Raw genomic sequence first — 540,455 nt, 5'->3', positions numbered from 1 at the left:
AAGTTCACGTAAAAAGAATTTGCAGTGAGGTTGGGAATGGGAGGACGGGGCAGAATGTTTCAGGCAATTCATTTAGCACTTACTTTTCCAGAAACAGAGAGAAATTTGGAATGCTTGGAATTTAAGTGTGGGGACAAAGATGGAGAAGAAGGAGGAAGTGAGGATCAGAGGGAGTGGAGGGAGGGAAGGTTGAGTGATACAAAAGGACCTGATCATTAACCACTTTATGAGCCTTGATAAAGAGTTTCAGGAAATCCCTTTGATGGCAGCTAGGAGGAAAATGAATCAGAGGGGTCAGGACAGGACAATTCATTAGGACATTATTGAGGTAATTGAAAGGATTGGTGATAATGACCTGAACTACAGTGGTGGCAGTGGAGTAGGACAGACATGAATGGACTGGCAGAATTTTTTTCTTAGTGGTCTGACTCGAAAAGGCTTGGTAACTGATTAGATGTAGGGTGTGAAGAGGAAGGGGTTAGGCATGACCCTCAGATGTCTAACTTGGTTAAAAGAAACACAGAAAGATTTCAAAAGGAAAGAAGAGCTTTCTACTTGGATTTTCTTTTTCCTTTTTATTTCCGGTGCCTGATAGATACTCACAGGCAGGTATCTAAGCGTCAGTTAAACAGAGTCAAAGCTCACGGGAGAACTCTAGCTGGTGATAATGATTTGGGAAATTTTAGCATATAAATAGTCATTGGAACCCAGGGGAATGGGAGATGCTGTCTAGGACAAGTTTGTAGGGTGAAAAGGAGTGATAGGAACACTGTGAAAGACATCAACGTGGAAGAGGAAGATGCTTTGCTTGAGGGTGTACTCTACATTTTGATTTTTCTCTTTGAGGGAAGCATCATAACAAAAGAAATTATTTTTTCCAGATTTCAGACTATTGTACAGTGGTATCTCACTAATGAAGAGTGTATGATGTGAATGCTGTTAGCATTCATGAGGAATGTGTCTTGGGACCTTCAAATCTGTAAATGTTATTTTAGTACATATGAATACAAAGAAATTCTGAGACGTTAAGTTTCATGGTTGTGTTGCAAGATATACTTCAAATATAGCACTTATAAAACTGATCCATACAGTAGCCTTGTGACCCAATGCCAATATAAGGACATAAGTTATTATTCTTATAACCCCCAATTGGGGTTCCCAGTATAATATAGCAAAACACTATGTGCTACCAAGAGAAGACATATTTGGTTATTTCTCCTCTTCATATATGTTCACAGTTGCATTTTATTCTGGTGATATCTGTGATGAATGCCTTTCCTGGTCTATAACCTTTTTCTCTATGATCACCTTTGGTTAGGAAGAACTTCACAAGGCTATGTGATCACCCTTCAGCCTCTCATCTTAATTTTTTTTTGAAAGAGAAAGATTCTTAAACTATGCAAACTAAATTTTACTTGTGATAAATGCTGCTTTCAGCCTCTTTTGCTTCAGAGGAATGATTATATATACTTTACATTTCACCTGATTTAGGTTTCTGTTGAGACAAGTATTTTCTGAATATGTCCTCACTTCACAAAGTTAATTTATTTTCAACCTCTATCTAGTTTTACCACTATTTTGATAAATAGTTTTATAGCAGAGGAAATCGTATGGAAACAATTTCAAGACCTTGAAAAATTTATCTTGTTTGCCTCAGAGAATATGTTTGATTCATTCCCTCTCCAGATTGGAAATACTGCAAAATCAATGTTTTACTTTTACATGAATCCCAAATGTATATATTGTAGTTAAGAACCTTCAGCATGGGACTTCCCTGGTGGCACAGTGGTTAAGAATCTGCCTGCCAATGCAGGGGACACAGGTTCGAGCCCTGGTCTGGGAACATCCCACATGCCGTGGAACAACTAAGCCTGTGCGCCACAACTACTGAGCCTGCGCTCTAGAGCCCACGAGCCACTACTGCTGAGCCTGCGTACCATGACTACTGAAGCCTGCGTGCCTAGAGCCCGTGCTCCGCAACAAGAGAAGCCACCACAGTGAGAAGCCTGTACACTGCAACGAAGAGTAGCCCCCGCTCGCTGCAACTAGAGAAAGCCCGTGGGCAGCAAAGAAGACCCAAAGCAGCCAAAAATAAATAAAAACAAACAAACAAAAAAGAACCTTCAGCACTGTCAGTTGACTTTCTTTTAAGGAGAACTTCTTTTATAAAAAGAAACCATTAAAAAAATTATTTCCTGATTTACTCTATGAGAGAAGATGAATGTGGAGTAGCAAGCCTGCAATAAAATAAGTATCCTGGGTGCCAGCAGCTTCACTGACTAGCTAATGAACTCACACTTTAACCAAACAATTTTGAGATTCAAAGCAGGATCTGAGGGGAACTACCAATGAATATTTGTAATAAATTATTGCAACCGTATGTGGATAGTTGAAACTTCAAATATTTAGTCTGTGTATCCCAAGAATCCATGTACTTTTTCAGCAGTTATTTTTCTGAACACCTACTCTGTGTCTTAAGCACAGACGCTGAACAAAAACCAGACCTCTCGTTTCTTTAAAGACCTTTGCAGTCTATGGGAGAACAGACTATAATCAAATAATCAAGCTAACAGAACATGAGGTAAGATAAGGAATGGTGTTCTCGAAGGTGTGTCACCAAAGAACGTGATTTTCAGGTCAGGGAGCAGTCATGAGCCACTTCCCTGAGAAAGTGACTCTTGGAGTATGAGTAGGAGCTAGTCAGGCAAATTGGGGCAGCGGGTTGGGGAAGGTGTTTAGAGAGAAAGGCTTTAAAGGTTACGTTAAGTATTTGGTACATTATCCTAACTAAAAAATATTGACCATTTAGGTTAGGGGTAGACAAACTTACTTTGTGTAGGGCTAGATAATAAACATATGGTGGCAGCTATTCAACTCTGCTGTTGTAAGGAAGAAGCAGCCATAGACAACACATGCATGAGTGGGTGTGGTTGTGTTTCAATAAAACTTTATTTACAAAAAAAAATCAAGGGCAGTATCTTGCATACTCCCTAATTAGGTAAATCCTAAAGTTCCTGCCTTATTTTCAAATTTCACTGGAAGTGGCACAGGGATATTTGGGGGATGTTAACAGTGTATAGTCAGCGAGCATCAATGTACTTTATACATTGAAAATTGGGTTCAGAAGAAAAAAATTGGACTTCTCTGATTTTCCTTTGAACTCATGTCACGAGAAGAAAGCAACAGCCTGGTTCATCTGCCAAGAGAAAGAGCAAAAGACAAAACGAAATGCCAGAAACTGGATTACTAGAGGGAATGAGTGCTAAGAAAATGTTAAAAAGGTTTCATGAAAAGCAAAAATCACTTGGGAGGTGAACTTGTTCAAAGCATGCATTAACTTGCCTCTTGCTAGAACAAACTGTATGACAAGGCTGTGCTCCAGCTTGTCTGATATACAGCACCTGTGGTCTCCATAGACAACAGACTCTACTTGAGAAGTATTGAGTTTAGTGCTCATGCTGTAGAGAATGATGTACTGTCATAAAAGTGTTCAGATGAAATCTGGAAAAGCTAAAAAGACTTTAAAAACGTGGGTTTGACTTCCCCTTATAATTATGGTACTAACTTCTTAGAGTAATTTCATAAAACTTTTTTATGCTCAAGTGACCAGTTCATAAAATCCTTGTCAAAATTGCATAGCATATTTAAAATATTTTGGAATTATAACACTAGGCACAATTTAGAAGAAATTTATTACTCAGGCTGGGTTAGGTTATGCTGCAGAGACAGACAACCCCAAAATCTCAGTGGCTGTAAGCAACCCACTTTTTTGTCACTCACAATATATGTTCATTGTAGTCAGCCCAGGGCTCTACTAATCTTAATCACTAACGGAGCAGTCATCATCTCAGTGTTGCTGGTGGCCATGATGGAAGGAAAGAGAGAGCTCTGGAACAATTAAATATTTAGCCCAGAAGTGACTCATATTACTTTTTCTCACAATGCATTGGCCAGAACTAGTTAAATGGCCCCCACTCACCCATAGTGGGCCAGGGTATACAGCCTTACCATCTGTATGCCCAGAAAGTGGAAAGCTGGGAGTATTTGGCAAACAGCACTCAAGACTATCACACACAGTTTTATATTTGCTTGTATAATTGCTTTATTAATGCTTATCTCTTCAACATAAGAGCAGGGACTGTGATTGATTTTGTTCAGTTTCCTCCATTCAGTGTCTTAAAACAGTGCCTGGCACGATGAGGGGCTCAAAAAATATTTAAGTGGATGAAGACTTTTGTCTAGTCTAGCCCTTTGATAATAGATCATGCAAGATAATGTGCTCTTTCTTGTCATCAGAGTCTTCAGAAATGTGAGTTCTATGTAATATTATCGAAGTAGATGTAAAATCACTATTGAAAATTATAGCCCTAAAGTTTCTCTTTAAAACAGATACTGTTTAGAAGGAACTGAGGATAATTTTTTAAAATGTCCACCTTTTCCCCACAATAGCATGAGACAGTTGAGATTGTGGCACATTTGACCTTGGGGGGTTTACTCTACTGGTTCATGCTAATCAAGATTATTCTGCTATAATAAGCAACCCCTCAGTTTTGGTGGCTTAATACAGCAAGGTTTTTTCTTCTCTCTCACATTACTTGTCCAACTTGGATTACTAGGGAGGTAGAAAGAGGAGCTCTGCTCAAATAGCCACATTAGGACTGGAACTAATGGGTGCTCCACTGTATGGACAATTGCGAGGCACCTTGACTGATGTAGGGACACCTGGAGAATCCCATGCATCTCCTCCTTTCTTGGCCAGGATGACAAGCACCACTTATACCTGTAGATCACTGGCCAGAACCCCATCACATGGCCTCACCTAATGCAAGGTATCTGAGTGACATGGAAGAGCAGGTGGGATGTTTGGTGGGCACCACTTTTTCTACCACAGATAATCTCGACAGAGGTAGTTAAAAAGTCTAAATATTTATATGTCGATATGTGGAGGATCCCCTTTGGAACCATGGGGGTTTTATCCTGGATATGGAACCCCCTAGAAAGTAAACTCGTGTTGACACCATGGGGGATAGAGTAGCTCAGTCATGACTTGCAAAAGCTATCAATGTAACTGATATGATAAAATGATAGGAAGAGTATCAAATAGGAAATGGATTGGATTTTTAGTGTCATGTCTCATATCAATAAATGTAAGGCTGTCACTGCTGTTATGGTACAAAACAATGAAAGTTCTGTCTGCTATTAGGAGAAATATTTTATGAATTGATGTCAACAGTCATTTCTGATATCATATATTAGAACATTGTAAGGGAAAAAATGGTTATTTTACTTTTCTAGATTGGTGTCATACACAGTAACATTTGTTGTACCTTTTAAAATATTTTGTTGGTTGTCCTGTAGATCCCCGGACTTCCTGCACTATAGCCCACTTGAAATGACACTTCACATATATGAATAACATGCCAGGTTCTAGATTTTCATACTGATTAAAGAGGTCCTCTTTGGTATTTAATTTTCTTTTTAAACAAAAAAGTCCATTCTCTTTTTTTTTTTGAGGGACATTTCTCATGGAATAATGGGTCATATCAGGTTAAGTTTAGGAAACTTGTGTTTATCAAGCTGTCTACATATCTGTTAAAAGAATTTCACATCTATAAATAAATAAGCTTATTTTTCCATGGTGCCAGAGAGATAGTGAAACTTTTGTGTAAAAATATTTCTACCAGCTGAAATATCATGATTGTTATTCTAATATTCCCTCCACAAATACTTAGTGAACTATGTGTCTGTTTTAGAAAATTAGGGTAGATATTTTATTTTTTCCTTGCTTCTTGAGAACTTCAATAACAACAAAAGTAGATTTGATTTTAATATGTATATCTTAAGATTTCTTTGGACCAGTACTAATAACATGAAAATAAATTTGGGATACCAATCACTGAACAAATGTAGGATTGGACAAAAGATAGTATTTAGAAAGTCTTAGTTCTTATCCTTCCAGTTTCCCCAAACCAAGCTACATACTCTTTCCCATATTCCCCTGTTTGATGAAGGACATCCCATTCATCCAGATGGCTAAGCCAGAGCCTGGCTTCATCTTATTCTTTCTGCTCCTCAAAGTCACATGTAATTAAGTGTGTCCTGTAGTTTTTAGTCCCAAAATACTTCTTGATTCCCCTCCCTCTGCCCTATTGTTTCTCTGCCAGTGCAGGTCATGTTCAATCTCCCTGCAGTGATCTTTCTGTAATATACACCTGGTGTTATCATTCCCCTGATTAAAAGTCTTTGGTGGTTTCCCATCCATCAGGATAGAGTTCAAAGTCCTGAGAGTTGGAAATACTTCTTTTCAGGATCTCACCCTTGCCTGCCTTTCTGGCCTCAATTCTCATTACCTGTCTGTACACCATCTGAACCCAAGGCATTAAAAATGACTTCCACTTCCTCCAGAATATCCTATTCTCTCTTGCTGCCTTTCCATTATAAATGCTGTTCTTACTGCCTTCAACACAAAAACACAATCCCCAATTCCCAGTTCCTCAACTTCTACTCATCTCTTAATTGGCAGTGACTCCTTCTGGAAGCCATCCTGTAATTCCTGGTCAGTTAGGCAGCCCACCCTCTCTGCTCTCACAGCACAGTCTAGCCCTCTAACAGCATGTCACACATTATCAGAATTGTGGTTTTCCTTGCTTGTCTTCTTCACTGCTTTGCTCTTTGAGGATATTAACTGTGTTTTCTTTGTTCACTTTTTATACTGAGAAAATTAAAAAACACAGAAAAAAGAAATACCCACAGTCCTGTCTCTTAGAAATAACTTTTGACATGTCATGTTTTCTTTTTCTCACCAAAGAAATAAAACAAAATACAACTCACCTCTATCTCTACCCTAAATCCTACTCCTCTTCTGCCTCTCTTATAGGAAAGCACCATCATGGGTTTGTGGCCATTTTCCTTTCCACTAAAAATACTTTTACATATGTATTATATATACTTAGTCAATATTGACATTTATATTTTCACAATTTTTAAAATGGTTTTGTACATTCCATAAGATACTACTTGCAATTTTATTTCAATATTATGCCCATACGTATAGGTCTCTAAAACATAATATTGAGTGAATATGTCAAGATGTAGAATGTTAAATAAATTTTAACTTTTGTCAATTTTATGAGGGAAAATGATATATCATTGTGGTATTCATTTACCTTTTTGATTAATAATGGATTGAGCTTTTTCCCATTGGTCCGTGAGATGCTGCTGACTCTGAATTTCCTGTAAATTCATGTTTTTCCCCCCCAGAGAATGAAAAAGTGAATGTTCACAGGCTTGAGGAAGTGGGAGTATTCTATTATGCATAGGCAGGCAGTGTGGTCAGTAAACATTGTATTGTGAAAGAATGATAGAAGGAGAGGACAGTGAGGGAGATGGAAGAACACACTGCTGAGAAGCTTGGATTTTATCATCTGTTTATGGAAATTTATTGATGGACTCTAACCAGAAGAGCAACAGCTTCAGAGCTGGTTTTTAAAAAATGAGCGTTGAAGGATGCTTTGGAGGTCAAGGCAGTAGGGAAGCAAGAAAAGGGCTTAGAAAAATATTGCAGTGGACCAGACAAGAAATGGTAATGGTCTGAAATGAGCAGAGGGAGTGGGGAGAAATGGCTGCACTTGCCATTTATTTGGGAAGTTGAATTTCAGGGATTTGGGTCAAGTACACAGGTAAGTATTTTGTGCACATAATACAAATATTAATTGTGACATTTACTTAATATGTACCACTGATAGTTATTTTTCCTTCATTAAACTGAAAATTAAGGAAATCAAACCCTATTGAATATTGTCCTATGTTCATCATTTTATATCCAGTGCTAATACATAAAAAAGCGTACAGTGGGGGCTTCCTTGGTGGCGCAGTGGTTGAGAGTCCGCCTGCCGATGCAGGGGACACGGGTTCGTGCCCCGGTCCGGGAAGATCCCAAATGCCGCGGCTAGGCCCGTGAGTCATGGCCGCTGGGCCTGCGCGTCTGGAGCCTGTGCTCCGCAACGGGAGAGGCCACAACAGTGAGAGGCCGGCGTACCGCAAAACAAAAAAACAAAAAAAAAATAACAAAAGTGTACAGTGAATAAATATAATAGATACATGCACAACTACCTGAAATTTGCAGTGTAGTTATTCTTGCCAATTCCACCTTTTCCTTTCCTATCTTTCAGTCCTTCTCGTTTCCCCGTGCCCCGATACAGTTAACCACCACATCATTCTGCTTTGTTTTATTTTGTTTTCTGCTGTGATGCTGGGACAATTCAGAACTACTAGCAAATTCTCATGTTTAGTTGGACATGATCTTTTTCTGTTCATCAGCTGCTCACATTCTTGCTGTGCTGTAGTCACTATGTATAACCGATTTGACTAATGCCTCCTCATTCCTGGCAGATGTTTGAAAACTTACTTCTCTCATTAAGGACCCATTCACATGTATTTAAACGTGAAGATCATTAGAAACAAGTATCTGGATGTGAACTCCCTCTGCTACTCTCCTTTTCTCTAAACTTCTCATTTTCTCTGGTCAAAACATGGCTGTTTCAACTTTCTGGACACCTCTAAAGGAAAAATGCTGTGCCTACAAATTCTGCAGGATCAAATTACAAATTTCTCAGAGTAAAAACCATTTTTCTATGGAAGAAACAAAGTTTTTTTCTAGAGATAAAAAATTTAATGAAGTTTTTGCAGTGGGAAAGAGATGTTTCTCACGAATCTTACTGGGGTTTCCATCTGAATTTCTCTGTAATTTAATCTTGATAGTCAGTTTAGATGGTGACAGACATGGTTTAGTTAAATTTTATTTGATTCCTTAGTTTTCGGGGGTGGAGTACTTAGGGAGGTAGTTTTCAGGGGGCTGTGTTTGTATTACAAAACAACATAAGTTTCCTATATGCACCTTGGGAATCACTTGACTGCATTGAATCGGGATGGAAAATAGACTCATGAATATTTCAAAGTTTATTAGAAACTATCATTTTTTTGCTCTTCTGTGTAGATCTTCTACAAATTAATTAGTAGGTCTGAAATACATGATTTTTATTATGCATTCAAGGACTGTATCACTTTTTATTCATTTGATATAAATCATAATTTAGTGTCTTGTAAGTACAGCTTTTAAAAAACTCTTGTTCATAGCCTGCCTCATTCTTTTTAGATTTACGTTCATGATGTTCATGGTCCTGAATGTGGAATGGGTCTCTCTGAAGGAAAGTGGGTCAGATGGTTGCTTGTGCAGATTGAGGAGAAACTGATAGCTTCCTGGGCTTTTTTGAGGGGTGCTGTTTTATAATACGGATTAGTCAAGGTTTACAATGCTGTTACCAGCCTGAACACTTCAAACCACTATGCAATTTTAAACTATTCAGTGCTTATGGCAAAATTCTGCTCTTTTGTTGTTGGGACAGGAGTAGACATTTTATTGGAAAGTGAGGCAAAAATAAAGACAAAAACATTGGATGATTGTGGGGAGGGGATTGACTTTAATAAGAAAGTTTGACCCAAGATCTAAAAGTGTCAACAAAATGGCACACAAAAACAAAGTAAAACTTCGGTTTGGAGCCCACTGGAGAATCTGACATTAATCCTCCAATATTTCAAAAATGTTTTATTATGGAAAATTTCAAACATAAAGAATAGAGAATCTAGTATAAAAAACTCCTCAAGTACACATTAGTCACTTCAATAAGCACTACTCATCACCTAGTCTTTTTTTTTAAACATCTTTATAGGAGTATAGTTGCTTTACAATGGCGTGCTAGTTTCTGCTGTATAACAAAGTGAATCAGCTATACATATACATATATCCCCATATCTCCTCCATCTTGCGTCTCCCTCCCACCCTCCCTATCCTACCCCTCTAGGTGGTCACAAAGCACCGAGCTGATCTCCCTGTGCTGTGTGGCTGTTTGCCACTAGCTAGCTGTTTTACATTTGGTAGTGTATATATGTCCATGCCACTCTCTCACTTCGTCCCAGCTTACCCTTCTAGTCTTTTTTTTTAATCTGAAACCCTACTGACTATCCTCTTTCCTCACTGGATTCTTTTGAAGGAAATCCTGGATATCTTATCATATAATCTGTAATCTGCAAATATGTAAGAATGCATCTCTAAAAGACAAAGATTATTTTTAAAAACATAATCCCAATATCATTATACACTAAAAAGTAAACAATAATTATGTTTTATCATCAAATAGTCAGTGATAATCTAACATTCCTTTTTAATATATTTGCTGGAATACTTATATAAAGAAAAGCTTTCCATCATTGACTATTTTTTTTAACCCCAGCTAGAGTTCACACAGGAAAACAGATTAAATACTTGATATTTTGGGTGTACGTCAATCCCAATCTTCCAGTTTATCCCTCCCTGCCCCTTACCCCCTGGTAACCATGTTTGTTTTCTACATCTGTAACTCTATTTCCATTTTGTAGATAAGGTCATTTGTACCTTTTTTGTAGGTTCCACGTATCTTTTTGAATTCATGGATTTTGAACATATTTGATGTCCTTCAATTCATTGTAGTTATCCCTATCAATGCTTAAATTGCCCCACCTTTGTCTGGTGGGAGTGTTTTCAACTTGGCTTTTTTATAGTCTTTACAGCTCAATTTTCTTTGCTATTTTCTGTGCTGTCTGGCATATGAAGATGTTGCAGGATTGTCTTGCTTGTGTCTTACTCTTAGAAACAGTCATTTCACAGATGAACTCTGGTCCTTGTAGTGGGAAATGATATTTATAGGCCACATCTAGGCCTGTAGGGCAATTCACTGTTAATATGTCGGTAGTTTTTAGGTCTTGCAGTGGCTCATGTGGGAAATATGTATTTTTTGATAGTGAAAATACATCCTGAGTTCATGCTGGTATGTCCATTTAGGATAATGGGGCTATGTTTAATTTTTTATATTTTATATTGTATCTATTTTCTCATTTACTGAAAGCTTTTATTCCTAATAATTTATTTGCTCTGTCATGCTATCTCTCTGTATATGTACTTTTAGAATAATACCAATATTATCATATACAACATAGTTACTGAAATTATTTTAAAAGAATTCCTAGTCATTAGTTTGTACTTCTGAAACATGCCACTAGACATGTGCAGTCAGATTACCTTTCTTAAAAAAATATTCACCTGAAAAAATGTTTCTGTGGTTAAGCTACCAGCTCTAATCACAGCTTCATTTGTTTTATGTGATTTTTTGCTTTAAGGCATTACAATTTTTTAATTTTTTTTTGGCTGCGTTGGGTCTTCGTCGCTATGCGTGGGCTTTCTCTAGTTGTGGTGAGCAGGGGCTACTCTTTGTTGTGGCATGCGGGCTTCTCCCTGCGGTGGCTTCTCTTGTTGTGGAGCACGGGCTCTAGGCATGTGGGCTTTGGTAGCTGCGGCAGGTGGGCTCAGTAGTTGCGGTGCACAGGCTCTAGGACTCAGGCTCAGTACTTGTGGCGTACGGGCTTAGTTGCTCCATGGCACGTGGGATCTTCCCGGACTAAGGATTGAATCTGTGTCCCCTGCATTGGCAGGCGGATTCTTAACCACTGTGCCACCAGGGAAGTCCTAGCATTACAATTTTTAAAGTTTTGTTTTTTTCATAAAAATGTAGAACTTTTTCACAGTTCCAAAGTCAAATCTATGAAATAAAGGTATGTTCAGGGAAAACTAGACTCTGTCTATCCATCCTGTTTATTCTCTCCCTTATGTGTCACCATTTCCTTTAGTTTTGGGTTACCTTTACATTTTGAGGGGAATGTCTCAAAATAGTTTTTACAAAGAGTCCACTTAAGGGTATTTTTTCCAGTCTTTTGCTACTACAAGTAGATTGCAGGCAAGTGTTTTGTGTATGTCTCTTTTATATGTTTTTCACTATGTATTTAAATAGATTCCTAAAAGTGTGATTACTCAGTCAAAGGGTGAACGTGAATATAAATTAATTAGATATTGTCAAATTCCTCTCTGTGTGGGTATGACCATTTTCCAATCTCAAGACCAGTATATGATAGTGTATTTTTCCTGCAGATTATCTAACAAATCATGTGTCTAAACTTTATGTTCCAAAGCTTCTGAGGGTACGTCTGATGGTTAGGGAAGAGGAAAAAGGGAAAACTCAATTTGAAGGGAACAGTCCTGGACTTGAAGTTAAAAGATCCAGGTTCAATTCCTGGCCTGTCAATGACTACGTTTTTGACTTTAGACGGGTTAGTTAACTTTTTTCATTTGTTCCATAGATCTGTGGTGAAGACCGTGTCAACTGAAAGAAAAATGCACAACTTGAGAGTTGTGAGTTAAGTTTTATTTGGGGCAGAATGAGGACTATAGCCCGGGGGATAGCATTTCAGATAGCTCTGAGAAACAGCTCCAAAGAGGCAGGTGGGAAGGTCAGTATATATGCGATTTTTGTGAAAGGGGAGTACATGCAATCAAGCACACATTTTTGCAGAAGGTTGCTGCTACCCTTGTGAAGATTACTGCTAGTCACGAGGAGCAGACGTCACCATGAAGGATTTTAGTGCTTCTCTAGGTTCAAGGAGATGCAAGAATTTGGCTTATAAAATCTTATCCTGAGTATATCTAACTGTCTGAAGACCTGTTCTGCCAGTTTTTCCCAGAGCACAGAGGGCCTCATTCCTGATCTCCACCCTGAACCCCTTCCGGGGGTGTTGAAGGTCAGCAGCTGCAGCGGCTCATAGTTTAATCCTTTTAGAGGTAGATGGCAAGTTCCAGTTTGTACTAGACAATTGAATGAGGTGATATTATGAAATATATGATAGAATACCTTATCATATTAGTTACTCAGCATGCAATTTTCAAATGTAAAGCAATTGAGATTTTTTTAAACTATTTGGAAATTTCTAACAGTGTTTTGATGAGAACAGAAAAGGGGATATCTATTACTGACCAATGATTTTAGGATCACCACTATCCTAGATGTTATGATAATCTCTAGTGCCCCTTCCAAAGGCCAAAGTCCATGTGGAACAATAATTAAAATAATAATAAATATGGATTACATTTAAAACTTACATGCCAAACACTTTTCCTGAATTAAAAATTATATAATTATAATTATCACAAAACTCTGTAAATATAGAGATTAACCCCATTTGACAGGTAAGTAAACTGGGTAAGAAAGGCTTAGTGATTGCACAAGTTCATGTAGCTACTATGGTTGAATCAACTTTTGAAATCGACAGTCTGCAAGTGTACGTGCATGAGTGTGTGTGTGTGTGTGTGTGTGTGTGTGTGTGTGTGTGTGTGTGTATTTGGATGTTTGGGTTTGAGGGAAGAAAAAGTTCAGTTCAAGAAATCAAAACCAGTTCAGTGCCTTATAGATAGTATGACTGTATATCCTTGTTTGCCCAGGACCATGCCGGTTTACACTTCATATCCTGATACAACTGCTAGTAGCACCAACATTCATTCTTAGAAGTTACCCTACTTAGGAGTAAAAAGAGGCTATAACCCTGTAGGCAATTTGTGAAGTGGCTTAATGTTATAGTTGTTCAAAGAGTTTAGTGGAAGAATCTTCTCTCCTAAATTAAAGAAAGACCATTGAAAACATCACCCTCCTGGTGGGTGGTCTGCTAACTTCTTTATAGTACCTGGGGGTTAATTCAGCCTGCAACTGTGATAAACATCACCTTAGAGTTTAGGTCTCTAGTGGAGCTCAGTCTGAAGTTGTAGAGAAGAAAAAGAGCACGCTGCTCTCTATGCTGGTCACTGATTCCTCACATTTTAACAGTCTGTGTATTCCCAGGGCTTAGATTAGTGCTTGGCACAAACTGATCACTTAATGTTTTTTGAATAAATGAATAACCCGTAATTGGTCTCTTGCTACTGTGATGGAAATAAAGTTAGCTTAACCAGAGTACTCACTTAAGTTGAATACTCACCTAAATATTTATATTCATATTAATTCGCCCTCTTTTTTCAGAGAAAAATGTCACCAACTTGAACTGGAAATGCCTTTTTCAAATTATGTCACTATATTTGTTTTTTTAAAGGAAAATCAGGAACCAGGGTAACTCATTTGTCAGCCAAAGTCATAGTTTGTTTGTTTTTTTAATTCATTTTATTCAAGTATAGTTGATTTACAATATCGTGTTAATTTCTGCTGTACAGCAAAGTTATTCAGTTATACATATATATATTCTTTTTCATTTTCTTTTCCATTATGGTTTATCACAGGATATTGAGTATAGTTCCCTGTGTTATACAGTAGGACCTTGTTGTTTAGTCATAGCTTGGTTTTATTTTGCTTATTTACTTTATAATTTTTATTTGTGCAAGTACTGCTCAACATTTGATCTGATAATCAGTACTTGAAATGTTAGTCTATTTATAGAGTGCACCATGTTGGGACGAGTGAAGGAGTTTTAAAAGGGGGCATGACAATGCAAATTTAGTGGAAAAAAAATAAAAGTGTCCACTTGTTAATGAAATAGGATTGCCAGTGCCAAACCAATGCACAGGCTATGAAAATGTGATCCTGGGCAAGTAACATTTTATTTTCTCCATCAAATGCATTTTTTGATAAAAAGTAAACACATTAGGTATGGACAAATGTTTTACTAAAGAAGTTTTAGGTATTAAACAAAACCTGCTAGGCCAGCCTAAGACTAAGGCACCATAATAATGTACATTACATACGCTACCATGGGCATGAGAAGGGATCAGGGGGCACGGAGCCCAATACTGCGTAAGCATTGCCTGGACAATTAAATAGTGATTGGTATTCTCATAAGTGCTCAGAATTTAGAACAAATTAGAAATATATTTTTTTCTTTAAGTCTTTGAAACCATAGGACTAAGAGAAATTTGGTTCTTCACGTTTATTTTCTATGTTAATGGAGATTAAGTTTTATCTGAGTTGAGCCAAATAAATTAAAACTGAAGCATTTGATTTAGAAAACTCAGAAATTTCTTCATGCTAAAGTTGTTCATTTATCAAGTCTATTAGATTCACTTCAAATTAATAGGATATGGAATAAAAATGAAATTATCCTTTCCTAGTCAATTAAATGAAAAACAGGACAAAATTGTTCTATAAAGTAATATTGAGTTTCTAGAAGTGAAAGGATTGTCTTCACAAAAACATTTCATAAAGAATGGCAGTGGTGGTGATGTGTGGATGTAGGTTGCTTAAAAATAATGATTATCTAGAAGATATGACTATGTGAGTCTGGCTTCTTGAATTTTATAATATTTAGTTAAACAAGTTTGTTGATACTTTATATATATATATATTTTTTAATTACTGAAATAGGGCTCCATCCTTCAAAATTTTAACAACTGAATTGTAGTAAAGCATATACATGTGAAACATTTGTTCTAAAATTTAAAAACTGTAAAAATTCAATATAAATTATGAGGATGGAGTAATGCAGAGAAGAATCATGTGAACTTAATTTCTTTTGAGTGAGTGAAATCATGCATGGTGCTCATATATGCTCAGTTGATAAAACATCAGTTTACAAAATAGCATTCAAGTAGCCTGCATGGGCTATGTAAGAATAGACCTTTGAATTTGTGTCAGAATTCTTGTTGTACCTTTGCTAGCTGGCTACTAGAAAGCAAGACATTTTCCTCTCATGCCTCAGGTACTCTGCCTATTAAATCTGTGCCTCACAGAGCTGTCCTAAGAATTACAGGTAATACATACAAGGACCTGGAACATAATGAGAGCTTATAAAATGTAACTTACTATTTTTCACTTCACATCAAACTTCATTGATATTTATAAAAGCCAGTTTTCTAGATAATTTGCTGAATAGAACTAAGAGTAGTTATAAATGTTTATTATTTTTAAATGCTTTCTATTTATTATGGCCACTGATGAAATATTACTAAACTCAAAGCTCTAGCACAAGCCAGGATATCTCACATAGCTTTGTTTCAGAGAAGTGTTTATCAGGCTTCCGCAGCACACAATATGTAGTTAGCTTTTTTTGTTTTTCAGCTCTTCCTCGGCCTGTGCTTTTCAGAAAAAATATTCTCTTTTGTATTTCCTGTTGGTTCCCTGAAGGGTGTAATTATTCTAATTATTGATTATTGATGGTTTAATTGGGGACTATTTTATTGTAACTCATAGGAATAAAACAACAACAAATGAGATGCAAGTGAAACATCTCAGAAATGTGTATCTAACAAAGAAAACATACATCTTCAAGTATGAACATGCATTTAGAGCCTGGCTGGCTGCCTGAGCTCCTAATAAGTTGTTCTGTGCTTCAACTTCCTATTATAATAGATCCTGCTAATGGAAGCTCTGGGTCCACAGCTAGAGGTAATAACACCCAATAGAGTTTTGTGTCTGGGAAGAAGTGGACTTCTTTGTGGTGAGCTTATTAAATATTTATTGGTTTGCCTTAAGCCAAGTACATGGTAAAAGACTAGTTTGTATTTTTGTTTTGTTTTCAAGCAGGCCACTTTGACCCTTATTTATCTTGCCTTAATCAGAGAGTTCATTGTTGAAAGCTTTAATCTGAAATACTTTCATTGTGTGTTGTTTGTTACCTAAAACAAATGAGCTAAAATTAGTTTTTAATTGAGCTGCGAGGACTTGTCAGTGCATAAATCACACAATATTGTATATTTCTATATATGCATAAAGAGGATATTTTAATCAGCATGGGTTCCTGTATTTAAAGGTTGAAAGAACTAGTCTACAGATCTAAGAATGTAGGTATTAAAAATGCTTTTTAATCATTATAAAGGGGACAATTTCAAAGTTATTTCTTTAATGTTGGGTAGAAGATTGTGATTCAATCAGTTTAAACAAGTATAAACATAGAGATGATCATTTAGGTTGAATTTTGGTTCAAAGAATGAATTCTTGGGATTTGGGGTATTGTACAATCTGTCCCATACAAAGGGAAAAATCACCTTGTGATTTTTGTTCATTTTTTGTCTTGAGGGCAGAATCCTGCTGGGAAGCTTACTTTATTCTCCTAGGTTTGCTTCCTTCTACTTTTTTTTTCCCCCTAACAATGATGACTGGTTTACAAACAGAAATCTGTATCAATTGACATAGTCCTTTTTCCTCTGCTGTCCTGAAATATAAAACACTCTATTGCTATATTTTGGTAAAACTAGTGCTCCCCAAAATGTAAGTGGATGAAAATGCCACAATCTATTATGGAAGCAAAAACATCTTCATATTTGCTTTACAAAATTTTCAAAGTAAAATACAGTCATGTTGGTATAATCACATAAAAATTCATTTTAGAATTCTTCACAATAAATTGAAGAAGGTAAAGCAATCTGCTTCTCATATTAAATAGTGAAGCAAAAAGCACGATTTAAAAAAACTCTTCCTGTTTTGTTAGGATACAAAAGTCTGTGACAGTTGCTGACTTCTTTAAGAAACCCTTCAGGAGAAACTTATGGTTGGCTATGAAATCTATTTTAAGATAAAATAAAATGATATTGGAATTACATACCTAATTGTGAAATATTTGAACAAACTGACCATTTGAGTTTTAATTTTCAAAAGTATTTCCTGTGTACTCTTGACATCTGTACATCTGTTTAATTTCCAGTGAAAGCAAAACCCTGGAATTAGGCTCATTTGAGTATTAACTTGAGAAATGCATTCATGGTCTAGTAATTTTCTTTTATGTCCACATTATTTTAAATCACAGCATGAATTTGCCACTGTATTCTATGGCCAGAGCATGTTTATTGTGAATTATTTAACCCTTTTTATATTATAGCATATAGTATAGAATAATTGACATAATCAACTGTTTAAAAATCTTAATGCAGTGATAGAGCCTTGGCATTTATAGAATTACCCTATCAGTTACAAATCTTTCAGTTTCAGATATTTGTGAGAAATCTCCAAGGTGTGTAATACACTTTGAAATTTTTAAGGACAGTAATTTTTGCTCTGACTTCAGTTATTGGCAGCCAGTAAGTGAGTCCAGCTGACTACACAGTACCAACATTGCAGTGTGGTTGTCAGTTAATTAACACCTTATATTAACTTTTAAAAAGTAATAAAAACTTTGTTTCATAGCAGGAAGTGGTACCTAAAGAGAAGTTCAACTTCTAGTCATTAAAATTTTTTATGTATTATGAGATTTGTGATCCCAAGATATATCCCTCAAGAATGTTATGGTTTTACTGAAGTTAGAGACATTTCTTGTTCTGTGATCAGATTATTTCAGGAGTTAGTATGTAGCCCTCCATTAAATGAGAAATGTTGCAAATTAGAAATAGTTTGCAACTATAAGGCATTCAAATAGTTATCATCTTTGATAAAAATCTTTTTTTTTTTTGCAGTTTAGGGTATCTGGATATGAGACCCAGGAATTGTCACTTAAGGAGAACTACACACACACACACACACACACACACACACACACACACACATCATGCTTTCACATTTAAATTTAAATAACACGTCTATATTCTACAGTATCCAATTACATTTATGTTTAGTGAAGAGTAGGAAGAGTGTAATTCCTGACTAGCTAGGTTAGGGTAAGAAGAAACCAATATTTTGTGCAGTAACATTTCAGTGTTTCCACATGGCTTTTGTCCTTTTTGTCTTCACTGTTTGTTGACAGTTTTGTTTTAGATACTTCATGTGTATCACCTCATTGAATCTACTGCTATGAAGAGAAAACTATAACTAAATTTGGGACAATGTCAAAGTAAGGTCCAATTCTCAGTTATGTACAAGGCTATCCAAAAGTAGAATGGAAATTTCATTTAAGATAGCAGAATGTTTTTTTTTTAATAAAAATATTTTGGGTTTCATATGCCAGATACATTGCTGGTACTACTTAATTTCTCTACCTGTCGATGAGAACCATCCCGGAGATACACTGCAGAATCTTTCTGCGGATGAAATCACTGAACCCCAGCAGTGAGTGCCATGGATTATTTATTTTAAATGACAACAGCCACATTTTTATGCACATATATCGATCGTGCCAAAAACATCCTGACTGGAAAGCTGAAGAGAAAAAAAGTACTCTCTTTTTCGTATGAAAACATTACTAGCAGCAGAAACTGGAAAATGATCCACCAAGAGTTTAGATATAATGTAGCTGGAGCCTGACTTAACAAAGAGTGAACAGTTACTTCTCACAAATTTCAGTAACATTGTCTTGACAGTGGTTCTGGGTGCCTTCGTGTTGCTAGGCAACTCAAAAGGGGATGGGAAATTTACACTCAAATTTATATATGTTAGATTTTATACATATTATATTGCGAATATATTACACACATCATTACAGGCTAGTTGTACATTTCTGTTCTCTTTTGTGTGAGCTTTTCAGCATATACATGAAAGACACTCTTACCTGCATCCTTGCTCCCCCCTTTTTTTGAAAATTAACATAGCCCTAATATACACATTGTTAGGGTTGACTATTCTGGCTACATGAAAGAAAATATGTAGCTGTTTTGATGCAGAAATAATAGTTTTTTAAAAAACATAAACTTTACAATGTGTGTGTGTGTTCGTGCAGGGGTGGGGGGAGGCAGTGTTTTTTAAACAAGAAATCTCTGAAGGAAAGTAGTGTCTTTGTTCCACATGTTCCTCTCATTTAATTACTATGATTAATAGACTCAGAGAAAAATTAATAGAAAGTTTAAATCCAGTGAGATATTAAAGGTCCAAACTGTGGCTATTTTAATTAAGGACTAATCAGCTTGGGCTTTTTGAGCAATACTCTGTGGTGTTTAATAAACTGGTAGCCTAATTTCAAGTGGGAGTATTATACTTGAGAACTGGAGTGGCTTTGTGAATCAAATTTTAAGAGTTAATGCTATGTCAATGCTAAGGACCAGAGAATTAGATATTTATGACAGAAGAGCTTTAAGGAATGGTGCATAATGGATTGTGACATCTGAAACTGCTGAAAATTGATGGTCCAAATCAAAAGGATAGATTAGGAATCTCTGTCGTATGATTACACACCTGTAACTGTGAGAAGGACAGGTGAGAAAAGCAAGGAATACCAAGGATTTTTATTTCAAGGAAGACTCGCAGGATTTGGGGTATCCGTTATCTTATTAGTTTACTCAGTTTCCAACTAGCTGAATGGTCCAAATTTGTGAATGAAGATGTTTTTAGTGTATCACACCAAGGTTATGGAACCATTCCAGGACAGTAGGCCAGAGTTTATAATACCTATGCTAAAGGAATACTAAAGGGATGGAATCTGATCTATTTAGAGTCTGATGCACTTTGAGTTCCTTATGGTAGTTTGAATCAATATTTAGCTGAGTGCTTTTTGTTTATTTATTTGTATTGTTACCATTTGATCGAACCTATGTAGTTTTATCTTTGAAACTGAAGATTAAATTGGGTGTAAGTTCCACTGTATGTTTTACCAAGATTACTTTTAAAAATAACACTTATTATACAAATCCTGATCACATATTTATTACAATCTTCTACCCCATAGAAGTTTAGAGATAGTTAAAAAGTATCCTCATGGGTATAGTTTTATGGGCAGAGAAAATAAAGAACATGTAAAAGTTTATCACATTGAATTATATATAGTCAATAGAAATTATTTTTTGAGTGAAAGTTCTCATAGATATTATGTCAGATAATATATGTATTTAACATAATTCTATTATACTTAGCATAATACTGTATTTACCTGGATAGTTAAAGAAGATTTATGTAGGATGAAGTTAAGAGGGTTGATAAGAACCTGATATTTGGTAGAGAAATCCCATGATTTGTTAGATTTGTGACTCATCAATGACATATTCAATTACTTAATATTTGTGAATTTCAGAATTTATTGTAAATATGATTTAGCATATCTTTGTTATTTCATAGTTTAAATCTGATTCTCTTATAGATGAATTTCTGGGTTCTATCTATATTTTTCATGCTACTTTAATTTTAATTTTCAAAAATTGAATTCAGATATCATTTTCCTTATTATATGCTATCAAACAACCCACTTGACTGGTTTTTCTTTTTTTTGATTAGTGAATTTTTATGTTATTACCAGTTTTTACATTAAAATACATTTATATGCCTTAATTTCTCTTAGTTATATTGACCAAAATAAGAGTATAATTAGTAGACTTGGTATACACTGATTTTTTTTTTGTATAGATGGCTAAATAAATATTGAACTTTTTTTTTACTGTTTTTCTTTATTTTTTCCTTTCTAAATCAATTTTTATTTGTTCATTTATTTTTCTTCCTTTATATTGAGATTTAATTGATATATAGTACTGTATAATTTTAAGGTGTACAGCATAATAATTTGACTCACATACATCATGAAATGATTATAACAATAAATTTAGTGAACATCCATCATCTCATATAAGTACAAAATTAAATTAATAGAAAAAAATTTTTGAGTGTGATGAGAACTATTAGGATTTGTTCTCTTAACAATGTTTGTGTTTAACATACGGCAGTGTTTATATTTATCATGATTTTTACATTCCTAGTACTTATGTATCTTATAACTGGAACTTTTAGCACCTTTTGATGGTCTTCATCCAATTCCACCCCCCCTTTTTTTGTTTTTTTTTTTACTATTTTTAGATTTTTGACATGTATATAGTCAAACCTTACTCTCCTATTACTTCCCTTTTATTCATTCTATTAATTTGTGTATGAATTTAATATTTGCTAATATGTAATATAAAAGTGGAAAAAACAGATAAGGGCGTTTGTCCTTATGGAGCTTATAAGTCTAATGCAGGCGATAGCCAGTAAGTAATTAAACATTATAACTATGTATACAGTTAGTTCTAAGAAGGAAATAAACAAGACAATGTAATAGAAAGTCATTGTGTCAAGTTATTTTAGATGAAATGGCCAGAGAAGACTGTATGTCGAGGTGACATTGCAGCTGAGAGAAGGATGAGAAAGAGGCTGGCAAGTCAAGAGTTGGGGAGATAAGCTCACAAGGCAGAATGATGAAAAAGTGGATAGGCATACTAGTAAGAAAGGGTTTGGTGGGTTCAAGAAATGGCCAGTGTGGCTAGGGTAAAGTAAGGGAGTCAAGGTTGGAACTGTAGGTACAAGCTGACTATTCAAGAGTTCATACCTGTGATAAGATGTTCAAATTATCCAGTGATTTTTAAGTAAAAGAATGAAGCAGCTTTCTTAAAAGAGAAATGGAGTTGAGGAGGTTTGTAATGCAGTGGTTTTAATGATGGATCATGGAGTCATTAAGCCTGGGAGGAGGGAATGATGGCAGGAAAGAGAGGACGGATAAGAGAAAGGACCATGACTTGTTGTAATGGGGTACAAGAGTAAGTGAGCTAAAAGGATGAGGTGGTGTGGTGAATTCCAGGTCTAGGGAGGAGCCCTGAGGGTGGGTACTGGAGATGGAGAGACATAAGAGAGGTTGATGAGGAAGTCAAGGACCTGAACACTGGGTGAGTCACATGTGTAGATTTTGCTGTTTACATAAGGAGAGGTGGGAAGGAAGATGAACCAGAAACCATGTCTTTAAAATGCCTGGAAGGTGGTTTTATGAAAGCAGTGGGGGATGTAGTAGGTGGTATAGCTTGATGATAGAAGCTTCAAATAAGCTGAGATTTCTGGAGGGAAAGAGAAAACTGATTTGGTAGTAGCAGCAAAGAGGAGCAAGGTGGACATGTAAACTACTGCTACGTCTTGAAACATTTTAGAAAAATAAGTTTCCAAATCAGAGGTAGGATGATGGTGGTTATTTTCAGTCAAATACAGTCATGTCTCAATACTCACTGATTTACACCCATACGTATTTCTGAACAATTTAGCAAGGATGTATTTCTGTGAGAGCAGGGATCATGTTTGTTTTGTGGACTGTTGAATCATCGGAGCCTAACATATTGTCCTCTTAGTAAATACAGTTTGACTGAAATTAATTGACTAAATTGTAAACTGAATTTCTTGTTTTTCTTACTTTGATTTTAATTTGCAAACTAAGAACAATGTACTTATTTTCTGGCTTTATTTCTAATTCTTATATTCTATTATAGTATATGCTCATATTTTGACACTTTCTAATTATTGTCAAATTATAAACACAATATCTTTTTGACGCTTCATAATCTGTTATATGGAATTTAACACATTTCCCACTAAACTCATTTCAGGACATATTTATAGTTAGTGCTTGTTGACACAATTTTACCCTGGTTTCAATTTATGTGATCCAGATTTTCAAGTGAAACCTTAAGGAATTATCAGATTCCTCAGTAACATTCAAAACTTCTATAAAATATCTGCTGAGTTGTCAGAAATTTATTTTGGAAAGAAAAAATATACTGGAAAGAAAATTCTACTTTAATGTGTGTTATTTTGGATAAAAACGTCTATAAGTTATGATTTACTGTCCTTTTTGTGTAAAAATGCAAAGGTTTCTTTCCCAGAGTTTATTCTCAGTGTTTATGTTGGCCGCTGAGGTTAGGTTTGTGTAAGGCAGTGAGTTTAAGTTCTCCCTCATTTTTCTCTCCATCCCCCCTTCCTTCTTTCTTTGTTTTCTTCCTTCTTCATTAATTTTTATAGATAACACACCTCACATGTTTCTTGTAGGAGGAGGGGATTATTGCTCCATTCTTAGCCCACTCAAATATCTCAGCCTTGAAATAAAAAAAAAAAAGATTTACTAACGTTATCTATTGTGGGTTTTTTTTTTTTTTTTTTTTTATGCGTTACGCGGGCCTCTCACTGTTGTGGCCTCTCCCGTTGCGGAGGACAGGCTCCGGACGCACAGGCTCAGCGGCCATGGCTCACGGGCCCAGCCGCTCCGCGGCATGTGGGATCTTCCCAGACCGGGGCACGAACCCGTGTCCCCTGCATCGGCAGGCGGACTCTCAACCACTGCGCCACCAGGGAAGCCCTGTTTTTTTTTTTTTTTTAATGGCCATGACAGCAGCATTTTCCTGTCAGGCCTGATTTTTTAAAAAATTAATTAATTTATTTGTGGCTGCGTTGGGTCTTCGTTGCTGCGCCAGGGTTTCTCTAGTTGTGGCGAGCAGGGGCCATTCTTTCATTGCAGTGCTCGGGCTTCTTATTGCAGTGGCTTTCCTTGTTGCAGAGCATGGGCTCTAGATGCGCAGGTTTCAGTCGTTGCAGCCCATGGGCTAAGTAGTTGCGGCTCACGGGCTCTAGAGTGCAATCTCAGTAGTTGTGGTTCGTGGACTTAGTTGCTCCACGGCATGTGGGATCTTCCCAGACCAGGGTTCGAACCCGTGTCCCCTGCATTGGCAAGCGGATTCTTAACCACTGTGCCACCAGGGAAGCCCTATTGTGCTTTATATAATAAGATAATATAAAGAAAACTTGCTGTTTTAGCATTTTACTTTTAATTTTTTTATTAATTTTTATTGCCTTTACAATGTTGTGTTAGTTTCTTGCTGTACAGCAAAGTGAATCAGTCATAAGTATACATATATCCACTATTTTTTAGATTTCCTTTCCATTTAGGTCACTACAGAGCATTGAGTAGAGTTCCCTGTGCTATACAGTAGGTTCTCATTAGTTATCTATTTTATACATAGTAGTGTATATATGTCAGTCTCAATCTCCCAATTCATCCCATTGCCCCCTTCCTCGCCTTGGTAACCGTAAGTTTGTTCTCTACATCTGTGACTCTGTTTCTGCTTTGCAAATAAGTTTATCTGTACCATTTTTCTAGATTACACATATAAGCGATATTGTACATTTGTTCTTCTCTTTTTGACTTACTTCACTCTGTATCTGCCCTCCAAAAGGAGGAACAGGTGAGGATTATGCTACCTGATGATTTTTTTTAGCATTTTAATTAATTAATTTTTAATATTTCTTTATTTGGCTTCACCAAGTCTTTTTTTTTTAACATCTTTATTGGAGTATAATTGCTTTACAATGGTGTGTTAGTTTCTGCTTTATAACAAAGTGAATCAGTTATATATATACATATGTTCTCATATCTCTTCCCTCTTGCATCTCCCTCCCTCCCACCCTCCCTATCTCACGCCTCTAGGTGGTCACAAACCACCGAGCTGATCTCCCTGTGCTATGCAACTGCTTCCCACTAGCTATCTATTTTATGTTTGATAGTGTATATATGTCCATGCCACTCTCTCACTTTGTCCCAGCTTACCCTTCCCCCTCCCCATATCCTCAAGTCCATTATCTAGTAGGTCTGTGTCTTTATTCCCATCTTGCCCCTAGGTTCTTCATGACCTTTTTTTTTTTTTCTTAGGTTCCATATATATGTGTTAGCATACGGTATTTGTTTTTCTCTTTCTGACTTACTTCACTCTGTATGACAGACTCTAGGTCCATCCACCTCACTACAAATAACTCAATTTCGTTTCTTTTTATGGCTGAGTACTATTCCATTGTATATATGTGCCACATCTTCTTTATCCATTCATCTGTTGATGGATACTTAGATTGCTTCCATGTCCTGGCTATTTAGCATTTTAATACTGGTATTTTACTAAATTTTTGAGTAATTGATAACTTGTCGACTTCTCATTACTTTAAAATATTTCCAATAATTTAATAGTAATTGTACAATTTAAATTAATTCCAGTTCCTATGCTAAATACACAGAGACTAATAAATTGTTGTTGAAGGAATAATTACAATAGTTTCATTCTAGAAAAGTTTTCCAGTTATTCTATAGCTCTGTAGATTGATCCAAAGATGCCTCAACTCAAGGGAAAGACTATATCTATATTATATATAATTGTATATATATATGTATAATTTTTGTGTTTCTGTCCCTTTTTATATTTATTTATCTACCTATTAGCTCCATATTTCTAGTTTTTGTTAGGGGAGATCCTATTTTCAAGTGTTTCCTATTCTTATGCTTTTTCTTCAGAACTATCTGTTTGAGATTTATTGTATTTTTAAAGAAAAGATATGTAAGTGTGATATAATTATTCTTATGTTTTGGTAAAAAAAAAAAAAAAGAACCTAAGATTGAAAAGTGCCCATCAGTGTCTCTGATGGCAAAGCCTAATGTTAGGCATTTATCATAAATGCCTAACAATCAGTATTTAATGTCTATGATTAAATATATAATATTGGCAGCAGATATCACAGGCTAGGTAAGAACCAACTTGTAAAGTGTTTAAAATGTGATCTTCAATTATTGAAACCCAGAGACATGTCATTTGTGGTTGTGATCATATATAGGAAATTGTATTGTTCTCTGCATAACACTTTTGTAGAATTTTAATGTGAAATTTTAAAGTGCTTTTTGCTAAGAGTTTAGTGTCTTTTTACTACTTGTGTTAACAGATTTCTTTCAGGAAGAAATGGATTATAATCTTATTTTGTTTTAGCTGCCTTAAACATACTTGTTTTGATCATAGAGGCTGCACTAGTCATTGTGACCTCTCATTTCTTCCTCTATATTCCTGATCTTGATGAAGAGCCCCATTCACCCATTATCCACACCACAAGCCATACCATGGAGCCCGCTTTTACAGTTGCCATCCACTCAGCCACCAAGTGCTGTGGGTATTGCCTCTGACATCTTTCTAAAAGCCTTCTGCTTCTTTCCAGTCCTACAGCCATTACCTTCATTCAAAATCTAAATATTTCTTCCTTTGATTTCTGAACAGCTTCTTAAGTTAGTCAGTCATCTGCCACCCTTTCTTCCTTCTCCCATTCTCACATCTCTGTTGCTTAATATTCTCCTAAGGATGCCATGGTCTCCAATTTAAAGTTTATATGGGAACTTTCAGTAAGGCAGGCATCTCCTTTATAATCTGGTCCCTGTTCATCAGCCCAACTTAATCTTTGACACGCCTCGCATTGACACGCTGTGCTCTTGCCATGCTGAGTGCTTTGTGGTTATCGCACAGTGAACTTGCATACACTTTCTCAAAGGTTGCCCCTTCTGCCTCCCTTCTCCTAAACTTCCTATTATTTGCATGGGCAACATGTCCTCACCTTTTAAGAATTTCCTGAAATTATCCCCTGATGTCCTAATCTTTTAACAGTCACCACTCTGGGCTACAGAGGTCTTTGTGTTTATGTTATTTATCACATGATATTGCCACTGAAGGTTTGTGGCTGTTTCCCATCATGGGCTCAGGTAGCTCTGTGGAGAGCTCAGGGGAAGCAATCTTGGAAGGGGGCCAAGGAGACTTGTCTCTAAGATGCAGTGGCAGCGCAGTGTTTTACTTAGATTGTACTGATTCGAGATGGTTTTAGGGAAGCTCAGAGATATTACCAAGGAAAGGCGAAGGATGAGGGATGCTAAGCAACTCCTGGCGCCACCGCTGCAGTTTCCTCCACGATGGAGTGAACTCCTGGAAAACGGGGGCTATGTCTGTGATCTGTGTGTCCCCTGAGCACCACATGGTGTTTGGCAAACAGATTGTCTGCTGGTACATAGTAGGTTCTTAAATGTTAAGTGAACTGGGGATCCTAGATGCTATTCATGGAACCGTATTAAATTGCTTTCAAAAAATAATTTCTCTGTAGCATTGGAATCTATTTAAAATACATCCTTTTTTCCAAATGAAATGTCTGATCCATGCTATTTGATTAAGGTATGTGGGCTCAAACAGGATTCCCAAAGTGTTGCCACGTGTATGTAAATCACACACGAATAGCTAGTCTAACATTCTATTCACTAAGGGAGATTTAGTGAAAGGAATCGCTTTGGCCAGTGCTTTTCTGATGGAGGAATACATCAGAAATATTAACAGCCAGCTTTCTCCATTTTAGGCTGCCATTTTTTCCTAAGAGCTGCTACACATCAAGTATACCCAAATTGCCTTTCTGAAATACGGGAACACAAGTGTACTGTCAGTAAAATGGTCTGTGTTGATTATTTTGTCTTTGGGGTACAGTTGACTCATCAGGTGATGGAGATGCTGCTGGCATTTCACGCAACCTGCCGTGGTGTGCTGGCTTTATTGGCTTCCTAGCAGCGACACTGACACAAATTGTCAGATTTTATGGGCAGTTTTAAACCTAATGAAATACATCCTCAAGAAACTTCCCTCACCATTTTAGTAGCTGTACAGTTTGAAAGAAAAGAACTAAGGTACACAACACATGATAGTTCAGGACTGAAATAATGGAAGACGGTGACAACATGCTTATTTTGTTCTTGCACATGGTGTCATTCCCTGCACGATGGGATACTGATGCTGTCTCAGAGGCTGGCATTAATCTTTGTGCCAAAGCTTGCAGAAACCCTGCATGCATTCACTGACGCAAGCGTTGCTGTCCATCTTTTTGATCTTAAGATTACTCCTTTGGGATATAAGGTAATACAAGGCTGCCAGACTTTAAAAAAAGAATTCAAAGTTAGTGAAGGTAAGACATGCTCATTTTCTTCCAGTACTGAAAATTAACTACGGAGCCACATAAGAATTTACATCCATCATCCTATTTCATCATAACACTGGGAGAGTGGAAATATAGTTAGTCCTATTATACCAATGAGAACTAAAAGTTTTGCTCGTATTTGGTCCCAGGTCTACAAGAATCCAAAGATGTAGCTTTAATTAGTACTGTATAGAGTCTCCTAACAAAGCAGTTGTTTTACTAAAGTCTTCCTGTTTGTTCAATCTAGATTCAAAAAAATTCTATCTCCACATGTAAAGGAATGCTGAGAAAAATATGCATTCAAAGATACCTTATCTTTTCATTTTTTCTACCTCTTAAAGTATTCCCTAAATAACGATAGAGTCAAGATCTGTATATTGCCAGGACCTTTGGTGGGGAAAGATGACTTTTTGGATAGAATCACTTGTAGGAATTTTCCAAATGATTCACACAGAATCAACTTAATCTTCTGGAAAACATTGTAGGGACCATAGATACATATTGTACCCAGGATGTAGAGTGCTTACTGCAGTGTGGTCTGTGATTTTTTTTTTTGGGGCGGGTATGCATAACCCAAAGACCTAGATAGAAATGGCTAATTTTAGCACTTCTACTATGAAACAGTTTCCTACAAGAGAATATCTTCATTCATATTAAACATACCAGTATCTCTACCAACTACAATTAATTAAGAAAGACATGCCATTGAAATCTCACCTGGTGGTGATGAGGAAACAGTCGTCTCCACTGGGTGTCTTTGGAGAGTATAGAAGTTAACTCTTTAGTAAAATACTCATTTAGTATAAAAATTGCCTATAATGCTTGAGCCAATGTAGAAATAAGTTAATTATCTTCCCACCCAGACCACAATCTCTCAACTATTAGGAATTCTCTCTCTTTTTGCTTCCAAGGACTTTGGAGTTACGGCTGAAATTTTTTAAAATACTAAAACTGGAATTTATTTCTCAAAATAAGGTATAAAAGGATTCTCCACTTGTCAGAAGAATTCATCTTACAGTTTCTTATTGATTTTTTTCCCACGAATATATTCAGAGCTTGTAATTTTATTTTCCCAACTTCCGTTCACACAGATTTTCAAGGGTACCACAACTGCAGAAGATAAAGCATGCTGCTGTTATTTATGTATCATAGATAGTAAAATTGAGTCACAGTGTCTTGCCAAGAATGACAAAAACTCAATACCAGAGTCAAGGTTGCGGCTCAGATTCTTTAAAAACTGTGTTGTGACTAGTTTTTCAGAAACCTCAAAATTTTGCCAAATATTCCACAACTTCTTCTAATTGGGATAGTTATTTTAAAAAAATCACAACGTGCTTAATCCAAAAATCCAGGCTGGAGACAGACATTAGAGTGAGTCTTCAGAAAAATGAAGAAATAAGTTTTTTGAAAAGCATAGAGTTATTAATTAAATATTTGACCTTTTGTGGCTTCTCAAATGTCCATTTTCAAAAAGAAGCAGTTAGAAGGAAAAGATATGATTGTAGATTCAGGGCCAGAGGACAAAAATAGTTTAAATTGCCTTGATATATGTTCACAGATTGCAAATGAGCACTTCTTAAAATTTAAACCCTTGAATGTGATATCTCAGGCACTGAGTTTTTTATGTATACAATGTGATTCTTACTGCCTTCCAGCTGTGTTCTGATTTCAGAAGATGACCTTCCCTATACGTTTTATATGTAACTCATAAAATGCATGACTCTGGAGAACAATTATCATGACAGGGAGTGTGCTTTCTTGATTATGCGGTGGGGTCCTGTTTCCCACCTCTGTTTTTGAAGGATATTAAAGGTAAGATTAAAAATGCTCCAGTCGTTCTGCTTGCTTGATTGTAACAGTGAAGGAGACAAAATTGATTCTAGCTTATGGCTCAGTGTTTCAATGTTATTCGGCAGCACCTGTTGGCCGGCAGCTGTTGGGGATTATTGCAGGTTTCTTTGTCAGGAACAATGTGGCAACAGTAATAAATCAGATTTAAACTGGTTACTGAATTGGTTTAAAAGGTTTAAAAGTCTTTTTATAATCAAAGATATTAATTCTAAGTGGTGAACCCAAATGAACCTGTATATATCTTGGGACCAAGTTATACTTTCTAAATCTGGCTAATGACCATACACATACTGAAGCCAGGACAATTTTCTCCCAGAAATACAGCAACATTGAAAGTATCCCTACCAAACATGCCTGAAAAGATGGGAAAGCTACAATATTCCTTTAATTTTTTTCCCTTTGGTTCAGGTGAAATGGAGGATACAGCTCTGATAATTAGAATTTCATATGGCAGGTGCTCACAGACATAGTGGATTTGAGGAAATCAATTTTCACGAATCTAGAAAATTCTCTTCTCAGGAGAGAAGGGATTTAAAAACTTTCATGATCTATTTAAATTCAACATATCTTTCTCCTATTCTGAATAAGGAAAAGTGACTCTAAGGTCATAATGTGGAATTGACTTCTCCCTTCCTAGTATATTATGACATTTCACATTAAGGCAAAATAGAGAGAAACATTCACGGGTGAAGAGGAAGGAGAGAAATGTAGTTGTTTACTTTATTAGTTTTCATGACAATGCATACTTTATACAGTCCATCATTCCTGATTGTCTAAATATGTGTTTTCCGTAAGGTAAAGTCTCAAAAATTTCAGAAGATATTTTAGGAGTTCTGTCAGAGAGGTGAATGGTCTAGAGCTAAAGCAAATGTAATATGACTTTTTATTTAATATATTTGTTTCCTATATCTATGCCTTTATCTATGCATACATCCATATACCAAAAATTCAAGTGTTCGTTTTTTCATATTCAAATTTTATTAGTGAGAAAAGCAGACTTCTACGTAATCTCATTTATTTATGTGGAGACTAGCCCACCTTGCTCATTTTACTTTGTAAACCCACTCATTATTCTTCTTACCCCTTCTCTTTCTTTTCATCCTTCACTAATAGAGCCTTCAGCTACTAAGGCAAGACATGCAGACCACTTTCTGAGAAGTAACTTAAACACATACATCATTTTGGTGGCAAACCTGACAGTCACAGTCTTTTATAAAATCAGGTCCCTGCTCTTTTGGTAACAGGGTTAAGAAATGCTACACCAGCTCCTTGTGTGGAGAAAAGAGATCTGCTGATTACTCTATTTGGAAGCCTTGAACCCACCTCCACGTCTTTGCACATTTATGAAATTACTGTGACTTGTCTTTTATATCTTTTTGAGCATTTATGTAATTAGGTTAGGCTGTACCTAATGGAGAGGAGTTGCTCTTATTCTGTGCCTGGTGGTTCATCCATCTCTGAGTCTTTCCGAGCATGAAAGGTGGCAGTAGTGTGCCCAGCATCAAGACTGAGCAAAGAAAAGATCTTCAGAGATTTCTCTTGAAATCTGTTCTGAGAACACACGGTTTTCCTAGCGCTGTTTACTTCAGGACTTTCGGGGTCAGGAGGAAAGTTTTTCAGCAAATCTGGTTCCTTTTCAAAACTATTTTTGGTAGTTATTTTTACATGTGCCTGGTAATTCATTTTAAGTGGTAAAGGGAGGGAGATAATGAGTAGATAGAATTCTAAATGCACTAAGGCTCTTTTATGATCCTGTTTTTTTCATAAATTTTATCTGATAGCATACAAAAATTGTAAAAATGAGTAGGTTTAATGTTGTTGAATACAGAAAATTTATTGAAAGAGGGCAAATGTAGCGCTAGGTTCCTGGACCATGGCTTATATTCTCCCTTTGCTTCCTCCAACCCAGGGCCCAACTGTAGACTTTCAGGATTAATTTTAGTCATTTCACACAGTTCCATACTGTACCTTGTCTTTCTGCAAAGCAAAGGTAATGTTGTAGTTCAAAACTCAGCCATCCACGACCCTTAGGATATATGTTTTTATTATTTCTGGCAGGGACATTTAAAATTTCTTTACCTACATTTTGCACTTATTTGCATTCTTAAACAGAATGTAGATGATAAATTTACTGATTTTTGTAACTCATTCACTATTACTATAATTATAGTTCTGATTTAAATGCAGTGATAACATTATACACTGTAAATTTATTTAGAACTGTTTATCTGCAAATAACCCCAGACTCCAGTACTGTTACCACCCTTAATTTGTTTCCTTAAAACAACTGTAATTTGGAATTAAAATGATTAAAGTTGTTATAATTATTTATGAAAAAAAGGATTTATCCATTCTCCTATGGATAAAATACACACTTATTTTGGATATTAAGAAGACTTTGTTCACTTTTGGAATACTTCCTTCTTCTTGGCTCTTCACTGGAAATAGCCAGTTATCATTTTTACATGTCTCTCAAAATTATTGCAGTTTCATTAAAGATAATGGGGTTTTGTCCTAGTGGAAAGATACTATGAAAATAATGCTCACTGAAGGACAAGAATAATACTGTATTGTTTTTCTGGTTCATCAAGGTGATGGTTCATAAAGAATAAATAAATGTTCCATTGACAATGTTAGTTATGTATTTTAGTTTATTAAATGAATTAAAGCACAATAAAAAGAAAATCATTTTCAAACCTGCTGCGCTTGGCCCAAAAACTGATTATGTTTTTGTCTATGGTATATATATCTTAAAGGCTTTATTTAGAGTCCGTGACAAATGTGCCATCTATATGTGATAAGATATAAAATGTTTACCTTAAATAGGAAGGTGCTGTAATGTCCCCTTCTCATTCAACATAATCATATTACAAATTCCCATCTCTTCTTGAAGTCTTATCTATGGCTATCAGACTATGATATGAAACTCACTTTTAAAAATAAAACAAGTATAGCCAGATATCATTAGTCTTTCAACTTTTTTGTATATTGATATTTATTAATTTTTTTTGAATAAATAGGCTAATATGATAACAAATAACCAAATAGTTATTAAGGTGGTCAGGGAAGACCTAGTAAAATAATCCAGAGTTGCACATTATAGGAACCAAAAGAATGCTGGTGTGACTGGAGCATAGAAGGTATGGGTTAGAGAAATAGAATGTTCCTATTCTAGAAAGGAATGTCAGAGCGGTAGACAGGGCCAGAACATGTAGGGCTTTGTAAGCCAGGAGAAACATTTGCATTTTACTCTAAATAGATTGTAAGTAGAGATGTGTATTACTTCTGACATATTAGAAAGATTTATGTGGCTACCATATGGAGAATTTATTATTGGGATGCAAGAGCTGAAGTAGGGAGATGAACTAAGAGGCTGTAGGAAACCAGGTGTGAGGGCAGCTTGTATAGGGTGGATTTCATGGAAATGAGAAAAAAGAAGATGTGTATGGGATTTTTTGGCAGGCGGAATAAATGCTACTTTCTGCTGAATTGGATGTAGGTGATAAGGGAAAAAGGAGAAAGTTTAATTAAGGTAGTTAGGAAAGGAAAATCAAGGATAGATCCTAGATTTTGGTCTTGAGCAATTACGTGGATGATGATGTCATTGAAAGTGCTGGAATAGATTAGGAGAGCAAGATTTTTAGGGAGGAAAGGCTGGGGAATAAAGAGTTTAATTTGAGACATCTTTTAGACATCAAAATAGAGCAAGGTCCTTGAGAAAGTGGGAGAGGTTGTAATACAGACTTAATAGAACACATGTGGAGAGCTTGGTCTTTGATAAGAGTGTCATTTCCTCTATAGCAACAGTGATGTGAACGTGAGAAGGTTTCTGTCTCATTGCTTCTAATTTCTTGAAGGGGTATATGAGACAAGACCAGCATTGGAAAATAAGGCAGAGGAGGATGGAGTCTAGTACGCTTGAAGAGCAAGAAGATATGGGTACCTCAGCTCTGCCTTTTCTGAGCATCTTACATTTGGATCCTGTGTACTTTTTACATTGGTCTGGGCTACCTAGCAAAACCTGGAGCTGGGTGTGTCCCCTCTGCACTTTTACCACTTCAGTGGGCAGGTCTGGTTTTAGGTACTACATCTTACAGTCAATATTCATTCATGAACAAGTATTTATTGAGTTTCAACTTCTCAAGTACAAGATACTGCATTTAATCATTCCAACTTTAAGTTTTTCATCATTCCATCATCTAGATTTAAGCTGCATCAGAAGAATCCATATAAAACCTGCCTTCAGATGGCTCATTAGTTTTATAAAGATTCTCTAAAGTTGTGTTTTCTGAGTACAAAACAGAAGAAAAATACCATTCATCCTGTGCACACTTTCTAGATGTTTGACTATGGTGGAATTATTTAACCTACCATCTTTAAAATAAGGAATATAAAATCCAGCTAGCAGAGCAGAACGTAAATATGAACAAGTAAGGATATTAGGATTGTGAACTAATAAGTGTTCAATATTGTCATTAGACTCTAACCAAGCATGAGTATATCAGGTATTATATTCTGTCAGGGAGAATTATCAAGCCTTAATGCTTTGAAATAGAACTAAGGAATCTCTTCAAATAAGAAATTAAATAGAATTTACTCCAAGGTAACTAATTAACACTTTTCAAAATAGCTGGGAACACTCTTGTCTGAAATTGAACTCAATATAGATCACGTATCATTAAAAATGTAAACAGGGCTTCCCTGGTGGCGCAGTGGTTGAGAGTCCGCCTGCCGATGCAGGGGACCCGCGTTCGTGTCCCGGTCCGGGAAGATCCCACATGCCGCGGAGCGGCTGGGCCCGTGAGCCATGGCTGCCGAGCCTGTGCGTCCGGAGCCTGTGCTCCGCAACGGGAGAGGCCACAACAGTGAGAGGCCCGTGTACCGCAAAAAAAAAAAAAAAAAAAAATGTAAACATACTAACTAAATAATACCAATTTAGAGTTTAAAAACTGCTGTAATCTTATTTGGAGATACAAATCAAGAACGGATATTAAGGAGAAGTTATCTTAATTAATCATATCAAATCTCCAGGGTTTCCCCACTTCCCTTAAAAACGCATGTATAAGTTTAGGCTGATTGTCTTTGCTGTGAGATCATCAAGGTCATGTGTTTAATTTAAGAAGCACTGGTAACAAATGAGAGCCAGAAAAGGGGGCCTTACTTGTGAACCCCTTAGGAAAAGGACATATGCAGCATCTCAACCACTTTTGCTTCTCCCTACAGTTTATCTGTATTATGGATTATAGAGGTATTTTTTAAAAATATTTTTCTTAGTGTAATAATATTCACAAATATTTCACCATAAAAAGCACTAAACATTTTAAGTATATAATATTAAATGCACCATCTTTGCTAATTATTTTTATTGACCTTATTCTTGTCAACTCTAACTTTATTAAGAAATTTAATACCCTAACACTCCAGAATTTTATACTTGTTCAAGTCTTTAAAGTTTTCTTATGACTGTCAAAGGAAGGTATTTCTTTCAATAAATATAGTATTCCTCATTGTTCCTAATCAAAAGATCTCTTTTATGTAGTCTGCACAAGAAAATGGAAATGATGCACAAAAATACAGCTTTTTATCTTGCAAGTTGTTTATGCATCTTGGGTTTGCTTATTTTTGCAGTCGTGTGCATTTTAAAATTGCCATTTGTATTTTGTATTCTAGCTTTTGACTGTAGTGGAAATTTGGATTGAAGACAATAAGAACTGTGAGGTACAATATATAAGCTTGCATCCAACTGAGAAAAACCACCACTCTTGTCTGTGCTTCAATCAGCAGGAGATTTTCTTTCAGTTTGTTTAGAAGAACCAGGTCCTGTCATCTGCATAGAATACAGTATTTGACAGAAAGATTTTTCTTTTGCCCCTTGTGGCTTAAATGCTGAATGCCACAAAAACTTCTGTCTAGCTGAAGAACAGTTTAAGGTATCCTCTATGATGATGGGTAACAATAAAACCAAATAAAATTTTAAATTACTATGCATAGTAGACCAAGAACCATTATCTGAATACCAAACAGAGCCAAAAAATTCTCTAAGATCCAGATTAGACATAAAAACAGGTATACAGGTATGTCATATAAACCATTTTGGAAAACTCCTTGGCATTATTTACTGAAGTTAATAAATGCATACTCTGTGAAGCTGCAGTTCAACTAGTAGGCATGTATTCATGAGAAATGTGTGCACCAAACACACATCCAAAAATGCTTGTAACAGCACTATTAATAATATCCTAAAGCTGGAACTAACCTATGACATAAATATAAGCATGGATAAATATTTTTTGGCATAGTCATGTAAGAGATACTATAAAGCAGTAAAAATGAACCTATACCTGACAGCATGGGTAAATCCTCAAACATAATGTTGAGCAAAAGAAATTAGACATAAAAGGCTATCTACTGCATGATTCTATTTATACAACATTCAAGAATCGATACAACTGAACTATCGTGTTAGAATTTAGGAGAGTAGTTACATTTAAGGAGGGTGGATACAGGGATTGAGAGGGTAGATTCATGGGAAATATTGTCTTGACCTGGATAATTGTTATATAGGTTTTTACTTATGATAGTACATTGATAATATTAGTATAGGACATTAAGATTTTACATTTAAATTATGAAAAGATAATACATGTGTACATTTTTATATTGGTACATTTTTATATTGATATATATATAATACATGGCATTTATAATATATAATATGTTGGTATGTAGCATGCACCAATTTTAAAAATGCTTTAAAAGGAAGAAAAAAATTTCAGGATATAAAAAATACTTCATTTCCTTTTCGCTAGAGATAATTCAATTACGTACAAGTCGTGTATGCATATATATGTTAAAATATGCTAAATAAGCAATTCAGCAACTCCATTTAGGCTTCTAATGGGTCACAAAACAGAACTAAGTTTAGTTACATTTCATTTAGCCACTTAAAAAATTAAAGTGAAAACTGTTTTTCTTAACAGTCTTCAAGTATTTTAACTCTGAGCAAACTTAACATGATTTAATGTTAAAGTTTTTGTAACTCAGAGTCTGTTGAATTCATCTTGATTTTCATCAAGTTCAATAATTCACTTCAATTTTAAGTTAAAACATTTTATTTTGCTCCTACTCTATGGGAAGCACTATGGTTTTTATATAATAAATGTTCCTATTGTGGCGTCCCAGTTAGAAAATTTTGTACATAAGAGTACTCTTGATTTCAGCAAGTGAGTACATATGCGAATCTCTGGATTAGTTATCGACTACTCAGAAAGTGCACTGTGAAAGGTAGAAGATCTGTGTAAACATGCCTGGCATCTGGCAGCTGAACTTGGTAATATAAAGTCTAGCAAAACTTTCTTATTCAGATATATAATGTATTACTTAAAAAAACTACTTTTCATAATCTCTTGGGCTGCATTATCTAAGAGGATGATAAAGGTGATACTAAGCTGCTGTTTCCCAGGCATATGTCATGTGCTGGGCACTTACGTCTATGGCCGATAATACAAATGATACCTATATTTCCAGAGAGAGTTAATTTAAACAAGGAATTTTTTTCTGCCTTAAAATTGGTGAAGTGATTTTCCTAAAATCATTATTTCACTTATACTATTGAAGAGAAAATAGACCATTTTTAAAGAAGAATGCCATCATTTGATGGCTATCATCCAGTATACTTAAAGATTCTTTTAAAAAGTTAGCATCAAGGGAGGATAAAAGTGAATGCAGTTATCCTACCTTAGATCTTGTAGATCTAAGTATATGCACAGAAATACCAATATCCTGAAACCAGCAGTTCTGTTACTGATGACATCTTTTTCCATTACATGATCTGAAAAATTTAAAGGGATTTTCCAGTCTACTTTGCATGGAAAAAAATAGAATGAGAATATTTCTTTTTCAAATCTAGTTGCCTTGGAACAAGAGTGAATGACTGTGTTGGATGTTGTAAAGTGTTTTTGCTATTCCAAGTTAGAATTGGTTGTGAAATAATAGCATGCTGAATAAAAGATTTTCTTTTAAGAAACAAAAATTAAGTATTTTAGAAAAGGATCTACGAAAAGAAAGGACATGATGATCTTTTATGTTGCTTTAAGAGGCACATGCAGTAACTCTAAGAGGGTTGAACATGTCAGGAAATTAATCTGAAGGCAAACTTGCATACATGAGAAAAATCAGAAGCGATGACTAGGGTCTTAAAAGGAAGAACTGATGGGATATGTTAAAAGTGATATACAATTCAAAAGAAAAGATTAATGAGATTTATTATTATAAAATTTTGAGTTTTTTAAAATAAAAAATATAAGTACAGGGCTTCCCTGATGGCGCAGTGGTTGAGGGTCCGCCTGTCAATGCAGGGGACACGGGTTCGTGCCCCGGTCCGGGAAGATCCCACATGCCGCGGAGCGGCTGGGCCCGTGAGCCATGGCCGCTGGGCCTGTGCGTCCGGAGCCTGTGCTCCGCAGCGGGAGGGGCCACAACAGTGAGAGGCCCGCGTACCGCAAAAAAAAAAAAAAAAAAAAAATATATATATATATATATACACAAAAAAGTAATATTAACAAGCTTGAGAGAAAACAAAACACATTTATCCATCCCTCTCCAGTTATTTTACTCTTAGGTGTCTAAAGTTAACAATTTCTAGCAATTTCATCTCATATTTTTTGATAGACTTCTATTCATATTTCTCAATTTGTCAATTTTATATATTATCAATTGACATTCTGTTTTTATAAATCACAACTTAGCTTTCTTGCACACTATCTTTCTTGCCTGTCTTGAGAGTTATTTTTTATTTATTTATGTTTCCTGGATTTCTAATTCTTCTTGTACTTCTTATACTATTTGCTATTATATTGTTTCCCCTCTCAAAAATGTTTCAGTACATTAGTTTTTTCTAACAGTCCAACTTTTCTTTAGATCTCTTTGCCCAAAGTCCTCTGTGTTTTGCCTGAACTTGGATTCATTGTTCCCTAGGTTTACTGTAACGTTTTCCTACATTGAATCCACCTTGTCTAGGAATGCACAGCTTCCTGTTTTTTGGTTTACTTTCTCATTTTACTGGAGTACATCCTCAAATAGTTTCTTAAGAAATGTTGCATGGACACTAAACTTTTTGAGTCCTTTTAATAAAATTTAAGTCATTGTATTATATAAAATTTTTTTCAAGTTTGGGTAATTTCTCTGGTTTTTTTTTAGTAGAAATTCTTCTATCTAGTTTCTCTATTTTATTTTTTGAAGCTCCTTTTCTTCAAATTTGGCCTTTTTCATCTTTCCTCTCCTATTTTTAATGTTTTCCTTTTGTTTCTCTTTTATAGTCAATGTCTTTAACTCTATCTTCAAAAGTTGTACTGAAACTTTATTATGGATAAATAATTGTAATATTACTTTTTCATGTTACTGTATTCTTTTTCTCTTCTCATATCTCTCCAGGAATATTAATTAGAAATTTCTTTCTTTCAAAAATGGTATTATCAGTCCTTTGTATAATCTTCTGTCTTCCAGTTTTTTTTTTACTGTTTAATCTTGGTTCTTCTTTTCTATGAGGTACTCTTTACTAAAAAAAACTGCCTATCTTTATTCCCTATTAATATTGTGCTGTGAGGTCTTAAGATGATCTGCTTGAGGAGCTGATTGACAGGACTGAGGGCCCAGGGTGTGATTAGGCAGGGAGCTAGCTCTTCTGCGGAGGCAGCATCAAATGCAAGAATATGTTGTTTTTCCTCTGGGATCATATTTCTCTAGAGAGGTAACCTTCATTCTTTTTCCTGGGGGAGAAGTACCTACGAGTATTTGGGGCCACAGCTGTTCTTGGCCACAAGTAGAAGTGTTCACTTATAGAGAAAAGTTTCCATTACTTTTGTCAAATTATACCTCTTATAAGAATCACATCTTATGAATAACTCCCCCCCCCAACCCTGGGGAATTAACTCTTCAGTAGGCAGGTTAGTGCCCCAGTAAGATTTTTTTTTACCATCTTTATTGGAGTATAATTGCTTTACAATGGTGTGTTAGTTTCTACTTTATAACCAAGTGAATCAGCTATACATATACATATATCCCCGTATCTCCTCCCTCTTGTGTCTCCCTCCCACTCTCCCTATCCCACCCCTCTAGGTGGTCACAAAGCACCGAGCTGATCTATCTGTGCTATGCGGCTGCTTCCCACTAGCTATCTGTTTTACATTTGGTAGTATATACAAGTCCATGCCACTCTCTCACTTCATCCCAGCTTACCTTTCCCTCTCCCCATGTCCTCAAGTCCATTCTCTTCGTCTGTGTCTTTATTCCTGCCCTGCCCCTAGTTTCTTCAGAACCATTTGTTTTTTGAGATTCTATGTATATGTGTTAGCATATGGTATTTGTTTTTCTGACTTACTTCACTCTGTATGACAGACTCTAGGTCCATCCACCTCACTACAAGTAACTCAATTTCGTTTCTTTTTATGGCTGAGTAATATTCCATCGTATATATGTGCCACATCTTCTTTATCCATTCATCTGTTGATGGACACTTGTTTCCATATCCTGGCTATTGTAAATAGAGCTGCAATGAACACTGTGGTACCTTATGAATAACTTTTATTTCACATAACTGATTCATTGAAGAAAACTTCGTAACTTTAGTTCCCCAGTAACTCTTTGAAGTTTTTCCTTTTTGGATTCACATTTCAATGTATAGTAGGCTTAAATCTTAGTGTTTGAGAAAATCCCAGCTTTTGAATTATAGTCCACTTAATTATGTGGAGCCCTGGTTGCTAAATTATAGTATCTCATGCATCGAGCGAAATATTGAGTTGTTTAGCACATTGTATCACTTATTTATTCCAAAATATTTCATCTGTGAATTGACTGCTCTTTTATGTTGGCTTTTCTTTATATAAAAGTTAAAATAATGTTAGAAAGGCAAATTATTCAGATGCTGAAATTATGTTTTCCTCGATTTCAAGTAACTTATAAACTGGGAGAATTAGTATATGTTCTATGTAACATAGCTTATTTCTTAAAATTATACAGAAAATGCACATAATTCTGGAAATAAAAATGTTCAGCTGCTAAATAACTCTCCCTGTTACTTTGCTATTTTTCTTCCATTTGCTACACGCACATACATAGACTCACACATATATATAGTGTATTTAGTTCTGTAGCCACAAGAATTAGCAGCAGTTTTGGAGAGAAAATGTAGGAGCAAGAATGCCCTGAGCATCCCTTTGAATAGCTCAAGCAAGAACAGGTGTTATTATCCCAGGAGGAAACTGTAAGTGACTTTTTTGTAATTGGAAGTGTGTCCTGCCCTGATAAGAACTTGTGGATAAGGAAACAAGAGACTCATAAATAGCCAAAGGGAAGAAAGCCAGAAAAGCTTGCTGTGCTCCTCCACTTAAATATACGTCATTTCTTTAGGGACTACAGGTTTTACAGAAAGATGAGGACTAATTTGGGATGCTACTTACCTTTGTTTCCAAAAGAAAAAGACTCCTCTAGACTGTGATTTTAAGTAGGCCAATGGACCAAAAATAGGCCATAAGGCCTGCCAGGCAGCTTTATGAACTTCAAGGTTCTAGGATACTTCATCCATTGGAGAGTTCCCCAGTGCTTTAAACAGTATTAGAAAGAAAACAGCAGCAAAAAATCAACCATGCTAGTAAAAATCTCTCCTGCAAGAAATGATTGGGTGGTAGAACCTAAGTAGTTTTGTTGCTGCTTTGTTGTTGTTTTGTTGACTGGATGGTTTGTTCTGGATATTTGCTTACTTCTTGGCTTGTTGATTTTCAGTATATAAATATAACTTTGCAATGACAAGAAAAGAAAAGAAAAAAGAAATCTTTCAGGAGTCTTTAAGATAATACCATACATTTTTGAGGTTTTTAAGACTGAGATTCAATTTTGCTTTACCTACATGGAATGTTATAATGCTGCACATTTTTGCTTATTCTTGAAACTCAGAAGAAATTCTGCCCATTGACAAGCTCTCATTGTGCATTAATCACAACATGAAACCCTCACTTACTCTCAAATTAAGTGTTCAGTGCTATGCATGTTATAAATGCATTCTCAGTGGCAAAATTTTCTTGGGGCTTAAGAAATTGTACTTTAATCGCTTTTAGCCAAAAAAATTAGCAAAAATAGTACTTTGACATATAATGTCAGCATGTTCTTAGATTTTGATAAACGTGGACAAAATCAATAGATAGATACGTGAGGAGTGCCCACATGAAATCATCATACTTCAAAAGCTTTTCCTAGGGTAACTCACAACTGTAGACTTTTCCTTTCAGTAATAAGAAGCAACAGTGTTGATAACTAGAAAGCATCTAGCCAGCTTTCTATTCAAAGAGGACTTTTTTGAAATAATAATAATAATTCAACAAAACAAACAGAATCACTAACTTCAATATACTCTCATACTTAAAAGCAATGTGAGTTTTAAAATTGTTTAGTGCTTCCAGTTTAGATATTTGGGAACTCTGTTTGCATCTACATGCCAACATTGATCGACTCCTTGAATTTGAATATTCCCCATAATCAGATCCCACTCCATCCATTTTTTCTTCACTCTCAGTTATACTTTTAATATACCACCCTATTATTTCTTTCCCTTCAGCATTTTGTTTGCTTTTATTCCCCTTTTTAAATGTGAAACGAAAAAATTTTATACGCTACCCCCTGCGTCCATGTCTATACCTGCTGTCTCATATCCATCCACTCTTCGACTGGTGACAGTCTGCATTGTTTCCATCTCTCTAGAAAGCAGTTCTCATTAAATTCATCAATAAGCCCTTGATTTCTGAATCCAGTGAAGATTTATTTTTTTATCTTCCCTAAATTCTTTGTGGCATTTAACATGTCTGAGCACTCCCTCTTTCTTTGAGAACCCTCTTCCATTGACTTCTGAGATGACACTCTGTAGGTTCCTCTGCATAATGCTTATACACAGATGTTTTACATTTTTTCAGTTCCACAGAGTTTCTCTGTGTATCTGCACACATTTCCTTGGCATCCATTCCAAGTGTATATCGGAGACTTTCAGGTCTAGACCATCAACCGGATCTGTTGTTCTTTCTGTATACCATTGCAGGGTGCTAGCACAGAAACTTGGGGGTCACCTGGGAGCCCTCCTTCTTTCCTACTCCTGCATTTAAGGAATTACCAATCTCACTGATTTTGCTTTCTTAATATCTCTTCAGTTGTTGCTTTTTTCTCAGTACCCTATTGTCAGTACCCTTCAGACAGGGTTATATCCCACCTGCATTGCTAGAATAGAACTCCAATTTGCTGTCTTGTATCGAGTCTTGCCAACCCCATTCAGTCCACTCCTCTCATCTTCCTCTCTTTTAACATTTATCATGTCACATCAATTTTTATTATATATTTGATTTTACTTATTCACTTATAAGTCATGCTCTTTGTTAGCTCATTAGGTACCAATTCTATATATTTTTAAACATCTTTATTAGAGTATAATTGCTTTACATTGTTGTGTTAGTTGTTGCTGTATAACAAAGTGAATCAGCTATACGTATACATATATCCCCATATCCCCTCCCTCTTGCATCTCCCTCCCACCCTCCCTATCTCACCCTCTAGGTGGTCACAAAGCACCGAGCTGATCTACCTGTGCTATGTGGCTGCTTCGCACTATTTATTTTACATTTGGTAGTGTACATATGTCCATGCCACTCTGTCACTTCGTCCCAGCTTACCTCTCCCCCTCCCTGTGTCCTCAAGTCCATTCTCTACATCTGCATCTTTATTCCTGTCCTGCTTATTCCTGACTTACTTCACTCTGTATGACAGACTCTAGGTCCATCCACCTCACTACAAATAACTCACTTTCATTTCTTTTTATGGCTGAGTAATATTCCATTGTATATATGTGCCACATCTTCTTTATCCATTCATCTGTTGATGGACACTTAGGTTTGCTTCCATGTCCTGGCTATTGTAAATAGTGCTGCAATGAACATATGTACCAATTCTATATTAATATTATTTTTGTCTTTGTCATTCATTCCATATCATAGTACTTGTTATAAGTACTTAATAACTGTTTTTTTGATAAATAGATATGTGAATAAATACAGTCTTACTGCTCCAAAGCCAGTTGATAATGACTGAGTGAGTAGTGGGGCATGGATAAGAGCTAGTCGCTGAAATTGGAAGCATCATTCAGCAGCTGTTTCAGCAACAGTCTGGGAGAAGTTTTCTGTTTCTTCCTTGCATTTGTGAAAGTTGACTGTATTAAAAGCAGGGTTATTCATACATTTAATGTAGAACTTAAATACAATTCAATGCTGAGTCTACTTAAGTATTTATTATATAGAGAGTACATGAGATAAATAAGTCAAATTATGTGAAAAAATTTAGGAAGTATGATAAACTTATTTTCTAATTTCTATGATAATATGCCCAAGGAATAGATTCAACCCAAATATTGTATAGTTGTAGATCTGTCTAATCCAATTCACGTTATGTTATGTTAATGGTATGTCCAAATATCCTTCCAGTTCTTGATTAGCCAGAAGTGTACTTAAGGTCAGTCAAAATAAAAGATCAAGTGCCACAAGAAATAATTTCTTTTAACTTTTGAAAATTGAAAAATTAATTTAGTGCTACATAGTTTTGGGGTTCACAGTGCATAGAAAATAATTTTGCAATGACAAAAATTACACATAGTAAATGTCCACATCTGAGTGAATTTATTGAGGAGTGTAATTTAGTTTGAGTCATTGGGAAAAGAGAGAACTGAGGTATTATAAAATGTGAAAAATTAAATGAAATGTATATTTCTGCTATTTTTGCATAAATTAGACCTTTTACTTCCAATTATGAAAAAAAAGTCTTTTTTGCCTCCCCTCTCTCTGGGTAGCTTGTTATCTGTAGCAAGTAAATTTCTAAGAAAAGTGCAAATATTCAAATACATTGTCTTAACATTTAAAAGAAAAGAATACATATTCAGACAATGCTACCATTAAAAAAAAATTAAAGCTTAAATCATGAATTTTGTTTTATTAAAGATTTTTTTAAAATAGTGATCTGACAACAGTTATTGCTCTTTTATAAAGGTAGAAATATCACATTTTGCTTTAGTATAGCCATGATTACTCTTTTCATCAGTAGCTTTGTTAGTAGGTCAAGGAGAAATCATACCTAAGAAGAAGGATCCGTGGAGAAAAAGATGAACCATATCAGAATTAAAATTAAATTGAAAAAATTTAAATCAAGGAAACCACTTTTACTTCTTTCAGTATGATGTGAAAATTCATGCATTTTAAATGGGAAATGGGAAATTTCATAGCTGCTGAACAGCAGTGATGTGAGCTCTGTGGTCAGAGGGGATGCAGGGTACAGTAAACCTGTGGCAGCTTTTGCTCATTTGAAGAAATTACATTTGAAATGTTCTGACTACATTATGGAGCCATAAGAAAATTTACAGTGATTTCTTTTTAGTGGAACAAAGTCCTTGCTCTTTTTCATCTCAGAATCATTTTCTAATTTTGCTACACTTAAAGGGGAGTGCAAATTCAGTCATAGATGTACTTGCTGTGCACATACCTGCGCAAACGCTCACACGTGTCAAAGTTTACCAGCTGTCTATATATTTATTAGTGTGTGTCAAACTTAGCCATCACTAGAACTTATGTTTTAGTTAGAATATTAATTTATCTCATCAGTAAAATGCTCTTTACTTACTCTCTCTCTAGGCTGTTTTACCTTAGATGTATTTGTGATTTTTATTTAATATGCAGTAGAATGAAAAGTTGTGTGAAATTAAAATCACGGTAACAATTATCTTTCTATCATGCAGAAGGAAATAGGTACTTTGACTAGATATAAAAAGTATCTATGATAATTAAATACATTCGTACTGTAGGAACTGAATTTGTAGAATATTGATTTCTCTGTTAAGTTATATAACTTTTCACTGGGCTACTTGCAACTTGATAATACACTGTTTTAAAACAAATATATTAGCAAGTTGCAAGTAGCCCAGTGGCAAAATATTTTGCATTAAGACAGTCACATAAATGTGCACTAAAATTGAATCTAACAGCAAAGATGAAGGTAGTGGTGACAAATTTAGAAAGAAACTCCAAGAATAAAGCTGTTTAGAAGCCATTAGTATACATGTGCTTTGAGAGTAGGGATGCAGTAATTCTTTCAGACATAAGAATTCTATTTTCCAAGTAACTCCATTCATGTAAGCAATACACTTCATATAAGACAGGTTTCAGCTTCCAGCTGTTTTCTGATGTTGGAAAGTGAAACACTAGGGCTTGAAAGTGAAACACTAGGGCTTGAAAGTGAAACACTAGAGTAGGAATGCGGTAATTCTTTCAAACATAAGAATTCTATTTCCCAAGTAACTCCATTCATGTAAGCAATACACTTCATATAAGACAGATTTCAGCTTCCAGCTATTTTCTGATGTTGGAAAGTGAAACACTAGGGCTTGAAATGGTTCTGGGGACACAGCCTTTCCTGTCAGGGATTCTAGCAGATGCTGATATAATTTAATATTCGTGGAAGACGGACCAAATATAGAATAGCATCAAATTGATTTTGCAGAGTTTTCAAGCCAGCTGTCCCTTGGTATTTACATGGAAGAAGTCTACAGTGTACCAAGTTGCATATTTTTGTGTGCAAGTTCTCAGCCATGGTATGTAGTCATTGGTGTTTTGACAGCCATCTGCTCAGGCCTTACTTTCTCTATTCAGCCATAGCTAAAACTGAACATTTTTCAAAATGGAAAATTCCAGGTAGTTTTGACTATAAGAGAACATAAAACTAGCACTCAATATTAAAAATAAAAGCAATATTTTTTGCTTAGTAATAACCTGTATATTAAGGTGAATGTCTTCTAAATAGCTCTGAAAAATAAATAAGCTCCTTTAGAACAGAGACCGTATCTTCTTATTGATTGAGTTTCATTTAATTGTGTGTAAAGCTCTAGCTAGACACAGAGGGAGTTACAGAAATGAATAACTTGACAGTGACTTAGCCAAAGGCTGGCCTTGTCTTGTATACAGCAAGGCCTCCATAAATATTTGCTGAATGAATGAACAAGTTAGAATCCATATGTAATAACCTGTTTATTTGTAGAAATTTTCACCCAGAAACTTATAGGTTTTAATACACGGAGATACATGCACGCACACACCTATGTGTGTGTGTGTGATAAGTATGTTTATATACTGTAAGTGAATGAAAGAAAGTTTGATAAGAACTTTTGAGCACTGACTATGCACTTCCTCGTATGCTAGGCATTCTGGTGATTTAAACAAGTGTGTAACATTTTTTATTTCTCATCTCATAAGTACATTTGCATTAAAAGAATAAAAGAACAATTTGTTTAAAATGATAAATTGTTTAATAAAGATTGATTTTTTAATGCAAAAGATTGGGAAAGGATGGATAATTTTTTTAATCAAGATTTTGAGGGAAATATTATATTTAGACCCATGGAGAATAATTCAGGTAGGGAAATTAACACAACGTAGGTGAGGTGGGTAATGAGATAGTGTTTTCAGAATAAGATAAGGAAATGACTTGAGCATGGAATTTTAATTGAGAATAATAGAAGATAATTTTAGGGGAATTTAGGTAGGAAAGGTGGATTAGAGTGAGATTATGGAATACTTGAAATATCTAGATGAAACAGTTACAGTTAGAGTCAAGTGACATTATAGGATCTGGAGTGATGCAAGAACTTGAAGAAAGTGGACTTCTATGGAGCTTATTTTAACAATAATGCACAGGAATCTAACACATTATTTTCATCTCTGCTTTTAACAAAAATGGGATTTAGGCTGCATCAGTACTGATGGAGGATAATGTAAATTTTGAGTATATTTTGAAAAATAAGTATAAGATTTGATGATTCAAAGATGAAAGAAGAATTTGTCTTAGATCACTTTAAAACAATGCAAACACAGACACACAGTCAAATTTAAATTGTAAATTATATGTATTGTTCTCTGCAGTGTAATTCATATTGTAAACCAGCCTTTTATGTTGAATTCATGCATTACATGATTTATTTATCAAATATTTTTTGAATATTTTCTTGGGTCCAGCATTACATTAAGCAGATATTGGGGTGGCCAAAAAATTCGTTCAGGTTTTCCATAAGAGCCCATGGAAAACCAAACGAACTTTTTGGCCAACCCAATATATTGTTAAACAAGTCTTCAATTTAGTTTAGAAGAATGGAGACAATATAAAAATATTATTATGAATGCCTAGAACTCTTAAGTCCCCAAATCCATCTGTCAGTTTCATGAGCATGATTTACAAGCCTGCTTCATTACTGACAAGGTAGACAAAATATATATCTCTAAAGAATAACATTTTCCTGGGCATGTTTGTTGTAGCCAAGCAAATATATAGCGTTCTGAAAGTGTTGTTTAAATCTCTTGTTTCAACATGCTTGGGACCAGTTAATGTTTACAGTTTTGTGAGTGAATAAATCTATATACTGAAACATTTTGTTCAATAAGTTGACCTTCTTGAGTTTTGAATAAATTTTGGAGCCTTAAGTTTAATCTTTTTGTATTATCAACTCTTTATTGTTATTATTTTAACATTTGGAATAAAATAATTACATTTTGGAATATTTTACTCTGACCAGTAACTTCTAGCCATAAGCCAATCTGGTAGCAATTGTGAGATTCAGTATCAACAAGAAAAAAATAACCAGCCCTTGGCTATCTTGACATGACTGAATCCACCAAATATACACACACACACACACACACACACACACACACACACACACATATCTCACTTCCAAAGTGATTCAGGGCATATTATCTAGAAATGATTTTAGATGATGTAGTATATTATTAAATTAACCAGTAGTGCAAAAATAGATTAAATATTATTAAAGATACAAGGAGAGAAGTTAGAGAAGTGGGCAGACAGAAATCATAAGTTTCTTATATAAAACTGAAGAGCAATTTACTTTGTAAGCAAAAATCTCATGACACTAAAACAAGATGACGAAGAAATTACACTGTGTGCAAGTGTGGAGAAAAAAATAGCTTGTGATACCATAGTGATCTGAGAGCTCATTATACATCAGCAATGAAAAGCTCTAACTACCATGCAATTAAAATACTAGAGAGTATAAATAAGAGTGTATCATGTGTGGTGGCATATAAAAATTTAGAAGTGGGTGGAATTTTAGTAGAGTGATACTCTTGAAAAAGGAGACTGATTAGGAATATTTAATTAGAGAACAGTTACACAGACAACTTCTGTAATATCTTTCAAGCAAGAATGTCTCATTTTGGATATCATACTTATAGTAAGAATGATACGCCAAAGATGCATCAACATCCTGTATGCTGATTGGAATGTTCTCTTTCACGACCAATAGTATATATCCTGTACTCCATTAACGTCCCTCTGTCAACTTGACTGCCAAGCAAGATTGAGAACTGAATAAGTTTCAATGCGGATAACTAGTAACCACCGCAAGTTATAGAGTCCTATTCGTCTCTTCTCTGTGTCCTAAACTCATTGATTCTAGTGATGATAAAACGCTTTTTGGACAGCTACATGTAAAAGAATGAAATTAGAACACTCCCTAACACCACACATAAAAATAAACTCAAAATGGATTAAAGACCTAAATGTAAGGCAAGACACTATCAAACTCTTAGAGAAAAATATAGGCAGAACATTCTATGACATAAATCACAGCAAGATCTTTTTGACCCACCTCCTAGAGAAATGGAAGTAAAAACAAAAATAAGCAAATGGGACCTAATGAAACTTAAAAGCTTTTGCACAGCAAAGGAAACCGTAAACAAGATGAAAAGACAATGCTCAGAATGGGAGAAATTATTTGAAAACCAAGCAGCTGACAAAGGATTAATCTCCAAAATTTACAAGCAGCTCATGCAGCTCAATATCAAAAAGACAAACAACCCAATCCAAAACTGGGCAGAAGACCTAAATAGACATTTCTCCAAAGAAGATATACAGACTGCCAACAAACACATGAAAGAATGCTGAACATTGTTAATCATTAGAGAAATGCAAATCAAAACTACAGTGAGATATCATCTCACACTGGTCAGAATAGCCATCATCAAAAAATCTACAAACAGTAAATGCTGGAGAGGGTGTGGAGAAAAGGGAACCCTTTTGCACTGTTGGTGGGAATGTAAATTGATACAGCCACTATGGAGAACAGTATGGAGGTTCCTTAAGAAACTAAAAACAGAACTACCATATGACCCAGCAGTCCCACTACTGGGCATGTACCCTGAGAAAACCATAATTCAAAAAGAGTCATGTACCAAAATGTTCACTGCAGCCCTATTTACAATAGCCAGGACATTGAAGCAACCTAAGTGTCCATTGACAGATGAATGGATAAAGAAGATGTGGCACATATATACAATGGAATATTACTCAGCCATACAAAGAAACGAAATTGAGTTATTTGTAGTGAGGTGGATGGACCTAGAGTCTGTCATACAGAGTGAAGTAAGTCAGAAAGAGAAAAACAAATACCGTATGCTAACATATATATATGGAATCTAAAAAAAAAAAAAAAAAAAAAGGTCATGAAGAACCAGGGACAAGATGGGAATAAAGACACAGACCTACTAGAGAATGGACTTGAGGATACGGGGCGGGGGAAGGGTAAGCTGGGACAAAGTGAGAGAGTGGCATGGACATATATACACTACCAAACGTAAAATAGATAGCTAATGGGAAGCAGCCACATAGCACAGCGAGAGCAGCTCGATGCTTTGTGACCACCTAGAGGGGTGGGATAGGGAGGGTGGGAGGGAGGGAGATTCAAGAGGGAAGAGATAGGGGGACATATGTATATGTATAACTGATTCACTTTGTTACAAAGCAGAAACTAACACACCATTGTAAAGCAATTATACTCCAATAAAGATGTTTAAAAGAAAACAAAATGCTTTTTGAAGATCTTTGAAATACTTGCAGTGGTATTTATTTGCTAGGAGCTCTACAGAAAATTAGAACATTTAAAGTGACTGAAGTTATTAAAGAACATAAAGTTGGTGGTGATGAGTTATTATCTTAATGTCTACTAATAATTGGAGAAAAAAGACATGCTTCCAAATAATCATGAGAAAAACTAGGAAAAAGCCCCCACAAGACCAAAGGACATTTTTGAAAATGTTTTTAGCCTGTGATACTAAACTATTTTGGGTCACATTTTGACAATAGTTTTTCAGAAATTTTCAAATTTCGAAAATCGTAAGTGGATTTTTTAGGAATGGCATGGTTGCTTTTTCCTCAGATCTCTAGGGCAACTAATTGTAGAGCCTTCTTGCCTTTACCCACTGCAAAGGCTACCTCTGCCTTTAGGTTAGAATACAGAGGTTTTCCCTTTGAAAGCAGCTGACTCAGAATCAGACGCCTTCTCAGAGATCCATAGCTATAATTTCTGCATCTCCAAACTTAGGTTTCAAGTCCTTGCCTAGGTATTTAAGGTGAAGATTAGTTAAATCTGATTTCTTTGGGCTTATGGCCATATTTACCTTAGGACACCCTCTGGGCTTGACCTCTGGCCAGACTTACTTTGAATATCTTCGAAATTCTCTCCTTGCTGCCTGCTGTCACCCCCTAATTCCAGTCCTTCATTTATCGTTTCTAATACAATTTATGCAAAAATTCTATTATATAATTCTCTGGCACTAGTTTGAAGCTCTGTGAAGGTGGAAGGTTTGCCTGTGTTGTTCATTCTTGTATTAATTTGCTGCCTAGCTGAGTGTCTGGAGAGTTGGAGGAATTCAATGAATTTGTTACATGCAGTCGAAGAAAAACTGGGATTGGATTTGAAAAACACAAGTTCTATATTTAGGAAATGGTCTATCATTATTGAGATTCTATTATTTCATCTATATAATCGAGTGAATGATGCCTATACCATCTATCTTATAGTTTTGTTGTGAGAGTCAAGCGATAAATGAAAATCTTTGTAAAATTCAGTGCTACTCTTTTATTATGATCAATGAATTGCATTACTCAAACAAATGTTAACAGTACGTACCATGCGACAAAGGAAAGTTCATGGTTCTTGGTTTTGTTTTTGTTTGTTTTAGTTCAAACTATAACAAATATACTTACTCCAGAATTTTTAAAAAGAAGTTAGAACTGATGTGATGAAATCAATTCACCGAATCTCATTCACTTTTGATATTCATTAATATTATGCATATTAACTGAGCATCTATTTGATGTCAGTGACTCTAGTTGTCTCTGAGAATGAAAAGATTTATGAATTATGGTCTCTGCCCTCAAGGAACTTAGAGTTTAGTGGTCAAAGAATGTTGGTAAAAATGCAAAAGCAAAAGTGACAAAAACCTCATTATATATGAGAGTTTATATGTGCTTGGTAAATGAAAAGTATTATTAGCAACACTATGCTAAATGACTGTAAAATGCTGATTTTTTGCTTCAAGTATTTACAAGAGCAAACAGAATATTTGTGAGTTTTCTTGCATATTTATATGTGTGTTCAAACAGCTGCTGGAGAACAAAGTGTTTTGCTATAAACACTGTCAAATCTCACTTTGAAAAAAATTTGTCCATAAAACAAGTATTTCCATAGATATACTAAAGCTGCATAGAATTTGCTTTTAAAGCATAAACTAGAATTAGATGCTTGAGTCAGCTGTGAAGTATTTTTTCATACAACTCTCATTCTAATTCTTCAGCCTATGGATCAGGCTAAGGCCTGGTACAATTTGAAAGGGATAATACAATATAAAGTTCCAGTGACGAGCATAACTTTAACATTGTATTTATTAGAACCATACATTTATATATTTATATCTTCCAAAATTTTTTTTTTGTAGAGGGGCTTTGGGATGAGGATGGACATAGACCAGGGTGTGGGGAAATACATCAATCAATAAACCTAACTTCTGATTTATCAACCAAACCAATCTAATCCCAGAGAGAATTCAAAGTTGCTCACATAAAACACAAAAGACAGTTTTATTTTCTAAGATAGAAGTTAAGAAACTACCCAGAGCTTAGGGACTTGGGTTTAAGAAGACAATTAACACAATAAACTTTAAGGAAATAATGGTTTTAGCCCTGGAGACTAACATTGTCTGTGTTGTCAAGTCACTAAAACAATGAAAGAGATGTATCAGTGGGGTCTTTTTGTGTGTGTTTGTTTTGTTTTGCTTTTTTCATGTTTTATTCTTTTATATTTTGACAAAAGGAAGTTTTCCACTTCTTCAGACTAGGCATACAATTATACCCTAAGTTCTAAGATTAATTTCTCCTTAGAGAATATTTTTGAGCACCTTTGTGTGTCCAGCCCTCGCTAGGCCCTGAGAATACAGTGGAACAAAGTAAATAAAATAAACATGGTTTCTTCCTTCATGGAGTTTCTGTTCCAGTATGGGAGATAGACCTTGGGTAAGTAATCATTAAATAAAATTACACATGGGCAAAGTATGGCATATTTAGGGATTAAAATGGGGGATTGTTTAGAAAGGGTTAGGAAAGATCTCAGAGGAATTAAGGTATAAGGAAAAAAGATTTGTGAAAGAAAGGAAGGTATAAAGAGTGGAGGAAAGTTAAGAGGCAGGGATTTCTAGGCAAAATCCTGAGGAAAGAAAAAACAGAGCCTTGTTCTAGAAACTAACTAAAGGTAGTATTCTTTGAATGTGATGAGAGAATATTATATAAAATAGGATAATAATTTAAAATTTTAACCTAGGTGCACTTATACTCCCTTGAAAGATGTTAAGAGTGACTTGATCAGATTTGCATCTTAAGAAAATCCATTTTGTTAAAAATGGATTGAAGAAAGGCAAAGGGTAGTCAGAAGTCCATTTAAGAAGCTGTTGCAAAAATCCAGATGCTAAAAATGCCTGTGACTCGACCTTGGCACTGGGGAGAAGCGTATGGATCTGAAATTAATTTTGGACTTAGAATAGTTTTTGGTGATGGAATGCATCAACAATGACTCCTCGCTTTCTGTATGAGACACTGGGTGGGTAAAATAAAATGTGTTGAGCTAGAAATAACTCAGGAGTAGCTAATTCAGGGCGGTTGTGTGGGGACGGTGGTGGTGCCTGAGCACTGGAAATCACAAGCTCTGCTTTGTGTAGATTAAGGTTGAGATGCTGGTGAGACATCTAAGTGGATGTAGTATGGTATTTGGATAATTAAACCAGGAGCTTCAGAAAAAATATCTGGCCTGGAGATGTAACTCCACATTGACTACGCAGATGGTATGTAAATGGTTTAGAAGTAGACGAGATTATTGCGGATTATTTGGAGATTATTTGGGGATTATTTAGAGATTATTTGGGGATGCGAATGAAATAAGAAAAGGATCTAGGATCAAGCCCTGAGGAAGTCTAATACTTACTGATAAAAACAAATGAAAAAGATCATAGTAAATGAATGTAACTTTTCTTTTTCCTTTTGTCTAGATCTTTTAAGCCAGAGGAAGCACAATGTAGGATAGCAGCGTTTTTGGTTTTGTTTTAAAAAATATCTGTTTCATCATTAGAAATAAGGAATTGTCTAGCAGTCCTTAAAGAGCAGGACCCATGGGGAACAGCGTCTTTCCTGCTGCCATTATATGCACCAAAGCTTACTTGAGTCCCTTCTGATAGTTTTGTTTGAGGGCCGTAAATATAAGCTCATGCTCTTTGCAGAGCAATTAATTTAGAGCTTTCTTATATTTTTGTACTTTGGATTGTCAACAGCAGACACAGGCACAAAGTTTTTGTTTTGTTTTCTATATTACAAACACCTCTGTTGTGGGGTAATTGCCAATTTAAGGCTCTAAATTTCGTTTTCAGTGACTTAAAATTGTTTCACATTTCCTCTCCTTTGCCTTTTTTACTTCTCATTTTGAGTTTGCAGACAGACCTGCCAAAGAGACATCTAGTTTATAGGCTTGGTTTTGGAAGCCAGGCAGGAGAGAAGAGAGCAGATACTGAACATATGCTCTGCTGATATGGATGAAGTGAGATTGGAGGAAGCTGGGAAACAGTCTATTTCTCCCTAACTGCCACCCCCTCAATGAATATTTTGGGTACCCTTATGTTAGAATATTCTAAGTAAGTGCCCCAGCTATAATAATTATTTTTTATCATATGATTTTGAAAACTTCTAGGATGATTCACGATTGTTCTACAAATGGAACATTAAAAAAATTAAAATAAAAACAAAGCAGTTTGTAGATACTAATTTTAAATGGATAGTGGGTGAGATTTCCACGCAAATTGAAAGGAATGGAGATTTTGTGACCAGGGCAATGTCCACCAGGTCCTCAACAAATAATGGAAGTGAGAGTAGTGGGGATCTGTATTTTGGGGATATAAATTTGAAGTTTGAAAAAGAATCTATTCAATCTAGCCCTAGAGATGATATTTTGCTGAATTTTATTTATTTATTTATCCATCTCAAGAAGTCTTTATTGATCAGATATAGTGGGTCAAGTTCAATTTAATGAGCATACGGTAGTTAGAGAGTTGGTTTAAAATATATATATTTTGAGGAGTTTGAGGAACTTTGAGTACAAATGCCTTATTTTGAGTCACTGTCATAGGGACGTATTGTCATGTCCTTTCTGGTGTATCTGTTAGTGTTCTTACCAGAAATCCATGTCATAATGACAGTTATTTTCTTATATATATCATTTTAGGTTATTGAAAATCCATGATGTAATCCTGTCTTGATAAGATTAATAATATGCTTTGTCAGAAATTTAATAAAATCCTATAGCGCTTGGTTGGGTCAAGTGGCTAAGATGGCATTTGAGTTTATTATGGCCCTTGTAATCCTTATTTTAGTCAGAATATCTCTACATAGAGTTGATATTCCATAAGCAAAACTTGCTTAAGACCCTTTGGAATATGTGTGTTTGCATCTGGTTTATTTTGTGTCTGATGATAATAAAAATACTTAAATGTTCATCTTTGTTTAGAATAAACAAACTAAACAATTTTTAACATGTACTAAGTAGAAATTGTACTACTTTTTCTGATTAGAAAAGAAGAAAGGAGACCAAACCAACCCTTAAGCCTCCAAAAATATCCTTTTATTTTGGAAGCTGAAAAGAGGAGAACTGAGCAACAGTACAAGACATATTGGAAAGGCCTGTTAAGATGAGAATACATGCCCTCCTTTTGTTTTTCTTCTGAACAACTGGATTCAGCATTATTTTTTTCCAGCTTACAAACATGTTTGTGTCTGGATGGCTAGTAGTTCACATTGGACTGATTTTCTAGTTCTGTAAAACTCTTCATCTGCATCATGGATTAGGAGTATTAACTTACTTCCTGCAGTGCACAGCTGGAAATCATTCTCTTCGGCAACATGTTGTTTTGTCCCATTTTTGTTTTATACCAGTGTGTTCCTACACACCCACATAGCTCAGGATTTCAGACAAGTATCTCCTTTTCTTCCTTGACACGTCTTAGAACATTTTAAATTGGCATGTTCTCTTTTGTCTTTCAAATGCTGAATTACTTGCAAACAGCTCTGTTTGCCTGCATGAGAATTTTTAAAAATGCTCCACAGACCTACAGACTGAAATGGAAAGTCAGAGACATTCAAACAGACAGTTTCCTCTTATTCGTTTGAGAGGGGAGAGATGCTTGGCATAAGCGAGCAAGAGAAATATTGTGTATCAAGACTAGGATGACAGAAGGAGGCGGGGGGAGAAATGTGTATTATATTACTGTAAAAAATATGTGATGATTTTAAAAAGTTATTAAAAAATTGAATATATTGGAGAGAATTCATTGACTGGATGACTTTCCCATAGCAAGTCTCCAAGTACTGTCTGTTATCAATTATGTTAACGATGGTCTTTGTGAGTTGGACTGTAGATGTTAACAAGAAACATTATTTGAGAAATTAAAATACATATACTGATATTTAACATGTCTATCAATATCTCTGAATGTTAATGAAAAAGTATTATAGTATGCTAGGCACAGGTAGTGAAGACAGCTACTCGACAATATTCATTTAGTTTAATATTTTAACTGATGAAAACAAGAAAATATATTTAGGAATTCTTTTTGCCAAATACATTAGGAAGATTTTCTTTTAAGATATGAGTTATATCACTGTCATTTTAAAGTGGTGGTTCACCAAACGTCACACAGTTAAATATAATTAAGATAAAGAGCACGATGGAAACAAACAAATAAAATAAGCTAGAAGGAAACTTTCATCGTGAAACATAATTAAAAAAAAATTTTTTTAACATCTTTATTGGGGTATAATTGCTTTGCAATGGTGTGTTAGTTTCTGCTGTATAACAAAGTTCATGAATTTATTCTCATTCAATAAATTTAAATTTGAGTGCTATTATAGGCTAGCTAGTATTATCCCCGTACTCAATAATGTTATAGACTGGAGATCCACTGTAAAAGATATGAAAGTTTCAGTGTGATAAGGGTTATAATAAAATATAAACTAAGTACTATGTAGACACCAAGAAGGTAATAACCAATTCTGTGTTGCAAAGTCGAGGAAACATTTTTACAGAGATGTGGATATTTGAGCTGGGTCATGAAAGATGAGTAGATGACCATGTAAGCAAAAAAAGGAAAATGTTCTATGGACAAGATAATGTCATGACAAAGAATTTTCAAAGCACCTGATATATTTGTAAACAGTAAGATGTTAGTACTCTGGATGTGTAGGAAGGCATGAAAGAGGATGGAAACAGATGAGTTTAGAGAGGTAGACAGGGGCCTGATTATAAATGTTCAGATTACCAAGAAATTTGGCTGCTATGTTATAGGCAACAGACAACTCACAGAGGTTTTAAACAACAAAGTGATATGATCAGACTTAATTTTTAGGAAGGTAATTTCTCCAGCAGTTTGGAAGATGAATGGAAGTGGAGTCATGAAGGAAGACTAGTATGGGTGCTGTTGCATTAGATGTAAGATCAGATAGGATACGTTTACCTGAAAGGATAGATAGATAGATGGATAGATAGATAACATTAAGCTGCAGACAAAACAACTAATTGGAAGCAGAGATCTTAGAATTAAGATTAGAAGTAAGACATATTTGTCCTTAAAGTACCTTTTTTTTTTAACATTTTCTGGTTTCTGTGGAGTAACATTTTATTAATGCTGGTTTATGTTCACCTATTTAGTAAGAATGACAGAGATTTGGGGGATGAAGATTACTGTGAATCAGTTACCAATATTTTTTAGATGGTCTTCATGAAGTCAGTCAACGGAGGTGAGCACTTAGAAAGGTTGGGTGACTTGGAATTTTTAAGAAGTTATGAGTGCCAACGAGAGGAACTGATTTGTAAGTAGCATTTAGAAGCCAGAAGGAGGCTATTTTTCCTTTCCCAGTGCTTCTAGGGATCCACTGGGGAAATCTATGAAGTGTCATTGTCAGAGGAAATCAAAGCTTCAATTACAATAAGCAGGTTGAAGGAGTGCTTTCTTAAAAAGGAAAATTTGGTAATAAATTATAGGACTTGTAAAACTACGATGGAAGTTGGCCTGTGGGTGTGCATGTAGAAGGGAAAAGGAGAACTAGATGACACAGAACTCAGGAATGATGTAGGAGGTGAGAAGGATTTTCATTTAGAGCAGGAAGAGGAGTGAGGCAGGGTGGATCTTTAATGATAAAATTAATTCTAATTTATTTGGGATTACAGTAATTGTATTTGAAAATCAGCTGTGCCATTTAGGTTCTGGGAGTTATTTTCCTCATTTGTAAAGCTCAAATTCGAAATAGTCTTGTTTTTCCTACTGGATAACAACCCGCTGGCTCTTCACCTAGAGAAACATTGCCTAAATCCTAAGGAACGAGTCTGAAGTGTGCCACACAGTAGATCACTTACTGATATGTAAAATGCATTTCTCTGTGACTCACTTGTAGTTATTCAAAAGAAAAACATGTATTAAATATGATGCTGTGTCAAAGTTCTTCATTTTTATAAAATAAAAGCTGGAAGAGCTGGAAAGCTGTACAGGAAAATAAATTCACCTGCTGTTTGCTGGCCAGCAGGTGTCTTGGAAAGACATTCAGCTGTTTTGCTAATTCAGGGTTTTCTTTCTCTCCGTTCTTCTGATTCTGAACAAGATTGAAAACAGTTTCCCTTTGTAGTATCTAACCAGTTTTTCCACATTTGATTTGACAAATGTCAAATTAAATTCTATTGTTACTGGTATTGATAATTTATAAAAGCCAAAGAATGACATGAATTATATATACATATATGTACATATATGTGTATGTGCATATATGTGTATGTATGGTTATACACACAGATATATACTTATATATATTTCTTTTTTTTTCTTTTTGGCTGCTTTGGGTCTTCGTTGCTGCACGCGGGATTTCTCTAGTTACGGCGAGCGGGGGGCTACTCTTTGTTGTGGTGCGTGGGCTTCTCATTGTGCTGGCTTCTCTTGTTGCAGAGCACGGGCTCTAGGTACGTGGGCTTCAGTAGTTGTGGCATGCAGGCTCAGTAGTTGTGGCTCGCGGGCTCAGTAGTTGTGGCTCGCGGGCTCAGTAGTTGTGGCTCGCAGGCTCTAGAGCGCAGGCTCAGTAGTTGTGGCGCATGGGCTTAGCTCCTCCACGGCATGTGGAATCTTCCCGGACCAGGGGACGAACCCGTTTCCCTTGCATTGGCAGGTGGATTCTTAACCACTGCGCCACCAGGGAAGTCGTCCAATTTTTTTTTTACTGATCTCATGTAATATTTTTTATTCTAGATATTGCATTTTTCAGTTCCAGAATGTATATTTCATATTTTTTGTAGTTTCTATTCTCTATTTTTTAATATAAGCATTTTTGTGTGTGTGTCTTTCATCATAGTTATGAAAGCTGCTTAAAATTATTTGTGTACTAATTCCAACATCTGGTTGATATCGGTGTTTGTCTCCATTCACTGCTTTTCTTCTAAGTACTGGTGGCATTTTATTGTTTCCTTGTAAGTCTATCTAATATTTTTTTGTAAAATTGCATTCTGGATGTTGTGAACAATCCATGGTAGAAAACTTAGGATTCTGATATGTTCTGAAGAATAGTTATCGATCTTATAGTTTTGTGTTATACTGGTTAACTTATCTGGACTGAAACACTCTTGTCTTTCCTATGGAATGCAGCAACTATGATCACTGTTCTGTTCTTTTAGTCCAATCGGGGGTACTTGGAGTCTGCCTAGGGCATATGCATATCTGTTATTGATGAGAGATTTGGGAAGAATTTATACACATATTTTGAGGTTCCCTGTCTGTGGCTTTCTTTTTTCCAGTATTTCTTCCTCACTTTACAGCAGCTGTGATTGTTCTTGGTTCTGTTTTCTGATTCTTCAAGACAGTAAAGTAAAAAAAAAAAAAAAAAAGACAGTGAAATTGTGGGTTTCTACTTGAGTTTTAGCCACCTTGCATGGGCAGTCTGAGACACATCCATTATCTTCCTTCTAAGAATACACATCCTCCTGGTTTAACTGTTTTGAGTTGTTCTTCAATGTCTTCAAGTATTTGAGATTTTTAAAAATATATTTTATTTAGAATTCATAGCTGTTATCTGTGAGTGATTTAATTTAATAGGAGCTACTTCACAATTATTGAAAGTAGAACCTCCATATGCAGGTTTTGTAGATGCTTCTGCCATTCGAAACCAAAATGTGGAGTTTTAAGGCAGATCATCAAAATCATGCAAAATTGTATGACTAGAGCACAGTATTTGAGTAAGCAAATATAGTCTAAAAACATTCAAATAAAAACAGTGACAATTTGGTGAATTTTTAAATGTTTGCCATATTGTAGCAAAATTTCTATTTTTCCCATGATGTAAATTTTTCTAGACTATTTACTAAATGTATATATTATAGAAAAGAATTTATTATATTATTCTCTATATAGTATACATATTCTAATCTCCAATAAAATATATAGTATAGGGAGAATAAATATTATTTGTTTTTTGTTTAGACTTTGTTCTTTAAGCCACAAATCCAACTAAATTTACTTAGTCTAGATACTATTCAGAAAAAAAAATGTCAGACATAATTGTATTGGTAACGATGACTGGCTTTTATGTCATTAACATTACATGACCTCAAATTAAGAATTTAATTAAGAGGTTGTAAGTCAGTACTCTATAAAGGTTCACCATCTATTTGTAGTTCATTTACACTTGCAATGTTTATATAATCTTAACCAAGTAACCCATATTGAATATAGCAATAAATATTGCTCTGCTGCTTTTGAATGGGAATAAATAGGTACAGTCTAATAGATTTAACTTATAAGGAAAATGGGCTGGGCTGCAATCTATATAATACAACCTGCTGAAAATTCAGTAGAAGCTCAGATATTGAATGACTCTTCAAATTGGTCGTAAGAAACTACTTGGGGAACTTCCCTGACCAATACACTTTACTGATTTTTTAAAATAAACAACAAAATTGCTAATAAAATTTCAGAAGGCACCTGTTCCCTGATCACAAAGCAAGGCAATTAAATTATGAAAAGGTTAATTTTGAGCACATGATCAATAAATGTAACAGAAACAAATCAATGGAAAGAACTGGAAGAAAATAAATGTAAATTATATTAACATCTTTAGTTTATGATTGGAAAACTCTATGAAACAACAAAGGGGTGGTGACTGGGTAAGTTATTTCTTTTATTAAGTATGTAAATTGATAAGCTCTGCCAAGGACCAGGTTTTTCTTCATGCCCTGATGAGAATTAGCCTTCTGAGTTAAAGAGCTGAGTTCAGATCTTAGTTATCGATCTTGGTAATTCATAACTTTGTGCGTATTGTTTGTCTTCTCTGAGCTGCATTTTCTTCACTTGTAAAATGGGACTAATAAAATCTACATAATGGGGTTACTGGTGATTAAATCATATTAATGAACATGAAATAGCTTCTTAATGTTACTTCTATACCCATAATTCTTTTATAACCATGTCATTTTGCTCACATTTTATTCATTTAATGCTGTGGGTAATTTGGGATGTAATCCAATTCTATATTTTGGAACATACGACACGGAGGAAAATAATTTTCACCAGCCATCCTCCCATCTCGGCTCCCTCCCATGATTCCTCAGATCTGAGAAAGTCCAGGCCTACCCAGCTCCAATTAGGTCTCACAGGGCTGTACCAAAGCAGGGCATGGGGAGTCTCACCCATACCTACAAAACAGAACCCAAAGTCAGGGTCAAGGTCAAGACTAGGCAGAGGTGAGGGAGACAAAGATCACAGAGTAAAACTGACAATGTCCTGGGGCAGTTTTAGAGATATTGGCTCCTGCCCGAGAAGGCTTTTGTGTAAGTAAATTGGCTTTTGTTTGAAGAAGCTAGAAGGGGCTTAACTATCTAACTTCATCCTGCTGGCCAGCAAGGTGTCTTGACCTCTTAAGAACAGGATTCTCAGCATATTTCTTCCTACCTACTACCTACTTTTTTAATACTATAAATTATAATTTTAAAGACCTAGAAGAAAATCCCACTAAAATTACTGACAATGACAAACAGGTAATGGTTTGGGTTGATATACATGTGAACCATTGTGTATACTCTGTGTATAATCTGTAGGTAGCTATACTATATCTATATCTACATCCATATCTGCATCTATATATGATCACATAATCTAACAGGTTAGAACAGTTACAAATTCAGTCCTCTTGTCAGTCACTCAGCATCCATATAAGCTTTCAGAATAAAGTCCATACTCATATAATATTCCCTCTGCCTGGTATGTTTGTTTTTTTCTTCTTCATTTTCTATATCAAAAACATTTCTATTTCTCCTCCAAGATTCAGATCAGGATCACTTCCCACAATAAGCCCATCTTAATAGTATTTTCATTCCCAAACCCCCAAACCTTTTATGGTATCTGGCATAGTATGTGCTCAACATGTTTTTTTTTTTTTAATCATCTTTATTGGAGTATAATTGCTTTACAATGGTGTGTTAGCTTCTGCTTTGTAACAAGATGAATCAGTTATACATACACATATGTCCCCATATCTCTTCCCTCTTGTGTCTCCCTCCCTCCTGCCCTCCCTTTCCCACCCCTCTAGGTGGTCACAAAGCACCCAACTGATCTCCCTGTGCTATGCGGCTGCTTCTCACTAGCCATCTATTTTACATTTGGTAGTGTATACGTGTTCATGCCACTCTCTCACTTTGTCCCAGCTTACCCTTCCCCCTCCCCATATCCTCAAGTCCATTCTCTAGTAGGTCTGCGTCTTTATTCCTGTCTTGCCCCTAGGTTCTTCGTGACCCTTTTTTTTTTCTTAGATTCCATATATATGTGTTAGCATACAGTATTTGTTTTTCTCTTTCTGACTTACTTCACTCTGTATGACAGACTCTAGGTCCATCCACCTCACTACAAATAACTCAATTTCGTTTCTTTTTATGGCTGAGTAATATTCCATTGTATATATGTGCCACATCTTCTTTATCCATTCATCTGTTGTTGGACACTTAGGTTGCTTCCATGTCCTGGCTATTGTAAATAGAGCTGCAATGAACATTGTGGTACATGACTCTTTTTGAATTATGGTTTTCTCAGGGTACATGCCCAGTAGTGGGATTGCTGGGTCATATGGTAGTTCTATTTTTAAGGAACCTCCATACTGTTCTCCATAGTGGCTGTATCAATTTACATTCCCACCAACAGTGCAAGAGTGTTCCCTTCTCTCCACACCCTCTCCAGCATTTATTGTTTCTAGATTTTTTGATGATGGCCATTCTGACTGGTGTGAGATGATATCTCATTGTAGTTTTGATTTGCATTTCTCTAATGATTAATGATGTTGAGCATTCTTTCATATGTTTGTTGGCAATCTGTATATCTTCTTTGGAGAAATGTCTATTTAGGTCTTCTGCCCATTTTTGGATTGGGTTGGCTCAACATGTATTTTATGAAATAATAATTGTATAGCTAAATGCAAAATAATGATGAATGACAGAAGAGAAACCTTATTTATTTAATAATAAATCATTTACCAACCTAGAGAATACAGTGTCTAAAGGTAGAGAGGTAATGTTCTGGGGATGATTGAATTATTTTAAAATTTGTAACCTGACAAATTTCACAAAATGGCTGAAATGCAGAATGGAAGTTTCAGTAAGACTTGTGTCAATAACATGAAGATAACAGAAGACTTTTTTAAAAGTATGTTTTAGAGACAGGATTTTCTAATTATGTATTAGAGGTTAAAAATTAAGAAGATAGTTTTAGAATTCATATTTAAGACCCAGAAAGAAAAAAAAAGGTTCGCTTGATAACACATGCTACTTACGTAGTGTACTTATTTAAGTCAGATATTTAATTATAACTGATTATTCCATTTTCATTTAATTTAATGCTCTGGAAAACATCCTATCTTAATTTCATTTTAAAATGCAGCAAAATCATCCCACACACCTTCATTTGTTCATCTTTTTTAGGTTTATTCCCTGCTGTCCTGAATCTTGCTTCCAGTGCTCTCATCACCACAAATGCAACATGTGGAGAAAAAGGACCTGAAATGTATTGCAAATTGGTAGAGCACGTGCCTGGGCAGCCCGTGAGGAACCCTCAGTGTCGGATCTGCCATCAAAACAGCAGCAATCCACACCGTACGTATTTTAGGATGAATTTGTGTGGCACTGGGTAGGAGCTGTAATTGAGGATTTTGAGGTCAAAGTGCATTAAAGTCAAAGGATTTGTGGTCCCCCAAATTTCTAGAACTTTACTTCCACTGTGAACCTTACAGCCCCTCTCTGTCACTTAACAAACATTATTGGAATTCCTTATGTGTAGTGGGTGTGGTGCTTGAGGAGAGTTTTCTAGCTGAAGACTTGTGGCAGTCCTTAAGTTTATCACTTGCAGAAGATTATCTGAAGATGTGGTTATTAATTCATGTTTTAGTCATTCAGTGGTCACTTATATGCCAGGTACTTTGCTGGGGATCCAACAGGAATAAGATGTGGACTCTGGCTCAGTTGAAGAAGTGGCAGAAAGCAGATTATTGCTGTGTAATGTGGTAGGTACCAAGGAAAGAATGAGCATAGGGGCTTTAGGGAGAAAGGGGAGGGTTACAGATTTAGTCCTGGTGTAGATGAAGGCTTGCCAGAAGTGACATCTAAACTGAGACCCAAGGACAAATATGAGCTGAGCAGGCAAAGGGGAGACAGAGGGAAGAGAAGGAATGCCGGGAAGAGGCTTCAGAGTAAGGCAGAAATCAGTACTTGCTCAGGGAACTAACAGGTAGTTAGGAACGGCTGCAACTGAAGGTGTCAGAGGGCAGAGGGTAGGGATGAGTCTGGTACGGGGCTGGAATCAGACTATACGGTCCTTAAACACCACAAGAAGAGCGTTTCAAGGAGAGGTGTCACACAAAGCCCTCTTGGGTGGCCTCTAGGAACCACACTGATATCTCAGACTCATTCATGTGTTTATTCAGCAAGCATTTGAACACCAGCTACTAGAAATGCATTCTACTGGAGCAGAGTGTTGAATCATACATAGTCCTTGACTTAAAGGACTTGGAGGGGGGAATAGGGGAAACAAAACTAAATTGAGTGCTAAGGGAACATCTAGAGGTTCCTGGGAGAAAGTGACCATGTACTGAGAAAATAAGGGTTAGTAAGATGAAAAGGGGAAAAGTATTATATATATTAAAAAGTACATAAATCTTGAAGGCATGGAATAGCATGATCTATTCAGAGAACTATAAGTAATTAGGTTTAATGAGTAAAGAATTTATATGGAGAAGGGGAGAATGGTGTGAGATAATTCTAGAGATGGGGGTTGATTTATAGATATATTGATACATTGGGAAATCATCAAATATTGGGGAGATTAATAAAGTGAATAATGTCAATGAGGTGCTTTATAATAAAGTTTCACAATTATACTATTTTAAAATTTACTTAGTTTTTCTTCTCTTTTAAAAAAAAGTTATAATGCTCATAAAACGAAGAAAGCTTTCTCTCACAATTTATATTTTTTAATCCCAAAAGAAAGTCGGGAGGCACTGTGCATTCTTTCTTGGAGCTGGTTAAAGGGAAGAATGCATAGTCCCTTCTCTATTAGAGAGATACTGAAAACGTGAATATGTTTGGAGAACTGGGACTTTTATGAATACAATTGCTGGTCTTGTATATCACAGAATGTTAAACAAAAAGTTGAGAAACCAAAGATGGCAAGCATCAGAAACCTTCCTTGCCTGTTAAGTGACTCTGGTTGTTTTCTATGGTGTAGATTGTTATGGGTGTAGGAGTCGGGAATATTGGAACACATCCTATCTGTTTGCTGTTCTTGTACAAAACGTTTAGGGCGAAAGACCTAGGTCAGAGCCCTGGGGAAACATCAAAAGCAAGAAAATTGAGGTAAATAAATGAAAATAAAGTGAATTAAAAAATAAATGAATTGATGGACTATGAGCTTTAGGTTAGTTAGAGAAGAAGATGAAGCCTGATAGGGAGAAATTGACATTGTTGCAAGAATTGGTGACCTTGATGATTTCACAGAGAATGTGAGAAAGCCTGGAGGCATGGAATGGCTGGGAGGGAATGATGGGGGTGGTTGGGAGTGTGTATATGTGTGTTTAGGACGGGCTGGGCAGAGAAGGAGAGTTAGAGAAAGTACGAAAATTGTATATATGCGTGTTTGTGTGCGTGTGTATATATGTATGGTTATCTATATATACATATGCATAAAATTGGATATAGAAGACAATTAAACAGATATTCTAAGCAGTAAACTCAGGGCTATACCTTAGGGTACATGTTATCAATGATGTAGAATTTCTAAGAAGGAAAACATCAGTGGGAAATGAAGTAGCAAGAGAAAGTTCCACGAAGGGCTCTAAAAACCTGAATTACCCGAGATAAGAAGGAAAAGCATTCCAGGAAAGGAGAAAAAGCTGGAAATGTATAAATAGACAGGATGGAAGGAAGGTGCAGTGATTCAGGTAGAAAATAATTGAGTGGACACTCTTGGTAGCAAAATCAGTGAGATGTATTCACCAAATTAAGTCTACGAGTGACTGTCACTCCCTTCTTCAGAGTTCAATATTCAGTGTCTTTCAGTGGGAGACATCTGTATTTAGGCAATCCCACCCCATATTTTCACTTTGGGACAAAAAAGTGAATAAACTGTTTTAGTAAAGCAAGACACATATGAGGTATGTTTTGTATTTCCCATTTTATTTAGTTGTGGTAAGTTTTTAAAACTTATCACAGCCTACATTTACTTTGATTAATTTAATTTCAAATTGCCAGCTTCATTACATTTCAAAATCCTGTTTTGGAACCAGAAATTTAGAAAGAATAATACCCCACAAGAATAAAAAATCTAGCAATAATCCACATGGATATATTTTAGTAAAAGTTGAAGCAACAGATGACAAAATTCCACAGATTCACTGAACAGCTAGAATTAATCTGGAAGGTTGGTACTTAAGTACTATACAAAGAAAAGGAAATTTGCACCTCCTGACTGTTAATAGATTGTGCTTTCCAATTAAAATAGCAGTTTGAAAGATTTACTTCATCAGTGATTCCCTCGCCAATTTTCAGATGCAGTTAGCCTTTGGATTGACTTGAGTCACTATCCCTGTTGAGGATGTTATAAGTTTCTATCTCTTTTTAAATAAGGCAAGTATGCCAAAAATTAATCAGTATTTTCACACTAATTATGATTCAAGTTTCATAATGGGGATTATGGTTAATTGTTGATTCATCTCCCAGTCTTCCTTTTCATGACTAATTCTCATATCAATTTGACCTGAGGTGACAGATATCAAAATTTCCAATTAGATAGCTCCTCTCACAGCTACCTTATGAGCCACAAGTATGATTTGGAAATGTGGTTGTGTGTGTGTTTTTCTATCACATTTTAAACCCACAATCTGTGAAGAAGATTCAGGAGGATGTTTAAGGAATGTTTGCTGTGATATTTATTTTTCTTCAGAAGCAGTGCCAGTAATATTTCATTTATGGTTCTGATTCCTAATGTGCCAATTTCAGCACCCACTCATACCACCAAGGACATTTATTTGATATTTAGTTAATGCTTCTTGTATTTGCTGATGTTATAAAGACCTAACACTTTCCCTAGCTTCAGCAGAACAAGTTAACTAGTGCTAATTATTAAATTTAGTCAGCAATTTTACTTTTCATTAATGAGATAAGGTGCCTCATCTCTGTGGACTGCTAATGTGATAAGACTTGGTACAAAACAGAGCCCATCCAGATGTTCAGCTGAATTAAGTAATTTACCAATAAAAATAGATTATTTTTGTCCTGTCTTATATACTCATGTTACCATAAGTAAATCAAAGATATAAGCCTTTATATTTTCAGTTAAACAGGTTATAGCAGACTATGTTAATAAAATTAATATGTAATAAAAATGTTCACACTCTGAAAAAGGCAAATTTAATGAATATTCAGTTTTTGTAAATATTTTGAAGATGATTTTAGTTTACTATCAGACTCCTATTGCATTGAGGACTTCTTTTTGCTTGGTTTTTATCTTCAAAAATTTTATTAAATGTAATTTGGCCCCAGTAAAGATTCAGAATCCTGCATATTTTGAACAGATGTATAATTAATTCTATGTATATGCATAATAACGGCTAGAATATTAATGGTTTTAATGTTCCTCTGGTAACCCTGTGAGTTGAGAATTCCCATCCAATTACTGGTCCATGGCAAAATGAGAAAATGAAAACAAAATTCCAAATTTTTTATGAAGATAAAATGAATACCTTTCAAAGAATTATCCTTCATTTTAATATTATGTTGTTTTAAAACTTTTGTTGTTTTTAAATATCCTCCATTTTATGAAGTAAGTGATATTTTAAATGATAGCAAGAGTAGGCTGAGCACTACTACTGAACGCTATTACTTTGAGAAGTAAAGAGCTAGAACTCCTGTATCAAGTCCACAAATCTCTTTCACATACATTTATTTATTTTTTTTTTTTTTTACTTTTTTCTGAGAGTTAAGATTCTGGGTACCTGTGCTATGAGTGGAGTTACGTTATCCTCACTTCAAGAATGACACAGAGTTTAAGTGACTTGCCCGTGGTCAGTTAAGTGCTGAATGGTGGGTGCAGATAGGCTGTCCAGCTGCTCCTACTCCAGCACTTCATGGTTCAAATCTTTGCTCTGTCATCACCATTATCATTAAAACACCTGGCTAGATTACATTACGTCCACAGATTGCAAGTAGTCCATGATTGTTCCTCATAGTGATATGGCTTGTTTATTATTTGAAATATTCCTTCAGTTTGCAAAAAAAGATTATGTTCTAATAAAGGGGTATTCTTAGGCCATTCATTTGAAACATCTTTCCAAGGAATTAGTGTTATAAAAGTTCTCACGACTGACACTCCAAAGCATAATTAATCAGAGTAGCAGGGGAGCTAACCTCCACTTTATTTACATTTCTGTGGGCAAATAGGCTGACGTCCAAGTGAGATGTTAGGAAGTTAAGAACTCTTACTGCAGCCCTAGGAATAGAAATAGGAACATCTCCAGCAAACTGCCCTCCTGCCGTCCTCACCCGTGCCTGAGCTGGGCCGGATCAGAGGAGGAACAAGTTCTGTTCCTCTTTACTTGGGAAATGAGAAGCACAGATGGCAGATAGGAACCAATGACTGCATCCAAAAAGGAACAAGAGCTTTGGCACTCCAGAGGTTATGGTTGCTGTTGTGAGATGCATGGAACTAAGTGGGAGGAGATGAAGAATGTGTGAGTTTTGAGGATTGTAAGAAGGAACTGTGGGGGGAGGTGGCAACGATCGTCCACACCTCCTGTTTTTTATTGCCAATCTCCTTTTTAATTTTCACAATACGTCCTGTTCTCACGTATCTGGAGTAAAGACAAGGGGAGACCCATGTTTAGTTAGTAGGATGGAGTTTCATGTGCCAAGCTCTCTTTGCTTGCTTTTATTGTCCATACCCCTCCACTGAGTTAGTGATTATGGGGACAGGCATCGCTGGATGGGAGATTTGGAGTATCTTTCATTATATTTTTAAATAGTGGTTTAAATAGAAAGTTGGCAGATTGAGGACTGACTGCAAAAAGCCTCACAGGATGGATTTGACAGCATTTTCTGTTAAAACCAGATACATATTGAATTGCCCAAGTCCTGGTAATAACGTATGTGTCAGAAGGGCAAATCTTCAAGTACCTTTCAACCACAATTCAGGATTGTATGTTTCTGTTCAAAAAGTTGATGTCATACTAGAGCTGCCTCAAACAGTAGAGTTTTTGCTTCTTTGAATGACTGACACACCAATTAGACTTCAGTATCATTTCTTCACACTTAATTTCTGTAGTTATCTTTAGAGTTGCCCGTTTTCGTTGATGGCCAGAGTGCTGCACAGCTTCTTCTCTTATAGTCTTTAACCATTTCACACTACCTTGCGGAGCGCTGTGAAAAAGTCGGCAGTAACCAAATTCTGTTAAAGATATGAATTGTTCTCTCTTTATGTTACTTTAATGTTTGACCTTCACATGATGATGGTTTTAACTTAGTTTTACTTTTTACTTTAAAAAAAAACAGCTATAAATTCTTCATATGATCTTTTCTTCTTTCACATGCTGCTGCTGATTCAATAGTGAGACACCCGATTACAAATGCTATTGATGGAAAGAACACTTGGTGGCAGAGTCCCAGTATTAAGAATGGAATCGAATACCATTATGTGACAATTACACTGGATTTACAGCAGGTATTATGCCTTTTTTTTTACTTTTCATTTGATTTTTTATCATTTTCCACTTTGAAATTGGATCTTGGATTTGCTATTTGTGTAGTTAGCAGTTCTTGGGTGAAAGGATACTCTTTCTTATTACCCTCCATTGTTTTCTTGATAGAGTGAACAAGGGGGCTTATTCATTTAGTAAATTGCTATTTAAAAGTATTTGGCATTTATTTCTAAAGCACAACTATTTGGGTTGGCCCAGAAGTTCATTCGGTTTTTTTCCATAACATCTTACGGAAAAACCCAAACTCACTTTTGGGCCAGCCCAATAAAATGAATTCGCGTGAGAAGTTTAGAACTGAATTAGGAGCTGACTCTGTTTTGACCAATGAGAGTTAATGATAAAAATGTTGATCAACGAAATCTTACATAAAGAAAATATAATAGTGCCATTTTAAAACTTTAAAATGCTCACGGTGGGTGTATGAAAAGGTTCTTGGATAACAGGACTCTTGAGTACATTGCCTCTCATTACTGGGAGTTGAGCAAGATATGACGGTTGATTCTTAAAGTTGGGCCGGTAATGAGGTAACAAGCCTTGTAGTTGGATAAAATTGATGTTGGAAGTTGTGAGCGTTTGTGGTACGTAGGTATAGGTGCCTTCTACCTTAATTTTTTTCTTCTTTCTGTTTACAGTATTCAGGTCAGGTGGAAAGTATTCATCAAGAATTATTTAGGCTTGCAAATAGGATGGAGTCTGGAAAAATGTTCCCGTATTTTACTGTTATTCCAAATACAAAAGTTTATTTGATTGACTGAAGGCTGAGACTGGAAATGTTGAACTTAGATGACTTTTTTAACTCAACCTGTTCCTCTCTCACTCTCGGGGATAGCATAGGAAAGGTACTTAGGCATTCCTCCCTGACCCAGTAGAGGCAGAGCAGCAAAGGGGCTTGGGGTTAGTGGAGAGGATATGGCTAAAATAGTTAATGACAGATACCATAACTGCAGAGCTTGTGTTTCCACATGTGATCACAGTGGAGGAAAGCACTAGCCAGTGGGGGTTTGTCACCTTCTCGGGAGGCCAGATAGGCACCAGGCATTTCCCTAATGGATGCTGTTTGTCATCAATAAGATACGAACTACCCACTTTAGGTTTGAGGCCCATTTTGGCCAGGGTGCACATATTCAGGAATTGCAAAGGGCCAGTTGGTGGGTCTCACAGCAGATGCTCTTTCCACCCATTTGGGACTCCTCAGGACTTGAGCAACAGGGTAGCAGCAGGGACTCAGTGCTGCAGCTAAACTGCCAACTGGTATGTATTTATTTCTACCCATACCGGCAGCTGAATGTCAGCCTTGAGTTAACAGTATTTCTCAGGAAATCTCAGAGCACAATCGGGGAAGGCAGGCAAACTACTACATTGATCAATTATGCTTTAGTTCAATGAAGTCTTATGCATGAATTTCCTGAAAATCCTAGCCTCGAAATGGACTTTATCCCTCTCTGGATAAAGACAACTTGGTCCTTTGCCAGTCACAGCAGTTGTCCCCCATCATGTGGTCGTTGTAATTTGCAATCCAACTTTCCAATCAGGAGTGAGTCTGCTGTCTATTACCTTGGGTCATCTCCTGGGATAGGGAATCAATAAATAGTGATGGTTCATTGCTCTGGTTTACTTTCTGACTATTCTTTTAAATCACACATGGAGCAGGAGACTCAATTGTTAATATAATTTGCACAAGTCACTTATACTACCCTTTGAGCTCAACCACAATAGCATTGGGTTGGCCAAAATGTTCATTTGGGTTTTTCTGTAACATCTTATAGAAAAACCTGAACGAACTTTTTGGCCAACCCTATGTTAATAGGCACACCTCATTTTACTATGCTTTATTGTATTACGCTTTGCAGATATTACATTTTTTTTTTTTACAGATTGAAGGTTTGTTGCAACTCTGTGGCCAGCAAGTCTATTGGCACCATTTTTGCAACTGATTTGCTCACTTTGTGTGTCTCTGTATCACATTTTGGTAATTCTTGCAATATTTCAAACTTTTTCGTTATTTTATATTTGTTATGGTAATCTGTGATCAGTGAGCTTTGATGTTGCTATTATAATTGTTCTGGAGTTCACGAACCATGCCCATACAAGGTGAACTTAATAACTGTTGCATGTGTTCTCACTGCTCACCAACTGGTCATTTCCTCATCTCTCTCCCTCTCCTTGGGCCTCCCTATTCCCTGAGACACACAACATTGAAATTATTAACCCTACAATTAATAACCCTACAATGGCCTCTTAGTGTTCAAGTGAAAGGAAGAGTTGCACATCTCTCACTGTAAATCAAAAGCTAGAAATAATTAACCTTAGTGAGGAAGGCATGTCAAAAGCTGAGACAGGCGAAAAGCTAGGCCTCTTGCACCAGTTAGCCAAGTTGTGAATGCAAATGAAAAGTTCTTGAAGGAAGCTAAAAGTGTTGCTCCAATGAACACACAAATGATAAGAAACCAGAATAGCATTTTGCTGACATGGAGAAAGTTTTAGTGGTCTGGAAAGAAGATCAAACCAGCCACAACCTTCCCTTAAGGCAAAGCCTAATCCAGAGCTAGGCCCTAACTCTCTTCAATTTTACAAAGGCTGAGAGAGGTGAGGAAGCTACTGAAGAAAAGTTTGAAGCCAGCAGAGATTAGTTCATGAAGTTTAAGGAAAGAAGCTGTCTTCATAACATATAAATGCCAGGTAAAGCAGCAAGTACTGAGGCAGATCAGATGCAAGCTGCAGCAAGTTATCCAGAAGGTCTAACTAAGATAATTCATGAAGGTGGGGACACTAAACAACAGATTTTCGGTATAGATGAAACAGGCTTCTATTGGAAGAAGATGCCATCTAGTACTTTTATAGCTAGAGAGGAGAAGTCAATGCCTGGCTTCAAATCTTCAAAGGACAGGCTGACTTTCTTGTTAGGGGCTAATGCAGCTGGTGATTTGACGTTAAGGCCAATGCTCACTTACCATTCCCAAAATCCCAGGGCCCTTAAGAATTATGCTAAATTTATTCTGCCTGTGCTGTGGAACAGCAAAGCCTGGATGACAGCACATCTGTTTACAAGATGGTTTATTGAATATTTTAAGCCCACTGTTGAGAACTATTGCTCAAAAAAAAAAAGATTCCTTTCAAAATATTACTGCTCATTGACAGTGCACCTGGTCACCCAAGAGCTCTGATGGAGATGTACAAGGAGATTCATGTTGTTTTCATGCCTGCTAACACAAGATCCATTATGCAGTCCATGGATCAAGAAGTAATTTCAATTTCTAAGTGTTAGATAGTGATTCTTCTGATGGACCAGGGCAAAGTAAATTGAAAACCTTTTGGAAAGGATTCACCATTCTAGATGGCATTAGAAACATTCATGATTCATGGGAAGAGGTCAAAATATCAACATTAACGGGAGTTTGGAAGAAGTTGATTCCAACCCTAATGGATGATTTGGAGGGGTTCAAGACTTTAGTGGAGGAAGTAACTACAGATGAGGTGTAAATAGCAAAAGAACTGGAATTAGAATGGAGCCTGAAGATGTGACAGACTTGCTGCAATCTCATGATTAACCGATAGGGAGTTGCTTCTTATGGATGAGCAAAGAACGTGGTTCCCTGAGATGGAATCTAGTCCTGGTGACAGTGCTCTAAAGACTGTTGAAGTGACAACAAAGGATTTAGAATATTACATAAACTTAGCTGACAAAGCAGCAGCAGATTTGAAAAGATTGACTCCAATTTTGAAAGCATTTGGATAAAATGCTATTGAACAGTATTGCGTATTACAGAGAAATTGTTCATGAAAGGAAGAGTAAATCAATGCAGCAATGTTGTCTTATTTTAAGAGGTTGCCGTAGCCACCCCAACCTTCAGCAACCACCACCCTGATCATTCAGCAGCCATCAACTTCCAGGCAAGACCCTCCAGCAGCAAAACGATTTTGACTGGCTGAAGGCTCAGATGATGTTCAGCATTTTTTAGCAATAAAGTATTTTAAAAATTAAGATATGTACATGGGTTTTTTAGACACAATGTTGTTGCACACTTAATAGGCTATAGTATAGTATAAACAAAACTTTTATATGCACTGAGAAACCAAAAATATTCATGAGACTCACTTTATTGCGATATTTGCCTTATTGCAGTGGTCTGGAATCGAGCCTACAGTGTCTCTAAGGTATGCCTGCATTTGTTACTAAACATAGCAGCATTTTTTCCTCCTAATTTACAACTGGATGATACAATCACAGGTGTTTACTAAATCATTTTTACTCAACATACCTATCATTATTAATTCCACAGGTCAAAGAGTGCATCTGAAAACCCATTTTTCAGTGAAGCCATTTATATTTTCCCATTTGCTTTGCATCCCCACTCATCCATTCCCCATAGTATCTTTGTTTTCCTGTTCTCTCCTCTTCTCTTTTAGTTTAATGGCCTTCAGAGGTGTGAGTACTCAAGACATCTTTTATAGTTCAGTCTTCATAACAAGTGGCAGGAATCTGTTTATAAGATCAGTTTACCTGTCTCCAGAGTCTGGAGTACACCTCATGGAAGTGGCACAGATGTGTCCTCGTATGGCCTCATATCCCAGAATGGCACCCACCCATGCCCTTATTCACTTCAGCCCTCTCTTACCTCCTGTAACTCAACTCATCATGTGTTTAAGAGAAGCAGCACACAGCCTATAAAATAAAATAAATCCTTATTTCTACTTGTCTCAAGATTTTAATTTAGTCAATGATTTAATAATGTAAAAAGCTAAACAGATTTTGTAATCAGATTTTCTAAGGGAATTCCACACACAGAAAGGGGATTTAGACCCCTTATTTAGCCTCAGGCTTTGCAGGAACAAACTGTGGAACAGGTTCTTAAACCTATTCAATTAAGGGGCAAAGCTGCAGGAAGGCATGTTACAATGCATTGGCAACAGAGAAAATGTGGACATCCTTATTATATCATTTACTTCTTACAATTAGCTGATAAGGCAGCTAGTACTATTACCCCTCTTTAATAGTTGAAGAACACTAAGACTTAGAAAAATGAAGTGACTTGGGCTTCTTACTAAAGTCTATTATGGGCAGGGCTGGGATTTCATCCGGAGTTGTATGAATCCAGACGCCAAACTATGCCAGTATTTCCTAAACTGGGATTGGAAGACCTAACTTAGGGAGAATTTTTGGTATATAATTTCAAGGGGTCCATGCATTGTTTGGGTTTAAGGAATACTGAGTTATCTCCTGGCTTACACAAGAGAATATAGCCAAAGTCTGTTTTGTCATAAAACAAGGACTAGATCTCTCATTTTCTACTACACTTTAGCATATCTCTAAAACAGCATAACTTCAGTCTTTTTCACCTACAGCATGAAGGATTAATAGGTTTTTCATCATAATATGAGCTATTATTCAGCTGGGAGGCAAGGGCAGTAGTTTCATAACGAATAGGTAAATATCACTAAATGTTTGTCATTCATTCAGCAAAAGGTTTGACCATTTATTAGTTCTCCTTTTTATTTTGAGATGCATGAATTTCAACAAGTGCCGGTTTTTTGTTGTTGATATATACTTGGCTCCTCTGTGGAATACTTTTAATAAGTTACTATTTTAAATAAAGTTCACCATTGGATTTCCTTGATTGAATCATTACAGATTACACTGGGAAATTTCTTTTACGTTTTATCATTCAAGATGAGCCCTAGAAAAATATAACACTTACTGAGAAGAAAATGGGTACTTATTTTATAGATTGTTTTTAGATTTTTATTACTGAGGGATTATTAACTTTTCCCAATACTACTATTTACTCACAGCATATCTTGAGCAAATAATTTAATCATGCTGTGCCCCAAGTTCTAGATTAGCAAAATAAATATTATAATATCATGGCAAGAAATTGAAATAACGATAATAGCAATACAACAACTAAATTAAATCTGACAATTACAGTTATCATAAAGACCTACTATCAGCATAATCTCAAAGAGAAGCTTAGCTGTTCCAATGATGTGTAGGCAAAACCCCAGTATAATGGTAAATAAAAATATACATAAATTTAAAAGACACTAATAGGAAATTGAAGGTTAATAGGATGTCCAAAATGTTCCATTTTAGTCTTTCCAACTGGATTTTCATGACAATATATATTAATAATATATGATCTCATTTTATTACTTTTAAAAATCTGGTCATTTTTAGGGCTTCCCTGGTGGCGCAGTGGTTGAGAGTCCGCCTGCCGATGCAGGGGACCACGGGTTCGTGCCCCGGTCTGGGAAGATCCCACATGCCGCGGAGCGGCTAGGCCTGTGAGCCATGGCCGCTGAGCCTGTGCGTCCGGACCCTGTGCTCTGCAACGGGAGAGGCCACAACAGTGAGAGGCCCGCGTACCGCAAAAAAAAAAAAAAAAAAATCTGGCCATTTTCTTAGGCTTTCCCTTTGATTTGTTTAGGAAGAAAGTTGATTGGCAAATGGGTTAAAATACAGAGGGGCAGCTTTTTAATAGATCTTTAAAAAACGTACATTGAGTCATATTCATTCCTGGATAATCGAGGTACGCCATGGAATTAGTTATGCTCGTGTGTAGGAATCTCCTTTGTCTCAATACATAATTCCCTTCTCTTCCTGGTTTATCCCCCAAAACTAAAAATGCATTTATCAAGAAAAATTGTCTTACAGCTACAGAGGTCAAGTTCCACATGTTCTTGACCTAAATGTTTTATTCATTGACCTTATAGAGACATATCTAGTGAGATAGGTTAACAGTTTAAAGTGAGAGTTATGTTTTGGAGGAGGAGGAATTAATATTTCTATACAAATATTGCTATACTTTTGGAATGTGTGTGAATAGCATAAAACCATTTTTCCTTGAACTGTTAATGTAATAATTAATCCCTCATATAATAATAAAGCATGAAAAAAGTGAGATAGATACAATTAATTATTAAATATTCAACAGGTAGAAAGAAGTATAAATGACATTCCTACATTTAATATCCCATTATCTAAATAAGGAAGATACACGTGATATATTAAAAAGCAAAACAAGATTTACATAGCTCTGGTTGAATATGGTTCTGTTCAATACAGTCTATTTGATCTGTCTCCTGGAGACAGATCTCTATGAAGGATTTAGCCCATGGCATGGTGATTAGATGTATTCCCCTGTTGTCCTTCTGGATTGAGCACTCTTGAAGGCGGAGTTCTCAGACTGTTTCTACCCACCGTGGCACTCAGCATCTAGCAGGAACTCAGCAGATTTGATGAAAGAATGGTTCATGGTTGCTCTTCAAATCACTGAATTTTTTCTTGGTATTATTTGGGTCACTGCTAAATTGATGAATATAAAACTAACTATAGTGGAGATTATAATCTACACGTTCAAAATGTCCTACATGATACGTCTTGTTTAGTATAGCAGAATATAATTAAATATAATATAATATAATTAAATTCTTTACCTGCTTTAGTTTTTTTTTAAGATCATTGATTCAATGTCACAAGTAGGATCTGTGGTTAATTAGAAAGTGTAATCTCTCTCACTAAATGAATTTGTGCTGATCTTTTAATCACTAATAAAGGTGACTACCAGCTTTACTGTCTGTGTTGTGCAGAGCATTAGTTTTAATTTTCTCCCCTTCAGTCTACTTTCAACACTGCACTCACATTGATTTTAGTACCAAATTGGATCAGATCACTCCTTCCACTAAAACCCTCTAATGGCACTCAGTGGAAAAAGCACAATTACCCACAAGAATTTACCTCACCCCCTTTCATCCCTGGCCTCAATCTCCCCTCTTCAGTTGCCCCAGTGGCTACTTCACTGAGTCTGGAAGTCCTTTGCACTTGCTGTTCCTTGTGTTGGAATTATTTTCCCTAATTTCCATACAGTCTGTTTCATTTCCTTTGGATTTTTATTCAAGTGTCATGTTCATAGCAAGGACCTCCTTGATAATCCTATTGAAAATTACAAATCAATCCTTATTTCCTAACCCATTTCCCTGCTTTATTTTTCTCCATAAAGTACATGGCTGTCTAACTTACTACATATATTTTACTACAGCTCTTCCTCGACTTATGATGGAATCACATCCCAATAAACTGATTGCAAATTGAAAATATTGTAAGTTAAAAATGCATTTAATACACCAAACATCATAGCTCAGCCTAGCCTACCTTAAACATGCTCAGAACACTTATATTAGCCTACAATTGGGCAAAACCACCTAACACAGGCATACTGTATAATAAATTGTTAAATATTTCACCAGTAATTTATTGAATGCTGTACTAAAAATGAAAAACAGAATGGGTGTATGGGTACAAAGTGGTTGAAAGTGTATCAGTTGCTTACCTTACTGATCCCGTGGCTGACTGCGTCTTGCTGCTCACGGCCACTGCCCAGCATCACAAGAGAGCATCATACCACATATTGCTAGCCTGGAAAAGATACGAATTCAAAATCTGAAGTGAAGCATAGTAAGTCCAAGACCATCTGTATTTGTATTGAATGTTGTTTATCTCCCCATTTAAAATGCAATTTTCATGAGAGTGGAGACAGTTGTTTGATGTTTTTTTGAATTGCCGCATTCTAAGCACTTGGAATAATACACAGCATATAAGAGGTACTCTATAGATTTATATTAAATGAATAACTGATCGAATGAATAAACAATCAAAACACCAATTCATATGTAAGAATCATATTAAAGCTGAAAATTAAACAAAGGAAGAAATATTCTTACTGTATTTCTTATGATAAAATATGCTCTGCATTTTCAAATTTATGATTTCTCCTTTAAGTCTCTGGTTAAATATCATGAAATAAATTTTCTCACTAATCCTTTTATTAAACATGTTCTAAACTTTGGTCATATTTGTCACTCTCTGTGAGACTTTACCACATTTATAGCTTTATTTGGGAAAAGCAGATTTTAATCAATTTAACTCTTCATTTGTAACAGAGAAGTCTAGGGCTGTAATTTTTTAATTGATATTTTAAAATTTCCCAGTTGAAAAAAGTCAAAGTATAAAAGGGGGAAAGTGCCACCAGAATGCTATTTAAACAAGATTCTAGACAAAAGATATTATGTATTTTGATATAAATAGCTAATAAACTAAATTCTAGCAATATCATGAAAATGTAAATGTTTTGGAGATGCAGATCCTATTTCAAATAGTGTCAAGATGACTACCCTGGAAAATGATTCTTGAAACCAGGGAATAAATTCATGAATTTTTAAAAAATAGAAATAATAATACATAATGAAAAGATCTGTTAAATATCTGTGGGAAAAGATCTGTTAAAAATTTTAAATCATACTGATTCTGTTATGCAAAGTCTGAAGAGGACTGACTAAAAGAGACTGAATGTGGGCAATTTTTCACAGCTGTCTGATGACTTTCACACATGAAACACAACTGTATTTCCTCATGTTGGTGGAATATTGTGTATTGTCCCATTTTATTCTTGAAGTCTAAGTTTTTACTTATTATATTTATATATGCATATATATATAATTATACTTATATATAGTTATATATCATATGCACATATAAATTAGAGTTTTTTCCTAGAAGTTGACTGTATATTTACGTTATGTGATAGCATGTGTGTTTTAATTTGTAGATAATACATGTTTTCAGTATGACCCTGAGTCTTAAAAATACTAAAATGGCAAGAAGGATGAACAAGAGGCTAAGGAGAAAGGAGGAGATATAATTTTGCCCACTTCCATTTCCTGACCTATCACTTATTAGCTCATTTACCTTAGGTAAATTGTCCTACTTTTATACTCCTCAATATGGTCATATGGAAAATGGAATCAATAGCACCACTTCTTTCTTAAGAAGATTGTTATAGGGTAAAGTGATGTAATATGGGCAAATAGCCAAGCACACTGCTACACAGTAGTTAATACTCAGTAAGTAATAGCTCCTGGCCTTCTACACTGATAATAATGCTGAGCAGAGAACAAATGGGCTAGAGTAGTAATGAGAGTGACTTGAAAAAGCAAAACAAGGGGACTTCCCTGGCAGTCCAGTGGTAAAGACTTCGCCTTCCAATGCAGAGGGTATGGGTTCGATCCCAGGTCAGGGAGCTAAGATCCCGTATGCCTTGCAGCCAAAAACTAAAACATAAAACAGAAGTAGTACTGTAACAAAATCAATAAAGAGCTGCCTGGCTCGTGGCCTCCCGAGAGCAAGGTTCTTGGTGCTCTGACTGGGTGTCAGGCCTGAGCCTCTGAGGTGGGAGAGCCAACTTCAGGACATTGGACCAGCAGAGACCTCCTGGCCCCACATAATATCAATCAGCGAGACCTCTCCCAGAGATCTCTGGCTCAACACTAAGACCCAGCATCACTCAACGATGAGCAAGCTCCAGTGCCTGACACCCCATGTCAAACTACTAGCAAGACAGGAACACAACCCCACCCATTAGCAGAGAGGGTGCCTAAAATCATGCTAAGTTCACAGACACCCCAAAACATACCACCGGACTTGGACCTGCCCATCAGAAAGACATGATCCAGCCTCATCCACCAGAATACAGGCACGAGTCCCATCCACCAGGAAGCCTACACAACCCAGTGAACCAACCTTAGCCACTGGGGGCAGACACCAAAAACAATGAGAACTACAGACCTGCAGCCTGAGAAAAGGATTTGTCAAACACAGTAAATTAAGCAAAATGAGAAGACAGAGAAATACGCAGCAGATGAAGGAGCAAAGTAAAAACCCACCAGACCAAACAAATGAAGAGGAAATAGGCAGTCTACCTGAAAAAGAATTCAGAGTAATGATAGTAAAGATGATCCAAAATCTTGGAAACAGCACGGAGAAAATGCAAGAAAAGTTTAACAAGGACCTAGCAGATCTAAAGAGAAAACAAACAATGATGAACAATACAATAAATGAAATTAAAAATTCGCTATAAGGAATCATGATGAACAACACAATAAATGAAATTAAAAATTCTCTATAAGGAATCAACAGCAGAATAACTGAGGCAGAAGAATGGATAAGTGACTTGGAAGATAAAATAATGGAAATAACTACCGCAGAGCAGAATAAAGGAAAAAGAATGAAAAGAATTGAGGACATTCTCAGAGACCTCTGGGACAACATTAAATGCACCAACATTCGAATTATAGGGGTCCCAGAAGAAGAAGAGAAAAAGAAAGGGACTGAGAAAATATTTGAAGAGATTATAGTTGAAAACTTCCCTAATATGGGAAAGGAAATAGTCAATCAAGTCCAGGAAGCGCAGAGAGTCCAGAGAGTCTATACAGGATAAATCCAAGGAGAAACACACCAAGACACATAGTAATCAACCTATCAGAAATTATATACAAAGAAAAAATATTAAAAGCAGCAAGGGAAAAGCAACAAATAGCATACAAGGGAATCCTCATAAGGTTAACAGCTGATCTTTCAGCAGAAACTCTGCAAGCCAAAAGAGAGTGACAGGACATATTTAAGGTGATGAAAGGGAAAAACCTACCACCAAGATTACCCAGCAGGATCTCATTCAGGTTCGATGCAGAAATTAGAACCTTTACAGACAAGCAGAAGCTAAGAGAATTCAGCACCACCAAACCAGCTTTACAACAGATGCCAAAGGAACATCTCTAGGCAGGAAACACAAGAGAAGGAAAAGACCTACAATAACAAACCCAAACAATTCAGAAAATGGTAATAGGAACATATATATCAATAATTACCTTAAATGTATTGGACTAAATGCTCCAACCAAAAGACATAGACTGGATGAATGGATACAGAAACAAGACCCATATATATGCTGTCTACAAGGGACACATACAGACTGAAAGTGAGGGGTTGGAAAAACATATTCCATGCAAATGGAAATCCAAAGAGAGCTGGAGTAGCAATTCTCATATCAGACAAAATAGACTTTAAAGACTATTACAAGAGACAAAAAAGGACACTACAGAATGATCAAGGGATCAATCCAGGAAGAAGATAATAACAATTGTAAATATTTACGCACCCAACATAGGAGCACCTCAATACATAAGGTAAATGCTAACAGCCATAAAATGGGAAATCGACAGTAACACAATAAGAGTAGGGGACTTTAACACCTCACTTTCACCAATGGACAGATCATCCAAAATGGAAATAAATCAGGAAACACAAGCTTTAAATGACACATTAGACAAGATGGATGTAATTGATATTTATAGGACATTCCATCCAAAAACAACAGAATACACTTTCTTCTCAAGTGCTCATGGAACATTCTCCAGGATAGATGATATCTTGGGTCACAAATCAAGCCTTGGTAAATTTAAGAAAATTAAAATCATATCAAGTATCATTTCTGACCACAATGCTATGAGACTAGATATCAATTACTGGAAAAAAACTGTAAAAAATACAAACACATGGAGGATAAAAAATACGCTCCTAAATAACCAAGAGATCACAGACGAAATCAAAGAGGAAATCAAAAAATACCTAGAGACAAATGACAGTGAAAACATGACAACCCAAACCTATGGGATGCAGCAAAAGCAGTTCTAACAGGGAAGTTTATAGCATTACAATCCTACCTCAAGAAACAACAGATGTCTCAAATAAACAACCTAACCTTATACCTAAAGCAATTAGAGAGAGAAGAACAGAAAAACCCCAAAGTTAGCATTAGGAAAGAAATCATAAAGATCAGATCAGAAATAAATGAAAAAGAAATGAAGGAAACTTTAACAAAGATCAATAAAACTAAAAGCTGGTTCTTTGATAAGATAAACAAAATTTTTAAACCATTAGTCAGACTCATCAAGAAAAAAAGGAAGACTCAAACCAACAGACTTCGAAATGAAAAAGGAGTGGTAACAACTGACAATGCAGAAATACAAAGGATCATGAGAGATTACTACAAGCAACTATATGCCAATGAAATGGACAACCTGGAAGAGTTGGACAAATTCTTATAAAAGCACAACCTTCTGTGACTGAACCAGGAAGAAAGAGAACATATAAACGGACCAATCACAAGCACTGAAATTGAAACTGTGATTAAAAATCTTCCAACAAACAAAAACCCAGGACGAGGTGGCTTCACAGGCGAAGTCTGTCAAACATTTAGAGAAGAGCTAACACCTATCCTTCTCAAACTCTTCCACAATATAGCAGATGGAGGAACACTCCCAAAGCCATTCTACAAGGCCACCATCATCCTGATACCAAAACCAGGCAAAGATGTCACAAAGAAAGAAAACTACAGCCCAATATCACTGACGAATATAGATGCAAAAATCCTCAACAAAATACTAGCAAACAGAATCCAACAGCACATTAAAAGTATCATACACCATGATCAAGTGGGGCTTATCCCAGGAATGCAAGGATTCTTTAATATACACAAATCAATGTGATACACCATATTAACAAATTGAAGGAGAAAAATCATATGATCATCTCAATGGATGCAGAAAAAGCTTTTGACAAAATTCAACACCAATTTATGTTAAAAACCCTCCAGAAAGTAGGCAGGGAGGGAACTTTCCTCAACATAATAAAGGCCATATATGGCAAACCCACAGCCAACATAATAATGGCCATATATGACAAACCCACAGCCAACATCCTCCTCAATGGTGAAAAACTGAAACCATTTCCACTAAGATCAGGAACAAGACAAGGTTGCCCACTCTCACCACTATTATTCAACATAGTTTTGGAAGTTTTAGCCACAGCAATCAGAGAAGAAAAGGAAATAAAAGGAATCCAAATTGGAAAAGAAGAAGTAAAGTTGTCACTGTTTGCAGATGACATGATACTATACATAGAGAATCCTAAAGATGCTACCAGAAAATTACTAGAGCTAATCAGTGAATTTAGTAAAATAGCAGGATGCAAAATCAATGCACAGAAATCTCTTGCAGTCCTATACACTAAATGATGAAAAATCTGAAAGAGAAATTAAGGAAACACTCCCATTTACCACTGCAATAAAAAGAATAAAATACCTAGGAGTAAACCTACCTAAGAAGACAAAAGACCTATATGCAGAAAACTATAAGACACTGATGAAAGAAATTAAAGATGATAGAAAGAGATGGAGAGATATACCATGTTCTTGGATTGGAAGAATCAACATTGTGAAATTGACTATACTACCCAAAACAATCTACAGATTCAATGCAATCCCTGTCAAACTGCCAATGGCATTTGTCACAGAACTAGAACAAAAGATTTCACAATTTGTATGGAAACACAAAAGACCCTGAGTAGCCAAAGCAATCTTGAGAAAGAAAGGCAGAGCTGGGGGAATCAGGCTGCCTGACTTCAGACTATGCTACAAAGCTACAGTAATCAAGACAGTATGGTACTGGCACAAAAACAGAAATGTAGATCAGTGTATCAGGATAGAAAGCCCAGAGATAAACCCACACATATGGTCACCTTATCTTTGATAAGGGAGGCAAGAGTATACAATGGAGAAAAGACATCCTCTTCAATAAGCGGTGCTAGGAAAACAGGACAGCTACGTGTAAAAGAATGAAATTAGAACACTTCCTAACACCATACACAAGAGTAAACTCAAAATGGATTAAAGACCTAAATGTAAAGCCAGAAACTCTAAAACTCTTAGAGGAAAACATAGGCAGAACACTCCATGACATAAATCACAGCAAGATCCTTTTTGACCCAGCTCCTGGAGAAATGGAAATAAAAACAAAAATAAACAAATGGGAGCTAATGAAACTTCAAAGCTTTTGCACAGCAAAGGAAACCATAAACAAGATGAAAAGACAACCCTCAGAATGGGAGAAAATGTTTGCAAACAAAGCAACTGACAAAGGATTGATCTCCAAAATATACAAGCAGCTCATGCAGCTCAACAGCAAAAAAGCCAACAACCCAATCCAAAAATGGGCAGAAGACTTAAATAGACATTTCTCCTAAAAAATATATACATATTGCCAACAAAGACATGAAAGAATGCTCAACATCACTAATCAGCAGAGAAATGCAAGTCAAAACTACAATGAGGTGTCACCTCACACCAGTCAGAATGGCCATCATCAAAAAATCTACAAACAATAAAGGCTGGAAAGGGTGTGGAAAAAGGGGATCCCTCTTGCACTGTTGGTGGGAATGTAAATTGATACAGCCACTATGGAGAACAGTATGGAGGTTCCTTAAAAAACTAAAAATAGAACTACATATGACCCAGCAATCCCACTACTGGGCATATACCCTGAGAAAACCATAATTCAAAGAGAGTCATATACCACAATGTTCATTTCAGCTCTATTTACAATAACCAGGACATGGAAGCAACCTAAGTGTCCATTGACAGATGAATGGGTAAAGAAGATGTGGCACATATATACAATGGAATATTACTCAGCCATAAAAAGAAATGACATTGAGTTATTTGTAGTCAGGTGGATGGACCTGGAGTCTGTCATACAGAGTGAATTAAGTCAGAAAGACTAAAGTATATACTGTATGCTAATACATATATATGGAATCTAAAAAAAAATATTTTTGAAGAACGTAGAGGTAGGACAGGAATAAAGACACAGACATAGAGATTGGACTTGAGGATATGGGGAGGGGGAAGGGTAAGCTGTGACAGTGAGAGAGTGGCATTGACATATATACACTACCAAATGTAAAATAGAAAGCTAGTGGGAAGCATCGCACAGCACAGGGAGATTAGCTCCGTGTTTGTGACCACCCAGAGGGGTGGGAAAGGGAGTGTTGGAGGGAGACATAAGAGGAAAGGGATATGGCTATATATGTATATGTATAGCTGATTCACTTTGTTTTACTAACTTTCTGTTTTATAGCAGAAACACAACCTTGTAAAGCAGTTATACTCCAATAAAGATGTTAAAAAAACAAGTAAATAAAGAGTAAAAAAATGGTCCACGTCAAAAAAATCTCCGAAAAAGAAGCAAAACTAAAGCTGGTTTAATAGTTCTAAAACAGCTTAATTACTGACATATTTGAAGGTTACCTATAAGTTTCACTTGGCCTATAACTTAAAATATTGATTCAATATATATTCAATTTTTATGAAAATTAATATTTATATAGAGAAAGCCCCAAAAGGGTCATTTGGGCGACGAAACATTTTTTAACACCTTCTGTACTATTTTGTTGTTGTCCTTATATCCTCCTGATTACTTGAATTTTTAATCATTAAGAAGTAAACGTATTCATTACTAGTATGTTCTTAAAAACTTTTTCCTCCTGGTATTATTTCATTTACATCCCCTTTATTTTGTTATCATTTGCATGTTTATTTTTTTCTGTCTTTTTATTAATTTCAACTTTTTTGCCACTTTCCATTTGAAATGTTTCTTATAGACAGCATATAGCTGAATTTTGATGTTTTAACTAGACTGATAATGTTTTTATTTTAGAAGGAAACATTTATTTTCCATGTATATGTGTATTTCTAACATTTTTATTGAAGGGAAGCATGTGTATGAAAAAGTTGACAAATCATAAGTGAAAAGCTTGATGAATTTTCACAAATTGAACCTACCTAAGTAACCAATACCCAGATCAAGATAACCAGCCACCCAGAAACTAACCTAGGACCCTCTTGGAGCCATTCTGTCCCTCTCCCTGTAAAGATGATCAGTATCCTAACTTCTTTTCAATGCTGAAAGCCTTTGGCCTCAGGCATTTTCTCTGTGGATAGAGTTTTAGTTATAGATCAATATCTATAATAAATGTGGGACTCTTCAGAGTTTTTATTTCTTATTTTGTCTGGTTAGTTGAGTCAGACTTTTCAAAAAATTCATGCATTTCCTCTCCATTTTCAAATATACTGGCATGAAGTTGTTAATGATATACCAGTATTAACTTTTTAATATATAAGTGATCTGTGGTGATGCCTCTTTTTTTTTTCATGCCAAATACTGTTTGTGCAACCTGTTTTTAAAGCTTTAACAGGTTTTTTAATAATTTTATTACTTTTTGAATAGTCAGTATTTGGCTTGGATGTTTTTCTCTCTTTTTAGATTACTACATTGCATTGAATTCTGTGTTTATGTGTCTTGTTTCTTACTTCCTTTCTAATTTTTTAAATTTTAGTTTACTTTTTTTTTCTGTCTTCTTGAATGGATACTTAAATTATTAATATTTCAGCCTTTCTTTTCTCCAAATGTATTTATTTAAGGGTACATATTTGTCTCTATACATGGCTTTAAGTGCATATTATAAATTTGAAATTTTGCATTATCATTTATTTAAAAGTATTTTCTAATTTCCATTATAATTTCCCATAATATATGGATTATTTGGAAGTGAAGTACTTCATTCCTGAACTATTGAGTGTTTTTCTCATCTTTTTGCTGTTGTTATTTTTTCTTACTTAACTTCACTGTGATCATTATATTTTCAATTCTTTGAAATTCAAATTTTTGAAACTCATTTTCATTTAACATTTGGTCACTGACATTTGTGCACTTAGGAAGAATGTGGATTCTGTAGTCATTGGCTGCAGTTTTATGAATATATCAGTGAGTAAGTTTTTGTTTATATATATTGAAGCTATTTTATTAGGGCATACAAATTTAGGATTTGAGCTGTATTAACCCTTCTTTTTAATAGTACCATTGCTAGCAGTAATTCTATCTTTAAGATTTACTTTTGTAGCTTCACGAGCTTCCTTTTTGTTAGTGTTTACATAATATTGCCTTTTCTGTTTATTTTGGGGTCTTTATATTTAAGGAGTACCTGTTTTGAGCTGTATGTAGTTGAATTGTTTATTTAACCAGTCTGCTGATCTTTGTCTTTAAATTGGATATTTAATTATTTGTGTTTAATATCACTATTAATATTTGGGTTCAAAGTGACATTCCCATTTGTTTTCTATTTGTCTTATTTTATATTTTTTCCTCTGACTTTAGTTCTTTTGGATATTAAAGATTTTTCCCCATTTAATTATTCTATTTCTCCTTTCATTAACATGTGTTCTGGGCAGTCTTTTATTACTTGTATTAATTATAATATTACAGCATAAATATTATAGCATGCATTTTTGATTTCAGAACTTGCTATTAATTGGTACTTTCATCACTTCCCAGACAAGGCAAAAGACCTTATAACATTTTAACTCTACACTCTCCACCCACCCCCAGCTCTCCCCTGTCCCAGTCAGATTTTCACCCATAGTTCTGGTATGTTTAATTCTATGTATATATTAAGCTCCATAAGAAGTAACTATTACCATCATAAACAGGCCATATTCATTTAATTTTAAACACATGTTTTACTTTTTCTGTTGCTTTTTGTTTATTCTTTTATCAGTTACTTCCATATAAGGTCATTTCCCTTCTGACTTATTTTTCAGTGACAGTTTGCTGGTGACAAATTCTCTCAATTTTTTCCTAAAAGTGCTTATTCTTCCTTTATTTTTTGACATATATTTCATTAGGAATAAAATTCTAATTTGGAAGTTTTTCCAACACTTTAACAATTTTATATCATTATTGCCTGGCTTTCATAATTTATGTGAGGTCAGTGAAAGACATTGCTTCTCCTTTAAAAGTAAGGTGTCTTTTTTGCCTTTGAAGATTTTATTTGTCTTTGGTGTTCAGAGACACCTGTGTCTAGGAGTGATTTTATTTGTATAAATACTGGTTGGGATTCAAAAGCTTCTGTATTCTATGGATTGATGTATTTCACTGGTTTTGGAAAATTCCCAGCCAGTATTTCCTCAAATGTTCCTATCTACATTCTCTCTTCTATTTATGGGATTCCAGTTACATATTTTATGCTTTTCCTTATTTTCTTTTTTTTTTTCTCTCTCTCTCAAGGCTTCTTTAGTCTATACATTTTCAGGTGACCTATTTTTCAGTATATTAATGCTTTCTTTTGTTGGATCTAATCTTCTATTAAGCACATTTACTCAACTCTTAATTTCAGTAATTCTATTTTTAAGTTCTAGAATTTCCATTTGATTCTTTTAAAAAATAGATTCCAGACTACTTCTTTATTTAGTCATCTGGAACACATTAATCACAGTTTCTTTTAATTATATGCCTGATAACTAACATTTGAAACACCTATGAGTCTTTTTCTATTTTCTTTTTCCTCCTTCTTGGTTTACTGATTCATGGAAGGCTTGGTAGTTTTGTTTTTGTTTAATTAAATAATATACATTGTATCTGAAAATTTGTAAAAATTCTCTTAAATGAATTTATTTTCATTCTGGCAAGAGTTAGAGTAGGACCAGATTGCCTTGATTAAATCAGCTATTTAGATTTTTGTGGCTTGATCAGGGATTCTGATGGCTATTTCTGGTTTGCCCTTATTTCTAGGGGTAGACCTTCAGGGTTCATAATTGAAAGCCTTTTCTTTCTTTCTTGGCAGACTCTGAACTTTCAATTTTGTCTTCTCAGCTCTGTGAGACTTACGAAAGATCTGCTTAGCTTTTCACTTCTTATGAGTTAATTTTTGCATGCTGTTTATCTTCTGGCTCCTTCACCACTTAATTTGGCAAATCTCTTGAAGTCAAAAGCTGAGCAGAACGTAGGATTCATTTCTCTGTGGCTCATGGCCCTTCACATCCTAGCTGACTTCATAGCCATGAACTTTAGTGTTCATCGTCTCATCCTGAGCGAGTGATGAAATCTCTAGGATGTAGCTTCCTGTAAGAATACCCTGAGAGGAAAATGGCCAGCTCATCTTTATTTGTATCTCTTTAATCAAGTCTGGCTGCTTTGCTTGCTCTCTGATACCTTCAAACAGCTGTTTTTAGTATTTTATTCATCTTTTATAGTTCTTCTACTTGAAAGAAAATGTGTATTTGTTTTGTTTATAGTTAAAAAATGAGAATATTATCTGATAAGAATTTGGGGGGGTTCTTTTGGTGAATTTAAGGAACAGTTTCAATTATTGCTTCAATATTAAAATATACTAAATATTGGAATATTTTGATGGGTTATGAAGAAAGCAAGAAAGCATATTTAAAACTGGGATCATCCTGAAAAATCTGAGATGTATGAAATTGTCATCTAAAGCAATACTAATCAAAGCAGGGACACGATCCTCAGTAGGAAGCACCATGCCCCTTATGGTATATGCCCTGAATAAAACATAAAGAAAATCATTTAACAATAATACACTTGAAAAATATTTATTGAGTAACTACTACTTGATGGGCACTGTTCTAAGTCTGAAAGTCTGGCCAGGAAGGAGACAGAAGTCCTTGTTTTCCAAGATTTTACATTGTAATTGCAGGGATAGAGAGGGTTGCTACAGAGAGAGAAGGGACATGGAAAATCAAATAAATAATGTAAAATAGTGAAAATGTCATGAAAAAAACAAAACAGGATAATATGATAGAGAGTAATAAAAGGTGCTACTTTATTTGTATGGTTTATCAATGTTTTTAAAATATATTTATTTATTTATTTTTGGCTGTGTTGGGTCTTAGTTGTGGCATGCGGAATCTTTCACTGTGGTGCTTGGGCTCCTCCCTAGTTGTGGTGCATGGGCTTAGTTGCCCTACAGCATGTGGGATCTTAGTTGCCTGACCAGGGATTGAACCCGCATCCCATGCATTGGAAGGTGGATTCTTAACCACTGGACCACAAGGGAAGTCTCTATGTATTTTTAAGAAAGTGATATTTGGGCTGAGAATTGAATAACAGAAAGTGCCAATCATGAAAAATGCTAAGTAAATTTTATACCAGGCAGGAATAAACTTGGTACACTGAGGAATTAAAAGAAGGTCAATGTGGCTAGAGCATAGTGATGAAGAGCAAAGGTTTTATGAGATGTTGTCTGGGACATATCCAGGTCTACTTAGAGTAGGAGGGAGTTGTCAATCACCATAAGGAGCTAGATTTAATTCTGAGTGTAATGAGAGACCTACGGTGGGATTTAAGAAAGGAATAATGTGATTTCATTTATTTTGTTAGAAATTTTATTGTGCCTGCTAAATGGAGAATGATTGTAGTGAAACAAGAGTTAAAAACTAGGTGGCAGTTAGGAAACCATTGAAATACTCTAGCCAAGAGATGATGTTGACTTGGACTGTGGTGGTAGGAGCACAGATGGACAGAAGTGGTAGGTTGGGATTTACTGTGGAGGATGATGTGACTAGATCTGTTGGTGGAATGGAGAAAGAGAGTGAGGCAAAGATGTTGACTCCTAGGATTTTGGCCTGAAGATATTTATTTTACTGAGACAGTTATAGACTCAAGAAAGACCAGGATGGGGATACTAGGTGGTAAATAAGGCCTCTGTTTTAACATGTTATGTTTGAAAAACACAGTAACCATCCAAGTGGAAGCATAAAAGATATGATTGGATTTTTGAACACTGTATTTAATACAAAGGCCCTGTTTAAGATCACCTAGAAAGAAAGTATAGAGTTGAAAGGAGGTCCTGAAATTGAATCCTAGGCACTTCAAATTTAGTGGTGAGTGGAGGAAGGAGAGAAAGTAAAATCAGAGAAGCCAAGATAGAATATATCAAGAAAGAGGGAACGATAAACTGTGGTAATGTAGCTGCTAAGAGGGACGAGTTAAACCACTCAGGTAGTGGAAATATCAGAATATAGAAAAAAAGCACCATATTAAATTTCAGTGAGTGACAATATTTATTTATTAGAGAAACTTTAATACAGGGTGAATGGCTCCAAACACCAAGATTTAATTTGGAAGCTTTCACCACAGCAACACCTATCAGTGTTCAGTTTATTTATTTAAACATGCACGTGTTGGTTGTATAATTTTCAAATTAAGGTGATAGCTAATAAAACAGTACAGAAAAAAAAATAGATTTTAGCATCCTTTACTTATTAGCCAGGTTGGGTCTACATATTAAAAGTAATATGTTTCCTGTCAAAATACTCAGTTCTGTTTGTTTTTACAAATATTTTAATGTGGTATTTCAGCCAGGTTTGCTGTTGAAGGTCATGGTAGATTAATCTCAAATTAGCTGAAACAATGAACTCAACTAAAAGAAAAATCAGCATCATAATATAGTGTAACCAAGGAAAGCAGCCCAAACCCTAATGAGCAGTTGCCTCTCTGCATTGGGTCATTATGATTATATTAATTTAACAAGCCAGGTTGGGAAGCACAGATGAATACTCTTGCAAATGCAGAGTAAATACTTAATTTAACAGTCTGCCATCGTAGTATTTACTATTTCTGTGATAAAATCTTGCAGCAGTGGGCTGGAATATGTTACCTTCTCAGTAATAATATTTAAATACAGTTTCCGTGTTTGCTTCATTATTATCCTTACTGCCACCTCCCTCAATTAATTTGTTTCAAATGATAAGCTTTTCCATCCATCAGTGCTGAGAATAATTTCTTTAACTAATTAATGATTCTGGAAGTATGGCTTTGGTTGCTTCCATCTTTTGGCTATTACTAATAATGCTTATAAAACATAGATGTACAAAAATCTTTCTGAATTCCTGCTTTTGTTTCTTTTTTGGGTATATACCCAGAAGTGGAATTGCTAGATCATACGCTAATTCTATTTTTAACTTTCTGGGGAGCTATCATAATTTTTTGTAGCAGCTACACCATTTTACATTCACACCAACAGTGCATGAAGTTTCCCAGTTTGCATACCCTTGCCCACCCTTGTTATTTTCTGCATTTTTTTTTTGATAGTTGCCATCCTAATGGGTGTGAAGTGGTAGTGGTTCAGATTTTCTTTCACAGTTTTTAATCTTTCTTGAGATAACTTGGGATAAATCGTTCAGAGAGATATATAATAACTTTTAGACCATATGCTGTTGGAAAGAATAGCAGTAAAGAGTGCCCATGTAAAATGTGAGAAGCTTGAAACATGACAGATAAAAGAATTATATGAAAGGAAGTTAAATCCTGGGCAGTTTTGCTCAGCTTGCGGAAATGTGTCATCAAAAAGAGGCCTGTGATAACTTTGAGTCATCAAAGTGGAAATCAACCATTTTGCTTATCATAATTTATTTGTGTAAATTATGTTTTTTACAGTATAAATAATTTGATAATATAAATATAATATGTAGAGTACTTGTGTTGAGAAATACAGCTGAGGTACTTTTATCTCTGGGGAGTTTTAACTGGCACTTTTTGTAAACCTATTTTTTCCCAGACACGGGGCAAAATGTTTTACATGAATCATCTTATGGAGTTTTTTCAACTCTATTAGAAAGATGAGAGATTTAGCAACTTGATCAAAATTTCACAACTGGCAAGCAGTAGAGCCAGAGTCCAAACCCAGTTCTCTCTGATTTCACAGCCTGCCCTCTCTACTCCCAATAGACATTCATGCAATGTATAATTCCTTACTTGAATCTTAGAGTAATTAAGAGCATAGGACTTCTCTGTATACCATATACATTTGCATGTATAATGGCTTGTGTACATGCCAATAATTGTGATAATCTCACTAAAAACAAGAATAGATGAATATAAAAGAGTATTAAATTTTAAAACTCTACCTCAAATTTAAGATTTACCAGGAATACTACTAACCTCTAACATGTAATATATGTATAGATATAACTTGAAATATGCAGTTGGCTATTTAAGTACATATCTGTGTCCTTGGTCTTTTCAAAATGCTTTGAAGACAGTTATTGCATTATTAAATGCTATTCATTGATCAGTTTAAGTACGTTTCTTTTAAGGAATCATGCAGAATTTGTGGGCCTATATAAGAAAATTCTTTGGGCAGTTACAATTGCAATAAACTAAACACTGTGCTAGAAGATTTGAGAAAAATTATCATTAATCCAATTTGGTTAAAATGATTTCCAGAAGTTTAAATCCTTATTTCTTCATTTTTAGTGTTATTCATTGATTTTCCTAAGGAAGGGCTTTTAAACTTCTCTCCAGTAATCACAATGAAAGCCTGCCTGAATATTTACATATCAACATAGCTTTTAAAGTTCTTAGTACTTATAGACATTAAATAGAGTTCCATACTCTAAATTTTACAAAAGAAGCGTTTCTGAAGATATAGAAAAATAAGTAGAATTTTTTTAAACACAAAAAATTACATGCTTTTTAATATCATTGTCAAATGTAGAAAATGAAGGTTAAGGTGCTAAAACAACTTGATAGGAAACAGTGATTTATTATAAACTTGCTGAATCTGTATGTCAAATAGCTGGGGTTTTTTAAAGTCATATATCTCAATCAAAATATTTCTAAAAACATGATACCTTTGACAAAATAATATTTTATACTTGAAATAAAATTCATACTGTATGATTGAATTAAAAGCTGTAATTTCATATGATACTATTTAGATGTAGAAATATGTAAGAGTTCTTGGTAATTCCTTTACAGATTTTCATTACTTTTCTAGCATCAGTGGATTCTGGTGACTGACATAGTAGGTGCCCAATAAATAGCTGTTGAATGAATGGATAGCTTTGCTGAATCTTCTTGTCTCTGAACTTTCTTCTTTGTGTTGCTATGACATTACTTTCTAATTATATTATATCACTCCTTTATAATATGATTATATAAATTATTCCTTGCTCCAGAATAACATAAATTGCTAATCCAGTCTCTTAGTCTTAACACATTTTTTCAGTAATCTAAGTCTTTTAAACACCCAATAAAGTTAGGATATAATGTGACTTCTCTAGTAGATGCCTACTTTCAAGTTTCCAAAAGAGTTCAGTTTCAACAAGAAACACTTGTATCTATTGATTATGTAATGTGGGGGTTCTGTTTTGGGAACAAACTTAAAGTAGATGATACTGTAAATTGTAAAAAATAGGACTCATATACAGTCCTTTCTAATTTAGGCTATATTGTCAGTTTCCTAGGAATAATTTTTATTCCCTATCTGAATACTGACTGTATTGACTATCTTTAATTCTTTTGATTTTCATTAAAACTTTGAATTCCTAATTAATTTGCGAACTACATGCTCATATAAAAGTACACTTCATCAAACATCTTTTCCTTTATATCTTTAAAATCATTTCATTTTACTATTTCCAGTATATATATTTTTTATTTTTATTGGAGTATAGTTGATTTACAATGTTGTGTTAGTTTTAGGTGTACAGCAAAGTGAATCAGTTATACATAGACATATATCTACTCTTTTTTAGATTCTTTTCCAGATAGGCCATTACAGAGTATTGAGTAGAATTCCCTGTGCTATACAGTAGGTTCTTTTTAGTTATATATTTTATATACAGTAGTGTGTATATGTCAGTCCCAATCTCCCAATCCGGTATGGTTTAAAATTAGTACTTTAAACTTTTATTCTTGAAACATTTTCTTTTTCCATGGGTACTTTCCTATTGATTGTTTCTCCCTTATACATCTTGGGATTTTTTTTACCTAGGTTTCATAGGAAGCATAGCTATATTTACAGATTTTTTTTCTCATGAACTAACTTTTTGATATATATTCTGCTTTATTGAATTATAAAAAGTTAGTTAATAGCAATAACATTTGGTTTTATTTTCTTTTACTTCTACACACACACACCAATGCATATGTGCACACACAAATACATATGAATTTTAAATTGGTAGCATACTGTACATAAAGTTTTATCTTCTTTTCAACTGTGTTTTGTCAAATGGATATTATATTATGAACATCTTCCTCATATAATTACGTAGTCTTTGAAATTTAGCTATTTAAAAATTAAATTGCAAATATATGGTCTCATAGACTATGTTCCTGCTTCCAGACCTCCTAGAAGTTGTGGACTCCCTGGAATGCAAGGGTGATGTAAGAGAGACAGAACACCTAGCCAGATCTTAGGAAAACCATAAACTTTATGCTACCTGCAATATCATTGGAGCAAATAATATGACCTTTCAAAACAAGTAATAAATCTCAATAATAAAATAAATTTAAAAATGTATTTTGCCATTGCATTATTTACAACCCCTTTTCTTCACTTTCTGTTCATTACAATAGTAAAACCAAAGCAAGACAAAACAAAACAGAAACAACCAAAACCCAAATGCCTATTGGCATGTGAATTACAAGGATAGATAGGAGTAAAGGCTAAGGTAGACTTGGCTTCCACTTCGAAGATATTTATTGACTAATCTAATTTCTCTTTGGCTCTGTGTCTCTGTCTCAGTTAAAAGTTTTAAAATAGATCTAGATTTTTTTTGCCAACTCTATATGCAAGTTTCTTTGCCTTTCAAGGTTATCTAAAAAGTATAACAATTTAGAGCCTATGTATCAGCTAGGAAATGGATGAAAGCATTGCTAACTAATATTTAATGAGTGTATAATATGGGCTGGACAGTGCTGTAGCACTTTATGTGCATTATGTTTTATAATCCTCACAACTTTATGATGGAAATGTACTATTATTCCCATTGTCCAGATGGAAAAAAATGAGGCACTGAAAGGTTATGAAACTTTCCCAAGTGGCAATAGCCCATTTAACACTACCCTGCCTCTGTCTCTCAACCAGCAACTCCACTTGAATGTCTAATGAAGCATCACATATTTTATAGTTCAAAAGAGAGGTCTTGATGATTTACTTTATCCAAATATGTACCTTCTCAGTAATAGTACTACTCTTAATTCAGTTTTCCAGGCAAATAGATAAACACAAACAAAAACCTTGGGAATTATATTTGATTATTCTTTTCCCTTCATACCCCTTATCCAAGTTCTGAAAACTCGACCTACAAAATGTATCCTGAATTTGGCAACTTCTTATCTGCTCCATTACAACCCTAATCTAAGCCACCATCTCTCATCTAGATTACTAGCATAGCTCCCTGTCTAGTCTCTCCGATTTCCCATCCCCTATTCATAACCTACTCACCAAACAGCAGCCACAGTACTCTTTAAAAAATATATGTTGGATCTATCACCTCATTGCTCAAAATTCTACAATGATTTCCTAACATACAGAAGCCAAAATCCACACTTCTTGCCACATCCTGTAGAACCTGCAAGACCAGGCCCTTGTGTGCTTCTCCAAAATCATAGCTGACAGCAGTCTCTAGCTGCTGTTTTATTCTAGCCACATTGGCCTTCTTGAGATGAACCAAGTTCATTCCTACAACAGGCGCTTTACATTTGCTATTTCCTTTGACTTAAATGTTCTTTCCCCAGATCTTGACGTGGCTTCCTCTGTCATGTCACTGAAGTCTCTGCTCAAATAAAAATTCTTCCCTGATTACCATCTATTATAGAAACCCCTACCTAAAATTGCATTATTTATTCATTTGTCTTGTCTGTTGCAGTGGAGTCCTGACAGATGTTTAACAGTTGATTCTCTGGGGGTGAAAGAAAAGTCCTGATTTATAGTGTTAGCCAATTTCCGTGGTGTAAATATTCATATCAGGACTGATTTCAAGCTACCAACATGATGTCACTGAACAAGGAATTGGGAAGAGATAAACACAATTGGCTTTTTAAAAAATTGAAATATATTTGATATACAACATTGTATAAATTTGATATGTACATGTTAATTTGATACATTTATATAATGTAATATTATTGCCATTATAGCAATAATTAATACCTCTATCATATTAATAGCTATCATTTATTTTTAATGGTTGTAATAATTAGTTCTAGTCTCTTTGCAAGTTTTATGATTATAATACTATATTGTCTGCGTTCACTATACTGTGCATTAGATCTCTAGGTGGTATTTGCCACTCGTTGCAATTTTGTACCCTGAAACCACATCTGTCCTATTCCCTTCCTCCCCATCCCCTAGTAACCACCATTTTACTCTGTTGTAACCAGTTTGGCTTTTTTAGATTCTACATATAAGTGATATCATATCGTACTTGTCTTTCTCCGTATGACTTTTCTAACTTAGCATAATATATGTGCTCAAGGTCATCCATGTTGTTGCAAATGGCAGGACGTCCTTCTTTCTCATGGTGAAATAATATTCCATTGTATGTATGTATATATATATGGGCACTTAGGTTGTTTCTGTGTCTTGACTATTGTGAATAATTCTGCAATAAACATGGGAGAGTATATATCTCTTCGATATCCTATTTTCAGTTCCTTTGGGTGTACACCCAGAAGTGGAATTGCTAGATCTATTTTTAATTTTTTGAGGAACATCCATGTTGTTTTTCTTAATGGCTGTGCCAATTTACATTTCCACCAACAGAGTACAAGTATTCTCTTTTCTCCATATCCTTGCCAAAACTGGCTTTTGAAAGTCAGTGCAAGCTGGCTCCAGCAGACTACTGGTGTATTGTCTGTTTTTCTAGAATATAATCTCCATGAAAGAGCAATTTTATTATCCTCACTGCTATATTTCAACACTTAGGTTAAGGACTGGCACAATAAATAATCTGTTGTTCAACAATATTTGGAGAATAAATGAACTAATTAATATATTACTATGTGAGCCTTTAAAATATGTACGGAAGTACAGAATTTTAGAATCCATAATAGGAATCTTGGAACAAAAGGGTAAGAGTAACACTAGCTCAAGCGAACTTGACTGCAGGTATAACTGTCTTTCCCATCCTTCTTAATCAAGGAGTTGTTCCAATTCCCATTTGAATATATTCTTTTAAACCTCCCTAAATAGATTACCGAGAATATAGACATTTAAATTTATTCTGTTCATATTTAAATAATTTCATTTATGTTTAGTCTGGAAAAATGAATCTGAAGTTATTCCAGTATGTTGTGTTCTTTAAGCACTTGATATATGTCTAAAATGTTGTTCATGTCAAGAACATCTACAATTCAAATCATGACCTTCTTTTGGTTTGTACTATAATTTTAAAGTGACATAGACACAAAAAGGACTAGACTAAAAAACGTTAATAGTCATACGGCTATTCTTCACTTCTGTCTGTGATGATACTTGGTAATGTATTTTACTGAACAGGCAAGCAATGGAAAAAAGGTCTCCCTCACGCAAAATGTGGTAAAGTCTGCTTTCAGTAAGTGACTTTATTTACTACTTGCTTTTCATGGTCACTATTTGTAATACCATATTTATGCCCACTGCAGACATGAAGCCTGGAATAAGAAAAAGTTAAGCTTTCATCCTTCACACCTTTCATAGCACTTTACTAATAGCTGCAGTTATTTTGCAACAATCCACCGTATGTTTAGGTTTAACAGAATCTTGGCTTAGTAATGAAGCACTTCATTAAAGTGTTGTTTATAGTGTTTCTATTCACAACTATCCCTCCATATATGCTTATGGTAGAGTTGTGTGGATGTTCTGCTGTTATCCATTCTCTGCTGTTTAGACAGATTCAGTGTATAGTGTCGGATTTTACTCTTGATGATTTTGCAGCTTTATTATTTGATGTTGAGTAATAGTAGTCAATTAAACTGTTCAAGAAGCCCTATGGATTCTGTTTTATGCCTTGGGTATCATAAATGAGTTAGAGCTTGATTCCATATTGATGAAATACTACTTATGTTTCCCAAAGATATATTGTTCTTTACAATTTGTTTCTAGACATTGTGGTCAAATGTTCTATTGGATAGCAATTTTAGAATCAGAGTACAATGACATTTTGTAATAATTTAAATGGAAATGTGTGTAGGGTTTTTCTAGTGAAGGCTTTTACATAAATTAATTATGTTCAGGGCTGATAGAATGTTCACAGCAGGACATGTAGTACTACAGAAAATGTCCAAAAACATTTATTTGCTCTTTTTCAGGACAACTATAACCATGACTTTTCATGACGTTCATAACCTGCTTAACTGGATGAATTTCAGTGTCAGAAAATTGTTTTCTAAGTCAATTTTTAAGCTTTTCTCCCGCTTTCCTGTGCTGAGTCCTAATTTGATTAGCCTTGATTTTCCTCTAAGGGTGAGGGTTTTAAAAAAAACTTTTGCTTTGGTACAACCAATTAATTAGTCCTGCATGGAAAGGTTTGGAAAATCCACGAGCAGTCAAACTTGCTGACAGAGTAAAACACAATTTTGTGAAGGCAGCATAAAGGAGACAGTAAAATTCCCTAAGTGTTATCTGTGTGCCATGGATCCTTTTGGAGCTTCAGAAATCCAGCTCAGCACTTCATAAATCATTTTTGACTTGACATCACCAAAGTTCTATGATGATTTGGTATGTTTTGAACTCATAAAAAAACCAGGAGAAATCTAGGCAGGATACAAAGAACAAAGAACTTGTAGGGTGGTTTTGTAAGAACTTTATCCTATGTCCTCTTGAAATGGTCACCTTTCAGGCATATTTGTCATAACTGTTGGCACTCAGTCTTTAGAAAATGTCTATACAGTTATATGAGTGCCATCTCCTATCCTTATTTTAAAATCTTAGCCAGAATGATATCAGGCGCTGCAGTTTTCTCATTTTTCATTTCACTTACACTCTTCACACTTCACTGGCAAGTGAAGTCACCTCTTTAAAATTTGGGGTAAAGGCCAGCTTGACAAACCTTGTCAGAATTCTCTTTTTTGCAGATTTTCATTTCAGAGGAAGAATATGTGACTTAGACGTATTTAAGATTGTTACCTTGGTAGAAATTCCCAAGGAAATTAGAAATGATGAGGGATGTGTCACCTGTATTTATTAATGTTGAATGGTGGCTAGGTAGGTTCACACTTTAGGTGCTTATAGAAATTACTTCTGAGGTTCCTTAAATTGTTTCAGAGGTGGCATTCCATTTTTGATCACCTGTTCCATTGAATTTTAAAAAATAATTGATAATTATGTGTAAGACATTAAAAAACATCTATAGAGTATTCTACAGTTTCTACTGCTAGTAACTTATATCAGTTTTGGTGGTAAAACGAGGGCAAAATTAATTTTTTACAAAGCAAAATTAAATTTTCTTAGAGATGTTCAGTTGTTAGTTTGAAATATAAAATGGGACGTGAGAATGTGGTTAGGTTAGAAATTGAGATATGGGACATATCTGTATAAAGGAGTTAGTTGAAATAGTCATAGACGTGGAAGGTATTATGCAGGGAGCAAAATTAAACAAAACTGGATCTATAGACTTGCTCCATAATTTACTAGTCATGTGAAGCGGAACAAGTTACCTAGTGTACTAGTTTTCCATTGCTATCGTAACAGATTACCACAGATTTAGTGGCTTAAAGCAACACAAATTTATTATCTTACATTTTAATAGGTTAGAAGTCTGACATGAGCCTCAGTGGCCTAAATCCAGGTGTGGGCAAGGTTGCATTCCCTTCTGAAGTTTCTTGAGGGGAATTCATTTCCTTGATTTTTCCAACTTCTGGAGATTACCTGTGTTCCTTGGCTTGTGGCCTTTTCTTCCATCTTCAAAGCCAGAAATGGGTTGAAGCTTTCTTATGTTCCATCTCTCTGGCCTCCTCTTTTGCTTCCCTCTTCTATTTTTAAGGATCTGTGTGATTATATTGGACCCATTCATACAATCCAGAATTATCATTCCATCTCAAGGTCTTTAACTAAATCATATCTGCAAAATCCCTTTTGACATATAAGAGAATGTATTCAAAGGTTCCAAGGATTAAGATATAGACATTTTTGAGGAGCTATTATTCTTTCTACCACACAAATTAGGGTAACTCTTTCATTTCAATTTCTAATCAGTTCCTACCTACCTATCTCATAGGGTTCTTGTTAACAGAAACAAACTTCTCATGCTGAAGTGCCTGGCAAAAACTAAGCACTAAATAAAATGCTGCTTTCCCCAAAAAAAGATTATTAGGACATAGAACATTGGGACACACCTTTGTTAAAGAAATTCGAATTAAAAAGACCCACAGCAGGCGTACCCCACACAGTGCTCTCTTCTGAATATTCCTTTTGTCTTCACTCCCTTCTCTCCTATTGTTTACCTTCCATTTTAGGTAAAAAGCCATATTAGGAAAACATGTTTCTCTTTTTTTAAAAAAATCCCTAAATTATAAATAAATATCATTTTTCCAAAGATAAAGAGAGTTTCAGATGGGGGCGGGGGGAACAGTATAGTCAAAAGCTGCGGAGATCTCAAAGAAGATGAGGATGGAGGAAAAACCCATGAATTTTCCAAATGGGTTGCTGTAACTCTTCTGAAAGTGATTCAGGTAGGGTGGTGAGTGTTGCATGGACTGCAGAGGGTTAAGTAGAGAGGAGGTATTAAGGAATAAACAAAAGAGAGTACAAACTACTCTTTTTTTTTTTTTTTTTTACAAGCTACTCTTAAAGTCTCTAGAGAAGGACAAGGAAGTGGGGCAATATATAAGCATGAAAATAGCTGATGCTATTTCATTTGTAATGGCTAAAATTGAATAAGTGTTAAGTGGCTCTGATCTGTTGAAAGAATTCATGAACCAAGATCAGAAAGTTTCATCTGTCTTTGATTTGTTATTCTCCACTGTTAACATTCTATTTCTAACTCTTCTCATCACTACAAATCTTTGCTATTATTCCCCAAATGTTTTGAACTAGAGTGATTCATTCATGTCTGCAATGTCATAAATTTGAGAAGGTATAGGTTCTTCTTACCCTGATCACTATAGAAGCACACAAACAAAGGCAATCCTGGGTATTTCTCCAGGGTGGATAATTTTTAGAACGCAAGCTTTAAACCGTCACATTTCTGATTGTCTGTGATTCACACCAATATTGTCCTCTGTGATGGCTTCATTGAAAGGACTGTCATGTTCTGTGGGGGACTCAGCCTACCTGCTCTTTTACCAGTAGCTGGTGTGAAAGCCATGCTGTGCCAATGGCTCATTCACAGGAGGCAGGTCAATGTTTTGAAAACAGATTGTTTCAGATAAGAGAGAAATATGTGAGGAGAGAACAGATGTCAAGGGCAGTGCTAAAGAAAAGGAAAATGCTTGTCTGAATTTTACCTGCAGCTAACATTTTTAAAAATGATAGCAATTTAATGAAGCATAGAATACTAAATGCATTAATAAGCTGAGGGAGGACCTTACTCATTGCATTTTGGATTCCATTTATTCGTGTTCCTAGTTTTCTTAAGATGGGACTAAAATTTTGGACAAGCAATGCCCTTTAGAGTTGATAATTAATTTGAAAGAATTAAGATATATTTCTTGAGCTCAGAATGCAGTGTCTTCGCAGCATGAAGCAGAGTTAACCGTGTATCAAGATAATAAAGAAAATGCATTAAATATTTGCTTTTTAAGAGCAAGCACTGAATTACCAATAGTGTTAAAATCATTATGTAGGGCTTCCCTGGTGGTGCAGTGGTTGAGAGTCCACCTGCAGATGCAGGGGACACGGGTTCGTGCCCTGGTCCGGGAGGATCCCACATGCCGCGGAGCGGCTGGTCCCGTGAGCCATGGCCACTCTACCTGCGCGTCCGGAGCCTGTGCTCTGCAACGGGAGAGGCCACAGCGGTGAGAGGCCCGCGTACTGCAAAAAAAGAGAAAAAAAAAAATCATTATGTAAAAGAGAATCATTTGTTTATCAAAATGAGATATATTAGTAATCTTTCTAAAAATTCTCATTATGAAAATTTCCCAACATACACAGAAGTATGGAGAAGAATACCCTAGACCCACATGTAACCAACACCCGCCTGTAAGAATTAACTTGTGTCCCTTCTTGTTTCAATTCTACATTTATCATACCCCACCCCACCCACCAGATTATTTGGAGGCAAATTCCATGCATATTACTTCCTCTGTAATTCAGTATGTATCTCTGAAGGATACAGCTCTTTTGTAAACAAAAGCATTGTCACACCTAAAAATTAATACTATTACTACTACTTCTTTAATACTAGCAAATATTCAGTCAGTATCAGAATTCATCACATTTACCTCCAAATTTTTTAAACAGCTGATTGAATTTTTTGAACAGCTGAAGTTACATACTGCATTTATTTGATATCTCTTAAGCTTTCTTAATCTATAACCTCATTATTTTTTATTTTCTTGCAATTTATTTTTGGAAGAAGCGATATGGTTTGTCTAGTAAAGGTTCTCACATTCTGGATTTTGCTAATTGTATTCCTGTGGTGCTGTTTTCATGCTCCTTGGATACCTCATTTCCTGTAAACTGATAGTTAAAAATGTAGAGATCCACTCTGATTTGGGTTCACTTTTCTGGCACGATTAATCGTAGATGGTGCTGTGTTTATAGATGGTGCTGTGTTCTCTCTTTTGGGGACGTTAGTGGCCATGATGACCATTAGTCCCACCACAGATCCATCATTTCAAAAAAGGCCCTCTTAGTAAACAGCAGCATCCAGTATAGCTGAATATTCTCTACGTTGATTATTTTTCATTTAATAATACATCTCTGCATCTGTTGTTCTTTCATTTCAGGTTCTCTTGGCTATTCTTTCTCATTAATTTTTTCAAATCAACTTTATAATCAACTTGTCCAGCTTTAGGGGGAAAATAAACCTAACATTTTAATAAGAAATTAAATTGCTTTAGATTTGTGTATTAACTTAGAGAGAGCAGAAAAAGTAACTCTTGTTACTTTTCAGAACTAGAAGTTGAGATTTTCTTCCTTGCCTAGTGAGGTGGAACAGTCCTTCAAATACTTTCCCATGAGTAGTTAGACATTGATAAAAACCCTTAAAAAAAACTTTCAACAAATAATTGAATATTTTATCTTCAAAGGATTATTAGTCATCCAGGTAGATTATTATTTCTTAGAAATTCTGGAGTGGTAGATTAATTCATTTTCAAATGTATAAACTTTACATGAGTTTAATGTGAGTATAAAAAATCTGTTTTAATTGAGGGCAGAGTGTTTCTGTTCCTCTGGCGACTCGGGAGCCACTTACCCTGAGGTGAAATGGCACATTTGCTTACCTGCAACTCACTAAATTCACGCTCAGCAGTTGTAGTATACACTTGGGGGGAGGAGAATAAATGGGCTGAACATTATAACTGAGTGACAATCTCAAATCATTTCCATCTTTGAAATCATTGTAAATGAATTTGTCTGAAAGCACAGGCAGGCAAGGAGCTATCCTTCTGGACCCGCCACCACATTATTCTAGGTTTATTGAAGTAAGTGTAAATTTACAAGGGACATAAAACTGACTCAAAAAGTAATGATTAGAGTTATTTGTAGGTTAATTTTTTTTAAGTTTAAAGCATTTAAAAGCTTCTGTTGTTGGAACTTGATCCAATAAGTCCAGTAATAATATTTTCAAAATCTGTATAATAAGTTTTAAGATTATAATGAGCCACTTGTTTTCTGTGATTGCTCAGAAATTTTTGCTGGGGAGTAAGAATTTGGTTACATGTGTTTGGGTGGGCGCATCTTTGAGTGAAGCCTCTATTAAACTCAGAATTTCGATGAATTTCCTACATTCAGCCCCGCTTCTCATCCCTGCTTCTGGTCAGACCTGCCTTTGTGAGTTTCTGCTGGACTTGACCCAGGGCAAGTACTGAGTACTTTAGGCCATGATCTCTGCTCTCCCTCCTCAGCTGACTCTCATTGACCTTCCAGAAAAATACTGAACCCTCCTCATGCTCTTATCTTTGTTGTTATTGGTTTCCTATTTATTTATTTATCCTCTTTTTAGGTCTCAGGTGAAAGATTAGGTAACACATGAACCCCATCTATCAACTCAAAACACCGAGACATGCACACATTTCTGTAAGGCTTCCCCGATTATTCTAGTGGGTACTAAGCTTGAAACTCATGATTCCAAGGATCCTTTCAGGTTCTGATATTGTATAACTCTCATTGCTTTCTGAAAGCCAACATACCTATATGAATAAATAAGAGTATTTGACAAACATATACTAGAACTAAGAATACACAGGAGTGTTCAAAACATATTAGAGATGACATCACAGCTTGTGGAAATGTTTAAATCCATAACATTGGCAAGAGCAGGTAGTAGAATATTGCAAAGCCTCTTTCACAACTAAGCAATTTTGTTATGTGGACAACTGTTTGCTATAGGAAGTTCACAGACAGATAGCAACGGGGGGAGGGAGGCAGAACTTATCAGCGGGCAGAAGTTAGATGGCCATGTGTTTTTCTCTTGACAAACTTTCTCTATGAGAAAGTTGAAGTACCATCTTCCACAGAGAGTGGCCTTTATTAATAGTTTTATGGCTTTCATGGGGGATCAGCCTATAGGAAACGGAGGTCCTCTGTCCTTGTTACATCATTAAGGAGTCCTACTTTGGCCTGGCTCTCTTAACTGTGTGCCAGTGACACTCAAAAGTCTCACTAAAATCTCCAAAACACAATACTCTTTGGTAGCATTTTCCTAGATCCATGATCCTTCTGAGGACAAAAGAACTGGGATAAAGTAGGTTCCTGAAAGTCATAGCAGAGAATATTTTTCAAAAATTCAGACTCAGCAATGCATGTGCTAGAAATTGGTTCTGGAGGTCAGACTTACCCACATGGGTTACAGGTGAGCTAATGTATATCCTGTCCTAGGACAGTGGCCAAAGTTCCTAGGCTGTTCACTTCCGGCTGTGAGGTCTCCTCCTATAATGTGAAAAAGATGAGAAAGCATCAGTGCGTATGATGGTCGTTGCATGTTACTTGTTACTTTGGGACAAGGATTCTTCAGAAAGACTGTATTCTTCATTTCCACCCTAAATGAGATCGGGTTCTTAATACTCTAGGAACATCTAATTTAATGCTACATCAGTGACATATGATTATAATTACATGATATTTTATTAGGTGATGCACAAATGGAGTATGAAATAGAAAGTTCTCTTTGTTACAGTAAAATGTCAAACATTTGGTATTATTTCAAAAAATATTTGGGATTTTTTTTTAGTTACCAAGTTTGTAAAATGTGCCCTCCAAAAATGTGGGTATTGTGTATTGGTGTCTACGGTTTATAAAAGCCTAGCCATCATAACATTTTTGTACTTATAATGAGGTGTTTGCTTTCCTTGTTGCACCCCATACAGATTGAGTTTTTTTCCATCTGGAAATAAGGTTTTATAACTACTGATTTTGAAGAGCCTTTATACTGAAAACACAGGACAGAGTTAATAAAAGTAGCATGAGTACATTAGAGAATTATTCTATTCAAGTCATTAAAATTTTGGCATACTTAGAAAATCACTCTTAGAATTTTCACAGCCTTTGCCTGACGCCTTCAAAGAATACTTCTATTCATTGTGTTTTCCAATAATGCTGTCTACCACATTTTTAAAAGTTTATTCAAAATACTACATGCTAACTAATTTAATTAATTTTGCGTGAAATGTGAAAGAATCCATAGAAGATAAATAAAAGAAGGATATTATTTTGAAATGGGGTGACATATTCTCGAAGGCAATGACTGCTTTTCCATGTCACTTAATGTAGGCTGTTATGTTGAATTATAGAAGGAGTCTGTGTGGTTTCTAGTATAACTTCTTTTCATGGATTTCATCTATTATTCCAGAGCCAGCACAGAAGCTCCTAAGTCATAAATCCATGTTGTAGCTCCAAGACAATTTGGCCTTTTCCTATATTTGCTTGCTGAGTTGTTTCTAAACAAAGTACTTTACCCATACATCAGTGTATCTTTATTTTTCTTATTTGTACTTGTGATCTCTAATTATGCTTTGATATTTCTCTTTTGGTTTTCCACTAAGAGAATATCTGTGCATTCTTTTTTCTGGATAGAAATTTGCTAATTTACAATATTTATATAGATTGTTTTTTCCAAAGACCATGCAGTATTTGATATTCGTTATCTTTCCATGGTTTTGACTTTGGAAAAGAAACACTGGGAAACAGAGGGTAAAAGAGTTTAAGAAATTTGTTCAACTCATAGAGATGTAATAGGACGAACATTACAAGCAATGTATGCCTTAGTTCCTACAAGTGACAAAATATGCTGGTTGACTGAAATTCAGGCTGTAACAAACAGAAAAGAAAGTGTTAAGCTAGTAGAAGTAACATGGAAGCATGTTGCAATGATTTTGGTTATTCAGTTAAAACTAATAAATATTGAATGCACACTATTTCAAAAGAATTATAATAAGGTATAATAAGGATTGTAGCATCTCTGCCCTTTAGGAGCTCACAATTTATTTATTCATATTCTTTATCATTTTATAGACTTTGTCACGAATAATTTAGGATTACCAGAAATTAGGAACAGGGTATTTCAGATTTTTAATAGGATGAAATATCTCTCTGTTCTATCAGATTAATCAATAGGTTTGACCTTCAGTGAATTCCTTTTTAAAGAGGTTCCATGTGTATGAGTTATTGAATACAGAGTGTCTAAGAGAAATAATTCCTTATGAATAACACCTAAAAAATGCAGAAGTAGCAAATACTTTAGATTATGATTGCTAGAGTATATTCCATTTTACTCCTACTCTTGTCCTTTCTTCAATACTTTTAAAAATACTTCTTTATTTTAAAAATAATTCTATTAAAAACCAAGACATTTATATTAATGCAATTAATATAGCAGGTTATTAGATGAAATTTAAAAGTTCTTCTTATCTCTTTGACTCTTGATTGCCAAACTCCATTGGTCACAGCTTTAAGATGTCCATATCTACCCTTCCCCAAAATGTCTAAGTGTATTCCAATAATTATAGACACATACGGGCTTCCCGCGTGGCGCAGTGGTTGAGCGTCCGCCTGCCAATGCAGGGGACACGGGTTCGTGCCCCGGTGCGGGAGGATCCCGCATACCGCGGAGGGGCTAGGGCCCCTGAGCTCAGGGCCGCTGAGCCTGACCGTCCGGAGCCTGTGCTCCGCAACGGGAGAGGCCACGGCAGTGAGAGGCCCGCGTACCACAAAAAAACAAACAAACAAACAAACAAAAAATTATAGACACATAGGCATATATGTGTGTATATCTGCAATTACACTTATCTATATACCTTTGTAAATATAAATTCATAATATTTCCCACCTGGAGTGTTAGTCAATAAACTAGAATTGGTCAAAGCCCAGACTAATCAGAGACGATGTCTTGGCTATTCCTTGCTATCCCAAGGTTAACCAGATGATCTCAGGAGAGAGAAGGCATTTGGAAGGCTTGGGCATCAGTGATTTACCAACTACAGAAGTATTTCAGTATTTTAATTACCAGTATTTCCACAACTGTGCCTAAGATGCAAATACCATCCGTACTTTCAGTCATATGATGGCTCGTGATTCTCCCCTTAGTGCACACAGACAGAAATGCTCACATCCTACTAAAGATCTCAAAAGACCAGCATGAGAGCCACCTGTCTTATGTTTTTTTTTAAACATCTTTATTGGAATATAATTGCCTTACAATGGTGTGTTAGTTTCTGCTTTATAACAAAGTGATCAGCTATACATATACATATATCCCCATATCTCCTCCCTCTTGTATCTCCCTCCCACTCCCCCTATCTCACCCCTCTAGGTGGTCACAAGCAGTGACCTGATCTCCATGTGCTAGGTGGCTACTTCCCACTAGCTATCTATTTTACATTTGGTAGTATATATATGTTCATGCCACTCTCTCACTTCATTCCAGCTTACCCTTCCCCCTCCCTGTGTTCTCAAGTCCATTCTCTACGTCTGCAGTTTTATTTCTGTTCTGCCACTAGGTTCTTCATAACTATTTTTTTTTTTTTTAGATTCCGTATGGTATTTATTTTTCTCTTTCTGACTTACTTCACTCTGTATGACAGTCTCCAGGTCCATCCACCTCACTACAAATAACTCAATTTCGTTTCTTTTTGTGGCTGAGTAATATTCCACTGTATATATGTGCCACATCTTCTTTATCCATTCATCTGTCGATGGACACTTAGGTTGCTTCCATGTCCTGGCTATTGTAAATAGAGCTGCAATGAACATTGTGGTACATGACTCTTTTTGAATTATGGTTTTCTCAGGATATATGCCCAGTACTGGGATTACTGGGTCATATGGTAGTTCTATTTTTAGTTTTTTAAGGAACCTCCATACTGTTCTCCATAGTGGCTGTATCAATTTACATTCCCACCAACAGTGCAAGAGGGTTCCCTTTTCTCCACACCCTTTCCAGCCTTTATTGTTTGTAGATTTTTTGATGATGGCCATGATGACTGGTGTGAGGTGATACCTCCTTGTAGTTTTGATTTGCATTTCTCTAATGATTAGTGATGTTGAGCATTCTTTCATGTGTTTGTTGGCAGTCTGTATATCTTTTTTGGAGAAATGTCTATTTAGGTCTTCTGCCCATTTTTGGATTGGGTTGTTTGTTTTTTTGATATTGAGCTGCATGAGCTGCTTATAAATTTTTGAGATTAATCCTTTGTCAGTTGCTTCATTTGCAAATATTTTCTCCCATTCTGAGGGTTGTCTTTTTGTCTTGTTTATGGTGTCCTTTGCTGTGCAGAAGCTTTTAAATTTCATTAGGTCCCATTTGTTTATTTTTGTTTATTTCCGTTTCTCTAGGAGGTGGGTCAAAAAAGATCTTGCTGTGATTTATGTCATAGAATGTTCTGCCTATGTTTTCCTCTAATACTTTTATAGTATCTGGCCTTACATTTAGATCTTTAATCCATTTTCAGTTTGCTTTTGTGTATGGTGTTAGGAAGTGTTCTAATTTCATTCTTCTACATGTAGCTGTCCAGTTTTCCCAGCACCACTTATTGAAGAGGCTGTCTTTTCTCCATTGTATCTTCTTGCCTCCTTCATCAAAAGTAAGGTGACCATATGTGTGTGGGTTTATCTCTGAGATTTCTATCCTGTTCCATTTATCTATATTTCTGTTTTTGTGCCAGTACCATACTGACTTGATTACTGTAGCTTTGTAGTATAGTCTGAAGTCTGGGAACCTGATTCCTCCAGCTCTATTTCTTCTCTGAAGATTTCTTTGGCTATTAGGGGCTTTTGTGTTTCCATACAAATTGTGAAATTTTTTGTTCTGGTTCTGTGAAAAATGCCATTGGTAGTTTGATAAGGATTGCATTGAATCTGTAGATTGCTTTGGGTAGTATAGTCATTTTCACAGTGTTGATTCTTCCAATCAAAGAACATGGTATATCTCTCCATCTCTTTCTATCATCTTTAATTACTTTCATCAGTGCCTTATAGTTTTGTGCATACAGGTCTTTTATCTCCTTAGGTAGGTTTATTCCTACGTATTTTATTCTTTGTGTTTCAATGGTAAAATGGAGTGTTTCCTTAACTTCTCTTTCAGATTTTTTGTCATTAGTGAATAGGAATACAAGAGATTTCTGTGCATTAATTTTGTATCCTGCTACTTTACCAAATTCACTGATTAGCTCAAGTAGTTTTCTTGTAGCATCTTTAGGATTCTCTATGTGTAGTATCATGTCATCTGCAAACAGTGACAGCTTTAATTCTTCTTTTCTGATTTGGATTCCTTTTATTTCATTTTCTTCTCTGAGTGCTGTGGCTAAAATTTCCAAAACTATGTTGAATAACAGTGGTGAAAGTGGACAACCTTGTTTTGTGCCTATCTTTGAGGAAATGGTTTCAGTTTTTCACCATTGAGAACGACGTTGGCTGTGGGTTTGTCATATGTGGCCTTTATTTTTTTGAGGTAAGTTCCCTCGATGCCTACTTTCTGCAGGTTTTTTTTTTTTTTTATCATAAATGGGTGTTGAATTTCGTCAAAAGCTTTTTCTGCATCTATTGAGATGATCATATGGTTTTTCTCCTTCAATTTATTAATATGATATATCACATTGATTGATTTGCGTATATTGAAGAATCCTTGCATTCCTGGGATAAACCCTACTTGATCGTGGGGTTTGATTCTTTTATTGTGCTGTTGGATTCTGTTTGCTAGTATTTTGTTGAGGATTTTTGCATCTATGATCATCAGTGATATTGGGGTGTAGTTTTCTTTCTTTGTGACATCTTTGCCTGGTTTTGGTATCAGGGAGATGGTGGCCTCATAGAATGAGTTTGGGAGTGTTTCTTCCTCTGCTATATTTTGGAAGTGTTTCAGATAGGTGGGTGTTAGCTCTTCTCTAAATGTTTGATAGAATTCACCTGTGAAGCCATCTGGTCCTGGGCTTTTGTTTCTGGGAAGATTTTTAATCACAGTGTCAATTTCAGTGTTTGTGATTGGTCTGTTGATATTTTCTATTTCTTCCTGGTTCAGTTTTGGAAGGTTGTTCTTTTCTAAGAATTTGTCCATTTGTTCCAGGTTGTCCATTTTATTGGCATATAGTTGCTTGTAGTAATTTCTCATGATCCTTTGTATTTCTGCAGTGTCAGTTGTTACTTCTTTTTTATTTCTAATTCTATTGATTTGAGTGTTGAATTCTATTGTTTTAAGTTTGTTTTTGTAGGTCTTTTTCTTTTCTTGTGCTTTCCTGCCTAGAGTCGTTCCTTTAGCATTGGTTATAATGCTGGTTTGGTGGTACTGAATTCTCTTAGGTTTTTCTTGTCTGTAAAGGTTTTAATTTCTCTGTCGAATCTGAATGAGATCCTTGCTGGGTAGAGTAATCTTGGGTGTAGGCTTTTCCCTTTCATTGCTTTAAATATGTCCTGCCACTCCCTTCTGGCTTGCAGAGTTTCTGTTGAATGATCAGCTGTTAACCTTATGGGGATTCCATTGTATGTTATTTGTTGCTTTTCCCTTGCTGCTTTTAATATTTTTTCTTTGTATTTAGTTTTTAATAGGTTGATTACTATGTGTATTGGCTTGTTTCTCCTTGGATTTATCCTGTATGGGGTCTCTGTGCTTCCTGGACTTGATTGACTATTTCCTTTTCCATATTAGGGATGTTTTCAACTACAGTCTCTTCAGATATTTTCTCAATCCCTTTCTTTTTCTCTTCTTCTTCTGGGACCCCTATAATTCGAATGTTGGTGGGTTTAGTGTTGTCCCAGAGGTCTCTACCACTGTCCCAATTCTTTTCATTCTTTTTGCTTTATTCTGCTCTGCAGTAGTTAGTTCCACTATTTTGTCTTCCAGGTCACTTATCTGTTCTTCTCCCTCAGTTATTCTGCTATTGATTCCTCCTAGAGCATTTTTAATTTCATTTATTATGTTGTTCATCATTGTTTGTTTGCTCTTTAGTTCTTCTAGATCCTTGTTAAACGTTTCTTGTATTTTCTCCATTCTATTTCCAATATTTTGGATCATGTTTACTATCATTATTCTGAATTCTTTTTCAGGTAGACTGCCTATTTCCTTTTCATTAGTTTGGTCTGGTGGGTTTTTACCTTGCTCCTTCTTCTGTTTGTTTCTCTGTCTTCTCATTTTGCTTAACTTACTATGTTTGATGTCTCCTTTTTGCAGGATGCAGGTCTGTAGTTCCCACTCTTTTTGGTGTCTGCCCCCAGTGGCTAAGGTTGGTTCAGTGGGTATGTAGCCTTCCTAGTAGAGGGGACTAGTGCCTTTGTTCTTGTGGGTGAGGCTGTGTCTTGTCTTTCTGGTGGGCAGGACCGCGCCCGGTGTTGTGTTTTGGGGTGTTTGTGATCTTATTATGATTTTAGCAGCCTCTCTGCCAATGGGTGGGGTTGTGTTCCTGCCTTTCTAGTTGTTTGGCATAGGGTGTCCAGCACTGTCACTTACGGGTCATTGAGTGGAACTGGGTCTTTTTTTTTAATTTTATTTATTTTTGGCTACATTGGGTCTTCATTGCTATGTTCGGGCTTTCTCTAGTTGTGGAGAGCGGGGGCTACTCTTCATTGTAGTGCGCGATCTTCTCATTGTGGTGGCTTCTCTTGTAGCAGAGCATCGGCTCTAGGCACACGGGCTCCAGTAGTTTTGGCACGCAGGCTCAGTAGTTGTGGCTTGCGGGCTCTAGAGCACAGGCTCATTAGTTGTGGCACATCGGCTTAGTTGCTCCTCAGCTTGGGGGATCTTCCCGGACCAGATCTCGAACCCGTGTCCCCTGCATTGGCAGGCGGATTCTTAACCACTGCACCACCAGGGAAGCCCAGAGCTGGGTCTTAGCATTGAGATGGAGATCTCTGGGGGTGCTTTTGCTGTTTGATATTACATGGAGCTGGGAGGTCTCAGGTGGGCTCATGTCCTAAGCTCAGCTGTCCCACCTCAGAGGCACATGCGTGACACCTGGCCGGGGCACCAGGACCCTGAGAGCCACATGACACAGAAGAAAAGGGAGAAGAAAGAAAGAAAGAAAGAGAGAGAGAGAGAGAGAGAGAGAGATGGAGGGAAGGAAGGAGGAAGGAAGGCAGGAAGGGAGAAAAGAAAAGAAAAAGAAATAAAAGAATTTTTTTAATCATTAAAAATTTAAAAAATTAAAATTTAATTAAAAGAAAGAAAGAAGAGAGCAACCAAACCAAAAAGCAAATCCACCAATGATAACAAGCACTAAAAACTATACTAAAAAAAACAAAACAAAACAAAAAAAAAGGACAGGCAGAACCCTAGGACAAATGGTAAAAGCAAATTATACAGACAAAATCACACAAAGAAGCATACACATACACATTCACAAAAAGAGAAAAAGGAAAATATATATAAATATATATATCTATACATTAAAAAACAAAAGGAAGAGAGCAACCAAATCAATAAACAAATCTACCAGTGATAATAAATTCTAAATACTAAACTAAGATAAACATAAAACCAGAAACCAGTCTGTCGCATATAGCAAGCCCCAAGTCTACAGTTACTCTCAAAGGCAACTGCCTCAATTTTGGGATGATTCATTGTCTGTTCAGGTATTCCACAGTTGTAGGGTACATCAAGTTGATTGTGGAGATTTAATCAGCTGCTCCTGAGGCTGCTGGGAGAAATTTCCCTTTCTCTTCTTTGTTTGCACAGCTCCTGGGGTTCAGCTTTGGATTTGACCCCACCTCTGCATGTAGGTCACCTGAGGGCATCTATTTCCGCCCAGACAGGAGGGGGTTAAAAGAGCAGCTGATTCGGGGGCTCTAGCTCACTCAGGCTCGGGGGAGGGAAGGGTGCAGAGTGCGGGGCGAGCCTACGGTAGCAGATGTCGGCATGACGTTGCAACAGCATGAGGCGCGCCGTGTGGTCTCCCGGGGAAGTTGTCCCGGGACCCTGGCAGGGGTGGGCTGCACAGGCTCCCAGGAGGGGAGTTGTGGATGGTGACTTGTACTTGCACACAGGCTTCTTGGTGGCTGCAGCAGCAGCCTTAGCATTTCATTCCCAGCTCTGGTGTCTGTGCTGATAGCCGTGGCTTGCGCCCGTCTCGAGCTCGTTTTGGCGGTACTCTCAATCCAGTCTCCTCGTGCACCCCGAAACAGTGGTCTCTTAGGCAGTTCCAGACTTTTTCCTGGACTCTCTCCCAGCTAGCTGTGGTGCACTAGCCCCCTTCAGGCTGTGTTCACGCAGCCAACCCCAGTCCTCTCCTGGGATCTGACCTCCGAAGCCCGAGCCTCAGCTCCCACACCCCATCCATTCTGGCGGGTGAGCAGACGAGCCTCTCAGGCTGGTGAGTGCTGGTCGCCACTGATCCTCTGTGCGGGAATCTCTCCGCTTTGCCCTCTGCACCCCTGTAGCTGCGCTCTCCATTGTGGCTCCAAAGCTACCCACCCCGCCCCGCCACCCACTGTCTCTGCCAGTGAAGGGGTTTCCTAGTGTGTGGAAACTTTTCCTCCTTCACAGCTCCCTCCCCGAGGTTCAGGTCCCATCTCTATTCTTTTGTCTCTTTTTTTTTCTTTTCTCTTTTGCCCTACCCAGGTACATGGAGAGTTTCTTGCCTTTTGGGAAGTCTGAGGTCTTCTGCCAGCATTCAGTAGGTGTTCTGTAGGAGTTGTTCCACATGTAGATGTATTTCTGATGTATCTGTGGGGGGGAAGGTGATCTCCACGTCTTACTCCTCTGCCATCTTGAAGGTCTCCTGTCTTACGTCTTATATATCAACCTTTCATGTTTTTAAATTAAGTCCCTTAAAGTGTACCATAGACAGTGTAGATGTATTCCTGAAAGTCTCATGTCAAAACTATGTAGCAAGTAAGGTTTATTTTCAGAACATTCCTTTCAAGCTCCCTTCTAAGCAGACCCTTAATCACATTTTAGCGGATTTGTCCTCCAGTTGTATCCTTTCAATGACCCCAGTCACCCAGAGCTTAGGGTTGACAAGCTCCTTGTACCTCACTGAATTTACTAAAAAGAAGATATACCACTGCTTTATTATTAGTGTACTCATTATATATCTCATTATTACAATATATTATCAATTCATAGATGGTGGGACAATAACTTAAACTACTTTGTATCTACCTTTCTACCCAGGACATTGCAAATAAATGTCATTCGGTAATGTTTGTGCATTGTTCTTTTGGATTGAATTGGTAAAGACACATATGGACCATCGCAAAATATCCAGAATATTTATTTTTTACCTCTTCAAATATTATGTAGTTTTGAACATAGAGGATTGCTATATTTCCCTCAATTGTCACTCTGTTGATTTACAGTCACTTGATGCCCTTATTTTCCTTTTCTTTAACACATGTTTACCTCTTATACAGAAGGTACAGAAACCCTTCATTGAATATGTTCCAGTTTCAAACAGTTGTCTGCATGTACTAGAATTTCCTCCCCGTTATTTTCTATTCGGGGATGTAAAGGAAATGACATTTATTGAGTATTTATAGCCAAGCCTTTTGCTAGGTATTTTTGCATACATTATCTCATTTAATCTAAATTGCCTCTCAGTAGTGTACTTAATGTACTTATTATTGACCCTAATTTGCAGATAAGGGAGCTAGGAGTTGACAAAGTAAAATAATCTGCCCGAGGTCACAGAAATGCTGGGACCACAATTTGAATACAAGATTGTGCCTCTGAATCACTATGTTGTTTTTGCTGTACCACAGTAACGGATGGTACTTGTCTGAGGATTAGGTGACATAAGTAACTGTTTTCTAATCTATCAAGCACTATCCACACATGGAATTTCTAACTCATGTATTATAATTTCCAGCAGAGTAAGGTGAGTAAATTGGTATGTAATAAATGTTTTAACTGATTGTGATTATAATAGAACTTCAAAAATTACGTGAAATGATGTTAATGAGTTATTAGAGAACTAAAATCCACAAAATGGAACATCTCATCTTAGCCAAAAGGTATGAATATGTAACAGTAAAAATATTTTTAGAGAATATCATAGGGTTATGGAATAATATCTGAATAAAATCTATTGTAGCCTTAGGTAGGCCTTATATTTGATATGTAATAGTGAGAACACTTTGGAATTCAGAGTTACATGTTGTTGTTGTCACTCTTCCCCAGGTGTTCCAGATTGCGTATGTGATTGTGAAAGCAGCTAATTCCCCTCGGCCTGGAAACTGGATTTTGGAACGCTCACTTGATGATGTGGATTATAAGCCCTGGCAGTATCATGCTGTGACGGACACAGAGTGCCTAACACTCTACAATATTTATCCCCGCACTGGACCACCGTCATACGCCAAAGACGATGAGGTCATCTGCACTTCATTTTATTCCAAGATACACCCCTTAGAAAATGGAGAGGTAAGATGAGAAAACTCACCCTCAGTACATTTAAGGTGGCAAAATAGGGCTATCATAAAAACTAGAATATATCAGTCATAATGTCAGGGAGATTTTAAAATAGGATTTAGCAGAAGTACATTTTAAATAACTTATTAAATAAAAGAGAAAAACTGAAAGTGATTAGAATTTTAACTGCCTTCCTCTAGTATATTATCTCCCACTTCCAATAAAGATCAGAGAAGAGGGAATGGGCTTAAGTTGGAAAGTCAGTGATTAATTTTACATATAAAGAGACTTTAATTTTAAATATAAAGATACTTTTCTAACACTGTGGCTTGCTAATAATTGGAGGAGGATTGAGACCTTAAAAGAGGGCCTAGATCTGTGTGTACTCTGGTCTGAAGATGGGGACAAAAGAGGTAAATTTGGGAAGAAATAATAATTCACCTGAAGGACCTAAAGAGAAGGAAATTTTGTCAGTTTTTGTATGTTTTTCTGCTGTCACCACATAGTGCTGCAGTGGGGTTTCTTTCCTTTGTTCAGGCTTTGCTTATTATATGCTTAATTCAGAAGCGTTCAGTTTCTCCGTAGCTTTTTTTTTGTATGGGTAAGATTTTAGATTCATTCATTGCTTTTCAGCCACAGAGTCAAACCATGACTTCACCTCTACCAGCTGTGTGATCTTGAATCAGTGACTTAAATTCTCTGTGCCTTAGTTTCATCTCCCATAAATTGGAAACAATAACAATAGTTCTTATTTCTTATGATTGTCAAGGAGATTAAAGGAATTATTATGTTTAAAACATTAGAACAGTGCTGACAGACATATACACTATTGCTTTGTAAGCATTAGCTATTTTTGTTGCTCTTGTTATAATAATAATAACAACAACTATTGAGATTGTTGTTTGTGTTGGTAGTCGTAGTCATAGTAGTATTAGCCTCCTCTCAAATACCCAAACCTAGACTTAGTGACTTTTTTGGATTCTCTAGTTATATTTCCCTAATCAGTCTCCCTTCAGTATATACGGCCTAGCTCTTTTTTTCCTACCTGTTTGTATACATCTCTGTTTATATTCATGTCTGATATTCTCTCCTCACCAGTTCACACACCTAAAGCTGGTATCATTTTTTATATTCACAGTTTCAGAAAATCCATATTCATACACTATCATGCCCACCCCCACCAATCTAGGGTTATCTCTTTAAACACTTCTGGGGGCAAGTTAGAGTTTTGACATAAATCTATCACACTCTCTTTTGGCACTATTATTCTATGAATGTATACCAGTGCCTCACTATATTTCAATTTCATGTTCAAAAATATCAGTTTTGGGCGAAAAGAAATCCAAATGGTGCTCTCAGCAGAGATTCCAATCTGCCAAATGACAAGGAGTCAAAAGCAGTGAGTCAAACAGCTGTTCAACCTGCTTTGTGCCCAGAGGCATCCAAAGTCCTGGCCAGATTGGCCTGAGGATATGGGAGTACGGAGGAGTGCAGAGAGTCTATATTTGAGTTGAATTTGTATTATTTTTCTCCTGGATCCAGTGTTTACCCAGAACCAATAATTATCTAATATTTATAAAGCTATTCTTTACCTTTAAAAAAATGGTCTAATTCGGAAATTTGTTGAACAATGTAAAATGTACCCAGATAGATATGTAACATACAAGTTACATGTATATCCCTGAAGCATGCTCTCCCTACAATGATGGTGGTTCTCCATCCTTTAGACCGTGTCAACTTGACAACATGGAACAAACAGACATTCTGTTTGTTTGTGTTTAACCGGCTATGCTGTATTAGACATTCACTAAAAAGTAATCATTGATGGTGACTTTTAAGAACAACTTATTCAACTTTCTCTGTGACATGCTTTTTTAAGTCTATTTTTCTCTCATTGGAAAGTGGATGAGGTGAGAGACAGAAAGTAAATTCAAAATATTTGATGTAGAATGATAGTATTTAAGAATATGAATTAAATTCAGACCTCTCCTAGAATACCTGCTTCATTTTATATTTTATGCTGTGAAACGTATTACTTTTTGGAATGAACAGGTCCAGCAAAGGTAGGTGATAATCTCCCAAGACTCCCAGATCCACTGGTGACAAAGCTGAGATAAGAATCCAGGTCCCCTGACTCCTAGGTTAGTGTTTCTTTCAGACTGAAGACTGGAAGTCGATTTTTTTTAAAAAGTTGGTAATAGCTAAACTCAAATAATGGTTTAGAAGAGATATAGAGATAGATATGCTGGATCCATTAAAGTAGAAAGATTCTTAATCCTGAGATATCGTGATATAGAAGAATGTACATGGGACTGGAAGACTGGGCTCTGCTTCTGGCTCTAGTTTTTGTGGGATGTTGGGCAGGTCACTTAATCTCTGATTTTGAATTTCTTTAATACATGAATTAGTTTTATATATAAATTGTCCTAAGGCATCTTTCAGTTCTAAAGTAATAGTTTTGGATATCAACTACAATATAACATGTGGGAATAATTTTGGGATGCTTGTCTCCAATATTTCCCAGACAAGTGACTATGAAATAAATCCTACTATCATTAAATTTCAGTTTTAAAATGATTCACTTTTGAGTACCATCTGAAGTCTAATTACTAGGTGCTTATGTTCAGAACTTCCCAGAGAAGTGACATTCAAGTAAAAACCAAATATGTAAACCAGTAAATGCACAATGATAGTATAAATGCCACAGAAGAAGTGTGTACAGAAAGTGGTAACGTCCCTCTGGGTGAGCCAAAGGAGCCACATTGAGAAGATGAATTCTCAGAGTACAGGGAAACAGAAACAAAAGTTTCTTAGTATCTCAAAAGTTTCAAAGGCAATATGCAAATTCCAATATGCCCTATGACTTAAACTAGGCATATAACAAGACTTCACCTCCATTGTTGAAGGATATTTTTATATCCTTATTTTTTATAAGGATATTTTTATTGGGTATAGAATTGTAGGTTTCTTATTGTTTTTTGGCATATTTTATTGTCTTCTGGTTTCCATTGTTTATGTGGAAAAGGTAACTATTTAATAGTTGTCCTTTGTAAAGTCTTTTATTTCTTTAAAGATTTTTATCTTTGTTTTTCACTAGTTTTACTGTGATGCTCCAGATCTGCACTGCCCAATACAATCTTTATTAGACATATGTGGTTATTAAATTTATATTTCAATTAATTCAAATGAAATTAAAATTCAGTTTCTCAGTTGCACAGCCACACTTCAAGTGCTCAATAGCCACATGTGACTAGCAGCTACCGCACTGGATTGCACAGAATAGATCATTTCTATCATTGCCTAAAGTTCTATTGGGCAGTGTTGCTATAGATGATAGCTTTCTGTTTTCTAGATTGGGATTTATTTGGTTGGTATATCTGCAGAGTGATGTCTTTCATCAGTTCAAGAACGAATTCAGCCACTAACTCTCCAAATATTGCTTCTTCCCCATTATCTCTCTTCTATAAATATGATTTAGAATAATTTAGAACTTCTCACAGTATACACTATGCATCTTACACTCTCTTTTATTTATAGTCATCCTTTTGGCTTTCTGTCCCTCATTCTAGATATTTTCTTCTTGCTTACTTTGAGTTCACAATATCTCTCTTCAGCTATGTAAAAACTACTATTGAAACCAATCATAAGATTCTTAATTTCATGTATTATATTTTTCAGTTCTAGAATTTCTCTTTGGTTCATTTAAAATAGTTTGGTATCTAGTTTTATATCAAATTTTTATATACCTATTGAATTTTTAATAAAATTATATTCAAATTTTCAATATTCTATTTTTATCTCCTTGAGCATAAAGTAACAATTATTTGAGTTCTCATTTTATAATTCTAATATCTGACCTTTGTGAATATATTTTATTTCTGTTTCATTTGCCGATTCTTTCTTATGCTGTATTGTATCCTCACATTCTTGATTATTTTTGCATATCAGAAGTTGTATTTGAAAAACTGTGTGTAGAAATAATTTAGGCCTAAGAAATTATCTTTACCTTATGAGGATTTTCTGATGCTTCTGCCAGGCAATGGCAATATGGATCATCTTAATCCAATTTCTGGGATACTTAGATGCCTCAAAGCTGTGCTGAACTCCCATGACAGCTGATTTAATTCTAGTTTATCCCCATTCTAGGCTTCCTGTCTTTGAAGTCCAAACTAAAGTGTGTGGAATTTACCTAAGTGTCACCCAAAATTTCCGGAATCCAACTTTTATCCTCCTAGTACAGCAAGACTGTCAAAGCACTGCTCAGTCTCTGAGCCATGTCTTCTGAACAGGGAAATGTCCACAGGACAAAAGCTGTCACAATACACTAATTATCTCTATAGACATCAGTCTTCTCCTTGATATTGAGAAGTTGATTCTTTATCTTCCTGATAGCTGTCATATGGCTTTACATAAATGTTTTTATATATTTTGTCCAGTTGATCTAGTTGTTATCAATGACAGTGTTAGCACTAACGATATAATTTACTATAAACAGAAGCATAGTCTCATATGCACTGTTTAAAGCCTTTTTATTCTGGAATCATTTTATATTTACATAAATGTAAGAAGAGGACAGAGAATTTGCATGTCCCTTTTACCCAGCTCCCACTAAGGATAATATCTTACATAATTACCATTCATTTGTCAAAATAAGAAATTAATAATTGATACTCTATTACCTAAACCACAGACTTATTCAGATTTAATTCATGTTATCATTAATGTCTTCTTTTTTTTTCTCTTCTGGGATCCAAGTTGGGATACTACACTGCATTTATTGCATCATTGTGTCCCCTTAGTCTCTTCTAATCCATGACAGTTTCTTAATCGTCTCTTGTTTTCCTTGGCCTTAATCACTTTTAAGAGTACTGGTCAAGTTTTTTGTAACATGTGAGTCATTTTGAGTCATGATTAGACTGGGCTACTGGGTTTGGGGGAAGAATACCACAGAGGTGAAACAACTTTCTTATTGCATCACTCATATTTATTTTTATATGCACATCTCCTACGTCCTCCTTATTGGTTTATAAGTTCTCCTGTCTTCTAGATAGGATTTTATTTTAGACAACAATATCTAAATATTCACCATGATTTGAAATGTATATTTTTGACTAAACATTGAATGATCATTTGCTTCCAGATCTTCACAATACCCTTTAAATATAAATTTAAGTCAGAGAATAAGAAAAATAAGAGCAGAGTATTTTTAAGACTCACCTGTGCAGCAAGGCATTATGAAATAAACATGTCTCAATTATAACACACTAAGTAATAATGTTTATGTTATAGGTATAGAACATTAATAGAAAATAGTCTTCTGTGACTAACATCAAATCTATTGAGTCCAAGGTTTATTACATTGTTACTTGTCTGTAGAGTTTTAGAGACATGTGCCATAACTTTTGGAACCTTCCAAGATATCATATTTCAGGTGAAAAGTACATCATTTTAGAGCTGAAAGATACCTTAGGTGAATACCTTAGGAATTCAAGGATATCATAGCCTTGACTTTGACATCTATATCCAAACTTCAGCGCTCTCCTCTGTCCATATTATCACTGGAGACCATTTAGCCTTTCCTTCTGACCTCTTGGGTCTTAACAGCATCATCTCTGCTTATTTCTTCAGTTTTATTGGTTGCTACAGACACCGCCACTTTTTGGCCTCCACCCTCTAGCTTGGTCCATTCTCTGTCCTCCACCTCACATTGCCTGCAAGAGATCAACAAATGTTAGTCATGTGGATTCACCAGAAGGGCACATACCCAGTCCCCTAGATGACTGGGTTCAACTGCATCCAAGAAGGAGAGTAGTCCTGCAGGCTAGCATCCTGGGCTTGCACCCAAAGGGAGAAGAGAAATTTACTGAGCTATGAGATAATCAAGTCTCAGGACTGGCAGAGGAAAAATAATAGAGGGCAATGGAGGCAATGGTCATAATAATATGGCCTAGTATGTTGTTATCCAGTGTGTAAACAGAAGGAGACTTGGAGCAAAACTTTCCAAGAGTTTCATTTTAGAAAGGTGATTTTGCATCAGCAGTGCCAAGAGAGGGCTCAGCAGGAACCCTGCTTGCCTTGCCTTGAGAGAATGATCCTAAGCTCCAGAATAGTTGTGTAGTATGTAGTAACAGACCGCAGGGGGCCTCCATTACTTTGAGGGCAGCCAAAGACAAAATCTTTGGTGGGTACAGCTGCAAAGATGTACTTCTCCAGCAGTGCCACGGGGAGCCAATTCCAACCAGAGCTGCTATCAGCCCAAGTGCTGCCTCTGCTGAAAGCACTTGCCCCTGGATGCTATTTAGAACTGCTAACAAGAACCACCACTTGGAGGCACCACTGTGAACTATGATTGCAGCCATGGCTCCTCCCAAACTTGGCTTTACTTGGCAATCACTGGGAACATTTGAAAGATAGCTATTTCTGGGGCCAGGGTTTTTAATTCAGTAGGTTTGGGAAAGGCTCAGGAAGCTCTATGTATATGTTAAACAAGTACTCCTGGTGATTTTGATACCCCTCCTTTTGGCTCATTGTTCAGATATTTCCAGCTTTCCCAAACCCTGGAGAAGAACAGATCATTAGTCATTTAGGGAAAGCGTATCAGACATTCTAACTCCTTCTAACTGAAGAAAGAGACTTACTTTTCTGACAGAAAACATGTTTGGCTTTGGTGGACCGAATCTGTGGGTGAGTTTGAGTTTAGTAAATAAACTTTGAGCTGTCACTAAGTTATAGATGGTTAAAGGAGGGGCTGGGAGAGGAGAATCACACTGATAATATTGACAAGAATGGGGCTGTATGGATGGCACTGCTTTAGGGTTCCTAGAATTAAAATTGTAGTAAATGTGTTTCTGTTATATGAGACTCTCCCCTTTCTGTGACTGGGATTATTGCTTTAAATTTCTTTGGATTGTCACTAGACTGCTAAATAATATTCATAGTTACCATATTAATTTTTGCTTCAGTTTCCTCATACAGAGACCTTTAAGTTATTCACATATGATTTCCTCTTTTTTTTACTACAACACTTCCCAGCTCTTCAGGACTGCAACTCAGTTGGAACTTAGATTCACTTTGATTCTGCTTTTGAAACATGGCAGGCTTGTATAAATTCCCTGGAGCAGCCATCATTAATTCTTGAAGACACCTTTTTTTCCTTTAAACTGTGTGTGGAGCTTTGATATTATTTTCATTTCCTATGTGACAAAATTTTACATATACAGACAGAATTTTTTCTCCCTCTTTGTATCACCTGACATTATGGTGATCCTTAGAATTGCAAATACTGGAAAATGAAGAAACAAACCCAACACTGTGTAAAAAAAACTGTTTCTGAGAACCTTCTTTGATGTGATATTGTTCACGGTATGGCATGATTGCATGTGTGAGTTTGTGTGGAAATGCAGGGATGGAAATGAGGAGCGAGCCTTTCTCAATTACCCTTGGAGTTGCTCCCTTAAGGAGAAGCATCAGGGTATCACTAATATATATTGGTTTTGAATAGAGATTTAGGGAAATAATTTATGGGGGTTTCAGATATCCTTCCTCTAAAAATAGTTCTTGCATTGACCAACATGGAGCCAGTTAGTACCTGGAGCAACAAGGTAAAAGTGCCTCAAAACAATGAGGTTTATGTGGCTTCCTCCAAAAAAACCCCCTGCTTATTTCAACTCCAGTTGGAATATACAGAGCACTTGAAATGTATTGGAATTACACACACATAAAATCCATAATTCACTTTTTTCCTTATTTGGATCACATTTTTTAACATCTTTATTGGAGTATAATTGTTTTACAATGGTGTGTTAGGTTCTGCTTTATAACAAAGTGAATCAGCTATACATATACATATATCCCCATATCTCCCCCCTCTTGCATCTCCCTCCCACCCTCTCTATCCCACCGCTCTAGGTGGTCACAAAGCACCGAGCTGATCTCCCTGTGCCATGCAACCGCTTCCCATTAGCTATCTATTTTAAATTCGGCAGTGTATACATGTCAGTGCTACTCTCTTACTTCGTCCCAGCTTCCCCTTGCCCACCCCGTATCCTCAAGTCCATTCTCTATATCTGCGTCTTTATTCCTGTCCTGCCCCTGGGTTCATCAGAACCTTTTTTTTCTTTTTTAGATTCCATATATATGTGTTAGCATACAGTATTTGTTTTTCTCTTTCTGACTTACTTCACTCTGGATGACAGACTCTAGGTCCATCCACCTCACTACAGATAACTCAATTTCTTTTCATTTTATGGCTGAGTAATATTCCATTGTATATATGTGCCATATCTTCTTCATCCATTCATCTATCGATGGACACGGAGGTTGTTTCCATGTCCTGGCTATTGTAAATAGAGCTGCAGTGAACATTGTGATACATGACTCTTTTTGAATCATGGTTGTCTCAGGGTGTATGCCCAGTAGTGGGATTGCTGGGTCATATGATCGTTCTATTTTTAGTTTTTTAAAGACCCTCCATACTGTTCTCCATAGTGGCTGTATCAATTTACATTCCCACCAACAGTGCAAGAGGGTTCCCTTTTCTCCACACCCTCTCCAGCATTTATTGTTTGTAGATTTTTTGATGATGGCCATTCTGATTGGTATGAGGTGATACCTCATTGTAGTTTTGATTTGCCTTTCTCTAATGATTAGTGATGTTGAGCATTCTTTCATGTGTTTGTTGGCAATCTGTGTATCTTCTTTGGAGAAATGTCTCTTTAGGTCTTCTGCCCATTTCTGGATTGGGTTGTTTGTTTTTTTGAAGTTGAGCTGCATGAGCTGCTTGTATGTTTTGGAGATTAATCCTTTGACAGTTGCTCCGTTTGCAAATATTTTCTCCCATTCTGAGGGTTGTCTTTTCATCTTGTTTATAGTTTCCTTTGCTGTGCAAAAGCTTTTAGGTTCCATTAGGTCCCATTTGTTTATTTTTGTTTTTATTTCCATTTCCCTAGGATGTGGGTCAGAAAGGATCTTGCTGTGATTTATGTCACAGAGTGTTCTGCCTAGGTTTTCCTCTACGAGTTTTATAGTGCCTGGTCTTACATTTAGGTCTTTAATCCATTTTGAGTTTATTTTTGTGTATGGTGTTAGGGAGTGTTCTAATTTCATTCTTTTACATGTAGCTATCCAGTTTTCCCAGCACCACTTATTGAAGAGGCTGTCTTTTCTCCACTGTATATTCTTGCCTCCCATATCAAAGGTAAGGTTACGATATATGCCTAGGTTTATCTCTGGGCTTTCTATCTGTTCCATTGATCTATATTTCTGTTTTTATGCCAGTACCATACTGTCTTGCTTACTGTAGTTTTGTAGAATAGTCGGAAGTCAGGGAGCCTGATTACTCCAGCTCCATTTCTCAAGATTGATTTGGCTATAAGGGGTCTTTTGTTTTTCCATACAAATTGTAAAATTTTTGTTCCATTTCTGTAAAAACTGCCATTGGTAGTTTGATAGGGATTGCATTGAATCTGTAGATTGCTTTGGGTAGTATAATCATTTTCACAATGTTGATTCTTCCAATCCAAGTACATGGTATATCTCTCCATCTGTTTCTGTCATCTTTAATTTCTTTCATCAGTGTCTTATAGTTTTCTGCATACAGGTCTTTTGTCTCCTTAAGTAGGTTTTTTCCTAGGACTTTTATTCTTTGTGTTGCAATGATAAATGGGAGTGTTTCCTTAATTTCTCTTTCATACTTTTCATCATTAGTGTATAAGAATGCAAGAGATTTCTGTGCATGAATTTTGTATCCTGCTGCTTTACCAAATTCATTGATTATCTCAAGTAGTTTTCTGGTAGCATCTTTAGGAATCTCTATGTATAATATCATGTCATCAGGAAACAGTGACAGCTTTACTTCTTTTCTGATCTGGATTTCTTTTATTTCTTTTTCTTCTCTGATTGCTGTGGCTAAAACTTACAAAACTATGTTGAATAATAGTGATGAGAGTGGACAACCTTGTCTTGTGCCTGATCTTAAAGGAAATAGTTTCAGTTTTTAAGCATTGAGAACGATGTTGGCTGTGGGCATGTCATAAATGGCCTTTATTATGTTGAGGTAAGTTCCCACTAGCCTACTTTCTGGAGGGTTTTTATAATAAATGGGTGTTGAATTTTGTCAAAAGCTTTTTCTGCATCTATTGAGATGATCATATGGTTTTTCTCCTTCAGTTTGTTTATATGGTGTATCACATTGATTGATTTGCATATGTTGAAGAATCCTTGCATTCCTGGGATAAACGCCACTTGATTATGGTGTATGATCCTTTTAATGTGCTGTTGGAGTCTCTTTGCTAGTATTTTGTTGAGGGTTTTTGCATCTGTGTTCATCAGTGATATTGGCCTGTAGCTTCCTTTCTTTGTGACATCTTTGCCTGGTTTTGGTATCAGGGTGATGGTAGCCTCATAGAATGAGTTTGGGAGTGTTCCTCCCTTTGCTGTATTGTGGAAGAGTTTGAGAAGGACAGGTGTTAGCTCTTCTTTAAATGTTTAATAGAATTTGGCTGTGAAGCCAAGTGGTCCTGGGCTTTTGTTTCTTGCAAGATTTTTAATCACAGGTTCACTTTCAGTGCTTGTGATTGGTTTGTTTATATTTTCTATTTCTTCCTGGTTCAGTCGCAGAAGGTTGTGCATTTCTAGGAATTTGTCCATTTCTTCCAGGTTGTCCATTTTATTGGCCCATAGTTGCTTACAGTAATCTCTCATGATCCTTTGTATTTCTGCAGTGTCAGTTGTTACTTCTCCTTTTTCCTTTCAAAGTCTGTTGATTTCAGTCTTTTCCCTTTTTTTCTTGATGAGTCTGGCTAATGGGTTATCAATTTTGTTTATCTTCTCAAAGATCCAGCTTTTAGTTTTATTGATCTTTGCTATTATTTCCTTTATTTCTTTTTCATTTATTTCTGATCTGATCATTATGATTTCTTTCCTTCTGCTAACTTTGGGTATTTTTTTCCCTTCTTTCTCTAATTGCTTTTGGTGTAATGTTAGGTTGTTTGTTCGAGATGTTCCTTGTTTCTTCAGGTAGGACTGTATTGCTGTAAACTTCCCTCTTAGAACTGCTCTTGCTGCCTCCCATAGGTTTTGGGCCATCTTGTTTTCACTGTGTTTTGTTTCTAGGCGTTTTTTGATTTCTTTGATTTCTTCCGTGATCTCTTAGTTATTCAGTAGAGCATTGTTTAGCCTCCATGTGTTCACAGTTTTTACAGTTTTTTTCCTGTAATCGATATCTAATCTCATAGCGTTGTGATCAGAAAAGATACTTGATACGATTTCAATTTTCTTAAATACTGAGGCTTGATTTGTGACCCAAGATATTGTCTATCCTAGGGAATGTTCTATGGGTACTTGAGAGGAAAGTGTATTCTTTTGTTTTTGGATGGAATGTCCTATAAATATCAGTTACATCCATCTTGTTTCATGTGTCATTTAAAGCTTGTGCTTCCTTATTTATTTTTGTTTTGGTTGAACTGTCCATTGGTGAAAGTGGGATGTTAAAGTCCCGTACTATTATTGTGTTACTGTTGATTTCCCCTTTTATGGCTGTTAGCTTTTGCCTTATGTGTTGACATGCTCCTATGTTGGGTGCATAAATATTTACAATTGTTATATATTCTTGGATTGATCCCTTGATCATTATGTAGTGTCCTTCTTTATGTCTTATAATAGTCTTTATTTTAAAGTCTATTTTGTCTGGTATAAGAATTGCTACTGCAGCTTTCTTTTGATTTCCATTTGCATGGAATTTCTTTTTCCATACCCTCACTTTCAATCTGTATGTGTCCCGAGGTCTGAAGTGGGTCTCTTGTAGACAACATATGTATGCATCTTGTTTTTGTATCCCTTCAGCCAGCCTGTGTCTTTTGGTTGGAGCATTTAATCCATTTACATTTAAGGTAATTATCGATATGTGTGTTCCTATTACCATTTTCTGAATTGTTTTGGGTTTGTTATTGTAGGTCTTTTCCTTCTCTTGTGTTTCCTGCCTAGAGAAGTTCTTTTAGCATTTGTTGTAAAGCTGGTTTGGTGGTGTTGAAATCTCTTAACTTCTGCGTATCTGTAAAGGTTTTAATTTCTCTGTCAGATGTGAATGAGATCCTTGCCGGATAGAGTAACCTTTCATCTCTTTAAAAATGTCCTGCCACTCTTCTTGCTTGCAGAATTTCTGCTGAAAGATCAGCTGTTAACCTTATGGGGATTCTGTTGTATGTTGTTTGTTGCTTTGTTGGGGTTGTGGTAGAGGGCACAAAGGCACAGCTTACTCTCTTTTAGGGTGTTTGCTAGATATGGCTCTCATGTATAGCTCTGTCACTGATTAACCATGGGGCTTGGACAGATGAGTAACAACCCAATTCATGCCCCAGCCAATTCACATAAATATAATAAAGATCAAATTAAGTCATTTATGGTGATGCTTCCTTGTAACCTATATAATAGGATAGTAAATACTCTAGTTTGGTAGGTAACATTGGCTTAAGCTCCCCGCTAAATGTGAGATGACTGGTCAGTGCTAGCCTCACTATTATATAGGGAAATTTGCAAAGGATAAAATAAGGTTTAATATTATATATGCAGTCTTTAGCTTATACATCCAATAATGCTGTTCTTCCATATAAATATTGTAGAGACAAGTACACAGCTTTAAGTTCTGTGAGCACCTTGTAGAGGAATTTCAAGAAAGCTGGGTAAACCAAGTTCCATTTGTTGTACTCATTGCAACTTGTAATAGAAAAACTTATGTTAAAATTCTCTGAAAGTGTTGTCAGTATTTTGAGACCCAACTCTAAAGCGTGTTGAAATTAGAAAATTATGAAACAGAATTGTATTTGTTGTGTACAGAAAGAGGAAAAAAAGAACTATTAAATGCACTGGACATTATAAGAAGCACTTGAGACCATTGAAACTCACCTTGTGGCTTTTAAAATCAAGTCTGAAGTCCTGAGCAAACATTCCATGAGAGAATGGCAGGTCATACTATACTTAATGGTGTCAGCATTTTTTTTTTTCATGTTACCAAAGTAGGGACTAAGTCTTCAGTTAAAATGTAAATCCCATGGGAAGGAAGAGGGTTTGTGGGTACTGTTGTTATTGTTATCAATAATGTTGGCAATTTGGATATCGTGCTTCACTGATTACAAATCACTTGTCATACACTCTTCCGTCTGATCTTTATCAAAGCCTTGGAGACACTTGAAACCAAAATATTTATCATTCTCATTTTACTGATGGAGGTTAAATAACTTGTTTGTGGTCACATAATGGTAAATTTTCAACATGAATCTCTGGTTCAGGTCCAGTTCAAATCTTCTGATGGCAAATCTCATAATATTTCTACTTCATAAACCGAACCCTTAGGTCCAATCAGCCATCGTCTAAATGTGCGTTTACCATTGGTCACAAGGGCTGTGTGACACTGTGTGGTATTTAAATGCCATCCACTATCTCTCATGGGAAAAACCTGAGGACCTGAGGGTGTGTCAGTTAATCAGTCTCACAGAGGAAAGATAATGTACTATTATCTTTATTGCAGAAGTATACTTGAAAATACAACAAAGGATCTTGAAACTATTAAAATAAGCTTCTGATCCTTGGGGAAACTATTTCAATACTAGAGCTGTCATCAAAAGTCCTTGAGACAAGTAACTCAGGAGTGGAATAGTTATGATTATACTTTACAGGCAAACTTAAAAAGATACCAGGAGCTGCTTTACCAGGTCTCCTGCTATGAAATAAAAACTGGAGAAAAATCTACTGCAAAGCATTCTAGCCTGAGGATGTGTACTAGTTTGCACTGTGGCAGACTGACTGCAGCCAAATATTTTCATTGAAAATACCTAAATGAGTAGCTGCTGAATTCTGCTACCTGGGAATCATATGAGACATACAATTTAAATTCTAATCATAGGTAGCAAAAATCCCATGATACTCATTTTGCAAAGGAGAATGGCAACCTGGCAAGATTACAAGTTAGAAGAAAATTATATTGCCCTTGGGTAAATTTGTTCTTCAGCTTCATTCAGTAATAAGAATTATTTATTTTCTTACTCGGCAGATAAGTGCCTTCTAAAACCAAGCTTACTCTTGGGTTGAGCCATATGAAATTGCCAATATTTGACTATTTTTAGACAATAAATATGCAGTTTCATGTGGTTTTAACTAATATACGCCAAAGCATGAATAGAAACATTTGCAGAAATTTAAATTGTCCTCAGCATAACCTCACTTGTACACATTATTTTAGCAAAAGCATTAAAAGGAAATCAAGTCCCTTCACTGAAACGATAATTTATAAGTATAATAATTTATAATAGTGAAGTTTTTTTTAACTGTTAGTTATATGGTAAATATTAAGCTAAAATGAGTTGTATTGCATTTGTTTCTTAATTTTTGGTCGATGGGAGAATAGCAAATAGCATTTTCATAGGAATAATCATGCATTACATCGGGTACCATGGAGAACCACGTGGGAGTTGAAGGTGTATTGGTTACTGGGAATAAGTTTGGGAGCTGAGTAGGTTTGGTTCGTAGAATGTAAAGCATATCTGCGTTTTTACACACACACATTCCAGGGCCAATAGATGTGCAGCATCGTCATGTAAATAGATGTTAGTTGTATCAGGAGTGACGGCTGCCACCTTCTTAGAGGCATTTCAAATATTTGAAAAACTGGCACCCATCTTATAGTAGTTATCCACTCTTCAGTATGAATTACCTTATTGTAAGATTATTGGTGAAAATTCTTGAAGATTATGTTAAAGGGAAAAGAAACACTTTGTTTTTAAAGGGAAAAAAATCATAGCAATGTTTCCGTTTTGCTTTCTTATCTCTACACTTGTTCTTTTTATCAGCAGACGAAAAAACATTTTGTTCTTCCTTTTTATAATTTGTTATGTTGCATCCATTAATCTTATAACAAGATAAAATTTGGTGTTGAATTAGCTGCAGTAGAGAAGTTCACACATTATTCACTACAAAGCCAATCCATTACCAAAAAAGATAGGACAAAAATATATGGCCAGGATACAGTTTCATTTCAACCACCAAATGATTTGATATTATGAATAAATGTTATGGGTTTATGTAGCCAGTGAGTAGTCCTCAACATTTAGCTATTTTTTTCCATTAACAAATACTGATCACCATCTATGTTGCAAACACTCTCTTAGGTGCAGGGGATAAAGGACATTATATTTTGGGTGAGGGTAAGATAAGACATTCAGTAAATCAGGGAAAACACCTTGGAGGCTTGGACAAGGTGGTAAAGGCATACGTAGCACAAAAAAGTCTTGGTTACAGAGAGAGACAGAGAGAGAGAGAGAGAGAATGAGAGAGAGGATGAATAGCAGTGACCTGTCTAGGGAACTGAATAGTGCCACGTAGAAAATGTGGGAGGGGATAATGGGAGACAGGCTGTGCTCATAGCAGTTGCTTTGACGCACTGTGATTATTTCAGCTACTGCATATCTGAATAAATTCAATAGGAAGGCTGCCTATATTGAGCTGTAAAACAGTTTCAGAATGAAAAAATTCGATTTTAAGCCCACACCCAGAAAAAAACCAAACACCCGCCTTGCCGAAACATATCACAGAAACGGATTTTAGGGGAGCAGAATTCTTCCCTGCACAATAATTATGGCTAAGTGCTTGCTAAATTACAAAAAAATAAGGATGCTATCAGCCTAAGGAATGAAAGCATTTGACTTTTTTGCTTTAGTTTATGAAATGTATCCTGTTTTGTAATTCTTTTCCAGTAAGGCTCATGTAATGTGGGGTTCGCCCTTTAGCATGAGGGACCTTTTACTAGAGTTGCAATGTTTTAGTCCTTCATTTTTTCTCAGTGTTCTGATCAGCCTTTCCATCGGGAGGTAACTTTTTAATAATTTCCTGAAACAAGCACAGAGTAATGTTTAACCTCTAACTTACCGTCACAGATGAAGCAGTCCAGTTGGTAGCATATGGATGTACTCATCGTTAGCAGGGCTCCACACTAAGGAACGTGTCTACATGTTTCTTGAGACAATGGCTAGCTGAAAGCATCAGAGAACTGATAGAAAGATAGAACTAATACAACTGTAGGGAAAAAAGCCAAAAGCAAAGTACTATAATTGGCACTGCATATCCATGGGTTCTGACTGGGCTGTGCCATTTTATAGAAGGGAGTTGAGCATCTGCTGATTTTGGTATCAGGGATGGGATTGGTCCTGGAACCAATGCCCTGCAGATATGAGGGACCACTGTAACACATTTTGTCAGCACTTACATTGTGTTGTCTGGGTGCTGTGACATAGTCTCTTCTAGTTAATTCCATTAGGCCTCTGATGTTTACTGAATACTAACAGAGATGATGTTAAATGTAGGCAAACAAACAAACAAAAACACACCTCTTTATATGGTCACAACTCTCTGTGACCATATGGAGTATTGAAACTTGGACTGAGGATTGCAAATGGTGTTCTCAGGAAACCAAATCATTAGGGCAGTAGCAAAATGAGGGGAAATGGTATCCAGGGCATGTAATGTGTTTATACCCATCTTCTTACCCTCAGAGCCACTCTGCTGAAGTTTGCCAAGGCTCTCTAGTGTCTTCAAGGCTCCCCAGGGAGGGGAGTCCAGGATATCAGTCACCCTCAGCCTTGCCCTGGCTAAGGCTCCACATTGGTACTGAGAGGAGAGATCGTTTGGGGCATTTTATCTCTATCACTGGAAAAACAGCACAGCTGGTGCCTAACTTTCATTTCTGAAAATAGCACAGGTGACTTTTCAGCCAAATGAGATTTTTATCAAAAGAGGAAACAAAGGCAGAATATGGAGAGAAGCTGATATCAGCTTAGAATATACAAAGATTTGTTTTAAAATAATAAAAGAAACAGTATCTCCAGGCACTTTAGACTCTAAAATTGGAACCAGATCAAATAATGACAAATAGGATATTCATCCATTAAAAAGAGGGGACTTGTAAAGCATAAGATAAATGCAAATCAAGGTTGAAAAGATATAAAATAAGTCAAGAGCAATCAGTAAAATATATGCCAACCAAAGAATACTTTGATATTCTGGTCTGGAATGAGGATTTGGGGTTATTTTGAAAAACAACGTCACTACAACTCTGTCCAGAACTCACAGCTGCAGAAACAGAAGTAAACAAGTCATCTTATTAGAAGACTGGAAGGTAAAAGAACAACCAAAGACTCAAAACTCAACAAAATTCTTCTTAATTCTCAGTGATATGGTTACCCTGTATACAATTCCCTAAAGGAAAACTACAAAAGGATCTTTCTAGAGATAGGAATACAAATATCATTTGCTCATCTGTTTGTTTTTAAGTCAGATAACAAGAATGAAGATGAGGTAAAAAATGTTTTCTGTATTTGCTTTTAAAAAGTATCTCTGGGGCTTCCCTGGTGGCGCAGTGGTTGGGAGCCCACCTGCCAATGCAGGGGACACGGGTTCGTGCCCCGGTCCGGGAAGATCCCACATGCCGCGGAGCGGCTGGGCCCGTGAGCCATGGCCGCTAGGCCTGTGCGTCCGGAGCCTGTGCTCCGCGACGGGAGGCCACGGCGGTGAGGGGCCCGCGTACCGCAAAAAAAAAAAAAAAAAAAAAAAAAAAAAGTATCTCTGTATTTTATATCTGATCATTTAACATAAAATATTTTCCCACTGTCATAGATCATTAAGTAGTTGAAAGATACTGCTGTTTTCTGAGCATTGCTAAAAGCTATTGGATTCCATGAGAGAGAGGAATATGACTTATCCCTTTTTGCATTTTCCCACTCCACGGTTTACATCATGTAGACATATGTGTAAGGTCTTCCATACCAACAGCCAAATTGGATCATTCTTGCCTGGGAGTAGAAAGTGGGACTTGACTTATCTAGTTTGACTGTCTTGACCAGTGAACCACATAACTTTCAAAAGTGTGGCAGGAAAGTAACACCCTAGAATTTTGTAGTATTTGCGTGTGTCATTCTTTTATGTGCTAGAGCAACATCAAACTCCCAGGAAAATCAAGAACAAAAAGATAATCAATTATTCTTGATTCAAATTTAAACATTCACATAGGAATATTAATAGGTAAAATATATTTGTATGACAATTTTTATTTTGTGTATCGTTTCTCTTGGGGGTACCTAAGAGAGAACTATACTTTTTCAATCCAAAAGTAACACATAAGCAAAATGCTACAGAGGCCCCAGAATATTATCTTGAAGACTGTGCATTAATTACTCAAGTCAGTAAACTTAATTTTGCAACCCTATTCCATCATTTAAGAGAGTAATTTCTAAAAAGCAGAGAAATAACCAGTCTCCTGTAACTTAGCACAAAACCAAATTGGTGTCTCCACTTTGATTTCTTTTTTGAAATTAATTTCCACTTCGGTTTTCTTTTGCCTCTGGTGCTCTGGATGATCATTTTGTAGCATCTGGATAATTTTATGTTAACATCTGGAATTGAGGGTCTTTTTTTTTTTAACTTGTCTGATGCATATAGAATACTTCTGTAAGAAATGTATTTTCCCAGCTGCTGTTTATTCATTCCAGAAAGACATGGTTAAGTGAGTGTAACAGCCTCTGAAATTCCTGAGGAAACACAAAGCATGTTTAATACAAAGTTCTGACAGTTGACTGTCTCTCCTACCAGCTTTTCCCATGGGAGAAATGGTTGAGATCTGTATAGAAAGAAGAGTTTTGAATGGTAACAGGTGGTGTCCTTGAGCACATGGGATTTGAAATCAGGCCTGGTTTGGAATCTTGGTCTTGCAGCCAAGAGCTATGTATCCTTGGGCAACTCTTTGAAGTTCAGTTCCTTATCTCAAAATGGAGAAGTATAAATACATGTCTTCTAATACTGGTTGTATTAAATGAGACAATTTATATAGAGTATCTGGCCCAAGCTGGGGACTCAATAAATAGGAGCTGTTATTACCATTTATTTGTGTGTATACAGAATGTAAGTTAGAATTTCTTCTTTTTCTGACCTCCTAGGGCTTTTATGTATATAATCAGCAGTTTGGCAGTTTGTACAGGTTTTTGAGAACTGTGACGAAATCTTTTCAAGTTGCTCTTTTGAGTGGAAAGAAAAGGACAGAATCAAGCTAGCTAAAGGCATTATTGAGGAAACCAGAGAACACTTCCTTTCTGAGCTTCTGTAGCACAGGCTATGATGTGTGCTTCCAAAGTAACTTAAATTTTTAAGCAGTGCTTTGGAATTCACATACCAAAATGAAATCTTTTAAGTTCAAACTATTATGGTAAGAGGTAAAAATAGTTTTACGTTCATAATCGTGAGTGAAATGTTTTTCAAAATGTTTTGGAAATCTTCTTGGAGTCTATTATTTTTATATTGATGACTTCATTAACCACTCTTGACTCTAAATGACATTTCTTCATTCCCACCCACCCATTATTCACCTTCAAAGATAAAATTTTGTAATATCAAGTTAGTCAAAGGAATCTACTGAAGGTTCTGAACACAGCTCTGAAGAGTTCAAAAAATCTCTTGAGTGCTGTTGAGCTATGTGTAGAACCAAGGCAATTAATGTAAAGTGTTTTTCATTCATTTAGTTGTAAGATTTTTTGATCTCTTTGTTAAAAAATTAGCAGCTTCATTTTACATTCACAGATTAGAAGGCAGTTTTCAAAGGAGCATGAGTTAACAGAGGTTCAGAGAAATGATTTTAATACCATGGGTTTTACACAATGATCTGAAAACCCAATAATTTTCTTAAAGATTTCCTTCCTCATGCTTTTATGCTACAGGTTTACAGACTAATTTTTCATTCTTTCCTAGATACTTGGCAGGGTTGGTGCTCAATAATACTAGATAATACTAGATGAGCAAATGAATGAACAGATGATAAAATAAATGAATATATTACCATCGTTTTTAAAGACGTTCCTTTTTGTACCTCCACTTACTTCCAAGAAAAGTGTCAAGGTAGTATACATAACAAAACACAACGTTAAACTGACAAAAGAAAATTTAACTGAACCAGAAAAATATTAAAGTGCACATTTATTGTTCATCTGGAATGAGTTAGTTATTGCAGTTGAACACTTAATTCAGAATTTTCAGATAATTAGGGCACAAAAAAAGAGAAAATGTTAAATTATACAGTTTCCTTGTCTAACAAAGGACAGCTTCCAAATTTTAAAGACAAACATTTTCTTGGCAATGAATTCTCAGAGAACATTTTAATGCAATCCTTACGTAGACTTCAGATAGCAGGAAGTGTAATATCTGCAAGCATAACTAGTACTATTATTTGTGTATTTCTTCCACATTAAGGATACAGACTTAAAATTTTCACTCAATAATGATATGTGGAGGAGTGAGTGCACAGGCATGAGAGGAGTCAGGTGTGAGGGCTGTGCTGCTGAGATGATGGAGCTCCTGGAAGATCCCCATCCTGAGGAAGGGAACTTGGAGGCTGAGTTGGTCCCCATATTGTGACGCTTTCAGCAGGGGAGCAGTGCAGAGACAACTGTGTGGCTGACAGGGTCTTGGTGCTCCAGCTGGGTGTCAAGCTTGAGCCTCCGAGGTGGGAGAACTGAGTCCAGGACATTGGACCACCAGAGACCTCCCGGCTCCACATAGCATCAACTGGAAAGAGCTCTCGCAGAGATCGCTGTCTCAATTCTAAGACCCAGCTCCACCCAATGGCCAGCAAGCTCCAGTGCTGGATGCCCCATACCAAACAACTAGCAAGACAGGAACACAACCCCACCCATTAGCAGAGAGGCTGCCTAAAATCATACTAAGTTCACAGACACCCCAAAATACACCACTGGATGCAGGCCTGCCCACCAGAAAGGCAAGATACAGTCCCACCCACCAGAACACAGGTACCAGTCCCCTCCACCGGGAAGCCAACACAAGCCACTGAACCAACCTTAGCCACTGGGGGCAGACACTAAAAACAATGGGAGCTATGAAACTGCAGCCTACAAAAAGGAGACCCCAAAACAGTAAGTTAAACAAAATGAGAAGACAGAGAAATATGCAGCAGATGAAGGAGCAAGATAAAAACCCATCAGACCAAACTAATGAAGAGGAAATAAGCAGTCTACCTGAAAAAGAATTCAGAGTAATGATAGTAAAGATCATCCAAAATCTTGGAAATACAATGGAGAAAATACAAGAAACGTTTAACAAAGACCTAGAAGAACTAAAGAGCAAACAATGAGGAACAACACAATAAATGAAATTAAAAATTCTTCAGAAGGAATCAGTAGCAGAATAACTGAGGCAGAAGAATGGATAAGTGACCTGGAAGATAAAATAGTGGAAATAACTACTATAGAACAGAATAAAGAAAAAAGAATGCAGAGAATTGAGGACAGTCTCACAGACTTCAGGGACAACATTAAACAGACCAACATTCTAATTACAGGGTCCCAGAAGAAGAAGAGAAAAAGAAAGTGTCCGAGGAAATATTTGAAGAGATTACAGTTGAAAACTCCCTTAACATGGGAAAGGACATAGTCAATCAAGTCCAGGAAATGCAGTGAGTCTATACAGGATAAATCCAAGGAGAAATATGCCAAGACACATATTAAACTATCAACAATTAAATACAAAGAAAAAATATTAAAAGCAGCAAGGGAAAAGCAACAAATAACATTCAAGGGAATCCTCATAAGATTAACAACTGATCTTTCAGCAGAAACTCTGCAAGCCAAAAGAGAGTGGTATGGCATATTTAAAGTGATGAAATGGGAAAACATACAACCAAGATTACCCAGCAAGGATATCATTTAGATTCGATGGAGAAATTAAAACCTTTATAGACAAGAAAAAGGTAAGAGAATTCAGCACCACCAAACCAGCTTTACAGCAAATGCTAAAGGAAGTTCTCTAGGCAGGAAACACAAGAGAAGGAAAACACCTACAATAACAAACCCAAAACAATTCAGAAAATGGTAATAGGAACACACATATTGATAATTACCTTAAATGTAAATGGAGTAAATGCTCCAACCAAAAGACATAGACTGGTTGAATGGATACAAAAACAAGACCTGTACATATGTTGTCTACAAAAGACCCACTTCAGACCTAGGGACACATATAAATTGAAAGTGAGGGGATGGAAAAAGACATTCCATGCAAATGGAAATCAAAAGAAATCTGGAATAGCAATTCTCATATCAAACAAAATAGATTTTAAAATAAAGATTATTACAAGACACAAAGAAGGACACTACATAACAATCAAGAGATCAGTTCAAGAAGAACATATAACAATTATAAATATTTAAGCACCCAACATAGGAACACCTCAATACATAAGGTAAATGCTAGTAGCCAAAAAAGGGGAAATTGACAGTAACACAATCATAGTAGGGGACTTTAACACCCCACATTCTCCAATGGACAGATCATCCAAAATGAAAATAAATAAGCAAACACAAACTTTTTTTTTTTCTTTAATTTAATTTTTGGCTGCGTTGGGTCTTTTTTGTTGCTGCTCATGGGCTATTTCTAGTTGTGACGAGCGGGGACTATTCTTCATTGCGGTGTGCAGGTGTCTCATTGTGGTGGCTTCTCTTGTTGCAGAGCACGGGCTGTAGGTGTGCGGGCCTCAGTAGTTGTGGCTCGCGGGCTCTAGAGCACAGGCTCAGTAGTTGTGGAACACGGGCTTAATTGCTCCACGGCATGTGGGATCTTCCCAGACGAGGGCTCGAACCCATGTCCCCTGCATTTGCAGGCGGACTCTCAACCACTGTGCCACCAGGGAAGCCCCCGAAACACAAGCTTTAAATGACACAATAAACAAGATGGATGTAATTGATATTTATAGGACATTCCATCCAACAACAACAGAGTACACGTTCTTCTCAAGTGCTCGTGGAACATTCTCCAGGATAGATCATATCTTGGATCACAAATCAAGCCTTGGTAAATTTAAGAAAATTGAAATTGTATCAAATATCTTTTCCAACCACAAAGCTATGAGACTAGATATAAATTACAGGGAAAAAAATGTAAAAAATATGAACACACTGAGGGTAAACAATACACTACTGAGATCACTGAAGAAATCAAAGAGGAAATCAAAAAATACCGAGAAACAAATGACAATGAAAACACAATGGCCCAAAACCTATGGGATGCAGCAAAAGCACTTCTAACAGGGAAGTTTATAGCAATACAATCCTACCTCAAGAAACAAGGAACATCTCAAATAAACAACCTAACCTTACACCTAAAGCAATTAGAGAAAGAAGAACAAAAAAAACCCAAAGATAGCAGAAGGAAAGAAATCATAAAGATCAGATCAGAAATAAATGAAAAAGAAATGAAGGAAATAATAGCAAAGATCAATAAAACTAAAAGCTGGTTCTTTGAGAAGATAAACAAAATTGATAACCCATAAGTCAGACTCATCAAGAAAGAAAGGGAAAAGACTCAAATCAACAGACTTCGAAATCAAAAAGGGGAAGTAACAATTACTACTGCAGAAATACAAAGAATCATGAGAGATTACTACAAGCAACTATATGCCAATAAAATGGGCAACCTGGAAGAAGTGGACAAATTCTTATAAAAGCACAACCTTCCGAGACTGAAACAGGAAGAAATAGAAAATATGAACAGACCAGTCACAAGCACTGAAATTGAAACTGTGATTAAAATTCTTCCAACAAACTAAAGCCCAGTATTGGATAGCTTCATGGGTGAATTCTATCAAACATTTAGAGAAGAGCTAACACCTATCCTTCTCAAACTCTTCCCAAATATAGCAGAGGGAGGAACACTCCCAAATTCCTTCTACAAGGCTACCATCACCCTCATGCCAAAGCCAGACAAAGTTGTCACAAGAAAAGGAAACTACAGGCCAATATCACTGATGAATGTAGATGTAAAAATCCTCAACAAAATACTAGCAAACAGAATCCAACAGCACATTAAAAGGATCATACACCATAAGCAAGTGGCGTTTATCCCAGGAATGCAAGGATTCTTCAACATATGCAAACCAATCACTGTGATACACCATATTAACAAACTGAAGGAGAAAAACCATATGATCATCTCAATAGATGCAGAAAAAGCTTTTGACAAAATTCAACACCCATTTATGATAAAAACTCTCTGGAAAGTAGGCATAGAGGGAATTTACTTCAGCATAATAAAGGCCACATATGACATACCCACAGCCAACATCATTCTCAATGCTGAAAATCTGAAACCATTTCCACTAAGATCAGGAACAAGACAAGGTTGTCCACTCTCACCACTATTATTCAACATAGTTTTGTAAGTTTTAGCCACAGCAAACAGAGAAGAAAATGAAAATAAAGGAATCCAAATAGGAAAAGAAGAAGTAAAGCTGTCACTGTTTGCAGATGATATGATACTATACATAGAAAATCCTAAAGATGTTAGGAAAACTACTTGAGTTAATCAATGAAAACTACATGAGTTAATCAATGAATTTGATAAAGTAGCAGGATACAAAATTCATGCACAGAAATCTCTTGCATTCCTATACAATAATGATGAAAATCTGAAAGAGAAATTCAGGAAACAGTTCCACTTACCATTTCAACAAAAAGAATAAAATACCTAGGAATAAACCTACCTAAGGAGACAAAAGACCTGTATGCAGAAAACTATAAGACACTGATGAAAGAAATTAAAGATGATAGAAACAGATGGAGAGGTATACCATGTTCTTGGATTGGAAGAATCAACATTGTGAAAATGACTATACTACCCAAAACCATCTACAGATTCAATGCAATCCCTTTCAAACTACCAATGGCATTTTTCACAGAGCTAGAACAAAAAATTTCACAATTTGTATGGAAACACAAAAGGCCCCGAATAGCCAAAACAATCTTGTGAAAGAAAAATGGAGCTGGAGGAATCAGGCTCTCTGACTTCAGACTATACCAGAGAGCTACCGTAATCAAGACAGTATGGTACTGGAGCAAAAACAGAAATATAGCTCAGTGGAACAGGATAGAAAGCCCAGAGATAAACCCACTTTATCACCTCATTTTTGATAAAGGAGGCAAGAATATACAATGGAGAAAAGACAGCCTCTTCAATAAGTGGTGCTGGGAAAACCAGACAGCTACATGTAAAAGAATGAAATTAGAACACTTCCTAACACCATACACAAAAATAAACTCAAAATGGATTAAAGACCTAAATTTAAGGTCAGACACTATAAAACTCTTAGAGGAAAACCTAGGCAGAACTCTATGACATAAATCACAGCAAGATCCTTTTTGACTCACCTCCTAGAGAAATGGAAATAAAAGCCAGACTAAACAAATGGGACCTAATGAAACTTTAAAAGCTTTTGCATAGCAAAGGAAACCATAAACAAGACAACAAGACAACCCTCAGAATGGGAGAAAATATTTGCAAACGAAGCATCTGACAAAGGATTAATCTCCACAGTATACAAGCAGCTCATGAAGCTCAACATCAAAAACACAAACAGCCCAATCCAAAAATGGGCAGAAGACCTAAACAGACATATCTCCAAAGAAGATATACTGATTGCCAACAAACACATGAAAGAATGCTCAACATCACTAATCATTAGAGAAAGGCAGATCAAAACTACAATGAGGTATCACCTCACACCAATCAGAATGGCCATCATCAAAAAATCTAGAAACAATAAATGCTGGAGAGGGTGTGGAGAAAAGGGATCCCTCTTGCACTGTTGGTGGGAATGTAAATTGATACAGCCACTATGGAGAACAGTATGGAGGTTCTTTAAAAAACTAAAAATAGAACTACCATATGACCCAGCAATCCCAGTTCTGGGCATATACCCTGAGAAAACCATAATTCAAAAAGAGTCATGTAGCACAATGTTCATTGCAGCACTATTTACATTAGCCAGGACCTGGAAGCAACCTAAGTGTCCATCAACAGATGAATGGATAAAGAAGATTGGCACATATACACAATGGAATATTACTTAGCCATAAAAAGAAACAAAATTGAATTATTTGTAGTGAGGTGGATGGACCTAGTGTTTGTCATACAGAGTGACTTAAGTCAGAAAGACAAAAACAAATACCGTATACTAACACCTATATATGGAATTTTTTAAAAAGGAGGTTCTGAGGAACCTAGGGGCAGGACAGGAATAAAGAAAGACGCAGACATAGAGAATGGACTTGTGGACACAGGGAGTGGGAAGTGTAAGCTGGGATGAAGTGAGAGAGTAACACTGACATGTATACACTGCCAAATGTTAGATAGATAGCTAGTAGGAAGCAGCTGCATAGCACAGGGAAATCAGCTCGGTGCTTTGTGACCACCTAGAGGGGTGGGGTAGGGAGCGTGGGAGGGAGGGAGGGGATATGGCGATATATGTATGCATATAGCAGATTCACTTTGTTTTACAGCAAAAACTAACAAAACATTGTAAAGCCATTTTACTTGAATAAAGATGTTAAAAGCAATTTAAGAAATGAAGTGTCCCTGAAGAATTAAGTTAATATGATCAATTTCATAACTTTCTGACAGTCTAACTTAACCCAGGAAGGATCGCAAGGGATGGTTGGGTGCTGTATCCATCTTGATGTCAGTCTCAAATGTCAAATGCACAGGCATATCTACAGAGTTTAATTATTTGATAGAGACTTAGGCATCAATGTTCTTTGTTGCTGGCTAGTCTTCTGGGTGGTTAACATAAAGAATGTACTCCTAGCCCAATGGAGAGCCAGCTCAGTGCCACACAGAAGTGCATTGTCAGGTGGCCTGTGGTTAGAACCAATATACTTTACCGAACATACATTTTGAGTGAGAGTAGCTAACATTTATTTATTACTTGACACATGCCAGATACCATTCTAAGTGCTTTGCATCCTTTAACTCCTCAAGCTTCCACAGTAACCTCATGCCAATGCCGTTGATATTGTCATTGCTACCACTTTATGAATGAGGAAATTGATGGACAGTATCACCTTGTCCAAGGTTATACAGCTAATAAAGGGCAGAGCCAGGATTTGAACCCAGGATGATATTACATCCTGTGTGCTTAACCACAGTCATGAACTTAATGTCAACCTACTTATGAAGTTATGTTAGCATGTGGACTGGACAGAAGGGATATTTTAGATTCTTTCATGTAATATAGAAGGAATATTGACACGATCAGTGAGTGGCAATGGGAGTAATAACTAAAATTTTCTTGCCTTAGTCATGAAAGAACATCATTGTGACTCCCTGTCCAGTATCTGATTATGAAGAGAATTGCATTGTTATCAGCAGGCTGAGATGAAGTAAGAAACGTACCCCGAAATAGCCAAATGAATGGATCAACCTACTGCATGGCCTCAGGCTCAGAAAGAGTGCTCATCTTATGGAAATGGTTGTGGTCTAATGGGCACTCTAATGGATTTGAAGTGGAAACCAAAAATAAAGAGTTTAATTTCCAGTTCTACCACTCATGGTCTTTGTAATCTCCTAGTCTTTACTTTTCCTGGGGCCTTTGATGTACCTTCTTAGAAGCACAATTTTTCTTATCCATAAATTGGATAAAGATTCCTGCTCCCTGTACTTTCCAGCTTTGTTATGATACCAAATAAAATACTGTATACGCATACCTCTGTGGATTCTAAAGCAACCTACAAGTGTACAACATTCAAACGTACATGCCATAGGTGAGAGGCATGCATCCAAGTAATGTTCAGCTGTACCAAGTTATTTTAGTTCAATTAAAAAGCCAAGCATTTTGTCGAAAGCTTTCTCTGCATCTTTTGAGATGATCATATGGTTTTTCTCCTTCAGTTTGTTAACATGGTGTATCACGTTGATTGATTTGCATATATTGAAGAATCCTTGCATTCCTGGAATAAACCCCACTTGATCATGGTGTATGATCCTTTTAATGTGCTGTTGGATTCTGTTTGCTAGTATTTTGTTGAGGTTTTTTGCATCTATATTCATCAGTGATATTCGCCTGTAGTTTTCTTTCTTCGTTATATCTTTGTCTGGTTTTGGTATCAGGGTGATGGTGGCTTCATAGAATGAGTTTGGGAGTGTTCCTCCCTCTGCTATATATATATATATATATATATTTTTTTTTTTTTTTTTTTTTGAGGTACGCGGCCTCTCACTGTTGTGGCCTCTCCTGTTGCGGAGCACAGGCTCCGGACGCGCAGGCTCAGTGGCCATGGCTCACGGGCCTAGCCGCTCTGCGGCATGTGGGATCTTCCTGGACCCGGGTATGAACCCGTGTCCTCTGCATCGGCAGACAGACTCTCAACCACTGTGCCACCAGGGAAGCCCCCTCTGCTATATTTTGGAAGAGTTTGAGAAGGATAGGTGTTAGCTCTTCTCTAAATGTTTGACAGAATTTGCCTGTGAAGCCATCTGGTCCTGAGCTTTTGTTTGTTGGAAGATTTTTAATCACAGTTTCAATTTCAGTGCTTGTGATTGGTCTGTTCATATTTTCTGTTTCTTCCTGGTTCAGTCTCGGCATGTTGTACATTTCTAAGAATTTGTCCATTTCTTCCATGTTGTCCATTTTATTGACATAGAGTTGCTTGTAGTAATCTCTCATGATCTTTTGTTATTTCTGCAGTGTCAGTTGTTACTCCTTTTTCATTTCTAATTCTATTGATTTGAGTCTTCTCCCTTCTTTCCTTGATGAGTCTGGCTAATGGTTTATCAATTTTATCTTCTCAAAGAGCCAGCTTTTGGTTTTATTGATCTTTGCTACCATTTCCTTTGTTTCTTTTTTATTTATTTCTGATCTGATTTTTATGATTTTCCTTCTGCTAACTTTGGGGTTTTTTTGTTCTTCTTTCTCTAATTGCTTTAGGTGCAAGGTTAGGTTGTTTATTTGAGATGTTTCCTGTTTCTTAAGGTAGGATTGTATTGCTATAAACTTCCCTCTTAGAACTGCTTTTGCTGCATCCCATAGGTTTTGGGTCGTCGTGTCCCCATTGTCATTTGTTTCTCAGTATTTTTTGATTTCCTCTTTGATTTCTTCAGTGATCACTTCGTTATTAAGTAGTAAACATAGGCAGAACGCTCTATGACATAAATCACAGCAAGATCCTTTTTGACCCATCTCCTAGAGAAATGGATATAAAAACAAAAATAAACAAATGGGACCTAATGAAATTTAAAAGCTTCTGCACAGCAAAGGAAACCATAAACAAGACCAAAAGACAACCCTCAGAATGGGAGAAAATATTTGCAAATGAAGCAACTGACAAAGGGTTAATCTCCAAAATTTACAAGCAGCTCATGCAGCTCAATAACAAAAAATCAAACAGCCCAATCCAAAAATGGGCAGAAGACCTAAATAGACATTTCTCCAAAGAAGATATACAGATTGCCAACAAACACATGAAAGAATGCTCAACATCATTAATCATTAGAGAAATGCAAAGCAAAACTACAATGAGATACCATCTCACACCGGTCAGAATGGCCATCATCAAAAAATCTACAAACAATAAATGCTGGAGAGGGTGTGGAGAAAAGGGAACACTCTTGCACTGTTGGTGGGAATGTAAATTGATACAGCCACTATGGAGAACAGTATGGAGGTTCCTTATAAAACCACAAATACAACTACCATAAGACCCAGCAATCCCACTACTGGGCATATACCCTGAGAAAACCATAATTCAAAAAGAGTCATGTACTACAGTGTTCATTGCAGCTCTATTTGCAGTAGCCAGGACATGGAGGCAATCTAAGTGTCCATCAACAGGTGAATGGATAAAGAAGATGTGGCACATATATACAGTGGAATATTACTCAGCCATAAAAAGAAACGAAATTGAGTTATTTGTCGTGAGGTGGATGGACCTAGAGTCTGACATACGGAGTTAAGTAAGTCAGAAAGAGAAAAACAAATACCGTATGCTAACATATATGGAATCTAAGAAAAAAAAAAAAGGTCATGAAGGACCTGGGGTAAGACGGGAATAAAGACACAGACTGACTAGAGCATGGACTTGAGGATATGAGGAGGGGGAAGGGTAAGCTGTGACAAAGTGAGAGAGTGGTATGGACGTATATACACTACCAAATGTAAAATAGGTAGCTAGTGGGAAGCAGCCGCATAGCACAGGGAGATCAGCTAGGTGCTTTGTGACCACCTAGAGGGGTGGGATAGGGAGGGTGGGAGGGAGGGAGACGCAAGAGGGAAGAGATATGGGAACATATGTATATGTATAACGGGTTCACTTTATTATAAAGCAGAAACTAACACACCATTGTAAAGCAATTATACTCCAATAAACATGTTAAAAAAAAAAAAGACAAGCAGCTTATCTGTAGGCCAGTTTCATGGCATTTAAAGTTGCAATTTCTTCTGTTGTAAATTTGTTCTTAACTCCTCTGATTCTGTCTTTGAGGAAACTTTAATAGACTGGAATATATGCCAAAAGTATATAGAGTCAGAATCTCTCTAACAGTCAAAAGCTGATGAGAGACTTCCCAAAACTGTGAAAAGCATGTTATTGTTTTGCACTGCTTCCCCCAAGCATGGAAGAAGTGAAGCCAGGACTAGTAGTGGTAGTGATGTGGTCCTTAGGGTGATGCGTAAGACTGAGGGATCCAGCCTAAAGATTCCTTAAGGGGTCAAAAAGTTTTATAACATACATAAAGTTTTGTTTTAATGCTTTTTTTTTTTTTTTTTTTTGCGGTACGCGGGCCTCCTGCTGCTGTGGCCTCTCCCGTTGCGGAGCACAGGCTCCGGACGCGCAGGCTCAGCAGCCATGGCTCACAGGCCAAGCCGCTCGGCAGCATGTGGGATCTTCCCGGACCGGGGCATGAACCCGTGTCCCCTGCATCAGCAGGCGGACTCTCAACCACTGCGCCACCAGGGAAGCCCTGTTTTAATGCTTTTTAAATGTCAATTTAAAAATAAACAGTACAAAGTTATATAATGTAATTACATTAGGAGAATTGCACTGTGATCAATAGGCCAAGATGAAGGAGAGAGTCCTCGCTTCCCCCACTCTTCTTTCCACTGCTAACAACTATTAATGGTTTGGTATGTATCCTTCCTAGACATTATTTTTAATGCATATATGAAAACATGTGTAAAATATATTATGTTTTCTTGCTTTTTTCACAAGTGGAATTATCCTCTGCATGGTATTTGTGATTTGCTTTTTCACTTATGATGTTGTAGACATTTTTTTTTCTATTTCAGTACTGGTAGATTTACATTGTTTGATTATTTTAATTGTGATGCAGTACTTCATTTGAAAGTAGGTACCCTACAATCTATTTAATCATATTCTCACTGATGGTTCTTCATTTCCAACTTTTAATGATTATAAACAATGCTGTAATGGACATCTTGTACAAAGATGTTTATGTTAATCCACGAATATTTCTGTAAATAAATCTAGTAATATGAATCACTAGTCAGAGGATATACACATTTTATTTTGATATGCAGTGGCACAGAATTGAGTGAATAACCAATAAAAAGATATTTCTAGGGGATATAGAAGTTATATTAGCTTATATTAGCTAATTATTATTATTAATAGTATTATTATCACTTATATTAGCTCTAATTATATCTGTGATATGACCAACATAAGAAACTTTAAAATATAATTTCCAGTACTCATATATTAATGTCATAAAGAAGTTCTATTTATAACCAGAAACTTCTAGGTCCACAGGAAAGTCAAATATGTCAAGAGCCTTTTTAAAGTTGTCAGAGCAGATTTCAGCATGTCTGAGCCTGAGTCTCTCAGATACAAATTTTTGTACATTCAAAAAAATCAAAAGAAATTATTTAAATATCCAAAATTCCATTGTCTCCCTTTCTCCTTCTTTCTTAAGAGAGTCACCATTGACACAGTAATGTAAAGCTCAAAATTGAGTTTTAAATGTTTTGGGATTTCTGAACCCAATTAGTGAAAATCCATAAATGGATTACCATTTTTAAAGTTTTAAAAGTTTATTATCCAAAAAAGGAGAAAAAATCTCAAATGATCTAAAACAATAAGCTTTGTGCCATGAAACATCATCACACATAAAAACTGATATGATTAGACTAATAAAATTTTGAACTGAAAAGATTTTATGAGAATTATACTGAGTAAAAACGTATAATTATTTTGTGAATAAAATCAATTATGGGATTTCAGATTCAAAAATCAGGAAAAGTGAAACGGTTTTACAATGTTTACTAAAAGATAAGAAAAGATAACATCTGGATTTTAGATATTTATATGACCTTCTAAGTCAGACCTTTCTCCACAGATGACTTTACTTTTGTCTCTAGTGCTATTTTATTTAAAGGCTTATTTATCCTCCATCAAGCGATCTTTCTAAGGCTTTCAGCATGTCTTTTCCAATTGGTTGAGAAATCTTCTTCAAGGAACTTAGTATTCTCAAGTGTCTCCACAGTCTTTGGCTATTGCATTTGCTGTGACTTAGAATAAAGGCAAAATATACAGGGAAATGTAGAAGTGAGCACTCTAGAAGAATCCAAATGCACCTAACATCTTCTCATGCTGCTGCCTTATTGCCTTTAATAAAAAATAACTTCTGAATTGCAAGGGTATTTTTCAGCCATGTGAATCAGTATGCTCCTTTAGCTGGACTTTTCAAGGAGACTTTTTGAATGCTGAAATGATTAACAATATCTGAAGTGAAATTGCACAAACTGTGCTGTGGTAATCGTGGGTGTGTATACATATTAGTCTAGAGGCCACTGCTGAGTGCAAGATGAAAACCTCCTTCCCCATTGTCCCTCACCAATGGTGGGCCTGGGATTTCAGAAATAATTACTTGCAGAGCACTTATAAAAACAAATTACTCAACCTCTTCACAGTGCTTGTTCCGTTTTGGGAAATTTGTCTACTAGGCTGTTAAATTGGGAGATTTGCCAATTTAATAAAAATATTTGCTATCTTTTTGAAGACCTCAGAGTCTTCTGCAAATATACTTACAATTTTTTATTACAAACCTCCTTAATACTGTTGTTTTCCATATATTTTTACTTACTTTGGATATTTTAATTTAGCCTGAGTCATTCCTGTAGAGTAACAACTTTCCATCCTAGCTCTATCTAGCAGTATCTTCTATGTGTTTTCAATGGTGTGTCTGTTATTCCAAAGATCTCCCTGAACTTTACACATTAGACCTGACAGAGCCTCATGACACCTGGAGTAAAAACTGAAAGCTCTGGAAGGAAGTGCTAACAAATATCCTCAAATCTGGAAATTGTATGCTTTAGAAAAATAAAATCATCTTCTTAGTGAAGCTCTAGATTAATTCTTCTAAAAACCATTATAAATCAATTTTAAGAAAATTATATCTGGAACCTCTGAAAACTATGGAAAAGGCTGTGGATCAAAGAAATTAGAAGGCAGTAGCAAATTGTAAATAATATATTTTGAAATTATAATTAAAATTAACCAGGATTAATTTTCTGAGGCCTTGAGCCATTAAAGATTTACAAGTTACTTAAAATCTCAAATCCTTCTGAGGTAATCGCTTCAGTTGAGATAAAGGAAAGATATCTTATTTGCTGCTTCACTTCTTAGACCAGCATGAAAAAAATCAAATTTGTGATTATTACTGATTCCTGGGTTTATTGCAAAATTATGGTTAGCTCAACATTGTGTGAAAAAAGATTACTAAACGTTGTTTTGGTCTCGCCTGAACACATAAACATAACTTACAAGTTTCCTAAACCAGTTAATCTCTACTTGAATATGCAGCTAAATGTCCTATGAAAATTTAGGCTTAACTCTATGCAATACCTTTCATCATATCAACTGATAATTTATATATGATTAACAGAATATTGAAGGAAATGTTTTTTTTCTCCTAGTCACATTTATGCAATCAACATTTATAATGTGGTTTTGAAAAAATCTTATATCAGAATTGCTTCCCTATTTGTCAGATGTTCTTTCCTGAGGTCATACCAATACAGACTTCTGTGTTTCCCCTAGGCAACGGGATTTCATTCCCTGGTGCGTCAGTGGGAAAATGTGCTCATTATTGCAAACACATCCTTATTAATACTTGTGGTCCAAAGTGAAAATTCAAGAAAATGGGACTCAGCATGCCTTCATGCTGTTCTTTGCTTCATGCCCTTGGAAATCTTTGGGAGGCCCAGTAGCACTAGACAGAACATTGGAAAGCAAAATTATATATGAGGTTTACAACCTGATTTTTCCCAAGTGGTGCTTATGCGAACATTTGTAACTTGTGTTTTTGTGGGTGTTGAACGATCTCTGGATTTGCAGGACAGGAGTTGTGCAGAGGATTTGTCTGTGGCAGGTGCGTTCAGCTTGGGTTACCTGCTCCAGCTCACCCACACAGCCCCACCACACACATTTACTGTCAGACTGTCCCAGCTCTGTCACTATCAATCTGTTTGCTCTTGGGTAAGTTCTTTAACCTCTCTGAGCCTGTTTCCTCATCTGCAAAAATGAGGAACATGGTAATTCCTTCCTAACCCTAAGAATTAAAAGAGATAAACTTAAATGATAAAATCAGCATATAAATGCCCGTTTTAAAATTACTGCAACTTAAAACCTTCCAATTCATGTGGTGTTTTCTTGAAATAATAGTTATATTTTGGTTAATAGTTGAGATTTAAAAGCTTATGTCTAGGGCTTCCCTGGTGGTGCAGAGTCCGCCTGCCGATGCAGGGGACACGGGTTCGTGCCCCGGTCCGGGAAGATCCCACATGCCATGGAGCAGCTGGGCCCGTGAGCCATGGCCGCTGAGTCTGCGCGTCCGGAGCCTGTGCTCCGCAGCGGGAGAGGCCACAACAGTGAGAGGCACGCGTACCGCTTATGCCTAAATTCAGATGGCACACCTTGATAAATTGGTTATAAATTTTGAAACCAGCAGCATTGATCATTTTTGTTCCAGGCTATCTTTTCAAGGCTATTTATAGACTGAACAGCCTTGGAAAGTAGTGATAGTATCTCCCTATGAATCCAAGGACAGGTTTGCTTATAGCCTTGAAAGATATGGATGATATCTCCCCCCAGAGTGAAAGATTTGGGTTCGTTACCCTCAGAGTTCTCCATCTGTAACACGGCCCACTGGAGCGCCAGTATCAGCTGGTCCTCGCTGTATCTCTTTGTGTGGCAAAGTGAAGCTCAGGGACTGGCATCAAATATGCTGATGCTCATGCTGCCTCCTGTACTCGGAGTGATAAAGACCCTTTTTCCTGTTGTTGGAGTCTCATATGTTCCACCAACATCCAGGAAACTGTCAGTCTAACTTGTTACCTTGCAAATAAGGTAAAAATCGAAAATCTCAGATCCTTCACAGTTTATACTAACAGCTTTATTAAGATATAATTCACATACCACAAAATTCAAAAATTTAAAGTGTACACATCAGTTGTGTTTAGTATCTTCACAGACTTGTGCAACCATCATCAGAATCTAATTGTAGAACATTCTCAAAAAGAAACCTAATACACATCAACAGTCATTCCCCATTCCCTCCCCATTCCTGTCCTTCTCCCCTTCACCCCGGCTGTGTTGGGTTGGTTAACACATGAGGGGGAGGGTAGAAGCAGGAGAGCAGTCAAGAGACTTTTGCAGTACTCCGGGGGATAAATGATAGTGGCTTAGAGCATGCTGGCAGCAGCGAAGATGGTGAAAATTGTCTGAATAGAAGATACATTTTTAAAGTAGTGCCAATAGGATTTCCTGACCAATTGGATATGCCAAGGAGGATTTGCTGATGGATTTTCCATTAGGTGTGAGAAAATGAGATGAGCAAAGGATGAGTCTACGGTTTTTGGCATGAGCGACTGGAAGGGCTGAGCTGCAGTTAAGCGAGTTAAGGAGGACCGTGGGTATAGCAAGTTTTGCTGAGGAGGAACAGGCATTCAGTTTTGAGTATGTTAAACTTGAAATGTCTATTAGACATTATGGCAAGGTTGAATAGACAGTATATATTCAATAGTATTCTAGAGTTCAGATGAGAAATACTGCCGAAATGTCTGAATTGGAAGATTTAAAGCTGTAAGACTGCACAAGATCACCCAGGAAGTACATGAAGACCAAGAAGAGAAACAGCTCTAGAACTGAGCCCTGAGGCATTTCCACCTTTAGAGGTCAGAGAGATGAGGTAGAATCAGCAAAATCAAAGAGCAAACAAACAGTTTTGGGACACAGAGTTTTCTCACAGGAATATTGCAAGCATTACATATTCTCTTTGTTGCAGGATGTAAAAATAATCTTTTGGGAAACGTGCACTCAGACCTTGGTGTGATTTATATAATAAACAATGGACTATTTGCTAATTCCATTTGATTACTATTAAAACTAAAATGTTATTTGTTATTAAAAAAACCGTATCAGGGGAAGGGGCTCCAGGCTCATAAAGGAGAACTTGATTAGGGTTTTCCAGGAAAGGTGTGGGAAAGCCCAAGCGTTGCTATACATTAAACAAAAGCAAACAAACTAGTGTATACTGTTTTATGTCCTTCAAACTCCACATTCCAAATTGTCATATCAGATCTTATATGCCATGTATTCAAAGATGTCTCACAATGGTACATTCCTGAAATAAGATCTAAAGGATAAACTTTGAATTTAGAGACTTGCTTTGAAAAAAATTTATGATATAAATTAATTATTTTTCCATTCTGGCTTTTGGCTGCATTGGTAAAACTTTGAAAGACATTTATTTATTTAAATTTATTTTTGGCTGTGTTGGGTCTTCATTGCTGTGCACGGGCTTTCTCTAGTTGCGGCGAGCCGGGGCTATTCTTCGTTGAGGTGCGCAGGCTTCTCATTGCGGTGGCTTCTCTTGTGCGGCGCGGGCTCTAGGCGTGTGGGCTTCAGTAGTTGTGGCGCATGGGCTCATCATTTGTGGCTCGCGGGCTCTAGGGCTCAGGTTCACTAATTGTGGCGCACGGGCTTAGTTGCTCCGCTGCATGTGAGATCTTCCCAGACCAGGACTCGAACCTGTGTCCCCTGCAATGGCAGGCGGACTCTTAACCACTACGCCACCAGGGAAGCCCCAAGACATTTATTTTTAAGTACAATTTCATTTCTGTATCTTACAAGCCTTGCCAGTCAAAATTTACATATTGAGAAAAAAAAAAAAGCACCCGCCACGTCATTCATATTAATTCCCCTCCACCGTAATGTGCCAGAATTCAAGAAATTTATTTTTTTTTTTTTTGTAAAACTAAGTTTGGTGATGCCAAACATCTGGGTGAAATGGAAAAATATTGTTAGTCATCAGTGTTTATTACTACCTTGATATTTGGTGTCATGGAAATGATAAATCATAATTAGCATTACAATTTGTCAAACATGTTCATTGAAATACAAACACAACTCATTCTACAAGCTGGAAGGACATTTTAGATGACCCATAATTGTTCGTTTTCTTCTCAGAGTTAGAGAGAAACACACTATTAACATAATCCATCCAATGATGTATAAAGATAAAGTATATTATTTTATAAAAGAATTTATACTAAAATGATAATGTGTTGAAATTAATTTAACCTGTTGTGTTTTAATGATATTAATGACTGAAAACAGCAGCAGGCAGAATTATAAATTACATTTAAGGTTCAAGCATAGTGTATATTTTTGTCAGGTTTTCTTCTTTTAACTCTAAGTTTTTTTTTTTTATAAGTGTCATTGACATAGTAAAATCCTTTTCATCATGAATGATTATTTGTCTTCAATGGGCTACAAGTATTTGATTTGACAAGTGAAAAAATTTCTCCAGTAAACTATCTTTGGTTGCCAGTTTCTTTCTTAAATGTTTAATATTTCCCAACAGCCTTCGTTGTTAAGTCTTTAGGAATGCCAGAGCTGTAAGAAGCCCTGTAATTCTGGGTGGTGGAGGAAAAATGTACGTAGGCTTTACTAGCTGTACCTTTCTCTATTTCAAATTTTAATTTTTAAATTTCTATCCTGACCTTTAATTTTTGTGACTTATTTTTCTTTCCCCAGTAACCTTTGTTTTTGAAATAGTCTTCCTCCTACCACTTAAAGAAAAATTTCAGAAATAAAGAAAAACACAAGGACTATTAAAATGATTAAGGAGAAGGCACTATTGTTGTAAATAGAGCACTCCAAAATAGGTATTTTGAAAGAGCAGCATTCATTTGAATGTATGAACTCTGGAATACTTATTTTAAAATTATTCACTAGTTTGTTGACCTACATACATATTGTATTTTTATTTGAAAAAGAAATGGTATTGCTGGTGGTATATGTGCACACTTCTGTAGACATTGTATAAATTGGTAATGATATTTATAAGAGAATGTTTTCCTTTCTCTTTGTCAGTGCCATGATTTCTTAAATATACTACTGGTAGGAAAATAAGGATTTATAATTGTAAGAGATTCAGGTAAAAACAAGGTGGTAAATTAAAATTGAAAATTAGTTCAATTTTATTTAGAATATGACATAATTTTGAGACCCAGTAAAGGGACTTTAAAGAAGCTGGGGTATAGATGCAGCAGTTAAGAGGAAGGACTATTTCTCCTAAAGTAAATTACTGGAGGATGGAAAGGTCATGAGATAAACCAGTGAAAGAGCTTAATTATGATAGAGAAGAAAGAGAAACAGAAAAGAAGGTGGATTATCAGGAGAGAAGGGAATGAATATTGATCAGATTTTCAGAAAAATCTACAAATAAACCCCAGTCCATACTAATGCAGTCATAGGCCCCATATTTCTTCAAAACCAGCTCTAGTGCATTGTGAATAAAGGTGGGCTTTGGAGCACGGCCGTTGTGGTCCCTGGGCCTGGGCAGTGGAGTGAGATGACTGGGATAAGAAAAGTCTGTATGTCATCTTTCCACATAGGTAATCAGCCCAACTGGATGCCTATAAATAGGATTTCAGAGATTCTTACTTGTGTCTCTCAAAAGACTGCCATACCTAGGCAACTAATAAGGAATGACATCTCCTATTAATGAGTCTATGTCTTTAATAAGCACTTGATCAGACAGAAGATGGCAGGGATGCTGATAGTGTCAGGATACAGGAGGCCTAGAGAAAAGATACAGGGAAGTCTGTGATGAGAGAGAAGGTAATTTTGGAAATGGAGAGACTGGAAGCATTGCATTCTGGTCAGTGAATATTCACTGGACTTACAGTGTACTTTTATTTCAAGGAATGAAGTTCACAGCTGTTAGATCTACAGAAGCAACATATCAATAGATAATCATGACATATGCTTATTTTTAATATTTTATAGGTATTATTAGTATAAACTATCTCAAAAAAGATTAATGGTAGCTTTTTATTTTGAAAATCAACATAGAGGAAAAAAGAAATGAAACAGTCTGGTTGCCGTTTCTCATTGGAGAAACAAACAAACAAAAAAATTCTTAAGCCCAACAGTGACATTCATAACAATTTTCTTAATTTAACTCCTTTTCTTTTTTGTTAAGGAGGAACAGCTGTATTTTTATCATTAATAGAAAGGGGGGCAGTCCCTAAACAACCTATTATAAATTCTTCTAGGAAAACATATTACAAATAATTGAAAACAAACCTGATTCTGTGAATTTGGCAGCAAATGTGTAACAGAAAGCAATTCAGCCCTGGCCTCTAGATGATTGATTAAGTTTTTTATTCCCTTTACCTTTCATTCACGCCATGTTTGTCAGAGGAGAGAGAAAAGGGAGTGTTTCAAAACAAAATCCACTTTAAACAAATAACGGGATAATGATCAGTGACCTTGAATCAGCCATTTATTCATTTTTCTCAAGTTTGAATGTTTCTGAATATTCACTATTCTGCATGGGTTCCTGCAGAATATGAGACCCTGAATTTCAGCACCCCCCCACCCCCACCAGCTAACCACAACACGAGCTGTATTTGAGCTTCTTTGAGGGCATGGCCCTGCAGCTTCCTGTGGTCAGTTACTAGTGTGAGTCCAGCAAAGGAACAAGAACACTGTGTACTCGGTCAATCTACAGAAAACTTCATCTTCTGTTTGTGTGGGAGGAGAGGTCCCTTGGTGCATTCTGTTTCTTTGAAGGGACTAGAGATCTGTTGGTGCTGTACAGATGTCAGGGGTGCAAGGAGCCAACATCTTATAAACATAGTAAATAAATGATTATGGTCCAATTCTGTACAGAATAATGGTAAGAACCTGAACGTAGGCTACTGTTGACATGGATCATATTTGTTCTTGTTGTTCAATAAAGCATGTAAAATTAACACCTAACCTCTTAAATGAAAAACTTCCTTAAAACCTTGATATTTTCAAATGGTATCTAGTCATCTGTGCACATCACAGTGCTGTGTTGCAAACCTGATGACTCCAACGAAATTTTAAGTATGACTGCACATTTATGGAGTCCCTTCCTGTGACAGATCCTTTTCCTTTTTGTCTTTCTCTTCTCACAAACTACTGCCCAGATGTTGGTAATTCTACAGCCTCCTCTTCCTGCAGTCCTTGTGTTGGCACATGGTCACCTACTCTGTCCTCAGGCCCAAAGGTTGCCATGTCAGGGGATGGGAATGTAAGCCATCCCCAAAACAATAGTCCCAGCATGGAGCTGGAGGGGGTTTGAGCTAGAAAGTCCTCTGATCATTCTTTCTCTTAATTCTTGTGTGAAATTGGATATAAGCAAGGAGGCAAAACGCAGGAAGAGGTCCTGCTCTTTCTTCTTGACACATAATCTCCTGTTGAAGTTCAACATTCTTAGTATTTCCAGATTCACCTCTCCATTGTGGGTGGGAACTTTATCACTACTGCTTCCATTGTCCTGAGGCTGTCCAGGTTGCTGGTAGGTAAAGAGGACAGCATATTCTGCTTAGCAAAGAGACATACAACTGTTTGTGTTAGTTTTCTTACTCTTTCAAGAGTAACAACAATTAACACTTAATAGTTTTTCCTGTGTGCCAGGCATTTTCTATTCAGGTTGCATGAATTATCTTTTTTAATCTAGCAGCAGCATAATAAGTAGGGATTATTATTATTACTTACCTTTTTCAGAGGAAACTGAGGCACAGAGATATTAAGTCAATTGCCTAAATTCACACAAGTGGTAAGTGGCAGAGCCAGACTTTGATCCCAGGCAGTCTGCTTCAACATATATGGTCTTCAGCTGTCATTAGCTATCTGAACACACAACACACATCCACACATACTATCATACAAAGCACCAGAAACAGTATTAGCCCAAATTAGAAAAGCATATATGTATAAACATTTTTGTAGTCTTACATACAGACTCATCGGTACTTAGATTTACAAGCCCACTGAAATAAAAAGCCCTCAGTTATCTAAGTATAAAATTTTGTTCCACAAAAACACCAGCTTATTTTATTAATTGTTTTTACTCTGTGCAATGAAAAATCTTAGGACTAAAGAGGTAAAACCTGCAGTTTCTTCTTACAAAGCTAGGCTAGAGGCCATATTTAAAGTAATTGAACACGTTTTCACTTGAAAGCATAGAAACTTGATCAACTGTGGATGGACAGTTTCACTCTAAAGATGAAATAAAATGAAGCAGGGCAAGAATAAAAACCATAAGAGGTGAGTGGAGAATAAGAAAAGATATGAAGAAGACACCAAAAAATTAATAATGTGAAAGCAAAACAAGAAGAGAGAGAACGGTGGCAAAAGAAGGGAACATTCAAAGAATGAGCCTGTCCTTGTATTGGTGCAAGAGGGCAGTCCGGGGACACATATCAGAGGGTGGGGGACGCGGCAGTCAGCTTGCACACACATAGGTCAGGGATATCGGAAGTACGCCGAGCCTAGAGGGCATGCTCAATCTTGAGGACCTTGTGCTATGTTCAGACCCCTCTCTAAGTATGTATTAGTATGTCTCGATCATTTAAAATCTCTGACATGTCATTTGAAGTTGAACCTTTCTGAATCTTAAATTAGTTGAGATTGCCAATGACCATCCCCAAACGCTATTCTATATAAATGAGAAAAATCAAATTAATGTGTTTTTACAGCTTTCATTTAAATACTTGCAACACACACACACACACACACACACACACACGACATACACACCCTTCTCTCTGAGGAACTCTTGAGTCAGAGAATGAGAACGAGAGACTGCATTTCTTTTTCAAGTACACATCTAGGTTTTGTTCCAATTGAATGACACAGGATCTGGCACTGTATTTAGACCTCTTGCTCCAAGATTTTATTTTAATTTTAAACAAGTGTTCCCACACAGGGACTGAAAACAAAACAGGAAAATGTTGCTTAAGTTTTCCTTTGTGTTGTTATTAAATGTCTTTCAAGCGTACTGATTGTTCTATCCTACTAATGTAGGTCATTGTACCCTCAGTTGCTTTTTTTCTATTCGGAACTGTCTCTAACAGCTCTCCACAACAAGGAAGAACATGTTAGTTTCACAGATATTTATTTTGGGTATTAGCACATTATTTTCCCCTTCTCTCTATAACTTGAGATTTTAGTACTTCCTACTAAGTAGAATTTGCCATAAAGTTTAAATTAATTTTTTTGCATACCAGCACGTGGTTTTCACTTACTAAAATGCTTAAGTACTAAACCTGTCATAACTAACTTCATTTATTGTGATGTTAGTAAGACCTTAGGGGTTGGATCTTTTCAGAACGATTGGTGCTTTAGCCTTCAAGTTTTGGACAGGTTCTGGTTCTGATTTTGATTAATGTAGAGCTTTGCTTCCATTTACCAGGAGGTTCTCTACTGATATGGATCAATCCCAGGAGATGTTGATGAGGTCTGCGGCTATCCCTTGCCTTAGTGATCCTCTGTGCTTTAATATACTTCATTCTTGCCCCTTTGCAGGAGGCCTGAACACCATCTGACCTGGGGGTGGGTCCTGAGTGGTGACCTGGGACATGGTAAACAGTTTACCCAAGGAAGTCTAGAACAGATAAAACTAGTGGGATAAACCTGACACAGATTCATGAAGAAAAGCCAAGAGGTAGGGAAATTGAACAAGCTAGATAATTCCAGAGGAGCGAGAGCAGGATAATAGAGAGAAAATGAAGTTAAAATACTGGTGTCAGTCACAGGCAGGTTTGGAATGGAAGTAAGGCAAATAAATAATGGAGAGCGTGTATGGAGAAGATTGTCTCCCCAGTGGTGAGCTTAATGTTGCTAGAAGTCTTCAAATAGAGCCTAGATGACCAGCTATTATTCATTCAACAAATGCTTACTAAACCCCTATTCTTTGAGGTAGTGAAATGGTGAGCTGAGGAACTCAGCCAAAGAAGTCAGACTAGAATCAGAACACATCTTGGCTATATGAACTTAGCCATCCTTGTTAAAATTTCAATGTCTATTTTCTCTTCTTAAAAAAGGAGATAATAATTGCACCAATTTCATGAGGTTGTTGTAAGCATTAAGTGAGTTAATACTATTTGAGTTAGTACACACAGATAATATGCAAGACTGTCTGGTATCCAGTAAGTACAGAATCATAATCACTATTGTTTTTATGAGTAAGCTCCTGTATATTGCAGAGAAATTTCTGAAATAGCTATGAGGTTGGAATAGGTAACTAATGATTTATTCTCTTAATCTATCTTTGGTTGAGACACACCCAGAACGAAATTTGGAGCAATGCAAATGTTGGAGGAGAGTTGAAAGAATTTTTCTTCTGGTGATTTTTCCCTCATGGTCTGCTCTGAAGCGACTCCTCTTAGATTCTTTTCTTGCTGTGAATTTCAGATGATATCTATATCCCTATGTAGTCTCAGCTGGACAGCATAAAGATTTAGTAATGACACCTGCATTTGATAAAATTTAAATGAGACGCTCCCAAAAGAGATTGAGAAAACCTATTTTGACAACTCTTCTTTTATCCACGCAAATATTGTATACTTTAATGGGAGGAAGAAAAACACAAATGATAAATGAAAAATTTACAACTTGGAGTACTTTTAAAAATTATTATTTGAAAATAATTATAAATTTTTAGAGAGATGTAAAATGAGGTCATGTGTCAAGGTCCTTTTTGAGGGAAAAAAGATATTTACATTTAATAATTATTTCCTTTTTTTGAAACTTTCAGGAACTTAATTGTCATTGTTTCTTTCATACATCATGACCAGTGGACTCTTCTATTCAATTATGATGGATTACATGTCACTCATCTGGACATGTTTCAGATGAAACTAATCTAAGATCAAAGGGCTTAGAATTAAATGCTTTTCTGGATTGCTTTGACTTGTACAAAGCAAGAACACCACCAGAAGCTTTTTGAAAGAAGGACCATACCAATTTTGAAACTTTGAGAAAATTGGAACTCCTAAAGCAGCTAAGACTTTACTTCTATTTTTAATCTTTCCAAACCACTTAGCCTTTCTGTATGTTAATTCCATAGGATTTAAAAAGCACTGCCACATGAAATCTGGTATTCGTACAAAAAATTAAATAACTCTCTGATACAGAGAGTTAGAGACAGAGAGGGAGAGAGAGATTCTCTTCTTTGACCAAGAGAGAAGCTACACAACCTTTGGAGCACAATATTTTAACTAGTTTCACTAAGAGAGGAGAAAAAGATGACAGATACTCATGGAAGAAAACTGATTTTCTTATTCTACTGTAGTTTATTAATGACCATTGCTTTGGCAGTGATGAATCTGTGTAGATATTTCATGGAAGGAAAAGTTTTCATCCAGGAATAACAAATTCAAGAATTGTAATTCTCAAGAACAGGAGGAAAGCAATCTAAGTTTCAGGGGCAATTGGAGCCAAGTAGGTGTCAGAAAGGAGATATATTATGGGAGTCTGCAAGACCTGTTAAGACTAAGCTCAGGGTACAGGTGTCAGTGATACAGTCATATTTATTAAATAGTTCATTAAGCTGACATTTCCTTATATTCTTGGAATAGATTAGTTAAGGAAGTTAATGTCATTCACAGTCTTTGACATTTTATATGTTAAAATATTACTTTTCCAGCAACACGGTAGTCATCAACCATGGAAGTACAATAGTTGTTTTGGTTGGGCTTATAAACTTCTGATGATAGTGTGATGTTTATTAAGGACCTTCCAAGATAATTCAGTACACTACACTCTGCATGAAAAGAAAATCTTTCCAGTTCTGTTAAGTAGGAATACTGAGGCACCTAAGGATATACAAGTATATTGCATTATTTTTTATATTCAAAAATGGCTCTATTAGTGACTTAAATAATTTTTGGATGATTTATCCAAATGTTGGGGCTACAGGAATCTGCCTGTAATGTTTTTTAGGTACTTGAATTATTACACCTCTAGTGAGATTTATTGAATTATGTCAAATAAAATTTATGCTAAAATTCTTGATGTACATCCAATAAATGCAATTAAAAATATAGGTGAAATATATACAAAGTCAAAATTTAAATGACATTCACAATTCAAAATTGTGAATGTTTGAAGAAAGAGTTAATTCATTGGAAATTCTATCACAGTCTATAATATTTGGGCACTGTTAATGATTTACTCATTCAACAAATAATTATTGAATCTACTATATGCTACTCACTATATTAATCACTAAGACTATACTGTAAATAAGACAAAGTTCCTCCTCTCATTGAGCTTACAGTCCAGTAGCAGATACAAGCAAGTAAATAGGCAGTGATCACAGTGGAGCTCAGAGAATTCATAGGAAGAGCTCCTAGACAGGACATGGAAGTGTTCATGGAAGGAAGGAATTGACATCTTAGCTGAGACCTGAAAGGTATAAAGTATGTCTGTGCTAATGGGAGCAGTAGGGAGACATAAAACATGTTTGACCAAAGGCCCAAAGATGAGATAGATCATGACACAGAAGGGAAAGTGAAAACGATTCAGTGACCTGGAATGTAGTAAGCATCCAATAAATATTTTTGAATGAATGAGAGACTGAATGACTAAATGAATGAATGAGAAATATTGAAGCATGAAGAGGTGGTCTAGAGATAAAGCTTTGTAAGCATGTGTTTTAAGCCCTCAGAGTATTTCATTTTCTGGATGTACAAATGAACAGTTTTGTTTTTTGTTTTTTGTTTTTGCGGTATGCGGGCTTCTCACTGCTGTGGCCTCACCTGTTGCGGAGCACAGGCTCCAGATGTGCAGGCTCAGTGGCCATGGCTCACGGGCCCAGGCGCTCTGCGGCATGTGGGATCTTCCCGGACCGGGGCACGAACCCATGTCCCCTGCATCAGCAGGCGGACTCTCAACCACTGCGCCACCAGGGAAGCCCCAAATGAACAGTATTTGAATTAATAAAAATAATCATAAAACAACAGTCATTAGTTGGAGGAAATAACCAAATGTGAGGAAAAGGAAAAGAGGACTTCAATAAACTGTGCCTGATATAACTGGAAATAATGGACTAGAAAAAGATTCATTTTATAATACCCAATTTTCTCATTAAGAACCTAAAGTTTCCTGATAGGGAAATCTCTAGTCTGAAATGTTTAAATATTTTATTAACTTGTATTATAAATGACATATTGGGTAAGTTTTATTATTTATCTAGTGTATTTTTATTACCCATGAATTAATTTTCATATATTCATGTATTTTCATATTTTTAAGACTTTAAAAATATTGCATTGATTTGGAAAGGTTTTAAAAGCTGCAGTGAAACTTTGCTGATAAGGTAAGAAAGGTTATTTTTCAATAATTATTCAGCTACATATAATAAAACTAATGACAATCCATAAAGATGATAATACATTTAGTAAAAACTTTTCTTGTAGAAGCAAGGTACTCTGTAATTGTTAATTAACTTTATCGATAGTTATTGCATGCCCATGGTGTTTAAGGAATATACTCTATAATTTAAATATACTCTATTGTGTTTTCATGGACTCTTGTGTGACTAATAGCACATCCAGTTTATTGGTTGGATTATGAAATAGTCAGAATATGATTGAAGGAACTAACCAATGGGTAAGGTCCACTTTGCTCTGGTTGAAATTAAGTTGAATAGTTCTTAAGTTGAAACACAATGTCTTATGACATTTCTATGTCCTTATCAGCTGAAAATTGCCTGTCAAAATGAAACTTAAAGTTAACTAATGTTTAACTAATATTAACAAATGTAGGAGACCTAGATATAAGGAAATTGTGGATCAAAGCTGTTAATGCCTAATTTTCTGTAATTCAACTTAACCCAAAATGCTTGGGTAGAAAGTGATATGAAGGATTACTGACTTGAATTTCATTCTGTGGAAATACCATACTCAAAGATTTACTCATATAATAACAGAAAAATCTGATTAATTATTCTATGAAATTGCTTTACAGGTAGGAAGCTAGTTGAATATGCTAAATATTTAGAATTTATATGTTTCTTTATTCAGAAGTTTTTACTTAGCACTCAGTTATTTTTAGCTATTATCCTGTTTTCTGGGGATTATGTCAGTTAACAAAAAAGATAAAAAATCCGTGAACCCTTGGGACTTATGTTCTAGAGAGTGGAGAGGAATAGTCAACAAAGCAAATAAATCATATTCACGGTATGTTAGAAGAAAAGTACTGTGGAGAAAACTGAAGCAAATAGAGGAAATTGTGAGTGCCAGGATGAAGTTCGCACTGTAATTAGATAGTCATGGAAAGACTCACTGAGGAGGCCTCATCTAAGCAAGGTTTGAAAGAAATGAGAAAGTAAGCATTGTAATATCTGGGAGAATAACATTCCAGGCAAGGGATTCCAAGTTTAAAAGCCCTGAGGTAAGATCCTATCTCACATGCCCAAACAAAGATGGCAGCCTGGCTGGAGCAGCGTGGATGAGGGAGAAAGTAGGAAAAGAGCTCCAAAAAGTCATTACTTTCTCCTTTGGCAGTATTAAGGGGTAGGAGTGGGGCGGTGACATTGCAGATAGTATAGGATCTCATAATTCATTGTAAAAATTTTGGCTTTTATTGGTAGTGCAATAGAGAAGCATTGGGAGGTCTTAAGGAAAAGCATGACATGACCAGAGTTATATTTTTCAAGGAATATTTAGAGAGCTCCCTGAGACATGTTGTCCTTGATAAAATTTGCAAGCCAGTTTTTGAGGCACCAAATTACGAGGAGGGAATAAAAGCTTTTACTCACCTTCAGGAAATAATGACTTTTGTATAGTTTTCTAATGGTGAATGTGATTATGGTATGGGGTTTGAGATGGGAATGGACCTCTTCTGCTATGGTTTACACTATTTTCATAAGGTTGATGGCCAGCTTTTACCTCTTGCATGTAACCTATTGAAGAGGAGTCTCTTGGCAGAAATTATTGAAGATCATCTGGCGAACAGAAGTAAAGAAAACACCGACCAACTTGCAGCATGAGTGAGAGTTGGCTTTCTTTGGTCCATAATATTTTAAATTATTAATATTAAAGTTATGATTTTTGTTAATAAGGAATACAGAGAATAAATTGATGGAAACATTTACTAAAAACTTAAAAAACAAAAAAACAGCTGCTATGTTGCAGGTAGACCCTAAGGAGGTGAGAGTTGTAGCAGGAAGACCTGTTCAGATCCTTATTGCAGTGCACAGGTGCAAGATGATGAAAGCTCTTGGACCAAGATGGTTTTAGTAGAGGTGGTGAGAAGTGTTTGGATGCTGGATATATTTTGAAGGTAAAGCCAACAAGATTTGCAGAAAAGTTGGATGTAGGAAGAAGGAAAACAAGAACAGGCAAGCATGACTCCAAGTTGTTGGTCCTGGGTAATAGGATAAAATTATTTAATGAGATTGGGAACACTGGGGGTGAAGAAAGGGAACTCAGTTTGAGATATAAGTTTGAGGTACCTATTAGACAGTCGTATAAATGGATCAAGAAGGCAGTTGGATGCTGTATCTGGACCTTAGGAGAGATCAAGCCTGGAGATATGTGTGGGAGGCATCAGTATAGATGGTATTTAAATCTGTGAGCTTTGGTGGGATCGCTAAGTGAGCGTGGATAGAACAGAAGACAAGGCCAAGGACTGGGCACCATGGTACTCCAATATTAGAAAGTTAGGGAGGAGAGAAGGTAGTAAGTAGAGAGGGAGACTGGGAATGTGTAGCTGGAGGCAAACAAAGACAGTGTGGTATCCTGGAAATCAATGGAGTAATCAATTGTTTCAAATGCTGTTAATAGATCAAGTATAGTGGAGACTGAAAATTGATCATTTAGAGGCTCCTGTTGACCACCCAGAGCCAGAGCCAGAGCCTTTGTTTGTGCTGTGCTAGAAACACAGTGGCAAATTGTTGCACTGTCACCTTTTCCTAAGCTTCATACAGATCACCCCCTTTCTCCAAACGTATGCTTTCTTTTTTTTCCCCATGCTGGGTAAAATACAAGTAATTAGGTTCATTTTTCAAAGTTATCGTTGTGATCTTATTCTCCCTCTCTGAATTAATATCACATTAATCATGATTAGATTTAAGAGGTTCCACAAGTCTCAACCACTCATTTACATACATGTTCTTTGACCACACCTATAGATAGCTGATCTCATCCTATACATATGAAAATTATTGTTCTATCCTCTGGTGTCACCTTACTTTCAAATTGTTACACCAATTTCATTGACACACTTAGAGATTGATAAAGGGGATTTTAAAATGTTCGTCAAGTTGTCAACTCCATCCACTTCCACTACTCATTTCAAAGTTTCTTAACCTTATTAATGATCCTTAAGTAGCCTTCATTCTCCCATCCATCCACTCAGTAAACGTCTATCACTGGGGAGGCTGTTAGGAATATAGCTCTTCCAGTAATCTAAAGCAGAGGTAGTAATATAAATAGAAAAACATAATAATAAGGGGCCATTATCCATACTAGAATTTTGATTCTTTGCTGCATAAAACGTCTTTAAATTATATTCTAATTATCAAAGTAAAAATGCCATAGAGGCCCTCAAATCTTATCCATCTGCAAGGGAAACATGATTTATATAGTACCCTTACACTAATAAAAGTAATTTATTTGGATGGGTAGAGTGTAATATTGATTTAGTCGTTTCGTCGTAAAAAGAGATGATCTCTCATGAGTTTTTTTTTTTTCCTCTTTATTTATCTGTGAAAGTTAATTTCAAAGAAGAGTGTAATTTTAAAATCTAAAAAACCGGTGGTTAATCAGGCTGATATTTTCAGCTGGAATAAATTCCTTTGACAGCATGAACATGTATCCACTAACATGTCTGTAATGGAAGTCATTTCAGAAGACACTAGACTGCCAGAGACTTCCCACAGCCTCTCAGCAAGACAGTGGTGGTCTTGAGGAATGATACTCTTCAACTTTTTGAAGATAGACACCCTCCAGTTGTTACCCCACAGGAAATCAGGAAGTATGCTAAACTATCCGGTGGAGTTGGAATTACACAGCGAGGTTCCAGTGGAAATATCTTATCCAATATTATGATTTATTTTGAAGGAGAGTTTTTTTAAAAAGGAAAAAAAAATGATGGAAATAAGCTCCACAAAACATGGCCAAACAGCTGTCTGGTTTTCTGTCTCAGAAACAGCTTGGGACTAACTATACTCACAAGATCTCTTGGCGAGTAGCTTGATGAAAATACAAAAGCTGTGAGAAGTATTCTTTTGCTGAAGCCTTTCTTTAGCTATCATATGGTTTATTAACGTAAACGAGAACATGTTCACCATTTTTTAAAGCTCCTGTATGTTTAAATGAGGCACTTACTGATTCCATGTAGAGCGCAAATACAGTTCACCATAGCATTAATGCCAAATAAACCTTAATAATTTTTGGAAAACTTAATTCTAGACATGGTCTGATTTTTCTCCCTTCAAATAACATTTTTAGGAGCAGTCAAGTAAGAGCTTGATAAGACAGAAATTTAGCATGACTTCAAGGGCACTGGTGAATTTTTGGATGCCAAAATTAATCTGTAAGGGGAATTCATTTTAATTGCTTCATACATCTATTTATTCATTCTTTACCGTTAATGGATACCTTCTTAAGTAATAGAGACAACTTGATTTTAAACACATTTCTGGCTCACCTGTTAGATGCCAGAACTGTGGAATATACAAGATCTGTCTTACTCTTAAAATTTTCTACATCAGATGGGGAGGATATTCAGTATCTGGAGATTTATTATTTTAGAAGACCTTGTATTTTATCATCCTCAAAAGTTGATTTAAGTGAATTTATTCTTTACTAAGTATCTAAGGTAGGTTCAATTAGCTGGGACATTTCATATTTTTATCATGAAGCATTTTGAGTCTATTCTTTGTGGCATCAGAATTAGTTTCTCATCTCAGAGTTTGCTGTATTTATTCCTCTAGTGACTCAGTAGTTTATTGGCAGTCAGTTTGTAAAATTCTCTCAGGGATTATCTAAATGCAGAATGTTAGGAATGGAGACACATATTGCCTCTCCTGTCAAAAAATGTAATTAACACAAATGATATATTGTCTTGCAAAAGTGGATGAAAATTCCAGTGGGTGACCTCAAGTCACAGTTCCCAGTGCACTTACAGACTGTTGTGTTCCTTAATAGCTCCCAGCCCAGCACAGGACTCCTTTCTTCTTTTTCTTATTTTATTTTTAACATCTTTATTGGAAGATAATTGCTTTACAATGGTGTGTTAGTTTCTGCTGTATAACAAAGTGAATCAACTATACATATACATACATCCCCATATCCCCTCCCACACTTCCTATCCCACCCCTCGAGGTGGTCACAAAGCACCGAGCTGATCTTCCTGTGCTATGTGGCTGCTTCCCACTAGCTATCTGTTTTACATTTGGTAGTGTATATATGTCCATGCCACGCTCTCACTTCGACCCAGCTTACCCTTCTCCCTTCCCGTGTCCTCAAGTCCTTTTTTTTTTTCAGATTCCATATACATGTGTTCCATACTGTATTTGTTTTTCTCTTTCTGACTTACTTCACTCTGTATGACAGACTCTAGGTCCATCCACCTCACTACAAATAACTCAATTTTGTTTCTTTTTATGGCTGAGTAATATTCCATTGTATATATGTGCCACATCTGCTTTATCCATTCATCTGTCAATGGACACTTAGGTTGCTTCCATGTCCTGGCTATTGTCAATAGAGCTGCAATGAACATTGTAGTACATGGCTCTTTTTGAATTACGGTTTTCTCAGGGTATATGCCCAGTAGTGGGATTGCTGGGTCATATGGTAGTTCTATTTTTAGTTTTTTAAAGAACCTCCACACTGTTCTCCATAATGGCTGTATCAATTTACATTCGCACCAACAGTGCAAGAGGGTTCCCTTTTCTCCACACCCTCTCCAGCATTTATTGTTTGTAGAATTTTTGACGATGGCCATTCCGACTGGTATGAGGTGATGCCTCACTGTGGTTTTGATTTGCATTTCTCTAATGATTAGTGATGTTGAGCATCCTTTCATGTGTTTGTTGGCAATCTGTATATCTTCTTTGGAGAAATGTCTATTTAGGTCTTCCACCCATTTTTTAATATTGAGCTGCATAAGCTGTTTGTATATTTTGGAGATTCATCCTTTGTCTGTTGATTCGTTTGCAAATATTTTCTCCCATTCTGAGGGTTGCCTTTTCATCTTGTTTATGGTTTCCTTTGCTTTTTAGCCTCCTGTGTGTGCGTACACATGCTGTGTGTGTGTGTGTGTGTGTGTGTGTGTGTGTGTTCAGTCCAAAACTTACCACTCAATTTCAGTTTCTTTAACGATTTTAATCTCATTTGATTTATTGCATAGGTAATAATGCATTTACAAAGTACAAAAAAGTGAAAGTAGTTCTTCCTGTCATTATATTGAGAGTTTCCTTATTCTTTTGTAAGGTACATATAATTCACTGTATAGATGTATAATTTATTTAACCAGTCTCACATTGATGGATATTAGATTGTTTCCAGTCTTCTGCTATTACCAAATAATGTGGTGGGAATTCAATATAGTTGTACATTTCATTAATTACATGTTGATTAGTGATATATATATATATCTATATCTGTAGGGTGATTCCCCAGAAGTGGAATTTCTAAGTAAAATATTCTGTGCATTTGTAATTTTGACAGTTATTGCTAAATTCACCTTCATAAGGGCCTGTGCCATTTTACACTCATACCTGTAAGTATGTGAGGATTGCTGTACCTCTTTAGTCTTGCCATCCGGGAGTATTATCAATATTTTAGAATTCTGACAACCTGAAAAACTGGAAAAGGTTTTTAGAGTGGTTTTAATTAACGGTTCTGTTATGAGTGAGGTTCACTATCTTATCAAAAGTTTAATAGCCATTTATATTTCCCTTTCTTTGAATAGTCCTCTTACATCTTCTGTCTGTTTTTGTGTTGTTGGTATTTTTCCTTGTTGATTTATAGGGTTTCTTTAGGCATTAGAAAAATAATTCCTTTATCTGTGATAGAAGTACTTCTTATTTTATCAAATGGTTTATTCCCCATTAGAATTCTCTGCTCTCATGAAATCCCTGTTAGAACATGTGGGCCCCATGCCTCCAAATTACCTTTGGAGGGTAATTCCTTGACCTTTTCTCCACTTTTTACATGGAAAATGGCATGGTTAGATTTGATTTCTTCTGGTGTCAATTGTGCTAAATTATTTTCCTGAAAAAATTACCATCCTGTCCAGGTTTTAATATATTTTCATAGAGTATATTTTTCATAGAATATGTTATATCCTTGGTAAATTTTTTGCCTTCTTGATCTATCAATTACTAAAAAACAAACAACAACAACAACAAAAACCAGCTTATTGAAATTTCTCACTGTGCTTGGAGATTTGTGTAGTTTTTCTTGTAATGTGTCCATTTTTGCTCTCCATATTTTAAGGCTATATAATTGGATACTTTCAAGTTCAGAATAAAAAAAATTAAGCTCCTGATGGTTTCTTGCTTTTGTCTGATATTTTGTAACTTTATTATACCAAGTTTTCTGGTTTCCCACTATATACTACAGTCTTAAATAATGTTAGGGCACAATAATTCTCAGAAAAAGAATGACTGACAAGAATTTATAGAAATCCTAGGAAAGTCAAGTAGATGCACTGCCTTGGAACAGAGAAATATGGGTAATTGCAGTATATACAACACACCTGAAATATAAGCAAATAAATTGCATGTATATGTACTAAAGCATTCATAAAATTTCTCAATTACTTCACTGCATTCCAGTAAGGAGATATGAACCTGTATCTGCCTGACTAACTGGGAGAAAGGGAGCTTAACTTTATTTTTCTAAGAAAAATTAAAACCAGATATTTAATTTTTGGTAACTTTAATTGTCAAATGATTTCCCACCTTGCGTAGATTCACATCTCTTTGATCAATGGGAGACCAAGTGCTGATGATCTGTCTCCTGAACTGCTAGAATTTACCTCCGCCCGCTATATTCGCCTGAGATTTCAGAGGATCCGCACCTTGAATGCCGATTTGATGATGTTTGCTCACAAAGACCCAAGAGAAATTGACCCCATTGTCACACGAAGAGTAAGTTACAATGAATCATACTGGAACTTGTGAATGATATTGCACCCATCGTTTTAATTGTCTGTTAAATAGTTTTAAAAGATATCTTTCAGTGAAGGAGTGAAAGACTTTGAAATTCCACAGACCTTCCTTTGTTTAAATCTAAGCTCTGCCACTTATTAGATGTGTAACATTTATCAAACTTTTTAACGTTTCTAAACTTTAATTTCCTCTTTGGTACAACGGAGATCGTAATGCCTAGATTACTATCTTAATTTTGAGGCCTAAGTTAGTTTTTCGACACTTTGGGTAATCCATACTACTATTATAATTGGCTTTGGGGGTGGTGGTTACTACAGGAAGAGAATGGGCTTTGAAACATTTTTGGTTGCAACGCACACTAAGAAATACATTTTATATCATGACTCAGTACACACACACACACACACACACACACACACACACACACACACATCACATGACATCTTGATGACCTTTAATGTGCATAGATCAGCTGGTGATGTGGAAATGCAGATTCAGATTCAGTAGGTCTAGGGCAGAACTGAGAAACTGCAATTCTAATAAATTCCCAGGTGATATGGATGTCACTGTTCTGTGGACCATTTTGTCTAATTAAATAATTTAGTTTTATGCTTCATTAATGAATCACAAGGCACTGCTAGTTCAAGAGAGCACTGCTATAGGAAAAAAGTGATTATATATACCATTTTCCTTTATGAATTGAATATCAGGAAAAAATAGTTATAGCATCCTTTCAACAGATCATTGAAAGTAGGAGCTACCAAGTGTTGTTTTCCAGTGTTAAACAGGAATTTGAGAGATTATGACATAGACGATCAGCCCAAGTTACTATGAGTGATAACTGTTCTTTCTCCTATCCACGCCTCACCGTATTCACTGGTTTACTCATCTCCTTTATATGCTGCTACACAGCCAAGACACTATTACCAAGAGAGTCAGATCAGCAGTAAATCCATAGAACAAATATATGCTAACAGCGGAGGAGAAAAGAGGATTGTAGGGAGAAACTGCGATTGTGAGAAAAAGCATTGTTCTAGAATGACCCTACTAAGGTTAGACGGTTGCCACGAATTACCTAATTGCTGAACCGGCCAGCTGAATACTGAAGGGTGGTACTTTTCACAATTCCTGAGTACCCCTCGCATATTTTCTCTTCTCATTACTTAACTTACTCACACCTAACCTCTCCATCATTGCAAAATAACTTTTAAAGTTTTATTGTCCCCATGCAACACGTGTTGGATGTTTTAGTGCCCTGTATTTCCAAACCTGAAATAATTTTACCTTGTCTTATATTTCAGTATATTGTAAATTGTTTTATGCAAAAGTAATCATGATTTTTCACCAATGTTTAGATTCTTCACTTGTTAAAAAAAAAGATTTTTAATTATAATTTTGGCATGACTTAAAAATACACACCAAGGAAGACTGAATAATTTTGAAGTGAAATTTAATCTTTCCTGACAGTATATCTATCAAAGAAAAAAATCAATGGAAATAAATGTGTTCCTTTCATCATCTTTTGCAGAAAGCAGAGAGGGGTTAGGGTGCACATCTATTATTTATAACTTCATTGTACATGAGCCTTTAAAACAGTGCAGTAAAAATCAACATACAAATATGTTTTTTGAAAGTACTCAAGTTCTGTAAACACTACATATAAATTTAAATATATAAAAATAGGATATTGAATTTTAGCTCCTCTTCATGACACAGAAATGAAGCATTGCACATTTATATTTAAAGCAAATTTCCCAATTTTAAAAACACCTACAAAACTACAGTATCAGCTTTCTGAGCAACTATCCCTGTTTGGATCTGTATTATAAGGTGATGAAGTTAGTGAAAAGCAGACTTTTTTATGTCTAAGCTACACCTGAACTTCCTTGCAAGTTACAATAGTGTGAGGTCTAAGTATATCAAGTAAGATAAAGTAACAAAAATATTATAAAAGATACTATACATAAATAGCAAAAACAAACAAAAAGAATTTTAAAAAGAAGTAAAGAAAAGAAGTAAATTGGAAAAGGGAATTTGTATTCAGGGAACTTTGTGTCTACCTACTTATTCTCACTAAATGTGTGGGGGGTTTTTTTAGTGTAAATAATTGGAATAATAGAACTGTCTACCATAATATGGTTATTTGGATTCCATAAGGTAATATGAAGTACTCTCCCAACTATAAAATGCTATATACAAATTAAGTAAAATTTTTACATAGTCCTGTTCTGTAATTACAAATGATCTTTTAAAAATAACTGAGTAGATGAAAATAATTAGAAACAGTCCTGTTAACTCAGATAGGAAAGTAATTGCATGGCTATTTTAACATAATAATGAAAAAAAAGTATTTTGCACATCTAGTTTACTTCTCACATTATGTTAAATCAAACTTATAATTAATTTTCATTTTCTTCTTGATATGGTTAAGAAATGTGTTGTTATGAGCACTATTTCCCTAAATTTGTTGATTCTTTTCAAATCCATCAAGTAAAACAGTCTGCGTATGATTCATGAGCACTGATGTTCCTATAATGATAATAAAAAAGGTTTTCTTTCTTTCAACTTTTATGAAGAATTAGTGCCCTTGCTCCCCCGCCCCATAACAATTTGCTCTCAATAATAAATACTCCAGCATGGAGTATTTGTCCTGTGTAGTCCTTTGTACTGTCTGTAAGAAAGAAATTTCTAAAATGCCCACCTAACATAAATTAGAGGCATTCTGTCCCTGGGCTATGATTTCAATGTGAGGAGTTACTGGATACTTTTGTGAACCTTCTGTTGTTCTCTAGTGCTTCAAACTAAGGATACAAGCAGAAAGCCAAGTTTTTAACTGAATGTTCCCTTTTGTTGCTTTCACTTTGCAGTAGTCTTAATAGGATTTCTCTCTGGATTGCTTTTTTGCAGTATTACTACTCGGTCAAGGATATTTCGGTTGGAGGGATGTGCATCTGCTATGGTCATGCCAGGGCTTGTCCACTTGATCCAGTGACAAATGTATGTATATTTATAGGATGCTTTGGTAAAATGAAGCTCTGAACTGTAAAATGCTTCATGAGAAGCTTTGCTGACAGGGACGCTGTGAATGGGTGTCAGGCCCCCACTAACAGAAAGCCATGCCAGGGTGAAATAGAGCTGGCAGGTAGGATGATAGACTTTGAAGGCAGCCATCACTATATGAGAAAACAGATTAGTTTTCTTCCAAAAAGGCTCCAAACTGGTCTATATATTTTGAAACCTTTCTAGCTATGACAGCCAGCTGTATGATTTAGCTTTAAAGAACTCCTGTCATCAATCAACCTGACCCTTTCTTTTAAGAATTTTCATCAAAAAAATTAATGCAAACAAATGAAAAATGTACATGGAAGTAAATCTAAATGACCATGGAACCGGAGGCTGAGGTAGGACAGGGGCAGGAAGGAAGGGAGTATTCAAGAGAGCTTGAAACCGCCAGGTCAGAAAATGCTGGAATGTTTTTGGGTTGAATTTTTCATTAATGACAATGGACTAAATGAACATAACCTAAAAAAGAAGATGAATGAGCATCTGTTTTTCTCAGTCATAAATAAACTGGTGAAATAGAAAATCATCCACTTTATAGTGTATGGAAGAAATGTATTCAATAGTAAGATCAGTGAATGTAGCTACATATGTAAAGATTTCTTTTCCTACTAAAACTGTAATGCAAATGGTATTTCTCAAATAGTATTAATTTTCTGACTAATGCATCATAGTATTACCTCCTCGGGAAGATTCAAACCCCTGGCATATTTTTCTGGGCAAGGTTGTGGTCCTGCTTTCTTCAGAGTGTGGGCACTGTCTATCAGGGGTATTGATGAGCAGTATTTCCCAAGCTTTGAGAGATCAGGCGGCAGCTTTGGAGGGCCAGTTCCATGTGATGAAATAAGACTACTCAAAACACACACAGACAGGAGACTCAGGCTTGGGGTATTAGATTTCTATTCTATCCATGCCCCTCCATGCCTAGGAATCTACTCTTTCCCCTCTTCCTACACCAAATGCTAATTGTACTTTGAGGGAATCCTTAAAATGGATACATCCCACCCAGAAGACCTGTGGATCTCAGGAATCAGAGAAGGGATTCTAGTCTTCTAGACTACTTCCAGCTGGTCCTCTTCTCTCTTCTATGTCTGAGCCCAGTGATTCCAGAGCCAGCCTGGATCTCCCTCCCTAAGCTGGTGTTGATCAAATATACCCACTCCCAAGGCTGGCACCTCTTCCTTCCCAGACTGATGGGAGTTTTAGATTTTGGTACATAGTCTTGATGTTTCCTTTTCTCTTCATTCTACCTTTCAGGGGAAGCCCCTCATTTATGGTTCCAAAGAATGCTGAAAGTATGCTTTTTCCCCATTTTTTGACTAGAAATCCCGCTGTGAATGTGAGCATAACACGTGTGGTGATAGCTGTGATCAGTGCTGTCCTGGATTTCATCAGAAACCATGGAGAGCAGGCACTTTTCTGACCAAAACTGAATGTGAAGGTATGTTCTGACAAGCCAGCACCATGGGTAATTCTTCCTTCCCTGGGACACAGGTGATATAAACATGTGCTGATTTCAGGTGAGCACATATTTCCGGTTCATATAATTTATCCAAGACAGTAGCTGGTAAGCTCTTTTACCCTCCTGTTTTAGAGTTTTCAAGTTTTTTTTTTTTAATTTGACAAATATTTACAAAACACCCACGAATTTACAACTGTGTGAGAATAATGAGAAATAGATAAAAGCATAGTATACACTTACTGTCATCAGGGGTGAATCTGAAGCTTACAGCATAATATATATATATACAAATGTAAATAAACATTCAATAAAACCTACAGGGTATAGAGATTAACCTTCTAAACACGTATGTTTATAAAATGGTTCTGAAACCAGTATAGCTCCAGATCCTTCTGCCTGTTCCCTTTGTAGTTCCTCCCCTAAATAGCTTAGGTAAATAGTAAATAGCTTTTGAGTACCCATCATCTAATAAATGGAGAAAAACCAGAGGGAAGAGATCAGACCCTACAGGTTAGAGTCAGTTTATTATCTGGGAAAGAAAGGACTCTGATTCATTAGTTATACTTATTAAAGGGTAGTGTTTGGGGGCAGTAGCTGGGAAGAATAGGAGAGTAAAACGTAACAGAGAGAAGGCAAGAAGTCAAATTTGTGGAGAAAGAATATCTATTTTAATAATAGGCATTAATATTTTAAATGTGTGGTTTCACATTGATAACGGTATAAAATGCTACTATTAGAAATGGTATCAGAGACAGTCATTAGCATAAACTACGCTATAGTAATTATTGGACAGTGACAACCAAGAAAAAGCCGGTAATGAAAAACCATAAAACAACTGGCTATGCAAACATTTGCCAACAAATACTCATTTATACTTTAATATTATCACTTTTGAAGTTTTCCCTGAAGGGAAATACCCAAGAAAGGTAGCAGATGACTTTGTAGCCTAATATGGCCAACTGTCCCAACACAGTGACAGGGAAGCTAGAGAAACTTCTGTTTCTGGAGATCTGTTCAGGCCAAGACGAGACCTAAAAACAAAGACTTCTGCTGAACTATAAATCCAAACTAGCCAGAAAGCCCAATTCTATTGAATTCAAATATTAATATTTTAGTGAATCAGTCCTAATCACATTTTTTCAGTTCAGTAGGTGTATGTGCTCACCAAAACAGACTTGGTAGCCATTTTAAACCAATACCAACCTTATGTATTTATTGAATAAAAATATTTATCATGTATCATGTGTCAGACAAGATACGTCCTTAAAATTACTGAATTGTAGCAGACTTTAATCATAAAATATTCCCCAAACATAAAATACATTTTCTTTTCAGTTTAAGATTCTGCCTATCCTATCAATGTCTTGAGTCCCTTCATTTTCTGCACATATCTCTTTTGCCTTTTGAGTTGTGTCTGAGTGCTTGTGAAGATATTTTGGTTTAGAAATCACTCATTGTTACTGAGATGTATCTGAGGGAATGGGCCACCACTACCCAGTGTTGTAAGGGGTGGGGGGTAGCAGATGCCCAGCCCTTGTTTTTTATCATCTACCCCCAACCCCATTCCTGACAATCCCTCAGGATCTCCACAGCTTGTCCCGACAAGAGCAGACATTCATTCCTAAGACTGAATTTAAGTTAAATGACACCATGAATATCTCTTCTCAAACTTCCTTAAATTTAATTAATTTCTCTTCTGCTTGTAGAATATCAACAGTCACACGTGGAACTTTTGAGCATTTGAGGGTAGGGATTCTTCCTGTTGTCTCTAACATTCTATCACAGAGTTATCATGATGTAACGTTAAGTGGCTCTGCAGAATCCTTTACCGCTCTCCACTTGTGTGTATGTGTTTAAACAAGGAAACAGAAAGGATGGATCAGACTTATTAGCAACAGGGATGGACAAAGCAACACAGAAAGAAATTTCCACTTGCTGCTATATACATTTTTATAAAATAGTGTTATTATAAAACAATTTTATCTTTCTTTGTGGAAGAGATGGGAGGTTGTATTTCCAAACTGAGAAAATAATTTTTTTTTTGAAATCCACAAATTAAAGATAGGGGTCTTAACCATAAAACCTTGTATAAATATTGTGCTTTTGGCAATGTACACATTCATAAAAGCTTATATGAAAATTTTATTTTCCAAGTTGAATTGTGTTCCATTCACCTCTTAATATTTAGAAAAATCCTGCAACGTGACAAATCCCTCTATAAAATGAATAACTGCCTTCTAATTCATTTGAATTTAATTTCGACTTTTATCAATCTAGCTTATTTGAGGCAGGTTATATCTCTAAAGTGCAAAGGATATGTATTCCATTGCTAAGCCTGTACTAACAGACAGTTTCTATCATGTGTCTTGGACATTCTGTGAAATAACAAACTGCTGATGACAGAGTGAAAAATGGCTCTTTGTGAGTAGATATTATCCATGTCCTCTAAGGCTATAGATGAAAGCTGTGCAGGCCCAGGACCTTTAAACAGCAGCCAAGGCTGTAGGAAAGGGCCCTCATACATGGAGTGTGAAAAGGACTGCTCCTCAGGCATCAGTCTTTACCTGCATTAGCTCATGGTTATAAGTACATTCCGCAATACTAGTTCTAAATAATGTGAGAATAAATTTGTATTCCTCTGTATTTCCCTCTAGTTGTACTTGTAGCAGAAATCTTGACTATTTCTTGCAATATAGCTTTACAAGATTGTTGAGAATTCTTGTGCATTGTCCTAAAGATATAAAACTGCTTATGATGCCTAGTGATTTATATTTGTGACTACATGTCCCCTAGAATACATTTTGAAAACTCTCCACTAATATAGCAAGAGTACTATATCTTAAATCAAAAGCCAACAAGGTGAAGGAGATATTTGCAACAAACAAGAAAAGGAGATAATATCCTTACTATACGAAGAGATCTTCCATAGCAATAAGAAAAAAAATTCAAAACAACCTGTTAAAAATGAGCAAAGATCAAAACAGACATTGCTCAGGAAAAAAATATGATATAACCATATAAAGAAATGATCACACTTATTTATAATTAAGGAAGTATCCATTAAAACAATAATAGTACTTTTTTTTAAACTTACCAAAGTGTTCATTCATTCACTCAACATATGTTTGAATGCTCACCAAATGGAAAATGTTGGTAATACACAGTTTTGGTGAGGCTGTGGGGAAACAGTTTTATCCTATCTATCGGAGGGAGAGTAATCTGACATAGCATTTGCAGAGGGGATTTTTTCAAGTTAATTAAAATTAAAATTTCCCATGCCCCTTGACTAGAAATTGCACTTGCAGGAATTTAATCTGTAGATGGACTTGGATAGCTGTACAGGACATTTTATGATCCTTGTCTTTAGTACCCAATTGCTAATACCACTGCTACTGACATTTACAGGGCTGAGTATTTACTGTCTCAGGCGTTCTGCTAGATGATCTGCATTCTCACCACAACCTAAGAGTTAAGTACCAAAATGACGCTAAGACTTGAACTGTCTCCTCAAAGTCACTCAGCTGGCAAATGGGGAGCCGTCTAACACCAGACCCCCACTCCTAACCCCGACCTCCATTGCCCTCCTGGTAGGTACTCAGTGTTATAAAGGAGAAATCTGGAAACAATGTAACTGCCCACTATTAGGCATCTAAGTAATCAAGAAGTACCCAGTGTAGCCTTAGGGAAAACATAATACCAATAGAGAAGGAGCCATGCTATTTACTGTCAGTAAAAAGATAGTTCAGAACAGTATATAAATGTCCCCTTTTGTGGAATTAAAAAAAGATTGAGCTGTGTGCCGCACACAGGCCCGTGCACGTGCATGCACATGCACACATACGCACACACGTATAGATGTGGAAATCAATGCGAGGACACCTAAGAAACTCAACATATGAGGAAAGACACTGCATAGTATATTTTTTGCCTAGTTGCCATCCTAAAATAAATTCTACCCATTTTTCAAAGCCTTACCCAATTCTCCCTGGGGAAGTAATTTATCATTCCTCTGAACGCCTGTAATGTGATATGAAAAAGAAAAGGAGAAGAAGAGAAGGGGTTTACGAAAACATAGAGGATGAAGATGAGGGGAAGTGGAACAGGGAAAATCATTTGGGAACTTATTTATAACACATTATGCTAATGATTTTACGTGCATTTTAAATATCCCTACCTAGTAATTACTACTGACCACTTCATGTTTTATATGGAAACTGAGCCTTAGTGAAATGAAGTTCCCTACCTCACAGGACTACTAAGGAGTGAAGAGGACACCCAAATCCAAGACTGGCACGAAATAGCGTGATCTCACCACTGAGCAAACCAGCTCTCATCTTGTCCTGATACCTTGGCACTTATCGTACAGCTTTTTCTTATCAGACAACTTGAAGGGATTGTGGTAGTGGTTAGCCCTGCAGACTCTGGAGCCCGACTTCAGAGTTTGGCTTACAATACTGACTTGGTGAACTTTTACTAGTTACTTCACTTCTCTTTGCTTGAGAGTCCTAATATATGAAAAGAGGTTAATAGAGTCTGTAAGTCACAAAACTATTTGAGAATTAAAATCAGTGGTAATAAATATAAAACATTTAGAACAGAATGTGGCATATAAAAAATCCCTAGGTTTTAGTTATGATTAGTAGTAAAAGAAAGGAATAACATTTGACTCTTGAACAACATGGATTTGAACTGCAAGGGTCCACTTATAGGCGGATTTCTTTCACTGAATGCAGACAACAGTGCTCCAGTACTACACAATCCGTGGTTGGTTGAATTGGGGGATGAGAAACCAAGGACAGGGAGGGCTGGCTGCAAAGTTATACTCGAATCTTCCATCGTGCAGAGGATTGATACCCTTAACTCCTGCATTATTCAAGGGTCAAGTGTATATACTAAGCATGCTTTTTACCCGTAGTATCTAACACAGGTTCACATATAATAATTATTCATTACAGATTACATGGATGTTAATCATTCAGTACCATACTTCAGTAATTTGTTTGTCGTAATAGGAAATTGTAGGGTGAATTATATGACATATCAGTTTTATAAGATAAAATCAGTCAAATATTGGCAATTTCATATGCTTCAGCTTAATTTATGTTTTAACTATTTCAAGTTCCATTAAAACATGCAAATTTATTAATATGCCTAATAAATCCAAGTACTTTCTAGATACCTTTGCATTGATTACATATATATACATATATAAGGTAATATAATTTTCCATATGGTATAAAAACCTCTTATGTAACAAAATATTATTTTTAAGTATATCTGAAATTAATGTTTATAAATTTATTTTTCCCTAATGCAGCCTGCAATTGTCATGGGAAAGCTGAAGAATGCTATTATGATGAAAATGTTGCCAGAAGAAATCTGAGTTTAAATATACATGGAAAGTACATTGGAGGGGGTGTGTGCATTAATTGTACTGGAAACACTGCTGGTATAAATTGTGAGACATGCATTGATGGTTTCTTCAGACCCAAAGGGGTAAAGTATGCTTTTTCTTTCATTAAGTGTTATTTTGGCTTTTTCAGACAGAGATGTATTATAGGGAAAAATAATTTTGATAGCTTCTCTAAATAATTGGACTTCAAATTCTCAAAGGTGACTAGAAATATTTCATAGTAGAAACTGTATAAATCTTTCAGGATGTGATATAAAATATTTCCATCTCTCCAGAAAGTCCCGTTGTGCCTCATTCCAGTCAATCACCACCCCCAGGCAAACTCTGTTCTGATTTTTAGAGCATAAATTAGTTTTGCCTCTTAGTGAATTTCCTAAAAAAGGAATCATAAAGTACATAAAATTGTTGGTCTTCCTTTCACTCAATTTAACATGTTAAGATTTATTCATGATGTACACATCAGTAGTTATTTCTTTTTTAAAAAAATTGCTAAGGAGTAGTCCTTTGTATGAACATATGTTAATTTTTAATCCATTCTCCTGTTGGTGGATATTTGGGTCATTTCCAGTTTTTGGTTAGCTCCTATAAAACAGTTTTATGTGAGTCTTTTTGTGGTCATGTGTTATTAACCTTGTGTAAATATCTAGGAGTAGAGTACTTGTTTCATAGGATAGATATATGTTTGACTTTGTAAGATACTGCCAACATTTTGTCAAGTTAGTAATACTGTTTTACATGTTCACCAAAAATGTATGTAAATTCTAGTTCTTCCATATTATCTCTATTATTTGGTCTTGACTATCTTTTTGAATTAGCCATTCTAGTGGATGTGGGTGTAGTAGGTATGGCAAGTGGGTACTAGGCAATCACTAAGTCATTCCCATCAATGCTTGGTGCTACAGCAGATCTTCTATTATGAATTTACAGCAGATCCCATGGATTAAATTCTTATTTTAAGTGTTTATTGGCTATTCCTATATCTTCTCTTGTGAAGTATTTCTTCAAGTCAAGAAATTGTTCTTTTTTATTCTAGAAGTGTTAGAATTTTAACTTTTAGGGCTATGGCCCATCTCAAGTTAATCTTTGTGTAGGGTATGAAATAATGATTGAGATCTGTGTGGCTCATCTGTTGTTCCAGCACCATTTTTGGAAAAATACTTTCTTTTTCTCTTTTGAATTGTTTTGAGGCATTTTCTGAAAATCAGTTGATCTTTTGGGTCAACATGTGGAGCCCCAGTTCTGTTCCATGGATATATTTGTCCATCTTTGTGCTAATGGCACACTATCTTGATGACTTTAGCTTTTTTTTTTTTTTTTTTTTTTGCAGTACGCGGGCCTCTCACTGTTGTGGCCTCTCCCGTTGCGGAGCACAGGCTCGGGACGCGCAGGCTCAGTGGCCATGGCTCACGGGCCCAGCCGCTCCGCAGCACGCAGGACCCTCCCAGACCGGGGCATGAACCCGTGTCCCCTGCATCGGCAGGCGGACTCCCAACCACTGCACCACCAGGGAAGCCCGATAACTTTAGCTTTAATAAAACTAGAATTCAGAAACATATGTGCACTAACTTTATTCTTCCTTTTGAAGATTGTTTTGGCTATAGTAGTTTCTTTATATTTCCATGCAAATTTTAGAATCAGCTTCTCAATGACAGAAATATTAGTTGGGATTGTTGTATAGAATCTAAATGCAAATATGGAGAGAACTAACACTTTAACAATATTGAGTCTTCCAGTCAATGAATATAGTATATCTCTTCACTTATTTCTGTCTTCTTTAATTATTCATATCAGTGTTTTCAGTGTAGAGATCTTGCATGTCTTTTGTTAATTTTGTATAATTTCCTTCTGCCTGAAGAACTTCCTTTAGCTTTTTTAAAAAAATAGGGCAAGAATTGATGGTGACAATTTCTCTCAGGTTTATTTCATCGGAAAATGTCTTTATTCTACCCTTATTACTGAAGTATATTTTCATTACATGGAGAGAGATGTTTGTTTTTCTTTCAGTACTTTAAAGATATGGTATTTTCTTGGGCTTCCCTGGTGGCGCAGTGGTTAAGAATCTGCCTGCCAATGCAGGGGACACGGGTTTGAGCCCTGGGCCGGGAAGATCCCACAGGCCTCGGAGCTGCTAATCCCATGAGCCACAACCACTGAGACTGCGTGCCACGCTACTGAAGCCCACGTGCCTAGAGCTCTTGCTCCACAACAAGAGAAGCCACCACAATGAGAAGCCTGCTCACCACGACTAGAGAAAAGCCTGCACGCAGCAATGGAGACCCAACACAGACAAAAATAAAATAAATAAATTTATTAAAAAAATAAAGATACGGTATTTTCTGGATTTCACTTATTCTAATGAGAAGGCAGCCATCGTTTGCATTTTTTTCTTCTATATATAATGTGTCTTTAACTCTCTGACTGATTTCAAGATATCCTCTTTTTATTTGCCTTTTAGCAGCCAAAACATGTATTGGCAAACTATGACCTCTATATCAAATTTGGCCCATGGCCTTTATCTATGTGGCCTGTGAACAAATATTTTTTTTTTACATTTGTAAAAGTTTGTTAAAAGAAAAAAAAGAAAGAGGCAGAGGAGAAGGAGGGGAGTAGAAAAAGGAGAGGAAGGGAAAGGAGATGGAACAAAAATGAAAAGAACAACAAAAAATTAAGGAAAAGAAGAACAAGATGAACAAGAACTAGGTGAGAGGTGGAGGAGAGAAGGAGGAGGAAGAGAAGAAACAAACCTTATGTGCCTTACAAAGCCTACAGTTTTAGTTACAGAAAAAATTTTCCAATTTCAGAATTGGACCATGTGTATCTAAATGTGGCTTTCTTTGTGCTTACCTTCTTGGCTACTGAGCTTCTTGTAATTATAAATTGAGATTTTATACCACATTTTGGAAATTTTGAGCCATTATTTCTTTAAAAATTTTTTTGAACCATGCTCTCTCTTCCCCTTTTGTGACTCCAACTGCATACAGGTCAGGTTGCTGGACTGTGTCCTATAGGTTACTGAGTCTGTGGTAATTAAAATTTGTTTTGTTCTTCAGATTGGATAAATTCTATTTATCCATAATTAGGTATACTACCTTTCTCCCTGCCATCACTTACCTGCTGCTAAGCATATCCAGTTAATTTTTTCATTGAGATATTTTATTTTCAGCTTTATAGACTTATTGTGTTTTTTGTAATTTCCATTTCTCTGCTGAAATACTCCATGTGTTTACTCCTTATGAACATTATTTCCTTTATATTCTTGGGCACATATACAGACCTGTACAAGTCCTTGTCTGCTAATTTCAATACTTGGGACACCTCAGGGTCTGTTTTTATTGACTTGCTGTTTCTTGAATAAGGACCACACCTTCATTTTTCTCCTCGTGTCTAGTAATTTATAATTTACACAGGACATTGAGGATGATACAGTGTAGAGACAAGATTTTGTTGTCTTCTTCCAAAGATTTGTGAATTTTGTTTTAATAGGTAATCAACTTACTGACTAATCACTATTAAACTGAGGAGGCTTGCTTTTATACCTTGTTAGGACAGATTACTAAAAAGCTCAGGTGTTTATCTAACCTTTCCAACTTGATTGATAAAGTCTTGTTTCTGTTCACTCTATGGTGTGTAGACTGGAAAATTTTACTCAGATCATTTAGCTTTCCAGCTGTTGCTATTCACTGGGCTCCTTGGAGTCCCCTGATTTAATGTACAATTAAAGGATCAGTTAAGAATTGAGAGGTATTGATATGCAAATTTTGTTGTTATCCTTATATGAACATGCATCTCGTCTACTGTATTTTCTTCTTTCAAATCTCAAATCCTTCTAATTTCTGCCTGCTTTTCCTACTTTTTTTTTTTTTTGCGGTACGCGGGCCTCTCACTGCTGGGGCCTCTCCCACTGCGGAGTACAGGCCCCGGATGCGCAGGCTCAGCGGCCCAGCCGCTCCGCGGCATGTGGGATCCTCCCAGACTGGGGCACGAACCCACGTCCCCTGCATCGGCAGGCGGACTCTCAACCACTGCGCCACCAGGGAAGCCCTCCGCCTGCTTTTGATTATTCTCCCAAGTCCTCAAATGTTTGATTTTTATATTTTGTCCAGAATTCATAATTGTCATTTGACCATGTGCTAGACCTATACAAGACACTGTGCCATCATTAAAACTGGAAGCTTCGGGCTTCCCTGGTGGCGCAGTGGTTGGGAGTCTGCCTGCCGATGCAGGGGACACGGGTTCGTGCCCCGGTCCGGGAGGATCCCACATGCCGCAGAGCGACTGGGCCCGTGTGACATGGCCGCTGAGCCTGCACGTCCGGGGCCTGTGCTCTACAATGGGAGAGGCCACAACAGTGCGAGGCCCACGTACCGCAAAAAAAAAAAAAAAAAAAAAAAACAAACTGGAAGCTTCATCAAGTTATTACAAGTTATTAAGTGAATCTGAGCCTAGATTTTCATATTTTAACACATAAAAATACGTATGCTATATTGTGTTAAAAATTCAAATCTTTCAGGTTCTTAATATTTGGGTAGAAATTCAGTGTGTTTTTATGAAGATACAGATAGAAAAGTTTTGTGCATTGCAAATTTTATAGCTAAATAACGTATCTCTATGATATTCTTAAAATTATTGCCTTAAAATATAATTTTAGATTTATCTCCTAAATACATATATTTAAATGTTAAAATACACACACACACACACACACACACACACATATAGCAGTGCTTACTTTGAGGATTGATTAGTAATCTGATTATTTTAATAAAATTAAAAATCAAGTATAAAGTAGATTAATTTATAAAATCTCTTATGTTAGGACTTGTTCCTGATCGGCAGTCTGATTCAGGCAGATCTTCCCAATTACCACAAAGAAGGATAACAAATTAAGAGGCTTTGGTTTACTCAAGCTCATCATTGGAATCATAAATCATACTTATAAGAGCTAAGAATTTATCCTAAAGAAATGTATTGCTATATGCCCACAGAGAGTTTTATTTTGTTTTTCTTCATGTCTTGGTTTTCTCTTGGTTAGAAAGCCCTCCTCCCAGTTCCACTCTCAAATTGCTACTCATACTTCAAGCTCCAGTCTAAATGTCACTTTTTCTGTGAAACATTGCTTAACTTCATTGTGTTATTACTCTCTCTTCTTTTGCCCCAAAACGCGCTGCTTGTGTGTCTGTTTTATCACTTTGCACATTCTATTTAATCAATATCTTTCAAGTCTGCTATTCCTGTAAGCTTCTTTAAGGCAGAAATCAGGCCTTATCTGTGCTTTGCACAGTCCTTACTTCATAATAGGAAGTGAATGAATGGGTCTTAAACAAATGATGATTTTGAAACTGTTCTGTGGATATAGTTGATTGAATTCTATCAGACATGTAAATATTTCTCTACTTGTGAAACTTAGACTTATATTAGCAAACAGGTTTTCATTTATCAATTAAACCTAGATATATACATATATAAAACTGTATTTTATTGGAGAAACATATATATATACTTATATACACAATTTTTTATATATATTCAGAGTATTTTAGTATTTCCTAGGCAAAGAATTTCTTTATTTTTTTTTTTGTTCTTATCCTATTGCATCTTGAAAATAAATATTGTATATTTGGTACATTAGAACGGTCTAGGTGTGTTTAATTAAAATATTCTAACATTAAAAACTGCTAGTTGTACTGTGTATTTAATGTATGTGAGGAATCTTATGAGATGCTTTATATGTTATTCCTCTTAATTTTAATTTAATAACATCACTAAAGTTTCTACTATTATCCTCATATTATCAGGAAGTAAGTAAATTGCAGGAGGCCACATAGCCAGTAAGTGGACACAGTGGGATATGAGCTCAAGCCTTCCTAATTACAGAGCCTACATTGTTTCCCCCCAGATTATGCTGCCTCCTGAGAAAGTCAAATTTTTAACGTAAATATTTAACATCTTTTTCAAGCACCAAATATACATTTCTATTTAATTAGCTATATCATGATCAATGTAAAAAGTTTTTGAAAAATTACTTCGGGGAAAAATTACTAATTTTGAACTATGTTGTAATAAAACAACAGTAAGGAAGATTTTATTATGGAATGTATATTTCTCTAATATTCTAATGTTCTCTATATAAGCAAACGTTGTTCTTTTTGTTTGTAATGATAATGATACTGTGATTATAAAAGAAAGAGATGCATACTGAAATGTGTAGGGATTAAAAGACTCTTTATTGGGGATTTTCTTTAAAAACTTCAGCAAAGAATAAAATGTGATGAATCATATAGCAAAATCTTGATAATTGTTGAATCTAGGTAACAAATATTTAGTAGTTTATTATGCTATCCTCTTTATTTCTGTGTATCCACTTAGATGAAATGGATTTTAGAAAATGTAAACATATAATAAAGAAAATTTCTTATATTATCATTTTCTAAATATAATTTATTATTATTTATTAAAATGTTCTTTAAAGTCTTACTGAATTGAAAAATTTACTGTTTTTAAAACAGAATTTTAATATTTTTCTTAGATATCTCCAAATTATCCAAGACCATGCCAGCCATGCCATTGTGACCCAATTGGTTCCTTAAGTGAAGTCTGTGTCAAGGATGAAAAACGTGCTCAACGAGGTGAGAGCTATAGTAGAAGGCCGTTGTTCTGATGAAAGGACAACTAAAGCCAAGTGTGATTATTTTCAGAAGATGGAATAAATTTATTCTTTTTTTTTTTTTTGGCTGCGTTGGGTCTTTGTTGCTGCACGCGGGCTTTTTCTCGAGTTGCGGAGAGTGGGGCTATTCTTTGCTGCGGTGCGCAGGCTTCTCATTGCCGTGGCTTCTCTTGTTGTGGAGCACAGGCTCTAGGTGCGCGGACTTCAGTAGTTGAAACATCCAGGCTCAGTAGTTGCGGCACGTGGGCCCCAGAGCACGTGGGCTCAGTATAAATTTATTGTTACAGCTATCAATGTCCCCTACAGGAAGCAGTTTTTAATTCATCTCAATAATTATGTTTGTTTAATTATACTTTAGAAGCAAGAAAAGTTGAATCATTTGTTTTGCATTAGTATACATGTATATATATATATACACACACATATATACATATTTACATGTCTATATATATATCTTCTAGTCTATTATAAATCTGTGGTGTATGTAATTTTTTGACGTCTTGCTATTTATTATATTGCTTTGCAGCATGTATGATTTCTAGGGTGAAATGACAGTGTTCTTTGAGGGATGTGTGTGCTACAATGGGAAGAGCGAATAGATGAGATCACAGACTGAGATGTAGTTAATAATACAGAAAGTGAGAAGTCTACATAAAGGACTGTAAAAGGCAGTAGGAATGAGTTAATGAAGGGAAAGAGCTGACATTAATTTAAGACAAAACCTTCTTTGAGGATTGAAATTCACGATGAACTCCAAACATTAAGTAATCAAATGCCAAATTAACTCTTTGATGTAAAATGTTTAGGAACTACTTCCAGGAAAGTTGCTTGCCAAAGTAGAAAATTCGTAGAATATATCTGGAACTGTTTCTTTATATTTCTAAGACTGGATTCTTCTCTTCTGTGGAAAGACTAAAATAAATCATGGCTATGCTATAGGCTTTTTCCCCGAAAGACCTTCTATTTAAAAGACTGGCAATATTTCTTTGGCACAGTTTAGCTTACCTGCTTTCTTTACAAAACTATTTGATTATCTGTTTAAGCCTTACAGTCTTAAATCTTAAAAGATTAAAAAATTATTATTTAAAAACTCAAATGGTGAATTATTGATGTCACTTTTCATTTTATGGTCCCTTATCTTTTTATGGTAGCAACTAAATCACATTATTTTGAGCAATGTAATTTAATTTTATCCCGAGTTTAAAATGGTAGGTATTTTGTTGTTGAAAAAAGTGACTACCAAAAAAAAAAAAAGTAGAAAAATGAGTATTCAATGCAGTGGTAATTCAGCATAGTACTCTTATTAACATTTGTGTGTTAACTTTACATGATGAATTTTTCCCCATATCCGTTCGTTTCTCTGAAATCTGGTTTTAGCTCCTGAATACAGTACTCAACTTTGAATAGATATTAAGATTGTTTCTAAATTTTGTATATTTTAACCAATGCTTTAATGAAGATCTCTGGATATAAATATTTTTCAATTATTTTTTTCCTTTGTGCTCTAAATTCTTTTTTCCAAATTATGGTATAGTTGATGTACAATATTATATAAGTTACAGTTGTACAAAATAGTGATTTTTCAATTATTATAAAAACAACACATGGTCACATAAAATTTTAACAGTAGGGAAGGTAATAAAATAAACAGCAAAGTGTCCTCTTCAACTTATGCACCCCTAGTCTCATTTCCAAATTTAATCACACTGATCCTTTCCTCCTCTTAAGTTCTTTTGGAAGAACTTATCTTTCAAACAATATCTGAATAATATTCTTAGTATTTTTCATCACCATTAAATATTGCCTATTGACTGTCCATCTTGGAACACAAACATTTCATTCATATCACCTTCTTCCTACCATTCATATCTTTTTATAATTTTTTTCTTCTGTGGTATTTTTAGCATGTTAAATAAAAAGCTTAAATTCCTAGTTTTTGATTTATTAAAGTTGGACTTTATCTCTTGAGGTCATACTACACAAACTGAGAAGACCGTCCTTACATGCTCCCCTGATCTTCAACCTACTTGACAATGTCTGTCAATTGCATCTTCACCTTTTCAAAAATTGTGTAGAGATATTTGGTTCCAGGCCAATAATTAATTTTTCTAATTTTAAATTGAAAGCAATAATCAATATTTGTAATATTATAATTAGATCTATTTTATTCAATATGGGCTGGAGTTGAATAATTAGACATATAACCATGATACATTTTTCTCTTCCTGTTTAGTCTGATGATCTCTTTAGGAAACAGTCTCAGATGTAGTCTAATGATTTGGATTTCTTAGTCAGAATGAATAACCAGATCATGAGAAATGATGTTCACTATCTCATTGGCATTAACCTGATTGCTAGAGAAAAACAAATATTTTGTGTGTGAATTTTCTGTTTCCTTAATTTTCTTTTTGGTGTAAGGTGGTTTTTTTCCCTCCATAGATTTGTAAGAGCTCTAATAGTATGTCGTATTTGTTATGAACAATTTCTGGATTTTCTTTGTGTCTCATTATTATAGATAAGAATTTTCAATGTATATAATTTTAAAATTTTTATATAATAACCTATGAAAATTTAGAAAACCCACTTTAGCTATAATAATGACATACTAAAATTATTATGCATAGCAATATTTTTCTATTGGATTTCTTACATGCCTTTATAATCCTAAAATTCTTATCTACTCCAAGTTTACACAAATTATTTATTTCTTTAGTTTTTATTTCCTTTTATTCTTCCAGTTTTATTGAAATATAATTGACATACAACACTGTTTAAGGTGTTCAGTATAATGATTTGGCTTTCATACTTCATGAAATGATTACCACAGTAAGTTTAGTGAACGTTCATCATCTCATATAGATACAAAATAAAAGAAAAAGGAAAACATTTTTTCTTGTGATGAGAACTCTTAGGATCTACTCTGTTAACAACTTTCATGTATAACATACAGCAGAGTTCATTATATTAATCAGGTTGTACATTACATCCCTTGTACTTATTTATCTTATAACTGGAAGTTTGTACCTTTGACCACTTTCATCTTGACCACTTGATTTCTTTTTAGGATACTTAATTCTTTAATCCATCTGGAATTTATTTTGGTATATTTTATAAGAAAAGTTTCTAACTGCATTTTGTTTTTCTGATAGTCTCTTTTAATTCACCTATATTTAATATTATTTTTGTTTCTTTAAACATTTAAATACAGTCCCCCCTTATCCCTGGGGGTATGTTTCAAGATTCGCAGTGGATGCCTGAAACTGCAGATGGTACCAAACCCTGCATATACGATGTTTTTTTCCTATACAGACATACCTATGATAAAGTTTAATTTATAAATTAGACACAGCAAGAGTAACAACAACTAATAATAAAATAAAACAGTTATAGCAATATACTATAATAAAGTTATGTGAATGTGGTCTTTCTCTCTCAAAATATCTTTTTGTACAAATTCCATGCCTTTTTCATCTTAACCAAACACTTATCATGCCCTGTGGTCAAAACTTTCACAATTTGAGGTGCAACAGCAAAACTATCACAAATTTCCTTTTCCTTCTTCACAATTTCATAGATAGAAGATTTGTTCTTATGGTAGACCTTAACAACCTCAGCATACAGTTTGTCTTTCTTAAGTTGAAAAATTTCACCGTTTCACTTAAAGGAAGCATTTCATGGCTTCTCTTTGGCATATCTGAATTGCCAGTATCACTACTCATATTTTGGGGCCATTATTAAGTAAAATAAGGGTTACTTGAACGCAAGCACTGCAAAACCTTGACAGTCAATCTGAAAACCAATATGGCTACTAAGTGACCAGTGGGATGAGATATGCTGCCAAAAGGGATGATTCACATCCTGGGCAGGATAGAGTGGGATGGTGCAAGATTTCATCACTGTACTCAGAATGGCACTTGATGTTAAACTAATGAATTGTCTGTTTCTGGAATTTTCCATTTAATATTTTTCGACCGTGTTTGACCATAGGTTAACTGAAACCATGGAAAGTGAAATCACAGAGAAGACAGGACAGCTCTATGTTTATTTTTTCATTTGTATCTGTTACCAGTATTCTCTGCTATCTATTTGATTCTGCAGTTTGATTTTTCTGCTAAGTCTTTATCAGGGCCTTGTTTCCTTGTGTGTTTCATGATTGTGTGTGTGTGTGCGCACACATACCTGTGTATTTTCTAGTTTACCCTTTCAGGAGTCTTGAGTTTATATGTAAAGTTCTCTGATATGTCCTCCTAACTTGAGTAGTACCTAGAAATTGTCTTTTGTTCCATAAAACCATGCTCCATGCTCTAGACTAGTTAATCAGAATTAGTCAACTTCAGGAAAGACACTGGTTTAAGGACTGGCTTACCACTCTAGAAAGTAATTTTTTTAGTTTCTGATCTCCAAGGGGTTTCTCTATTTCATAACAGCACAACCATTTTATATATATATATCTCTCTGCTAACTGTCTATCTTTAATTTCATCCTGCATAGTCAAGTGTTCTGAACAAGGAAGTCTTTATGGACATTTACTTCATAATATTTCCAGAAACAAACATTAATAGACATTGTTTATTACTTGCAGTATTTCTACATTTGGTATCAAGGTCTGGAGATTTTTAACATCAGAAACAAATATTAATTTGGGGGAATGCATCTGCAACCTTTATTGAACGGATTTCTTTTCCATTTGACTTATACATATGATTTAAAAAAATAAATGTATTAATGTTAAACGTTACAGGCATATCTCAGAGATATTGCAAGTTCAGTTCCAGACCACTGTAATAAAGCAAGTCACACTAATTTTTGGTTACCCAGTGCATATAAAAGTTATGTTTACACTATACTGTAGTCTCTTAAGTGTGTAATAGCATTATGTCTAAAAACACAATACCTTAATTTAAAAAAGACTTCCTTGCTAAAAAATGCTAACCATCATCTGAGCCTGTAGTGAATTGCAATTTTTTGCTGGTGGAGGGTCTTGCCTTGATGTCAATGGTGGCTGACAGATCAGGGTGGTGGCTGCTGAAGGCTGGGATGGCTGTGGCAATTTCTTAATATAAGACACCAGTGAAGTTTGCCACGTCGATTGATTCTTCCTTTCATGAACGATTTCTCTGTAGCATGTAATGCTATTTGATAGTATTTTATGCACAGTAGAACTTCTTTCAAATTTGGAGTCAGTCTTCTTAAACCCTGTGGCTGCTTTATCAACTAAGTTTATGTAATATTTTAAATTCTTTGTTGTCAGTTCAATAGTCTTCACAGCATCTTCACCAGGAGTAGAATCCATCTCAAGGAATCACTTTCTTTGCCCATCCAGAAGAGGCAACTCCTCATTCATTAAAGTATAACGTGAGGTTGTGGCAATCCAGTTCCATCTTCAGGCTCCACTTCTAATTCTATTTCTCTTGCTATTTCCACCACATCTGCAATGACTTTTTCAATTTTCCTTTGATTTCCAGTATCTTTCATTGTCTATATTTTTTTGTACTTCTAATTAGTGCTTATTTGGAGCATAAATATAATAACTTAAATTATGTTTTTATTGTATCTTTAGTAATGTAAACAGAGCTTGTTCTATTGAATTTATTTTAATTGAATTCTACTTTGGCCATCATTAATATTACTACAACTGTTTTTAATTTTCTATATGCTTTCCTAATGTATATTTACCTTCTTTTATTTTTAATATTTCTTGTCATTTTGTCTATTTCTTGTGAACATTACATGCACATATTTTTAATTGAAAGAGTAAGACTAACTTATGTATTGTTAGTATGTATGTTTGGCACTCTTTCTGTCATTGTTTTATGTTTTCTCAGCATAACGTTTCCTTGCTTTTTTCTCCCTTCTTTTGTTTTTTGAGTGGACTATATTTTACTGATTTGCTCTTATATTTTTCCAGATTTTGAAGGTCAATAACTTGTATTCGTTCATGTGTTTTTTTTCTATTTTTCTAATCAAAGACAAGAATAAAAATTGTCTCTTGCATTTCTCTATTTAAAATAAGCAAACTTAAATGGCTATTATTTCCCTCCTCTATTCTTTTTTATCCCCCAAATATGTATTCCCATGAACACCCTCAGTCTCTTTTAAAAATTTACTTTATTGAAGTATAGTTGATTTACAATGTTGTGTAAATCACAGCCAAGTGATTCAGTTATAGGTATATATATACATTCCTTTTCATGTTCCTTTATATTATGGTTTATCAAAGGATATTAAATATAGTTCCCTGTGCTATACAGTAGGACCTTGTTGTTTATCCATTCTCTATATAAATAGTTTGCATCTGCTAATCCCAAACGCCCAGTCCATCCTTCCGCCAACCCTCTGTTGCTTGGCAACCACAAATCTGTTCTCTAGGTCTGTGAGTCTGTTTCTGTTTGGTAGATAAGTTCATTTATGTAATATTTTAGATTCCACATATAAGTGATATCATATGGTATTTGTCTTTCTCTTTCTGACTTACTTCACTTAGTATGATAATCTCTAATTGTACCCATGTTGTTGTAAATGACATTATTTCATTCTTTTTATGGCTGAGTAATATTCCATTTTATATATGTACCACATCTTCTTTATCCATTCATTTGTCGATGGACATTTAGGTTGAACACCCTTAGTCTTTTGCTTTGTTGTACTTAGTGATGTTATACTTAGATGATTGTTGTTAGGGTTTTTTTTCAAGTAGTATATTTTTCTGCCCAAGGCACTTTCCCATCTTGTGATAGTCTGAGGGGGGTTATGAGTCAGTTAGAAAATATTGATATGTGTCTCATCTACCATTAGGTCTGGCACCTGGGTCCTGTCATTGCAAACCTGGCTTCAGAGGGGTGAGCTGTGATCGGTGTGCCAGGGGCTACACTGGCTACCCAGACTGCAAACCCTGTAATTGCAGTGGTGCAGGGAGCACAAATGAGGACCCTTGTTTTGGACCCTGTAACTGCAAGGTATGTTGTTTATTCTAGTAATGTCTCATTGTTTAGAGCAAAGGTCATTTTTCTTGGTTTCTCTCATATATCTGCAGGCATTAAGCAATTGGAACGTCTGTAAATCTCCATTCTCTATTCTATTGGTGGCATTCCTGTTAAGTGTCTTTAGAACCAGGTTCACTGCAGCAAGACACATGCCATTTGTCTAAAAACCTACAAATACAGAAGATAAGTCACCTTGAGAATGTGTTATTTTATAACAAAAACAGGTTTCCCCCACTACCTATCTAGTCTGTTAATTTTAAAATACACAACAGTAAAACTAGCAATCCTTTAAATCTACTGTACACTCAAAACTACTTCAGCTTTGTATCCAATTCTGAAAATAATTCTGTCAAGGGTTTTATTCTAGATTTTTAAATAGTCTTCTGAATTTGAACCCAGATAGGTCTGAAAATACCATGTTCAAAATCCTCTGTTTAATTACCAAATAATGTGAGAAACCCTAGAGGAATTGATTAAATGCTCAATATTTCCTCCCAAGAGTACTTTCAGAAATTGCAACTTTATTTGTTGTATACACTCAGATAATCGTGTTAACACCAAAGGATATATTACACCTGCAGCTTATACCCATAGGGGAAACATAGAGGCAAGCCCAAGTCTAAACAGATAAAACTGATTTCCTTTAGCTATAGTAATCAGTTCCAAAACGTTCAGATCAGACAGTGTTAGCTATATTAGCTGAGAAAATAACCACTCCATTGAAAAAGTTAGCATTCCATACTGAGGTAAAAATAAATGTTACTTCTTTTTTTCTTTGTTCTCAAACATAGGTGGAATCTTATTAAGAATATTTCCTTTATTAATTCATTAGTCTTCTCTAGGCAGCTATAAATTATATGCTGATAGTTGTTATATGAGTGTGCATATGTATACAAACGTTAGACCATAAAATAAGAAGTAAATATTAGTATTGATGTTGAGTGTTCATTTATTGGGACAGGAATGTCTGAAATAGGAAGCTAAATACTATAATAGTTATATAATAGGTATATGTTTTATCAAGGATAATTTAGGTACCTATCTTGGACCACTGAAACAATAAAACTTCTGTCCATATAAACAGGCAGAAAGTGTACAGTCCATGGTAAAGAGTTGCCATGTACTGATATATAGTAAATTAACTAGATTTAGTACCTTTTATTCTAATATTATCAGAAATGGAGACTTACACTTGTAGATCAAGACTGGAGTGGTCTGTGGGTGATCACTTTTTAAAGGACACCACCTGTCTTCATCCTGTATGTCTTTTGGGGCAATCCTAGAGGCTCTTAATGCATCTTCTCTAATATTTACCAAATATATTTCCTGTGTGTGATTTATTCCTTTTCCAAAACTCCACAGAAATCTCTAACCTTTACCACTTGCTCAAATAAAGTACAGACACAGCTGTGCTTAAAATGGAAGAGAAGCCTCCTAAGTCTCTAGAATATAGGAAATCAAACTGGACAAAAAAGAAAGGGGGCTTCCCTGGTGGTGCAGTGGTTAAGAATCTGCCTGCCAATGCAGGGGACATGTGTTCGAGCCCTGGTCCGGGAAGATCCCACATGCCGTGGTGCAACTAAGCCTGTGCACCACAACTACTGAGCCTGCACTCTAGAACCCACTAGCCACAATTACTGAGCCCACGTGCCACAACTAATGAAGCCCACGTGCCTAGAGCCCATGCTCCGCAACAAGAGAAGCCACCACAATGAGAAGCCTGCACACTGCAACGAAGAGTAACCCCTGCTCGCTGCAGCTAGAGAAAGCCTGCGCGCAGCAATGAAGACCCAAAGCAGCCAAAAATGAATTAAAAAAAAATTATAAGAAAAAAAGAGAAAGGGAATATTGTTACACACATACTATATATAGAAGGGAGATGCCCAGTATTTTTGCGAGGAAAGAGAAACACATAAAGGAGGCAGACCCCATTCATTTTCCTTGAAAAATATATAGAGAAAGGCTAGAACAGGAGAGTTGTCGCCATTAGCAGAGATCCGAGGGATAGTTCCTCGAGCCACCACCTGCTCTCTGCCTGCCTCAATATTGCACTAAGAGTGATTATAATCCTAATAAGAAAAATGCCTTCTACAAAGTCACTTGAAGCTCTGCATAGACAATTAAAACACAACAATAAGCAATTAAGAAATCATAAAAGAGAATGAAAAATTAAGTAACGAGCATCATGAAAAGAGTTACCCTTCAACTATGTGATATTTTAAATAGATTACTATAAGTTCTTATAAACTAAATGTTTTTTGGGATAAAAACTTGCAGAAAGCAAGTCTCAGTAGATATCTACATAATTTTAAAAGTCATGAATTATATGCATGTTTAACAAAAACATGATTTGACATAGGATTGTCAGTTGATTATTCAAAACAACATATATCAAATGCTATTTAACAGGTAAAACATTATTGAGAAGCTAAGATACTAGAGACTTAAATTCAGGTAAAGTGATATCTATAAAAACGTTCATCTCCAAAATGTCTATTAACCAGTAAACATTTGCACATTTATTCTTTTTCACTATAATATGTAACAGTTTTCCATAATTTTTTTAGAAAAGAATATTTACTGAAGTTTGTAAACATTTTAAGAAAGTACTTTGTCATAAAGTCTTGGGCCTAAATTTATTTCTGTTATAAATTTTAAATGACTAACATTCTATTAAAATGCAGTACTGAGAAAAGTTGACACCGCTTTTCCGATTTCTGCCGTTTCAAATACAAGTATTCTGGATAAAACAGAGCAAATAAATTTGCAATCACGTAGATTCAGGAAAGAAAGGGAATTTCCTAGATGTTAAACCAAAGAAGGAAGTCTGAGTTAAGCATAAACTCAAGCAAAACTGCAATTAAGGTCATTGGGGGGTGGGGTGGGGGGTGGGAGACTGGTCATAGTCCTAAGATGGGGGTTAAAGTTTAGAGTTTTAATGGCTTTTCTGAGACTTGACACTAGGATTTGGGCTCACTGAGGGAAACTGGAACTGAATTCACTTAAGCTTAGACTCTAGAAATGTCCCCTGGCAGTGAAAGAAACAGGCACGAGAAAATTGCACCTGCAAGCTAGGAGTGGCAACTAGAAAACATTCTCTTTCCTTTGGGGCTCTAGGTGGGTAAAAATAGTGCATTGTCAAACCCTCAAACCTGTGTGCCACATGGGAATGGGGTCAGTTTTATTCTCCCTTTCTGTGCTAGAATTCTTCAACAAGTCAAGCAAATGGTATTTCCACAGGAAAGAAAGTATAGCCTTAACTGACAGTGAGCTCACTGGAAAGCAGTATACTGCACAAAAGGAAAATAACTACGAAAGGGACTCAGAAGCCATAAAATTCAGAATATTTGTACACTAAAAACTAAAAAAAATAGGGTAGTCTAAAAAAATTATATAAACAAAATATGTAATCATAATTTTATAATATAAATAATAGAATAAAATATGTAGAAAATGTACAGTCATAAAAATATGACTAGAAAATAAAAGAACAAAGAAAGAAAAAATAGGAAAAAACAACACAAAATAGGGCACTATATTAAAAGAATACGCAGGTGTGGAAAAACGTTACTGTAGTTTACTTCTAGAAATAAAAATATATGTAGTCATTGAAATTTAAAATTCAGTAAATGGGTTGAACAAGAGATTAGAAACTGCTGGATAGAGAATCAGAAATACAGAATGGAGGAAATTACTTGTAAATTGTCATAGGGAGATAAAGAAATAAAAGTGTGAGATGCTGAGTGGCATGGCTGATAGAATGATTAAAAAAAAACATAAAATTTAGCAGGACTGGCCAAAGAAGAGATTAGATGAAATTGGGGAGAAACAATATTCAAGTAATAATGAAGGAGTAAAGAATTATTTAGAATTAAAATTATACATCCTTTGAAGAAGATAAAAAAAAAAAAAAGACCACCACCAGGTCTTATAGTAGAAACCCTGCCCACTAGTCAAGACAAAGAGAAAAATATTAAAACTAGAGACAAATATCAGATTATTGTGTTTCCCACTAATAGTCCAACTTCACTGAAAAAACTTCTCAGAATATATGTACTTTAGTCAAAGAATTTTGAACCCAGAAGAGTTTCACTGGATTGCAGAATACAAGAATCAGTTTATAAAAAGCAGTAGCATTTCTATACACTAGTGATAACCAATTGGGAAATGTAATAAAAATATTTAGAATAGTAACAAAACTATGTGGTGCTTAGAAATAAATGTCTCAAGTACAGGTATTTTTTAAAAGATTATTGAAGACCATAAAGTAATATTTAAAATGGGGAGATAGCTGCTAATATCAAGTGCTGGTGAAAATCTGGAGAAATGGAAATGCTGTTATTAGGATGAATTAGTACCACTACTTAGGAGGCCAATATGGCATTATCTAGTATCATTAAAGATATTAAAAACCTGTCAGCCAGCAACTCAATATCTAGATGTTTACCCCAAAAGAATCTTATATAAACATGTATAAAAGCATGTACAAGATGTTCAACATAGACCTACTTGTTATAATGAAAATTAGGAAAAATCTAAATATCCATAAAGAAGAAAAAATAAATTATAATATATTCATGTAATCTGGTACAAGAAACAACTCGAGTGAGTGAAATAGGTCTTATGTGTAAAAACACTGATAAATTTCAGGTGAAGTGAAGGAAAAAAATGCCATTATGTTATCATTTATGTAAAGTTGTAAAACATAAAACATTCTGTGAGCACACAAATATAAATTTTAAAAATTTAAATACACTGATATTATGTGTACTAATTTCAGAATAATAGTTAACTCTAGAGAAAGAGGGAAAGGAATAGGATAGAAGCGCAGTGAGAGAAGTGAGATTCAAATGTGCTTAAGTTTTATTTCTTTAAAAATATAACTGAAGCACACTTGGGAAAACATTCATATTTTTTGCCTCTAGGTTGCGGGTAGTGGATAATTATCATATTATATGTACTTTTCTAATGCTTTAAAATAATTCCAGATTTAAACTTTCTCTAATTGAAGGAAAAAAAGGATTTCCTGATTTAAAAAGAGGTGAACAAAATTTCTCACTTAATACACTGTCAAATACTATTACCTCTACACATAAGATTTTCTGTTATATCCTTCTTTAGATAATGATATTACTGAGCACCCCATCCTAATTATATTTCAAAATATGAAAACAATGCAACGCAAAAATATTTACTAATTGTTATGCATTATTAAAATTTTGAAAATTCCTCTCTCTTCTGGTAAATTACAAGAGAGAAGACAATCTCAGATATATGACAAATCAAGTAAATGTAAATACTGTTCTGACTCTTGGTATTTGTTCATTTTAAGTACTACATGCTAAAAATTGGCTCTTTTGAAGTTTGGCATCGTATTATGTATCCAAAGTCAGTTGGATTGCAGGCTCTGGTAAATAATATAAATAGACATTGATCTAGGTAGGAACATGTGCTTTTATTTTTATCAAAGTCATAATGGAAAGATAAACAGTGAAGTAAAAGACTAGAAATCAAAATCTGTATTTTCATCTTGTTTTGCTTTGGGTTTATTATTGCACTTTACATTAAGTTCTTGCTGACGCACAAAATGATGTGATCTGACCTTGGTTTACCTCGCCAGAATATTCTTGAGCTTCAGCCACTGTCTTCCAGCCTTGCTTAAATTTCTTGAGTCATCAACCTCTTTCTAACTCTGGAATTTTACAGATTCCATTCAGACTGCTGGGAAACCCTCACTCTGACCTTTTCCCTTTGCTTACTAGGCATTTTTCAAGGCTCAGTTCCACTTCTCAGCAAAGCTGTCCTTTATCCCCCGGTATAAATCGTTCTGCCATAGTCACTTGTCACCTGTTTCTTTTCCTTTATGATCTTTTCACAATTTGCAATCCATTTAATGTCTTCTGCACCCCTGTGATGACATCAATTCTGTATATTTTCTTCATCATTAAAAAAATAAGAGGATAACACAGTGGCTCATACATAAAAAAGAAGGAAAGGAGAAAACTAAAAAAAGTGTGAAGCTTTGACAGTTACTTAAACTGTCTGATTCATATTTCTTAATCCATAAAGTGATACTAAATCTTTCTTGCCCAGCTCTCAATAGGTGTAATTATAACATTGAAGCCCTGTGCAAATATAAAGTATAATCATAAATACCTGCTGGATTAATTTTTTGATTATTTATAGTTTTTTACAAGTAGAGATGTTTCCATTATTTTCCCCAATGGGACTTTTATGTTGTGTGCTAATACTTTTATTGGTTTGAGTTTCCCTCCTCTTTTCCGTTTATGTACAGGGATGATTACCTCTTTAACTTGTTAGGCTCGAACCCAGGGCATTTTTACAAGAGGCATTCGATTTATATATTTGATCCAAAATCTAAATTATAGATGTAAAATTTTTAGCATTAAAGGTATATACTAGAATTTGTCTCTTGCAACAGTTACAGTTCAAAAATATTGTTTTTTCTAATATTAAAAGTTAAGGTTGTAAAAAGTGAGAACGAAATTTTCATTTATTTTCTTCTCTCTCTCTTTCTAACCCACCAAGTATTTATTATTTAGCCTTGGAACAGTATATTTAAAGAGTAAACACTCAAGAAATAATGCTAATTATCTAATTATCCTTCTTTTGTTAACTTCTTTTAATACTAGGATACATTAGAATGAAGGCCATAACAGGAAAATCTGTAATTGACTACAAACACCCCAATAAACAAGCATGACTGCAAAATTTCTGAAGCACTTATCACAAAAAATAACTTAAATGTCAGTGGAGATATTCCTGGAAACTTTGTCAATAGAATTCCCAGTTGGCTAACAATCACAGATAAACATGTACTGTTGAAGTTGTTCCTAATTTATAAGAAGGTGGCTTCATAAGAAAGAATACAGGGGAACTATTGTGACTATATTTCTCAAGAGAGAAACTGCTAAGGAAACTATAGCAAAAATAAAACTGATGTCAACCCAACAATATGTCACTTCAAGAAAAAAGAACCTAGTCAGATTTTTCTAATTCAACTTTGTTTTTAGGAAAAAAAAAGTACTAAAGACAAAAAGGACAGTTATTACATATATTTTTTATAGAGTAGGCCACAAAATATCTAATTAGATACTCAGCTAAATATGTTCAACAGAAATATGTATATAAAGCACATATTTCTCTCTAAGGGGATGAAAATTTGTTCTTGGGGGCAAAAATATCATATCCATTTTAGTATAAGGCAAACATATTCACACAGTACATCAGCACATGCAGTATATCTGTAGAATTAAAATTTCATGGTGGAGATGATTATGAAAAAAATGACTAAAGAGGCTCCTTAGGGATAAGATAATAAAAACTAGGTTGAGAACCACTGGTCTGAAGTGACACTTTTTATTATCACGATACATAAGAGAATAAAATATTTATTATGTGGATTAATATTTGACAATGAAAAAATAATTAACTCTCATTAGTTCTGTTTAATTTTTGTTAATATAACCAACTGGAGTAATGGTTTAGAAATGAAAAAACTAGAATATTTGTTTTTAGGAAAATATGGTCATATAAGGGAATGTTAATCTCTAGAGTGGAAGTCTGAGCATTCTGGAAATTAAGTCTGGAGCCTTCTGGAAATTACCTATTTCATAGGTTTAGGTATGAAAATAACCATTAAATTTGTAAATTAGAGTCACTATTGAACTCTAAATAAATAAAATATTAAAATAAATATACTGGATTGACAAGAGCTATCCATTTGAAATGCTGAGGGAGAGAATAGATTAGACCCCATTTTGTTTAGATAAGCAGTTAAAACAACTTTTAAAATTTGTATTAAATTACATGTTAACAATTCTTTTTAAAGTTGATCGGTACAAAGAAGTGATAGAATAATAGCTAAAGGAAAGAGACCTCTCATAATGACTAAGAGAGTATTTGGGCTAGAAGTCACGGACTCTCACCATCATCATTAGGTATTCAGGATCAATTGTTTTCACATCTGTGCTTTGGCGACTGAGTTGGATGGTGACACATTATAAGGTATTTGCCTTTGAAGATCTTAGTAATATAAGTGGCAAGAAAAGAACAAAAACGATGGTTTTACTGTTTGGATTGATTGATTTAAAAGATCTACAATAGACATTCTTACATCTGTGAACATTCTAGTTAAAGAGAACAATGCTGCAGTAGCCTATTTTACTCCTATATCAAACCTTGGGATACATCTTTTTCTTTCAGCCTTGTGGCTTCTCTGTGTTATTCTTCCTTCAGGGGGTTGGAGAACTTTGGTCATAAATCTGGTGTCAGATCCAGAGCACGTACTCAATACTCCTCTTAGGGCAGTAACTCCCTTGTGCCTTATATTATACTTCTTTGTCCACATTCTTACTTCTTTTGCTATAATTGTCTTGAGGGCATTTTTTATATTCCCTCTGGCATTTCATATAATGCCTTATAGGTAGTAGCTCAGCTATGATTTGATGAATGAATAATTACAGAGAATAAAAAAACAGTGAGAAGTGATATACAGAGCATTTATTAATAATTTGATATTGATAGCAAAGGAAATTAAAATGCTTAATGAACTTACCCATAAAACTTACCCATCAAGCTGAAAATAAATTAGGAATACAATGAGGGGTTGCTTCATGGATGACAGTTGTTGATGGGTCATAAAGAAGTTTTGAAAAAGCAATTATGCACCTGGGAACCCATAAAAAGAATTGAGACCCAAGCTTCCAAGATCACATGTATTAGCAAACTACTAGAAAGTGGGGAACCTCTGTCTCTATGAAGGTTCAATAAAAGTCCTGGAACACCATGCTTCTGTGTTTGAATTGTACCACTCTAAAAATCTAAAATTTATTAAATATCAAACTGTAATGTCCTCTAGTAATCACTGTTTTAAAACTAGTATCTTTTTAAAGAAAACTCTGGAGACACAATCCTTCAATAAGAAATTACTCTCTCAAGGGAGATTAGAAAACTAAAACTAAAAACTAAAAAACTAAAACTAAAAAGGGAGTAGAACTAATTAATTCTATACATGTCCAGAAAGCAGAGTGCTAGGGAGCTAAAAAGATGTTCTCCCTGATTCTTCATTTTCCTACCAGTTTCAAGAGGCTCTTTAACCAGTCCATAAGGACACACATATAGGTACTATATCTACCATATTTACTATTTAGTGTTGGCTTAATATTCAACTGTAGTAGAGCTAGAGAAAAGTCAGAACCAAGAACTTCTCAACTGAATGAGTCTAGCTCAATCTGATTAGGAGCTAGAGAAAGTATGAAATAAAGAAAAGGTATGGTATAGACTCAGGACTGAAAAAGTAGAAGTCTAGAAACTTAAAGTGGTGGCTTCAAGCTGGGATGCTATACAATATTATATAAGGTCTTTGCAAATTTATGAGTTGATAATTGCTTGTGAAGAGGGTTGAAGTGAATTGAGTATAGGATTAGCTTGAGGACCTGTAGCAGGATCTAAAATATTTTGCCTCAAAGATTTATCACAATAAACAAAATAAAACTACCAGTTGGCTAACCTGTTTTTATAGGTGTAGACATCCTATTATCTTTACGGTGGTGTGTTGGGGGACCCAAGACAACACTCATTTTCAATGATTCACTAGAAGGATTCAGAACTCTGAAAAGCTGTTATACTTGTGGTTTATTAAAGTGAAAAGGATACAGATTAAAATCAGCAAAGACAAAAGGTGCATAGGGAAGAATCAAGAAGAGGCCAAGCACAAACTTGCAGTTATCCTCTCCCAGTAAAATCATACATACATAATTCTCCCAGCGACAGTATGTAACAACACATATGAGGTATTACCAACCAGGAGAAGTCACCCAAGTCTTGGTGTCCAGGGTTTTTATTGGGGGTCAATTAAGTAGATATGGAGTCCTCATATAACTGGCCTTATTTACTCAGTCTCCAGTAACCCCAGAAGTCAAACTAAGCTTTGAATTATTTCTTATTCCTAATACTTTACTAACATAGGCCTCTATTCTGTCCCCTCCAACAGGTCGAATTTTTAAACCATGCTCCAAAGTTTAAGTCAAATTCCACTCTTTCATAAATCCTCCTCAAGCCTTCATAGCAGAAACTAGCCCCTCCTCCTCTGTGTTGCCATAATTTACTTTATTTCTGAGATGATCTTTTTTTGTGTGTGTGTGCGGTACGCGGGCCTCTCACTGTTGTGGCCTCTCCAGTTGCAGAGCACAGGCTTCTGATGCGCAGGCTCGGCGGCCATGGCTCACGGGCCCAGCTGCTCCGCGGCATGTGGGAACTTCCCGGACCAGGGCACGAAGCCGTGTCCCCTGCATCGGCAGGCGGACTCTCAACCACTGCGCCACCAGGGAAGCCCTGAGATGACCTTTTCATATTCCACCTTGCATTAAGGTTGATTGTAAATGTATCTTTTTACCCAACTCCAGATGCTGGCTTGTAAAAACAGAGACCTTGACTCACCCATCTTTATAGTCCCTAGAATGTCTACCCTAATGTGATGCTTCGGTTTATTAAATTAAATTGAATATTGCTATTATTTAATCATTACTTTTCAAGGTCATATTGCCAGGCGAAAATGTTGTTACAGAAAATGTAACTGATGTCTAAAACTTTCTAATTGTTGAACTCAGTCTGAATCTCAGAAAAGTGGTATTCCAAGCTTTCAAATTAGAGTAAATGAAAGTAGATTAGACCAACCACGTAAGAACACAGTGTACAGAACAGCTGTACTCTGTCTTCAACAGGATAAACTAAATTATGATTATAGATATGTTTCATCTTTCCTGCCTGTGTACTCTTCTGAAGATGCTCTCAACTTCAGGGTTTGGGGGATTTATTTGTCACCTTAGGTCTGAAATTAGTTTGATTAGTTTTGTTGACATCTACCATCTCAAAAAATCTGAAATTTACCTTAGAAACAAAAACTAGCAAAAATATCATTGCAGTCATTAAATCTGTGTACATATTGGGAGGCTAAAGTTTGACACATGAAACAGGCCTAGAGATGCCTCTTTGTTTAGGCTCCCGGCAATGTAGAAATGGTTAAGGTGGTAAATAACTCATAGAAATTGAGCCCAGAAGTTACTTTCAAATAAATTGGATACAAGGAGAACTTTTTTGTTTATTTTTTATAAATTTGTCTATTTTTTTCTCTATTGTTCTTCCCTCTTCTGTCTTTCCCCCATGTTCTCAGATTTTATTATCCCATCTTCTGACCAATCTTGCTTTATTCAAAAATGTTTTTATGAAACATCTACTAGGTGAAAAATATGACCACCAAGAGACTTATTTAAACTTAATAAAGTTTTATTAAGCTAGTGCTCAGTGTTGTACCAGGAACACTGCCATTTTCTGGTACTATAGAGGTAAGTAAGACAGGGTTCTACCTGAACGGATTATGGTATGTAGCTGGAGAGAATAATCTTAGAAGATACAGCAGTACATTTTTGTCGTTAGAGTAGAGCAATGTGTAAAGGGCAATGGGAACACATTTGAGAGAGAAGTTAGTTCTCTAAGGAAAAGGAAAGCTTCAGAATTGAAGTAATAAGGGAATTCAAGGAAGAGCAAAAATGTGGAGCAATTTCGTGTGTAGGGAATATTGAGAATCTGTTTCCTGGAAAGCAGGGAACTTTCATTGAGAAGACATTAGTCAAGATTAACCATTCTTTAAGTTGAGAGATTACACCCTTCCCAGCTTTTCATCGTATAGTCAGCTTTCCCTGGCTTGAATCCCACCTATAAACAAATAATTTTTCAGTGTATTGGGCCTAGGATTAATGAAACCAATTTGGAGAGCAGTCACTGAATGAAAACTATTTTTTCCCATAATGTACTATATGATTAACTGGCTATACCAACGGGTTAAAGGAAACACTGAAAATTAACCAGGGAAAATTTTCCTCCCTTCCTACTGGATCTCATCAGGGAAATAGTATAACTGTCTGCCCCAGTTCCTCTACCTGTCAGATTCTTATGCTTGCTTCAAATATATGGATTTTTCATATGTGGAGTGAAAAGTATTTTACCATCTGTATAATTTCAATGTTCGATTCTACATCCATGTATTAGCTTAATGTCTTTTATTTTTATCATATATCATGTGTTCCTAAGAGGAAGTACTTCAACAGCATAGAACGGTAAATAGTAAACCAAATGTCTAACTTATTGCTGTATTTATCATGACATTTACTCCATACCCTTGACAGAGATGAAGATCAAATTGTAACTTACTGCAGTAGATTAGAATCCAAATTATTTCCCATCAGTGTGGTTAGGACAGCATATAACTTAATAAGAAGCTTTTGAGAAGATTTTTAAAAATATCATTATACTTTAAATAAGGCTAAGAGGTAAAATGAAGAATAGAAAGCTTATATTTTTCATAAACAGAAATAGAGACAATGCTCCATTTTGAAGGGCACCTCTGTTGCTAACCCACCTCTCTATTTATAGGAAAATGTCGAAGGAGGAGACTGTAGTCGCTGCAAATTCGGCTTCTTCAATTTGCAAGAGGATAATCATAGAGGTTGTGATGAGTGTTTCTGTTCAGGGGTTTCAGACAGATGTCAGAGCTCCTACTGGACCTATGGCAATGTAAGCAACAGCCTTTGAATCCTATGTGCTGCTCCACGGGGCTTCTTGCTATTGTTTTCCTTCTATAAGAAATTAATTTTTTTCTTGTAGTGAGCTTCTACTTAAACTTATCATGAAGAAGTGATAGAATTTTCTTTCAAATGCTAGTTGTGCCTCTTTGACCAAAGCCTTTAGGATTTTATTTGTACCGATGTGTAGACTGGAACCTCTTAGAATAAGTCAACACTAGCCTTTCCGGTGTCCATGATTATTATGTGAAGCAATAACGGAATTAATGTTGCTTTAGCCTCAAGGGCAGATGATTCAACAGAGAAAACATCAGATTGTGCTATGAAGGATTATGTATTTCACTCACCAGTATTTTTGGGATACCTATTAATAAAAACTCCTTTAATAACTATATACATGGTACATATTACCCACCAGCCTTTAGTCGTGATTTGATGTTGCCAGGGCCCTTTCTTCGTTAAAACGAGACACTGAATTTGAACAATACCTTCATTCTTAATTGATTTGAAAAAGTTCAAATTATTACCTGTTTAGTAGTTACTGGGATATTCTTCCTCTACCATAAACATAAACATGTTTCCCTTCCCACCTTCACTGCTCATCTTACTCCCATTGCCTTTTCAACCCTCCACAGACAGTGATTTGTCTCCTTATAAAAGAGGACCTTTGGGAATTTCAAATAGCCTATGTGGCAGCACTTAGGAGTACAGAGTAACAGGAAACAGGCTGGGGAAAGAAAGAGAAACCTACAGAGTGAATGAGAAACTGTACCACATAGGGCTGAGTTTACTGAGAAGTTGAGTTCTTATCCTTGGAGAGTCATTGGAGGATTTTAGCAGGAGACTGTTATGATTAGGGTTGGTTTTTTACAAAGATCACTATTTTAATAAAACTGTCTTCCAAACACTACTCTCGCCTTTCAACTTCAGTCAGCTAACTAATCCTTAACACAACTATGAAAATTTTCTCTGCCTGTATTGCTTTTAAAGTCTGAAATATTATGAGTAGTTTCTGATTGTATTCTCATACCTAAATTTGAATCTATACATACTTTATCAAATGCATAGCTTTTGGAGCAGATTATGTAGAACCAACAACATATGAACATCTAGTCTAACTTCTTTCTTTTGTTTGTAGAGTCGCACCTCACCCTCTAGACTGTTCCATTAATGTACTAAAGTTTTATGTTTAGCAGAGGAACAGAGGTAGAACTCAGCCTTGTTCTTCAGAAACTAGGTCCATTGATATTTGCATTTCAGTAGGTCTTCTGGAAAGAACTTTCTCTGAATCTCACTGGGCTGTCTTAGAATGTCTGATGATGTTGTTGGAAAGGGAAGAGAAGGAAGTAATATGTATCTTGTAGTGTGGCTATCCCATAAGCTTTTACTTAATCTCTCTTTCTTTGACCAGGGCAGTCCCAGCAATTCTACAGCTTTGGGAGATGCAGAATCAAATGACCTCTACATGAAGAAATTTTTAAAAATATTTCATCCACATATTATCACCATTACCATTCTGCTCCCCATCACCTACAGCACCAAGCAGCTCATACACATCTAGTGGGCACCTGGTAGCCACAAACCCCACTATCCAGTGTTTTGTCCTGACGAGGTTGGATGGTTTTGAATTGTAGCTGTGTGTCCACCCATGGCTGGAGTATAAACATGGAAAAGCAAATCATCATGTATTCCCTAATTCCCCCTTAAAGGCTCCTCCCTTCTCTGGGCCAAGGATCTAGGCTAGGAGTTCCTACAACGCTTCCAACCTCATGGGAAGGAATAGGTACAGTATTGTGAGCTGGTAGATTCAAATGCACTTGAGCCTCAAAGTTTAAATTTAAATATATGAAAAGGAAGGAAATATTAAATGAAAAGCTACCTTTCATATCTTTTTTCTTCCTCTGCTTTACAAACACATACATAACACCTTTTGAAATAATTTTTTCTATACGAAACAGGAAATTACTAGTGGAATGAAAAACATGAAAATCAAAGTTCAACTATTTGATAATTTATATAACATTATGTGTAGTTTTGAATGAGTTTCTATTTTTAAGAAAGAAGTATTTATAATCATAATTTTAAAAAAGCACATTGGATCAATAAAAGCAGGTTACTATATCATACCATCCAAACTCTTAGAAACATCAAGCAAAAAAATAATTGGTACCTAAAGTTGAGTACCTCTGATAAGTTTAATGATATTCACAACTCTCATTTTTTCTAAACTTTCATAGTTCTTGCGTTTTAAATTTTCATAAAATGAACACTACAGGAATATGAAAGAGAAAAGAAGTGGGTGGGGTTTCTTTTCCTAAGTAACGATGGTTGTGTGTTTTCTTTAAGATACAAGACATGAGTGGCTGGTATCTGACTGACATCTCTGGCCACATTCGAGTGACTCCGCAGCCGGATGACTTATATCCACATCAGCAGATCAGCATCAGCAGCGTGAAGGCCCGACAAGCCCTGCCCCAGAGCTACTACTGGAGCGCGCCAGCTCTGTATCTGGGAAACAAAGTAAGTCCAGACAGTGCTTGCTTCTTGCTACTTTGCTTTAACTGGTCAATAAGAATAATGGGTTTTATTTAATCTTTCTTTAAAGACAGATAAAATCAAATGTATACTGTATTGAATTGCTGGAAACAGCTGAATCAGATTAAGTTGGACATTTCCACCCTGCCCCGTGGGCCACAGCATCCCTACTTCACAACTCTACATAGTTGCTGTTCTGTGTCAACATTTTGAATCTACAAATAAATTAATGAAGCCTCTAGGATATTTTTTTGCAAAACAAATTATAGATATCGGAAGAGACAGTGTTATGTTTACCTGAAATAGCTGTTTTTCTAGAGTTGTCTATGGTGCAATACTTACTGAAGTTTTTCTCATCCGTTTCTATTTCATTTCAAAACTGATATTCAAGAGAGCTACTTTTTCTACCATGTCTGATGAATGTTAACTGGAAATGAAATTTATTACACAACTAATTTAATGCTTGCCATGAAGCTGATATAAACACCATATTTCCTGGAGCTCAGGAAGAGAACTACCCTAAGAGAAGTGCCAGACTGAAAGTACATGTTTGTTTCCAAGCCGACTCACACACATATAAAAACACACACAGATAAACAAATGTAGCAATCTCAGAAATGCAGGTGCTTCCCCACCCCCGACCCCAGCCTGTTGTGGATTAACTTTATCTAGATAGGTTCCTTGGCTTTTACCATTTTATTTTATTTTATTTTGTTTAACAATTTGTTGGAAACAAAATTTGATATAGTAATTCTAAGTGGGAATATTTGCTTGGTCTGTGGAACTTAATACCTTTTCAGCTAATAGTTAAGTCAGCTAATCACACCAGAAATTGTGACAGTCCGAGAAAAATTCGTTAGCAAGTTGATGCTATTTAAGCCTAGTTTTCACCTGTAAGAATATAGCATTACTTTTGAAGAAATCTTCATTGATTAAATAAATTAAAATATATTAATAGTGGCGTGTGAGTATTGAGATAGAAAACCTTTTACTAGTTCATGCGAATGGGAACTAGTGGTTTTAGCTGACTGAAAACATTTTAATTCGTGGCCTGTTTCTTATTTTTACAAGCTTCTGAATAGCATTATGAAAAATGTGTAAATGAATAAAACACATTTTCATTGAATATGTATTTTTAAAGAGACAGTGTATATTGCATAAAATTTTCTATCTGTAATAAAATCCAATTAAACTTTTACTTCAAAGCCCTTTCCAACAAGAAGTCATTCTATCCTATTCTATTTAGGAACTTCCTGAATCCCTGACAGGAATAAAATAGCACATACGACTTGAATGTCTATAGCTTAAAACTGCCAAAAAAATAAATACATACATAAACTGTCTTTTTTCTAACTGCTCTGAGGAGTTTAGAGAAGAGCCATTGGATGAGTTTCAGAGGTCTTACTTTTCTTACAATGGAGAAATTTACTTACAGATAGTTTTTAAATAGAATATTCTTTACCATATTTTCCATCATTTCTTCTTTGGTCATATGCTTTTTCTTTCTGTTGGCTGAAAATCAAACTGACAGAAGGAAAGCAAGCAAAAGCGATATTAAATAGCATCAGAGCAAAGGATTTGGACATCCTGTTCGTAGTTGTTGGTTCCCAAAGATAACTTCCCTTATCCTGGCTGAACTGCTTCTTATATCCACCCACAACGAAGTACTTCATGTCCCCCACAGATCATTTTCACATCAAAAAGCTGTGCTTGTCTGTGCTTCAGTTTCCATTCAGTGAACAAAATAATCATAACAGGGTGTGCAAATTGTTTGAATATGGAAGACGTTTTTTAATGTAATGTGAAATCCCTCTGTGGTTTACAGTCAGATATCTCAGTATGAATGAAACAATTTGCCTTAATAACTGAACCATATAAATTTTTGATACTACAATAATACTGCCAACTCTCACAAATTACCACAGTACATCTTAACTGTCATGTCCTATCACATAAATTACAGTCATGATGACATGCTTAGCTTGGTTGATTTAATATCTTGCTAAGGAAATGGAAAATTGTAAGGCCTTGTTTGTAAATCCAGTAAAGCCATTTTTCTAAATAGTTGAGGCTAAGTTCTTTACCAGTAATTGCTGTAGGAATCAGAGCCATTGCCAGAATCTGACAGAAATAGTATATCAAGAAACGAGTACATCTGCTTAAATACAGAATTTTGTTTACATCCATGACCAGGGGGCTGTGGATACATAATCCCTCCTCTGCCTTTTTATTGTTAATTCCTAAGTCAAAAAATGTATATATTTATGAGATGCTATTAGCTTTTCCTAAATATTTATATAACCAGTTTTCAAACATTTTCCAAGTTACTTGGTTATAAGTCCCTTATAACAGAAGGGAGATGTGTTGTACATATTGTTACAATGAAGGTGCCACATGCCAGTCTTCCTTTTTTTTGGCAACCTAACCCCAAATAATAAAGCTGTTCTCACTTGGGATACACTTTGCTAACATAGAAACCTGCCTGATCATAATTAAACTCAAGAGCACTAGCCAATTTAGCAAAGGAATACTTTTCATCTTAAGAAACATTTTTATTGACTACAGTTCCTCTATGGACTAATGAGGAGTACATAAGTGAATATAGTTATGTATGTGGATAGTGGATGAGGCCTAGAAAAAGGTAGCACATTTTTATACTACCCATTTAAAAAATTTCCATGATCTTGTCAATTGCAAGTTTTTGTGCCCAACACACAGTGAAGCCAAACAAACCAACACATCAGAGTTTGGAGCTGAGGAAGGTTTATCGCAGGGCCAAGCAAGGAGAATGGGGTGGCTCACGCTCAAAAGACCCAAACTCCTCGAAGTGATTTTAAAGGCAAAGTGATGGAGGGGAGTTGCCTGGTGTGTGATCAGCCTGTGCACAATTCTCTGATTGGTTGATGGCGAGATAACAGGGTCGTGTCACAGGGCTTAACATTATCAATCTTCAGGTTCAGTAGGTCTGGGGGCTACATGCTTATGGTCATTAAGTAGTTAACTTCTTCCATTTGGTGGGGGTTTTAGCATCTGTAAAACAACTCAGGACATGTGCATCAGATACAGTTATCTAGGTGCTTCAGGGAGGAACTAAAGATTCTGTGACTGTCATATGGCTGATTGATTGTTTAAATTCTCACCAATTCTCCTGGCCCAACTGCTATTTTTCTCACCACATGTTCACATCCTTTTAATCATTAATTCTTGAGCCAGGGTTTGTGACTCAGGGGAGGCCTGGGAGCCTACAGTTTTTCTACAAACAAAAGACCAGGAGAGGACGTGGGGGAAGGGGTCTGTCCGGAGAAGGCCCCAGAGGGTCTTGCTGGATTACAATCTCAACTATGAGTTAGTTCCTCAACAGCAATCTTGAAAATGTTTGTCTTCTCATATGTGAGTGAGTATTTAGCACAATTGTCACAATCGAGTGTTAATTCCCTGCCCTCCTCCATTCTAGATATTCAAAGAGAATTAAGTCAGGCACCCACAGGGCTCTACTAGGCAGCAGCTTATTTTCAAAATGCTTGACACATGTTAATGCTTAGTTTTAGGGCAGTTGTTTAAGCATGAAACTAGGCAGGAATGAAAGAGCTAGAGGACAAAGAGTCCTGCTGATTTGCTACAGGCTACAGCTATTGAGAAACAGTTTGGGTATTTCAGAGTTGGAATAATTTACTGCTTTAGGAAACTAAGTGCTGTTGAAACATTGAAAGGTCATTTACTTAAGGTTACCCTAGTGGTCTGAAATAGATAGTGCAGCTTCCAAAAGCAATTCTCTTCCCATCGGTAAAGTTCCCTGAGAATCTGGCTTGGCCTATCTACTGTTCCCGCATTACGATTAAGGTTTGAAAATCTCTCCCCGAGTGTTATTAAATTAATCTTGTGTGATGTGGTCTTTACAAAACAATGCTCATTTTCTACAACATTATACTATCTTTTTCTGTTTCTAGCTTAGAGAAACTTTTAAATTGTTTCATGTAGTTGCCAAGAATACCTATAGTTTAGCTTTTAAGATGCACATGATGAGTCTGCAGACAAAATAGTATCTGGTTCTAAAAGTAATCTCTGGTATTTATTTGCTGTGTTTGCTTGACTTTCATTTCTACCCCTAAGATCCCTAATTAAAGCTGTGGATTTGAAGGAGATTGATGTTTGAGATTTACAGGACAGGGTAGGCCTTGTTACATAAAAGGAACTAACTTCACAAATATCTTGTGATCAATGCTACATTTTTAACAACAACAGAATAGTTTTCGTTAGATTGCTCAGAAATGACTCTTGAGTTGGGATTTAAGTTAGAATTGAAAGATGATTTCAGTCTTGGTTAAAAAAAAAAACTAAAAACTTACTAATAAGCATGATCCACTCTCCTTTTAGCAGCATAATTTGTATTTCTGACTTCTTTGTTCCACATTCCTCAAAATTATTCAGAAGTAAAGGTCAAACTCTCTCCCTCATCCTTAATGCCCTTCAATTTAAGTCTTAGATTAAATGGATTAATTAAGAAAGTATTATGTATGTGGTGAATGGTAAGGCCATAAAAGTAAATAGGATAAATCAACTGTGATTGAATTTTTATTCCATAAATGAGATCATATAAAAAATGATTTGGTGATGGAGTAGTACTAGAAGAAGATCTGTTGTCAAGAATAAACCAAATGAATTGTTAGGGGCAAATGAGGAAACATATTATTAAAAAGCAAACAAAAGAACCCAAGAACTCATTTATTGCCCATAGTTCTGGTAATGTCTACTATGCAAAATTAGCCTACCTATGAGGACTCAAAGTCAAATTTCTAGAATAATGAAAATTAATAAAACTGACTCAAGCTGAAAAATGTGAAAAGTGATATGAATATTAAAGCAATTGAATCAGTAGCCAAAAAGTTCTTCCCATAAATAAAATAAGTATTTTGTTTACTTCCGTTTATTTTGTTCAGTCACATTTCAAACCTTAAATTTTTTTTTCAATCTTACAAGGTTTCCAGAGAACAGGACAGTGAGGACTACTCCTCAAGCAATTTTATGTGGCTTAATATGCTGGATATCAGGGAGGTATGAAAAAGGAAATCCCTGTTCAAACTCATTCATGAAAATAGATGCAAACATCCTAACCAAAGCATGAACAATCAGAATCCATAATGTATAAAAATGGTAAAACTAAATTGGCCAGGTTACTTTTGTCATAGGAGTTCAATGTTGGTTTAATATCAAAAAGTCAGTGTAAGTAATTGACAATATTGACTGATTAAAGGAGAGGGAAAAAAATATTTCGATAGAGGTAGAAAAAGAAATAGTTAAAATTAAATAATGATTCATGATGTTTTAAAAATTTTGCAGACTAGGATTGGAAAGGCACTTCTTCATCTGATGAAGATTATGTACACAAAAATGAATAGCATCTATGTTGAAAGAATTCTTTAAGATTGCAAACAATTTTCACTCTGACCACTTTTATTTAACATTGTACTAGAATACTTGGACAGTGCGGTAAGATAAAAAATAAAAGATACAGAGATCGAAAAGGAAGAAATAAAACTGTCATTTGTAGATGATATGATTATCTGCTTTGTGAACTCAGAAGATAAATTATTAATAGGTGAATCAAGAAAGAAACTGTATACAAAGTTAATATATAGAAGTCGATTGTGTTTCTTTACATCAGCAAAAATCAGTTTAAACAACACTTTACAAATAAGTCCCCTATATAGACCATCTTATTTACAAAGCAGAAATAGAGACACAGACATAGAGGACAAACGTATGGACACCAAGGGGGAAGGGGGGGGTGTTGGGAGATTGGGATTGACATATATACATTACTGATACTATGTATAAAATATATAACTAATGAGAACCTACTGTATAGCACAAGGAGCTCTACTCAGTGCTCTATGGTGACCTAAATGGGAAGGAAATCCAGAAAAGAGGGGATATATGTATACGAACAGCTGATTCACTTTGCTGTACAGTAGAAACCAACACAATATTGTAAAGCAGCGATACTGCAATTAAAAAAAAAACTTAACAATAAAAGAAGTGCTTTATAATAGCGATAAGTAATAAAAGTACCAAGGATAGAATCTATACAGAATACCAAAGGGCCAAAAATAATTAAAAGAAATCCTAAAGAAAGCCGGAAATGGAGTATTAATCAAAACTTACCTGGTATAAAGACTTAGGACTCATTTTAAAAAAGAAATAATGACTGAGACAAAGTACTGTTGGTGAGAAAATAGGTTAAAAATGCTCAATGGAGCTGAAAAAAATAGCCCAGAAATATCCCATGCATATATGGATACTTGATTTTTAACAAAACAGATATTGCAGATCAATGATAATAAGGTAGACCATATAATAAATGCTACTGGTACCACTGGTTATCTAAAGAGGAAAAAAAATAACCGTCTCTACCTCATATTATACATAAAAATAAACTCTAATTGAATCAAAGACTACAATTTCAAAAATCATACTAAAAAAGCTTTTCAAAGACAATACCTTGGATTTTTGCTCCTGACCATGATTGAATAAACATTTCTTAAACAACAAGAAAACTTGAGAAAAAGTGTCAAACAAGAGTTTTTAGACACTGGACAGCAGATGGTCTAGGACTGTGATCCCTGAGAAAAAAGAAATAGATGAGTTCAGGCTTAACAGCTGCCAAGATTGTTGCCTGGGTGTAGTTTCCAAGGTGAAATGAATTGAGGGAAAACCCAAACAACATTGTTTGAAAGAGGGAGATTGGAGTTCAGGGAAGCCCAGGAAGCTAGAACTTGTGGGACAGAATATTAGGGAAGAGGAAGGTGGAGAGAAAATGAGAGAGAGACAGAGACAGAGACAGAGACAGAGACAGAGAGAGAGAGAAAGAATCAATCCAGATATCTGTAAAGATGTAAAGGGAACTTTCAACCCGGCTGAATATTGACTTGGATGGCAGAATACTACCTATCTAATGTTGATGGAAGAACTACCAAAAAGTAATGAGAAACAATTCCTAGCTCATTTTCCCACCACCTAAAGGGGAACAGTGTCATAATAGAGACAACTTCAGTAAAATACTTAATACTGTCCTAGTAAAAAGGCTAAATTAGCCCCAGACTACAGGCTGCTCTAACCCACCTTAACAAATCTTAAAAGCTGACCTTAAAAGAAACCAATTTATTCCAAAACTGCATACCAGAACAAAATCCAATACTACTTAATTAATTACAACAAAATTCAGCACCCAACAATGTAAAATCTATCATGTCTGGCATCAAATAAAAAATGACCAAGCATGTAAACAAGCAGGGGCATATGAGCCATAACCAGGAGAAAAATCAGTCAACAGAAACAGACCCAAAATGATAAGGAAATAATGTCAAAGTACATCAGAACCAAATTATTAGAAAAACAAACTAGTCGAGATAAAGAGAAGATCTTAAAAGCAGCCAGAGAAAGAAAGACACAACATGTACAGAAGAACAAAGATAAAAGATTCTTAGACATCACAAGAGTCAGAATACAGTACAGAAATATTTTAAAATATTGGGGGGAAAGAAACAACAGCAAACAAACAAAAATTATTAATCTAGAATTTTTACCAGGCCAAAATATCTTTGAAAAAGGAAGGCAAAACAAAGAGTATTCCAGAGAAATAAAGGCTGAGATACTTTTTCACCAACATATCACTAGAAGAAATGTAGACAGTTCTTCCAGTAAAAGGAATATGATAGCAGATGAAATTTGTCCCTACAACAAGAAACTAAGAGTAACACAAAAGGTAAATAATAATGCTTTCTCCACAGATTGCCACCTACCATGGGACCTCAGGCTGGTCACCTCTTTAGCCTTGGGGCTTAACACAATGATTATCAAATGAACGACAAAACACACAAGGTGAAAATAGAAATTTGGGTACTCTGTATAATTTTTTATTTGGAATTGTAAAATGGAAGACCATGAAACCCCCATTCCTTATCTCAAAAGTAAAGAAAGCAAAACCACCATCAATTTGAAAGTTTCAAATCTTAATGAAAAACTTTACATTTTTACTATATCCTTTTCAATAACACTTTTACACCCATGTTTCATGTGCAACTCAGTGAAGAGCTATAGGGAACCAGTGGATTGCTGGTTCTGATGTACTAGCCCAAGTCCTTGTGGGACAAACCTCCAGTGTGCTGGCCTCTGCCACTTGCAATAGATCAGACCCACCAACTATTGCTGTTCTAGTTTAGGGGGGCAGTATTACGCCCTTTCTGAACCTATCATGGCCAGAGTGTTTTATCTACTGGGTTTTTGTATGTAACCCAGTGTATGCTGTTTAATTGGTGGTAGTGGGAGAAGAGCAAGATGGTGGGGAAGGATGGAATACAGATATGTATAGAAGGAAGGTGGCCATCTGTAAGCCAAGGAGAGAGGCCTGGAGCAGCTCCTTCTCTCACAGCCCTCAGAGGAGACCAATCCTGCTGACACCTTGATTGTGGACTACCAAAGGAGTAACTATTTTCTTTCTTCATTTTCATTTTCTGTCCATATCTGTGTCCCATCCTTTCCCACCATCTTGCTCTTGATTGAAAGCTATTATTTATGCATGGGGAGGCTCTGGTAAGTTATTTTCAGTGTTTTGATCCTTATGCCTTTCACAGATCTGATTCAAATGCTGCATCTCTTCCTTATTAGTTTTGTAATCTTGGACACATCCCATTATTTAGTTGAGACTTACTTTCAATATCTGCGAATTGAGTGTTCCAGCACCTCCTCAGAATAGTACAAAGCCCTCAAAAATGCCCTTAGCATGCAGAAGCTGTTCAGTAAATGTCAATTGCTTTGAGAATTTCTGTAGTTGTATGCTGCAGTAATTTATACAGAGGTAATCTTTATATCAATATAAGACACTTGTTAAAACACTCTGTCCCTTGCCTATTATTGCTATCTGATACAGCATCTGGTGGTGGTAAACATAAGGTAGCATTAAAAATAAAAATGGACAATTACAGCGAGTTAATTTTAGCAAGTAAGTAGATTACGTGACTTAAACAGCAGCTTTATGGAAATGTGAAAAAATTAAATCAGTTATCTAGATTTTTGAGAAACCTGCAGAGTGTTTTGTACTTTATCTTGAAGGTACCAAAGTAAAGCAAACAAGCATTGCTTCATTTCTTTCCAAGTAAATGATGTGATAAGTATCTAACTATTCCTGCTTTACTGAAGCACTTAAAGGGATTTAAGATTTCTTTCCATCAATAACTGATTAGGGAAGTTAATTTTATAGGCATTATAAACAGCATCAATACCCTGCAGCTATAATGTGCCAAGTTAAAATGAGGTCATTAAGGTAGACCCAAACTCGATATGACTGATATCCTTATAAAAAGGGAACATTTGGAGACAGGTACTCATACAAGGAGAATGCCATGTGAACATGAAGACAGCCGTCTACAGGCCAAGGAGAGAGGGCTAAAACAGATCCTTTTCTCACAGCCTTCAGAAGGAACCAACACTGTCAACACCTTGATTTTGGACTTGTATCCTTTAGAACTGTGAGACAATGAATTTCTGTTTATTAAGACACTTAGTTTATGGTTTTGTTGTGGCAGCCTTATCAAACAAATCAAGTAAAATATCAATTCTTTTTAAAATTTGATATTTTCATTTTGTTTTAATTTATAGCAAACAAAAGGCTAATCTAATATCTAAAGAAGTTATAGAAATTGATAAGAAAGACCAACAGTTCAATAAAGAAATGGGCAACAGATATGAATGAACAGTTCATAGAAAAGGAATACAGATGGCTCTTAGGTATATGAAACAATGTATAACCTGACTCATAATACAACTACACTGAGAAATTGTCATTTATCTTGGAAAGGACAACAAAATGGCAAAATGGATAGCACAGTATTAGTAAGATTTTTAAACGACAAAGATCTTATAATATTGGTAGTGGAGATACATATTGGTGCAATCCAAGAAAACTAATTTAGAAATCTTTACCAAAGTTACAAATGCACATGAGCTTATATATTTCTCCTCTGGGAATTTTTTCCTACTGGTATATATAAACGTGTGAAATGCGAAGTTATTCATTCATAAATGTTTGTGACAAACACAAAAATGTCTGTCACTGAGACTGATTAAGTGAATTTTGGTACATACACACAGTCAAACACTATAAAACTATAAATAAGAAAAGAAGTTCTTTGTCTACGAATATGGAATGATCCAAGGTATATAGTTAAGTAATTAAACCTAGAAGTAGAATAGTGTATATATGACCATCATTTGTGTAAAAAATAGTGGAGAAAAATAATATGCTTGTAATTATAAGGTAACTTAGCTATTTAAAGTCACAGCCAGCATATGATTTGAGGTGAGTTTGCCTCAGAGGCTATTTACTGCCCCACTCAAGATTGTACTATTGTCAAAGTTGTAAAATAAGATATTTTAAGTAACAGTCTGTTTTTATTTTGATCTATTATAACCTATTAATTTTCTATTCTAGACTTTGTTGTAAAGGTTATTGCTTTGATGTGATCACTTAAGTGCTTCAATTCTATAAGCTAAAAATGGTTGTCATGCTTAATTAATCACAAGGATTCCAATAGCACTCTTATCTTACCAGGTAGTTTCAGGAAATTCTGTTATTGTCAGCAGGGCATGTTGGGGAAGCATAAAGCTTACATTTATATTACTGAGGTCTTCTCGTCACTTCCAACAGTAGTAGCCGAGTAAAGCAGACACTCTCTCACCTTACTTTTTCTGAAGCTCTCCCTCTATTACCTAGGTCGGAGATTCCAAGTAGTTAAAATTCAACATTTGCCACATGGAAAAAGGAGCTATGTGATAAGATCCCAATCTGAAATGTGATGAATTATTGAACAGGTAGTTTGCTGGGTGATTGAAAATTACCTGTGAAAGAGTGCTTATCTCCTTGAGGCACATCGAAAGCTGACGGAATTGATCCAATTAGACTGACTGTCTCTTCAATGAGTTGTGACCTCTCGATGGTAATAGCTTATTATGATGATAAATGAACCCATCTCTTCAGCTGAAGCCTGAGTACACACTTCAGCAGTTTCCTTGAATCATGAGGCCATTACCTCTCAAGTTCAGATCGACAACAGTGACAGCCACGGGAGCAGAGAGCATGCATGACTAGACACAGATGATTGTTTTACTCAGATGAATATATTTACAGCTATTTCCAAAGAAACCGGACCTCCTTGTGGCTTGTGTGTTCATACCTGAAATATTTACCATGTGACATTTCCTTTATCAGGAAAGCTACATTATTCTAAGATAACTAGGTTTTTTTCCGGTTTTGTTTTTTGTCTTAGTTTTTGTTTGTTGTTTTTGGTGTTTAAATTGCCCAGTCTTGGTCTCCTGATTGAGTAAAATTTCAGAATAACAATATTTTTTTTACATTAATGAAGTCTGTAATATACAAACAACTGTTTTTTTAAAAATTAATTATTTTAATCCTCACAATTTAAATCTCACAATTTATATTTGGTGTGAGTTAGGGAAACTAGTCAGAGACATTATTTGTAGAGAACTTTTGTAAAGCTCTTTGCTTTAAGAATCACACAAGCATAAATTCTTTAGTTTTTGGATTTCTATTTTAAGGAAATGTCAAAAACTCTTTAAGTAGTTACTGAAGGTTGATATCAATTTCCTTATTCTGCTGTAGTGATATCTCTGGTTTGAGAAGAATTAGAGGAGAACAGGTTATTATGTCTATAACAAAATATAGCCTTCTAATTCCTAATAATTATTAGACAGTGGTCAGTTGCCAACCTCCCAAATATATCCTGAAAAAACGTATTCACCAAGCAAAACTAAGTTTATGAAGTTACTGCAGTGAGGGAAAACACCAGCCACCTTGACAAAGTCTTAGTAGCGTCTCAAAAGGAAAGGAAAGATCAGAGGAGGATACTCGTGGGCAGTATCCCAGTAGGGGAAAGGTTGGGTGACTTCAGGGTGCATGTCGTATTGCAGGCAAGTGGGCAGAATTTATGATACCGTAGCTTTGGATTTGTCACAAGAGTCTTGAAGTGTTGAAGAGCATGCTATTAGTATATAAGTAAGCTGGTTGAGACAGATCACCGTCCAGGAACCAGGTTTTCTTGGAGCTTGTTGGCAGAATTATTTAGTTAGTTAGTTTTCCATATATTTTTATCTTTTTATAATAAAATGTTTCAAGCATATACAAGGTAGTGAGACTATTATAGTGAACCTGCCATCCAGCTTCAACAATTATCTACTCATGGACGATCTTATTTCAACTATAATCACACCTATTCCCCTACACCTCCCTCCCTCCACCACACTGAAGCAAGTCCCAGAGCTCTTATCATAAGTATTTCAGCAATAGGGGTTAGAAATTATGCTTGCTCCCAGCCTTAACATAGGAATAGGGAATTATGTTGACTTTAGTTCTTACAGACAATAGCTGTGGGATCATATAATATAGTTATTTAGTTTTTTTGTGCCACTGCTTCCTCATGTGTAAAGTGGAGATAATACTAATACCCATTTCAGCAGAATTATTTTGAGGATTTAATACATATACAGCACTTAAGATATTGCTTGATAAATAATAAGCACTCAGTATTAGTGGGCCTATTTTGAGGTCAGACATTATTCATTGAACTTTTAGAAAAACTGCCCATAAAGAAAGGAAGGAAAGGAAAGGACAGGAGAGGAAAGGAAGGGAGGGAGAAAGGAAAAGAGGCAGGAAGGAAGGAAGGGAAGGAAGGGAAGGAAGGAAGGAAAGAAGGAAGGACGGAAGGAAGGAAGGAAAGAAGGAAGGACGGAAGGAAGGAAGGGAGAAATAGAGCAGAAAAGGAAAAGAAGAATCTGCTTATATATATTTCATTTTTTAGGGTGTTTTGATTTAGAAAGTAACTATCTATTGGGACCTCTCTCTTCTAGTCCAAAGCTATCAAGAGGTAGTTTGGTCTTTGAGTAAATACCCTTTTTTCCAGTTTTCTTCTGAGGCTGGGCTTGACATGATTATCAGCCCCAGTGTCCTTGAAATAAGTCCTTTATAATGAAATGGAACTGGAAATAACCCACAAGCACAAAGCTTGGCAGGCCATTGAAGGTCTCCGAGGCCATTTACTGCCTTAAGCTTATTTTTACTTATCATCACAGGGGAAAAAAATGAATAGGGGCATTGTCTTATATCAAATAATTTTAAATTAAGATGTGATGGTTTTTTATAAAAGTCAGAATACTTTTTGCTTTTCTTTCAAAACACATGTAGAGATAAAATTTGATTATGTTAATATCTAATCTTAATTCTGCTCTTGATGAGAAACTTTTACACAGGAAACAACACAGCAGTTTAATGGATCTCACTGTCTAGCAGATATTTGGAGGATGAAGGATAGAGTAAGTGTTTGGAACAAGAAATAACTTTCTATTGTGCCAAACACATGAACTTTGTGTCTGGTGAAAGATACTTAGGCTAAAGAAAATATAAACTATGCTGGGAATGATCTCTATGACCACTTGATCCTGTAAGACTTAGCAGGGATGGGGTTTGGTTCCATGTCCCTGACTCATGTGGTAAGATAATTTTACTTAAAAGAGACAAGCCAGGTTAAGGGGTTCAGCAAAACCATTTACATCAACCCCTTTTTAAAATCTAGTTAGAGCTACGTCAGTCTCTCAAGTGTGGTTTTCAGGCCCACATCAGAGTCACTGGGCGTCTTTATTGAAAGTGGACATTACTGACCCCTATCTTAGATTCACTCAGTCAGGAGATCTGGGGGAAATGTGTGGAAATCTATATTTTTAAACAACCTCCCCAAGTGATTCTTTACGCATAAAATTTTGAGAGCCACTCTTTTATGATTACTTTAAAAAATTACTGCTGATGAATTAAGTATCTGTAGATGATTCCAGAGAGTGAAACTTCCCAAAGCTTAAAAAAAAAAAAAAATCCTGCCGCATGCTTTACTCTGAATTCAGAGGTTGGCTTTTTTTACCCAATAGTAATAGTTTAGCCTGTGCAATGGAACCCTATTATAATATTTTCTTAGCTACAACAAAATGTGTAAATCCAAATCTATATATCCATCTCATTACAAATAGAAACACCCACACACAATACGCACAAACATACATACTCACATGGGAAGAAAATGACTCTTAGAAATAAACTGTGTTCTTTTTTAACAGGAAGTCTAAGATGCCCTGCCATTGATACCAGGAATGAGGAGGCTTGGCAAGATCAGAATATGACCTGGGGATTAGGGACAGTTTCAGGTTCTAGAAGAGGTTCCAACTCTTCCTGAATGTGTTAACAGTTTTGCTACTTGAGCTCTGTTGCTCACTAGCTAAGTATAAACACAAGCAAGAGCCTTAACTTCCTTGTGTTTGAATTTTTTATTGGTGAAGTTAGGGAGAGGTTATAACTTTAGCAACAGATCCTGTTTTGCAAACAAAATCTTAATTAGAACACACAGAATCAAGAAAAATCATTCAAGTGGGTGACAGGGCTGGTGTTGGTTACCAGGGGAGACAGGAATGGTGCTGGTTACAATGACTGGCAGGGCCGGTCCTGGTTGTACTGGGTGACAAGGCCAGGAGCTCTGTCTGTGTTTTATTCCATAGCCTCATCTGTGGTTTTCCCAAAAGAAAACTAGGTTTTGGAGAAACATGGTATGAAAACAAACAGACCCGATGAATTAGAAAGTCTCTTGCAGATTTAAAATTTTATGATTCTAACACCAAACAGAATAATACAATCAGCTGACTACTAACAATGAAATAATAACTCTACAAAGTATGGTAAAGAGGCTACTTGATACCAGTTGAAAAAACAAGTGTTTCTCAGCTGAGCTATTGTCCATATCCAGATGCCTTGATGATACATACACCCAGCCACAGAAAATGTGGGAGGTTTCAGAGCAAAGCAACTAAAATGATTTAAGACACTGAATAGTCAGTGTTGAGCCCACATCATTTCTTACCTAAATTACAGAAAAAGCCATCTAACTTTCTACCTCCAGCCTTCCCATTCTAATACTTTTTTCACATACCTGATGGAGGAAGGTCTTTATAAAACTCAAATTTGATTGCCTCAGTCCACCACACTGTCTTAACGATACAGTGAGGTCTCTGAGACAATTCTGGTCTTGTACTCAGGAAGGAACTCTGTGGTCCAGCCATTCAAATGCCCGTATGTATTCCATGCTCTCTCATACTTTCCTATCTCACATTTTCCTTTTGTCTGAGATTCTCTTGTACCATTTTCCTGAGCGACTAACTTGTATTCATCCTTCAGAATGCAGTTCAAGCATTGATTTCTATAGGAAAATTTTCTGACCCATCTCCCAGGACAGACTGAGTTAGGCCTTCCTTTGTGCTCTTTCCCTGAGACTTCCCACCACCCAGCATACAGAAATATTCCTCCCTAAACTGTGAGTTCCTGGATGCAACTGGTTTCTGTTCACCTTTGTACTTCTGGGACTTAGGAGATTGCTTAGTGTTGTTTAGGAGCTTAATAATCCCCTGTAGAGTGAATAAATAGATGCTCTATGTGAATAGTTACTATTTCTGTTTCCATAGAAGATGAACAAGAGGAAATATAGGTAGAATTCTCCTAAATAAAAATGTTTTGAAGCTGTAGAAAAAGAACTTGGTTGGGATTTCTTCAGAAGTGCCTGTCTGGATTTTCTAAATACTGTAAAACATAATTCTGGGATCATTTAAGGCCACATCCATTCAGAGCCAGGCAGATGACCTGAATAGTCTGCCAAATTCTTTTCCCGCCCTCAAATTGTATGAGCCTGAGAAGCATTGTTTGAGTAAAAGTCTTGTTCTCTGTGAATCAGGAGGGAGTTATACTGTTTTGAATATTTACACAGAAACAAAGAATTTCAGAACTGGAAATCATTTGAGCCATATTCTATTAAATGGTTTTCACACTGTGTCTGTGTGGTCTTCCTGTGCTGGGACAGGAGGCATGGAGCAGACAGGGAGCCCCTTTCCTTCTTAGACCAGGTGTATTTATCTATTTTGCACGTTGAGTGTACATGGAATGGAAGCTGAGGCTGTGAGAGATGAAGTCACTTGAACAAAGATACACAGCTTCTCCAGAGACCAGGCTGACGTTAGTTATGACCCCCTGACTTCCGTGCAGATCTCTTTCCATTTTCCTATGCAACAGATGAAAAAGGGCAGGTTATTTACATAATGGTCAAGGTAAGTTAAAATTGTGACATTTGTTTTGAAACATCAGTTTTGAGTTTATGCCATCAAATTAAAGAAGTTTGTTAACTAAGTTTAATTTGCTTTCACGTAGGAAGCAGCTGTCTTTCAAGATAATAAAATAAACAGATACAATAATATTTGGTCAGCTGTGGCTTTTAATTTAAATGTTTGACTTAGTGCTGTTTAGTCTGCTGATTTCCAAAATATTCTCGTGGAGAGAGGTGTACACATTTTAAAGCATTTTTAATGTTTATTATGATGTCATAGGTCTGGCTGTCTTTCTATGTCTCTGCATCCCCTGAATAGACATGACACTGCTTTGGCAGCACCTGTTTGACAATATACGTGTTACTTTCATAATCTGTATTTTTTAGAAGAAGCGGCAAAGATGCAATCGGCCATTTTCTTCTTTACTGTCTCCATAGTTTTGTCTTTCAGACTGTCATGTAGTTGGAGTCATAAGTATGTAGCCTTTCCTGGTGGGTTTCTTTCAATTAATAAGATACATTTAAGGTTTCTTCATTTCTTTTGGTGAATTGATAGTTCATTGCTTTTCAGCGCTGAGAAACACTCCATTTGGGGGCTATACTACAACTTATTTACCTATTCACTTACTAAAGGACATCTTGGTTGCTTCCACGTTTTGGCAAAAATGAATAAAGCTGCTGCAATCATCCACAGGTAGGTTTTACTGTGGATATAGGATTTTTTGTGGGCTTAAGTTTTCAACCCCTTTAGGTTATTGGAAGAGAATGTTTAGTTTTATATGTAACTGCCAGTGTCTTTCCAATTTAGCTGTATTATTTTGCATTCCCACCAACAATGAAAAGAGGATTCCTGTTGTTCCACATTGTTGCCAGTATTTGGTGTGTCAGGTTATAGGTATTAGGCGTTCTAATTGGTGTGTGGTGGTCTCTCATTGTTTTAATTCTTGATTCTCTAATGATGTATGATGCTGAGCATCATTTCATATGCTTTCTTGCTATCTGTATAAAATCTTTGGTGAATAGTCTGTTCATATTTTTGCCCATTTTTTAAACTGGATTGTTGATATTTTTATTGCTGAGATTTAAACGTTCTTTGTATGTTTTGTAATAAGTTCTCTATCAGATATGTCTTTTGAAAATATTTTCTCCCAAACTGTGACTTGCTTCTCATTCTCTTGACAGTGTCTTTTGCAGAGCAGATCATTTTTAATTTTAATAAAGTCCCACTTATTTATTTTTCTTTCCTAACTATAGTATTGTATTTAAATCTCATTACCAAACCTAAGATCATCTAGATTGTCTCCTGTGTTATCTTCCAGGAGGTAAAATACTGAATAGAACCCCAAGGGATTATCCAAATTAGAGGTTTTTATTCCCAATAGATTCATAAAGGGTTATGTACAGTATGCTAGCTGCAAATGTAACCCAATATCAAAGCTTCTGATTTTGACCACTCCCCCATATCCATAAGTCTTTTTTTTTCCTCAGTAAGAAGTAACTAGAAATACTGTTTGCCACTCCATGCCACAATAATGCATTTCTGGAGAACCGTAGGGTACCCAGCCCATATACATTTCTCAAGGTTGTGTAGTATAATAGCAAAAATGATGGAGTCAAACAGACCTGATTTTGTTTTTTAAACCTAACATTTACTAGCTGTGAGATTTTAGAAAAATTCTTTCACTTCATATCCTCCATCACTTTAGTTATAAAATGGAGATTGTGAATGCTACCTCATAGGATTGTCATGATGATTTCATTTAATAATACATAAAACATCTGGTATGTAATAGGAACTGGATTATTATTTATCCCTTTGGTTTCCCTTGATATTCCCATAAAAATAATTTGATTTAATATGCAAAATTATATGATAGATTCCAGTTGACTAACTGAATCTGGAGGAAGAGGCTTATCACTTATTTTTCTCTTTGGTTTTTAAAAAGTATCTAGAGAAGAAACAGGATCAGTGACCATAAACAAATTGCTGCCTACTGATTCAGGATGAACAAGGACAATAATGGTTGTCGATGCCCTACTGTGCAGAGCAAAAATGAGCTCAATATATGACGGAAATCATGAATCAGTAAGCAAATCCTGTTTTACAAGTGATGAGTAACCACAAATCAGCTAGCGAATGGAGTCTCTAGTCGTACAACTACAGTGAACTGCAGCTACTTTCTATGGAATAAACACCATTGTAGAGATAGAAACTTCATTGTTTATAATTTTTGAAAACTGTTCTTCTTTGTTTTCATGTCAGTTTGAGGAGAGGAGAATATCCTTTAGGGCAATACATGCCTTTCATATATTAGGGCTGCCTTGAGCATATTCTGGCACATTATATAAATATTAAGTAATCCCTATAATTAAAATGATGTTCCTTGACATGAGGATGGAGACACATGGTTATCTGAATAGCCTTGAGGTAGTTTTGCAATAAGTAGACTTTTGCTTCTCTGGAATGTGTAATGAATAATGCTGTGTTACAAGTAGGTATTAATTAATAGTTGAAATGCAAAAGACATTTTCTTTGGATTATATAATAATCTACATTATAGCTACAGGTATTATCATGACAAATGCTAGTTAGTATTGAATCATGGAGGGATATAAGAGATCCATTTTCACTCTTAATGGAAATTATTATTTCATTTTATTAATACACTGAGTATTAACTTAATAAATAATAAAAGAACATTAATATAAAGTGCCATTATTAATATTCCATTTATGATGCATGATTTTTGTCGCAAAATTATAAAATACTTTAAAGTTATTGAGAATACTTTGTATAGATTGTACTTATTAGAAATACAAATTGTACCTAAACATGGGTTAAGGCCTTTGTTTTGAAATTAGATTTTGGAGCAAGAAAATAAACTGTATAATTATGTTCTTAAAATGTAGATAAATACAAAGAGTGTGTTTTGAATAAAAAAATACATATTATTAGAATCTTAGTTACTTCCTTTCATATACAAGTCCCAACATCTGGTTTCTGTAATCAGTTTATATCTATTAGGTTTGTAATTATGTGAATGCACGTGAATATCAAATCATTTGGTCAGTCTTAGAAATCTTTTTGGCCATTGTCTACTCTACTTGGAGTTGAATTCAGCCTTCCCTTTAAGCTAGAGAAAAGAATGTTAACAGACTACCTTCAGTAAGACTACCATAGTAATATGGAGAACTATACTTTACTTTACCTCAACAGTCTTTCTCCTGTGAACGTTTCCATTGCATTTTCCATGGAGATCATCTCTTACCAAGTTGTGAATAAATTCAAACCTTTCCTCTTTTAAAATAATCTGTTCATATTAAAACATGAGATGTTTCCTACTTTGAAATAAGATTGTTAAAGAGATCTGGTTTATAGCCTTTTCATAGAGAAAAAAATGAAGACAAGTTTAAACAAATGTCAGAATTTCTGAAAACTCCAGGATGTAAACTATTCTAGACAAAGACAGCTTCATATTTATGGGCTTGGGGCAGTTCAGCCTCTATATATAACTTGAAGAGTTAGTTTTGAAGCTCAGATGCAAAGAGATATTGTCACATTTCAAAAAATGTTTCTAAAAATCCCTTGAGAAAAATTAATTTGGGCCAGTAAACAGTAGTTTGTGTTCCAGAAGACTCTGTGTAAACCTAGTAAAGTGAAGAAGTGTCTTTCTCTCTTTACTTCTTAGAAATGCACAGAGGAGATAATTGTCACTTGTATGCCAACCAGCACAATCCCAATGCCAAAAGCTCTTGGCTTGCATCACCAAAATTCACCAGAATTCATAGTTTGTTTTTTTTTCAAATATTAGAAATATCAAATTTTCTTTGCCATAGGGTTCATGACATATAAAAAGAGAGTGTACAGATACATGTATGTATTGCGTTGGCCAAAAAAGTTTGTTTGGGATTTTCGTAAAATGTTATGGAAGACCCGAAAGAACTTTTTGGCCAACCCAGTACACATGCATGTATATATGTATTCTCATATATATGTGTATATATACCCTAAAAAGCATTTTTGTTGCTAAAATTGTAAAACCAGTTCTGGCGACCCCTGCTCTAGGTAACTGAGTAGTGCAGTAAATCCAGCCCTAAGAAAAATCTGTGGAATAGATGAAGTCTGTCTTTCATGCACAATTAATGTCTTTCCAACTGTGGCCCCCATTCTCCTGATGGTTATCTAGGATTCTTCTATTCCTCTTAATTATACTATTACTTGGATCTAAGTACTCAAGACAGACACTTAAGAGAATTATCATTGCAAATTACCATTTGATGACCGATGTATATATTCATTTATCAGGAACTTTCTAGTCTCTGAGCAGTGAATACAACAGAAAAAACCTTGCCCTCCTAGAGCTTATTTCTAGTTAGAAAAGAGAAAATTAAGTACATAAAATACAGTATGTTAGGTGGTTATAAATGCTAAGGAGAGGGCTTCCCTGGTGGCACAGTGGTTAAGAATCTGCCTGCTAATGCAGGGGACATGGGTTCGAGCCCTGGTCCAGGAAGATCCCACATGCCGTGGAGCGATGAAGCCCATGAACCACAAATACTGAGCCCACACACCACAACTACTGGAGCCCATGCACCTAGATCCCGTGCTCTGCAACAAGAGAAGCCACCGCCACGAGAAGCCCATGTACTGCAACGAAGAGTAGCCCCCGCTCACCACAACTAGAGAAAGCCCGCGCACAGCAATGAAGACCCAATGCAGCCAAAAATAAATAAAAATAAAATAATTTTTAAAATGCTAAGGAGAGAAATAGATCAAGGAAGAGGATAGGAAGAGTGATGGTAGGTTGATGATGCTATAATTTTAGATAGAATATTTATTCAAAGAAATCAAAATGATATAGGAGCAAACGATGTGGTTATCTTGGGCAAGAGGGTCTTAAAGCAAGAGGAAAGCAATTGCAAATGCCCTAAAACATGAATATGCCTGGAATGTTAAAAAAATCATTCAGTATGTGGTGAGTGAGAGGGAATGTAGAAGGGGAAGGGGTAATGTTGTAGACCTTTAGGTCATTGTAATGCCTTTGGATTTTTCTCACAATGAAATAGGAAGCCTTTGAGCACAAAAGTGTAATTATCTGAACTGTTTTAATAGGGTCAATATGATTGTTACATTGAGAATAGAATGAAGAGGACAGGACAGAACTAGGGAGACCAGAGGCTGTGTAATCATCGGATCAGTAGATATGATGGCTTGGACCAGAGTGGTAGCAGTGGAGGTAATGAAAAGTGATTTGATTATAGATTATGTTGAAGGTAAAGCCAAAAAGATGTGTTGAGAGTGTGGTTGTGGAACATTTTAGGGAAAGAGGAGAGTTGAGGATGACTTCAAAGTTATCAATCTGAACACCTGAAAGAAGAGAGTTACCATTTACTTCAGTGAGGAAGACAGGGAAGAGCATATTTTGGGAGGAAGATCAGGAGCTCAGCCTAGCTGGTTCTATTAAGTAAGAAATGCCTTTTAGATATCCAAGGAGAGACGTTAAGATGATAATTGTCATACAGGTCTGAAGTTCAGTGTGTGTGTGTGTGTCTGTCTGTCTGTGTAGGGAAGGGAGAGCATCTAGACTAAATTTCTAAAAAATGTTTTAATCTTTAATACAGATGTTGGTTAAGTGAGGAGACTAGATATGATAACCACAAACACGAGAAAAGAGAGATAAGAGAAGAAATCTGAGGATTGAGTCCTGGGACACTCCGACGCTTAGACATTAAGAAAGTGAGGAGAAACCAGAAAGGAGACTAAGAAGGAATAGCCAGAAAGATAGAAGGAAAATCAGGAGAGGAGGGTATTGAAAGCCAATTGAGTTAATCAAGAGTGTACAACTCTGTCAAATACTACTGATGGATCAAATGAGGTACAGAATGAGGTGTTACTGGTGACCTTGGAAAGTGCACTTTCAGTAGAGTGATGGGTATAAAAATTTGACTGGAGTTGATTTATGAGAGAATGAGGAGAAAGGAATTGGAGACAGCAATGATAGACCTCTCTTTCTAGGAAAAAAATACAGACATATGCTTGGACATGAATTGAAGTGGTGGGAAGGGTTGAAGTTTTCTTCTATTGGCTTTTATGTTCTTAGAAAAATAGAAAATGGTTGAGCATGAGGATATGGGAGGAGGATTTTGGAATTTGAAGAAGAAAGGAGAAAATATGAAATAGCAAGCAAGAACACAGGAGGAAAAATGGACCAGGAAGTACTAAGGAGTCACATAAGTTTAGTGATCATGAATTTGATGTGAGGTCAGTCAACAAGGTGTTATGTGTTTCTTCATATACATCCAGCTCAACAGTTGCAGATACAAAGAAGGTAGAGAGTTGGATTTAACTAGGGTGTGTTTAGCCAAGGGAGTACAGTGAAACTAGAGAAGGGCAAGGGAATTGAGATTTATGGAAGGGAAAGATTAAAATTTTTGACCACAGAGGTCAAGATGGTGATGGTAAAGTCTCAGATCATAACATTTTCTCATTTCCCCCTCCTTCAAAATGCTATTAGGGGCTTCCCTGGTGGCATAGTGGTTAAGAATCCACCTGCCAATGCAGGGGACATGGGTTCGAGCCCTGGTCTGGGAAGATCCCACATGCTGCGAAACAACTAAGCCTGTGTGCCACAACTACTGAGCCCGTACTCTAGAGCCTGAGAGCCACAATTACTGAGCCCGTGCGCCTAGAGCCCGTGCTCTGCAACAAGAGAAGCCACCGCAGTGAGAAGCATGCGTACTGCCACGAAGAGTAGACCCCGCTCGCCGCAACTAGAGAAAGCCCGCGCTCAGCAACGAAGACCCAACACAGCAAAAAATAAATAATTTTAAAAAAAGAATTTAAAATGCTATTGGTATTTTAGGTAAAATAAGACTTTGTTTTATGGGACTATGCAAGGCATTATAAAATATTTAGTATCCTTGATCCCCCAGACACTAAATATCAGTAGCACTTCACCAAAATTAAGGGAACAGTAAGTAATCATGAACAGTATTTTAACCTTAGTGCCTTTTCTTCTTTTTTGAAATGGGCCTTTTTCTACATGCCCCCCAAAACAAAGCTAGTTTATATAATATTAAAATACTTATGCAAAGACAAAAAACAAGCCAATCATCTATTTGTTATATCAGTACAAAATATGGCAACAAGGAAAATATAGGTTAATGTCTTGAAATAACACTTTGCTATGCACACAAGAATGTTTACCAATTATTTAACCAGTTGTCATATTTCATAATTATATTAGTAATAGCAATAACTGAAATGTATTGAGGAATTTTGTATATGTCTGAAATACTTTGTGTTCACATGTGTACATGACACAGTGCCAAGTGTTTTACCTACATTACCTGATTTGACCTTCACAGTGCTCTGAAGTATCTATTATCATTATTCTTATTATATAGCAAACAGTTTAAAAATGTGCTTATTACTTGGGGAATGGAGGAATATTTTGCAATATTATGTATGGTTGTTCACTTTTCATTCGTATGTGTTGACACTGAATAGTTTCGGGCTGCTAAGGCTGCACTGTAGAGTACACCCGTTTTTCTAGGCATAAACACACTTTATTCTTTGTCCTTCAGTTCCTCAAACTGCCCATGCACTTCCTTCCTCTTTCTTTTTACACTGATGATTAAAATGGAGAGCTTAAATTTTTTTAAACAAAAAGAAGCCAATGGAACATATGCCCTCCAAAATATTGTTTAGAGCATCTTAAGCATAAAATGATTCAGCTGCTTAAAGAAAATGTTCAGCTTCTGGAGTGGCATGTCATTAGATATTAGTGACATTTCCTTGTAAATGAATACATGTCCTCTGCCTCAATGTAGTCACCATCGCTATATCAACACAATGTATATAGACTTCCAAACACATTGCAGAAAAATGGTATAGAAATAATAGTGGTCACTAAGCCGCCCTTGATTGAAACTGCATTATACAAATGTTCTTTCTTTTTAGCTCAATATCCTGAAAAATATAGCTGTCTATTTAAAGAAGACATTTTCATGTTTGTCAGAATATTGTCATCACACAGTTTATGTACAATATGGTCCTAATTTGTGTCTATGTGCTAGGCTTAGAAAAGTCACTTTAAGTTTTACTTAATTTATTTTGGAGTTTAACTCTTACTTTTGACATGATTTATATTCTAAGGAGATCTCAGCTTCTTCCTGCTTGAAACTCAGCAAAATGTCATTAGATACATAGGGAAAGTATATGGTCTTATTATAGCTGTGTCTGCTAGGGCTGCAGTCCTGTTGTTAGAAACCTGTCAGAATTTTCAATGTAAGCCTTCCTTTTCTGGGTGTTATGATTTAATCTGTTAACTCCTATTGCTCCATGGAAATTGTGCAGCCATTCTGTATCTTAGAGCAAAATCTATAATTGCAAGTCCCTTTTTCTTTCTCCATATTTCCCCTCCCCCACGTTTTATTTTTACTATTTCAATATCACAGCTCTTGATTCCAAATTGGAATTCTGGATCTGTTTACAGAGCTGGTGACTAGTGACCCCTCAAGAATTTCTTTATATTGACTGATATATGTGGTAGGTTAAATAATGACCCCTCCAAATATGTCCGCGTCCTAATCCCCAGAACCTATAAAATTTTCTTTACATGACAAAAAGTTCTTTGCAAATGTGCTTAAGTTTAAGGACCTTGAGATGGGGAAATTATCCTGGATTATCTAGGTGGGCTCAATCTAATCACACGAGGCCTTAAAGTTAGAAGCAGAAGGCAGAAGAGAAGGTCAGAGTGATGTGACAATGGAGGAAGAGGAAGGAGAGATTCTAAGCATGAAAGAGATTCTGTCCATTATTGCTGGCTTTGAAGATGGATGGGCCCATGAGCCAAGGAATGTGGATGACCTCTAGAAGCTGAGAATGGGCATTGGCTGACAGCCAGTAAGGAAATGGGAACCTTAGTTCTATAACCACAGAACTGAATTCTGCCAATACTCTGACGAGCAAGCACATGGATTCTTCCCTAGAACCTCCAGAAATGAATGCAGTCCTGCTGACACCATGATTTAGCCATTTTAGCCCAGTGAGACCCGTTTTGGAATTCTCACCTACAGAACTGTGACATAATAATTTTGTGTTGCTTCCAGCTGCTAAGTTTGTTCTGACAGCAATTGGAAACTAATATAATATATATGGATGCTTGTATCTTTGGTCAGAAGGAGGTGAGAGTTATTTTGTGCAAAAGACCAGGAGGAAATAATGGGATGAAAAAAATCAGTAGGGAAGATGTCATAGTTTTTGTCCCTTTTTCTCCTCTCACCTTCCTGGAGGGCTGTGAGAAACTGGTATTTGAATCCTCATTACAATAGAGAAAAAGGTGGAGGACTGAAAATGAGTAAGATATTTTTGTGAAAATTTTGTGAGACAAACTGTGAAACACAGCAGAGGAAAAGCCCATTTTCCCTACATCTAACCAAGAGCAGATTTGATATCCTGAGAGTTAAGAGCAGCTTTGCATGAATCTGGGTTCCTGCTATAGGCACCAGCAGCCACCTAATGAAGAGGTGTCTTGATGAGAGACTAAAACAGATTTCCTTTGGAAATGAAAGGGGTCTAAGACTATCTTTATTGGACACCAATGTCAGTGAGACCTCATTTCTACCCATACGTTTGTGAGGTCTGGGAATATGGGCATCATGTAAAACAGACTATATTTATCATTAAAAAAACCTGAAGTAATTAATGTCCACATATTCAGCCATTATAAATGATGTATAATGCCACATATTTAGGTTAAAACCCCAAAAGTGAATCATTTATCATAATAATTCTACCAATCCAGCTGTTTGTTATTATGTAGAAGCTCCTCAGAGCTCACCTATTGCTGACTTCTGTGTTTTTCACTTATATCACAGAGTCAGGATGTTCAAAGTATAACAAAAATGGGAGCTAAATTGAAGAAAGAATGTAATAATGGTATTTCTGCTCCATACACATGTTGTACTGGAGCTATTTTTTTAATTAATTAATTTATTTATGGCCGCATTGGGTCTTTGTTGCTGTGCATGGGCTTTCTCTAGTTGCGGCAAGCGGGGGCTACTCTTCATTGCGGTGCGTGGGCTTCTCAATGAGATGGCTTCTTTTGTGGAGCACGGGCTCAAGGCACACAGGCTTCAGTAGTTGCAGTACGTGGGCTCAGTAGTTGCGGCACACAGGCTCAGTAGTTGTGTCTTGTGGGCTCTAGAGTGCAGGCTCAGTAGTTGTGGCACATGGGCTTAGTTGCACTGCGGCATGTGGGATCTTCCTGGACCAGGGATTGAACCCGTGTCCCCTGCATTGGCAGGCAGATTCTTAACCCCTGCACTGCCAGGGAAGTTGGAGCTATTTTTGTGATTAAGAAATCAATTAACATGAATTTAGTTTAAATTAAATGAGTAAATTTTATTGAAGCAAAATAATGTTTACTTGGGAGGGTACACTTATGAACAGTTGAAAAATCAAAACTGCATTATTAAAATTAAGCCATATTGATGTGAATAAATCGGTTAATATGCTCATTATTAATTCTGTTTATACTTTCATGCAATTTAGAAAATCAGTTACATGGAATGTGTGTTTAAGTATTCAAGTGTTAAACAACCTAGGCAAATACTAGGAGGCATAAAACTGATCATTGACTCTGGGTCTTTATGAAACTATATGAAAAAAAGAGAAATTTGTCTATGGACTCAAGTGAGTTCATCTCATTAACCTACTACAAATTGTGGCCTGTGTGCTTAAGTGAACGAAATGCAGTACATTAAGTTAATCTTATCTTATTCTAGTTTATTTTAGACAAAATGTATGATTCAAAAGCTGGAAGTAAAATTTCAAACACATTTCTGAAATATTAAAACGATAATTTCATAATTCCAGCCTTTACATGAGCGTATTGACTCATCTGAGCATGTTTTATACTCAGAATTGAATGCTCACATTGGCATGATTGACAAGCAAGAAAATTCCAGGGACTGGGAAGCTTAGAACCAATTGAACTGGAAGAAAACAAACATTATTTATTTCAGTGTATAGTTTGTGGACCAAAAAAAAGGGTTCTTCTTAATTATTATGCTCCTAGAGTATCCACACTTTGGGTTTGTTTTGTTTCGTTCTTATCAAGCCATGGTGAGGAACCTATGAGCTTTAACAGGATGACTCAAAGACCCCTGGTGCTCTTGCTTTCTCCCCTCACATGCTGTGCATAATCAGTACTCCTCCAAAAGAGCAAACTTTGCTTCACCCCACCTTTTTCATCCATTGACACAGCTGCCAGGCTTTTCTGTCTTTCTAACTTGACATTAAAAAAGATTCACATTTTGTAAATTGAACCAAAATAGAAATACCTGGTTCTTTTTGCTATATGCTTAGATTTATACATACTTTTGCATAAGGCCAAGCTTAATACCAAGCCATATGTAAAAATATGCTTATTGAATTACCTGATAATAACTAAAATTATAACAATTTTATTTGGTCCAGAAAAATGATCAAATTTTCTTGAATGTCAGATGTATAAAATAAGACAGAAAAAGTTAATAAAGTGATGAATGTGCTTGCCTGATCATTATGATACACATTAACATTTCAGTTCTCATTAGCTAAATATAATGTAACTCTAAAAATGTCTATTAAGGCATTAATTTGTTATAAATTTATTATGCAAATTACCTTGCATAAAAAATACTTTGCCTGGATGTTCTTTTCCCTCTCATTTTTGAACTTCTTAGTGCATCCAAAGTATATTGTCAGATTTGATAACATTTTTAGAAATAGTGAAATTTATTGTTTATGTTTAATTATTTGATTCTTAATTTAAAATTTTAAATAAATAAATTATATGGTTAGTATATTTTCTTAGAATTACTTGCTAGTTAGAAATGCTCCAAATGTTGTCTTATAGATATGAAACTATACATATCATTAGTTTACCCCAGGCTTTCTTTGTTAGAATAAAAACTATGCCAGTATATCATGAATTTCTTCTTATGTTTGAAGAATACTCACTGCATATGCCTTGACACTATTTTATTGATATGCAAGCAAACAGTTGTAGCAGTGATAGACTTTAATACATGACTCAATCTTTGAAAGGTAAGGAGAGAGGATGTAAACATTGATAAATCTTACTGAAGATTAAAAAATAAATAATAGCACTTTGTTAATTTTATATTCATAAATAGGGCCTATACTGATGGAATATTTTAAAAATCAGTCTCATGACAGACTACACAGGCATACTCATGTACACACACACTTTTCAGAAATTCTAAAACCAGAAAATGTTTAGTTTTCAGTCTCTGATCATGGTGTGGTCAAATATAAATTAAAAGTAATAAATGAATTAAAATCTTGAAACATGCTGTAAAATAACTATCCTGCAAAAAGAAATTTAAATTACAATTATATATAAACTAGAAAACAGTGTATGATAAAGCAAAAACTCAGATGATGCAAAAGCAGTATTCAGGGTAAATCTAAAGTCCTAAATGCTTTCATTATAAAATAAAAAGAGGAGAAAGAGGAAAATAAGGACAAAAAAATCAAACAGCAGCTCGCTCTCTCCCCACACTCTCTGGAGAACAATTATTTTATTCTGTTCAACTCTATATGTTTGAAATCTATTAATTTTTAAAATATAGATTATATATTCAATACATGTTTAGTGAATGAAATTTAAAAAAGAAATTTAACCCAAAAAAAGTGCTGTTCTATGCTCATAAAAATAATATGCAAAAGGATGGCAGAATTATAGCTCTAAAGAAAGGTCATTTAAGAAAAGCTAAGCTATAGAACAGTATACCTTTTTTTTTTTTTTTTTTTTTTTTTGCGCGGTACGCGGGCCTCTCACTGTTGTGGCCTCTCCCGTTGCGGAGCACAGGCTCCGGACGCGCAGCCTCAGCGGCCATGGCTCACGGGCCCAGCCGCTTCGCGGCATGTGGGAACTTCCCGGACTGGGGCTCGAACCCGTGTCCCCTGCATCAGCAGGCGGACTCTCAACCACTGCGCCACCAGGGAAGCCCTAGAACAGTATGCCTTTTGACTGACAATAGCTAAACGTATCAAACTAGCCAGCGTGCTTAACCCATATGGGAGAAAACTAAGATCTAAGAGTTTTCCAGTTATCTATTGCTGAGTGACAAACCACCTCAAAATTAGTAGTGTGAAACAGCTATTTTAATATGTTCACAAATTTTGCAGGTAAGGAATTTGAACAGAGTATTGCAGGGATGGCTACTCTTTGCTCAGTTATATCTTGGGGCTCAGGCAGGCAGACTTGAATGGTTGTGAGTGAATTGAACCATTGGAAGCTTTTTCACATACATGGCTATTGCCTGGAATGCAATAGCTCAAAGGCTGAACTCACCTGAGACAGACCAGGCATCCCACACATGACCAATATATGTAGTTTGGGCTTCCTCAAAGCATGGTGGCCTTAGGGTAGTAGGAACCTTCATGACAGCGTAGAGTTCCAATAGAATATGTACCCAGAAAATAAGGCAAAACTTAATGATGATTTATGACCTTACCTCAAATTTCACACGATATTCCATTGGTCAAAGCCATCACAAACCCATTCAGATTCAAGAGAGAGGACAGGTACCCCCTTTGACTCTCACTGGGATGGGTGTCAAAGAATTTGTGACAGTATTTTAAAACAATTATAACAAAATAGAACAGAAAACATGTTGTCCTAAGCAAATAGTATCTATGAACACATGTAGAGACGCAGAACTGAAACCACGTCCCAGAATCTCTGCCATTATTTACACTTTGGCTTTGGGCAGATCACATATCTTCTTTGGTCTGATGTTTTCCTTATGATAAGACAAGTGTTTGGAGGCTAAAAGGCATAAATAAAAAGTCCTTTTATAGGTGGGGAAATAAATGAAGTCAGTTGATTTGCCATCAACTTCTTCATACATGATTACTTTCAGAAATACTGCTGTAGACTCTAAAACGATGGGAGGTTCTTCATGTTATCACACTTCTGCTTATTTATCATTGAATAAATGAGTGCTAAAATCAGACAGTGATGCATATAGGTTTTCTTTATTACCTACTTATAGTGAATTTCTAAGAAATATCTAATATTTTAAAATTAAATCTATCAGTTCCAAGAATTATATGAGTGGCCTAACTGATTTGATTTAGGAGAGAGATAAAGGTCCATATTTTTATGTCTCAGCACTTAGGGGATGGGTTAATTCAAAGACGTGTTTTCCTTCTTCTCCCTCAGTGGGAAGGGAAGTTGCTATTAAATGGACCAGAAAGCTGATGAAGTTTTGCTGTTGCCATTTACAAAGTATATGAGGTACTACACGTTTAATTGGAAATGTTTTATATTAGTCATTAGTAGCTGGAGCTAACCTTCTGTTTTAACTGATCATACAAGTCCCATGCTTTTCCATGTACCAAAATATAAATGGTAGCTCAACGAGAAAAACTGATGAGGAGACTAAAAATTAATGAGACATAAAAGCTTTTGACTCTGACCTTGAGATGCAATGTGGTATTTATGATGTTAAATCACTTGCCTTCTTTTAAATAGAGAAACAGCTGGTCTGTGTGGGAGGGTTGTTCAGTTATGACTGAGAAGAAAGAGAAATAACAGAGATGTCGAAAGCTTTAGAAATAGTATATAAAATAAAGTATGTACTACGAAATTCAGTGCAATATGCTAAAGTTCAAAGACTGCATAAATGTTCCCCCCCCCCCGCAAAAAAGTATACAGCTGCTATGCTGATGTAAAAGTGCATGAAGAAAATAAGTGTCCAAAGCTGCATAAATATTTGCACCCCTGTGAGAGTGTGAGAAAGTGTGTGTTTCATGTTGTGATTGATGGGGCTGCTTTTACGTGCCTTTTGAACTCTTAGCAGAATGGAGTGTCCTAAGGGTCTGTCTGCCTTTGTATGGCAGAAACTCTGTTTTCTTAGAAAATAGTAAGGAACACTATTTATACTCCCTTTGTTATAAAAGCGTACCTACAGTTTATGGGAATTGGGGGACTTAGTAGAAAAATCACAAATTTTCTCCTATATCTTACAAGAAATACTAAGCTTTATCTTAACATTTTGGCTATTGTTTTTCCCTGACTTCTGGGTTTTTGGTTTTTGTTTTTGTTTTGAGTTAAGGAGTCCAGAGTCTGACGTACTTTTAATATATGAGTGATGAAATTTGTAGATTCAGGTAGGGATATTTTAGTGTAATGATTTATCTACTTAAAATGAAAAGAGGGCTTCCCTAGTGGCACAGTGGTTGAGAGTCCGTCTGCCAATGCAGGGGACATGGGTTCATGCCCCGGTCCGGGAAGATCCCACGTGCCACGGAGCGGCTGGGCCCGTGAGCCATGGCCGCTGAGCCTGCGCGTCCGGAGCCTGTGCTCCGCAATGGGAAAAAAAAAAAGAAAAGAAAAGAAATGAGGGCAAGGCATATCTAAAATACTGTGTAATATATTTACTTGAGTGCAATCATTTCTGCATATTAGAGTTTCCTTATTGAAGCAAGAAGTCTGATGTATCAGATTTCTATTGTCATTTAGTCAGAGAATTTTAGAACTAAAGGTGTCAAATAATAAAAATGTACATATATGTAGTCTCCAAAATATACTAATATTACTTCTTAGAAATCTCAAAATAATACAGTAAAATAGCAGGAAAATCATTGAAACTTGCACAGTAAAGATGATGATTTTAAAGCTCTTTTCAGATAAATATGTCATATAAGTATGACAGAAGTCATACTTCTGTGAAATACTCATGAACTGAGACATCATGTCAGCTCTTTTTACTTCCATATTCAGAGTCTGGTTTTGGTTTTGTTCTTCAGAAACAAATAGTTTTAAAATTACACATCTGGTTTGAGCAGGGCTAGCTAACACTCAAGTCTCCTGACTCTCTTTTCTTTGTATTTTCTCAGTATCACTATTCCAGAAACCCCTCTAAATATATGTGCAAAGCATTCTTTATAAAATGCGCTTTCTCCCTGGTTACCAGGGCCATTTTGCAGGTGCTTAAATCACAAATATTTGACCTTACTCAGATATCCCAGCTAGTGATGCTGATTCTATTAGTTATTTCATCTGATAAATTAAGAATAAATAATATGAAAATAGTAACTGCCATGTATTTTGGGGTTGACTCTTATTTTCCCTATTTCTACATTACTTTTTATGTATATGTATATATATATATAATATTGCATATATATAATTTTTCTCATTTTATGTAAATGGTAGTATGACATACATATTATAAAAGCACATTATAGTTTTTATTTAATGTGATGAAAATAATTCCATATTAAGGGATAAATATTTTTCTCCTCCATGTATAGAAATATATATATATATATATACACTTATATATATATATATATATACACTTATATATATAACTTTTGGTTAATTTTATTTTGTTGAATACATGCACCCAAATTCTTTCAGCGGTCATAAAAGAGGTTAAACTTGACTCTAGTGCTAGATCATGAGGTTCAAGTCCTGGTTTCACCACGTACCAACTTTATAACCTTGAGCAAGTTATATAATCACTCAATGCTTCAGTTTTCTCATCTTTAAAATAAATGTAACAATGATAACAATATGCCTATCTCATAAGGCTGTATGAATATTATTTTGAGGGTTAAAGGAGTTAATATATGTACAGCCACATTGCAGAATATTTGCCATCGCCATTATTATCATTATTAATATGTCCAGTAATCACTGTTGATGGACATGGGTCTATTTTCAATGCTTTTCTAGTACAAACATTGTTGCAATGAATAATCACGTGCTTAGCTATATCTTACATGTGCAAGTATAACTGTTGGATAAATTTCCAGAAGTAAAATTGCCATATGAAAGTGTATATGCATTTGTACTTTAGATATTACCAAATCGGTCCCATAGATTTTTTTTTTTTTTTTTTTTTTTTGCGGTACGCAGGCCTCTCACTGTTGTGGCCTCTCCCGCTGCGGAGCAGAGGCTCCGGATGCGCAGGCCCAGCGGCCATGGCTCACGGGCCCAGCCGATCTGCGGCGTGTGGGATCTTCCCAGACCGGGGCACAAACCCGTGTCCCCTGCATCAGCAGGCGGACTCTGAACCACTGCGCAACCAGTGAAGCCCCGATCCCATAGATTTTATACATACACCACCAATGCATGAAAGTGTTTGTTTCCCTAAGTCCTTCACCAATAGAGTATGTTATCAAACTTTTGGATCTTTACCAATCCAATGAGTGAGCAATGGTATTTTAGAGAAGTTTTACTTTTTCTTCTCATTATTAATGAAGGTAATATATTTTCATGTTTAAGAAACAGCAGTATTTTATTTTCTACATGAGCACTTAGACTCAAATTAACAAACTTATTTTAAGCTTGCTCAGTTCCCAGAATAATTATAAGAGAAAATGCGGCTATGTTTGAATAAATTCAATATGCCTCGTGTAGAACATGAAGAATAGGTTTTACATAGTTTTTCTCATGAATTATTTTATAAAGACCCTTCAAGGTAGGTATTTTCATTCTCTTTTAGACATAACACTATGTATACTATAGAATTAAATTAATTTGTCCAAAGTCACACAGTAAATGTAATGGAGAGTGAGTCAGTCCTATTCTGGAGCACAGGATCTTTGCATTATACATACCATGCACACTGAGTGTGTGTGTGTGTGTGTGTGTGTGTGAGAGAGAGAGAGAGAGAGAGAGAGAGAGAGAGAGAGAGAGAAGGAGGGAGAGATACACAGTCTTGAATTTAAAAAGGTAAATCAAGGCTGCATCTCGATATCACTAAAGTAAAAGTGTGACCTTGAACAATTTAACCTTTTGGAACCTTAATTTCCCCCTGTATATGATATGATATAATAATAATAATACTTATGAGATTTTTCAAGAGTAAATAAAATGATGCCAAAAGTGCTATTGAAATTCTAAAGTTTTATATAAATGTTTGCTTGATTATATAAGGCTCAGTAATTGGGTCCCTTAATTTGAGACCTACTGTAATTTTATATTATGCATATATTGCTTAAAAATGTGACAAATGTTTGTTTTCAAGCTTAAAAATACCCAGATCATACTGATTTGTTGCAATGATGTGGTAATCAGAGAATCTTGCTCTGGATGGTTACAAACTTTTGGAGATTGTTTTACATAATAGCAACAAGAACAATGATAGCAGCTAACCTTTATTCAACACTTGTAAAGTGTCAAGCACTATTCTAGATTATTCAATTGAATTCTCACAACAACCCTATAAAGCATTTACTGTTGTATCATATCCATGTTTCGGATGAAGATTTGAGACAAAGAGAGATTAAGTAATTTGCTCTAGTCATAAGCAATTAATAAGTGGCAGGCAGAGCTGACTATTTCTTCCCCAGAAATCTAGCTCCAGAACATGTTCTTTTTCCCACTATGCCATTCTGTCTTTGTGTATACAAGTAGTTTTCTCTTAATAAAATGTGTTGCTCTTTCCTATAAATTTTTTATCTCTAAAATCACAGAGCAGAAAGCAGATGTATATAAAACTAATGCTATCCTGGGGCTCTACAATAGAAATTGCAGAGGGTTACCCTGATATTTACTCACCAACTATAATAAAGTAGCTGTAAAACTTAGCATGGTGGAATTTCAAGTTGCCCAGTGATTTCAGATCTAGTCCAACCTTTCAGCTGATATAGGCATTCCTTCTCCATCATTCTGGACAGATGAAGCTCTATTCATATATCTTCAGGGATATGGATACCCTACAAGGTAGTTCATTCAATTTTCAACAGTTCTAGATATTAGAAGTTAATTTTTCCACATGACCAAACAATACTCCTTCTCCCCACTTCCTTATATAGGCTCAATTTCTGTGCTACAAACAGAGCACGTTTTTTTCCTATTGTACAAGCTAGAGCCTCAGACATTCGAGAAAACAATCATGTTTTCCCTAAGTTTTTTCTTTTTTAAGATTAAAGATTCCTATTACCTTTCTAAACCTTTTGCTCAGCTTTTAGAGCCATCAACATCCTGGTCATTCCTCTTTGAATGAACTCTAATTTGTCAACTACTCTCTTAAACGGTGATATCAAGGATATGCTCTTACTAGCTGTGATTGCAGTTGGATTATTGCTTCCTTTAATCTGTGTGCTAGGTCTCTTCTTAATACAGAGAGCACATTATTTGCCAGTGTATCAGAACGTATTGAAAATGTGCATATGACTTATAAAATATGTATTAGGGAGTGCTGGAAATTGCACTATTATCCTAGCATATAGAAGCTGGTGAAAAGTAATGGCGTATAGTTGCTTCATGTGTGTAAATGTCTAAATGACTTAAATATTGATTTTTTTCCCTTCAACTTCAGATCAAACTTCCCAGTGCTAAAGCTTCCTTATTTTAAAACAAATGCATTTATAGTTTGCCAGTCAGCAGTACAGTAAGTTCCTGTGGTAAGCTCGAATCACCAAAAAGCTCAAATAGATATGTCTAGTTTGGTTTGTTTTTAGGACTGATAAAGATAATAATAGAGAGACCAATAAAGACCTACTTTAATAACAACTGCAAGTTATCTCATGGAGTCGTACAAATTTTCCGAGTTTTTTTAATGCTTTCTCCATCTATTCAATATCATATATTGAAATGATATATGGTGTTGAATTTGATTAAAATTCAGCAAATATTTATGTACCATCTACTATCTGTGAGATACTTATGCAGAGTACCAGAGGGAAACATTAAAACATGAATAAGATCTGAATCCTGCCATCACTGTGACTCTTCCAGAAAACCTAAGATTTTAAAGTGCATTTAGAATTATGAAATAAATATTATTATGATTAGATTTTTTGTGTGAAGTGTGTACATATTTAATTTTGAAAATATATTAAAACAGTATAACTTACAATATTTTTTACTTATATGCTAGGTGCCGGGTGAGAAATTTACCTTGTATTTTCTCATTTCATACTCAGAACAAAATTCTGAGGTAGGTGTAATCCAGCTCATTTTAGTGAAAATCAGCTGAGACTCTGAAGGCATAAATAACTTTCCCAAGGGCCATACAGCAATTTAGAGGCAGAACCAGGATCTGAAATTAGGTCCGGAAAATCTCCAGGAATGGGTTTGATCTTTGGTGTGATTTATATCTGACCCCTATATTAATAGACATCAGATAACTAACACAGCCCTTTATCTGTTCATTCTGGAAGAAGATACTTAAATGTATTTTATTAGCCTGTTGATTCTCCTCTAGTTTCCATCGCACATTTGGGAATGTTTTCTTCTAAAATTCATAATCAGCTTCTACTGCTGTTAATAAAGAATCACCTGCAGAGTTCACAAATGAGGAAAGAAGGAAAAGAGAATAGTGGTAGATCAGTTTAGCGTCAAATCAGAATAGTATTCCAGGATGTGTTCTGGCTTCTGCTTTTGAGGGAGATAAGTTGACTGCTATTTCAAAATAACCTCTATTTAAATAATGTAACCTAAAATTAATTGAACTTATTTAAACATGCAGCAGTTCCAACCATATTTAGTGTTGCTAAAGATATAAACTGTTAGAATTGCCTGTGGGCAAGAGGAAAGCTCTGTTTATTACACTCTTGCTACTTTTGCAATGTGAGGGGAAAAGGCTATACAATAGCCATATACTATCCAAAGTAATGAATATACTTATAAGACAAAATACTTAAGCAGTAAGAGAAAGGTTAACTAAAATTCTCATTCACATAGAAAATAGCAATGCTGATAACTCTTTTTTACAGTGTTTTCATAAATTTTCCACAAGGATTGTATATTTCGTTTTCATTCGTCATTTATGTGAAAATAGTAAGTCTGTTTCTATGTAACTTACTGGAACTTGGATTAAAATGGGTCCTGTAATTTTAATCAGATCAATGTTATATATCATGAGGATATAGTTTTCTGTTTTCTTGGCAGAGAACTTAAAGAAAAAAATTAAGCCCTAGTCAATACGAAACATACGTATATATAAAACCATAATTTATGGTTTATTTGATTAGATCAATGTTTAATAATATGCTACATGTATTTTTTGTACTGAATATTTACTCATAAATTAATCCAACCCAAAGAAAGAGTACTAATGGAAGCTTCCATCCAAACATAAAAAGTAAACAGAAGACAAACAGCTGTTGCAAAAATCCTATTTTTGAGTCTGGGCTTGATAACAAAAAACAGTTTGGAGAATTTGGCTGCTACCATTTACTCGCATCTGTTGAGACTGTACTATTTCAACTCAATATTTAATCAGTGCATGTCACAAGGTAGCAAGTAGTTCTCTAAGTCAGAGAACTTAGAGAAAACACTAAATACTAATTTATGTATGGGATGTTGTACTTCTAAGTGCTTCGTCTTCTATGTAAAGTTTAGCAAATCTGTTCATGAGATGTTTATATTTTTAAGTGCCCCCAGAAGGATCTAGGCATTTGTAGAAAATACATGAAATAGAAAAAGAGTAACCCATTCATTGTAATTTTTAAAAATTTGATCTCTCTACCTTTGGACTTCTTGTTATATGAGAACCACTAATTGTCTGGTTTTCAGTTGCAACCAGATACATTCTTACCTGATCAAACCTTTATAATTCCATTTGCTTTGAATCATAACTGAGTATAGGGAAAGTATAATTGGGCCTCACTTTGTTACGCAGGAGACAGAAAGCTTATGCTGGAGATAAGTTGGCATTACTCAAGTGAATAAACAACTAATCTAACAAAAATTCATATGGGAATCTCATATTGACTTCTTAATTCCTCTAGATGTATCTCTCACAGTTGCTTTGTTTTCCCTCTGCCAACCAAAATGCTGTAATGAATATCTCTTGGCATTATGAATAAGAAACACTGTATATGAATACTTGCTAGGAGGTAGGTTGTGAGAATTTGGAAAAACATGGTGAAAGTTGGGAAGAATAAATATGCGTGAGTAGTTCTGTAAGCAGTTGGAGGACTGGGCTGCAAGGACACTGAATGATCAGGTAGCGAGTGTTACACTGAGGGAGTATCCCTGGTGGGCTGCCACAAAACTCTGTCCTTGGCCCTGACGCATTCACAATTTTAATCACTGCTTTGGATACATATGAACTTTAGATGATACAAAGTACAGAGGGATGCAAAATTATCTTATCGGGTTGGAAGTGGCCAAGTCTAAAAGGAAAAAAAAAATCAGAAGAGGAGAGAAGGAGATGGTGGGAGTGGGGGTAGGGTTTGAGGGAGATGTGTAAAAGGAAGGAAAGAAGGCAGAAAAAGCAAGCAGAGAGGAAGAAAAGAAAGGGAGTAAGGCAGGCAGAAAGTAAAATTCCTCAAGTTTTTTTCTTTGTATCTCCTGGACTGCATAAAGTAGCCTCTTGCCTTCCAAAGCAACATCTCTAGAACGTATGGTCCTCATGTGACACCCACAACTCCTAGTCCATTTCCTGTGCGTCAAAGATGATGTAACTTTAAGATCTCCCATGTAAATTCTGCCTGTTCTCTAATTCAACATCCCCTTGCATCGGTTCTATTCTAATGATCAAGTTTTGAAAGGAGGGAAACATGCACTTATCTCAATGTTATAAATGTACAGAAGAGTATAGCAAAACCTGTAGTGGAATACTTTTTCGTTTTGAAAGAGAGCTTCATGAATAGACGCATTAATAAACACTTAAATGGGAGGATACCTTTTCATAGTTTAATACTCTGGGGCTTTGGAATCTAGAAAGATGAATCGCCTGCCCTCTTTGTGATACGAAATTGAAATTGACAGCTCTGTTTCACTTTTCCTGCTCAATATTACAAAGCCTTTTCCTCATTTGATTTTAGTATATCCTTTCTGAAATATTTGCTGTGGTAAGAAAAGCAAATATTAGGTTTCACACCCCATTTTGTGGAGTAAGAGTGATGATGTTCTGACATCAGAGGACCAAATATTCCAGGCTTATTTTTCTGTGAAAAATTTCCTTGCAGATATATTGTCCTCCATAGATCATCCACCCTTCATCCCTCAATCCATACTTCTTAAATTGGGGGGAAAAAAAGAGAGGCTAGAACACACAAAACCTAATACTAAGTGCTTTTGTAAAGCTTAGCTTTATGAATTAACTTTAGCCTTTTCCACTCATGAGGAAAAACTTTCCTGCCTCATTAGATCTTTAATGCAAGGTGCTACATGCGCACTGCATTATTAAGTGTGACATTAGGCTATATATTGCATAGTAACTATAATGTTACTTGCAATCAAGCTGTTCCTTTCCCCTGAAGGGAGAATTAAAACAGGTATTCAGGGGAAACAGCTACTTGCATTGCTCTTTTCTTAATGGGGTGAATTTGAGGATCAGGAGAGTGAAGGGCTTAGCACTGAACCATCTCCAGGAATGGATGGATGGGTGCTGCTCCTTTGTCTTGCAGCGCCTTCACAATTTGATATCTGAATCTCCCCAAAGGGAATTTTGCTTAATAGATAAGGGGAAAGATAAAAGGCTAGGTCTTTGGGAACTCTTATGGAATGAAATATTTTCATTAAATTCACTTTCTCTTTGTATTGAAAAGGAATATAATTTTCACCTCTGGTACATATAGTCTAATCCATCCAGTAAATATAAGAAAGGCCCTAAAGCAAACTGGAATTGCACTTATTTCTACCTGTGGAAAAGCATATTTCTCTAGCCAATAGAACGATGCCAGTTTAGTTCCCAAATAGCAGGAGAAAATGAAATGTTCTATTGGCTGTACATGCAGTGCTCTGTAAAATTAGAGAAATCAGTGTTGTCCCCAAAAAGGACTAATATGAAAACCTCAAATATAAAATTAATAGAGTCTACAAAGTCCAAGATTGTGGAAAGTTAAAGTTATGCATAGTACACATAACTTACCAATGTCATGTGATGTATGGTTAGAATTCTTTAATGTTATTGGATGAGTTGGTTTATACAGAGCTCTACCTGTTCTTCTGTCCTTTAGTTCTTTTACTAGTTGTGGTTGCCACTGACTTCTCAGTAGACTTTAAGAATATCACTGAAAGAACTTTTTTCCCTCAGTCTTCTGTCCAGCGGGACATCAACCAGGCAAAGAAAGAAAAGCAGCATTTGAATGGTCAGAGAGCTGTAGGAATGAGAATTGCAGCAGGAAAATTACTTTAAGCACACATAAGTAGCAGAATGGATAGATACAGAGGCTAGATTGGGAGTTCTGAAACTTTTTCAATTTGTGGTATTCTTAGTGTCTCCATATTTTTCTCACAATGCCTTCTAGATCAACTGAAATATGCCGCAGTAGTTAGGGCTAAACAACTTAATAAATATTTGTAATTTAACAACTTAGCAGTCATTAAAAAATAATGCACATAAATTTAGACAATATAATAATTTCTTTTCTTCATAAATTACCACAATTACTTACTAATGGGATCTTTCTTGCTGAGTAATATTCAAGTTCTCAAAACCGAGAATCAGATCAGACATTGCTGCCTTTATTTTCTGTTTCACATTGATTTTCGTACAATGCTTGTTTTTGTTTTTGTTTATCACAGCATCCACTGAAAACTTTGCTTAACAAAGATATGACATGGCTGAAAATGCAAGTAAACAAAAACATAGCTCAAAATTTTGAGAACATCCTCTAGAGGAATATAAAACTATCTGTTAAAATTGTGAACTACGTAGAGCTAGTTGTTTGTGTGGTGTCCAACCATTACATAGTATTGCTGTATTTCCTTCAAACATTTACAACATCCCACAGTGCCTGTGTGAGTTTACTGAAGTGCCCTGGGACATCTCTGCACAGATTTTGTGAACAGGGGGCTAGATAGATCCTACAGAGTATTGAAACTGCATAGAAACTTGAATGATACCATAGATCCCAGGGCCACTAGAGGTTCTTCATTAGGCAGGTGCAACAACAGAAGTAATTGTTGATAACACTTTCCCCAAAAAAGAAGACTGAAGTCAGGGAATTGAATTCAAATGCTTGATGAGGACCTAGTGAGTGGGATGTAGCAATGGGAACAGAAAGTTAGACAAGAAGCATTTCAAGGAATAGGATTGAGGCACTAATCTGATACAGAAAATAAAGTGAAAACAATATTATGTTGTACCTATGGTTTCCAAATTACAGTAGAGAAACAAAGCAATTGGCTTGACCCATGCTTCATGGAAGTTAAGAAAATAGTTGTTTCCTGGGAAGACCCAGATAATAAGATTAACTTGGGTATGTTGAGTGTGTGATACATTACTGAACAATCATTCAGTACAGAACTGTTACAGGCTGAATTGTTCCCCAAAATTGTATGTTGAAGTCCTAACTCCCAGAACCTCAAAATGTGACTGTATTTGGAGAAAGGATCTTTTATTCCAATTAATTAATTAAGTTAAAATGGGGTTCTTAGTGTGGTCCCTAATACACTATGACTGTTGTCCTTATAAGAAGAGGAAATTAGGACAGAGACAAACACAGAAGGAAGACCATGGAAGAATACAGGAAAAAGATGACCATCTATAATACAAGCCAAGGTGAGAGGCCTAAGAAAAACCAACCCTGCTGACATCTTGATCTCAGATTTGCGTTGTTTACCCAGTCACTGGTCCTTTGTTATGACACCAGGAGCAAATTAATACAGGGACATGGGACAGGATAGAAGATACAGATTGAGAAACCAGCTATGAACATAGTTCAATCCATGAGAGAGGAATGGAAAGTCAATAAGAAAGGATAACCAAAAGAGAGTGAGAGTCTTGGAGACATCCATACACTGAGTATAGAATAAAAGAAAAATGTATCTATCACAGAGACAGAGTTATGACCTCTGTCGTACTCCAGGGGAAGAAGTATCAGAAAAGTCTAATGTAGTAGAAGACCAAGGAGTCAAGAATCTTAAGAATTATCACATGACACATAGAACTGGACAAAAGCCCATTAATGGTTGCTAGATAAAGCTGATAAATGACCTTTCAAGAAGCACTTTTAGTGAAGTACTAAGGGTGGAAAGCAGGCTGCAGCTTGATAAAATAAAAAAAGGGTGGATGGGTAGAAATAAAGAAAACGAGTGTAATACCACATATCTTAGAGTTTGACAGCAAAACTAACAAATAACCAGAGATAACAGCTAGAGGAGACAACAAAGTTAATTGATGACTTGCAGCCCTGTGCACATTTGATTTGATGGAGAGAGTGAAGATTGGGATACTGAAGGAATTATAGGAGAGTGGAGAAGCAAGCATGTGGGGGAGCCAAGTAAAAATGGCATTTGGAATATGGAGCAGTACATTGATGGAGAAGAGACAGAACTCCTCATCCAGGCCATATATGAAAGGACAACTTATATTCTGAGTATTTGCAAAACTTTTTCCCCCAAAAAACAATATTCCTCAGAAAAGAAAGTGTTATCTTATAATTGAATCATTATTACAAAGACCTTACAATGGTATGTACTCTTTGGGGAAGACACATTAGCTGGAAACACCACCAGGAAGTGCTTGTTCTTATTGCTTATGAAGAGATTACTTTATGGAGTTGAAGGAAAAATAGAGGCAAAGGAGTTTAACAGAGAATAAGTAATTATTCCTAGGAGGTACAGTCTCTAAATTGAAGGATGATATCTTAAACAGTCTTTTAAAAAATTACCTAAGTACTTGACTAAGTAGTTATATAGAGGTGATCATAAATACACACCTTAGGATGAATGAAGTAGACAATGATTTTAATATTATAGAAATGAACACTGTGGTTTGGGGAAAAAACACCTGGTAACAGTATCATGCATCTATTTAAAATTTCCTGTTTTTCACAACTTAGATGGAAGCAAAATAGATTCACTCATGAAAATTGTTAGATGATTCAAAAACTGGTTCTAGTGTTGCCAAAGCATGGGTATCAAATATGCGTGGAAGAGTTTGGAAAAAAGTTTTTATGAAATGTGAAACCAGTTTTTCATTATTATTATTACTACTATTACTATAAGCCCTCAGGAAAATAGGTTGAATTAATTCTATTCCTTAGTTCATGTTTTATATTATCATTGACCCGCAAAAGGCCCCTCTCTTTTTCTATGTAGTTATTTGTTCTTTTTTCCCCGTTTCCACCCTCCTTACTCTCCCATATTATATTATCTCATATACTATATGACTGATTATAAGCAGGTATGGAAAATACACTGACAAATCAAATATTGTAAAAGATCAAACATTTTTGTATTTCATCTTAAGTCTTAACATCTGGGATACTCAAATTACACACACTTTGGCTCTTTTTATTGGCAAAGTGGGAATTACCTTTAATTCTAAGTTTCTCAAATTGATTTAAGAAATTAAGAATTAATTTACATTGGTCTTTTATTTTTTTAAAGAAACATATTCCAGAAGAATAATAACATGTAATCCAAATTTTAAATAATCAAAATACATTTGGAAGCTCAAAAGTTTGCGACATTATAGATCTATGTCCCAATGTTCTTCCCAAACTCAATCCCTACCTCCTACTAAATATTTTTATTAATTTAGGAAATTCTGAATAGTTAAGTCCTCTTTGAAATATATGAAACATTCTTTCTGCTGCCTTTCTAGACTCCTGTCATTGAGAAAATGTCTGGCTGATTTTGAACAAGCATGCTATGTGAAATTTTGGAAGCTTATCTTAATAGAACCAAAAACCTTTTACATAGATTCGCCCCTCATTACTCACAATAATGCCAAGGGCTATAGTCCAGAGAGATATTTATTATTTTATATATGAAAAGACATTAGAATAGGGCTATTTCTCAGTGGAGCAGGGGAATAAAAGTTTTCTGAATTTTAGTTCCTTATAGAGCTCCCTGTAATGAGCTCTTAGAAGACATTAGGAGCTGCAATTTTAAAACCCTGTTTAATCAGCCATGGCGAGCTATGTTCCATTCCCTATGGAACAACTCTGAGAGGAATCCGGGTTCCTCCTCTTCAATCCAGAGCATGATCGGGAATTGCTTTGTGGTCAGGGTCTGCTGTGAGAGGCAAAAAAGAGCCTAGGGCTGCGAAGCTGGGTCTGTTTGTCAGCATGGAGGAAACTGCAGAATACAAATCATCAGCTTTGTTTTATGAGTGTCTATTTACAATGCTGGGGTGGAATTTTTTAAAAAGCACTGTAGCATTTGCATCGAGCCTGTCACTCAAGCTCCAGTGTTGATTCCTATCCTGTAAATGATCTTGCTTTCCTATGTTTTTATCCTTTCTGCAAGGTTACTGTCAATGTCAGCGGATGTAAACCTCAAGCATACATTGTATGGGGCTCGGCATGCATGTTGGAAGGAAAGAAGTTTGTTTAACGAAAAGGGATAACAGCATTCATTCAAACTAAGCATATTTGATTGCACAGGGGAAAGTGTATCTTCTTTGGGAGTTTTGATTGAATTTTATCATGATATAAAATTTGCTGCTACACTTCTTTTTCTTTGACCAACAACATTTCCCAGCTTAGCTTATAGTCTAGGTAAAGTGCCTGTGAAATGGAGTGATGTCTTTGCTGAAAGCATTCAGACCCACAGAAAGTGAGTGACCCTCAGGGATGGGTAGAAATCTCCCAATTTTAACAAAGATCCTTCTCTGTTTGGGAATTTTAAAGCTCAAGCTACACACCAGGAGAATGACAGGAGGGGCTGTGTTTGGTTCCCTGGAACTTAACCTATTTCAGCAAGCCTGCAATACCAGGGAAAATAACACATGAATTTATATTTGTGTCAGGCTTGCTGTTGATGGGTAAGGTTCGTATAAAGGTTACTCCTAAAGAAGTGTCTATCATTCTCACTCTGCACCCTCATGATTTCTGCTTCTTCCAAATCCTGCCCTCTAGAGCAATACAATAATTTTAAAATAATAACTAAAACATGATTTAATGACCCATCTCCAGTCCTGTAATGATTACGCATCTCCTCTCTTGTAGCTCACAGCAGTTGGAGGACAATTGACATTTACTGTATCATACGACCTTGAAGAAGAGGAGGAAGATACAGAACATATACTCCAGCTTATGATCATCTTAGAGGTAGAGAATGGAAAGTGTCATTTATATTTAACTGCTTTACACTCTTATGTTATTTGAGGTTATTCCTTACTTGGCTAGTTTAACATTAATTTACATACTACTAGAGAAAAATATCATATTTTGGGAATTTTTTTATGCCAGTCTTATGTTTCACTCTGAAACATAGCTAAAAGACTGAGCATAGGCATTGGGTTCCAATGGTAAATGGGAGTTTTAGAGCAGATTTGGAATTTAAATTTAAAATTTAATGACCATTTTCCCAAGAATATAAGGATACTGAAAGTATTTAGGCAAATGGCAGATTTACATAGTTGTACTTTTTCCATCTCTCCTTGCTTCCAAGTAGATTTTATTGTTGATTTCCTTGTTTATATTAGGTAGAACTAAATGGAAAAGGAAACATTTATTTAGGTGCAGTTAAATCGAATTCAAAACTCCTAATTTAGGTAAGAAAAATATAGGAGAAACTGCTTTTGGGATTTGGAGGGCCATAGGCAGTTCCCAAATGTTAGAAGGCTAAAGTTATCACAAAGACTGTCTTCCATCCTTTCTCATACTCTTCCTTTCACATAACACATGCCCTCCTCCCCTCAACTCACACAAAATCACACATTTCATGCATATTTATGAGTCCAAATGGATCTATGTTGATTTAGCATGAGGCTCTGTTGTTTTTTGTCTTAAAACTTTCATGCATGAGAATCAATTTAAAAAATTCTTTCCCCAAAATGGGGCTTCCCTGGTGGCGCAGTGGTTGAGAATCTGCCTGCCGATGCAGGGGACGCGGGTTCGTGCCCCGGTCCGGGAGGATCCCACATGCCACGGAGCGGCTGGGCCCGTGAGCCATGGCCGCTGGGCCTGCGCGTCCGGAGCCTGTGCTCCGCGGCGGGAGAGGCCACAGCAGTGAGAGGCCCGCGTACCGCAAAAAAAAAAAAAAAAAAAAAAAAAAAAAAAAAATTCTTTCCCCAAAATGAATGTTCCCAGTATTAGATGAAGTGATCTGGGTGATATATATCATTACATATGTATGTGTATGAAACTAGAATTATGTCATGGAATTCCTTTGAGATAAAAGGGATTCTCTAAATGTAAAATGTTGAGAAGTTACGTATATTATTAATACGAATGAACTAAGATAAAATGTTAACCCAAATGGTAATGATGCCATTATCCTATTGTGAACATTAAACTGCAGGGTTTTTTCTTGTTTGTTTGGTTTTTTCCCCGAGATAGAAGAGTCCTTTATAACAATAGCTTCATACACTGTTCTAAGTTTTCTTCCCTATTTTCCTATACAACCCCCATTCACCATAAAATAGTATATTTGAAATATGCGATTTTTGTACACTTCTGTAAAACTGAGACATTTGTAGTCACATATATCTATGAGTTGCCAGGTATTTATTATTTTAATTAATGGGGGAAGCAAAATCATGCATAACCAGAAAGCTTATACTTTGTGATGCATCTGGTTAAGGCTAATATTTGAATTGTTTTCTCTGCCTTTTATACATACTAGAAATATGCTGACTGACAGGGGAAGCTAACCTGAAATTAAAAGCCTACTGAGGATAATCCACAGAGAAGAGAATACCTTTTTTCACAGTTTTACCCTTTTATACTTTCCTTTTCTCTTTAGGGAAATGACTTGAGAATCAGCACAGCCCAAGATGAGGTGTATCTGCAACCATCTGAAGAACATATTAATGTGTTGTCACTTAAAGAAGATTTATTTACCATACATGGCACAAATTTCCCTGTCAGTAGGAAAGAGTTTATGACCGTGCTTGCGAATTTAAAGAGAGTCCTTATACAGATCACATACAGCCTTGGGATGGATGCCATCTTCAGGTAAACTCAAGAACTGCATCTCCCAGTGTTCACACATTTACCTTGGGGCAAACACGCATGTGCTGAGTGACTGACGATCCCTAAGGTTTGCTGTCTTCAAATAGTAGATAAGAACGGAGCACTGGTTTTCTGAAAAGTGTTTCTATTAAGCTTTAAAATTTTACATACCCAAGATGAATTTGTCTTAGTCATTTTTTAGTATTGATGATTCTTTTTCAATTCTGCCAGAGCATGCAGTAAGAATGATTCCCATACTGAGAAATGCTATACTGGAAAAGAGTCTCCTTTACGATGACTCAGATAGTGGAAAACTAAAGTGATACAATTCCAGGATACCCGTATTCAGAAAGTGGTTTGTAAAATATTTTCTTCCATTAATTAATTCAGTCGTCTCTGACTTAATAGTATATAGTTTATGATGAGAAATATAAGCACCTTCATTTAAGTAACTACAAGGTTTTTTAAAAAAAATACTGTAATGGCTGCATGATATAAAGGAAAGTATGAGCTTTGGAGGTAACCTGACTAGGAATTAAATTAGCTCTATTGCTTATTGTATGTGTGACCTTTGGCAAGTGGTTGGTCCTTGTGGTAACTTGATTTCTTCAAATGTGAAGTGGAGAAAATAGTGCCTACCTTTCAGGGTCGTTGTGAAAATTATATGTGATAATTATGTAAAGTGCTCTTTACCTAGAATGCTTTCACAGGATTATTCCTTTCTGTTCTCCATTTTTTTTCCTTAAAGAAGGAGCTCCCTGACTTGAACCAAACATCCATAAGGGGCTGACTGTAGGCTGCTGTGCTTTCCATTTTTAAAACAATGTTGGGGCTTGCCTGGTGGCGCAGTGGTTGAGAGTCCGCCTGCCGATGCAGGGGACACGGGTTCGTGCCCTGGTCCGGGAAGATCCCACATGCCGCGGAGCGGCGGGGTCCGTGAGCCATGGCCGCTGAGCGTGCGCGTCCGGAGCCTGTGCTCTGCAACGGGAGAGGCCACAACATTGAGAGGCCTGCATACCGCAAAAAAAAAAAAAAGATGTATTTTTCTGACAAAATTTTGACTTTGTGTCTAAATGAGCTCTTTTCCTTTCTCCTTTTCTACTCTAATAGTAAATAACACAAGCTCTCGTGGCAATTTTGTCCTAAATCAGGTTAATACGATGAACAAATGTGACCCCAAACCAACAACTTGGCATACCCATAATCAAAGCGATGTCTCCAATACTGATTTATCTGCAAAAGGGGTTTTTTATTACTGATGCTCCCCTACCTCCTTCATTTGCTTGCATGGCCTAGTTTGTCTTTCATTTGTAGTACTTTAACTAAGCGTAATCATCATTACCATCTCCCAAAGGAGCGTATCGCAGATTCATAAACAGAACCACTGCCAAACAATGTACCTCTTCTGCAGAGTCAGTTCTGCTAGAAGCTGGGTTAAAATGCCATGAAGATGAGAAGCAGCCCTTAGGAATTAATCATGTTTTTTCACATTTAGTAAGTAGAGATTGCCACGATGTTTAACAAGTACAACAAGATGAGTCCTCTGGATTTCAAAATAAATGACAAGCAAATTGACAAAAAGTGGCTGGGGGACTTATTTATTTTTGCCAGCATTGTTTCTCAGACTAGTTAATCCAAAGACATGAACCCCCCTGATTCATGTCAGATAATTTTAGTGTCTACCCATCTGAAAATCACTAGTTTCATTTGAGCCTGCTGAGGTTTCCCCATACACGAACAACGTGTTCACAGAGTGTGTCTATGGGATCTGACACAGGAACTAATCCGAGTAGGTGATGCTTTCTGCAGCCTACATTTTGTAAGGCACTGTGGTTCAAGAAGTGAAAGCCATATCATATTTGAAACTCCTACCCACTTCAGGTGAGCCGAAAGTCAGCATGAATCCCGAGTCAGTACGCTTGTTATATTTTATTTATCTCTGATCTACTAGTAGATTGAGTCATATTTATAAAACATCATTTGAATTGATTTCAACTTGTCTTGCACAGTAGGCTTCCAACTTGGTATACAGCTTGTGTGCAAGCACAAGTAAATTGAAGCTATCTCAACAGAAATCCATGTTTAGAATTACTTAAGGAAGATTTATTTCCAGGGTAGTTCTCTCAGCAAATGGGCTTACGTTCCTCCTGTTATGGAGGAACTGGAATTGAATAGTGGAGGGAGAAGTGGGCTGCAGGTCAGGATTTTGACTTCTGTTTTCATCTTAGCGATTTAATAGTTGTAAACATAAGTGTCATTTTGACCTCTTTGGATTCAATCACCTCATCTGTAAAATAAAGATGAGGACAATTGCTTGCCAATGTCAGAAAGTCACTATGAGAATGGAATTAGAGGACTGCAAAAGCGTTTTGCTAATGGCAAATCAGCACACAAATCTGAAACATTTCTCTCTGACCTGCATCGTTCCAGGGAATATACCACTTTTTCCAAGGACCGTTAAGACTTGGAGACATCTAGAATAAAGCATGGACTGATATTTCTAAAATTGAGACCATTTTTGCTGTCATTTCTTTTCGACAATGCTGAGAGGCCCATACGATAAAATTAATTGATTTCCTTCTCATTGCCCTCATTGATAAGATGAAGATAAAAATGGAAAAATTTTCATTCTTCCTTTAAGAATGTAAGAGAAATCAACTTAACCTAACTGTGTATCTTTCTCCTTTAAATTCACCAAACCTTGTTTTTAGTAGCATCCTTCATATTTAGCTTGATCTTTTTTCTTATACCCTATAGTAGACATTAGCACAGTTCATCAAATTTTTAATCTCCTCCTTTTGGAATATTGCATTTCCTTTGAGGGTAGGTGTGGTCATAGGACCTGGTTTAGCCAATGAAATCTGAGCTGAAATGATGTATTATTCCTCTCCTCCTCCCCCCAAGCCCTGGAAAAGCATTGAATTGCCAGTTTGAGACTCTGTGGAGCTTACTTAGCTACCAGAAGATCAAAACAGCCTGAAATATTGACAGCACACATAGGTCAGCTACCCGGAATAGTTACCCAGACCTGTAGAGGATTTCACATGAGTAAACTTTTGTTTTCTGTTAAGCCACTGAGAATTTGGAGTTGTCTGTTACCACAGCATAACTGAGCCCATCATGACTTTATTGTGATGCAACCCATGTGTCTTTATTGCTTGAAAAGAAATACGAAATTTCTCCAAGGCAAGATGTTTTCACATGCCTTTTAATAGTAAATTTTTTGGCATGGGTATCAAAAATATTACACAGAATTTACATAATAAATAATCTAGAAAAATCCTTATAAACAAAGGAGTGTTTTGAGGCTTGTGGAAATAGTGTTGATAGTATACTTCTACCTTTTGAAATTAATGATACAGGTAATTGCATTTTGATGAAATTATTATGACGAGGGCTCTCAGGCTCTTAAAAAGATTTATGTAACTTGCTCTTGGGAAGAGGTTCAGCCAGGGTTTATGCCCACATGTGTTTTGTCCCCATTATCTTTGACTACCTCCCAAATCTATTCTGTAACATTGGATTCATTATTAATGATACAGGTAATCGCATTTTGATGAAATTATTATGACGAGGGCTCTCAGGCTCTTAAAAAGATTTATGTAACTTGCTCTTGGGAAGAGGTTCAGCCAGGGTTTATGCCCACATGTGTTTTCTCCCCATTATCTTTGACTACCTCCCAAATCTATTCTGTAACATTGGATTCATTCAGTCTGCCAGCATTTACTGAGTGCCTTCCCTGTGTATTTGAGTCGCAGCTCTCTCTTCTGTAAAATGGCAAAAAGAATACCTAACTTTCAAGATTGAATGCTAAGGTGAGAAAATGATGTATCCAAAACATCTGACCTGCTATCTAGTATATGTTGGGAGGCAATGTCGAGTAACAGGCTAACCATTGGGTTTGGGTTTGAGTCCGTGCTGCACCATTTGCTAATGGTGTTATAGTGACAAGGCACTTTACTTCTCTGAGCTTCAGGTTCTGGCTTTGTAAATGTGGATAAAAACATGACTACCACATTAGTTTCGTTGATATTTAAAGGAGCTATGTCTCAAGTTCCCATGATAGTGCACAGAAGACACTCAGTGCACAGTAATTATTATGTGATAGTTCTAGGCTAAGGAAAGAGGATACAAAGATGGATAAAGGATCATTGAATTCAAAGAAGGCATAGTCGAGTATGAAAGGCAGACATGTAGTAACGTTTATGGTGGTATAATAAAGAGTGCAATGGAAGTGTGCCTAGAGCATCCTGGTGGAACTAGGGAGGAAGAGATGAATTCTTATATTAGCATTTAATATATTTTTGATGAATGGCTGCAACAATAGCAGATTCTGTCAGTTATTTTCCTTACTTGGTATGGGATTGAAAATGTTTGGAGAAAATGTCTAGCTCGTTCCCAGATGGCCCACTCAGACATTGAATGAACCAGTGAATGATTGTGTTGCCTTTTTAGGAATGAAGTAAAAATGATCAGCCTTCACTAATTGAGTAGTACTTTGTGGAACTTCCACAGGACAGAGGCTAAAGGAAGTTCTAAGTCATCATCTTATGTTTTGTCAAAAATGAAATAGAACAGAGCACCTGAACAGCGATAAAATCTTTATGGTGACGAACCTGAAGTAACATTTGTTTAAGTAGAATTAAATAGATATCTTCTATACAAAAAAGGTGAATTAAGAATATAAAAGAGTTTTAAGATCAAGTGTCCTGTTATTTAAAGAATAGTTTGGACTTTTTTCTTTTTGTGTGTGTGAAGCATGACATAGCTAACTCTGGTGGAAAATATAGGAAAACAAAAATATTAAGAACAATCTTTAAGACAGTTCCAGGACAGTGTTTCTTATATGATTCCAATATTTTCCATACTAGCTTATATAATTATATCTTTTCTCTTCATCCATCATCTTCTGTATTTCTCACTCATAATAATAAAGAGAGATAGCCAGCTAAAGCATTTGATTTAGTTGACAAGTCTTTGACAGTTCGTGCATCTCCAAACTTTAGTACTTTATTACTATCAGCATTATGTATTTAAATCAATGCAGCCTGTATCAAGAAAATAAAATGACCATATTGAAGGGAGAAAAAGAATAAACTGCAGCCATCTTCACGAGTAACACTAAAAACTGTTAAACACATTAAAATCCCATTTAACAAATAGCAGAACCTAATGAACATTGGGATTGCTCAGTGAATACTAATGTGGAATATTGCTGGGAAAGATGTTTGAGTGTTGAAATTTCTCATAGCTCAGAATGGTTACATAGATTAAGGAGAGGAACATCTGTTGTTTCAAAAGACAAATGAAGGTTGGCAGTTCATTGAAAATATTTTTGTTTTTGTTTTGTTCTATTTTAAATTGTTTCTTAAAGCAGTCAATTACTCATTTTTCTATTTTAAAACATTCCAGTAATCTTTCTTTATGTTTTGCTCATTAATTTTATATTGAAAATCCTGGGATTATATCTATATACAATTGACCAGGCTGCTGTTTAGTAAGTTGCGAAAGTCTTTTGTATGATAATCAACTAGTACAGTAATCATGAAATCATCTAATTCTGAAATTAAAGTGATCAGAAATACAAGTTTGTCATGCGACAGTCCATTAATTGCAGGCAATTAGATGTCACAATAAATTCAGATGAGTTCTGGCCTCTGGCCTCAAGTCCTAATGCTAACAGTTTTCAATTTATTTTCTTTGTTAGGTAAAACAAGTAAGTTTTCTTCTACTTATCTGATTTCATTCATCTGAAATGTGGATCCTGGCTTCAGTGTATCATTTGTTATGGAGTATGTTACACATTGTTTGTAATATGGCTACATTCCATTCATCTATCCATTTATTTATTCATTTATGTATGTATTTGGTCTTGTATCCATCCATTTATCCATCTATCTATTCATCTACCCACCACCTGTCTATCCTTCTATCCATCCAGAGATTCATCCATCCAGCAAAAATGTGTTGAGCATGTATTGACGTGATCAGGCTAGGTAGAGACGACACAACAGGAGTACTCATAAACTCATGTTAGCATAAACAAGTACTATCCTTATTTTAGTAACTCTTCCAAACCTTATGTTGTGTTAAAAATTGCCAGATCTAGGAATTTCACTCCTAGTTATATACCCCAAAGAATTAAAAGCAGGCACTCAAAACTAGTTGTATACAAATGTTCATAGCAGTATATTTACAATAGCCTAAGAGTAGAAATAGCCAACCATCCATGAACAGATGAATGGAATAAGAAAATGGTAGATTCATGCAATAGAATATCATTCATCCATAAAAATGAATGAAATACTGATATGTGTTATAACGTGGATGAACCTTGAAAACATTATGCTAACAGAGAGAAGCCAGACACAAAAGGTCATGTATTATATATGTCCATTTGTATGAAATATCCAGAATAGGTAAATCCATGGAAACAGAAGCAGATTCTGCCAGAGGTTGGGGGAACAGTGGACTAGAGTGTGACTGCTTGATAGATACCGGGTTTTATTGTGGAAGGGGGAGGGGGCTAATGAAAATGTTTGGAACTAGATAGAGATGTTGGTTGTACAACACTGTGAATGTATTAAATGACACTTTAAAGTGGTTAGTTTATGTTATGTGAATTTCACCTCAATTAAAAAAAATATTGCCAGTGACACTTCATATACAAGTTTATTTGGTGGAAAAAATTACCGTTTGAAAAATTCTTTCAATCTCTGTGTAACCTGAACACTGTAAAACAGTGATTTTTAATGCTTGTAGGATTAAGAAAATCACAGTAAAAACAATAAAGATTTTAGAAACTTGTTGCTGAAAAGCTTACGACTTGGTTAAAGGTTGTCACTTCTGAAGATACATTTAATGAGCTGATTAACTTTGTTCTCTGGCTTGATTACAATATAGATTCTCAAACTGGCAAGCTCTTTGGTAATTGTGAATCGCCAAACAATAAAAATCTACCACCACTCTTAAGAAGGCAACTGAAAATGCATACCCTAGCAAGAATCACTTACATCTTTTTTATGGTTAAATAATGGCATATTATGTGTTACGGAGATCTATCAGTCATTTTAAAAAACAATAATTATCATTATGAATCAATAGCAGTCATTTAATTTTGTGCTCTTAGAGTTTAGTTAAAATTTATTTTAATACACTAAAATGACAAAAATCTAGTTTTGGGGATGGAAATAGTATTTCTTGTACTACTCATGTAGTCATTTTGATCCTGTTGCAGCAGTCTATATATGTTAATAAAATGCCTGGCATTTTATAACCACGTATATGAGTTATGTACTATATCAAGAGCTTTACATTCATTATTTCATTTAATCCTTTAATCAAGCTCATCGTTTATGGACTCTTGTTTTATCTCCATTACATAGATGATGATATTGAGGCCGAGAGATGTTAAGTAATTTTTCCTAGGCTGTGGGACTGGTAGATGTCAGAGACAGGATATGAATCTTGATCTGTCTGACTTCTGAGTTTGTGTTCTTAACAATGAAGATTTTACATTTTGGTTTTTTTAATGGGAAAAAGCCAATAAGGCACTAATAACATTTATTTAAATTGTGAATGTATATTGGTTGCATATTTGGAAAGAAATACATGCACACACTATACATATATACTATTTATGTAACAGCATTTTTCAATTTGACCAAACCAGCTTTTCCTAGGAATAATGAATGATACCAAATCTCTGTGCTAAAATCACCAGATTGTACAGAAATACCAATAAAATGAAGCCCGTAAGTACAGAAAACAGTGAATTTAATTTAGGCCCAAAACAATTTAGGAAAATAGTTCTAATTCAGCTGAGCATTTGAAAAAGTTTCACTTTTACCTACCAACATGAAGATCTATCTCTGAGAAAAAGCAACCAAAATAATTTCCATCTTTCATTTTTCTTTAAATTTAAAACGTTGGACTGAATATTAATATTATGTCCTTCTGCTTATCTAGTTTAAATATTAAAAATAAGTCAGTCATATGAGTGTTTTCTGTTTTAAAAATTCCTTCAAGTATGTTTTTTTTTTTTTGGCTGCATTGAGTCTTCGTTGCTATGCACGGGATTTCTCTAGTTGTGGCAAGCGGGGGCTACTCTTTGTTGCAGTGCGCAGGCTCCTCATTGCGGTGGCTTCTCTTGTTGGGGAGCACAGGCTCTAGGTGCGCAGGCTTCAGTAGTTGCAGCACATGGGCTCTGTGGTTGTGGCGTGCACAGGCTCTAGGGTGCACGGATTCATAGTTGTGGCTCGTGGGCTCTAGAGCACAGGCTCAGTAGTTGTGGCACATGGCCTTAGTTGCTCCACGGCTTGTAGGATCTTCCCAGACCAGGAATCGAACCCATGTCCCCTGCATTGGCAGGCGGATTCTTAACCACTGCACCACCAGGGAAGCCCCTTCAACTATGATTTTAAACTCTGTATCTCAAAAAAAAAGGGGGGGATGGAATCAAAACACATAGCCAAAAACCAAGAAATGAGCAAGAATAGTCCTGTCTTTTCAACATTTGATCGCGGTACTGGTTGTGAGCACTTTTAACTGGGCTGACTTTGCCTAATATGATGAATGACCAGAGCATCAAGTTACGGATATTCATTTGCCTTCTTTTTCAACATAAAAATGTGCTTATATTTACATCATTGTTTCTGTACTATTCCTCAAGGGATGTAACACCTAGGAGTCTGTTGCTTATTTACCATTTCTTTTTCCTTCTGCTCCAGGCTGAGCTCTGTTGGCCTTGAATCTGCTGTCCCCTATCCTACTGACAGAAGCATTGCAGCAGCTGTGGAAGTTTGTCAATGTCCATCAGGGTATACTGGCTCCTCCTGTGAAGTAAGTTTGCAAGAATATAGCTTCAGTGCATTCTAAGTTCCTTCAGCATTATTTTCCATAAACTATTCTAAAATAAGCTTAGTTTTTTCATCAAGGATTGCACAAATGATAGTGTATTATTAGTTAAAGAAGAAACTCCAACGTCTGCGAAAAAGTCATGACTTTCAAATAGTGTTACTCGTGTAATGCCAGCTTGAAATCAGGTTTCTTGTAGAGATATTTTGCCTTATGACATATAGCTAAAAATCTGATGTTTCTTTAAGTGTTTGTTTTCGATTTAATCTGTTGATGAAATAGGATAAATGATGGTGGAATAATATTTCAATATATTTCTCTTTCATTTCCACCTGAGTACTTACGAGGAATTTAGCACTACTTCTTTTCTTTTTCACCCTTTCCACATTTTTTAATCCATTTTTGAATCTACTTTATTCCTAAGAATACAGCCAAATCACAGTCATCTGAAGGACTCAGTCTTTAAGATGTCCAGAACATAATATATGGAAGAAATACCTTGATCTAGAAAATTTCCTACAGGTCTTTGATTTGTTTAGCACCTAAAGTTTGAGATATTTATTGCTGTCTCAATATTCTAGATTTATAATAAGATTAATGTTCCTTACTTAATATCACAGTGTGTCATTCTAAGGTAATAATTTTTATTTACTTTTATGCATTTTCTTTAGGTAGTTTGAAAATTGATTTTACTTGAAATCTGGTCAAAAAAATATAAACACCATTTCCCTTGTAGAGGGCATGGCTTGCGGATAAATGGGAACTTAAATTCTTTAAAAATGGTGCCTTTAAGGAATCATCTGACTGTACCAAGATGTTCCACTTCAGCACACTATCCCATTATGCCATTTACAGAAATACCCTAGGCCTTGCTTTGTCGTTCCTCTTGTACTTTAAAATAATGCATGCTACGAGAGGTTACTCAGGGCTTAGAGTCATATTGGTGACAAATGTGTTTTCTTTAACTGGGCTCAGATTCACCTATCCGGAAATAAAACTAAATGTAATTCACTGTCACTTTTCCAAAATTCAAATAGAGAAGAGAAAAATAATCATGGAAATGAATTAGCTCTGTCAACCCAAATTTGATTTTACATGTAAAATAAATACTGTACTTGATGAAAAGTATTTTTTTATTAAGAGTCTAGCAGTTTTTATTTCAAACCAGAAAGCTCTCTTTGAACCTTTATGTTCTTATTTCAACTGAAATAATAAATACCTTGATTCTATTCTTGGTTTAGCACTTATTCCCACGTTGGTTACTCTCAGTGCTCCTCATCGTCTTTTATACAAATTTAAAATGCCCATTGAATCTAAAATTGTCTGAATATTAGAATTATTTAATTGGTTATGCATTTTGTTTCTTCTTTTCTTTCTTCAAAAATATTTATTAAGAATCTTTGGTAAATTCTGCCCTAGATGCTGAGGGGATTATCAAGAAGATTATACCACAATCCCTGTTCTTAAAGAGCTAACAGTCTGTTTAGGGAGACAGAACAAATACCTGTGAAAAACTGGATCACAGCACTATATAATTAAGGCACCAGTAAGTGGTACAGAGCTTAAGTGCAATAGTCTTTCAAAGAGATGAGCAATTCCAGTGGAGAGAGACGTCACAGAAAGTATCCTAGGGTGGAAAAACCTCAAATTGGATGCTAAATAATGGTAACGATTAGGTAGGAAGAGAGAGAAGCAAGCGAGTGTGGGAGAGTCAGAACAAAGAAGCAGAGCAGGGATAAGAAAACCTTCCTGTGCCTCTCACATGATAATTGATAAATCAAGTTACTTTGGAATCCATAAAAGAATTTAGTTGAATCAGAAGACAATGAACTCTGGAGTTTCTCTCTGGCTTCTTAGTTTTTTCTACTCTCTAATAATTCCTTCTTTTCTTTGAAACTTCCTATCCTTAAACTCACTATTATCTATTCCTATCCTTTCCTAAATTCATTTGCTTTTTTATTGAGTTCCTAACGCCAGGCACTCTAGTTTTGTTATCACTAATATCACTGGATCCTTTAAAAGCTGAGTAAACTCCAAAGACTATTAATGTCTTAATTCTAGCTTACCAAAAACACATTCTATAACTCCATTATAAAATCGTTCTCTTCTGTTTTGTTTGGCTCCACAATGTTGATTCAGAATCTTTTTTTTCCTCATTTCTACTTCTTATAAATCCCCCCACAGTTCATCTTTCAAATATTTTCATACTTTCCTAGTATCATCATAATTCATGTCACTTGACAAGTGGAACAGGTGAGGAAGTGAAAGCAAAGTTGGGTACAAAAAAAGTTGTTTTAATTCAAATCTCAGTTCCCTCTTCTATATGATGCCACAAAGAAAATTTAGATAAATATGATAAATTCAATGAAGAAAATAAACAGGGTGCCTTGATAGAGGTACTGAGAATGGGTATAGGAAGATTAGATGGGAGGGACTACTTTATGAGAGGTTGTCAGGGAGGTTTTCTGAGGCGGTAGCATCTAAACTGAGTTTAGGGTCAGCTTAGGTAAAGGAGCTGAGGAGGAAATGAAACAGAGTTTGGAGTCGGCAAGGAGCTGAGTTGGGGCGGGTATGGCTGAAGCTTATAGCAAGCAAGTAAGAAAGTGGCACAAGGTATGATTGAAGGAGGCTGGCCATTCAGAGCTTTGCATGCATGATAAGAACTTGTGGTTTTATTCTAAATGCAATGGAAAGAAGGCTTTAAGCTGGGTGATGCCATGGTCTGAGTTTTATATTTTTTTGAAAAAGTCATTATAACTACAGTGTGTAGAACCTATTGTACATGGCAGGAAAGGTAAGAAGGAAAATGGTTAATATGCTACTGTGGTAGAATGCAATGATGATAGTGGTTTGTTAGTATAATGACAGAGGATGTAGAAAGACATGTGTTTATTCTAAATATATTTTGGTAGTAGAACCAATAGGACTTACTGATAGACATGCCATGGGAGAGTTGAAAAAACTGAAGATTTTAAGAATGAGTCAGATGATGAGCTTGAGCAATTGGATGTGGTGCCATTTACTGAGCTGAGGAAAACTGGGAGAGGAACAACTGTGATGGGGAGGATGAAATCAACGATCCATTTTGGAAATATTAGGTTTGAAAGAGCTGTGAAGTGTATTGTCAATGTCCAATGTAGGTCCTGAACTCAGAAATATCTGTCTGGTCTATAGATATGTATTTAGAAGGAATCATCAACTAGGGGACTAAATAAAATGACCTGGGAGAAACTGTGGAAAGAAGAAGAAAAGTGACTAAGCCCCCCGGAGCTCCTGACAATGAGAAGTAGGTTGAAGCAGAGGAGACAGCAAAGAAATGGGGTGGAAACTTTGGGACTGTAATATCATGGAAGTTTCGAGAAGAGGACTTTTGAGGGAGATAGGAATCAACTAAACCATATCCTGATGAGAGAGCAATAAAGTGTTGATTGTAGAATTGTTTATTAGGTTTGGCTCCCTGGAATTTGGTGACATGGACAAGGGCAGTTTTAATCAAGTGGTGATAGCACAGGACTGATTAGGATGGAATGAAGCATAAAAGGGAAGTGAGGAAGAAAAAACTTTTTTTTTTTTAGTTTTTTTTCTTTTTTTAAACTTCTATCGGAGTATAGTTGATTTACAATGTTGTGAAAGTTTCAGGTGTACAGCAAAGTGAATCAGTTATACATACATATATATATACATCCATTCTTTTTAGCGCAGTCTTACTGAAAAGAAAAACAGGTAGGTAACTGAAAGTTATAGGATATTAAGGAAGTAATTTTGTCTTTTTTTTCTATTAGCTGATTTTTGATGGAGATACTCGATCATATTTTCAAGCTGATAGTAATGATCCAACAGAAAGGAAAGCTATTACTGACGCAGCACAGAGAGGAAATACTGGGAAGACAATAGATAATGGAATACAGATTACAAGTGCAGTGATATTCCTTTGAGAGGATGAAGAATCCTGCATGCCTGTTGCAGAGGGGAATATGACAAATGGAGATATACACTTATGCTTGTGGACTTGGTAGTGGAAATTTGGCTTCCAATGGCTTTAATTTTCTCTGTGACTAATGAGATGAAATTACTGGCTAAGAGAGAGGTGTAAAGAGTTGGGAAATTTGAAGAAAGAAGATGGAGTACATGTACAAATGGAGTAGTACATTTGCAGATATATATATATATATATATATATATATATATATAACTTATTAATGACAATTCCATGAATATTTGTCCTGAAAAGAGTAAATCAGTTCTCTCCTTGTTATCAACACCCTTAATTTCTACCCCCTTCTGGATATGTAGCTTTACCAGTTTTTAGAAATATATATTACATTACAAAATCTCTTCTATAATGAGTCTAGGGTGACAACAGTTTTAATGAGGAGAAACTATTAGAAGAGGTTAGAAAATTGACACCTTTTCTGTACTGCGCAAATTAAGAAGAAAGTTGTTTTGTTTTCCTTTCAAATATGAAGTATCAGCTCATCCCTTTTTTTTATGTGTTTGCTATCGATGTTCACATTTAAGAGTCCTCATATCCTGAGGCAGAAGGAACATTTCCAACAATACACAACACAATTCTATATTATTTATTACTTCAGTGGTTTCTCTCTTGTTTCCACTTTCAACTGGGAAAAAAAAAGCCTTTTCATGATATATTATGTCATAGTTAACCATCCAGAAATATGGTAAATAACCCACAAAATGCAATTTTAACTTGATGGAGATCATAACCTCCTAGAGGGCAGTGAAGTTTGTCCCCTTATTTTGCATCCCGTCCAATTTATAGTGACCCCCACGGAAGAGAAACTTAAACATGACGTGAACTGAAAGCCAACACAGACACACAGATACTGTATGGCCCAAATACCCTTTTTCTAATCAGAGTTCTATTTTTGGATGGTAAAGTGTTTCACACTTAGAAAGGAAATGATAGATATAAGTAGAGTTCTAGTAGAATAATGCCATAAAATAAAATATCAAGGGAATAAATATATGGTAAATAAATCATAAACTATTTTGTGTAAATTTGAGAAAGCATAATAGGATGGAGGAAGTTGAGAATGAGAGGTATAAATTATATGTGTGTGTGTGATCAAATGTTAAGAGCGGATACTACCTTTCTTCCAAATGACTGCAAAGATTTTCTGAAAGTGACAGAGTTATGGGCAGTTTGTACGTGGGAAAGAGAGGTCACTCCAGAGAATCTATATTCCTTGGAATGACATTAGGCGCTCTCTTAGGCTAAGGTTCTGAAGAGTCCATTTCTGTCGGCTGCTTTTTTTCAGTACTTTTTCTTCCATTTTCTTATCTGTGCTTTTTACTTTGCAACTGTCATGTTTCAGTTCTTTATATCTCTGCTTTATTTTGCTATTTCAGAACAGACATCAAGCTAATGCTTCTTCTAATCTCATACCTGCCAATAAAACTAAGGTTAGTACGAAGGTCCCATGTCAGGAGGAATAGCTCTGTAGCAATATTTCCATAATGGCAGTGCTTTGACAAGCACATTTGCTGGGTTTGCTACCTAAATATTTTCCTTTATCCAATAAAGACAAAAAGCAAACTTTTAAAAATCCCTGAGACTAACTTGAAGCCTTATCTTCCTTTCAGTCTTGTTGGCCTAGGCACAGACGAGTTAACGGCACTATTTTTGGTGGCATCTGTGAACCCTGTCAGTGCTTTGGTCACGCGGAATCCTGTGATGATATCACTGGAGAATGCCTGGTAAGTGCTTTCTCCTTTGGAGATGCTGATTGACAGGGCTGAAATCAGCTCAATAGGCCCTGCAATTCAATTACTACCTTTGGGACTTTAAATACTTGAGTCAGGAAGTGACTTGATGGCACTCTTTATATTGAACTGAGTTGGAAGCTGGGAACGTTCTTTCATACGTGGTCTCCCTGACTAACAAGCATTAGAAAGTGTTTATTCATATTAGTCTAAGAATTGAATTAAGATCAGATACATCATAATAAAGCATAACTAATGACTGGGATACCTTTCTACTACAAGTATATATGGTTTCAATCCCTTCCATAAATCTACCAAAAAATAGACTGTATTTCTGTAACAGGAAATAATTTATATCCCCATAATATGAAAAGTATAAAATGTAACCTCTGTAATAGGCATAATTCAGTTTTTGTCACTTTGAAAATGAGGGAATACTACATTTTTTTTGTTTTCAAATGTCAGCATTTAACTAAATACAAGGCAACATATATAGATTAAAATATAATAAATATAAGCAATACATATTCACCAGAGCTCCTTACTCCTTTTACAATTAAGTCTATACTTCAACCAGAAAAAAAGCTCTGCAAAAGGCAAAGTACTTTCCATCCTGCTAAGAAGCTTTTGGATTAGAGAATTACACTGAATAGACCATTCTGATTAACTCAAGGGCATGTTAGTTTTATATTGTCTGACATGGCATGAAGCTTGAAACAACACTTCTCATTTCATTAGTCTTGCAGAAACACAATTTGAAATGGTGCCAGTTTAGGAAGATATCATACTCTCATTTCCCTGTAGAATTTAAGGCAGACTCTGTTATCTGTATTTCTTAATGTTCTCTCTTTCTCTTGCTCATTCTTCCCCCCACCCTTTTTCTTCTACTTAAAAGCTTCTGGGAAAAATCCAAAATGAAAATTCAGGGCTTTTGTTTCAATGTGATTTGGCATTTAGGTTTATTGATGCTCTTTCTGTTTTCTGTATAGAAGATTTTGTTTAATTGCATTGCAGTATAAAGCGTGATAGCCTTAATTTGTGGATCAGTAGATTTTTCAAATGGCATTGTTATGAATAGAAAGACTAAGCGATTTTCATTTTAATTATACAATAAGTCTTTTAAAATGTACCTTGGAAAAAATACTGAGTTACCTTTAAATACTTTACTAACATGCAATAGGAAATATTCAACCCAAACCAGATATAGATTTGCTTTACTGAAACCTAGAAAGACAAAAATAAATATTTCATGATACCAGACTTTTAATGTTCCCAATAGTAATATTTCATGTTGCATTCATTAAGTCTAAAATCATGCTGTTAATTCATTTGGTTATGTAATATTTCTAAGAATGAAAGCCCATTTTAGAATAAAATAGTTTCATCCAGCATAATTTTGGGAGGAAGAAGGGAGGGGATCAATGATTATGTGAGACCTTCTACTAATGAAGCCTAGTTTACTGACTTTGTTTCATGGGCAGGGAGGTAGGCTACTTCAAATAACACAATGAATCTTAGGGAAACAACAGAGATCTTGATGATAGAGATAGAATCTGGGGTGTTTTCTGAGGTTTCCTCTGTAGCTGGTAAATAGGTGATCATGTAAGATATTTCTGGAGACTTTCAAATTCTCTTTATCTGAAATGGTATTAATAACTAAATGCTGATGTTCCATTTTGAGTGTATTCATTCTAATGTGATCCACAAAGAGAAAAATATTTATATGTTGCACATCAAAGGCATTCTTACTGTTCAGTTGACCCGCATTTTAGCTTCCTTTTTTTTTATTATTTATGCTTCCCCCCACCAGCGCTAGACAGAAAATTTACAAAACTTACAGATAAACTGCGTTTTAGTTTGGCTTTGAAATCTAATTAGAAATTAACTGAAATATTTTTTGATATTAGATCAAAATCCAGACCTCTGTTATAGGGCAGACTTATTATATATTAAAAGGTCATTTTGACTCAAAGTACTTTTGAAGTGATCTAGGAAACACTCAAGCCACATGGGAAGACTGCATACTTGTTCCTTGTCATTGTTCTTGTGGTAAGCAATGTGAATAGACATTTGGAAAGTACTTTTGTAGCAGGACACCTGTAAAAGTAACCAGCCCATCAGAGCGAACCTTTCGTCTTTTTCAGTTTGGGTTTTCCATAGTGTTGTTGTCTAATATTGTTTTATGGTTTCAACTGCAGAAACACTTGAGTTTTAAGATTAATTTTATTTACATTAACTGAAATATGACATCAGGAAATGTAAGAAACTCCTACATGTTATTTTTCTTTCAAATCAGTAAAGAAAAGCAGGGTCTCTGGGTTGTGCAAGATTTTCAGTTGAGTTTTAGAAATACCATTTTCAGCATGGTTAAAACATAATCAGTTTTATAATCCTATTTTTTAAAGTCCCTAAGTCTTTGGAGATATAATTTTGATTGTGTCAATCTGACAATATACAAAGAATATTGCAAAAACCATACTTTTTTTAGTAAGAGACAACTTTAAACTTGAAAACTGCAAGGAACTAATATGAAGATGAAATCAAAGAGGAAAGCCTTTCATCAAATTGATCCATGTTTTGTACCTTCCATCCCAATGTGCTGTTATTTAGACAAATGTGGATAATAAAGTTAACACCTTTGCTACTTTGATAGAGGGTTGCAAAATAAATTTGAAAATTTTAGATACCTTAAAGAAAAACCTATTTTCAAGTGTCACCAGATACTAAAGAATTACCTACTCACTGTCATGAAACTGTCATGAGATTTCAGAGCTTGAAAACTTCATGTATTGTGAGCTTAACTCCCACATTTACAGATTGTAAGCAAGTGGATTACTGGATTTTCATTTAACATTGTCTACAATAAAGAATCTGTCCCTCTCCCCACGGAATTTAACAAGCTATGTTCAGAAGTGTTTATTTATGGGTGTTTTTTTCTTAAATCCATTTACTAAGTGTAATTAAAATTGAGCTTCTTAAAAATATACTAAAAGAAATAATAATTCAGAATTTTCATTGAATCAAACTGACTATCCCATTGGTCAATCAGATTAACAAATTTTTACTTTATGCTTAAAGTGAATTTATATTTTGGCTATTAGCCATTTCCTCTACCTATTTAGTTATTGATGATAAAATTAAAGGTTTTGCACTCCAAGCTCTGATGAATTCTTTGGAAATGAGAAAAAAATAGCATTTTATATGCTTGTAAAATTAAAAATGTATTTCAGTCATAATAAATCCATATCGTATGATAGGTAATAGGCATTAGATACATTTTATTGTATCATTGGAGACTGAAGAAGTTATGTTTACATGATGCCAAAACATCATTAAAACTTATCAGTGCTTTATAGACATTTTCACTTGTTGATTATCTGATTGCTCACCTTTAACAGTCTTGATCAATTTTGTGAACACAAAGTGGGTTTATGAATATACTTTAATTAATATGAAGAAATCAAGGTATATATTATTTTGATTTTTCATTTTTGAAAAGAACATGGTTTCAAAAAATACTAATTAACAGAAAAATACCATTTCAATTTTTTAAAAAAGTGTGTGTATGCAGAAAATTGTAAGACACTGATGAAAGAAATTAAAGATGATACAAATAGATGGAGAGATATACCATGTTCTTGGATTGGAAGAACAAACACTGTGAAAATGACTCTACTACTCAAAGCAATCTACAGATTCAATGCAATCCCTATCAAACTACCACTGGCATTTTTCACAGAACTAGAACAAAAAATTTCACAATGTGTATGGAAACATAAAAGACCCCGAATAGCCAAAGCAATCTTGAGAAAGAAAAAAGGAGCTGGAGGAATCAGGCTCCCTGACTTCAGACTACACTACAAAGCTACAGTAATCAAGACAGTATGGTCCTGGCACAAAAACAGAAATATAGATCAATGGAACAGGATAGAAAGCCCAGAGATAAACCCACACACATATGGTCACCTTATCTTTGATAAAGGTGACAAGAATATACAGTGGAGAAAAGACAGGCCCTTCAATAAGTGGTGCTGGGAAAACTGGACAGCTACATGTAAAAGAATGCAATTAGAACACTCCCTAACACCATACACAAAAATTAACTCAAAATGGATTAAAGACCTAAGTGTAAGACCAGACACTATCAAACTCTTAGAGGAAAACATAGGAAGAACACTCTATGACAAATCACAGCAAGATCCTTTTTGACCCACCTCCTAGAGAAATGGAAATAAAAACAAAAATAAACAAATGGGACCTAATGAAACTTCAAAGCTTTTGCACAGCAAAGGAAACCATAAACAGGACGAAAAGACAGCCCTCAGAATGGGAGAAAATATTTGCAAATGAAGCAACTGACAAAGGATTAATCTCCAAAACATACAAGCAACTCATGGAGCTCAATATCAAAAGAACAAACAACCCAATCCAAAAATGGGCAGAACACCTAAAGAGACATTTCTCCAAAGAAGATATACAGATTGCCAACAAACACATGAAAGAATGCTCAGCATCATTAATCCTTAGAGAAATGCAAATCAAAACTACAATGAGATATCATCTCACACCGGTCAGAATGGCCATCATCAAAAAATCTAGAAACAATAAGTGCTAGAGAGGGTGTGGAGAAAAGGGAACCCTCTTGCACTGTTGGTGGGAATGTAAATTGATACAGCCACTATGGAGACCAGTATGGAGGTTCCTTAAAAAAACTGCAAATACAACTACCATACGATCCAGCAATCCCACTACTGGGCATATACCCTGAGAAAACCATAATTCAGAAAGAGCCATGTACCACAATGTTCATTGCAGCTCTATTTACAATAGCCAGGACATGGAAGCAACCTAAGTATCCATCAACAGATGAATGGATAAAGAAGATGTGGCATATATATACAATGGAATATTACTCAGCCATAAAAAGGAATGAAACTGAGTTATTTGTAATGAGGTGGATGGACGTAGAGACTGTCATACAGAGTGAAGTAAGTCAGAAAGAGAAAAACAAATACCATATGCTAACACATATATATGAAATCTAAAAAAAAAAAAAAAAAGAAAATGGTCAGAAGAAACTAGGGGCAAGACAGGCATAAAGATGCAGACCTACTAGAGAATGGACTTGAGGATATGGGGAGGGGGAAGGGTAAGCTGGGAAAAAGTGAGAGAGTGGCATGGACATATATACACTACCAAATGTAAAATAGATAGCTAGTGGGAAGCAGCCGCATAGCACAGGGAGATCAGCTCGGTGCTTTGTGACCACCTAGAGGGGTGGGATAAGGAGGGTGGGAGGGAGGGAGTTGCAAGAGGGAAGAGATATGGGGAAATATGTATATGTGTAACTGATTCACTTTGTTATAAAGCAGATACTGACACACCATTGTAAAGCAATTATACTCTAATAAGGATGATAAAAATAATAAAAAAATAAAAAGTAAAAAACAATGTGTGAGGGAAATTGTTATGTGCCTTGTGGTTTTATTATTTATTGGTATACATTTTTAATTTTTCAATATTCTCATTTTTAAATTATGAGTTAAGCAAGGCCCTCGCAGCTGTAATACATTAGTACATTGTCCACATCATCAGAGCCTACTGAGGTCCTAATTAATCTCTGATGTAAAAGGCCATAGTGTCAGAGGTTTTGTAGGATTAGCCATAGTTCTCATTAAATCAGCAGTTTAAGCTGAACAATTGATTTTTACCTAAATCAGGTACAATTTCCATTAAACATATATTATTAAGACTTTATAACTATACACACACACACACACACTCACGATCACTTGTATTTCCTTAAAAACAAACAACAAAGAAAAAAAGGAAATACTATTTGCTTAATGAAAAATATTTAAAATGAATTTCAGTCATCTTTTTGTAAGTATGCATATGCTGAAACTAGTGTGTAGTTTATAAGCTAGATATTAAATTAACTTTCAGTGCTCTTTCCCAGCTGTAAAATTGACCATTTAATGTGGAAAATTATTCTTTCTGGCGGGGAATAGACTAATGATTCTGTAGATCTATTTTTGGTAACATGTTGATGCTTGAGACCGAAATAATAAACTCTGATGTGCATTTCTTCCTCAGAACTGTAAGGATCACACTGGTGGCCTATATTGTAATAAATGTCTTCCTGGTTTCTATGGTGATCCTACTAAAGGAACCTCTGATGACTGTCAGCCCTGTGCCTGTCCACTCAATATCCCATCCAATAAGTGAGTAACAGACTTAACCTCTCTCATGAGCTGGGAATCCAGTTCTGCAAGTGCATTTTTGATATAGAATTTACCCTTTCTCTTGTCACACATAAAAAAATAATAGATTTATGCATGAGTTTCTCAAGAAGATACTGTGAGTTTTTCTAAATATAAAACATTTAAAGTTATGGCTATTTATTCTGCAGATTTTTTTAGTATTTTAGCTCTAGTTTGGGGGATTTAATATCTAAGAGACAGAACTCAAATAGATTTTCTAAACCAACTCCAAAGAACAGAAGACATATATTATACAAACATAGACATGTGCCCACAGGCAAGCACTTGCACGCACACACACACACACACACACACACACAGACACACACATCTTCATACTGTAATAAAAAGACTACTAATATAAATGCTGCTCATTTGGGTCCCAGTCACACAATATTTGTAACTCTTAGGCAAGTCATAAACCCCTCAAAAAGGTAAAATAAGAAATCAGTTAGTTGACCTTTAAGCACCAGTTCTGTCCCTTAGCGCACGGTTTATCATATTATGTATATGTATATATATGTTTATCTTATTGAAATAATTATAATGGTATTATATGATAAATTATATAAATATTGAAATATGGGTAATAATTTGCATCTTATTTTACATAAACTACATCTTGAAAAAGTTTAATGCAAACTTCATACAAGTTTTCTAGTCATCCAGGTTTCTTTCTGTCTTTTTTTAAAATTTTCTGTTTGTTCACCTAAAATAATAACCTTTTGTAACAGACTTTGATTTTTGTTTGTTTTTGTTTTGCTTTATCAGTTTTTATTGGAATATAGTTGCTTTACAATGCTGTATTGGTTTCCTACTGTACAACAAAGTGAATCAGTCATACATACACATATGTCTACTCTTTTTTAGATTTCCTTCCCATTTAGGTCACCACAGAACACTGAGTAGAGTTCCCTGTGCTATATAGCAGGTTCTCATTAGTTATCTATTTTATACCTAGTAGTGTATATATGTCAATCCCAATCTCCCAATTCATCACCCTCCCTTCCCCCCTTGGTAACCATAAGTTTGTTCTCTACATCTGTGACTCTGTTTCACCTTTGCAAATAAATTCATCTATACCATTTTTCTAGATTCCACATATAAGCGATATTATATGATTCTTGTTTTTCTCCTTCTGTACCACACTTTTAAAAGTATATATTTTGTCTGCTCTTCCTTGTACCTTTTAGGGGAACACTGTATTTCAGCTGCTCTAATTCACTTTCCCCTTAGAGCAGCCATCCCTTAAGCAAATATGTAAGCAAGACCCTGAAACCAAAAATGTTTTTTATTTTAATGGGGCATATTATGTTGAACAATAATCAATACTTTTTACTAGTAAAAATTATAAACTATAGTTTTAAATCAAAGAAATTATAAAAATTTTTCTTAAAGGCAAGCTTAGTGCTTAATAAAATTCATATTATTTTAGGTACTTTCTACCTGTTTCTAAATGCTGTATTAATGCTTGCAGAGGAAAAGTTTTTAATGACTTTTAATGAAATCTGTCAGTTACAGTTTTTTAATGTGAAGCTGTTATCAAGTTGGTCATACTCTGAGGTCTTACCCAAGATATTCCTAATGGAAATGGTCTTTTGTTACTAGAGTCCATAAATACTACAAGCTAAAGACTTTTAGAATAATTCTGTCATTAAATTTAAAAGTCCTCATAGGAACTATGCTTCCTATACTTCATCTCACATGAAATCCTTGTCTTCTTTCCTGACAACCTTCCTCCCTCAGAATTTTCCATCTTAGTCACTGGAAAAGAAGAGAAAGAACAAAGATTTAATGAAAGCAGCCTACTACATTCTAGGCATAGGCTCAAGCACTATATTTGGCATTATTTTACCTTCAAAAACTATTCAATAAGTGGGTCTTATTTTATAGATTAAGAAAAGAGTTTCCGAGTGGGAAAAGAGCATTATAGTGCCAATTCTCAGAGAATTCCTTGATTTAAATGCTGAGTTTCATACTTTCTAACTGTGTGACTCTGGGAAAGTTACTTAAACTCTCTGTGCCTCAATTCTCTTGTCATTAGTTGTGATAATAGGACCCTCTCATAGGGTTCTTGTGAGAATTATGTAAATTAAAATACACAAAGCACCTAAAACAATGATTGAACATGGTGAGCCTTATTTTGCTCAGAGTCATAAAATATTAAAGTATCAGAGTTGGAATTTTAAGTTTAAAGTCCAATGTGCTTTCCATTCCTCTACAGTTTTACATTGAGGGCTTCTTTAAAAATCACACTGCATTTTAAGTGATAGCATTAAGAGACTTAAATGGGAAATGGGGTAACTATATATTAGTGATCAGAACATTTTCAGAATTTAGGGCATGAGCCTGAGTGCTTACAAAACTGAAGATCCTTTGGTAACCAGGGATGTCAGAGAAGAGGAAGAAGGCAAAAGGAAATCTGGAAAATAATGAATATATTGGTCATAACGTGACACAAACCTTGCTCTCTGGTGTACTTGTGAAGGGTCAGATCAAGCAATGGAGAACCTACTCACTCACGTAGCTGAATGGAATTCTCCAGAACCATCCAACGTATACAAAACTTTCACTGAGGTGAGGAAAACAAAGGGATAGCATCTAGCCACACATCTACATTGCATCTACACTACATCTCACTAGTCTACATCTCACTAGTCTACATCTACACTCCTTCTCAGCCAAAATGTCAATGGCATTAGCACAGCTGTCAATTGTGCTGACCATTCATAGTACCATGGGAATCCTAGCCTAATATATTTGCAGAATTATGTAATTTAGTGAATATGTAGACCTTATGAATTTATCTTCAAATTAGACCAACTGATTACCAATTACTATAAATGCAGAAGAGCCATTAGGGAGAGAACTTTGCTTGGGTAATTATAAGCATTCATGACCCATTCTTCTTTGTTTACTGTGCCTCTACTTTAAAATGGATTCTAATTGTGTTCCTGAAAGGAGAAAGTCAGCAAGCGTTACAATACCATCCGTCAGTGCTAAAAAGGATTGAGGTCCCAGTGTCCAGTGATAAAATGTTCTTTAGTATTGTATTACAGTTCGGTATATTATGCAGATCTTGATTCTTTAAAATAAAGACAACTCAATAATAACAATGTTAAGTTACACCAAATATTTAAAGATTCTTAATTTCAGGTGCTTTCATTTACATTAAATAATTATTAAATTATTAAGTAATAATTTTAACTTTAGAATTGGCAATAGAGGGCAAAAACCAATTTTAAATGCCAGCTTTAAATGTGACATTTTTACCGGGAATTATACCCAGTATCTTGTAATAACCTATAATGGAATATAATCTATAAAAAAACCTGAATCACTGTGCTGTATACCTGAAACTAACAATATTGTAAATCAACTATACTTCAAGAAAAAAGTGGCATTTTTCTAAGTAGGAAGAGGGAACAGTGATGATCCACTTTTTAAAAATTTGTTTTCAGAGGTATTAGGTCTTTTAAATTTAACACACTTTGAAAATTAACATAGTTAAGCTACACAATAGTGATGAGAAAAATTCATTTTAATCTAATAACCTGAATTTTTAATTCGCTAAATAATGGGGATACTTAATGACTTAGAGAAACTCCCCTTTTAAAAAAGTTTTTAAAAAGTCATTACACTTAGAATCTGAGTTAGAAACTATGAGGAATAACTTGACTAGTTACATATTATTCAGAAGATGGGATTTGAATGTTCATAAGTTATTCAGAAAAAAAAATTCAACTAAAGGTTGCTGCAACCTTCATCTAGAATTGTAAGGCTTAGTGATAGTTTTGCCTTGGTGATTTATCTGTTTAATCCCCAGTCATAAATCTTATAGGTCATAAGCATTTTGGCTCCAAATTTCTTAGATAATATTGCAAAATAAATCAAATGTGCAGGGAGATAGAGATAGATCAGTATAATTATTATGATGTATGAATACAGACAAGCATATAATATTTAAATTATATATAAATATATATATATATCACTTCATCAACTATTTACAGTGTCCACTGTTTGCTTAGCCATCTCACATTGGTGATGTATATATTCTAGCTATAGATTGTAACTAGGTAGTGAAATTTATCTCTAGAGAATAATAATGTAATTATCATTACATTATGTAATAATGCAAATAAAGATGTAAATATTTCAAATGTTTATATTAATTAATTTCTGGCATCACACAGCTTATAGATTAAATATGATATGAAAGAGACACACGATTGTCTGCCCTTGAACACTTAGGATGTGTTTGAATAAATAATATTATTGAAATCATTGTAGATTTTCATCAGTAATATAAAAAAATTGGAGATAATCTTGGCACAAAGCTGAACAGAGAGTAGGCTCTTAATAAGTTCTGTCTACTAATATCATTGTGAATACTACTTCTTTGTGCACATCAGAAATGCTAAACTTTAAATTTGTGAAAGGATGGACCACTTCTAGAGCTGACTTTTGGACTCACTCAAGGGGCCACATTGAATTGTTGTTAACATTAGTACTTATAACAGAGAAATATAAATATTCTAAGACAAAATTTAAATTTAAGGACCTGTTCATTTCAACAACTTTAAAAATTTTAGAGTGTGCTAGGTATTTTAGAGCACTTTCCCACATATAGTTTTATGTACACACAGGTGATTATCGTGTATCTTACTAGTCCCATATACCAGAGGGAAAACTAAACTCCAGAGAAATTAAGTTCCTGGATCGTGATCATACAGCTTGCTTGTGGCAGAACCAATATTAGAACCCGTATATTCTGATTCACCTCTCTGTGCTTCTTCCAATGGCACTATAGAAATAGAAACAATTACAGAGACATTGAAGAGAAGGAAAAAAAAAATTTAATAGCACTTAATGTTAGACAAACTATGAATGTCCATTGTAAAAAATGACTCTAGTGTTTGGCAACAGCTATGCTAACTCAAATGTAAGGAGCTAGATGGATGAAAAACTGCAGGTTTAATCACTTAATTTGTTGTGGCACTATGCTAAGTATTTGCTTTCGTAATTTATCAGCATGAAGGCTTTACTCAGATCATACTCCTATTTTGCTAAATGAGAAACTCATGTTTAGAGAAACACAGAAAATAACCCAATTCTAATTACAAAATCCAATTATGGACATTACATCAGATTTCACATTATTTAAAGATAATTAAAGAAATATGTTTGCTAAATGGGTCTCCTGAGAATAAAGAGAACAGATATCACAGAACTGAAAGAAGAAAAAAATTATGGAGAAATTTCAAAAATTCATGTGATCCAAACCACAGTCATGAAGTAAGATGAGTTTGCCCTTCATTTTTCTCCTCTTTCTCTCAGTCCTCTACTCCTTTAGCAGTTATTCGTGGACAGTCACACCATCTTAGCCCTAGCTTCCTCACTCACCGACACTTTGCAGCATCTTATCCCTTCTGGTCTGTCTTCCCCTACCCAAGTGTTCCAGGTAACAAAAGGAGTCCTGCTCTCCTATTTTATATGCAAACGTAGAAAATGTCCTGATTGTCTAACCCCTAATGATGGAAAATTTATGCCAGTGATGAAAATATTCATTATTTCCTGTCACATCACAGAAACCAAGAGGCAATTCAGTTCCCTCTTGCATTGGCTGTGAGAAAGTTCAAAGCCATATGATCTGCCACTATCCATATGATCTGCCACTATCCAATGAACATATTGTACAATATATACATATACACATATATACGCATTTTTTACAATACACATTCTGCACTCTAAATATACCCCTGATTTTATCTTATTTTTTAGTTTTTTTCTCTTTAATCGTATTGTATCATTTTATCTTAATGTACATATTTTGATAGGTAAGATTAAATGCATTCTGCAACAAAGCTAATTTTATCTGTATTTATACATTCACATACCTAAATACATCCACATATGCTCACATACATATTCGTTTGTATGTACATATATACACTTACTTATAAATATAAAAATTTACATTCAGCCATTTAAAAAGACTGTTTCTATGTGTAGTTCCTTACTGTTTATTCCAGCAATAGCTTCTCTTCCTCCCCCTGTTTGTGGAAAAAGCCTGCTATTCTTGATCTCTTGTGTCTTCTGTGGCATGGGGTGGATAATCCAGGAAGCCGAATATTGCCTCTGCTGATGTAGAGCGAGCCAACTAGAGTTAGATGACATAATCTTGGAATCACTTGAAGTCAACAAAGATCTTACAGTTCCCTCTTTCTATCACAGAACAGTTAGCTTCCTGTATTTGCCAAAATCAGTGTCAAGTTGCTGCATTTGCCAATCCGAATTCTATAGACATTTTTTGTTGTACATGTTTATTTCTCATTCTAATTTTATGTTTGTATTTGACTACCATCTTCTCCATACTTATAACTGCAGTTACAGCAGTAAGGGAGTGAACCCTTAGTTTATGTTGTTTAAGGAGTATTGAAGCACAAATACAAATGTATTTTATGAGGTGCTTTTATTTAGACTCATCATGTCAAATAGTTATATTACTAGAAGTTTCAATTGACTTAATTCTGAATACTGGATGGTTATAGGGAAAAGAGAGCATCAAGTTAGAAATCAAAAGTTTTGGATCCCTCGCTAAATTCTCCTGGAAATTAGCATATGACTTTGAGCAAGAAAAATTATGCCCGCCCCCACCAGCTCATAGGATTTTGTGAAAATGTGATAGAATTATTCATAAAAGCACTCTAAAAATGTAAAGAGCTAGTCAAATCTGATATATTGTTATTGCTTAATTTTTTTCTGAAAAAGCATTGATTTCTGTCAGTGAGTGTGTTTTATTTTACTTCTGTCAGCCTTAACTGAGGCATGAGTATATTCAAGAATTTGTAATCTATTTTATAAATAGTTTTAAAGTGTCAGAAGCCTTATCAAGAACCTTTGACATGACTTATGGTAAACTAATTTAGGATCAGTAAACAATTGGTATGGTTTTCTTTCAATCATTGTAGTCCCACATGGGTGGGAAACCTAGGGCTTCTAGTTAAGAGTCACTTTCTCTGTAGATGATGAGGTAGTTAAAGAATGCCAGTTTTAAAAGAAAACATACGTGCATTCCAGAGGTTTGTCAAAATCCAGTCCTCCGTTTTATGTCTGAAAACAATAGCAAATCACGGCATGAGGAGGAAAAAACAATCGTTTCTTTCCATTTTTACGTGTGCCTCTTCTCCTCACTGCAATCATACTCCTGCCAAGAAAATCACCCTTGGTGAGCTCCCTTTGGGTCATGGGTGGCAAGCCACAGGCTGCTCTCTGAAAGATGAGTCCCCTCTCACAGACCATAGGCTGGGTGTAACTTGCTTCTGCTCTCGTGGCAGCCACCAGAACCCCTTAACGTGAAATTTTTTATCTGAGTAAGATTTGTGAACTCAAGATACGCCAGACCAGGCTTTTCCCCCACTTACCTCACCAGATTCATTTAAATGTTCCGCTGAGTTGAAATTTTTTAAGTGATAGAACTACTTGGTTCTAATAGCTTGCTACTATCAAAAAATAAAAATTATTAAATCTTTAAAAACAAACAACCCAAACAATAAATGGGCAGAAGACCTAAATAGACGTTTCTCCAAAGAAGACATACAGATGGTCAATAGGCACATGAAAAGAGGCTCAACATCGCTAACTATTAGAGTAATGTAAATCAAAACCACAATGAGGTATCACCTCACACGGGTCAGAACGACTATCATCAAAAAGTGTACAAATAATAAATGCTGGAGAGGGTACACTGTTGGTGGGAATCTAAATTAGTGCATCCACTATGGAAAACAGTATGGAGGTTCCTTACAACACTAAAAATAGAGCTACCATGTGATCCAGCAATCCCACTCTTGGGCATATATCCAGAAAAGATGAAAACTCTTAATTGGAAAAGATATGTGCACCCCAATGTTCATAGCAGCACTGTTTACAATAGCCAAGACATAGAAACAACCCAAGTGCCCATCAATAGAAGACTGTTTAAGAAAATGTGGTATATATATAAACAGAATATTACTCAGTCACAAAAAGAATAAGATTATGTCATTTGCAGGAACATGAATGGACCTAGAGAATATACTAAGTGAAGTAAGTCAGACAAATAATATATGCTATCACTTATATGTGGAAGCCAAAAAATAATACAAATGAATCTGTATACAGTAGAGGTCCCCAACATCCGGGCCATGTACCAGTAGTGGTCCACGGCCTGTTAGGGACCAGGCCACACAGCAGGAGGTGAGCAGCGAGGAAAGCTTCATCTGCCGCTCCCCATTGCTTGCATTACCACCTGAACTATTCCCTCCGCCACCGGTCCATAGAAAAATTGTCTTCCATGAAATTGGTCCCTGGTGCCAAAAAGGGTAGGGATCGCTGATATACAGAACAGAAACAGACTCACAGACATGTTTGTTTGTTTGGTAACAAACTTACGGTTACCGAAGGGGAAAGGGAGTGGGAGAGGGATAAACTAGGAATACGGGATTAACAGATACAAACTACTATACATAAAATAGGTAAGCAACAAGGATTTACTAAATAACACAGGAAACTCTATTCAATATCTTGTAATAACCTATCATGGAAAATAATTTTTTAAAAAATATATATATATAAAACTGAATCACTTGCTGTGCACCCAAAACTAACACAATCTTGTAAATCAACTATACTTCAGTTAAAAATAAATAAATAAAAGAATTATTAACTATTTACAGGACTACTATGAGTTAAGCCAAAGGGAGATTATTTTAAAAAATAGTACGCATGATCGGATCTGCACAAAAGTTAAGAAAATATTCCAAAGTCATACAAGTGTCAGGAGCAAAATGAGCTCAGTGTTCAATTTGTAGTTCTCTCTTTAATTCATTTAGCCATCAAGCAAACCTCTACTGAATTGTCCTGTCATATATAATAGGAAATAAATCTATTTAGGGAAAACATAGTGAGAGAAAGAGTAGTTGGGGGCATTTCCTTTGAAAACGGCAGAGGAGCAGAGGTCACAGAATTCAAAACAGTTGATGGCTCTTCAGAGAGCCATTGTGTCCCTTCTGAGGTAACGGTCCGTGCGTGAAGGCTGTCTCTCACAAGGCAAAGAAGTATGGCCAGAGTCGCACAGGTTGCTGAAGGCTAAAGCTAGCACGTAATTACTCTGCTAGCTCCTGACTTGGTGTTCAACTCTGTGACTTCAGACACCCAGGATGGAAATATGTACAAAGAGAGAGGTAAACTTTGGAACATGCCAGAAGATATGAAATGGCAAGGTTGTTTTGGTTTGTTTCATTTTGTTATAAATTTAGGCAGAATTGCATGCTTGATCTCATCTGAAAGCTTTTCTGAGGGTTCTGTCTGTGTAAACCGTGTAACCCTGAGTACACATGGGCAGCAGCCTGCACACACACACACATCCACACCCATGACAGAAGTACTGGACAGAGGAACCCCATCACCGCCACCACCACTACCACAGCTTCCACTACCACATACTGAGTTTTCCAAAATCTCTAACAGATTTCTCTGGATTGCTTCAAATTCATCAGGATTTGGCTAGAGAGAAAGTATGTGAGACTGTATTTTTCCAGGCCCAGGGAATCCCTCAAGAGCAGCTATACAGTCCCACTTGTTACTGATGATCAGGGACCCAGAACAGTCAAAAATCAGTTAATAGCATGTCACAGGGATACTGTTTTCCGTTGGACTGTGTTCACATCTGCAGAAATAGCAATGTCATTTTATCCTGGATTGGCCAGATCCTACTCTCCGTCTGTGAGAGGAGAATGACTAGCCTGTACCCTTTTGTCACAGCAACATTGGAAGAAGAGAAATGAAAATATGCTGCTAATGACTTTGTGTATATGCTTCTTCCTTGTCGCCGTTGTTTCCCAATGACATCAACATAGCTTTAGCCCGACGTGCCATTTGGACCGAAATCTTGGCTTGATCTGTGATGAATGCCCTGTCGGGTACACAGGACCACACTGTGAGAGGTAAGCACATACTACACTGTCTTTCAATGTGATTTCCACCTTGGGAGTTATAAAAACCACAGGCATTATCATCCTTCTCACTATCCCAGAAAAGCCGCCACACTCAGGTGAAATAAAGTTTCTCACCACACTTGTCAAACAAATGCGGTATATTTTTATAGTTTATTTATTCTCTAGAAATTGCTCTATAAATCTCCATTCACTCAGAGAGTGTTTGATTAATGTTTTAATCTTAAAGGTTAAGCATTAACCTGCAATCTTTCTAGAAAGTATTGTTCAAGTGGAAAGTCATGCACTTTAAGATTTATCTTACTGTCTACGTTGGCAACATTTATTTTTCATAATTAGCTTTTTGTCCTTAAAATGTAGCTTAAATGTGTAGTTCATAGTTCAGCAAGTGGTCCATAATTTACCTTAAATATATTTGAAAATCGAAACAAAATGTAATTTATTATCATGATTTATATTCTCATCTAATTACTTCTAAGCCAGTATTTTAATTCCCGTTGATTTTACTAGGTTGTTTTGCAGTGGAGCCAGGGATATTATTTTATGTAATTTGTGTGATTATTTTTCCTCCTAAAATCTTTTGGAGGAAAAGGTTCTTCTGTATTTCAGTCTCACTGAAAATGGTACAAAATTCTCCCATAATGTCATTGGCAAACACAACAGCATCTTCTGGGTGTAGCACTGAAAATAGTCCCTTTTGTTTCCATCACTAGAAGGTGGGTGGGGGTCAAGGTAGGGGGAGAGGCAGAGAAAGTAACCTGCTTTCACCCAGCATCACCAAGGCTAACACCACAGAGGGCTATTTCTGCCTATCCTTTCCTGTCCCCTTGGCAGCCATCAGCCCTATTTCAACAAGGCTGTATAAAGTTAATGAAGGAAGAGCCAATCACCCAGAGAGAATTTAGCCAGCAGCTAGCAGTCTGTGGACACAGTGCCAGTGACAGCTCCTAGCCGCAGCAAGTACTGTTTGTGAGTATGGCAGCATCTGTAAATTAGTAATGGAGGAACAGAACTGAAATAAGGAGGGTTTATTTGCAGTTGAGAAACTAGAAGTCTCTGATTGTGGTTTTTTTTTAAAAAGGAGGACACATGCATATTACTTACTGTAATAGGAGAACATATCATTGCCAAGACAGATTTACATCAAATGCCTAATCCCTCTGGCTCACTACAGGCAACCTTTTTTTTTAGCAACTGGAAAATGACAGCTGCTCTGTCATACAAGGCCATTAAATCCATTTATCTAGGTGGACTTAGTTTCTGATGTATTTATACCGCTTTGCTCCATGATATGTATTTTCTGTATACGTTAGACAATGGTTTCTGAACCATCTACAATTTAAAATCCTACATTTTATTTAAGAAACATTTGTTTGGCAACTACCATGTGCTGTGCATGGGGCTAGACATAGGCTATAAACAGATGTATCCTACCATCCTTGCCCTCAAGCAGCTCACATTTTTAGTGTGGGTGAGAATATTTGAACATATTCTGGAGAACATTCTGGTCTGAATAATAAAATTCACCTAGGAAAGGAATACCTGACAGAAAGGATGATTTCCTGTCTAAAACCTTTATTAATCTGATCAAAAAGAAGAGAGAAACATGCATCAAATGGCATATCTTACCTCTAATTCAAGTTTTTCAGTCAAAAGTAACTTTAATCCATTATTATATGGAAGATGTGATATTATATTTTTCTAGCCAGAATACGGATTAGGATTTTACAGGAATACTTAGAGTCTATCATTTCTCTGTGTTTGTAGGAGCTAAGAAGTCCATTAGATGGATCCAAAATATTAGGAAAAACATTTTTGGGGATGTGCAGGCTGAAGTAGACCGGGGTGTGAGGGAGAATAAGGGTCAGGGAAGGAAGGAGATACGGGTTGTACTGAAAATCCTGTAATCAAAACTATTCTGTGAGTGATTGGTGTAATCAGTTATGCATATCATCTACACAAAATCAGCATTGAAAAACTGAAGCTGTGTTTTCCAAGTTATAGATGTTCTTGGAATAGAGTTCTATGATCACTTACATTTGGGAAGCATCTATTAGCATGTGAGAGGTTCTGACCAGTCCCGGAGTGAAAAAAATCTCTTCAATTTGTTTAACTCATCATTTTCTAATCTTACGTGACCATAAATCCCCTACTTTTATTATATAGCAAGAATGCATCTCAGACTCAGATAGACGGGAATTATAACTTTATATTTTTATCTCAGTTTAATTTCTACTTTGAGATCAAATTCTTTCTATGTAGGAGCTGTGAGGGCTTGGACACATAATCTCAGTCAAGTACACTTTAAACTTACCCAGTGTTATATGTCAATTATGTTCCAGTTTTTTAAATTTTTTCTCTTCTCCCCACTTTCCACCTCTAGCTTTGGTTAGAACCAAAGTTCTAACAAGCTTACTTATAGTACCAAGAGCCTTGAATGCTGGAATGAGTGTGTGTGTGTGTGTGTGTGTGTGTGTGTGTGTGTGTGTGTGACTGTTTTGGGTAGTGCACATATAGTAGGGCCAACCTGTTCTGAGTAATTCATCCAAATGCATTTCTGCTGACCTCTTCCTGTTTCCTGTCCTGATTACCTTTGCCCTCAGGTCTAATAACTCTCCCCACTACTGTCCTACCACTCGTGGGCACACAGGACACATACTGCTATCTTCTTTCCAAACTGGGATCCACCAACATGCCTACTCTCATCATTTCTCCTCCATCTGCCTTTCTAACTCCATCCCATTTCCTGTTTGGGGATGAATTGCAGGAGGAGGTGCCACATTCATAGAAATGGTGACCTTTAAAGCCAAAGTCCAAAAGATCCCTATGTTTCTGCTTTCCTTCCTGTCAGATCCCTTAACTCAGTCAAACAGCACAGATGGTCTTGCTGCTTAAATTGAGGGAATGGAGAAAAATTGTGAACAAGAGGACGGCAAAACAAGATATGACAAAATATGGACTGATAGTCTGTCACACATAGGACACTGGTTACAGTTTTCAGAAACTTTTGCTTGGGGCCAAAGCACTCATACCTTGAGATAGTACTGCTTTCCTCTGACTAGGGACTGTTTTAAACAAAATGAAAAGAAGAGAACCAGGGGTGAGGGAACTGGGTATTCTTCATGGCACTTTGCTAAGATTCTAAGATTTTATTATCTGGACAAGAAGAGAAAAATATAGAAAAACAAGGAGACAGTATTTTGAAGGGCAAAAAGGGATGAGTGCCGGAGCATCAAGTGAAATTAAAAAGAACATGGAGAAAAAAAAAGTGAGCTAAATGCTGATGACATCTGCTCTACTGGGTACTAAGCTACTTTCTGAATAAGTTTGCAGCCTCAGCAACATATCACACTTCATGGAGACAGACATTTTAAGAGACTGTGATAAGTTCATCCAATGAGATCCATAGGACCACAAGAAACTTAATGAGCTATGTGGACCCCTTAAACCCTGTCCCCTCCTGATCTGGGCAGTTTTTTATGTCCTCCCTAAGTAAGGAGAGAGAAGTCAAAGTTAACTTTAATTTCTCAATTGCCACAGAGAATGCAGAAGGTATTTGAATTCAATTGCTTTGTATTTGGAAAATTTACCTACAGTTTTATCCACATGATTTATATTCAGTGTCAGAGAAGCCCCTTTTTGTTTTTCTTATTTCAATTCCAAAATCCAATTTAGATATTCTCTGCTTCAGAAACGTCTTGACTCTGAACCAAGTCTAATTGTCATCTGATCACTATCATGGTGAGAATTTCTACTCATGGCTGAGTCTCCTTGAGCCCTGAGTCCTGTATGCAGAGCATGGGGTTACAGAAATTAGAGGTGAGAGACAGTTATGCTTGCTCAGTAGTGCCATTAGGAAAATTGTGACTGGAAGTGAGATTTCAAAAGGCTGCTCATCTGTGGTTGTGCGGTGTGTACACTGCACAAAAGTACTCAGCCAAGGGGGAGACTGGGGGCTCGAATCCAGTGTGCCCTCTTCTTGCCAATACACTAGCTGTGCTGTGCTTGGGTGCCCAGCCACGTCTAGTCTTCTGTTCATTTTTCTGCATCTGCCCAGAGAGAATCTTTTTTCTTGATTTGCCGAAAGGCACCGTGTATGCAGGCACACTTCCTCAGTCTTCAGCTGATTCAGTCAAGTGGGAGGTAGTAAGAATGCAGTGCGGTTCCACAACCATTCCCATTGAAACTCCAGCCACCGTCCCCTGTGCCTTTGCCAATACTGCTTCCTCTGCCTGGAAGACTGCAGCCCTTCCCCCACCTCTGCCTGAGACCAACTCTGCTATGCTCTTAAAATTCAGCTCTGTCATCCTGAAAGGGTCCTTGATGAATCCTAGTTCGAGTTGGTTGCCCTTTTCTATACTTCTTTAACAGTATTTGCATATCTCTAATAGTTAGTCACTGCTACATTTTTAACTATAGATGACCCTAGAAAAACATGGGAGTTAGGGGCACCGACCCCTGTGCGGTTGAAAACAGTTGGCCCTCTGTATCCACAGTGTGGTATCCGCACGGTGAACCAACCTCGGACCACGTAGTACTATAGTACTTACTGACAAACATCTGTGTAGAAGTGGACTCACGCAGTTCAAACCCATGTTGTTCAAGGTTTAACTCTATATCTTTCTTCTCCATAGACTGTAGTATAAAGGCTGTTCCTTATTTGTATTAGTATCATGTGCAAGTGCTCAGGAGATGTTTAAGGAAGAGTGGGAGGGGAAAAAAAGCAAGAGCTTTTCTAACTTGCTTAGAGACTGAAGCACTGTTTTCAGTCTATAGGTGGGAAGAACGTAGACCAAAGATTTTAGCCAAAAGTTGTTGAAAAATGATGGAGCAGAATGAAATAAAGTCTCACCAATTTCCTTTCTTCTTTTCATTGTTGTTTCTCTCCACTGCCATTTCCTCTCTCTCTCTCTCCCCCTCCCTCCCTCCTTCCCTCCCTCTCACTCTTACTCTCACTTAGATAGATAGATAGACATATATATATATATATATATACCTTCCTTTAATATTGTTCCTAAGTCTTCTTACATAACTGCATGTGTTATCTACATTTAAAGAATCTCTTTCTAAAATATTGCAATTCGATTTGAAAAAAAGTTAGCAAATGTGCAAAGGAACAGGGACTTTGTCATGTTAAGGTCCATCTCTAGCAAAAAAAAAAATCCAATTAACTCTCTGTTTACAAATGTCTTCCTTTTGCCTTTCATATGAAAATGAGAGGACTTCAGATTTCGACTAACAATTTGTTTTGGTAGAGTGAAAGTCTGAGAAGCTGGAAAGGTCTAAAGGACTGTGATTTACACTAATGTTAATTAGATGAATCCAACTTGATCAGACTATAAAACACTATTATTAATACAAGTTATATGATTAGTGGTATTGTATTCACTGACCCTAGAATTACCTTTTAATTTCTATTGATGGGACTTCCTTGGTGGTCCAGCGGTAAAGAATCTGCCTTACAATGCAGACGGTGGGGATTCTCTCCCTGGTCAGGAAACCAAGATTCCACATGCCCCCGGGCAACTAAGCCCACGTGCCACAACTACTGAGCTTGCGTGCCTCAGCTAGAGCCCATGTGCCCCAAACTACAGAACCCACGCGCTCTGGAGCCTGTGTGCCACAACTAGAGAAGAGAAAACCTGCACGCCACAACTAGAGAGAAACCCGCGCACCACAACGAAGAGCCTGCATGCCTCAGTGAAGATCCCATGTGCCGCAACTAAGACCCGATGCAGCCAAAAATAAAACAATTTAAAAATATATAAATAATAAACGAATTAAAAAAAATTCTATTGAAACATTTCTGTAAGTCTCTAAGAATACTGTTCTATGTATAGAAACACACACACACCTGCACACCCCTAATAAAATCTGAATGCTTACTTGCAGTGAAGTGCCGTATGAATGATGTATCATATATATTTAGTAAGTCTCCTTACGTGTCCTACAACAAAAAGTAAAAGACAGATGCCTCTTCAGTTATTCTATTTAATTGTAATTATTTTCTCATGGATTGAGTTGGTTTTTTAAATTATTGTTGTGGGAGAATTTGGGACTTAATTGGTATCTACGTTAAAAAAAAAAATTATCAGATCTTGTTATATAACGCCATCTCTCCTGAGGGCAGTAAGTCATTTTGAGGAAAGTGAACTGAAAATAATGGGGGTTTGTTATCTGTGATAATGATCATTGTATATTGTTATTCTGGTGGAGCAAAGTCACTCTCTTAATGGTAAACAAAATGAGATGTGAATATATGTGGGTGTGATCATGAGCTCTGAATATCAAGTAAGGCAAGAAGAATCGGATTGGAATTCAAAAGGATTTTCTTCTTATCATTATTGACTACCACTCCTGAAGGGATTGTGGGGGAATTTTATGCACTAGAATCTTAGTTCATTTTTACAACAGAGAATTAATAATTAATATTTGTGGGTGGCAGTATTCTTCCAAGCAACATTTATACAATGACTTTCACAATTTATAAAAGATTTTGTTAAAATTAAAACTAGTAATCTCATTTAAAATTATGATAAAAGGTTAATTCTACAAGATTATTATGGTACCTGTAAATGTTCTAGAAAACTTAGACGAATCAATGTATCTTACCAAATTAATGACTTTGCCCCACAGTCATGATATTATTAAAGTATCCTTATATGATACACTGTATTTAAACCATTTCTCTGTCTAGAGTAGAGAGCATTTTTCTCTACGTATCTGTAAGTAGATGAGCATAAACATAATGTACTTTTGAGATATATTCCCCTTCAATTTTGACCCTTGCCATAAAGGACTTTCTATTTTGCTAAGATGGCACAGAATACAGAGCTAGCCTGACCATAAGACTTCAGATGTACTGTTTCATTTCTCCTTTGGCAGGTGGAGCTTAATATGAAGCATAAGCAAATGTAACTGAAAGAGAAAACAGAGTAGAATATAAATAAGTACTTCCTATAAAGGTGTATCTGTGCATCTGTGACATTAAGTAGCATTGTAAAGCATAATGGTGTGGTTAAAGGGAAATTTGATACTATAATTGAAAAAATTCTCTCCCATGCCTCAAATAAATGAACTTTTGTTTTTCCAATAATATGTACAATAGTGTTTAGTCCTTTAAAAAAAAAAAAAGAACTGGAGTTTGCTAATAAGAGTCCTGGGCACCATTAAGCCTCGCCTTATGTCATGTTACCATAATATGCAGCAGGCCTGCTACTCAGTAAAGACTCTTCAGTGGAAACCTGCCTCCATATGGATGTGCAAATGTATAAAAGCCTATTAGTAAGGCAGACATACGGCCCTCACACAAATGATGAGGCTCTTTCAATTTTCTATTTAATAAACTCTGAATTCTCGCTACTGAGTTTCCTTGTGAGCCTGCTTCCCCACAACAAGCTCTTGCTGCAGCAACAGAAACGTGTGAACCTTACATATGTGTACAGGAAACAACCAGCTGTGTACATATGTGTTGTCCTGCAAAGCCTTTCCAGCATGGACCTGGATCCTGCTGCAGTGCCAGTGGCAGATTTCTTATTATGCTTTGGTCTCGTCTTCAGTGCCAGTGACAAGATTTTTTTTTCTGGCTGAAATCTAATTACTAGTGGGGCTGGCAGGATTTCATCTCGTATCTACACTGCAGTAACAGAAAAACATTCTTTTAATCACCTTGCATTTGAGAAAAGGAGCGCTTAAAGGGAAAGCATATCCTGGGAGAGGGATAGAATGAAAAAATATATAAACATTGCCCCCAAAGGGTTTCATGAGTTTCTCCCAAATACTCACTGATGCAACTTTTCACCTTAGGTGTGCAGAAGGCTATTTTGGACAACCTTCTCTACCTGGAGGATCGTGTCAGCCATGCCAGTGCAATGACAACCTTGACTTCTCCATCCCTGGCAGCTGTGACAGCTTGTCTGGCTCCTGTCTGATATGTAAGCCAGGTACAACAGGCCGGTACTGTGAGCTTTGTGCTGATGGATATTTTGGAGACGCAGTTGATGCAAAGAACTGTCAGCGTAAGTCCTGAACTATTGATGCCCCTGACAGAATTGATGCATTACACCTCAAAGTAACTGTTGAGTTCTTGAGTGGGGATTGGAGGGTAGCAAATTATGTGTAATACATGTAAGATAGATAGATACACAGCCTATACACAGAGTCTGAATATTCTAATACATTTCTTTGTGCTAATAGATTAAATCCTTTCAAAACTGCTGCATTGTTGAAGTATCATTTTTCAAATGATACACATATCTCTGTTTCCACATGGGATGAAGATTTTTAAATAAGTTTCTGTCTATGACAGGAAAGAAGAATTTGAAAATTAGGTAGCCCCTATTTATCCTTATTGTTTATTACATTTCTAACCATTTTCTTGAAATAAATTTATCAGTCTGGGCTTCCCTGGTGGCGCAGTGGTTGGGGGTCCGCCTGCCGATGCAGGGGGTGCGGGTTCATGCCCCGGTCCGGGAGGATCCCCCGTGCCACCGAGCGGCTGGGCCCGTGAGCCATGGCCGCTCAACCTGTGCGTCCGGAGCCTGTGCTCCGCGGCGGGAGGGGCCGCAGCAGTGAGAGGCCCGCGTACTGCAAAAAAAAAAAAAAAAAATGTATCAGTCTGTATTATTTCATTAGTACCTGTCAGTAGGTATTAATCTGTTATGCTTTCATATGTAAACTTTACATTCTAGCATTTCACAGCAGGTGTAAAATTCTGCCAATATTCTTACACACTGGCATTTGTAACTGTTGAGGTATTAACCTTAGGACTACTCACAGAATGCTATTTCTGTGTTTTACTTCCACAAATTAGCTATTGTAGGACTTCATCCATATTAGTCAGTACATTCCTACCCTCATCTTGATCTCTTCAACTGTATTTTTTGGTGTTGCATAGAATTTACAAATGATTTATATTAGTGGTAATATATTATGCACGAGAGATTTCATTGTGGAGAATGAAATGGAATGAGTGTCCTTGTTAGTCCACGTTAGTGCTGGACACTGCCATCATCAACTTCACCTGCTGTGATAATCTTTAGGCAGAGCAGGTTATGATACCAGCTCAATAGTTCACTTCTGCAGACTTCGTTATCTAAGAAGGGACTCTTCCAATCATTCAGTTGGGTCCCAGGACCTGCAACAATACAGAAACCACTGGAAATGTTGTGCCTGTTAGTATCTCTGCTGTAAACACCAAAGACCTGCTAGTCCCGTTCCCCATTTCAATAAGAAATGTGTCTTTCTCCTCACAGGTTTGGGAGATAAGTGCCAGCTTTTTGTCATTTAAAAATGACAATTTATTGAATCAAAAACAAACCACTCTCTGGGACAGTCTGCAGCTATTAATATCACGTGTAAATTGTCAATTGTTTTTAAAGCAAAATTTCCAACAGACTCAGAAGCGCCTTTAAACACTGTGGGTTTATGGCATCTGTGTAAAACCATAAGGAACTTAAGAAATTCTCCAGTTCAAACTCATCATCTAGGATCTACACTTTCTACCTGTGTGATGCTGGGCAAGACATTTGACCTCACTGAGATTCAGTTTCCTCATTTACATAAAGGGTCCTAATTTTCAATGAGGATTAAAGGATCTAGCATGTGAGAGTATCTAGTGAGCTGCCTGGGGCATGGGATACTCACACATGGTAGCTCCTTTGGTAGAGATGCTCACTAATTCTGAGGCTGTGTTACTCGCTGAATGACCTCATTTTCTATCTTCCAATAACCCCCTCCATAAAGTTGAAGAGACAGTTCCACTCTTTTTATTGTGGTAAATTCAGGATCTGTGGCATGAAGTCTTATCACGTAGAAGAATATGGTATAAAAACATTTTTGAACCATCACCAATTTTTATATCACTTGCCATGAAGTATAGACATAATTATGTTTTTAATGCTCTTTAGCATATAAAAATACCAAAACACATTTATTATCTATTTTTAACTTTTCATAGATATAATAGCTCTTCTATGCATAGTTAGTAAACCTTTACAAAAAGAAAATTCATAATAAACTATTATTTTGGTTGCCTCTGGATCTGTTCGTGAAAAGCACACCACTACTAAGAAATATATTTTGCTTTTTAAATTTATATACATATTTTTGTGTCATACATTTCATTTAAAAATGCCACTTAAAAATTCTATATTGCTTTTGTTTTGTTTTGTTTTGTTTTTGCGTTACGCGGGCCTCTCACTGTTGTGGCCTCTCCCGTTGCGGAGCACAGGCTCCGGACCCGCAGGCTCAGCGGCCATGGCTCACGGGCCCAGCCGCTCTGCGGCACGTGGGGTCTTCCCGGACCGGGGCACAAACCCATGTCCCCTGCATCGGCAGGCGGACTCTCAACCACTACGCCACCAGGGAAGCCCAAAAAGTGGCTTTTAATTTATAAATTATTTGAGATTTTTTAAATCGATGTATCATATATATATATGAAATATATAAAGAAATTAAAAGTATATATAACAATTCTAGTAGCCAAATGAAATGGATATTTAAAGAAAATATTTTCTTCAACCTCTTCTCACACACCAGCTATAGACTATCCGTAGGCTATTACCTGAGTAAGATAACTGGCTGGGACAAGTTTTTAAATGGCCACCCAACAAGTATCAAGTTAGCAGACACTGAAGACCAAACTATTGGAAAAAAAATCAAGCAGTTTTTAGGAAAGCAGTAAAACTAAGTAGTGCTTCCAGCCCCATGAACAGAAAAATAGTGCAGGCTGATGGAGTAGCTATTTATAATGTATTTATAAGTTGTGCTCAAATCAAAGTATTCAGAGACATGAAATATTGTACAAAATTTACAAAAACCATCTACGAATAGTCTAAATTCCCATGTCATCTCCCCCTCACATTTTTACTCTGGTATCAGTGCAATTACATGTACCATTAAAAATACACTTGTAGAGTACGAAGTGAACCATTAATTACTGTTCTATTTGTGAAAAAGCTTTTTAATTTTTAGACTGATTTATTATATATTTCAGAATAACATCAGACAACTTGGTAACATAAAAATGACAAAAGGTTACTTAAACCAAATACATTTTCTATCTTTGGAGATAGTATATAATATATACTATCATAGTAATAAGGTTTATAGTATATAAACTGAGGATAGTATATATCTCCCTCAGTTTAAAAATTATAATGCTGTACTCCTAATACACTTGAAAAAGTTGTTTTTATCTTATATACATTTTATTGAATATGTTTGACATATAACATTGTGTAAATTTAAGGTGTACAGTGTGTTACTTTAATAAATTTATATATTGTAACATAGTTGCCATTGTAGCAGTATTTATCCTGTTACATAATTTGTAGTACAATATTGTCTATATTCATTATACTCTGCATTAGATCACTATAGCTTATTAACTACTTGTTGCAATTTTTTACCCTAAACAGCAATAATTTTATCCCCCCATTCTCCATCCTATGGTAACGATCATTTTACTCTGGTTTTTTTTTATGAGTTTGACTTACTTAGATTCCACATATAAGTGATATCATACAGTACTTGTCTTTCTTTTTTTTTAATTTATTTTTATTTTTGGCTGCGTTGGGTCTTCGTTGCTGTGCAAGGACTTTCTCTAGTTGCGGCAAGCGGGGGCCACTCTTCATCGCGGTGCACGGGCCTCTCACTATCGTGGCCTCTCTTGTTGTGGAGCACAGGCTCCAGATGCACAGGCTCAGTAGTTGTGCCTCACGGGCCTAGTTGCTCCGCGGCAGGTGGGATCTTCCCAGACCAGGGCTCGAACCCGTGTCCCCTGCATTAGCAGGCAGATTCTCAATCACTGCACCACCAGGGAAGCCCAGTACTTGTCTTTCTATATCTGACTTATCTCACTTAGCATAATGTGCTCAAGGTCCATCCAAATGGCAGGATACCCTCCTTCCTCATGGCTGAGTAATATTCCATTGTGTATATACATCACATCTTTTTATCCATTCACCCGCTGATGGGCAGTTAGGATGTTTCCATATCTTGGCTATTGTGAATAATGCTGCAGTAAACATGGGAGTGCATATATCTCTTCAAAACACTGTTTTCATTTATTTTGGGTATATATCCAGAAATGGGATTGCTGGATTGTATGGTGGGTCTGTTTTTAACATTTTGAGGAAATTCCATATTGTTTTCCATAGTGGTTGGACCAGTTTACACTCCCACCAACAGTGTATAAGCGTTCCCTTTTCATCACATTCCCACCACCACTTGTTGTCTCTTGTCTTCTTGATGGCAGCCATTTTAACAGGTGTGAGGTGATACCTCATTGTGGTTTTGATTTGCATTCCCTTGATGATTAGTGATGTTGAGCATCTTTTGATGTGCTTGTTGGCCACTTTGATATCCTCTTTAGAAAAATGTCTACTTGGTTCTACGGTCTTACATACTTTTCTAATCGTGAAGGTATGTATATATTTCCCCTCAAGCTCATTTTTTGAGCTTAACACAAAAGCTGGCATATTGTAATTAATCATTAAATTGGAAAAAATTAATTAATTTTGCTTCATTAATTTTAGAATTAATATTATGCCATGGGTGCTATTCATTCTGATAATTTCTCAAAATTATTTCAGCTCTAGAGTCAGTATGCATTGCTTATACTGAGATTATATTTTAGGTGCTACCCCAGTGTATCTATGAAGAAGCAAAACAGCTGGAGGACAGGTGGAAAGAACATTTTACCTGAAGTCAACTATATCACCTACTAATCATGTGGCCTTGTTTGAGTTATGGCTACGTGGAAATTCAGTGTCTTCATTCTCAGAATTTGAATACTAATGGTGACATTAGTATTTTCACAGCATATGAATGTGCCAGGAACTATGCTGTTGCTTTACATAAATATCTCTACAGCTTATAGAGTGGGCGTAAGCATCAAATAATATAATGCTTAACAGAACCCCTAGCGATCAGAAAACATTCTATTCTAAAACTCTGTGGCCAGTGTTACCACCTGGGGGATATTACTATTTAACAAACCTATTAAGACTATTAGAACATTTTTCCCAATCACAGATCTCTCTTCTCCTTGCAGCTTGCCTCTGTAATGCCAACGGCTCCTTCTCTGAGGTTTGCCATGCTCAGACGGGACAGTGTGAATGCAAACCTAACGTGCAGGGGCGGCAGTGTGATGAATGTAAGGTAAGAAGTAGGAGCTGACCGTGATTACTTCTTCCTTCAAACTTCTTACTGGCTTTCACTGACATACTCCTGAGCATATTGAAAGACAAGTTCAGGAATATCTCATTGTACATATAAGATTACTGTGATCGTTGAAATGTTTTTTTCAAAATAGAACAAAATTTACCATACACTTGGTAAATTTCCTTGATAGTAAATTTGTGTAATATTTACTGTAATTCAGATGCTTCTGAAACAGCATACAAATTTAATCCCAGTCTATGGCGAGTCATGTATTCTTTCTTTTGCTTTTATGTTTTTGGCAGAAAAAAAAAGTGTCACACCCTTTGCTCTTATCAAACACTTTGTACTAGTTCCATCAATTAAAAGTTCCAGTGAGCACTCTACTCAACAAAAGTTTTCAGTAGAGAAGTAAATCAATATATTTTTTTGATACCATTTTGCTAAAATGAAACAAAAATCAAAATATGTTGCTCTCTGTTCCTGCACGTACTGCCCTGCCTTCCGTATGGTGAGCACCTGAGATTCCTCCATAAGAGGACATGGATTTGCACTGTCTCCTTCATATATATATGTAATTTTTTGGTGATAAACACTGTTAAGCAGAACCAAGCATTTCTCAGGTGTCAAACCGGCCGTCTGTAGGAAGTTTGGAAATGTCATTTGCTTCTATCTCTTGAATAACATTATGTGCTCTTTTTTTGTTGTTTTTGTTTTATTTTTCTGTTGACCTTTAAAGCCCACTATGTGGTGGGACCCAGAGAAGCGATTCTGTGTGTCCTGTGGCTGCAATCCCATTGGCTCTGTGACACCACAGTGTGATATCACAGGAAGATGTGTCTGTAAATCAGCCTTCGTAGGGAAACAATGCACCCTCAGCAGGCAGGTGCACCGACAGATGGAGCAGCCACAGAGAGCGCAGCCAGTGCTGGGGTCTCCCCAGAGGTGGGGTGTCAGCAGCTCCAGTGGATGTCCTCGGGGAGCCTATCGACCCCCAGCTCCGGTAATCCCAGAGGCGCTGCATGGCTCGTGCCTCAGCATGTTGTGTTCCATGTGCTGCTGCTGACCTGCTCTGGTGCCATTTTACCAAATAAAGGTTGCTAAGTGTGCAAATTGCAAATGCGAAAACTAGACAATTCCTGATTGAAGTCTTGCCTTTTAAAAATAGCTATCGATATCTTTTTTTTAATCAATATCTTTTTTAAAGCCTATTCAAGTTCATATGTTCATAAAAGTTTCAATTGATCATGGATATGTAGAAAACAAAGAAAAATTTATTGGTAGGAACCTATAATCTTAGAAGGGGAAGGAACCTCGGGCATCATTTGGAGCAAATGAAGGGAACACACGAATGAATAAATGAAGGGAAATCTAACAAAGAAAGTGAGATCTAGCCAAGAAAACCTAGCCCATTGATCTGACATTGGGTTGACCTTTCATCATAATTAATGATTTTGTTACATTTCCACATTACAATTTTGTTCACGTATACAACAAACACAAGAAATGCACTTTCACACACTATAAATGTACAACATACACAAAGTAAGTTAGCATGTCTTCTACTACAAAAGTTTGGTCCCCCTTCTCACAGGGCAAAACAAAACAAATGTTGGGAGGAAGGAAGTTAGGAAGGGAGAGGGGAGAAAGGAAGAGAGGAGGAAGGAGGGAAGAATAGGTCCAAGGCCAAGTTGCAAAGTACCAGGAGACAGGACTTGCCAGTGTAGAATCAGAGCTCAGGAGAACTAAGGGTAGGGGATAGAAAAGGAAGATGGAGTAGGAGGAAGGCGGGGAGGAAGAAGAACAAATTTATGGTTTTATTTCTTGGCTCTTTATTGACATTTTAGAAAAACTACTTTTGATATCAGACTGCCTCAGATCAAATCCCAACTCCAACACTGCCTGTAAACTGTAAAAGAGTTTCTTAAATCTTTCTGTAATTCAGCTTTTTCGTCTATAGTAGGACCTACTTCATAGGGTTTGTGTTGGCTCAGATCCTCCAAGGAGCAAATGCCAAGAGATTTACTGGGGGAAAACTCCAGTGAAGGATGATGGAGGAGAGAGCAGTATGCAGGGAGCCTTCTACTGAAATGCGGGTCTGACCATGTGAAAGGAGAGAGGGAAGGAAATATTGAGTAGGAAAGTCTCATTGGGTGCATTCTGCCCAAATCTCAAATTCTTAGCCTGGCCGGTAGGGAGTGCCCCAGCAAAATTTGCCCATTGGAGGAATCTTGGATTGGGCAGGAAGATTCTAGTACTTCAGTGTACCAGTCATTGACATGGAGAAGCGTGACTTGCTGTGAGCTCCTCCACTAGATCCAAAAGAGTGGAAGCTGGGGCTTGTCAATCAGCAACACTCCCACTGCAGGCTCTCTTGCAGGGAGATCTATCCAGGCACCTCCATGGCTGTTTCCAGGTGTCATGAGAAGAGTGCATAAGACACACATCTGAAGAGTTCTCAGTAAATGTTAGGTATTATACTGTTATTATTACTATTGTTATTAAATGAAGAAAGCTTTAAAAGAGATTATGTTTTTCAGAAATAAATGCATACATTTAAAGTGAAAGAAAAGGACAATAACTGATCAGTATGTCTCCAAAATATAAATTTAACAGAATTTTAACCCTGATGCATGCCCTTTTCCTACATATCCTACAGCACTGATGTATGATGGAGTGGTGTTTTGTCCTGAGACCATTTTTCCTTTGAGGCAGTATATGTGAGAGTTAAGAGCACAGACTCTGAAGCCGGTCTAGTTGATTTGGCTGACTCCGCAATTGGTTAGCTGGTAACCAAATTACTTGACCTTTCTATGCCTCGGTTTCACCACTCTGTAAAAAGTTGATGCTAATAACTATCTTCCAGGATTGCCTTGAGATTTTGAATGAATTCATATTTTTAAAGGGCTTTAGAACAGTGCTTGGTACATAGCAAGTACAATACGTAAGTGATAGTTTTTATTATTACCCCAAATGAGAATAATTTATGGGAGCTCATCAAACTCTCCACTGAGACTAGGCAGGCACTTTCTTCCATATATGTTTTACCTCATTAATCTCAATTACTGACTAGGAATATTTGTTCCTTAAAGTTGTTTACTACAGGGTTTTCCCTGGTCTGTGAAATAAATTTTTGATCACCGATTTATTAAAATTTTATTACTGAAATTTTGTATTTGTTTTGGTATAACCTAGGCTTTAAAATTACATTAGTTAAATATTAGAAAAGTATGATAGGGACATTCTCATATATTTCTTCATATAATCAACTTTGGAATTTTTAAAATAACTAATGATTTGAAAGTTTATTTAATATTTTATTGATTTATGCATTAAAGATAGATACTCTAAGTAAAGCAAACTTAAGAAATAAAGATGAATGTAAAGTACTATCTCTACAATTCACATTCTAAGTCAAGAAAATTTAGGAAATAAGGACAAATGCGAAGTACAACTTTTTTAAAAATTTTAATATATAATGTTCTAGTCTTTTATTTCTATGTATGTATGTTTCTATCAGTGTGTGTCTGAATGGTATGTGTATCTTTACAGATATGTAATTAGAATTATAGTGTGTACATAATTTTGTATTCTGCTTTTTAAAATTTTACTTAATGCTATATTCTATGTATATTCATATCATTAAAACTGCTTCAAAACAGGATTTTAATGATTGCATATATTTCATGACATGAATGTATCAGAATTTAATTTATTCAACTTTTTCTCTAATATTGAACATTTAAGTGCCTCTACAGTTACTCACTATGATAAATAATATTGTAATGGGCATGCTTGTACTTTAACCATTTTCTTAATTTCTGATTACGTATTAGAAGGATACATTGAATTGCTTTTTATGAATAAACATACTATATGTTTTCATTTTTTCTCATAACTTAATTTAACTTCCAAATCAAGTGTTAGGTCATTTGTTAGAAGTGATGCACACTTCCGTCTTTAATTATATAGTGAAAGCTGAAATAAAACTAGAAATAAAAATAAAGTCAGCAGGAAATATAAAGATTAAAATGATTATCAAACATAACCCATTTTAGATTTAAAAAACAAAACTATTCCTAGCAACAGTCATTTTAAGAAACTAATTTTCAGTGTGATTTTGTTTTCTAGGACTTATTTTTAATATTGTTAACAATAATGGCAAAAATACATAATGAGTCTTCTTCGTTTCTCTTTGGGTGGCTCACATTAAATAGCAAGATTTATTTTTTCCAAGAAGTAATTATTAAGTCTAATTTTCCAAAATAGGAATTAGTTTTACAAAGAAGTAATTACTGAGACTAAGTTTCCAGATAAAAATATCATAATAATATGACAAACTTCTATTTAAAAGACAGCACTGACATACTTTAAGTAGGATATGTGCTTTTCATTTTTCTGGTAGGAGTGATTTTTAATCCATCAGCATTTTCTAACATAGTCACTCTAGGTCTGATAACATGTATTTCCAGAAAGTCAGCCAAAGCTAGTCATGCTTGACCATGGAAGGTTATTTGTTATAAATGGATAAGAGATATGCATATGAATCACTCATAAGAGGATGAAAGTTTCCCTTTTTCAACCTAATCTGGTGCTTTGATATGTGATCTCACAAATCAGTTTTGATTGTTAGAATGAAACCCAACAAACTAGATATCAGTCAAACCACTTATTTTGTCACTATAGGCGTAACCTAAGAGTTATATTTATAATGTGAGCCCTATTGTGATGATTAGAAGTATTTATGGATATACGACAAAAATTACATCAAATATAAGAGGGAAAAAAAGATTTATTTTAACTTTAGGCTGCTGGCCAATAATATTGAAAACATATTTACCAAGTAAAAGGACTTAATAAGATCTGAAAATAATCAATTCAGATTATTAGGAATAAAACAAGAAAAATTTTTAATTAAATAGAAATGCCACCCTCGCTTATTTCCACATTTCCATTAGAATCTTGAGAGGTGTAGGGAAACGCTGGTGAAAACATAACAGACAATAATAGTGCCCTAATTCTTCCAATAATCTCGATAGAATTTCAAAGTAATTGAACTTTTCTCTCGGACATTATAGAAAAGGTCCATTAGATTAAATGACAGCCCAGTTGTCATAACATCACTGAAGAACCTGGATAACCCCAGGCTCCTCTTTTCCCACCTGATCTTACTGTGCATCTTGTGCCATTGTGAATTAATTGATTTAAATGTAATTTTTCTCTTTCCTCTTCTATGCCAGCCTGAAACCTTCGGCCTCCAATCAGCAAGGGGGTGTATTCCCTGCAACTGCAATTCCTTTGGGTCTAAATCATTTGACTGCGAAGAGAGTGGTCAATGTTGGTGCCAGCCCGGAGTAACAGGAAAGAAATGTGATCGCTGTGCCCACGGCTATTTCAACTTTCAAGAAGGAGGATGCACAGGTCTGTAAATGAGACTAAGCTCCATGCATTCATGAATCTGCTTTTGGTGTTTAAGCATTTGGAACAGTTGGTTCTGCAAGGTTCCCAGAAGTTAAGGGAAATACACTTTGACAACAAGCAAGTATTGATATATAATGCAAATAATATTTAACCTAACATATATATATATATTTTTTAATAAATTAGATGAAATACATTGCAGTTTGAAACACTGCCCTATAAATAACTGTGCTTGCAATAAAACTCCATCATCAGGTCCCAGTTCTGCTGTCTCCCTCCCCTTCTGTGACCTCTATTCAGCCAGTCGCTCAAAGGCTACTGCAGCTTGAAAGTCAGATGTTCAGTTTTTCTGGTGCCAGTGTTACCTTAGTTTAAACATTACTCGCAGGCTAATACAGTTCAACTTTTACTCTTCCTATTGCAAAATTGGTACAAGGATCAAGGAAGTTAATATCTTTCTCTGGTACCAAAAAAAAAATGTTTTCATCTACTTTCAGGTGCCTTGAAAACTGTGATGTTCTGAGACAGAAATAGATTGGCTCTAGATATCTGTCAGTTCCTGAGAAATTGCAAGCCAGGTTTTTTAACCATGGCTCCCTCGAGCAGTGTTCTCCTATGTCCGGCCACAGCCTTCCTACAGATCCTGAATGAAGAAAATAGGAATTAGCACACTACAGATGAAAGTAAAGATTGAACATTTGCCTTAATTTTATGCCACTAAGTTGGAATTGACCCCTATTCCAACAGTCACTAGGTTGAATATTACCCTTGTTTACTAAACTCACTGATGCAACATTGATGGTACTCTTACACTCACAGCACCATAATAAATACATGGCAAGATTTTAAGATACTGTTATTGACTGCTGTAGCAAATTTATGTGAGAAGTGGCAGGAATAATATTTAAAGTTCTTTTAAAAGCCAGTACCTTTCAGATATTCTCAACCACTTCTGATGTGTACAGGTTTTATCATAAATTCAGCCATTATAAGTTATTCTGAATATTATAATTACAGATCCTCTAAGAATCTATGTATGATCTCTAAGGCAATATCTGTATATACTAAAAACTTTATAGAGCTGCATTTTAAAATATACTCTGTTCTTTATAAACACAACTCTCACTAGCATTTTCACTGAATCTGAATTGATGAAAAAGTACTACACATTCAAATATATCCACTACCAGAAATTATAAATACAAAAAAAATTATTTTAAATTATGAAACAGTGATAACATTTTAGAAATGCAAACGTAGTAGCATTCGAACCTGGAGAAGCGGAACAGAAAAAAATATAGCACAGGACAGGCAGGGTAGCATTATGGTTGAGAGCATGACTCTCACCAAAGAGCTTGGATTTGTTTAGTGACTCCACCAGCAACTAGTTATATGACCTTGACTGAGTGACCTGGCCTCACTGTCCCTCTGCAAAATTCATCTATTAAGTCAGGAAAATAATAGTATCTACCTCACTGGGGTTTTGTAAGAATTAGTTGAGTTAATGGCTATAAAAGATTCAGAGAAATGCCTGGCACTAAAAGTGCTATGTAAGTGTTCATCATCATCATTTTTGTTTATTAGTATTATCAATTGTGATAAACATTCTGTTTTGGTAGGGAAAACTAGCTAATTACTCAAGTCTTCCTATTCAGTGTTGTGCTTCCATTGAAGAACTACTTAGAGAATTTCTACTTGCAAGTAGATTGTAACTGTCCCAAGACATTCTTTAGCACATAAGTTTAAACATAATGTGAAAATATTTTTCTTCTTAATAAAGGGTATATATAAAATAAATCCTTTGGCTTAAAATTAGCAACAACAACAATAATAAAAACAACAGCTAACATGTCAAGCATCGTGCTACACATTTTTCACAGCGGGATAGAATGCTGTGAGCAATGATAATTGTGATCCCTTGAAAAGTGAACTTAATCAAATAAACTAAATGTATTTTTAAAAAGATTTCATCATCATATAACTAATTAAAGATTTCTCATAACATTAGTCTTCTGTTTGAATCTGAGTATTTGATGGTATTTTTCTCTTTCACTTCTTTGATTTGAAATGCTGCACTAAGGTATACTCAGCAACTGAGTCAACTATAGCTAATAAGTGTCATGCACTCCTTGTCTTGAATGGCTTTGAAGATCTTCTCAAATCTTTTTTTTTTCCGTCAGATCTTATTTTTGCATTCTTTGAGAAAGTGCAATGGATAGGGATGTTTGCACTCTTCATATATAGTGTCATAGCTAGGAAAATGAAAAATCCATTGAAAAGAAATAATGCAGGTGGTAAATGAAACTCAAAAATATTTTTATATGTAAATATATTTCTGTAGTTCAACTATTTAAAAAATATTTGCACAACTGAAATATCCTGATGTCATTTTAATTAAATGTACGATATACTGAATTTAGGAAGCTTATTAAGCTTATTGTTTTTATTGCAAATCTGAGTCAACAGGAAGGAAATATTAATCTATACAGCACAGAAACATTAGTTATGAACTTAAAATAAATATAGAAACAGAATTGTAACCTTGATAGTATCTAGATATAAGGGAATAGAGTTAACAGGGAATCTGATACATTGGTTCTTTTTCTCCTTAATCGAAAAGCAAAAATGTTTTACCCTTTAAAATTATTAAATGAAATTCAGTATATATTTATTGAACAACGCCTCTGAAATACACTGTACTATAATATAAAAGATGAATGAGGTGAGTCATTTTCAAGGATCTTTAACCAAATAAGATGACACAAATCGCAAAAAAAAACAACACAAACACTTTATATCAAATTATTTTTTTCTTTTTTATCCTTTCACCTGTGAAGCTTGTGACTGTTCCCATCTGGGTAATAATTGTGACCCAAAGACTGGTCGATGCATTTGCCCACCCAATACCATTGGAGAGAAATGTTCTAAATGTGTACCTAACACCTGGGGCCACAGCATTACCACTGGTTGTAAGGTGAGTGAATTGCTTTATTTCATCTCATAATGTCTTTTAAGGATTTCTATTTTGGTAGACCTCAGTAGTCTGGCATTTCAAAAGTCAATATTATATTACAAAACAGTACAGAACTATCACTATAGCATGCTTGCAGGTATTGATCAGTATCTTACCTTTTACTTGTGGGAAAGATGATAAAGTAAATATACATTTATGCAGCTTCATCCATGATACTTACAAAAAAAAAAGGAGGAAAAAGAACCAAAAATTCTAAAATGAAACCGGAAACATCTGTAACTTCATACCTACACACAATGAATCTATCTGCAAAGTACAAGGAAATTAAGAACAAATTAAAAGAATTTGCCAAAAATCCATAAGAATTTCTCCCAACTTATACCTAGGTGTCAGTTTTCAGGGAGTAGGAGAGAGGATTCTGAAGAGTCATATAAACAACCTTTAGCTTAGAAAACTACCCATTTTTTTTTTTTCATGAGTGGACCATAGAAAGTGGTATGACCGGACTCAGATTTAGAGAAATCTGTACAGCCTCAGGGTAGAAGGCTGCTTGGAAGGCCTTTGCAGAAATGTTGGTGAGAGTTGACAGAGGTTTTGGCCCCAGTCAATTATCCACTAGCATTTAGGCGGCAAGCTAAGTTATAGAACTCCTAGACTGATATGGCCTGCTGAACTCATGTATTTAGGGGGTAAGAAAGAGAAGGCGTAGGGATGCCTGCCAGGTTTTGCTTTGCAACAGGTGATCGTATCATTTACTGCTAGAGGGATTATAGGAGGAGATGCAAGTTCAAAAAGGAAAAGTGATGAGTTCGGGGTTTTTTGTCAGCTTTTTGTGAGACTTTAATTAAATAAAATACAATTCACCTATTTAAAGTGATGAGTTTTGATCAATGATTACAGTTGTATAACCAACCCTTGTGCTCCATTGCAGTCTACTTCCCCTCCCCCTCGCCCCCAATCAGCACCAGGAAACTACTCTTTTCATTCTATCACTGTAGTTTTGCCATTTCTACAAACTCACATAAATATAGTCATATTCCATGTTGTTGTTTGGAGGGCTTTTTTGTTTGTTTTGGGGGATTATTTTTAGTTTGGCTTCCTCTACTTAGTATAATGCTTTTGTAATTCATCCATCTGTTATATTTTATCAGTAGTTCTTTTTTCTTGTTTAGTAAGTTTTCATTTTATGATATGCCATGACTTGGGTCATTTCCAGTTTGGTCCTATTATGAATAATTTTGCTGTGACCATTAGTGTATAAATGTCAAAAGCAAGTGTGTAGACACATTTTCATTCCTCTTCACAAGAACGCTCCACATCCCTGCCCGTACTCAAGATTCTAAGTCTTTTTTTTTATTTTAAGCATTCAATTCGGTGTGTATTCATATATTTGCATTTCTTTATTTTTTGTCCAATGATATTAGGAATAATTTTGGGTTTTTGACAGTTATATATGTTCTGGGTGCCTATTTAAATCTTTTGCCTATTTTTATTTGGGGTTGTTTGTTTACTTAGTAATAAGTTGAAAGAGTTCTTTATATATTCAGGATACTAGCCCTTTAATACATCTAGTTCTGCAACTGTTTTCTCCTAGTATATGACTTGCTTTTCAATTCCTCTAAGTATCTTTAATTTTTATAAAAATTAGTTTATTATCTTTTTCTTTCATGGTTCATGCATTTTATGGTCCATCTAGGAAGTCAATTTATATTTCTTAAAGGTCTAAAGTATCTCTCCTGTGTTTTCTTCAAGAAGTTTTACAGTTTTATGTCTTAAATTTGGGTCCATGTTCAATTTTCAATATTAATTTTTATATACGGTGTAAAGTAAAGGTCAAAATTCACTTTTTTTCTGGATGTCCAATTTTTCCAACACCAACTGTTGAAAAGGCTATCTTATTTTCCCCATTGAATTACTTTGATTCCTTTGTCAGAATAAACTGACCATATATGTGTTCACACATTTCTGGACTCTATTCTGTTTCATTGATTTATGTCTATCTTTATGCTGACAGCACACTGTCTTGATCACTGTAGCTTTCTAGCAAGGAATGAAATTAGGTGGTATAAGCTCTCCAACCTTGTTCATCATTTCCCATACCAATTGGTTACATTGAATCCTGTGCATTTCCATATAAATTGACAACTCAGCTTGCCAATTTCTTTCTAAAAAGCCTGCTAAGATTTCATTGGGATTATGTTAAATCTACAGGTCAATTTGGGAAAAATTGACATTTTAAGAACATCAGATCTTCCAGTGTATGAACATGGCATAACTTTCCATTTAGTTGAGTCTTTATCATTTTCCTCAACAATATTTTATAGGTTTTGGTGTGCAAGACTTGCATGCGCATCATTAAATTTACTGTTGTATTTCATATTTTTGATGCAAATGCTATTATTTGTTCCATTTCAGTTTCCAATTGTTTGTTACTACAACAGAAAAATACAATTATTTTTATACGTTAACCTTCTATCCTGCAATCTTCCTAAGCTTATTAGTTTTACTTGCTTTTTGGTAGATTCATTAGGATTTTTTATCTAGACAATAGTGTCATCTGCAAATTGAGTCTTACTTCTTCCTCTCCAATCCATATAAGTTTTATTTCATTTTCCTGACCTACTACAGTAAATTGTTGACCAGAAGAAGTTGGAGCAAACATCTTTGCCTCATTCCTTATGTTAAGTAGAAAGCATTCAGTCTTTTATAATTAAAACAAAATTAAGAGTGATGTTAGCTATATTTTACTTACAGATGCTCTTTATCAGTTTTAGGATGTCTCTCATGTTCCTAGGTTGCTAAGAACTTTTATCAGGAATGTGTGTTCAATTTTGTCAAATGAATTTCTGCAGCTATTGAGATGGTCATATGATTTTTCTTTTTAAGCTCTTAATATGGTGAATCATATTGATTGATTTTCAAATGTTGATCCAACTTTGTAATCCTCAGATAAACCCTGCTTGATCATGGGGAATTATTCTTTTAGAATTATTTTAGATTATGTTTGCTAGCATTTTGTAAATGGTTTTTGGATCTACATTCATAAGGAATATTGGTTTATATTTTTCGTAGTGTTGTTTTCCAGTTTTGGTATTGGGGTACCGCTAGCCTCATGAAATAGATTGGGAAGTATTCCCATCACATAATTTCTGAAGCGTTTACATAATCAATGAAATAGAAAATAAAAATACTCTAGAAAAAAGTCGGTGAAACCCAAAACTGATTCTTTGGAAAGGTTAATAAAGTTGACAATACTCTAAGAAGGTTGAACAAGAAAAAAAGAGAGAAGAAACAAATAAAATGATGAATAAAGAAGGGGACATAACTATAGATCCTATAGACATTAAAAGAGTAATATGGGAATAATCTGAACAACTTAAAACAATAAATTTGATAACATATTAAATGAACTGAATGGAGGAATGTTTTCAAAGGTTTATTTTAACGTCCCTTTTTTTTTCTTACTTTGAAGTTAATTTGCCCTTGCGTTTCATGTTTCTTAAGGTGAAAACTTAGATTATTGACTTGAGATCTTTCTTCTTTACTAATATAAGCAATTCATATTATAAATTTCCTTCCAGGCACTACTTTAATTGTATCCCATACATTTTGATATGTTGTGTCTCAATTTTCATTGTTTAAAATATTCTTACTTATTTTATTTTTAATCCAATGATTATTTAAAAGTATGTTCTTTAATTTGCAAATATTTGGGAGTTTTCAAGATCTCTTTCTGTTATTGTCATCTAGTTCTGTATTGGTCTGAAAACGTAATTTGTATTTTTTAGTCCTTTTGAATACATAGAGATTTGTTTTTTGTCTCAGAATTGTATCCATTTTGATTAACATGTGTCTTTGAAAACAAGGTGTGTTATGTTTTGGCACCATTGGATAAAATCTTCTATAAAAGTCAATTATCTTTAATGATTTTTATGTCTGCATGTTTTCTCAATACCTGAGGGTGTTGAGCTATACCTGTGATCTATTTCTTCTTTCAGTTCTCTCGGGTTTTGATTCATGTATTTTGTAGCAGTGATATTAGGTGTATGCTCATTTAAGATGAATCTACCTTTTTGAAAAGTTGATGCCTTTATCATTATGAAGCATCCCTGTTTATCCATGATAATGTTCCTTGTTCTGAAGTGTACTTTTTATCATATTCATATAGCTATTCTGTCTTTCTTCTGATTGGTGTTTTTGTGGTCGTATACATTTTTAAACATTATCATTTATTCCATCTCTTTTTAAAAATAGTTTAATGTTTATCTTAATGCTTCCGCCTCTTAATTCAAGTATTTAAATCATTTCCACTTAATGCAATTATCAGTCTGAATGGGTTAAGTCTACATTTTGCTATTTGCTTTATATTTGCCCTATCTGCTCTTACCTTCATTTTTCTTCTTTTTCTACCTCACTTTGGACTGAGTAATTTTTTATAATTACGTTTTATATTCACTTTGACTTCTTATCTCTACTTATTTATTTTATATTTTTGTCTCTAGGGATATACATCTTTAACTTTTCATAATGTACCTTAAAGTAATGTTTTAACACTTTACATTTAACATAAGAAACTTGCAAGGGTAAACCTCTAATTTTCTTTCTTATCTTTATGCTATTGTTGTCATATATTTTACTTCTATATATTATATGTCCCACAATATAATCTTATGATTTTGATTTAAATAATTGTTTTTTCAAAAGGAGAAAAAACTTATTTTCTGTTTTTCTATATGCATATCAATTCCAGTGCTCTTTATTCCTTTGGATACATCCAAATTTCTATTATTTCTAGTATTTCAGGTCTGCTGACAATGACTCTTTCAATTTTTTTTACCAAGAAGTCTCTACGTTTCCTTCATTTTTCAAAGTTATTGTTTCTGAGTATATAATCCTAAATCCTGTTTTTTAGCAATTTGATTATGTTGTCTTTTTGTAGTCACCTTATATTCATTTCTCAGGGGGTTAGTTGGACTTGAATCTGTGGGATTGCAGACTTCATCAAAGTTGGAAAATTTCCAGCCATTATATCTTTAAAATTTTGTTTGTTTGTTTTTCATCCCCATTGTCTCCTTCTGGAACTCATTATGTATGTGTTGGACCACATGATATTTTCCCACAGCTCACTGAAATTCTGTTTATTCTTCTTTTTTCTATATTCTTCATTTTTGTTAGTATCTATTGTTAGGTGTTCAAATTCACTGATTTTTTTTCTTCTGTAGTATCTAATCTGTTGTTAATCCAGTTGCTAGTCTTTTTTCATTTCAAATATGTATCTTTCATCTTTAAATTTCCTTTTGTATCTTTTTATATCTTTCATTTCTCTCCTCCTTATATTCACATTTTTCATTTATCCTTGAGAATATTTATTTATAATATTTATAAATATTGGTTTTTGTAAGGTAGTTTTTTGCTAATTCCATCATTTGTTTTATTTCAAGATCATGCTTACTGGTTGATTATTTTTCCTGGTTATGAACTATATTTTCTTGCTTCTTTGCGTGACTGGTGATTTTTATTTGGATGCCAGATGTTGTACATTTTTTCATTGTTGCACATTAGATTTTGTTGTATTCCTTTAAAGAGAGTTGAACTTTATCCTGGCTATCAGGTTAGTTACTCACCAATCACTTGAATCCTTTTGATGCTTGCTTTTAAATTTTATTAGGGAAGGTCCAGAGCAGCCTTTAATCTAGGAATCACTTAGCCCTACTACTAAGGTGCTAAATACATTGAGAACACTACCCAGTGCATTACTATCTGTTCACTCTGGCTATTGGGAATATGAATTATTCCAAGCTTTCTGTGGACCCTAGGAATTTTTCAGCCTCAGGCTTTCCAATTATTTTTTCTCGAACCATGTAGAAATTCATTCCATGCATGCACAGATCAGTACTTAGCCAACGACTCAATGGAACCCTTCTGCATATCTCTGGAATTTTCTCTCTAACTTCCTTCTTTTGGGACACATATTCTACTTGTCTTCCATAAATTCTAATTGCCTCAGCTTCTCCAAACTCTATGCTGTTTCTCAATTCAGCTATAGTTTGGGGCTTTATTTGGGTTTCCCCTCTTTGGGTTGCAGACTAGACTGCCTTTATGTTCTAACTCATTTGTTTTCCTTCTCTCAAAAATCACAGTCCTTCGCTTCCTGTTATCCAATGTTTGAAAACAGTTATTTCTTGGTTTTTATTTCTGTATGTGTTTTGTTTTTAGTTTTATAGTTTACCAGATTAGAAGAGGAGGAGATAAACCAGTAAGTGCTCTAAAAACTAAAACTGTTTAAAAAGAAGGAATATTCTTTAGTGCCTAGTGCAACACAAAGGTCAAGTAAGATTAGGGCTGAACTGTGTCCATTAAATTTAAGAACAATAAATAAGGGCATTTTTGATATTAGTGAGAGCCATTCCAGTTGATCACATTGGACTGAGAAATACTGGAACATAATGACCAAGTGTGGCCTGTTTGACTCCATGGTAGTACCCTATAGAGATGTAAACTATTATTTTCTACTGAGTCAGCACACATGTAGACCCTGTAACCATTCTTACATATATGATAAAATATCTGAATACATTCGTCTAGAATACACCGATCTAGAGGAAAACAAGAGTATTGGTGACTGTTCAAGGAAGCGAAGATACATGACTTCAGTTAGACATGTGATTAAATTTAAAACTGGACAGGATGCTCATTTTTCCATTGCCAATAGCAATATTAAGTTTGAAGGTCCATAGAGCTACATTTTTGGAAACAAAACAAAAATTTCTCAAGAGTTCCAAAGATTTTTGATGAGTATGAACAACATTTTAAGTTTCTATGACTGACATTTTGCATTTTCAACCTCAAATCCAAGCATCTGCCCCATCGCTTGACTCATGAATAAGTTGTACATAAACTTAAGAGGGTTCCATGTTATCTACAAAATCCTATGATGTGGCCAAACTCTAATGAAACTCCTGAAATTGAAGCTGATGCTTAATGTTCAGGATGTAAATCAGGATAGAATGTAGACCAAGTTATTTTTAAGCATTTGTATGTTTGATTCCATCATATTTACTGATCATTGAATAAACATTATGTTGACTGAAGTCGATCGAAATATTTTGATTACTTTGAACCACTGTTAAAAATCTAAATTTCTGAATAGCTAGACACTTCATAATTATGAATAATTACAAAAAAATTCATACAGCCCTCAGAAATATTTATAAGCATGTATCCTACTATTTAAAAATCTTGGATGATTATAATCTAAATGAACAGTGATTTGAGATTTATAGCTTTCATTTCTTTGTGTCATGGATAATTTCTCTGTGCTGAGGTGTGAGCACACACATCATCTGAGCTTTTATTGAACTAGAATACAAAGCCTACCATCTTTCACTAGCAGGGGAATAGTGCATAAATCTTCTATTGCTAAACAAACATTACATCTAATTATGATTTACATTTCATGTTGACTATAGTACTGTCTAAACATATGGTTAATGGTCTCTTTTATTCTCTACTATAACTTCCTGAATAAACTCCCTGATTTGGAAAGGTCCCAATGTCTATCTGTACTGTTGACTAGTCTTTAAGTATTAATGCTTTCGTTTTATAATAATAAATTTGTAGCAGACATTTCATATTTTAGTTAAAGTCTAAAGACAGTTATTTTAGTTAATAAAGTCTAAGACATCTATTTTAGTTAAGTATCTCTATCTCATAAAACAATTTTTGAAGTTACTGCATGATTATAGTTTCCATAACATATAATTTTCTCTTTCTGATTATGGTCAGTTTTGTTTAAATGAGTCAAGGAAAAATTATTTAAAGGAATAAGTCAGTCATCCTTATTGTGAATTCTCATTCTACATCTGATGTTCTATAAGGACGAGTTACTTGGGGGGATGGCGGTTGTTTGTTCTATGCTTTGGAAACTATAGCCATGTTTGTAGTATAATACATAATCACATTTAAGATCTTTGAGTTTAAAATACCTTTTAGGAGCATCCCCTACTGCAGGCCTTTTTACTGGATAGCAGTGCAGACAGAAAAATACTGAACCAGAAAGACACCAAAAATAAGGCCAGGTGATATTTTAATATCAGAATCTGGGAAAATATTTCACCAAACATTTCGACAGGGAAGAGATAATAGATGGAAAGCTGGTGATTGTACATCACAGCCTGGAAAGTGTTGTCCCATAAGTAAACTGCTGGCAGGAGCAGAAGCAGGAATAGCCCTAGTAGTAGTGGGTATAAGAATTAAGCTGAGCAATGAAAGTGTGAGAAATGTAAAGTGAGATCCAGCCAGACTTGGATCTGGAAATTTGGCAAGTTGTTATGCATCTGAGTATGCCACAGAGCTGTAGATCTGAGAAGGATAATTAATAGAAAGTCACCAAAAAGAGGTTATAGACTAAGTACAAAGCCTGTATGGTGGCAAACACAGACACAGAGACAGGTGGTACTCACTTGGGAGACAGAAACCACACTAGTTGTTTAAACAGGGAAAGTAGAATGTAAAGAATTGTTAACCGGTAAAAAGGATAAAAGAGGGATATAAAATGTCCTGAAGTAGTAGGTACAAAAGAGTAGCTACTACTTCCAGGGTGAGGGGTGGTGGACAATAAAGGAACCAAGGGCTAGGGGAAGGCATCCCCCTGCCCCCCACTCCCAACAAGGCTTAGGTTCAGACATAGTTGGAAAGAATGTGGCTGCTACAGGAATGCATAGCCTGCTGGTGGTAAAACACAAACAATAATAATAACACACAAAACTTGCCAGAGTTTGTGGGCAAGTGTTGGTCTGTAGATGCTACCCATCATTGCTGGAGGTTATGGGTCTGCTGGAGCTACTTAGAAGCAGCCTGTTGTGGACAGAGCTTGTGTGCAGACCTAAGCAGCCTAGGGGAGAGAGTGGCCTGATGGCATAGCTAGAATTCTTTCTGGGCCTCTGGGCTCCCATGCTAAACAATTAAATAATAATGATGGCAATAGTAATGAAGACCCAGAACCCAGAACAGAAATGTCTTTCCGTCACTATGGCCTTCTAATGAATAAGCCTAATGTTCTGCTACCTGGCCAGGGAGAGGTGTCCACAGGGTCTAACTGCAATATCACAAAGCAGGGCAAGGAGGAGTGAGTTTAGAGCTCAGAGGCAGCAGAGTAATCACTGGCACAGCTGATCTGTGAAAATGATGTATTCCAAGACCTTAAATAACATTTAGAAATCCACTTGAATTTTAATTAAAATGCAAGGAACTATGAGCTGTAAATCAGAAACAGAGAGCCTTAAGCAATAGGAGACGAAGAGACATGTGGATGAACAGCAATTGAAGATTGCTGATGAGATGAGATAAAGAAATTATTGAAAAGAAGCTAAAAATGCAGCAGTGTAATTAAAATAAGTATTGGTGGTATATGCATACAACAGAATTTTCATGGTGTAGAATGGAAAGGACAAAATGAAGAACAAATTTGAGAGGCAGATAGGGAAACGACTACAGAAAACAGTAGTATATTATTGATTTGGCAGACAGACAAAAATGATGTACTTTAAGAATTATAAGTGATCCTGAAGAAGAATATTGATAAATTAGAACAGAAGTAAAAATCAAAAACAAATTTGAAGAAATAGCACTGAATTAAAGAACAGTTTTATTCTCAAACTGAAAGAACTCACCATGTTCCAGTAAATTAATTTTTAAAAAGACTCAAGCTTTTAAAAATTCTAGCAAAACTTGGCATCATTTTATTTTTTTTTTTAATTTTTTATGTTTTTAAAATTTTTTAACATCTTTTTTGGAATATAATTGCTTTACAATGGTGTATTAGTTTCTGCTTTATAAAAAAGTGAATCAGCTATATGTATACATATAACCCCATATCTCCTCCCTCTTAAAAAAAAAAAGTAGCTGCTTAAACATGAATATCAGAAGGAAAACAAAAAGATATCTTTAATTAGTAGCTTGATCCCCTTCTGTGCTAGTTTCCTTTTCCCAGAAATGCATTTTGTACTGTTTTGTTAGTTGAGTTTTAAGTGTCTCAGGAGGTGGTGGATCTGGCACTTCCTTGGCAGCATATTTCACAGCCTAATAATCTTAATAGCTTCAATACTCTGGAATGTGTTTAATCCAGTCTTATTTGTTTGTATAGGTTAAAATTTTCCAAGGGCCTCTCATCACCCTAGCAATAGGAATTTTTTAATGGTCTCATCACTTTTTAATTGCTTAAACCTTTTTTTTTTTTTTTTTTTTTTTTTGCGGTACGCGGGCCTCTCACTGTTGTGGCCTCTCCCGTTGCGGAGCACAGGCTCCAGTAGGGAAGCCCCTACCTTTTTTTTTTAGTGTTTAAAATAAAAGGTTTGGAATGAGCATTAAAAAAAAAAATTCTAGCAAAATTTCAAATTACATATATAAAGAGAAAATCCTATGCATATCTAGGAAGAAGAAAAAAGGTTACCAGCAAAGCACCTCAGATTGGGCTTTTCTGCAAACCTAACTCTAAAACACAACATCCTAGATATCACTTCTCCTCTAAATTCTCCCTGGCTTCCCCACATCTGGTTTGGTGCTTTTTATACGTTCTCATAGCATAGCATTTTGCATTTTCCCTATTTATCATGCTTATTCCACTGTGTTATATTTATGTGTTTACTTATATTTATGTACATTAGATTGTAAGGTATGTCTCTATACAATAAATGCTATAAAAATGAAATGATAAGGTAAAATGGCTTTGTCTAAAGTTCAATCTTTGAAGTAAGAAGTATTTGAAGAAAACCTACACCTAACTCCTGCTCACCACAAAGACAGAGAAAACACAGTTTCTTTCTTATTCAATAGCTTTATGGTTTCTGGACACTCATATATTTTAGTAAATGCAGGAAGCAATTTTAACATTATGTTCACTGATGTTTCCCAAGCGACTGAACTAGAACAGTACAAAGCATGTAACAGACACATGATTAATATGTGCTTAATGGAAGCAAGAAACATTAGGATTAAAATTTAAAAATATTGCCCATGAAATGATGTTAATCATTGCTGTTTTTATCTCCTCCATAGCCTTGTAACTGCAGCTCGGTGGGATCCTTGGATTTCCAGTGCAATTTAAACACGGGGCAATGCAACTGTCGTCCCAAATTCTCTGGTGCAAAATGTACAGAGTGCAATCGAGGCCACTGGAGCTACCCTCACTGCAATCCCTGTGACTGCTTCTTGCCAGGGACTGATGACTCAACCTGTGATTTAGAGACTAAAAAATGCTCCTGTACTGATAAGACTGGGCAGTGTACTTGTAAGGTAAGTGCTGCCGAAATTCAGTAAGGAAAAACCTTACTCAGTTCTATTTCCATTGCTCAGCTTTAACCTCATTCAGTTATTTATTCCTGCATCATTAGGCCAAACAGACAGACAAATGAAAATTCATTGCCAGACACAGTTTTTTTCTAGCATACAGATAAGCACTGATTTTTTTTTTGCGGTACGCGGGCCTCTCACTGTTGTGGCCTCTCCCATTGTGGAGCACAGGCTCCGGACATGCAGGCTCAGCGGCCATGGCTCACGGGCCCAGCCGCTCCGCGGCATGTGGGATCTTCCCGGACTGGGACACGAACCCGTGTCCCCTGCATCAGCAGGCAGACTCTCAACCACTGCGCCACCAGGGAAGCCCTAGCACTGATTTTTAAGAACTGATTTTCAACCAAAACCCAACATATTTTTCTAGCTCATATAAATGATATATTTTCGACAGTAAAGTTCAGTTTGTCTTTACATATTCACTTTGCTTCAACAAGAATAATGTGGGAGAGAAAAAAAAGTTCTCTTAAGCATCATCAGAGAAAATCACAGCTAAATGATAAGGTTGATTTAAAAAAAAATTTCTCCTCAAATTAATCCGCAATCACTGTACACTGAAAAATATATTTACTGCTGTGAAAGTTCAGTAAAACTTCATCACGTATAAGCAGTGACATTACAAACAGTGACTATATGCAAATTTCAGTCCTCATTAATATTGTTAAATGACATAGGAAAACAGCCAATTAAAAAGGGTAAGAAGGGCTTCCCTGGTGGTGCATTGGTTAAGAATCCGCCTGCCAACACAGGGGACATGGGTTTGAGCCCTGGTCCGGGAAGATCCCACATGCCGTGGAGCAACTAAGCCCATGTGCCACAACTGCTGAGCCTGTGCTATAGAGCCCGCGAGCCACAACTACTGAGCCTGCGCTCTAGAGCCCATGAGCCACAACTACTGAAGCCCACAAGCCTAGAGCCCGTGCTCTGCAACAAGAGAAGCCACCACAATGAGAAGCCCGTGCACTGCAACGAAGAGTAGCCCCCACTCGCTGCAACTAGAGAAAGCCCACGTGCAGCAACAAAGACCCAACGCAGCCAAAAATAGATAAAAATAAAATAAATTTATTTAAAAAAAAAAGGTTAAGAAGGATTTTTTTCTCCCTTAGATATTTCTGGAAAATCAGTCCCAGGATAAATGCAGTAAAGACTGTATCAGAAGTATCTTTACAAGAAAAAGTCTGTGCAAAGAGAGTCAGAGGAAACAGAAAGGTGAAATCTAGGGAGTGGTTGTTAAGAGTCTTGACAATTTAGGAAAATGGAAGGTTCTGCCATTAAAAGTCCTAGACAAAGCACAAAGTATGATGCTGCATTATTACATATTATAATTATGATTATACATTATACTTAATACATGCTATATGTGTGTATATACAGTAGTCAATAATAATTATATAAATCGATCGTTTAACATATTGCCTGTTTTTTACAGCTTTGCATCACACCACTGTCTAGGAATCAATGTTTTTATTTTGCTTTCAAAATTCTCATGACTCTTTCATATTCCTCACAGTGGAATAATGGGAAATGTGCTGCCTAAATTTAAAAAACAATATACAATATCCTTAGTAATGCATGCATTTATAAATAAAGCATTTTTTTAGACCCATGCCATGCTAACAAAGAGATTAACTACATATGCTATTTGGGACGTGAGTCTGATATTCAGCATTCTTTTATTTTTTGTTTCATTGTCTTTAACACGTGCTCCTGTTATTCATTCTTGAGTTTATTTCTCTCACCATGTCACCGTATGAACTCTGGGGATCTCTCATCTTTCTTCAGGTGAATGTGGAAGGCGTCCGCTGTGACAGGTGCCGGCTCGGCAAATTCGGACTTGAGGCCAAGAACCCACTTGGCTGCAGCAGCTGCTATTGCTTCGGCGCCACTACTCAGTGCTCTGAAGCAAAAGGACTGATCCATACGTGGGTGAGTAAGGAACTGCTGAGCCATGTAATGGTATAATGTTAGCTCCTGCTGGCGTCTTTTAGCCAGGCACTGAGAGGTAGGAGGAAATGGCAAAACATTTAAGTAACCTTTTCCCCTGCGCACGTTTAGAACGGGTAGAGGGGCCGTGTGCCATTAGACAGTTGGAGTAAATATCGTTTTTATCCTGCCTTTAAAAGAGTTCATTTATTGCGGATAAGGAAATATAGATGCCGAGTGAAAAAGGAAAACATTATGAGGGAAATGTTATGTTTGGGGATGGGAAGAAGCTGCCCTCTGAAGAGCAACGGCACCAGAGCGGGAAGATAGATGTGTGTTCATGCAGTAATGAAAACCAGAACTTGCGCATTTAGTCCAACCAGGCTTAGAGAATCATCACTCTTTAGGGTGGAAAAAAGTTCATTTTTGCCTTAATTTTCCTTTAACTCTTCCTACTTTTAAACTCTACTTATTGTTAGTGTAAAAGACCAGTTTTCACAGATGTTGTGGATTTCACTATGCAAATAAGTCAGAAGGGTTTATCCCCTCTCCTACCTGTTCATTGTGCACGAGTTCTGTTTCTCATGAGAACACTTCATCAGAAGGGGGTGGGGCTGCAGATAGACATGCAGTCTAAAACTCTTTTTCTTTAACATCTTTATTAGAGTATAATTGCTTTACAATGGTGTGTTAGTTTCTGCTTTATAACAAAGTAAATCAGCTATACATATACATATATCCCCATATCTCCTCGCTCTTGTATCTCCCTCCCACCCTCCCTGTCCCACCCCTCTAGGTGGTCACAGAGCACCGAGCTGATCTCCCTGTGCTATGCGGCTGCTTCCCACTGTCTATTTTACATTTGGTAGTGTATATAAGTCCATGCCACGCTCTCACTTCGTCCCAGCTTCCCTGTGTCCTCAAATCCATTCTCTACGTCTGCGTCTTTATTCCTGTCCTGCCCCTAGGTTCTTCAGAACCACTTTTTTTTTTTTTTTTTTTTTTTAGATTCCACATATATGTGTTAGCATATGGTATTTGTTTTTCTCTTTCTGACTTACTTCACTCTGTGTGACAGACTCTAGGTCCATCCACGTCACTACAAATAACTCAATTTCATTTCTTTTTATGACTAATATTCCATTGTATATATGTGCCACATCTTCTTTATCCATTCATCTGTCGATGGACACCTAGGTTGCTTCCATGTCCTGCCTGTTGTAAATAGAGCCTCAATGAACATTGTGGTATATGACTCTTTTTGAATTATGGTTTTCTCAGGGTATATGCCCAGTAGTGGGACTGATGGGTCGTACGGTAATTCTATTTTTAGTTTTTTAAGGAACCTCCATACTGTTCTCCGTAGTGGCTGTATCAATTTACATTCCCAGCAACAGTGCAAGAGGGTTCCCTTTTCTCCACACCCTCTCCAGCATTTATTGTTTGTAGATTTTTTGATGATGGCCATTCTGACTGGTGTGAGGTAGTATCTCATTGTAGTTTTGATTTGCATTTCTCTAATGATTAGTGATGTTGAGCATCCTTTCATGTGTTTGTTGGCAAGCTGTGTGTCTTCTTTGGAGAAATGTCTCTTTAGGTCTTCTGCCCATTTTTGGATTGGGTTGTTTGTTTTTCTGATATTGAGTTGCATGAGCTGCTTGTAAATTTGGGAGGTTAAGTTTAAAGGAGGCCTCCAAAGACTTAAACTCAGCCCCCTGCTGTGTTTTGACCCCATGCAGGTGACTCTGAAGCCTGAGCAGACCATTCTGCCCCTGGTGGATGAGGCGCTGCAGCACACAACTACCAGAGGCATCATTTTTCAACATCCAGAGATTGTTGCACACATGGATCTGGTGAGACAAGATCTCCATTTGGAACCTTTTTATTGGAAACTTCCAGAACAATTTGAAGGAAAGAAGGTAAGGCCAAGAACTTTGAAGTCACATGAGAACAAAATAACATGTTTTTAGAATAATGCTATTTGGAGATTTATCTAACTCATCATTCTTCATTCTGTTTTATCAGTTGATGGCCTATGGGGGCAAACTCAAGTACACAATCTATTTTGAGGCTCGGGAAGAGACAGGTTTCTCTACGTATAACCCACAAGTCATCATTCGAGGTGGGACTCCTAGTCATGTGAGAATTATCATCAGGCATATGGCTGCTCCTCTAATTGGCCAGTTGACAAGACATGAAATTGAAATGACAGAGGTAAGGTGGTTACTTGTTGGGTACCAACCAGGATGCCAATGGATTTGCACTCGGTTTCGGCAAAGTGGTTTCTTTTCTTGTTAACAGAAAAAATGGAAATATTATGGTGATGATCCTCGAATCAGTAGAACCGTGACCCGTGAAGACTTCTTGGATGTACTATATGATATCCATTATATTCTTATCAAGGCTACCTATGGAAATATCATGAGACAAAGCAGGTAAACTATAATGAATATCCAAGTTAATTTCTTATTCTAGAGTCTATAAGAGAGATCAGTAAGACATCAGACAAGAAAGATTTAAAAGTTTGCTTTGGGAGTGTGATGATAGAAGACTAGTCAAGGATGGCGTCCAGGTCATCTGGTGGAAATTACTGCCATTCCCCCCAAAAGGGAAACAGAATCAGAAGCAAGATTAAGGGGAAAAATTGAATTGATCTTTGACATGGTGAATTTTAGATGTCAGGCAGAAGTTCGGGAGAAGATGTCCTACAGGGTAGAGAGAATTCACTGCTGTGCTATAAATAGGTTGCAAGATTGCTGAGAAGGTATCCTCCTTCAACCGTCAGGGGAACCAGGCAGGGCCAAGTTGGTCCTGTCTCTCCCAGCCATATGCATTCTCATCTGTTCACCCCAGCGTGCCATACTATATTGCCATTTTCCCTGTGCCTTATGATGTGAAAAGACTGGGAATCACATTGAATAGGAAAGTACACGGAACAAGAACAAGAATGAATGTCATGAAAGCCAAAGGATGAGAATACTATAAGGGAGTAGGTATGGTTTTTTCGTACGACCCAAAGAGGACGATTAAAAGGAGGCTCTTTGAAACTGACACTTAGGATCACACTGGTGACATTCATAATACCAGTTTTAGTGAAGTTCTGGGGCAGAAATAGTCTCAAGGTTTTGAGGAATGAATGGGATGCAATGAACCTAATATTATGAATGTAGACTATTGTTCTCCATGAACAAAATCATAAAAAGGGAGGAATGAGGTCGTGTCAAAAGTCAAGGGAGGATTGTTTAATCGGAGAGAGAAGTAAGCATGTTTATATACCATGGGGCTGGGGAAGGGGAGGAATTAGTAGCAAGATATAAATTTTAAAATGATAGAATAAAGAGAAAATAAACAATGAAGAAGCCAGGATTCTTCAACATCATGAGTATACATGAGTATACTTGAGGTCATGTGCCTCAAGTATAAGGGAAAACTTATCCAATGAGATAAAATGAGGAACTGCACAGATGTAGCTAAATGTATGCCATGGAGACAGAAAGTTGAGCTGAGTTCATACACATAGTCTCAACTTCTCCGGCATATTAGCTTCTCTGTTGTGTCTATAAGAATATGAAATCGATAGATGTTTAGAAATAAACTTATATAACAAAATAGTAGATCAGTGCAGGACAACAAAAGAAAACAAAATTATGAACCCTCTCATTGACAAACCAATGAATATCAAAATACCATGTTTCACTTCGTCCCAGCATGGACTTAACATATACTACCATGGACTTATATATACTACTATGTAAAATAGATAGCTAGTGGGAAGCAGCCGCAAAGCACAGGGAGATCAGCTCGGTGCTCTGTGACCACCTAGAGGGGTGGGATAGGGAGGGTGGGGGGGAGGGAGATGCAAGAGGGAAGAGATATGGGGATATATGTATATGTATAGCTGATTCACTTTGTTATAAAGCAGAAAAGCACCACATTGTAAAGCAATTATACTCCAATAAAGATGTTTAAAAAAAATAAAGAAAAGAAAAGAAAATACCTTAAAAAAATACCATGTTTCAAATGTTTACACTGTTAAACATGTAGCAGAAAATCCTTTCTTTATTGCAGAAGATCCATATTGCTCTTCTGATTGTACCAAAAGTAGGGACCAAATCAAGGACCAAAATTTACTTTTAAGTCTATATTGTTTTGGTTTTTTTTTTCATATTTCTCATTTCTAACAGGAGATTCTTCGTTTTGTTTTTTACAGTAGGTCCTTGTTGGTTATCTATTGTAAATAATAGCAGTGTGTACATGTCAATCCCAAATCCCAATTATGAAATAATTTTAAAAAACGTATACCAAAATATCTTGTCAGTTATATTGTTAATTATTTTAAAATTTCAAATGTAAATTAGATGACAGAAGCCAAAGCAGGTTTGCATGTCCTAGAAGACAGCAGGTGACTTTGTGAGTGTGAAAATATGTTATTTTGAAATTGTTCTATGCTTCAGTAAAAAAGTTTGGTCATATGCAGAACATTTTGTTAGTGGATCTGGTAGAAACAGTGTTGTCATGCATTTTTCATTACGCTTTCTTTGCCTCTCTCACACCGATTCCACCTTTCTTTGCTGTAAGGTTGCTTTTTTTCCCCGTAAGTCTCTTTCTCTTATCACTTTATTTCATATAGCTCACTAAATAATATCCTTTGGCTTAGGAGCTCCTTTTTTTAAACACTAGAGTAAGTAAATACTTCACTTTTTCTAGGCTCAATAAAAACTAGAGTGAACATCTAGTAACGATAAAAACAAATAAAGCAGTGTATCAGCACTTGATTTTGTAAGACAGTGGAATTTTGACAAAGGTCAGAGATACGTTTGAGTCTTCCTCTCAAAGCAGTTAACACATAACGCTGCATCTTTATTCAGTTACAAATGTAAATAGTCTCAGAAGCAGAGAGTTTGTTATACATGTGGTTTGAGGTTCTGACTTTGTACATATTGCAATGCTGAAATTTTCTTTTATCTTTGCTTTTGTCCTCTCTTACATTTATTTGAAGAACTTGACGACTTTGTTTTTCAGTATTCATTTAAATAGATGCCTGAGTTTGGCCAAATCCCTGATTCAAGCAAAACAGTTCCTCTCTGATTCCCTGAGGAAAAATAATGATGTGTTGCAGAAATGTCTGTTGCTCACACCATTCAGGTTTCACTTGGTTTTTAAATACTCACTAGTCTGTTGTGTGCATGCACGTGCCAGAGAAGGGACGGTGATGCTAGAAACTCCTCAGGTTATAAAATACCACGAGATACTAGCAGAGATGACTTTGCATCAAGCAGCGAGTTACCTTCCTGCTCCCTCAGAGAACCCAGAGTCTTTCTTGTAGGAGGGGAGTGGTTTATTTACAGATCACAACTGCTGTGCATCCTATAATGAGGGGAGCATGAAATCTGAATTTTAACTGAACATGTGTTTCATAAAGGCTGGCTGGTCTTCAGATTGTAGATTACAACGGGAGCCAAGTCAGAATGCGCATTCATATTTCAGTGTCAATAAAACCTACCTATGCTTGTTATAAAGTTTACGATTCAAGCTCCTTAAGCTATTAGAGGTGTGTTTTATTGAAGCAAAACTATTCATTGTCTCATTTAAAAGTTTGTTTGCAAAAAAAAAAAAAGAAAGTTTATTTGCAGAACACTTCATGTTACCAGTTAGTCATGAAACAGTATGAGTTTATGGACTGTGTATATTTTTTAATGTATAATTTCAAATTATTACAAAGGGTATCAACATTTTTATTGTGAATAATTTTTTTCAATTATGAGGACCTTTCCGCCAATAGGAAGGGTGGGTTAAGTTACTTGAAGGATTTATTCAATAAAGTTAACAAAAGACTAATTTGAGAGGTTCTTTATCCTCAGAAAGTTATCAATATTACTAGCTTATGCTCAGTCGTTTCCTAGATGGTTTTCTAAAGTTCTTGAAAGGACGTTCAGAGATTCAAGAGCAAGAAATTGGGACTGGTTGCAAATTAAAAGCAATTTCACTAGTAACGACTGGAGATTTTCCAACAGGGAATGACCTTGGGTTGTCTATTTGAAAGAATGAAAATGTCTAACTAATTGGCCATGTCTACCTGAAGCCACTCACATTTTTAAAAGTGGGAGGAAAACTCTTTATAATAACTTCTCAATAGGACGTCAGACATCTAATTTCCTAAACGCTTTATGATTTATGTGAATATTTTGCTAATGTGTAATCTCACCCTTTGAGGAAGCGAAGATACTGAAATAAGATGTGGCACACGGAGCCCCTGGAGTTTAGCAGCTTCAAAACAATAGAACAAGTTTGTGGTTGTTGACAAAACCTTGAGAAGACCCTTCTTTCAGGATTGAGTGTTTGCTGGGTAAGCTTAATTTACTACCCCCATCTAAGTATTTGCTCGCTGTTCCAGGATTTCTGAAATCTCAATGGAGGTGGCTGAACAAGGACGCATCACAGCAATGACTCCTCCAGCTCACTTGATAGAAAGATGTGATTGTCCCCCGGGCTATTCTGGCTTGTCCTGTGAGGTAAGCTGGCTCCAACTAACCTTCTCAAGCCCCACTCAACCAGCCAAATGGAAATACTCCCAGGACCACCTTTACCGCAGTCAGTTTTACTTTCAGGCATACCCTCAACCTATTTTATCTGATCTTCCACTCACAATATGAGACGCAGTAAGAAGAGGATGATGTTATTGCTCCCTAGAAGTAGGAATCACAACTCAAGGGGAATATCTAATAAAAATTAAAAGATTTGTGAAAATATGAAACAGTCAGGAAATAAGAATGTTTTCTTAAGGCCCCTTTATTGTATCTGATCTGTTTTCTTGGCACCTTTTCTGAACAGAGACATTTAAACTGCAGTGATTATGAGACAAGATTGTATTGGGATTTGAAAGATTGTTTTTATATAGATCATGACAAAACTTAGGCGGTAAATATCAGACTGTTCCCTTTAACATAGGCTTCTCAGAAGGACATAAATTGTTCCAATAGTGCCACTGTCACTCAGTCATTATATTTTTAAAACTGCATTTTTTACTTTCTAGGATATTCCTTTGACTATCTTCAGAATCGGTAAATCTTCTAGATCTTTATTTTGTGGAACCAATTTAAATTTTACAAATATTAAATCTTAATAGGAAGCGTATGATCTAGGGAGAGGTGGAATTGCTGAAAAAGTCACCTGGATTTGAATCTCTACTTCATCATATACTAAGACTGAGACCTTGTGCAGCTTGTAAACCTGCTTAAGCTTCAGCTGGTAAATCTCCAAGTCCCTGAGTAACTGCCACCACACTCACCCCTTCTCCTGCAGACCCTATAGTCCTCTCCACAGTGCAACAAATAAAGGCTGGCCTGGGAGGGGCCTCCAGGACCTGCTCCAGCCCTACAGCATGGATTCTTTCCCCTTAGTCAGATTGGTTGGTGGCCACTACATACTAGTTAGATATTTTTAATATCTCCCATACCCACAGCCCAAGAATCACATGAAGGCTAAATGAACTAGAACTTAAGCGCTTATCACAGTGCCTGGTAGTAGTCATAATAATAATAACCAAAGTCAATATGGTTAATAATATTATTAACGGAATAAGTAGTTATAGATCTAACTATTGATTTATTTATAAATACAGTTGGCCCTTGAGCAACATGAGTTTGAACTGCCTGGGTCCACTTATATATGAAAGTTTTTCAGTAAATATACAATGGACCCTCCACGGGTTCCAGTCCACAGATCCAACCAACTGCAGATCAAAAATTCCATCCATGGTTGGTTGAATCCACTAATGCCGTACCAGTGGATATGAGAGAGCCAACTCTGGGACTTAAGCATCGACAGAGATTCATGGAACTAATCTCCTGGCAGATAATGAGGAAGGACTGTAATTTTGTCTATCTTTTGTAAATAGGACTTGAGAAGTTTTATTAAGTATGGCTCACAAGGCAGGTGAAGTACACTAAAAAACAATGGATATAACTCTCTTGAGAGGTGGCATGGTACAATGAAAAGAAAGAAGGAGTTTGGTCTCGGTGAATCCTCCCTAGCTTCTCCGCTTGGACAGGACATTTGCTCTTTGTTGATGAACTTTGGGGTTTTCGTACCCATAGAATCAGCATGAGGATTAATTTAAATGAAATCGTACATATAAAAGCTCCTTTGCAAATTGAAATGTCATTCAACTTAGTTGCCATTGTATGAATTCCACACAGGTCAGAAAACAAATTTCATAAGAATAACTGTAAATATCTGTGAAATATCCTTGGAATAATTTTATAGTTTTGTGACTGCTCTGAACAGCAGTATTTATTTGAATGTGTATATTTTGATCTAATAAATGACCAAATAATCCATCTCATTATTAAATCATAACTCGTACATACACATGTATACATTTGTACATACACCAGTAAGTATATATATTGTACCTATAGGCACAACCCAATATGTGTGAAATATATATATGCACACACATTGTAGATGTGAAAAATGAGGCAGTGACAGAGGCACATACAAAATATGCTACCTTTCCAATGAGCATGAAAAAGATAAAAGATAGAATTTGAGATTTTTCTAGACAAGAGGTGGAATTTTATTTATCCCAGGGAGTGTTTGGCTGTACTGCTGTCTCACTGTGTAACCTTGGTCAATACCTTAATTGCTATAGGCCTTAGCTATTATATAGTTATCCAATCTATAAAATTACAGGTTGGGTTTTGAAGTTCTAACATTCTCTAATTCTGCAATGTTATTTTGCTATACAAGATATTAAGTAGTCAAAATTGACCTTAGATATCTTGAAGAGAAAGTTACTACAGCTATATTTTTCTGCATTTATTTAAAGAGTACTCTTCACTTATGAACCAAAATATTAGCAGAGTATCAGATTATTTTAATGCAATCTACCTTCCATTCCAGATTTGAAATGTTAAAATTCATCTTACTGTGATCATCAGGCTTTTTAAATAGTATATTCTAAAACATACTTTCCCATTAATTTTAGTAATTTTCCATCATTATATGAAAACATAAATTAGCCAATACAAATACAAATAAAGCCAATGATATATGAAGAAAATCAAGAAAAACTAGAAACACATACAAACTATTATCTGCATTGGTGGCTTCACCTATGTCCTGTGAATTTCACTTAAGCTCCTGTTAACAGACAATAATTACAGTAATATCTTAGAGGAGAGATTAAGGGATAAAGACCTATCTCTTATATAAGCTACCTGAGGTTTTCTCCACAACCCATTGCCTCTAATCCATTATACATCTTATTTATAATTCATCTTGAATCTAAAGTGTAATTACTCAGGCATAAAATCTAATCATCAAAGCAAGAACTAAGGACAGTTTTGAAATAATACATCCCATTCTAGTAACATATGCTTTGGGTCATGAATACGCAAAGCAATTCCTTTACGATATTTTCACCAAATGTAAGGTATTCTAGAGACATTTGCATTTACAAGCTACTCATTTCGTGTTTTTATCCAGAAATGTGGTTGCAAAGAAACAAAATTAAGTGTTGGTTACCATTGTAAATATAGCCAGTTGTGAAGACACTTAGCCTTGCCTATTACCTGTAGGGTTATAACACTGTAGCCCTGTTCATTAAAAATTTCAGTTCTAGAAATGCTTACTTATTATAATTTATGATTTGAAGAAGAGACTAGGTTACCTTTAGAAGTCAAATAACACGATTTCCTCACCACATTTGTTGGTGTGGGAGCTGTTGAGTTTACCATACTTTACCTAAGCTACTCCTCACTGTTGTCTCGGTTAACATTGTTGCCTAAACTGACCTAAACTCAGGTTAGGTTGTAGGTAGAAATGGAAACTATTCAATGCTGAATATGTGGTTCTCTTCAATAAGATCATGGAAGTCAGAAATTCACAGGTGATCTCCTAATGATATTTTGCTCATTTCATCTTGTTTCCCCTTTCCATCATGTTTTATTAGGGCTTCTGGCTCACAGTTGAATGGCTAGTGTGTACTGGATCACCACTCACAAGCTGTCAATTAACTATCAACAATAATTTTTTAAATCCTCAAACAAAAATCCTCAAACAGTACCTATTGTCAACTCATAAAACTCAAAAGACAAAATAGCGAGACTAGACATTTTTTCTTACACATGCACATTTCTAGGGATGCTCTTTACCACTTCAGTTGCACATGGAAGACCCAAAGACTCTTTTCATATACATTAAAATATTAAAGAACATGGTATGGGTAAGTGACATACATTATAATTTTGTTTCCCAATGCAGTGTAGAACAATCACTGTTGCCTTTGTTTTCAGTGTATTCTCGATGACTATATCTAAAAAATTATCTGGAATAGAGGCACCCATATGGATTTATTGTATTTCAAGCACTACACACACATCATCTCATTTAATCCTCACAACCCTATTAAAAAAACACACAAAACTGACCATTTATTGAGTGCTTACTGTATCCTGCACAATGTCAAGTGCATTCCCTAATACACTTACACCAACATCATTAAGCACATTATAATTCCCATTTTATGGGTGAGGAAATGGAAGCTCAGGCCGGTTAGGAAACCTGCCCTTTATCACACAGTTGGAAAACAGCAATCTGAACCTACCTAAGTCTGTTTCAAAAAACCTAGCTACATTAATACTCAACTAGTAAGTTATACAACATCCTTACATTCCACGTGAGGAAGCTTCAGCCCACAGTATTTAAAATGTGCATAAGTCATATGTAGTAAGTGGTGAAACAGGAATTAAACCTAGGATTGTCTGATTGCAAAACCCATGTAAAGATACAAGACAGTGTTTTTACTGGCAACAGCACAAGTATCTATTATTTTTTTAATGGTTAAACTCTGCGTTATGTAACCCGGCACCTGGAGTGTGTTGCCTCTTTACTCTCTTTGTCTCCCATTCCCTTCTTTCCTCCCTCCCACATTTTTGTGCAGTTTGATTCTAACATTATGATGGGGTACCATATTATGAAAACAAATTAAAGATGGAAGGAGAGCAGAAGAAAATTGAGCTCTGAATAATTTCAGCACAAGGCAAGAAGAGGACTTTGGAAAAGTTTGAGTTAGGAAAAAAAAATGGATAAGATTAGGACAGTGTTTACGTACTTGCTTTTCTGTAATTCTTTATTTTGTTCCAGAAAGAATTTTAGATGGGACTTTAAAAAGTAGCTATTATCTTTCCTCTTTTTTTCCCAACTCAAATATAATCATTCTCACGAATTTTGCCCCAGTTGACTCACAAGAAAAACGTCTGATTTTGAAAAATAGCCTCAAATATTTGAAAAATGGAAAAAATAAATACAGGGTCCGCGAAAGGAGGAGATTAAAGAGAAATAAATATGTCTCATTCCTTTACAGTGTGTTTGAAGTTTCTAATTCTTGTGTTGCAGAATAGTCTCTCTTTTTTTTTTTCTAACTCAGAAATTTATAAGGACACAAAATTTATCTAGAGTGTTAGAACTGTAGAAACTTCAGAAATCAACTGAGTTAATACATCTGCTCATTTGTGGGATGAGGAAACCACATCTCAACGACACCAAACGACTTGCGTGTATCCCTCAGGAAAAACTAACTAGTAAAATCAAGGCTTCCTTATTCATTGATGTTATAGTACCAGAGTCTGTACGCCCTTCAAAGACACACATTCCCAGCAGGGAATGAGGAGTGTGCCAGTGATTCTCAATCCTGGCTGCTTATTAGACCCTCCTGGGAGTTTTACAACACACCCTGGCCCTAGTCTCCACCGGTTATATAGAATCTCTGGGGGCAGAGCCAGGTATCCGTATTTAAAGCTCCTCAGACGATTCTATGTGCAGCCAGGGTTGAGAATCACATAGACAGGCCTAAAAGCTTCCACACAGAGCTTGACTTGGAGCCCAGACTCTTACCCGCACTGGAGTGCTTTTCTACTTTGTCCTACTCTTTCCAGAGAAGAGCCATAGTAATAAGAGAAACTGGGTGTAAACTTTACCTGCGGTGCTCACCTTCAGATTTCAGTCCACAACATTGAATTTCATATGATTCCTCAATGAAAAGTACCATTTCTTAATGTTATTCTTCTTCTAAGACTTTTTTTAAACTTTTGTTTGATATAAAATGTAGAGCTAGGAACTCTCAATTTGTGTGATTTTTTAAAGACACACACACGCGCGCACACACACACACCCCAAGCAAATATACCAGTAAAATAACAATAATTATATAGGTATCCAGCGATGAAATCTATATAAAGAAAATCCAATTTTATTCTACAGTCAGCACACACCAGGACTGGAACAACCCATACTATGTAAAATTTTTAAACACACCTTGGATTGTTTCTTCAGTTATGCTTAAATGAATTCCTCAGCCATAATTTCCAGGCCTTATTTGGTAACAATGGCAAAAATGAACCTTTATTTTCAAGAATATGAATAAACTTATTAAAATATCTTAGGTCCACTATAAGACAAATAGGACTCAAAATATTTTGAATACTATTCCCAGTTTTATCAGCTTGCTCAAATCCAGGATATTATTAAATCTCATTAGAATTTCTTATAGGCTGAGATAAAAGCAGAGAGACTCTTAAATGCTTAACTGAAGTACTCTCACATTATCCAAATCAAAACAAACAAGGAGAGTGCTGACTATTGATCGTTTTTCTTCTAAGGAGCCTCTACATACTCCACTCTGGATGACCTAGTCCAGAACCAAAAGGATGCAAAGGCAGTAAGAAGTTCTTAATTCACTTTTTTCCCCTACTTATTCAGCAATCACTTTTCTCATCAATGGGAGCAAAATATCCTGTGAAAAAATTTTTACATAGCTAATATCCCTTTATAATCTTCAGTGGAATCTGGAAAACTAACTCCTATCTCTTACTCATAAATCAAACAATGGCTAATAAATGCAGCAGCTTTGCACACTAAGAGATCTGAGCCCAAAACACAAGACTGTTCTCATTCCCTCTTCAGAGCTATGGGCTTTCTTTCAAAGAGTCAGAGATGTTTCTTGATACATTTACATAATCAACCCAAATGAAGATGGAAGTCTTGATTTTGCATATGTCAGCTTTGCTAGCAGTTTCCTGTTTGCTCTCAGATTTTTATTGCAAAATGAAAAAACTAGATCAAGGAAAGATACATTTTATTGGTGGCCTAATATTCCCAAGACATGTAGAGCTTTTATTATTTTGAATTTTTTTACTTTATAGTCTTCTAATTATACCGATAATAACATGACCGTGACACTTTTTTATTTATTTAATGTTTTTCTGAGTCTCATTGGACATTTCCTAGTTACCCATCAAGCACAGTGGAAGCAGATTTTAGGTTGTCAAGGACACTGGAATTCTCTCTTTAGTCCATATGACAATTTTATTTAAAAACAAACTTTTGTTTCAAAAAAAAGAAGACTATTTGAAGTTTGTCCAGGCTGAGTGGTATTTGCAAATGACAGCTTTCCTTTGCTAAAGTCTGATGACACAGACGCTGCTTGTATACTCTATGGATCAGGCAGAATACACATTAGGAATCAAAAGTGACATTCATTGTTTCTAAGTGGTGTTGCCTTTACTGCTGATGGGGGGAAAGAAATCCTTCTTTTTAACTACTGAAGAACCCAAGTGTTACTAAAGAAAGATTTCCAAGTTGGCTGTCCTAATTGGCTTCGTTTTCTTTCAGGCATGCATGCCAGGATTTTATCGACTGCGTTCTGAGCCAGGTGGCCGTACCCCTGGACCAGCCCTGGGCACCTGTGTTCCATGTCAGTGTCATGGACACAGCAGCCTGTGTGACCCTGAAACCTCCATATGCCAGGTATTCATCTGAGCCTTTCTTGAACAAAGCTCATGTGCTCATTTCTCTTTACACATATTCATATACTGAGTGCAGAGGTCAGCTAACCTGCAGGGGACTTAACGTGTGTGTGTGTGTGAAACAAAACGTGGGAAAAAATACATTTACCATATTATGCGTTTTTTAAAGTAATTAAAAAGTTACAACTGGAAAAACCACTGCTCATGTCAAGAAATAGTATGTTATTATCAACAGCATCGTAGACAAATACCAGACAACACGATTTATTTAAAAATCACATGAGGGTTTTTTTCTGATTTTAAATAAAAATAAGCTCTTCGTAAGACATTTGGAAGTCATAGAAAAGTGTTAAGGAAAAAAATAAAAGTCACCCAAAATTGAACGTAAACATTTAATATTTTATGTGTTTCCCACCAATTTTATGTATGTGTTTATAAAGAAGATTTATATGACACCATAGGTGTAGTTTTATGTTCTGCATTTTAAAAAACGTACATATCATGAGCATATTATGTTGTTAAATAGTCTCTAAAATCTTTACTGTCTTTGATTTGATATCCCATAATTTAACCATTTCTTTAAAGCAGTTTACTGCTCTTATTTTCTTGTTGTTGTTATTACATTCCTGCTAACACCCTACTCTGTCACCCCTGGAACAATCAGGACTGTGGAGAAATTCAGGTTTCCTGTGTCACCACTTAGGGTCCCCAGACTCTAGTCCCCGGGCAACTCTGGGTGTCTCCTCTGCTGAACTCATTTCCCACCTCTCCTCGTCTCCTGAAACTCTTTCATGGAGCTTCGTGGAACTCATGACCAGACATCAGCAAAATCCCCTACATAATCTCCCTCTTCTTTTGAGGTCCTCTTTATTTGCTCAAACTGAAACCTGGTTTCCCAACACACTACTCCCCTGGCAGCGGTCTCAAGTGGAAGCCGCTGTTTTTTCTCACACTCTTCATTTCCCTGAGCCTGAGGGCGGGGCTGTGGCCCTGCTCCTTGCTGCCACTTTCAGGTCATCCTTGTTTTCTCTTCTGTAACAACACCTAGCTTTGAATCTCAGGTCTCCATCCATTTGCCCACTACACCTGCTTGTTGAAGCCATTTACTAACCCTCAGGTCACCCACCTCATTCCTTGAAGATCTTTCCTTTGTATCATTGCCGTTCACTGTAGCACCACTCCTATCATAATTCCTGGTGATTTTGATGCCCATAAAATGGACTCTTCCCATGTCTTGTGCTCACTCCATGAGCCTGTCTGAGAACTTGTCATTACCAGGAACTGAGTGCCTCTATAGTCTCAATGTCAACTATCCTCTCTTTGACCACCGTTTCTTTTCTTTCCAGTTCACTTCTTCTTAGTACTTCAATGTCAACATTTTGTCTCATCATCGACGCTCACATTTTTATCATTCCTTATGTTTCTCATGCCCTCACTTTCTTAACCAGCTTAATATTCATGACCCTTTTTTTTTCTGGCTGCGTTGGATCTTCGTTGCTGTGCACAGACTTTCTCTAGTTGCGGCGAGTGCAGGCTTCTCGTTGCGGTGGCTTCTCTCGTTGCGGAGCACGGGCTCTAGGCACGCGGGCTTCAGTAGATGCAGCACACAGGTTCAGTAGTTGCAGCTTGTGGGCTGTAGAGCACAGGCTCAGTAGTTGTGGCGCATGGGCTTAGTTGCTCTGCGGCATGTGGGATCTTCCTGGACCAGGGATCGAACCCGTGTCCCCTGCATTGGCAGGCGGATTCTTAAGCGCTGCACCACCAGGGAAGTCCCATGACCCTTCTTTAATATCACTGCTTTGTAATGTTCATTTCTCTTATTACCACTCCTTTACTTATGTTTACTCAGTGAATTCCAACTCCGGTTAAATCCTACTCCTCCAATACCTATGCCTTCTAACCTGAAAGTGGCTCTGGAAAATAGTCGACTATGCTGACTAGTCTCACCGTATGTTCACTATCACTCACTTCAAAGGGAACCTTTATTCTGCTCTTCCATCATGCCACGTTTCTCCAGTCCAGTGCCTCTCTCACATTCCTGCGTGATAATTTCCTACCTTCTCATCCCTCTTCAAATCCCAAACCCTTCCCAGACCCATTTCCATCCTTACTTTCAGTTGATGGCCTTGTTTCTTCTTATTTCACTGAGAAATTAAAAACAATCAGAAGAGAACTAACCCAAGCTCCCACTAACACATGCACCTACCTTTCTGCATCTGTGTGCAATTACTCTGGGTTTTCCACCAATTTGGATGAACTGTTCTTGTTTGTAGAAAAGACCAACTCTGCCACCTATGCTCTAGATCCCAGCCCTCCCTCCCACTCAAGGACATCACTCTGGCCATGCCTATTCTCCCCTCCCTTCTGAATCACTTTTTGGTGCTTCTTCTATCTTAAAAAACATAAACAAACAAACAAATAAATAAATCTCTCTTGACTCCACTTCCCCTCTTGATTTTTACCACTTCATTCCTCTCCTTTCACAAAGAGAAGAGTTTATACTCTTGTCTGCAATTTCTCTCCTACCATTCTCCCTTGAACTACTAAAATCAGGCTTTTCCTCCACCACGATATGCAGACCAGCTACTAGTATTCAGCTCTTCACTGTACTTGATTTATCAGCAGCATTTGCTCCTCTGAAGCAGCCGTTCCTCTCAAAGCTTTTGTTCAGTTTGCTTTTCTGGACATGGTAGTCTAGGGTTTTTCAAGCTAGATGGCTGCTCCTTCCCAGTCCTCTTTGCTGTTTTCTCCTCATTACCTGAAATCAATATACTGGTATTCCTAGGATTCAATCCTTGGAGCAATTTGCTTGTCTGACTACACTCATTCTCATGGCGATCTCACCCAGGCAATGACTTTCAATATCTATACTGAGATCTCACAATATTTACCATTATTTCTATGATGAAATTTTAGATCCAACTCTTTAATATTTCCAGAATTTATTATAATGTGGGGAGATAATTTTCCTTCAATATGTTACTTTAAATAAACATTTATTTGTTAATATTTCCTTTTCTCCTTGACACATCGTGGTATCTGAATATATACACATTTGTTTTGTTCATTTTAAGATATATTTAAAGAATCATCTATTCTTTTCTGCTTACCTTTTATTTCCTATTATAATGTTCTGATTCCCTTCATTTTATAGTACATTATAAATTCTGGTAAAGCAAGACCCTTTACTACTCTCCTTTTCCTAATTTTCTTAACTTGATGTACTTATATATTCTTCCAAATGACATTTTGATTCATTATTTTAATCTCTTCCCCAAAAAATATTACTGGAATTTTTATTGAAAATGCATTAAAGCTGTTTGTAAAGAATTACTATCTTTACACTATTCAGCTATCCTCCCTAAACCCAGGAATGATACTCTTCTCTATTCAAACATTTTATGTCTCACAGTTTTTACTGTTATCCATATGGGCTATGCATTTGTTATGTTAAAATTATTGCCATTTATCTTACATTTTCGTTTTAATGGTGAGCGTTACATTTTTTTGTTTCAGTGTATTTATTAACTGGTCATTACTGGTAAATATTGACAAAATATAATTTTTACGTGTGTTTGATATCCAGCCACTTTTTTTCTGCTTCTAGAAGTTTCTTGCTTGATTCTTACAGTTATTTTTATATTTACAACAATAATATTTGCAATAGTTATAATTGTGTCTTCCTTGCCAGAGCTATATCTAGTATAATAATTTCATTTTTTGCATTGATTAAGTCTCCCAAAAAATGTTAAATAGGAGGGTAGTCAGCTTCCTATCTTATTGCTGATTTTAATATGAAAGCCTCAGGTCTTTCACCGCGAACTATGATGCTGGTGATTAGTTTAAGGTAAATATTTTTTATCATGTTAAGAAAACTTCTTTTTATTCCTGACTTCTTAAAGATACCTTCTTTCAATCAAGGCAGAGTATGGAAATTTATCATATGCTTATTTGTGAGGACTGGAGTGGAGGTGAAGGTCTTACCCATCCTTAAATTCTTGAAATAATCATGATTTGGTTTAAGTGTAGCATTTTTTTCACCAATCTATTGGCTTGTAAAATTCAATAGATAATTTCAGGAATGTGGTTAACATGCATTCTTAAGTGGGAATTAAATGCATTTTTCTTTCTTATGCAATCGTCGCTGGAATTTTTAATAGTAATGTCACTCCATATGAATAATTTAGAAGCATTCATAAAATATACAGTTTACTTTCATTTTTATTTAGGATAAAAAGTTGCTGTCATTATATTGTCCTGTTTTGACCAATAGGCTATTATATCTATTTTTGTGCCTTAAGGATCCTTATTAGAGGTCTATTTTCTGAGATATCCCTAGGTGAAGTAAAAAATACATACATAGGTGCATCACACATGCACAGCTAGTATAAATTGCTGTGCTCTGAATTTTTATATTTTCCTTCAGGGAACTTATAACTTCTGAATTTAGACAACTTTGTTTATCTTTGAAACAGCCCCATGAGGCAAATAGAAAATAGCTATTATTACTCCGATGCTATAACTGAGGCAACTGAAGCATACTGATTTCTTTACTATTTGTACTGTGTTTCCCAGTTTAATATCGTATCCACTACACAGTGCAATGCCCTCTATGTTGGTATAGTGGTTATAAGCATGACTCTGATCAGACTGCCTTGATTCAAATCCTGGCTTCATCCCTTTTGGGCTCTGTGAGCCTAGTCAATTTATTTAGCCTCAGTGGTGTCTTAATTTCCTCATTTATAAAATGAAGATAAGAATAGTACCTACTCAGAGTTTTTCTGTGGATTCAGTGAAATACTAGATAAAAGGCTTAGAACATTAATTAGCTTGTGATAAGCTCTGTAGTGGAAGTGATAGCTATGATGATTGGTGATGATAAAGATGATCATTACCATACATGTTAGCCACTATTTATAGTCTAAGAACCAATCAGATGATAAATAATCAAAAATTAATGTAAAAACCACCGTTATATCCAGCGCTATGCTAGATTTTCTCACGTTTTCTTCTTTTTTCTTTATTCCTTTCTTCAAAAATAAGGGGTAGAGAAGAAACGAAACTATAGAAAACTTCACAGGCTAGGCATTTCAACTGTTAAATAAAACCCACATCATTTTGTAACTATTCTCTTCATAATTCCTCATGACACTTACAAGAGAGCTGTTGCTTCTTTGTAGGTGCTAATAAATCCTACACATAGGCATGTGATTACCAATAGCTCAGTGACCATTACCCCTTAAGGAAAATTTTCTTCAAAATGGAGGAGTAAAACCTACATGATATTGAACCCCAAGCCAGAAGGGGGAGAAGAGGTAGGTGAATTAATACTAATCAGTACACACATACACACACATACACAAGCACATAGATAGATAGATAGATAGAGTTTTCAGAGTTTATATAACACACACATCTATGCCTATATTTATTTATAAACATATATATTCTCATTTAATTATCACTATGGCTCTATAGTCAATATTATTTCTCCTATATTTTACGTAGGAAAATTGAAGTCCCAGCTAGTGCAAATAACTTCTCAAGACCAAATACTTTGTGGAAATATTATTTTCACTCTGTCACAATTCTTATTTTAAAATGAAAAGGATAAAATAAATCTCTATCATTGATCTGCCCTGTTGTCTGTAACATTGTCAGTATCTGTGGTTAATCAATTAGCTATATCCTCAGTAAATAATCTCATAGCTATAATCTACTGTATTTAAGGTGCTTTATAAACCTTATCTTATTTAATCTATCTGACCTCTTACCAAGATAGGAATTATTAGCATTTCATTATAACTCTGAAAATTAATCCTAAAAAAATTTAACTTACAGGGCCTTGGCTGAAAAGCATTAGACTCGGGTTTCAAATCCACTGCAAAATGGTACCTGGAGATTGTGAGAGAGAGTAATCACACTTTTAACTGATTAAATGGTTTGATTTGAAGGTCCAGGTGAATTATACCCTAGAATACTGATGGAATCTGCAGTGTGATTAAGAGCCATATATGAAAAATATTTGCAAAATCATAAAAATATAAAATTTGTCACAGGATGGAAAGCAGTGAAATGTCATTCCAAGTTTGTTTTTTTTGTTTGTTTGGTTTTTTTTTTGTGGTATGCGGGCCTCTCACTGTTGTGGCCTCTCCAGTTACGGAGCACAGGCTCCAGACGCACAGGCTCAGCAGCCATGGCTCACGGGCCTAGCTGCTCCGTGGCATGTGGGATCTTCCCAGACCGGGGCACGAACCCGTGTCCCCTGCATCGGCAGGCAGACTCTCAACCACTGCACTACCAGGGAAGTCCCACTCCAGGTTTTATAAAGGAAAGTATTGTAGAATATGAGAAACAGATTGAGTTCGATCTCCAGTGAAACATAAACAGTGCTTATTAGGAATCAGAATAGGTTCCCTCAAAACAAAACATATCAAACTAATTGCTAGAGTTACTATGTATATAATATCTGAGACTCTAGGTCCCTGAATCTCAGTAAAATTTCAAATTCATCAGACAGTGTGATAAATCATATGTCAAATTTAGTAAAAATGGTAACAGCTACCATGTGTCCAACCTTATATATGTACCAGAACCAGGGCTTGCCACTGTAGATAGATCTTTTCTCATTTATTCTTACAGTAAATTTATGAGACAGACAGGATTATTTCTTCTAATACAGTTGATGAACTGATGCTGAGAGAAATTGTATAATTTGCTTAAGTCATAAGCCTATAAGGGTTAGATCTATGGTTCAAACTCTGGTTTGTTTAAATAGGCATTTGATAGAATGTTTCATTATATCCTCACAAACATGGTTGAAAATATGGGTCAAGTGGTAATCAGTTAACAGAAGTTAGAAGTTGCTGAACAGCCTGACCTCGAATAAGCTCTAGAGATGTCTCCAATAATGAGGCATAGGATTTGTGCTTGACCCTGTCATGTTCAAAATCTGTATCAGTGATTTGGATGAGATCTATCAAATATTCAGATGATGTAAAGCTAGAAGTTAGACCTACTGTATTGAATGGTGGTCAAGAATCAAAAAGAGCCTAGCAGGTGGAACTATGAGCTACAATTAACGAGATGAAATTAATAGAATAGGTTTTGAACTTAGGTAGGCTCACTTGTTTATTCATCCTTGAGGCATTTGTTAATAAGTATTTCCAAAGTTCAGGCACTGTGGTGGGTGCTGGGAGAATAATGATGAGGAATGTGTGAACATTGCCCTCTAGGAGTTTATATTCTAGTGTTTAAGTGAAAGAACAAAGGAAATGACACATAGTAGCAATTTCTGTGAAATAGGAGTTCTTACTTGACTACAGATTCATTTGTACAAGATCAAGATCAGGGAAGGAAGTACATTAAATATATTTGCAAAATTTATAATCTCTATTTTAAGAGAAATTCTGAGTAACCAGGGTTGTTAGCTGTTTAGCTTGGGGAAAAAAAAGATATTTAGATTGATAAAAGATTTAGGAAATAATAGTGTTCTTTAGATATTTGAGGACTTTCCCCAGGAAATGGAAATTAGACTTAATCTGCATAGCTTCAGAAGGCTGAATTTGGATCACTGACTAAAAATTAGAGTGAAACAAGTTTTCATTCAGCATAAGGAAAAACTTTATAGCTTGTAGTTACACAAGATGAAAAGGGCTGCCTTATAAGAATCCATGTATTTAATAATATGTCAAGGAATGTGTAGAGGCATCCCTATAAGGAAAGAAGGTTAAGTAACTTCTCATCTTAGTTTTAAGATACCAAATATAAATATAATATTCATTTGATCTAGTGGAAAAGTATATACCACCAGTTTTCCCATGTACAAAAAACAAAAACAAATGCCATATATTCTAATCTACTATTGAAAAGATAGTAGCACATATTAATTTTGAGATAATTAAACTTCTCATTAGGCGTCTAAAATATAAAAATTGTTCCTAAAGATTAATATCTATACAAGAGAAATATCATGTCCACTATTTCAGAGCAGACGGGAAAGTCATACGAAAGGTCGGTGTCAAAAAGTTTCAAAAATAGCATCATGATTTATGTGCTGTGTTTGTGGACCTAACAGGGACATTTGATTCCGTTAACCAAGTTTAGTATGTTAGCAGCCCTGTGAAAGATTGACTGTCCAAAGAAAGTTAAAATATTTGCTTTCTCTGTGAAGAAATTATACAGAGTTGTAGATATAAAAGAGGCAAACCATGTTTTTCAACCTCTGTATTTTTAGTAATGATTAGCATTATTGTTTTGATTCGGTTATCAGTGTTATAGGAGGTTACATAAAATAACTCACGCAGTTAGTTTCTTTACAAAGGCAAAAGCTGACAATTATTGTTCTAGATTCCATGTATTTTGGGGCGTATGTTCTTAAAACACTCCCCAGTTGACACTTATTCATCATTTGGCACCTTGCTGAAAGATTTGAGACTGCAATTCATATATAATTATTTTATCTTGGAACCGTTATCGCTCACCATGCTACTGTTAAATATGGAATGGCTATTTTATTACTAAAATACAGTGGTTCCTTTGGATGATTGAATAAGAGAGGATTATGGTACTTAAATCAATATCCAAATACGACAAATCGTCTTTCCCTGCTAACCACCTTTCTGCAAAGTCATCAGACTTGAAGCTTGGCCTTTTTCATCTTAAGAAGCCTGACCAGTTTCCTCTATAATACCTAGAACATGCATTCATTTATGCAGTCATTCAAAATAGTCATTGAATGTCAACATATGTCAGTCGCTGTGTTGAGCTAGATGGAGCATTTAGCCCAGACTTGGGGCATCAGGGAATGTTTATTAGAGAAAGCAACAGTGAAAATGAGAGCTGAATGAATAGGTGTTAGCCAGGCAAGAGGAGGAAAAACATTCCAGAACAAAGGATTTGCATATGAAAAGTCCTAGAGGTAAGAGAGAGCACTGCATAATTTGAGAATTTCAGATGGCCGCATATGGGCTTAGCATAGAGTGCAAAGTTTGCAGTGGCTAGACAGAAGGCTGGAGGGGTACACAGAAGCCAGATTATAAAGGTCTTCCTTGCCATGCCAGAGAGATGATAGTGACCTCAAAGGAAATGGGAAATGCAGGAGTATTAGCAGGTTTCAGAAGAGATGAGCTTGATTTTTGTCATCTCAAATTCAAATGCTTTTGCATTATGCAATAAGACCTAGCTAAGAAGCAATTAGAAGCATAGTCGGGAACTCATTAGAGATAGATATCTAGGCAGAATATATAAAATTTAGAGTTTGGGGTACATAGAAGATAGCTGAAGTTCTAGTAACGGTTAAAATCACCAAGGTAGAAAATGTAGGAAAGAAAAGAGATAAGAGCCAAAATTAGAATCAAGGACCCCAATCTTACTCAACAGAAAGGGGAAGGAGAATCCATGAAGGAGGGTTAGAAAGAGTAGCCATAGAGGTAGGAAAACAATCTACATACTGTACTATTAAAGAACCCATAGGAAGAGAAAATTTCAAAGAAAGAGTGGCCAGAAATATCAGCTGCTGCAGATAATTCCTATATCATGAAGACTGATTATTGTCAGTAAATTTTGATTTAGCAACAAAGATCTTATGCATGAGTCTGGACTTATCTTTCAATAGTGAAATCAGAAGCCTGTTTGGGGGAGGGGAATAGATAAGTTAGGAGTCTGGAGTTAACATGTACACACTACTATATATAAGATAGATAAACAACAAGGACCTACTATATAGCACAGGGAACCATACTCAATATCTTGTAATAACCTATAATGGAAAAGAATATATATATACATATATAAATATATATACATATATATATAGAGAGAGAGAGAGAGCCTGTTTAAAGAATGAAGAGGTGAAAGGGAGATGAGGAAGTAGAGACCAGCAGTGTAAACAATGCTTTTAGAAAGCCTATCAAACATAGGATGGAAGTTGTCCAGAAACCCCAGAGATTTTTTTAAGATAAGAAAAGCTTGACCAACCTCAACTGTCAATGGAAATAAGCCATCAAAGAAGGAGAAAATGCAGGTGCTGGAGGAAATGGGAGACAGGAGGGCCTTCTTCCTAAACCAGAGTTTAGGAAGAGAGAAGCTTTAGACAGAGAACAATACACCACTTCTTGTGGACAGAACTAAATGTCGAAGGGATGGAAAGTAATGCAGACAAGACGGTGTGCTGTTTGGCAGGAAGCTAAGGGAACACCCAATGAAGGCTTCCTTTTCCCTGAAAATAGAGGGCTAACATCCGCTGAGAGTGAGGTGGGGAATTAGAAGGTTTGAGATTTGCATCCTATCATATAGAAAACTGGATCCATTTAAGAGTGAATTATAAAATCTACCTGTAAGTAACACAATGTGTTTTCAAATATAACAACAAATAATGAAAAAAAAAAACCACGGTATTCTAAAATTCATTGTGATAATGGCATGGTTTCTCCCCAGAGAGTAACATAAACATAAAAAAAGTCAGAGGAAGAGACTTCAGTTATTGTTTGTGGTGAATGACCACACATACCATACCAAACACTGGCCATTAGATGACCCATGAAAAATAAATATGTTCTTCTAGATTAATTGAATAAAGCAAAGAGCACAGCATATGGAAAATTTACTATAGAGCCCACAGGTGGCTATGTGGTTCCAGCTGAGCTGATCAGGAGAGGGGTTCACTAGCATATATATGCATGTATTTTGTTACTGACATTTTTGCTTCTTAACCTTTAAAAAAATACTATTTATAAGAAATTACCCTTCTGACCATTCCAAATGTAGTTTTATAAAATCAAGCTAAAATCCAACCCTAAATTCCCTCTATTTCTTCCTTTTTCTCAACTCCTAAAGTCAACTGTCCCATTTCCAGTAAATTCCACATTTCTTTTTTTTTTTTTTGCGGTACGCGGGCCTCTCACTGCTGTGGCCTCTCCCGTCGCGGAGCACAGGCTCCGGACGCGCAGGCCCAGCGGCCACGGCTCACGGGCCCAGCCGCTCCGCGGCACGTGGAATCCTCCCGGACCGGGGCACGAACCCGCGTGCCCTGCATCGGCAGGCGGACTCTCAACCACTGCGCCACCAGGGAAGCCCTCCACATTTCTTATTTGCCATGTTTCTTATTTGCCATTTTAAAAAATTTTTCCAAAAGTGGAAATAAATTCTTATAGGTTAGAATATTATTTTACCTTTTCCCTCATTTGATTCCTCCTGGTGCCTTTCTCAGTACCTGGCTCGTAGCTCTTCCTAAGTCCTTATTGCGTGAATAATCGCTAAATATATTGTTAAATAAAGTTCCACTTTGTGAGAATTTTAATTTCAAAACTGTTTACACAATATTCTGAAACTGTGCTCATTTTCTTATGGAAGTGTCTTAAAGCATATTACCCAAGTGCCTCTTACTATGCAAACATAAAAAGAAAATATTGACTTGAGATCCCTGGTTTTAGGTTGGGTCCTCTCTATCTATAAAGAATGATCAACATTTGGCAAGAATTAGGTGAATAACATTCTTAATGTGGTAACTAGGCTGACTTTTTTTTTTTTTTTTGCTATTCCTGCCTCTTAAAATATTTAATGTTTTCCACCTTGGTTCGGTTTCAAATAGCCCACTGATGGGTATGCCCCAAGGCCCCAGGATTTTTAGCACTTTTTTTAAACACCTTGTAGAGAAGAAATGTAAATAGCCAGATGCTACAATAAATTTTAGAAATTTGTGAAGTCTATTCCCCAGATTAGAGTAAGAGAAAAACTAATGCAGAGATTGATGTAGGGAAAAGAGAACAGAAACTCTTGTCAGTATAGCTACAACAGCCCAGTATTCGTTTCTCAAATCAAAGAGCTTCTTTAAAAGTATGTGTCAATATGTTTAAGAGCTGAGTTCTCTCTCAATGATATGTGCGCGCACATGCGCATGTGTGTTCACAGGAGCACACAAACGCGTAGGTGGGGAGCTGTATGATAAATTACATTACTTCATTAATTTAAAAACAAACATCCCTCTTCCTTTACAGAATTGTCAACATCACACTGCTGGTGACTTCTGTGAACGATGTGTTCTTGGATATTATGGCATTGTCAAGGGATTGCCAGATGACTGTCAGCAATGTGCTTGCCCTCTGATTTCTTCCAGCAACAAGTAAGATTGTGAAATATTACCATGTTTCCCAATCAGTAACACCATCTGCGTAGCACATGGGCTTTCTATGATTTGGCTATTCTTTTCATGTCGACAGAAATCTCAATTTAAGATAGAGTTTTTAAACAATATAAAAACATGACAAAAGTGAGCACATAACCCTCTATGGTTCATTTTTCTTTTAAAACTCTGTCCCAAGTAAATAATGCTTATTAATTAAAATGTAAATACCAACATTAACTTATATTTATGAAATAAATAATATATGTACAAATGCATAATTTTATAAATTTTTAGAAAGGTCTAGTGTTTGCATATAGTTCTGCCATAAATTCAGCTATGAAGGATTGTTTGATGCGTATTATATAAATTTTGTAGCTGTTTCCATTCATTTTATGTGTTTAATTCATGATTGGTAAAGGATTATGAAGGAAATAATTGAAAAATAATGTTGTTAAAGCAGGGGGACTTATTGTTATACTCCAGAGTAAGTCAATATCTCCCAGAATCACAACCCCCTTTCTGTTAAGATAGTCTGAGATTGGTACCATGGAAACACAGCCATAAGTGGAAACAAACGCTGGCATATTTTATTTTAGTGCTGTCAGAACATTCTGCACTGTTTATGTATTGATGAAAACCCCTAGGTGTTTTCATTACCTTTTTGCTAAGGCTATCTATACTTTCTGCTAAGTGATTTATAGACATCAATCTCTACATTGTAGGGCATTTATTTCTCTAAGAATTTGCTTTTGAAAAGAATGTAGGGCACTTTGTTCAGAATTAGAATCCTGGACACCTTATCTTGAGTGTATAAGAAGCACAAAGCAACTCAGATGAAGAACTATTTCCACCTATACTCACTAAGTTTCTTTTTCCATCTCTGGCTTTGTTTACATTTTGTAAACATTTTCTCATAATTGTCTCCCTTTCCTCTGGAAGCACCTCTTTTTGGGTGAACAGCGTCACAAGTTTTGCATAGGGTCTCAAATGTAAATTTTTAGGTAAGTGGTGTATTGATGAGGATAAAATACATGATCTTATTGTTCATCCAAGCACCAAGTGGTAGGTGTATGAAAAATATCACTTTCCTTTCCCTAATCTACCTCTGATGACCAGATTTTGAACAAGAGAATGCTGTTTATTGTTTATTAAAATATAAATGATCTGGATTAGAAAAATTCAATAATTAATTTATAATTTCCTATTGGGCGGACTATAGCAAAAGCTCCAGGAGATATAAAAAAGAAGCATAACATCTCTTGGAGAGGCTCACAGTAAAATGTGTGTCTTCAGAGAGGTCAACTGAGATATAAAGAGAATTCAAAGGCACAAAGTACCACAGTTGACTGTGGAAACTTAAAGAACATATTTAAAGAAGTAGGAGTATTTATAATAAATTTTAAATGTATTTAAATTATTAAATTTACAGTGGATTGAAGGGTTTTTACTGGTGGAGATAGTAGAAAATGTAAGGAGCAAAAGCTTAGCAGCAGAAAACACAAATCATGTTTAAGAACTGTTAAGAGTTTGGAGCATGGGTTCAAATAGAATTTCATAATTACAGAAGAAAATGAATGAGAGAATGGAGGCCATAGTGTAGAAATCCATGAATACCAGTCTAAGAAATTGCTATTTAATTTTCTATGTAATGAGGAAACACTACACATTTTTATTAAAAAAAAAGATTAATATGATGAGAGCCACACTTTAGGAAGACTATTATGATGGAATTGAGTGTAATGAATTGAAACAGGAAAATAAGAAAAGCAAAGAGACTGATTAAAAAGCTATTGCACTAGCTTAGGCAAAAGATAATTAGAACCTGAAAGTAGGTAATAGCAACAAGAATAGAGACAAGGAGATGGATGTGAGAAAATTGTTGAATGCAGCTCTACAGGGTTGATAACTAATTAGATACAACAGGTTTAGGCAAAGCAGGATTTGAAGCCAGGGATTTGTAGCCAGGTTGACCCCCCAAAATGGTGGGGTCATTAACTGAAATAGAAACCAGGAGAGAGCTGCTATAGAAGAAAGACAATTTATGTTTCAAATAAGTTAACTTGATATGAAAGGTCTATCTGAATGGAAATATGCAAATAGCCACAAGAAATCAAAACCTGAAAATTGGGAGGGCAGATGAAGGAAGTGATATGTTAATAAATGAATTATAGATAAGATTCCCCAGGGTCATGTTACTCAAGGGAAGCACATGGAAAGAAGGAAAGATAAGACTATGTACATTAGAGAAGTCAGAAGAGAAAGAAGAGCCAGGACAAGAGCTATGAGGGAGGCAATGGAACCGAGGCCACACTGCCACTGACACAGTGAGGGAAAAGAGCAGCAGAGAATGAGCATTGGATGCTGCTCTCCCAAGGGAGACTAAGTACATACAGTGGCAATTAACTGTGCAGGTCCCTGATGGATTTTGGCAATCAATAGTGGAAGCAATTAGGTCACATGGGTGTGAGTGTACAGCTCTAAGAAATGTGAAGAAGGGAAAGAAATAGTACTACCTTGATTGATTAGCAGGATCAACAAAAAAGTGTTTTCATATTTGTTTCACTTTTATTTTATATGAGTTATGTAATTTAAGTATATTTTTATACAAAGGACACTGTAAGAATCAAGTATGAAATCAAAGTGGCTAGTTCAGTGGCTTTCAAACTTTATTGATTGCAACCACTGTAAGAAAACCTTTTTTTAATCATAAGCTAGAACACAAAAAATGTGTGTGTGGATATCTAGCTAGCTAGCTAACTAGCTAGCTAGCTATACATATATAATATATACTGTAACTTCTATTCAATTTTATTTTCTTGTATTATTAGAAGAAACTTTAGTCAAAACCCACTAAAGTGATTTCATGACCCCCTAAGGTCATCACATAAAGTTTGGAACATTCATTAACAAAGTAAAGACCTATGTATGATGAGAAGAGAAGCACTTCTCCCTGAGATAAGAAAAAAAGATTCTGAAACATAGATGGAGGAGGCTGAGATATCCCTCTTCATAGATGGAGGATGGTGAGTAAGTGATTACTAACTCACCCACATATTAGTTCAAGTCTCCAATATCTCTTACCAAAACAAATACAATAAACTTTTAACCATTGTGACAGTACAGCATTGCTCATATACCCTCAAGGGTTTTCCACTGCCTACCAAGGAAAGCTCAGATATTTTAGCAGAGTATTAGAAACTCTCTGCCATCTGACCCCTCTTTCCAGGCTCAATGCCCTCTCCTCCCTTCTACAATGAGGCCAAGTTTGAGTTTCTCGGAGCTTTTCTTCTCCAAATGTGTTCAGCAGTTTTTGCCAGACAAAGAAAAAGCTGCATGGTTTCACATATGGGTGTAATCTAAAAACGAACAAGCTCATGGAAACAGTGTACAACGGTAGTTGCCAGGGAGCAGGGAACGGGAGAAATTGGGAGAGGGTGGTAAAAGGGTGCAAATTTTCAGTTATAAACTGAATAAGGTCTAAGGATCTAATACATAACATAGCGACCACAGTTGATAATACATTATTGTATAATGGATACTTACTAGGAGAGTAGAACTTGTGAATTCTCACACAAAGAAAGGTAAATATATGAAGTGATAGATATGTTAATTATCTAGATGGTGGGAATGCTTTCACACCATACACATATATCAAATCATCACGTGTACACTTTAACTATATTACAATTTTTTTTGCCAGTTACACTTTAATAAAGCTGAGAAAACACAAATAGATATATAATGTAATATCAGATAGCGAAAGTGCCACCAGGAAAAAATAGAGCAGCCTCAGTGAATTTGGAGTAAATGGGGTACCCTTTTAGTTAGGGTGCTTGATGAAGAGCTTCACGAGCAAGCAGGTGAGGCTTGTTCAGAGACTTGAATGAAGTAATGGAGAGAGTCACCTGACTACCTGGAGGAAGAGCAGACCAACCAGAGGAAAAAGTAAGTGCACTGGCCTGGAGACAGGCCACACATAGTAGACAGCAAGGATCCAGGGCAGCTGGAGCAGAGCGAATGGGGACAGGGGAAGTGTGACAGGAGGTGGAGTCAGGGAAGCTCCAGTGAGTAACTAAATGTCCTGAAGGCTAAAAATCTGCCAATGGCAAGAGGTGGCTTAGAACAGGATAATGCAATGAATTAATTATGGTAACACCAGCAGCATTTGCAGATAGAATACCTGTGGAATGTGAGAGAAAGGAGACAAAGGTGACTCTGTGGTTTATGGCAGAGCAAATGGAAGCAAAGTAAGCAAAGTATGGCCATTGACAGAGACAGGGAAAATGATAGAATGGTTAGCGGTATTTTTTGGAGGACAGGAGCTCAGTTTTAGATCTGTTAGGATAGATGCAATATTTACAGCCTTTTAATACTGAATGAGATCATTTAGGGGAGAAAGGACAGGATAGGAGAAACCTAAAGACTGAACGGTGAAGCATATTAAGGGGTCAAGGACATGATGTAGATCCAGCAAAGGAGACTGAAAAGGAACAATCAGTGAACTGGGATAAGGGAGTGGGATCCCAGAAGCTAATTCATTTCAGTAGACTCCACAGGGGATGACACAGAGCAGCAGACTCTAAATCTCAGAAATTCTGTTGAAGCAGCCTTGGAATTAACAAATCTAAGGGAATGTAAAAGATGGCCTACAAGAGGAAAAACAGTCGGATTTCTGAGTGGTCCTGCAGACAGTATGAAAATTGAGAGGAGATGAGGGATTTGGGAGCATAAAGAATAAACTCTAACCTCAAGTGAGGTGTAATTCCTACTTCCTCTTTCACAAGTCCTTATATATGATGTAAGGAAAAAGTTTAGTCCACCGTAATGTCATAATTCAAAAAAATTTATATCTGCTATCCAAGGAGAATTATAACATTCCTGCATAGTAATTGAGACAGATATGTTACTATAAAGGACTATAATTTAATTATGTTGGCTCTGTAGAATTTCCCTTGAATGTCTAAAAATCTGTTTCCAAGTGCCTATATATGTATATGAGTTTGTGTGTGCACGTGTGTGTGCGCGCGCAGATGAACTCAGCATCAAGCTGGGTTAAAGGAGCTAGAAGCTTGCAAGAATGTGTCTGTGTATTTGTGGGTCTATTTTTGTGAAGGCAAAAAAAATAATTTGAATAATGATGTTGTGAGTAGTTGATCAATTTGTTCACATATTTTGCAAAGGTTAGAGTTTATTACTCATTCATGTACTATTGATTTAATGTATTAGACAGAAAATTGAAATAGTGTCCTAATGGCACCTGACCAATAGGAGTTGCAGCTCTGGTCTATATACTTTATTGTTTTTTCAGCATCAACTGCTTTTGCAGACTAACAGAAAGGAAAATGGTGTTTGCAGCATTACCATTTTGCAACGAATATATGTGTCTTTTCTTCCTAAATTTCCAGTGTACCATGCATTTTGTCCAGTGGGAATGAAGCACTACTTGTATTTGAGAGAAGTTTGTAACAATACAAAACTACGTTTTAGCGTAGTTTAGTTTTCAAGTCTTGTCTAGTATTTCTTTTGTGGTGTAAGGTGATCAAGGATCCTGGAGAAGGGCTGACTGGCCGTGGTCTGTCAGTGTTGTAGTGAAAACAGGGCATGTTATGTGAGACCTACTTACTAGAAGAGATTATAAAATTGTCAGAAAAGCTTATTCATTTTCATGCAGAAAGATTTCCATTCTTCTTTCCTCACTCTAGATCACATTATTTTGTGTTTAAAGTAAAATGTAGCTTGAAATCCGTATATCAATTAGAAAAGGCACTCTTTTATTTTAAGTGAAACATCTATTCTCACGTCATGCATTGAAATGCCAGTGGCAATTTGGGCTTTTTAGAAAAAAAAATTTTATCGCTTTTATGTCCCCATTTTTTTAACCTGAAAGATATTCAATAATACTTATTCTATCTGACAAATATGCAGGAATTCTCATCATGTTTTTCTTCTGATTCATGAAAAATAGTACACTTTCTCTGGGTGTTTAATATTTTCCTGGTTGTCACATAATTATTAAAATTTCAAAGTTTTAACATGGTCGGTGAGATGCATTGTTAATTCATCAAAAAACAACCATCTTTATTTGCTGACTATTATTAGTAGTACTTAGTTGTGATAGCCTACCCTTGAATAGAAACTTATAATTATAAATATGCCATTTCTAACCATCAAAAAATAGTTCCAATCATCTAGTTAATAGATAGAATTGCTTAAATTTATAAAATAAATAAGTCAAAAGATTTTTTGCAATCTTTCTTTTCTGATTCAGTTTCAGCCCTTCTTGTGTCACGGAAGGCCTGGATGATTACCGCTGCACAGCTTGCCCTCGAGAATACGAAGGCCAGTACTGCGAACGGTAGGAACAGTCATGATACATTTAGAGCAATGATGCATAGAGATCATATAATAAAAGATCATAGTAGAAAAGTATTATTATTTTTATGTCATTATATTCATATTCTCTAGTAGCTTATGTGCTTTCAAAAGTATTTTTATATCTTTAGACTTTATCCAAAGAAAGTTGTTTACTTCCATCTATTTAGACTTTTTCTAAGATTCCAAATTATTTCACAATTATCTAATTTATATTTTAGCATATATATATGTGTATACTCCAACATAGATTAGAGAGGGAGAGAGAGACAGAGGGAGGGAGCATTTTACAAGAACAAATAAATGATTTCCAAAAGCTTATCTGTAGTTAACAGTAATAAAAAGCTGGCCACACATAATTCTCATTTTAATTCACTGGAAGTTGTTGGATAGCACTGACTGCATGCACATCACTGTTCTGAGCACTCTGGCACTACATCAGCAAGTATACACGTAATTCAGAATATAAATGGTATCAGGAATTCTTAATTAAAACCACCAAACATTAAAGTGTTATTTGGTTCTCCTTTTCAACACGCAAACAATAGTATGTAAATGCCTCCTCTCACCATATTTTTTACAAATTCTGATAATGCATGTATGTAGTTATTAAATTGAATGCTAACATGTAATACAAATGGTAAGTTAAGAAACAGAATTCCAGACTGACTGTCTAGGAAGGTTGTAATTTATATTTTTCTGGATGCATACTTTCTATAAGATCAGTATCTTGGATACTCAAGCTTATCACCACTATTTTTAGTAGGTTTTTATTCTTTCTAAGGTAATGGAGAGCAACTGATATTAACTATTAACATTAAACACACATGATAATTTCAGTGTAATTGATAACAGTATAAAGTTCTATAAAGACCCATGGACATAGCTGAGCTCCACAAACTGCTGGGTCTCATTTTTCTCTTTTATAACATCAGAATAGCTGATAGTCTACCTACTTTCCACTGACATTATGAAGATCAGGTAAATAGAGGATACCCTGCCTGAGTACCTACATAGAGGTCTCCTCTCCCATAGGAGAGGCAAAAAAGCCTGAGAATTTACCCCCCACGCCTTCCTCCAGTGGCCCAGATCTAATGACTCGCTAGTGTGGGAGTACAAAAGTCCAGCTCCTTTGCCCGAAAGCTGAACAAATCTTGAGATGCTATTTATGCTCCAGAGCTTTCCATGGACTTAGGCTAAGACTGGGACCTCACCTGGAATCACACCATTGCCTGGATTCTTTCTTTTCCATTTCCTGCTTCACCCACTCCTTTGCTGGATTCTTCTAGGAGCACTTCCTTAAATTACGAATCTCTTTGCAAATATAAACCAATATTATCATCATCAATTTAAGAATCGTCTTTTAATATAACCAGCAATTGTTGTGTTGTGTTAAAAATGGAAATGAATAGGTAACTTAATAATTAAACATGTTTTATAAATTCCAATTCTGTTTCTATAAGTTTGCAAAATATATTTCTAAATAATTCTGTATGTGGTAACTTTAAACACAATATCCACTACTTGCATATATATATATATATATATATATATATATATAACAGTACATTCACAATTTCCATGCCAACAGAGATTTGTAACAATTAGGTAACTAAAAGCAGTATGAAATCCAAAAACATTTCCATTTGTTGTGGAGATATATACATCATTTGAATATGTATATTTTAATGTCAGCCAGCGTGCTTTAGTGTTCATGCTTAGGCTAATATTCATTTCATGCCCTTGTAAAGACCAGTAGGATGATGACTAAAACATCCCTGGATGCCAAGGGGATTATCTGCCATAATTTATGAAAAAATGTTTGATACTATAGCTACATTTGTAAATTGGAGTTTCCACTATCTATAAAAGCGTGTATATAGAAAAGACTGGAAGGGTACACTGAAATGACAATTATTGTCATAAGGCAGAGTGATTATAGAAAAATTACTTTTTTAACATCCATAAATGTTTAATCAATAAGAGGTGACAGTTTATATAGCATAGAGATGAGCAGGGTCATACACTATCAAATGGGAATGGCTTGAATTGTTTTTGCAGATCTCAAATGTTGTTACAGCTCCACATTCATCATCTCTAACACATAAATGATCAGGTTATATTTCCCTGAAAAATTGCTTTTATTCAGCTAAATTAATCCAAAGGTCTTGCTTAAATTTTTATTGTAACCTTCCAAATAAATTTGTTTCACTTCTGAGAGCTTCTTAAATCATTTAAATCACCTTATGACCTGCCCGAACTCATCAGCTCTGGTCTAAAACTGCTTAAATGTCTTGAGTGTCACTGCATTGTAGAAACCCCTACCCATGCTTTGTCTTCATTACTCTTGTAACTAAAACTCTTTGAACATATAATCATTCTGAACCTGCTTAGAATTGAATTCTTTCACCTGAAAATGTTAAGAAACAATTTAAGTGGGCTTATTTAAATGATACTTTTATTGAGCATTTGTAATAGTACATTGGAAATAAAATATTAAAACCATAAGTGTATAAAAACCTAACGTTACAGATCATTTTCTTCTTGCTTTGCTTTTTCTAACCAGCATGGGATGAACTAACTTTCACAATCAGCCTGCAAATTTCTACAATCCCAGGCCACTAAAGATGGTCCAGGATTATCTGGCTAGTGTTTACAACTTTTGCCTTCAATTTCCTATTGTCTCTCAGCTTCCTCCCATATTTTCCTCTTGAACAAAAATTCTTACTGTTGATTATATTTAGGCTGACTATGTGTATAATTTATTTTCCAATCCAGGATACTCTAGGGAAAGACAGAATATGTTTTTAATACTTAAGCCAGGACAACAGGCAAACTGGGACCATTCTGGGTAAACCAGAGCGTATGGTTTTGCCAGCATCTTGTAAAGTTGTCAGACTTCCAGTAACATAGCCGACAGTGGTATATACTTAGATGAATGGTTGCACAGACGGGTAGAAGAGTGGATGGCAATTTGGCTTCATCCAGTTGGATTTCCTTTCTAATTTCTCAAGTCGGTGTTACATATTTTATTGGCATAACATTACCCCACTTCCAGAGATACACAGTGAAAAATCCATCTTGAGGAAGATGTGGTGGAAAGGAAAGACCAGTCGAATTAAATAGAAAATGTAGTAGTTTATCGCCACTTGCTTCTTTTTGCTCATTAGTAAAATTAATGGGTTGAATTCCTTGGTCATTTTGATCTCTAAAATGAGTGCTTCTAGGAAAGCCCAGGGGTAAATAGAAAATTTTATTCATTTCTAATTTAAAAATGAAACCTTCAAAAAAAAGTTTATGATCTAGAGCAGTAGTGGGCAGAGTATGGACCACAAAATTTGGCCCATTGCCTAATCCTGTATGGCACTCAAGCTGGGAATGGTGGTTATGGGCAAACTTTGATGACAGAGAGCAATAAATTTGAGCCCTAGTTAAGTAAATTTGAGCTCTAGTTAAGTAAATTTGCTACTTCAACAAGAATCCCATTCTTCTCATTATTAGTTTGGTTTTCCATTAGTAGATTATTATTATAAAACAATTTATATTCTATTATTATGTTTTGAATTCCATCAACCAACAGTGTTTAAAAATTTCTTTCACTGCACGAGTTTGATTTTGCCTCTTGACCTGCAAAGCCTAAAATATTTACAGTCTGGTTCTTTACAGGAAAAGTTTGCTAACCCCTGATCTCTTGACTTCTGGTATCAATTTTGTTTCATTCAAACAATACACACACACAACAACAACAATTTCGAGACATGACTTACTGTTAATCTCCTTTGCTTTGTCACTGTTTAAATTCAGGTGTGCCCCTGGCTATACCGGCAGCCCAAGCAGCCCCGGAGGCTCCTGCCAAGAATGTGAGTGTGACCCCCATGGCTCACTGCCTGTCCCCTGTGACCCTGTCACAGGGATCTGCACGTGCCGACCTGGAGCCACGGGGCAGAAGTGTGACGGCTGCAAACACTGGCATGCGCGCGAGGGCATGGAGTGTGTTTGTACGTATACTAACTTAGCTATTAGTTCTGGGGGCCTTGGTTCCATTTCTATCTCATTTCCAATGGGAAAGACTGACTTTTTTTTTTTCTTATTCTGCAATAGCTAGTGTTACTCTTCATTCTCTCTGACACTGTCTATCCACCTTCTTCTGTTTGCCTGCTGTTTTTGTCTCCATCCTGCCGAGCCAGGAACAGCTGAGAAGATCCTCAGCATGCTTTAGTCAGTTCATTGAAGACCTACAGCAAAGCTCCTGGAGGCAGATTTTATTTTATTTTGCCCATCTCAGAGTTTGCAGTTTTACCTAAAGTTGACATTGCCTTTGTGACAGATTAAAGGTCTGGGTTTATTAAATATTTTTAGAATCCTGAATTTGTAATCAGTTGGACAGACACTGTAAGGCTTGAATTACAACTGACTTTTCTTTTCTGAGTTTTTACAGAAATCCATGGCCATCCTGCTTCGTAACTTTCTCTTGCCCTACAGAACCTGGAAGCAGTGACAATGAACTCAAGTGTTTTTACTCATATGTTTTGTTTTGTTTTAATAACTGCTTCTGGATTCAGTAATGCCATACTGAACATACATCGAATATCAGTAGTTAAATAGAATTCTTGGATCTTATATAGATTCTAATCTAAAACAGTTATTTATAAATTTAGAGAAGACAGTTATATTATGGTGTTCTTTTCCTTGAGGGAATTTACATTAGTGGTCTTAATTCTTTCTAACAAATAGAAATGGAAATTATTTAAGTGTCTTTTATTTCAATATTTATTTATTTTAATGTATTTACACATGCCAGTATTTCTGGTTTTAACATCTTATGTGTGTCTAAAGCTTAACATTTTAAGTAGAATTTTTGTTTGTGCTCTAGTTTGATGAGTTACCTCAAAAGCTAAGGCTGGCTTTTTAGATATGCCAAAAGGTAAAGACTGGGTATGTTTGGGAATATAACTTTTTAAACTTCTTTTCTATGTATTTCAACAATCTTTGATGAAAGTGTATTGCATTTAAAATAAAAGTAAGTGTCAAGGTTGATGGGAGGGGAGAGATGAAGTGTAATATGGAATATACATTTACGTTATCGTATTCAGTTATTGGTGTATACATATTCACTCTTCTCAAGTAAAATGACATTTTAATGATAATTGAAATGGACTTCCAATGTAATCCAACTAGTTTTAATATTATTAAAACTAAATTATTAATATGGAAATATTTAACTAAGTAATATATAGATATTCCTAACCTAAATGCTAATCTAACGGACCTTGAACTTTAAAGTAATTAATTTTCTAGAGGTGAGATCAGAAAAATCTGATCTCTTTTTCTGTGAATTTGTTGGTTTCTTTGCTTTCTACCTTGTTCCATTAATCTATATGTGTATTTTTGTGCCAGTACCATACTGTTTTGATAACTAGCTTTGTAGTAGGGTCTGAAGCCAAGGAGCCTGATTCCTCCAGCTCTGCTCTCCTTTCTCAAGATTGTTTTGGCTCTTTCATGTATTTTGTTTTTCCATACAAATTTTAGAATCATTTGTTCTAGTTCTGTGGAAAATGCCATTGTATTCTGATAGAGATTGGATCAAATCTGTAGATTGCTTTAGGTAGTATGGTCATTTAAACAATACTCTTCCAATCCGTAAGCACGGTATATCCTTCCATTTGTTTGTGTTGTCTTCAATTTCTTTAACCAGTGTCTTACAGTTTTACAAATATAGGTCTTTTACCTCCTTAGTTAGATTTATACCTAGGTATTTTATTCTTTTTGATGCAATTGTAAGTGGGATTGTTTTCTTAATTTCTCTTTCTGATAGTTTGTTGTTAGTATATAAAAATACGATAGATTTCTGTATATTAATTTTGTGTCCTACCACTTTACTGAATTCAATGATGAGTTCAAATAGTTTTGGGGCAGTGCCTTTAGGGTTTTCTATATATAGCATCATGTCATCTGCAAACAGTGACAGTTTTACTTCTTCTTTTCCTTCTATCTTTCTATATCCTTAAGCTAACTTAGAGCAAGAAACCAGAGAATGGATTGACCCAGCACATTTGATCTGCAGGGCCTGTTTTGTCACGTGTGCCTATAGTAGAATTTTATAATGCCCGTGAGTGGGAGTGGATGAAAGTAGCCTGCTTCTGGCAAGATAATATTTATATAGTAAGAGAAATGTCTTCTGAGAAAAGCTTCTTTGGAGCCTAGAGCATGTATTGTACAGTTAATTCTTCTCTCTTTGGTTCATTCTCTAGAAAACACAGTTTAATTTGGCCTACATCACGGATATGTATACCCCCCAAAAAATGTAGGATAAATGACATTGGCATGATCATTGCAGTATCTCAGGTGAGCTGCATATTGGTGGAAGGAGTCTCCCTGTATAGTTAGTTTATGCTCTTAATTTATTTAACAAATAATTTTAAATTGTGCTGTAGAGGATACAGAGAAAATGCAGAAAGCATGAAGGAACTTTTCTTGACCACCTACATTTCTAAAAGAAACTAATAGCTGCCACGGACAATTGCCAGAGAGCAAGCTAGGGTTTTATTGGATCCAAAATAGTGAGTTTCTTGCAGGACACAGGCTTTTTATACATGGGCATTCCATTACTATCATGAAGAATTTACACGAATAGTCTGTGCCTTTAGTAGGAAATATTTAGATACAAGAGTCTCTCATAGTTAGCCAAATTCAAACCACCAACGTTATCAACCCCGCCAAACCAACTCAGTGCCTGGGCACACCTGACCAACGTATCTGCTTTCAATCCCAGGCATCCCCTACGGCCCCTTCCGCCACACAGGATTCATCACAGTAGTAATTCTTTAAGGCTCACCCGTGTTGAGAGCCTTCCATGTGTCAGAAATGATGTTAAGCACTTTGTATGCTGTTCTTTTCATTCTTGCCACGTCCCCATACATTATTATGTCCACAGTGTGATTTAAAAAAAAAAACAAAAAAAAACTGAAATCAACTATACCCCAACAAAAATTTTTACATTTTAAATAAATAAATAAATAAAACTGAATTTAGGTGATTTAAGGCACCTTTCCAAGGTTCACCCTGACTTTTCAACAGAGTTGTGATTTGAACCTAGATCTGTCTTGAAAATCTTACTTTCTTAACCTCTATGCTGACTGTTAATGCAAGGAACAAAAAGAAAACATGGTTTTCCCAATATATTCAACATTAATTATTTCAGTTCTTAATTCATTTACTTCTTCTGGGCTTAGAGCCCATCTTACCTCTATGAAGAAGAAAGATAAAATGGGCTTAAAAAAATGAAAAAATTTTAATGTGTATAATGTCAGTAGGTACATACATTTTTTTTTTCCCTCTGCTAACCATTAAGACTCTTTCCTCTAAGTTTTAAAACATTATGGTAGTTATCAGGAGTTCCCTGGTGGTCTAGTGGTTAGGATTCAGAGCTTTCACTGCTGTGGCCCAGGTTCAATCCCTGGTCGGGGAACTGAGATCCCATGCGTCACATGGTGCGGCCAAAAAAACCAAAAAAAAAAACATTATGGTAGTTATGATAGATTCTTATTCATCAGAGATGGTCAAGTGGGGTCCTGTCCTCTGTGCAGATGAGAAGACACACTAACTGGGTGCTCAGATTTCCTCCAAAGCCTTTTCATTTTTTTCTTGTGGGCATAATTGGAGAGAGCTCTGCAATGCATTCTTTCTTTACAGATGTTGATGAGTTCTGAGTAGATATTTTATTGGATTTCCCAAATCAGGACTTCTTACTAAGTTAGGTTAATACAAATCCAACTTCTTCTTTCAACCCTCATTCATAATTTACACGTCATTTTATAAAGTGAGAACGACCACCTGCCTTTCTGAAATCTGAGACTCGGCAAGAAAAGCATTATTTATTTAATAGTAAAGTTTTGTATTGGGAAGCACAAAACTTGGATTTTTCATGTCCTATTTTCTACAGACTAGTAATTAACACTGAACAATTTGTACAATGTTTAAAATAGATTATGAGTGGTGTAGTAAAATATATTATTCTCCTAAAGAACAGAATTTAAAATTAGTAGCTGTTGGCAGGATGTCATTCTGTAAAGAGTGCCTGAAATATCATTTTATAAATATCATATTGATGCTTTCTATTTTTATTCAAAGCATATGAAATATTAGGTATATATCAGCTTTATTATTTATAGTCACAATTTATCTAAAATATAACATTTTAGAAGATGCTTTGCTTGCTAACGTTGCAAAATCAATCATAAACTGTTTTTTTTACCTGTAACCTAAGGTAAGCCTAACTAAATGTGGTAATGCACTAACTCTGTAAAATGTGCACTTTCTAGACACTTGATGAAACCCAAGGTTTGAAGTTTTACCCTGACTTGATACTGACCTGCAGAGACACAGTCTAGATTGTTGTTTTTATTTTTATTTTTTAAATTTTATTGAACCCTAGTTGATTTACAGTGTCTTGTTAGTTTCAGGTATACAGCACAGTGATTCCATTTTATATATGTATATTTTTTTCAGATTTTTTTTCCCTTACAGGTTATTACAAAATATTGAGTATAGTTCCCTGTGCTATACAGTAGGTCCTTGTTAGTTATCTGTTTTATATAGATTATTGTTTTCAATAGCCAGTTGCCAACAAGGATCTATCACAGTAATGCAGAGGCCCTTACGTATTATCACTAGAACCCTGCAGTACTCTTATAATCAAAGATGATTTCTAATGGCAGTTATTGTCCCCTCTATATGAGAGCAGAAACAAAATAGTGGAATGTGGTTGATTACTGTAAAGAAAATGGGACTTTCTATAATAAAAGATGATGAAAAACATCAGTTGACCTCCATTTGCTATTTAATGAGTGAGGCTCTGTTGGACATGTGATCACACTCCATCCTAACCTCTTTTTTTGTTGTCTGTTTGTTTTTGTTTTTGCGGTACGCGGGCCTCTCACTGTTGTGGCCTCTCCCATTGCGGAGCACAGGCTCCGGACGCGCAGGCTCAGCGGCCATGGCTCACAGGCCCAGCCGCTCCGCAGCATGTGGGATCTTCCCAGACCGGGGCACGAACCCGTGTCCCCCGCATCGGCAGGCGGACTCTCAACCACTGCGCCACCAGGGAAGCCCCATCCTAACCTTTTAAACACCATCCTCTGTCTGTTCCCATTTAATCCCCAAGTACTAGTTCCTATTCAAAGCCCAGTATGGCTATTATAGTTTTCTACAACTCTAAACTGGGGCATGTTGTTCAAATCCAGGCATCAGGATAGCTATAAAAGTAACTTCTGTTCACCCTCCTCCCACCTTTTTCACATCTATTTTGTTAGTGAAAGGTGCTTTGAGTTTCTTGTTGGCAACGTTCTTGGCCTTGGTCCAGGCTAGCAATGCTGTAGAACAGCAACTAGCACTCTGATTCCAGGCAATTTTCTTATTGGCCATCAGTCTCAGTCGTTTGTATATCACATTGAGAAAGCCGTTCCATTAATAGATTAAGGACTTGTGCTGTTGAACTGTTGTGTAGAAGAGGCTGATCACTATTTCTTTTCTTTTCAGTCAGGCTTTATTTTGAGAGTAAACTCTACTTGATTGCAATTTGCACTCTACAGAATCCAGGGAGTTTATTAACCTTGAAGAAAAGTAGATCACATCATCTTAAAGTTGGAAGTCTTATAAATGAGGTAGTCTAATCATCTTCTATTCGGTGGTGTCCTTGAAACAGACCATCTCCTAATGCAAGGAAACATGCTATAGTGAAGGGGCTATAGAAGCTTTGAATTCTGGCTGGCCACATAAAAGTTGTGTGAATTCGATTAGCTAACTTTTCTAAACCTCATTTTATTATCCGTAAAGTGGAAATAAAGTCCTATGTACATTAGGTGGTGTCTAAGCATAATAGATGTTCGATAAATTTTAGCTGTTCTTATCATCATGGTTATTATTTGATCAGCTTTTTCAAAAGCATGATGCTTTGTGCCGCTCCTCAGTTTTTGTATTTGTTTTTGTTTTTAATTTAGGCAGGTTACAGTTTATTATTGATTCAGAAAGTTATAGTTTAATGACTTTAACTCGTGATTACCCTCGGTTACACCAGTAATAAGGAAGATTATTTTAATGCTTATTTAATTTTAATATTTTAACATTTTTATTTCTTAATTTCGAAATTCTGAACAGCGTAATTTTATTGAGCCAAATCTATTTAGACAAGTGTATTTCCATTCCAAATTGAAGTTAAGAACTGACTAGAAAAATAAGAGGCAAATTATAACAGTAAAATTTTTACACATAGATATCATTAAGACTAACTTCATAAATTTTTTTATTACACCTTTATTGGAGTATAATTGCTTTACAATGGTGTGTTACTTGTTGCTTTATAACAAAGTGAATCAGGTATAGATATACATATGTTCCCATATCTCTTCCCTCTTGCATCTCCCTCCCTCCCACCCTCCCTATCCCACCCCTCTAGGTGGTCACAAAGCACCTAGCTGATCTCCCTGTGCTATGCGGCTGCTTCTCACTAGCTATCCACTTTACGCTTGATAGTGTATATATGTCCATGCCACTCTCTCACTTTGTCCCAGCTTACCCTTCCCCCTCCCCATGTCCTCAAGTCCATTCTCTAGTAGGTCTGTGTCTTTATTCCTGTCTTACGCCTACGTTCTTCATGACATTTTTTTTTCTTAGATTCCATATATATGTGTTAGCATACAGTATTTGTCTTTCGCTTTCTGACTTACTTCACTCTGTATGACAGACTCTAGGTCCATCCACCTCACTACAAATAACTCAATTTCGTTTCCTTTTATGACTAATATTCCATTGTATATATGTGCCACATCTTCTTTATCCATTCATCCGATGATGGGCACTTAGGTTGCTTCCATCTCCTGGCTATTGTAAATAGAGCTGCAATGAACATTTTGGTACATGACTCTTTTTGAATTATGGTTTTCTCAGGGTATATGCCCAGTAGAGGGATTGCTGGGTCATATGGTGGTTCTATTTTTACTTTTTTAAGGAACCTCCATACTGTTCTCCATAGTGGCTGTACCAATTCACATTCCCACCAGCAGTGCAAGAGTGTTCCCTTTTCCCCACACCCTCTCCAGCATTTATTGTTTCTAGATTTTTTGATGATGGCCATTCTAACTGCTGTGAGATGATATCTCATTGTAGTTTTGATTTGCATTTCTCTAATGATTAATGATGTTGAGCATTCTTTCATGTGTTTGTTGGCAATCTGTATATCTTCTTTGGAGAAATGTCTATTTAGGTCTTCTGTCCATTTTTGGATTGGGTTATTTGTTTTTTGTTATTGAGCTGCATGAGTTGCTTCTGTGTTTTGGAGATAATCCTTTGTCAGTTGCTTCATTTGCAACTATTTTCTCCCATTGTGTCTTTGGTCGTGTTTATGGTTTCCTTTGTTGTGCAAAAGCTTTGAAGTTTCATTAGGTCCCATTTGTCTATTTTTGTTTTTATTTCCATTTCTCTAGGAGGTGGGTAAAAAAGAATGTTGCTGTGATTTATGTCATAGAGTGTTCTGCCTATGTTTTCCTCTAAGAGTTTGATCATTTCTAGCCTTACATTTAGGTCTTTAATCCATTTTGAGCTTATTTTTGTGTGTGGTGTTAGGGAGTGGTCTAATCTCATACTCTTACATGTACCTGTCCAGTTTTCCCAGCACCACTTATTGAAGAGGCTCTCCTTTCTCCACTGTACATTCCTGCCTCCTTTATCAAAGATAAGGTGACCATATGTGCGTGGGTTTATCTCTGGGCTTTCTATCCTGTTCCATTGATCTATCTTTCTGTTTTTGTGCCAGGACCATACTGTCTTGATTACTGTAGCTTTGTAGTGTAGTCTAAAGTCAGGGAGCCTGATTCCTCCAGCTCCGTTTTTCGTTCTCAAGATTGCTTTGGCTATTCGGAGTCTTTTGTGTCTCCATACAAATTGTGAAATTTTTTGTTCTAGTTCTGTAAAAAATGCCAGTGGTAGTTTGACAGGGATTGCATTGAATCAGTAGATTGCTTTGGGTATTAGAGTCGTTTTCACAATGTTGATTCTTCCAATCCAAGAACATGGTATATCTCTCCATCTATTTGTAACATCTTTAATTTCTTTCATTAGTGTCTTATAATTTTCTGCATACAGGTCTTTTGTGTCCTTAGGTCGGTTTATTCCTAGATATTTTATTCTTTTTGTTGCAGTGGTAAATGAGAGTGTTTTCTTGATTTCACTTTCAGATTTTTCATCATTAGTGTATAGGAATGCCAGAGATTTCTGTGCATTAATTTTGTATCCTGCTACTTTACCAAGTTCATTGATTAGCTCTAGTAGTTTTCTGGTAGCATCTGCGAACAGTGACAGCTTTACTTCTTCTTTTCTGATTCAGATTGCTTTTATTTCCTTTTCTTCTCTGATTGCTGTGGCTAAAACTTCCAAAACTATGTTGAATAAGAGTGGTGAGAGTGGCCAACTTTGTCTTGTTCCTGATCTTAGTGGAAATGGTTTCAGTTTTTCACCATTGAGGATGATGTTGGCTGTGGGTTTGTCATATATGGCCTTTATTATGTTGAAGAAAGTTCCCTCTATGCCTACTTTCTGCAGGGTTTTTATCATAAATGGGTGTTGAATTTTGTCGAAAGCTTTCTCTGCATCTTTTCAGATGATCATATGGTTTTTCTCCTTCAATTTGTTAATATGGTGTATCACATTGATTGATTTGCTTACATTGAAGAATCCTTGCATTCCTGAAATAAACCCCACTTGATCATGGTGTATGATCCTTTTAATGTGCTGTTAGATTCTGTTTGCTAGTATTTTGTTGAGGATTTTTGCATCTATGTTCATCAGTGATATTGGCATGTAGTTTTCTTTCTTTGTGACATCCTTGTCTGGTTTTGGTATCAGGGTGATGGTGGCCTCGGAGAATGAGTTTGGGAGTGTTCCTCCCTCTGCTATATTTTGGAAGAGTTTGAGAAGGATAGGTGTTAGCTCATCTCTAAATGTTTGATAGAATTCGCCTGTGAAGCCGTCTGGTCTTGGGGTTTTGTTTGTTGGAAGAATTTTAATCACAGTTTCAATTTCAGTGCTTGTGATTGGTTTGTTCATATTTTCTATTTCTTCCTGATTCAGTCTTGGCAGGTTGTGCATTTCTAAGAATTTGTCCATTTCTTCCAGGTTGTCCATTTTATTGACATAGAGTTGCTTGTAGTAATCTCTCATGATCTTTTGTATTTCTGCAGTGTCAGTTGTGACTTCTCCTTTTTCATTTCTAATTCTATTGATTTGAGTCTTCTCCCTTTTTTTCTTGATGAGTCTGGATAATGGTTTATCAATTTTATCTTCTCAAAGAACCAGCTTTTAGTTTTATTGATCTTTGCTATTGTTTCCTTCATTTCTTTTTCATTTATTTCTGATCTGGTCTTTATGATTTCTTTCCTTCTGCTAACTTTGGGGTTTTTTTGTTCTTCTTTCTCTAATTGCTTTAGGTGCAAGGTTAGGTTGTTTATTTGAGATGTTTCCTGTTTCTTAAGGTAGGATTGTATTGCTATAAACTTCCCTCTTAGAACTGCTTTTGCTGCATCCCATAGGTTTTGGGTCATTGTATCTCCATTGTCATTTGTTTCTCGGTACTTTTTGATTTCCTCTTTGATTTCTTCAGTGATCACTTCATTAAGAAGTAGTGTATTGTTTAGCCTACATGTGTGTGTACTTTTTACAGATATTTTCCTGTAATTGATATCTAGTCTCATAGCATTGTGGTCGGAAAAGTTACTTGATACAATTTCAGTTTTCTTAAATTTGCCAAGGCTTGATATGTGACCCAAGATATGATGTATCCTGGAGAATGTTCTTTGAGCACTTGAAAAAAATGTGTATTCTGTTGTGTTTGGATGGAATGTCCTATAAATATCAATTAAGTCCATCTTGTTTAATGTATCATTTAAAGCTTGTGTTTCCTTATTTATTTTCATTTTGGATGAGCTATCCATTGGTGAAAGTGGGGTGTTAAAGTCCCTTACTATGAATGTGTTACTGTCGATTTCCCCTTTTATGGCTGTTAGTATTTACCTTATGTATAGAAGTGCTCCTATGTTGGGTGTAAATATTTACAATTGTTATATCTTCTTCTTGGATTGATCCCTTGATCATTATGTATTGTCCTTCTTTGTCTCTTCTAGTCGATCTTTATTTTAAAGTCTATTTTGTCTGATATGAGAATTGCTACTCCAGCTTTCTTTTGATTTCCGTTTGCATGGAATATCTTTTCCCATTCCCTCACTTTCAGTCTGTTATGTGTCCCTAGGTCTGAAGTGGGTCTCTTGTAGACAGCATATATATGGGTCTTGTTTTTGTATCCATTCAGCCAGTCTGTGTCTTTTGGTGTGAACATTTAATCCATTTACATTTAAGGTAATTATTGATATGTATGTTCCTATTCCCATTTTCTTAATTGTTTTGGGTTTGTTATTGTAGGTCTTTTCCTTCTCTTGTGTTTCTTGCCTAGAGAAGTTCCTTTAGCATTTGTTGTAAAACTGGTTTGGTGGTGCTGAACTCTCTCAGCTTTTGCTTGTCTGTAAAGGTTTTAATTTCTCCATCAAATCTGAATGAGATCCTTGCTGGGTAGAGTAATCTTGGTTGTAGGTTTTCCTCCTTCATCACTTTAAATATGTCCTGCCAGTCCCTTTTGGCTTGCAGAGTTTCTGCTGAAAGATCAGCTATTAACCTTATGGGGATTCCCTTGTGTGTTATTTGTTGCTTTTCCCTTGCTGCTTTTAATATGTTTTCTTTGTATTTAATTTTTGAGAGTTTGATTAATATGTGTCTTGGCGTGTTTCTCCTTGGATTTGTCCTTTATGGGACTCTCTGTGCTTCCTGTACTTGATTAACTATTTCCTTTCCCATATTAGGGAAGTTTTCAACTATAATCTCTTCAATATTTTCTCAGTCCCTTTCTTTTTCTCTTCTTCTTCTGGGACCCCTGTAATTCGAATGTTGGTGCGTTTAATGTTGTCCCAGAGGTCTCTGAGGCTGTCCTCAGTTCTTTTCATGCTTTTTTCTTTGTTCTGCTCTGCAGTATATATTTCCACTATTTTATCTTCCAGGTCACTTATCCATTCTTCTGCCTCAGTTATTCTGCTATTGATCCCTTCTAGAGTATTTTTAATTTCATTTATTGTGTTGTTCATCGTTGCTTGTTTCCTCTTTATTTCTTCTGGGTCCTTGTTAAATGTTTCTTGCATTTTCTCTATTCTATTTGCAAGATTTTGGATCATCTTTACTGTCCTTATTCTGAATTCTTTTTCAGGTAGACTGCCTATTTCCTCTTCATTTGTTAGGTCTGGTGGGTTTTTATCTTGCTCCTTCATCTGCTGTATGTTTTTCTGTCTTCTCATTTTGCTTATCTTACTGTGTTTGAGGTCTCCTGTTTGCAGGCTGCAGGTTCTTAGTTCCCGTTGTTTTTGGTGTCTTCCCAGTGGGTAAGTTTGGTTCAGTGGGCTGTGTAGGCTTCCTCATGGAGGGGACTAGTGCCTGTGTTCTGGTGGATGAGGCTGGATCTTGTCTTTCTGGTGGGCAGGTCCATGTCTTGTGTTTTTTTGGGTGTCTGTGATTATGATTATTAATTATGAAATTAATAAAATCATAAAATTATAAAATTATTATGATTTTAGGCAGCCTCTCTGCTAATGGGTGGGGTTGTATTCCTGTCTTGCTAGTTGTTTGACATAGGATGTCCAGCACTGTAGCTTGCTGGTCATTGAGTGAAGCAGTTTTTGATGAGATACTTAGGTTAGGCTAAATTCTGGGGTTTTTTAAAAATAATTCTTGGCTTTTCAAGTCACTGAAAATCCCTTTTATGGTGACCTTACATTTTTGTTTTCTCTTAAAGTTCTTCAAATACATTATTTATAGGTTCATAAACACTATGATTGTAACTCTTTTTCTCATCTTTAAAATTAGGATATTAATAGTACTTATCTCATAGAATTGCTGTAAACATTAGATGAGATAATGAAGGCAAGACACAGCATATTGTCTTCAATGTAGTGAATATTGTATAGATAAAAGCTACTGTCCCATTATTATAATACTTTCAAAGCTTCCATTTGTTTTTTGAAGAGCTATACCATACTTGAACCATATCGAACTTATTTTTAATATATATTTATATACATAATTTTATTTAATGTTTATATATGTATATATATATCACAACTACTTGGTACATGAATAAATTTATCAGCCTCATCCTAAACCGACAGAAAGTCTTTCCCTCTATTCAAAGAACTAACAGGCAAAAAAAAAAAGCCTTTTTAATGGGTCTGAAACCACATTTTTATTTTAGAAGATATTTATCTATAAATAATATGGAATAACTGAATCCATTTTAATAAGCCTTAAATAAATGCTAATCTAAAACTTTCTTCTTGAAGAAGAAAGAGGAAAGAGAAATATACAATCCATACCCAAGGAATTATCAATGGCCTTAATGTACAAGAATTAAATTAAAACACACACATTAACACACAGGTTTTATCTTTTGTTAGAAATGTATATTTACTCATTTTATCCCTTTTTGATTAGAGCCAGACAATTTATGTATCTTTACCTAAAATTGGTTAATAGGTTTGGCCTTTTTAAAAACATGCAATGCACTCATTTCAGCTTTGGCTTCTTTGGTTTGGATACAGTGTGTGAATTTTTTGTGACGGTAAGCCAGTAGTTATTATGCATGGGGGACTCTGGTAGAAATGCAGTATTTTGTACTAATTGCTAACGGAAAGATCTGTAATATCAGCTGCATGATTTGCCCCTTACATGTGCCCAGCTATAACAGCCTGAATGTAGTATTGCATTTGCTAGTATTAGACACAAATTTATCCTGACACTTTTATAAGCAAAGCCTCAAAAACATTTAGTCATGTAAAATAAAATCATAGTCTTGAAATATCTGCTTTTGCTCCCATGCATTTCAGGCAGAATCTCATTTTATAACCTTATCTCTATTGCTGAATAGGAGAATGGTTTGGAGAGGTTCCTTGGGGGTCTTGATTATAAGATAGGTGTTAATTTACACTGAGCAGTTACTGCACCCTTATCAAAGAACAATTGTTTACATAATGTGAATATTCCTTGTCTCTATACACTCTTCAGATCTTCCCTATATAGTGAATTAAACGTGGTTTTAATTTGCATCCCATTTCCAGTGTTTGTTGCCAGACATTTCAGACTTTTTGAGGACAAATAAAAGTAGCTTGTGGTGTAAGTTAAATATTTTGTGTCAGGATAAAATAGCAAACCATTATGTAAAGGGCACACTTCCCCATGTGTTTATCTTATAACTGCATGAACTAGACTTGTACAGAAGCTTTGAAAAAGTCCCATGGCTGTCGCATTCATAAGTCTTTCTGACCCATTTGGACAGATGTTAGTGTATTACTTGGAGCATACTATAAAACTTACCTTTCATCTATGGAAATGTGCTTGTACTTTGTTCCCCCAAAAGCAGATACGGAGACCATAAGACATGGGATAATAATAGACCTTTGGACACAGAGACATAAAATGGAATTATGAGTCCTTGAAAGAGCAATTAAGTACATTTTCATTTCAACAACTGAAGATGAGGAACCAAAACAGATGGGCAGGAGGTAGAATAAATGACAGAAAAATCCGTATCCATCATGCCTCTTGGCATCAATTTAGCTCACCAATTTACTCTGTAGTGTATTACAGTAAATCAGATCTAGTTCTGCATTCCAGTCCCTGATTTCTGCTTGTCTGAAGTGAAAACTGAGAATACTGAGAAAACATTTCCCTGAAAATTTCTGGAACCATCAGTAAGGAGCCTCTAGCCATACCATTATCAATGAGCTGACTCAATTCCTCTTAGAAATGGGTAGGTTATGAATTATAGATAAATTAGAGAAAGAGCTAGCAAAGTATTTCTGAAACGTATACTACCCTAGAAAGCATAGTGAGATGTCATATTATCAAGTATCTTTCAAGATCTTGAAAGTGAAAAAAGAGCACAGTGCTTTGAATGGAACTTTTAAAGTAGTGATGAACTTGGATTCAGTGGGAAAGGAACCTTCACATTCTTCTTAACTTTTAATAAAATTAAGAACTGTTGTTAATACTTTTTAACCTATGAATTGCAACTTGAAGTCTCTAAGCTGAATTCACATTCTAAATCACACATGCGAAACTTGACAAAGTTTATCAGTTATCTATTGCCACTACTCCAAAATTTAATAGTTGTTGAGTATATACAGCAACTATATATATCCTCACTATTCTGTAGGTTGGCAATTTGAACAGGGTCCCCTTGGATACTTCTTTTGTTATCATGCGGTGGGGTGGGTTCCTAGATGGCCTTACTCACATGGAAGGACCTCAGCTAGAATGGTTGGATCTACCTTTCTGTTGCTCATGTTGCCTCTCTTCCTCAAGAAGGCTAGCCTGGGATTTTTCACAAGGCAGCAGGATTCCAGAAGTGTGGAAGCAGAAACTGCAAAACTCCTTGAAGCTAAGGCTCAGTGTCCCTCTGAAGCATTCTGATGGTCAGAGTTTGTCATAAAGCCAACCCCGATTCAAAGGGGGATGTGCGGGGGAATAGACTCCACCTCTTAACGGGAGGAGCGGCAAAGAAATGGTAAACACTTTTAACCCTTCATCCTCCCCAGAAATGAGCATCATCTTTATCTGGCCAGTAACCCAACTGTGTCATTTCTTTTATTAACGTTTTGTATATCTTTTCTTCCCCTCCATTCCTCCATTCCAATACCTTTCCTGTGTCAGTATTACCTCATGCAGGTATCATAGCATTCATCTCCTTGACATGAGTCAGTTTCTGCCTCTCCAATCACAAGACAATTTTCCCTCTCTGGCCATTTTTATACTATGTTTTATAGTTTTATAACTATAAAAACTATAGTTTTTATACTATTCTGTTCCTCACATATCTGTGTGATTCTTCATTTCATATCATGTATAGTGTTCTCACATTCAGACATTTCCTATTTGGCCAATATTTTTATCTCTATTTCTCTGTCTCTTTCTCTCCCTCTCTCTATTCTTCTCTCAATCCTCTCCTTGTAACTCCCTGATCTTCTCCAAAATATTTTTTGCTCTCCTTTCACAAAGATAGTAGTAAGCAAATATTTATTGATTATTTACTATGTGCAAGACACTTTCTTAGGCACTGTGACCAAAGTTGATTAAGGTCCCTCTCTGAGGAGAGAGAAACAATATATAAACACATAAAATGAAAAGATAGCCTATATGTGCATGAGTGTTAAGATAAAAAGACAAAGGGAATACAGTAGTGGTTGGTGGGGACAGTAATTTCAGAGTCATCAGGGCCTTCTCCTCCGAGGAAGTAACACTTGAGCACTTGACCTAGATCTCCAGGAGTCACATGGGTGAAGATGAAGAAAGAAGTGTTCTCGGCAGAGGAGACAGCAAGTAAAATGACCTCTTCCAAATCCTTGCTCCCTTTAGGGTAGAGCATCCCTAAAGTTTGTTATCTGGCCCAGTGGTTCTAAACTCTGGCTATATGATAGGATCATCTGGAATCTCTTAAATATACTGTTGCCTGGGCCTCACCACAGACCCATCAAATCAGATTCTCTGCAGGTGGGTAGGGGAAACACCTAGATACCTGTATTTTGTAAATCGCCGTGATTTGTATGCAGCCAAGATGGAGAACCAGTGACTTACAGTAGTGCTTTTCAAACATGAACATGCATAGGTCCCATGGGAATCTTTCTGAAACACTAGATCTGTTTCACTAGATCTAGGATAGAGCCCAAGATTATGTATTTCTAACAAGCTCCCAGGTCATGCCATTGCTGTTGATCTAGTAGTTATTCAAAGTGTGGTGCTCAGACCAGAGTATCAGTGTTCACCTGGGAGTTTGTTGGAAAAGCACATGATCAGTCAGAGAATCAGAAACCAGGTGATTCGATCACCTCTTGAATCAGAACTGCTAGGGGTATGGCCCAGCCTCCTGTGATTTAAGAAAGCCCTCAGATGATTCTGAAACCCACTCAAGTGTGAGAATCAGACAGGGTCTTGGTGTTTAGACATAGTCAATTTGGTACCTAATTGTGTTCCAGGTTGTATTTTCTACAGTTACTTCATGTCAAGAGGTCTGTTGAAGCTTCTCAAGCACTTGCATTGAACTGAGGGTTTGAAGCCACAGCGTTCTTTTCCTTTTACTTAGTTTCCATGCAGAGCAAATTCTCTTTCGTTCTGGCTAGAAGAGGAAGAGATCCAGCTCTAGTTTCAGATTCCACCTCCAGCTCCCAAAGCCTCTTTGTTCACTCAGCTTGCAAGGCATCAGGAGCTTACAGCGCCCCTGCAGGTGACACTCAACACTTACAGGTGTCACCTGCAAGGAGCTGATTTATTAAAAGCCCTGCTGGGGCAGTTTAATCCCTGTGAAGGGATATTGTAACTCACCTCTAACTGCTGTCCCATCACAGAATCACTCTCTGTACTACTTCTCTTTGTTTACAAGCTTCAGTTAATGGTTTTCTCTCCATTAGGCAGCTCAGGGGAGTCCTGTTTAGAGAACTAATTGAATTCTTGCCAGTATGGGGCATGATCCAAAGCTGCTCCAAGTCTCAGTATTTTTCATGTTATATATTTTCCTCTCTTCTAACATGTGTATAGTTTTTATACCTCTATCTGCAGAACGTAAGCTAGAAATTGTAACTATGCACGAACGCATATCATAAATATGGTAGCACGTGCTTCTTGGCATGGAGAGCTACATCTCATTACTCTGATGCAAAGAGTGAAAAAAAATTTTGAACTAAAAATCCAAACTGAATAGGTATATTTTATAAAGCCTCCAAAAGAATCAATATCTTTTAATTTTAGAAATTTTACTATTTATGAGATTCAAGTGATAATGGTGAAGAAACCATTGTTTCTCTCCACCACCCTACTACCGTCCAACCCCCTTCCACCACCACTAAATTTGAATAGTCCCCCTTTCTAATCATTGAAAAAATATAGGTAGAACACTAGCACTCTTGGCTACTTCAAGAATAAAGTTTTCCTGGCTTTTGGCAATTATTTATCCACAAAACAGGATTAGGTTAATCATCAAAGTAGGAATTTGTGGGACTGCATCTAATCATGAGTGATAATGTGCTGAATAGTTAAAGAGGAAGAGTTGGCAAATGCATAAGTAAGTGAACAAGTAAGTAATAAATAAATACATTTCATCACGACAAAAAAATTGTAAAAAGAAGAGTTCTTTTGACTTTTAAAAATATTCTTCTCAATAGATGTCAAGCTAAAGAGTCATACAGTTTTTGAATATGTAATACCTGAAGCACGTAGAGACCTAATTGCTATAGACACTCCACATTGCAATCTAATGGGGCAATGTGTACATTTTTAGATTCCAAAGCATATTTTATTGCCAATTACAGATTTCCTCTAGATTGTTCACGTGCGACTCTGCATTTATAATGTTATAGTCCATGTTTTACCTCTCCTTTAGTACTTAGGCAGTACGCTCGTTTACCCTCAAAATCCATTTGGTCGTCCTCTTTGGTTCCTCAGTTTATATCATCATCCCTATTTCAGGTTCTGGGCAACAGGAATGTCTGCTCTTTTGTTGTTCTTTTCATCTTTTATCAACCGTCATCCATTTGAAAGCATTAATTATCTGAGATGAGAAACATCATCTTTCACAGGATAATACTTAGGCCATAAAACATTTCATAGCTGAAATCTTTGCACATCTGCCTGGGATGCTTAGCAGAAGTAAATATTCTTTGCTGTTTCCCTTTCACAGTTTGTGGAGATGAATGCACCGGCCTTCTTCTCGGTGACTTGGCTCGCCTGGAACAGATGGCCATGAGCATCAACCTCACTGGCCCACTGCCCGCTCCTTATGAAATTCTGTATGGTCTTGAAAATATGACTCAGGAACTCAAGGTAGGTTGGAGCAGTAACAGCAAGAGCCAGGGGAAAAATGACAAAAGCCTCCAAAGGGGTAATTGCCGTAATCGGTAAATGCTTTTCCCTTTGTCCCAAATCAAGGCAGGCAGCCATTAGGGAAATTCAAAGACTTTCTAAACCAGTGTTTTTCAAACTTGAGAACTATAATTTACTGATTGCTCTTATGGAAAAAGAAGCTCATGTACCCCCAGTGTTTGGCCTAAATCAATTTTATTATGTTCCTTAAATATGTGCAAACATAAAATCAGATATGAACTCCTTATACTTAATAGCTCTATAAAATCAAAACAAATTAATCTTTACAAAAGCCTAAAAAACAATAAAATTCAAATTAAAAACATTAATATAAAATAACAGATGATTTTTGCTGAAAGCAAATTGCTACTTGCAACAAGAATATCACACTGACTACTTCCACATAGGTTCTTTCATCAGCATGCGACATGTGGTAACTCGGTTCTCCTACCTTTCCACAATTTGAACTAGAGAACCCTTTGTGAGGGGTCCTGAAATGACATTTGGCATCACTTGACAAGTGATTTATGTGCTCAGTCTGCCATATGATCAAACAGGCATGCAAATGTAGGTGCTAAGATCAAGTGCATCTCTCAGGTGCCCAGCCTGGGTTCCAGAAATGCTTACATTAACATTTAAGTTTACTGTCAAAATGAAAACACAAGGTGAAAATTTTGTACTAGAGAATGAGGAGATTTTTGAAAGTACTTCAACAATAACTAATTTTGTTGTAAGAGAAACACTATTCTAAGACATCGTTAAAGCTTTCAGTAGTTAATGGGATAAAGAGGAAATGTTAAGGAAATTGGAGTTGTTTCACCTGAATAAAAAAAAGTTGAAAAGCGACTCCTTATACACTATCAGTCAATTACTGGATATTTATTAAGAAACTCTGGAAAGCCCCAATATTGCACTTGGTTCCCCAGGGGTTTCATGACCCCTATAATGCAGTCACTACCCTTAGGAAGCTTAGAGTCTATGTGGTTTAAAAATAGTTAAACAATTAGCAAAAATACATAATTACCACGTGCTTTATAGACATTTGACATACAGTAGAGTTCAAAGACTGGAGAAATAGATGAGATCCAGAGTAACCAGGGAATACATCATTAATGAAAGTGTAATTTGTGTTAGAACTTGAAGGATAGAAACAATTTCAATAGGCAGAGAATTATTGGTGAAGACTGGAGGAAGAAACCTAAGATTTATTCACTAGGCACTGGTGGACATTCTTCTAGGGAATATATTCTTTAATTTAGACCACAGCCTTCAAAGTAAGTATTATTATCCTTATTTACCAGAAGAAGAAACCAATCATAATGATAGCAAGAATAACATTTATTGATGAGTATCTCTGTGCTAGACAATTGACTAAAGTCTTATGTGAATTATCATACATAGATTTTACAGAAACTCCAAGAAGTAGGAAAGGAGTACTGTATTAGCTATGTTTGTCTCAGATAGCCGGGTAGGGACACTGAGGCACAGAGACAAGGTCACATGGCTACTAGGTACAGAGCTGGGACGTGGAAGGAGGTAGTTTAACTTTAGGGCCTGTGAGAATGAAACTACCTTCACACAGCTCAGAGAGAGAAGGGCTCAGTCCACCAGTAGCAAGGTCTCCTTGACCCCCAGCCCATCCTTACATACTCTTGCCACTGAATCTAGGAGAGCCACATGTGCAGAGGCAGAGGTGTGGATGAGCGAGGCCTGTCCAGCAGACATTAGAAGTCAGGCCTGCTAGTGAAAGATAAGGCTGGAGACTTCAGTGGGGCTGGGTGATACGAAGGACAATCATGAAAGCCAGACAGAGAAATCCGAGTTTACTTTGTAGGCCCAGCATTCAGGAGTGCAAAGAGTTCTAATGAAGAAAATGCTGACCAGTTATCATGTATGGAAGGAATACAAAGAAAGAAAATTAAACTAGAGAAGCAAATACTTCAGTAGGGCGTAAAATAATTTTAAAGTAATAACTTAAGCAGTGGATGAAGTACTGAAGGGCCCTCTGAAAGAGGTTCCAATCTGTGGACATCAACCAAGCCTGGGGTTCAGTCACCTGTTTCCTTATGGCTGGGTATTGGTCAGAATGACCTTGATTTTCCTTAAATTCCAGTCTTTCTTGATTCTGTTTGTGTTCTTCTTCCATAACTTGTTTAATATCTGGATATTTGGAACCCTACTTTGATATTCTAAATCCTTAAGCAAGTCATGTGCCCTCTTTGTTCAGTTCCTTTAACTGTGTCAGTGCTCCCTGGGTTCCAGCCAGAGATGACCAGAAACACACATGTGATAGAATAAAGTTGGGTTTACTAACTTGTTGCAACAAGGGGCACTGCACAGTGTGGGGAATTGGGGCTGTCTCAATAACAGGGCATTAGGAATCACTTAGAGTATTGGGGGTTTGTGCTAGGGAATTTGAGGGCAGATTCAAGGAAGCAGGAGTTTGTGTTGGACTGGGTACTATTAGGAAGTGGGAATAATTCCATAATTAATATTCTAATGAATCTTATCTAGAAGGAGGGAAGAAAAAGGGAGGCTAAAGCTACAGTTAGTAAGGAGGCAGTGGCCACTCATATTAGCCAGAAAATGGGATTTGAGGTACTTTTGTGGTCTGCACAGAGACCATGATTTCGTCTGCATTTAGATAAGATTATGGAGTGGCGTCATCTTTTGTTTCATTCATCACTCTCACAGAGTGATGCTGTCTACTGTTAGTGTTTGGTGAGATTGATTATGTTTAATAGGAGAGGAAAATGGCGCATCTGTGAGTGCCAGGGCAGCTCCTACAACATTGATGCCATGCAGTTAGTGTCTGGCCAGGTCCTTCTGTCAGGGCTCCTGTCCTCAAAGAAAGAGGTAATAAACCTGTGAACTGTATCTCTGTTGATTAGAATGGGAGCCTTAAAGACTCAGACAAGGTTCATCTTGACTCTACCCCTTACTGGCTGTGCAATCTTGTATAAATTTTTAAGTCTCTTTAAGCCACAGTTTTCTATATACAAAATGAAATAGCATTTATCTCATAGAACTATTGTAAGAGCTCAATGAAAAACAAAACAAAACAAAAAGACCTGGAACATAGTAATGTCTCAATAAATTGCAGCAGTTTGTATTATTTGCCAGATTACTCTACGCGATGCTTTGTAAGTGCCCAGCTGAAATAGTTTCTTTCTCTCTTCTCTGAAGGTGAGAAGGCTAAGTTCTTTGTATATAAAGAAAAAAATGTGTTCTGTTAAATGTTCAACCCATGATCGCTGCAAGACCATTTACTCTAAAACATATGGAATGAAATCTTTTTCAGCATTTGCTCTCACCTCAGCGGGCCCCAGAGAGGCTCATTCAGTTGGCAGAAGGCAATCTGAACACGCTGGTGACAGAAATGAATGAACTTCTGACCAGGGTAAGTTGGCAAAATCATGCTTCTTCTTAAAGCAGATAGATTATGTATAATTAAGGAAAATTACTTCAAATTTCTGAAATGCAAATCTTGTTCTTCCTAAATCCCAATTTGGTGCATGAAATAGATGTATTTTTGACTTGCTACTTCTGCCACAGATAAAATCTGAGAACCCAGTAGCACAAGAAAAGATTGGGATACATACTTGGGAAGTGTCAAGGACAATGGCTAAAAATATCAGAATGACAGTATATTTTGAGTACTCTATCCAGTAGCTTCCATGGTAAAGTTTTTATTGATTCTGGATTCCCAAAGTCCTGGCTCTGATATGTAAGGAAAAAGAAAAACAAATGAAAATACTTGTAGTCTCTTTGATCTCATCATAAGATTTTTGTGTTTGTATACAAATACAGCCTAAATCATTATCCCCCCACAAAAGAGGAAATGTCCTTTATCATGAAAATCCAAAGCATTCAAGACACTTTTTAGAGTCATAATGTAAAGTCCATGTTGCGTTTATCAGACTTTTTAAGATATTGGGAGTTTTTAATTTTCAAAACTGCAAGAGGGTTAAGGTTCTTTTCCCTGATACAGAATGAAGAAAACAGCATAAAGTCTGCCATCTTGTGGCCAGAAAAATGCATGAACTGGAAAACTGGCCTGGAATTTAGGGATCCAGTTTGATTATCAGAGAACTTTAAATGACAAAAAATATTGGAGCTAGAAGGTTCTTACAGATTATCTAGTCCATTTTTTAAAGAAGAAATCCCTCAGGCCATGATAGTGAAATGAATTAGCAATGGCCGCGTACTTCACCAAATTCAAGGACCTAAGTAGGACCCAGATTCCAGATTCCCACTGATCCAGTACCATTTCCACCTAAGCTGCTGCTGGCTTAGGAGAATTTCCACAGGGAAATCAAATGGGATTCTGAGCACGTGATGCTAAACAATGGCCCCGATGTTACAAATAGCGTACTAAACACATTTTCAGAATCTCCTACCAGCAATGTGGAATGTACAAATACAGAACAGAGTTTCTTGCCAAATGTAGTTAGATATTAATCAGATTAATGAGTACAAATTATCTCATATCAATTCAATAATTAACAATTTTGTATTGGTTATGTGAATACACTAAATAAGAATTTTTAAACAGATCATGCCAAAGTAATCTCAATTCAACAGCACATATGAATGTTCACCACATACAAAGCCCAAGCGCTAAGTGTTGGCAGATGAAAGATAAAAATGAGGCTCAGTCTGTCTTCAAGGAAGTTGCAATCTCGAATGTGTGTGTGTGTGTGGGTATATAAGTATTTAGGTATGTGGAGGGTAATATGGGACAAGTGCAAGTAAATATGTAACACAGCATGAAATAAAATAAAGGAATGTACCTGAGAAATACACACATGGATTAATTTAATATTAATTTAATGTTAAGGATAACTAGGGAAAATTCCATGGAACAGAGGCCTTTCATTCATTCATTCATTTAATTAATCCTTACTAAGGGTCAAATATATTCTAGACACTATAACAGAATGACAGACACTGGGAAAGAGGTATAAGCAAAACTGACACTGTTGTTGCTCTCACTGAGCTGATTACAGCCAAATGATCTGAGCCTTTAATATTATTATTATTATTACCTTATAACTTCTTAACTGGCATCCTTTCATCTTTCCAGCAGACTCTCACATACTAAATTTTTTTAAATGGACTTTGTATTTTTGAGAAGTTTAAAGCAAAATTGATTGGAAAATATCGAAATTTCCCATATGCCCCCTGCCCCAAGACAAGCACAGCCTCCCGCATTATCAACATCCTCCACCAGAGTGATACGTTTGTTCCAATAGATGAATCTACACTGACAAATCATCATCACTCAAAGCCTATAGTTTACTTTAGGGTTCACTCTTGGTATTGTATATTCTATAGATTTTGACAAATGTTTAATGACATGTCTCCACCTTTATAGTATCATTGCGAGTGGTTTCACTGCCCTAAAAGTCCTCCATGGTCTGCCTATTCACCTCTCCCTTTCCTTAACCCCTGGCAACCACTGATCTTTTTACTGTCTCTGTATATCATATAGCTGGAGTTATACATTATGTAACCTTTTCAGATTGGCTTTTTTCACTTAGTAGTATACATTTATGTTTCCTCAATGTCTTTTGATGGCTTGATAGCTCATTTCTTTTTAGTGCTGAGTAGTATTTCATTTTCTGGATGTACCAAGTTTATTTATCCATTCACCTACTGAAGGACACCTTGGTTGCTTTTAAGCTTTGGCAATATGAATAAAGCTGCTATAAACATCCAAGTATATAAGTTTTCAATTCATTTGTATGAAAACCAAAGAGTGCAGTTGCTGGATCATATGGGAAGAGTGTGTTTAGTTTTGTAAGAAATCTCCAAACTGTCTTCCAAAGTGGCTGTACCATTTTGCATTCCCAGCAGCAATGAGTAAGAGTTCCTATTGCTCCAAATCCTCACCAGCATTTGGTGTTGTCAGTGTTCTGAATTTTGGCCATTCTAGTAGGTATGTAGTAATATCTCATTCTAGTTTTAATTTACAATTCCCTAGTGACATACTATGTTGAGAATTTTTTTTTTTTTTTTTGTGGTACGCGGGCCTCTCAGTGTTGTGGCCTCGCCCGTTGCGGAGCACAGGCTCCAGACGCGCAGGCTCAGCAGCCATGGCTCACGGGCCCAGCCGCTCCGCGGCATGTGGGATCTTCCCAGACCAGGGCACAAACCCGTGTCCCCTGCATCGGCAGGCGGACTCTCAACCACTGCGCCACCAGGGAAGCCCTCCAATAATAAACTTTTTTATTTTAAAATAGTTTTAGATTTACAGAAAAGTTGTTGCAAAGATAGTACAGAGATTTCCCATATACTCCATACCCACTTTCCCCTACTAATATCTTGGTATGATCTATCTATCACAACAAATGCACTAATATTGATTATTATTAACTAAAGACTCTGCTTTTTCTTAATGTCCTTTTATTGTTTCAGGATCCTATCCAGGATATTACATTAAGTCATCGTGTCTTCTTAGGCTATGGCTTCTAGAATGTGCCAGTTTCTTAGACTTTCCTTGTTTTTGATGATTTTGACAGTTTTGACAAGTTCATGTATTTTGCAGGATGTCCCTCAGTTGGGGTTTACCTCATGTTTTTCTCATGATCAGAATAGACATATAGGTTTTTGTAGGGAAGACCACAGAGATAATGTATTATTTTATCACGTCATAATAAGAACCCATGCAATCAATATGTCTTATTACTGTTGATGTTGATCTTGATCACCTGACTGAGGTAGCATTTGCCAGATTGCTCCACTGGAACATTACTCTTTTTCCCCCTCTCCACACTTCAATACCATTTTTATCTGCCCATTCTTCAGATTTTGTAACATAGAAAGCCTAGAAATAAGACTTCTAAAAGTAAGTATCTCCTTGATCAAGTGAGGATGGAGAGGAACTAGAAATCCTTGCTTATTTATTAACCTTGTCCCCACCAGAAACAGGACTGTCATGGAGACCTTCAATATTCAAAATGATCAATTCTTTCTTTGCCTGTGGTCAATCAGCGTGATAATCAAAAGGTGTATTGATACACTTGTAATCATAACTAGAGGACTAGACGACATAAATATCCACTAATATTGGCTGAGACCCCCGGTACCTTTACCTCACAGCCATGAATGATTCAGCAGTTGGGCCCAGAGTAGAAGTGCAGGGGCCATGACTTCCTGTTATCCATGGCTGCGTTAGAGGAGATAGTGCCTAAACTAGGGGTGCACATTAGAGTTACGTGGTGCCCAGTCTCACCCCCAAAGGTTGTGATGTATTTGGTCAGAGGCACAGTATGAGCATTGGGACTTTCAAGAGCTTCCAGATGATTCTGACGTTGGCTAAGATTGAAAACTATGATGAGCCTAGAGGTACCCGGTGCTTCCAGTTCCCTTTCCTCTGGAAAGTGCTTTCACTGCTGCAGCCAATCTTTTTGAGAATCCTTTCCTCTACTTTGTTAGCTGGCGAGTCACTTTACGACTAGCACATTCTTTTATTTTATTTTATTTTTTTTGCGGTACGCGGGCCTCTCCCGTTGCGGAGCACAGGCTCTGGACGCGCAGGCCCAGCGGCCATGGCTCACGGGCCCAGCTGCTCCGCGGCATGTGGGATCTTCCCGGACCGGGGCACGAGCCCGTGTCCCCTGCATCGGCAGGCGGACTCTCAACCACTGTGCCACCAGGGAAGCCCGACTAGTACATTCTTTATGTTTGTTAAAACATCTGGCGAGTCTGATCCTGCATAGCTGGTGTGAGCTGCCTTCTGTCCTGCAAGTGCTTGTATATTTTGTGCTTATCTTTTTCATGAAGCAGTTTAGTTCTCTGATAGCCCTTGGTAAAGAGAATAATATTCCTCCCCCAGATTAACATTTTAAACATTTATTTTATATAAGTTAATTCAAATATTACATATGCAAAATGTTGCATAATTATGTATCTTTTTCAATGTATTTTAATTTATTGTCATTCCATTTCCCCCTTGGAATATGTTTTTTGAATATGACAATCATATGTTACATGTTCATACTGTCAGACAGTATGATTAGTGTGGAATATTGAGATGTTTTTGATGACAACTCCATATACCTCTGTAGCTACTGTCCTTACCTCCCTCTTCCATTTCACAGCCAATTTTTTTCAAAGACTTGGTCTGCTTTCACTTCTCACTCCACTGTAGTCTAGATTTCCACTCCCAGCCTGCTACTAAAACTATTTCAACTAGGTAATCAATGACAAGCTGGTCACTAAATCCAGTGGAAACTTGATTTTACTTGAACTTCCTACAGCAATTGCCACTTTTGACCCTATCTTCCTTCTTAACATACTCTCCTCTCTGCTTTTATCTCAATTCTCAGACCTTTCATTTTCAAGCTCTTCCTCTGCCCATCCCTCAAAAGTCGATTTTCTTGGGGTCCAGTCCTCAGTCCAAACCTCTTCTCACTTTGTAAACCCTCTCTTTTGGCTTTGATCGCCACATATATGTTTATGATTAATAAGTCCATATTCTCAAGACAGACTTCATTCTCCTATTTCAGTCCTATGTACCTAACTATCAACTGGACATCTCAAATTAAACTCACCGTCTTCCTCTTAAAACCCATACTTTCTTCTGTTTAGAGCACCTCAATGATTTATCCTCCAATATTTACCAGTCTCCCAAAATAGAACTGAATGGTTGCTCTTCATTCTACCCCAACCAATTCAGAGGTCTTCTATTACCTCTCTTCCTAAGCTTTATCTAACTCCAAACAATTATTATCCCTATAGCAGAGTGAACTTTCTAAATCACAGATCTGATCACATCACTCTCCTCCTTCAAATTCTCCATTTTGTTCATTGACACGTGATGCTCTTTCCTCATGGTCTTAATTCCCCAGCCTCATCTCTTCCCCAACTCATGCTCTGGTTATCTGGACCCTGATGCATTGAACACATAAGCCAGAAACCTCGAAGTCTTCTTGGATGCCACTTTCTTCCTTCTCATCCTCCCACTTATTTAACCCATTACCAAATACAGTGGGTTCCACTTCTGTGTATAGATCTCATATTCACTACCCTACTCTCATCCAGCCCTTAGTTTGGGATTACCATATTAGCTTTCTAGCTAGTCCAGCTTTTATTCTTATTTTCCTTCGATTGTTCTCCAAGGTATAGCCAGAATGCACTTTTGCAACCCCAAATCTGAACATGGCACCCTCATGCTTAAACTCGTCCCCCTGGCTTCTCATTGCCCTTCAGATAAAGGCCAAAGTCTCACTTTGGCCACATCTCACACCACTTTGACCCTGGCCATCTGTACTCCAGCCATGGTATCCTTCAGTTACTTTGTCCCGCAGAGCCTTTCCGGACATGTTTTCTTTAGCCTTGAAGTAAATCCCTTCCTCCTACATCTTGTTAACTTCTGTTAATTCCAATTCACTTTCTAAAGCTCAGCTCCTCGAAGTCTACCGCAAGTCTTCTGTGATATTCCAGGTGTGATGTGATTCCTCTTATAATTGTGTTATACCACTGTGCTTTTTCTTCAGTTTGTGGTTATAATTTATTTTCATGATCATTAAACAAATACCTCTCTATCCCACCAGACTATAAACTCCAAAAGAGCAGGAAGTGTGGGGTTTTTTCCCCCTTACCACAGTATCACCAGTATCATGTATATAGTAGGTGTTCAGTCAGTATTTGTTTAATTAACTAATTGTGAATAATTTTAAAAATAGCATAAAAATAACTGAAAGGTATAGAAACCCACAATAAGCATTAATTTTGAATTTCTCTAAAATGCACTAAAATCAGGCATATAATTATATTGAGTTGAATATTTTGCTTGCTTTGATAAACATCTCTTAACTGTTTATATTTCATAAGGGGTAAATGCAATGTAATAGACTGAACTATATAAAATATCAAAATTTAGCATTATCTACCTTGTTTCTTACTGTATATTGGAAATCAAATTTAAATGAAGATGAGGCATTTCCAAAATGATGAAACTAGTTTTTAAATGATTTAAGTGCCTACTATATATATATAAACACACATATATATAGATATATTTACAATGCCTTATTTATAGTTTTAAAAGGTTTAAATTGCCAACAATGTTTTTCATTTCTGCTGTTATATTTTAAAAGAGAGAGAATTTGTAGAGACGTGGATAGACCTAGAGAATGTCATACAGAGTAAAGTAAGTCAGAAAGAGAAAAATAAATATCATATATTAATTCATATATGTGGAATCTAGAAAAATGGTGCAGATGAACTGTTTTGCAAGGCAGAAATAGACACACAGATGTAGAGAACAAATGTATGGACACCAAGGGAGGAAAGTGGAGGTGGTGGTGGTGGTGGGATGAATTGGGAGATTGGGATTGACATGTATACACTAATATGTATAGAATAGATAATAAGAAGTTGCTGTATAAAAAATAAGTAAATAAAATAAAATTTTTTAAAAAGAGAGAGAGATAATGTATAGCAAGTCACATTTGTTCATTTGGAACTTTCAAAACTGACGCCTGAAATATTTAAGGAGAAATTTCACATAGAACTGACTTACTATCATTCCCCAGGGTCAGTTGATTGTCTCTCTCTTTGTGCGCTGTCTGTCCTAGTAGCTTGTTCTAGTACTTCACTGACCCTTGGATATACAGAACCGGTAGTGTTTGAAGATGACCCTAAAGAATATCATGTAAATGATTAGATCTCAAATTTAAATTCAGCAGAAAACCTCTGCAAATGCAAAGGTGGATGGCATCTAAGCAAAGTTGTCTACTCAGTAGTTAGATTTGCTCCATTAGGTTCTAGTTTTAACATAAAGAAGGCGGAAAATGAAAGACACTAGTAATATCCAACCAAGAAAATTATGTGCAGATTTCAAGAGGCACAGTGAGAACTGCTTGAGCTAAAGTAAGAAAGTAATAGCTACATTGTTCAGAAGTAAATGAATGTGTGCCTAATGGTAAGGCGTGCTGCCTAGATATAAATACTCAAAAAAAAAAACCCACAAAGAAAATAAAAGAAAAATAAAAGGAAAAAATACCTAGTTGAGTGAACTTGAATGTAAAAAAAGATAATCAAAGGTAAGAGAGATACATGCAAAGCAGTGTGTGAGCTATCATTTACAAAGGAACACTGGAAATATGTAGAACAGAGGTAAGAGAAAGTAAAAATAAGAAACTCTAAGATAGAGAATGAAAGGAAGATTGTACAACATATTAGGATAAATGAGAAGACATTTGTCAAATACTCAAAGGACAAGATAATAGTGAGTTAGAGGGAAGCTGACTAAGGGATGGGGATGGCAAGTTAATAAAATACAAGGAGAGCCAAACTGAATCAGGCAGACAGCTCCTATCATGTACTACTTAGCCTTCATCTGTAACATTATCAATAGCCTGTCCTGGTTGAAACTGATTTTTGTAAATTTCACTTTTTACACTATCACCACTCCCCATAGGTGATAGTGTATTTGTAATTGCCTTCCTTTATGGAGTCTCTCCTGGGTGGTTTTGACAAGGTGACTCTTCAACTTCATTACTGTGTAATGAGACAGGATTTTTTGTTTTTTTTAACCACGTCGTCGCACAGCATGTGGGATCCTAGTTCCTCGACCAGGGATCAAACCTGTACCCCCTGCATTGGAAGGCAGAGTCTTAACCACTGGGCCACCAGGGACATGATATTTTTTTTAATGTATCTATATGATATTCTGATATGGATCTTTAAATATGTTTACTAAAACCTAAAGCTTATGCACTTAAAATACATAAAAGCTGGAGCCGTGTCCCTCCTCCCACCCAGAATGCTTAACTTTTTCAAGTATCTTCCCAGTCCTCCTGAATGTTAGCCAAACCTAAGTTAATGTTTAATACAGACAGCATACGAGGCTGTGAGACAGAAAATTTGTGTCTTGTCCCCTATTTCCTATATGTGTGAGTTCAGATAAGTCACTTAACCTCTTTATACCTTCATCCTCACCAGTGTGAAAACAGGGATCATGCCCTCTATGTATCTCTAAAGGCAGGAAGAGTAAACGAAACACAAGAGTATTGTCAGCCCTCTGAACACGCATATCAATCTGGGGTACAGCTGAGCCTGACTGTGTAACCCGCCTCTTAGAGGGCTAATATCATAAGTCAATGCCTTTTGGTCCAGGAATCTCACATCTCGTCCTCTCCTGGAGTGCAGCCAAGAAGGAAGCTCTTGTTGTCTGTGCAGAAGGAAGGCTATCTTCTCCCTTAGTAAGTACTGTGCTGGCCATAAAGATTTCTGCCCATCCCCGGCCCCTACCTCCACTCACCCCCACCAGCGTGGTATTTGGTGTGCAATCGCAGGCTAGTTTTGAATTACCAGAAGGCCAGTGACTAGAATGCAGCGTGGTTGGGACCAGAGGCGCTCAGGCCTGGCTCTCCTCCTAAGCACTCAGCTGTAGCCCTTCAGCAGCAGCTTCCTATAAGGCTGTGAAAAATGTCCAGAAAAATTGCCCAGCCATCCACATTCACCGGTAAGCAAAACACCAGGCATATGGCCAGTTTGAATGGTATCAGAAAGGCATATGGAAAGAGATTTTTCTTTCTCCACCAGGCTTTAGAACTTCAAAGGAATAGTTTGTTTGATTATTACTACATCAGTCAATCACCAAACATCCTTGACCCCCTACAGTTTGCCAGGCACTGTTCCTGGCACTCGGAGGAATAAAAAAGAGATAAGATATAACCCTAGCCCCCAAGGATTGCGATTCAATAGATATGATGAAACACCTAAAAAAATAATTACCCACAACAGTCACGAATAGTGGTAATGATAGTTGTTTTTGAAAATCTAAGAAAGGAGCGTATGGGTCAAAATCATTGGGGATGCCTTCACAGAGAAGGTGAAGTTGGAAGCGAATCATCTTGGGGGCTGGATTTATTTTGGATAATTGGAGGGGAGTTAGGGAGCAATAATGTGAACAAAGCTCTTTCTGGAAAGGTAGGCAATAAGTAGGCAATAAGAATGGCAATAATGTTGACAAGATTAGTTAGGAAATTGTTTAGTCATATATTTAGCAACATTCATTCAATATTTGCTGTAAGTGAGATATCATACTAGAAGCTGGATATAAAGTGATGAGCCAACAGACCAAGTTTTTGTCCTCTTAGAGCTTACTTTTTAGTCAGGTAGCTATTACATAGGTATGCCAACACGTAAATAGTAATTCTAAAATGCATGGAGCCATGAAGGAAATATTCTTCTGCAGGAAGCTGAGAAACCTAGATAGGTGCCCTGGGGATGGCCACACCAAGAAGAGATACTTATTAAACTGAAAGCTGATGGATGACAAGGATCCAGCCACTAAAGTGCTGAGCAGAAGCTCATTCCAGGCAAAGACAACAGAATATGAGAAGACCCTAAGAAGGGAAGAGATTGGCGTATTGCGTGTAAAAGGAAGCCAGGGAAGCTGATTGCATAGGGTCTTAATTATAACATGTTTGACTTACTTCTTACCATGGGTCATGTAGAATTCTTCACATCTTAATATTGGAGTACTCATGTTATTGGTACTGAGTGTGTTAACAATGACTCTTACACATTTATGTATAAATTAATTTGATAAGTAGAAGTCAAGGCAATGAATATTATCTTGATCATCCAGAATTTTAAAAGGAGAGTGTATCAGTATACATTTATTTTCAAGAAATTAGATGCTTTGAGCATACAAGAGTTGGAAAGCTCGATGGTATGAGATTTATGGGAATTATTACCTTTTAGTAATGTAAATAAGATATTGATGAAGCAAGAAATAAATTTTAGTTCAAATTATAATGTATATTTTCTGTATAGTAAGTGATACTAGTGCTGGTGGTATATTAATTCTTAAGATATTGAAAGATGATAATAATGTAGATCAAATCCCTTATAGTATTCTGTGGTATGTGAAAATAGTAGAGATATTATAGAACACAGTAAAATCCAGACTAGACAAACATCTAAAGCAGTTTAGATGACCAACATCTCAAGCAGCTGACCTTAGTAATTCAAAAGCAACATTTAAAAAATTATGTGAGCATACATTTGTGTGGTGTGTATGTGTGGAGTTCCTTGACCCAACTGGACCTCAAATTTAAAAGTGAAAATCATTCCAATATTAATGTTTTGGAAGAGTTAATCCAGAGCATTCTAATATATTGATTAACACACGCCAAATCATTTTGTATATATACTGAAACTATAAAGAGGAATTTTTTAAACTTCCATTGGATTCTTTTCCTTACATTCTTTTATTTGTGGTGATAATATTTGAAGGTTGAGAATTTAGATGATAATGGTTGGACTTCATATTCTACCTTTTATTTAAAACCTTGAAAACTTTCGTGAATTAAACCTCTTATTGCCCCCTGGGAAATCATAAAATGCACTATAATTCCTGCAGCACCTCCTACCATGTTCTGGTAGGCCAGACAGTTAGTTCTATCTTAAGTTCTATTTAAAATCCGTTTACGTATAAAACAATTTAGATTCTCTGGGCATGTCCAAAATGCAAGCACTCTGGTACAAGATTGTGGAGTATTAATATTCCGCCAGCTTGAACCTTTATTTAAATTGTATTGAGGCAGTTTGTGATTCTTTGATTCATTTTCTGTAGTTAGATTATCCCTATTTTTTAGAAAAGGAAGTCACATTTATTAGCATATGCATACACATTAAAAAACGAAGTATAAACCTATTACAAGGTGCTCTAAGCCTTGTAGTATCTGAAACTTGTAATGTTACACATGCCATTTGATTACATATGGTATATCTTAACTATGAACACATTAAATGGATTCCATTTAATGTGTGTCAAGTGATATTTTCAATGTGAATAAGGGTGAAACAACATGAGGACATTCTTTGGGAGGTGGGGCTGTTGTAGAGTTCTGTTCTATTTTGTTGATAGTAATATATGGTCCTGTGATTACTGGAATCTTTTTTGGTGATGTCGTATGGGGAAAGTTAACATTTATTCTTCTTTAACATTTTACTAGATCTTTACAGTGTTATAAAACAAGCATTTACTACTTAGTAGCTAAGCATTCCCTTTCTTTGTTTCTTTCATTAATGTATTGATCTAAACCGAATCTATAGGATCAAGCTGATTGAGACAGGTTGTCTGTGCCTCTTTTGAGAGATCATTGCTACACTCCACACTTTTTCAGTAAATAAAATATGGACAAAACTGCAACATGTGCAGGCTGAAGAATCCATTAAAGACTTTTGGCAATAGTACCTTAAAAATAATTCTGCTTTATGGCTTCTACTGTGCCATTGCGTACAATGAGGGTTTTAAAAAGACCAAATACAGCTCTCTGATTTCCATTTAATGGAAGAAGTAATAAAGTTTAATTGTATATTTGAGCACGGGCGTCATTTCCAGTACATCTGATCAATAATTCATCAATTTCCTTTGGCTCAAAGTAATATTTGAAAGAAAATGCAGCCGGTGAGAGCTTATCTAGCTGTAGCTTCATCATCTCTATTAATTATGCTTTTCCCGAATTTGGTTCATTAGGCTACCAAAGTGACAGCAGATGGAGAGCAAACTGGACAGGATGCAGAGAGGACCAACACGAGAGCAAACTCCTTAGGAGAATTCATTAAGGACCTGGCCCAGCACGCAGAAGGTATTAGAAAACTCACAATTTAATCATTATTTCTCCTAACAGGAAAAGAAAAAAAGGATTGCACGGGACTGGAAGTTCTCTAGTAAGAGATGACATTTCTAAATTTGAGGGTTGGATTTTTAAAAAGTTTTTTGATCAAGATATTCAAACGCATTATCAACTGAGAATCTACAGCCTACAGTGTTAAATTTGTGACAGAAGTCAGTGAATTAGGAATTATGAGTACGAAATAGCAGTCAATTGAATGCATTCCTTTATGAATGCTCTGATCCTTGAGGAATGGCTATTGTGATCAAATATGATTAAATTAGTTAATGGGCAACTTATCCTCTGCTATGGTGCTGTTTTTGTATTCAGAACTATTTAAAAGGTCCTTGATTTTTTTTAAAAAAAAGTTAATTTTATCGTTCTGCTCAGTACCTTAAAGCAGCACTTTAATTTCTCAAAATGGCTTTTACATACTTGGTACCAGTTTTTAATGAACATCGGTTGCTTGGGATTTGGATGTGCTACCTTACCAGAAGCTCTACTGCATTTAGTCCACAATTCTCAAGGGGTTAGTTCTTGGCATCTACCAATCTGATTTGAGAATCAAAGTGGAAGCCATTTTTAGGCAAAAACCCAGATTAAGAAACTCAAAGAAAACAGATAATGCAAAAAGAAAGAAAAAAAAAAAACCTCAAAAAACAAAACATTAGTTCTTAAATATCTGCTAATATATGATAAACATGCATGCATGTTGAGAAAATAGGAAAAAGTGTTTTCTTTTTGCTTTAAAAATAAAACATTTTTATTACTCTGTAATGTTATACATTTTAGATACTTTGCTTTCTAATATAGCCAAATAAATCAGGACGTGAGAACCTTCGAGGCATATCCTGACAGGTCAGTCTTAGGAATCACTGGCCAAGAAGAGGCAGAAACTTCCAAAGATTCCCCACAGCAAGAAACAACAGAGTTTCAATCTGAGGCATAATCTCAGGCAAGACGTGTCAGGATCCGAAACAGAAGTTACTCCTACCAAAAAAATCTCAGTTAACTCGTTGTGGTTTCTCCTCTGCTAGATGAAGTTGTTGTCCTTTCCCTGTTTTTATTTTCCAGTAATGTTATTTGAAAGTGTCCACCCTCCCTTCCTCCCACCAAAAAAATCCCATTGCAGATAGAACAGATTCACTCTACCTGGATCCCTGAAGACATTAGTCAGTACTCCAGGGACCTTCCTTTTCCTTCCAACTCAGTCTCAAACACTAACACCCAGCAGCCTATCCTAGGAACTAATCTTGATCATTTCAATCAAACGTTGCTACATAATAAATCCTAATACACGTTTCCGATAGACTCCAGTACCGGCACTGCCTACTTTATCTACATCTTTGTGCGTGCCACAAAGGCACCAGCAGGGGGCAGAGTGGAGATGATATTTAACCCAGGCTTGGCTCACCATCCACAATCTGTCTATCAAAGAAAGGGGTTATGTCATCAAAGGTGTCTCCCATTTCCTACACTGTGCATCAGTCAGGTGGTCTGGCTGTGTCTGTCCAAATGGGGCACCTTTTTCTAATTCATGTGAAGTGCCATGTGGATAGCTGTGATCCTATACCCGAGGACAAAATGAATACTACTCTCTTCTTCCACCAGGTACTAACGTAAATGATAACAAAAATGGTAACCACAGCTCTTTGTAAAAGAACTTTGACAGAATTAATCTAACTATTAAAATTTCATGAAAATTCAAATTTGAATATGCCAGCGTTAAATCATAAAGCGTTGACATATATATAACAAGGCTTGGATGTCTATATAAACCATTAGCATACGTTCTGATGTATAATAAGACTTAAGAAATGCTGGACACCCTTCTTTCCTGTTCTTCAGGTCTCAATAGTATTAGTCATTCATGATAAATTTACCCATTATAGGATATTTTTCTCAGGTTCAACATGAAAAACAGCTCTGCTTCTCCTGAGGAGTTTACTTATTTAGTTTGTATGTTATAGATACTGTCTACCTCTTAAAATACTCCTTTTTATCCTGATGCATTGGCTACTGAGCTGTTTAACACTAGATGTAGGATCCACTGCCCTGGGCATTCCAGCATATGCATTTCTGTCTAGTAACTCTTTGCCTGATTTACGTTAATTTTTTTTATCTTTGCTCCATTTCCTTTTATATTTATTTTATCTTGTTTTAAAGATACTTTTAAACGACTTTAAATTCCCTTTGTAATAAGTTAGAAAGAAAAGATAATTAAATTTAAAAGATGTGTTTATGTTGCAAGTATTTTTAATACTGTTGAAAACATACTGAAGTGATAGTGTATATCTTGGAATAATAGACTACATAACACATTTATCTTTAGTTTAAAAGTACTCAGAGAAGTTCCAAATTCCATGTATAGAAGCAAAAGAGCAATCAGACCTCTTCTATTAAAATAATAATGCTTTCTTAATATAGCATCATTTTGCTAAAGCAGTTTTTGTGTACCCTAATAATTTCTTCTGGTTGCTTACATATTGCTTTCATTTAAAAGAAATGATGCAATCCATCTTTTCCTTTTCTCACTCCATCATTCTTTTTCCACCAAATTCTTCTCTGTAGAAATTTAGCTGTGAGATTAGACCACAAAAGAAATAGTGAGGCTGCATCTCACATTCCTTCCTTCCTCAATACCACCTAGGCCCAGGACCTAAATTCCATCAAATTTCCAAAGATGTCTTTAAGCAGAGTTCATTTGTGTATTCATTTAATAATGGAAAAACATACAGCTTTGTCAGGTTAGAAAGTGGGGCTTATCCCTTTCATTTAAAAAAAAATGTGAAGACAAATGATGTCATTGGTTACTTACACGCTACAATCGGTTAAAATCAACTGTACAGATAGGCATGCACTCAGACCAAAGGATGGGGCTGTATCGTCAGTAGAGCCAAATCTACTGCTACCTTTCTTGAAATCTAAAGAGTAGAAACCTTCTTACATTTCATCATCAACATTCTAGCATGGCTTCCCCATAGTCTGCTGGACCAAGAAGCTTTCCAATCAATAGTCCATGGTTACCATGTTTCCTTAACAAGAATGACATGGCCTAGGTGATATCTTACTAATCATAGTGGTGGAATCTTAAGAAGGTTCTTTGGCATATGTCGAGGGATGACTATGAAGTAGTCAGCCAGAAAGTAGGCACCCTCACCTACTTCTAAGAATAGCACCTGAGCAATAATTTCTACCACAGGGCTAAGAATGGCCATATTTGTTCTTTAAAAGACCTGATTTAGATTGTTCTGCAGATTAAACTATGGTTATCAGAAATAACAGGTTGACTGCAGCAATTTTCTAACCAAAGACATTTATCATTAAAAAAGAATTAGAAAGATGCATTTTGGAAAGGGTAGAATTAGAGATTGAAACTCAATTTCTTCTACTAACCCAGGATTCTCAAACTCTAGGTGCATCAGAAGATCCTGGAGGGCTTGTTAAAAACACAAATTGCTGTTCCACACCCCAGACTTTTTGACTCAATAGGTCTGTGATGGGACCTGAGAATATACATTTCTAAGAAGTTCCCGGGTGATCTGAGGTTGCTAATTTGGGGACCACATTTCAGAACCACTGTACTAACCCACCATGTCACATCCCCATGGCTGGTCTACTTCGCCTAACTATGTGCACTTTTTTCAGGAGCTCTGTTCATATGACCCTTGAAACAGCCCCCACCAGTGTTAATCAGAAAAGTTTCTCCAAGAATAGAAATGAGTTTTGAAAATTCTTTAGGTCTTAAAGAGGTCTTAGGATACAGCTTTGAATGGTAGTAAATGTCTCTTGGCCAACCCATAGCCTTTATTCTGGGGATTTTCATAGGTAATATTATATAATAGAAATAGTGTTCAGAAGATAAAAGAGTTCAGAAAAACACCTCTCTTCATCTTGCTAAATTAATGCTCCATAGAACACACTTCAGGAAAAGTTGGTCTAAAACTAAGGTAGAACTGTGTACATGTTTCAGTTCACCAATTTTTCAAACTATTATTTGACACAGAATTCTTTTTTCAAATGAAAACTTGCCCAGAGCACCAACCTATAAAACAGATTCTTGGCAGAATAGATATCATTTGTAGAATACCTGAAGCGCCTGGAGAATCCTAAGATTCCAAAGAGCACAGTTTGAAAACCTATTTAGTGCATAATAAACACAGACTCTTAGGATGGCTGTTATTGCTGGAGGGTATCTGTGAGCCCTAATGCATAACGCCTGTCTGTAGATAGGGGCTCCTTTCCTCATTCCTTTACACAGATCAACACAGAACTGTGTGGAAGTACAAGGGCAGGTTCGTTTTGAGAGATCTCATCACTGATAGTGTTTCTATACTCAGGGTTTTAAAATTGAATATGATTGTGTCTTATCGGCAATGCAGACCTTGCATTTTCAGCTTCCAAGTGTTATGCTACATGTCTCATTTTTTACCTTAACCTGAAGAAGGTTTGAGCTATTTGTTTACTTTATTTCTTCCTTTTGGGGTAGAAACACTGTGTTTTAATTACTGTGTCCCCCTAAAAGCAATATAATATGAAGAAATATGTCACATTTCCTTGTTTGTTATGGATTGTTATAGCAACTGCCTCTCTGTTTCCCAGCAGGAACACCCATGACAAACAACATTTCTCTTAGAGATGGTGGGGAAGAGCAGATGCTGGGTGCCATTTTTGCATGTGGCATTTAGTTTACTAATTTGCAAAATTTGTTTTACCCCCTGCAGCTGTAAGTGAAAAAGCTGTAAAACTAAATGAAACTCTAGGAATTCAAGACAAGGCCTTTGAGAGAAATTTGCAAGAGCTTCAGAATGAAGTTGATAAGATGATGACAGAACTGAGGAGGAAAAATCTAGACACACAAAAGGAAGTTGCTGAAGATGAGTTGGTGTGAGTAGAAGCTCTATTACTTTTTCATTTGATAAGCTGAGCTTTCCAAATTGTTGTTTAGAGATTTCTAAATTTTCCATCACATATCAGTAGGAGATACTTTGTTCTTTATTTATTTTTCATCTACTTAGTTATAATTTGTCTTGCTCTAAAACGGATCAAAGGCATGTTTATACCTATATATAAATAATCAAGTATATGATCTTTTTTTGGTGCTGTCCCTTCTGCAATTAGGCTAATGGTCTTGCTTTATTAATTTCCATTATTAGGGCCTTTAGAGCTATTAATTATTTTTGTTTTAATAAAAATATCTTTGGATAAATAAAGTTACGAATTTAACAGGCCATCCTATACATTTTGTCATCTCAGGAAATACTGAATAGAAGAATTGTCAAATAATACATGCCTAATACTATGAAATAAAGTTTGGGAATTTGAGGTTGTGACTAATGATAGTGCTTTTACAATGCCAATGAATTCCTGTGACCGTATACTCAATAAAAAAAATACATTTTTACATTCATAGTCAGCTAACTTCAAAGTGATGGTGTTATTAATAATCAAATAATATATACTAAATCAGCAACATTAGCAACACCTAAGAACTTGTTAGAAATACAAATTATCAAACCCCACCCTAGACCTACTGAATCAGAAACTTTTGGGATGGGGCCCAGCAATCTGTTTTGGCAACTTCTTCAGGGAATTATGATGCCTTTTAGTTTGAGAACTACTGTTCTTCAAATATTTAGCCTTCCTTAAAGGGCTCAGATATTATCACTTTAGGAAAACCATTAAGTTGAATCCAGGAAACTCCCAGAACACTCAGTTCAAAAGAAAAGAAAAGTAGGTCAAAATTATATCATACCAGCATGTCAACAGCATGGCGCTATAGTCACAGTTTCTAACCAAACATATCAATATTCATATCTTATATTCAAAGTAACAGTGAAAATATCTCATGGTTAATCAGGTAGATTTTATTTTTGGTGTGTGAAGTAAATCATAAAACTGATTTCATCAGCCAGATTATGAGAATAACATGAGATCCCTTCCAAATGAAAATGTTATATTACTAATCAATTTTAAATGTGTGGAGTTTTTTCTTCTTTAGTTTTAGTTATAAATGCTCTTGCCACTTTTCAGCTATCAGTTTTCAACTTGGTTTAGCACACAGTCAATCTGCCTTAAATATTGTTTTTAATTTTTCCATACTTTTAATGTTAGCATTTCTTTGTAACACTGTTTAATACCAATAAACCCTGAGGCAGTGGCAAGGGCTTATTGTCTCTTATTGGCCTGGGGTGGTTATAGAGCTGCAGAAGCCCTTCTGAAGAAAGTGAAGAAGCTGTTTGGAGAATCCCGAGGGAAAAATGAAGAAATGGAGAAGGATCTCCGGGAGAAACTGGCAGACTACAAAAGCAAGGTTGATGATGCTTGGGACCTGTTGAGAGAAGCCACAGATAAAATCAAAGAAGCTAATCTCTTATCTGCAGAAAACCAGAAAAACATGACTGCTTTGGAGGTGAGTCTTAGAGGCTCTTTCATCTGAATCTGGGAGCACAGGGTGGGAGTTTGACCATGGCGGAGTAAGTCAAGTTGATGCAAGTTGATGCACACGCATGAAATCAAGTGTGACAACTCTGAAAGGAGACTTCTAAGAAGCAGAACGGGGAATGATCCTTCTTTTTGTTTTTTAATGAATGATCATTGCCCATATAATCAAATAAAATTTAGATAACTTAAACTATTTAAGATTTTTAAGGGCAGAATGGTACAGTGGAATGAGATCTTTACTGGGAGTCAGGGGTCCTTGGTCTTAACGACAACTGTGCCACTAACTAGAAGTACTAGTGTGAGTAAGTTAAAGTCTCAAAGCATCAGTCTCTCAACTATACAATAAGTGCATTACACTAGGGCATATCTAGAGTTTCTTCAAATACTAATACCATATGATTGTACAGTCCACCCAACCTGATCCACAAACCATGGTTTAGACATCCGGCTGCCATAAATCACGGAAGTGCCAAGGATTTTCTAATGGAATTGGGGCACAGAAGAAACAGCTCACTGAGAGACCAGAGCCTGGGAAAATTTTGGTTCTCTTCTTCTTTGCAACGTGTTCTATGAAAGTGATATTTTACAACGGACTAACATGAGCAGATCAAGGCTGAGTTATTTTTGTCTCCTTTTCCTCAGACAAGAGAGAGTTCTCTCCTCAAGAAATGATAGGCAGCTTCTGCCTTTTTTAGAGTGCTAATGAAGCTAGAACTAAAACAGAGCCTTCCATCCATTCCTTCCTTTCTCCCTTCCTTCCTACTTCCCTTCTTTCCTTCTCTCCTTCCTTCCTCTCCCTTTCTCTCTCGTTTCTTTCTTAATATTTAACATGGCAAACTGATCACTCTTCCCTACAGTGAATTCAGCTCATATGATGGCACAAACCTGTATTTAGCATTTAAAAAAAAAAAACTTCCTCACCAGAAACAAACTTACCTTTGTTCTTTTCAAAGTATTTGACCCCAACAGATCTGAAAACAGTGGCAGACCTTTATCTCTTCTAACATAAAATTTCACCTGCAGCTATAACTGAACACTCTCTGGCATATATCATGCTCTCAAAACTGTTCATGGAATGACAGTTGAATAAAAAGAATCTGGATTTTTTTAATCCATTCATTTCTTTCCATTTTCCTTTGGATTAAGAAGTAAAAGGATGAATTAATCTTTTAAAAGAATTGTTTTCTAGATCCCTCTCCTGGGACTTAGCCTTGCCATTTTGATAGAGGATTGAGAAGACTCACTGATGTATCTAATCTTAACCAATTTGGAATCTACTGACATGCTGGCAATATTAAAGAAAAAGCACTGTCTTGTTAGGCAGGATGCTAGGCTGCCTTCATATCACAGGCTTCCGCATGATTCATCTTGCTCGGTGATACACCAGTGGTGTAACTTACCCGGAGGTGCACCACTCCATTTTATGGCAACAGTTTAAGAAATTAAAATAACCTGTGTGGAAATTATAATAAGCATCTGGGAAGTATTTCAAGAAGAGTTGTAGTGGCACAGTAAATGGTGCTTTTAGCTATTCCTTCATTTTAGTGATGTTTAAAACCAAGAGCCATCATTCTTGGGTACCCCTAGAGAAGCCTGGAGCTTAAGTAGTCAGTATTGAAGTGTAAGTTGTCCTTCTTGTATTTTCATTTTACACGTGATGCTTCACTAAAGACTTGTTTAAAACTTACTAGAATAAATAGATAAACTGACTGAATTAATATGAATAAGGCAGAGCTTATTTAAGGTTGCTTGCCAAGGCTGATTAAGGTTGATTGCCAAGGTTGATGCTAGACTGGCCAATAAAGCATCACCTGTTTAGAGTTTGCTAAACAGATACAACCCCTGGGCTCCCACCCAGAATCTGAGGTAGCTGGTCTGAGATGTGGTCCAGGGTCCATATTCTAAAACATCCCCTGGGTTAATCTGATGTACATATAGATTTTAAAAGAACTGATATGTTGTATCCATTTGATTGAGTAATTAGTTGTGCTTTAAATAAATGACTTCATTGAGCCTGTGCCCACAAAAAGGTGATATAATTAAGACCCAACTCATTTTTTTTAATTTAAGGAAGTAAGCATGTAATGTTTATTATTAAAAACATTTATCAAACCCCTACTAAGTTCAGGAAATGTACTAAACCAAAACTGAGTATATCAAACACTGGTCCCCATGGTGTGGTCCTTGGAACAGCAGCATTAGCATCACCTAGACACTTGTTAATAATGCAGATTCTCAGGTTCCCCCCAAGCCTATCAACTCAGAAACTGGGAGTGGAGCCCAGCGACCCGTGTTTTTAAAATCCTGCCCATGATTCAGATGCAGCCTTAAGCTTTAAAGACACTGATATTGATATAAAAAATAAAACACCACCTCTGATGATTTCAGGTGACTTGTATTTAGTGGGAGGCTCACACAAGTAAACTAGTCTGTACACTACAGGAGTTATCATGGAGGTATGCAAAGGAAGGGCATCGAAATCACCCCTGGATTTAGGAAGGGCTTCATAGAGGACACGTATGCTAAGTCCTGAAGGGTGAGCTCTAGTGAGTCAAAGTAAAAGAGGAAGAACATTCCAGAAATAAGAAAAAAAAAACATGCAAACATATAGACATTTTGGAGAAATGTCAGTGATTTGATAGGATTGGAATAAAGACTGCCTGTGAACTAGTGAGGGGATAGAAAGCCAACGAAGACAGAGAGGGTCCAGACCTTGAGTTGTAAGAGAACTGCATTCTGAGAATGAAGCTGAGGAATTTGGTTTTATCCTGAAATCTATCAGAAGCAATTGAAATATTGGAGTCATGGATTAAGATTATATTGGGGGGACTTTCTGAGTGGTTCATGTAAACTGGAGGATTGGGTTTGTATTGGAAAATAGTGTGATATAAGGCTAGGAAAGCAGGCAGGAATAATATGCAGATGTCTGTTAGACACCTACCATTCTCAAGATGCTGTTGGTAACCAGGGTGTTAGAGGCTGAATGGGAATGATTTCTGGCCTCAGAGAACTTACGATTTCCTGAAAATTCAGCCATTTTAACCTTTCATTATATGTAACACTGTGATTAATATGGGCTGGGAGAATCAAACACCAAAATGATGGCATCATAGAAGTTGATAGAAATGATGGAGCAGCATAAGCAGAAACACAGAGCTCTGCAAGTATGATCTTAGGAAATGTCAAATAGAGCAGTGATACTTGTTCATAAGCTACATAAGTCTGTAGCAGAAGATGGCTCTGAAAATGGACCTTTGGAGCCAGATCACAGAAGGCTTTGAATGCTACTTTCTAGAACAGGACAGGGTTAGAATGCCATTTCCAGCAATGGAGAAAAGGCAGAGGAAACTGTGGGCTGAGGGGCAAAGAGGAGATGAGCAATTCAATCAAGCAAAGTAACGTGTTTTGAGCAGTCTGTCCCCAAGTTTACCATTATGACCTTGAACAGGAAGGAGCTGGAAGAAAGGGAAGAATGAGTTGCTAGATAGAGACAGACAGGAAGATAACTTTTGTAAGTTCTTAATCCACCCCCCAGCAACCCCCCTCAGCAAAAAAAAAAAAAAAAAAAACAGGTATTAAACTTACAAAGCTCTGGAATGAATTAAGATCTAATTAGAAGTTAAAAGTAGAAATACAACAACTTTGGTGTCTAATCAGAATCACTTAACAATTGTGCTTGTGGTATACACTTGGAGAATAATTCTCTCTAAACAGGAGCCCCCCGTTTGCTCCTCAAAGCTTCCTATCTTTAAGTATTTTATATCCTACATCCTTCTCTATCCATTCCCTGTCTTTATTTATTTTTATAGCACTCATCATTAAAAATATACATTAATATATTCATTCAATTTTTTTCCCTCCAGAAAGCCATGAGAAACATGTCTTCCGGCCCCCACTGTATCTCCAGGGCAGACAGTAGTACCCGGCACAAGACAGAACAGAAGTGTTCTTTCTCAATGAAGAAAGTACTATAAAGCAAACACAGATAAATGTTATATCGATGCTTTTATCAATATTTAGGAGCTCCAAATCTTCATCTTTCCTTGGTTCAAACCTAGATTTCATTAGTGTCTAATCTGAAACTAGCCACCACTGAAAATCTCTTTAATCCCTAGATCATTTCTGCTTCAGTGTGATTAAAAAAGAAAAAGCACATTTTGATCTTTGCATAACAATGGATTCCTTAAAGTGACTCAAAGAGAGCTTTTATAAAGATTCTAACTCACTGCTTAATTGAAACCAAAATGAATGTAGCTCTTCACCTCACATATAGGTGGAAATATTCTCCCTCCTATTGATACAGCATTTTGTTAGCTTGATTCATAAATGCAAACAAGCCATGCTAAAGAAAGTTTCTTGAATGTCTGTCCAAGGTCAATTTTAAATCAGTTCATACAAAAGCTAAGGGCTAGGGCTTCCCTGGTGGCGCAGTGGTTGAGAGTCCGCCTGCCGATGCAGGGGACGCGGGTTCGTGCCCCGGTGCGGGAAGATCCCACATGCCACAGAGCGGCTGGGCCCGTGAGCCATGGCCGCTGAGCCTGCGCGTCCAGAGCCTGTGCTCCGCAACGGGAGAGGCCACGAGAGTGAGAGGCCCGTGTACCACAAAAAAAAAAAAAAAAAAAAAAAAAAGCTAAGGGCTAAAACTGATAGTTATATAAGAGTGTCAGACCTTTGGAAAATAAGATATGCCTTATAACCAGGAACATCAGGACCACCTCTACATTTGCTGTTCGTGAAGGGAGAATGAAATTTCTCTGATTTAGCCAGGCCTGGGAGTACTTGAATGAACCAAGAGTCACCAGTGCAAACAGAACTATTTATTGAGGAAACTCTTCTAGGTACTGAAGATAAAGTGATACACAGACTGTTTTATGGAATTTATATTATAGTGAGAAAGATAGTCACTAAACCAATAAATAAGAATATAGTATGGCCATAAAGTCTGGAGCATGGGCTAATATGCATAATAAGTGACTTGTTCTCAGTGTATTGCCTGATGAATTAAATGTTATCCTTCGTCCACTAGGTCCAGCTCAATGGGCTGTACATTTCCTCTCCTCCCTATGCATGCATCTTGTGATGAATTGGTGTCTGATTATCATTAAATAGCCTGTGCTTTTAGCAACTCTTAGAAGAAGCAGTCAAGATGGTTCAATCTATACAAAAAATAAAGTCGTATTATCTATGTTTCTATAATCGACGGCCACCCTATAAAATATAATTCAGATAAATGAGTTCTAGGGAAAAGAAAATAAGGTAATTAAATAGTTAACAATTCTGTAGTGTTCACTGTGTGCCAGGCTGTGTTCTAAACCAATTTCTCTCAAATTTTATTGTGTATATCAATCACGTAGGCTTCTCGTTAAATGCAGATTCTGAGTTGGTAGTTCCCAAAAAGGCATTGAGATTGTGCATTTCTAAGAAGCTTCCCAGTGATGCCAATGCTGCTGGTCAATGGGCCATACTTTGAGTATTGAGAGAATAAGCATTTTACATGAAGCTAAATGGAGGAGGAAACAAGGCAAGGAACTGGGGAAGGGCACATGGTGAAGGCAACTGCAACTGTAAAGGCTCAGAGGCAGGAATAAGATGTGTGTACTGGCAGCAGATTGAAGTGGTTGGTGAAGAGGTAGGGAAAGTAGGGTGTGAAATTAGCACTATCCAGTGCAAATAAGAAGTGTGATTTCCACAATTGGAAAGTCAGTGCTTTCACAACTCAAGACCGAAGCTCTATCATTAGGTAGACTGGGATTCAGATCTTAACTACACTGTACTAACTGTGTGACCTTGGGTAAATCACTTAACTTTTTCTATTCATTTAAAAGGTGATAAACACAGGATGTGTGTTAGTTTAGAATTAAATGAGAAAAGCTTATAAACTGCCTGGCACATACTGAAATCTAAATGAATATATAAACTAGCATTATTATTTATATAAAAAGCGTAAGTGGCAAAGGCTTAAAATTATAATTGATGCAGTTAAATCCACAGGTAAAAAGGTAATTGAAAGAATGAGTCAGAAATAGAAAGAAAAAAAAGGCAAAATTATGTTCCAAACGGAAAAATAACACTATATCTTTCTCATTGATTTTACTCTTCCAGACTAGGAATGAGTTTCATGTGATTTGAGACAAGCTATCAGTTTCAAAGAAAAATTAGAGTCTGCTCTCTTTTTTATGGAACAGTCCATTAAGTTTATTCTTCCATGTGAGAGTTTCTCTCTTTTTTTGGAAAGTACTTTCCCTAAGTTTCCTTTGAAATCCCACTTCTGGGCTTCCCTGGTGGCACAGTGGTTAAGAATCCGCCTGCCAAGTCAGGGGACACGGGTTCGAGCTCTGGTGCGGGAAGCTCCCACATGCCGCAGAGCAACTAAGCCTGTGCACCACAACTACTGAAGCCTGCCCGCCCAGAGCCCATGCTCTGCAAGAAGAGAAGCCCGTGCACCACAACGAAGAGTAGACCCCGCTCGCCACAACTAAAGAAAGCCTGCACACAACAACGAAAACCCAACGCAGCCAAAAATAAAATTAATTATTTTAAAAATAACAAATAAAAAAAATAAAATCCCACTTCTTCCAATTTTTAGAGAACTCCCATAGAATAAATCTGCTTACACTTATGCTCACAAAACATTCATTTGGACATAGATTCTGGAATTTAATGTCTCATTCCAATGTAGTTCAGTGTACTACGACATGCTCAGCAATGCATATTCAGTACTTACATTTCAGTTAAAATGGATGTGCATCTCACGTTAAAAATATTTTTTAATCCCTCAGCTACCATCACATAACTTTTCTTCTCTTGCATGACTTTCTCACAATAGGAGGAAGAAAGTACCTGTACAGGTATTTAAATAAAGTAACTCTTGGAGGGCTGGCTGGGTAGTCTATAGCACTCTCATGTAGTCTCACAGTCAACATGACATATCTTGTTTGCAAAGCCTTGTTTAGACAGCTTAGGAAAGCCAGGAATACAGGGCTGGATAGGGTTTTCCCCAAAGGGCATTTTGATGTTTTGTTTATACTGTCCTACAGAAAAAGAAGGAGGCTATTGAAAGTGGCAAACGACAAACTGAGGACACTTTAAAAGAAGGCACTGACATACTTGATGAAGCCAACCGTCTTGCAGATGAAATCAACTCAGTCATAGACGTGAGTATTTGGTGAAACCCAAAGTTAAAAGAAAGATGATAATGATACAAGCTCTCATAAATGGGAATCAATGAGAAATCTCAGTAGTATAAGCAAATACTGTTATTTTCTTGTGGGTATAAAGTTGTTTTTGCCTTATTCTATTGTGACCGTGCTCACCCATTGGTTAACAATTAGAACTTCACATTATTTGCTCAGTAGACATGAATGTCTGGTGAGGGTACTCACACACTCACACCAACCTGTATTTTTTTCACAGTGATGAAGGGCATTTCTTGTTCCTAGGATAGCACTTACAATCTGCTTCAATATTCACAGAATATTAGTTAGAAGAGAAATGTAAAGCTACAAACAGACTTTTAACATACTGTCTAATGCAGTAGATACTGATATATGGTGATGAATGGTAATAGAAATGCAAATAGTGTAAAAGATCCCAATGACTATTATTTATGCTATCAAAAATGCTACAAAGTAGCATTTTTTTAAAAAGATTGTCAGGTTCTTCTTGGTATAAATTGCCTTCATATATTTCCTAATCTCTATCATTAAATAATAGCTTATATTTTCTATTCTTTTTTGCTAGGTTAGTAAATTTGAAGTTTCATAAAAACCTAAGTGTGTATAATTAGATCTCCAAGAGAAATTAATAAGTGAGAGGAGGCTTGGATTCACTTACTTAAAATACCTTATTTTCTCTACATATCAGTATGTCGAAGACATTCAAACTAAATTGCCACCCCTGTCTGAGGATCTGAAAGGTAAAATAGAAGACCTCTCCCAAGAAATAAAGGACAGGAAGCTTGCTGAGAAGGTGTCCCAGGCTGAGAGCCATGCGGCTCAGTTAAATGACTCATCTGCTGTCCTTGATAGGTATGTCATTTGTTGTTGGAAATATCTATGTATCTTGACACTTGTCCAAAAGTTTTGACTAGCAGAAATGGTAGAGAGTTGCTTTCAAATCTTGATTTTTGTAAGTATGCACATACGAGCGACATGGCCTTTCTGTGGAAAAGCCTAATTAGAAGGGTCTGGGCAAAGCTCTACTGGAGCAGCATCAAAAGTCTGAGTTAAAAGTAGATTCAAATATGGCATGGCGGGGAGTGAACATTGCCTTAGGCTACACTTAGAAAAAATATTTTCTGTTCTTGATTGGAGAGCGCAGCAGTTTCCTTATTAGCATTTTAAATAATAATGTATAAACACACATTCTGCTTCAAATTTCAGTTTTATATTTTTAATGAAATCAAACTATTTATTGTTAAAAGGGTGGCTTTTGAAAATGTGGCTCCATACAGAGCCTTTAAGTCTTGTTTTTTCTTTCAAATTCCATGGAGGCACTACATACTGCCCTGTGAAATAACAGCTCATTATAACTGGGATTCTTATATGGGTCAGTGAGGGAGGGGCAACTGGTGAGGTGTGTTTGACGCGTAAACAGCCTTCTAGGTATAACTGGTGGGCTTCCCCTACAATTTCAGGGTTGTCATAACAAAATAGGTGTATTAGCCCCAAGAATAATTTTCCTAAATGAATCTGTATTTAATATACTCCATGTGTAAGGTTCTGTTTCAATACTTAATACTCTTGATACAAAGGAAAATATTAATGTTTGAAGACCCTGGGAAGCAATTTACATACAATTCATTTTATAACAATTTTATAACATTTTTTAACATTTTGCTAATTTATCATGAAGGGTGGTAAATGGAGCAGTAAGCTAGAAGTCAACAGAGGCAGGCTCCAAGTCCTTAATTAGCTAATTAGTGACATGTTGGTCATGTGACCTGAGACAAGCAATTTAACCGAGACTCATTTGGCCTCATCTGAGAAGTGCACCTACTCTAAAGAGATTTTGTGAACTTCATTCCAATAATATAGAACAAGTGCTCTGAAACCTGTGCGTGCTTCACAAATAACATAAAGAATCGTCTCACTGCTCATACTTGCGTGGTGCTCATGGTTGCAGAAACTTCTGGAGGATGCTATGGGTACTTAAAAATATGTTGGCAGCATTTCACTGCTTAATTATTTAGGAATATGAGTTTAAACTGAAAACTACAATATAATACAATTAGTAGATACCTCACTATGGTTTGGAATTAACATAATTATACTGACCATGATCATTTGGAAGCCATATTTGTTATAAGTAAGATGTTCTTCATTTGAGTACCAACTGCTCTGATGTTCTTTTTGGGGGCAATCCCAACAGAATCCTTGATGAGGCCAAAAACATCTCCTTCAATGCCACTGCAGCCTTCAAAGCTTACAGCAATATTAAGGACTATATTGATAAAGCTGAGAAAATTGCCAAAGAAGCCAAAGTTCTTGCACATGAAGCCACAGAACTGGTAAGAAACAAATAGCGTTATGTACTGAGAATGGAGGTCAATCTGTTTGAATAAGTACCTAAACTAAATTTCTCAAAGCTCTGGAAAACGCTAGTAAATTAGAATATTTGTTTTGTATTATTTTCAAAGGCTCCTTTTAAATTTTATCCTAAATAAATTCTCAGTCATAGCAAAACTCTTTTCTCAGTCACCTACTACTTTCCACTATTAATAAGGGTCTTGAAATTATCGCAGATGCCAAATAGTTTGTGCCACCAACTCGCAAAGGAAAAACAGTCAAACATAAGACTCTGAACAGGGAAATTTATCACTATTATTCCATATGTCTTCAGTAACAAAGTGCCTTGGAAATTAACACCAGTGCTTATAGTCACATACAGACTGATTCTATGTAAAGTTTGATTATAAGGTGCACATTTTACAAACACACCAGATCATATATTTCTAAACTATTATACTATTTTTATCAGTTGAAATGTTTACCTTCAAAGCTACTTTTGGCTGCTGTCATTGTTCAAAATAAATTTGCAATTAATATTTTAGAGGTTTTGGGTTCTAAGTATAGCACATTATCTGAGTATCTTCAATAGTAACAAATCTTTTTCCTTTACATGTAGAGCAACATTTTGTAACCAAGTTATGTGATAAACCTTGGTAATACTATTTCAGGTCAAATTTCATTTCACAGGAAGCACGTGGTGAGTTAAAATGTTCAGAACCATCACTTACTCCTTTGGCTTCACACAGAATCCCCCAAATACATCAGAATTTCAGGAGAAAAAGAATTTGATTGGACACTTGACTGTGAATGAAATATGCATAAATAGTGGGTGTTGAAGAAACAGATCCCTATTTTCTTTGCTTTGGTATTGAGCACAACGCTTTCATGGATTTCAGGGATATTGGAGGTATTTGCCACACTCTTAGCAGGTTTATTTTATGGTCATGGTGAATGATGCATCATGTTCCATCAGCAGTTAGTACTGTTTTGGTTTCTCTGGAATGAGCTCTACCAATACCATATGTTCTGTTTATTTCTTATTCAAAATCATGACACAATTATTACAGAAACTTCCCTATGTTCAATTATCCTTTCAAAAGGAACCATTTTTCAAATCTATTTAAAGATCCTAGTCTTCAAGTTCACCATTTTCATCTGACCCATGTTTTATTGGATCACCATTTTCAGCATTTAGCACAGTACCTGACAGAGAGTAGACACTCGTGAGTAAATGAATGAATGTCATTCTAATTGACATTTTTCATACCTATTTACAACATTTTGTACCAATAGAATCCTCACTGTTGTCATTGCTTCATTTTTATGAACTTCTAACATTTTATGTTAAAGACCTGTTTATTTTCACCCAAATTTAATACTATCACTTTATACTCAGGAGACTCTCATATTCATGCCAACATGAAATATTCACTTTTCCTCAACACTGATGCTTATACATGATAGGCTAGCCAAACTCAAACATAGAGCTAGGACAAGTATTTTGTTGTTGTTTTTTGTTTTAATTAGGACAAGTTTTACTGCATTACAGCATGTCCCCTTGTTATTGTTATTCCTTCTCTATAAGCCATGTAAAAATAATTAAGTGTCTGAAAAATTACAAAGTAAAAGCTAAAGAGAATCACTGATTTATTAAGTGGCTAACAACAAACACACAGAAGACTGATTTGGCCAGAAAGTTTGTTGGACCGTGTTTCAAGAACAGAATAAATAAAGTTTTAATTTTAATAATTCATTATAATATAGTTCTATTATACTGGAAAAGAAATATATTTGCCATTAAATTGAACAATTACCTAGATAGTACTAGCATTCCATAAATGTTAGAGCTGGTATTATTGCTAGAGCTATAGATAAACACAGAAGAGTAAGATTAAGTTTATTATTTGTGTATGAAAGAGTCATTTGAGTCTAGTCCTGCAAAGCAGGAAGAATGTTTTCAATGAATTAGAAACAAAGGACAAAGAAACAAAGCAGGAATTTATACAAGGAAAAAAAAGACAGACAAGCAATAAAGCAATCAATTACTACTGTGAAGAAGATGGACGTAAGATAATGTGAGAAGAAAAAAGCATTGAAAATACCATAGGAAAAGAAACAAATGAATATGGAATAGTCTCAAAGCATAATTGACAGCATTTGTAAAGCCACTTCACTTTTAAAAATCTGCTTAAGTCTACCTATTTGTAGTGCACACATAATCAACAATGGAATTGAAAGGAAAATATGAATGAGAAAAAAGTTGATCCTTTATTTTAATTAAATAATAAGCAGGTGGAGGTCATAAACAATTCAAGGTTGTAGTATAGTTCCTGTGTGAAGAGTAACAGCCCCTTGTATATATAATTTATTTAAAAATCAAAATGAAATATTTTAAGAACAGAAATTATGAAAAAACACACCATATTTCTATTAGTACTAGGCAGAAAAATACTATTATTATATTATTGGTACAAAAGATTGTTTCCTCTACACATGATCTCCAAGATAACATCTCATTTTGTACCTCTCATTGGTGGGTACAAAGAGAAAGAGAAAGGAAATATGTCACCGTTTAGAAAATAGAATATGAAGATCCAGTAATTTTTTTCTAATCTTTATTGCTTTGATGCTATAAAAAGTCCTCAGACTCTAAAATAACAGAGAATTAAACCTTTAAAAAATGTTTCCAGATCATAGGTGAACTTAAAACCTATGTTATCAAGCAGATCAGATTTTGGACGTAGATGAAAAGTAGATTTCATGTGCTGCTGGATCCTTGGGATGACCACCAGAGGCAAAAGGCACAGTGTCAGTAGCACTGGGAGATGAGACCCTCTGCCCTTTTCACTGGGAAGTTCTTAGATGCTCTGCACTTGAATCTGGTATATCCAAACAGCAAACAAAAGGAAGGAACAAAAAGGAAGTCTAATGTAGGATGGATTCCTTAGATCTGGTTCTTTAAGATCCTGAAAAATCATCACACAACAGTAATCACACAATCTCCATCTATTCTGAAATGTTCTCCTCCTTCCTTCCTTCCTTTCTTTTCTCCCTCCCTCCCTTTCTCAAGGTGAATGGAATGTGCTCTGTGATATATACTGCAGTGTAGAAAATGTAGGCAGTCCTCACCTTCCCTAGGTATCTTCCATTAAAAAAAAAAGAATCACTTTTTCACTTCCCACAGCACCTGAAGATTTCTTTTTTCTTCTATACCCTCTTCTTTACACTGCAATCATTGTTATTGTCTGAAACTCTTCCTCTCTCTCTCTCCCCCCGGCCCCCGCAACACACACCAACAAAATCCCTTAATACCCTCTAATCCAGAATCCTCTTTCTCAATTAGTCTCAGTCTCAGTGTTTAGTCTGATCTTCACTAAGAATCAGCACTAGAAATTGAGAAGAATTTATACTTGCTCTCAACACCAGTACACAATGTGGTCTTCCTCTTTATTCTCCAAATTCAAGTTCTGTCACTTGCTACAGTTACCCATCACTCCTGGGAGACATAAGTGTAAATATCTTCGGCATGATCTTTCTCAGGCACGTCTAGGAAAAAATAATATAAAATACAGAAGAAAGTGAGCACAATTTGTAAGTAATGCATTTTCTCATAGAAAAAATAATGGAGTTAGTAAAGAACAGTGCTGTGTAAGTGATATGTAGGCTTTAGATGAACTAAAGAGAGGGGGGAAATTCTGAAAAAAATATTAGACAGGAGGGAAATATACCTAAAATTAAGTAAGTTTAAAGCCTTAGACACCTGGTCCTAAAAATGTGTGAACTGCTGTTGTAAGTGACTTCCCACTGTTGATTCCTTAGTATGAGGAGAGTAAAAATCCATAGAAACTCGAAGTTTTTCTTCAAAAAACTTGAAACTTGAAGGAGTTTTTTCTTGCTTTAGGGTCGAGTCTACAGAATAAATTGGATTTTTGTAAATTCACTCTTATGTGACAGATCAGTGGGGAGAAAAACCCTGATAGAAAATAAGAATACTAGAAAGAAAAGTCAGGGAGCTCTGATAACATGGCAGTCTGAGTTAATTCAGATCCATCCTAATGTGAGAAATTCACAGAAATGCTAGGTAAATTCTAACTCCCCAAAATTTAACACATACTTTATTTTATAAAGAGGAAACAAGGGGCTTCCGTGGTGGCGCAGTGGTTGAGAGTCCGCCTGCCAATGCAGGGGACACGGGTTCGTGCCCTGGCCTGGGAAGATCCCACATGCCGCGGAGCGTCTGGGCCCGTGAACCATGGCCGCTGAGCCTGCGCGTCCGGAGCCTGTGCTCCGCGACGGGAGAGGCCACAACAGTGAGAGGCCCACGTGCCGCAAAAAAAAAAAAAAAAAAAGAGGAAACAAAAGAAAATCTAAAAATTAAAACGAGAGTAAAACAGAATAGCACATTCTAGAGCTGGCAGCTTGGTGACTCAATGAATTTGGAACATAAATATAGATCATACGTCTAGGGACTGGGATTTTAAAGCCCAGGCAGGGTGAGAAGACATCACAGATATCATCCTAAGCCTACAAAAGAAGGAGTCTTTTTTGACTAATCGAAAGTATGCAAAACCGTGAGACTTGGAAACAATTGTTCTCATCAACAAACACTCCTTCTAGCCCAGAACATGCCAAGGAGCCTTGTTACTTTTCATGCCTCCAGTTGTGAAAAATGTCTCTCATAAGTTGCTAAAACCATAAACCTGTGGATTGAAATCCAAATTTATACCGTATATATTTATATATGGATTGAAGTCCATATGGTACAAGACTTTCCAAGCTAAAAATTTAATGGGGAGAAGAGGGAACTGATCCTGGCTCTTGCAACCTCTAGAGCATCTAGAAGGACACAGAGAAGTGGTCTGTTTAGATACACTATAAATAATCAAGAAGGAAACAGGGTAGGCAGGCAAAGTATGTAACATGATCCTGAAGTTATTCAAAAATCTGAAAGAGAATATACAATAAACGTGTTTAAAAGTATTGAAATGTTAAAAAGAATAGAAAAGAGTGATTAAAAGAAAAAATACCGAAGATTACGGAAATTTGTAACAGAAGCAAATAAAATTTCTAAAAATAAAATATATAGGAAAAGAGAATGAGTTAATAGAAAGAGTTGAATACATTACCTAGAATGCAACAAGTATGGTAAAACATAAAAGGAGTGTAAGAAACAAGGAATATAGATTGTAAAAATGAAATGCAAATCTATTAGGAGTTCCAGAAGTTGAAAAGGGTGAGAACGGGGAATAGTAATAGTAAAAGAGATACTGAAAATTTTCAAGTGCTGGTGAAGGATAGGATATGATTTCTCAAGTTAAGGAAGCCTATCACAATAAATAAAATAAGTCCACACCTGGAAAGACCATTGTTAAGCTACAGAAACTAAAGAGAAAAAGAAAACAAAATCTTAAAATAATTAAGGAGAAAAGGCTTTGGGTCAGACGCCAACTGCACAGCCGTAGCATCCGGGGCTTTGAAAGATGTTGCATCTCTGCCTGCTTTCTACCCTGGGCATTATGCTCCCATGGCCTGCTGCCACTGTTTCACAGCTTAGTGACTGGTGTTTTCCTCTTCCTACTTCCTTTTACCAGAAAATAATGTCTCCAGAATTAAAATTTAAGCTGAAAATAGACCTCGAGGGGACAGAAGCATGAATAACTCCATGAGAATTTCATTTGCACTATTTCACAAGTAATATTCCATGATCTTCATATAGGTAATACTTGGTATATAGTAGCTGATCACTAAATGTAAATTGCCCCCTCCCATCTCCAAACATTGATACTAGGAATCTAGAAAGGCTAGGATGCTCCAGATTTTCAGAATGAACAAGATATATACACTGACAAGAGAGATAGGAAAGTTGAATAGAGAAGAAAATTTCAAAGAAAAAAATAAAATTACTTTCTTTCCCTACTTAGTTTGAGATCATCTATGAATATTTATTTAAATGTAGATGCCTTGTAGGATTTTTTTATTGTTTAGAATTAGGTTCAAGTGGTGTGCCAGAATTTCCTAATCAGTCTGTGGAAAGAAGATAGCAGAAGATTCTGAGGGCTGTCTTTTCGTCTTGTTTATGGTTTTCTTTGCTGTGCAACAGCTTTGAAGTTTCATTAGGTCCCATTTATTAATTTTTGTTTTTATTTCCATTACTCTAGGAGGTGGATCAAAAAAGATCTTGCTGTGATTTATGTCAAAGAGTGTTCTTCCTATGTTTTCCTCTAAGAGTTTTATAGTGCCCGGTCTTACATTTAGCTCTCTAATCCATTTTGAGTTTATTTTTGTGTATGGTGTTAGTTTTCCCAGCACCATTTATTGCTGGGAAAACTAACACCATACACAAAAATAAACTCAAAATGGCACTATTTATTGAAGAGACTGTCTTTTCCCAGCACCATTTATTGAAGAGACTGTCTTTTCTCCATTGTATTTCCTTGCCTCCTTTGTCATAGATTAGTTGACCATAGGTGCGTGGATTTATCGCTGGGCTTTCTGTCCTGTTCCATTGATCTATATTTCTGTTTTTGTACCAGTACCATATTGTCTTGATTACTGTAGCTTTGTAGTATAGTCTGAAGTCAGGGAGTCTGATTCCTCCAGCTCCATTTTTTTCCCTCAAGACTGCTTTGGCTCTTTGGGATCTTTTGTGTCTCCATACAAATTTTAAGATTTTTTTGTTCTAGTTCTGTAAAAAATGCCATTGGTAATTTGATAGGGATGGCGTTGAATCTGTAGATTACTTTGGGTAGTATAGTCATTTCCACAATATTGATTCTTCCAATCCAAGAACATGGTATATCTCCCCATCTGTTTGTATCATCTTTAATTTCTTTCATCAGTGTCTTATAGTTTTCTGCATACAGGTCTTTTGTCTCCCTAGGTAGGTTTTTTCCTAGGTATTTTATTCTTTTTGTTGCAGTGGTAAATGGGAGTGTTTCCTTAGTTTCTCTTTCAGATTTTTCATCATTAGTGTATAGGAATGCAAGAGATTTCTGTGCATTAATTTTGTATCCTGCAGCTTTACCAAATTCATTGACTAGCTCTAGTAGTTTTCTGGTGGCATCTTTAGGATTCTGTATGTATAGTATCGTGTCATCTGCAAACAGTGACAGCTTTACTTCCTCTTTTCCAATCTGTATTCCTTTTATTTCTTTTTCTTCTCTGATTGCCATGGCTAGGACTTCCAAAGCTGTGTTGAATAATAGTGGTGAGGGTGGACGTTCTTGTCTTGTTCCTGATCTTAGAGGAAATGCTTTCAGTTTTTCACCATTGAGAATGATGTTTGCTGTGAGTTTGTCATATATGGCCTTTATTATGTTGAGGTAGGTTCCCTCTGTGCCCACTTTCTGGAGAGTTTTTATCATAAATCGGTGTTGAATTTTGTCAGAAGCTTTTTTTGCATCTATTGAGATGATCATACAGTTTCTATTTTTCAGTTTGTCAATATGGTCCACCACATTGATTGACCTACGTATATTGAAGAATCCTTGCATCCCTGGGATAAATCCCACCTGATCATGGTGTATGATCCTTTTAATGTGTTGTTGGATTCTGTTTGCTAGTATTTTGTTGAGGATTTTTGCATCTATATTCATCAGTGATATTGGTCTGTAATTTTCTGTTTTTGTAGTATCTTTGTCTGGTTTTGGTATCAGGGTGATGGTGGCCTCATAGAATGAATTGAGAGTGTTCCTTCCTCCGCAGTTTTCTGGAAGAGTTTGAGAAGGATAGGTGTTAGCTCTTCTCTAAATGTTTGATAGAATTCACCTGTGAAGCCATCTGGTCCTGGACTTTTGTTTGTTGGAAGATATTTAATCACCGTTTCAATTTCATTACTTGTGACTGGGCTCTTCATATTTTCTATTTCTTCCTGCTTCAGTCTTGGAAGGTTATACCTTTCTAAAAATGTGTGCATTTCTTCCAGGTTGTCCATTTTATTGCCATAGAGTTGCTTGTAGTAGTCTCCTAGGATGCTTTGTATTTCTGCGGTGTCTGTTGTAACTTCTTCATTTCTAATTCTGTTGATTTGAGTCCTCTCCCTCTTTTTCTTGATGAGTCTGGCTAATGGTTTATCAATTTTGTTTATCTTATCAAAGGACCAGCTTTTAGTTTTACTGCTCTGTGCTATTGTTTTCTTTGTTTCCATTTCATTTATTTCTGCTCTGATCTTTATGATCTCTTTCCTTCTGCTAATTTTGGGTTTTGTTTGTTCTTCTTTCTCTAGTTCCTTTAGGTGTAATGTTAGATTGTTCATTTGAGATTTTTCTTGTTTCTTGAGGTAGGCTTCTATAGCTATAAACTTCCCTCTTAGAACTGCTTTTGCTGCATCCCACAGGTTTTGGATCGTCGTGTTTTCATTGTCATTTGTCTCTAGGTATTTTTTGATTTCCTCTTTGATTTCTTCAGCAATCTCTTGGTTATTTAGTAATGCACTGTTTAGCCTTCATGTGTTTGTGTTTTTTATGTTTTTTTCCCTGTAATTCATTTCTAATCTCATAGCATTGTGGTCAGAAAAGATGCTTGATATGATTTCAGTTTTCTTAAATTTACTGTGGCTTGATTTGTGACCCAGGATGTGATCTATCCTGGAGAATGTTCTGTGCGCACTTGAGAAGAAAGTATAATCTGTTTTTGGATGGAATGTCCTATAAATTTCAATTAAATCTATCTGGTCTATTGTGTCATTTAAAGCTTCTGTTTCCTTGTTTATTTTCATTTTGGATGATCTGTCCATTGGTGAAAGTGAGGTGTTAAAGTCCCCCACTGTTATTGTGTTACTGTCAATTACCTCTTTTATAGCTGTTAACAGTTGCCTTAAGTATTGAGGTGCTCCTATGTTGGGTGCATATATATTTATAATTGTTATATCTTCTTCTTGGATTGATACCTTGATCATTATGTAGTGTCCTTCCTTGTCTCTTGTAACCTTCTTTATTTTAAAATCTTTTTTATCTGATATGAGTATTGCTACTCCAGCTTTCTTTTGATTTCCATTTGAATGGAATATCTTTTTCCATCTTCTCCCTTTCAGTCTGTATGTGTCCCTAGGTCTGAAGTGGGTCTCTTGTAGACAGCATATATATGGGTCTTGTTTTTGTATCCATTCAGCAAGCCTGTCTTTTGGTGGGAGCATTTAATCCATTCACGTTTAAGGTAATTATCAATATGTATGTTCCTATGACCATATTCTTAATTGTTTTGGGTTTGTTTTTGTAGGTCCTTTTCTTCTCTTGTGCTTCTCACTTAGAGAAGTTCCTTTAGCATTTGTTGTAGAGGTGGTTTGGTGGTGCAGAATTCTCTTAGCTTTTGCTTCTGTGTAAAGCTTTTGATTTCTCCATCAAATCTGAATGAGATCCTTGCCAGGTAGAGTAATCTTGGTTGTAGGTTCTTCCCTTTCATCACCTTAAATATATTGTGCCACTCCCTTCTGGCTTGTAGAGTTTCTGCTGAGAAATCAGCTGTTAACCCTGTGGGAGTTCCCTTGTATGTTATTTGTCATTTTTCCCTTGCTGCGTTCAATAATTTTTGTTTGTCTTTAATTCTTGCCAGTTTGATTACTATGTGTCTCAGTGTGTTTCTCCTTGGATTTATCCTGTATGGGACTCTCTGAGCTTCCTGGACTTAGGTGGCTATTTCCTTTCCCATGTTAGGGAAGTTTTCAACTATAATCTCTTCAAATATTTTCTTGGGTCCTTTCTCTCTCTCTTCCCCTTCTGGGACCCCTATAATGCGAATTATGTTGCATTTAATGTTGTCCCAGAGGTCTCTTATGCTGTCTTCATTTTTTCATTCTTTTTTCTTTATACTGTTCTGCATCAGTGAATTCCATCATTCTGTCTTCCACATCACTTACCCGTTCTTCTGCCTCAGTTATTCTGCTATTGATTCCTTCTAGTGTAGTTTTCATTTCTGTCATTGTATTGTTCATCTCTGTTTGTTTGTTCTTTAATTCTTCTAGGTCTTTGTTAAACATTTCTTGCATCTTCTTGATCTTTGCCTCTATTCTTTTTCCAAGGTCCTGGATCATCTTCACTATCATTATTCTGAATTCTTTTTCTGGAAGGTTGCCTATCTCCACTTCAGTTAGTTGTTTTTCTGGGGTTTTATCTTGTTCCTTCAACTGGTACATAGCCCTCTGCCTTTTCATCTTATCTATCTCTCTGTGAATGTGGTTTTTGTTCCACAGGCTGCAGGATTGTCATTCTTCTTGCTTCTGCTGTCTGTCCTCTGGTGGATGAGGCTATCTAAGAGGCTTATGCAGGTTTCCTGATGGGAGGGACTAGTGGCGGGTAGAGCTGACTGTTGCTTTGGTGGGCAGAGCTCAGTAAAAGTTTAATCCCCTTGACTACTGATGGGTAGGGCTGGGTTCCCTCCTTGTTGGTTCTTTGGCCTGAGGCAACCCAACACTGGAGCCTACCTGGGCTCTTTGGTGGGGCTAATGGTGGACTCTGGGAGGGCTCATACCAAGGAGTACTTCCCAGAACTTCTGCTGCCAGTGTCCTTGTCCCCACAGTGAGACACAGCCACTGCCTGCCTCTGCAGGAGACCCTCCAACACTAGCAGGTAGGTCTGGTTCAGTTTCCCCTGGGGTCACTGCTCCTTCCCCTGGGTCCCAGTGTGCACACTACTTTGTGTATGCCCTCCAAGAGCGGAGTCTCTGTTTCCCCCAGTCCTGTCAAAGTCCTGCAATCAAATCCCAGTAGCCTTCAAAGTCTGGTTCTCTAGGAATTCCTTCCCCCATTGCTGGACCCCCAGGTTGGGAACCTGACGTGGGGCTCAGAACCTTCACTCCAGTGGGTGCACTTCTGTGGTATAAGTGTTCTCCAGTCTGTGAGTCATCCACCCAGCGGTTATGGGATTTGATTTTACTGTGATTGTGCCCCTCCTACCACCTCATTGTGGCTTCTCTTTTGTCTTTGGATTGGGGTGTCTTTTTTGGTGAGTTCCAGTGTCTTCCTGTCGATGATTGTTCAGCAACTAGTTGTGATTCTGGTGTTCTCGCAAGAGGGAGTGAGAGCACGTCCTTCTACTCTGCCGTCTTGGTTCCTAATCTGTAGCCAGAGTCTTTTGTTATCACTGCTATTGGTCAATACATCACATAAACACTGTGAATCTTACAATAGGATTAAACATTAAGGTATTTCTAATGAGTGTCTATTTATTAATGTGGTCATATCGTCTTTTCAGTCTGTCTTATTTAATATTTGCTTTGTGTAATTGGATGAATCAAAATACATAAAGAATACTTGCAAGGTCATTTTGAGTTTTTATTTCCTACATAAAGAAGTGTGCAAATATTGGCAGAATACACATTGCATTCAAAAGGCCCAATATAATATAGTGTCAGTCAAGTTTTAAACTTTAACTCGCATATACCTTGTATTTTATTCTGCCAGTGATTACTTAGGAGTCATTCAAACAGTAATTTTGACTTCTTATTAATATCTATAATCATTGGGATTTAAAGTTTGTACCAGTGTAGTGTTAATGGAAAAATAGTATAATCCATAATAGGTATGACAATTGAATCTGTCAGTAAAACTGGTGAACATTTTTTCTCCATCAGCAATTCAGCAACTTATATAAGAACTGATTCACACAAGAACAAATATGAAAAAGTCAGTGAGGATCTAAGTTACATAGAAAAATATTGAATCTGTGTGTGAAAACGGTATTCATCAAGCCAGCTGACTTTAGTGATTTTCTTTGTACATGATGCACTCATTTGCGTCAATAACTTTAAGAAAATCTATTGGAAGCAGAATAACAAACTTCTATTTGATTACCCAGAATTTGGCGTATTTAAAAAGTGAGGGCATAAAGTGTTAAAAATGAAATCAAAGAGTTTGTTACATCAGTCAGCAACACAGAAACTCTTTGAGGTGATGCTATAATGCAATATAAATTTAAACTAATTTTATTCAAGGCAGCAATGCTATCAGACCTGGTATTTGAGATTTCCACCAGTAGGAATAAATACAATAATAAATACATGAATAATCAAGATATGAAATTGTCATGTTGAGTTTGATTCTGGACATTAAATGGAAAGAAAGCAATAAGCCCTCTGAGGAGGTCTTCTAACTCAATAGACCTTTATCCATTGTCTGTACTCAAAATCAAGACTCCTTGTGGTACCCACCCATCCTACCCTCAACAGCTTGTCAGCAGCAAGCCAGTGGCACCCAAGGGTGATGGAGCGATGGCTCTCATGCTGTGACTGGTGAAAACCTGTTCTCAATTAGTTATATACTTTAAAATCCTCTCTCAATTGTCTTTCTTGGTGTTCTCAAGCTGCAAATTCGCAGTCATGAATTCTAAATTCTCATGAGTAGTTTTGGAGATTTTCTATTTCATCCCTTGGTCTCCTTTGTGTGCTCAGTTGCTTCCAGTCCTCCAGAGACTCATCTAACCCCTGTCCCATTTTAGGATATTATGCAATGCTAGGATCTACAACCTTTCTTTCACCAGATTTCTGACCAAAGTCATTCTTTGGGTTCTTTCTGAACTCATTTTTGATTCATAATTTCATTTTAGTATCCTGTAGATTTTTAAAATATGGGTTATATTAAAACACCTTTAAAATCAATACACAATGATTTCCTTTTTTAAAAATTGTGTATGATCTTTTCAATTATTACAAGAGCAGTTCATGTCCATTATAAAACAAAATAGGAAATACAGACAAGCAAGAGGGAGAAAATCTAAAATGCGTGTAATCTCACCAACCACAAACAACGACTTTTATAATGTTGTTTATCTGTCCATACCTTTTCCTGTGCAAATAGCTTTTGTACAAATGAGTAATTTTTACATAACTGTTTTGCAGCTTAATATATCTAGTAACATCACTTGCACATTTTTCAGTGCTCTCAAAAGTTATGTCTTTTAAGATGTATATAGGGCTACATTCCACCATTTCTTCTAAGAATTTATTTTATTATAGTAAGAAATTTTTCCCCGATTTTTAACAACAGCCTAACATGCCCCAATATAAATTTCTTCTGATAAATATTTTACATAAACACACTGCAGTTAATTATCAGCCCTTACATATACCTCTGCACATTTTGAACAGTTTTCTTTATTAAAAAGATATTGAATTTAAAATCATCTAAGTCACATATTATCTTGACACATTATCCCCATTGGAAATGTGCAAGACTTGTCTTCTAAAATAAATTATTTCATAAAGAGGAGGTAATGGAATAGGCTATAAACCACGCTGATGAATTTTCAGCTAGTACTTTCTTTAGAAAACAAAAATAAACAAAAACAATTATGCATCTCTCCTTAGCACCAACTTTTTCAATGAATTCAGAAAATTTATCTCTAATAAAGAAGTTAGTAGAGGAACATTTAGAAAAATAATAAAATTGTAATATAGAAAGAAATATAAACAATAACTTTTAAATTTGCTTATTTAAATAATACATCAGTGGGGTGTGGGTATACCATCCTGATAAACTTAACTTTAGGTCTCATCTGCACATCTCCTCCCCCTAAGAGAGCCTCCTCTGACAACAAAACACTTAGATATTTCCATACTCCATTATGGCAATCATCATTTTCCTTATAAGGATTTTTTGGTTTGTCTCTCCACTCCAGTTCCATTAGAGAAGGCAGAGTCTTTCGATCTTTGAATAATCAGAGCTTACTCTGGTGCTTGAGAGAGCTAAAAACTTTTATTGGGTAAATCAGTCAATTCATTCATCTATTAGTCAATGACATGGTGCCTAAACAAGTCACTATGAATACTTAACAAATCGTAGGAAGAAGAAAACTAACATGTATCAAAAAGCCAATTAAGTGCCAAGCCTCTGTTAAATCTTTGTAGACTTTATCATTTTACTTTTTCCTGTATCTTTCCTTCTCTGATGTTTTAAATTATCTCACATTTTCTATAAATGATTATTAGCTAATAAAACATATAGCAACCTACATGTAATAATAGATCCTATTTTGTGTGATATAATAAAAGGTTTTAGATAATTTATAAATACATATATGTATATATACACAGAGAAGAACTTATTATTTATGAAAATACAATCTCTAAAAAGCAAGTAACAAAATATCTTGCAAGTCTAAGAACCTCATTTATATTTCACATATGCTGTAGACACAGCCCAGAAACTCAGATGTGGTGCTTATAAATATGCATGAAGTATAATTAGCTTGGAAAATGCTGCTTCATCACCTGTCCTGATATTGCTGATGTGCTTCAGTGACTTACTAAGCAATGTTGGAAAATGAACTCTCCAAATTCCAATGAATTGAAACAGTTCTGTTCATCCATAACGTATTAGTGTTTTCCATTCTGTTATCATATGAAAGACTTGTCTTTTAAACCTGGATTGTTAGTACACTGCTTATAGCTGACAATTGTACTCCATCAGCTCTTTACTTTAATATTTTGAAGTGCTTCTTGAAACACTGAAACGTGTCTTATTCCTCCACATCTCTTGAACCCAAACCTCTCATTTCCAATGCCCTTGCCTAAGGTTACAACTCTATTTTCTCTGGCTCATACTATTACAATAGTCAACTGATATCCAGTTGACAATAGTCCAGTTCCTCTCCTGGGCTATTGCTCTGAGCATACATTCCTACTCAGAAACTTTTAACGGCTCCATGTTGCTTATTGTCCAGTTTCCTCAGTTTAACGTTCAAACTTTCCAGAAACCGACTCCAAACTACCTAACAGCCTTACTTCTTAACACTGCCCTTCATAAAATCTACAGCCCTTTGCAACCAAAATACTTGCTCTCCCATCCACACATCAAAATTCCCTGTCTCCTTGTCTTTCCTTACCTTGTTGCTACAATATCTCCTACACCCCCATATATACCACCCACCTCCTTACATCTGAGCAAGGAGTAGTTGACTAAGAATCCAGGAAGAAATCACTGGCTTCCTGAAAAACAGGAGAGACAAGAGGTCTGGAAGCAAAAGGTAGGCAACACTCATAAATGCAAGATAAGAAATTGGCAGCAGGGAAGTTTATCAGCAGATGGACTTCAGTCAGGATTCAGTCGTGTTGCTGGATGATGGTGCAGAGGTCCAATGGAAGATCACTGAACTGATAATCATCTAGTCAGACTCATCAGAAAAATTGAGAAAGGCCACCAATATCCAATATCGGGAATAAAAGAGGTGAAATCACAGCAACTTCTGCATACAGTAAAGGATAATAAGAGAAAATTACGAACAACTTTATGCCAAAAATTAGACATTTTGAATGAAATGGGCAAATTCTTTGAAAATCGCAAACTACTGAAACTCATCCATAAATAAATAACTTGAATAGCCCTATACTCATTAAGGAATTAAATTTGTATTTTAAAACCCTCACATACATGCACATGTGTGCACGTGCACACGCGCACACACACACACACACACACACACACACACACCCAATTCAGTTCCAAATGACTTCACTGGTGAATTCTACCAAATATTTAAGAAAGAAATAATATATTCTTCAGAGAATTGAAGAGGAGAAAATATGTCCTATCCCATTCTAAGAGGCCAGTATTACTATGATACAAACCAGACAAAGACATTACAAAAAAAATGAGAAAATTATAGACCAATATCCCTCGTGAACATAGATGCAAAAATTATGGACAATGTTAAAACAAATCAAATCCAACCATTTATTAAAATAAGGTACAAACCAGAAGAATATATTTGCAAATTACATATCTGATGAAGGATTTGTCATATTATGCATAAATATCTTTCAAAACTCAATAAGAACAAAAAACCCAGTTAAAACTTGGACAAAAAATTTGAACGCTTAGCCAAAGAATAAATAAATAAGCACAGGAAAAGATGCTCAGCATTATTAGTCACGAGGAAAATGCAAATTAAAACCAAATGATGTACACACCTATTAGAATGTCTAAAATTTTAAAAGACTGACTATATCAAGTAGTGACAAGGATGTAGGCAAACGTAACTGTCATATACTGCTGGTGAGAATTTAAAATAGTACAAATAATTTAGAAAACATGTTGATAGTTTCTAAAAAATGTAAACATACATCTGCCAGATAATCTAGCCACTCCACTTAGAGGTTTCCACTCCAAGAGAAATCAGCATATGTTCATACAAAGATGTGTACACAAATGTTCATAGCAACTCTGTTTAGAATAGCCAAAGCTGGAAATAATCCAAATGTCCATCAAGAGATGAATGAATAAATAGGTTGGGGCATATCCATGTAAATAAAAAAGGGATCACATGTTGATACACACACAACATGGATAAACATCAAAATAATTACACTGAATGAAAGAAGCCAGACAAAAAGAAGAGTACATACTGGATGATTCTATTTGTATAAAATTCTATAAAATGCGAACTAATAGTGATGGAAAGCAGGTCAGTGTTTGTGTGGAGACGGGGGAAGACAAGGAGGGGTGGAAGGGAGGGATTGAAAAGAAATGATGGGTATGTTCTCTACCCTGATTGGCAGTTTCATGGGTGTATAAATGTCAAAACTTATCAAATTGTAAATTTTAAATATGTGAAGTTTTTTTATACCTCAATAAAACTGCTGAAGAGTGTAAGAAAGTAGAAAAAAATAAATATTGCCCATCGCTTTTCCTAATCCCTCCACAATTTCCACAGCTCAGATTTTAGCCTCTTTACATGTTGTCTGGCCCTTCTCTTCTCTCTTACCTCATTTCTTTAATTTTCTCATGGACAGCAAGTCAACTCTCTCTCCCTCCTTTACTCCCATGCCTCACTTTGCACATCCAAGATTAGCTGTAAGATGTTGGTTGTTAGATACTCACCAGATTATGTTCTTGTGGGGAGGAATTCACACGTTAAGGCTATGGGGAAAGCTTGCTTTGTCTAGTTTCATCTTGTACTGTGAATGACCTGTGTTATCCTGATGGTTCGGGATCATCATTATCAGCATTATTTATTTTACTACAATAATATTGGCATCTACTGAAACCTGTTTCATCCTTATCGATTTGGATTTCTGAGATTTAAAAACTCTTCTCTCTAGTTGTTGGTTTTCTCTTTCCTCATTGTCAGACAGATTGTCAGCTGTCACTTTGGCTGTTTTCATGTGCCTATTTAGAGAATCTTCATCCTTCTTTCTTTGTAATTTCCTTTCTCTAATCTGTTTTGATTCAGGAAACCTATAACCAAGGGAGTAAGAACGGCATATAAATTTGGAACAAATACAGAACCTGAGTGGGTAATGGAGGCTTATTTTTTTTGAGTAAGGTACATTGGATTTGTGCCATTTATATTGACACTCTTCCTTTTTTTTCAAAATAAATTACACTTATGTGGTGTCACTGTACCTAATTTCTCACAGGAAACTGCAGGACTAAGAATTTATGTGTTCTCAATTGAAGAGAGTGTCCATTTCCCATAGAATAATTTGTCAGGGTTGTCACACAGCTCTTTTTGCATGTGCTAGATATAAATGCACAATGTCTCTTTTTGTTTATGTAGATGTTTCCTATATGTCCCTTTGTAGATGTCATAGGATTATATAATCAATCTGTTCTATGAACAATAGATTATTTTAAACTGTTGGAATAACACCTTAAAATAAATTTTGCCACTACAGTAGCAAGTTCTGTAATCTCTCCTAGTTTAATGTTTAAATCATATGACTGATAAAAAATGTTATTAAGGCACTGGAGATGTATTTGAAGAGTATTATGTCTGGGCTAACCTGAGTTCAGATCTATAACTTCAACATAGATCTATAACTTCAACATATAAGTTATTTAGCATTCTCTAGCTCGTCTTGCACCCTGAAATACTCTTCCAATTTAAAATTTACAGGTAAGATCCTATTTGATTTATCTTTTGGTATTAACGTACTATGTAATGATTCTTGAAGAGCAAACACTATTAAAATGGATAGCTAAACGTTCAATTTAAATGATCGTTTTCCCATATCACTCTATTATCTTTGTGTCACCTCTTATAGTCCAAGGTTCAACAAATCCATCTTTGCTAGGAGATGACTGTGGCTCAGAGATTTTCATTTAGAAGATTTTGTTTTGCCCTAGTACTCTGCGATGCATTTCAAAACAGAAGCAGTGTTCTTCCTCATTTCAACACCTAGGGGACAGAAAATGCTCCCCGACTTACCCCACAACTTGAATGAAATGTGCTTAGGGATAAAGTCAAGGATGTGCTTAGTTCTTAATTTGCTTGACCATTTGACAGCACTTGATAGTACTGACCAGTTTTGACCTTGCAGCATAACAAGTCATCATACTCTGAGCCACTTCTGTATCTCTTGATTTCCATAATATCATGCTTTCCTAGGTTCTCTTTGTCCTTTCTGGAATCTCAATCACCTTGCCAGCCCAGCTTTCTGTACCTGCCTTTAAATGTTGGGATTCCTAAGGGTTCTATTCTAGGCTTTCTTCTCATCTCCCAATAAACAGTCTACTGATTTTAATCACAAATATGTGCTGATAATTTATTATTCTGCATATGTAGCCCAGAATGCTTTCCTGAAGGTAAACTCTGTGTACCAATTGCCTGCCAGATATCTCTATTCCATAATTCTTTTGTTTTAGATATGTGACACTTCTTTTTCTGTCCACAGGCAACAGGTCCTCAGGGTTCATTACAGGAAGGTGCCAAAGGCTCTCTTCAGAAAAGCTTCGGGTTTCTTAATGAAGCCAAGAAGTTAGCAAATGATGTAAAAGGTTAGTGTGACCACTTTTTATTATTATTTGAAGTTTAATTGTAGTTGTAATTGGTAGGATATTTTATCACATTATTGGAAAAGTGTAATTGTTGCAGCATAATTTTTATGATTGTTTTTACTATCTAGATTTAGTGCAAGTAAACTCTCTCATCGGTTTTACAGTATTTTGCCTTCACACCTCATTTTGCACTGGGCAATACTTCATAGTTTTTAAACCTAATTTCTATAGCATCATTTCATCTGTATATAGAGTATAGGAACTTTTAAAGTATGATAAATTTTAAAGAGCACCAAACCCCACCTTTTTTTTTTGACTTTAGAAATCATAGTCACAAAGGAATCAATCAGGCAGATGTAGTATAAATATCCTTGTGAAACTTTCGATTTAGTGGGGCACGTCTCTAAGTTTTCACCTTTTAAATACACTTTTAGGTATTTTATTCCTAATGCAAGGATCAAAGTGCATAATATATCTAGCCTGATATATTATGGGTTTTGCATTAAAAATGTATTATTCAATACAGCCACACTCTAGATAAGCTATTATATTTTTATTTCATTCGAATATCTCCTGTTCTCATTTAATTGCCTCCTGTTTCTATCTTCAGTCTCACTCACCCTTTTCTGTCTTGCATCCAGCTCTGCAACCTTACTGAAACATTCATGTCCTCTGAAAACATGCTACCATTTCAAGCCTCCACATTCCACAGTGTTCATTCTTCTCTTTGGAACTTCTCACCATCCTTCTTTCTTTTTCATCCAACTGCCTTCTACCAGACCTTCAAGATTTAGCTCAAATGTCATCTTCTCTGGGAAACCTAGCACCCCATCTGAATTACATGCCTCTTCTCTGTGCATCCCTTTCTCATAGACTTATCAAATCACTGCAGCCATGGACTTGGCTTCCATCTTCTTGAGGACAGTCACAGGGTCTTCTTTTTAACTTTGTATTTCTAGTGTATAGTATCACAATGACTATCTCAAATCAGGAAATAAGCATATTTTTTAAATAAAAGAATGGTGTTGGTCTTTACTAACCTTAGAAAGAAAAGAGATTTTTTCATCATTTATACTTGTCATGCTTTAAACGAGGAGTCTCCAATAGAGGCTGGTATGGAATTGCACGTTCTTTCTCCATTATAGGTGGCACTCTGATAGTAAATGCTTTGGATTACGTATCACAGGTGAAATACAACCCCTTATATATATATAAAATCCTATGCAGGAGATTGCACTTATTACAACCTGAACAGTAACTATAGAGTCAACCCTATTTTTCTTTTGGGCAAGTTGAGTTGATCTCATTACTTTGCCATCACTCCTTCGTCTCCAGTGTCCTTGGCCGGAGCTGGGATCAGGGTGAGGTGAGAGAGGTTGAGCCATGCAAGTGCAGAGTTAGATCCTGTTTTTATTTTAAATGTTAATATTTGCTCATCATTGATCTTTTTTGATTTTTTAAAAAATACTGCATTAAAACATTTTTACCTCACTCACTGAGTTTTTTGGTGCCCCTTTGAATTTCACACCTGAGGGGAGTGCCTGAGTCACCTCACCCTACTTCCAGCCCTGCCCTTGCCTCTCTTTCCCCACAAATACTGGTGTTATAAAAATGAAAAAAGAATCCGATTTTTAAGAAATTTTTTCCAAGGGAGAAAGAAATCTAAGTACAGGCATGGTAGAAGGGGTTAGGTGACAGAAATGTTCATTAGTTTAAATGTCTTTTTTTGTACTTCAGGTAGTACATTATTTAAAGTAATGAAAACCCACAAACTACTCAAGTAATAATTCCTCCAGAAATCCAAGCCAAGGCTCTTTTGGAGACAGGAATGTTTTCTTGCTACATTATGACATTCCCCTGATTTGTGGCCAATTACACAAGTTATAAAATGGCTGTTAATCAGGGAAATGCCATATATTACCACCAGGAACTGCTGAAATAGGCCCTACAGAGCAAAATACTTTACAGCAGCTATTAAAAATAGAGATTTAGTCATTTCTCTCTCTATGGTGCCTGGACTTAGAAGGAATAAAAATGGTGAGGCCAGTATACACTCCATATTTCTAAGTTGTTCCTTGGTTTGATTCAGTACAATCCAGTTAGCTCATGAGCTTTAGTCATGAATGACTTAGAGCTTCTCCCTGCCATTTTTATGCTGTCCTTGCCTTGAGGGAACCTGAACTTTCCAGGAGCAATTTGTTTTGCTTTCTAATTTTTGAATGTACATTTGTTAAAAGTAAATTTGCCCTTCTGTGCATTTGAGACTTGAAGCCATTCTACATTGAATTGATCGAACGTCCATGGAGATAAAAATTGTTTTGTTGATGGATATAGGGCTTGGTACAAATTGATGATTGAAAGAGTTAGAAGAAAAATTAATGCCACTGGGTGAATTAATACTACTTTGTAGATTGACAAAAGATCTTTGTCAATAAAAGGGCTAGTTGAGGTTCTCATGGAATGTGTACAGGGCAAGGAATGAAGCTGAGGATGGTACATTAGAAGTCTGAAAATACTAAGATTCTATAATTATATACCTTATATAGAGTAACTTTTAAACTTTATTTTACTTCTTAATTTATCCCTACTTTTCATCTTTGCCCAAAATAAGTGAAATTATTTAATTACTTATGAACAAATAGATAACATTTCTATAAAATGGACGACACGCATATGGAATAAAAAGATCTATTTCCAAGCCCAAGAATATGGAGTCAGTGAATTGTATGACATATGATGCTGTCCAAACTACAGAGCAGTGCCAGAATTATTCCAAACATTTACTTTAATCAAATTAATCCATACTTTTCTTCTGTACTATGATCCTCCAGACACTGAGTCATTAAGTCCAGACAAGTGTATCAGAATGGTTTTGCGATCATGAATATAATAACACTTGCAATTACTAACCTGTTAAGAATCTACGTTATTATCTCAGATTAGAAAAAAGAGAATAAACAGGAATATTGCAGTGATGTTAAACCAAAGTATGACTCAGGAGTTAAATATTGTGGGACACTAGTCTTCTCAGTCTGCTGGCTTTCCAAATAAAGTCGCTATTCCTTGCCCCCCCCCCCAAAAAAGTAAATAAAGCATTTTTATATTATTAAAAATATACTCTTTTGGGGAATTCCCCGGGATCCAGTGGTTAGGGCTTCATGCTTTCAGCACCGAGGGTGCGGGTTCAATCCCTGGTTGGGGAACTATATCCCAGAAGCCGTGTGGCGCAGCCAAAAATATACATATATATATATACTCCTTTTGAATTTGCATACTACCATTTGCCAGAATCAGCCTTCCCATAGGTAGGCATATGAAAAAGAAACAAAATCCATTCCATTGACAAAAAATAATTTTGGACTAAATGGACAAAACCAAGCCTGGATCCGCTAGCCTACTGTAGTCTGAAGAGCAAAGCAATCTTTTCCTGTAGACATTGCTGATCCCTCATACAGAGTTTTTGTTCCTCCTTAGCCTTGTGAATAGAGGAAATTGAGAAATTAAAACCAAGTTGGGCTTGGTTTAGGAGTTAAAAGGAAAAGGGAAAAAATAGTGGCCAAACATAGAAGGGCAGGAACTATTAGAACCAGAGAGAGTACTTGTCTTACTTAAAGTTGTTTAAAGTCCATTTCTTTTAGAATATCTTGCTGGCCAAAACAAAACGAGCCTGCAAGCCCACAGTCAGGCTTTAGAGCTTGCCCTAAAGGAACCACATGGAGTTTTCGATATCTGGTCATTTTGATTTCTCATTCCACTGGCTGAAGAGAGGACTCCCTCTATCCTGATATCTTAAGTCTTTGGAGATCTTGCCACCAGACAAATCCCCCTTCCTCCTCTCCTTGGGCTTCTACTACAACCCTGTAGTGGGGAGGAGGAGCCTGTGCAGTTAGTTGCAGCTAACAGCTGTTGAGGACCTAGAAAGCACGGTGCCCATGCTGAACAAGAGCTGACTTGGCACTTTTAGATCAGGACAAAGTTTATCAGTAATATGCCTTCCTATAAATGCAGGCTCCATTAAGTGATCTTAGAAGTTCCCATACACAGTCACTGGTACATGTCTGGACAAAAGAGGCAATCAGAGATAGGACACTTTGCAAACCTGTGACAGCAACTGGGGAAAGGGAAGCACAGGAATAATGTCATGAAAGAAGGCTAGGTGTACCCCAAAGTGGAAAGACTGGGTGTAGCAACCTCATCAAATCAATTAACAGAATGCTAGGGACAGGAATAGGGCTCTGAATTTCACCCAGCTTTCTTCCTTACACAGCTGCTCTTCCTTCTGCACAGTTGTTGGGATCCTGTACTCAGTCATGGGGTTGACCTAGGGGCAGGTTCTTAGAAATCTCAATATTAAGAAGACAAAGGACTATATAAGTGGATGAAAAATTATAGTAAAGTAACTTGAGGGAAATTGTACCTCTTATGTTCTTAAAATATCCAAAGGTAAAAACATAATGCAGGGGCTTCCCTGGTGGCGCAGTGGTTGAGAGTCCGCCTGCCGATGCAGGGGACACGGGTTCGTGCCCCAGTCCGGGAAGATCCCACATGCCGCGGAGCGGCTGGGTCCATGAGCCATGTGGCCGCTGAGCCTGCGCATCCGGAGCCTGTGCTCCGCAACGGGAGAGGCCACAACAGTGAGAGGCCCGCGTACCCCAAAGAAAACAAAACAAAACAAAACAAAATAATGTAATAAAATTAATAAATTGTACAGAGCAATCACATATTATATAATTTAGTATGGTTGGCCCCCTTTGATATTTAAAGCAAAATCACTTAAGTCGAAGAAATACTAACAGATTGAATAAACTTGATAAATATAGTGGAGCCAACAATTTAACAAGTTAGTCAGGCTTCAAAGCTGATGCTTTTAACCACTGCTGGACAAAAACTCTGGGCTTTTGCCATGGTGCAGAGGTGACACATTAAAACTCATGGCCCTAACAAATATTTGATAAAGAATGAGTGAATGGAAGAGAGTAGCAGGAACCTCTCATTACCAGAAAGGTCAAAATCAAGGTTTCCACCTGACTTCATACAGATCCCTTACCTATTCCAAACTTTCTGCTTCAGAACTGCAGATAGAAGCACTGCAGAGATTAACCTGTTCTCTAATTCAGAAGGAGCCTCTAGAACAAAAGATGAAACAGGTTTGTAGCCTTGTAAAATTTTTTTACAAAGAAATCTTAAAGAGAGGATATTTCTCCATTTTTTGGTAAAGGAGCAAAGTCAGAAGTGATATTGAGTACAAGAAGTAGCTCATAAGACAAATGTCACGGTAATGAAAATTGTGCTTGCAAAATGTTATCTATATGGTAATTTTGCAGTAGATTCCATTTAACTAGATCCCTTCAAAATTAAAAACATTTCTACAAACTTCACCCTTGTGAATGAGGGATTCTCTCAAGGTATTTATTTGTGCTTTGTTCATATTAATAAAAAATTAAAAATTGCATTTGAGGAACTTAACTAGATGAGTGTGAACAGTCAAAATAGAACATTCCCATTAAAATCTATAAAAATCATTCTCATATTTAGTTGAAAATGAGAGCTATATACATATATTATAAAAGTATAATAGAAAAATTAACAACTTTAGTTTCTGGATGATGCGGTTTAAACAAAGAAGAAAGCAAATCATAAATAATATTATTGAAAACTGGCAAATGTACCAGAGCAATTATCAGACCAATGTAAATTATCAAACCAACATGAATTATTTGTTACTATTTAGTAACTGCCCGTGATAAATCCAGTACTTTCTCATACATCCTTCAATTGATTTCTCATATCAGTCATATGAAGGAAGTTGTTATCTTCATTTTACACATGTAAAAAGGGATAGAAATGATATTTGAACCCACAGCTTCCAGCTCCAAGTCCTGTAATAATTTCATTGCACCACACTACTTTCTCTAATGGCTAGGATTTGTAAAAGAATGCATTATTAATGATCAAAGAAATACTTGTAATAGCTTTTTAAATTTATTTTTAAATTTTTATTGAAATATAGTTGATTTACAATGTTGTGTTAGTTTCTGCTGTATAACTGATTTACTTGTAATAGCTTTATTTTGAGATATTACATAGCATAGTTCAGTGTTAGCAGTTCCAAGTAAACTAAACTCTAATATATTTAGCACAGTACCAGGAATGAGGTCAACATAAGTAAATGCATATTATTAATGGAAGTAACATACAACTCTGTCTAGTGACTTTCATTCTGAATATGTCTACCTGGTTCAATGTCAATGGTTATGCAACAAAGGGGAATGATATTGTCAGGCATGTTCACAGTCTACCCTGGCTGTTCTGCTTCTTTCCCTCACTTTATGAGCTCTGTCTCTGACGAACCCATTCCTGGACACTTGTCTTCTGATGTGGGAGGAGAGGATGAGAAAGGGAGAGCCAAAGCTGGAGCGTGTGTGTAGCCTTTGAGGTTAGTTGGGTGTGATATCTAGAGAGAAGATAAATGACTTGGCTACAGCTAATGGGTATGAATACTGAAGAAATAAGGAGCGGAAAATGCACTATGATTATAATTTGGATCCTTTTCTTGTTCTCCAAAAATTGCAAGTAAAGAATTGGGTTGGATATTTTTTTAACTACCAATAATTCTGTTTCTTTGACCATGTTACCATTTTAACTGGACCACATGCGTTCTTCCTTACATTTTGATTATAGATACCTCTGCCTCATATATCTTTGCATTTAAAGCCAGCCTTGGCGTGCTTATTTTCTAGGTTTTCATGGCTAATATTTTGTAAGTTTTCCATTTTAAAATCTCTAATTCTATTCTGCATACAACTTCTATTCATCTAAAGAATTAGACTGACAAAGCTATAAAGTGTTTAGACTTGGTTTGAGAAATTCCAAAAAATACTTCAGAAAAAAATGACCAGAGTGTAAGAAAGGATAAATTAACAAGAAAATAGAGTCCAATAGCTGAAACAAAGAAATCAGAACAGGCTCAGAATATTCACATCTTGACTTTCTAGTACAGAAAGCAAAGGAACAAAATCACTGCTTTGAAACTTGAGGGACGGCAGTAACAATGTTCTTCAGATCAGTCGTTCTTCTAAATAATTGGCCTGATTATTCTGCCAGTATTTGCATTCAGAATTCATAAAATAGTGTAAACCAAGTGATAGCCTTTAAATTAATGATTTTTGCAACTGTACATGTATATCTTGCTTGCCAGAACATTTTAAATGTTTCATTATTTAAAAAGTCAAATACAATCAAGAAACTAAGAAATGAGATTTGTACCGTTCTATTTCCTTAATTGATGAAGACTTCTAAATTAATATCAAAAGAGCAGCCTTTAACTATTCTTAGGGGATTCATATAGCTATCACAGTCATAATCATACTGTCTTTATTTCAGAAAGTATTCTTTCCATAACCTAGTCAAAGATTTTACTTTAGTGCAGTGAAAGTAACAGAAGTATTAAAAGAAAAGTGAATTGTGATTGACAGAGGAAAAAATCTAATTACTTGGAAAGTATATTTTGAAGGACTAGAATTGAAAATAATAATAGCTTAGTGACTGAAATGGACATATTGATATTTTAGAGCCACGTTTTGCTGGAATACTTTATGCTTTGTTTTTCAGTGATGTTAGGTCTTTGGCTTGGAACCTAAAAGCCTCAAACAATATTATGTACTTATATTACTGTAGTATAACAGTGGTGTAATTCGTCCGCCTATAAAACCCTGATATGAAATGGAGTGGATCATTAATTAATACGTTCAGTACTCTTTTTCACACCCAGTACACTGACAGTTAAGAATCCTCCATCTATATTCCCTTCCCTTTGCTATTCTTCCCAGATGAAGGCCAATAAAGGCAAGCATTGTTCCCTAAGCTGCCAGTGACTTGTTTGGTTCCTGCAAGAAGCCAGATGCACTACCTCTACAAGGGTGGACACACAATCAAATCAAGACTGTTCTGGCTCTGTTCTGCGAGATGTAGTCTCTCCTGGTCTGCCCACTCTGGGTACCAGGAAAGTGACGAAAACAACAGTCTCGGTGTTGGCAAATAACCGTCTTCCCCAGTCCAAGTGGCTTATTTATTTTACTGTTTTAGATAAAAAAGCAAAAATATTTGCACAGAGAAAACGATTTAACCAGCACAACCAGGTATAAAATGAAAGGTTTTAGTACACTGTCGCTCACGCCATCATTAACTGCCTTACTTGTTCCATTCCTAGTTTTTATCTGCTATAAAATACAATATTATATACAAACTAACTTAAAATTCAGACATGTTAAAAATTAGTGGAGAGAAGCTGGAAAATTTACAGTAGTAATATTACATTAGTAATAGTAAATAATATATTTTAAAGTAAGCATGCTAAAGTAGCAAGAAAAGACCTCTATGAAGCCTACTTGAAGTAATTTGTAAAATATTATTTTCTCTATAAAAAATTGGAAATGTGCTAGAAGCTATTTATTCATTCTTTTGATTTTTGTTTTTCTCAAATAAATGTTAATAAGTGATGTTTAGTAAAGTTGGGAGATTCTACTTAACAATCATATCTATTTGAGATTTTTAAAAGCTAATTCAGCGATTCACTTTGGTAATAAAATTTTTTAAATAATGACATAATGGGAGTGATGTCAAGAGGGCATCATTATAAATGCAATAAAAGACCAAATCTGTCAAAGTTTTTTCTCCATAGAAAACCATCAAATTAAGTCAAATAAAGATCAGATACCAAGAAGAAAATGTAATTGTTGAACATGTTGAAGTGTCAGATGGTCATTTAAACACATATTTTATATTCTGGTCTGAAATATATTTTTGGACAGATGCCAATAAAGTAAATCGATTTCTTGCTTTTAACTAAATTTTTATTAAAATAACCTGAAATTTTATATCCATGTATCAGTTCAGAGATGATTAAAATTTTTTCATCCTTTTTTGTTTTCTGTTCACAGAAAATGATGAACATCTGAATGGCTTGACATCCAGATTAGACAATGCCAATGTCAGAAACAGGGATCTCCTGAGAGCTCTGAATGACACTTTGGAAAGGTTATCAGCCATTCCAAATGGTAAGCATTCAGGACACTGCAAACCATGCCAGTGGATATGAACTCTTAAAGAATGTTGTAACTTCTGCCTTTTTTTCCCTAACACTACATTTGTACCATTGTCAGGCTATCCGATAGCAGTTTTCTTACTTATGAATTCTTCTTCGTGAGAATGAGAAACTAAATCGTACTTTACACTGTGATATTTATCATTTGTTACCCTAGCTGACATTCGTTGGAATAAATTACAAAAAGGAAAATATAGACATCTTATTATTGTATTGTCCTTCCATGTTTCGGCCCAGGAAATCTTATATTGGTGGGAAAAATAAAATCATACAGACACTATTCTCTACAGTGTTGATGTACACAATTGCAGCTTATTACAGTACCTACAGTAATAGGTAGAGCCAACTGCCTTTCAGCAGCATATCTTTACTGGCAAAGTTCTGTTACTTAAATGTTTTAGCTTTCCAAAACATTAAGACATTGAGAATTGAACCACGTCTGTAATATCTTTCTACCTATTACATGTACTTGGAGTTAATGTTTCGTATTAGTTCCTGAAAGCACTGTTCTTTTAGGGATACTATTTTTATATTGTAGTAGCATGATACAACAATAACAAGGGTTGCTAACATTTTTTGAGTGCTTATTCAATGTGCTTATGTTACGTGTATGTAATCCTCATACTAATCCTACAAGGTAAATAGCATTGTTATCTCCAGTTTATAGGGGACAAACTTAGGGATACTAAGGGCCATTGTTAAAAGAGGCATAACCTCGCAGTTTAACTTCAGAGGCTGTGGTCTTAACCACTAAGCTACAACTACTACTAGGCACATATATATGTTTTTTATACAAATTATGGTGAAGGAAACACATTCATCTATAGAAAACAGGAAATATTAAAACCTTAATGATTTTTACTTTTTTAACATTAAAAATCCTAAGTAACTTGCCCGATTTTCATGTCACCTCTTCAGTAGCAAAGATGTACATAGAAAATTTCCAATGCTGAAAACAAATATAAATACACAAACACAAGGTCTAATATATCTGAAAAAGTCTCTTTATATTAAAATTGAAACACATTCATTCCTCCCCATCCTGCCTCAGAAATGCAGATTAAATCTTAAACCTACTTTTGATGAAGCTGTTTGATTCATGTGGATAAACTTCTCTCTTTAATATGTTTAGCAGCAAATCACAATATACCCTTACACAATGAACATTTAGAACAATCACGTTGCTATTTTAAGAGCTAATCAGGTATTCATAGCAAAGGTCCCTGAGAAAATTCAATTTAGCTAAAAATGTACTTCATTTGCTATGACTGAATGAGACAAAGTTCAGCCTTTCCCTCTGTGCCTGTGTCCCTGAGGTCAGCCAGCCACAGCCTCGCTTTGACAAGCATGGATTAAGCCACTAACTCCAGACCCTTTGTTTCTCATACCGTCTTCTGCTGACAGACACAGCCGCTAAACTGCAAGCTGTTAAGGACAAAGCAAGACAAGCCAACGACACAGCTAAAGATGTACTGGCACAGATTAAAGATCTCCACCAGAATCTTGATGGCCTGAAGAAAAATTACAATCAACTGGCAGACAGCGTAGCCAAAACAAATGCCGTGGTAAAAGATCCTTCAAAGAACAGTAAGATGTGCTTTTTCACTTTGATTATGTCATTTATTTCTTCACACCATAAAAGTATCCTAGACTCCTAACTGTTAGAGCAGGAAGGGACCCTCGTAGTGGTGTAGTCTGCCCTCCTCCCTGCATAGACTGGGCTCAGGAATTGAGTGCGTGCAGCTCCAGAAACAGAATCCAAGACTCCCAGCTCTGCACTAGAGCTTATCTTATTCAGATTTCATCCAATTGAGAGGAAATTAGGAATTCTCAAATCTACATGATATTTGGTATAGCGATGCCAAATATTTTAAAAGCCTTTAGTGTAATTGAAAATACAGTTATACTTGGGAAATTATATCCTCGGAGTTGGTGAAATTCCATAGAACCTAGAGGTCAAGGAGCAGTCTTATTAGCAGTCCTGTTAGAACAGGATATTAAATGGGATCAATTTGAAATGCATTCAAATTGGAAAATATTAATATTTTATTACTTAGGTTCTGGTTAGTTAACATTATCAGGAAATTAAATTTTTTATCTAGTTTATCAAGAAGAATATTTCTTTACATCTTTTGTATATTGCATTAAACTATATTGAGTTAACAAGGATTTACAAGAAAATGTGGGAGACTAAATATAATAATTTATTAATTATACTCAATAAACATTATGATTTCTAATATTTTTTATTCTTTCAAGTGATAAAATGTTATTTTAGTATGTGATTTCACCAAAGGAGATGCTTGATTCTTTGTATTTGTCAGTCTCAAGAGATTAGCCCGCTTTATATAGCACCAATATATTTATTGGGAATTAAAACATTTGTAGAGTGTAATAACAAAAACAGTTATTGACGTTATACACTGTATAATCCAGATGCTGTTCGACGGGGGAGTGGAGCCTGATTTTTCAGCACCTTTGCCTCAGATCAAAGGCTAATGATGCTATGAAATAATAGATACAACTAGCATGACTCCTTCCTGAGCAAGGAAGGGTACAAACACAGCTGACATGCACTTCAGAGCTAGGGAGAAGGATTTCACTCCTCACTTCTTCAGGGAAGAAAAAGTAGAGATATATAGTTTTAAATTTATTTCTTATGTAAGCCCAGAGTTAGCTTACCCCTGTAGTTCAAAGATACCATCTGAATAACTGGTTCAGAGTCATGCCAAATCACAATATTTCCCCCCAAGAAATGAATGAAAATAAGTTTTAAAGTAAGTGTCACTCTCTCTTTTATTCTGTAAGTTAAGGTATCATTTCATTCATTTTTCAGATTGATTCTCAGCTGAGAGTGGCCTTTTTATAATATTTATCTCACTTTTATGATTCTACCATCTATCAAAGAAATAGTTAATATCTATAAACACTAATTAAACTGGGTCTGTTTCTATCTTATTAGAACATTATAATAAAGCTCCCTTTAATATGAACAATGGCTGCTAAATGCCATGTTTTTGTGGACTTTTACTTGATAACGCTAGTTTGACTTAAAATGGGGTGAATTTGTAATTAGCACCTGTTGTGAAAGTTCTATTTTTTTGATAATCACTACTTTATAATACCTATTAAAATATTTTCTCATGAATTTTCTATTTTTCTGTTTTGCTTCCATATGAAATTACCTGAAGAAATCAGTATGTATATGTTTACTTGCATACCTTTTAGTAATTTTTATGCTTGGTTGCCTATTGCAAAAAGCTTCAGCTTTGCATGTTTCCATGTTTTAGTATTGCTTTACACATCAGATAGCTATTCTTTCCAGTGTCACAGTATTAATGCTGGATTAATAAAGGAATCTTCCCTTACAAAGTTAGTATGTGAATATATTTGACATAAATATTTTAATTGTGTGTTTGAAAAGTTAGTGAAATATCTGTTATCCATATAAAAGTAGAAAATTGAATTCTCCCACAGAGTCAACTAAATTATGATGCTTCTGATAACATATATGCAGCCACTGAAGTCCAAATGACTTCCTTCTAGCAGGATTAAAATAGATTAAAATCTACATTGCTGTTGTTGCTGTCCCCCCCGAAGCTCACTCCTCCCCTTACAAGTAATTATTCTCAACTTCAAGAGCATTATATTTGGAGACGCATAAAACAAAATTAATAAAATCAGATCTTAACAAGTGAGCAGTCACTGGGATATAAAAATATTCTGTCTTAAATAATTTCATAGTTTAAATTCCAAGTCTAAAATAAAACTGAAAAATAGAAAATAGTAATAATAAAATCCAGCATATCAAAACCTGAGAAATACGATGAAGGCGGTCCTCAGTGGAAAATGAATGCAATGACATTACTAAAAAGCATTGAAATAAACAATTTAGGCGATCAACTCTATAAGTCAGACAAAATAAAATTAACTAAAAGAAAGAAGATAAAAAAGAGTTAATGAATTAGAAGACAGAAAATAATAGATGTGATAAATTCAAGTGGTATATCTTTAGGAATATAAAGATAAAAAATTTTAGAGGCCTGACAGGCTTAATAAAGAAAAATAAAGCACAAATAGGCAAAGTTCTGAAGGAGATATAACAAGATAAGGGAAGAAATTTAGCAGGTAAGAGAAGACTTAGCAAAACTCTAGGCTAATAAATTGTAAAGCCTAAAAGAGATAGATAATTCTCTAGTGAAACACTGTTATTAAAATCTGTCTTCAGCAATGATTTTAAAATCCACACAAATAATTATGGAAGAAAGTGAGAAGTTTTCAAAAACTCCTGCACAAGAGAGCATCAGACTCAATATCACAGGTTATTTATTTTTAAAACCTCAAGAAGATAATCTCCATATGACTTCAACTGCTACAGAAGATAGAGGGGAAAACAAAAGTAGGGGATGGGGGGACCTCCAGGTTCCATTTTGAAACATTTTATAAAAGCTTCTGGGAGCTTTAGAAGAAAAGGATCCATTACTTATCTAAGTAGTCCCTGCATAGCCCTTTTTTCATTCTCATGAATCTAAATCTAAATCACTTTTTCTCACTTCTAGAATAACTTTTAGAATATCAGAATAATATTGGGGAATATTAAAGGAAGGGAGAAAATGGTTTATTTAAAGTGTAAAAACGGAGGGGTAACTGTCTTTATGTTGAATACCTATACAGTTATGTAACAAGAGCTTTGACCTCAATAACCTGCATTTCAGAAGAGTCAGTTCTTGATCTAGCAACTCTATTCGTTGAAGTTAATAATAGACCATGGGCCTTCCCTGGTGGCGCAGTAGTTAAGAATCTGCCTGCCAATGCGGGGGACACGGGTTCGAGCCCTGGCCCAGGAGGATCCCACATGCTGCGGAGCAACTAGACCCCTGCACCACAACTACTGAAGCCCACACACCTAGAGCCCGTGCTCTGCAGCAAGAGGATCCACCACAATGAGAAGCTCGCACACTGCAACGAAGGGTAGCTCCTGCTTGCTGCAACTAGAGAAAGCGTGCGCCCAGCAATGAAGACCCAATGCAGCAAAAAATAAATAAATTAAATAAATAAATTTATAAAAATAAAATAAAATAATAGACCAAGTTCTTTTTAAACATCACTAACTATATAACTCATATTTATGAGCATGAGTTCAAAATACTTACTTCAAAACCGAGTTTTAAAATAACTTACTTCCTTTCTAGCACATCCGATTCATTCCTAAGGATTAATTCCCAGATCGTTCATAGTTCATCAGGGCCAAAAGCCTTGGACCTTAAGCAGTTTCTCTTTTTCATCAGGGTCGCAATGACAGAAAACAGAACAATACACGCTTGATCAGATTATTAATGACATGGTTTGGATAAGACTGCCAGCATCCTAGGGACAGAATAATTGATCTTCCATGTGTCATTTGCCCTCCTATGAAAAGCACAAGCTGGAAGTCTAAGGATCAGTGATAACCTTCAATTATTTTAGGGTTAAACCCCTTTTAAAATTGTCAATATTCAACCTTCTTTAAATTTTAACTACAAAAGTGACAGTTTAATGTGGTTCAACCTAATGTAAAGAGCAGGAGAATCAACTATTCTTCAAGATGAAAATGAACTGCAGCATGAAAGATTTAATTAAAGTATAATATAGGCCTTCAGTCGAAGGATTGTTCAACATTGAGATGTTTTTCAGAAGACATTTTTATAGCTTTTCTCGTTAAGATATACAAAGAAAGACAGTGAGAAAAAGAAGGAAAACCAATTTTGTGTGAGAACCCTGATTTAAATACAGTTCTGGCTTGGACAGACTAGGTGACTTTAAAGAGGCTTCTCCAATTCCTTGATTCTATGACTAAAGTTCTATGCTATAAAGGTTAGCTTTGGGGCTGAAGCTAGAAATTAAGCATTGAATTAGTTCATCATATTCTCAATCTTCAATGCAAATTTTCACCTTAATCACAAAACCAAAGTGTTGGCCTTCTTCTTCTAACATCTCCTCCTCTGGTCTGCTTGAGTCCCAGCTAAAATATTTCCATTTGCCATCACAAACTGCTTCAACTGTCATGGCCTTGCTTTTCTCGTGTGGATGAGATGAAATCTTTTCCATTATTTACTTAAGCATACTGCTGTTTTCATTTCTGTGTATGTGTGTCTGTGTGTGCATGCGTGTCTGTGTCTGTGTGCATGCGTGTGAGTGCATGGTATGCGCTAATCTGTGTGTGTGTTTGTGCATGCGTGTGAGTGCATGGTATGCGCTAATCTGTGTGTGTGCATGCGTGTGAGTGCATGGTATGCGCTAATCTGTGTGTGTGCATGCGTGTGAGTGCATGGTATGCTTTAATCTGTGTGTGTGCATGCGTGTGAGTGCATGGTATGCGCTGATCTGTGTGTGTGTGTGCATGCGTGTGAGTGCATGGTATGCGCTAATCTTGTTCTATGCAGTTGCAGATGCAGATGCCACTGTGAAAAATCTAGAACAAGAAGCTGATCGACTGATAGATAAACTCAAACCCATCAAGGAACTTGAGGATAACCTGAAGAAAAACATCTCTGAGATAAAAGAACTGATAAACCAAGCCCGGAAGCAGGCCAATTCTGTAAGCTCTTTCTCCTTTCAGTTATCAGTAAATGATTGTAATTTTTGGTGTTATTCCCAGAAGGAATACCTTCCTTCAGTGTATCCTGTTGAATGATCTCTGGTTCTTTTCCTTTAATTTGAAGCTGTTTGCAGGTGAGGTGGGGAATGGAAGATTAGATATTTTTCCCATAAATTTCAAAAGACATTTCTTGAGAAGAGTAATCACTACTTACTATTTTAGAAATGAAAGTTCTGATATATTTTATTATTGTTTGAATAGAGTTAATACAAACTGTAAGAATGAAAGCCTGGTTTTTGTGTACTAAAAAGGCATGGATGAGAGAGCCTTGCTCTTAATGAAAGCAAAACAGGCCAACCAGTGAGGCTGTAGAAGGAATGAACAGACAAGGTTAGAAGGAATAATAGCATAGAGGAACTATTATTTTCTATATATTCTTTTGTCTGAGTACAAGCAACCAAAAATTATTTTGCTTACAATTTCTGCAATTTTTTGGAGCAAGAATAGGAAATACTTCACTTGTCTCAAAATTTTTCTCTTTATTAACCCAGTTAGAAGACTATAAGGATAGAGGCAAAACTTTCTAGAAGGTAGCATCTTAATGAACCAGGACAGAACTGTAAATGCCAATATGAAACTTTAACCTTGTGAAGTCATCTTATGATCGTTATAGAAATAGAATGAAAAAAAATAACAGTTTTCATGTTATCAGGCTTAAACTGGAATCTTTTTAGATACCCAAGCCTTCCATCTCAAAAATTCCATTTTTTGATACAAATGAACTTATTTACAAAACAGAAACAGACTCACAAGCATAGAAAACAAACTTAATGGTTACCAAAGGGGAAAGGGGAGATAAATTAGGAGCTTGGGATTAACAGATATACATGATTTTGTGTATTATAGATAAACAACAGGATCCTACTATATAGCACAGGGAACTATATTCAATATCTTGTAATAACCTATTATGGAAAAGGATCTAAAAAAGAATATATATATGTGTATATATATATACACGTATATAACTGAATCACTTTGCTGTACATCAGAAGCTAATAAACATTGTAAATCAACTGTACTTCAGTTTTTAAAATTCCATTTTAAAATTTTATTTAATTATTTATTTTTATTGACATATAGTTGCTTGGCAGTATTGTATTAGTTTCAGGTGTACAACATTGTGACGCAATATTTTTATAGACTACACTCCATTTAAAGTTATTACAAATAATGGCTATATTTCCCTGGGCTGTATAATATATCCTTGTAGCTTATTTATTTTATGCATAGTAGTTTATATCTCTTAATCCCATACCCCTATCTTGCCCCTTCCCCTTTCTTCTCCCCACTGGTAACCATTAGTTTGTTTTTTATATCTGTGAGTCTGTTTCTGTGATATGCATTCATTTGTTTTAGTTTTTAGATTCCACATATAAGTGATAACATGGAGTATTTGTCTTTTTCTGTCTGATTTCAGTAAGCATAATATTCTCTAGGTCCATCCACGTTGTTGCAAATGGCAGAATTTCATTTGTTTTTATGGCTGAGTAATAATCCATTGAATATATATACCACATCTTCTTTACACGTAGGTTGCTTCCAAATCTTGGCTATTGTAAATAATGCTGCTCTGAACACTGGGATGCATGTATCTTTTCAAACTAATGTTTTCATTTTCTTCGGATATATACCCAGGAGTGGAATTGCTGGATCATATGGTAGTTCTAAAAAGTTCTATTTTTAAGCAACTGTGAAGCCAAAATGACCAGAAATAACCTTTCTTAATCCATAAACTTACTTTTTTAGTGAGTGGCCAAGAATATGATGCCCAAGTGACAGTATATTCTTCTCCCTCCTTATACATACCTGATATCTTTAAACCAGGTCAAGACAATAAGTTCAGGGTGAACCTTGAAAAGGAATTCATGACTAATTGAAGAGAAACCTAGAAAATGACAGAAAGATTAGTGAAGATGAAGTACATAAACTCAGAGTAAAAGAAGCAGATAGGGTTGAGAAGACATACATTGAACTACAATATGAGAACCTTGCAGGCAGTAAGGATGACAGGTGAGCATTGTATATGTGAAGCACAAGGTGAAAAGAAATCAGATGTTACTCCAAGGTTTGGATTTTTATTTAAGATTTAACCAATGCAGAAAAAGCATCTCCTATGCACAAGGTTACATGCTGTGGGGCATGTTCTTCCACTCGAACAGTTTACAACGCCATAGAAGAAATAAGATATGTACACAAATAACTCTAAGATAATACAGAATATTGTGCTACATTCCATGAGCGCTGAGAAGTGCTATTAACTTTCTGAAAGGAAAGATCACCTCTAGTCAGGGCGGAAAGATTTCCTGAAGGGAAGGATGAGCCAGGCTCTGAAATGGGATAGTGCTGGACATGGGATGAGAAGGTGAGGAAGGAGAACATTCTGAGGAGAGGGAATGACTTCAGCCGAGGCAGTGAGAAAAGGAGGTTTCAGGGTCATTTCATGACAGAACAGTCTAATTCGCCAAGACTATTGTTAGAGTGAACATTAAACTAGAAAATTCAACGGAGGCCAGGTTTTCTCAGGTAAGTTGAATGGTAAGTTAAACAGTTTCTTTTAGCCACAATTGTACCTGAGATAAACCTCATTGGTGAGGAGAAGCTGAAAGTTCTTGAACATGAAATGCAATATAATCAGAACGGTGATATTTGAATATGAATCCAGAAGTAGTTTGTGGGATAGATGAGAGAAACTAGAAAGAAGGAAGCAAATTTAATAAGAGACCCAACTGTAGCAGTGGCAGTGGTAAGAGAAAGAAAGAGATTGATGTATCCCTCCTGTATTTTGCCATGTTAAGTTTGAAGAAGCAGTAATAGTAACTGTTCTGTTGTGAATCCCACACTTAGCCACATTTTCTGACTTAGTTACCAAGCAGGGAAATCTGTACATTTTCATTATTTCTTCATTGTAAAGAAATCTAAATATATGCCTATATATTCATCAGTTATAAATGCTTCCTCTTCCCACCCCCACCCCCCTGGAAAGAAAGATAAAATTATGGCATGTAAATATATAAAACCTGTCTCAAAATACAGAATGAAAGAAAGGTATAAAAGTCATGCTTGAAAAAACAATCATTGTCTGTGCCTTTTAAGGAAATTTGTAACTACCTTTAGAAATGGAAGTTACAACAAAGTTCTTTGTTTTCTGTAAGATGTTATAAATTTGTAAGCAGCCAATGTTTTTTTCAAATGGGTTTTGTACTAACTGAAGATTACATTTGCCCGATTTTAGAAATATATTTGTAATCTGGCATGAGTGTCTGGATGTGGCCCTAACACATATTCAATATGACCAAGAAATTAAAGACATTTATTTTAAAGTAGATTTCCCCTTGTTTGTTGACTCTGAAATTGAGTGGCTGATACTCTTTTTAAATGAATGACCTAGTTAACTGGATGAAAAAATGCAGTGAAAATTCAATAGATATAATAATGAGATCCTCAATAATGTTTGAGTTCATGATGACGAATTGGTAAATAATGTTGTATGAGAAATGCCTCAGAGAGACCTACTTCTTAGTGATTTTTGTTTAGAGGTCTTACTAAGGGTTCACATTAGAAATAACAATAATTAGTGGCAGGGGTGGTGGTGTGATGAATTGGGAGATTGGGATTGACATATATACACTAATATGTATATAATGGATAACTAATAAGAGCCTGCTGTGTAAAAAAGTAAAATAAAATTCAAAAATTCACACACAAAAAAGAAATAACAATAATTGATAGCAACAAATATCTTAAGAGGATGTTTGTATTTCAGAAATCTCTCCCCTCTTACGAGAGGATTGTATGTCAGAGGTTTCTTCTAGAGAAATTTATAAATATTGTCCTTTGATTTACTTGTCTTAAGGTATATAAAACAACATAATTGGAAAACAAAACACAAGGTATTTAAACAGAGAGATTAGTAGCTATTGACTGGTTACAGATAGTTTGGGCTGCCTGGATATCTCATACTGAGGATATATTCAAAACTGTAAGCCAGAGAACAGAAAATCCAGAGGGTTTTTACAAAAATGTGTTAAGAGTTGAGCAATGGGTTACTTTACAAGATTAATTCCTGGCGTATTGGGTATAACAATGCCATGTTGTTCAGAGATCCATATATTTTTGATATGTAAAGTATGCCATAAGGCAGAGTAATTTTAACTCCTAGAGGTGTTAAACACCCTTAGTTCTAAAATGGCTACTCAGACTTTCAGTCCTCCAGTGGAGTCTCATCAGTTGAATTAGGCTTCAGTACTGGTGCTCTGTCTACAACGCTTTGAGAACCCCGCTTTCAACACTCCAGTCATGGAATCCCCTACCATTTTTACCAGGTATACCCAAGCAAGGGCAGAAACATCCTGATCAGTCATGCATCCCACCCATATTCAGTCACTTCTTCTCTAAACAGTAACCGAGAAGTATTACTACATTGTGTTCTTTATAACACATACGAGTTATTTGTAATAACAAAAGAAATAACCAAAATAACATATGATGGCTAGTTTAATCACAAATAACAAAAATGAGTTATACCTTTCCCGGTTCTGTTTCTCTGCAAGTCATTTTTTATTTCTCCTGTTAAAAAATAAATAAATAAATTTTATTAAGGCAGTTTGATCATTTTTAAAATCTCTAACAAATTGTACAGTGTGACATTTTAACCATTATCAGTTCTATTTTGAGATTATTCCTTCTAATAAAATTCATTAAGACTAGGGGGAAAAAATCCTTGATAAAAATCTGTTGTCAAGCCTTCTGGACTTGATCTGTGTTCTTTTGCAAGTCATTTTGATTCATCTACTCTTAGCATTTTATGTAGAAGGGAAATCCTATCTTATCTTTGTGGAACAAAGAGCTACCTTCTTAACTGAAAAGCACACAGGCAGGAAGACTAACTCTCCAGGACAGAGAGCAAACTCTCTGGTGACCAGTACTGTGTTCCTCAGTTGGCAGTCTGGGTCCCACCCTTAGAGGGAAGGAAAGGACAGGGAGAGCAGTCTAAGCAGCAGTCGTCCTAGATTATTCCAGCCCCAGCCCCACACAGAACTCCATTAGGGTGAGCCCCTGTTTCTTTCCAGCACACTGTTTTCTTTGCTTGGAAATGCAATTTGGATAGCAGATTAGGCGAGGAAACAGTACGAGTATATGACTTACACAGGATCCGCAGGAGATTCAACGGATCTGCTATATCCCCGGGAGTTCTCAAACATAGATGAATTTACATATTTGTCAGAACCAAAAATCTCTCCTTAGCTTTCTCTTCTGAATCCAACCAATTTTGAATCCAGCACGTCCTCTGTGTAGTCTGTACCACGCTTGGAGAGGGGTGCTGGCACTGCCTAACACCTACTCTCTCATTAGACTCTTCAAGACACCTCCTTGTCTCACCATAAGATGGAGATGGGTTTGGTGTCCTAGGCTATCTTGTTTGGAGTTTGCACAGCCCTTTTATGGAGGTAACAATAATAGCCGTTGGCTTTCTCCAAAGTGTGCAAAGTGCTATAAGTGATGAGAAAATGGAAATTCACCCCTAGTGAGGGGCAAGAGGCTTCCTGAAGCCTGAAGCCAGGAATTTGAATCAGTGACAGAAGTTTTGTATGTGTCTCCGCCTCCTACTTTGAACACTATCTCTAACAAAGTAACAGAATCTCTCTGAGTCCAAACAACAACATTGCTGTCCTGAAAGTACCTTTTTGATAGTACACATGGACCAAAGAAAATTAAATGGAATAATCAACTAGTGTTATTTGTGATTGAAGAAAGGCTCCCTAAATGTAAGTACAAATTGGTACAAACAGTGTCAGCTCTAGTCACATAGGAATTTCTATCTTAGCAATTTATAGTAATTTTTAAAGTACTAGTCAAAAGAAAAAGGAGCTGTTAAATACATTAGTAATGATAACCACTGGAAATTGTTTCTGTTCCTTTTCCTGGTGACTTAATAAAAAGGTATAATTTATTCTGAAATGTATGTTCTGAGTAGAATGATTATTCTTATTAGAACATCTGGAACAAAATCTAGTCGGCCTCTTTCAACTGTAAGAACATGGCAGGGTAGGTAATCTCCTCTCAAAAACTAAAAGAAAAATGGTTTCCTACTTTAAGTGATACCAAAATCACTGAAATTTGAATTGTAAAATTTCATTAAACAACCTGAATGAAGATCTATACCATTAGCTTCATATAAAATCACCTCTTGAGAATGTTCCCCTATTCATAAAGTAGTAAGTTATGAAGGCAAGAATTTGTTAGTTGCATGCTTCAAAAAGTAGTGGCTTGCTAACAAGCCATGAGACTGTGAACAGATCATTGTCAAAATACTGGTGGAAGGGTACTCTTCTGTGCCCTCATTAATGAGTATAATGGGGTCTACATATGGGCATTTAATGATACCATTTGCTGATGGAAAAATAACTTCAAAGAAGAGATGATGATGGCTTTGTGATTGGGAGCTACTTCAAACTTTCTGAGAGATTTAGTCTTGGTTCTTTGTACCTCGTTTTTCTTAAAGATCAAAGTATCTGTGTCTTCGGGAGGTGACTGCATTCGAACATACAAGCCAGAAATCAAGAAAGGAAGCTACAATAGTATCATTGTCAACGTAAAGACGGCTGTCGCGGACAACCTCCTTTTTTATCTTGGAAGTGCCAAATTTGTAAGTCTAACATTCAGCCTTTCTTTGGCCTACTGTGTATGTGTATAGTCAGAGGTTAATCCTGGTAGTGTGGGACATTAGAGTCTAATATAATGGTCCCAAAATTCAATAAGGTAGCCTTTCAGATTCGAAAACCTCAGAATCTTACCTCACCAAGTTCTGAAGTGTCAAATTAAGTTAGAAGGCGAATGAAATGAAAACTTTTTACAGTGTTTAGGTATATCTGCTTTCATTTGTGAGTATACCAGCATTTATTTTTGAATTATATTTTCAGATCCAGCTATTTAAGAAGAAAGATTAATAGGAATGAGGCTTTTTAAACATTTTTCTCTAACTAAGAAATTACAATGAACTTTCATGTGAAATGAAACTGAAAATTGTGTACTATTTCTTACCAATGAAAACTCTTCTGATTCATGTTGAATTAATGACTCAAACTGAAATAACAGAAATTGTATCTAAAAGAGCTCACCTCAAACTTCTAATTCCTTTTATTTGACCCATTTGACTTTATACACATGGAGACCTTCCAAAATGAATAAGACTTTTCAACAGACCACTTATCACATAAATCAATACTTGGAAATCAGGTGAGAAATTTTGGATCACCTTGGGTGAAAAAGCATACCTGGCCCCTCAAAAACGTCAGTGCCCATGGTGAAAACAATGAATTCTGAACCCAAATATTTGCGTTTATCTCTACCACAAGTATCAGTGCAAGAAAAGACATTTGTCTCAATGTTAGACCTAATTAGAATTGGTTGAATTAACACATTTGCCTCCGCACTATGAACATGTGTATGGACATTGTATTATAAAGATACAATAATAAAGTATTATTTAATCATAGAAATAATAGATCATATTTTTGGGAATCTTTATTGTGAGGCTTCTAATTATTTCATATATCTGAAAATGGCACCTGTTGAAAAGACTCGGCTGGCTTCCTCTCTCAGGGTGCCTTATATCTGATATCTATTGTTTTTGTGTTTCTCTGCACTAGATTGACTTTCTGGCTATAGAAATGCGTAAAGGCAAAGTCAGCTTCCTCTGGGATGTTGGATCCGGAGTTGGACGTGTCGAGTATCCAGATTTGACTATTGATGACTCATATTGGTACCGTATTGAGGCATCAAGGTAACTAACTCAATAGAGATTAAGATCATTGACAGAATTTTGAAGTAGTTTCCTAGTTTATAAGAAAAATTTTATTTCTGTTTCAAGAAGGTAGCTATGTAGGTACGCACACACATGTATACGAATGTTATATATTATATACATGTATAAGTGTGTGTGAATGGTACCTTTGTAGAACGTGTTAGGAATTGACAGATCTTCAAGGTATTGAACAGAATGACCAGTCCTTTTTGGCCTCCTCATCTGGTTGTCCTGTAGAAACTTTGAGGTTAAGTTGTTTTCTGTTGCCCTTATTCAGTACAATCCAGAGCATAAGAGGTGCCGTTGGTATCTGTCTTTGGCGCAAAGTGCCTCTTCTAGTCTACACAGCAGTCTTGGCTACAGGTGGGTGCAGTATCTAAATGCTGGCATGAATATAAAATATGTCAGGTCCACACTACTTGTGGGAAGGAATAGGAAATTGATTAATTCTATCCTTGATGCTTTAATTTAATTAACTTCTAACAGTGTACAGATTACTTGTAGAATCCATTCTTGTCCTAAATACTTCCTCTTCATTTTCTCCTCTTCTTTTTCTAATTCCCAACTACTTACTAAACACAAAGCAGCTAACAGTCAAGAGGTTTTGTTAAAGGCCAAGGGAAGTTGATCAGAGATGGGTAAAGAAGACTTGAAGATCTGGTGATTGTTGAATCTAGGTGATAGATACATAGAGTTTCATTCTATGTGTGTATATGTTTAATTTTTTCACAATTAAAAGTTTAAAAGAAACTTAATGTAAAGAAATATCTTCAATTCCTTTTTAAGATCTTAAATAGAAGCGTGTGTGTGTGTGTGAGGGAGAGAGAGGAGAGAGCAACAGATAAAATGCTTACATGTGTGATGGTGGGGGAGGGATTAAGTACTTTATTGGGCTTAAGAATACTTATATTTGCAAAGTACAGTTCTATTAGAAAAGATGTATTCTCTTAAAGAAGAACCTTATTTATAAATTCATTCTATTGTTTCTACATATTTCAGTTAATACTGTACCCTCAAAGATAAAAAGATTACCAAAATGAGACAGTAGGGAGAGAAATATGACAAAGTTTTGTTATGACTGCTTGTCTCCGGAAAAAGATCAGATTTTCATGTTTAATAACTCATGGGAACCAATCACTTAAAAAAAGAAAATGAAATACAATAATAATAGCTTCCAAAAGTCTATTAATTGAATCTAAATGTGAAGTTCTTCTGTACAATTTGTATACACAACTCTGTAGCCTGGATATTATAGTGTACACATTAAGGTGGTGTGCCAAACAATAAATGATGCATGATTCCAGGAAGACTACTTCAGCAAATTTGGATCAAAGATAATCAGGGATTTTAGGAGAAATTATGCAGCTTATAATGCAGAAGGGTGGCTTATTTGGGGTTCACTTGCTGAATTAAATTAGACTGAGTGAAGTAATATAAACTTGTTTAAATGGTCCATGTAGGTAAATAGCATATTGTTTTGTAAAGCAAGAGGAAAAAGACTTTCCATTTAACCAACAGTAATTCCATCAGCTAATTGTTGCTGTGTCATTTCCTATCTATCACTGGACACATTCAGAATCAGGGTAGATTGCTCAGTGGTCCTGGTTGAATCTGATGGTAAACGTATAGCACAGAGCAGATTCTGGGTTTTGAATGAATCTGGAATGTTTGAAGCTAAACACCCAGCTATCTCTTAAATATTCCAAAACAAATCTCTACATTTTATATCTTTTAAATCTGAAGTGACCAGAAATGTGATACCTACTTCATTTTCTGTATTTTCTTTCATTTCATTTCAACACGTACCCTGGAAGGACTGGGAGAAACGGAACAATTTCCGTGAGAGCTCTGGATGGACCCAAAGCCAGCATTATGCCCAGTACATACCATTCAGCGTCACCTCCAGGGTACACTATTCTAGATGTGGACGCAAACGCAATGCTGTTTGTTGGTGGCTTGACTGGGAAATTGAAGGTAATGTGTTGTTCTTCCCCATTCTGTTTATTTAATCTCTGCAGACAATTCCTGGCATGATGACTTTGGGCAAAGACATGATAAAGCGCTGCAAAAACTTGACCACTTTTTACTTAATTTGTTTTTATGAAAACATGAATATATTTTGAGTAAGAATTTTCTTCCTTGAATATCCAATCTAGAAGCACAGTCTTTTTAAACCTATGTGTATTTACTTAAACAGTTGTTGTTTTGCCCTCATCTGTGGCATCAATTTTTTGATATCTTAGTTGCCTCAAGAGCAAAGTGTTTTCTAAAGATACCTCATTTTCTGAATCTATTTATGATATATTGATATAAAGTGCTATAAAGTTCAAACTCACATCTAATTAAAAGATTTATGAATACCTTGGGAAATATCACAGGAGCCATAAGCCTTCAGATCATGATCCGATTTTTAAAGTTTTCAAGTTGCTCTTCTCATTCTTATCGAGTAATGCACTTAATATTCATAATTGCTTTGTGACAGGTCCTTATGCATTTCAGATTGCAAAGTGCCTGCATTTTAAAGAAGCTCGTGTTGATTAAATGGAGTTAGGTGTGGGAAAACGACCTGTGGGTGAGATGTAAGAGCACAACCAAGTACAATGCGTAATCCTGGGTCTGGCAGAATCATCCTGGGATGAGATTAGTCAGAAAATGTGAAAAGCCAGGGTGACCCCAAATTTATGAGAACTCAACCTTCATATAGAGTGAGGTTGTTTTATTTGCTTTGCGTATGAGATGTGACTCTAAAGTATTGGAATGGATTCCACAGCTACACACTAAAGTCATCCTCATTTCTTAGAGCTGCATATAAATATATATGGTACATCGTAATATACAGTCATACTGCCAACTTTCTTTCCTCCTCAGAAAGATAAATATAGGGATAGCACCGAGTAATACAAAAAAAACATGAATTTTGAAATTAAATCCAGGTTGAATTCCCTGCTCTATCACTTACTAAAATATGACCTTAGGCAAGTCACTTAACCTCTTGGGCTTCAGTTTCCTTAACTAGAAAGGGAGATAAAAGTATCTACCTTGCTTGCATATTGTAGGATACAATAATAAACTTCTATAACATTTATATAACCCTTACTATTTGCTAAGTAATGTTCTAAGTAATTTACATGAATTAACAGTTTTCATAACAACCCAAAAATGTAGATAATATCCTCCTCATTTTATAGTTAAGGACCCTAAGTAAGAGAGAAGTTAAATGATTCACCGAAGATCACATAGCCATCAGTGGTGGAACTGGGACTTGAACACTCGTTACCAGGCGCGAGAATCTCTACTGTTAATCACCACCCTTTACTACCTCAATGAATAGCGAGATTACATGCCTAAGATATGGTAGTCACACCTTAAATTGCACCTTAAATAATTCTTCTTATTATTCAGATGTCACTAGACATAAACTTATTTATGCCAGTCTGAGGGGGAAAAAAACACAAGCAAATGAAATCTACAGAAAATCTTCATCATTTTGGCCTAGAGTTTCAAGGCTTCTGCCATACCAGAATATGAACCAAAAAACTGAAAACAAGTAATTAAATCAACATGCTAGTGAAAATTCAAAGGAGCAGGAAAATATCCCAAGTATAGTTTTTATGATGCAAGAAGGAAAAGCAAAAAGCAAGTACAATTCACAAGTAGGATAATCAACCTCTGGGAAATTAAGAGAAGCTTCCACAGATGACAGAGAATTCCAGGGACTGTTCCTGACTTGTATTTGTCAGTGTCTGACAACATTCCTTCTCCATGGCAGTGCCCCACTTGATCATAACGGTAGGAAGATGTATGTGTTGATGAGTTTAACCTAAAATTATAACTATAAATGTTTAACTACTCAGTGACTATCTTCTATTTTTTCTAAAATCCAAACATATCAATTCACTTTTTCCTTCCAGGTTATTCAGGTAAATGTGGATTCGCCTTGGCAAAGTGCTTCTAAAGTTGTAGAATTGTAATATATTGACACTAAAAGGAATAGTTGTTCAAATTACAGCAAGGTTCTCTAGAGTGGATCGGATCATTCCCCTCCTTCTTGACTGCTAAATACCCAGAACTGACATGTACACACTGCTATATTTAAAATAGATAACCAACCAGGACCTACTATATAGCACAGGGAATGCTGCTCAATATTCTGTAATAACCTAAATGGGAAAAAATTTGAAAAGGGATAAATGTATATGTATAACTGAATCACTTTGCTGTACACCTGAAACTAACACAACATTGTTAATCAACTATGCTCCAATATAAAATAAAAATTTATAAAAGACCTTTCCCTGTGAGAATGACACCAGAGTTGTCATTCAACAAATATTTATTGCGCCCCTATTCGATGTCGGGCTCTGTGCTGTGTATGCCTGCAAACAACAACGACAGGGACCCTTCTCTTATAAATTTACTCTGTTCCTTCATTCTCCTGCCCTAGAAACCTACTTGGGTGTAAAAGGAAATGAAAAATTGGGGACAGCAGTATCATAGGGTAATCAATATGCAAGCTTTTTTCGCCTTTATGTAGTCAGTATGTACCCTTTCTCGTAAATCTCCTTAGTGGATAGGAACACTTACTTTTATTAAACACCTTCTCTGTGCCAGGCACTGAATGTGGTACCATAAATAAATTCTCTTAGTTAATTCTCCTAATAATCTCATGTTACAGACCAATAAAAAAAATAGAATCTCAGAATAAGCAGTTTACCTAAGGTCGGAAGCTTGGAGCGTTTATTTACTGATGGTGATAAACTGGTAAAGCACAGAATAACCAGGATCCATGAGGATATTATATGGTTGAAAGGTGGATACGTACACAACCAAGACTTTCACAAAGAGTAGATAATAACTACTCCAGATTCTGCTGCTCATATAATAACTCTCATGGGTACTCTTAATTTTTTTGTGAAATTCTAAATTCTAACAAATATGTTTCTCTCTTCAGAAGGCTGATGCTGTACGTGTGATTACATTCACTGGCTGTATGGGAGAAGCATACTTTGACAGCAAACCTATAGGGTTGTGGAATTTCCGAGAAATAGAAGGTGACTGCAAAGGATGTACCGTCAGGTTAGTGGAGAGGAGGACTCTTCCAAGGTCCATCAGGCCTGTGGATCACAAAAGCTTTAATTTTATTGTGCAGTGTTCTATTATCATGTAGATGATATACAACAAGTTTGAAGTGATTGTGTTCAGAGGTAGATTTACCAGGAAGCTAAGAAACTTTAAGTCCCCTCCCCCACTTGTGCAGGTACTTTCCAAGGACTTGGGAAGTATCCTAGTACTTTGACATGGTCATGTGTTTTTGTAAAATTTGCAAAGGTAAGACATTTTAGCCTCAGTCAGTTAAGACTACTATCTCCTTCCACTCCAGCTTACCTTCATGTTCAGGAGGTGTTGCGTGTCTGTGGCTATTCTGTAGTCATCATTTATTTTTACTTAAGGAAAGGTCTCCCTAAACTGATTAAGCTTCAGGCCTCTCAGAGCCTGGATTCACTCTTCTTGTGTTTACAACAAAATATAGAACGATACTGCAGGTTTTATCTCCTACAGGATTTTTCAGATGACACATAGCATCATGTATGTGCTTTTCAAGTGGAAACCCATGGGACTTGAAGATTCTGCTTAAGAAGCAGGGGTCAAGATAAACCAGGAGAAAGTTTCATAATAAACATCACTAATTATAAGATAGAGGTTAGAATGTTGGAATTCAAAAATATTTAAAAAGCATATATAAATATTCTTATATAAACCTGAATAGAGGATGTAAAACAATTAAGAAGAAATAGAGGATTTCTCTGCATAAAAAACTTAAAGCCCACTGATCATCTGAGCCTACAACAATTTTAATTATACTTAGTTAAAGCTATAAAATTTAAATTAAATACCTGGAAGCTTAATATATATACATAGTAACTCTAACATCATTAGGTGCTAAGGAGTTTATATTTTTTATTTCCAGTATAAAGGGAACATGTACATTGTTAGGACCTAAATTCTCCATTAATGTAGCAGAGTATACTTCACATTTCCTTCTCAACATCTCTAGAGTTTTATAGAAGAAAGTAGCCCAAAAATATTCCCTCTCCAAAAGTTTTAACTTTCATCTTTCTACTTTTTTTTGTCATCATGGACTTTTCAGTATGGCATTGAGGACAGTTTGAAAGCCTGATCCATTCATAGTTTAAAGTGGTTTTGTTAATAATCTTCAATAAAATCTGATATAGAATGTTGTCTGTAAAATTCTTTCAATACAAGGACAATGAGCTCTACATTAATATTCTGGTACTCACAAATCAACACCAACTTTTCCGTAAACATTTCTTTGGTAAATTTCTAAGTAGGATTTTCCAAAGCTTATTATCAAACAAACGTCTAAAGTATTTAAATGTCCTTTCAGCAGTGCATATTATGTGTTAAGACTGTAGCATCACTAATTATCAATTCTGCAAAGAGCTTAGGCCTTCATCATATAAAGTATTATATGAATTAATATAATTATAATAGGCTAAAGTTCTACATTTACTGAAATAACTCCTTATTTTAAAAATTCCTAATATACCTTTTTGAATTATACTAATATTTTGATCAAGAATGTTACTGTTTTTGTGAGTGCTCTGATTACAAAGGCACATAAGTTTTGAGTGGCTTGCTCTAGCCCTATTTTTCCATAAGCCTTGGTAATTTTAGGAAAAATATTTTAGAACTCCTGGTGTTTGTTTTCTTTTCAGGAGAACATATAACACATTTTAACATAAAATTAATGGTTGCACTTTTAGAGCAGAAATGGTAAAATGGGGCAGATGAAAAAGAACAAGGCTACAAGACATAGACTAGGAACATTTTGTAGAAGATCTTGGAATGTGAGTTTTAGAAATTTGAACTTATTCAGTAGTCAGTAGAAAGGATATAATTTTTGTAATGTTTTAGAAAGGAATATCTGTCAGGGCTATAAAAAAAGTGTATCTTATTTTTCTTAAAAAATAGGGAAAAAATTGCTACTAGTAAAATGTATTTAGCTGAACACTGAAACAATGATGAAATATTAATATACTAAACTTCAATATTCATCTAGTTCTATGGTTAACAAGCTTTACATGGAAGAGCATGGCTGTTCCAAATAGCATAATTAATCTTTACTAACTTGACCAGAAATCCAGGTTCAAAAGAGAAACAAAAGGCAAGTTAAGAAGCTTAGCATTTATTAATTAGAAAAGAATTGTCACTCTTCCTGGTAAATGTATTGAAAATGAATAGGAAAACTCTAGCATAATGTTAGATGTTGAAATATTGAGTCTATACCTGGAAAGATTCATTTTTCCCCCACCTCAAAGTCAACAATTTGAAGCCAGATTTACCGGTTTTAGCTAATGAATTAAATGAAGTAGGCTGATTTTCATCTGTATGTTTTGCTATTCTTTTTTTTTTTTTTTTTTTTCATTTTTTCTTTTTTTTACTTTTTGGCTGCGTTGGGTCTTCGTTGCTACACACGGGCTTTCTCTAGTTGCAGTGAGCAGGGGCTACTCTTCGTTGCAGTGTGCGGGCTTCTCATTGCGGTGGCTTCCCTTGTTGTGGAGCATGGGCTCTAGGTACACGGGCTTCAGTAGTTGTGGCACGCGGGCTCAGTAGTTGTGGCTCACGGACTCAGTAGTTGTGGCTCACAGGCTCTAGAGAGCAGGCTCAGTAGTTGTGGCACACGGGCTTAGTTGCTCCGCGGCATGTGGGGTCTTCCCAGACCAGGACTCGAACCCGTGTCCCCTGCATTGGCAGGCAGATTCTTAACCACTGCACCACCAGGGAAGCCCCTGTTTTGCTATTCTTGTACAAAACTCTTGCTCGAAGATTTGCCTGCTGCTTGAGTAGAAGCTCTAATAGGGTTGGAGTAGATCTAACCCTTTCGTCTCAGAGTGGAGACACTGAAACCTGAGGTGTTAAAGTGACTTCTGAAATTCCACGTCATACTCCAGGGTACCTGCCATCTACTCTGCTATTTTTTCGATTGTGTGTTGAGGAAATTAATAGATTAAGGGCATGAGAACACCAGGATACAAATATCCCAGGGTTTCCGTACAAGGAAAATAAAATGTGATATATATTTTTTTTATTCCAGTGCCTCTCCTGACATTATATATGAAGTTTTGTGTTTTTTTCTCTTCAATTTGTGAGTAACAATGCACTGGGCCAGAGCACTCGGGAAAGTGTCAGTGGTGACTCTCGCACCCTATTGTCACTGGTAGCATGGCAGTATATAATGCAAAATCCTAGGATTTGAGAACCTCATGGAACTTCTCCTTAGTAGATGCTACATTACATTTTCTTATCTCAAATGTGGTGCTCTAGATTTTAATGGATTTGTTATAATGATGAAGGAAGGCCAAAATTATTCAGCTGATTTATTCACATAAATTATATTGTTAATAGGCTGATTTAGTCCCTCAACCTTTCAGTGAACATGTTTCATGAATATTGAAAAAGCATCTTTTAAGGGTACATTAGGAAAAAAAAAATATGGCATCATCTGATCTTATACCTATTTAGATATATCTTAAATTTACAAAAACCTGACTGTGAAACGCATAGTTAAGACTCTTCCCTTCCCTTTGTCTTCAGAGTTTTATTTCTCCTTTTCCAGAAACAGAGAGAAAGCCAACTTGTCTAAAATGAGTAACAGTTCCTCCTCCTCAAGGCCATTAATGTTTATACCCTATTATTTTTCTCATTAGCCAAGATTGCATGCAAATACTATTCTAACCTCTTGTTATTTTATGAGATTACTATAATATTTCTCATATCTCCTCTCTTCTCAAGTTAGTACAACACTCCAATTTCACAGATTCAAATATAAGCTAATACGCAGATATTTAAAGTTTAAAAATATCTCCACAATCAAAACTTACTCTGTTAACATCAATTAGATAAGATAGATAGATGATAACTTTTCATTTGGAAAAAATCTTTTTAAATGTTATATTTACAAGACTTATCTTAGTTATTCATTAATTATTCAACCAATATTGATTGAACATATATTCTCTGTGAGGCAATTTGCTTTACTAATATCCCTTTCATTCCACAAATATCTACCAGATTCTGCTATTAGCCAAGTACCACACTAGATGCTCAGTTTGTGCCTGGCATGGACCCTGGCCCATAATCTCTACTTGGTTTCATAGAGCTTACATCCTGGTGAAGAAGACAGATCAACAAACACACATAGTTAGAGGAACCCTTCATTATCTGAATCAAATCTGTCCCAGAAAATCCTACTGCATAGCAAGAGTTCAGAGAATAGAAGCCTATATCCTTGTACGGCTTTTTTTTTCTTACATATTTAAGTTAGTACCTTTCAACCACCTTCACTCTTCAGCCAACCCCTACTCCCTATTATGTTATGTATTTGGGAAATGTAATAATGCATTCTCAGCCCATTCCAAAATCCCACTAGTTCACACCACTAAAATACACTTAAACACTAATATAACTAGCCACCAAGCACTTCAGCAAAAGTAGTTAAAACATCAATGACCTAGTTATTGAACACCTAATGAAGTCAGGTGAGAGATGGTGGTTACTTGGTCTAATGGTGGCAGTAGAGCTGGAGAGAAGGGGAAGGATGGAGGATATATCTGGGATGGTTCCTGCCCTACAACAGCCTACAGTCCAGTCTCAGAAGACAGTGTGATGTATTGAATACTGATGGACCAAGTAGACATCGTCTGATTCATGTGAAATGTCTCTCTTCAGTCCGCAGGTAGAAGATAGTGAGGGGACTATTCAGTTTGATGGAGAAGGCTATGCATTAGTCAGCCGCCCCATTCGTTGGTACCCCAACATCTCTACTGTCATGTTCAAGTTCAGGACATTTTCTTCAAATGCTCTCCTGATGTACCTTGCCACACGAGACCTGGTAAAGATTTGCACAGCTGATCTTTCATGACTGAAAATATGTTTGCTTCTTTTCTGTAAGGTTCCAATGCAGTTATCAGTTTTGTTGAATTATCAGTTATCGTTCAAAGGAGTCTGGGATGGCTGGGTAATACGCAAGAGTGGTGCATAGTGTTTATATATTTCCATCAGTAACTTTAATTACAGATACAATTTAATTTTTATTTATTTTCAGTATAACTCCCATATAATCCTTTAAGAGAAGCACCCAGTAAAGATTCCCCCGGTATGGAAACATGCAGCAGAAAAACTATTCCTTAGTCTTCTTCTAGAGACCTAAGTCAAAAGGTGGTTCTAAATAGCCTCATTATTTTTTCCAGGTCAATATTTCTTAGTAAATTCTTTCAGGAAATGTACTCTTTAGTTTGCTTAATATGTTTTCAAAGGAACCCAATTTTACGCCTGTCATAAAAGGACACATCCTAGTAATTTCGTTGTGACCATTTGCACCATAATATCACACCCACAAACATTCACAAAATAGTAACACCAATTCTGTATCCAAAAATGGATTTCAATTACAGATCAACACAGTCAGTAATTTAGCCATAAAGCCCTATTATAAACTCCACAAAGAAAATGAATACTCATATATTTCTCTGTGTATCTAATCACTGGTGTGTTTATACTCTATTAATAGAAAGATTTCATGAGTGTAGAGCTCACTGATGGGCACATAAAAGTCAGCTATGATCTGGGTTCAGGAATGGCTTCCGTTGTCAGCAATCAAAACCATAATGATGGGAAATGGAAATCATTCACCTTGTCAAGAACTCAAAAACAAGGTGAGTTTCTATAGTAATAATGCACTCAGAGCCTTAATCATGCTATCCAAAGCTCCCACGTACCTAATCACGAGGAAGACCCTGTCTGTTATTTTAGGTACTCACAAATTCTGTGAAAAATTGATACAGTCATTTCTTTGGCTTAGCTTATAGGTGGTTTGGGTTAGACATGACTGATTGAAGAGCCAAATGGTTCTCTGTCATTTTCTTTTGAAACTGAGAGCTTAATTTGAAAGCATAAAACTGTCTTACAACTTGTAAAATTATATCCTGTAGTAGATTTGAAAATCTTGTATGCTTTCCTTTTCTTCCCGTTTTGCCAAGATGTTTCCTTTAGAGTGGCCCACAGGTAGAATTTGTAGAGGTGATAGAGCACAGCTACCAGTTCTTTATTTTTTGAAAATGCCAAGAATTTGTATGTGTGCAAGTTAATAATTTAATTAATAATAATGTAACATTTTTATGATTCCAGGACATTTTCAAAACACTTTCACAAACATTATTTCATTTGCTCATGGAGCAGGTATTTTGTTCTGGTTTACAGAAAGGAAAGTGTAGACTCCAACTTATATGTGGTCCCAGACATATATACATAAGATCTCACAACCAAGACAGAAATCCAAGCCTATTAGGTCTTTGCGGACTGCTATTTTTATCTTAGTATAATTCCGCTATTTCTATGTACTATGGCATTACCAATATCTGCAAATGAAACTTAGATTCTTCTGTTTATATAATTAGACTTAATTCATTTTGAACATGCCAGTGTGACATTTCATGAAAATTTAGGTATAACTTTGCACCATCTTTCGTTCCTGCACTTAACAAATATCTGCCAAGAACCAAGTAAATACTCTGCAAGAACCAAGTGAAGTCTATAAGCCCTTGTCTTTATGGAACTTGCAGTCTAATGGGGGAGATGGACAAGTCAGTCAACAGTTAGAGAGTAGAAATCTAATTGCCATGTAGAGATCTGCATAGCAGGCTAGGAATCTCAGAAGAGAGAAACGTCAAAGTCAAACCCAGAGGTCAGCCCCCAAGGGAGCGCCCTGAGGCATGAGCAGGGGCTGAGGAGTACTCTGGGTGAAAAGCACCTTTGGACAATTCAGAGAGGTGAACATTGTATGAAAGCCTCAAGGGCTCAGTGAGCATAATACATCATCATACATCTTGTTCCAACTGCTTTTCCTTGGAACAGGAAACCCGGGAGAAACTCCTCAGTTTGGACAAAAACTGGTTTTGCCCTCATAAAATAAATTGGAATACTGTTGTCTGTATACATTGTTCCCGAGTAAGTTACATTTGCGTGTTAGAGGCTCGGTACAGTAGTTAAGAAGAATGTTTAACTTTGTTTGATCCAACACTTCCCAAACTTCTTTGATCACCAGAATCCTTCCATGCCATAGTAGCATTTGGCTGGACACACTTTGGGAAATGCTTTAGGAGCTACAAGTCAATCCATAGGCTAACAGGATGAATGTTGGCAGAAAATTATCAGATGAGGCTGGAGAGAATACAGAGTCAGTTTATAAAGGGCCTTATGAGCTAAACTAATGAGTTTCAACTCTTCCTGAAATCAGTAGGGAACTACTAAGAGTTTTAATCAAGAATGTGACACCATCAGATTTGTGTTTTAGTAAAGTTTCTTTAGCAGCAACCTGGAGGGTAGATGGTGACAATTTCAGATGCTCCTGCAGTCTGCAGGAAAACTGCAGGAGCAAGGAGAAGGGAACCATGAGAATGGATAGGAAAGAATGGAGTTGAAAGATATTAAGCATTTTAAAATTGAGGAGCTTTATGATATACTCAATGCAGAGAGTAAGATTTTTTTAAAAAGGAGATCAAAACTGATTCCTTTTTTTTTTTTCTTAAAATAACAAAGAATGTGTCAGTGCCATTTACCAAGCTATTGGATACAGGAAAAATGCAGCATCGTTTTTTAGAAAAGATGTTGAGTTCTATTTTGGATGTGCTGTATTAAAGGTACTCTTAGTATCCTTAGCAACCTAGGGAAGCTGTGTAATTGTCAGGCATTAGTTACGCGTATCTGAGGATTGGCAGAGTTGTGGGGCAGAGATGGATAGCTACAAAACATCCTCATGTTTTAAATCATTGTACCTTAATAGAGATGAGAAAAACAAAACAGTCATATCTAGAATAAGGTGATCCAAAGCCCTTGAGCAAACAGCAATATTGAAGCAGTATAGTAAAGGAAGAGCCCACAAAGGGAGCTATAAGGAAATAATCAGAGAAAGGAGAAATGAAAAATGGAAATTTTCAGATTAAACTGGAAGCAGGGTGACCAATTAGGTACAATAGTAGTTCAGACAGATGAATGATGGCTTGAAATAAGAGTTGCAGTGGGACTTGACAGTAAGGAATTGCAAAATGAATCCACATGTGATACCACTATACGGTTACTAGAATGTCTAAAATTAAAAAGACTGGACAAACCCAGGCCTGGCAGGGATGTCAAGTAAGTGGAATTCTTATACACTGCTGACGAGGATGTAAATTGGAACAGCCACATTGGAAAACAGGTTGGCACTTTCTTCAGAAGTTTAATATAGACCTGTCATATGAAACAACCATTCCACTCCTAAGTATTCACCTAAGATATGTGAAAGCATATATCCATACAGAGACTTGTACCAGAAGGTTCATAGCACCTTTATTTGTGATACTCAAAAAAACAAAAAGTAAATATCCATCAGCAGGTGAATGGATATACAAATTGTTGTACATGCACACAATGGAATAGTATTTAGTGGTTAAAAAAAATGAACTATTAATTTGCACACAAAATGGATTAATAACAAAATAATTTTTCTGAGTAAAAGAAGGCAGACAAAAAAGTACATTTATGTGAAATTATGTAGAAAACACAAACTAACATATGGTCACAGAAAGCCGATAGAGGATATTTGTTGACTGGGTTTTGTAGGGAGGGACTGGAAGGAAGGATGACAAAAGGAAACTTTTGGGGTGATGGATATATTCATTTCTTGACTGTGATCATTTCATGGATGTATAGAGATCTCAAAACTTGTCAAATTGTACATTTTAAATATGGGCAAATTATACTATGTCAATTTTACTTCGATAAAAGTGTTTTTTTTAAAAAAAGGACAGAGGGAGTTCCCTGGTGACCTAGTGGTTAGGATTCCAGGCTTTCACTGCCGTGGCTGGGTTCGATCCCTGGTCGGGGAATTGAGATCTTTCAAGCCGTGCAGCGTGGCCAAAAATAAAATAAAAATTGAAGATTAGAAAAAATAAATTTAAAAAATTTTAAGAGGGACAGCTATTGGAGTTATTTAGGAGATGAAATTAGTAGGGCTGTTGATTGGTAAGATGTGGAATGGTGAGGAGAAAGGATGACTCTAATTTAGGAGGTTGGGTGGGAGTCTTAGTGCCACCAAATAAAATAAATAATACAGATCTGGGAGGAAAAAGAGAACCATTTTAATTTGGAATATCAACTGGGGATGTATATAGTGACTCACCTGTTGAATGTGGATTTTTAGGCAAAAATCAGGTCCAGGCATATATATTTCTGAGTTGTCAACATATGGTAAGTAAATATAAACTTGAGCTACCCCGAGAGCTGAAACCTGACAAGTAGCCAAATGAAAGCACATTAGGGAACATCAGCGTTTCAGAAGTGTTCAAAGAAATAGGTCCTGGGGAAGGAGACTGAGAATGACGTTGGAAAGGCAAGAGAAGCTTGGAGAAGTTGGCATTATGGAAGTCAAAGAGGAAAATTCTAGAAGGATGGAAATTTTAACCTCACATACTGCATAGATATGGATTAAGATAAGGATCAAAGGACCCCACTGGGTTTGGTTGTAGGGAGGGCACTGTGGATTTTAGCAAGATCAGAATCCATGGAATAGTGGGATAGGAACTCAAGTAAGGCCATTGCTCCTTTTCAGATACCAGATTAGTTGCTTTATTCTCAGCTAGTTTGTAAAAGCCACTGTCCCTTGAAATTCAAATACACTCCTTCAGGAGGGATTCCCCACCTTCCCTGAGAGACAGTTAGTGGAACCACAGTCACTAATAGAAGTGCTTCCTATCCCCTCAAGTGCATTGATATGGATGCAAGATTGATCATTTAGATTTTCAGTGGACTAAGAGAGAGAAGAAAAGAATTACCAAAGTAAAAACAATTACTTTATAACAACTCCTTTATAGCATTGATTATAAAATACTTGTTAAGCCCCTACTCTGTGTCTAGTATTTAATAAAACCCTTATTTCCCTGCCTACCCATAAATGATGTCTGAACTCATCAGCTCTAAAATTTTATGTTAATGGCTATTCTATAAGGGAAAGAAATAGGGCAAGAAATAAAAGCAAGTATTAGCATTCCATAGCAGAACCCACTTCATTGCTATCACTCATAAAGGATAGGGTAGAGTGCTTCCTTTAAATCAGTAAAAATATGCCATCCTCTGTCTCTCTATCAAAGCTAACACTTGGGCCAGTGAGTTTCAGTTCAATTGTGTTTCTGCTTTTTAATCAGTTTTTCTTAGAATGATTTCTAAAAATGCATATATTCACTCAGGGATAAGAAGGAAAGCTACCTCCAGTCTCTGGCTTGCCTGTGATAGAGAATCTCATTTTCACAGACACCATTAAAATACATACCAGGTCTGTAGAAAAAAAGGCTATTTTCATGTTCCAGTCAACAGCCCTATATGAAAACTTCTTTGCTGATCTAGATAAGAAAGAATATGTATGAAAAAGTTTTTTATTTCAGCCACCAGTCTGGTCAAAAAGATATGTGTGTATGAAATTAATATGTGCTAAAAAGTAATTAATTTTTTACATCTTAACTTGCTGAATATTTTTTTAATTGGGAACTTATTTTTGAGGTATTTTTTGTTTGTTTATTTTTACAAAATTCTGCTTTGAGGGTTTGAGGTGTTAATAGGTTTAGGTATTTTATTTTGGACATTTTTTATAAGGCAATTATGTTTGGTTTTATTGAAAATACTTCTTTTGAAGTGGAAGGACTACAGATTACAATGGAATTTTCAGGTTTGATAGTTCTTTTATTTTTCAAAGAACACTCTTCTAAAAGATGATGAGTTGAGAGAAAATAATAATGTTCCAGGGTCAAGCAAATTTGGGAACTACTTCGTGCTCTGGGTCCCTCTTTTGGAGCATCACATTACATATTAGCATGTTGAAAGATATGGGCAGCTATAAAATTAAGACATATGTTTAATTTTGCTTAACCCAGTGATTGTCATATTTATTTGACCCGGGAACATCCAAGAAACTAGTGTTCCAAAGAATAAACATTTAGAAATGCCCGTATAATCCATTGGTTCAAGTGGCCATCTTTAGACCCTTGCTAATCCAGATCTTATATCAGGCAAAGATTTAGAGGCCAAATTTGTCATGTTCATGAACTAATGCCTCAATATGCATCAAGGATCCAAAATATATTTAGCAGTTAAAGGCTGGGCCTGGGCAAGTATTATGGTGAGAAAGCACATAATTCAGGAGGAGCCTAGCTTGACTCTTAAGAATGAAAAGGGTAAAATCAATGAGATAAAGTGTTCCCATCTGCTCTCTGAACAAAGCAGTTTAAACAGAGAAGAGCCTCTCTTTTTCCCTTTTTCCTTTCTATTTCTGAATTCTTATCGTCATCATACTGGAAGAACCTTTAGAGACCTGAGAGAAAAGCAATAAGGCATGAAGACTGTACCTCTCTCAAAACAGGCAGCATCCCCTAACTATAATGTAACTTACAATGGGTGTGGATCCCATCATCTTGCAAAACAAACATTCCCATCTCTCCACTTCCATGCACAGCCATCTTATCAACATCACTCTGTGGATGAGCTTAAACCCCAAGACTTCTGTGGATACTGAAATTTACAGAAGGAACCACAAAGTCTGTATAGTTCTAATTAATAATCTAATTTCTAATTAGATATTGATCTTAGCATTAGTTAATTATATTACCCTATTTTCTAACTACCTATCTATATTATGGAAAACTATGTCAACTGGTTCTCTGCTGTCCATCTACACTTCTTTCTTTTAACTTGATTAGTTTACCTTCACTGGTGTTCAGGCTGTTATTTTCGTGCTTTCTTTGTGGATCCTTTAACAACGTATTTATTGATGTTATTGTCGTTTCTGCAATTATTAAATAGCTGTATATAGTATATGTGCTTGAGAAAGTCAATGTTAATTTGAGAATTAAAGTAAATTTATCTTGAAGGAACAGTGATGATATAGATGTGGTTGGTATTGTGCAAATAAAAAGTGAAACTTCCTCTTTCCTTTGCAGCCAACATATCAATTGTGGATATAGATACTAACCAGGAGGAGAACATAGCAACTTCATCTCCTGGAAACAACTTCGGTCTTGACTTGAAAGCAGATGACAAAATATATTTTGGTGGTCTGCCAACACTGAGAAATTTGAGGTAATTTGGTGTATATTTAGAGCTAAGGATTAAGTTTTAATTAAATGGCCACTATGCTCACTAGAGTTCTGAAGTTTAATTACAACAGGAATGTCATAACCTTTAGTTACAGAAAGGCCTAATCTAAAAATTCATGTTGCATGTTACAATAACACAACCAGGATTTAAAAACTAAAGATTAATTTGATATCTTTGTTGAAGAGATGGACGGGAATTACTGTTTCCCTTACAGTCACCGGATGAAAAGAATTATAAAAGTTATTAAAGGTAGAAACTGGAGTTGAATGTAATTGCCTTTCTCCTTGCACATTCACTGGAGATAATGGTGCACTGACATTGCTTAGTGGTCTGAAAATTAGTCAGTGTTCCAGGACACTGTGAGTATAACCTATTTTATGGCTAAGCACAAGCAATGATAATAGTTTTGGAACTTTTCCATATGCCTGATGCTAAAGTGGTATTAGTTATTCTCGTGCCCATGTCAACATTTTTTAAAATTTCACGTATGTTTTTTAGAGAGCAGATAGGGAGATATATTTAGCTCGTAGTTTAGTTCAAAAAATTAATAGAAGTAACTAAAAAGTGTCAGAAAATATTTCATGTGGTATTTAATTAGTTTCCTTCTTGTTATAAAACAACCTATAAGAAATACAAGTTATAGAGTATTTGGTGCTCAATAAATGTTAATTAAATCTAATTAGAATGGGATGAATTGATGTGGCTAACCCGTAAGAGTTTACTATAAATACAGACCACCATGTTTTTAATTTTTGTTTTGTTTAGTTTGTTACCTTTTGATGGTTGCAAAAGTCCTGTCTAGGTGTTTCTACTCTAAAAAGACACATTACGATAGGAAGGGTCTCAGAATAACTGAAAAGTACGGTGGTCAGTTATTTTCATATTTCTCAAATGAGCAGTGGAAATTCAGTCTCATTTTATGATAGTGAGTATTCAGACAGAGGTTTGCTCCTCTCTGTATCTAAATCGTAAGCCAGGTACCTGTCCAGTTACCAGTCTATCGGGGTATAAGTTGATAAGCTTTAATGGTGCAGATAAACTGGCTCTGCATTCGTCTACGTGATCTTGCATTTGTATTAGGATTACAGATTTAAAGTGTCTGGTCAGAAAAATCACTGCAGATTAAATGTATTTGAATAGTGGCATAGTTATTACTCCAAAGTCCATTTATCCATTCAACAGGTGTTTGATGAGCATCTATCAATACTATGTTTCAGGTACTATTTAAATACTAGGGATCCAGCAAATTGTTCAAGGCTAAGATTTACTTTGCAAGATCACTAACTAAATTCTCTAGGAGTGAATTAAATGTACCCAGAATAAGGCTATCCAAAGGTGGCTTCATTTATCCTTGTGATAATGTAGCTTTAATTACCATAAAGCGATTTTTAGGAATTATCTACAAAAGTGTATATGTTAACTTCATTGAGATGGGTTTATGTATTAGTTTGCAGACTACATACCTGATGAGTCTTTACTGCCAAGATATTTTTACTCTCACAGTACAGCATTTCATAATTATAATATTTCTATGGCATGGCACATTATTTCAAAACAGCCTTTAGACATATATTTGTGACTAGTCAAGGAGCCATGCATTCATAGTTAGCTGTAATTTTGCCTACAAACAGGATCTTAATATGATAAAGTACAAAAGATGTGATGAACATGAATTATTTTTATGTATATTAAGTTCAAATTAAGTTCAAAGAGGCAATAAGCTCTCCTTACAGGCTACTCATGAACACTACAGCATAGCAACACTTGGGCATTTTCCCATTTGTAAGAATGATAAATATGGGTGCTTTAAATTCAATTCCAAAATTAAAATTTTCCAAGAGAATAGTGTGGGAGATGGTCACCGTTGGACTCTTTTTTCACTGTAGTCAAGGGTATATGTCTGTTTTCTTTTCTGTTGGTGTTTTATATTCCTTTCCTTTGTAGATCTCTATGAAATGCTTTCTTTTTTAAACGATTTATGATTAAGGTTTATTATTTTACTAAATGAAAATGCAATTATAAGTAAATCATTTTTTTTCTCTTCCCTTTGACCTAGTATGAAAGCAAGGTAAAATTTAAATTTATGCATGCCTTCTTCAAGTGCATGGGTTGGGTAAATGTGGCTTCTTAGATAAAGCAGTGATGCAGAAGCAGAGTGACACCTATGCAGCTTTATTCACAGTACATTTCACGAACAAGTAGTGCATTCTGAGATAGCTCTCACGCTGCCCTTTGCTTATAAAAATGCTGCTGCTTCCCCACCATCACTGCAATTTGACTTGTTCACCAGCCGTGATGACAAAGTGGCTCTGCTTATTTGTTCAACCGCCCACGCACAGCGCCGCCAGGTGCACACATGCAGCAGCACACGCTAAGGGCAGCTGGCCAGGTTTATGGGCGAAATCTAGCTCCGGGGAACAAACTGGTCTCTTGGGTTGAACCTCAGACTCTGGTCTCCCAGGTACCGTACTGTCTGCTGAACAATCAACCTGTGCTCCCAAATGCGTACTACTGCCTGGTTGCTTTCTGCAAGCCTGCAAATATGCAAGCGTTAACATGGCCCTTGCACCTCTTGACAAAGCTGCTTCTTTCTTGCCATGTTTATTTAGAATTTAGCTATGGAGTCAGTATTTCTCTGGAAATACTATATGTAAAACAAGTGTTTGCATTAATGACAAGGAAGCTTGCGGACAGTCATTCTAGCTTCTCAGGAGCATTTCAGTTCCTATTTGTAGGCAGGAGGTTTTAGCGTGGAGGTTGTAAGCAGCAGGCCTCCGTAAGTGGCTGATCAAACTCTGGCTAGAGCTACAGCTGAGTGTTTTGGTATTTCAAAACCTAATGGTGCCAAATTTCCCAAAAGGACATAATGAAGCTGAGCTGATCTAAGAAATTTTTAAAGCAAAGGCTAGACTTTTAATACCAGAAACCAGACTATATAGAAATGAAAGTGTGAAAAAAACAATCCAAGTTGTTTAATCATGATACAGTTATAAGACCAATCAAGTGCTGTTTGCTGAGATGGCTGAAAAGCAGAGGCTGGCTTTCAGTGAAAATATATGCTAATAAAACTCTGGAATGACATTGTGTAGCTTTGTAATTTTGTCTCTGAGGCAAACAGAGGAAACAGTGGCCTGTGGTTTTCATTAGGAATCTGATCACCATATGTGATTACTTATACCCTGTGATTTTCATAATGTCGAGCTTGCTAAATCATTGTGTTTTGAAATGATTCTTTGTATTTCCCTGAAACAATGAAGTGTATAACTTGTAGGAGTGATTTATTTTATTGATAAGACCTCTGAGAAACTTGTGATAAATCAGTCTTCCTCTAAGCGAACATGGAAGCAAATGAACACTGAGAATGAAGTCCACCCATTTCCTTTACTTTATACAAGAAGAATATAAGCAAGATTCTCACTCTCCAGTTGGCATGTGTTTTGTAATAACCAGCTAATTGAACAGAAGGGGAAGACCTTGGGAACAAGTGGAAATGATCAAAGAAAATAAAACAGTCCCAGAGAGAGAGAAACAAATAGAACAAATTCCCAGCATGACATAAATCACCTGATACGCACTCCCAGGGTCTGATTTGCTTTCCTACCTGTTTGTCGTCATGTCATGTGTTACTTATTAAGACAAAAAAAGGAATCCTGCCATCATGGGACAGTGAGGAGAGAATTAATCATTATCCAAATAAATATAATATCTTGGTGTTGAGTGGACAGTTTTTAGAGTTGCTTATTAACATAAAAAAAAGTGTTACTTTTTCTATTGTTGTTGACCTGCATTATTCAATATGGTAACCACTAGCCACAGTGGCTATTTAAATTAAAGAAAATTTTTTCAAAAATGGAACTTCCCTGGTGGTCCAGTGGTTAAGACTCCATACTCCCAATGCAGGGAGCACAGGTTTGATCCCAGGTCGGGGAACTAAGACCCTGCATGCCGCACGGTGCCGCCAAATAAATAAATAAATAAATAACAATAAAAATTCAGTTTCTCATTGGCACAAGCTACTTTTCAAGTGCCAGCAGCCATATATGGCTACTAATTACTGATTTGGACAGTGCAGAAAAGAATATTTCCATCATCACAGAAAGTTCTACTGGACAGTGCTGCTATAGATGAAAGAGGTGTCATCACCATTAATATCCTGCTAGCTTATGTTTATTGAGCACTTACTACGTGCTAGCAAGTTTATCCCTTTTTAAGAAGTAATGAGCAAAAAGTAAACATTCAAGTGTCATTTGGGTACTGAAGCCATTTTCAACCTTATTGGAAAAATTAAATGTATGTTTTGCGACTCTGGTTGCTTTATTTTGTTACTGCTGCAATACAGAATGAGGACTTTAGGGTCAATCTGTAAACTTAATCTTAAAGTATCTTTTTTTTAGACTATGTAATCCAAAAGAATGTTTCTCAGGTTTTATTTGACTTAAAATCTTTAAAGAGAAATATGACATTACCTTATTCTTCAGCTAACCACCCCCCAAAAAAAGTCTCAATGAAAATATTATCTTTTCAAAATCAATGTTTCCAGATATTTTTTTAATTTTGAGCAAGATTTTATTTAACTTTGTCAGTATGTAGTTTGATTATGCTGTCCCATACAAGTTCTGCCCTTTGTTGGTAAAAAAGAAACACATTTCATTATGCATATGAAGCACTTCATAAGAAGTCAGTTAATTCCTGTACCTTGTATTTAAATGCAATAGGTGAGATTATTTTTTTAAAGGAGAGGAAGAAGAACTACATAAAGACTCCTTGTGCAGGATGGTGCTCATATCCACTTATCCAACCAGTAGCTAATGGAAGCATAGTTTTCTGGGTGCATGTGTGCGTGTGTGCACAGTCTGAGAGACGTGCCTGCCTGTGCAGCACTTTGCTCCATGTGGCTTTCATCCACTAGGCACACACACTATACCGCCATTGCCCTAATGATATTGCTTTTGTTTTCCATTTAACTTTTCAACAGGCCGGAAGTAAATTTGAAGAAATATTCTGGCTGCCTCAGAGATATTGAAATTTCAAGAACTCCATATAATATACTTAGCAGCCCTGATTATGTTGGTGTTACCAAAGGATGTTCACTGGAGGTTGGTCTCTTCTTAATGACTTCCTAAATACATTCATATCAGATTTCACTTACTTAGGATGGGTCTATTACAGGGACCAGTCCTTGTTAATATATTTTAAATTCCTACTGACCCTAGTCTTAGCTATGCATAAATGATAAAGCAAGATGGAAGTACTTCTATAAGTTTTCATGATTAACTGAACTTAGGAGAACAGTATTATAGAGACCCCAAATTGTGAACAAGTTTCCCACACGTACAGCACTTCATAGCATGTATTTTTAATATTAATCTCTTTTCTGGTTCCTTCTTCCTTTCCCACACTACTTATCTCTTTTCCTCATTTTTGTCATCTATATTAGATTTAGTTTATCTTCATGTATTTTATATAGCTTTATTAGTAGCCTTAAATTATTTTTCTGAAATGTGTTAGGTGTTTACACAAATAGCAAGTAATAGTTTACACCATGATCATTAGTGCATAGAATCTTGTTCACAGTTTAGAAGTCAAACCTCCTTCTCTTTGAAAATGGCACATAGTGGGAACCATCTACAAAGACTTGGCTTTGACGGGACTGCGAAGTCCCCTGTTATCAGGTATCTTCAGTATCTTTTCTTTATTGTCAAAGCAGCCCAGAAGCTTCCTGATACCACTTGACTATTTCGCACTGACTCTTCAGTAGAGGCTGATCCATAGGAGAGAGGAACACAGGTCACAGCGCTGCTCTCTTATTATATCTGTAAACAAGATCCAACAGTCATCAGCAAATATTAGTAAAAGTTTTATGGGAATTCTAAAAGTGATGAGTTTGTTTTAAAAAGAAAATGATAAATATATCATACTTACAAATTTTTAATTACCCTGATGTGACACAACTATTCATTTTAGCTGCTTCCTCCAATTAAGATTATGTTAAAGCATTGTGATAGGAGATGAAGGGATTTGGGGAAAAAGAAAAAGTAAATCACCACTGAGCCATGAGGTTAAAGGCTGAAACAGAACTTTCAGGGTCTTCACTGTGCCTAGTTACAGTCTCCAAGTTGGAATTAGCCATAGACGTCCACCCTGAGAAGCTTGGGAATGAGGAAAAAGGAAGTACATACAGAATCGAATCTCTAGGAATCCATACTAGCCTCTTTTTACTCAGAGTTTTAATCTTCCAAAGCCTAACTCTCATCCACATGCAAAAGATATATACATGAGGATGGAAAACTGTCCAGAAAAGGGATAGCCTGTATGTGTGGAAATGATGATTCTGTAAAGGCACTTTTCAATAACTGGGAATTATTTGCAACTAAAATATGATGCAGAAAGTTCAATATTTGATAAATATTGAAAAGTCTGCACAGTAGTTTTATCTGAAGTATCCAAAATTCTATGATTTGAAAATTGGAATCAAAAACAGATTATACATTTTTACAACACATTTAACTGGGCCTGAAACACTGTGGAGGAAAATAACCTGCATTAAAGGATCCCTTGTTTTCACTCCAGCCAAATCCAGGACTTTTTAAATGAATGTTTTAAGCACTCTAAATGCTCGACTCCATGGCCATGCTTAAATAAGTCCTAGCACATTCATAAAATGGAATGACCTCCTGCCATTATAAGTGATGATGAGATCTGTGTTTACTGACAGAGAGATATCCTCCACATGTGAAGTGAGAAAGAGAAGTTACAAATGAACGTGCCTGTCATGATTCAGTTTAAATATAGACAGGAGGAGAGAGGAAGAGGGCAGGTGTAAAAGATAAAGTGAGTGAATGAAAACATGCATGCATGCATGCGTGAATGAATGGATTAGAAAAAGCTATATGCTTCTACACAGCTTTGGAATGGGGGTGATTTTTACTTTCTCCCTTTTGCACTTTGTTACTGTTTAAAATGTTACTGTTTTAATTTTATTATCAGCAAGGACAATGATACTACTTTCATTTTGAGAAGAAAACCAAACTAGGAAATATTTGGTTTATTTATTTTTAAGATATAGATTGTATCTGATTTTTTAAAAATTCCGCTAGAGTGTCTTTATATACTTGAGAGCAGCAAACATCTTTACCTTGGGCTCTTCACTGAGGAAGAATGCAGACAGAGACCATGGTCAGACTCAGCTATAAAACATAAGCAGTTAGTTGGTAGGTGGTATTCCAGGGATCAGTTGAGAGTTTTCAAGGGAGACTTAGCAAGACAGATTTAAACCAAAAGAAAATGTTACCTGTCAGTGATAACCTTTTATATTTCAAATCAAAAGTTCTAGAATAAAAGCAGAGGCCCAAATTTTTATTTTAACTCAAACTGCTCAGAAAATTCAGTTACAGCTAGAAATAATATTTCTTTGGTTGCTCTTAAGCTCTCCATGTAACTGTGGGTTTTTATGTGTTCTAAAATGACACTGTATTTCATAGTAACGTTGAGTGCATTGAGGAGGGTGAGTGAGATGGAGAAATTAATTTAAATGTTCATTTCTAATGCTTTCTTCCCTTCTTTCCTTTTACCCAAAGAACGTTTACACAGTTAGCTTCCCGAAGCCTGGTTTTGTAGAGCTGTCCCCTGTGCCTATTGATGTAGGAACAGAAATCAACCTGTCCTTCAGCACCAAGAATGAGTCTGGTATTATTCTCTTGGGAAGTGGAGGGACACCAGCGCCACCTAGGAGAAAACGAAGGCAAACTGGACAGGTACCCTCACACCTAGCTAATAATGCATTTTCCCTAATGCTTATATAAAATAATTATTTTATAGAGACTCAGGTGAAGCATTTACAGTTTATAAATTGTTTTTATAGTTTTTGATTTGCGTCATTTATTTCCACTATCATCTTCTTAGGACACTTCCTATCTCCACTAGGATTTTCCTGTTGGTCAGTTCTAGGTGCAGACACACCTGTATTTACATCCATATTTCATATGGGTTTTGCATATACAAAGAGAGAAAGCTTAAAATACATTCACATTGTGTTAATCTTCTCTCTAAATCCAATTTCCTACCAGATCTGTAGATAACCAGATGGAGTCCCTTAAATTTAAATTTTAATTTTTTTAGGATCAGCTTCCCATTTTCACTAGCTAATGTGATGCAGTCTGTTGGAGCCTAACCTGCTGCACCCTCTCTGGACAGAGAGAAGGCAGAGAATGGACCTGGGCAGGAGAAGGTGAAGAGAACACAACCAACACAGGCATGGACACTAGTGACATTAAAATAAAGCCTACACAGTGTCTGTTTTGTAGGGCTGTGAGCTTTAGTTTTCATACCCCCTAGCCATTTGATTCTGTTAAAAGCTGTCTCTTAGTTGTCCTGATCTAGGCACCTTAACTCTTTACTGCATGGATATTCCTCCAATACTTTCAGTCACATTTTTAAAGATATACATTTTTCCATTTAATCTCATTTTTCTCAGTGAAAGCATTCTTAGGAATTACCAGTATGCCATGGCCAAAGCACAGAGTGCTTTACAAATATAGCCTTAAATATGCATGCATTCTTGTAAATCAGGTTGTGTTGTTTGTAATTATACGTTTTTTAAAATCACTTTTAGCATTTAAAATTTAGTCATGGGTAGTCATATAATAATACCATTTTCTTCCCCCACAAAAAAAATAAACACTAAACAAAATATGGTTGACCCTTGAACAGCACAAGTTTGAAGTGCACAGGTCCAGATATGCACAGGTTGTTTTTTTTTATTATTATTATTTTTTTTTTTGTGGTATGCGGGCCTCTCACTGCTGTGGCCTCTCCCGCTGCAGAGCACAGGCTCCGGACGCGCAGGCTCAGCGGCCATGGCCCACAGGCCCAGCCGCTCCACGGCATGCGGGATCCTCTCGGACCGGGGCACGAACCCGCGTCTCCTGCATCGGCAGGCGGATTCTCAACCACTGTGCCACCAGGGAAGCCCTGCACGGGTTTTATTCAATAGTAAATATAACAGTACCACACGATCTGAGGTTCGTTGAAACTGAGGATGCAGAACATCTGATACGGAGGAACTGTGTATAAGGAGGGCTGACTATAATTTATACTCAGATTTTTGACTGTGCGGAGGGTCAGCACCCCGTGTTGTTCAAAGGTCAGCTGTATTGGCAAATAAAATCCAAAGATGCATTACCATGAGTAATTTGCAATATCTCAGGAATACAAAGGTGGCTTGGTATTAGAAAATCTAAAATCATATAATCATTTTGATAAATGCAGAGAAAACTTTTGGTAAAACTTAACAACCATTCCTGATTAAAAACAACAACAAAAAAAGACTTGATAAACTAAGAACAGGATGGGGCTTCTTGATAGGAAAACATTATAAACATTTTCTATGAAATCAAGCCCAAGAAAAGATGAATATTATCACTGTATCAGTCTTAGCCAATACGATAACAAAAGAACAAGTAAATATAGTACAAGAACAAGTATATAATTTAAGAATAAATATAACAAAACAAATGTAAGGCCTATATGGAAAAAATTACAAAACTTATTGAAAAATTACATCAGACTACTTATTAAAGTCAACATGTTAATGGAAAGACTCAGGGTTAAAAATATATCAGTTCTCCACAAAGTGATATGTAGATTCACCTTCAATGAAAATACCACCTTATCTTTTTGTAAATCATGACAAGCTAATTCTAAAATTTATATCAAAGATCGAAAGCCCAAGAAACTCCTGAAATAGAAGAATAAGTTGGTGGACTGTCCTAGCAGATATCAGCACATTAGAAGCTAGAGTTTTGAACCATGCGAGTATGGTGTTAATTCATGGATAACTGTGTCAGTGGAACAGAATAGAGAGCCAAGTATAGATGGAAACAACATTTGGCAATAGGTGGCATTGCACATCATTAGGGAAAAAGTGGCCCTTTCAGTGAATGATTCTGGGGCAATTGGTTATCCATACAGAAAAAAATGAACTAATTTCTACTTCATGCCAGACAGAAAAATAAATTCCCAATGAATTAAAGCCTTACATATGAAAGGAAAAAAGTTTTAAAAGTTTAGAAGAAAATATAAAAGGATAACCTTTGACCTTAGGGAAGAAAAGGATTTCTTTGGGAAGAAAAAAAAAACCAAAAATATTTTTTGAAGAGTAGAGGGAGAAAAAGTGGTATTTTATCTCATATTTTACTATGCATAAGCACTGAATAAATATAAAATATAACTTCTCTTAATGCCTTTATGTTTTAATCATAAAAATTAAATTATTTTCTCTCTGCTACAAATGATAAGCTAGTTATAATAAGAGGGCCAGATCAAACATTCTGAAATAGGTTTCACTAAAGGATATGTGTTTCCTAGGTCACAGTCAAATAATTAAGCACCAGCCATCGTTTTCAGATTTCTCCTCATCAGAACTAAATAAATGGACTTGAGTCATCAGCTTTCAGGATAGTTCTTAAAATAAAACATGTTCCCATTAAAACAATTAAAATGAGAAAATATTAAGCACTATAGTACAAAGTAAATTAGAAATAACATGTTAATGTTTCAACATTTTAATGATAATGAGTATCTAGTTTTTAAAATTTCATTGTCAATGCTATCTGAAAGAGGAAACAATGTTAAACAGTTCATGTCTGTCGTAGAATCAATACTGGTTAAATGACATACTTTATTCCTCAAAGCTACCAGTTGTGATGCCCATAGGGTCATTTGTGATAATGTTCTGCTAAAGGGGTTTGAGAACTCAGTCAGCTAAAACAATTTTAATTGAGTAGATGGCAGCTGCCCCTTTTGATGAAGGGCAAGCACTAATCCAGATCCTCTGGCCATTTTGTGGTGGACACGACGCGGCACAGACGATTTTGTAAGTTATTGGAGACGTTATGATGTTTGAATGAAACCATCTCCACTACCTCAGGTGACTCGCAGGGGACCAAGTGATCACCGTGTATCAGGTGCCACCCCCCTGCTCCACAAGAAAGGGAGCAAGCGTGGCGTCAGCTCTGGGGACAAGGACTGCATTCAACCTCCCTGGGGTTCATAAACTGATCTCAAAACCATACTGTTTCTATAGTAACAGTGGCAAAAAGAAAGCAGTCCTGTTTGTGGATGAAAAATTGTCTTCCTTCTTTCTAAATGTGGGAGACAAGTTACATGTTGATAGCAATCTATTCCACCAGCCCTGAGAACGAATTGAAATCTAAACACTCAGAATGCCGTGAGGTTGGGAGTCAGACCTCATTCCCAGAAGCTAGCTGTCTGTTTGTGAATACAAGGGAGAGGGATTTTATTGACACTCTTTATTTCCTGATGGGTTTTGTGAGTTAGAAGCCCAGTGCCAGCACAACTGTTCTTTCAGCATTGCAGATCTGCTTTGCAGAGACTGCTATGTTACTATCTCCACTTGCCACATCATCTAACAAGCAAAAATGGTAAATGATTAAAAAGCTATTTCCAGCTGCTTTAAATACTCTTTTTAAGAAAATACTGAGTCTTAACTTCTCAGGTAAGATCTCAGAGCGGATGAATACGCAGTTCTGTCAGGGAACTAAGCTAAGTCATAGATGAGACTCCTCTTTAATCTTCAATGACCATTTGCTATTGCAGGCCTATTATGCGATATTCCTGAACAAGGGTCGTCTGGAAGTGCATCTCTCCACAGGGGCACGAACAATGAGGAAAATTGCCGTCAAACCAGAGCCGAGTCTGCTTCACGACGGGAGAGAACATTCTGTTCATGTAGAGAGAACTAGAGGGTAACAATAGTCCTAACGACTGACTGTACTGTCATAACTAACGCGAACTCCTTTGCTTGCCTTAGTCCTTTACTGGACCTTTGTGTGTATGGACATACGATGCATTGCAAAACTATCAAGTAGTTTAATTTCATCTTCTTTATATTTCATACTTCGGGAACCTCATTTCCCTTGACCCTTAGGAGTTTTGTTCTTAACGTTTTTATGCTAGGTGGTTCTCCTCTCCACCTTTGGAAAAACCAAATGCATCTTCTGAAGCGTAGATAAGAAAACTCCCTCCTCACCTCTCACATACTCTCTCCTCAAGTAGGGCATGCGCATGGTGAAACGCACAGAACAGCTCAGCTGGAGCCACCAGCCTTTGGCAGCTGCTGTTTCATTCAGGTTCCAAAGCAGTGATAGCAGCTGCTTAAAAATCTGTCACAGATACAGAGCGCGGCCCGCGACTGCAGGACCCACGGAGCACGGTTCTGCGCATGCCTCGTTCCCGGCCCTTACCCCCGCACCCCCCGCCAAGGTGTGCTGGGTCCCTGCGGGACGGCTCCGTGAGGGAACAGAGTTGAGAGAGGGAAGGGAGAAGGCTGCTGTCCTGCCATCCGTGCACGGTGGCTGCCTTTCTGCTGATCCACCAGAGCACCTGCTTCCCAGCCCTGCGTCAGGGAATTGCTTATTAGTGTTATAAGCTGATTTCTCATTTCTTCAGAATGCTACAGTACTTCATACTTACTTTATTGGGGAAGTCATTTGGTTTTTTTTTTTCATCAAAATGTTGTATGACAACTCAGAGAGGTAATGAACTTAGAAGAACAATTAGAGAAAAAGAAAACAGAAACCCAGAGACTTCAGACCTCCAGACCCGCAATCCATTTTATTAGACTGAAGAAATAGAAGAGAACTGGAAATCAAATCTGATGAAACCTCAAAACACAGAGAATACTTTTAAACACAACAGCAGTATGAATGTGTAGCAAAAGTTCAAGTAAGCAGATGTTATTCTGTACTTAAAGACCTCCATTTTCTAATCATCCTCGTGTGGATAACAGTTTAAATAAGTAATAAGAATGCCTTTTCTTCTAAGTAAGTGATGAAGCTCTCCTTGGTTCATGTTTTTCTATTACATAGAGCATTAGGTTGTGGGATGAATTGATACTAAGCCTTCTTGCAGATATCTTCTAACTGAGATGTTTAGAAACCATGATTGAGACAAATGAGGGATCAGTATTTGGACTAACTAAGAACTTTTACTAATCTTATAGGCACATATTGCAGTCATGGTCTCTGAAGAGAAATGCAAACTGAATTTTCTCATTTGAATCTTAGGGAATGCTCTAGAATACTGATTTTACATGTCTTCTAGACTAGATTTCAGGTCCTTTGCCAAATGGTAGTCCTTCTCATTGTAGGAAAGACTTTCTAAAGTCTTTAAATTTTAAATAACTTCAAGAAGCAAATGCAGATCTGACAAATACAGTTGACCAAAAAAATCACCCAAATATGTTATTTTGTAGAGAAAGAATTCTGACATTCTCAAGTGCATTATGGTGTCATGCTAAGGTGTCCTTTTAACAGGTGTGTCTCTTCAAGAAGGGTATTTTATTGTGCCAGCTTCACAGCTGTTGGCCATCCATCCAACCTTTATTTGATTAAGCTCAGTGTATAGTGCATCCCCCGAAAACTGGTCATTCAGTTAATTGGCCATATAAACAAACAGTTTTACTATTCGCTGTTAATTAAAGGATAATGTATTGGACATATTAGTGGGTTGTCACTGCAGTCTGTGGCAAAGCAAGAACTCATTTGCACCATAATGTCTCATTCAGCACCCTGAGGTCAAAAAACAATCATCACCTATCCTTTAGGCGAGCACTTCAATTAGCTGATTAACTAGAGATCACTAATGACCCTAAGAACATCTCCCAGAAATATATTTTAATGCTTCATATCAATTCTGTGGCATGCTGTGTGTCAAATACTAAACAAAGATTATGTCCTTTAGTCATTCTAAATGTATGTGAGATCTGTATTCATATCATCACAGATGAGGATATATTAACTAATTTGCCAAAACTCACATAGCTAGTAAATAACAGAGGCAGGATTTAAACCCAGATATACTTGACTTTAACACCCCCGTCTGTGCTCACCCGCTATTTATTCTTACCCTTTTTGTGACCTCAGAGATTTGTATTACTTCATGTTGATTATAATACTCCTATTGGAAATATTTGCTTTCTTCCAACACTATTTAGACCATAAATGTCAGCTGTTATTTCTTTTCTTAAAACTCTGGATAAGATGGCAATTTTAATACCATTAATGCCACCTCGTAATAGAGAGGCAAACTTTTCAATATTACTCTTGCCCTTTTCTCTCCCTCTGTCTCTCTTTACCCGTCCTCCCACATTCTCTCCCCTTTTCTACCCCTTCCTCTGCAAAAAGTCCACTCCCTTCACTTCGGTATCTAATTTCCTAGTACTCCAGTGACCTCTGCCTTTTATAACTGCTTGGCCCTCTGATCTTCCACCTGGAGTCCACCTCAGTGGCCAGTAGTTCTAACTGGACGAAAACAGTAAACCCTAAGAGCCTGGAGTAGACGTTTAGGCAAGTAGGTATTCTCCTACGTGAAAGCATTCTTCACACAGGTACAGAATTAGGCTAAAGACCACAAAGTTGTAGCAGATATTTCAGGAGTAATTTGAGGTTTCCAGAAAGGGATCATGATTTGGACACTGCAACCCAAATATTTCTTTCTTACCATCAATTAAAAAAATTTCAGATTTTGTTTCTCATGTAAATTGCAAATATCAGGGCACTTCTCTTAATATCTTTTACCATGTACGCAGTTCATTTGGTGGTGGTTTGAAAAAAATCTTAGATCAATATTCCATACAAATAAATAGAATTTAAGTAATAAAATATTTAACTATAAAACATCAAGAATCAACTATTGAAATTTTAAGGAAATTCAGGTGACCTGTCACAATACTAATAGTAATGTAATGATTCTTAAAATGCTTTTTGCACATAGTAGGTCCACAGTAAAGAGTTTTTGAATACTTTTTAAAAAGGAAATGCACCAGAATCAGAGAGGACATGTAGGTAATATCCCTGTTTACAAAGAACTAAATAAATGACCTAGATTTGATGCTCCTAGGATGTAAAATACAAACTGGATTCTGCTATAGTCTTCTAGCAATGCCCTTATTAAGTAATACAGACTCAGCGCAATGTCTTAGTTAATGCTTTCTATGGTTCGAAATAGGCATTCTTATCCTCATTTTATAAATGAATGAAATGAGACTGAGCAAGATTAAGTAACTGGCCCAAGGTCACACAGCTAGTAAGCTTCCATACTCGTGCTTACTTCCAGTCTGTTCTTTCTGAAAGCTCAGGCTCATTCTACATCTCCACCCTATGATCCAGTAAGAAAGGACCATTGCTATGGTCCTTGGCCCAGAGTCTGGCAAAACATCAATGTATAATTTCCCCTATTTTGCCTTTGAAACTAAACCCAACCTGCTCCCTCTACACCTCCTGAATAATGACATTTTGAGCCACAGCAATATCTATTCTTTGTCTTATTCTCTTACATTTGAATTGTCCCAAAGTGGGCCAGTTGTTCAGTGCCATTTCAGAGCATCTTTGCCCTAGTTTATTGTTTCTAATTTGACATGTGGTTTTTCTTCTTTCTAAAATCAAGTAAAATGGCATTTTAGAACTGAGGTTTCCACCTAAGTACTTAGGGTTTTCTCCCCAGATGTGAAATAAGTTTTCAGCAATCCATTCATGATCCTCAGGCTATTGACTAACACTTATGACTAAGAGCCCCATGCTGACTACTGGGACTAAAGTTTAAAATCTGCTTCTAGAACAAAAGAGAAAATGCCTTTGGTCATTTTCATCAGCAGAATTCTTTGTCTCCTGATTCTGTGCCCCAGGATCCACAGAGTGAATAAGTAGCGTGAGGTGCTCAATTAGTAATGCGCGAGTTCTCTCTCACAAGCAAATTAGGGAAATTAACGAAACAGCCACTAAGGAAAATCATTGCCGAGAACAGTTAGCATGGTATTCTGGCCTGCCTCTTCTATTCAAAAGCCAGCAGCTACGTTCTTTATAAAACATCCTGTAAGCGTTTGCTGTTGATTCCTGCAATCTAAGCTCTCAGGAGTACAGTTTGTTCCCTAGCAAGAAGATGAGAGCTAGCACAAAGCAAGAAATAAAGAGCTAAACGAAACGTGACCCCATGCTGTGCTAAACCGACGGAGCCTCCTGCGATTAGACATTACTACCCCTTACAGAAGCCTCTGCTCCACAGGCTCACGTGTAAGGCCGCTGTTGTCAACCACCGCCAGGGGCTAGTGTTGCAGCTGCACCATTGCCTTGTTTCCGGAAACTCAAGGAGAGTTTACAAGGGAGGCAGAGGGATGAGGTCCTGAGAAACAGTGCTGTGTGCTTAGTGTCGAATCCCTAATCGTCAAACTTGGCTCTCTTAAAAGCTTCAGGAAGGAGGGGTGCGGGGTGGCAGGAAAGAGTTGGATTTCCGGTTGTGTCGGACGTTGTGTGTTTTATACTTGTTTATTTTCAATGTTTTATCAGCATCTTTACTGTTCAAGTTGATGAAGACAGAAGGCATGTGCAAAATCTGACAGTAGAACAGGCGATAGAAGTTAAAAAGCTTTTCGTCGGGGGTGCTCCACCTGAATTTCAACCTTCCCCACTCAGAAATATTCCTCCTTTTGAAGGCTGTATATGGAACCTCGTTATAAACTCTGTGTAAGTGAATCTCCTTGTTACTAATTTTTTTTTTTTTTTTTGGTATGAGCATCACTGTTGCATCTACACTATCTAAAACCATAGGGGGAAGGAAACAGTGAAGATCTTCAGGTTAGATTTTTTTTTTTTTTTAATTGCACTGATGACCTTTAAAATGGGAAAGGGGAAATTTGATGTCATGGTAAGGAAGCAGGACAATGAAAAACAGGAGAAAGTATTGAATTTTAATCATATTCCCGTAGCCCTATGGACTTTGCACAGCCTGTATCCTTCAAAAATGCAGACATCGGTCGCTGTGCCCATCAGAAACCACCTGAGGATGAAGATGGAGCAGTTCCAGCTGAAACAGTTATCCAGCCAGAGCCAGTTCCCACCCCAGCCGTACCTGCACCCACCCCAGTTCTGGCACATGTAAGTGTTTATATCACGTTGCTTTCTCATCTTAACGCTGTGTTTTTAGTCGTTTTCAGAACTAAGGTTATTCAGGATATCTAGTATACTCTACTGCTAGAATTAGAGGAAGGGTCACTGTAAGGAACGGCACCAAGAAACGGAGGAGAGCTTAAACAAGCTTTATTTGGAAATGCTCCCGGGCGAGGTTCACTGGTCCGAGAGAAAGGGGCTAGAGAAGTCGTGCCCGGGTGCGGGCGCGAACAAAATTTATAGGGGTGGACGCAGGGGAGGCGCTTGCTGTGTGAAGCAGACCTTTTTTGGTAATCTCTCGGGTGTTGTGGCAATGTCAGGTGTCGGTTACATCAGGCTCAGAGCCATTGGTTCCGCCCCTCGGGGAGCGGGAAGACCGGGGCCGAGTGGTGTGGCAATGTCAGGTGTCGGTTGCATCAGCCACTTTGGCGGGGGTTCCGTCTGGCTCCCTGGGCCCTTCCCCGGACCTGCTGGCCTTACAGTCACCTGTCTATGAAAACCTTTTCTCCTTATATCTTCCTTGGATTACTTTCTTTTATATATCTGTTCTCCTTTAATTTTCCTGTTTATAAAATGGCACGTGTTTTCAGTTGAAAAGTTAGCACAGAAATGTCTACAGAATCAAGAATAAAACCCACCTACCATAGCACCACACAGAGGCAACCATATTGATTTTCAGCCCCTTTTATTTGCATTTTGCATAGATCGCATATCATGCATACAATTTGGTATTCTATTTTTTAAAACCAGTAATACATAATTAAAATTGTTTCTAAACATCATGCAAATGTGCGTATCTAATATGATTACATGTATATGTGTTTGTGTGACAGAGAGACACACGCAAAATATTTCATAGCACTGGAGGTAGTATATCCTTGATTAGAGTGTGGATTCCAGAGTCAGCCTGCCTGGGTTCAAATCCCAGCACTCTAACCTACCATCTGTATGAATGTGGGAAAGCTACTTGGCTAATCTATTCCCCAGTTTCCTCATCTGTACAATGAATATACTAACAACACATATATCAAAGAGTCATTATGAGGATTTTTTAAAATGCTTGTTAAACCCCTAGCATATACTAAGCATTTAATAAATGGCATAATTACTATACAGTAATGATCATAATGACTGCTTTTTAACAATTTCTATCCAATATTATTGGAATTTTCCTAACAGCTGTGTAAAATATATACCTATATACCATCATCCCATTTTTCGTTAATAAGAAATAGCTAGCCTAAGTAATACACCCAGACACGGCCAGTAAGTGACAGGACAGGAATTTTGATCCAGTGGGTCTGATTATACAATCTGGTTCCTTATCACTGCAACACTTTGTGAAGCCAAATAATCATCTTTTAGGAAAACTGGCCATTTATTCCAAGCATCATTTCTTCCTCTGTAAAATGTGGGTATTATACCTACCTTGCCTGCCGATGGGATTATTGTAAGAATCAAATGAGGTAATGCACGTGGAACTTCTTTGAAAAGTGAAAGAAGCACACACACATAGATACTGTGAGGAATCCCCGCATTTACTAAGTAACTATATAGTATGTGTCCAGTATTCTGCCGGGCACTGTATATCCATTATTTCATTTGATTCTCACAAGCTATTGTTTTATTTATGTTTATTTATATCATTGGAAGTATTATTAGCCCCAGTTCACAGAAGAAAATACCTACAATCACACAGCACAGCTAGCAAGTGAAAGGCTGTCAGTCATGTGGGGATTAGTTCAAGGAGTTGATTTTCTCCTAAGACCTCACTGAGATCTACCACGTGGACTGTTGAATATTTCCTTAGCTCTTTCATAACGTGGCCTCATGCTCGATTTCCCCCAGCAAAGGGAAGGCTAATGATCCTCCCTCCCTTCTGCCTCACGTACTGTTCTCTAGACTGTTATCCCTCGTGTCTGTTCCCTGGACTCAGGAAAGTGTTTTCAACTGAAGAATTTAAAAACACCATGGTTAAAATAAACGTTTTTGACCTTGGATCCAAATGTCCATTTGGATTCTATAGCAAAGTGGATCCTAAATTCTGAACAACTGACTTAGAATTATAAATTGTAATTCGCAGAAGCCCTAGAGACCAGCTGGTCCAATCTCCATCTTAATACATGAATCTTTTTATATGATACTTGATGTGGACTTACAGCCTTTGCTTGAACATTCCATTGACGAGGATCTTCCAGTGTTATGATGAGGCAGGCTCCAGTCGTTAGAAAGCCATTGATTATTATAATGAAGTAAAACTGCATCCCTATAACCTCTACGTAATGATTGTGTTTCTGTAGCCAAACACATTATATCTTCTCTAACAAACACCCCTTCAAGCATTTGAAAACAGCTAAGTGTTCTCCTTTCCCACGCTGAATATTCCATTATCTCAAGCATTCTCCTTAATTCTTAATTTCTAATTCCCATAGTCACACTGATAATATTCTTACATTTGCAATATCTCTTAAAAAATATGGCACCTAGAATAGACCATACTACTCAAAATGGAGTGCCCAGTTCAGAGAACAGCAGAGTTCCTCCTTTCACTGGTCTGTCATCATATTCTACTAATATACCTGGGAATGTTTTAATGTTTTACACGGATGGATCATGCCATTAGTTCATCATTAGGTACCATATTCAGTCAACCAAAACCTTGAGGGCCTTTGTATCACTTGAACTTCTCTTGAATCAGGTCCCTCAGCCAGTCCACATTGAATTGGTCTGGTTTATTGGTGAATAACACTGCTGGTCCTCAGCGATCACCTTTCTTTTCTTAGTTATATTTCTAAAACACAAACTTTCTTTTCTAGGAGGTCTCAAGCATATCCTTCTGTGGTTTCTAGAGATCACATTGTTTCCCTTTTTCTGAAAACAAAGGTACTTTCCCATCTGGACTGGAGATTTTAACTCATTTAAGTTTTCTTATAACCTTCTGTTCTCATTCCAGTTTCCATTTTCTCTCAGCAGTATATGTTTTAACGTCTCCAAAAATGAGCATTCCACTTAGTAGATAAGACAAAAGCAAGAGAGAGGTTGAGTAGCAGTCCCGTGCATTGGTACAGAAAGACTCATAGCACATCAGATCTTGCACGTTATATTTATGACTATGTGGTCAAAATTACATATTTTAGAATTTTTCATCTCTATTGGGCTGTACTGTATTTTCAGGGTTTCAGATCATGAAACCATACAGATCTCCTCTTTTAATCTGATTTCTCTCCCTTATCTTCATTCTTTATTTTTTGTGTGTGTGGAGAGAAGTGTCGGCTTTTTAAAGGCTACTTAAAGGTTTGACAATTTATTTCATGACAACTATTTATTAAAAGGCTACTAAATGCAAAGATGAATAAGACATTTATGACATTTATTTTATGACAAATATTTATTAAGAGCCTACCAGAGAAAGAGAAAGAAAGAGAAACTGAGAGACATATTTGAGAAAGTAAAGTAGACATTAACATAAATAACACAGTAAGCAAATATGTGTAGAGGTCAGTCAGGATAAATGCCAATATGGGCTGCAAACACAACCTGCTGGCTTCCAAGATTGAAAATTAGAAGCATGGCAGGGGACACCGTTAAACTCCATCCAAACAAAATGGGTAGTGGTACCTAGAAGTGTGAAAACAGGTCCATAAAATGCAAATTGTAATATGCCACCGTACTCTTAAAATCTTTCAATTGAAACAATATAAAATGAGGATGACATACTTAATGACATTATGTTAAGTAGGGAAAGCAGGATATAAAACTCTGTATACTGCATAAGCATGTCTATATCAATAGCTAGAAAAATGCATAAGAAAAACCTTTCCAAGAAATGCATCAGATGCTAACAGCAGAGGTATATGGTCCAGAGATGATTTTCATCATTTCAAAAAACACTCTTAAATGTGTTTTGCTTTCATAAATGTTTAAAAAGATAAATTGAAAGCAGTGGTCTTTCAACCTTGATTCCTCCACAACATCCAGTTATATAGCTGATTTCTTCACTGGGGAAGAGGGCCAGGGTGCGTGATCCCCTCTCAGCTCCTTTGCATTGAGAGTCACTGAGGAAATAAACTGGGTCTTTAATCCAAGTTATCCACGATGCGGGTCTGCCTGCCTGTCTTGGTATAACCCACCTACCTTTACTCAGTGACCTCAGGGGGGCTTACTGAATAACTTACTGTCCTCTCTAAATGTAAGTAAACTCACTGAAAAATGAGGATAATATCTACCCTGAGGATTATCATGGACTAAATTATATACACTGTGTGCAAAGCACCCAGCACCATGCCTGGCTCACAGTAACACTCCATCATTCTTCTTCTAAGGGAACTAGTTAGTTTAACCTTTCACACTGTTAGGGTGAGATCAAGCGCTAGGAAAAGGAGGGTGAACATTCCTTTTTAAACAAACTCCAACACGATATGGTTATTATCTCTCAAGTCTCCTATCATTTTCAATTCTCACCATTTTCTTTTCTTTTTTTAAAATCAGAATTCAGAATTTAAGAATTAAGACTTACACATTAATTCCAGAAGTGGGAACTACCTATCTATATGTTTCTTATTTGTTCTAGCACAGTTGACAGAAACCCTCTCCTATTCTCAGTTCCTTTAGTTTTCTTCTTTATGCCATCGTACCCCTCCCCACCAGCAACTTACAGCAACAGGACGACATTCACTCTCCTCCAGGGCAATTTAAGAGTATCTTGAGAAAGCCCTGCCCTGTGAAATGGATTATGTCAATCCTATTATTAATACATGCCAGAACATCATAGATCAGAGAGCATATTTTATGCATATTATCTCATTTGATAGTGTGATACCCTGTCTTCTCTTTATACTTTTATTCTTCAGCCCATTTAGAGCTGCATAAAACATTTCTACATGTTTTATTTGTGGCTATTTCTCGTGGAGGACGGGAGGGATTAAAGAGTGTGGACTTCTAGTATTACAGAAGATTGTCAAAATGTGACAGGTTCTCAGCAGGTATATACGGCGTTTATACCAAGTCTTTACAACCAGCATGGCCTGTGTGGATTTGTATACAGTAAGCTGGCTGCATGTTTTTTGTTTTTTTTTACTTGAAGTTTATTGGAAAGTTGAACTTTGAACTTCAAATTTTAAAACGTGAATAACTAAGAAGAGCAGCCAGGAAGAGTCCCTGTGCTGTTCGGGGGAGTTGGGGGAAAGAAGGGAGCAGAGAAGGAAAGAATAGAGCAAAAGAAAGCTCTTCCTCCAGCAGACTGAATGCTGTGATTTTAAAAGCTAAGTACAGTCCCGGCCAAAGGATAAATCAATTGGATACTGATACGTATTTAAAGGGGAAACATACATTTTCCATACTGCAGAGAATTACTGTTCAGGCATTAGTGTGTAAATAGTGCCGCAAATGCCCACTACTTAACAAAAAAGCTTATATGCAGGGAGTTAGCAAATGCCCACTACTTAGCAAAAAAGCTTATGTGCAGGGAGTTAAACTCAGTTTCTCAGTAAACAGCTTGAACAGGGATTTTGTATTTCGGAATATTAAAGTCAGTGCCGTAAAAAGTATCTTCCGCTTAGTATTCATGCTGAAAGAGCATCACAAAGAAGCACCCAAATTCACAGATGTCATGTTAGCCCACATTTGTTAGAGGATTTTTGACTCATGAAAGAAGAAAATGATGCTATTTTAAATTAATTTTGTATTGAAGTATAGTTGAGTTACAATATTACATTATTTTCAGGTGTACAGCATAGTGAACCAGTATTTTTGCAGATTATACTCCAATGATGCAATTTTTATATCATTCATCATTTGGTGCTTTCAAGGACAGAGATGCCAGTTTTGATCAATGCAACTGAAATCTCTACTCTGCACCAATCTAGAGTCAAGGAATGCTTATCCACCAATCATATGCCATCCTGAATCCAATAACTCATTTCCAAATGTCAGCCAACAATCAGCAGTTGGAAATGACCATGCTTTATTCTGATCTGAAATTAATTAACAATATGAAGGTGAAAATGTTAAGCTCCATGACTAACCTGCGGCTCTACCCACTTGCGTAAGCACGGCTATGGACAGCATGGCTTCCTTCAGAATCCTCTCCAGCTGTGTCCCTGTTCTCAGCAACAGGTGCAGGGCCACATTTAGACTCCCCACCCAAGTCTTGTCTGCCCACATCTTGTCACCTGCCAAGCAGAGACAAATAAGGAGCAAGCACATCCTGCCCTCTATTTTCCCCCATATGTACTTTAAAGAGTCCCCACAAGGTGGCAGGATTGTAACATGCTGAGATTGATGAGCCACTGCTATTTGTATTATTGTTTTAACACATTTCAGAGAGAAGTGTTTCCAAAATAGCACAGGTCATGTATCACATCCATAAAGACAATGCCTCCCCTGGAGCTGGCTTGGAGAAGGAGGACTCATCTTTCAACAGCCATTCTTTAACGGTTCCTTAAAATTACCTCATTAGAAGATCCTTCCTCTTAGCTTAGCTTTCTATGGGAAGCAGGGTTGAAAATGTCCTTAATGACAAGATCATTTTATTCTCGTGCAAACCTTGGGGCATTTTCTATTCCATCTCACATGGTCACTCTTTAAAATGCTATTAGGGACTTCCCTGGTGGTGCAGTGGTTGAGAGTCCGCCTGCCGATGCAGGGGACACGGGTTCGTGCCCTGGTCCGGGAAGATCCCACATGCTGCGGAGCAGCTGGGCCCCTGAGCTGTGGCCGCTGGGCCTGCGCATCCGGAGCCTGTGCTCCACAACGGGAGAGGCCACAACAGTAAGAGGCCTGTGTACCGCAAAAAAAAAAAAAAAAAAAAAAATGCTATTAGAAGGAAAAGAGCTGCTTGAGTGGCCAGGTGAGGAGCTCCACCCTCTGCGGGGTGTGAGGGACAAGGAAGAAGAGGCACAACAAACAGGCAAACCTGCTGGGAATGTCGGGCCTGGTTTCAGATCCACCCAAGGGAAAATGATGCAAAGCAGACACAATCCATCCCGTCTCCCCTTAACCAAGTGAGAGGAGACATCTAGGCTTGCACCAAAAACATTACCAGATTAGAGACTGTTGGAGAATTGTCTTCCCATTTAAATCCTAAAGTAGATACACAGAAAATCCTCTTACACTGGAACCTCTCTGTCCTCTTTCAACTGCCAGTTTTATAAAGGAAGGTGATAGTTTTTTTAAACTGTTTCCATAATATCCATCCCACTGCAAATTGATGACAGTAAATGTCCACTCGGATGTCCTTAAAGAACAATGAACTTACATAACGGCTTTTATACTTTGCATTTACCTAATAGAGTGACGCATCTCTTCTTTAAAACTGGCCAATCTGAGAACACGGTTTTATTAGCCACTGTTTTCCACCTGCTTCTCAGGATCCACCTGTTGTAAAAGTGAAGCAGAAGCCTCTCCGGGTAACACTGCTCTTCCTAAATTTCAAATGGGTGTATGTACCGTGTAACGCTTCTAAACAGGACCCTTATGAAGTCAAAGGTTTTTCTAAAACAATGTAAGCAGGGCCTTTTTCATCTAGAAAATCTGATAACGTGTAGCAGAGCCACTCAGCTCAAGACCAGTGTTGGAAATCACGTGTCCAGTCTACCAGCAAGCAAGGTTAGCATGGTGTTCAGGCCACAATGCCCCAAACATGTAAAGACAAAAGGTCTCCACGACAAATAGCTGCTACCAATAAAAGAGCTACTCTTTACAATAGCCACTTTGATAATTTAAAAAATTACATTAGAAAAGTTGTTTTATATTAACATGTATATGTAGCCACTAGACAATGTTAACAATAACACAGAAATAACCTGCTGGTGGTTTCCTTTTAGGCTATGCCTTATGGTTCCCTAATTCCTCCACATCCAGTGACCTTTTCAATCCCTCAGTTTTTCAGAGCTGAGGGTTTAGAGATATTTTAGGTAAATTCTGCCCCTGATGGACTCCCAGCAGGTTGGATTCTCTTCGAGATTTCTGCAGGCTACTTACGTGTGTTGTGACGGTCCTCTCTACAGGAAATATTGTGAGAGGTTGATAAATGATCCCAGTTCTATTAATAGCATCATTGAAGGCTGAGACATTAAGCTACCAAGGCCTTTCCATTTGGGCTCTTTTTGCAGTCAGGGTAATAAGAAAGGTGCCACGTGTTGATTGCAAGAGAGGCCCATTCAGCTGTGTGAATAAATAGCATGTTCCTGTTCTACCCGCTGGGTTTTTGCATATCTGTGTGAATTTCAGCCACAGTCCCCTCTTTGTAACTGACCATCTCCTGGGAAGCAAGAAGGGAAATACTTCCATAAAGCCCAATTTTACAGCATTTCAAAACACTTAAAGCTTTTTACCTGCTGTGGCAGAGTGCTCCATTTGACTAAGCTCCAGAGAAAAGAGGGCAAGGCTTTTCCTCATCAAGTAAAAATTTCCTGTGCGCCGGTGAGTCATCTCCAAGGTACACCCTGGGAAGAGCTGCATCAAAAGCCTGCCTTGGGCTGTTTGGGAACCTCTGCTGAGTCAGCGCGCACGGGGGCAGTGGCCCATCCACAGCTATTCAGTGCAGATCTTTAAAAACAGATGTGTTGTTGAGAGCAGGCAGGTTATTTATTTTCTCATGTACTTTGTGTTGTAAAAGACTTCTTAAGCAGCTTGTACTTGGAGCTATTTCTGTGAAAATAGACACCAAGGAAAGGAATTGCGGTTTTGGTAATTTGAGGAGCCTTGATTAACTATTGAGCTGAGGGTTACAGTAGCCAAGTAAGGTCTACCCAGTCAGGTCTGGCTATGTAATTGGCAGGGCCCAGGGCCAAGTGAAAATGCAGGGTACCTTGTTCAAAAATTATTAAGAATTTCAAAATGGTGACAGCAGAGCATTAAGCTCAGTGACTACACAGGAAGCCTGCCTCTGAAGCTAGCCCTGCAGCGAGCTCTACCTTGTAAGCACCCTAGGAAGTTGATCTTTGAACAGTGGCAGTTGAAATGGTGTATGGCAGGTTACATTAAAAAGTGTGCTGGGTTGCCTAGCAACGGGCTAAGCCTGAATGGGCTGACTTGCAAGTTGAGATACACCAGCTTGAAAGTCTAAATTCATGGAAACCTTCTAGCACCGATAATTTTCAAGAAAAAGTAAGCCGGTGGGAGAGAGAAATGGGGAGGACAAGAAGGACACATTTTGCTACTCTTGTAACCCAGTGGCAAGCTTGTCATTTTCCCTGTTCAATCTTCTAACGATATAACTCTTCATAAATGAAGTAAAAGTGAGAAGGAAATTCCAGTTTTCTCAGAAATAGAAATAATAGATTTCCTTAAAGGATAATGAAAACATGCATTAATCAATGAATATTTTTGAGCACCATTCCTTTGGCAAAGCAAAGGTGCAGTATTAATAGTAAGTACCTACTATGTAGTAGAGTACAGAGATGAATAAGAGACAGCTTTCATTTCTAAGGAACTTAATGAGATTTTGTGAGAACATTAAACTAAAATATAAGAAACCATTAGACAGCAGCATTACATTTTTAAAGAATGGAGTCCGAAATCTCTGTTCCTTCTCTCCTTGGTATTTTACAGGCTCCTTGTGCTGCAGAATCGGAACCAGCTCTCCTGATAGGGAGCAAACAGTTCGGGCTTTCGAGAAACAGTCACATTGCAATTGCATTTGATGACACCAAAGTTAAAAACCGGTATGATTTATTCTGAGATATTAGACAAGAACCGATAAATGGAAGTACTCAGTATTTGTTTATTCAAGCTTAATTAACTATATTTATTAATAAATGAGGTGAGCTGTTTTAGTTCACTGAATACTGTAAAGAATAGAATTATATCAATATTTGTCTGAGCCTGAGAAGCCAGTTGAGGAACTCAGCAGACCTAGATAGTCCTCACCTTGGAAAAGGTTTTGCTATCCTTTATGAAAAAGCACCATGATCAGATGCCACTTTGTCCTAGAATAAGAACGTTCTTATTCTTCTGTTTTACCTCGCACACTTTTATTTCACAGTCTCACCATTGAATTTGAAGTGCGAACCGAAGCTGAATCAGGCTTGCTCTTTTACATGGCCCGGATCAATCATGCTGATTTTGCTACAGTTCAGCTGAGAAATGGATTGCCCTACTTCAGTTATGACTTGGGAAGTGGTGACACCAACACCATGATCCCCACCAAAATCAATGATGGCCATTGGCACAAGGTAATAGTCCCCAGGATGTTGGCAGTGCCCTACGAGGGGCTTACTGGGTGGCAGCCATCGGCATTCCCCTGGTGCCAGTATTATCTTGCCAGTGCAGACACTGACTCCGGCGGTACTGGAATGTGGCCGAGGCTAAAAATAAAGTAAGTGCCATATACAACTGCCCAACCTAGGAAGACGTGATCAAACCTGGGTAGGTTTATAGTTGACCACTTACACGCCTCATCATGGTACTATAAGATTCCATCGTTGCTGTACATCTGTGGTTCCCAAACATCTGTCCACAAACTAGGGCCAGGCAATTGAAGACATTTCCAATACTCTAAGTAAGTATTATTATTATTATGGGACAATGGAGTGTGTTAATCATAAAGCTCTATGTATTCAATTTAAAGGAATAATATTTATTCTAAGATTATATTTTCCTATTTTTAAAGTGCTAAGATAACCTCTCTTTATGAAATAATATTTGACCAACGTAAAAGCTGGCAACCTAAAATGGGCCCTATGGCTGCGCCTTCCCCCCCTCTCCCACCCCATAGTGGTCTGAGCACACCAAGAGTCTGAGAATCTGCTACCTCACATTTAAAGGCCTCTGGGGTATCATTTCCACCAACAGTCATCTGGAACAACTTTTTAAATGTTGGCCTTACACCCAGAAGCTGGTACTATTATGGGCACAGAAGGCTCACCTGCCAGCTTACTGTCCTCTTTGGCATGACTGCAAGTAGATAATATACTACCTGATTAAAACGAAAACTCGGAATTTGTCTGTGCACCTGTGGTAGCCTATCAAGTAAAGCTTCCCTAGGTGGCCAAATTAAATGTTCAATTTTTAGAGTAAGATATTATTAGATACTGGATTTTATATATTAACATATCTGGACTTGTCGTATCATATAGAAAGCCAAGGAACCTGAAAAAATACAATATAAACGCAAAGTCAACTAATTTGTTATCCAGAAATAAGAAATTTTCTAGGGAGCTTATGACTAGCAAATACTTTATGCAGGAGCTCTCATTAAGGTTTATTCTCGTCTCTGGCTAATAGCATAATATATATGACACTTGAGAAAAAGACACATCGTTGGGCTACAGTGAGGCTGGGATTACGCTAAGTAGCCAAATTTAAGGAGGGATTTCATCCTTGCAGGTTTTTAGAAAGTTATTTCCAAAACCAGAATAGATCAGTGTAAAATAAGGTCTTAAATTACTCTAATCCTGATGTAGATTCGTTTTTAAACCATTCTTGTACTCCAGCATTTCACAGGGTTACATGCTCCTTTTCCTAAATTCAGACTCAAGGATTTTATGCTCAAGCTAGCCTCCACACTTTTTATTTCACTCTGCCCCAGAAAATAATTCAATCCGCTGCTGTCATTTCAGCCCAGTCAGCCTTCCATCTTCCTCCCTGACTTTGTACAGATCAGCTGCTGCCGAAATGGCAGTGCAGCCCGGATGCACTGCATTCCTGCAGTTCTGCACGAGAAGTGCCTCTTAAGCAGAGGGATGTAGCATATCTGAAATTGTGCTGGGAAGGCCAGGCTTTGCTCAATCAAACCAATGAACTTTTGAATTTGGACATGAATTTTGCAGCCCACTCAATTCATGACAGGGCTCTCAATCTGCAAGTTTCCTTACAACAAGCATACCTCTTGATACAGATGCTCACTTGGCTACTACAGAAGAGTCTTCAATCTAAAACTCACCCAGGAAGATTCTCTCCTCTTTTGGAGATGGTACTCATGGAAAAGACAGACTTTGAGACATTCTGTAAACAGATTTAATTTCACTTATATGATGGGTTTAGCACATATTAGGCCCTCAGTAAGTTGTTTCACTTTTTCCTAAGGAATATCCTAAAAGTTCTTATGCTTTATACTCTGCATATTTGAAATTTATCTATGATTGGTGTTAATGACTCCTCTTCTTTTGGTAGATTAAGATTATTCGAATTAAGCAAGAAGGAATTATTTACGTAGACGGTGCCTCCAACAGAACCATCAGTCCCAAGAAAGCTGATATTCTGGATGTTGTGGGAATGCTGTATATTGGCGGGCTACCCATTAACTACACTACCCGAAGAATTGGTCCAGTGAGTGTCTAATTTGTTTCTTTGTGGCCTAAATAGCTGCCTGAGTCATGAATGTATTTTGAATTATTAGGTCACATTGGCCCATGACCAATTATAGATGAATAGGAAATCATCTTTTCTGAGAAGTGACAAATTTTCTAGACAGATCTGACTATGAGAGGCAATATTACAAAACAGCGTGTGGACCCTGGAGCCAGACTCCCTTGGTTTGAATATGTGCTTAACTGTTAAGTGGCTGTGCGATCTGGAGCAACTTACTTAATTTTTCTTTGAAAAGTTCCCTCTTTTTTAAAATAGTTTAATAATAATAACCAAACAAGCAAGGTTGATGGAAAGATTAAATGAGGTAATATACTTAAAGTGCTTGGAAAAATACCAAGTATACAGAAAGCACTAAGACAACAAGGAAGGTGATAATGATGATATTGATGGTATTGTTTCAGGACTAGAGATTTAGCAAATATTGGGAGGTGCAGTATCTAGAGCAGTGATCCCCAACCTTTCTGGCACCAGGGACCGGTTTTGTGGAAGACAGTTTTTCCACAGAGCCGGGGCGGGGAGGTGGAGTGGCACAGGGTGGTTTCGGGATGATTCAAGCACATTACATTTATTGTGCATTTCATTTCTATTATTATTACCTTGTAACATATAAGGAAATAATTATATAACTCACCATAATGCAGAATCAGTGGGAGCCCTGAGCTTGTTTTCCTGCAACTAGATGGTCCCATCTGGGAGTGATGGGAGACAGTGACACCCAAAGCGTGTTGCTTATGTCCAGTCTACTCCGTAAGGTGCAGCTTCATTGTCACTTGCCACTCACTGTTAGGGCTTTGATATGAGTCTGCAAACAGCTGATTTATTATGGTCTCCGTGCAGTCAGACCTCTCTGCTAATGATAATCTGCATTTGCAGCCGCTCCCCAGCGCTAGCGTCACTGCCTCAGCTCCACCTCAGATCATCAGGCATTAGATTCTCTTAAGGAGCGTGCAACCAAGATCCCTCGCATGCACAGTTCACAGTAGGGATCGCACTCCTGTGAGAATCTAAAGCCGCCGCTGATCTGACAGGAGGCGGAGCTCAGGCAGAAATGCAAGCAATGGGGAGCGGCTGTAAATACAGATGAAGCTTCACTCACCCTCCCACCCCTCACCTCCTGCCGTGCGGCCCAGTTCCTAACAGGCCACAGACCAGTACCATGGGGATTGGGGATCCCTGATCTAGAGTACTGTTATCCAATACTGGAGTCAGTCAGAATTTAAAGTCCTCACAAATTTTGTAAATCAGTATTCACAAAATAATTTTTTGTCAGACCATGTGTCCTGGTTGGCTTTGGAAAGCACTCTTTTAAGAAGCACGGGGATTAGTGTTTTTAGAAAATGCACTCCACACGAGTGTGGTTCGTGTCTGTGCTCAAATCGGAACACGTGACGATGCAGCACCGTTCTTCATCAAAGACAAGTGTTCACGTTGGTTACAATTCTCAGTATCTGGCTCCTCTTGCAGATGATCAGTATTACTTCCCCTTCACAGCTATTGGCTGTGCTACGTAGGCCAATCAAAGTGAGAGTCTCTGAACAGAGAGTCGCAAGAGTGATTAACTTGCATCCCTTAACCCAGATGAAATGTAATGAAGCAGAGTAGGATTGATTTCTTTCTAAAATCCCTAAACTTTGTGTCATGCAAGCTTTCAAGTTTCATGTGTATGTGCATTTTCTTAGGGAAGTATCCACTGCTTTCCTTAGATTTTCATAAGGAAGAAGCACTGAACCGAACCTAATTATCTTTTCAAGTAGAATTTGAACATAGATTGTGAAAAAAATGCATATATAGTAAGGTTAATAAACTGTTACTAGAAACATGAAATAGAAACATAAGAGACTAATTAAAAGTTACAATTTCCATAGGGGCCCAGAGTCTGTCAAACCAGTGGTCCCACTAGAGACGTAGTGTGCAGTATTTAGAATATCAAAACAATCATATTCCAGGCTAGATGCATCCTAGTTCAGCGGTCCCCAACCTTTTTGGCACCAGGGACCAGTTTCGTGGAAGGCAGTTTTTCCACGGACCGGGGGGCAGGGGAGATGGTTTGGGGATGATTCAAGCGCATTACATTTATCGTGCACTTGATTTCTATTATTATTACATTGTAATATATGATGAAATAATTATACAACTCACCATAATGCTGACGGGAGACGGAGCTCAGGTGGTAATGCGAGCAACGTGGAACAGCTGTAAATACAGATGAAGCTTCGCTCGTTCGCCTCCTGCTGTGCGGCCCGGTTCCTAACAGGCCAGTCCGCCGCCCGGGGGATGGGGACCGCTGTCTTAGTTGCGAAGCACAACACCGGATTCTCTGCACCTGTGCTCTGAAGCCTGGGCTGATGGTGCCGGTCCAGGCAGTTTTGGAGATGGCCTAGGACAATCGGCAGATGTTTATACACACGGAACCCCCTACCAATGATTGCATTCCACATAAAGGCAAACTTCTGCTAAAACCCGATATGTGTTTCTTCTGACCTGAATGTTTAGGTGACCTACAGCATTGATGGCTGCATCAGGAATCTTCAGATGGCAGAAGCCCCTGCTGATCTTGAACAGCCAACCTCCAGCTACCGTGTCGGGACGTGTTTTGCAAATGCTCAGAAAGGAACATATTTTGACGGAACGGGTTTTGCCAAAGCAGGTGAGGTGCTTCCATGTCCTTTCTGTTGAATATTAACTAACTAGGTCCAAATATTGACTTCTTGTTTGTGTGGGAAAATAAAAGTCCCTGGGGTCTGAAACTAGCATCCTTTGTTTAAACCAGAAATAAAAACTTTTAGAAGTAATAAGACAGGGCCTCTTAAAGATTAATACGTCCGATTCTGATAAGAAATAAAGTAAAAGGCTATCTGGCGAGTTTATTCCATCTCCTTCCCTGGAGATCAATAATAGCAAAATAAATGTAATTCTACAAGAAGGTTCATATGTTTATATTATGTAATGTATCTACTTTCTAGTTTTCCCCATCTACCTTTCTTTCTGGAGATGAGACGGCATTTTCCTTGCTTCCTCTCTTCAGTTCCTTGCAAGGCTCCATTTCATGCTCTCCCCTCACACACAATGCACACACACTGGTGCCCATTTCTTGCTGATGGAGATGATGACTGGCACCTTTCCCTGACTTTCTTTAAGTATCTCCCCCCGTTCCAGTGAGCATTTTCAGCGCAGGTCTGGATCACTGACAGTGGATGTACAATTTGGAAAGAAAAAATATGAAATCACTTGTACATAATAACAAAAAAATCTGACATTAACATACTCTAAGATAGAATCAGTCCTATGGTTACCATAGGAACATGCATTTGCCGGTTAGAAAAAAATTAATGAGTACATAATATGTAGAAGTTAACATGGGAAACAGAAGTAAATAAGATGTCATTCCCTTCCTTCAAGAACATGCTATCAATAGATAAGATTCTTTATGCTCAGAAATCACAAGACGACAAGTAAAAAATAACTAGAAACTGTAGAAGACACACAAGCAAGGTTCTGTGGATATTTTAAGGAAACATTAATTTGGGGAAATCAGGAAAGGTTTTATGGAGGAATTGACATTTGAGGTAGGTTTAAAAGATGAGTTGAACACACATGCAAAGGTTGGAGACGGAAGAGCAGGGCCCTCCAACAGGGGATACATGGGAAATTTCCCCTGTGCAGAAGCAGAAAACAGAGAAACACAGGATATGTTAAATATTGAAATGTTGGAGGTTATGTTGAACCCCAAATTCCATGTTCTGTGAAAGCCCAAAGCTTTTCTCAAGTTTTCTGCTAATTCAGATAGCTGGCATTAGCTTCGTCAAATTGATGGCAAGCTTCAGCTTCAACTTCTGCAGTTAACAGATTAACTTACCATCCTGCCTGGGCTCTTTTGGTTCGAGATCAAACTGAATCAGAAAATTAGCCACTTCCCCAGTTTCCATAACTCCTGCCATCACCTCAACACACAGTGTAATACAATCTATGTAAGACTTGGGTGGTCAGAGGAGGTTACATTACTGGAAAATATACGACTTCAATTTAAACCTTTGACACCTTTGTCCTTAAAAGCTTTCCAGCTACCCAGTTTCTGGGGGTTTAATAGCTTCTTCATTCCCCCTATCCTCTGCTGAATGGCTTCATGTTATTTCTCTCTTTTCCTTATCCTCCTTTCAGGAACAGAAACAAAATCATTGTTTTACTTTGCAGAAAATTCCAGCTTCTTCTACCCTTTATTCTTAAAATCTGCCCTAAGCCCGTCTTTGTCCATTCAAACTCATCAAGGTTCTCAGTAGAAGAAAAAAGTCTTTCACATAACAGCTGCCTCCCTTCATTGGAGACAGTTGTGGTTACACATAGCATTTATTTCTTGCTTAATAAATAGGAGACCTGGAAAAAATTTCCATGAGTTTTCCTCTAATAGTTCATGCAGGTCTAGTCTAGCCTGATCTTAATGGATCACTATGTTTCTAAGAAGCATGTCTTAAATACCTGCTAAAAGATTAAGTAAACCAATGAATCGAATATGGAAAATTATAAAGACTTAACTTGATGAACTAGAAAAGTCTATTTATGTCCCAGAATCTTATCCTTCAAAATTGTATTTGTAATTCCTTTCTTTATAAATAAAATGTCTGGGGATATTTGAGCCCTTTCAGATCATCGTGGTACCATGTAGAGTGCCCCAGTGAAATTTTACTGAATAATCATTGAAGTGCTTGACTTCATCCAGCAACAAGACTTCTGACAATCACACCTGGCTGCGAGATTCTTTGAGTCAATCTTAGTCTGTGTTCATTCATTCATTCAACAAATATATATTCAACCTCCACCATTTGTCAGATACTTTGGTGAGCACAGAAATAAAACGGTGAGCAATATAGGCAAAGTCCTTGCCTTCACAGAATTTATATTCGAGGAAGGAAGGCAGCCAAGAAAATAAGCAATAACTATAAATGGTGGCGGTGTAGGCCATACCAAAGTCTGGAACTTATAGTTGTCTAACACATGAATTGAAAGCTAATAAAACCATGGCATTGTACAAATTTGAATTAACAGTTCCTAAACTCGAATCCACAATTTTTCAAAAATGTTTTCATTTTACAGTTGACGGGTTCAAAGTAGGATTGGACCTTCTTGTAGAATTTGAATTCCGCACAACTAGAACCACTGGAGTTCTTCTGGGAATCAGCAGCCAGAAAATGGATGGAATGGGTATTGAAATGATTGCTGAAAAGGTAAGCGTCAGCAGTCTAAGCATTTCTGCGTCTCTTCACAATATTGTCGTTTACACGTAGAAAGCACTGTTTTCTTTTTAACATCTTTATTGGAGTATAATTGCTTTACAATGGTGTGTTAGTTTCTGCTTTATAACAAAGTGAATCAGCTATATGTATACATATACCCTCATATCTCCTCCCTCTTCCGTCTCCCTCCCTCCCACTCTCCCTATCCCACCCCTCTAGGTGGTCACAAAGCACCGAGCTGATCTCCCTGTGCTATGCGGCTGCTTCCCACTAACTATCTATCTGTTTTACATTTGGTAGTGTGTATATGTCCATGCTGCTCTCTCACTTCGTCCCAGCTTACCCTTCCCCCTCCCCGTGTCCTCAAGTCCATTCTCTACGTCTGCTCTATTTTGAAGCCCTGCTCTTGTCTTTGTTGGGAGAAAGCTAGATTGGATCTTTTCATCCTTCTGGATTATCTCAATTCTTGTGTGTTTTCAACACACTTATTTTGTAGACCAGTGTAAACTTTAAATGTGCTAATTCTACGGTAAGCCAACTATGCTAATAATGGCCGAAGTGGTTCTGGATCTCAAGCTAGTTACTGTGTGGTTAAGAGTAAAGTTATTCTCCTCTTTATGAATACATGCTCTATGAAGCTATCAATTCCAGTGGGGAAAAAAAGGGCTTAGATTGTCTAAAATCAGTCTTTGCCTCTTATAACAGGGTAGGCACCTCTCAGAAATGAAGATGTCTAGCTGACATATTGATTGCTCAGTTTATTTAAAAGCATCCACATACTGTTGCACAATAGAACATATTTATAATAAAGTTATATTAGTAGAATATAAAGTATTGTGCCGGTTTGCTCACAATGGATAATCTAATTCTGCCTTTTCTGTCCCTACCTGCAGTGAGATAACCAGTTTTCGTGTACTTTGTACTATAGGGCACAGGTAAAAAGAAGACGGCAAAGCAATTTCACAAGTTTCCTATTTGCCTTTGCAACAGGAATCATACTTCAGCTCACATTTCCAATCCTAGGGTGCCGTTGCCTCCCAAGAAGAAAAACCACACACTGACCTAAAATACGCTTTCCTTATCCTCCTACCTCCTTCCTCTCAGTCTTCAAACCATCCTCAAAGGCAGTAAAGCAAAAAGATCCAGGAGCACAGAGACAAAAAGGGGGAATAAGCAACACTTAATAGTTTTGACAGGAAAAAAAAAAAGTCTGGAGCTGCCGAAGAGGCAAGAGACTTTTTCTTCCCTCTTCGTTTCCTGGTGGGCGAGGAGAGGGGATTAAGAGCGCTGCTTAAAGGAGCTCCAGAGACCAGCGCGAGCCGCGGCTAACAGCGCGGACCCCAGAGACGGGCATGAGACGCTAAGGCTGCTGCTGCCACCACCCCAAGAAGCCTACATGAGAGCACAGGTCACTATCCACACCCTCCTTCCGGGGAGGCTGTGAAGCCCGCCACTGCCAGGGTCCCGGGATCCAGGGACAACTTCCCCGGGAGAATGCACGGCGCGCCTCAGGCTGGTGCAATGTCACGCCGGACTCTGCCGCCGCAGGTTCGCCCCGCACTCCGCGCCCCTCCCTCCCCCCAGCCTGAGTGAGCCAGAGCCCCCGTATCAGCGGCTCCTTTAACCCCGTCCTGTCTGAGCGAAGAACACACGCCCTCAGGCGACCTACACGCAGAGGCGGGGCCACATCCAAAGCTGAGCCCCTGGGAGCTGTGAGAACAAAGGAGAGAAAGGGAAATCCCTCCCAGCAGCCTCAGGAGCAGCGGATTAAAGCTCCGCAATCAACTTGATGTACCCTGCATCTGCGGAATACCTGAATAGACAACGAATCATCCCAAATTGAGGAGTTGGACTTTGAGAGCAAGATTTATTATTTTTTCCCCTTTTTCTCTTTTTGTGAGTGTGTATGTATATGCTTCTGTGTGAGATTTTGTCTATAGAGCTTTGCTTTCACCATTTGTCCTAGAGTTCTGTCCGTCCGTGTTTTTTGTTTTTTTTTACATTTTTAAAAAAATTTTTTTCTTAATAACTATTTTTTTATTTTAATAACTTTATTTGATTTTACCTTTATTTTATTTTCTTTTATCCTCTTTCTTTCTACTTTTTCTCCCTTTTATTCTAAGCTGTGTGGATGCAAGGCTCTTGGTGCTGCAGCCAGGAGTCAGTGCTGTGCCTCTGAAGTGGGAGAACCAACATCAGGACACTGGTCCACAAGAGACCTCCCAGCTCCACATAATATCAAACGGCAAAAATCTCCCAGATATCTCCATCTCAACACCAACACCCAGCTTCACTCAACGACCAGCAAGCTACAGTGCTGGACACCCTATGCCAAACAACTAGCAAGACAGGAACACAACCCCACCCATTAGCAGAGAGGCTGCCGAAAATCATAATAAGTCCACAGACATCCCAAAACACACCACCAGACGTGGACGTACCCACCAGAAAGACAAGCTCCAGCCTCATCCACCAGAACACAGGCACTAGTCCCCTCCACCAGGAAGCCTACACAACCTACTGAACCAACTTTAGCCACTGGGGAGAGACACCGAAAACAATGGGAACTACGAACCTGCAGCCTATGAAAAGGAGACCCCAAACACAGTAAGATAAGCAAAATGAGAAGACAGAAAACCACACAGCAGATGAAGACACAAGGTAAAAACCCACCAGACCTAACAAATGAAGAGGAAATAGGCAGTGTATCTGAAAAAGAATTCAGAATAATGATAGTAAAGATGATCCAAAATCTTGGAAATAGAATAGAGAAAATGAAAGAAACATTCACCAGGGACCTAGAAGAACTAAAGATGAAACAAGCAATGATGAACAACACAATAAATGAAATTAAAAATACTCTAGAAGGGGTCAATAGCAGAATAACTGAGGCAGAAGAACGGGTAAGTTACCTGGAAGATAAAGTAGTGGAAATAACTACTGCAGAGCAGAATAAAGAAAAAAGAATAAAAAGAACAGAGAACAGTCTCAGAGACCTCTGGGACAACATTAAATGCACCAACATTCGAATTATAGGGGTTCCACAAGAAGACAAAAAGAAAGGGACTGAGAAAATATTGGAAGAGATTATAGTTGAAGACTTCCCTAATATGGGAAAGGAAATAGTCAATCAACTCCAGGAAGCAGAGAGTGTCCCATACAGGATAAATCCAAGGAGAAACACGTCAAGACACATATTAATCAAACTGTCAAAAATTAAATACAAAGAAAACATATTAAAAGCAGCAAGGGAAAAGCAACAAATAACACACAAGGGAATCCCCATAAGGTTAATAGCTGATCTTCCAGCAGAAACTCTGCAAGCCAGAAGGGACTGGCAGGACATATTTAAAGTGATGAAGGAGGAAAACCTACAACCAAGATTACTCTACCCAGCAAGGATCTCATTCAGATTTGATGGAGAAATTAAAACCTTTACAGACAAGCAAAAGCTGAGAGAGAGTTCAGCACCACCAAACCAGCTCTACAACAAATGCTAAAGGAACTTCTCTAGGCAAGAAACACAAGAGAAGGAAAAGACCTATAATAACAAAGCCAAAACAATTAAGAAAATGGGAATGGGAACATACATTTCGATAATTACCTTAAATGTAAATGGATTAAATGCTCACACCAAAAGACACAGACTGGCTGAATGGATACAAAAACAAGACCCATATATATGCTGTCTACAAGAGACCCACTTCAGACCTAGGGACACATACAGACTGAAAGTGAGGGGATGGAAAAAGATATTCCATGCAAATGGAAACCAAAAGAAAGCTGGAGTAGCAATTCTCATATCAGACAAAATAGACTTTAAAATAAAGACTATTAGAAGAGACAAAGAAGGACAATACATAATGATCAAGGGATCGATCCAAGAAGAAGATATAACAGTTGTAAATAGTTATGCACCCAACATAGGAGCACCTCAATACATAAGGCAAATACTAACAGCCATAAAAGGGGAAACTGACAGTAACACTTTCATAGTAGGGGACTTTAACACCCCACTTTCACCAAGGGACAGATCATCCAAAATGAAAATAAATAAGGAAACACAAGCTTTAAATGATACATTAAACAAGATGGACTTAATTGATATTTATAGGACATTCCATCCAAAAACAACAGAATACACATTTTTCTCAAGTGCTCATGGAACATTCTCCAGGATAGACCATATCTTGGGTTACAAATCAAGCCTTGGTAAATTTAAGAAAATTGAAATTGTATCAAGTATCTTTTCCGACCACAATGCTATGAGACTAGATATCAATTACAGGAAATGATCTGTAAAAAATACAAACACATGGAGGCTAAACAGTACACTACTTAATAACGAAGTGATCACTGAAGACATCAAAGAGGAAATCAAAAAATACCGAGAAACAAATGACAATGGAGACACGACGACCCAAAACCTATGGGATGCAGCAAAAGCAGTTCTAAGAGGGAAGTTTATAGCAATACAATCCTACCTTAAGAAACAGGAAACATCTCAAATAAACAACCTAACCTTGCACCTAAAGCAATTAGAGAAAGAAGAACAAAAAAACCCCAAAGTTAGCAAAAGGAAAGAAATCCTAAAGATCAGTTCAGAAAGAAAGGAAAAAGAAATGAAGGAAACGGTAGCAAAGATCAATAAAACTAAAAGCTGGTTCTTTGAGAAGATAAACAAAATTGATAAACCATTAGCCAGACTCATCAAGAAAAAAAGGGAGAAGACTCAAATCAATAGAATTAGAAATGAAAAAGGAGAAGGAACAACTGACACTGCAGAAATACAAATCATCCTAAGAGACTACTACAAGCAATTCTATGCCGATCAAATGGACAACCTGGAAGAAATGGACAAATTCTTAGAAATGCACAACCTGCCAAGACTGAATCAGGAAGAAATAGAAAATATGAACAGACCAATCACAAGCACTGAAATGGAAACTATGATTAAAAATCTTCCAACAAACAAAAGCCCAGGATCAGATGGCTTCACAGGCAAATTCTATCAAACATTTAGAGAAGAGCTAACACCTATCCTTCTCAAACTCTTCCAAAATATAGTAGAGGGAGGAACACTCCCAAACTCATTCCATGAGGCCACCATCACCCTGATACCAAACCCAGACAAGGATGTCACAAAAAAGAAAACTACAGGCCAATATCACTGATGAACACAGATGCAAAACTCCTCAACAAAATACTAGCAAACAGAATCCAACAACACATTAAAAGGATCATACACCATGATCAAGTGGGGTTTATTCCAGGAATGCAAGGATTCTTCAATACATGCAAATCAATCAACGTGATACACCATATTAAGAAACTGAAGGAGAAAAACCATATGGTCATCTCTTTTGACAAAATTCAACACCCATTTATGATAAAAACCCTGCAGAAAGTAGGCATAGAGGGAACTTTCCTCAACATAATAAAGGCCATATATGACAAACCCACAGCCAACATCGTCCTCAGTGGTGAAAAACTGAAAGCATTTCCACTAAGATCAGGAACAAGACAAGGTTGGCCACTCTCACCACTCTTATTCAACATAGTTTTGGAAGTTTTAGCCACAGCAATCAGAGAAGAAAAGGAAATAAAAGGAATCCAAATCGGAAAAGAAGAAGTAAAGCTGTCACTGTTTGCAGATGACATGATACTATACATAGAGAATCCTAAAGATGCTACCAGAAAATTACTAGAGCTAATCAATGAATTTGGTAAAGTAGCAGGATACAGAATTAATGCACGGAAATCTCTGGCATTCCTATACACTAAGGATGAAAAATCTGAAAGTGAAATCAAGAAAACACTCCCATTTACCATTGCAACGAAAAGAATAAAATATCTAGGAATAAACCTACCTAAGGAGACAAAAGACCTGTATGCAGAAAATTATAAGACACTGAGGAAAGAAATTAAAGATGATACAAATAGATGGAGAGATATACCATGTCCTTCGATTGGAAGAATCAACATTGTGAAAATGACTCTACTACCTGAAGCAATCTACAGATTCAATGCAATCCCTATCTAACTACCACTGGCATTTTTCACAGAACTAGAACGAAAAATTTCACAATTTGTATGGAAACACAAAAGACCCCGAATAGCCAAAGCAATCTTGAGAACGAAAAACGGAGCTGGAGGAATCAGGCTCCCTGATTTCAGACTATACTACAAAGCTACAGTAATCAAGACAGTATGGTACTGGCACAAAAGCAGAAATATAGATCAATGGAACAGGATAGAAAGCCCAGAGATAAACCCACACAAATATGGTCACCTTATCTTTGATAAAGGAGGCAGGAATGTACAGTGGAGAAAGGACAGCCTCTTCAATAAGTGGTGCTGGGAAAACTGGACAGGTACATGTAAAAGTATGAGATTAGATCACTCCCTAACACCATACACAAAAATAAGCTCAAAATGGATTAAAGACCTAAATGTAAGGCCAGAAACTATCAAACTCTTAGAGGAAAACATAGGCAGAACGCTCTATGACATAAATCACAGCAAGATCCTTTTTGACCCACCTCCTAGAGAAATGGAAATAAAAACAAAAATAAACAAATGGGACCTAATGAAACTTCAAAGCTTTTGCACAGCAAAGGAAACCATAAACAAGACCAAAAGACAACCCTTAGAATGGGAGAAAATATTTGCAAATGAAGCAACTGACAAAGGATTAATCTCCAAAATTTACAAGCAGTTCATGCAACTCAATAAGAAAAAAAAAAACAACCCAATCCAAAAATGGGCAGAAGACCTAAATAGACATTTCTCCAAAGAAGATATACAGACTGCCAACAAACACGTGAAAGAATGCTCAACATCATTAATCATTAGAGAAATGCAAATCAAAACTACAATGAGATATCATCTCACACCAGTCAGAATGGCCATCATCAAAAAATCTACAAACAATGAATGCTGAAGAGGATGTGGAGAAAAGGGAACACTCTTGCACTGCTGGTGGGAATGTGAATTGGTACAGCCACTATGGAGACCAGTATGGAGGTTCCTTAAAAAACTACAAATAGAACTACCATATGACCCAGCAATCCCACTACCGGGCATATACCCTGAGAAAACCATAATTTAAAAAGAGTCATGTACCAAAATATTCATTGCAGCTCTATTTACAATAGCCAGGAGATGGAAACAACCTAAGTGTCCATCATCGGATGAATGGATAAAGAAGATGTGGCACATATATACAATGGAATATTACTCAGCCATAAAAAGAAACGAAATTGAGCTATTTATAATGAGGTCGATGGACCTAGAGTCTGTCATACCAATACCGTATGCTAACACATATATATGGAATTTAAGGGAAAAAATGTCATTAAAACCCTAGGGGTAAGACAGGAATAAAGACACAGACCTACTATAGAATGGACTTGAGGATATGGGGAGGGGGAAGGGTAAGCTGTGACAAAGTGAGAGAGTGGCATGGACATATATACACTACCAAACGTAAGGTAGATAGCTAGTGGGAAGCAGCGGCACAGCACAGGAGATCAGCTCGGTGCTTTGTGACCACCTAGAGGGGTGCGATAGGGAGGGTGGGAGGGAGGGAGATGCAAGAGGGAAGAGATGTGGGAACATATGTATATGTATAACTGATTCACTTTGTTATAAAGCAGAAACTAACACACCATTGTAAAGCAATTATACTCCAATAAAGATGTAAAAAATAATAATAATAATAGTTTTGCCAGATTTTCAACACACAGTTTCAATGCATCTTGTCAGTGTTGCTCTTCACCTGATTATAACCACAGTTCCCTGCAACTTGTCAGGGTGTCGAGTTCCATCACAATGCATATGGATTTCTCACCAAGCTCTTTTTATATGCCAGATTCCCTTGTTACAAATTTCACCGAATATAGCAAAATCTTAACTAATATTTACATCACTGTATAGTTTACAAACTTTTCACCTATTTACTTGCACTTTTAATCTTCTTTTTAAAACCCCTATTTCTTTTCTTTTACCTTGTCAAATGTTTTGCCAAACTGACTGTTTTTAATGTTTCAATATGTTTCTTTTCTTCATCAGCTTCAAAAGAATTCTGCAATCTCAAGTTTCAGGGCCCATTCTGTGTTACTAAAAACAGATTTTTCTCATTTAGACAAGAACTCCTAGTCTAAGTTCTTCATTGTTAAGAATTGAACTGGCCTTCTGGCTCAAAGTCTTTGGTAACTGTGACATGAAACTTGCCCCCAAATGTAATTTATGTAACTCTCAATCCTATATATAAAATAGATTCCGTGAAGGAAAAAATATACAATTAAAACATCAAAATCTTAAATTAAAAAAAAAATCATCCTTTCAAATGAATTTGTAAACCAGATTCCTAAGAACTCCCACACTCTAAAAAGATCTGTGGTAGAATTTTTCCCAGTGTATACTACATCCTTTTTTTGTCACCTGGCCTCAAATTGTATTTCACATTTTCTGAAAGCAGAGTTATTTATTACCAGCCTCGTACGTCTTGCCTATTGCTCCCAACGATGTCCGAAAGTAAAGGGCATAATTTCTGACTCCTGGTCATTAAATCTGCATTTTAATTTCTGTCAAGTTTTTTTTTAATTTAATATGCGTAAGTTATTCATTTAAAACTATTTCAGCTAATGACTTTTCTAGAGATAATTTTTACTCTGTGAACCACCATGACACCCTTCCAATGAAACCATCTGTGGCTGTTCAATTTCCTGCTTTCTAGCTTATGTTTCATGTGGACAATGGCGCCGGCCGATTCACTGCTGTCTATGATGCTGGGATCCCAGGGCATTTGTGTGACGGACAGTGGCATAAAGTCACGGCCAACAAGGTCAAGCACCGAATCGAGCTGACAGTAGATGGGAACCAGGTGGAAGCCCAGAGCCCAAATCGAGCATCTACATCCGCTGATACAAATGACCCCGTGTTTGTCGGAGGGTTCCCAGGTGAGTGTTGCCTACCCCAGCAAGAATATCTTTGCTCTGTTTTGTTAGTAGTTTTGAACACATTTATATTCTATAAATACGTTTAAGAATGTGTGCTTAAGTATACTTGCTTCCTAGCTTTAGAATCTGCTCCAATAAATAATACATTATCTGACATTTCTAGTGTGTAAAATGAGCATTTTACTTATATAAACCACATGGGACTGAACTTTTCATGATTGCCTCCAAAATTTCATTCGTGGGAGATGGAGGCTAGAGGAAATGCATTTGGCTTATAAAGATATGAGGCATTTAACAGCAATCAGGGCCAGAATCGGTGTTCTTTCTCATTTTTTAAAAATTAATATACCAGAGGAATCATTAAATGTTATGGAACTTATTTCCTCAAGTTCTGGAAATCATTGGGTTAAACACAGCTAATTTCCCCCTTAGGCTATTATAGAGTTTATATTACAAAGAAACCCAAGCACTAAATCTGCATTCCAAAATACCTCTCCAGCACATTAAATATAGCATGTGAACCACAGAGAGTTACCCAAAGTGCCTATAAACAAGAGTGCCCAACTTGATAAGAAGTAAGCTAAGAGCCTCTTAAATACTGTAGTAATACAGACTGCTGGAATGGTCTTTCAATATTTTGGCCAGAGAAACCTTTGTCCCCATTTATATAGAGCTCCTCTCCTTAACAAAACAAGCAAAGTGTATATTAAGCAGCAGTTGATGATGGAAAAGATATAGAAGTCATGGGGACCAATTCTGAGTTCCTCTTTCCAAAACTGCTCCTGGGTTTTGGAAAATATCTCCTTCTGGGAATTCCCTGGCAGTCCAGTGGTTAGGACTCTGTGCTTCCACTGTAGAGGGCATGGATTCGATCCCTGGTGGCTCAGAGAACTTAGAATCCTGCATGCCTCATGGCGCAGACAAAAAAAAAATTCGGGGATAAAAAGAAAAAGAAAATATCTCCTGCTTCAATCAGGACAAACCCCAAGGTATTATGAAGGAGGTAATATACTTCTCCATTTACAGTCTACAAAATGGGATCTTAGCACCTAGTAGGCCTGCTAAAAGAAGGGACTCTCTCCTTAAGAAGAGGAAGATTTTGTGTGAGTTCACAACAAACTTAACCATTTGGGATTTATCTTTACAATGGAAGAAAGTAATAAAGTCACCATTAAAAGTCCATGTCCTAATTCAGTACTTAAAGTATTTGATCAGTTACTTTGGTTCATTAAATAAAATTTAATAATTTTAATTCACAACTGTAAACTTGTCCCTTCCAAACCAAATTCTTCGATGTCTTCAAATGTGTAATTATAGATGTCTCCATATTTCATAATACATAACTATAAAAAAGTTGATGTTTCTCTACCAGTTTAACTGTTAGTAAAGCTAAGAACAAAATCACTAACTTTACGTAAAATAGCATTCCAATTGCATCTTAAGCCAACAGCTGACCTTGAAGCATGCTCTTAACATAGTAGCTGAATTTCAAAACTGAGCCCTCCTTGCTTGGTTTTTCAGAGGGCCTCAACCAGTTGGGCCTGACAACCAACATTCGTTTCCGAGGCTGCATCCGATCCCTAAGGCTCACCAAAGGCACGGGAAAGCCATTGGAGGTGAATTTTGTCAAGGCCCTGGAACTAAGGGGTGTTCAACCTGTATCATGCCCAGCCAACTAATAAAAATAAGTTCAACTCCAAGAAGGGTCCTCCAAAACAACCGTATCAAGTAAAACAAATGTATTTTACTTATGTATGTTATTAAAACTAATTTGTGCATGCGTATTAAATTCCTTCTGTATTCTGAGGGTGCTAATTCAGATCCCAGACTGAATTTTAATTCAAGTTCTTTCTCAAGTCCATAAATATTAAACCATTTACTGCATTCTAAATAATTGCTTGTTTTGCGTGATTTTAAGGATAAAAGGCAACTGATCATAAATTGTTGAATTTGCAACGTGCCCTGGAGTCATCTCAAGAAGAGCTCAGATGTAATTTGTGAAGGCAACACTTTTTTTACTAACTCCTATTAATACGTCTGTTATCCTTTTTCCATGTACGTCAGCTTTGGCTTTCTGTCGGGCCACTGAAAACACAGTGGGTTTCGGGTGTGTGATGGGAGGAAATGAGCTCCCTTTCCCCGTGTTTGCGAAAAGCATTAGCAAGTCATTTCCCTGATCCAGATTCATTATTGGAGGATTTAACTAGCTACATGAATGGATACCTTTTTAGGCTTAAGGTGGCGCGTATAGATCAGATTCAGGCCAGAGAGCTTAATTACTTGGTTTGTTTGTTTGATGATGATTTATAGGCTTTGGGGAGATACCAGAACCAAGCTCCAGAATGACAGTTTAGCACACATTTGATACTACAGTACTGAGGCTCTGGACTCTTTAAGTTTCCAGTGACTATCACAATTTACAGAGGAAAATCACAGACGAATAATGCTGAAACGCAGTTTTTACCTATGAGGAAACAACAAAGCTGAAACTTAAAAGGCATACACCATTGGGTCTTTTTGAGTTGCAATTTAACCTAACAAATTAATTTCCTAAAAAACTGGTGTTTTCTCCTTCTTTTACCCACTATTTCAATCATCTTCAAAGGGATCTGTGAGAAGACAGGCCTAGATTTTATTCATCAACTTAAAGAAACGTTTCATTTGCCACCTTCAGTAGAAATAGTTGTAGTCTAATAATGCTGAACATTTAAAGGAATAGATTTTCCTCACAGTGGTAATTTTAGCAAAAGAAGAATAATCATCTCTGACAGTGTTATCCACAGGGGAAAAGGAGGTGCTGTTTCTAATCAAGGAGATGGCTAACACACTCTTAGCATTTCATCACTGGCCAGTTGCTTGACCCGATTTGTCCACACAACTTCATTCTAGAGCAAGCAGTCCTCAGCCCTGGCTCCATTTTGTAATTACCAGGCAAGCTTTCAAAGAACTGGTGCCTGGTCCAGCGATTCTGATAGCCTAAGCATGAAGATTTTGAAAAAGCTTCCCAGGCAATTCTGAAGTGCCATCAGGATTGAGACCCACTGTTCTAAAGAGAAAAGTTATCCACTGTGGCAACGAAGAATTACGGAGTCATTTGAAAAATCTGCTGTTAACTTTGTCTTGGCCATTTTCACACACAGAAAAAAATAATGTAATATTGTATCTAGTTAATGCCTTTTGACCAACCTCTAAGTAATAAAGTCCTTTGAAAACCAATGTGTTTTGAAAGTGAAGGTATTACTTCTGCACTGGACACTGACATGACTTTTGGGCTTATTCTGGATAATGAATAGATAAGCAGGAATAAAGATGCTAGGCTACTAAACTAAAAGCTAATGCCATTCTTTCCTGAATCTTGAAACAAAAGATACATAAATTTGAAAGCAAAGGTACTTAATCAGCACTCCTATCAGAGTCAAGCCCTGCAGGCGTCAACTTGTACATCAGTGCCTTAGAAAGGCGTAGTTGGAAGGATTCTTTGAGATCAATAAATATAGTGATTCTTAAGTCTAGCTAGACATTAAAATTGCCTTGGGTACTTAAAAAGAAAAAAGAAAAAATCTTACATCTGAGTATCACCTAGACCTTAAAATATAATCTCTGGGTAAGGCCCTAGCATTGGTATTTTCGAAACATTTCCACTTTATTCTAATGTGATTCTAAGGCACCCAGGGAGATTTAATGGTGTGCTCAAAATCCCACATTAGTTAAGTTTACCAAAGTAGTCCCAAGAAATGGATCTGGACCCAAGCAGCTTTCACTAAATCAGGTAATTGGCTAAAGTTGTCCATACAAAATCCACATTCGAAAGTGGCTCATGAATTTGTATGGACAAAGCTTGTCCAAATTCTAAGATGAGAAATAAAGAAATGTTATGAAAAGGAAAAGTTTCTCTAACATATTTTAAACTAATTTTATACCTCAAAAAAAAACAATTTTTATTTCAAAACAAGGTAAAATGCTTTTTTCACCCAACTTTATCCCCTGTATAATGTCTTCACCTCCTGCCACCTACAGCAATCATAAAGAAAGCAGAATACTTTTCATTTGATTTTTTCTGAACACCCATTCCTACCAGGTTGTCGGCCTTCTTTAAAAAGGTGCTTTGCACTCTAGAAGAAAAACATTTGTGAGGGGAGTTTTATTGAAGTTGCCATGGTGAACACTGCTGACAAAGGAAAGTAAGGAACAGAGCAGATTTCAGCCCCAAATCGCCAGAACACTGGCAGACACTTAAAGCTTCAGTGGTTTTAAAAATCATAACTATTTTCTCCTTCTTTGATTTAGCCTATTGTCTCCAACTACAGAACTCTTCTAGATTTTCTGCTTAACAAAAGAGAAAAAGACTACTTTGACAAATTTTTAAATCCCTTGATTTTATGTGAGTTATTTAGTGAATTATTTTGTATATAAAATTGGTAACTACAATTAACGTGAAAACAAAACACAATACTCAGTCTTCATAAGTACAGAAGAAGGTAGTCTTCTTTTCCACTACCATTTGCAAAGAATGTGACTTGTTACTGATGCAACTTTTTTATCTCTGTTTTTCAATCTTTTCATCTGTGTTGAGTCAAGAGAGAAATACAAACAAATATACTCTACTCATTTGCTGGACCTGAGATTAGTAGGTACCGCAAACCAAAGGGCACATGAAGGTAAGGGATGCCCCAGGCTGGGCCCTGAATGCCATTATTTTGGAATCTTGACACGCAAGCTGGTGACTCAGATCTCTCTTTTGCATTTGTGCCAGTTATCTAAGTTAACATGACATCTCTGCCCATTACTGAAGTGAAAGTGTGGCATGAATTATCTCCCTCCAAAATTCATGTGTTGAAGTGCTAACCCCCAGTACCTCAGAATATGACTGTATTTCGAAATGGGTTCTTTCAAGAGGTAATTAAGGTAAGATGAAGTCAAATGGGTGGACCACAATCCAACATGACTGATGTCCTTATAAGGAGAGATCAGGACACAGGGCTAGAGAGAAGACCATGTGAAGACACAGAGAAAAGAGGGCCATCTATAAGCCAAGGAGAGAGGCCTCTAGGGAAAAAACAGCCCTGCTGACATCTTGAACTGAGACTTGTAGCCTCTAGGATTGTGAGAAAATTAATATCTGTTGTTTAAGCCAGCCAGTCTGTGGTACTTTGCTATGGTAGTCCCAGAAAGCTATCACAAAGCCTTTCTGCACAGATACACAAGTACATACCTAAAGCATCAGCACATTTCAGGTTCCCTGAAGAGTGACATGTACATCAGAGAAATCAATTGTTTTGAACAGTGACTATTATCACTTATGTAAGTGAATAGAAAAAAAAAATCGAGACTTAAAAAAATATAAAAGAATTTTCACAACATACTTAAATAGAGGAAGTTGGTTTATACATGCTTGGGGATATTAGGAATAGCTAGATAGCAATTATAAATCAAAGAAATAATGTTCTACTCAATAACACCACTTACTGGACTTTTCAGGAGAATAGGTTTTCTGGAGAGCCAGTTTGTATATTCAGGTTTAGAGAACTATTCATTTGCCCTTGAACAAATCAAAGCTCTGCTTTATTTGGGAAAGTTGTCTCCCTGGTGCTCAGCCCTTCTGCAGGGACATACCTAATGATATATGAGGTGGTGGCAGTGGAGGTGGTGAGAAGTAGATTCTGATATATTTTGAAGGTGGATTGGTATTTCCTGAAGGATTGCCTATAGAATGTGAGAAAATAAGGTACTGATAACTTCTGCTTATCTGAAAGGATAGAGTAGCCAATATTGGGGGATAGGGGATATAGGTGTAATAGCCTTTTTATAGAAAGGAAAGCCAGGAGTTTAGTTTTAGATGTGTTGAATTTAAGCTGTCCATTAGATATCTAAGAGCATTGTACTATAGGCAGTTGAATATACAAGTCTGGAGTTGAGGAAAGAGGTCTAAATATTTATACTTAGATATAACTATGGAAGTCACCCAAATGTTTATATAATTTATAACCACTAGACTGACTGAGATCACTAAGGGAGTGAATATAGACAGAGGATTATGGCCACTCCAACATTAAAAATATTGAGAGAATAGGTGTCAGAAAAATTATTCAGAACTTGAAAATAGGCAAAAGAAATTGCTAAGTGTTCTTTCAGTGCAGAACCAGGCTTGACTTTCTTTTGACTAGGCTATTTTACAACTCTATAGGGTCAAAGATTTCTTGCAGATTTTTGTCTAGTAGAGATGTATATAGTTTGTTTTGTTTGGTGGCAGAGATAACCCCAAAGGTAACAATTTTGTATCTAACTGAAAAATCTTATCCTAATATTCCTTTGCTTATGTGGGTGTTTGTAGCTTCTCAAATGCTCTTTAGACCAGTTTTAACATCTTACCGGTTTCCTCATTAATTAATGAATTAAATAAAATCTTTGACATGGGTTCACATTATATTTGCCTGAGGGTCATGAATAGTTAACCTTTTGAAAACTATACTGTAGCAGGGGAGGAGGAACCAGCTTAATTTAAAAAATTCAGGTCACACAATTTGTTCGTTTATAATTGCATTTTCTTAATTCCCTAACCCTATGATTCCATTGCTACATTTCTTGTGAAATAACAAATGTTGGCAAGAATGTGGAGAAAAGGAAACCCTTGCACACTGTTGGTAGGAATGTAAATTGGTGTAGCCACTGTGGAAAACAGCATGGAATTTTCTCAAAAAACGAAAAATAGAACTACCGTATGACCCAGCAATTCCACTCCTGGGTATATATCCAAAAAAACCAAAAACACTAATTTGAAAAGATACATACACCCCAATGTTCATAGCAGCATTATATTCAACACAATAGCCAAGATATGGAAGCAACCTAAATGTCCATCAACAGATGAGTAGATAAAGATGTAGTATATATATATATATATATATATATATATATATATATATACAGGGGAATACTACTCAGCCACAAAAAAGAATGAAGTTTTGCCATTTGCAACAACTTGGATGAACTTGGAGGTTATTATGCTAAGTGAAATAAGTCAGACAGGGAAAGACAGATACCGTATGATATAACTTATATGTGGAATCTAAAAAATACAACAACCTAGTGAACAAAAAAGAAACAAAAAAATAAGTATATAAGCAACAGCAAATTTGTTGATAAATTCCTTTTGTTTGGTCTCAATATACAGAATGCACACAAATACTTTGAAATTTTAGTAATGTGTCACAGCATCAAAAATGGGTCAAAACTATGATCTGATGTTTGCAATTCTTGTATTTTTGTGTTTTAAAATCTCAATTGGTTAATTTTGATATTTTTAATTTTTTGTTTCTCAATGACAATCAAAAGAGGAATTTTTACACTACTCCATGCAGGCACTTCTCAAAAATAACACACTGTTACTGTGAATAGTTTATTCCCAGTAAATAAAAAATAAACGATATAATTTAATAATTTATTTTCACTCATAAACTGGTTTCTAATATATTAGAGACAATTACAATGCATCATATAAACGTTTTTATCAGATGAATATAAATCATGCATCTGATGATGCAAATTTGCCAAAATTAACTTCATAATAGTCAAAACATCAAGGTACCCAGAATTGCTCTGTTGGGTAGTAAAACAGCTGTGTAACTGAATCATTATAACGTTTATCTGGTTTTCATTTACTGGCATGTACTGTCACTTGATGTGCTTCAGTGGGCTTTCAACTGTGTAGTTAAGGGAAACATTTCAATAATTATTTTATTTTGTATAATGCCCTTTTAAGTGGAAATAGAAATATTTGCTATTTTGCCTTTATGAGACAAAATTCCTTTGAGTACAATCATAAAAACCCTGTGGGGTAAAAAATCTCCCAGTGAGGAAGAACTGCTTTAGCAATAATTTTCAAGTTATATTGTTGAGACACATCAGTGGATCATGAGGTCAAATAACAGGATTATAAAGGAGCAACTTATATAATAAAGTTGAATGGAATAGAACAGAACAGAATAGACAACATCAAGTTGAATTGTACGGTTAAGTATTGTTTTGTAAAACTTGTTTTACATATGTATGTGTGAATATGTATATATGCTGGGTCATAATGTAAAGTAGATGTAAAATGTATTTATTTCTGTAGGTTACAAGTTTAAAAATTTGAAGTAGAGATGATCAGAAACAATAAAATAGGAGGATAAAATGGGAAGAGAAGAATGGGGATAAGGAAAGTTTTTTCAGGGAGATTAGAATAACAAATTTGTAAAAATTAGGTACTAATCCAAATTATATCGGTTTAAGCCAATATAATGTACACTATTAAACTGAATTCTTAAACTACATTAGAATATTTAAAAGTGTAGCTTAATAAATAGCTTCCCAGATGTGATTGCTCTGACTCTACCAGATACCAAGCGGTTCAGTTGTATCCAGAAGCTCATCTCTGAAAAGATGTGGTAACAAAAAGGAAGCGTCATGGGAGAACAAAGTGCTTGAAGGAATAATTGAACAGGAATATAACAGGAACCAAAGACATTAGGATCCAGCACATTAATATGAAGAGCTTTTTTTTAAATTACAACATTGCAAAGGGCTTCCCTGGTGGCAGAGTGGTTGAGAATCTGCCTGCCAATGCAGGGGATATGGGTTCGAGCCCTGGTCTGGGAGGATCCCACATGCCGCGGAGCAACTGGGCCCGTGAGCCACAACTACTGAGCCTGCGCATCTGGAGCCTGTGCTCCGCAACAAGAGAGGCCTCGACAGAGAGAGGCTCGCGCACCGCGATGAAGAGTGGGCCCCGCTTGCCACAACTAGAGAAAGCCCTCGCACAGAAACGAAGACCCAACACAGCCAAAAATAAATAAATTTATTTTTTAAAAAAAAACACTGCAATAATCCCATTTCCTTAGAAGACTCTGAAAAGTAGAAACCCTATTGAAATTTTTTAAAAGGCCAAATAATAAGTTGTTCAGACCAACCTTTCAATTAAGAATAAAATATTTCTTAGGATGCCTTTCTAAAAGCCACACTGAGATACAAACTAATGAAAGTTACACAACTGTGAGAACTCATACAAAATAAAATATTGGGGAAGATAATACGGTCTATTTTGTGTAGGTTTTTAAAATCCTTTTGAAGGTGAAAAAAAAGGTACATTTACTGAATGTGCTGAGTTGTAGAAGACATCTGCCTCAAATCTATCCCTCTTACTTTTGAGGACCTACCCTTCCCACTATCCCTACTGAAGAATTAGGTGCTAGTTTTGGGTGATTCATCAGTGAATCGCATCCCATTCTCCTGCTTATGCTGACTGGGATGATAAGAAATCCAGTGAGAATCAATGAGTTTTCTGTTAGGCCCATTTGAAAATATACAACCTCTCTCTTGAGCCAAGGCATAGTGCGCACAAGGCTGTGGTAGCTGGGACTGTTGCATCCAATTTGCTAACATGAGAGGAGAGCCCAGATCTGCCAAGGGATCACAGGATGGAATCTGAGGATGGGACTGGTAATGCATAAAGGAGAGTGGAGAGACCATATCGTCAGTGAGTAAAACCTCATGTGAAGGTTGTCATAACTCTGGTCTTTTCAACTACGTGTGGCACGACAGTTTTCTGTTGTTAAAGCCAATTATCAGAGTTTTCTCTCACTTGGAACAATCGGTTCTAACAGACACGTCATCTACGTGCTGGGCACAACACAATCTCCAAATTAGTCTTCTCAGCAGCCCTTCATGGCAGTGCTGTCATCATCCCCGTTTTAGATATGAAAAAGACAGAGGCTTAAAATAATTAAGTGACGTCCAAAGTCACCCAGCCAGGAAGTCCTGGAACCACTGATTTTATATTGAAAATATTCATATTAGGTTCAATACTTTCTGAAAGTAAAGTCGTAGATTATTATTTTCTTACGCTTACATTGCCTTTTAAAAAATAGAACTTGCCGAATTAAGTTGAAAAGTAGTTATCGTGAGCCTAGGGGTGTTCTCATTGAGAAGAGAGAGAAAAGCTATCATTCCAGATCTTTCTTTCCACAAACATTTTTAACTCCTAAAATATACAGGCACTGTTGAGATGAGAAGCATATATCTTATCCAAGTTTCTTTAGCGTGTAAGTAAATCCATTAAACCAGCCAAAGCAACACAAGGGTGTGTATTGTCACAATATCAGGGGTTTTCATGGAAACCAAGGAAGCAACAGAAGCCTGACCCCTCATAAGGACGTGCGGTCAAGGACTGAAAAACCCTCAGGTTCCCCAGCAGCTATTCTGCCTCCATCTCTGCTTCCCACTGGGTCGCTGCTTCACTCTTCCCCCTTTCCAGATGGGATACCCTGCTACGGCTGCCTGTAAATAGACAACTTCTGATTACAAAAGTCATTTTCAAGGACCCCACAGAGAAGAACTAGATGCTCTTGATCCAAATTTTAAATTCCCTAAACAGAAAACATTTTTGGCTGAGCATGAATCAGTGTTATGATCAAATCAGTGTGGCCATGGGAAGAAACAGATAGGACAAATATACCTGTTTATAACCCTCCCCAGTGGCTGAGAGGCAGGAGTGATCCCAGAGAATAGGCAGATTGACTACATAGAAACTCAAAAAAACTGTTCAACTATCACACAGCAGCAAGACAAAGTCAGTGCTAAATTTAGAGTACATAGAAGTTCAGGGGAGAAGGGGTTCTGTGGGGCTGCTAGGAGAGGCTTTGAGTCCCTGGTGGAATTCTGACTCTGATCCAACTTCTGATCACCAACTTCGACTCAGCACCCGACTCCAATGTGTGGGTTTTTTTCCCCATATCACCAGCTGGGTGTCCTACAATTTAACTAGTTCTAACACTGTCTACCTAGAGATGGCGTCAGATCCCACAGGTTAAAGGCTCAGCGGCACACAACTACCCCAATCCCCTTCAAATGGCAATCGCAATTCCAGGCTGTCACCTGGGATTCAGAGGTTCCGACCACCTCCTCCTTGGGTTCAATTAATTTGCTAGAGCAAGTCACAGAACTCAGAGAAATCTTTTACTTACTAGATTACCAGTTTATTATAAAAGGATAAAACTCAGGAACAGACGGATGGAAGAGATGCATAGGGCAAGGTATGGGGTAAGAGGTATGAAGCCTGCATGCTCTCTGATCACGCCATTCTCCCCAAATCTCCGAGAGTTCATCAGCTTGTAAGCTCTCTGAACCCCATCATCTTAGGTTTTGATAGAAGCTTCATCACATAGTCATGATTGATTAAATAGCTGGCTATTGGCCAGATACAACCTCATCTCCTCTCTCCAACCCAGAGGTGGGGTCGAGGATGGTGGATATGGGACTGGAACTTTCAACCCTCAGATCACATGTTTGTTTCTCTGGGCAACCAGCCCCCATCCCTAGGTGCTTTCCAAAGGTCACCTCATTAACATAACAAAAGACAATTTTATTGCTCTCACAACTGGGAAATTCCAAGGGCTTTAGGAGCTCTGTGCCAGAAATGGACAAAGACCAAATATGTAAATATTGGTAAATCACTGTATCACAGACTTGAACTTGGCCTTGAGGGATTTTCAGAGAAGGAAAGGTAATCCAAACAGAGAGATCTGAAACCTGGACTCCTACAGAATGTGATCTGATGAATGAAAGGATCATATTTTGATAAAATATCTAACAACAGAAATAGGCGCTGAAAAAAAAAACTGGCATGTTAAAACTACCACTTTTTTGATATTCCCAAAGAGATTATAAGATTTATGCAGTGTCTCATAGAATCCTTCCAAAAAACAGATGATAAATGAAATAAATGAAAGTTCTATCACCACAACCAAAAAATATTTAGTCATTGATTAAATGAGTTTTTAAAATCCTATCTCCCCCTGCTTTTAAAGAACCTCACCTGCCAAATAAATCAATCTAAATTGTTCCATAACTTAAAGGTTTACTCAAAATGCTTGGTTTGTGTTTATTGCAGTCAACATAGTGCAAATATGGAAAAAAAAATAATTTACATAACGGAACGTCTATAATTGACTCAATCTAATGTATTTCTGAAAAATTAATAAAGCTACTTTTCCTCATGGCAGTAAGACAGATATTAAATCAAAACATCTCTCAAGAGTGAAGAGTAGGGACTTCCCTGGTGGCACAGTGGTTAAGAATCTGCCTGCCAATGCAGGGGACACGGGTTCGAGCCCTGGTGTGGGAAGATCCCACATGCCGCAGAGCAACTAAGCCTGTGCGCCACAACTACTGAGGTGCGCTGTAGAGACCATGAGCCACAACTACTGAGCCCATGTGCCACAGCTACTGAAACCCACGCGCCTAGAGCCCATGCTCCGCAACAAGAGAAGCCACTGCAAATGAGAAGGCCACACACCACAATGAAGAGTAGCCCCCGCTAGCCTCAATTAGAGAAAGCCTGTGCACAGCAAAGAAGACCCAACCAGCCAAAAATGAATAAATACAGAAATTTAAAAAAAAAAGAAAAAAGAGTGAAGAGTAACCCAGTAACCTCTTTCTCATTATCAGCAAACACTTCATGAACACATACAAGTGGATATGGTCACTGGACCCACAGTCATCTCTACTGAATTAAAGTGGATTGTTTTCCCAAATGGAATAAAAATTGTAAAACTCATATAACAACCTTCATTTATGCTTTCTAGATCAAACATTCTAAAATGAGGCAGTAATATTCATAGTGTGATAAATTATTAAATGCCTTTTCCACCCTTTTCTCTTTCTCTGATTCTCCCCCTTTCTCTGCCTTTCCACTATGTCACCCTTTCATTTAAAAAATCTAACCTTGGTGAATGCCAAGTTAAGATCAATGGACGTGACTATTAAAAATAAGAAAAAGTAAAGTTTATCGCTCCTCTTTCATCTAGCACCTACTACTGAGTGCCTCCTATATGTAACACATTGGCTAGGTGCTGGAGACCCTATGTTGAATAATATGGATGGAATTCCTTGTCTCTTTCATTCTTTGGGGAGAAAGAGGTAAGAAATGCAATAAAATAAAATAAATGACATCATGCATTGGTCAAAGCCAACACAAATATAAACATTAATGTAACCTATGTACTTCAGTTAATAATCATTTATTAATATCATTACATCAACTCTTACAAGTGTACCACTCTAACGCAAGATGCACATCACAGGGGAAATTGTGTGGCGGTATGGGGTGAGGAGGGTGGGAGCAGGGGAAGAAGACATAATGGGAATTCTCTGTACTTCCTACTCAATCTTGCTGTAAACCTAAAATTGCTCTAAAAATTGTCCGTTAAAATAAAGTCAGTGTTCTGCTAGTAGGAAATATAAGATAGAGATGTATGGGTGGCTAACAGTATCTATAATGGGTGAGGAAAATAACTACATTCCTTTATGAACATGTTGAATTTGAGATATGAAGCATCACATGAATATGTCAGTCATTGGCAGTTAGATGTGTGAATCTTACACTTAAAAAAAAAAAAAGATCTGGGCAAGATATATGAATTTGAGAGGCAAGAACTCAAGGACCTATGGAGATTAGTAAGATCTCCTAGGCCGAGAGCAGAGAGAGAGAGAGAGAGAAACAGAGACAGAGAGATACTCAGGACCAGTCCTGAAGAACCAATACATTTAGAGGCTGGACACAGAAGTGGTGATGTCAACAAAGTAGAATGAGGAGCAGAAAAAGATTTCAGGAAAATGTGGTGTCAGAGGGAACCCCCTGGTGGTCCAGTGCTTAGGACTCCATGGTCTTACTGCCGAAGGCCTGGGTTCAATCCCTGGTTGGGGAGCTAAGATCCCACAAGCCACATGGCGTGGCCAAAAATATCAAAACTAAAAATTAAAGAAAAATGGGACTTCCCTGGTGGCACAGTGGTTAAGAATCCGCCTGCCAATGCAGGGAAGACGGGTTCGATCCCTGGTCCGGGAAGATCCCACGTGCCACGGAGCAACTAAACCCGTGAGCCATAACTACTGAAGCCTGTGCACCTAGAGCCCGTGCTCCGCAACAAGAGAAGCCACCGCAATGAGGAGACCGTGCACCACAACAAAGAGTAGCCCCCGCTGGCAGCAACTAGAGAAAGCCTGCGCACAGCAACGAAGACCCAACACAGCCAAATAAATAAATTAATTAATTTTAAAAATGTGATGTCAGAAAAGACAAGAGAGGAGAGTGTTTCGAGATGTGCTGAATGTGTTTTCTGAAAGATAAAGAAGATAGTCTTTTGGTAGACAACGTTGATGACCTCAACAAAAGCTATTTCTGTAGACTGGTGAAGGAAGAAGTGGTTTGAACAGTGAAGGAGAAACAAAGAATTAAAGAGAGCATTTATAGACATTAAGTATTTCCTATTTTTCTGTAAAGGGATTATTTTGTGTCAGCCCAATGGCTTGCATATAAATTTGCCTCACTCACACCAAAGGAGTAGAATGAAAGATCATTCAACTATTTGAACACATGTTGCACACACAATTTCGATAAAAGATACTGGTCCATTAAACAAGCTTATATGACTCCAAAAAAGGCACTGGTTCTCAGAGAGATGCAGCTCCAGTAACTGAGAGATCACTAACTGATCAGATCACATACACCCTCTTACCCAAGTACTCTTAGCCAGGTTGCAATTTGGGAATTGAAAGAAAGCAGAATGTTTCCAGATTTCTAGAGCTTAAATAATTCAGTTAAAATAAATCACTCTCCAGCCATCAATAAGTAATAAAACTTTATACATGTAATAGAGTAGAATAAAAGCAAGATAAAATCTCAAAGTAAAAGATAAAAATATAGATAATGTAATAGAGTCTAGCAGACAAAAGGAGCAAGTTGAATAAGGCGCAAAGCACCAGCACTGCTAACCACAGTCTCCCGCTGCCTCTCCCCTCTCCCCCGCACACCACAGACACAAAGGTGAGCAGCGAGTGCCCTTTAAGACCAGGTGGCTGCAGAAAGGGGAAAGGCCACTGACACTGTTTTGCAAGCTGAGCTTCTACTGGAAAGAACACCTGATAGTTGAATTCTGGAGGGCTCTATTCTTAGGAAACTCCAACGACCACAAAATCCAACAAAAATTTCTTTGGGTAAACCCAAAAAGCATAAATAAAATTGAGTTTATAAGCAAAGGCCTTACTTGACATCATTTCAATTCCTCCTTGTTTTGCTTCAATGGTAAGGTAATTTACTAAGGTCAGGAGGTGAGAGTTGTATTTGGGGCAGGTTAGGATACAGGGACAATGGACAAATTTCCTGCTTCCTGTGAAGTATTCAGAAGGCTGTGTCAACCAAAACCAACGAGTGTGAGATGAGATGAGATGAGATGATTGGGTGGAAAGAAAATATTTGATGGAAACATTTGCTCTGAGGGCTACTTTGGAAGTATTCAAATATAACCATGTGTCAGAGATATTACAGAGTGTGTTCCTCTTAGAAGTGAAGGAGAGACATAGCTTAGTGAGATAGAACTATAATCTACCTAAAAGGCAGAAGATGAGAGTCTGGTTTCCACCACTTAGGTGTCTGATATTAAATGAATCATTTAAACTCTCTGAGCCTCATTTGTCTCATTTCTAAATAAAAATAATACCTTCTGCTTACCTGACACACAGACTTTGGTTTTGCATCTTTCCCTCCTTTTTTCCTGCATTATGTTGAATAAATAATTCTCTTATTTCCCACAGTTTTGCAATTATACTTTCTAATTTATTTTCTTAATTTTTAAAATGTAAGGTTAATTCTTTAACCTTAATATATTCAACTCAAAATTTAATTTAGAAAAGAAAGCAGTCTAAAAGAACTTGGACTGTTCCATCTTCATCCTTTCCACCTTTATGTTACTTCTGTATAGTGTTTTACTTCCATTTTGCTTTTAAATCCATCAAAATTGGTGTTGCTGTTTTTCTGTTGTTGTTTTGGGTTTGTTTTTTTAATAAATACGTTCGTTTAAAAACTTTTGTTTACCATTTCTTCATGGCTTTCACCTCTTCATTCTGGATTCTTTTGTTTTTCTTGCTGAGGAATATTATTTAAGTAGCTCAGTGAAAGTAAACCTCTTAGTTTTTAAACGTCTGGAAATGTTTTTCTTTCACTCTTAACACTGAATGATAGTTTGGGGTACAGAATTCTGGGTTAACATTTTCCCTTGGCACTTTGAAGATACAATTTCATTGTCCTTCTGTATCAATTATCACTTATGGGAAGTCTGTTTTTATTCTGATTGACATCTTTGTAAGTTTTCTTTCTGTTCTGATAGTTTTATTATTATTATTTATTTATGGCTGCGTTGGATCTTCATTGCTATGCACGGGCTTTCTCTAGTTGCAGCGAGCGGGGGATACTCTTTGTTGCGGTGCACAGGCTTCTCATCGCTGTGGCTTCTCTTGTTGCGGAGCACAGGCTCTAAGAGCATGGGCTTCAGTAGTTGTGGCACGTGGGCTCAGTAGTTGTGGCTCGCGGGCTCTAGGGCACAGATTCAATAGTTGTGGCGCAAGGGCTTAGTTGCGCCACAGCATGTGGGATCTTCCCGGACCAGAGCTCGAACCAGTGTTCCCTGCATTGGCAGGAGGATTCTTAACCACTGTACCACCAGGGAAGTCCCCCTCTCTGATGGTTTTGAAGATATTCTGTAGTTTCACTGTAACGTACTTAGGTAAAGATTTGGTTTCTTCGTGCTGTTCAGAACTTAATGTACCTTTTAATACAAGCCTTAAGTTTTCTTGCCATTTGAGGAAATTCTCCAACACATCTCTTTAAATATTGCCTCTTCCAAATTCTCCTATTCTCTCCATTTGAATCCCACTTAAATTGGAATTTCTCATTTTATCTTCCACAGCTCAACCAGTCTTTCATACTTACACGGACAGATCCAGGTTTTGGGGACCTGCAATTTCCACAATCTGGGAGTCTTTTTTTAAAAAAGAATACAAAGTACGAACAGAAAATTGAACATGAAGTGAATATTTATTTATAATGAAAAAATAAATCACACAAATTATAAATCGAAACAAAGCAGACAAATACTACAAACATAATAAACTCTAGAAAAATATAATTTATATATTAACTGCTGGAATACCTCCATAATAATTTTTTCTCCTTCATTTTTGGTTGCATATTCTTTTATGACAATGATTATGTAGTATCTTTTTCAGTTGAAGGAATAGATGGATATTTTGGTCTGCTGTTCTCTAGTTTGATTCTTATTGTTGATAATTTGTTTTTAAGCAGTTTTCTTGTAGTGCCACAACTCATCATTAGTAGTATCTGTGTCTAGGATTGTTGTCAAATATGGGGAAAACTGCTAGCACATTTCTTTCGTATATAAACTGGAAGACCACCTTCTGACTCCATATATATCAAATCTTGTTTCTTCTTAATTATCCTTACTGTCCCAGTGCCAGGGGCTAGAGGACCTTCTTCTGTCGTGAAACCATCTCTGGCCCTGTTTTTCAGTGACACGATCCTAGGTATTTTGGCACAGTGGTGGCAGGAGTAATCCTGGAACTAGGAATGCCTGCAGTAACTCAGCTACACAGAGAAGTTGCTGTAAACTACACAAGTGCATCCCACCAAACACAAGCCAAATATTCCCAAGTCAACTTTCCCAAAAATGTACATAACTAATCCAATGCTTCCCAACACGAGGAAAGTGTGAGAGAGGCTAATTGGAATGGAAAGATATAGCAGTATTAACCAACTGCAGTTTAAAATCTCACTTCTGCAAACTTTATACAAACATATACTAAAATGAACACATTGCTAAAGAGGGGCGTATTGTTGGAAGGGCCAAGGGCCTAGACATAAGCATCATTATTTCCTTATAAATCTGGTAAATCGGTCTCTACCTGTCCCATTTCTTTATTTCTTTCCACTGTATTCTGATTCCTTCAGCTTCTATTTTGTGTTTCATGAATTTTCTTTTCAGTGAAGTTAGTCTACCATTTATCTCATCTGTTGATTTTTCATTTCAATGCCTTTTTATTTCTGAAGTTTTTATTTTGTTGTTTATCACATCTTCCTGTAATTAAAAAAAAAGAATATCCTCTTCTTGTTTTATGTATTCAACTTCTTCTGAATCTCTAAGCATTTTAAAGACACATATTTTCATTTATTCTAAGTTTCTCTATTATCTATAATTCTTTGAGAGGAACGCCCCCAATTTATGTGCCAGCTAACAATCTCAGGGTGGTAGAGTGCCTCGAGTGTTTTGTAGTTTTTGACTGAGTGCTTATCATGGTGAGAGTCTTATGTGTCCTGGTTTAGGAAGGCATCCCCATGGGGCAGTTTCCCGTTTACCTTTATGAACAGAGCCGAGTTCTGGCACCCTGCCACGCAGGGCGCCTGCAGCCTCAACACCATCTCTGCTCCTGGTATTAAAACCCCATCCCCTTGTTGCAGAAAGATGTGGATCAATTTGATCATTCAGCAAATAGCATGTTTGGGGGGTAAATGTTATCTTCCTGCGGCTTGAGGTAGGTAGCAGCTGATACCACACATAAGCACATATACCACACAGATATAACCTCAATAACAGATGGCGTATCACAAAGAAAGCAAGTCATGAGCCAAATGCTGCTCACCAGTCTCCCACAGAAGAGAAGACAAACATTTATTAGCAAGAACTTTCTAACTGCATGCTGAGGTCTTTGACTCACAGCACCTTGCATGAAAACCTTGCTCCAGTACAGAAACAGTATTCTCCTGGCAAAACTACCTAGACTTATCACCAGTTTAGGTGGCTGGGTTCCTCATGAACTGGAGGAACATAGGTCCAATGGCTCTGTAGAACTCAAGCACAATAGTAATTGCAGAAGTCTTCTGAGATACCTGGACTTCTGTACCTTGAACCTGTATGTACAATGTTCCTAACCAAACATCTATCTTGAACGTGACACATTTCACCAAGAAAGAGTTTCCAATGGCCCTTAAACTAATCACAATCTCTTGGATGAAGATTCTGATAATATTGGAAATGCTAAGCATGCACCTGTAACAGTGCGGATTCCTGATGAAGGTACTTCAAAGACTGACTAACCATATCTGTCTCTGTATTTATCAGCTTTAGTCTTTCATATTACAGAAAAGTATCTCCATAAACTGGAAAGATAGCCACCAAGAGCTCCCAGTATCACATTCCAACAGCTTTCTGACCAATTTCAGCTTGAGAATTCCAGTGTACAATGCTTCTCTTAAATGTGGTTTCAGAACCAAGTGGCCTGACATAAATCAAACATCCCTGAGGAAAACATGACTCTTAAACCACTGAGATAGAGATTCTAATTCTGTTTACATGATCACAGAGCTTTTTAACAGCTATTTGAGTAATGTCGAGTTTTTAATCACCTGTTATTTATACGTGCACATATTTGCTTCAGGTAGGGTGCTCCATACTGTAACTGTATGATTAATTTTTACACCTAAATTTAGGGTATATATACATATATCCCTTTTACATTTAATCTTACAACTTTCCTTCCATAATGGCCAAGGTTTTTTTTAGACTATTTATTCTGCCATCTGGGCGAACAGATGGATGGATGGATAAAAGATCTAACATTACTCCACTCAGTAGACCATGCTTTACAGTCAGCAATGCTGTCCTAAAGCTATTTCAAGCTCTGGATCCTGCTTCTATTATTTCCCTATCATTGCCCCACTTTCTCTCTTTTTTGGATATTGCAAGCAGTCACCACTAGCAGCCCCGGAAATTGCAACCAAAGAGAAAAGCTTACCATGAAGAAATAGTAATTTATGAAGTAGTACCCTGGTGGTCTGGATTATTACAGGCTCCCAATGAGTCTAACTGCCTTTGGGGGAACAGCTTATGCAGTAGGGGAAGCTGATTCCATACATTTCTGATTCACACATTTCTGATTATGCCTTCTCTCCTAGTACCGAGTATGCTCTAACCAACTCTGCTAAGTGATCAAGTTTCATGGCACATGTAATGATAGCACAGCAGGACTTCAGCAAAACAACAAAAATTAGAGGTAGCTAGGGAAAAAGCAAACAATTATGGAAAAGTTAAGGATCACAGAGAGGCGGCTCCCAAGGCAGAAAATTCTTCCTGTTTCAGGCTTGAGTCTAGGGAAACATAAATATGGTGGTCTATTGTACAACAGTTCAACAGTAATGGGCTTTGGTCACTACCAGCCTGGGAATGTTTGTACCAGGCAATCTTAAAAGTAATTCAGTTGATTATTAGTTCCTGAAGCAGTCCTGTCATTCTGTGCCAAATAATAATAGTGATGATAATAATAATTATTATTATAAAAGTCTTATATACAATGAGCTTTTAAAAATCAGCACACTCTAATTCCTAGCAAAATAAGACATGATAAGAGATATAGTATCAGATTACTCATCTCTCAAAAGCTCTTGAAGGATGTTATCCAGGTGGATATCTGAGATGACAGTATCTATTAAATGAATTATCTCCCTAGAGATGAGTTTAATGGGTACCAAAAACTTGATTCTTTTATTCAGTGACTCAAAATGTTACACACAGGTCTCCTGTGTGTATATATAAATTCCAGAATTTGTTATATTCCCCTTTATATAATTGCCTTAAAGAAAAAATGGCTGTAAAACCTACCAGACTTCTCTTTTGGTTGTCTTCACTCTTGCGATGATGTCCCTTTCATGTCTCCAAAACCTCCCTCATTCCAAACTTTCATTTTATTTTCACTTTATATTCATTTATTCATATAAGGAAAATCTGTTTCTTAGTTTCTGGGTGGTGTTTAATCCATACTTTCTCTTAATAAAGTGAATGTTTAGAATGAGAAGTCATTACAGATTAAAAGATGCTGACAAGACCACAAACATCACAAACTCCAGAAAAATAACATTATTATTAACTGCCTGGAAATCACTTTTTTTTTTTAGCTGCCTACATTTTGATTGCTTTTTTTTGGTAAAATATATATAACATCAAATTTATCATTCTTTTAGTTGCTAAAGACTACCGTTTGTCCATTGCTACATGCTGATTATTTTGAACAACTCCCTTATGGGTCCTTTTTCATGTTTGAAAGATGCTAGCCAAATTCCCTTCTAAACAAAGAGGAAATTGCTTCTTCTGCCTTCATCCTGGATTATCTTCTTCATCCTATTCAGGAGTAGTGAAAGCAAGGGTTGTAGACAAGTCAATCATTGTGTGTAGACCAGAGAATCCCAGTGCATGTGGAACTATGATCTCCAGTTCTGACTGCCTCCTTGCTATCCTTTCTGGGCACTGAACTACACAGTGCCTTAACTCTGTCTGCTTGTGCAGGTTTCTTGTCAGGGTAGTTACTACGATAGCTGTACTGTTTTGTGGGCATGTAAGTGTGCTGGAACAGGGTGCAGAGAGCAGGAACCTTTAGCTCGGAAAATAACAAACCAGCAAATCTACCAATTCTGCCGAAGAAGTAATCTCTTTCCCAAGTAGATGAAGAAGTGTAGGTTCTGGTTTGATTTCAATTGCCTAGAATCCTATTTTAAATACTAGATTTCAGCTTTTCTGTGTTAAGACTAAGCTCCTTTCCTTTCATGTTGTTTGTTAAGAAATATATGCAGAAAATAAATACGAAAACTATGCTGACCTAAATAACTATTCGCCTTGTCTTCTACAGATGTAATTTGAAGGAGCTGATAAAGAAACTAGAGGTCCTTAGAGACCTCCATGTAATTACAAAGAAAACCCTCCAGAAAACTAAAATGGCAAATATATTTAAGGTAATTCCCTGTGAATAGACTTTGGCTGCCACCATCCATTTTATTATTGCTTTTCTAAATTGCTTTCTTGCTGTTCTCTACCAGAGCCTCAGCTCAACCTCTAGGTATTGTTGTGAGGTCTTGTCCAAAGTAATGACACCTGGCACAGAGCTGGAATTGTTTTATGTTCAGGGCATGTTAGGCTGTGCACTAAAGTCTTTTTCTTCATTAAGAGACTTTGAATCTCATAGTAGGCTTTAAGCACTATGAGAGGCACCTTGCAGCAAATGTTTTCATTTAAATAGAATTTCCTCAGAAAGCAAAGAGCACAGGGCCACCCTCATTTAGGGGGTGAGAGGTGGTGGGGAGACATCTAGAGTGCAGTGTTAGCTATCGATTTATTACCTCTCGGCTCCAGATTCACTTTTCCTGCCATGCTCTGCAATATCAGGGCTGAATTCTGCAAATCTCTCTCCATTGCCGGGTGACCTGGTGTTCAACGCTGTCAGGAGAAGAGGACGAGGTTTCTCTGCCTGGTCCGCCATGTTCAGCTTGTTGGGCTCCTGCAGAGTGTGTGATTTTTTTTTCAGCAATGCCTAGCAGCCAGCAGCAAGTGACCCCTATCTGTGGCAGCTTCCCCAGCACACGGCCTTCAGGAGACGTCCCAGCTGAGGGTCCAGGATGGTGTGTCTGAGCCGTCATCTCTGAGGCTGTCTTCTCAGCACACCAAGCCCCCAACACCGGGAGCTTCCTAGGGGAGGGCCACTGTTTAGCACCTTTCCGTGAAGAGTTGGTGGGCCTGGCATCTCCTCTTTTATGGCATCCCAGGCCCCCGCAGCCTGCAGACTTCCGAGACCCAGCACCTCCTGGGGTGCCCCATCTCAGCACCAGGGGCAATGTCTGCTACCGTATCTGCTATTCTTGCATTTGTTAGCATTCTTGTGGCTTGAATTAGTCAATGCCTCATTCCCAAAAGCCCCTGGTAATTCTTTATATTAAACTTCCTCTATTCAATTTTTTGGTGTGTTTTCTGTCTGCTGTTGGACCAATCCCTGACACAGCCCCTCGGTGGGAAGGAAGAGAGAGAGGTTCTCAGAGCTTCACATAAAGGAGAGCTGCTTCATCCCTGACTCTTGTGCCTCACATGCCCGTCTTCCTAACAACACTCCTGCCGCCACTGGCTGCTCTCTGCATATGGTGATCGTTGGCTTAAACCCACTGAATGCTGGCCCTTCAAAGGCTCCACCTCCCTCACTCCCAGAGTTTCCCCCAATCTCTGGCCATCTTAGATACCTCTAAGAGGGGTAAGTAAAAAGAATCACTTTAATTTCTATATAAAGTGTACTGCGGTAAAAGCTGTACCTTGACCTTTAAAAAAAATTCACAAGTTGATATTTTGTAGCAGATACTTGAATAGAACTCTAACTTGATGAATCCTTCAAATTGCCAAATTAGTGAAAGTCCCGGAAAATCATGCTGAGAAACAGCAAAAATTAGTTCATCACATGAAGGTCAATCAGGAATTTCTGAATTGCATTGGACAGTATCACAACCAACATCAGTGGCCTGATTTTGACACTATAATCCACCTCCACCATGGCACACAGAAAATCAGTGTTCATTATATAATTTTCCAGTGCATAACCAGAGTAGTGACAAATTGACTTCCCATGATGACTATAAATAAAGGAAATGCAGTTTAAGACTCTAGTCTAGTGTAGTAGCCCATACACAGATTAGACATTAAAGTGAGAGGATTGGGGCTTCCCTGGTGGCGCAGTGGTTGAGAGTCCGCCTGCCGATGCAGGGGACACGGCTTCGTGCCCCGGTCCAGGAAGATCCCACATGCCACGGAGCGGCTGCGCCCGTGAGCCATGGCCGCTGAGCCTGCGCATCCGAAGCCTGTGCTCCGCAACGGGAGAGGCCACAACAGTGAGAGGCCCGCATACCGCAAAAAAAAAAAAAAAAAAACCCTCCAACCCAGACCTCTCTCCTGAACTTCAGATGTGCCTGTCTTAACTGCCTAACTAACGTCTCCCCTTGGAAGCCAGTAGACATCTCAAATCTAACATATCCCAAAGTGAAACGTATGATCTCTACCACTATCTATTCCCAACCTTCTCTCCCTGAAGTCTTCCCCATCTTAAATGGTGGCAAACATATCCTTCTAGATTCTCAAGCCAAAATCTTTGGAACCATTCTTGAATCTTATATTTCCCTCACACTTCATATCCAATCCATCAGAAAATCCTATTTGTTCTACCTTCAAAATATACCCAGAGTTGCATTTTGCCTGTGAATTTCTGCCATTGTGTACGTGGCAGCTGTGATGTTTGCCTGGCGCTTCCTCCTGGCACTTTCTCCCCTTCAGCGTGAGTATTTTCAAAATAACAGAAAAAGAGAGAGAGCGTGACGTGGGCATGAAACTCTAATTGCTTTTTAGAATGTCTTTGTTTTCAAGGAAGTTATGCTTAGAAACACAAACACTTAACAGGAAGAAAAATTAGAAACAAAGATCTCATGTAATGGTTTAACATTATGTTCTGAACACGATCTATCACATTCAATGCTTAATGAAGGCTCATTGACACAAATACTACTATCTTATATTTACACAGAGGCTCACCATGTGCACAGTGTTGTTATATGCATCTCATTAAACCTATTTACTCTTTACAACAATCCTATCATTCAGAGGATCCTGAAGTCCTTGTGGGCAGAGACTGCTTTGCAGCCCCAAAGGCTAACACGGGGCCTGGCACACACTGCTTGCCCAGGAGATGTCTGTTGAACAGGTTGACTCACTGACGCAGGCTTATTATCCTCATTTTACTGTTAGCAAAATAAGACTCAATGATTTGGTCAATATCATCAAACTAATAATTGGGAGTAAGCTGTCTTCTAATTTCTAAGTCAGTGTTCTCCCAAATATTAGATCTAAAGCTTAAGATTTGGTTTCCTGTTTCTTATAATAGAACAAAGTTTTATGGAAATTTTAATTGCTACCATGATCTTCTTCCACTATTTTTCAACTTAACCTAAGTATAATAAATACCGGTTTTCCATTATTTTCAGTCACAGATAAACCTAGGAAACATAGTAAAATAGGTGTAGGCTCCTTGGTGACTGTAAGTGCCATGGAATGCCCACTTAGTTATTTCAGGAACATCCTACTTTATTTCAGTTGGGCATATTGGTTACACTAAACCAATGATATTCTCCAAAACCATAAATACCTTGTATACAACTTCACACAGTTGGGGAGTGGAAGTTGGGATAGGAAGTTGACAATATTCAATTTAACTCTCTCTGAGTTTCTAAATGTTCCCCCTCCACCAGCCGATTTTTATCAAATTGTTCTCTGTAATGGTTATTCCTGAGTCATGCCATCACCAAACTCTCTTGACATCTCATTTCTTTTACATGCAAGCATCTAACTAAATATACTCAGATGCTGTCATTTGGGATATATTGTTTCATCTCCACTTACATGTGTACCTTATTAATAAATGTATCATTTCCATATCCCCACCTCCTTCTGGAGTCATCCTTGAATGTTTTCCACATATGGTGTTCCCAACCATCGGAACTAGCTTCATCTATCATGTCCCTTTTGCTCCCCAAAGCCTCCCCCTTTCTTTCATACTCTAAATTAGTCCCACACTTCTTCCTCATGATGCCAAACTTCTCATCCATGGCAGCAAATAATCAAGTTGGAAACCTGCCCCCATGGCAACTTGTTTATAACAAAAATGGTCATCATTCCCTTCTGGTACTGTTCTCTCTCCTTATCTACTGTTCTCTTTCCTTATCAGCAATACTCAGAAAATGTATCCAAGAATACTTAAGATATTGCTTTTTAGTTCTCTTTGAGGAATTCACACAGTACAGACTTTAGCAAACATAAGAGGTAAGAGTGATGGAAACTTCTGGACAAAATGGAGACCATTAGCAAGCCCCATTTCAGTGAACTGGGGCACACACCTAGTCTTCTTCACTGGCTTCCTTCTTCTCCTTTCATGTTGCTTTCCAATTTCGACCAATCTCAAGGCAGCTTGGGAACAATCAAGGAAAAGTTATGTCCTATATGCTAACTAATCTGTGCAAGGGAGAAGCACACAAGAACTAAGAAAGAGTAATTTCCTAGAAGAAATTTATAATAGCTTAATTATCTTTAGATTACATTTTATACAACCTCACGTAGTTCTTTAATGGCTAGTAGAACCCATTTCTAACAAGCCCAGAAAATGTCCTTTGCCCTCTTTCTTACTCTGAACTGAATTTTTTTAAAAAGCTAATAAATTGAAAGATTCTCGTGTATCTTAATGAAGTAGGAGAAGAACTGGTGGTTCTAAGTTTGAGTCAAGTCCAAGATTTGCTCAATGACCTTGGGTAAATTGCTTTGCCCCTCTGAGCCTAAGTTTCCTCATCTCTAAATGAGAATAGTATTATCTTCTTCCTAAGACTGTTGGGAGGAATAAATGAAAGTATACATGAAAAGCTTTCATAATATATAAAGTGCCAAACACAAGGTAAGTGCTATCATCCAATTCCAGCCAAAGAGCAGAGTAGAACAACCTGTCGGATGAGGAGGGAGACTACAAAATGTGCACTTAGGAATTCCATTCCCCGAACCACAAAATTATCCTCGTTTCAAGTCACTGTACTGATTTTTCACTTCTTAACGAATAGACATCTTCGAATACAACGTGTGGAGATTTATGGGGCTCTGGAAAATGATATTACTGCTGTAAGCATAAGAAATGCAAATACTGATACCTAAGTGGACTCCTTATATTGCATTCGGTAGAGTTAATCAGAAAAGGGAGCAAAAGATTTGATGCAAAACTGTGTTTTTTTCTCATAGACAATCAATAGCTCCCTCTATGTGAAAATAGACAACTAATTTTCCTAAGGTAATATAGATAGGTTTTCCCCAACACACGTTGCAATCATTTCTAATTCACACTTCCCAGTTACTCTTTGTTTCCTGTACTCCAATCCCTATGGTGAGGCCTCTGCATATCCCTTATCCTGCCTCCATCTCCTAGGACTCTCTTTTGCTTCATCATTTAAAATGCTACCTACATGCTGTCAACTCCCAAACAAGTATCTCCAGCCCATACCTCTCCTCATGGACAGATTTTAATATCCAACTGCCACTCATCACCTCCACTTAGATGTTAACATGACTCAAAATTAACATGCCCCAAACTGAACTCCCGATCTTTGCTCTCAATATTGCTGTACACAGTTTTCCCCATCCTTGTTAATGACTATTCCATTCTCCCTTTGATTAGACCAAAAATCTTGTAGCTGCATTTCCACATCCATTCTGTCAAGAAATCTCATTGGCCCTACCTTTCAAAATACGTCCAGAATCCGACCAATTCTCACTGATCCCATGCTACCATTTTGGTCTGAGCCAACAGTATCTCTTACCTAGGTTATTTCAACAGCCTTCTCACTGATCTTTGTTTTCATTCTTGTTATCCCCATCCTTATCCCCCAGCTCTGAATTTATTTTCAAAACAGCAACAGAGTGATTCTTTTAAAACCTACATCAATGCATCTTATGGCTCTGTCCAAAACCCTCCAAGACTAACACATATTATTCAAGGAAAAGCCTTATATGAACTGGCTCCACTATTATCTCTCTGACCTCATCATCCTACAACTCTACTCTGGCTCACTCCGCCTCAGCCACACTGGCTTTTTTTACCCATCCACACACATGCCAAGAGCATTCCCTTCTAATGGCCTTTGTACTGTTTTGTCTATCTGCCTGGGGAGTGCCCTTCCCTAAGTCCAAATATCTAACTCCTTCACATTACTCATTTTCTCAGTGAGGACCACACTGACCACGTTATTTAAAATTGCGCTCTCCTTTTTTTTCTCTCTAAATACATAGCACTTATCACTTCAATGTGATATTTATTCTTTGTTTTCTGTCTCCCTCTATTAGAATATAAAGACCACAAGGGCATTAGCCTAGTTAGAGTGTCTGGCACTGAATGGATGTTTGTTGAGTGAATAATTTCAGTCTCTCAGTTATGCAGAATCTTGAAATTTGGGTTACATGGTGTGTTAGTTTTCTGTTGGTAC

General features: G+C 36.4%; 1 protein-coding gene across 1 annotated transcript; it reads left to right on the top strand.

Moving 5' to 3' along the window:
* The first annotated feature begins 64,221 nt into the window (after positions 1-64,221).
* On the top strand, positions 64,222-514,386 carry LAMA2 (laminin subunit alpha 2). The gene is made up of 65 exons (XM_065888629.1): positions 64,222-64,297; positions 64,573-64,743; positions 70,743-70,855; positions 117,887-118,129; positions 172,259-172,438; positions 175,367-175,456; positions 176,843-176,960; positions 182,299-182,477; positions 188,921-189,020; positions 195,854-196,014; positions 208,495-208,635; positions 210,990-211,163; positions 256,272-256,373; positions 258,013-258,224; positions 266,951-267,062; positions 272,682-272,795; positions 278,898-279,025; positions 288,970-289,056; positions 296,872-297,083; positions 302,123-302,229; positions 307,470-307,650; positions 310,488-310,624; positions 321,680-321,916; positions 323,756-323,899; positions 325,636-325,815; positions 325,922-326,110; positions 326,198-326,331; positions 330,291-330,408; positions 337,571-337,705; positions 349,701-349,825; positions 356,097-356,183; positions 360,005-360,198; positions 378,009-378,151; positions 381,492-381,590; positions 393,696-393,807; positions 398,559-398,721; positions 400,036-400,246; positions 407,316-407,432; positions 408,142-408,305; positions 409,648-409,786; positions 428,392-428,494; positions 437,434-437,550; positions 439,002-439,184; positions 440,789-440,794; positions 444,020-444,174; positions 450,740-450,883; positions 451,887-452,020; positions 453,856-454,015; positions 456,993-457,117; positions 461,792-461,954; positions 462,633-462,777; positions 469,087-469,225; positions 471,300-471,311; positions 474,219-474,339; positions 476,821-476,997; positions 480,860-481,008; positions 485,605-485,781; positions 486,024-486,192; positions 495,757-495,869; positions 496,190-496,379; positions 498,319-498,474; positions 501,010-501,163; positions 503,605-503,735; positions 512,485-512,707; positions 514,229-514,386. The coding sequence occupies exons 1-65, from the start codon at positions 64,222-64,224 to the stop codon at positions 514,384-514,386; spliced, it is 9,333 nt and encodes a 3,110-aa protein (XP_065744701.1).
* Positions 514,387-540,455: the final 26,069 nt, after the last annotated feature.

Source organism: Phocoena phocoena, chromosome 12, assembly GCF_963924675.1.
Source record: "Phocoena phocoena chromosome 12, mPhoPho1.1, whole genome shotgun sequence".
NCBI lineage: Eukaryota > Metazoa > Chordata > Mammalia > Artiodactyla > Phocoenidae > Phocoena > Phocoena phocoena.
Note: the sequence above shows the minus strand (reverse complement) of the source record. Positions and strands in the feature narration are given on the sequence as shown.

What these genes read in the sequence shown, in the direction of transcription:
- LAMA2 (XM_065888629.1), top strand. Translation starts at nt 64,222, where the DNA reads ATGGCTGAAATGCAGAATGGAAGTTTCAGTAAGACTTGTGTCAATAAC. An exon ending in CTGAAACCTCCATATGCCAG is followed by an intron (nt 337,706 to 349,700) that starts GTATTCATCTGA and finishes CTTCCTTTACAG; the next exon opens with AATTGTCAACATCACACTGC. An exon ending in AACGAAGGCAAACTGGACAG is followed by an intron (nt 476,998 to 480,859) that starts GTACCCTCACAC and finishes TTGCTATTGCAG; the next exon opens with GCCTATTATGCGATATTCCT.